This window comes from Myripristis murdjan, chromosome 16 (assembly GCF_902150065.1).
Source record: "Myripristis murdjan chromosome 16, fMyrMur1.1, whole genome shotgun sequence".
NCBI lineage: Eukaryota > Metazoa > Chordata > Actinopteri > Holocentriformes > Holocentridae > Myripristis > Myripristis murdjan.
Window position 1 is genome coordinate 18730001 of NC_043995.1, and position 480000 is coordinate 19210000.

A 480000-nucleotide genomic window follows, 5' to 3' on the forward strand; every position below is an offset into this window, starting at 1 on the left:
AACCAATATATAAATGAATAATAAAAAGTGAATGTCTGTTACATGTGCAGTTTGTGATGTTTTACCATAAACGAATTTTGTCTAAACCTCTGCAAAGACTGGTCAAACAAATATAACAGCAAAAAATACAATGCTAGTAAACACAAAATCAATATACCAAAACTGGACTTCAGGGATTAAAAAAAAACAAAAACTGGCAGATTATTCAGAACATTTTTTTTAAATGTATGTGAAGGTGAAACTTTGGCTTGAAATTTGCCATTATGTGGAACAACCTCTATTCTGATAGATCAACATCTGTCAACATACCTGGGGCAAGGGGGTCATGCCGAGGTTTGCAGGATTGCTCCTCCTGTGGTTTGGCTCCTTGCTGCTCTGCTCTGCCCAACTGCATCGGCCGACAGAAAGGTTTGGACACAAAACGACAAGGAGGAGGTGCGGCCGTCCTTCCAGTTGTCTCCTCCGTCTCTAATTGGACCTCTTGGAAACAGCGCCCCCTGGCAAAGTCTTCAGCAGATATCACCCCCATCACCTCCACTTCTTTCCCTCCAATCTTCAGAGACTCTCCCTCATGCAGGGAGGCCAGCTCTGACACCTTGTAACCACTACCTATACAAAAAAACAAACAAAAAAAAAACACATATATGCAAGCTGAATTACAGAATCTATCAAGAGAGAAAAAATGAACTTTTGGCGCCATTCTTAGAATTTTTCTCACAGATTTTATCACATGAATCTCTCTCAACCTTGTGTACCTCACTAGCGGTCGCTTGTAGTGATGGTGATATAATTGAAGCTTATTTTAAAGTTGGTGTTATTAGTCTCTCTGGATAAGAGCATCAGTTAAATTCCTCAATTTTAATTTGATGTCTAATTTTCTAATCCCCGTCAGGATGTTCTCTCTTTACTTATCCCATCCACACGGAGGTCCAAGTGCAAGGTCAGACCTCACTGAATCTCTACCCTGCAAGAGCTGCTAGGGATTAACTATCTTGCTCAAGGACACTTCAGCAGGGACAGATACAGACATGAGTTGGTTTGATCCAGGGTCATCGCACTGTAGGACATTCTTCATGTTCACTGAGCTAACCTGCGACTGTAAATGTAAGGCAATGGAGTTGTTTTGGAGTTCCATCCAATGAAAATCACAAACAAGGGTTGCATCATCATTTGGACTGTCCCATATGGGTGTGGTGACATAGCAACAGAAAAAGTTTAATTTACAACATCCAACAAAATGCATGTAAATTGCACCTTCTCTCATCAGCCTAAGGCATAAACAACACCACTTTAAAAAGTACCTTTGCCAATGTCCTTGCCCTCCATATCTTTGAGTGTGGCCGTGCGTCCTCTTGTCACCAGGATTGCGTCTCCCTCCCACCGTTTGTGTTTCTTGTTACTGACCTTACACCACATCACACTGAAGTAGCGCACTCCATCCTGACTGCAGCCAGACTCAGGCCCAGAATCAGAGACTGACCTCACTGGGACATGAGGGGATGTGGGACTCGACTCAGTGGAACATCTTACTCCTACAACACAAAGGCAAAACACTGAGCATTCAGTAAAAGACAAAATGATCTCACACTCAACTCCCACAACCTCCAGCAGAGGTCACTGGTCCCCCAAAGCAACATGTATGTCTCTCTTAAGCCCCCAACCTAGAATAGGAGCTGACACTTGGATTCAGAAGGCACACTGCATGAAATTTTAACCATACATTCAACAACCTAGAGATCAATTCCTTCCAGATTACAATGGACATGCAGGAAAAATGATCTGAATGCACATTACTGAGAACTTCATTGCTACATGTTACCATGCAAAGCTCTCAGTTGATTGAGCCCCCACTGTTTTGCATTAACCACTGTAACAGTTCATATAGTGAATACAGGTTAATAATTACATACCAAGTAAGAAAAGTATCTTTCACAAGCTGAAATTAGGAGAAGGCACATCTGACCAATGTGTAATGAACGTAAGACATAGGAGAGAATTTTTATGTCAACTTTTTAATAGAAATACATGGATGGTGGAACACAGAAGAAACAGACAACAGTTAAATACAACCACAATAACATCAATGTAATCACAAAAACTTATTAACAATAATGTCGCAAAACAAATCTTGCCTCCCTTCTTTCTATCCTGCCTCAACTGTCCGTCAAGCGCAGGAGCCCTGCAGAGAATTCTTGTATTGAATCTACTCACATTTCAGCCAGACGGCGTCAGCATCCAAATATACAGGATTTGTCCCCTTCAACATGTTCTACAGGCCTTTAATAGCTCAACCTGAGCCATGAGACAGGGTGACGAATGGAAAATTTCTGTTCTTAACCCAGTGATTCTCTACTAAGGTAACAGTTTACAAGTATTTTTCATTTCCTCCCAACCTTGAAAAGGTGCAACTAATTTTGTTAGGGCATTAAGAGCCAATGCATCCTTGATTTATTGCATTTGATTTCTAGATTATGTTGTTTTTTTTTTTTTTTTTTAAAGAATCAAAAAAAATAAAAAATAAAAAATAAAACCTTCACAATACTGGTAGGAAATGAGCACACTGTCTCATGCTCCTGAGACTTAAATATCATGAAATTCCAAAGACACGTAATCTCGGACACCCTCACATGTGGAGGCAGATCTAGGCAGGAAAAGTCACCAATGAGGGACAACCTCACTGATCATTAAGTTCCCTTCCAAAACAACTTGACACAAAGTTACTGATGCCAACATTTACATTTTTTATTGCTCTGCTGTCAACAACTATCGACGGATGATGATGGATAACTTTCTAACGCTCACACGTGAAGAGAGACTGGTGGCAATACAAGTTACTTAGCTAGACCCAGCAATGCACAAACAGGCCATGAGTGTCTGTAAGAGGCACAACAGCTCCAAGAGAAATGCAGGTTCTAAAACATACAACTAATGAGTGTGATTTTGTCCTCAGGCATGTTTCAACACTTAAATCCACACTCCTCAGAGGCTCTCCTCTCCCGCCGCTGGTCACAAACATGTATGCATGTGTATGTGTGTGTTATAGAGGAAGTGGCAGCCCGTGTCGGAGTCTGGCCGCCTTCAGTTTTTCCACTTTGATCTTGGCTCTCAGAAGTTCCTCCTCCAGCTCTTGCTTCCTCTTCAGCCCCTCCCTCTTCTCCTCCAGGTATATGCCCACTTTCCTGTGATTGGCCAACACCAGCTCGTGCTCCTCTTTGGCCAGGTGCAGAGAGCGAAACCTGTCGGGCTCGTGGTGAGGGTAGATGTCGTTGGGGTAGAGGTCGTGCCGTAAGGGCAGTGGCGAGGCTGAGAGGGGGATGTTGACAGAGGAAGTGGCAGGAGACAGGGAAGCATCATAATCGTGGACACTGCCCAAGTCCTGTTCCCCCTCGCGCTCCTGAGCTCCCTCCAACCCCGGCCCGATGTGTGTAGAGAGGATGGGGAGGTCTGGTGGTGGTTTAACATCCTCCTCGGGGTCCAGCTGTACCACCTCATGGGGGATAATGGGAACTGCTGCCGGGTATTCCTGGAGTCCTGCCAGAGAGGAGCTGCTGGCAGGATGTTCGATGGGAGAGCTACGCTTGTTGTATATTAACCTACAAGTCAGATCAAAGATAAACCAGAGTGATATTACCAACTGTAACATGAATATCAGTGACAGCATTTACACAGAATAAAAAATATTACAAATTTTGTATTAACAGTGAGACTTATTCCAAATCTCTTTCACAGCAGTGTGCTGCTGCCTATCTCGGCAGGACACTCCTGTGAAAAAGATTTCTTATCTGAGAGATGTGTTTTCTGGCTAAATAAAGTTTAAATAAAATAAAATACTATAACAGGTGGAAAAACTGAAAATTCTGTTGCTTGTTACAGCGCAACTGCAACACAAATTACTTCCCTTGGTGATAAGGCACACCTGCTTTAGCTGAACGTATGGATGTGACTGAAAATCAAACAATTGGGTTGCAAGTGGCTAATTTTACTGGCTGAGTTTGGGAAACTTAAAAGTGTGGAGTATTTTCAGTGTAAATGCACTTTAACAGCAGTGAACAGAATGTAAATATCTTGGAAGGTCTTATGAAATAGCTGTCAAGACAAAAAGGCAGCAGCTATTTTCCAACCCTTTAGAGCATGGCAATGTACAGAGAGGGAGAGAGAGAGAGAGAGAGTGTGTGTGTGTGTGTGTGTGTGTGTGTGTGTGTGTGTGTGTGTGTGTGTGTGTAATAATATTGGGCTTGGGACCTGTGAGAGCAGCCCCTCCCTCCTCCTCTTGCAGGGAAATCAATATTATGAACAAAGAATGTTTTAGAGCTATATTTGCTGCTCATTCCATTCTAATGAATTTGTGTCATCTTTTCAGTTCTTTAGTGATAAGTGTGTATGTGCACATGTGTAGGTGTGTGTGTGTGCCAGTGTGTTAATGTGATACTGTACCTGCGCAGTGCCTGATCTTTATCGTGTATGGGCACATGGTGAAACAGGTGAGGGATCATCTCCATGACTCTCCGTGTTGGCTCAGAGATGCTTCCTCGATACTCTGGCTGGGCGTGTCTCCGTTGCATCACTTCCTGCTTGGCTGATTCCTTCAGTCTCTTGTAGAGGGTCCTGAGGCCCTGAGCGGTGCGGGGGGGCCTGTCCCCTCCCAAGGCGTTGTACTGTTCAGCCACAGTGTCCCAGCACTTGTTCTTGTCCACGATGACAGCATGCTTGTTGGTGTGCTCCTCCAGGATGCGGACATGAGGACGGACCAGCTTCAACAGGTCCAGCTTCTCAGAGAGGGTGAAGTTAGAGGAGCGAGCTTTACCCACCATACTGGACAGGAACACAGAGCTGGACGCCATCCTACTGCATAGCGGACTGGCACAGACCAAATCAGGCCTAAAGCTGGCACGTTACAACCACCTCACTCTGCACTGTGGCTCCTGAGTCTGCCCCCTGTCCTTTTCTATTGTCCCTCCTGATGGCCTCTCTCTCCCTCTCTCTTGGTCCACCGTGATAAAGCCAATACTGGTTTAACTCTTACACACTTCTCATTTTCTTTCTGTTTCTCTCTCCTCAATCAAACACATACTATGTCTAGCATATGCATGGATACATACACTACCCCTGGGTTCTCTCTCAGCTACGTTGCACAACAAAAACAGGCTGTGCACACAATAAGAATCAGGCTTAACTAGGCCAGCCTCATTTAGGCCCCCGCCTACCGCGGAGGGCTTTGGATGAATTCCTCCCAGCTTAGGCTGACGTAGCTAAGCCGCTTAAGCCCAGCCCGACCTACTTACAGCTCGGTCTCTCTAAACCCCAAACCAAGCACAGCAGAGTACAGCACTGCCACTGTCTAAACATTAACATCCTGACGGCAGCATCTCTGCGCCGTGCACAAACAGAGAAACAGTGTTGAAGCACCGTGTTATGGGTTGCCACGGGTCACTACTTTATTTTCCCGAAGTGAGAGACGGGTTTGAAATAACGCTGGCTTAACTAAGTGGGGGCGGGGGTCTGTGTGCGCGCTGCGCATGCCCGCAAAGCACAGCGCTCATCTATACAGTCTATTGTTTATACATGGAATAAATCTCAAGTTTACGCCGCGAATGTAGATCAAAATTGCCACAACACATTCACGGATCCGGTGCAAATCGTGCCGAGCCACATGCGCGGGCTGGGGTGTTTGGTGAAGGGTGTCAAAGAAAGGCACTAGTTGCTCTGTCAGGAGGAGGGAGTGAGACGAAGCGCGTCGGCTCACTGATCCTGAGCACAGTCCTAATCTGCCCGGCGCTGCAGCTGCACTACCCCGCCTATTTGCATAATGCTGGACCTGCTGTCACTCAGACCGCCCGGTTTAACATCCATCTTTGTGTGAGTTATTATTAGTCACAGAGCCGGGGCAGGCGGCAAAATGAGAGCCGTTTTCGTCGCAATAAACTCGTGCGTCATATGGTTATTGGTGTGATTATATAAATACAGCACATTCAGGAAAATGAAGCACGTTCACGTTTACTACAGAGCCTTCGGAGCATATTTAGTTTAATATTTAGTGTCGGTGACGGCATTATTGCTCCTGTGAGCTTCAAAGTTATACCTGCGCAGCAGCTGTCAAACAATAAATAAGTGTGCAATTATATATAAAAACCGTGGAGTAAACAGGGCAGACTTAAAGTGTGTGCCAGCAAGCAGTGTTTAAGCTGATTGGACTTGTGTTAAGTTTGAGCCAACTGCCCCTGTGCCTGCCTCAATTTGGGGAAAAAAAAAAAAAAAAAAAAGAAAAAAAAAAGGCAAGTTAACCACCAAAAAACAAGTGAGCATAGTTGAATGAGCCACATGGTTTGTTTCAATCAAGGAATATCCCTGTGGAGGGCAAGAAAATAAATCCCTCCATAAAAAGAGAAAAATGGGTTGACACATACAGTATTAGGGTTTGGTTTCTTGCTGATTGCATTTGGTATACGTTTGTATACTCTAAATTGTGTTAGATTTAATCATCATCTCTGAGGAACCATATTATGAATCAATAATTAGACACAGATCATAGGGCTAAAATCCACCCTGCTTTAGAGATCATGAGTCCTAAAGAAGACAAAATTGTTGGAAAAGTTTAAAATGTCCCCCACCACATACTGCAAACTAGATACACTCTCATCTTTAAATACATGATAACAGAGCAGTGAAATTTCACATTCGGATTCAATAAGATGGAGCCCAGAGAGTGGCAAACCTCTTTTAGTCACACTCTGTAGTTCCACCATCAGGTCTACATTGTAATGGCATTGATTTTTAAACAGTAAAAATTCAATCTCTACCAAATTTTACACACTGCAGTATAATGTAGGCTGTCTGAGCAGCCTATATGATGCATCTTTCACAATTTTTCAGTCATAACTGTTCAGCCTTGATGTCTTGAGCTGATGACAAAGATGTACAAGTATGAAGGGAGACATGATTTCCAATCACTTCATGTTAGAAAAAACACATCTCCCTTCACTGCTCCAAAGCAACAAAATTTACCCGATCAGCGAGACAGTGACTGCAACTTTGCACTATGAACGGGGCAAAAAATTATAAATTGTAAGGCCTATGATTAAATAATATTTGCTTCATATGCTGTGATTCAGTGCAAATCCATATCCACTGAAATTAACACTAATATATATATATATATATTAGTGTGTGTGTGTGTGTGTATATATATATATATACACATATATATATATTAGTGTTAATTTCATATATATATATATATATATATATATATATATGTATTAGTGTTAATTTCATATATATATATATTAGTGTTAATTTCAGTGTACACAGTTTTGTGCAAAATCTTTACCAGTCTCAAACCTGTGCACACCACCTACATGGACATCTTGTGTTATGGTTATTATGGTTATTAAACAGAATTTTGTTACTCTTGACCATTTGACTAAACCAACTAACTCCGAAGACAGGCAAGCAAGGCATAATTTCTTTCACCCTTAGTGCTACAACAACATTTCCCATACATGCTTGAGATGGACCCTGAAGTGTGACAGATTTGGTTATGATCCGCAGTGCCATCATCAGGCCAAACTTTGCAACAGCTTCCTTAATCTCAATCAGCTTTTACAGGCAGTATATTTCAACTTCCTAAATCATCTGTAATACAGAATTTTCATTACTGAAACCAACTTAGACACAGAGGATGTTGATGGCAAAAACAGACCATCCAAAATTTGCATGCCGATATGCATGGGGCTCCAAAGTGAGGCATAGCTCATTTGGTCAGGCTGAATAACACCAAAATCAGGATGAATTGGCAATGTATTAAATGGTAAGAGGTGAAGCATTTTCACCTTCAGTTGCAGGATTGTCAAACTTATCTGAAAAGATGAATCAAGCTTTTTTTGTTATGGTCAAATCAGCCTAATGGACTTCAACCCTGGCCACTTAGTATAAATATTTTAAATATATACTTCTGCTAACCTACCTGTAAGAGAACTGATGAAAAAAGGCAACATCATGTAACTAAGGTACTCTTTTGCCATGATTTTTTCCTGTAAGGCAGCACTGCCTCCCAGGCAGTCAGAAATGTTGAAAGTGACTGATTGTTTTCCAACCCTTTTGGTCTTAAATGACAGCTTTGTCATTTGTATGGGACTATATAAACTAGTACTATACTCTGCACCAGGAAAAGTTTTTTCTCATCAGCAGACTGTAAGTTCTAAAAAATTACTTTGTCAAGAAGAGATAAAAGGGCTATAAAGCCACTCTCCTCCTCACACACACACACACACACACACACACACACACACACACACACACACACACACACACACACACACACAGAGTTCTGTTTAACAGTAGGTGTTGCCCAAGCAAAACATTTTTGTGTCTCACCCGCTGGTTTGTTGTCTTCTGTGTACTCTCCTGCTGGGATGTGAGGATATTCTGCATCTGTCTCATTTTCCTTACTTTCTGCTGCACTCAGAACTCGAGCCAGAGCCTTGGACATACCCGGGACAGCTTGACCAGCACTGGGTGGGACGTCATGCCCCATTTTACTCAGAGCTGGTGCTGCTAGACTTCTCTGGACCTGCAGGGAGAGGGAGTAAAAAGGTAAGTCATTATCTTGATGAGTATAAACCAACACTGAATGATAAACAGGCATGACAATGACAGGGCGTTCTGTTTGGCATAACCACAGTACATTACCTTATCAAGTGTGTTGCCTAAACTGAGTTTAGGGGACAATGGTTTAGCATCAGCCACAACACATGAGGGAGATGGTCCGGGGGGCACAAACCTGGCCTTTTTCACAGCATTGCCTAAGAGCTGGCTGGGGGCCCCTGAGCGCCGCATCCTTGTAATGGTTAGGTTTGTGGCTATGATAACCACAAGAGTAAACCCAGTCTCCTAAACAGCAATGAATGACAACACAAGAGTTACCACTGGTAACTCATTACTTCCCAGTTAGCTAGTGTACTATCTTGCCAGTTAACCCTGTGTTTCCCAGTGTAAAGAAGAACACACTGTGATCATTATATTATCAGAAAAACAGGAGCAGGAGGAAACGTCGAGGGAGACAAAGGTCTCACTATCTCTTTCATTATCTAAGTCACAGTAAAGACAGGTTTGCAGGTCATCATACGTAGTATTATCCTCAAGATTAAAAAAAAAAAATTGGTGACCCCTGAGTTTCCTCTTTAAGCCACTCTCTGTTCATCATGGCATCACAAGTTACATTATTGTGGCTAGCAGGCGAGCTAGCGTGTTAGCAACATCCAGAGGTTACAGGTGAAACTGTAACACCGCTTGCACTGATAAACTCTTCAACTCGGCTAAAATAACATGTTTAATAACGTGTGACAGTGTGTTGTACATACCCGACGGACTCCACTGTTTTGTAAACAACTTTAAAATGACTAAATATCATAAATGATTGTGATATTCTTCTCGTTTTTGGATGAAGAGTCCACTCCTGTCTGTCTGTTTGATCTGTTTCTCCCGCTGATTTTTTTGTACAACGTGATGACGTCCGTGGTTGCGTATTGTAATGGGCGTGGTCAAGTCGGGCACGTGTGCGTGTGCTTTAAAACACCATGGCTGAAAATGGCATGAAGTTGTGCTCAAAATCTGAATTTCAGCTGCCTCCTGGCTACACGGAGGATAAATTGAGTGCACCTAATAATCCACATCGTGTTGTGGGTGTACTCACCAGATATGCTCTCACCAGATATGAGGAAACACAGAGGATAATAATAATAAAAAAGAAAAGGTTTAGCAGGTTGTAGGAATGTCTTCTTGAGTGAGTTGCAAGGATGCAGTGTTTTAGTGTTTTTTCGTGAGATTATGATGTCAACTGAGCCTGTGAGTGGCTCAAAGCAGCACCTTTATGTTTTTGCCTTTTTTATTTTCCCTATTGATCCTAGTTGAGAGTGGATGTACAGCATGTGCGGATGTAAGCGAGACAAAGACAGAGGCATTGGAGGAGTACACGGGTCTGGGCTGCTCTTTGATTTTTGCGGTCTGGGAGAGCCTGTCATCTGATGTTGTGGAGTCTGTAATCCAATCAGGGAGAGGGAGAGTGTAATCCATGTTAATCCCACATCCAGAGCCAGAGAGGGGAAAGGGAGAGCGAAAGACTGGAAGAAAAAACAAGGAAAGGAAAAGGGTGGGTGATGAAGAGAGACAGATAAACAGATGAGGGACATCAGTAATCTACAGCGGCTGTACCACAACACATCTTGCTTGGCATGATAGTGAGTAAAACAGTACTGTGCATATAGTATTTGCGTGTATGTGTGTAATTCTGTCTCAGTCTCTCTGATCTCATCTGACAGCTGCTTTCCCATGTCCTGAACCCTTGTTGTCAAGGATACCTCTCCATGGAGACGCAGCCCCCAGGGCAGGGGAGGGGCATGAGAAAGGGAGACCCTCACCTTGATGGAACAGCAGGGAAAGAGAGAGCAGGATGAAGAAGGACGGGGAATAGCACAGAGATAAAGGGGTTAAAGTGCAACTGGAAAAAGGAAGAGTTGAATAAATAACCAGCCAGGTAAGGGCTATACAAATAAACCCGACTTGATGTAAGAGTGTCATTCTTTGTGTTTATATTCAAGAAGAGAGGAGGCATGGCAGGTTTAGAGTTTTGTTGTTTTGCCACTTTTGCCCTGTAAGTGTGAGTATGTATGTGCTTGTAGGATGGGCTATGATCTGGAGAGGTTTGTGGGCTATGTGAATGAGGGCCTGCTTTGCTGTGTGTGTCGAGACGTGTTGGAGCGCCCCCTCCAGGCTCCCTGTGAACACGCCTACTGCAGCGCTTGCATCAGCAGCTGGCTGGTCCACCACCACTCCTGTCCTGAGGACCGGCTGCCCCTGGACGTCAACAGTCTCAAACCACTGTACAGGTCCTCTGTTTGTCTTCATCTCTACTTGTATGTGTGTGCACGTCTGTCTCTGATTCTCTCTCCACCCCTCTGTAATCCTTCCTCTGATTATTTCTGCAATACTAAAACGTCACAAAGGCATATTTCTTTCCATGTGATCCCAAATCTTTGGTACTACTTCCTTCTGTTTTTGTGTTTGATGATAGGTACATGCGTAATGATCTGAACCGTCTGCAGATCCGCTGTGTGAATGCAGCGCAGGGCTGTGAGGTGGTCTGTTCCCTGGAGAGCCTGCACACGCATGAGGACGGGTGCGAGTTTGCTTTCATATCCTGCTCCAACACAGGTAAGAGGGCACACACTGACCGAATTATAGCTCATCTGTGTGACTGGGCTTTTGTTGGGATTTATTTTTGGTAGTTGTTGTGATGGTAAAAAATGGGTTATAGGTGTCAATGAATTGGATAGAAGCGTAATGTGACACCTGTGTATGAGGCGAGCAGGTGGCTTCTTTGTTGTCATGGCTACTTCACACAGACTAATGGCTCTAGGACTTGTTCACAATGGGTTAACATGACTGAAAACCCCCACTGAACATGGCACACTGACCTCATCCAGCATGCTTTCAGGGTCAACTTTCCATTATTCTTTAATGAGCATTCACCAGCTTTAAAAGTGTATACATTTGCTCACATTGTGTATGTAACCTGTCCTTGGCAGGTGGAGAGTACATATGTTACCACTGTGGTAGGTGTGGTGTGAGTGTGAGTGCATGCAGTGTGGACTTTTGCAGTGTTAACTACTACTACCAGTAAAAAAAAGCTTTCCAACAGATTTTGATTGCTGTGGAGTGTAAAGAAAATAGTTAAAAAGGTCAAAAATTAGTTGTGATAAAATGTTTTTATTCTGAATCTTTTAAGGCTTTCTCCCTCATTAATGCATACCAATGGAGTGTTGTTTGCACCAGTTGAATATTTAGACAATATACGCAGCGCTGTGCCTCTGTTCTCCCAGGCTGTCCCGTGCAGGTAGAGAGGCGGAGTTTGGAGGCTCACCTGTCAGAGTGTAACTTCCGGAGCAGGGTATGTCCCAGTGGCTGTGGTCACACCCTTCTCTCCATTGACCAATCACAGCACAACTGTGTTGCAGAGCTCCGCACCGAGGTGGAGATGCTCAGGTACGTCTGTGGTCATGAATACTCCTTCATGCTCACAGAGCAACACAGAAGTGAGTTTGTATTAGTTTTGTATATCATAATTTTGATCTCGTTAAATGTTCACGTTAGGGCGGAGATGCTGTGCAAGGTGGATGAGGTGAGACGAGAGATGGAGTCTCGTTTGGACTCCCAGAGGAGACACATGGTGCAGAAAGAGTCGCAGCTGAAGAATGAAGTGGAGGAGCTCAAGGTGACCACATATTACTTTGCACATATTTACTTTCACTTAATAAGGCCACAAGAACAAACTTTAGCAACTCACAGTATCTAACACACTCACGTGTACGCATCCTTCTTCCTGCAGGGTCAGTTGTCCCGGGTGATGTGTGACATGCGTGCTCTGTTAGGGGCAGAGCGTTTGAGGAGACAGGAGCTGGCAGAAGCAGAGCTGGAGAAGAGAGAACTTCTGGAGCTCCTAAGAGAACTACAGCCAATCAGGAGCCAGCAACCTGTCGAACAGCCAACCAGGGACCAGCATCAGGGGGAACAGCAGCCAATCGGATGGGACCTGAACATAGACCAACCAACAAGACACCAGCAAAGGGATGCCTCCTTACAAGCTTCCACTCAGTCATTACTTTCAGTTCAGTCTACCAGTGTGTTGGCTCCACCTCCTTCTCCACAGCTAGGAGAGGGGCTCCGCAAGGCTGGAGCCCGTAGTCTGACCCTGGACTGCATCAAGAGGAAGAGCCGGGAGGTCACCGTCATTTGAGTGGATTGCTGGGTGATTAGGCTAACTGGATTAGAAAGAAGCCCCTGTTACTACATCTTTTGTCACTGACGCAGAGCAATATGAACTCAATCAACCCTTAAACAGGGGGTGAAGTGTGTACAAGTACTGTAGCTTTTGACATAGTAAAATTATGATCATGAACAAATTACAGTATGCAGTAGAATGGGCTCTAAGCTAAGATGCAGTAAATGTTTTGAATCTGCTACCAACCCTATCGAGAAAGACAATATTGAAACTGTAGGCTTATGTGACAGCGAGTGGAACCTTAATTTTGTAGACTAAATTCAGACAAGCTCATCCTCAGCTGACCTATAATTACTATGTTTCATTTATGGAGTCGTATCTTTGTTTAATGCCCCTGGATTTTGTATCCATCTAGCTTTAATTAAAATTTAGTTCAATTAAAGTTGCCCTAACATCCGTTTTTCTTGTTCTCAGGATCAGATTATTCCTGGTTTCTTGGTTAGCAATGCATTCAACACAGTGGTTTCCACTTAGAAAGGAATGTTTGCTGAAAATGGTTTTAGTGTTAATAATACTGTGATATCTATCTAGATATCACATATCACATCTATGTACCAAAAATCTATCACCAGTTTTTCATTTTGTGTAAACTGCAAGCCCATCATGCTCCCCACATTTAGAAAATAATATCTCTTGACCCTAGAACCAAGAAAACATATTAAAAATGGCCTGAATGAAATTCTTTATACTGGTATCAATGAAAGGAGGAAAAAAAACAGCTACTCTTGGAGATCAATAGACTCCAATTCAATATTAAAAACCTTGTTGAATATGCAGGCAATCCTGTAATATGACAGATACATCTGCCAAAGTACACTGGGTTTTAATATTAAATATTTTCCAATTATTCTTCAAGAACACATAATTTTTAAAAATTGTTTTGATTCATGCACCTTTAGTGTCACCGAGCAGAAGTGAGTTCAACTTTGGCAATATAACACGAGGTTTCTGCGTGACATTGGCAGTAAGTGGTGCGTTTACTGTCCCCCTCACTATTCCATGGTGTTTTCTGATTGCTCACAAAACACAAGCGGGTGCTCAATTTCTATGACCTTTATTCTCTGAATACAATTCATAACAACAAAACATAAAACATCAACACAAAGTCCATACGTCGTCATCTCTACGTCATCCCACCACAGACAGATTTCCATGGAGACAGTGTACTGTATATCCTGATTGGTCCATTTGCTGCCCTGACAGGCTGCAGTCATTGCCCAGGTGAATTTACCTGGTGAAGGAGCGGACGTGCCTGCCCCTTCCACCTCCGCTCCCTCCCCCTCCACTGAACTTGCTCCCCTGAGATCCTCTTCCCCCTCCACCTCCTCCTCCTCCCCCGCCGCCACCTCCTCCTCCTCCGCTGCCGCCGCCTCCTCCCCCGCTAAGCCACGACAGGCCGGTGCCTCCTCTGCCCCGCGGAGCACGGTCCCGTGGAGCCAGGCGATATGCACCTGGACAACAGAGGTGGAAGGAGAAAAAAGATAGAGCACTGTGTTGTTCTGCTTTTGCGTGATTCTTAAAATAGAATGAAACAAATTGTCTGTGTGTGTGTGTATTGTGCATACCTGCTGGGGGTTGTCGGGAAGGCAGAGGGCCACGTGTGAAGTTGCTCTGGCCTCCACGGGGTTCACTGTAGGTTCCTCTGTGAGTGACAGCTGGCACTTGGCCGCTCCATGAGGAGCCACGGCCTCCTTCTCTTCGAGCATAGTTACCTAGAGAAAAACCAGAAAGGCTTCAGCTCCCTCTGCTGGTCAATTTATAGTCTAGAACAGTGGTTCTTTTTGGACTGTGACCCCTAAAAAAATGAGGAAATGCCTACTCACAAACCCTGAAGAGAAGATTTTACATTTTTAAGTTGTTTAATTCGATTAATTATCAGAAGAGTCCTCTTGTAGTAGAAATATTTTTGCCTATGCCATAATTTATCTTGTGACCCTTCAAATTTATCTCATGCTCCCCTGGGGGGTGAGAACCACTAGTCAAGAGCTGGTTATATACAGACTCGAGATTAGGAGACAGGTCTTATGGACACAAGCAGAATCCTTATAGCACGATCCTTACCAGACAGCAGCACGCCTTTAGGTTGTGGTGGAGTGAAAAAGCGAGTCTGGCTGTGGAAGGTGGCTCTGCCTCTGTTGCCAGTGAACAGTCCTCTGGTGGGGGGTTTGGGGGAGCTCTTAGGGGGGCGTTTAGGTGGCAAGAGCCCCAGAGGAGTCACAATGTCTTTAAACTCTGCTGCCACAAAGTCATCCACATGCATACTGGGAGGGCGGGAGGTGTTCTGTTTGCGCTGGCGGAAGATGTCGTGGGGTCGACAGACATTTTGTCCAAAACCCCCTCGACCACCACGGCCGCGCGGAGCAGCCATGATGTGTGCTCTCTTGGCAGGTTCCACATAGTCTGATTTTCCACTGCAGGGAAACAGACACACAAGATGGAATATATCAACTTTATACAAAAAGAAGCAGAGAGCTCATGTATGATGCTAACTAACTTCCATTTATGATTTAGTTAAATATGTATAAATGATACAGTTAAAGGCAAGCGGAACACCGATATTGTACCTAGATGTAATGAATGTCTCGTGCTTGTGTTTGCCCAGTCGGAAGCCTTTGGGAGCCTTGGTGTGACCAGGAGAGGACGGCTCAGACAGGAAGGAGCGCTCCAGCTCGGCCTTGAGGTCCAGTTCTGGACAACACTCCTGGGCCAGACCCACCAGGTCCACCTTCACCTGCCACACACAGACAAGAGAGCTGCTACCAAGCACACACAACCACATACAGACACTCTAGGGCTGCACAATTAATTGTAGATAATCCAATATTGCTATTTTATTTTACACTAATATGATGATGATAATAATAAAAGACCAGTAAAAACATTTCAGTGTGCATCCATGCAAACATAACAAAAGTTAAGTCAGAGAGGGAGGTGTTTCCACGGGAAAAAAAAGACAGAAATGCCTCATAAACCATCACTGGAAAAACAGAAGTGGAAAACAGAAGGACCCAACATTAGAAAGGAAAATCCTGCCAAGACTGAAAGCACTGTTGTGGTCCCTCAGAGTGGATCGCTACCTAACATTTGGATTTACTTTTGGTTTCTCTTTGTGGATAACTGTTTTGAGTTTTTTGTTTGTTTATTTTTTTTTTAAATAATAAAACTGCAAACTGTAAGCATAATAAAAAAGACAAACTAGGTAAATCCAAGTGGCAATCTGCACCCAAAGATCCCCTAACAGTGTGATTCATTGATTCCAAATGAAGTCACTGGCCAGGCTGAGATACTTCTAGCACCACGCATCCTTCCTGCTGATAGCTCCAGACTGATAGCATCAAGGAAGGCGTTAATCCACTGGGTTTATATGACTTGTGTAAAGCTAAATTTTTTTGGCAGTAGTAATGCCTGTTAAGAAAAGACATCTTTGCAAATATGATAATTGGACTGCTGAAGCGTCATTCAAGAGCAACACCGTGGGAGAGCATGGCGAAACAATGAGCTCTTTTAGGACTCAAACCAGTTTTCCATATAAGTACAGATTCTGGGTTATCGCCTGAGGGTTGTAGCTACACCCAAAAATAATCAAGTAGTAATTACTTATTATTTGACCTTTGATAATGGGGGTAACGCAGTGTGACTGAAAACAATTTTTTTCTGGCTGCTGCTACTTTGAAGAATATGGAAGTGGAAGAAGTGAAAATATGTTAATGTTCAAAAATACAACAAAATATTTTGTTTCCTGAAACTGAGACATTTAATCAGTATTGATAGTTATGATTACAGTGTAATAAGGATTATGCTTTTAACCATGATCATGCAGCCCAAGTACACAAGCAATTCCTGTGACTTTTGGACTCACTGAGACATACACATGCACATATGTAAATCACACACACACACACACACACACACGCTGTCTCTCTTTTACCATATCAAGTTCTGTTTCCATGTCATCAGTGTGGAAGGGGGAGAACCACAGAGCCTTCAGCTGCTCATCCAGAGCCTCGGACAGAATGAACACCGTCCTACAGAAAAAAAAAAAAGACATTCAGACATGAGACAAATTCATGGATTCCAGAAATCAATACCATGAATAGTAACTAATAGTGAATAAATATCTGGCTGATAACTGTCACATTTAGTTGACAGTGTTGCTGGCAGTGGTGGTGCTTGTCACCATGTGAGCATAAAAAAAGATGCAAGTAACCTAATCCATAATGTGTCACTGTCCAGAGGCCATACCTGTGATTAAACTGGGCCAAAAGAGTTTCGGGTGCTGGCAGAGTGGGCTCAGTATCAACTGCAGGAGGAGTGTCTGTGGCAGTTTCCAGTGTCTGCCTCAGAACAATCACATTCTCCAACATCGTCTCCAACGAGTCATCCTCCTTACACAGCTTCTACAGACACACACACAGTTGGAGTAAGGTAAGGTCAGGTCAAGGCAGCCTTAACCTCTACTTTGCAAAAACCATGTGTGTGTATCATTTATACCGTGATGTGTTTCTCCAGAGTCGGGAGTGGGTGTGACTCTGACTCCTCCCACTGCAGCAAAGCCTTCATCTCTGAGCCCGTTAGAGTTAGCAACCGTGGAGGCGGGGCGAAGCCTGCCTCATCGCCGGGCCCCTGGCCCTCCTCACCACACTGGACCAGGAAAAAAGAGAGATTTAAGAGTCAAATGCAGTACTGAGTGAATAGTGATGACTGCTTCAGTCTTTTTTTGGTACTTCTGCTTTATTTGACAGTTACAGTAGAGAGAGACAGGAAAGGTGGTGGAGAGAGAGGGAATGACATGCAGCAAAGGGCCTGAGGTCAGATTTGAACCCAGGACACTGCCATCAGTTCTCAGCCTTGGTACATGGTATGCTTTCTTAACCGGTGAGCCACCGGGGCACCCAAAAACCATATTGTAATTCAATTTGTTTGATTTGTTCCTGTGTGCTTTCAGTATATCAAAGCATTCATACTCCCTGCAGTTCTCATGACAACTACACACAGAAAACTGCTTTGCTCATGTTGCAGGGAAAATTCAATTATACACCCCCATAAACAAAACACACACACAGACACACACAAATCGTCCAGTTATATTATATATGACGCAAATTAAATCACATTTGAGTCATTTTACATGCAGACTGTTGATAAATTTTCCCATGATAAGCAATCTCATGACATATACTTACCATTGATTCTGTGTTGAGGATCTGTCTGAGAAAGTCAAGCAGCATGGAGAGCAGTTCTGCAGAGTCCTTGTTGAAGGAAAACACCTGCCTCTTCAGTAGTGAACACAAGCCTGCACCATGCTTCTTTAGCGCACTGAAAAAAAGTTTGACATTTAAAAAAAGCCACGTTAGAACAGGAAAAGGATTCTACATCCAGCACAGAGAGAGATGGAGTAATAAAGAGGGACAGGGTAGTAATATAAAGAGAAAACAGGGTAGTATTTACCTTTTGAGATGGTAGAGTCCGTAGTCATGCTCCGTTAGGAACATCAAGGTTCTGATACAGGTGAGGAGGAGAGTGGTGCTGCTCTCTGCATTCCCCAAAACCTCCAACAAGGCATTGCACACCAATGACATCATCTCTCGCCCCGGAAGCGCATTGGCCAGCTGCTCAGCCTCCGATACACAGCCCTCACCAGGTGGAGCCACCACCAGAGAAATGTCCTAATGCATGAAGAGTCAAATATGTTCAAACTGTCTTGCTCTTGCTGTAATGTGAGTGTAGATTTCCTCTGTTTACTGCACTCATTACCTGGTCACACAGTGACTGAAGTATCGTCCCCACTAGTTCGCTGCAGTGCTGCTGTTGTATGGAGTGATCAGCTGGAGGAACTAATAGGGACAGCAGCAAGGGGAAGAGGTCGGCCAGTTGTTCATCTCCAGAGGCGGAGCCGGATAGAAGGTGCAATGCTGCGCTTTTACAGGCTCTCTGCGACACCAGGGCATCCATCAGCGAGAGCAGACGCAAGACCTGCCCCCAGCACACAGTTTTGCCCTCCGCCCTGCATACAGCACACATTACATACAACACAATTTACATCAATTACAAATAACTGTGTGTGTGGGATTGTGAGTGTGTCTTCCACTTACGGCTGCAGCTCCTCCAGCAGCAGTTCCAGCAGCGTCTTCATGATGAGCGTGGCAGTGGGTGAAGACAAGTCTGCCAGCTGTACACACACCCTCCTGAGCATGGCCAAGAGAGGAGGGCAGCTGGTGGCACACACACACCTCAGAGCCTCGGCAAACACTTTCCACTGCACACGCAGGTGCATGCTCCACAGCTTCCTGGTATTTAACGCTACCGCCACGTCCTGCACTGACATCACCTGGACCCAACAAAACATCAGCATAATACCACAAAAATGTCTCCACAACAACGATGGTATGTCAGAAATGTTAACATCACAATATTTACTGTATATTTCTGTTGTATTTTGGCAACATAATCATCAGGATGAGCGAGACAGAAGTACAGGACAGATGGCTGAGTTAAGGTACCTGTGTGCTCTGCATGGGCAGAGGTAGCGGCAGGAGCTCAGACAGCAGGGTGAGGCCAGAGAACAGACCCTCAGGAGCTTTCAGCAGCGAACTCAAAACCTCCTTCAGCATCAGAGACCAGGTGTTACTGGCCAGAGTCTCCTCTGTATGGGTCACCTACACCAAACACACACAACACCTCAGAATGACCACCAATGACAGCAGACTGCACCATACTGCTCGGGTCAACATGCATGCACTCTTGCTTATTTGCATACACACCTGTTCACTGACACCCTGCGTGAAGGTGAGCAGTACGTCAACAATAAGTGCCTGCACTCTCGTCTCCTCCCCGTCCAGACGTCCGGACGCAGGGACAGAACAAACGATCATGTGGAGCGTCACCAGCACGCTGGCCACCCGCGTGTCCCTGAACTGGAAGGCCCCCCCGCGGAGCAGCTCTGTCAGCATGGTGCGCAGCAGCCGCAGCGTATTGATACAGATGCTGAGGATCATGCAGCGCTGTGGCGTGGGGCCCATGTGTCCGTGCACACGCCATGGCTGCAGCAGCACGCTGCAGAGCTTCTGCAGGATCCGCACACACGTGTCCAGACCCTCACCAGAGAACAGCTGGACCCCAGCTAGACTCCACTTCAAATCCTTCTGTTGACCTACAGAGTGCAGGAAAACAAGGTGAAAATATATTCAACTATTTTATGACACCTGCACTTTTTCTGTTCAATTGATACTTTTATAAACTCGTTAACAACTAGAGCTAGAAATAAAAAAAAAAAAAAAAAACACATACACACACACACACGAAAAAATTAATGCATGACCACAACTGCAAATGTTCTTCTAAAAGCTGCAATTTAAAAAAATGGCAAACATTTAATAGTAATTGCTGTGTTTTTCAATTATCCTGTATTTTTGACTCCACTATCAGGGTTTCTAGTGCACAATATTATTTCACTGACTAAACTGACTAAAGTCTTTAATTCAGAGTTCACCATAATTATTGTTATTTTTATCACTTGAGACATGAAACCAAATATGTATACACGCATTTTGTGTATTTACCCTCAACTGCAGGTGGGGGGCAAGCAATGTGACAGAGGACCCTGAGAGCTGTCACCAGGCCAGTTCCCTCTGCAGTCAGCATATTTTCCACATTCTGAAACCCAGGTAAAATGCAAGTTAAAAATGACATAACACACTCTTATTTGCATATAGCAACGATTCACACATGTTACAAAGCAGGTATATGTCACGGCCAGTTCAGGCTTGTCGGATACGGATTAGCTTCTACTCAAAAAGTCTCCTGGTAAATTTTGAAGTTTCAGAATCAAGCATTTAATTGGGGACACGACCTGACGCAGTAAGGTTTTGTAATGGGAGGACCGCCCAGGTAAATGAACAGCCTGTCAAGTGAACGTTTGCCCTGAATTAATTTTAGATGCCACGATGCATGACCTTGCCGTTTGCAACAGTGCAGTTTTCAGTCCATCATGACAGCTTGATTGTTCAATAATGAAATCAGATATTAGTAAAATAGTCATCCAATGTTGCTGTGCCATTAACTTATCGTAGACTGAGAGACTTTAGGAAAAGAACAGCTCTGGGACTTTCATCAGCTTATCAGTCCCACTCTGAGGGCACTGAGTCCATGTGGGTTTGGCCAAAATGCCAGAAACATTTGTTCAGATGCTGATAGACTTTAGTGCCTAAAATCAGTTGTTGGACTTGCTAAATGAAACATCATTAACAAGTCACTGATAAACTTCCCCTCACTGCCAGCTGAGGACATTAATTACTGAATAAATTGGCATGGCACGACATAAGTGATATCAAAGGATGACAGCTAACGAGGTTAATGAAAAATGAAAATGTCACTTCAGCTCGGCAGTATGTATATTGAGTTAGAGCGTGGGATAACCTGTTTGATGTAGTCGATGAGGGTCGGAATGCTGCCAATCTCAAAGCGCAGTTTCTCCAGAGGCTCCAGCCATTTACTGAGCTCTGAAATGCAAAGTAAGCACACAACGCTGATGCTCAAAAACATCCATGCAAACACTCACCAAACACTGTTGTATATGAGGTAGTATTTCTCTGATAGGTGATAATTACCCTGCAACTTGGCATTGGTGTCATCTGCCTTGGCTAAGGAGAGTAGTGGAGCGGCGTACTGCTCCATCATCCGCAGATCATTAGAGCTCTGCACCACAAGCAACACCAGCATACAGGCATAGTTGTATGTCACCGCTTTACGGGCCTTTGCCTCGCTGCAAGGGAAAGACAACAAATATGACAACATAAACCAACAGTCTTTGATTTACAGATTTTCTGCCAAACGAGGGCTTACAGAAAGAGAAACATGTAAAAATGCATGCAAGGAGACAGAGACCCAGAGCCTCACCCCTGTCCGTCCTTGCTGTGGTGCTGGAGCAGGGTGATGAGACAGGAGAGGTTGTTGTCCAGGCTGAAAACATGGGCAACAGCACTGCGGCCTGTCTGGGTGAAGGTAATCAGATAGAGGGCATGGAGCATGCCCAGTACATCTGCATTGTCCCCTTCCTCTAGCCCTGCTCCTCCTTCTCCACCCGTGGCCACGTGACTCATCAGCTCCGACACGCCCTGCAGAGCATGCAGCGCTTGCATCAGCCACACCCCCAAACCCTCTTCACCCCATCCTGGCCCTGTGAGTCCTCCCTCGCCCCCCGTCAATGCAGCCTCCTCGCCCTCAACCTCGGCCACGGACGCCAGCAGGCGCAGCAGCAGGTTGGTGGGGGTTGGTTGGGCAAGCAGGAAGAGCAGACCCGACTGGGTGAGAGACAGGAAGCGGAGAAGCTCTCTGACGGCTTGAGTGACACCTGAGTGACCGGCCGCCGCAGCCGCCGACAACACCACTGTTGTACTCTCCAGGAAGTGGCAGGCATGCATGTACCTAAGAGGAGGTGAGATAGTTCAAATCCCTTCAGTGCCTAGTCAAATGAGTCTGACACTCTATTCTTTATACTCTCTGAGCTACACAGCCTGAAGTGTAAAGCTGTGAGTGTGTGTGTGTGTGTGTGTGTGTGTGTGTTTCATACCTATACAGTGTTGGGTATGGATCGTCCCTCTCCTGTGGTCCTGTTATTCTAGCTGTGGTGGGGAAGGCTTTCCCCGGCGGTTGCACCATGCTGTGAGGAGCCGTCTCTAGCAGGTGATGTAACTCTTCTAGAACCCCTGCCAGCCTATCAAGCTCTGCCTCACTCACAGGGGAGGAGCTTAGTGATGGTTCCTCCTCCATAGGGCTCTCAGCATCATCCATGTCCTCCTGAAGGTGATGGATAATCATCATTAAAACAATATATGTGCTTTAATATAACAGTGGGTGATTGTCTGCATGTGTGTACATACGTACCTGCTGTGGCTCGCTCCACGCTGTTGCTGCACGCTGTAGGTCAGTCAGTACCTCATACATATGGCTCTTCTGTAATATGGCATTGCCAGCTGTTACGACCCTCACTGTCTCTTCCCGCAGGAAGAGTTGGACTAAACGCTAGAAGGGACACACAGCCTTGTGTAAGTTGAGTGACAGATATGCAAAAGGCGAAGACAGACTTGATAAGGTTTGGATATTTATTGCATGATAAATAGTTAACTGGGCTGGACAAATGTAAGAGACATATTAAGAGAATATTTACTAGAATGCTGTTTGTGCACTTTGTGCCCTAACCTGATAGCCACTCTTCTCCGACTCCCCGGCCTGCAGGAAGGCCTCCACACCAGCAGGAGCACTGGTCAGGGCATCCAGGGCTCTGAGGATACTCAGCTTCAGTGTGGAGGATACATGGTCCCTATGGAGCAGCTCCAGATGCAGGTTGAGGGCCCCTTCACACAGCAGTGCTGTGAGGCCCTGTGGGCACTCTGCCACGTGAGATGCTAGCTTGGCGCCAGCTTTCAGCTGTCTTAGGTTAAGAGCGATTGGTTGTGTGAGTGCAATATCCATACTGAGAGCTTGGAGAGCCCACTGAACAAGAGCTCCTATGGGATCCTCCAAGTCTCCGTCTCCCTGTCTGATTAAATGGCCCAGCCCTTTAGCCAGTAGACCTGGTGCCTGCTCCAGAGCCGCAACCCAGCGGGCATCTCTGTCCTCTCCTACGCTAGCCAGGAGTTCTCTCAGCTGGGCAGCAGCCTCACTCCCCTCGGAGCCTCCTGAACCCTCTGTGCCTCCAGGATCCCTGGGCTCCTCTAGACTGGCCTTCTCAAGCTGGGTATCGAAGCGGGTCTTGTATGGAGGAGTGAAGTAGAGCAGCGGTCTGAGTTCTCGCTCATAGGGGTCATACTGTACTGGTGGAACAGATGCCAGGTCCTCAGGTGTGTAGTCCATATCAAAGCTGGGCAGCTTGAAGCTGCCATTATCCAGGTCATCCTCATCACTGGAAATCTGCTCATAGCCGTCATCACCTGGCAGGAGGATGGGGCAAATTAGACACTAACATTAATCAACTATGAACAAAATACCCAAGATAGTTTCACCTAAATAATGTTGGAAGTGTTAATTGTAAAGAAAAAAAATGTGTGCAAGAATGACAGGAACTGCAACTGTTTCCTTGCTCAGTGACCCTGCTCATTCACAAACTGACGGGCCTACTCACACAACAGCAGCTTCACTCCACACATGCAGCGTTAGTTTGGCATGCAGGATGTGACCACAACACAAGCATCAACCATGGCTGTGAGGATGTGCTACACAGAGCTGCTCATAACTGCTTATGAATCCTTATCATAAGCCTTCAGGATAGCCTGGAGTGGGCCAGCCGTCGGTCTGGAGCATCCAGCAGTCTCAGATGGAGGCAGCATGCCAGAGCACACACTCTCTCTCTTAGAGTGTCACCCAGTCCCAAATGGACCCTGCTCCCTTGGCCCCTTTGGAAATAATACCTCTAAACAGGTCTGTGATGGTTGGAAGTTGCGTGAAGTTTGAAATACCTAGGGGGTTAGGAGTGAGGGGTCCATTTGAGATTGCAGACTACTCTGCTTTCACAAAGGAACTCCCCTACCTTCCTCCATCTCCTCTTCCTCGTCCTCACCCTCATCTTCTTCCTCCTCTTCTTCCTCCTCCTCCTCCGGGGCGCTTCCCTCTGTCCGTGCATCTTCTTCCTCCTCCTCCTCCTCCTCTTCCTCGCCCTCTTCCTCTTGTTCAGCGTCTGAGTATGGCTCGTCAGCAGGCAGTGATCTCTCGGGTGACACGGCCTCAAGGTAATCCTCACGACTCTCGCATGGCTCGTCTTTGACCACGCCCACTGTAGGCATCAAAATAGAAATCAGAGGCCTCATCATTAGTTGTAACAGTAAACAGAGGGGCCAACAACTCCATATAGCACATACAAACTCACAAACCAAGCAGTAACAAACAAAAGCATGGGCCTACTTACATGGAAAATTTGACATAACCAACACAGGATTTACTCTAATTACCAATAACTATTAAATTTAATTATGACAAACAGACTTTTTAGCAAAAGGAGCATTTCTGACTTTCTTAATGAGTCTGGTGCTGACAGCAGTGGATATATTTTAATGTCACAGAACACAGGAACATCTCTGACCTGTCACTGGGACCTGCTCCTCATCATCATCATCCGGAGGCGGAGGGCCAGGTGGAGTGCGAGGCCCTCGGGGTGCTGGTCTGGGTGGGCTGCCATTGTACTGGTCGTCCTTTTCCCATTCTTAATAGACAAAACAGGAATGCAAGTATGTTACAGGTGTACCAGAATACGGGTACAAAAAGGAAGAGGCACGTCACTCTGTGGTGCAGAGCAGAAACCGGGTGCAGAGCGAGTAAGGCGTGATATATTCAAATAATGTTTCAGTCTCAGGCAGCGGGTGTAAAGGGGCGAGAGCTGGATAGTTTCAAGGTAATTATGCCAACCTTGTTTGATGATCCTTTTGGGTCCACTTTGTTGTTGGGGGGGTGGGGGTGGTGGAGGAGGGGGCGAGTCTTGGTCATGTGCGTGTGAGCGCTCTGCTGTGCCATATACGGCCACAGTCAGACTGGTGTACCAGCCACGCAGCACCAGGCCATCTGTGTTGATCTGCACACACAAACCAACAGAGTTATACAGCTTTATAATCTACATAGCAAATATAAAATATCATTTTTACAGACATTAGATCGCTTTACCTTTCCACTGGGTCTGAAGATGATGGACTTGTTTTCATCGTATTCCAGACTGAGGGGAGAAACCAAAACATGACATTAAAACAACAGTGCCACCCCAATAACTAAAAGGCATTTGGTGTAGCACAAACCTCCACTGACACCAAACAATACTCCACCTAACTTATTTGCCTCTGGGGTTTGATTTTTCAACAAAAGAACAGAGGAACACAATACTTTGTAGCAGGTGATTTGAGTGTCCCAGATGTCAAACTTTCCTCCCAGCAAATGAATGCAGCATAATTCACCACAAAAACTGATCCTTGGGTCAAGGGTTATTTGTCATCCAAATTTCAGGGAGTGTTCATAACCTTTTGAAATAAATGAATGACATAAGACCTTTATTGCCCATAGGGGAAATCTGCCTTGCACAATGGGCCTAATAACAACATGTACATAATTTAAAAACACATAGGCATACATCATTAAGACATCAGCTTGTGCTAAACCATAAAAAAACAAATAAATACGTAATGAAATTTATAGCTGAACGCTGCAAGGGACAAAGGATGTAATTCCTCCACTTGTCCTTATCCTGACTTTATCTTGCTAACAAACGTTAAAAATAGAGGTGAAAACATAGCCTCCTTCTGACTTTGTTAGCAGAGGTTATAACTGCAGCATCTCTACTTCGCAGCTCTTTCACAATAGACAACTCTAAATACAGGCATATGCTCTATTGCTATTAATGCACATCTTTGTGGTTACATTGAAATGTGTGACACAATCCTGTGACTAACTAAACTATTTCACTGGGACCTCTGTCCCTTTCAGATACTGTGTAGGTGGGGTCGAGTTTCTGGAGAGACCAGTTAGCTTGCAAAAGAACAAAGACACCTGAGGGTGCACACAGACACACACCCCTCTGGCCCCGCTGTGAGAACAGGGCTCCGATGCTACCATGACTGGTTTTACAGGTGGGGCAGACTCCTGCTTATTAAGCACTTCTGAGTTCTCTACAAGATGTACCATCACACCACGGAAATGCGGAGAGAGTGAAACCTTAAGGGAGAGGCTGCAAAGAAAACAGGAAGAAAACAAAAAGGAACAGACTGAAGGGAAAAAATTCTGACCTGCCCAATCTGTGGAAGGTGGGGCTGTTGGGTTTGGTGACGTTGTTGAAGAACAGCTCCAGTTGGAAGGCATGAGGAGACGTTTCCCTGGAGACACAGAAACACACACTGTTAGTCTTATGAGGCACTTACTTCCATTATATCATCATATTCACAGAGGCCTGATCGGCTCAGTCTGGACGAAGTGTAGTGGGGCTGGGACGATATGTTTATCTCCAGATTAGATACTATCACAGTACCTGGGAGGCGACTTGATATGCATTGTGATCCTTCAGTATTGCAGTAATTCAATTGTAGCAATGCAATATTAAAATTGATTTTAATTTTTGTTTTTTGAATTATCCTTTATTTTGTGGATGTAGAGTTTCATGAAGCTCTGATTCTCCTAGAAGTCACAAGGGGTCATTTTATACACTGATGTCAAGTCCCAAAAAATGATTTTACTACAATGAAATGGCTACAATGGGGACCAGCATCATCGCACACGAATATATTTGGGCTCATTGTATCCACAAGAGTCTCATCTGTCCAGTCAAACCCAATTTATGCAACTCCAGACTGTTTAGGCCCCAGCATGCAGAAAAACACCATTATAGAATAGGTGAAAATATCATATTTGTACTGCATATAAAACCCTGGCATACGGACTGGCATAAGGTGGGCATGTCTGCAGGGGGGAGACCACAGAACCCATTTTCATTCAGATATCTGGAGGTCAGAGGTCAAGGGACCCCTTTGAAAATGGCCATATGGTTTATCAAAAAAATTTGCCTAATTTTGGAGCAATATTTAGCCTCTTTGCAGACAACGTAACATGCCATACGTGGTACCAATCGATTCAGTCATAAAAAAAAATAAAAAAAAAATTAACTAAATAATTTTTTAACAAAATCACGATACTTAAGTGAATCAATTTTTCCCGCAACCCTATAGTTTAGCACCAAGACCACTCAAGCGGTTGAATTACATCACATATTACCTAACAAGCTCAATGGGAACCAGGACTAGTGCAACAATAGAGCTTAAATGTCATGCTCACTCATTCACTCATTCACACCGTGGGCTTCTCCATTTCCACACACAAACACAGCTCAATATGTGTAGCATACAAACGTCTCCAGGGGGAGTGTACTGCAAGTAATGAGGTAAAGCCTCTCCCCCCACAATGTGTATCAAATACGTGTGTGTGTGTGTGTGTGTGTGTGTGTGTACAACTTTTACCCAAATGCTCTGCTGTCAGGTAAGCTGCTGTGTGCTTTGATCCCGGGGGGAATGACCCGCACCTCTGTGATCAAAACTCCACATGGGAATCGCACCACATCAACGTTGGTCAACTGAAGTGCATGAAAAAGAAAAAGAAAAAGAAAATGAAAATGAATCAAAGGCAAGCTACACGTTTACATACAGAAGTTGTTACTACACTACAGCATGCCGAGATTGCGACTCTTGCACTCGTGCACTGAAAAGTGGATAATCCAACTCACAAACAGAGCTGCAGGGTTTCAAATGTAGCCTGTTTTTAATGCAACCTGTCAAACTGTAACTTCACATTTCCCACTAGCTGGCAAACACAGCGCTCAACAACAGCTGCAATAAGCTCTAACATTGGGTTAATACAAATTAATATAGGGGGGAGCTCAAAGCAGTCGAATCAATGGTTTTGCATGCGGTGCTATGATCAACACTGTAATCAAACTGCTCGCGCTAGCTAAGCTAGCAGCATTAGCTAGGAAGTTGGCCGTGAGTGTAGCATCATTTTCCAAAGCTCGTAATTTCACCGGGTGTGAGCGCGCCGTGCTGACGTCTAATAAAGGGATATAATGAGAAGTGTTGAAGCTTAATAAACAGTACCTCTGCACTCTGATGTTTGAACGTATCAAGAAAAAGAAGCTCCGTTGTAGTGTCCCCCGCCATCGCTGGCTGTTGTCGCTCAGGGGTAAACTTCCGGGTTTACGAATACTTCCGGAGTAAAGAGCAGTGCGCGCACCCACCAGTTATAAATCATTTTTAAGTTATTAATAACTGGTCATTAACCGAGCGCGATATTATGTGAGCATATGGGAATTAGTATGGCAGTGTTGATAAATCTATTCTCGGTTACAAAACACCCGAAATTATGAAATTTAACGTTTTATTATTGCTATAATAAATGTATAATAATTTACAATATAAGTTTGTGGTTTCCCACTGCAACAGGCACGCATTAAAATGATAAGGCGACCAAGAAAGCAGGCCTGATGGGCATAAGATTGAGAAGTTAGACGTCCTCTCAAACTGTGTCCCTGTGTCCAGTCTTATCCCTCCAACACGGACTATTATTTGACTAAAGAGGAAAAACACAGGTTGCGGCATGTCCCGTACCTGTTCTATAAGCCTCTTGACACCACACACTATGTGTTATAGCAGAGATTATTAGCCAACTGTGTTAATATATTTAATACTGTATTATTTCCACTGTTGTAACAGGTTAGTGTGTGTTGTATGCTTCAAGTCACTGTAGGATTACTTTATTTTACCTCTGAGTAACACAATAGTACAGTAGCTAATGGTGCATCGCGTACAAAAAAAAAGTGTAAAAACTATGAGTGAGAAAGTGATTTTGGTTGTCGCCTCTCTGCCACGTCTTAATCTGAAAGGCACCTGAGCTAGGGAGGGGGCAGGTAAAGAGTCACGTGGTCACACAGGTAGATACACTACAAAAAAAAGGGGAACATTCAGCCATTACTCCGCCATGGTGACTACGGGAGGCTTTACATAAATTTTCCACGCAACGAAACCCGGAGTTACTGAGCTCACCTGTGCGCTCAGGTGTCAAAGTGTAGCTGCTTATTGCTCTCGCGTCCCGCGCCTCGTGCCTGTTAGTGTAGCTTTAGTTCCATTTGTTTTGTTTGTTCTAGTATTAGATCAGTTTTGTGTGTGTGTGCGTGTGTGTGTGTGTTGTATTTGTCTTCAAATGACGGAGCAGGTAGACTACCTGGCGGTGCTGTTCACCGCCACATCTGGCGCGAGCGGAGACCTGCTGGGATCTGATGAGAAGGAGCTCGTGCAGTTGGTGTGGCAGCTGGTGGATGTGAAGAACAAAAAGGTGAAACTTCACTTTTCCAAGGCAGTGATTGTAAGGCTAAATAAGGACTGAGCGACTGTATCGAGGTTCAGTCGATAATATAAAACAAACAAAACTCAGTTAAGGATATTTTCAGGGTAGTTTTTACTTATTTGTCAGATAAAATGGTGGGTCTATTGAGTTAATGCGGGGTTAGACCTCCACCACATCCCTGTTCCAAAGACATGAAACAACTGTATTAACTGTGATGTGAACCAGTGTGCCTTTGCTTGATAATGTGTAGCCTGTAAGACGTTTAAAGTGCATTTGTACTGCTCTGTTAGAAGCTCTATGTTATAAGATAGGGGAGGCCGACAGCCTGTGAGTTTCAAGTCTGACATGTTTTTTGTTTCTCTGAACCAGTTGGGCAGGGTGAATGAGCTCTTGATTAAGCCTGAGCTCTCAGACCTGACAGAGCCAAAGGAGGAGGAGGATGGGCTGGAGGTGAGAGCGGAGGAAGGCAGCAGATCTGGAGCAGATTGTGTCTCCACTGCCACAGACCTTGAGAGTGCATTAAACCAGGTGCTGACCTCTTGCTGCTCTATGGAAATACACTCAGGGGCTCTTATGTTTTGGTGCAGATCTGTTATTTTAAGTGTATTACATGTGTTTTACCCTCTGCTGACAACAGGAGTGAGTGTGTCAGGGAAAGTCGGTAGCCACTGGAAGCTTGCGATGAACAAAGTATTTGAATGAACGTCAGTTAAGTGATAAGGGAGTATCAATCTTTACAGCCTAAAAGATGTAAATGAACTTATTTACATGATAAATTAAAGAAAATCTACCAAACAGCCAGACTCCTAGAAATCTCCCAGAAAAAAGGCAGTGATGCAGAAGTGAAACTGAAGCCACAGGATCAATGACCACTCGGTTTGATCCACAGGGTTGCTCAAAGTCAGTAAACATTCACTGTATCTGAAGATAGACTGTGCGTGTTATGTTTTATTTATTTTTTCAGACTAAATGTTTTATGCTTGTCTTTGCAGTTTCATCTAAGATTGACAAATGAGGTGAACAGCGCAGGCGCAGGCACGTCAATATGTTTGTGTACAGACGGGCAGCTCCACATCCGTCAAGTAATCCACCCCGAGGCTGCGAGCAAGGTGAGCGAGCTGGGAGGGTGAGCGCTTCTTGGCCGGGGCGGATGTTAGCCACCGCAGGAACCTTTAGTGCTCACAGAACCACAAAGAGATGTGTTATGTCAGCACTGCACTCCTGATTGAATTCGATGTTATGGTGAAAGTTGAGCCTTATTAGACTGTCATTCAGAGGCATTTGTGTAATGACACACACACACACACACACCCATACGCACACACACAAGCACAGCCACACAATGCTGCATATCAAATTCCCCCACATATCTCACAAAAGTTAGGTGTTGCACAAAACACAGGCACGGCGCAGCTCCTGCATACTTTGGCAGCTTGTGCAAATAGCAGTATGATAGCAATTAAAAGGCAGCAGCTGTAAGGTACCCGTAACACCCAGCTGTTACTGTGACGCATGTTCACATCCTTCTCCTTTCTTTTAATTTTTTTTTCTTACCGTGGATTGACTGGCCCTCTCTCCTCTCTCTAGAACATTTTGGTGCCAGAGTGTTTCTATTCTTTCTTTGACCTGCGGAAAGAGTTCAGGAAGGACTTCCCCACTACTGATCTGAAGTCTCTGGATGTGCACCTCATGGCAGAATGTATCCTTTAACTCTCTCACCTGTTTTCCATTCGGTGTGTGTACTGCTGTGTGTGTGTGTTGAATGACAGAGTAACACAGTTTGCCTTATTGTCTGTAAGTAGTGGCAAGGAGATAAGTTGAGCACGTGTGCTGAAAAACACATAAAACACACAAATTAGGACTTCATAAGCCACGGGGTGTTGGCTGCAAGACTAGAGGTTTTGAAATGCAAATAAGGGAACAATGGCAGCACCTCACTAAGTGCCTAGTGAAAGAGTGTGTGTTTAGCCAACAGGGCTAACCCCACACACCCACTGGAACAGGAGAACTAACATCACGCTCTCACTCTCTCTCCATTTCTTCGTTTTCTTTTTCTGTGTCTCTCCTCTTCCTGTCGTTTTCTGTATAGTTCACTTTCTCATTCTTTCATTCTAACTCTCTCGCACACCCATACCTACATGCATTGTTTGGACTGTTACATTTTTTGGCTGCTCCGTTCTTGTGGTTTCCCTCCTTGACTGCTTCCTCCTCAGCTCTGAGGCTACCTGTTGATCCGCCAGCCATGTTCGATCCATCAGCCACGTTGCCCCCAGAGACAGCGGTACAGCAGGTCCAGATCATGGCCAACATTGTCCTCGCGCTGCTTTCTGAGCCCTTATGTGAGTACCACATTTTATGTTACAGTGTGCATTACAAGTTAAATGTCACCAGCTGTAACCACATGACCATGTGTACAGGTGACAGCATCAAAGTATAGCACATAACTTCTAAAAAGACTGCTAACATTGAGTGAAGAATTGCCATGTGTATCAAATTGGGGGAAAAAATGAAGTTCATCACTCTTGCCTAAAAAAAATAGGAGGTCCAGTCTGCATGTCAACAAACCTATCCATTATAAAGTGCTGTCATTCGATTCAGTTTTGTACTATCAATCATTTTGTGATAGCAGTTGTCACATTTTCCCAACAGCTCATCTTGAAGACAAACTCGATTGCTTTCCTATTACAGGTCACACATTTTTTCACCCAGAGAGAGTTAGTGAGAAGTTTGAGACTGGCACTTGGTGAGTAAACTTTGCTGAACATAAATATTCATTGTGTACGCTGGCTGTGAAATTAAATCCAAGTCCACTCCCGCTGTGCTAATTTCAGTGTGTGTGTTTGTGTGCAGCAGTAAGATGGAGAAAGTGTGCGACAATACCGTGATCAGAGCCAGAGGGTTGCCATGGCAGTCGTCTGACCAGGACATTGCTCGATTCTTCAGAGGACTAAACATTGCCAAGTACGTTGTCTGCGTTTAAAGGCACACTCATTTCTCCCATGAACCTTGATGCCCATGGACATCATGAATATTGATAACATTGTGAATCTACTATTTGCAAGAGATTTATAGGTTGCTATAAGCTTAAATGTTTTGTATTGTACAGAGGGGGTGCAGCATTGTGTCTAAATGCTCAGGGGAGGAGGAACGGTGAGGCTCTGGTTCGTTTCGTCAGTGAAGAACACAGAGACCTGGCTCTACAGAGACATAAACACCACATGGGCAACAGATACATAGAGGTAACTAACTCACTAATGTCACTAATGTCTGCTATTGCAAATAAAATAAATAAGTGTTCCTATCCACCTAATCTAATACCCTGGCAAATTTCAGCCAAACCTTATGTTACCACATTGGTAATGACAGTGGTGCTTAATTGACTGGTTTCTTGCAATTGCAGGTTTACAAAGCAACAGGAGAGGACTTCCTGAAGATAGCAGGAGGTGAGTGAGTTCATCCAGGCAGACTATATCCAATTTAGCTTTGCCAGCAGCAGTTATTCAGCACAACTTGGTGAGGTCACATTGCTCATGATAGTTTCTTTTTGCTGCTTTGTACTGATTCTGGTTTGAGGAGAAAAAAAAAAACACCAAAGCAAGGTCATGACACACTGAAGGACTCAGGTGTTCCTGTTCTGGTTTTGGGGTGAATTTCTTCATATGATACTTTGTCCAATCATTTCCAATCATCAAAGTGAGAAAAGCACATTGTAATCACACTTATCTAAGCACTTCAGTGTGATCACACTCACGCCAGGATGTATTTGTGTCTAGCGGGATGGCAGTGAGTTTGTTCACAAATTAACACACAAGCACAGCATGCTAATACATTTAGTTTTGTTCCAAAGCCCTCTCAGAAAACAGATATAATCCCTACTTATCATTCATGAGGAAACAGTGCATGGTACATGGTACTGTGTCCAGTGTTATCATAAAGATGGAGGACAAAACTCCAGTTAGGGTTAACATTCACCTCGCCCATTAAAAGATAAGAGGACCAAAACAATGCCAGAAAAACACCACAAGGCATTTACAATTCCTTGTGCAGTGCTGGTGATTTCTTCATTGTTAAAGATTTTTTTTGTGTGGGTGTGTATTTATGTGTAGTTGAATGGGTGTGCCTGTGTTTTTTTGTGTGCTTGCCAGGTACCTCCAACGAGGTAGCAATATTCTTGTCCCGTGAGGACCAGATCATAGTGAGGATGCGAGGTCTTCCTTTCACTGCCACACACGAGCAGGTGCTTGCCTTCTTTGCCCAGGGGGACGGTCCTAAAGAGGCCTGTCCCGTCAGCGGAGGGAAAGATGGTATCTTGTTTGTTCGATACCCGGATGGGCGCCCCACCGGTGACGCCTTTGTTTTATTTGCCTGTGAGGAACACGCCCAGTGTGCTCTGAGGAAACACAAGGACATCCTGGGGAAAAGATACATTGAGCTGTTCAAGAGTACTGCTGCAGAGGTCCAACAGGTATGTCAGGATGCTTGGATGGATGGGGGTGTGCACTTGTGCATATATTTTTATATGTTTATGTACATGTGGACATGTTCTGTTCTGTCTTTATGTAGATTGTCCTGAATTTATTTGTGCACTTAAGCATTGCAGTTCTGTCCCCTTATATTCCTTCTGTTTTCTGATGGCATAAGGAGGATTTAAGGAGGCGCTCTGTTTCCATTTGTGTATCTGCAATCTAGAGAGCGAGACTGTGTGGCCACGTGTCTGTTTCCTTGTGATACCTGTTGGAAATGCTGGAAGAGGGTTTAAGGGTGCGGACCTGCATAGCAAGCTTTTTGTGTGGGGGGTGGGGTGTGTGTGTGTGTGTGTGTGTGTGTGTGTGTGTGTTTATCTGTGTGTTTCCCTTTGCTACATGAGTTTCTGGTTAATGGGAGGTTTGTTGAACAAACACACAAATACTCTTGTCTGTAAGAGTTGACTCTCTCTTTATCTCTCTCTCTCTCTCTCTCTCTCTCTCTCTCTCTTTCTTTCTCTCTCTCTCTCTCTTACTCTCTCTTACTCTGTCTCTCTTTCTCTCTCTCTCTCTCTTGCTCTCTCTCTCTTTCTTCTCCCTCATGCGATGATCACACAGCAGACTTATTTTCTTATCTCAGTGCGCTGATAAGCCTGCAGTCCACATACACATCTGTACTGCAGCTATTCCCTGTGGTTGAATGTATGAGGTTGTAAGAGGTTTTATGACTCCTCTCCAGAAATGCAAACACACTGGCGTCCTATTGGTGACAGGCCAGCTCCTGTCTGACAGTGCAATACATATTTGAATTCATAAAAATGAGCACTCATCTTTTTGTGCACAAACTGTTTGCTGCGGGTGGCGTGCATGTCTCAATATGCAATGCTTTGCATTCAGTGCAAAGTGTTTATATGCAATGCTTTGCATGTTTTGTTTATGACTTTGAATCATTCATAAGTTAGTATGTATTTCAGGGCTGGGCTTGACTTTATAATGTAGCTAAGTGCTTTCTGAAAGTTATCATAGCAAGGGAGAAATCTGGAGCCAGTGGAAATCAATACAAATGATTTTCTCTGCAGGGAGGCAGTTCTGCTCTGTAGGGTGGTTCATACACCCTGAAAAATAATCTTTGCAAGTCGTGCCAAGTATTTAACTGTTAGTGCGCGTGTGTGTGTTTTAGGTGTTGAACCGGTACTCATCAGCCCCTCTGATCCCTGTGGCCCCTGCCCCTTTGGTGTCAGTGCTGCCCTCAGTGTCTCTCCTGCCCCCACCTGGTAGTGTGAGGGACTGCCTGAGGCTGAGAGGGCTGCCATACACAGCTAGCATAGAGGACATCCTCACCTTCCTGGGAGAGTTCACACATGACATCAGGCCACACGGCGTGCACATGGTGCTCAACCAACAGGTACACACCCTCACTGCCTACATATATTATATTTAGACGACTGAAAACACTCATAGACACACACACACACACACAGAGTCATTTCTGATTGGGCTTCCTCTTCACCTGCTCCGGTCTCTCCTCCCAGGGGCGTCCATCAGGTGATTGCTTCATCCAGATGACCTCAGCTGAGCGGTCCTTTATGGCCTCTCAGCGGCTCCACAAGCAAGTGATGTCCAGCCAACGTGGAGCGAACAGCCGCTATGTGGAGGTGTTCCCCTGCAGTGCCGAGGAGATGGGCCTGGTGCTGATGGGAGGCTCCTTGTCACACACACATACACACACACACAGCCGCAGCAGGAGTGGGACAGGGCTCAGTCCGCCGCCATGTAAGTCCAGACGTAAGTGCTGCTGGGAGCTGGGGGTGCTTCGGGACTGCAGGGTAGGTGGGCTCCTGCCATGGGGGCAGAGGTGAGAGGTTAGAGGTTAAATTCTGCCCCCTCTTCCCCCTCTTCTCTGGGTTCTGTCCAATCTAGAAAGGTGTAAGGATGGGGACATCTGGTCTGACCAGGAGGGGTACGAACTGTGTGTGTGCGTGTGTGTATGTGTGTGTGTGTGTGTGTGCGCATGTGTGTTTGAGGTACCCCTGTTTGTTCTCTTTGTAATTCACCATGATTTTACCGAAGTCTGCATGCAATGCGAAACTTTAAATGAACTGTTTATCCTTCACTTTCAAATTTCACTGCATTCACACATTCTGATTAAATAGTTAGTTGTTTTTCAATGGCATGTGTGTCCCTCAATTTTAATTTCTCCACCTTACCCCTCTGAAGTCATTTGTAGTCATCTGAAGGGGTTGGAAAAGTGTAAGCACCACAGCCAGAATCCCAATTACCTCCAACAGGGCACAGTGGCTTACAACTCTCCAATCTTATCAGAATGGTAGGGGTGGTTGTGGGATGTTGACTGGACCTCATCAGTCTCCCGGCCTCAGGTGTTTGCGTCACCTCTGCTTGACCAATCAGTGGGGCTGTGGGAGAGGTGGGCGGAGCTGGATGCTGGTGTGTAGAAATGTGCTGCGTGCTCAGTTTAGTCCTTCGCCCTGAATGTGCACTGATGCACTCCTGAGCCTAGACTTTAAAAAGAAGCTACTGGTTAAAACAACGGGGACCCTTTGGTCTGATAAGCTTGTCCAGTGTTTTTGAATGGTTTGAAAAGGAGTGCGTAAGTTCACTTGTGAGGGAAAGGATTAAAGCACTGTGATTCATACCCAGTGGAAAAATGAAATAATACATTATTTAATAGTCACAGCATAATAAGTAGTCCTTACCCCAGTCGCAAACAAATATGTGCACGCACATTCACACCACCGGAAAAGTGGCTGGTTTTATGGCAAGAAATGTTGGTCATTGTTTGTACTCTTGCATGAGCACCTCTTTCTAAAACAAACAATGACCAGAATTGTTTTAATAAAAACCATGTGCTACTTTTGCTGTCTGTTTATTTAGAAGCCTCTTGTCTCTCCATCTCTTATCTCCACCCCAGGTTTGTCTCCACCAACCTACTCCTTCACCCCCGCACCCCCTGTCCTGCCTGCAGAGGCTGCTGCCCTCTACCCTCCTATTGGCCAGGTGCTGCTGACTCCCCGCCCCCTTGCCCCAGGACATGCGTACTACCCTGCCTCAGCTCAGCTATACATGAACTATACAGCCTACTACCCCAGGTAACAAACACTAAATGTAGATGACCACTGACAGATACAAGGTGCCATCTAAATGAAACCGGTCACTCTGAATGTTTCTCATAACTTTCATTTTTCAGTTTTCTTAAGTGATTTTCTATGTGGCATTACTTTGTCTGCAATGTTGAGTTTTGGTTGAATCTGTCATGACTGTGCACAACATGGTCGCTAGCAGATCAAGAACATTACTTGAAGGTGCACTATACAACAAAACTGGGTCCTTTGAGTGAGGACTGTTTAGACTCAACTGACCAAAAAAAAAACATGGAATAAGCACATAATTTAATGTTAGAGTCTAAATGGTTCGCATCATTGTTGTAATTAAATGTGTTTATTGTAATTATGTGTTTACTCCATGCGTGTCCTCACTTATATCCACTGCAAATTTGCATAATGCACCTTAGAAGTGAAAAATGCTGGAAGGCTTGTGTTTCATGGAAAAGTGCCAAGGAGAGAGACTTGGGCAAGGGTAGTTAATAACTGAACAATGTCGTATCAGAGAGGTTGGTAAACACCAGTGACCTCTCTTTGTTTCTTCCTGGTCAGCCAGGTCTGACAACGAAAGCAAATCACTTATAAAGAAACGACCCAGTGTTGCCTTTAGCTGTCTGGCTTTAGTTTCTTTGTTGACTGACAAAAAGAGATTATGTTTTGATAAGTTCAAAGTAACCGCCTATCTCTCCCCCCCTTCCCTCTGTGTCACCAGTCCACCTGGTTCTCCCACCGCTGTAGGTTTCTACCCCTCCCCCACCCCCATCTCCTCCCCAGGTGGGTTGGTGCGCATGCCTAGCCTGACCTACGGCAACGGAGTCAAAGATCTCATTAATGCAGTGCAGGGATACCAGGTAAGAAACCATTCCTTGTGCGTATGTACGGACATATGTATGCGAGTTAAGAACTTATTTGCGCAGCAGTTGCAAAATCCTCGGTGCCTCCAGCATTCACATACCTTTCTGTAGGATTCAAGTGGTGTATTCAAATCACCTTCTATTGTGGGTGTGTATCGTAAGGCATCCACTGTGTTTGCCCAGAGGCTATCAAACTAGTTTATCTGGTCTACTCTCCCTGTTCTGTCACACACTATTACTTGCTTAGACTTGAATTGCCAGAAGTCTTATTTAACCTGGGAGGAGAACGAAGGATCTGAGATACTTGTTAAATAAGTAGATTTACACAGGGTTCATGCTACAAGAAATTAGCAAATAGAGACTAGTGAATAAATATAACCCTTTCTCCACTTCCGTATTTGAGTGACAGGCCCATGTGGCCTTCAGGTTAGTGTTTGTCTGTGTCTCAGCCCCCTGTCTGTGTCCCTCCTCCCCTCCCTCGCACCACAGTATACCCCGGAAGATGGTCTTGTGCACGCTCATGGGCCTGTGCACGCTCACGACCCGGCCAGGACATTGCTTACGCAGCCCAAAGAATGGGTGTGTATTTAAGGTGTCTGAGGCAGGTGGCAGGTAAGGATTGGCTGCAGGCTCAGTGAGGGGGATGTGGACAGTGGCTGTAGCTGTCGCTTGTGGTCTGACTGGTCACCAGGGATTACAGGACTCAATAGGACAGCAATGTTTTCCATTTGGACAGGGAAATTTCCTCTAATCACAAGCCGCAGCAGCAACAATGACGCGCCATTGACAAATGTTTAATTGATGAGTGTGGTTAGAGGAAATTTCTTAGAGTTTGTCTGTCTTGGTATCATTTCGAGGGGTTCTCTAATGGATTTTAGCACCAAATTGTCACAGCCTGCTTTGTCTGATCTTGACTACTACATTTCTATCCTCTGAGGAAACCATTGCAACATTTTGGCCATTCTTTTATGGGCTACTACAGTCCTCTAACGTGGTTAATTGGTGGTGTCGTAGTGTGATAGTGCTGTAGGTGGGTAATGATAGATGTCAGGTGGTTGAGAAGGTGATGGGTAACATCTGGTGCTGGTGCAAGGGCTCTGTCTCTGTCCCTTTTACATTGGGCTAATTCACCTGTTTCCTCTCATTTCCCCTTACCCCTCTGTCCCTCCAGAGCCCTGCTGAGTCGGTTCCTCTCCTGAGCAGCAGTCTGATTGGTCAGTCCAGCGGAGGTGATGCTCCTCTGATGCCCCTCCCCCCTCTCTTTACCAAACCTGGAGGGCAGTACCTGGATCTGACCCTGCTGTAGGGTCACACACACACACACACATATATATACAAAGGACATCTGACCACTGAGAATATGTCAAAGACCCCTAAAGTTTTCCTAGATTTAAGAAAATAAGTCTTTTAGCTGTGTTATTTATATCTTTAAAAACAGAAATTAATGTATTTTATACCAAATCATTGTGGCCTTAGCCCAAATAGAAGCTTTGTCTCATATTGCACAGTGTGTATTTTAAAAGCTTTATAGAGATGTTTTAATGTGTAATGATATTATAATCACTATGTTATATTTGAATATATTTGCTAGCAAAGATAGAGAAGAATGACCTAGTACCAACTGAACGAAATCTTGTCTGCGTGTGTGTGTGCGTGCGTGTGTGTGCGAGTGTGTGTGTGTGCATGTGTGTGTGTGTGAAAGCAATGAGAGTGAGTATTATGCATGACTGTTGATACGTTTTAATACTTAATCTGTTTATATAATGCATTTTATGTGTTTATATACATTTGATACAATACACAATGATTGTATTGGAAGCTTTAGTGCATGAAGAAGTTAGCAGTCGAACTTTGAGATGTTTACATAATGCCAAATACCAATGCACTGCTAATCAGTAAGACTACTAATGAATGCATAATAGCAGTATCTTCTTTGAATCACAACCTACATGTTACACAATGGGCAGCTGTCTGAGCTTGTCAAATGGTCTGGTCCTTGCATCGGACTTCACTTACAAAAATATGGCATCTCACACTTTTGACAGCCCCTTCCTTCTCCTTTCCATACCTTATACAGGTCTGCTTCCATGTTGTGTAATGTCAATGTTGTCTTGCCTTTTGTGTTGGACACATATCTGACCTGAAAACAGTCCCAGTTCAAGGTAACTTAACCCCAGGGCTGTGCTCTACTTCAAGAGGACTCATGTCACAAACTCTCAGCTTACTGAATGAATCTCAGGAGCCAGAGGTGGTTTCTGACAGATTTTATTACAGATTCTACTCGCAGAGGACAGGAAAGATCTGCCAGTCCCTCACACTTTCCTTGTCTCCTCTCCTTCATCTACGCTGATGTCAGGGAACACAATGAAACAACCCCGCCCCCCCAAACACACACATAAATCACTTTGCCATATCTGTTTTTACAGCTAGACCATTTGTAGATGACGGAGAGTTGATCAGGAAAGGAAGCGGACATTACTGACTTTGATCCTGTGAATCTGATTCCCATTTGTGCCCCGAGGAGTTCCTGTTTGGGCTCCACGTTGCTGTAAAGGTGTGCTGAGAGGATCTAGGATTTTAAGCTCCTGCTCAGGACACTACTGAATAATAATAAACATAACATGAAGTTAGTCTGTCTTCAAGCTGTTTGATTTCACTGTTTACCCTCTATATGTCAGTGTGTTCATGGTGTACTCTCCATACCTGGAGAAGGGCCTGTGAAGTGCTGAAGCGGTGTGAACTCACACAAACACACAGGTGGAGTCGGTGATGACAGAATGTGGCTGCAGGGGAAACTGTGGGAACTCCCTCTCACTGTCCACAGCAATTACCTCTCCGTTTCCCACATACACATATGCTACAGCCAAGAAGCTATTGTCATCCAAACACACTGAAGACATTATATGACAGGATGGCCTTTTTTTGGAAGGTGGGAAAGCAAAGAACGGGAAGAACAAAAAAGGGTAAGAGAGAGGGAAGACAGACAAAAAGAAGTCAGACCCCCTCAGGGCAGATTTGGCATTGTGTAACACAATCTTGTGCACCCCACCCAGCTTGATCCCTTTTAAACTCACTCACTGCTTCACCCACTGCCGAAACCAGCATAGCAACACTATTTGTATCTCTGCAGCATAGACCAAAATAAACTTTTTTTTCTCGTAATGTAATTCCACACAATTATCAGGTTTGAGATGTATGGAACTACTGTACATTACATAAGCTAATTTAAAAAAAAAGTGTGTAAATGCATTTAATTACAGCTCCTTCGGGAAAAGTAATGACTATAGATACTAACAAGATTTTTTTTTTTTTTTTTTTTTTTTTTTTGGATGTGTTTCAAGGGAAAAACAGACAAATCCAAACATTTTAGAACAGTTTCAAATGCTGAAGCATGATCACAACAATAACACCACTGAACTCACAGTATCTACGCATAAATTGGATTTCATATTATAGATTTTGGAGCACATTTAGTAGATTTAGGGAGAAAAAGAAAATGAAAGTAATTCAGTTGCATTCCTGATTGAAGATAGTCCACGGGATTGCTTTACTGATTAAAATTTAAAAAGGGAACTCAGCAATAGGTCATATTTACGTAATCTCAGTTATTAGCTCTCATACATCAAAATTTCTATCAAAGTTTGCAAGAGCAGGTTCAAAGACGAGCATTAGTGTCTATGTGCCACACATTCTTTGTCTTTCTGCTGCACCCTGCAGACCTGTGTGCTGTTACTGAGGTACAGAGCAGGGGTGCCGTTAAAGCCTGACTCAGTGAGCGCAGAAAGACTCAGATAAATCAATGTTACAGTTTGTGACAACATGCCCCCACTGGCTGGGCGAGGCCTACATAGATTCACACATTAATAACAGGAACGCAGGGTGAGGCCGATCCACATTCCTTCTCAGTTCACAGAACAAAGATGCTGCAAGATAATTGTCAAACTGATGATGCAGTTTTTATTAAAGTTCAACCAAGGACATAAACAACACAATGGACATATACAGTGCACTGACAAATTATGCTGCATCAGATGAGGTTGTGACAATACAAGGGCTAACGGAAAGTCATTAAACAGCAGGGTTATGCTGACCATATCTAACGTTCAAAAACACATAATTCCCCTCATATGAGACCAGTTTTGCGTTTGACCTCAGTATGACGAACTTGGCAAGGAAAAGTCAGACTGAATATGGCTACAGTGAGGTGATCTGGCATCTGTTCCTCATGACAACCTGTAATAATAATTAAAAAAATAAATAAATAAATAAATACTGAGGCTGCTGCCACAGAAAGTACCTGTGGATTTGTCCCCTTCTAGTGGGCATATTGAGACTGCAGCTCCCTGCACACAACAACATTCAGTTCACTTTCAATTCACTCAGTTCAGGATATCGAGGTTCTTTTGAACTCAAATACTGCAAAAACTTGGCAAGTCAAAGTCGTCATATCCAACATTATAAGAAAGACAGTAAGGAAGTAAGCATTTACAATAATCGCTCTATCATCAGTATATTAATTACAGTTTCTATTTACATTTTTTGAACTAACTGATTTGAAAGTGACTTTCACCTCAGCCTTGCTCCATACACAAAGTTTTCAAAAGTGTAAAGATCAGTGGCAACAGCCTGAAAACCGTGCCGCAGCCACGGTCTGAAACAAGGTTTAGACAACAATATGTTCATGATATGATATCACACAAAACTTAAACATAACCCCAAAGCAAATCAGATAAATATCAGTTTGTTTTACATTTTTATCATGCAGGCAGCACCAGTCGTGTTAGTAACTTGTCCATCCTGTCAGTGAGTCGGTCATTCTGTCTGAGTCCATGTCACTTTGTGTGATGGTATGTTACAGCTTCAGTATCGTGAATATAAAGTATTGTCCTTCTAAAATAACAATTAAGCAAAGTACCTTTATGCAAATATATATCTGTGAATGCTGAATGTATTATGCAAATATACAAATGCTGATTGCAGCAGGTGACTTTGGGACTTCTGCCTCTGCATCCGCGAATCGTCTGGTCTGCTGCGCTTGGCAATGATGTCACAGGGTTCAAGGGTCATGGTCTCACAGCTCTGTCATCAGAAGGGCCCTTAGTATCTTCTCTCTGTCCAGCCTCATCTCCTCTCCGCTACAAACACACACAAACACACACACATATACACGTCATAAGACTATGTTGACAGAAAAGAAAAATGTGCACAACTGTTTTCAAGGATCTTAATCAACTTCTTTCTAAAACCCATGATTTTCTAGAAGCACTTGTCAATTTTGCAAAACAGTTGGTGAGATCACCGCAGGTGGGTTGTAGCAAATGTTAAACGTATCCCAGTGAGCAGGAGGGAGGTGTGTTACCTGTCATTATGGGCAGCAAGGTAAGGGGCCAGGTGAGGAATGGAGCTATGGTAGTAAGAAGGGGAGAGATGGGGGGAAGGCGAAGGAGAGGGACAGCATGGACTACCCAGTTCCAGTGCTGGCATATTATCCACCTGGAAGCATGTATGGACACACACACACACACACATGCACACACACGCACACACACACAAATACACACAAACACCCAGATACATACAGTCTTCTGTTTCCTTAAAAGAAAAACATAGTGCACTATTTTCCATGAGTGGAAAACAGTGCACTAAGCAAATATGCATCCCTAATGGCTTCTGTGTATATATGTGTGTGTGTGTGTCTGTGTGTATTTGTGTACAAGCATGTAACCTGTGGGTATATGGGCGGCTGTATCTGTTTGTCCAATGAACTGTTCGATCCAGACTTCCCTGTACTCTGGGAGGAAATTGCTGCAAGGGCCTCTGGCAGGTTATCTTCATCTTCATGGTTACTGGTGGACAATAAATGGAGAGAGATTGAGGCATGAATTATTCAGTTTTGCAAAAGTGAAGACAGCATTGCCTTCGCTTCAAGTGCCATGTGAAGCAATCGGTCAAAGAATGAAATTATCTCCAGGAAAATGCAGCAGTATCCAGGTCATCTGTACTCACAAGCTGAACTGTCGGACCAGTCTTTTCCTGCGGTTGGTGTTTGGGTTCGCTTTGGGCTGCGGTCTCTCCGGAGTCGGGTTGTGCTCTGGCCGGTGGGGGGTCTTGTCTGTAGTGAGGCTGGATCCAGCTGAGTCTTGGGATGAACTCTGATATCTGACAACACACACCAGAGTAACACACAGAGGAGTCAAAGCACCACACTCTCAGGCACAGAGGAGCACAATCACATGCAGACATATACAATAAAAGGACTGGCCTGTCGTTGATGGTCTCATTTGAGTTCTTCGCTCGGGGCGTTGTCGGAACTTCCTTCTTCATCACGGAGGAGAGGAGGATGCAGACTATTAGCATCTGGACGACAGTGTTGGTTAAATGCTATACATTCAGTGCTTGCATCCACTTACCCTGAAAGCTGCCTCCATCTGGGCCTTGAGGATGTTGCACTTGAGGTGATCTGGCAGCACCGCCGGGGAAGCAGGAGGATGCAGGGACTTTTCAGACAGCTGCTTTTCCTCCCCCTGGCAGGGCGGCAGGCAGAAGGTGAGGCGTCTGAGCAAGATCTCATTGCATAAGCGGAATATAATAGCAGCATGCGGGATGAGTGTCTGACCTTTTTGTCCATGTTGATGTGGAGCGAGGGCCACGGAGAGGAGTCGCTGTCTGACTCCAGAGCCTTGAGCAGAGACTGAGACAGGTCCAGCTCCTCTGTCGGGCAGGGAGGGGCTCTGTGCTCTGATACACACACAGGTGGGCGCACAAAGATACGAACACACACACACACTGTCAGTATATTAAAAAAAAAAAAAAAAAAGTAAAGTCCTGTCTAGAGGTCAACTAACATGGTTATTTAAGACTGATACTGCTTCTGATTTTCTTATTAAGTGAAGCTACCCAATGGCAAATATTTAATACTATCCAGTGGTGTTAAATCTGAAACTTTTTACTAGAATAAATCTATTTTTAATGAAATGTTTGAATGAACAAAATAAAGATACTGTTAAATAATGTTAAAAAAAAAGCATGAGTATTATCGCTTTCATATCTTAGAGGGAAAACATAGACATGCCGATATCAGATATTCAAAGAAAAAAGAAGATTTTGGAGATATATTGGTAGAGATATAGGGAGTTTCAGCACACAGATGCACACTATTTCAATGTGTAACTTTTTTTTTTTTTTGATGCATTTGACTGTGACTGTGTGTACTCACTGGTTTTGGTGTGTGTGTGGCACAGCGTGTCCTGGCTGTGTGTGTGGCGACGGTGATGGTGGTGGATCCTGCCAGAATACGGAGTCTCATTCTCCTCAACACTGAACTGATGGTCCGAACCAGGACCGCTTAGAGGGAAACTGAAGACAACATGTGCAGTCAAAACAAATCTGTGAAACAAAATGCCACTCTTCACTTCACAGCCCTTATTATTCCAAATAAATGATTATCTCACTTGACACACTTCAAATTATATCTCCAGCTTCAAGTGATTTTTATTCCACTATAGCGGCAGGGGAGGGACATTTAAGAATAATACAAGTGGGTTTGAGTTATAGATGAAAAACACTGAAGGACAGATATTATCCACTGTGGCAAGTCAACATTTTGTTTATTTGACAAGGCAATATGGCAATATCTCTAAGGCATAATGTGATTGGAGTAAACATTAAAAGGCACAAAAGACACACTTTCAGCATCACATCAACAAAAATATTATGTAAACAAACTGTTGATTTAGCAAAGTCATAACCTGATATCACACATGAATGTAAAGTTAAGCTTTAAAAAAAAAAAAAAAAAAAAAAAAAAACTCATTTGGAAAGCACACCACCAGACCTCTAGGATTCTGGCCCATTTGTCCATTTCACATTGAGCTACATTCTGTACGTTTACTGATAAAGTGGATTAATGGCGTTTTGTAAAGCATCTTATTCCCTAACCCAGCGTTTGTACAGGAGAGAGCCCATGTCACCTGTGTGAATCTGTGGAAGAATTACCTCATATAGCACAAATTACACTGTCCTATATTCAAGGGATCACAAGCGTCGCTTCATTTTTACTTACAGTACATTAAAGTGATTTGGTTAATCTAGCCTTCATGAGATTTCTTAGGCACAGTGGGAAATTTTGATCATCCAAAGAAATTGACATCTTATATGTATTCGGGGATTAAAACATGAACAGCAATTACAAGCACATTTACACGAGAAAACAAAAGGCACGGAGCAATTAAAGTTGGTCCTATCTTTATTGCTTTTGTTTTCTATTGGTCTATTTTTCTGTCTGAAGTAAGGCCCTTCGTTATTGGATTCATCAAGAGGGTGGGGGATGAAACACAGCAGGGGATGTGGCGAATGTGTGATGACAATGACGATGATGAATGCGTCTTTTTCCTTTGACTCCATCGGATGAGCTTCTTCTGTCTTTGGGGCACTTTCAGTCTGTGTGCGGCTGAGTGTTAAGGGCCTCGGTTTGGGACTGAGCCGAGGTCAGAGGTCAAAGTGCGGTCATGACCTTATCCCTGTAAACCACACTGATGGATCCTGGGAAGGTGCCGCTGGTTCGCTCTGGGACGGAGGGATGACAGGGTTCAGGACTCGCAGCCTCACCAGAGGGCCTGAGCATGAGAGGGAGATGGAGGATCACACACACACACACACACACACACACACACACAAACACACATGTACACAAGCATGCAGACAGACAGGCACAGAAATACGAGGCCCATGAATGACATGAAATGAGATGAAAAACGGACAACAGAGGGCACCGTACAAAGGGAGAAGAGAGCGCGAGAGGAGTGAGCATCTCCAAAAATAGAAATTTGCCCTCTAGTCAATCTGCGCTCAAGGACCCTTTAAGACAGATGGTACACGCATCATCCAAAAGCAATCTCAAAATCATCTCCTGATCACGTCCCTGTCATCTAATATTTCTAAAAAAACCCGATCTTATCCGCTGTCGTTCAGTCGGGCTCTGGCACCAGGGCCGGCCTTTACCTGTGAGGCGGTGTGAGTCCAGAGTGCTGCAGGTAGACCGGGGGCGTGAGAGCCGGGTGGGGCGGGTGCCAGGGCTCATGTCCAATGGGAATGTTACACTGGTACTACAGGTGAGGAGCGAGGGATTGAAGAGATATGCCATTTAGATGCTGTCACAGGAGTGAAACCTGATCAGTGGCCGGTGTTTATGTGTGTGTGTGTGTGTGTGTGTGTGTGTTTATTTGAGGATACTCACTGGGTGAAGGCTGGGATCAGGGCTGGCGAGGGAGCTGGAAAAGAACAATAACAATATGCTCATCAATAGTAGATTAACACAGCCTGATTATCCTGCAGAAATTAGAACAGATAAAATAGCCGCTCAGGAGCAGCATGATTAAATTGATATGTAATTGGTTTGCGCTTGTTTGTGAGTGTGTGTGTCAGTTTTGTACGCCGCAAAACACCCCCATCTTAATCATTTAGTCTCATATTCAGTGTTAAAATCTCGTTTTGTCTTAACACAAGTGTAAAAAGTGCCAGGGGGATGAGATAACAACTTGTTTCCACTGAAGTTTGGCTTGTTTCAGGAATTATTCAGGACTAAATAAAACGTAATATGTTGAAACAACGCAAAACAAGGCAGATCAGCCCGCAAGTATCAAGAAAATGAGACTCAATGAAAATGACATTCAAGGAAATTCTGTAAAAAGGTTGATTAAGCGGGATTATCTCATCTCATATAGTAATATGATTGTCTACTATCTATATTTGTGGTTATTTCCTCTGTCTGTTGGGACTCTCACCTGATATGTTGTGGCTTGGCCGGGGAAATGGCCGCTGAAAGAGAGACAGAGTGATGTCGGTCAGAGAGGACGAGCGCAGACAGGGAGAGGCGCGGTTGAAAATTTTGGCATGGCTCTTTCTAGTCATTTCTCCTTACTTGCATAAAGAGGTTATTTGGTGTAAGTCAATATATCATCTGAGAGTCTCTGCGTGGTAGATATTATTACCATGGCTCTCAGGTATCACTGATTTTAAAATCCTCCATCACTGATGTACTTTGTATTCCAGGGCTGGCCAACCGTTTCTATACCAATAAATAAAATTTGCCCGGGTGCCAACACTCAGACTCCAGGAGTAAATATGGTCTGCGGCCTGTGCTTGATTATTTATGTAGGCTAGATTATGTTGCAATCGAGGCTGTGGATCTGTGCAGCTCCTGTTGCCTGCAGGGGGTGGGAATTATTGAGGGGCAAACTATATTTACAGTGTGTTGCAGGTGCTGTGGATGAAGGTGAGCTGATGCCACTTCATTGTGATAAAATAGAAGTTGAAAATGGGAGCTAAAAATGAATCACAAAAAAAACAAAAAAAAAAAAAACAACCAGCCTTAATCCTTTGCTTTCAACCAATCAAATGATATTATCCCAGCTAAATGATCGCTACTGCAGTTTAAGCATCCTCAGATACCCTGTGTTAAACCTCCGCTCTGATATGTGTGACCTTTACCAACAACAAAGACAGGCACTTGAAGGCCGGCATAAGTATTAACACATTGTTAGTCACGGAGGTGGTGATATGACTCACCTTTGCCCATTGAGTGCGAGCGGGAGGGGTATCTTTTGCTCGGCCTCCTCTCAAAAGTGCTGGCCCTCCTCAGTCGACCACCATGCGTGGCCTGGTACTCTGTCTTCCCACTGAGACAGGCAGACAGACAGGCAGGGAGAGGCAGACAGAGAGACAGACAGGACGGAAGGAGAAGACCGTCATTATCCTTATATCTGTAGCCACAAGCCTAGATGTGAGGAAGTAATCAATATATTTAGATGAGACACTCGTCAGTGTGAAATGAATCTTTGGCTTTGGCGAAAATGTCAATATTGGGCTTTGACCCAACTTTGTGTCCGCACAAGTAAGAATTAACCCCTCGTGCACGTGCCTGTAAAGTCAAAACACGCGCTGGCAGCAAGCCAAGGAGCTCCACCACACTAATGGCCATTACATTAGTGACTGATTGGGCTTAGTCCTCAACCAAAGCTATTTAAAAACCTATCTACCACAAAACATGGTTTCTAGCGATGTATTCTCTCAGCTCTGTGACAATCAAATTTAACAAAGGATATCTAGGCACGTTTTTGTGAGTTGCGGTCCGTCGATGCCGACACGCTGGGAACAGACTTTTGTTTCTTTCTGCCCCCACGAATGACACGAGCTACCCTTCGAGCGTGAGATTTTGCTTTGTCCATTTCCCTGATAATAGTTTGACAAGAAGAAAACAAACAATATGAGTGGGGAAAATCTCAGTCACCATAGGAACAGATCTGTGTAACCATAGATACGCTGTAACCATAGACACAGAGGCTTTGTTTTATGTGACACGCTATACCCCATATGTGTGCACGACTGCCGGCCACAGCTACCTCACTGTGGCAGCCTGCTCTGTCCTGCCTTGTTATGGAGCCTCAGTGGTCAATTCATAACGCACTGTAGTGAGTAACATGCAGGTGTGAGCTGCTCTCTGTGCTTTACCTGAATCTGAAGCGTGACCCAAGTCGTGTGAAGTCACTGCGGTTGGCCTTGCCTGTGGTTGGCTGTCGTAGCCGGAAGAAGGCGTGGCTCTCCACGGCACACTTCCACAGGTGTTTGCAGCTCTTGGAGCTGTCCAGCTGGAACACAAACGTATGCTCCTGCTCCCGGCCCTGAACACAAACACGAACACACGCTCAACCCGGCTGCCGTTAGCCGCCTAAAGCCGCGTGTCTGTGCTTTCTTGTGCTGTAGGTAGACGTGTGTTTGTCATGCGCCGTGGGAAACATACCTGATCGTCGTCTTCAACCACCACCAACGTGAGCCGACTCTTTTTGAAGTCCAGACGAGTGATCTTGGGCCTGCGTAAGACACAAAGCCATACAAAATGGATATGAAAGCAAAGAAAAGACACATTAGCGCCTTGAGTGTGTGTTTTTTTGTTTTGTTTTTTTCGGTGGGTGGATGGGTGGGGGCATGAATTAGAGATGTGCCTGATACATTTACCAAAAGAAGAGGCCAATTTTGCTCGAGCCCTCAAACACCAAGATACCAGTGGGAGTCAGACCTAGTGCATATTCTCCTCCATCTCTGCCCTGAGGACACATACAACACATTATGAATTTAGAGAGCTAAAGGCACACAAAGAGTACATCCATCCCAGTCTATCTACTGAGACCATGCAACACAAACACAAAGACAGACAAAAAGACAACTCAACAGTAACGCACTTGCATCACAGCGACACAAGTAGAGCGATGCTTGAAAAACACAACCTTAACAAACCATAAAAACGCACCTTGACAAAGTGCATGTCCACCCCATAAAGCTCAAGCCATTTGCATTTGTTGAGGAAGCAGATCTCGGCCTGAGACGGGCTCTTCCCCCTGAGGACATAAAATAAGACAACGTGTTGAGGTTTTCGAAATATCACTGACTCTGTCACCTCAGCACCTTACGTTAAACCAGCGGCTCTCAGCGTGGGGGCTGGGATGCCTCAGGGGGTTGTGAGATTATTATCGGGGGTCAAGCAGTGACTCATGGAACAGAAAAAAACATTTAAATACAAATTTATTGCCATAAATACCTGATTTTCCATTAATCGTGACTTTTTTCTTGTAAAATACTAACGTTTTTGCCTGCTAAACCTCATCTGATTATTAATCAAATGAAGTCAAATGATCTTTTTGGTGTAGCTAAGGTTAATGTTAGGGTTGGGATTAGGGCAGAGTCAGGCGCTACTGTGCTGAATCAAGTGCACATCATGTATGAGAGTGTGCAAGAGCTTTGCAAATCTAAGGTTACCATCTTGACACAACCCTGTATTTACTGAACTGCTTCATATCTAACATTACTGGATCTATTGTATTGTCTTGTACTGTTTTAACTGTCTTGTCAGGAGCACACACACAAACAAATTCATATCAGCACTACCTGAAATGGCAAGAATGACTCTGAAATCACTCAGCTCTCTGAATGACTCTTGAATGTTGCATTTAGAAAGAACATGACAGTGGAAAATCAGTGTTTGGTTGTGATGGGAGCTGTGAGCAGACATCGCTTTGTTTTTAAGGGCTCATGAGCCAATGAAGTTGAGAACGACTGCTCTAAACAAGGAAACTATCAACGAGAAGACTTCCTGCATGGCCGACTTTATGAGGGGTTTCTCTACAGGAGCCTGGAGAACCTGCTTCAGCTCCAGGGAAACACTCGGTGAGTAACCTGGCTGTGTCCCTGACTCACTCTTCCTGTTCTGTGTGTAAGAGCGGCCGCATGTGATGTGGGCTCGGTGTGGGTCTGTCCTCGTGTGGCGTCGGCTCAGTGAAGCGCAGCATATGTGTATGTAATCTCATCCGAGATGGGAGCGATCAGACCACGGCTGGGTTAAACACTGCCTGGATTCAATCAAGACCCTCCAGGGATTAATCCCTTAATCCTTAACGCAGGCCAGTGAGAGAGAAAGGAGACGGAGAGAAGGAGAGAAAGGAGGGACATTGAACTTCAGAGGCTCTTTTCACTGGAAACACTGGCGCTGAAAGGCCACAGTGGAATGACTTCCTCCCCTGCTCAGCCACAAGCTCTTTGTCCCAGTTAGCTCTTCCAGTGAGGAAACAAACAGCCCAGGTCAAATCTGGCAGCCCTCCGACAAGCGGCTTTGACACAGCGACAGCATTGTGGCAAGAGGTGCCCATGAGGGAAGGCTGACATCGTCTCAAGTTTAATGCAAGAAAGCCCTTTATTTACTAAACTAGAAACAGTCAGCAAAAGGCCTGGATCACTGCATTACTTCCTGACAGATAACCTTTGACCTCACCTGAGCTCCACCCACTTGCTGAAGATGTCTGCCTCCATGGCTTCACTCTGTTTGGGCGTGAAACGAAACTCAGACACCAGCTCTGGAGAATGCTCCAAGGGATCACAGTCTCCCAGCTCACCTGTGTGTAGATACACACACACACACACACACACACACACACACACCAGGACACAGACATTCAGAAATCATGCATATTGCAAACTGAGATTTCCCAGTTGAAAAAGCTCTTGAAATGTAAAATAAATTTAAATAATCAGAGTTTCTTTTTATTTCCCTTGTTGTTACACCGTAAAAATTCACAGCTAACCACGTTAAAAGCTAAAAAGTCTGCTTATCTTTGAGTGTAGTCTACTTACTTTGTAAACAATAGGCCCCCAGCTCTACTGAGACATCGTACGGACACTTCAGCCTGGAGGGAGGAGAGAGGGGACGCTGGTGTGTAGCCACAAGTCCAAAACACACACAACATTAAACTGCCCGCGGACGTGATGTAAAGGTGTGTAAATGCCCTAGACTGTATGTGCACGTGTGTGTGTGTGTGTGTGTGTGTGTGTGTGTGTGTGTGTGTGTGTGTGCATGTCAAGGAAGAGAGGAGCAACCCTTTTCCTAAAATAAGCAGCCCTCTGCTGTTCCTGATCTTGAGCTTTATAATAGAGCTGGACTCAGGGGAACCATGGCCCAGATAGAGTCGGGGAGAGGGAGAGGGGAGACACTGTGCCTGTGTGTGTGTGTGTGTGTGTGTGTGTGTGTGTGTGTAGGAAGCAGAGTCCTTTGTAGAGAGGTGCCCCAAACTCCTGGTGACTTATGTGTCTGTCCACACAGCGAAGTGTGTATGTCAGATCCAGGAGCCCACACAGATGTGAAGATATATTTTCTTGTCTTGGTAAGAATTTACTTCAAGGTTGAGGTTCTCTTCTAGGTTACCGGTAAGCTGAAGCATGTGCGTGTGAAGGTTAAGAGTATGAGAGAGAACTGGATTTTTTTTTAAAAATGACTTTATAGCTCTAATGATACGATACACGATACAGCTTCCCACCTTTTTCGAGCATTCTGAAATATATTTTTACCCATGTATCTTTTCATGCGGATTCAAGGTTAAGGTTATGTCTGAGGGGTAAGCCAATGAATATAAGTCATGCGCTGTGCCGTCACTGTGTGTGTGTGAAAGCCTGAAAAGCTGTTTGTGTCGCACGAGTGCATGAACATGAGCGAAGGAAAGGAAATACTCACTTCCCGGAGAGAATGTCCTGTCGAAGCTGCAGCACAAAAAGATATCTGTTGGGATGAAATTTCAAAACGTAAAAAAATCAAGACAGTGAGAGGCCCGGACTGAAAGAACAAAAATAAAATCAACTGATGCATCAGAAGCTCTTCCCCATTTCTCATACACACACACACACACACACACACACACACACACACAAACACACACAAACACACACAATCTGTCTTAACAAGTCTCTGTCCGTTTGGCCTTGATTAGAATCTGCACATAGGAGCAAAGTAATTAGCCCCACATCCCCTTTGGACCTTTACACTGGGCTCAGGAGGATGCTGTGTGTGCATGTGTGTGTGCGTGTGTCCGTGTGTCTGTGTGTGTGTGTTTTTACCTTGTAAATTCTTCATGCAAGTTATTTGGCTCTGATGAGTAGAACTTCACTCTGAAGAACAGTCTGAATGGTGGACCATCTAAAACAAATAAAGGCAGTGCAAAAAAGTAAAATAATAAATGAGAGAAAAGGTGTGTGTGTGTGTGTGTGTGTGTGTGTGTGTGTGTGTGTGTGTGTGTGTGTGTGTGTAAGAAAGAGATCAGTGCAGAGGGAAGAAAAAGGGTTGGAGGGAGATTTAGTTGTAATTTATCAAAATAAATTCAATCAAATCAAATCTCTTACCATTTATTTAGGCATTTTATTTCATCCCTCCACTCTGTTCCCTTCATCCAGTTTATCAGTCACCATCAGCCGGGCCATAAATCCTTCGTTTTTATTTCTCTACAATCTACAGCGCTATTCCTTTCCTGCCTCACTTCAACATGTTTGGCTGTCTTTGGGGTTACTCTTAAGAAAAACAAAACAAAGCAACAATGCAGACAAGTGGCCTGAAGTCTGGCACAACGTCCAGCTCTCTCCTCCCTCCTCCCCACTTCACCTTTCTCCTTCTCCCTCCTGTGCCATTCATCCGCCTGTTACAAGCTGGAAAGCAAACAAGGGTACGGCTCCTAATGCACATGCTAATCGTCATGTCAACATTGATAATAAGCCACCTGCTCCCCACTTACCTGCTTCCACATGCACCTACACTGCACAGACACACACACACACACACACACACGCACGCATACACACAAGCGTGCTTAATTCAATAAAGGCCTGAGATGAACTTACCTCGGATTTGTTTCTTTATGAGTTTGGACATATCGAGCCAGTGCTGAGAGAGAAGAGAATATGAAAGTGAAACAGAGGAGCATCAGGCTCTGGTCTTCTATTTGTATGTGTGTGTGTGTGTCTGTGAGAGAGAGTGTGTGTGTCTATATAAATTCACACTCACTGAAACTTGGTCTGTGTCCATGAATTGTAACCCAAAGTAGTCAGCTTCCACCAAGTCTAAGTGATACATGATCTGGTCAAAGAGCTCCTGGCCTTTGGACTTGCTCTACAAACAGAAGAATGAAAAACAAATTAATCCCAATGGGACGGAGTGATTGTTTTTTTTTTTTTTTTAATCTCCTCTGTAACTCCCTCGAAGCATATACAGACACAAGTGGTTTTCTTGCTACTGATGGGTTTATTAGAAGACTCCGCTTTTCCTCCAACTCCACCGTGAAAACTAAACAATAATAAATAGCACATTAGCAACACAACGTAAGACCAGGCACGATATATAAACAAATAGAAACGAAAGAAAACAAAATACCTCGTTGGCTGCATGCTATTTCGAAGGAATAAACCTTCAGAAAGTCCCCGCATCTTCTTGTCCAACTACATGTCTCTTTTTACATGATAAAAACGGAGCAAAAAACACCGTGCTGCTTGCTGCTTCCTTAACGAGCGGAAAATTCCGATGCGCAAAAACTCAAGTTGAGCGCAGCTCAAACAAGACACAAGACCTTGACCCTTCAAAATAAATGTGTCATAACAGGAAGTGAAACACAAATAACTTAAATCACTAAATTATAAATTTAACTTATAATGCCTGGTTTTAACTGAAATATATAAATTATATTACATGAATTTAACTTATTAAACTTTAACTTATAAAATATAAACTTAAACATAACTTAATAAACAACAACAGTTACACTCCCACCAAATCACACAAATCTTAATGTGGGATTTCTTAAACATCTTTCCTTCTTTTATAAGCAAACATGAATTTCAAAATACATTTACCATGAAATGTCAGGAAACAAAATAAATACACACCTTACTCTGCCTCAAGCAGAGTGACAACCTTTTGTACAGGTCTCTCAAGAAACACCGCTTTAGTAATGGGCTTCCCCTTTTGGTCAAATGTGGTGTCACTAACCAACAATTTTAATTTTCTCACCCTACCATCTGACCCTGGATGGGCTTCAGTGATTCTGGCCAGTTTCCATTCACAGCGTGGTGCCAGGTCATCTTGAAGAAGGACAATGTCATTGACCTTAGAGTTCCTTCTACTCTTGTGCCACTTTTGTCTTGATTGTAGGTTCAACAGATATTCCCCTTTCCACCGGGTCCAAAACTCATTGGCTAAATACTGCACTCTACGCCACCTCTTCTTAAGATAAAGATCTTCTCTGATGAATTGTCCAGGTGGGGGCAGAATTATTGTAGACTTCATTGTAAGGATATGGTTAGGAGTCAAAGGTTCAGGTCCAGATGGGTCATTTAGATGTTCAGCGTTGAGTGGTCTGCTGTTGATGATGGCCATGACCTCATATAAGAAGGTTCTTAATGATGTACTATCGAGCCTTTGTGTAGACTGGTCGAGAACAGCTGTAAGGACACTTCTTATAGTTCTTATCTGCCTCTCCCAGATGCCGCCCATATGACTTGCTGCTGGAGGGTTCATAAGAAACTCACATCCCAGAGCCTTCACCTTTTCTTGATCCATTCCTTTCATGAGTTCTGCAAACTCTCTCCTTGCACCAATAAAATTGGTACCTTGGTCACATCGCAGTTGACGAACATTTCCTCTTATGGCAATGAATGCTCTTAAAGCATTAATAAACGCATCTGTTGTCATGTCATCAACAACTTCAATATGTATGGCCCTTGAACATAGACAGGTAAGTACAAGACCGTATCTTTTGAGATCCTTCCTTCCTTCTTTAACATAGATTGGACCAAAGCAGTCTACGCCTATGTAAGTGAAAGGCGGAGTTGTCTCCATTCTATCTTCAGGTAAGTCACCCATTTTCTGTTCCTCAGTGCTTCGTCTGTACTTTCTGCACTTTACACATTTGAATATGTGTGATGAAACTAAACTGCTACATCCCAGGATCCACCATCCATTAGCTCGCAGTTCGTTCATTGTCATTCCACGACCTTGATGATGTATTCTTTCATGAAAGTGTTTGATGAGTAACCTTGTTACGTGGCTGTTCTTTGGGAGTATTGCTGGATGCTTCACATGTGGGTGTAACGTAGCTTTGCTCAAGCGTCCTCCCACCCTTAGGATACCTTCTTGATCCAAGAATGGATTCAACTTATACAACTTACTGTCTTTAGTCTTGGCAACATCTTTCTTTAGATTCAAACTCTTTATTTGATCTAAGAAAGCTTCTGCTTGAACTAGCTTGACAATAGCAAGTTCTGCTTCCTTCCTTTCTTCCAGGCTTGTACTTTCACTAGTTCTTTGTTTCACCCCTTTGAACTCCTTGACAAGTCTTTTCAACCTGGCAATTGCTCTTACTCCCCTTGACCATTCAGAGAATTTCTCTAGGCGATCCAACAAGAATCTGTCTTCATTTGCCTTAGTGTTGCAAGTAAAAGTTTTATGGAGTTCAGGATCATCATCCTTAATTTCTCCCACCATGCGTTCTCTTTCAGGTAGGTGCTTTTGCCAGAGAAATTTTGGTCCTGTGAACCAGTTGGAGGTCTTCAGTTGCTCTGCAGTCAAACCTCGAGAGGCGTGATCCGCTGGATTATCCTCAGATGCAATGTAAGCCCACTGTTCAGGCTTTGTGCTTGACTTAATTCTCTGTATTCGGTTGGCTACGAACACTTGGAACCTTCTTGCATCATTGTTTATGTAGCCAAGAACAACTGTGGAATCTGTCCAAAAGAACTCTTGTAGATTTTGGATTTCTAGTTCTTTTCGGAGCATGTCACTGGTTTTAACTGCAACAACTGCTGCAGAGAGTTCCAGTCTCGGTATAGTAGTGACTTTGGTTGGTGAAACTCTTGACTTTCCCATTACCAGGCAACTATGAACTTCATCTGACTTATTGATGGCTCGCAGGTAGGTACATACACCATATCCAGAGAAACTTGCATCGGAAAAATGGTGAAGTTCATACCTTTTGACATCGCCAAAACTTGAAGGTAAGTAGGGTCTTTGGATTGTCATTTCTGCAAGATCAGGTAAGTCTCTAATCCAGGACTCCCATTGAGGTCTTAGGGTTTCTGGAAGTTCCTCATCCCAGCCAACCTTTTCTCTACACATTTGCTGGAGAATCTGTTTCCCCAGTAGGACAAAAGGCGCCATGAACCCAAGGGGATCATACATGGACGCTACAGTAGAGAGCACACCTCTTCTTGTTAGAGGATTGTGTTTCACTTGAACTCTGAATTTGAATGTGTCAGATGTTATACACCACTCGACTCCAAGAGCTCTTTCAATGTGTGGCAAACTCAAAGCCATGTCTTGATCTTTGATTACAGCTCGTTCTTCTTCTGGGATGGTTGCCATCACGTTCTCACTATTGGAGACAAATTTGTGGAGTCTTAACTTTCCAGTACAACAAAGTTCTCTTGACTCTTTAACAAGTTGGATGGCTTCCTCCTCACTTTGAACGCTTGCGAGACCATCATCAACATAGAAATTTCTTTGAATGAAGCGTACAGCATTTTCACTAAACTGACCTTGACTTTGTTCTGCCAGATGTTTTAGGCCGAAATTGGCACAGCCAGGAGATGAGGCCGCTCCAAACAAGTGGACCGTCATTCGGTAGGTTGCTGGTGTGGTTTCCATGTTGCCATTCTCCCACCATAGGAATCTTAAATAATCTTGATCTTCCTTTCTCACGTGAAACTGGTGGAACATTTTTTCAATGTCACACATGACTGCGATAGAACCCTTGCGGAAGCGGCATAGGACACCAACTAGCGTATTGGTCAAATCAGGGCCAGTGAGCAGGTGGTCGTTGAGGGATGTTTCTTGAAACTTGGCAGAACAGTCAAATACTACACGTATCTTATCTGGCTTGTGTGGATGATAAACTCCATGATGAGGCATGTACCAAGCTGACTGGCTATCAAGTTCTTCCTCAGGGACCTTCTCTGCGTCACCACGTGCAATTATGTCATCCATGAAGGTTACATAGTCCTTGAAGTACTTTGGATCCTTCTTCAATCTCCTCTCAAGACAATTTAGGCGGTGCAATGCACATATCTTGTTATTGGGTAATTTTGGTCGTTCCTCTTTGAATGGTAATGGCATTTCATAGTGACCATTGTCCTTCTGTGTAATGTTCTCTCTCAGCTTTGACAAGAATTTAAGATCTTCTTGAGACACAGGAGTGTCTTCTTCAGTTCTTTCTGAGAAGTCAGATTCAAGGACCTTAATTATGTCTGAGGGAGTGATTTCTTTTACTTGGCTTCGATTCACATAGTGTACTTCGGTTTTGAGTTTGACAGAAGGCTTAACACCTGGTGTAACTTGTCTCACTACTATGCGATGGCTGATTCCGATGGCGTCACCGTAGCCTACACAGGGATTCCCATGGCCAACAATACTCCATCCAAGGTCTGTGCGCTGCGCATAAGGCTGATTTTCATTGCCAGACACAACTTCCCTTGGAAGTAGGGCTTGTGAACAGTTGTACCCAATGAGCAGACCCACTTCACAGTCTTGGAGAGGTGCTATTTCATCTTGGAGATGCTCCAGGTGGGACCAAGCTTTTGCAGTTTCACCTGTTGGTATGTGAGTTCTGTTGGCAGGGATAAACTCACGTGTGTAAACTGGTGGTAGAGAGATCCTCTTACTGGAGTAAAAGCCTCTGACTTGTAAGTTGCTTACCTTTTGAGAACTTACTACTGTAGTTCTTGCAGTCATAGTAGAGAGTCTAAGCTTCACTTGTTCTTTGTCTGTTTCCAGAGCTTCTGCTACTTCACTTAGAACAAAGGTTGTGTCACTTTGAGAATCCAACAGAGCATATACAAGGACTTCTCTTGCTGATTGAGATGTGGATGAAAGCCAGACTGGAATTATTGCAGCTGTTTGTGTGTTAGCTTCCTGAAGTATTACTCTGTTTGAAGTAGCAACTGTGGTTGTGTCATTGTTCTGTGATGACTGAAGTCTTTCAGTGTATTTTTCTTGGTTTGTACTTGGCCTTTCTTGACTTGGATTCTGCTTAGCTTGTGATGGTTTTTGTTCTTCTTTGGCTCGTTCCGCATGTAGACAGGTAGGGTGTTTCTTCTGGCATGTATCACAAACACTCCTACTGTTGCAGCTCTTTGAGTGATGACCAGACTTAAGACAACCGAAACAAAGTTTTTCAGCTTGAACAAACTTGACTCTGTCTGACACTGCCTTCTCCATGAACTTTCTGCATTTGTGCAATATATGCCCTGTCTTCTTGCAAAAGATGCATGTCACATTCCTTTCACTGGAGATTGTAGTCAGTGTCTTTTCATTAGAACTTGTGTTCAATGTCTTTGCTTCTAAGCTTTGTTGTCTTTGAGTCTTTGGTTTTTCAACATCACTTTGTTTCAGTGACTGCAGTGATGTGACAGGGTTGCAGGCAATTTTTGCTTCCTTCATCAGAAATCTGACAAATTGGCTGAAGGAGGGAAATTGGTTACTCTCTTCTTCCATATTGACAACCTTTCGATTCCATCTCGCTGTGAGCCAATCTGGTAACTTTGAAAGTATCTTCCTGTTCTCATTGCAGTCATTCAGAATTTCCAGTGCCTTGATGTTGACCATGGCAGCCTCACAGCTACGAAGGAAATCAACAAACTCTCTGAGCTCAAAGCTGTCTTTAGAGCCCATCTTAGGCCATGATTGGAGTTTATCTCTGTATGCCTTTGCAATGGTAAATGGGTTTCCATATCTCTCCTCCAAAATCTCCCATGCAGCAGCGTAGGCAGATTCAGTTCCGAGCAGGAAATAGCCATCGAGTGCCTTCTTAGCTTGACCACTCACATATCTGCGTAAGTAATATATCTTCTCCTTGTCTTGAATGTTCTTGTGGTCAATCAGTGTTTCAAAGGAGAGTTTCCAGTCATTATATTTCAATGGATCCCCACTGAATACTGAAGGTTCAGGAATTGGGATTCTGTTGGCACTTAAAGCACCTGCAAGCACCTTAACGAGCTCTGTTGTACTTTCATTTGAAGAGCTGATCACAGCTTGTGGAACAGGAAACCTGTGCATGGAATGAGAATTTATGGGAGCAGGTACTTGGTTATCTGATACACTATTAAGTTCCAATATGTCTTCTCTCTCTTCTTTGATGTTTGCCTGATCATATACTTGCAGTCTCGCTTGTGCTGCAGTGAGATTTTTTACTGCCTCCAAACGCTGTATCTTTCTTCGTTTTTCCTCCAGAGTCCTTTGTATAGCTATATGCTCTTCCTCCATTTGAGCCTTAATCTTAGCTTCCTCTTCTTCTCTCTGTAAACGACGCTTTGCTACAGCTGCCTCTTGGTCAGCTAACTTCCTTTTAGCTTCTGCTTCTAGGCGCTCTATTTCCAATTGCTCATTCTGTTGTTCTTGTAACACTTTCAGAACAGCTTGGCTTGCAGCAGCGTCAGCAGCAGCTTCTTGTCGTTTTACAGTAGACTTATTTGAATGCTCTGAGAAGAGGCCCTTCAAAATGGAAGCTGATTTGGAGGTGCTTGTGTCAAAAAGGGAGCCTGCTTCTGGCCATTCTTGCTCTTCCTCTGGAATCCTTTCATCCCGTCGACTTAAAGCTCTGGAGATAATAAAATTAGAAATCTCCACACACAGATCCACTTTTCGGCGCATTTCTTGGTCTGGAGTTGAAACTTTACGTAGCTCTTCAAAAGCACGTGTGACATCTGAACAAAGACCTTTAATTTCAAGAATGGTGTCATTAATTAGCTCTTCAGATAGAGATTCTGTAGTTTGTGATAAAGGCTGCTTAGAGGTTTTAACTTGTGACCTCCATTTAGCATACACACAGTTGAACTTGTGTTGAAGAGCTTTAAATCTTCCAGCTTGCATCTCTTTACCCTTCTCTGTCAGAGTTCTTGTTCTTTGACTCCGCCTTAACTCATTCTCTTGCTGTGTTTTCTCTTGCAGGACTTCATCACCACTTACTTGACCTTCTTCAGGGCCATGCTGTTCTTGGGAATTTTCTCTATCCCTGTCACTGTCCCTTACCTGTTCTAAGAGTTGACCTGTTTCTGACATTTTTTTTTTTGTTTGTTTTTTAAATCACAATTTAAATGACAAAGGACCCTGCAAACACTTTTCAAATTCACCCAAACATCAACAGATGAAATAGCTGCAATGAAATCTCTATATGAATTTTGTACGCTTGTAAACTTACACTACAAAGGTACTAGAAATATGAATACTATGAAATTTCAATTCTAAGATCAAATAATTCAATACAGCTTTGAATATACCCTTGAAACACTCAATATATATATTTACCTTAAACTTCAACTGTAAATGTCAAATGGATGAAATAGCATAAATGGTTAAATAGTAAATCCTTCACTTATTAATACAAACAAACACAGCCTTAAACTTCAAATACACATAGAAATGAGATGAGAAAAGGTGTAATGTCTCTTTAAAATGGCATCTTGAATGTGGCTAAATGGAAAACTTAAATGCACTTAAATGAGCCTATCAAACTTTACCAGGCACTTCACAGCATCTATGAACAAACGTTTTTGGAGCACTCTTAACTTATTAATGTCCAAGTTCTTGAAAACGTTGCTCACGTATCCTTTTATTTGTGTGCATGTGCGTGCGTGTGTGGCTCAACTGTCAGTCCCTTGCTGAAAGCTCCGTGCGCTCCGTGGGCATGCGCTGACATGTCCGTTGAAGTTAGCGACCGTCAATTAACGTCCACTGCGTCGATGAACAGTGCGAGTTTTCACTGTAACTCCCTCGAAGCATATACAGACACAAGTGGTTTTCTTGCTACTGATGGGTTTATTAGAAGACTCCGCTTTTCCTCCAACTCCACCGTGAAAACTAAACAATAATAAATAGCACATTAGCAACACAACGTAAGACCAGGCACGATATATAAACAAATAGAAACGAAAGAAAACAAAATACCTCGTTGGCTGCATGCTATTTCGAAGGAATAAACCTTCAGAAAGTCCCCGCATCTTCTTGTCCAACTACATGTCTCTTTTTACATGATAAAAACGGAGCAAAAAACACCGTGCTGCTTGCTGCTTCCTTAACGAGCGGAAAATTCCGATGCGCAAAAACTCAAGTTGAGCGCAGCTCAAACAAGACACAAGACCTTGACCCTTCAAAATAAATGTGTCATAACAGGAAGTGAAACACAAATAACTTAAATCACTAAATTATAAATTTAACTTATAATGCCTGGTTTTAACTGAAATATATAAATTATATTACATGAATTTAACTTATTAAACTTTAACTTATAAAATATAAACTTAAACATAACTTAATAAACAACAACAGTTACATCCTCTGTAGTCTGTCTTTCAAGTTTACAAGCGTTGAAAAGACATAATGTAACCTTCTTGTGATAAATCTTCAACTGGATGTTGAAAAGTTAGAAGTTTGGCCATTCAAGTGTGTTAGTTTAAGAGTTGAAAACTAATAAGAAACAAACCCGGTGACCAAATCAGGAGCAAAATGACTACAGGTGCATGTGTGTGTGTGTGTGTGTGTGTGTGTGTGTGTGTGTGGACACTAGCGCTGCATCTGGGTCAAAACGAGAAGGACAAGCCCTGAGGGAAAGGCCCTTATTCAGGCCTTTGTCATTAAACACACACACACACACACACACACGCACACACACACACACACCATGAACGTGAGCCAGTGCACTTCAGCAGAACTAAGAGCATTTATGTCCTAAACTTCTGCTGAACAGTTTCATCCCACATTATGATCCAAAATCTGTCCTGCATAACAGGCTGTGTGTGTTTTCGGGGTGTGTTGTACAGAGGTGTGGGGCGAGAAAGATGACAACCTTGTACTTTGGATCCGGATAACCAGTCTAAACTTGCTGGTGCGTGTGTGTGAATGTGTGAGGAAATCAGTGGTATTAAGGGGATTGGGGACAAAAAATCACCAGAATGCTCTTGCTCATTCTGCTGCTAGCTGTGTTGCAGTGGAGCTGATTCAAACCATATCCTCTGTCACATGAGTGCACAGGCATTGCTAACAATAAGGCTAAATTTGCCTAGACGGGGGAGCTGATATCGGGAGCATATTTTGTTTTACTGCCTTTTTAGTTGCATTCACACTGAAGTGACAGAGTAGCTGATGGGCTTTAATAGGAGGCGCCTGCTCCACTGACTGCACCTGTCCCAGTGCCTCTGGGAAACGGAGGACATGAACAAACTTGTTCCAACACACCTGTGACTAAGACGGCAGCTTGACAAGCACTGTCATTTTGCTCTGCTTTGCTACAACTGTAATAACTTGCAGGACGTATAGCTCTTCGCTTCTATTATTGCTATAATATCCCTGCAGGACGAGAGAAGCCTCTCCAGCCAGCAAAACCAATTCTCCTGATAACTCACTCCGCCGGCGGAGCACTATGAGGTGACGCACGCAACAGCTTCAGTGACACACACGACCTTCAAAATAAAAACATCTTACAAGATGTTACTTACGCACACATGCCCACTTGTTCAATCCCCAGCCCGCCCACCAACCCAACCATCCACTGCTCACACACAGTCGTAGCACTCATCTGTGACACAGAGTCCTCCACAATGATAAATCAAATCTGGGAATCGGGGGAATAGCGGCTCGCAGGCCTGGCAGGAAAAGGCAGAGAGAGGGAGAGAGAGAGAGAGAGAGAGAGAGAGAGAGAGGTGATGGAGATGTAGGATATGAGGGAAAAAAGAGAAGCAAGGGGGTGAAGAGGATGAGGAGGGAGAGTGTAAAACCAGGAAGATGATGAGTAAGAGAGCAGGATGCAGGGGGAGTGTAAAAGGAGATTAGAGGGGAGGATAGCAGGAGGAAGAGAGCCAGGGGAAGAGTGGAGATGGCATGAGGAAAATTAGATACTGGCAAATGGAGGGAGAGAGAGAGAGAGAGAGAGAGAGAGAGAGAGGGAGAAAAAGCAAACAGGAGGGGGCAGCTTCAGGTCTTTCTTTGTTGCTTTCCCTGTAGTCAGAGTGGGGAAGTAATGTGATGAATTGGCTGATCACAACGCCATCTGTAGCTGCACCTCTCCCTGTACGGGACACACACACACACACACACACACACACACACATACAAATACACACACAGATTCTATATGGGCCACTATCAGGATACTATCAAGGAGTGAAAGACTTATACAGTCAAACTTTAAAATTAAGAGCTTTCCATCCCCTTCATTAAAGGGTAACTTATTTAGACACACACACACACACACACACACACACATTATCCCACTAACAAAGATTACACATAGTCCCAGGGAAGATTCTTTTTTTTTGCTGATAGTGTTGTATAACTGCCTGCAAAAAAATAAGGGGAGATAAGAGCAGTTAGAGTGAAAGCTATTATCACAACTTTTATCCTTATGCCTACTCTAACTGGGGCAATTTCTGATGACTAACTGGGGCAATTTCTGATGACTTAATTCACACTGCAATTCCTATTTTGCTGTGGACCCCCTGGAGCCTTCACATGCACTCCGGGGGGGTCCCCGGACTTCACTTTGAGAACCGCTGATCTAGGCTACCTAGTCCTGCGCCATGGGGTTGAGTGTTTACACACTCGGCCAGCCAGTGTAAACACGGAGCCCCTGTCACAACAGCAGACAGGCTTCACTGCACTCACAGGCAAATCCACATTGACGTCCGAGCCATCCAGCAGCAGGACGCGGCAGGTGATGGTGGTCCTCGCGGTTCCGGCCGCCGGGATGTGGACCGCCGATCCCCCGGTCACCACGGCGGGCGCGTGGATAACCTGCTGTTGATGGGCCAGGAGCAGGGGGTTCCCGGTCACCCCGGTTGCCCCTCTCCCTCCTCCTCCTCCTCCCCCTTTACCGTCCCGTTCGTCCCTCTCCCCCGACTGGAAGCGCCTCCGTGAGCGGCGGCTGAACGTCCGGCGCAGAAAGCCCATCATCTTCCTGATCCACAAGGCGAGGAGGTCCGTGTTGCCCGGAAAACAGAACACAGCCGGAGCAACTAGGGTCCCGCCGCCGCCGCCGCCGCTTCTGCTGCTGCCACCTCCTCCCCGGGGCGAGGAGTCGCTCAGTAAGCACGGAGGAGACTTCAGGGCTGCCGATCAATCCTCAGGCTGGATGTCGGCAGCAGCGGGAGCACTCCGGCCGCATACTAATGAAACTAACACAGATTTATCACCGAGACACCAACCAGTTGATTTCCAGTCATTTGTCCGGGTCTCATGAGAGGACTCACTCACGGAAATACAACCACCGTCACCCTGTCCTCCCCTCTCCCATGCACCTGCCGCCTGCTTGCTTGCTGTTGCGCACCGAACGTAAAATCCCGGAGAAATCCCGTCTGACGCTCCGCAGTGGAGACCCCTGTGTCATACGGGCCGGGTGGCGGGGGGCTCGGGGCGCACAGGGAGAAAGTATGCCACCTCTGGACCTCGGTGATCTTTATTTCTTATTCCCACCGGCAACCGAAACTAGTCTACCTCACAGGTAAAAGTCAACCAGCGAAACTGGACAAACAGCATGCTCTGCGCCTGCGTAAAAACACAGCGCAGAACAAACTTTTTTTCCCCTGACTGGCCGAACCACACCAGTGCTGATGAACCAGCGCCACCTGTCTGTCATGGATCGTCCTAACAGAGGGAAGATTGATGGGTCTTACTGCGGGGTGCATAGTTGCCACAGGGGTCCTTCAAGGTGCACCAAGGGTCCTCAGCAAAATGAGGGTTACTTTGATTTCACAGTTATTTCATTAAGCAGAAGATGGCACATGGGAAGAATGTGCAAGACATGTGTAAGACTGAAGATTCATTTTCTGCACTGTTATTTCTCCAACTACAGCAGACCCAGAACGCACACCTCTTCACAGATGGTGTCCATGGGACAGAATCTATTACATATGAGGGTCTGTGGTCCAAAGCACATCAGTCTGGAGGTTCTGGATATTGAAATGTTTGGGTGGTTGACTTAGTTTACATGGGTAGCGGTACCTGTACCATTCTTACCCATATTTCACTGGTAATTAGGCTCAGTGGGTATATGCATAAAAAAGGTTGGCCTACTTTATATACCTGCATATGCCCTTATGAGAAAGAACTAACTAAAACTGTAAGAATAAACATAATTATGCAAATATCACAGCAAAATGCTAAAATATGATATCTAGTAGGAATATTACATCAAAACTGTAGATGTTAAAAAGAAAAAAAAATGTAATTAACTATTGATTTACCACACACAGTGCAAGTTGCGGTAGGAATACTGTGATTTTTCAGAAGTGATCTTCCACACCATTCGTTAGGCACAAGACAGATAAGGCCAGTATCTGACCCTGAGATAATGTCATTGATTGGATGCCAGGTTCTAAGAGACACTCAACTTAAGGTTAACTATGCAGACGACTCTTTTGGACTGTTTACAATGAGCAGTCTTGTTCTCATGGGTTCAAAGGTGTATTTGACAAGGAAGTGGAATGAAAGGGCTTGCAGTGCATTAGGACACCAACATACCATAACATTTCCAGTGTCATATTGTCCCATAATGAGATCTTGTTAATCAGTAACATTTACTCTGAGTACAGCAGCAGCATTCACCAAACAAAGAAATGACAGACAGTAGTCACATCAGTATAAATCAGCGTGTTTATTCAGTGTCTTAATAATTTAATAGTGATTGGGAGAACAGTAGGTTCGGTGCCCCTCCGACAGTCTGCACATGGTGCTGCAGCTGCAGTGACCTTATCTGCTGGAGTGATCTAAAGCTTGTCGTTGTCTGCGTCTCAGGCAGGACACACGCAGATAAAGTACAGATAGAAACAATCCTGGCCCAGTCCCGCTGCCCTGTTCGATCAGCCATCGGGGAGATGTCAGTCTAAGGCATGGCTCTGTGGAGGGCTACATCGCTTAGTGGTAAGCAGAGGCATCAGTCCTGGGTGGCCTCTCAGACAGAGAGTAGCAGCTCACATCCATTTTATATCAGTCTCTATGGAGACCACGGCCTCTACAAGGTTAATGCACTGTCAGCAAAAAACTAAGGCCAGCTAGGTGTAAGATTCACATTCTTACAATGAATTTAGGCTAGAGGGCTGCGCTCTGTGGCTAGCTATACTCTTATCCAGTCTGTATATTGGTCCCATAGCAGAGATTGTAGTGGATCTCTGATGGTAATGTAGGTAGGATGAGGCTGAGCTGGTATGTGTGTCTGTTCTGGTCCTGTTGCGGTGAGCTCGCAGTGACCAGATGGGCTACGGGGCTGCAGATCCTTTAAGTTTCTCTTTGTAGACCCGAAGTATGGCCTCACACACAAACTGGAACTGACACTGAAAGAAACAACACATAAAGGCTAATGAGCTTTGTAGTGAAGGAGTTCAAATATGAGAACACCTGCAAGTTTTCAATCGACACAGAAAGATAACAGAAAAGTGCCTCAAGGCCTATATTCTATCAAAAGAAGAGACACAGTTGGAGCAGCAGTGTCCTGCGACTGGAGAGATGCCAGTTCTCCAGAAGTTCAGCACCTCATATCAAAGCAATGAGTAACACCTTGCCATCCCTTAACAACGACCACTGCAGAGCCACAGAGCAAGGCATCCAACCTGACATTTATCCAGTGGAGCGGCTCCGCAGCCAATGGAGCAACAAGGCTATGGCTGTGAACATGCGGCAGTGTGAGATGCCCATTTTCCATCATGCCCCCACGCTCCATTCTGAAAATTCCTGTGGATTTTTACACGCTTGTCTCAGAAAAACAGTTATCACCAGACTAGTTTCCCAACTGCTACACGCCATTTGCGTTCTTTCAACTCGAAATGAGATCAAAGCCAAATTTCTGAAATGGCATAGTAAGTGTAGTAACGTAATCCATGAAAGAAATGTGGCTGTCTTTTATAGGCCTTGTCTCGTAAAATTGCAAAAATAAATAAATAAAATCCCTTGGAATAACAGGATAAGAGCAGGCACATCTATGACGTCAAGCAATTATGATAACCACTGTAAAAAACAAAACAAAAATGCAAGAGCATCATCATCGGCACAATGTTGAACTGTAAACATTTCAAATGCCAGCGTGACTGCTCCAGCCAGATTCACTGTCACTACCAACTTGGCTTACATTTTGTTTACTGGAAGTCTGGCCTTAGACAGCACCTGTTACTGATCGCCAATGTCCTCTGTGGTTATATCTTGCCTTATTTAAAGTCTCTCAGCTGAGAAAGAGTTTTTCCTCTAACAGTAAATGGCCAACTGCAATATCCAAAGTAAAATGTGTCACACATTATCATTATAAATGAAGTATGTGGTGTTACAGAGATGCCCTTGCCTACAATTTGTATTCTCCATACATAAGAAAGACATGTTGATTTGGTGCAAACCCCTGAAAGAAAGAAAAAAATAAAAGAAAAAATAAAAATGATGCAAAAATTAACAATCCCACTAAATTCATCAATCATATCACAATTGTTATACCTAAGAATAACTGCAATATGATTATTTTTCCATACTGTTAAGCCTTAAATGAAACCAATTAATTAGGAGAGTGCTACGTAAGCAAGTTGTATTCCCCAACATTGGCTGCATTACTGTAGATTCACTGGTGGTTCTAATCATAATAAACAGCTTATGTTTGAATCCCCTACTACAACACCTGTTTCAAAATTTAGAAAAGACAGGCAAAATTTAGGACAATGACAAAATCCCTCTAGCTACAGGTTACCAAAAAAACAACAACAGAAAAACAGGGGAAGGGCACCTCTGTGAAATGGGTTTAACTCTCCTTTAACATGTATGAGCTGAGCTATTAAACCTTAATGGCTAACACATTATGCTTTGTTCTGTTTTTCTCTGTACCGTCGTCTGAACCATCATGGCTCGCTGGTCTCTCAGTGTTTTGACAATGTCCAGCGGGAACACAGGTCGACCCTTATCCAACAGAGACAGCGCCGTTTCCATAGTGATCAGAACACCTGTGCGTCCAATCCCAGCACTGAAAACAATCATACAGCATTCAGTACAGATGCATGTACAGTATGTGGTTTATGTATGCATTATCTGTGTGTGTATGTGTGTGTGTGTGTGTGTGTGTGTTACCTGCAGTGAACCATTAGTGGCTCCTCCCCTCTCCTCCTCTCTCTGACAGAGCTGATGAACAGCAGAAAGTCAGAGGGGTCATCCGGTGCGCTGTGGTCTGGCCACACTACGTACTGAAGGTGTGTGACTGCACGCTCCTCACCCCGCTAAGCATGCACACGTGAGCACGCACACAAACACACACACACACACACACACGAGAGGGATTGAAGATTGAAGCTTAGTGTAAAATTATAAACAAGCCACCGAGGGAAAATTAGATTACCAAAAGGAGACAGACATTACAGCTCTGACACTATTCAGGATGTGAGAAGACAAAATGAAAGGAAAACCACAGAGGGCAGTGGAAAAATACAAGAGGTGATGAAGGCCAAACTGGAGGTGGCCAGTAGGTGAGACTGAGGCGAAGAAAGAATAAAGTACGTGGTTGGATTAAAAAAAAAAAAGGTGGGAGGAACAGGCAAGGTTGCAACAATAGGAAGACTGGGGCTGATAAAAGTAAAGGCAGGGAGGAGAATGGCTGAGTTCAGAGTTTGTATTGGGCACGTGGCCCGTGACTCCATGCAGGGATTAACTCACTCAGCCAGATGAACAGATGGGCCCACACAGCAGTATCTGTGTATGTATGCCTGTGTGTGTGTGCGTGTGTGTGTTCATACTTCATGCCTCCTTGAGCATTATCTGTTTATTTACCTGTTCGCCATGGAAACTAATAAGGAAAACAGCTCTTTTGATCTAATAATCTGCCACGCCAAGGCTTTCAGATTCGCAAACACCCGGCTAAACTTCTCGACAACGAAAGAAACGCCTGCACACAAACGCACGCGCCTGCCCACCCACGCATACACGTGCACGTGCCAAAACCCTTATTAGCCCTTGCACAAATACACAAACACCCAAACGACACCCACTCGCCCACCCACACACACACTGACCCACCCACACGGAAGTGGCTGGAGTTAGGCTGATCCAGAGTGGTCGCTGCCTGTGGCGAGCTCCGTTATGTGACATATGGCAAAAACACAGTACATGCCACTGCAAATAGGGATCCATGATAGTGGAGTTTTTTGCGGATATCCGATATCCCAGTATTTTCCAAGTCTTTTGGCTGATTGCCGATGCCAATTCTGATATGTGCGTAGATATTATTCCGCCTATTTGCAGAGAGCACTAAGTTTCTCCTGTGATGGAATTAACATATTAAATAAGTGAAGTACTTCAGCTTAGGTTATGTAAAACATGCCGTATTTATTTTTATTAGCGATACACGATATTGGACATTGTTGCCGATATCTGATACGCTGATATTCGTTTTTAAGCCTTTATCAGCCAAAGACATGTCGATATTATCGTGCATCCCTAACTGCAAACATACAAAGATACAGGATCCGTGCAGTGTGACTATGGCCAGGCGTCGCTCATGTTTCACAGGATCTTTGGTGTGATGCTGCTACTGTACCTTGGTGTGTGTCAGGGTGAACTGCCGTGTGACATAGGCCAGGTTGCATTCTTCCGAGTGACAGCTCACCCGCAAGTGCCCATAATCCCGCACTTCCGGCGGGTTCGGCCAGTACTGGTGGCACTTGGTCTGCAAGTGTGTGACATCATCAACAAATGACATTACCTTTTGACATGAGTCATTAGCCGGGACACAAACAACATCAGCGCCACATCAGCTGTGCTCTGCCCTCTTGAAATTAAACTCAACAGCATGGTGTGGTCCAGCCAACAGTCTGAGTAACACAGACAATTCATCGGGAACAGGATGTGAACTGATTGTCAATTTGTGTGTGTATGTGTGTGTACAAGTGATCCTCAAGTAGAGAGCAACTCAGGGCACTTGACGAAGATCAAGAAAATGATCACTTAATGAGAGCATCTGGTTACCAAGCAACAGGCAAGCCAAGACAGTCATTCAACCTTGGTACCTTGGTATCTCTGTGCCTCTGCCCTCAAATAATGTATTACATTGGCATCCGGCTCACATTTTACATTTAGCTGTTCTCTAGCCTGTGAAACCCCGTAATTACCCACAACTGTGCCAGTTGATTATTTTTGTGTGTAAACAACACCACCATCGAACCTTGTAATTACAGTAATCACATATCAAACAAAACATGAAACTGCATGTAATAATCTGCTGGTAATGCATCTGCTACAATAATTATTGTGTTAAAGATGAGCTGATATTGAGCTGCATGATTTTAAAGGTTATTTCTGGCTGTTTACCTCCATTCCATTCCTAGGTAAATGTGTGTGCTTACAGTAGGGTCATATGCATGTGTTTAATTAAGTACCCGTCCCCTCTCTGTGAGAGTAGTAAGCATGATGATGGTGTGTGTCTGTTGCTCCCAAACAGTCTGCCAAAAGTGAGTGCAGGTCTGTGGCAGTGGACCCTGAGCCGCAATATAACGTAAACACACACCAGACACAGGGGGCGCCACCTAAGAGACAGACAAAATCACACACACACACACACACACACCACATAGAGGGTGAGATTATATAAAATGTCAGACGGGGAAAAGAGACACAATTCCATATCAGTGAGTACAGACCGTGATGTGGCTGGCGTTAATGTAGTCCTCCGGGTCCTGTAGCACCACTCTGGAAACATCATCTGAAAGGAGAGAGGAGGAGTCGGAGGGGCCTCGGGGTTAGGGTTATAACAGAGCTGTTGAGGCACCACAGGCTCGGTCAATTAAATTTCATGAGGCACAACAGCGGCGAGCGCTAAACCAAGGTTAGACAAGGTAGCCCAGAGCTAGAGGTGTAGGGGCGGAGAGGCGGGGGGTGTTTATCAGGAGGAGTACAGGAGAAAGAAGAGGAGAAAGACAGGCAGACAGGCAGACAGACACACAGAGAGCATAGGCAGTACTCACAAGGCAAAACATCCTTGTATCTATTCTTGTCCATGTTCTCAGGGAGCCGAGCACAGGCCAGCGAGAGGCCAGGCTTCCTCCTGTATAGATTCTGGAGCATACACACATACACAGACGCGCACACATTTAAACACACACTTAACTACACCGACTCTTTGTTAATATAGAAGGTCAGCAACTGGTCCAAGCCCGGCAGATTAGGGCCAACATCTGTCCAGCACAACAGCACTTAAAAGGCATCATTATGACTCCCAAATCAAGGAGTGGGACATACTAAATCCTGCTTAAAGTATTACGAAAAATATACGGTAGCCATTTCTTTTTTTTTTTTTTTTGTTTGTTTGCCTATACAGAAGCTCTTAAATACCGATCCTCTGTTTAGCCTTCCCCCACATGCATATTAACTACCTCGAAGTGGAAGGAGAGTGTGCCTGACTGTATTCCTCTCCCCAGCTGTCTCATTGATTCCTCCAGTGTGGTGACCCGCTCTGACTGGCCAGGCGACTGCGGCTTCTCTCCCTGTGATTGGCTGGTGAGTGTGAGGGTGGGGGGGAATTGCAGCATGGGTGCGACCCGCCCAGGACCTGGAATGACAAGGATGTTCAAGACTAGAATACGCAATCGCGAAAACATGACATACACACACTCACTCGGTGCACACTCGGTTGCATGTGTCTGTCTCTCTCTCTCACACACTCACACACCTTTTCGTCTGATGAGCAAGGCCAGCTCCCTGGAATGAGACTCTCTGCTGGCGCGTATGAACATGACAACCTGGTCATGTGTGTGTTCGGAAATGTCTCGACCATTGATGAGGACCACCAGGTCTCCCTCCAGGAGTTTGGGCTCACATCGACCTGCCTGCAAACACCCAGGGGCCTTTAAACTTCACTCATGAGCCATTTAATCTATTTGCCCATACATCCATCAGTCTGCCCGTCCATCAGGCCGACCACCCACTCATCCGTCCATCTGTTCACTCTGTGTTTACATTTAATAATAGAGAGCGATTTCAACAAAACACGGAGCCACCAGGCACTCAAAAAACAAACACATCCGAGTCTGCTCTTACCGGGGAGTCGGGCTTAACATGAGATATGGCAAGAGGCATCTTCTGATCCACACCACCCTGAGAGGAAATAGGAAGAATGAAATGTACTGAGGGTGAGAGACATGGCAATATCGGAAGACTGTGTGTGCCTATGAGTGTGGGTTTTTTTTTTTTTGTGAGTTTTGTGAGTGTGTGGTGTGTGTCAGTGCAAGAGAGAGACTCACTTTAACATTGAAGCCAAACTTGCCCTCGTTATCTGGGGCAATGCGTATCAGCAGCAGGTCACCATCACCGAGAGCACCCTGCATGGACACAAGGACTCAGAATCAAGACACACACACATGTGCATGCACACATGCAAGCGCGCTTATGCTGGAAAATTAAATAACTGACCCTGTCCCAGTCGTGTGAACTAGGATCACCATCCTCCTCTCCGGTGCTGATGTCATCAATCTGTGACCAACTCTCCTGCCCTTGGCTATGTGTGCCAGAGAGCCTGATATACACAGAAATCACATCAGGTAATGAGATCGGTATGAGAGAAAATAGAGAGAGTAGGAGAGGCAGACAGTCTAACCAATACCAACCGCTGTGGCGAAGTGTCTCCCTCGCTGTCCTTGCTGCTGCTGACAGAGGCCCTGTATGTGTAGAAGACATCCTCTCCCTCTGACATGTCTTTCAGATCATTGGTCAGCTCCACTGAAGATGGGCGGGGTTTACGGATGCCATGTCGAACCCGAGGACTTCGCCTGCCAGAGAGACAAAACAGCAAGTTTGAGCAATTTGGAACAGACCCCCCTCCAAGAAAATAAAAATTTTCCACTTCAGCCCTCTCCTAAACAACAGAAGTTAGTGGGAAAAGGCTCATTAAAGTTCCAAAAACACACAAAAAAAATTACCCTAGAATTAGCCCAAAAAGTTCATGCAGCATAATCTAAGTGCTCTGAAGCCAAACGACTGCACTGAGTCCAATGTTTACACCAATATGTAGCTCCTCTTAACTAAAACAGTTTCTCAAAGCCTTCATACTTGTGCCCACCTGCACGTTGCATGATCACACTCTACTCCACGTGAACACGAGCGTGCATCGTTATCTACCACGGCATGACCCAGAGACGGGGTCACCGGTGCGTCTCACACAGTCTTAGAGGCTTCCCTCTGTTGGTGCTAGGGGAATCAGCTAAAACAACTAGCCAAACAGGTAAAAAGATAACATTAGGTCTGAGTGAGGCACGCTGGGCAGAGCTCTTTATGTTGCGTTCTCTTCTCTAAATATGGATTTAGAGTTTGTGTCGAGTCCAGCATGAATCACAACATGTGGGTTCGAGCTAGGGTGGCTTTGAAAAAACGGCTTTGAGAAACTTTTTTAAAGACTTAATACTGGTGTAAATATTGGCCCTCTTGGTGCAGTTGTTTGAATTCATAACAATAGGATTATGCTGCACAAGCTGTTTGGAGTAATTTTCTGCCCTTTTTGGAGCTCTAAAGAACCAGTTCTGTTCACTTCAATTACTTGAAAGAAAGCTGACAAGAGGCTGCATTAGCTATCTTGCTGCACATTATATGAACATAAAACATTCGCTGGTGTTTTGACTAAAATAACAGAGGGAAGGTTAGGACAAAACTTTCATTTTTGGGTTAACTATTCCTTAAGATGAATTCTTAAATAAAAAAATTAGGTCACTGGAAGTCTCTCTTGCCATGGCTGAGGTTGAGTCTGCGGGTCGTACCAGTTGGGTGTGGTTGGGGGGGATCTGGAGGGCAGACTCTTGGTCTCGAGATACTCTGATGAGATCGACCTCTGCAGGACGGGGTTCCACACCATCCCTCCCACCACACGCCGGCACACTGGACCACTGCAGATTTAAAAAAAATGAAGACAGGGAGAATAAATGTAAACTGTCAATATTTAGTAAAAGCTAGTATGTGTGTGTGTGCATGCTTACCTCTCTGTTTTTGTGTTCCCCAGGCCCAGGTGCTGTGTGAGCAGTTTGCTGTAGGATTGAATTGTGCTGTTGTTGTGTTTTGGGCTCTTGGCGGTGCGGCTGGAGCTGAAGAAGGAGTGATGATCCACACAGGACCTCCACAAGTTCTTGCAGGTCCTGGGACAGGGCAGAGCCAGAGACACTACACAGTCCTGGGTCTCACCCTGTAACACACGGTAGAAGATATATTTATGCAATTCCTTTTTTTTGTCCTCAAACATGCTGGAGGATTAATACGATATCCACTTTTAATCCAACATTCAGGATCAGGTCATCTCTGCTGTGCTCTGCTGCTTTTAAATTTTAAGAGTTTACATTGGGAATCGTTTCAAAAATTGGTTTTCCTATTAAATGTGATGGTAGCTGTGCTGAAAATATCCTCCAATGATGTCAGTGGATTACCTGATGACCCGTTAGTCGCCAAAAACAAAAATACCACATCAAACAACAAAATGGCAGCTGAAACAAACTGCCAATCCAAGCTTTGAAACAGAGTTGATGTGTTTTAGGTTGATTTTTTTAACAGACTAATATACTAGCAAAAATATATGGACTCACATGTTTTCGTTTAAGATGGATGAAAAAGCGCTTCCTCTTGAAGGAGATCTTAATGATGTTCCCCCTGCATGAGAAGAGGGAAGGTGGGTGAAAGGTCAGACAATAAGAGTCAGAACAAACCATCTAATCAGCAGCAGCATCACTCACCACGGGAAGAAACTGGAGCAAATCATATTGCAGAATACCGCAACACCACTTGAGGCCAAACCCACCAGCAGATGGGCATTGTTGGGATCCTGAGACAGAGGAGGGGGCACAGGAAAGTAGGGAGAGACAGAAAGTGATAAATGAAAGGAATTAAGAGGATGTGGTGGAAGTTAAACTCGAGCTAGATAATGAATTGAATGAGTAAATGACAGATAAACCAAGAGAGACAGCTACCATGGCAGCGTGCAACTCCACTCCATACAGCTCCAGTGTTCGTGCCGTGTTGAGGAAGCACAGCTCTGCCTCACTCTGCTTCAGCCCCCTGGGAACACACACACACACACACACACACACATACACACACAAATCACAGAGGGTCAAGAACAACAACAGAGAACCTGCTCAACAACAAACCAGCCGTTTCTGGATGAGAGCTGGAGGCGAAGATGTGTTTGAAATACTTGTGCTGTGGATGCAGATCCTCTACTCTGGATAGGAAGTCATCGTCCTGCTCAGGGAGGAAGCGGCACTTCGACAGGTAGCCAGGCAGCCGGGACGGGACATGGTCACCCAGCTCCGCTACAGGGAGAGGGAGACACACTCTGACTCAGTACACAGAAACACAGCCAGACATGCTGATGTCTGCAATACTTTAAGAACAATACTTTTAATTGTGGGATTCTTCAACAGGAATTATTAATCATACAGTTATGATTAAGTTGTTAATCATTTGTTTCTCTAGAAAGAGACAGGAAGCTGACTTACACTGAACAGCATAAGAGGCCAGCACGACAGCTGCACTCAGCGGGCACTGCAACCTGCAATCAGACTCTATGATTACACATTGTAAGAACTACACCACTGATGGAAACTGCACACAAGGGGATAGATGTTTTTGTATGTGTGTGTGTGTGTGTGTGTGTGCGCGCACACGCGTGCATGCATAAATACATCTCCCATGGTGCCCTACTAACCTTCCCTCTCTGATGTCACTCCTGATCTGGAGGAAGTACAGGTGCCTGCAGAGACGAGACCAGAGGAACTTAAACGCCACAGAGAGGCGACTGGGGTGCCAAGTCGGGCTGAGTCAGGGGAGGATTTCACTCGGCCCAGAAGGTACGCCAGGTGATTTCACTGATTAGCACATCTTCAACCAGAGAGGGAGAACTAATCAGTGAAATCACCTATAGTATCTGGTTGGACTGAGCGCCTGCTGACTCTTCCCCTGGTGCATGATTGCCAATCCTGGTTGTACACCCACCTCTTCCCAATCATCCCACTCCCACATTGTTTGTGTCCCGCAGAGACATGTAAGTTGACTTTGATTTTGAATGTTTACTGAAAAATCTACAAAATTTATACATGTCGCATTTCTGCTAATCTTTTCTTGAAGCAAGCAGTCGTATTTTAGAAATCTGATATCATTTTTCCTGTCTTTTATCCAGCCATTGGTTTCCATTCATTCCACTACGATATCAAAATGAACTTTCTTCACACCGGTATTCCATCACCATAATAAATCTGTCCACATTAGTTTTCCTAAAACAGCACCACTGCTGTGTTATGACGGCTTGATATCAGGCGTCCCTGCGCCAAGGAAAATAGTCCCCGGGGAAACATTTGCTTTACACAGCCAATTATCAGTTCTGTTGTTTATGAGCGGTAACCACTGTGTTAGCTGCAGAAGCAGAACATTATGAGGTGGGTGTTTCAACCAAAAATTCAAATTTGGAAATTTAGAGGTTTTAATTATACATTGTGAAATCTTTCACATGATTTGGAAAACAGTTTTTTGCAATGTAAACTGTGGGTGAATTGTGCTAAATGGGCAAGACATTCAAACTAACTGGTATGGTCTTTTAAACAAACCATTGATAATGACTTATAGACTGCAAAAACATCAATGGGTAAAAAAGCATATCAGTCTTTTTCATAACTCCTTTAAAAATTAACTATAAAAAATAACTATCAAAATCCACAAGATGCTAAAGCACACATGTTCACCTTGTCTGTTCATGCTGCAGAGAGTTGGGGTCAGAGATGAAGAATCGTACCCTGAAGTTCAGATAGAAGGGCGACACAAGGCCTGCAGAGAGACGTTACCTGATCAAACATACCATACATTCACGATTCCAAGCTGTTCTCTCCAGTACCTCAACAACATGAACTGTATTACTGTGTCATTTTACAATAGCAACTTCAAAATGTTCTCCGGTTAGAGGTAGTTCTGAGGGAAGACTGAGTATTCCCCACACTCGGCACAAGTCAGATACCTTTCATCTGCTTCTTCAGGGGCTTTTCTGGCTCCAACCACCTCTGAAATAGAAAAACTTTCATCAGGCACAAGGCATAATTGGGGTTGAACAGGAGATATATATATAAATGTACTCTGTGGTTATCTTCAGATACACAGCCAGCAGTGCAGTACATTACAATGTCAGCTCACAGGAGAGTGTGTGTTGGCTGCGATGGAGGCGATGGCCGCGCTGGAGTCTCTGAGCTGCAGACTGAAGAGCTGCCTCTCCAGCAGGCCCAGGTGGTCACATACCAGGTCCAACAGTACCACACCTTCATCCTGCTTCTGAAAGGACACAACAATGCAGAAAATTAATGACAATCACAATGCCAAGTGTAAACCCTGGTCTACCATCCAACTGTAAGTGTGTAATGACAATGCTTCCTGCGTGAGTGAAAAATGATAAAGGAGTACAGACCACACCAACACTCTCTATCCTTGGCTCACACAGAGATGCTGCATAACTTTTATCCTGAAAGGCAATATTGTGACTTCCTTTGTGTGTGTGTGTGTGTGTGTTTGCACTCGTGTGTTCATTAAAGGTTGTGTGTGAGTTAAGCTGATGATATGAAAGGCTCCCAAGTGTGAAAATCACTGTACACTGCAGAAGCTGGAAAAAAAAAATCCTTCAAAACAAGGTCAGAGTGTTGAGCAAGAGAGAGAGAGAGAGATCAATGGAAATAGGAAAGAGGAGGCTCTTGTTATATCACACTGACGCTACAATCACAAGCACAGCACTGAGACAGATAGGAGGAACATATGATCTCCTAAACAAGAGAATGGGAGGTGTGTGTGTGTGTGTGTGTGTGTGTGTGTGTGTGTGTGTGTGTGTGTGTGTGTGTGTGTGTGTTACACACGCTGACTCTGAAGGTCTGGATGGTGCCGTCCAGCAGCTGAACTAGGCAGAGCAGGTCCGGTTTTGGCATGTCTGTTACCACGGTAACTCTGCCTCCCTCTCAAGACAAACACCCTGCCCTTAGCTCTTCACTGAGTGAGGACCTGGAAATGCACGCACACACACACACATACACACACACACACAGTGTCAGATGTTTCCAGGCTGTTGTCTTCCAATGAAAGCACCTCCCTCGAGATGACATTGTGCGGTGAGTAATACATGTGCTGGTTGGAGTATCAGGCTGCAGTGAGTAATGCACTGTGAATGTGAAGGAGTGACTGTGTGTGTCTGTGTATGTATGTATGTGTCTGTTTGTGTAATCCATTATTATCTGGCCTGGGTCTGAACATGTCCCTTCTCTCTCCCTCCTGCTCTCCCTCTGAGTCTCTCTGCCTTACGCAGGCAGCTGAATGATAAGAATGTTAAATATTTTCAGAGTTGGACACGCCCATCCACAGCGCCACAGCAGATCTCAGACCTGCTTCTAGATACAATCCATGCAGCATGCACACCCCCCCCCCACACACAAATTCATACACACTCACAGACGTGTACAGTCACTCAAGCATCCACGCCAACATGCACACACTCATAGCCAACAGGTTACCCAGTGCTTTGGGAGCATAACTGTGTGTATGTGTGTGCATCTTGTACTGTGTGTGTGTGTGTGTGTGTGTGTGTGTGTGTGTGTGTGTGTGTGTGCTGCCTGTTTATACGTACATGAGTTCTGCCTTGGGTTTTCAGGTGAACAATTAATGGATTCAGCGCTGGCTCGTCTCAGACTCTTTCTAGAAGACACACAAGTGCTTGAGTTAATGTTTGAACACAGTGACACACTCAGAATACATTACACAGAGCTCATCTCAGTCCGATGACTTGTTTTCCATAATAATCCCTTCACAGGCCAGCCCCTCATGAATTTACAAGCGAATGGCTGTGTGCTGAAAGTAGAATTATCATGTGCCACAATCTGACTTCACTGGATGTTTTCCATCTTTGCATCTATTTTGTGTGTTATGTTGTGTGTTGTTTTCCTCGCATGCGAGTTAGCAGCGGCAGAATAAACAAAAGCTGTGATTAGTCTTTGTTTGTGTTGTTGTTAACTAATTACAAAGGGCATTTTCCACCATGTAAGCGTTTTAAGCGCGACCAGGAAAACATCAGAGCGCAATTTAATGTAAACAACGCCTGACGCAGATGGTAAACATAACGCCTAGGTCGTTTCGTCAGCTTTACCAAACACACACAGAGGAATAAGCAAGGCCTGTGTCATTCCTGGGCCGTGATCTGCCTATCAACACAACCTGTCGATAATGAGCGGTGACCTCGCTGGACTTTGAGACGCAGCATGAACAAGGAACCTGTTGCCAACCTGAGGTTATCTGCAGCTACACCCAAAGGGAGGAACGTACCATTCGCAAACTTTCCTCTCAACTCCGATCCGACCACTTGGCCAAGTGACTGTTTTGGAGCAAAAGATTTAGCTGGAAAAGAAGATGCATGTCTACCTAAGTCGTCCGACGTCAGAGGCGAACCATGTTCTTGGGAGCTGAGCCGCTGTCCGGTGTGAAAGCCTCGGAGCGGGGCGCGCCAGACGGCCCAGGTAGAGTTAGGTAAATATCCGGGACAAGTTTCTCATCCCTGGCTGCGGTGATCCCGCGCCGCCCCGCCCCTTCACCGTGCGCGCTCCCGAGCCCTTGGCTGGGATGCGCGCTTCCGGGGCCCGTGAAGCAGTAGCTACATTGTAACAGAGGTTTACAAAGTTTGTCATGGCAGGTTTCCACCAACATGCACAGACAACAAAACTTTACTGTATAAGGTGGAACAACATCAAAGAGTTTTTTGTTTGTTTGTTTGTTTGTTTTTAGTGATGATTTATCGTAGATATGCATAAATAACCACGGGACACATGGACTAGTGTGTGTGTGTGTGTGTGTGTGTGTGTGTGTGTGTGTGTGTGTGTGTGTGTGTGTGTGTGTGTGTGTGTGCGCGCGCGCGCGCGCGTGTGTTTTAATCGCTTAGTGTTTCTCATGCGAGTCATGTTTCTGTTGTATTATGTGGCTGGTTTGCTCTCTGTAAGCTCATCTCTGAATTGCGTGTTTATGCACATAGGTGGTATAGCATCATTATCAATTTGTAACTGTGTATGCGGTGGTGTGTGTGAGAGCAGCAAAAAACAAATAATAATAAAAAAACTGAACCTGTTGTTCTTGTGCATACTATGACACTGAATCCTTCCGGCATCCCCAGCTTCATTCTCCCATTCTGTTAACGAGTAATTAGTGACATACAAAATCCGTAAGACTGCAGACTGAGAAAAGGCGCGGGCCAGAAATTTAGTCAGCTGCTGAGAAAATGAGGACACAGTTGATAAATGTATAAAATAAATATTGTCTTAAACAATAAGACAGTCTAAATAAAGGTCAAGATCGATAAAAGAGCAATTAACTTTTTTTTTTTTTTTTTTTTTTTTAACTATGATGACTATAAGTAAGCACCTTAGATCCTCTTGAAAAAGTGGAAATATGGAAAATCAATTACCATCTTCAAAGAAGGGGAAGCAAAATGCCATTAAGGGAAATCAGGTCTGGTCATCAGATCTCTGCTGGTGCTGGATCCGAAGCCAATATACCCTCTCCTGGCCACTGAGGAAAGGACCGAGGCCTGTGTTAAATATTACAAAGATGCCGGGCTGCTCCTATGAGTCCTCTGTATTGCTGTCGCCATCTACAGGACAGATGAAGAACTGCTGGAAAGCCCAGTGTCATGTATTTACAAATTAAAGGATATTATATATTACATATCTCACTCTACATTAACACACCTCTCATTTCTGGTGGGCACACACCAACAATAGCCCTTTGTGTATTGTTTTTAATGTGTTTATTTATGTGTTTGTTAATATCTTGTTTTCTGTTTCTGTTCTGCCCATTGTTTCTGCACTAACCAGAGGTGAATTTGATCTAATCTTGTTCTATCTTACACTGTTTTTATTTATTTATTTATTTTGCTGTTTTTTTTTTCTATTTTTCGAAGTAAGCTTTGTTATCTATTTTAGTAAATTCTGTTTTTATGTACACCCCGGGGGCTTTCCACAAAGCAGGATTAGAAAGTTGGCCAGATAACTGTTGGAAAAAAAGAAATGCTGTACTCTGGTGACTGTGATTTGAATCTATAAAACGAAACTTTAATGTTGCTAATGTTGGTGCTTTGTGGAATACGCCTCAGTGTGTTACATGTCTTGTATGCTTACATTTACATGGTTTAATGTTATTAATTAAAAAAAAGGCCTTCTCTTAAGAAGAACTGGAGTCTGTAGTCTAGGTCTGTTTTTGCCTCTGAAACACATTTTCAAGATTGTTTTGAGCCAGCAAAGGGATAGATAGTGAAGGATAGTAGGAAAAGGATAAAGGGTGGAGGATAGACAGCAAAAGAAAGAGTGTAAAGAATAAAGAAAAAAGTGAGAAGTGAACCAGGTGTAAGATATTAAGGTTTTAGGAATTGGAGACTTGCAGTTGCCAGGGGTTTAAGATGTGATAATATACGTGTGAGTGGATTCGTGGGGCTCGAATTAGGGCCTTTTTTTTTCATCCTTGCAATTTTTTATAGGCCAGTTCTTCCTGCAGTAGGGAACCTCTCCAGTCCAATTGGAGCTGGCTGACATGAAGTCCGCTGAGTGGGTTTCCTCTCCCTAAGGCGGTGTGGGAGTGTGTTGAGATGTGTGAGTTGTGTTCAGCGTCAGATGTGGCCCGCCTGGAGAGGTGAAACCAGCGCCGACCGCCGGCCCCCATGCCGTCAGGAGATCCAGATCCAGGGCAGTCAGTCAAACCAGCAGAAACTAGTTCGTCTGACTTTGGGGGTGACAGGGGACGGGACAAATATTCCTCCCCCTGTTTCATCCACCCTCTGTGTTCTGCCAACCCTGTAACAGAGCGGGAACTCTCGCTGTCACACACTGAGTATCAGCTTTCTGCAACAGTAACCAAGACCCCATGTACTAACTCTGCCCCTGAACCCAACTGTGCCAAATATAGACACCAGCAACACAGGGGCAGAGAGCAAGACAGATTAAAGAAAAGTTATGTCAATATCACTACTTCATTTCTTTCCTCTTAATTCGCACCCACTTCATTCCCCCGTCTGTTTCCCCCTGTTTTTCTCTCCACTTTTGGTTTCTTTCCCATTAAACTTCTGCCCTTATTTCTCTCTCAACATTTCTCTGTCTCCATATATCTATGGATTTCCCATTGTTCTTTTATTGATGCAGTTGTTTTCACTGACACAAGGGAGTATTTACGGCATTTCTCTATATTAATTACTGTCTGTTTCTGAATCCTACAATATGATGGAGGGTTGTATTCCTTCCTGTGTGTTTTTCTTTTTCACAAGAACACTATGTTTACTGCAGACTGTGCCAGGACCAAGGCAGCCCCTCTTGCTATTTCTGACTATTATATAATCTTGTGTTAATATAATTTCATGATTACGTAATTGAGTCTTTAATGGGAGGATTCAAGTGTGATAATGTGAGAGAATGTCGTGAGCTTTACGATATCCAAGCACCAACAATTAAGATGTAAAACAAGCGGCGTTATAAATGATGGTGAAGTGCTGCCATATATCATAAGCATAAAACTGGGTCTGCATGGTGCGGACAGCTCCTGCTATTTCTTAGACGTGCAGGGGCCACATGAGACTAGAGGAGAGGTGGCGCGCTGGCTGCTGCTGGAATGCTGGCACACATTACACACGCTGTATAGTTTCCATGACCCTATAACTCTCTGTAAACTGGGTTAAGTTCTGCGGGAAAGTGAGGGCTGTAGACCCACTGTCCAAGAGGGTGTCATGCGTCTTCATCCTGTATGCATGGGAATTTGTGTGTGTGTGTGTGTGTGTGTGTGTGTGTGTTGGGGAATGGATGTGGGCTAACAGATTATCATGCCCACCATGGTGATCTATGTAAATTATTGTTCATTGATTCTCTCTTGTTCTGTTAAGTCAGCCTCAAAGTATTTAGAGCAGCTACTATATATACTCTGTCACTGAATCTCTCATCACTCCATCACACACACACACACACACACACACACACATATACACACACACGTGTCCCACTGTCAATACCAAATCACAGACTAGCCTACTTAAACACCTTTGACTGGAATATAACAAAGAATAAGAAAGAAGGAAAGAGAACACACACACACACACACACACACACACACACACACACACACACACACACACACACACACACACACACACACACACACACACACACACAGGAGTGAGGTCTCTGGTGGAAGTCTGGCTTGTTTCACTTCTCCAAAGTGCAACAGTGTTTCCATTGGCTCCTCGGCTGTACAGTCGGTGCGCTCGTGATCTGTTCCGTTTCTCAGGCCTGATGGGAGCTCGAGCTCGCCAAGCTGCCTTCACGTGTTGTTGGCAAGCTCCCTTTTTCAACCACTGAAATTGTAAACAGGGCTTGTTGTGTACTCAAGCACTTTCGGTCTGAAACATTACCAGAATTGTATCTGATTGATGTTTATGGTTTATTTTGGAGATCAAATAACACTGAGCCGGCAGAATGAATACAAGAAAAAGAGCAGCAGACTTGTACTTTTTGGGGGGATATATTTGTTTTTAGTTAAGTTCATCTATTAGGGGACACTTGTACTCCATGTACACTTAATAAATATTGTCATTTGATGCAGAGATTCTGAAAAAATGCGAATTTATGTATATTTATTTGTACATTATGTAACTAAAAGGTGTTAAATAAAGTGATTGCTATGCAAAAGATATGAAGGTCTTGGCCGTGATGTTTTTGGCCAGCACATTAATGGCTATTTTTAGTAAACAGGAATCACAGGTGGCCGCTCCTTGGGTCTATAATATTGTTGGGTTGTTGTTATTTTTGGTTCTGAACTTGACTCAGCCGAGCAGAACAGAAGACAGGAGGAATCCAGTCTATAAATCATCACCTGTTGACACAGCTTCCAGCCCCGCCGCCATTTTTCCCACGCGAGACACGTCCCCTAAACGTCACGCCTTGGCAGCTCACGTGTAACAGGAGCTCTGTACATTTTCCCGGTGGTGTTCATTACTTTGTTGGACTGGGCCCGTGGAATACCGCCTTGGACCGGGCACCTAGGCGGTAAATGTGACATTTCCGACAGCACTTGAATGCAGCACTCAGCCCCAGAACAGCGGGGTGTCATTTTTGCGTCAGAGGGCTTTCAAGTGAGGCGCAGGCTGCTGTGAAAGCCTCACTTGTGGCGGGCAAGGAGGTCGGACCTGTCAGCGGCACCGAGCTCCCCGATTTACCTTTGAATAAATCCACGTCTCTCGTCTCTGCGGTTTGTCACCAGCCCGTTCAGTCTCTGTCGGGATGACCGTGACTCATGACCCGAGGCCGATGACCTATGCCAAAATTAGAAGGCTGGTGTCATTCTTCTCAGGTAAGTTGCGAAATGACTTTTCAGAGTTTTACCGGCTTTAAAACAATAATGCTATCATAGGAGATTTTTTTTAAATGACAGAGTGTGATGATGTGGCTGAAAACTCAAAGGATTTACAAAAGCTATTACTACTTTTTATAGCAATATAGGGATATATATTGTGATTTATTGTTGGAGATGTGCTCTTTTTAAGACTTAAGAAATAGTGTATTTTCAACCTCTTAAAAGATATGTGTTTAAAAGGGCAGACAGCATTCAGCAGTGTCTGTCTGTCTGTCTTATGTAAGGGGTAAGACTTACTCCCTGTCTTGCAGCTCTGCTCAAGGGGAAGAAAGGCGGCTTCAGTGACTTCAAACACAAACTGTCCTCTAATCAGCCCCTCTGCCAACAGTAAGTCAGCTAAATGTAATGTCTGGTGTTTTATTACTCCGTGCTTGAACGTTAAATAGAATTCATCAAAAAGTCCTGACTCAAATGCTCGCCTGCTGTTGTTGACCTCTTGAAGCCTGGACAGGCAGAAAATCATCCCGCCTGAGAGCGGCCGGCGAGGACAGAGGGAGGAGAGGGTGGTGAGTGGAGGAAATTATTTTTAAAGGACTATGCTGAGTGTTCACAAAGTAGATACATGATGTGATTTCCTCCTTGTTTCTTTCTTTGTGCAGATCTCAGTGAACCCTGATGGCCCTCAGTAAGTAAAAACATCAGATATTTCTCCTTCTCTTGCTTTAACAGCCTGATCCTCAGCATAACAAGACATTTAATTTTGTTTCTGTTGTCATGTTATCCAGGGTGACACCATCAGATTTCGACTACCTCAAAGTAATCGGCAAAGGAAGCTTTGGAAAGGTGGGTTCTGTCTCTGTAAGTGTCTTTGTAAGCTCGTGAGTCTGATGTCAGATCATAAGATGACAGGAGTCATGTTTTACAGGTGCTGCTGGCGAGACACAGAGAGAGTGGAGGCTATTATGCTGTGAAAGTGCTGCAGAAACAGAACATTGTCAAGAGGAAAGAGGTAAAATATCAGCACCTGTCTATCTATCTGTCTATCTGTCTGTCTGTCTGTTTATTTATTTATCTGTCTGTCTGTCTGTCTGCAGCAGAGACATGTGATGGTTGAGAGGAGTGTGCTGCTGAAGGGGCTGCAACATCCGTTCCTGGTGGGGCTTCACTTCTCCTTCCAGACACCACACACTCTTTATTTCGTCCTGGACTACGTTAACGGAGGGGAGGTACATGCGTGAAACATTATTTTCCTGTTATGAAGTGTGTGATGGTTGATAAGCAAGGAGAGAAGAGGAAGAAGACAGAAGTGGCAACAACATTATCTGAGGTGGAGCATGTTTGGAATTGTCCCTTTTCTCTTTTCTTTAGCTCTCTAAACTTGGGTAAAGAAAAATAAAAACCCTTAATGGAATACGTCAAGAGTTTATGTGATTACACCTTGATCAAATTACTGTTAAGTGATGAGAATATAGACACAAGAATTATTCATCCATGCTATAATGTTTTATCTGTGTTGAGGAACCACAGCATTATGTTGAGAAAGGACAAAGATTGACTTTCAAAAAGTTTTTAGTGGTTTTAGTGGAGATTTATAAAGTTAAAGCAAAAATATCATTAACTCAATAATTAATCTGTCATTTATTAATAATTAATAATGTGTCAATAATTAATCCATCTGTTTATCCTCAGCTCTTCTACCACCTGCAGAGAGAGGGGCTGTTTCCTGAGCCCAGGGCGACATTTTACGCAGCAGAGATGGCCTTGGCGCTGGGCTACCTGCACTCTCTCAGAATCGTCTACAGGTGCAAACACATGCACACATAAACACACGCCACTGCAGAGAATATGTTTTTTCTTTTCTGTGTTCTTCAGTGTGTTTTATACCCCCCTCTCTTCCTCTTTTCCTCCTTAAGCTTAATTTATTTAAACAGGAGAATCCCAATAAGAAAAACCATCATATGGATAACAGTGCTCTGCATAGAAAATGTGATGACATACGTAATAATAACAAAAACCATGAGGAAATATGAGGAGAGGAGATTATAAAAAAGAAACAGTAAGAGCAGTTAAGAATGAAATAATGATAAAAGTGAACACTCCTGTGCCATCCTGCCTCCCTCAGAGACCTCAAACCGGAGAACATCTTGCTGGACAGCGAGGGCCATGTGATGCTGACAGACTTCGGCCTGTGTAAAGAGGGCGTCTCCATAGGCGGGACTATGCAGACATTTTGTGGGACCCCTGAGTACCTCGCCCCAGAGGTGCTCCAAGGCCACCCTTACAGTCCAGCGGTGGACTGGTGGGGCCTGGGCTGTGTCCTGTTTGAGATGCTCTACGGGCTGGTGAGTCAAATGCTCATGTCTGAACAGAAATCATCTTTTTCCCTTTCGTCATCCCTCCTTCTTCAGTATCTTCCTCGTTTCCATCCACCCCTCAGCCTCCTTTCTATAGCCACAGCAAAGCGGAGATGTTTGAGAAGATAATTAACGCTCCTCTGAGGCTCCGTGGCGGCGTGTCCCCAGCCGCCCGCTCCCTGTTAGAGGGCCTGTTGGAGAGGGACTGCTCGAAACGCCTCGGGGGGAACCAGGACTTTGTAAGTACATCAACAAACAAAACAGAGACAAACATGGATTTACACACACAAGCACACATGGACTCATCTGTTGTTTGCCCAGGTGGAGCTGCAGAGCCATCCACTGTTTGAGTCCATCAGCTGGGACGAGCTCCTGGCTAAGAAAGTTACACCCCCCTTCGTCCCCAAAGTGGTGAGAGCATTTCAGAAACGGCTGGTTATCATTTTTAATCAAGTGCCGTGTTAGAATCAGTATGTGAATCTGTTTTTGTGCCTCTCTGCTCTCAGACAGGCCCTTGTGACGTCCGCTACATCGACCCCGAGTTCACGCTACAAACTGTGCCCGCCTCTGTGGGCTTGACGGACAGGTGCCAAGGGGGCGGGGTTAGTGAGGCCTTCCCAGGGTTCTCCTACATGCGCCCGCTGGAGTGCGAGGTGGCAGAGCCACTTTCATAATTCATCCAAACCTTGGAATACGCCGGCAGGCCGAAGCCTATGGGTACACATTTGTTTAAATATTTAGTTTTAAGTTTTCAATTATTTAATTAAATTAAATTATATAACGCGTTTGCGAACAATTCTTTCTTACACTAACACCACATTGTATGTTTCACTATGTGTGTGTATTTGGTAACACTTATAAATTATTACTGTTATTGGGACACTAATATAAGATTGTATGTCATTAAATCAATTTGTACATTTATTGTAACATGGAATAGGCTGGTCACTATTTCACATATCCTCACTAGCTGATGTGTCACAAGATGAGACAATAAAGATGGAAAACAAAGTGGTTTATTTGATTTACAATTTACAATTGCACCGTAAACATAACAGACACATGTATTGCAACTTCCCAAGATTACATCTGAGCTTATTACATTACATTCACAGCCGAGTTACCATAGCCTCTCTGGGCATACAAATGTGAAGTGTCACAGGCGGCCTTTAAGTTCTGCATAGTGACAGAGGCAAAGTGCACCGCCGCCTGAAACAGGGAAAAAGAGTCTTTGTGCGGCATTTATATTCCAAACAGGATGATGGTCGCACTTTTTGCAAATCTTTTTCCACAAGGCGGCCCCGACTTTTATGCTTGACGGCGAGAGAACACATTTCATTTTCTGTCAAAGTCGTTTTAAATAACAAAAACAGATAAAACCCTTCACCTCAGAGAATGTAAGAGCAACTCCAGGCACAAAAAGTTTCATCTATCCAGATAGATAGATAGATAAATAGACACAGATGGAGATCAGTAGCTGCTGAAAGAGGGGTAACTCTGCTCACTCTGACAGGTGAAGTAAGCTATTAGTTGACCATTGCAGATCATCAGAAACAAGCCGCTACCTGTGGAACAACAATAGCAAAAATTTCGAGATAAATTAATGACAGTTGGTATAATAAAGTTGAATTCAATAATCTGAGCTTGAGATAATAATAATGTGTGTCTTACCTAAAGCCAGCCACCACTGCCACACCATAGGAAACTCCAACATAACTGCAACAGGCATTTCATGTTAAAAAAAAAACCCCCAAAACAAAACATGTCATTAAGCTGCATAAACCTTGTGTGGATCGATGTATGCATGTGTGTGTCTGTGTGCGTTTGTGTTCACCTAAGCTGGTGATAAGAATATGCAGAAGAGTGACAGTGAGGGCATAGTCCCAGACCCGCCTCCTCACCACTGCAGCAAACAGCAAGCCGCTGCAGAAGTAGGTGAGCTCCAAGGACAGGAGGTTTACTGAGGGAGAACAAAACAACAGGAAAAGACTGAGCCGGGCAAAAGTTCAGAATCATTGTTCATCTTGGTGTCTGTGTGCGCGTGCTCACCCAGGTATTTGGAGTTAGATTCAGCAGGCTCAGTCTTAAAGTCAAATGGAATGAGGCCATCAAAATGATCCAACCTGAAAGAGACATGGGAACCAGAGACAAACACCAAAAGAAGGAAGGTTCATGGGAGCTGTCCACTGTAAGTATGAAGTAAATAGTAAATAAAGCAAGTAAAGTTTATTTCTAGAGCACATTTAAACTGAATTGTATACACGACAACAGATGGGAAGGTTAGAGGGCCAAAAAGGCTAGTCAATAAAAATGTGTCTTTCGCACTGATTAAAATCCAGAGATGGAGGAAGCAAATCTAATATCTAAATGCGACTGTTCCACAATAGAGGCAGCAACTGCAAAAGCTCTGTCACCTTTCAGTTTTAGTTGTGACCATGGGACGGGCCTGGGTGCCAGTGAAAAAGGTCTGTAATTTAAGACAGGGTCCGACCATTAAGAGTCTTGAGAGCAAACAACAAAGTCTTAAGCTGAATTCTAAAAAGGACGGGAAGCCCATGAACAGAGGCGTGGACTGGGGTGATATGCTTGCACTTTTTGGTTTCAATCAACATCCTTGCAGCTGCATTTTGGACCATCTGCAGGTGAGTTAATGAAGACTGGGGAAGGCCTAATTGAGGGGAGCTGCAATAGTCCAGTTGTGATGTAATGAAGGCGTGATTAACTTTCTCCATATTGAAAGACAGAATTGGTTCTTTAGTGATAGTAACAATTTTTAACAAACGGCCATTTGTAAGTGACCTGAGCTCTTACCTGAACTCCTGTCATCAGGTGAATAAAGTCTCCGTTAACAGACTGTTAATAGACCTGACCATGATGAAGACATGAGACTTTGACGACTTGTGAGCTTGTTTCTTAATTCTCTGGATGGTCAAGGTTTGAGGCCAAATAAGGGTGTGTATGTGTGAGAAAAAGAAAGAAGGCGAGAAAAAGAGAGCCTTACCTGAAGGCACCAAAACACACACTTCCAATCATGTAGTAGAGAGAATAAAAAATTAGTAGACAGAGCAGCAGATGGATGAGCACGGTCTGAAAGAGAGAGAGAGAGAGAGAGAGAGAGAGAGAGAGAGAGAGAGAGAGAGAGAGAGAGAGAGAGAGTATTCACAATAGGACCTGGTCTGTCCAATAGGCACCCTAGATCCACATATTTTGCACGTAACGCAATAAAACTAACCACAAACCTGGAGCTGTGCAGACCTACCCACTGTAGGCTCGGTACATGCAGTGGGAGGGATGTGCGCCTTTAGGTACGCAAGCAGACAGCGACTCCACTGCTAAACCTGATCTGCTGCATAAAAAACCTATGTCTCTACATTACACTACATGAAAACCCCGTATAACAAAAGTCAGTCATCTTACACTATGGACAACATGTACTCTGTCATATTTCTCTTCGTTTGTGATTTTTTTTTAATCGCACATGACTTTGCAGCACTCGAACCCGACAGCCTGCCAGTTTACAAAACGCCTGGTCGGAGTCGATAGGAGGCGGCGGCTTGAATCCCTGCACATTTGATTATTTCCTTACCTTGGAATCGACCACTTTGCCTTTGAATGCCATCTCATGGTTTGCATTTGATGTTATATTGCAAACAATCGAGATTGCAGCAGGCTGCGACCCTGTTAATCCCTCAGAGTTTAGACTTATACCGCCATCTAGCGACGAGCAGGAGAACAAACCCCCGGTTTTGATACAGCGATGTGATTTTATAGCCATCAGCCGTACTCATATCAGGGCGGCCTTGTTGACTGAAATAAGATCTGTTCTTTACCTGTTGGGCGGCAGATAAGAGATTTGCCACTGATATTTACCGCTTGGTGTGTCTTGAGTCGTGTATTTACAGCAACAGGCCGGTGTGTCGACAAATTCATGGATAAATAGCCACTGACACTCTTTGTAGTCAATTATTCAGAGTGACTAGCCCCTCCCTGTATGGATGAATAAATAGACTACTAAACAGGTTAGTGGCATTTTGGTAAAACGTGGCAAGTTTTTGGCCGACCAGCAGCCACTTGCATCGCCGATTCCTTTAAAAGTCCCTCACAATGACGAACTGGTTGTAATCCTGTGGTCATTTTTTTTTGTTAAATGCTAAGGAAATGGCACGGCAGAACAATAAACTATGTGTAAGCAGATTATTTAAATACCATTAAGAGACAGGGTAAACAAATACCATCAAATGCAGCAAGATCACTGTAACTCACTATTGAATATCACAGTCCCTACAGGAGTGTTTTTTGAATGTTATAGTGATTTTTCGTTAGGCGTGGTCGAAAGTAAGCTTGGTACATCTAAGTTTATTCACATGGACGACATTCTCCACCGATGAGCGCCACATTCATAACCGCATGGCCGCAGATGTTAGAGATGGACGTGCAAAGGCAACCAGGCTGCATACCGGTGCTGCAACACATTTAAGACATTTTGATTGTGCAGTTTAAATTCAGGTTATCTTGTGGGCCTCGGTGCTTTTTTTTACCCTGAGGTAAGGGCGTTTACAAATCACATTTCTCCCGTGGTGTGGGTGTACCCGCTGCAAGATACAGTTTGAAGGGGGGCAAATGGGGAAAAACTGCAAACAAAAACAGTCCGACTGTCACTTTGGCCACGGGGAAACGCTCCACAACATTATTCAGACACTGCGGTCCATGCGCTCCCTTGGCACATTGTTACACGTCTGCGTGTTAATACACACACAATGCTGCGTGTGCACGATCAAAAACAAGCGCAAAACCTCCAAGGAGTCCCACAGGTTAGCGCTGAACTGAGCTGATCGTATCAATACTCAGGCCTGTATTGACCATCGATAGTACTGAAGTTTTCCGAGATCCAAAGTTGTCAGGCAGCGCATCTTGCACGCATGCGCATCCTTCTATCCAGCTCTAAATAGAGTTAAAACAGAAACGAGGTGAGTTCCATAATTTTGAAACAATACAGACGTTAATGCTCATTAATTGCCATTAACAGCAGCAAAATTTGAAAAAACGGCGTTCGTTTTCCCGGTAAGCGTTAGCTCTCATTATTTCCACTCTGATTTCAAACGGCGAGAATAAATCGTTTTTTTTTTTTTTTTTCAAGTTTCTATTGAAGAAATTAATCAAGCAACAATGTTGAAGCTCTTAACAATAACGCAGTGTTATTCCGAGCGTGTGTCGCCTTGTGCGGAATATTGACGTTTTGTGAAACGCGTTTTTCTATTGTTATTGACCGGGAAACTTATTTATTGCAGATTGTCCTTAGCTCGCTACATCCAGTCACAATGCTACGGCTAGTCGTCTAGCCATCACCGGTTCATTTGAACGGAGTGGAGCTGCTAGCAAGGAGCGGCTAGCTGGCTGCTAGCTTTTCTGCCAGCACTGGCTAGCAACCTGGGCTGACATTCCGTGACAAGGGGAAAGTAAAGAAAATGCTCAGAGTGAAGGAAAACACTAAGTCAGGAAATTACATAGCACGCATTAGCTCCTGTTCGACACGTAGCGGCGTTGTGTGATTTGTTTAAATAGGTAACTTTAGTAATTTACATAGTTTAAACGTGTTGGTGGCCTCTTCCTATGCTCCGCCATTTTGTATAAGACGAATGCTAATCATGGGCGCTCTTACATACACTTTATTTATGGCTAGAATAAAACTGAGGTGTTAAGTGCCAAGTGTAACTTGGTCACGATCGAGTAGCTCGGGTTATTTCTTACTTTTCACATGGTTATAACCACCCACCCTGTGGAGAATATTACCTAAATTCAGTGTTGAACATGCGTCAGGACTAAAACGTTATATCGTAATCTTAGTTGGATTAAAACGCGTTTAAGTTTGTTCAGTCAGTGCAGAAAACAATGTTCTCCTTAAAATTGATAAACAGTTGGCCACCTCGGTTGTTCGTTATCGGGCAAACAGCCGATTTTAAGAGATACTGTTAAAACAAGGAAAAGATGAACTTGTGTCGTTAACTTCAAGTTGACACATCTTTCTTCGTGTTAGTCAATGACCGTGGTGAAGGTTCACTCTGATGGGACCGTTTGTGCACGTATTTCCCCGTTAGTTGACCTGCAAAACAATATTATTATTGACTGTTTTGTATGTAATCGAAGTGCATGGTGTATCCTGCAAGCCAGCACACAGTCTCCCTCTAGTGGTGATGCGGCGCAAGGCACAATTTACAAGTGCAGGTAAATTTTGTTGTGTAGTTGTTTTTTTTTTTTTTTTTTTTCATCACTTTCAAAACTGAGAGCGGAAATGGAAACCGCTGGGCAAAGCACATCAAGCACAATCGAAATGATGAGGCAGAGCAGATATGGACTTAAAACACTTAATTTGAGGATTTGGTGACATCTTTGGCCTTTTAATGCTTTTGTAACATTTGTTTTTGTTGACTTCGATGACACTTATTATTTCATTTCAGGTGTTGAGAATAGCAGAGAAGGAGAAATGACAGACACTCCCCCCAGTGACGGCCCCTCCCAGGGAGCCGAATTTGACATGATGGGTGCTTTGGATTGGAAGGATGGTATTGCTACACTGCCCGGCAGTGACATCAGGGTACATGAGAAATTTGTTTGTGAGGGAGAACATCTCTTATTATGTGAATGCATGTATACTTGTTGCAGTATTTGCCGAAAAAAAGATACATATATATGCTTTTTTTTCTGTTTTTCAGTTCCGCATGACAGAGTTTGGGACTCTGGAAATTGTCACAGACTCAGAGGTCAAAGGGCAGGAGGCAGAGCCTAACTCGGAGACCTTGGACCCAGCTCCATCTCACAGTCCCACTCCTCCGCCAGAGGGCCAATCAGACACTGGCACAGCGACAGCTCCAGCCAATCATAGTCAGCCAGGGTCTTCTCAAGGTAAGGCAATAACAGCACTCACTTAATACTCACAGTACTGTCATGAGAAAGGCCTCTGGTGTTTATTGTTTATATTCTACCTGTGTCTTCTGCTCTATTCTCTAGCCGCTGGTCCTGTACTTTTGTCTCTAGAGGAGGGCCCCAGTATGGAAGGCCCCAGTGTGGAGGTTGGTCCCAGTGTGGAGGTTGGCTCCAGCGCAGATATGGGCCCCAATGCAGAGCTGGCGCGGTGCAGGGCCTGTGGTGGCCATGTTCCCAGAGATACCCTCCTGCAGGGTAAATTCTGCAGCTCCATTTGTGCCCAGCCTTCCAGCGGCAGGTAAACTGACACTTGTAATTTGTTAATCCCTCCCTCTCGTCCATTGGATTATTGGGTCTGTTGTTCTATTGTAAGCCAAATTGTCCCCACAGGTCTTCTCCAGGGGAAGCAAGGGAGAGTCAAGCAGTAGAAGGTGAAAGGTTGGGTAAACGAGTGCGCAGAAAGAGGAAGATCTACATGGATTCTGGTGATGAGGAGGAAGACAACCAAGAGGAAGAAGAGGTAATGATACTGTGCGGTAGTCATTAGCGGTGTTTAGCTCCATAGAGCTACAGGACTCTCAGATGTTCAATATTGTCCCTCATTACAGATGTTTACATCATTCATTTTATTTACATTGTAATTACTGAGGTCTTAAGTATTAAAGTACTATGGCATAAGATAAAAATTGAGCATGATCACCCAATACCAGTGTTGCATTCTTTTTAACATGGCTTGTAAATAACATGGCTCTTACTGTACTTTGCCTATCACTACTCCCCTAAAATATGAGGAGGGCAATTAAAAAAACTGAAGAAAATGTGTGTTGTGCTATTTATTGAGATGTTCTTTTGTTTCTCCTCTTATAGGAAAAGGCCAAGGCCTCAAAAGGCAGGCGAGCTGCCAAAATCGCCAGGCTGGGTATGTTACAATACTGCCACTGTGAGGAGGAGGGGGGTTACTGTGTGTGTGTGTGTGTGTGTGTGTGTGTGTGTGTGTGTGTGTGTGTGTGTGTGTGACTGTTGTCATTAGTTGCACACAGTATTTTGGGTAATACATCAAGTTCAGGCTGACATTTTTAATCTCTTATAGTCTGGTTTTATGTGTTTCCATGATAAAAGAGAATTTACAGAATGTTGCTGTAAACTGAGCTAACAAAAACTGAATAAGATTATGCATAAAACCCAGTGAGAGGTGTGAATGCCTCTGTGTCCCTGATGCTGTTGCTGTATCCCAGATATATCATCCATGTTTCTCATAACTGGAATGGAAATGTGTGTGGACTGATGGATGTCACCATGCACCAGCTCTAACAGAATATTGGAGTAATGTAAATAATGATGGATGAGTTTGTTTACAAACTTACTGGTGATCTTATTTCCCCCCGTATCTCCAGTGACTGCCCCGCCCACTAAGAAGCGGACATGGAGCTGGCCTGCATACCTGGAGGAGGAGAGAGCTATAGCAGCCCCTGTTAAATTGTTTAAAGAGGTATTGAAACACAAACATCTCTAGAGCCAGGCGCTTTGCTTTAGCCGGTTCCTTTTACATCAAAGTGCATTATGGTGTCTATTTGTCTTGCAGCATCAGTCGTTTCCTCAGAGCAGGAACGGCTTTAAGGTTGGAATGAAGCTGGAGGGACTCGACCCCTGTCACCCGTCTCTGTTTTGTGTTCTCACCGTCGCAGAGGTAGGGGTGCAGACGTGCAGCTATGGGTTGGCAAGGGGCAGTACTTCATCCTTGTTTACATTTCAGTACTTCAACTGATTCCTCCTCTCTGTTTTCTTGCCTCTATGCCGCCACCTCCCTGCCTTTCAGATCCAAGGGTATAGGGTAAGGCTTCACTTTGATGGCTACCCAGAATGCTACGACTTCTGGGTCAACGCTGACACATGGGATGTGAAGCCAGCTGGCTGGTGTGAGAAGATGGGACACAAGCTGCTGCTGCCCAAAGGTACTCAGATACAGTCCAACCATGTACCCAGAATTAAAAAAAAAAAAAAAAAAAAAAACAGACACACACTGAATCAGAGATGAAAGCTGGAACTAGAGATTGGCCACAACCCCTCTGAGAATGTTTGATTTGTAGGTTGTAAGGAGGGGGAGTTTAACTGGAGCATGTATGTGAAGAACTGCAGGGGTCAGCTGGCCCCCAAACACCTCTTCAAGAGCCTCAACACAGTGAGTATTAAGTATGCATATGTGTTTTTGTGCGTGTCGCAAAGTTATCAGATGGTTGCTAAATCTGTTTGGGGTTTTCTGTGTGCATTGAGCACTCATAGGCTCTATGTGTCTGTGCTTTTATTATTTTTTTAAAATCAGTCTGTGACTCCATCTGGATTCCGCGCGGGGATGAAACTGGAGGCGGTTGACAGGAAGAACCCATCCTTGATCTGTGTAGCAACCATTGCTGCTGTCGTCGACAACCGATTGCTCATCCATTTTGACAACTGGGATGACACATACGATTACTGGTGAGAGCCCTACCACATGCTGCTGTTTATGTGCGCGTGTGTGTGTGTGTGTGTGTGTGGTGTGAAACAGAATGAGGGTTAGGACATTGGATATTTTAGGATTTGCTGTGATTATGTGCCACCTCACCCGTGATATTGTTCCTGTGTCAAGGTGTGATGCTAGCAGTCCATACATCCATCCTGTGGGGTTTTGTGAAGATAATGAACTAACCCTCACCACTCCAGCTGGTAAGGCATACATCAGAACAGGTTTGGGTCATCAAACCATTGTAATTATAGGGCCCAACAAATACAGGATATGACATTATTGAAGATAATGGCTTGATAAGATGTTTTTCGCTGCTTGTGCAAAAGATGGATTTCCTTGTGGAAAGTACCTGCCACATTTCTCAGATCTGTCAAATAGTAATTGTGACAAAGAACAACACTGAATTACAGTATATATGTCCTCATAAGCCTTGTAATTTCATCCTAATTTTTCCACAGTGGATAAATTATCTTGGCAGGCTGTATAATGTCCTATATAGCTGCTCCAGTGTGTCTTGTCTACAGTGAGTGACAGATTTGCTGTATCCTCTCTTCCTGTCTCAGAATATAAGCACCCCAAGAGCTTCGCATGGGAAAAATACCTTGAGGAGACTGGGACACAAGCTGCTCCTGCCCGAGCCTTCAAACCGGTGCGACACACTCACACACACCCCCCATGATTAATCAAATGTATCCCACTACTCCAGACATAGTCACATGGTCATTGTTCTGCCCTGCCTTTCACAGCGGCCTCCGCATGGCTTCCACGTTGGGATGAAGCTGGAGGCGGTCGATAAGAGGAACCCTATGCTGATCCGTGTTGCAACTATAGCCGACACAGAGGACCACCGGCTGAAGGTACAGGACTCCCCTGCTGAGATGTTTTTTCATTTGGCTGTGTGATCAGTTTGTCTAATAAGCTTGCTTTGCTTTCCTTTCCTCTGACCCAGATCCATTTTGATGGCTGGAGTAAAGAGTATGACTACTGGGTGGACACCGACTGCCCTGACCTGCACCCAGTGGGGTGGTGTCAAAAAACCGGACACCCACTACAGCACCCTAATGGTGAGACACACACTCACTGTCACACTCTCTCTGTCTGTGCTCTGTGAAAGCCTGTTAGTCAGTGAGGTCGGCTGAGGTTCTACTGGAGACGGATCCAAAAATTTTAATTTCAATGGATGAGTCAGCACAGTTTGCCTCTGCCTTCGTCTAACTTCTGGAGTGGGAGGAATCTGTAATAAAGTCAAAATGGAAATGGTCCTACAGTTTGCATAGATTATTAAGACTCCCATGTTTGTGTGTGTGTGTGTGTGTGTGTGTTTTAGGCTCCACTGATTTAGCGAGTGCCCCAGGACAAGGTTGTCCTACCCCAGGTTGCAATGGGGTTGGCCACATCAGAGGACCTCGCTATGGGACCCACTACACGTTAGTAACACACACTCTCTTTTGTGCTTTCACAGGCTTTGTTTCTCATTATTTCTTTCTCTCTGTGTTATGTATTACATTCCTCACTGGTGTACGGTCTACGTATTTATTATTTTCCTTATATATCCTACTTCATATATAAATTTCTTCCTATTACACATATTTTGCATTTACTCTTTAACTTGCTGTTACTTTATGCACGGCTGTAATGTAATCCATAACTGTTACAGAATGTCATTTATAGATTCTTCATAGCATGCTTTTTGATTTAAACTGTTTATTCTCTGTGTTTATTTAATCATCATTTGCCACATTTTATTTCTATTCTAGCTTTCTTTGCTGTATCCTATTACAATTTGTTGCCACTAGATCAGAATCTCCCCTCAGTGATCATTAAAATTTCATCTCCTCTTACTTTACATGAATGTTTTGGGAGCTGTGGAATGCAGTGAGCACAGAGGGAGAAGAGAGTCTGTTTGTATTTAAATGTCAGTAGCACTCGTGTGGGCTCCCAGCAGAGTAGATTAGTTGTTTGTGTGTGTAAGAGTGGGAGCTGGTGAGCTATTTCACGTGATTTTAGTTGCTTTTTCTTCCTTTTTTGTGAGATGTTTCATTATTGAATATCAATATTGCACAGTTATGAAATGAATGCTTGTGAGATGCATGTTTGTTTTAGGTCCAGCTGGTCAGAACTGTTGTGAAGTGTTTGTGTCTGTGTGTGCAGTCAGGTGAGCTGTCCATACTCAGAGATGAACCTGAACAAGGAGGGCTTACTACCAGACCGTCTCAGTGGAGAGCGACCTCTGACCCTCAGCGGACCTCATCCCCGTGGAAGACGTCCCGATCCTCATGCCATCACCCCGACACAGACCCCGACCACGCCAGAGCAACCGGAAGGAGTCGACAACTCCCAAAACAACAGGTGGAGCTGACACGCACTGTCCTGTCAGTCTGCAGACGCACAGCATGAAAATACTCTGAGAGCCACCAGCACTCCCAAGAGAGGTGCTGTCGGTGTTATTGCAACTCTGTCCAGTGGTCTGTATGTTACAGTGGGCTTTTCTGTGTTGCTAGGAAACCTGTGACGGTGGAAGCAGAGCGCTCTGGGCGTAGCAGCCAGCCTGAGCCACAGGGAGGAGCTACTGAGCAAAGCCACAATGGAGCCAGACCTAAAAGGTTGTTCAGTCACTCTTTGCTTGACTCTCATACCCTCATACTAGTTTGTGCTGCTGAAATTCATTGCAGAGAATGTTGTCTTGTATTAATACAGGAACTTTTTAACTGGTGTATTGTCTTCCTGCAGGACTGCTCCTGTTCCCAAGTACCTGAAGATGCACTATGTCAAAGAGGAGATAGGCGATAGTAAAGGTAAATGTGAATGTGTGTTAAAATGGGACAGGAGGCATATGTTGTGCTCTTGAGCCATCTGTGCCATTTCCACCTCTGTGTAACTCTGTCTGTTCCCTGTCTTTGTCCCCAGCCTCTCCAGACTCCATTTCGCTGCAACAAGCTCTCCATGAGTCTGTGTTTTCGCCTGGCATCTCCTCCTCTCCCCCCCACCGGGTGGCTCTCTGCTGGGACAAACACTGCCAGCTGCTGCCTGAGGTCCTGGGGCTGACAGCCAAGAGAGTAGCCACTTGGAGCGCTGAAGAGGTCAGACAGGCTTACACACTTGTAACGCTCACACACACAGAGGTGACATGCTCCACATTCAGCAGTCCAACATGTGTGTTGGATAATTTCTCAAAGAGCACATCTCTGGCTGTTGTTCAGCTAGCTAATGAAGAAACCATTTACTGTGGTAAACCACCTGTGTGCTGCTGCTTTTCCGCAGCTGTTTGCTGACTCTTGTGTCTGTGTGTCGGTCAGGTGGCCACTTTCGTCAAAGGACTCCCAGGTTGTAAGGAGCATGCTGCTACATTTAGAACAGAGGTAAGCACTTGGTAACAAACCAGGAAACCAATTGAAACACCAATATTTCTTCTTTCCATCCCAGCACCAAGGCTAAGGCCTCGTTCAGATCAAGACTTTATGCCACAGATGATTACTTGACAAAGAATACAGAATACTAGAAGTGGCTAGTCTCATCGGTTGTTGATCAGAATCATTGTTTACCAAAAAAATTACTGCACTGGAATAGCCTATAACTATAAACAAACCCCAAACTTTGCTACCTTTTTGGCTGATGGCCATTGTTTATTAACGTTAGGTTAAAGATGGCCAACTCATATCTGATGAATGACAAGGTAACTCACCAGACACACCAGGATGCTTTCAGTTACACAAACGGCGTAGGATGTGTTTGTTTTTATTTGTGTAACTAAACAGCAGCCGTATAATGAAGGCTGCCCTTCCAAAAGTTGGACAAGCTGGTCCTCTCTGCAGAAATCTGCCATGATTACGATGCTTTGTGCTGTTCCCTGTTCAGCTGAAGAGAAATGCCTGAAGTCATATTTTTTAATATCACACTTTGCAATTTCACAACTCCAGGTAATGTCTTCAGACACTCTGCAACTAACCAGTTCACGTCACTGCAGATTTCTTTTGAATGTTGTAAAATCGGTTTGCCTTGTCACAGATTTTTGATCTAGGAAGTAGAGCCACATTCAAGTCTAGATAATCAGTGACAGAGCTATACCAATTTCTCTCTCTCTCTCTCTCTCTCTCTCTCTCTCTCTTCAGCAAATAGATGGCGAGGCCTTCCTGCTTCTCACCCAAGCAGACATCGTTAAGATCCTGTCAATCAAGCTGGGCCCGGCTCTGAAGATCTACAACTCCATCCTGATGCTGAAGAACGCTGATGAGGAATAAAGCTTGCCTCCATGTGGAATCACTTCCTCCTAACGAGTCCCTCAATTCCCGCGTCATTAGCGCTCATTTGAGACATTTGAAACCGCCCAGAATAGATTTCAACTGTTGAGGTCTGCTTCAGCACAGAAACGAGAAACAAGTGGAAGCCATCAGCTGGAGGGATCCCATCTCTCCCCAAATCTCTCTCCATCATGGACAGTACAAGTCAACGTGAAGGAGAGTTTTACCTTATGCCGTATGGATTCCTTTATTTATATCTTGTTTGTTTTCTGAATGATAAAGAAAGTACCTGCAGGCACCTTTTTTAAGGCTTCTTAACAATGTACAGTTTGTGAATTGGATCTAGTGTCTCTATTCTGTTGCAGTTCCCTTTTTATTTTGACCCGTCATGAAAAGGTGCTTAAGTCCAGAGCAGATGGAACAAGTGTGTGATCTGTCGCTTTTACTTGAAACAAATGATTTTTTTTAAATAACTGCAAAAAACAATCGTGAGGTGAGACTTTTTAATGTGAAACCCGTCAGAGCCGAAGAACTATGTAGTTCAGAGTTTCTCCTCTGGATGGAGAAAACGGGCTGCTCCACATGTCCGAGGTGAAGAGTTCTGCTAGGTTGGAGTTGGCTAAACTTAGACTGAGGGAGGAGGCTAAAGACTGTGTGTGTGTTTGTGTGTGTGCGTGCTACGTGTGCGTGTGTGTGTATGTGCACATGTGCCTGTGAGTGTGTTTGAGAAATGAGCATGTACTTTCCCGCCAGCCACTGTATGTTGCTTTTCAGAGGGTTGTTTTGTGACTGAACCAACAGGGCTAAGGGCTAATTGTTTAATCAAGGAGGCAAGGCAGTGTGGACAATGAACCACCTCTGTTCTCCTCTGTGTGTTTGCTTTTGTGGGAACACTAAATGAATTTGAATGTCTAAAAAAGAAAAAACAGCTTTTCAATTGATATTGTTTCCTGTTTTGTTGAAATGACCTGTAAATAGTATACAGCCACAACAGACAGCCCTGGCCTCCCTGTCAGAATCAATTCCTGCTTGCTTTTATGCAAAGAAACAACAATCCCTCTACAGGAAAGGAAGAACTCTTAGATACCACCATTAAGCGCAGGACCTCTGTTCATAAACATTTTGGAGAAATATTCAAAAGACATTGTCAGTGTAATAAATCAGCCTGTAATTTAGCAAGCTGGAATGTGTACATCAGCATCTGTTTATATTCCAACGGCTTTTATTTATGTATTTTAATTTAAGGGGTAATGTTATGCAATTTTGGCTCTGAGGTAACTGTGGCTCTGGATGGAATGTGTGAATGGATGAAATAAATGAGATGCACAGTGGCTGCTGTCCTCACTTGGCCTGGGTCATTTCACTACACTGATTGTTCCAACCACTTTACACACACACACACACACACACACACACACACATAGAGGCAACCAGATGCTGTGGTAATCACCTCAGGCATGCAATGAGAGTGTACAGATCATCTTACAGCCTCAAATAAATCCAAAGGAGCTCTTACAATGTCAAACACCTGAACATGAAGTCTGGTCTTGATTGTGCCATCAAATCTTGTTATGGGAGTCAGAGCGGATAACACACACGGGTTCAAAGTTGTTTTTATTTATTTATTTTTTTATTTTTTTAATCTGAATATTCACCGTAATAGTGGCGGAGGCTGCTCTGTTCCTCCGAACAAACGGGATGGAGGGAGCTCACTAAGAATAACTGGGCTCACCGTGGGACTGGCCGGGACTATCCGCACGTTCCCACGACCCCTCCTCTGCGCACACACATGCGCGCACACAAGACAGAGCGGGAGACAGGGAGAAAGAGAGAGAGACAGAGAGAGAGAGAGACAGTATGTGAGAGAGAGCCCTTGCACCACTATAGTAAGACTTATTTACTACAAAAGCTTCATTTGATGATCAGCATGCCGCATCCGCCGCACACTGGCTCCCACTGAGCACCAAGCATGAGAACGTGTTAATCTGAAGAGGAATTGGGTGAAACTCCGGATAAACGCAAATCAAAGTGGCCGAGAGGACGCAGTATGGAAATACAGAGGAGTGAGAAATAACGCAACTCGGGCTTATTTACTTTGATAATGCAGAGGAACCAAATTCTGTGTCGGATTTGCGTCCAAATCAAGGCAAGTAGCCAATCCTTCAACTCAGTCAGATTTTTTTTTCTTTTTTTGTTGCACTGCAGTAAGTAGGACAACATTCAAAATCATCCAACACCGTAAAACTGCAGTCTTTGGGTTACTGTAGTCAACAATCACAGGGTCGAGTGAAATTCAGCGTTGGTTAAAATTATTACTGCAAAAACGTCGCAAATGTTGAGAAATAGCTCCTCCTGAGTTTGGATGAATAGCCTAATATATGTTCAATTGGCTCAAGGAAATTAAATTAGGAGTTCGGTGAAAAAGCCCCACCAGTAAGTAATGTGACTCCATTTTCATTAGTGTAGTGAGATCATATGTGAAGTCACCAGGTCTGGGGGTCACTGGCAGTCAGTCATTTTTTCTCCTATGATTTATGACTGCTTCGATAACAGCTCATGACTGCAGTATGGGGCTGAGTGTTGAGAGGAGACTTTGTGTTTTCCTCCACTGAGACACCGCAAGAGCTGCAAGGGATTGGCGTCTCATTAACAGAGCCAAATGTCTTATTAAAGCAGTTATTTCCTGTTATGTACAAGGGAGAGTAAACTATCTTTTTTCCAACCACCCCCAAGGTTTCCCCATGCTGTTGAATTAAACACATTTTTCTGTTCAGTCCTCCTCTTTGTGCTCTATCTTCTGACACCCTTCTCTCTCTCTCTCTCTCTCTCTCTCTCCAGTCTGAAGGATGACAGCAACAAGGTCCAGTGGAACAGCCAGTCCTGTCTGCAGCCCGGTCTCCTCCCACTCACCCCGGTCCCAGCCGCAGCCCGCATGCCCTTCGGCTTGCTGCCGACGCCTAACCAAAGACAAAGTCCTCCAAACCAGAATCCACCTCCGCTCTGCCCCAGGTGTGTGGCTCCTGCTGGGCGCCGGGGTGGTCCTGGTTGGGATGGGCGTGGCAGTGGCGGGCTATGTGTCTGCGGCGCCTAAACCTCAGGGGGGCCGAGGCAGCTCCCACATCGAGAGGATGAAGCTGGCCGGGCCTGTCGTCATGGGAGTGGGCCTCTTCATCTTCATCTGCGCTGCCACCCTGCTTTATGAAAACCGTGACCGGCGTGAGCTCCTCAAACGAGAGACTTCCGATGACCTCGAGGAGCTGAAACTGAACAACGGCTGGGAGGAATCGCAGCAGAGCTTCAGCTGCCAGGAGCAGTGTGAGTGTAAGGATGGAGAACGGGGATCCTGGGGCGCGTCCTCCCACACGCTCTCCCTTCTGAATGAGAGCTGTGGCCCTCCTCCACCTCCCAGGAATAGACACAATATCAACAGCAGGGAACCTCCACCACCACCACCACCGCCTGAGGACAGAGGGAGGGTGGGGGTGGAGAGGAAGGAGGAGGCAATGGAGGAGGAAAGGGAGGGAAGGTCGACGCTGCTGACCCAAGTTCTGCACCACCAGGAGCCGACTTCTCACTCCCCATCCCCCTGCCCGTCCCCTGCTCACTCCTCTGTCTACTCGGACTCTTGCAACTCGAGTGAGGTCAACTTTAACGTAAGGACAGGCTCTCCTCTCCCCTCCACGGGTGAACGCTGAACTCTTAAGCAGCTCAGTTATGTTTCCTGTGAAATATGCATGATGAAACACACTCACAAGTTCAACATGCGCTGTGTTGAGATACACCCCGAACTGACATGCCACAGTCACTGATCTGAACGAAGCTATGCATTCCTCAATAAATAGATCAAATGTTTTGTAAGCCTCAGAGTGGTGCAGTGGTTCTGAGTCAGCGTCTGTGAAAGGTTTTTTTTGTCCTACATCTTCCCCTGACCCACCCACGTTTGGAAGAGTGCAACTATGCTGTCTGCATGTCAGTTCGTCATTTTGTTGCCTTTGACTTTACCCCGTACAAATTCCCCCAAAGTCACTGCTTGTTTAACCATATTTGGAGTTATTTTGGTGCCCGACTGGGAGATGTACGTGCACACATCTTTCCTGCAGAGGTTTTACATGTACATCTGCTGGCTTTAAGGGCAGAGCTGGGTTAGGAGGATAAACCAGACAAAGTCTTAAATGAGTCTTTATCTAATCTCAAACATACTGTTATCCACTTTTACTCAGAGGAAATTGCGCCTCAGTGTAAACAGGATAAGCACATAAGGGAGCAATCCACTCACTCAACACCTACAGCTGCACTATAAATACCGCCTGGTACTCTGCACACATGCGACTGTTGAGACACAAGTACTCGTTTTAACTCTAATTCAGTGTTTTTTTTTTTTTTCTCTCATACAGCGTCAGCCGCTCAGTTGTGCCCATCTCTGGAGTGTGTTTAGGCGAGAGCTTGAAGAAATGCAAACTTTTTTTTTCCTTCTTACGCAGAGGCTGCAGAGAAAAGAGCACTGACTAAAAATGAGCAACTTCTGTCGACGTTATGAGTTATAGCTGAGATCTGCAGTCCTGTGAGTCCTGCAAGCGAAGCCTCACTCTCCCACCATCCTGACCTCTCATCCCTTCATCATCTGAGTCCTACGCTCTGTTCAAATGGAAGACGCTGCCTCAAACACTGTTCAGTCTTCTGCACAAAAAAAGAGAACGTTCCCATGTGTTCCAGCAAAATAACACTCAGTAAAATAATTAGATAGCAAAAGCATGGATGGTTGAGCAGGGTCATTGGCCCCACATGTAGACAAGTAAAACAGGGCTGGGAGTTAGGGGAAAGATTTTAATCATCCTGAGCTTTTTCTCCTCCAGCCTCTAATTACGCAGAGGATCAGTCTAACAGTTTTTATAGGTGCTTTAGGACTGGAGAGCATTTCCTTGTTGTTTGAGCCCATGCTGGGATCCTGCCATCCAGATGAGGACGGAGACTAAAGTCTACAATAATATTCGAGCCCCAGTTGCACATTTCACTCGCTAAAACAGCTCTCAACTCACACACAACAAACACCATTGAGCCCGGGAGATGTGCCTTGACTGGATCCTGCAGCAATCTGCCACACACACCCTCACACTTAACCACTCACAAAAACAGCACTCTTCTCTTCTCACACACAAGCTCTTCTCACTATGAGGGAGATTTCTTCTCCATTGCCAAGTTGCATGTGGTTTGATTTGCCAGGCTGTAATCCTGAACATCAGATTAAGTTCAGATATGTAATCTGACCTTTAACTCTGACAGGAGGGACGTCTGACCTTTTACATGCATGCAACATACAACTGCATGAAGCCTGATACGAATCCATACTTCTCTTTAAGACGATCCAAGAATTTCTCAAGAGCTTACTTATATCATTTGTGCGTTTGTGTGTGTGATTACGTATATTCACCCAGGCGTCTGTCACATGTGCTGCATAATTCAATGACAATGGCTTTATAGTGCATTGAGTATATTACTGAATCTAATCCCTTTGTCTCCTCCTGTGAGAGTAGTGTGTGCATTGATACATATCAAACTGAGCAGACGGGAAGCTTTAAGCAGCTTAAACCCCTTCACCCCCACCCCACACGCACTCAGCAGACATGCAGTTCCTTCAGTTCCTCAGAGAGAGAGGAGTGAAGATCAATAGTTTTGCTACAAAAGATTTGGGATTTGGATTGAGGATCACCCAGCTTTACGGCACCAGTTAGTGTATTGTTTAGTTCCAGTGCTCCATCTATTAGAGCAGGAGGGGAGACTCAGTCAGCTGACATTTTAACAGCGGAAGTCTTCATGAGTGAGAACAAGCAGCTGCTGGACGGACAAATATCTTTCACTCTGCAGCTCATCACCATTGTAGAAGAGACTGAACCGAGATTTCAAATCTGCAGATGACAGTTTCTGCATGTTTAGCTCTGCATCCCACACTCCCTCCCTTGCAAATATTAGAGCGCTTTGATTTTTTATTCCCAAAACCTTTTCCACAAATCATGTCCCCCAACAGAAGCAAGACTCCCGAGGCTACAATTAACACCTCAGTTGTTTGATCATCTACAGCCTTTTTGAACAGCTGGGACCGGTTGCAAACAATAGCAGGTGCACTACTGACTAATCCAATTTCAACCACACTTCCGACCTCCTCAGCAGTCCTCATGGTGTAGCCGGCGCAGGGAGCATCGTGCTGAAATGAAAGGACTCATTTTCTGTGTTTTTGCCATCATGATACTCACTCCTGCTCAAGGTAAGGCAAGGAAGCACAGATTCACTGCAGCTGTAGACCCACCAGTGTTGGTTACAGTAGCTCCTGATAGAAAAACTAATTACATTAGAAGTTGCAAATTATCCTCTTTGAAATTCCAGTTCTTGCAAATCCAAGCCATTTTAAACTGTGTATTTACCAGTTCCCTCATGAGCTGTGAATACTCACATTTTTCACGAAACAACTGTCAACTAAAGCTGTGCTGATATTAGAAAATTGTGTATTTATCAGAAGTGGAGAGTAACTCAGTACAGCACAGTTCTGAGGTACTGGCATTATACTTGAGGATTCCCACTTTGTGAGACTTTGTACATTTATTCCACTACATTTCAGTGGGAAATATTAAACTACAGAGAAATTAGACAACAGCATATAAGCAGTGGAAAACACAACATTAAAGCCCATCTGACAGGATAATGCATCACTAATTTAAGTCCCTGAGTGGGGGGTTGGGGGTTACAAGTACTTTTCCTTCTTGTACTTTTTACTACATAAATTTTAATACATATTACCGTTAATATTTCAATACTTTTATGTAACATATGAACAACTATGAATGTAGGACTTTAACATTTCATGGACTATGTTTCAATTGTTGCAGTGATACTGAAGTTGAGTACTTTCTCCACTACTGGAATTTCAGGCAGGTGATTAGATTCATTAACAGTGACACTGGGTTGACATAGTTATTGATATTTTATTTAATCTATAGAAAGAATATTGGGGCTTATTTCTTCTTAAAATATCAAGGTCAATGTCCTGCAATGTGCTGCGCATTTCTCTTCTGTTAGGTTTCATTTTCATTTGTTGAAATGGGATTTGACTGAGAGGTTCAGGTGTCATACAAAGCATGGTGAAAGATGTATGTTAATGAGAGGAATACTACAGGTTTACACAATGACACACACAGTCGCCCTGCACCTGACCCTTGTATTCTGTGTCTTCTGTTCACCTGAGCTAGCACCGGATAACAAGATGAGCAGGGATAAGGATTTCGAGTCTCACTGAAACTCATCTGATAACCAGGCAACAAGATTAGTTGTTTTCCGTCAGGGGCCAAGCACGAACACACATTTACCACACATTTAACAAGTGGATCAGCTCTGAGAAAGAAACCAAAACCCAGCTGTCAGACACACGTCGTGAGGTCCAAAAGAATTTGGATGGCAACACACGATTTATCTTGTCTTTGAAATGGCACAAAGACAGTGAGCCTGAGATGCAGAGTGTTGACTTCAATTAGAAGGGATTTTCAGCCGTATTTAGGAGAAAAAAAAAAAAAACACTTTTTATTTTGTAACTTCGCTCCCCTTTAGCGTTGTAGCTGGAGGGGAATCAAGCCCCACTTCTTTTATTTTGCAGCAGATTGCAGCAGAGTTGTAGTTAATTAGGACAAGGATGTCACAGGGATTTTACTATCAATTCAAGTGTCTGTTTTTATCGGAAAAAAACATGCTACAGCCAAATATATATGATATTCACAGTATTACACATCCACATGTAATACCATGTGCACATGTTGGTACTTCAAATCAAAGGATCAAAATCCAGACTACTGCTAAATAATAATCCATAAATACCTGGGACAATATACTGCTATGCAAATTGTTCATCAGTTTAGCTTAACATCTTCCAAAAATCTCCACTAAACACATGCTCAACACACTAATAATGATCTATTACACAACTGATCTATTAATGTTAAAACCAGATATCACATAAAAACGTTTGTGACATTGTTTGAGCCCAGGTGACGAAGAGGAGCTGGCAGAGCAGCTACTTGAGAAGGTGGAGCATGAGGAAGAGGGGTCGCTGGAGTGTTTCCGCTGTGACCTGGGCTTCTGGGACGCCTGCTACACCACCAAGACCGAGTGCAACCGCGGGGAGAAGTGCTACACGGGTCGAGCGAAGGCAGGTGTGTTACTGACGAGCGGTGATGGGTGTACAGGTGCCAAATCTGGGTTGTACAGATGTTCGTATCAAATTTCCTATAGCGATGTTAGACTAAGTACCATCAATCTCTCTCTCTCTCTCTCTCTCTCTCTCTCTGGGTCTCTCTCCCGAGCAGGCAGTCTGGACATTAAGACGCTGGGTTGTGTGAAGGAGGAAGAGTGTGAGGCAGTGACCACCGTGGAGCTGTTCTCCAACACTACTGTCTTTGTCATGACCAAGTACTGCTGCGACACGCCGTTTTGTAACGCAGGACACAAACTCCCGGTCAGCTTACTTGTGTATCTGACTGGGGCTGTCTGGACCATCTGGCACCTCACTGAAGCCTGAGCAGGATCCCAAAAACCGATCTGCATGTGTTTGTGCTGTCGAACAAGACAGATCCAGTGGCTGTGTGAAGTGTTTCTTCAAAGAACCACCACCACCAGCAGCTAAAAACTTCACCATTATTTCACAATTAATTGTGAAATAATTAATACACACACACAACTGAATTAGAAAATACTGCTTTGGATGTTGTTATAAACTGTGATAATTAACTTTTACATGTAAATCAAGGTAAATAGCAAATCCGTTTTGTATAATATTCATTAAATATTTAATTGTACATATTTCACTAATGACAATGAACAAATCATGGCTAAAGATGGTAAGTTAACTGCATTTTTACAACAACCTATAAACATTTCCAACAAATACAGCATATTAAATGCTTCAATTTTATGGATTAGCATTTAAAGAAAAAACAGCATTATAACAAGTCCCTGGATAAATGTACTCTGTATATAGTTGATCAAACTAAGCAAAAGCATTATCGCTCTCACATTCAGTTGAAATCAATAGGTAGTGAACTCTAACGAACCAGGGTGGTGTAGAAAGATGTTAGACAAGTACAGCAGTGCAGCTGACTTCAGCTGCGAGGCAGCAGCTCTCCACCAGAGGGCAGGAGCTCCTCTTTCAAGAAGCGCTGCAGATCCACATTCTTGTCCTCCAGGTCCAAACTCAGGAACTTCTCCACCACACGCTTGCACCTGTCAAGCACGTAAATCTGTTTCACACTTCTCCTCAGTGTGGGTTTACATTGTTTTAATGTGCTTGAGGTTGGAGTTTCACTAACCTGCTGGCCTGCTCATCTGATGATGTTTTGTCAAGGCGTTTGATGGTTTTTCCTGTTCGGTACAGTTCAGACACCTTGGTAAACACACACCCACAAACACACTCAGATTCAGCCTACGTACACATACTTCCCTCTGTGTGTGTGTCTGTGTGTGTGTGTGTGTGTTAGCACCTCCACTCCTCTCTGGACAAGGCTAGTTGGCAGGCCTGCCAGTGTAGCAATGTTGGCAGCATAGCTGGACTGGCAGATCCCTTCCTTCAGTTGGTACAGAAACACCAACTCATCCCCATCCACTGCTGTCTCTAGGGTCTAATACGCAAACGCACACACACACACACACACACACACACACACACACACTTCAACTAACAATGAAGCATAAAAGCAATAATAATATGAAGTGGATGCCAGAGTCGTAGCAGAAAGTTAAACTCTCATTAGTGAGCTGGTCGTTTGGGAGTTTTGAGCTGCTGTCAACAATGTACCGCAGCAAATTAGCTTACCATTACAAAATCATGTGCTTCAGGCTAAGTGTTTATCATTTTACCGGTCCTGTGGAATATTGCTCATTACCAGCAGAGACAGGAGGCCTGAGGAGGGGAGCAGGCCCATTTGCAGCACACTGTGGAAGTTAGTAGCCAACAGGACATGAGGAACGGCCGCAGGAACTTTTCTCAGCCAATGAGAGATCGACGCAGCCAGTAAGGACATCCCATCCACCTGGAGGGGGAACATTTTTACATTGATTAGCAAGGAATTACCTGGCTACTCGACATGCTCTGGTTAAGTTCTAATTCCAGTTAAGCTCTTGACATGAACCCATGATACCACGGATAAACCAATTTGGTGCCAAATCTACAGATAAAGTGATTCAGGCAAGCAGATCACCTCTCCCTATGTGACTGAACAACAGCACATTGGTTCTAAAATAAGGTTTATTATTAGTTCTGAGGGAAAAAATGATGAGCTTAGCCGTAATCTGCATGGAGGTCTTGATGTTCTATGCACGTAAACAAAGCAGATAGACAGATAGATAGACAGACAGACAGACAGACAGATTTGTCCAGGTTTATGTGTTCTTACAGTGTTAGTTCCTTTTCCAAACTCATCGATGAGAACCAGTGAGTTGCCACTACTGCTGTTGAGAGCTTGGGCCATCTGGCAAATGGAGACACACAGTTATACTTCACTTTGTTTTTTGTATGAATGTGTGTGTGTGTGTGTGTGTGCGCGCGTGCAAGCAGTGGCTGCTGAAGAGTCCGGACAGGTGGAGAGTGGGAGTGGAGCTCAAGGACAGCAGTGTTGAGGGTTCATATCTTATATTTCCACTCCTACACACACTGACACACACATACAGCAGTTTAAAAGCACTGAAGTGTGTACTTGCCAGTGTGCATATGTGCATGTGTGTGTTGGCTACCTGGTTGAGGTCTATCATGAATGTGCTGAGGCCGACAGACACCGACTCTCTGCTCTGCATGCGTGTGAAGAGTCCATCCACCAGACCAATCTCTGCCTCCTTCGCTGGCACGTCTGAGCCAATCAGAGCCATGAACACAATCAGACCGACCTGCCTCAGCCAATCAGAGAGAAGATTATGTCACAACGTGGGTGTTGAACTGGGGTCGGGACTCCCCACTGGGGTGAGATGATGGAATTTATATTAAGCAATTTTATTATTAGGCTATGTTTTTCATTCTCTGTGATAAATTTCCCTTGTGTGGGTGGAATTTGCAGCCTCTAGACTCCCTCTAATAATTAATCAAGTAAAAGAGTCTGAACATTGAACAAATAAATCATTTGGGGTTAAAGATTATCCATTTTGTGCACTTGCAGCTTACAATATGCAACTTTTGCCTTAAGACAGGAAGTATGGTCAAACAGGATCTATCATGCTGTTGCTGAGGTAACCCACATCCTTAAAACCAATACAGAAACCTAAAGAAGCAGATGTGAAAGCATACAATTTCCTGTGGAACCAAAAAACTCAAAAGCTATATTAACGTTTATCTATAGTTTTGAGCAGTTTATTCACTGTTCTTTCATTTCTTAAAAAATTCCACCTCTGTTCTTGCACTCTTCCCTCATTTCGACAGCCACAACCTCACAACAGGCCACACCCAAACAAGAGGCATAGGCACTTAAAATCAAGAAAAATACTGAAGAGGGACCTTCAGGTAAATTGAGAAATTCTGCAGGTTTTAAATAGGAAAAGGTTGAGAATCTTTCAGCTTGTCCAAATCTCATGAGGTGTAACATTTTAGCTGTAAAATGACAGTTTTATCCAACTGTTAGACGCAGTGTGCTAAATGAGACTGTCTACCTGCTTCAGGTAGATGCTCTTGCCAGATGAGTTGGGGCCAGTGATAATCTTGACTCGGCCGTCAAACTCTGAGCTGTGGAAGGAGTTGGCCACAAACACAGGAGAGCACAGCTCTAACAGTGGGTGTCTGGGAAAGAAATACAAACATGCATCAATCTAGCGCTCCATCAAATATCTGCTGCACTGTTTGTGTTTGTGTGTGTATGAGCCTACCTGGCCTGTGTCAGAGTTATCCTCCTGTGGCTGCCTAGCTTGGGGGGGGTGTAGCCATACTCCTGGGAAGCACTGCTCATGGCCATCAGGCAGTCCAGTTCAGCACTTAGGTCCAAAACCTACAAAATATAGGCATTAAATACATTTACATTTATTGCAAAAATACCAATTTCCAACTGCTATCTGTTTGTTTATTCATTTCAAAACATATTTGAAAAACAGATGATTAAATTCCATAAATAATTACTATTTTGTTAGTCAGTGTCTATAAAGCTGAGTGTCTCCTTTACAGTAAGTCTACTTTAATAACAGGGGAACTGCCTTCTTGGGTAAAATGTAAAAATGAAGATAATAATTCAGCTGATGTTATTGCTCAGTCGTGCCTTCAAAGATAACAATTAAAACTCCAATTACAACACAATTGCTTTTTGGTCATAATTGAATAAAAAATATTGAAAAATACTGGATCTAATCCAGGAATGGGACAGGGAAAAAAATCGAGATCTTAGAAACAACCCACTGCAGAAAACACACAGATAACTAATCACATCCATGATCTTCAGTATTGAGTTGTTTTCATGCCAGCGTTAATTTTATCAGAGCTGGGGTCACTCTCTGAAATACTTGATTTATGGGTGCACTTGGCAGTGTAGTGATGCAAACCAACCTTGTAGAGAGAGGCGCTCCTCTCAAGGATCACGGTCTGCAGCTGCGTCATAACTGCTGTTTCCATGTCTGAGAGACAGAAATACTAAACTACACCATGAAAACCTTACAGATTCAGTTCCATATTTTCAAAATGTTGAAATGCTTTGACAAGAAAGTGAGAAAAAGACCTCTAATGTCACAGTGTAAGTCCCCTAAGAGGTCATCCAGCTCTTTGGTTCGCTGGCTGCGGTAGTGCAGGCGCTCCTCTGACAGAAACTACCATGCACACAAACACACACACAAACAACAACAAAAAACAAAAAAAAAAAAACCCAAAAAGAAAACTATATATATATATATATATATATATATATATATATATATATATATATATATATATATATATATATATATATATATAGTGGGTTATTGCAATTGAGCAATTGTGCTATTTGTGAGAATAAACACAAATGTACACACAGTGAGCACATTTGTGAGATCACACAAACAAGAACAGATAGTACCATGAAATCAAGCCCGTTTATCTCAAAATCCTCTTTTTCCACCATGCTGGGCAGCCGAGGGACCGAGAGCAGGAATCCTATCTGAGGAATAAAGGAAAGAGGGCATCAAAGACTTGAAAAACGTCATGTAATTTTTTTTCTCATGTAATCACTTTTCATAGCATGAGTTTGGATACTGAATGGTTTGATGTTCTGCATCCCGCAGATGATACTATATAATGCCAACACAAGTTAGATGAGAACACAGAGGTGCAGTTTTTTTGGGATGTTTTAGTTTTATAGTCATGAGCGTCAGACCAGAGGGATGTAGATGACACAGCAGGAGGGAATGCGAGCATCCAGGTTCTCCAGCTCTCTCCTGGCTACGTCTGTCAGGAAGTCAGGCAGCCCCATCATTCTCCGCTTCTCTGAAGGAAAAAGGGATGTTATGATGCTTAGTTCAATTGTCAAAAAAAATTCACATGTTTCATAACTTAAGAGAATCCTGTTAAGATCCTGTTACATCCTGAGATTTGAACAGTGGGTGTTTTTCTGTAATTGCTCTATCCAGCACGGTCACACTCACTCTCGTCAACAGCAGGGTCCACATTGGGTTTGATGGTGAAACGGTTCTCAGTAACACTGCTCTCAAAATCCACCTACACATCCCAAATCAGACCTCGTCATAAACACGCTGACACTCAACAGTGTGCGCAAGGACTGTAGACTACTGAGAAATGGCAACATTCATCTAAAGCCAAGAGATTCATCATAGTCGCAGGTGTTTGTGAATGTGCCTGTGTGGGCAATAAATGTGAATATACATAATGAAATATGCAAATGTGTGTGTGGGTTCAGAGGAAAGGAAGAGATGAGTGTGTTTGTTTATGAATATCATCAATATCGTGTGTGCGCGCGTGCGCATGCATATGCATGTGTGTGTGTGTGTGTGTGTGGTGGGGGTGGTGGGCTTGAAAGGGAGCACTCACAACCCGGCTGATGAGGGCGGCAATGTAGTGGAGGTCATCAGAAAACCCCTCGCTGATATCCCGAAAGAGCTGAATGGACTGAGGCAGGCAACGCACGGTGTCCCTGATACACACTGCACTGTACACCGTCTGACGCATACACACACACACACACACACACACACACACACACACACACACACACACACACACACACACACACACACACACACACACACACACACACACACACACATATACATACACACACACACATTACTTTACATACGGGGAGCAAAACCCATCATTACTCTATGGTGTGCTGTGTAATTCCTCCCACCTTATAGAGATTCTGCCAGTCAGTCACTTTGGTGTGAGAGAGAGACATCCTGCGTAGAACAGTCTACAACACACACACACACACACACACACACACACACACACACACACAAAATCAATAGACAGAGATTGAGTTACTGAGTTTAGGCAAATTATATGACATCATGACATGACAACATGTTTATGTGTTGATTCTGCTGGTAAGATATAGAGACACAGAGGTGGAGAAGTAGAAGCTAGGGGTTTATAATAATAATAATTATTATAATAATAAATAATTATATGTATTATTATTGTTGTTGTTGTTGTTATTATCATTGATATTATTATTATTATTATTATTAGTAGTAGTAGTAGTAGTAGTAGTAGCAGTTACTGGGATGTTCCTGATGTTGCGCAGTGAGGACTGCAGGGTGCTGAGGGAGTCCGAGTGCCGCGGTGTAGAGAAGAAACGTATCACTTCCTGTCTCCTGCGCAACACTTTCAGGTCTTGTGTTGGCCGCATAAACCACTGGCTGAGACAGCAGAGGTCAACACTTGTATTTGAATCAGACCATAAACAGAGCAACTACTACCATGGCAATACCTATATTTAAAAAAAAAAAAAAAAGTGCACCAAATAACAACTAAAACACTAGCCCACTTGTCAAATCTCTTACAAGAACTAGGGAGTGCCTGTGCATAAATAAAGTTTGGGTAAAACAAAAACAACAACAAAAAAAAAAAAAAACAATGCAAGACAGCGATATGGCCTAAAATATCATTAAAATGTCCAAAAATATCATGCAATATAAAACCTAAGAAAGGCACTGGTTGTAGCAGAACACCTTGTTGCCATGGAGACAGATAGTCTGCTAGCGCTATGGTATCAACTGTAGTACTTGGATCGTTATACGGTGTTGCTCCTTTTTGTTAGTCAATATGTCACAAGGAGCTTTTCTGATTCACTTTTGTGGCTCTGGCAGTTTTTCTGGCTATGTTGTACTGTCCTTGTGATATGTTTCCAATCATAAATCACATTTGGGAGACTTGATGTATGAAAATCTCATTATTACATAACTACAAGCAGTAGCATTAGTAGTAATATTAGCAGTAGCAGTAATAGCAGAAGTAGTTACAGTAATATCTGTAATATCAGTTGGCTATAAGAAATATTTACACATTAAAGGTCTAAGTGGGAAATTGTATAAATCTGAGCTCCACAAATCTTAACAAAGTGGCAATAAATTGTACCAGTTTTAGTCACACTAGGTAGAGTGGACCAGCCAAAAAAAAAACAAAACAAACAAACAAAAAAAACAAGAGCTGTCTCTAATATAACAATAATAATATACTGTAGGTCTGGTGCACTAAGTAAGGGCCTAGCCATTATTAGTTATAAGTTTTATGCTACCTATAGTGCCCTTTAATTCATACTGTTTGATGCTATTCATGTTTTCAGCGTGTAATTTAATTCTACAGCAATCATCACTACACTACAAAAACTCATGCACTTCAAGGGAGATTAATTTCACTAACACGACAGAAAACTAATGAGTGCCGCCACTTGAGTAATGAGTTATTGCTTCAGGTTTTGGTGATGTGTGATTGCACTCCGATAAGAGGTGTTTCTCACCGTAGCAGCTTAGATCCAAACTTGCCTCTGCAGCGATTTAGTATCCCTGCGGCACACAAGTTGGACAAGCAGCCAGTGTCACACAAGCCAGCGCACAAGTCAGCAAGACGATATCCTGAAACGCTGCCATGAGAACCACGTACCATAAAGACTGAGCCCCTCCTTTTCTCCAGAATGGAGCTTGTAAACAGACGGGTGAGGTTCTGACTTGAAGATCTGCAGCACACTGGAAGATACACAAAATCCATGCTGATCTGTCTCCTCCAACCTTGTTCTCTTTTTATGTGTCCGTGTTTGTCTGAGGCTCTGCACACCCTCACCTGTATGTGTCTCGGTCAACAAACACCGAACCTTTTCTATATTTAAAATGACACAAAAAACAACATTTCAGTGAATAAATATTTTTCATTCATGCACATTTTTGTAATAAAATACACAATAAAATATAGAATTCAATGTATAATTCAATTCTGCATATAAAAGACAAACATTGGCAGACAAGACAACAACACGGTGTTGATAACTCAGTACAATGCAATAAAATGTCAGTGAAAAAACAAAGATCTTATACAAGTCAAAGAGGCTACATCATTTCAACATAATGTACTTTTACTGTGTGTGTGTGTGTGTGTTACAGCGTGTAGGTGTGGAACTGTAATATCGGAACTCCAACACTGCTGTCTTCTAGCTCCACTCCCACTCTCCTCCTGTCCAGACATTTCAGCAGAGCGCCCACTGACCGCAGCTACACACACACACACACACACACACACACACACACAAACACAAGAAAATGATGGAGATGGAGAGTTCGTGATCAGCTCCTACAGAGTGATGGACCAGTGGATGAGATGGTATATGGGCAGCTGGCTCACCATCAGAGGCGAGCTGAACGAGATACAGGAAGAGAGGTAGGAGATTTTCTCTCTCTCTGAGATGGAGGCAGGGAGAAAAGGCAGATAGGCAGAAAGAAGCCGCTGCTTGCTGACCTCAAGACCTGCGACATGAGAGCCCACCAGCATCAGTTGTACCAGGATTAGCAAAGTTAATGATGCAAATATTAAAGTATTTCATTGAGAACATCATGCAGTCAAGAGAGAATAAAAGAATAGCTGATGAGGACATCTGGGTGGTGTGGGTGTCCTTCTCTTTACCAAAATCAACATATGGATAAGTCACCACCTCTGGTTTGTAGTCCGGATTTGAACCTGAGATATAAGGCAGAAAAAAATAGCTGTAGGTTAAATGAAAGAATAAGTCATTCCCAGCCTAGATATTGGGTTGTATGTCCCACAGTACCTCTGATGACTTTAGGCACCCTTGATCCACACAAAATCACGCAAAATATCACGTTACAAACTACTAAAACTACCTCTTCTCAACGCACGTACAAACAATATTTCACAGCTGTCATTCCCAACCCATGGTTTGACCCCTTGTCTCGGAGGGCTCACCCAGTCGCTGCATGAAGCGGGTCATACTGTGCTCCTGCTTAGCACTGACAATGATAACATGAGGGCTAACCTCCTGGATGACTACACAGGAAAGAAGGAAAAGAGGTAAAAAAATAAGCATCACTGAATACACAAGGTTATCATTTCAAACTATTGAAAATCAGGGATAAAAATCACCTGTTGATGCCTGTGGAAGTACTGTATATCAAGATTGTGTTCCTTATTAATGTAGTTAGTACCTCTAGCCAGCAGGTGGAGCTCGTGGTTGTCTGGAGAGTCTGCCATGCAGTGCAAAGTGGAGTCCTTGCTGTCATAGAAGCACAGGCCCACCTGACCCTGCTGTGACAAAACACTCAACAAAACCTAGACATGAACACAGGCGCGTAGAAAAACAGATTCAATGCGTTGTCCTGTCCAGATGTTTTAGTTTATGTCCACTCATAAGTCATGATATAGAGCTGTGACAGTCCAATTTGTTGACAAGTCTCTGAGGTGTGAGCCACACTCTTACCTCAGGCGACTCTTCCCCCTCCTCCTCCTCCTCCTCTCCATGTACACCAGCGGGACCAAAAACTACCTCTCCTCCTGCTGTCAGATTCTCCAGCGCTGCCATGAAGCCTTATGTCCACAAAGTCCAAGTCGCTAACTTCAGTTGTAGCAACAGAAGCTAACACAAGTTTTTGCAAATTAGCCAGTTGATGCTAGCCTCTTTTAGCCAAACTAAAATAAGTTTAAAATCAATTGTTTACTATTTTCAAGTAGTTTTGTACTTACTCAACGTGTGTCCTGAGTTATAAGCTAGACAAGGACAGTAAAATTATTTCGATAGTGCTAGCTTAATGATGGCGTTAGTTGACACCAGAGCCGTTGATTCTGGTTGTCAGATGCTCATCTTCACGCGCCAAGGTCCGGCCAAACGTCACCCACCGTGGTCACGTGATCCTCAGACGCCCTTTCTCAAATTTGATTTTTTTTTTTTCTCCAGCCTATAACTATAGAATAAATGATGGAAAATGTCTCTATAAAGAAGTGCAGTGCAGCTCCATCAGTTTCTGGAAAAAACAACCTGATACTGACATTATTTGTTTCAGCTCTGTTTTTGCTCTTTTTCACTTCATTCTCCTTGTTTTCAGCTGTATTGTATTTTATTGAACTTATCATAGCACAGGCTAATTATTTTAAGATTTGTGCATGACTGATATTTTTAAATTAACATGTTTTAAAAAAAAAAATCCCACGTAGGCCCTGCTGTACTCCAGCGTCCCTCTAGGGGCATACCGAGATATGAGGGCAACTGGTCTAATTGTAGGAAAGCTGCAGTCTGTAATAATGTGATAGCTTAATAACATCACCCCAGGTCCCACTGGCTACAGTTTTCAAAAATCACACTGAAAAGGTATTTTTTTAAAGCACGGACAGGCTTCACCCTTGCTTTTTTAAACTTATTTTCAGCCTGAACACAACCTCAGATGCCAGACAAGCGTCATCTCACTTCTGTATCTACAAAATGAGACCAGGCATGTTTCTATAGACATGCTTTTATAGAATGATGTTTCTATGTTTGTTTTGTTTGGGGTTTTGCAACTGTCCTCACTTTTGTAAGCTTGTTTCTGTGTCTGGTTTGTTGTTTTATGAAGCTCTTTGTGTGTTCTGATTTACACATCCCATGTCTATCTATCAAAAATAGAAGGAAGTTTAATTTGGCCCACGTGTGCGGGACAGTTTTGGCAACTTGATGTTTGTTAGCAGCTTTGGGATTGTCTTGGCTCACTCCCTGCAATCTTAGTTAGCTAAAAGAGAAGCTTTTAAGCCACATACATCACAACAACAACACACAGATACTGTGAAAGGGTGGAAATGCGGCAGTAATCACAATAAAAATAAAAACATATTACTGTGAACAATTTATTTTATACACAAAAATACTGCATCAGGTTAAATTATATAAACAGTAATAAATAAGGTGAATAATAAATACACTTATCTTTTCATTATGTCACTGTTAATTAGCTGATGTTTCATTTTAAAAATGTATTGTAAGCACCACTGTGCAACAGTTGACACAAGTGTTTCTGTTGTCCATGTGTGTGTCCATGTGCATCTTATTGGGTGGGAAGCAGATAACGCTGCAGAAAAGGAGGTAGAGGCAGTTTGTCTGTCTGATTCTGCCTATGTTGCCCTAGAAATTTTTGGATGGAGAGCTGACATAAAGCCATCAGGGCAGGGGCATCACCTACGAGAAAGACACAGAGAGACATTTCATTAGATTTGCATATGTGATATAAAGGTCACAAGCTACACCAACACGGCTGCATCACTGCTTTGGTCATTACTATTGTAATTAAGAACCCCATGAAATGAACTTGTACTTTCTTGACTTTATGCAGTTCCTCTTGAAACAGGAAGTTTGAGTGGGACATAGTGCAGGGAAGGATCATTCACAAATGTAAACCAATAGGATATCAATTTGGACGAGAAACAGTTTTATTTGAGAGGAGAGGTGGATGAGAGGGGATGTTTAAAGATTTCTGAAGGTTTTACTGGTTAAAGTTTTAATGTACAGGTGTGCAGGATGTACAGGATGATGTAACTATTTAAGATCCTCTGTTTTACAGGAAGGAGAAGTCATGTGAGGTCATTTCATGGGGACTTTAATGTACATCTGTGGAACAGTTGTGTACTCACGTGTGGTGCCATTTAGGTAACGCAGTCGTATGGTGGCTCCTCCCCTGACACTGCTCACTGCTGGGAACAGCTCCACCCCCCGAGGGAGGTCCTTAAATGCCACACCAAGGAAGTAGCCATGAACTATGTAACCAAGAGTCCCCGCATCAGCATCCAACACCAGCACAACACATTCCGGGACAGGGAGCGGTGCCACCGCACCCTCTGAGCGGCTCTTCCTCTTCTCTCCTGGGTAAATCCCTAGGCTCTGACTGCCATGCCAAAGCTGATTGGTTTTGAGCTCCCAGCCCCAGGACTGGGAATCTCCACCCACCAGTGCACTGTACCCTGAGGCTTGCAGAGGGCAGTTTTGACTGGAAATGCCAATCACAGCGTGACTTCCTCTGTGGGTGGGACTCCACAGCACCTCCCAGAGATGCAGCCCACTCTTGACCCCCACCTCGGCCCTCACCCCGTCGCTGCTCTGCTCGACAGGTGTACGAGTCACTTCCTCTCTACAGGTAGAGAGCAGGAAGTGGGGGGAGCGGTGGGTAGAGCTCCAGTGTGATCGACAGTCTCCCGGGGCAACCGGAGAAGAGTTCAATGTGATTGCCAGGCGGGAGGAGGTTGGGACGGCCAGTGGAGGGAATGCTGAGGAGGAGGAAGGAGGCCTGCCCGCTGTCATCTCATTCAGCCACACTGACAGTTTAAGACCCATTGGTGCAAACAGGAGTTAACACACCCACAACTGAGCCCTGGTACACACTCACAGATTGCACTTTGGGTCACTACACCTGCTGTATGGAGAATTGGTACATCAGGTGTTGCAGGAGCAGAACTGTGGAGACAGCATAGAACAAAACAAGACTATTTTACACTGCGTACACCTGATCAGTCTCACAAAGACAAAATACAACCCAAAACAATATTACAATATTAACACATCCTTGTTTTGATCCACTCAGTATTTGGGAACAAAAGACTATATCAGTTCAGTCTGTTTGTGAGCAAGTAGTCAGAGAAACAAAACTTATTTAGAAATTGAATTACGAGATGTGTTCAATGACCTGTTGGACACTTCACAGTTTGTCAGTGTGAGCTTTCATACCCCAGAAGACTCTTTGAGATATAACATTATTCATAGTGGTAGAGTAAAGGAATGCTGGTTTTGAAAAGATCACATTTGGGAATTTTTTTTTTTGGGGGGGGGGGGGGGGGGGGGGGGGGCAGTTTGCATTATTATGTATACTCTGTGAGCAACTTTAGAAATTTAGACTTAACTCCTCAAGAGCATAAAATAAAAGTATGTGATCTCCAAGTAATTTGTTCACTTTTCCCATTCCCCATATTTTCATCCCAGTCATACTGTTAAATAAGATATGGGCTAAAAGAAAGCGGTTTAAGACAAGTGGTGTGTCAAAATAGTTTTCTCATCTTACCCAGTGGTTTGTTGTATCCCCTCTTCTCCTCTGACAATCCCCTGTGTGTTCCGTGTTTATACTAGGCTCTTATCAGGCAGCTCATGCGTCTCTCCGCCCTCTTATCGCTGCTCGGTAACGTAACCAGACCGACCGTCCGGTGATGTGAAATTAGGACGACCTCCGATACGGGAACAGCACAGTCCAGCATTTCAGACTGACGCCACACTGAACTGCAGAGCCAAGGACGTCAGGTCCAGTGACGTAACTGAAAATTGAGGGGATATCGAAATAAGCCGAAATTTACCCGTGGCCTATCTTACTTGTTTTCTGTCTGATTTTTTGCAGCTCTTGTCTCTAGACAACAGCAGCCTGCAGTGTCTTGCCTTGTGCCCTGATCCTTCATCCATTCCTCGGATGTGTTTTCATCGCGTCCTGTAATGAATGTAAACATAGACGGCGAAACAGAGTAAGAGGATTAAGCTCGGACTTTTAATCAATAAGAACAAAAAAAGAAAATAGATGCCAAATCGGCTCATTATTCCGGATGGCGCAGGCGCACAAGGCGATGTTATCTCCGTCAGGCGGCAGCCTGGAGGGGATACTGCGTTTGCCCCCCCCCCCTCTCTCTCTCTCTCTCTCTCTCTCTCACACACACACAACTGACCGGCCCAAGCAATACATCATGCTGAAGCTTGGCGGTCATAGCAATAGCTGATTGTTTTAATGAGCGAGAGAGGCAGCAGAGAGACCAAGTGGGAAAGACAAAAGCCACTATTACTGATTATAACAACCAACACAAGTGGTGGTCTGCACTTTTCCCTTTGTTTGTGTATTTTCTGGGCAATTTTACGCACTACAAGTTCATAACCACCATATCTGACACACAACATGGTAAAAAAAAAAAAAGTGTCGGAAAGGGGTTACATAGCCTGACATTTTACCACTGTAAAAAAAAAAAAAAAAGTTTACCAGCCTTCACAGGTTCTATTTGAGGTTTTATTGAGATTGAATTTTTATTCATAAACAGTTTGTACAGTCAGATAAATCAAATACATATGTTTTAAGTATTCATAGGGAGGAGGATGACATGTACTCCATCCTATGGCTCCATCACAGCCCATTGGTTCACATACAGTGCCTCTGGACTCAATCTGGACAATAATCTTATGTGAATCCCCACTGGCATCTGTGACTCGAGGCTCCTGTTCTGTATGTAAAGCCTGTAGGAAACATCGATTCTATCAGCCAGATGATTGACCTTATTCCTCAACTATGTCAGGTGAGATGAGAGATAGCATAGTGGTAGATCACTTTTAAAGGTAAAGGCCTACCTTTAATATTGTGGCACCAACGTCCGACCTAGAGAGAAAAAAAGACACATTACAGATACTGAGGGTTCACTGAAATAATCCGACAGCATGAAACTGATATCTTTTAATCAAACACAGCACATGTCCCATTGTAAATGTTGATTTTTTCAGTCACACTTATTTGGAGTTTACAAGGTGATTAGAGTATTGTATGTTCCCTCCTGGAACTTCCTATCAACTGTGCTATTGTTCTGAGGCCATTTAAATAAGTGCTCAACTAACTGTGATGGGTGCAGACTATGAACACACTATACTCACTATACTTAAAAAAAAAAAATAAGCCTATACATCTCCACACACAAATATAATGTAAATCTCAGCCGTCATCAGTGGAGTGAATTCAGTTCATTTTTTTGTGATGAGTAGATTTGATATCTTGTCTCTCACCAGAAGATTTCTTCCTGTAGTAAATCAGTCCAGCAACTAGGAGGACCAGCCCGAGCAGCAGACCTGCTGTCCCGAGGGCAATCTTATTCCACTTTGACTCAGGCATCATTGGTACTGAAAGCACAGTTATCAGAAAAGCCACATAATATTTATAATAGAATAACATTTATTTCCTTCAAGCTACGCACCAGTTTCATATAGCTTTACTACAGGCCATGTTTTGTGAAGTTGCACATGAAGCTATGTCAGACATATATGTATTGATCTATGTGTAACATACAACTCTTTTCTTGTTGATAAAAACTGCATGAAATTTAGATGCCCCTTTGATATCAATAACATTAATTAGATCTTTCCTGTCATAAAGCTACATGCAATTCAGCGCTACACCTGCACACTCCTACCCCAGTCATACAGCTCAGGGTCCATGAGGCTGGCATGCTCCACCATACAGATGATTTTCTCTCCAGGTCTGGGCGTATACTCCAGCTGGGAGTGGATCTGGTACAACCAGTTTCCATTTGGCAATTCCTCAGTAGAGGTCACATCTGATGTCACCTCCTTTCCATTCCTCAGCCATGTCAGACGGATTTGCTTTGGATAGAAGCCGTACGCACTGCAGACCAACATGGCTGGATGTCTGCTGCTGCCTGCCTCTACTGACCTCAGCCTGACATGGGGCTTGACTAGGAAGAAACACCCAAAGATACAGAAAACACACTGAATTATAACAGATCACCTAAAAACACATTCTGATTAACATTATGCATTTGTAATGACATGTAATCGCTATATTTTTACATGAAATGCAGAAACTGTCATCTATTAACAGTGGTGTTGTTGTGCATCAATAAATGACGGAAGCTGCTGCCATGGCCACTTTCATTTATTACCTGTCTTCCCAATAAATTCCTTGTAAAAGCGCTGGACGTAATCTCTGCAGTTTCGCCATGTATTTTTTCTTTCTTGTTCCATAATTCTAGTGCTGTTATTAAGGGAATCTGCAATTGGTTTTGAGAACTCTGTGTATCCAGTGAATTTTCCCAAAGTGCTGTTGTATTGTCCCAGAAGTAGTTTGTTAAAGTAGAGCTGCTCCAGGTACACAGCATCATGACCATCGCCAGAATAAACTTGACAACGGAGCAGAACATGAAGGAACAGAGCATCTGTAAAATGAAGTCAACAAGCATCTGTTGGTATGGAAATTATATTGAAGAGAGGCTTGTTTGTGCTTCAAAGATCAAAACCATTGCCTCTGCTTTCAGATTTTTAAAAAATAATATTGCAGCTAGATATTTAGCCATACTTTTATCTTTGAAGTATTTTACCTAACAGTACAGACAAGAACAGCCGGCTGAATGCTCATTTTAAGCAACGTAATGTTTACTTACTCACTCCAGATGACAGGCACAGCAACAGTAAAACAGAAGAGAAGCCAAGAGCAGACATGTTCACATGTTACGAGAAAGCTAAACCGAAGAACAGATTTCTAGACTCTCAACTTCTCAAACAGTGAACAATGAAACAATGAGGAAGTTCAGTTGCGGACTGATAACAGCGTTCCTAAGTGGGCGTGACAATAATTTCACTTGTAAGGATTTCATATTCAACTTCATGTTTTCACCGTGTAACGACTTCACCTTTAAAAAGACAACCAAGTTTTATAACAAGAACAGTCATAAACATCAACTGATAAGGATATTTCACTTTGACATTGTGTCTGGATGTTTCGACAAATGTGTTTGTGTGGGTTTGTGATGAGCCAGTCTATAGTATTTGTGTTTGAATTGTAAGTGATGTCACCTGTTTGCTTTTATTTGAATGTAATTAGTATATCACATCTGTAACACATGCATAGTATATACCACATATATCACAACCAAGGTGACGAAGGTAATGTCTTTTCTTCAGCTACTTTCTGTTTCGGTGTTTCCACATTTGCCCTACCTGTTATGTTAAACATTAAATTCAAAACTCATTCTCAATTAATCTACCATTATAGGAGATGACAACTTCAAAACCCCAAATCACTGTAAATAACAAATTACAAAAAAGCAAATATGTGACCCCACCCCATCATCTGTGCAGAAAGTCAGAAGAGCACAACCTCTGGTCCAGAATCTGCAGTAAGGAGCAAACCAGAAGCTAATGTGGCTGTGTGTGAACTAACTTGTTGGGAGGCCCCCGACTTGTTGGGAGGCCCCCGTGGGAGAAACTGTAAAAAAGTGATGCAGGTGTTGTCTTGGAGGAAGTAGGCATGGCCAAACAGTGTGAGACATAATATGTTGTTCATTACCACAGGACAAGTCTATCAGGCAGGTCTATCATCAACACACCACTGAAAAGTTCACATTTGTGTCTCACTGGAAGACCTCAGTAGAGAAAAGGTGGAGGGCAAAACTGAGCCTCATGGGCCACCATACTGGGCCAACTACTGAAGATGAGGGTGACTTGCCCATCTTGATAGAAAATGTTAGTGAGATGCGGCTGAAAGCAGAACAAGTGCAGATCATCTGGGAAACCCAGTTTCTCACGTAATCTAAGAAGATATTATTGCCTATTATACAGGGAATCTGCAATTGGTTTTGAGAACTCTGTGTATGGAGTGAATTTTCCCAAAGTGCTGTTGTATTGTCCCAGAAGTAGTTTGTTAAAGTAGAGCTGCTCCAGGTACACAGCATCATGACCATCGCCAGAATGAACTTGACAACGGAGCAGAACATGAAGGAACAGAGCATCTGTGAAATGAAGTCAACAAGCATCTGTTGGTATGGAAATTTTGTTTCACACGATACTCTCACTCACTGTCAAACAAACAAAAAATATTGTAACAGCTAGATATATCACATGTTACGAGAAATCTAAACTGAGGAACAGATTTCTTGATTCTCAACTACTCAAACAGTGAACACTGAAACAATGAGAATGTTCAGTAGCAGACTAATAAACAACCTATGTGGGTGTGGCAATTATTTCACTTGTCAGGATTTCATGTTCAACTTCATGTTTTCACCGTGTAACTACTTCCCCTGTCCCCAAATAAATGACTTTTCCAATGCACGCAATTAAGGACTTTTTACATCTTGCTTTATTTCTGCAGCAATTATCAAGACATCCAAGTTTTTATAACAAGAACAGTCATTAACATCAACTGACAGAGATATTTCAGTATGACATTGTATCTGGATGTTTTGACAAATGTGCTTGTGTGGGTTTGTGATGAGCCAGTCTATAGTATTTGTGTTTGAATAGTCAGTGGTGTCACTTGTTTGCTTTTATTTGAATGTAATTAGTATATCACATCTGTAACACATGCATAGCATATACCACATATATCACAACCAAGGTGACGAAGGTAATATCATCATCTGAGGTGCTTTGCTATTTTTGAAGTTGCAATGAGACCAAGACTGCTTGTAGTTTGAAAAATGTCCCCCCCAACTAGGTTCTGGAGAAAGTACAGTAATTAGGCTATACATAAAAGTATAAGAAAAGAAGTGTAAAACAAAACAAAACAAAACAAAACAAAACAAAACAAAACATTGAGTTCCATGAGTTAATAAAATACATGTCATGTTCTATGATATGTTCTCGTCTTGTAATGTCATTACGTCTGGACTAACACCACTAAAACTTTATCAGCATTCTTCCAAATGCAGGTTATCATGGTGCCATGTGTGAAAGGAATCTCCTTACCACCAAGGAATTAGTGTCTATGGTGACCTTTGACAATTAAAAATGTTCCTGCTGCAACCCCTAACATCCCAACAGTCAGGCCAACTCCGCAAAAGATGTCAGGTCCAAGACTGGGACTGTTCAACTCAGGCTCTGTGGGGGAATGAGAAAAGAGCATGAGTCACTCCAACTAGACAGAAGTAATGTGTAACAAGAATGAATGAGTGTTGCTTTTTTGTATATATTTGAGTGCCTTTTTAAGACTTCATAACATAATCACCCCAAAACTTAATTTCGGGCTCCTCCAGGGCCGAGTGCTCCACCATGCAGCTGTAGATGTCGCCCTCACTTGGGGTGAAAGGCAGGATTGAGAACTGGTGGAAAGTCCCGTCATCATTAGGATAGTAACGACTGAGAGACGCCTCGTCTGACACGCGCTTGCCATTTTTGGTCCAGTTGACTTTGATGGAAGGTGGGTAGAAGTAATTCACAAAGCAGATGAGACTGTTTTCTACTCCCAGCTCAACTTCGTCTGAGGGGTAGATGGCAGTGTTCGGTGGATCTTCAAATGATAATGCCAAAAGATACATGTGACAATCTTCAACATTTCAACAATCTTGTCATTTCAGAGGCAAATGTCCACAATTAATTTCCCTTACCTTCTTCTTCTGGTGGATTATGTAATTCCTGCATCAAATATGCCACTGCAGCAGCACATAGGTTTTTGTTTCTCAAAGTATTATGCAATAGTCTAGCACTCTCAATAAGGGCAGCTGGATCATCAACCATAAATGTTGGCACTGTGAATACAAGTTCTTTTCTTTGAAAATCAGCATAAACAATTTCTTCACCATCAACTGTGATTTGCGCCTCAGTGTCATTCAAAGTACAGCCCATAAAAGGAACCAATTCATGGAGAACTGCAAAACAACAGTAGGACATAGAAAACAATTATTAAACAATGATTTTTTTCCTGCAAAACGACACAGGTTCTTACAGATGACTGGCTTCTGTCCAATCCTACTTGCCTATCAGGAAGTGGTTATCTGTATTTATAGAAGCTTGCAAGTCTATTGTTGCCGTCCAGTCTGATAAAGTGCAGACTGGAGAATAATGCTGCAGTATCAGGTATTTTTCTTCAGCTACTTTCTGTTTCGGTGTTTCCACATTTGCCCTTCCTGTTATGTTAAACATTAAATTCAAAACTCATTCTTACTTTGTGAAGAGGCACAGACGATGTTGAGAAGCAGTGCGATAATGGCAGGGAGCTTCATCTCTTAGTGTTACCAGTTCGAGGTCATTCAGACATCGAAGAGAAACTATTAGCAAAACAAAAAACCTGCTTCACCTTTTTATAACTGTTCCCAGTAATAAAGCTGACGTAGAGTCACGTGTGTCAGGGTGGACCAAAACAGACAGCCAGACAGGTTTTGCAAGTCAGAGATATTTTTGCTGCTAGGAAATGGCCATGCTACACAGATTTAAAAAAAAAAAAAAAACTGTGTAGAAATGTGAAAGGAAATTTAAGAGAAAGACATGACAGGAAGACAGGAAGTTTGCAGAGTCGAACAGAGTGTGCTGCAGAATTCAGCACACTGCCTCTTGGCAGTGCTGTTGGACAGCTCAATGAATCTACCATGATGAGAGATGACAACTTCAAAACCCCAAATCACTGCAAATAACAGGTGGTCCAGAATCTGCAGAAAAGAGCAAACCAGAAGCTAATGTGATTGTGTGTGAACTAACTTGTTGGGAGGTACAGGCCGAGTCAGAGGACAGCCCTCAAGGCCCCCGTGGGACAAACTGTAAAAACATATTGCAGGTGTTGCCTTGGAGGAAGTAGGCATGGCCAAACAGTGTGAGAAATAATATGTTGTTCATTACTTCAGGACAAGTCTTGCCTCAATAGACCTCAATAGAGAGAAGGTGGATATTATTACCTGCATCACAGGACACTCAGTGACTGACATGAAAGAATTAATATGCTACATTTCCCAGCATCTGCTGTGAAAAGATGGCTGTTGATCACTCTGAAGAGAACAGTCTGTGTGCTGTGAGGTGTTTCGAAAACAAACCTGGCATTTATCAAAGATTTTATTTTAACACATAAAAGATGTCAACTGGTTTGACACTATCCTTCTAAAATCTTAAAAAGGCAGATTGGAGATGGGGACGTAGTTTGCAGACAGGTCTAGATCAACACTCACCGAAACTAACTAACATTTAAACATTCAGAGTTTGGCAACCAAACACGAACAGCTTGAACATTTGCTTGTAAATTCCAATATTGAATTTCTTGGGCTAACAGAGACTTGGTTAACTCGTTCCTCATCAGAGGCCCTTATTACCATGCCAGGATACGATGTTTTTAGGAAAGACCGAGACCATGGGAGGGGAGGGGGAGTTTTATTATATGTTAAAACCACTATTAAATGTAAACAAATTGAGTGGCACAGGGAAATTGATTTTGAATGTGTTGGTGTCAACATATCAGTCTCAGCTGAAATGGCATTTTCTTTAATTTGTCTGTATCGAAAACCCTCAGCAAAACTTGAGTTCTATGATCAGTTAAAAAACCTCCTTCATAGCTGTGATTTTAACAAAGAGGTCATATTGATGGGGGACTTTAATGTCAATTGGAGAGATAAAGGTGGAAGAAAAAAAACTTAACATTACAGACTATTTTAGTCTCATGCAGTTAATTGACAACCCACAAGAATAACTAATCGATCAGAAACTAAAATAGATTTACTGTTCACAAATAAACCAGAAAGAATTACTAAGACCTTTAATCTAATGACTGGCCTGTCAGACCACAATATAATTCTCTTTGCCAGGAAGCTAAAAAAACATTGTTTCCATTCCTCAGCAACACCCATATGTAATAATGAATCAGTCCCAACTAGTCAACAGCAAAACCTTGGGGCAGCACTGAGAGAGGTTGAATGGGACCTAAAAGAGACCTGGAGAGTGACTGTGACCAATTCACCTCAACAATTAAGAAAACTATGGGGCCCTACCTCAGAAAGTGGAGCCAAAGGAAAAGCAGGCACACATTGCCCTGGCTTAATGAAGAATGTAGGAAACTTATGAAGGAAAGAGACCAGTCACTGAAACAATCCTTAAAATCAGGTCTTACTACAGACCAACAAAAATTCACCTCATTAAGAAACAAAGTGATAAAACGTTTAAAACAAGCTAAAGCCAACTTCTTCATTAATACTATTGAAGAGGCAAGAGGCAATGGGAAGAAAATATGGCAAATCATCAACAAGCTGACTGGCAAAAACAGAATCATAACAATAAAGAATTAGGGCTAAATATTAACTCTGAGTTTGTCACAGATCCAACCACCATAGCTACAGAATTAAACACCTTTTTTCTCGATGCTGTTCATTCATTTCTAAGGTTATGGATATCTATGGCCTTGACATGAATTTTTTGAAAAGGCACAAGGAAACTCTTGTACAGCCTATTACATATTTGATTAATCTGTCCCTAAGACAATCTACTGTGCCATCAGCATGGAAGATGGCCCTAGTCACACCCATTTTCAAATCAGGGGAAAAATCAGATACGGCCAATCAAAATTCTACCTGTTGTCTCAAAAATAGCAGAAAAAATGGGTGGCTAAATTACTGATTCAACATCTCAATAAAGGCAATAATTCACTACACCCCATACAATTTGGGTTTAGAGCCCATCACTCAAGAGAAACAGCCAACTGTTTACTTTTGGAAAGTTTAAAGGCTACCTAGATAAGACTTCTTATGTTGGTGCTGTCTTCTTGGACCTAAAACGAGCTTTTGATACTGGTAATCGCAATGTTCTTTTATCTAAATGAACATACACTATATTACCAAAAGTATTCGCTCACCCATTCAAATGATCAGAATCAGGTGTCCTAATCACTTGGCCTGGCCACAGGTGTATAAAATCAAGCACTCAGGCATGCAGACTGTGAAACAAGACATTTGTGAAAGAATGGGCCGCTCTCAGGAGCTCAGTGAATTCCAGCGTAGAACTGTCATAGGATGCCACCTGTGCAACAAATCCAGTCGTGAAATTTCCTCGCTCCTAAATATTCCACAGTCAACTGTCAGCTCTATTATAACAAAATGGAAGCGTTTGGGAACAACAGCAACTCAGCCACAAAGTGGTAGGCCACGTAAAGTGACGGAGAGGGGTCAGCGGATGCTGAAGCGCATTGTGCAAAGAGGTCGCCGACTTTCTGCACAGTCAATTGCTACAGAGCTACAAACTTCATGTGACCTTCAGATTAGCCCAAGTACAGTACGCAGAGAGCTTCATGGAATGGGTTTCCATGGCCGAGCAGCTGCAGCCAAGCCACACATCACCAAGTGCAATGCAAAGCGTCGGATGCAATGGTGTAAAGCACGCCGCCACTGGCCTCTAGAGCAGTGGAGACGCGTTCTCTGGAGTGATGAATCACGCTTTTCCATCTGGCAATCTGATGGACGAGTCTGGGTTTGGAGGTTGCCAGGAGAACGGTACATTTCAGACTGCATTGTGCCGACTGTGAAATTTGGTGGAGGAGGAATTATGGTGTGGGGTTGTTTTTCAGGAGCTGGGCTTGGCCCCTTAGTTCCAGTGAAAGGAACTTTGAATGCTTCAGGATACCAAAACATTTTGGACAATTCCATGCTCCCAACCTTGTGGGAACAGTTTGGAGCGGGCCCCTTCCTCTTCCAACATGACTGTGCACCAGTGCACAAAGCAAGGTCCATAAAGACATGGATGACAGAGTCTGGTGTGGATGAACTTGACTGGCCTGCACAGAGTCCTAACCTGAACCCGATAGAACACCTTTGGGATGAATTAGAGCGGAGACTGAGAGCCAGGCCTTCTCGACCAACATCAGTGTGTGACCTCACCAATGCGCTTTTGGAAGAATGGTCAAAAATTCCTATAAACACTCTCCTCAACCTTGTGGACAGTCTTCCCAGAAGAGTTGAAGCTGTAATAGCTGCAAAAGGTGGACCGACATCATATTGAACTCTATGGGTTAGGAATGGGATGGCACTTCAGTTCATAGTATGAGTAAAGGCAGGTGAGCGAATACTTTTGGTAATATAGTGTATTTTAATTTCTCTGAGCAAGCTCTTCACTGGATAAAATCATACTTGTCCAGTAGAAAGCAATGTGTTTGTATTAACGACTCAAGGTGCCCTTTTTGTGAATGTCCAGTACGGGTCCCCCAAGGCTCCATACTTGGTCCAATCCTGTTCACACTGTACATCAATGATCTACCAGACACATGTAAAAATGTTGATGTCCAGATGTATGCAGATGATGCTGTAATCTTTACACATGCTAAGAACTACCAAGAGGCAGCATCCACATTTACATCTGCAATGGCTCACATTGATGACTGGCTTACTAAATCATGTCTTTACCTAAACACAAAAAAACAAAACAAAACAAACAAACAAACAAACAAACAAACAAAAAACAGTCTGTATGGTGTTTACTAAACAAAACACGAAGGTGTCACATTCCAATGTGTTCCTTAGAGGACAGGAGCTTGATATTGTTAATGAATTCAAGTATCTTGGAGTGATATATGACTCAAACCTAACATTTAAAAATCATGTAAAATAGGTGGCAAATAAGGTTAAATTCAATTTGCAGAATTTTAAAGAAGTTAGACCTTTTCTTGACACCAAAGCTGCCAAGATGTTCTTACATACTATGATTTTCTCACACATTGAGTATTGTTTTATAATCTGGTCACTGATTAGCATGACTACACTTACAAGAATTGAATCACTCTTTAAGAAAGCTATAAAAACCTTTGATAAAAATGCATTGTCGTTTCACCATTTAAACATATTAGAGAAACATATATTTTTAAGCTTTGAGAATTTTAGAAATTTCAAGAATGCTTGCTCTGTATATAAAGTGTTACATAATCTTGCCCCTCCTCTGCTGCATGGCTTCTTTCAAAGACATGAAAGCGGTGGTAGCACACGGGCTTTTGCAAAAGGGGACTGTGTGATACCATTTAGACGTACTACTTTTGGAAAAAACTTACTTTCAATAATAGGAAGTAAACTCTGGAATAGTTTGCCCCTCCCAGTAAGAGAGTGTCCTACATACAACACCTTTAAAACTCACTTAAAACAGTGGCTCCTAGTAAACCAGAGATGTACTCACTATTAACTACCACACATTTCATCATCCAAACTGAATGCAGCTAGATGTGGATGGATAATGTCCTTGTCATCATCCTGTGTCTCTCTCTTTTCTTTTTTTTTTTTTGGCTGTTTTGTTCTGTTTGATGTCTTTGTCTCTATGTTCGTCTTTATGTCACCTGCTTAGGGACTACAGATGAAAAGTAGTTGTTTTTACTAATTCTGGCATATATACATGGATGTATCTCTCACACTAATGTTCATGAATATGCATTGTCCCTATTAAATAAACCAATAAAATAAAAATAAAAATAAAGTCAATAAGCAACTTCAAAAAAAAAAAAAAAAAAACTTGGTTAAGAGAACATGATCCCACTAAGATGCACACAGGAGGTCATTTCTTCCTGTGGCCATCAGATTTTTCATGTGTATGGTCAGATAGCCTGAGTAAACAGACTGCATACACACCTTTTATTTAACCATTTCACTGTGCAATCATGTACACCTGTAGGACTTGAAACCAGTGCAACACTGCAATATACTTTTTACATATTCACAATGTCTTATTTGTTTTTATTATAATATTTTGTAGGATTAATGCACATACTTAGACATAGGGGAGACTGGGGTAAGTTGAGCCAAAGGGTAAGTTGAGCCACCCCCTTTGCTAGGAAACGGTAAAAAATATTGATCATGTGACCAAATATTTAGGAGTGTTTCCTCCACAACCAGGCTTCAAAACAGCCCATGACAGCAGAAGTCCCAACAAAAAAACAGGTTATCTCTGCGGGATGATAAGGCAAAGGAGCCGGGTTTTCATCCATTCGTAGAGGAATCTTGCAGTAACAGCAAAGTCGCCTGCAGATGGCGCTGGAGCTCCGCAGAAGAGCGCGGCGCTGCGAGTGGAGACAGCCGCCTGTGAGTGCTGTTCTGGGGCATGTGGCACAGAGGAATGGGGCCGCCTTCTACCCTGACCCTGGCCCGTCGATGAAAAAATCGACCGAGCGGCAAAAAGGGCTGGGGGATGCAAAACCGGAGCAGAAGAAACACGGCAGACAAAAATGGAGGAATGCTGATGCTCCTAAATATGGAGTGTCGCCTGCTTTGCGGAATAAACGATTGTACGCCGATGTAGCTGGTCAGGGAGTTTGTCCAAGCAAAGATTTGGCTGCTACTTTTTTTAATCGCTTAGCGTTGATACACACACATCTGCAGTGATGCGGGTTGTGGACTGGAGTCGGACCGCTGTGATTGTACTCTACCTTTTGGGATACCATGTCTCCAAAGCGGTCGCCAAAACACTACAGGAGGACAACGCCACCGAAGGTAAAAGTGGACGAGAATGCGCCCTGTTTCCCCCCTTGTGTCCGCCAGGCTCCCATGATAAGTCGCCTTGTCTGTGCGAGGGCTAGCTTGCTCATTTAATGGCTAACGGTGCCGCTAGCCTCCTCAGATGCTGATGTTATCTGAACTTAGCTAACGTTAGCGAGTTAGCCGTGTGGCTCAGGGCAAGCAGGGTCGCTGAAATGTTAACAATACCTTATTCTTGTCTGCATTGGGGTGGGAACCACAGGACAAATCTCCTTTAACTTAAAATGCAGCTATATCTCCTGGAAAAAATGGGCAGTTATTGACTGGAAAACTGCGCAAATTGTGCACATAAATGCAACAATCAGAGAAGTGAGTCCAGCTGCAGTGATTACATATTATAGCTACGTTTCTCCCTCTCTCTCTCTTTTTTTCTGTGTGTGTGTGTGTGTGTGTGTGTGTGTGTTTGACTTGGGGAGGAGGGTGCATACCTTCCCTAGCCTGCAGAACTTGAAGTAAATTTGAAATTTTGGGAAGGGAGATGTTTAGGGAGACAGGGCTTCAGCCAAGTCACCCAGGTTCAAACCCCATGGCAGCGAGCATCTGCCCTGCTGAGGTAGAGGAAGAGCAAGTGGATGAATCCTTGATTGAACAGCAGCCCTACCAGCTGCAGGGCTGTTGTTTTGTAGGTGACCTTGTGCTTCTGACCCACCTTTGAATGGGGGCAAACAAATTAACCTCTCCCTCAGGAGTCAGAGTATCACAAAAATGAGGTGAGAGGTAGTCGCGTCCATAGGCCAGGTTCTGCAGGATGAAGGCCTTGGTCCATGGGGGTCTGTAAGAAGGCAGCCTGTGCAACACTGCAGCAGAATGGCATGAATTGCAGTATTGTTGTGGAATTTCACTACTCGAAAGCTGCTCTTTCATAGCAGCTTCCAAGAGGAGGTGCATCTGTTATATCCATTCCCTTTATCTTTCACTTGCACGCACGTGCATGTATACGCTTGATGTGAACAGCACAGCTCTGTGCTCTCAGACATCGATAAAAGCCTTGATAATGTCTTTTTTCTTACTTTGTGATTGGTCTTACATGTGTCCCATATCAAATTCCCTCCAAGTTCAGTTGGATCCTCTTAGTTGATAGTTTGAAATGAGCTGACTCAACCTGGGGAGTGTTTGAGGTAGTTCCTTTGCAAGGTTTCTGATTGGATGTCCTCTGCATCATGAAAATAGCTTACTGCTACATGCAAGTTGTATGGTATTCACACCAGCAGAGATACATTTGCCTGCATAGTTGATGAGAAAAATACTGTTTTTAAGTCTCTCGCTTGCTCTTGTTGACTTTGCCCCAGAATGACCCTGTGGTGTCCCTGCAGTGTGTGGTCAGGTTTATACTGGAGAGTTCTCCTCATCCAGCAGAGAACATGGCTTCGTGGAGCCAGACAGACAATCTACCCACAGATATAGATCTCACTCACATTACTGCTGGCCATAATAGGCATGGCACTGCATCTCCACCAGGAAAACATTTGCTGAAGCTGAACAATAGCTGCCAGGAAGCAGGAGATCAGATCATATTGTCACTACAGTTAGCCAAGCTAGATTTTAATTAAGTGATATTCCGTGTCATTGCCACCAGTGGCCCACTTTGGTCAGGACACCGCAGGTCAACTCCTGTAGGAGACTGAGAGAGGCATTCAGGGAGGGAGAAGACTTGATGCTTAAACAAGGATCTAAGCATATTTACATGTAAAGTGTAAACTGGATCACTTACTGAAGGGAGGTGAAAGTGACCCATATGCTCTTCAGTGTGGCAGCAGAGAGATTTACCCTGTCCCCTGCTGAGTTAATGGGATTGACCATCACTACCTAACTTTACTTATAATCCAGACTAGGAAAAACAGCAGGCCTGTTGATAGCTCTTTCTTTGTTTACAATGCCAGAGCTTTAGTTGAACGTGCTCGTGTGTATGCCCCATGTTATTTTATCTTACTTATGCATTAGACTAATTTACCTCTGCACCTGTGTTTTTGCAAATGTTTCAAATGTGTTTTGCTGAGAATTGTTTCTGTTTTATAGGACTTAGTACTTTTCTGCTTTAGTTTACTACTAAGCAATCAATTTGTCTTGTCGCTTTTGTATATTTTTCATTTTATTCAACACCCCCAAACAATTTCAAAGGCCTTTTTCCTGATCACCACTGAAAAAAAAAAACAAAAAACATATTTATAGCCTCAGAAAGTATGTTCTGTCTCCGACTGACGTATCCTAAACACAAACCACAAACAACAAACAACTGAGGCTTGAGGTCTTGCATGGCTCATTTCTTTATTCAGCATCAATGTTTAATTAGATCATTCAGCATTAATCGGTAGACACCTTCACAGTTTTGGTTGCCAAAGATTGTTCATTCCATTGTTTTCTTACTAACATTATGGCCATTTTGAGGGTTTACAGCTACACTGTTATTCCAAATTGCTGCTTTTAAGTGTAGAGGCTGTAATGTGAGTGCTGCTATGGCTGTAACCATAATACTGGATGTAGCTAACAAGTGAGCCCTCCACTTAGCCTCCCAGTGTGCAGAGTGCATCTGCTTCCCCCTCCCTTATTTGGAAGAACACCAAAACCTGTCACACACCCAGTGGAGGCCAACCATGCCATGAATTTCCCATTAAATCCACCTCACTGTTACAGTGCAGCAAAGCCCTGCCACATTGTAGTTATCTGATTAATACAAACAAACAACACACACATTAATATTCTAGTGTGCAAAACCACAATCCTACTCATTCTGTTTTTCTCTTGGGTCGGTCTCTTTCTCCGTATAAACACACACGACCCTGCTGCTTTGGCTGCTGTCGCTCAGGATAATTGGTCTGAGATCGCAGCATTGGTCAAGCAAAGCTCTTTGATGCCTTTATCCTCCATATGGCAGTCAAATACACACACACACTCACACATAGTTAGAGCCAGGTAGTGGTTTAACAGTGTAGCTGCTGCATCACAAAGCCTTCAATCTAGGCCTGCCATCTCCCTGTCTTTTCTCCTATTATTGAATGTCCGAGCAGAGGAGTCTCCTAGCTTGTTTAACAATGATGTCACCAGACACTAGTGATTTATTGGATAAGAATTGGGAGGGGACTGTTGCATTTGAGTCTGCGTGTGTGTGTCGGGGGTCTCCCAGAGGATTTCTTTAAAGTGAGCACAGCTGGTACCCCTAACAACAGATCACTGGGAGTGGGACAGGAAGTGAGGTCATGCTTCCATACCCCCTAACACACACATACACACACACACACTAATCTTAGAGCCGCCGGGAGTTTTTGTTAAGGGGAAATCCAGCCTCCTTTTTGTTTTCCATACCTCTGCTCTGACAGTAGAATTGCACCGGAGAGAGGTGAAAGCAGTAAATTCAGCCCAGAGCAGAGTTTCACACCAGGACTCTGAAGGTAATAACGTGTTTGGTTTGAGATTGACACGTTACTCTGCCAAACCTTGCCGCGTGTAAAGCACCATATCCAGAGCTGTCATTGTGTGTGTAGTTTCTCTTGGGTGGAGCTTGCACTTGGGTTGAACTCTGCCAGATTGTCAGAGTTGGAGTGGTTCCTCGCTGACCGCCGCACTCTCAAGTGGGGGAGGGGAATATGTCTAGCCAAGGGTATGTGTGAGTTAGCCACGGATTTGTGTATGCGGTGAGGCTTACGACAAAATTCAGTTGCAGTGAGCGTGGGGGAGGCAGGCATGTTTAGGTCAAGGGAGTAGGAGGGACAAACCCTTTCGACCTTAATTGAAAGGTCACCGCGGGTCAGTCACAGGCCGCTGATCAAACAAGTTGTCATGTGTGCCAAGACAATCCAAATATAGAAAGCATAGATTTGTGCGGTTCGTAGATTATAGTGTTTATGTTACATGGTTTGTGTCCTACCTTTGGTATGTGATGCTAAAATAGACTTTTGTGAGTTTTGCAGCCTGTGGTGCGCTGAACCTCACCACCGTGTGTCTAGGCCTTTCACACAGTGGCATCTGAGTTTGAATTTTAAAAGGCTGCACATACTGCAAAGGCTTCGATACAACAGGTGTCTTATGAGGTCAGTGCAAATGCTGGCTTAGTTACATGTACTTGTTTTATGTAATATAATATGTGGTTATCTTGTAACCTCTGTGGTTAAATGTGAATGCTGTTTATCAGCCTCCAGTGATGCTCACTGGCTTAGTTTGAGCCTTTGTTCAGTCAACAGGCTGCCTCTGTTGAGTTCTCGTATGCCACGTCTCCATCAAAGAAGGTGTTTTATGTACAGTTGTTTTTCCTCACTGGTCCAAGGCTTCTTTGAGAGAGGGAAATGGCCCATTGTTTGTGGAGGGGAAGTGCCATTGGCCAGAATCCAGGAAATAGTCAGACGTCCGCCCTTCTGTGATTGGCTGGATTGTGGAATGCTTGTTGGAGTGCCTCGGAGGTGAAGGGCCTGACACTTTTACTTAACCGAAGAGATGACTATATTTTAGATCGCTGTAATTACAAGACACTTAAGCAAACAGTTTTTCTGCAGCTCTTGTCTCTTCACATACACGCACACACAGACCATCCAGACACATGCACAACCTGCTTAACGCTCTGTGTCTCCACAGAGGTGACTCTCAAGGTCCACCTGAGTGATGCCAGCACCCATCAGCCCCTGGGAGGAGCTACCATAGAACTCTTCACTAACCACACTTCTGTAACCACGGAAACCTCATTGGCTGATGGCAACGCCTACCTGCGCTTCCCCTACCGTCTTGGGACAACATTGATTGTCACTGCAACCAAACAGGGATATGTGCCAAACTCTGTGCCCTGGACTCCCTCCAGACTGCCTGGTAGGACTTTGTGTGTGTGTGTGTGTGTGTGTGTGTGTGTGTGTGTGTGTGTTAGTCTAAGAGAGAAATATTAGCACAAGTGGAGAGAGGATTTCATGAAATACCTGCATTTAAAGTGAGAGTGGAAGCCTCAAGTATGTGCTTGCAGCTCATTAATTTTCAGTGGTGAGTCTGGTTGTATCTGTGCGTGTTTGTCTGTGTGTGTGTGTGTTTGTGTGTGTGCGTTTGTGCCAGGTGTGTGAGCTAATGATGAGTGGAGTGCTCCATTACTAATTTATTACAATAGATGCCAAAACCCAGCAAGGGGGCTGCCTAAGCCTGTCTTTCACTAACACACACAAAGCCTCCCAGGAGGGTGCAGTACAGTGTGTGTATGAGTGTGTTGCAGGGAGGTGGTCTGAGGGGGAGTTATTATGAGCCAGTGGAACAGCAGCCAATTGGATTATCACGCTTACCAGCTCTGAACAATAGAGGAGTGAAAGGAAGGAAGGAAGAGGAAAGAAGTAAAGTATGCCGGGTCAGACTTCTGTCCTGCATCGCAGTCAGGATAAAAGCAGGACTATTAACATTGTATAAAGATTGTTTAATGACTTGTTACATCTCATAGTGATCAGAAAAAGCTGGTCAGGTAGTAGTTTGTAGTTTTTAGAATTTTTTTCTTAGCTGATTGTAATTCTGGCCTGTTAATTGTTGCAATGTTTATAACAACAGAGCTGTGTTTATCTTTCAGTATTTTCCTCAATCAGCGTGGACCTACTACCAGAAAGAGCTGCTACATTGATGGTTTATGATGATGTGGTCCAGATTGCCTCTGGCTTCCAAGGTAACACAGTGCGCACGTGTGTATGTGCATTCATGATTTTGCCTATGCATATTTACCCAAGTTTTTGTGGGCCTTTTGTCCTTGTCCCACTGACCTGACGCACATAAATAATGAAAAATGTCCACCCTGCTCCACAGATGCACACACAACTACAAATCATAGCTCTCTTTCTTGTTAGTCAGCCCCTTTGTTTAGGTGTGCGTAATAATATTAGATAAGGCTTACTCGGCAAGGTTGATTAAATTAATCTCTTTGTCTGCTGGATCTTTTGTGTCTCTGACTGACAAGGGAATAATTTAAAGTGTCAGCTGTATTGTCTGACTGAAAAACTACACACGCACACACACACACACACACACACACACAATTAACATGAATAAAACTCTAGAGTACACACTGCCCACAGCACGTGTCTGAGTGGAGTGTAATTTCTGCCCTCTGTCCAACACACTCGCGGTTTGTCATGATGATTCGGACTCAAGCGCCCTGGGGAATGATAAACCTTGGCATGTGGCATGAGGAAAGAGAATGAAAATAGGGAGAGGAGGAGGAGGAGGAGGAGGAGGAGGATGTGTGCTGGAGAGTGGGGATGTGGGTGGGGCAATGGGAGAGAATGGGGAAAGGGGGATGGGCAGAGTGGTGTTCGACAGAAGGAAGAACAGATGAGGTAAAAGGAAAGTGGAGGGAAAAAGATGAGAAAGTGGAGTAAGCGAGCGCACAAAGACGAGAGTGACAAAACCACAAGGCCTTAGAAGCCAACATTTGTGCAGAACAAATACCTGAACTTCTACAAAGCGATTAAGATGGTGCTATGGAATTCAGAGGGAGCACACACTGTGGATTAAAATAATAAACTTAGTAAAGAGAATAACTAGATAAACACATGCACAAACACAGAGTATGCTCATATACAGCTGGGTCTTTGTCTCATTGCTCAGGAATGTGTACTCGGCACAGTCAGACAACAGTGACATCACCTTGCTGAGTCTAGCTGCACGCAGTCTTTAATGTACACTTGTTATTGCAGGCTTTATCTATAATTTGTTAATGGAAGGCAGAGTGGGTGGAGAGGCGGGGATGGCAAGAGATGAAAAGGAAACAATTAATTGCTCTGTAAAATCTCAGAAAGGGGTATCAAACAGTCTGAGAGAAAAACTAGACCCGGGCATTGTCTTCACAATATTGATCCTGAGTTACCTCCATTAAGCCTAATTTGATGGCTGTATTTATGAAATGGCATAAGGTAAAGATGGCGAGTACAAACTTGCCCTGTAAAACTATCCCGAAAGACTATTAGTGAGCAAGTTGTGCTGTAGAAAACTTCAGATGAAAACCTTGTACGGATTGAAGATTTTCATGCCTCACCTTAAATTGAAGTATTGAAGTATCCTTTGTGTTAAGAAATTGTCTGGCTCTTGTTTGTGAAACATTTTCAAAACATTAGAAAAAAAAAAACACATGGTTGTCAGGCTAGGCTTTTTTTGCTGAGTTCATGAAAAGTCATCTAAGTTTAGATAGCCACAGATGGACTGAACAAACTTCATTATCCGTTTTCTGGACATTTGCCTTTGACTCCAACAGGTGGAACAAGATGTAAAAACACAGAACAAAGCATAGCACGTACTGTAAACAAAGCACATAGTATAAAAATAGCACATTATAAAAGCAAAGTATGAAAACATTGCACTGTGCCCATAGACACAATAAGATGAAACTTTGGAGCATGAAAGTCCGGTTCAGTGTCTGTAGCCGTGCCTCGGTTTGTCACCTGACAGCAGCAATATGTTTGTGCATGCCCTCAGCACAGACTGCAACACTTTGTTGAACAGATTCAGTCTTATGAATACTTTTCTTTATTGATTAATAGACAAAGATTAAAAACACACATAACACGTTTGACACGTCGTCTTTATCAAAAGTCGCATGTAGCCGGTATCCTGTTTTTAATCCATGTCTTTGAATTAATAAAGAATAGCATTCATGACTTAAAGAAACTGTTGAAATCTATTCTTGGGAGTTGCCCTCGTCTTGTCACTATATAAGATCGCCTCTCATCTCCTCTCTTAATGTTTTTGACAAGTACTCCTCTCCTAAAGAACTGCTGGCACATTGTTTTGCAGAATGGTCTGTGAATATGTTTGTGCATGTATTTGTGTTACTTTTTGTTTTCAGGTAAGACTTATTTCAGCGTGTCTGTGTTTTTCTGTTTTCTGTTTGCACTCATGCAGTTCTTGACGTGTGCCGTGTCTGTCTGTTATTCCCAAAGGTTTGAGGAGCCAGCCCTCGGTTCAGTTTCAGCGCAGGGCCTTGAGTCTTCCTCCCAACACATCCTATGCCAACCTGACCGCTCTGCTCACCGTGGCAAACTCCCCTGCCCACATCCAGCACTTCCCTTACCTTCAGGGGCTCGGTGGCAATGGCACAGGTAAGGCTTGGACTGGAGGAGAGCACAGAGCAGCTCAAGATAACATCACAGAAACTGAGTTTTCAAATAAAATTGGCCAAGGAGAACAAGGAGGAGATGTGGAGGGGAGAAAGAGCACCAGAATGCAGTGGATGACAGGAGAGACGGCTGTTGAGAGGGGGTGGGGAGTGAAGGTTTAAACAAGGGGTACATCAGAGAAAAAGGGAGAGAGAGAGAGAGAGACACTACCCCGGAGAGGCCTCTCTATCTGACCTCCTGAAACACAATAACCCCTGTGTGCGCTCTCTGTTCTAACACAAGCCCTCTGCCTGGGCCCTTTCAGACGGTCTCGCCCATTTCTTGCTGTGTGTGCGTGCGCGTGTGTGTGTATGTGTGTTTTTGTATGTACTTCTTGCTCCTTCAGGTTGAATACCCTTCAAAAGATCACCCCCAACCCCTTCCTACCTTCTCCCTCTGGGCAAGACGAGCACTTATACACAATGCTTTGTGACATTTCTAACCTCAGCCTCCCAGTTTTTTCACTCCCATCCCAGTTTCCTTCTTTCCTTTCTGCTCCTTGTTTTCCTTCCTGTCTGTCTTTCCCTCTGACAAGTTTCCTTTATCTGCACCATTTTATGTTACTCCCCCCTGCCGTCTGCTGTTTTTTTCTGCTCTCGCTCCATACACCTTACTCCCACTCTCTTACCCTTTCGCTACATTTTCCCTGCTCACCCTCTCCTGCTCTTCTTGCAGGGACTGAGAAGAGGTTTGAGCTGACTCCTGTGGTAGCCATCTCTGTTCACCTATTGGCCAACGAGGGAGTGGAGCTGCAGGTGAACGAGCCGATCAGCATCTCCGTGCCTCTGCCGGCTGACAGTGGCCTGAAGGAAAATGATCATATCCCTGCTTGGAGATTCGACCCACGCTTGGGTAAGTGCTGACACACAAACACAAACACACACACTGAAAGCTTTTCAAACTTTCTAAACTTGAGTGGAGTGTATATTATTTCAGGCAGTGTTACCATTTCCTTCTGAACAGTAACCTCATGGACTTTTCCTTTTGGGTGTGTGTCTATTTTTTGAAAATGTCATCAAGTATTGTAATACCAATGCATCTGTGAAAAGCAGACGTACCTGAATGGGTATATGCTGATTTGTGAAATTATACAAAAGTTAGCATAAACACAAGTGGACCATGCACACAGTACAGTCAGGCCGCAGCATGCAGCAATGTGTTTGGGCAATGAATGGATTTATTCATAAGGTTATTAAAAAGCACAATGACTAACGTATAACAGTACATACAGCACCACATTATCCTGCAAATCAAAACACAACTGATCGCATCCACGTCACAAGATTTGACCATAATCTCCTCGTTGCAGCTCAGTCAAATCTTGCTAAACTGAACAGCCGGTACTGGCTAGCACAGTAGAGACCATTCAAGCCTCCCTGGACCTGCAGATTTATTCCAGCAATCTCAAATCTGTGGTGTCAGACTTCCAGGACTCTGACACACCCAGCTTTACTTGTACAGGCCGAGCTGAAAGACAGAGATTAGGTCATCAGTTGAGTCAGACATGTCTGTACTATAAAACATCCTTTTCCATCTATATTGAATTTATTAACACTTCTAAATAAAAAATGAAAATTTGTAAACTTCGCATGTGATGAGACCAGCATTGTTGCTTGATCTGTGCTTAAAATGTTTCCGCCAGAGCAGGACAAATTTTATATCAGGCCAATCAATACTAGAAAATCTGCAAAGTCTTGTGATACTTTCTGAGGATCTCTTGCGTGAGACTAAACTGTCCAAAGTATCAGCACCGCAGGAGCTTATAAAAAGGGCTTTGATAAAGGCTGACAGAACACATGCACATTGTAGTCAATGCACAGCCTTCAGCGGCGAGTATTTCCACAACAGAAGCCATTTCTGGACCCCTCTCCAGGGTAGACCTTGCGTTTCTTAGCAACCCACCAAATAAATAACACAACAGAATGGCCAGGCTCCTGATTGAGTTTCTCCAGTGAACAGTTAAGTGTGAGCGAGTGTGTGTGATGTGTACGTGTTGAAAGAAGAAAGGAAAAAAAAAACAGACAGAGAAATAGCTTTGAAATTCCTCTGATGCCGGTTAGAGGAATCCTTCAGGCCAATAAAAATTAGACCACTAAGACGCCAGTGTTGTTGTTTACAAATTCTGCACATGGCCCAGCTGCACAAAGAGAAGAACACACACTCAAACACAGACACACATGGAGAACAGACACATGCAGAAACCTGTTCTACTTGTGTGACCAACCACCTTTCTGTTATTGTTAGATGTTTTATGAGCGTGGGGTGCAATAATATCACATACAAACATATCAAGTTTGCTTGCTTAGCCTATGTGTCTCTTTCATAAACAAACACTAGCAAGCCTCATCCAGAGAAAAGTTTGCTTGTAAAAAAAAATAAATAAGTGTAGCTTCCTCAGTAAAGATATTTATGAATGGCTAAAAGTAAAACAAAGTAATGTGAACTGGAAGCAGAAGTAATATATGGACTCTGTTGATTTTCTGCCTGTTTGCATTGTCACTAAGCAGTTGCAAGGCTCAGCGTTGCGAGGTAAGGAAGCGTGGGAACAGAGTCATTAAATGTCACTATTAAACGGGTCACTCTCAGAGAGAGGGCTCCCTTGTGGAAATGCTGCGGGAAGTCACAGAGCAAGGGTGAATCTGGGAAAGGCTGAGCACAGGGCTTAGTGCTTGATGGATGTGTGTGTGTGTGTGTGAGTGTGAGTGTGAGTGTGAGTGTGAGAGGGAGGGAGAGAGAGAGAAAGACACAGAGACAACAGAGCTACAAAGGTGCTGAGTCACACAGCTATTCTCATTTGTCTCACTGCCTCTGTTCCTTGTGGGTTTTACCTTATCTCTCTTTCCATCTATCCTGTTTCTCCCCACTTTCCTTTCACCGTATTTTTTCCTCCTCTCACTGTCTCTCACATATTTCCCTTTTTCCGTAAATATCCTTTCATTCCATTTGTATTTAGTTGATAATACAGATTCCTGATTGCCTGATGTTGCAATGTGGTGCATAACCACTGCTAAACAAAGGAATAGTGTAGCTCTCACCATGTTAGACAGAGTACCGGAGGAGGGGACACATACAATTGAATGTTTCCTCTTAAAGCTGATTTACTGTCAGCTAATCAATCGATGCCCCCGGCTTTGTTGTGGTTGAGGCAGGGGCAGTGTTATGACTGCTGCTGTGCTCCCACGGACAGTTTGTGCATGCTGCCTCCCTGTGGGTGAGTCCAGTACTGCCAAAGTGTCTTGCATTCCTTACAGATACTCAAGGCTGAGAGACTGCCTGGATAGGAGGCTTACCAGCTATTAAAGGAGAGTTTATTCTGTCAAACTGTTTGGCCTGAAGCTTTAATACCTTAGACTTGACAACTGTGCATATCCAAGTGCATTGAGTGGGTGGGGTGTTGGTTCGGTCTATTCTGAGTTAATGAGAGTCAGCTGTGAAGTGGAATGTTGCAGGCTGTGTTTGTGTAGAGAGCAGGAGAATTTGTCATGTTGTTTATGTAATCTGGTGGGCGGGATGAAATCTAGTTTTTCAGAAACGTCATTTTTAAGCTGAGTGTCTGTGTGCAGGGGCCTGGTTAAAGAGCAGCCTGGGTTATGTGCAGAAGGAGGGCCAGCAGCTCAGTTTGACCTACATTGCCCCTCAGCTGGGATACTGGGTGGCCGCCATGTCTCCACTACACTCAGGTGAGAATCAAAGTCCAGTTTACTTCATCTTATACACCTGAACCTGCCATGCTACACTGGAGACATGAGCTTATGCATTTATCTCTCGGCCAATATTAGGAATCATATATAAACATAAACACAGTTTACTCACATAATTCCATTCCTAAAGAAATATACAGAGTGTAGATTCAGCCAGAGTCTCAATAAATATTAAAAGAAGTAAGGCCTACTAATTGCCACCAGTTTTTTTTTAAACAAGGCACATTTTGGAGCAGTAAGTGCTGCGCATACAACTGGTTTATGTGAAAAACATAATATTTTTGTTCCTCTGTAAGCTCATCTTTCACTGATTTGCTGTTTTTCTCTTCATCGCTTCATGTCCTTCCCACAGGTCCTGTGGTGGCGAAGGACATCAGCACATACCACACAGTGTTTCTGTTGGCTATACTGGGAGGCATGGCTCTCATCCTGCTCTGCCTCCTCTGCCTCCTACTGTACTATTGCAGGTGTGTGTGAACCTCTGCCTCAGTCTGTTCTTCACAGTAATATTTCACATCTTGCAGGGCTCTCATGCTATAGCTACTTGATTTTACATTGCCAGATATGTCTCTTATTTTAAACGGACAAAGCCAAGGAACTATTTTGACAGCATTAGGAATATATAGTGAAATGATACAAGACAATGCTTAATATATTAATGTGAATTCCAGTGTGCTAACATATGTTGTACATGCTTTGTCGACTGTTTACATTTTCAGACTTTTTGTCACCATATCTGTTTATGGATAATGCAAATTGGATATTTTAAATTCAATGTAATTCCTCTGATTAACTCATAGTCTCTACAATGTCTCTGCTTTGTAGGCGTCGATGTTTGAAGCCTCGGGGGTCTCACCGCAAACTCACGCTGTCCTCTGGTCTGGACAGCAGTAAGAAAGACCAGGCCACCTCCATGTCGCACCTCAACCTTATCAGCAGCGAGGTCTGTTGGCCTCGAGAGAACAGTTCACTGACTAGACTGCTCTGTCTTTAGGAATATCAAATAGAGCATTTCATGTCCTAAATGTAGGGAGGATACTTTGGTGGCTCCCACTGGGCCATGGTTCAAGCTCCATGTCTTGGTGGGGATGCGTAATACTAGTACCAAAATGGAGTAGTAGTGCTAGATAATTTACTAAAGACTAATATCTGATACCAAAAGCCCTGAATATCATATCTGAAATAAAAGCCAACTGTCTTAATTTTCTCCGCTTGTGACACACGGGAGCATGTATTTCTCAAATAGTGGGGAAATACAGATTTTATCTAAATTATTTTGTCAAGTGACCCCTAACTAGTGGTTCAAGTTTACACTGTTCAGTTAAAGTGATATTGGAGTATCCCTACATTTCAGGTAGCATTCTCCTTGCTGAAGTGTCCTAAAGCAAGACATTGAATCCCTAGTAGCTCCAGGAGCATGGCTCTGTTGCTGACCCTGCTCTCTAAACTCCCTCTGGAGGGCAGAAAGCAAAGACAAATTTCTCACACCATGAGGGCAGACTAGGGTATCACAAATATGCTCTTTCTGTTTTTTCTCTTTGAATAATCTAAATATCAGCCTTACATTGGTTTTCATAAATATGGTATTTTGCTTTGTGTGAGTATATAAGTCTCATATATTGAAATTTTGTGTCTTCTTTAGGTGCAGTTGGAACTGGTCTCCACGGCAACCGAACCTGACATGACCACGCCAATGCTGAAGCCCTCCTCCTATGAGCAGCATGACGGTCAGCGTCACCATGACCTCATCTCTCACGGCAAACACAGCCGCTCCTCTCTAGGCAACAGCAGCCGCCACGGCTCATCTCTCGGTAACCTGACGCCTCGCAGCAGAGACTACCGCCAGTCTGTTGAGACGTTTCCACTAAAGTCTGCCCTCTCCGCTGGAACAGACAGGGGGTACCGTCAATCATACACCTCCATCTCCTCATCTGCCAACCAGGTTTTAGATGGCCTTTCGTCAGCCAGTCAGGTTCAGGTGTCGGCTAACCAAATGAGTAATGCTGGGATTGTTGATGTTATCTCCCCTTCATCTCCCCCTCACTCCCCCAGCAGAGGGGAAGGAAGTGAGTGTAGACCCGCTGACTACCTTCTGTCCCGTTCTGTGGACCACCTGGAGCGTCCCAGCCCCCCATCTCTCTCCAGGCCGGGTCAGCTGCTGTGTTGTGGCTCTGTGGACCTGCTGAGCGGGGGAGAAGGCTACCCAAGGGTGCGTCCTACACTGGTGATCCCAGCCCACTACATGCGCCTTCCTGGGGAGCACCCCCTGTGTGGCCAGGCCCTGCTGCTGCAGACTGATCAGCAGAGTGACCTGGAGACCATCCAGGCTGAGCTCAACGCCTCACATTCCCAGCAGCCCCTAGGGCAATCTCCTTCGGAATGCACACCAGGTCCCTCCAAACAGGGCGACGGGGAGGGGCTCGGCCTGGCAGATTCTCTGTCTCTTCCATCAGCACTTGGGGAAACAGCTCTTGTGGAAATAAACAGCGAGGACACCTTGTTGGCTGAGAAGACTTTAATGGAACTAAGGGGCGGGAAGCCTCTCCCACACCCACGAGCCTGGTTCGTCTCATTGGATGGCCGTTCCAACGCTCACATTCGCCACTCCTACATCGATCTCCAGCGGGCGGGGTGCCACAGCAATACAGCAGGTGCAGGAGGCCGGCAAGGAAATGGCAGTGGCGGGAGGCATGGCAATGGTAACGATGCCAGTCTGGACTCTGGTGTGGACTTGAATGAGCCCAGAACAGGGCGCAGGGGGAGGGAGGGGGAGAGGGAGGAAAAAGAGACTGATAAAGACAGATCAAAAGGCAGCTCTCCAGCAATAGCCTACACCCAGCTGGTGTATGTGGATGATCTGGACAGGGGCGGCAGCGAGGAGGAGATGGTCAAGTGCTGCCCCCAGGACAGTACAGCTGGACCCCTCCTGTCAGACAAGGCACAGGGTCATCGAGGGGAGCTGGGGCAGGGGGATGCAGAAGGGAATGGAGCAGAGGAGGTACCAATACAAGAGGAGGTTCCTTCACCTTCTTCTTCCTCCCCTGCCTCTCCTCCCCCCTTACCAACACCAGAGGGCATGACTTTCAGGACTGAGCGTGCACTGCTGTCAGTCTCTCCTGATGATGATGTAACACAGGATGATGGAGAGGAGGAAAAGAAGAGCCCGTGGCAGAGGAGAGAGGAGCGACCCCTGCTGGCCTTCAACCTCAAATGACCCGGGCTTAACCCTCGACCCTTTCAATAAGAGCTTCCTGTGTTCAAACCATAGCATGAAGGATGTGTCCACTCCAATCAGAGCCCTGTATTCCCCTTTACATAGCACTGAGACAATATGTCAGCACTGGGGGCCTTGCTAGTGCATATAGAGATGGGGCCGTTCAGATCCTCCATGAACTTCCAGGTCCCCTTTTTGGAAATGACCACTGTTGAACTTTCTCATCATCGTGCAACGCTACATGGATAGACCACTGATCAGGCATGACATACACATTGCCTGGCTAAGACATGCAGACAAAAACGAACAGAATATTTTATGCACAACAGATATATGCCTTTTTTTATAAATAGCCTTGCAAGCATTAAGGAACTGTAGAAGAAATTGGCAGTGGGTGGTTCTCCCAAGATAAAGCCCAAAGGAATCTTTTCTTGAGCCATATTGGCCTCTGACCACTGACAGACTTTTTGGCTTATTGAGAGCAGCGTGGCAAGTGCTGGAGGCTGAGCTTGCCCAACAATCTACCCCTCATACAAACATGTAAAAATGTACATTAGATGGGTTTAGGAATCCTATGTCAAGAATTTAATCTAGCCTATCGGAAGATTGTGTGCATTTACATGAAGTGCATAGGGGTTGCAGTGCATCTTTTGTTTTATTTTGGTTGAATGAAGTTGGACTAATGAAATCAAACCACTGTCCTCACCACAGCTGAATCAAGATAATGTGACACACCACTATGGCAGTGGGTAAAGTTATAATGCCACTATAATAGCTCCACGCATAATAATTGAAAGATGTATTATGAAGGGTTTGTTACTGTTTGTTGAACCACTGACTGGCATATTTTGCTCTGAAGGCTATGCATCACTTTTATACAGCTGCTTGAGATGCCTTTTTTTGTAATTTTAATCACTATAATTTTAATTGCCAACATGAAGTATTTTACCCAAAAATAGGCTAATATTGTTTTTATTCAAATATGTTAAGGGCTTTTCTTCTTGACCCGCCTTATCGTTAGTTACACACACACACACATACACACATACCTTTTACCTAAAACCAAACTGCTTTCGCTTGCTGTATTTCACCACTTTTACCATTTCCTCATGTTCCAAGTGCCTTTGAACAAGCTGACTCTACAGTTTTGTTGAGCAAATTACCTTATTTATTTCTCACCTTCTTTTGCCTTTAGCTTTTCTCCTCTACCTCAGTCCCCTTCTCTCTCTGCTCCCTGTGAAAGAAAGCATGCAGTAAACATCTCCTCAGCACTAGCATATTACTTGCCACACTGCAAACATTTAGGAAAATATCTACCAGCTGTAATTGCAAAATCCTCTACACTAATCAGTGAGGCAGTTAGTATTCCCCTGGGGTGAGCAGTTTAAGATTTCCAGAGGTTTCCAGTGTAGCAAGAGATACGGCTAGCTGTGATTGTATGTGAAGATAAACTGCAGGTCATTTTAGTGCATTTCTTTATTTTGGGTTTTGAGTGTGAATGGTGTCTTGAGGGTGTTTGTCTGTTTTTTGCAGTGTTATTGTCTGTTCGCAGCGCTGCTGGTTGTGAGTTCACTGTTTTTGTTGTGAGGCTGTGTATTTGTGCGAGAAATAATCAAAATACATCCACTCAAGGTTGATATAGTTATAGCAATCATACAGAGTGTGTATAGTTTATTCCTTTTCACTCTCTCTGCCTGGTCAAAATGATGTGTGAGCTTGTGTTGTGAATGGCATCTTCTTCTCTCTTAGTATTGCCAGAAATGGTTAGGTATCGCATAGCAACCACCAGTTTTAGGGTAGAGTTGCACTATATTTTATTGTACACACCACCCCGAGTGTGTATATTGGTTGCTTGCATTATATTTGAAGCCTATTATTCTGAATAAACAGCCAAACTGGTGTGTTTTGTGTGTGTGAGTGTTCTTGAACAAATATGAAATTTATGTTTTTGCCTAATGAACATTGTCTGGTTTGATATAACCCATGCCAGCTGGTTTCCTTTCATTCATCACTAATATGTCATGTCAGCGCCTCCCAAATGTTTTCATGTCAATCCCAGTATATACACATCAGCAACTGACCTCCTCTTGATAAGACTGTGTCTTGAGGGATCCCTGTCTGAGAAGGTTGTTTGTATTTGATTATTTAGTACAGGACTGGACAAATGTTTATAGTGCTGGTGTGAGAGAGTGAGACACCTCTCCCTTAACATTTTCTCACTATTTTACCTCCAAATAAAATTATAGTGAAATCAAGTGATTCCTTGTTTTGCTGATGGAAACTCTGTAATCCCCCGAAGCACTCACTGCTCCCTACAAGTATTTTGGGGAACCAATGGATTAGGTTGGAATCCGTAAAGGTAGGATTTGGGCTATGTTTTCACCTCGATGGCCTCTAGGTGGTGCTGTTTCCGCTGGCAGCCTCTTTGTTTTTCCATCCTCCGCTGCCCGTGTTCTGCATCATACGGCGGCTGACTATTTTTCACATTTTCATGATGGCGGAGGACAGTGAATCCGCGGCCAGTCAGCAGAGCCTGGAGTTGGACGACCAGGATACATGCGGGATAGACGGAGACAACGAAGAGGAGAATGAGCATATGCAAGGGTGAGGATGGCCCGTCCAGCCCAGTGGGGAACGCAGTATTTCATGTGTGTGTTATCAGGAATGGGAGCAGTGCTGGCTAGCGCAGTCGCCCGCACTAGCTAGCTAACGTTAGCTGACATCACCACAGCCAGGTATCTATTACAAGGCAGTCGTTTGAAGCAAATAATCACGTTTATGGCAGGTTTAGTCGTTTTTACTGTTTTTTTTCTGGATGCAGCTTACGTCCACTTCACATAACATCGTACACCTGGCTAGCTGGTGCCCGGTACTAAATGACAGAAGGTTGACAGCCAGCCGTTGGACAAACACCGTTCACGCTAGCTACCGTTAGCTCAGTTGTCATTCGTTGCTATGGTAGCTAGCTCTCGGGTTGTTTTGGTCAGTGTGTTCAGAAAAATGTGAGCCCGGGTCGAGCGAAACAGCGTTTCAGTCATGTACGCGATTGTGTTGACATGTGTAGGAGTCCAGGGGGAGATTTGGGGGCCAAGAGGAAGAAGAAGAAGCAGAAGAGAAAGAAAGAGAAGCCAAGCTCCGGAGGAACCAAGTCTGACTCTGCCTCCGACTCTCAGGAGATAAAGGTGCGATGACGGGCGGTCATGTAACATTAAAACCCCAGGGAGAGGTTCATTTGCAGGCCATGGCCCTCTTTTGAACTGTCTTTTGACTGTATGTCCAAATCTTTTCTCTGTGCATACACCCCCTCTCCATGGGCAGAACCCTGGCTTGCCCATTCAGAAACTGCAGGACATCCAAAGAGCCATGGAGCTGCTGTCCTGCCAGGGTCCGGCCAAGAGCATCGATGAGGCAGCCAAGCACAAGTACCAGTTCTGGGACACACAGCCTGTGCCCAAACTAAGTGAGTATCTATTCTTCAAGAGAAACTCGTCAGTATCGAGAAGTTAGACATGCCTTCAACTGGAGCTTCATTATTTTTTAGCTAGCAAAACAAAAAACACTGAGTCTTTTCCCCCAGTTGTCCCGTTATCTATCTCCCTTCCTTAGCACTGTATTTGTGCACCAGTGCCATCTACTGGTTACATCTTGTTACAGTCTGTGAGGTCTGTGCTGCTCGAAGGCACCATGTCCCGAAGATATGTCAGCTGTTGGGTACACTGGGGGTCCAGGCAAGCCACTGGGCACACTCGGCAGCATTAGATTTAGTTGTTTCTATGACAACTATTGCTGGTAGAGACAAATCTCTGTGCAGGTGCGCTCGTGCTGGAGGCTAGCCTAGTCAATACAGGACCCAGGGAAGCATTTTCTTTTATAGGTGCCAGAGTGAGGCTGTCAGCACTTTTTTAAATTGATATAGGGTTTTGCAAAAGAATGTTGTTGACTTAGAAGTAATCTTGGTTAGAGCTGAGGGTTGGCTCCAGAGAAGTTATCATCAGAGCAGAATGCAAGAAAAGAAATCTTTTGGCAGGTCATAATGGAGTAGTTTCAAATCCCTGAGTGCTGCTGTGCTGTTTGTGCAGATGAGGTGGTGACGAGCCATGGGCCAATTGAAGCTGACAAAGAGAACATCAGACAGGAGCCATATTCCTTACCTCAAGGCTTTATGTGGGACACTCTGGATCTCAGCAATGCAGATGTAGTGAGTGCACTGTTTGTGCTCATGATTAAGACGCCACTTGAATACTTAGATGATATCTAAAGTGGTAAATGCATTTTGTTGTAATTAAGTACTCCAATAAACTAAATATTACCTGTTTGCTTCTCAGCTGAAGGAGTTGTACACACTGCTAAATGAAAACTACGTGGAGGACGATGACAACATGTTCAGATTTGATTATTCACCCAACTTTCTCAAATGGTAAGATCTCATTTCTGTTACATTGTACCAGACAGTTGTTTAATTAGCTATCTGCCCACAAACAAGCTTTTTTTCCATCAATAGGTAGTCTTTGTATACAGTTAACTGCTGTCCCATTATCTGTCTTGTCCTTTCTCAGGGCGTTGCGTCCTCCTGGCTGGTTACCACAGTGGCATTGTGGAGTGAGAGTATCCTCAAATAAGAAGCTGGTTGGGTTCATCAGTGCCATCCCTGCTGATATACACATCTATGACACGTGAGTGACACTGTGCACTCATCATAAAACACATTTTGAGCAGTGATAAAAGTGAGCAACCTTTGACTCTAATGGTCAAACCATCCTCTTTTCCTTCTGCTTCTCTAGGCTGAAGAGTATGGTCGAGATCAATTTCCTGTGTGTTCATAAAAAGCTGCGTTCAAAGCGCGTTGCTCCAGTCCTTATCAGAGAGATCACACGGAGGGTGAACCTGGAGGGAATATTCCAGGCTGTCTACACAGCAGGAGTGGTACTGCCCAAACCTGTGTCCACATGCAGGTATGCTATTATTCAGACATAAAACACACAGTGCTCCTTCCACAATGTAAAGGACAGGTGAGCAGTTTGCATGCCCTAAGTGAAATCAGAATGTAATTTAAAACCAACAGAAACTACTTGAAATTCTGTAAAATGTCTAATGTCTGGTCAGATCATTTTTCCTTTGTGTGTCTCCGTTCAGGTATTGGCATCGCTCTTTGAACCCCAGAAAGCTTGTTGAAGTGAAGTTCTCCCACCTGAGCAGAAACATGACCCTGCAAAGAACCATGAAACTCTACAGACTACCAGATGTAAACACTCAAAAGCTGTTGGTCCATGATCTCTCTCTCTCTTTATGATATACAGTCATTACAGCAACATGTATTGACTCATTTCTCCCTTTCCTCACCCATGCAGAGCACTAAGACTCCAGGTCTGCGGCCAATGGAGAGGCGTGACATACGGCAGGTCACTGAGTTGTTACAGAAACACCTGAGACGTTTCCAGCTGGCACCCTCTATGGGAGAGGAGGAGGTGGCTCACTGGTTCTTGCCACAGGACAACATCATAGACACATATGTAGTAGAGGTATCTAGAATCTGTTTCATGCCTCCAAGTACAGAAGCTGTCTGTCGTTTCTGCCTATTTAACTAGTTGTTATTCTGTCGTTCTCTCTCAGGGTGCTGGTGGCGTACTGACAGATTTCACTAGTTTCTACACTCTGCCCTCTACCGTGATGCACCACCCCCTGCACAGGAGTCTGAAGGCTGCTTACTCTTTCTACAGCGTACATACACAAACCCCGCTACTGGACTTAATGAATGATGCACTGATCCTGGCTAAACTGGTAATGTTACACCGAAGAGACAAAGCTGTGGTAAAATGCGTACTAACACTGAGATATGAAATACTTAAAAAATATATTATCATTTTTTTTTCACTTAAATTAAAGCATGGCACCCCATTGCAGGAAACCTGCACCCTGATCTAAAAGTATAACACAAAAAATCCTAAAAAGGCACAATTCAGTTTTATCGACTTTAAGTAATTAATTTTATGGACAGTATTTTGAATTTAGTATTAAACCAAGCTTTTCAGGGGGTCTCCTCTTATTATGCAATGCATTGTGAGGCTGAGTCTGCAACTCTGTCCTCTGTGTGTTTAACAGAAAGGCTTTGATGTATTCAATGCCTTGGATCTAATGGAGAACAAGGTGTTTCTGGAGAAGCTCAAGTTTGGCATTGGAGATGGGAATCTGCAGTATTACCTCTACAACTGGAAATGTCCCCCTATGGACCCTGATAAGGTCAGTGGCACTTTGTGTATGTTATGTCTGAGAAATGAACACTTGTAAGTCAGTGTATGTCTAGGGTCAGAACCAAAAGAGGAGACAGTATGAAATAGGTTGTACAGTTATTCTGTAGAAGTTAGTTGGGTAAACAATACAATCTCTAACTGAATGTTTTAGAAAGTGTCTGTTTGTTATCTTAAAGCCTCTCTGTGTTACTGCATATCCAAATATGAATGAAAAGCTGTAGACAAGGAGGTTAGTAGTCTAAAAATAGGGCTAATTTTGCCATTAGCCCACAATAGCTCAATGATTTTTTTAAGGTCAAGAGAAAAAAAAGTCCTTTGAAAATGTAGGTCCCCAGTGAATCATGTTTGAAAGTCTTTGTTAATGATCACTCTTGTAATAGAGTATTTTGGCACACTGAAAAATCACAGTTTCCCTCCTCACCCAGCCTCAGTCATTATGTTGAAATGCATCTAATACAAGGATTGCCTCTCTGTTTCAGGTTGGCCTTGTACTTCAGTAGCTAGTCGGCTCACGGCTGCTACACACACACTGATCAAGAGGTTGGCAGTGACCTCTGGATATTCCTTACCTGGACATACAGGTAGCCCAAGCTAGACAATGAGAACTACAACAATAAACCCAACCTGGTGACTGGGAGGCTCACGTCGTGTTAAGCAGCTCTCCCAGCGCTTGTGTCATCGAGAACATTCTCTCAGCTCACCTGGAGCTGAAAACAAATCATCAACATCCTGAATGTGAAATCATGCTATGCCTGAGATACTCATACAGTACAGTGCTCCTGACAGACTTCACACACACACACACACACACACACACACACATGTTGGCGATACAAGAGGATAGCTTGACATTGTGAATTTCGTTTTCCCCTAACAAACCCATGTTTCTAGCAATAGAAAATGTCAAAATACATTTTTAAAAAATGCCCAGATGATTATTTGTTGAATACCTGTATGTTTTATTTAAGAAGGCAGTACGTAAATTATTATTCCTATCCCTGAGTTTCTCCATTGGATACTTGGATCAGACAACAAATGACTTGTTACCTTGCAGCTAGTGGTATTGATTGGTTTGAATAAGAAATGCTAACAGACTTTCTACTTAATGTCATGCATACAGCTAATGATGAAAAATACCAGATTAAACTTCAGAATGACAAGCTATATCTTTAGGCATGTACACACATACATGAACACACTTATCTACAAGCTCCACACATCCACAAAGAGGATATCTTCAAGGAGAGACTCATCCAACTGGTGCATTGACATACATGTTTTTGTTAAAAATATATAGTTACCTGTACATTTAAAGCCAGATCATATTTATTCCTGTAGTGTGAGTTCGAGGTTTTGGAGGACTTATCCAAAGTATTTTCCTCAAAAGTAGTGTAGATGTCATTGACTTTGGAGTTTGTACAGACAGTTGAGACAACATGGGTTTTAGGGATTTTTAATGAAGAATGTATTGCATCGATGAAGCACAATTTTTGAGTTCTCAAACAAGCAAAAGGGCCCTTGAAGGATTAGTTGGCCCAGATTTCAAAACAGACGGGCTGTGCTAGGTACAACCCTAATTTTACAAACAAGGAATGTGAGTTGTTAATATGTTGTAAGCCTGTCTCCAGACAGGATAGTTTGAATAAAACACCACTGTTGTGCACATGCACATTTTTGCAATGACATCCTCAGACAGTTTTCATTGTGCATGTTGAAGGTTTGTGCTATCCAAATGGAGCAGAAACAGCTATTTGACGAGTTTTCCAAGCAAGGATGTTAAATGTTATGCAAAAAGTAGTGCTTGCAGAATAATTTAAGAATGATGTGCAGGCAGTAGGACAAAACAAAGGCAGACTTGATTTAAAATGTCAGTGGTGCTGTCTGGAGATGGGCTCATAGCATAGTAACAGCTTACTTTGTTTGAAATAAAGTAAAAATCCTCAGTTGTTTACTCACCTTCAAAACAGCCAAGGTGCATTTTTTGTTGTTGTTAATTTAGTCATTGCCACTCACAAATCACTTTGAAAGATCTATCCCTTGTATTCCACAATTAAATTAGAAGCATTTCTTTTTTAGTTTACTCTGGCATGTTGAAGGGGGAGGTGGCAGCAGCTTTGTGGTGCGAGAAGTGAGCTTGTGACCACTCTGAATCCCAACATTTGAAAAAAACTTTGATGTGGAAAGTGCACAACTACTTTCTATGTACTCTTGAACAAAGCTGTGATTCCCCCACTCGTCTAGTGAAACTACTGATTGGCCAAAAGTACCAGACTGTCATTCTCAGCTTTCCACGTACAAATGTGTGTATGTAGGCGAGCATCCATTCCCTCACCCAGGAAGCTGAATGTGTTCTTAACCAACTCTCTTGTTTAAATTACTTAAGAATTGAGCACAAAATTCAAAGGACTTGGGAAGTAATGTTCAGCAGCACCCAGTCAGTGCAGTGGTTGAATATACAAAAGCCTACAATATATATCACTCAGTGATTGTATTAATGCGGGGAAACAAGTACTTTCAAATTTGAGCTATCTTTTTTTTTCCCAGGTGCATTTTTATTGACTGAATTTGCTTTGAATGATACTGTATTTGCGTGTCTGAAAAATGTAGGTCATTTTTTTAGAGTGTTGTGCAGCTAATTGTGTGAATTTCTTTGAACAGTTCTGATATTTATAATTGTACTTTGTTAAATGTTTTACAGTATGGTTCCTGTCCTGTTTTTCAGTATTTGCTTAAAATGTCCAGCTCCAAAGGAAAGATCAAAAGATAAAGGTTAATGGTTTGGAGTATTTGGCAGCTTCCTGTGTTACGATTCACCAGCATGAGGACTCTTGGCGAAAACCATTCAACAACTGTCCTGTGTATGCTGCCTGTTATTGTCAGACTGCTCGTTCACTGATGGAGCTGCTGAAGTGTGCTGGTACACTCAAAGATCACATGATGTCGGAAAATGCCCTTTCCTGCTCTGTCGGAGGTTACTGCTTTATGTTCAATGTTGCTGTTAATGTGGCTCTGCAAAACTAAGAGGTCAAGGCTGCTGCCATCTGATGTTCAAATCTCTTTTTCTGTATGTGATGTCATTTGTTCTCATCCCTTTATAGATTAGCAAGATAAAGACAAGTGCAGTGAGATACAGTAATACTATTCCATAACCAGTGCTTCTGGGCTCAGCGGTTTATAGTTCATTGGTGAGTAATTGACATTCACAAAGAAGGATGTTACACCACTGGCATAAATTTAACAATGAAAATGAGAAACAGGCTTTTGAGTCAACGGCGTGCCTCTCGGATGTGGACTGTGTCACGGATGTGCTGTTTGAATGAACTATTAAGCATGTGTCAGTTTTACTGCCGTGATGATTTTAGAATTGTTGATATTTCTAGCCACACCCTTTAGTGAGAACTCAAGTACCTGCCTTATTTAAAAGATTTTTTTTTTTTTTTTTTTTTTAAAGGAACCGGGGTGGGGTGGGGTAGGGGGTGTAATTTTTTGAAATGACATGCAGCTTTCTCTAACTGAAAATCAATATTTTTATTCAAGTCCATTGCAGGCTGAAGAAGCTGAAGAATCTGTACCAGCATCATTTAGACATGACCCCATGCAAATAATAAACAGAATCTGTTTCAACACACGCGTCGGTTATACCAGCATGGATATTTGATTGAATAAACTCACTTTAAAAAGGAAGCTGACTTATTTCACTTATTTAAGAGGGCATTAGAATTACAAATTAAGGCGGATCCTGCTCAACCCCTGTCAACTAACTGAGATAAGAAAAACTGAATAATGACAATTAACTAAGGGAATTCAAATTAAAATTGACAATTCTGCAAATCATGTCAGTTCAAAATATTCCCACAGGGGCTGGGTTTTCACTTAATGTCATATCAATGCAGAATTTGCTGATTACAGGTGTAATAAGATTACTAGGATTTTCATTCTCCAGTCATGATCATAAAATTAATACTTTTGAGCTTTATTGGCTGCTGGTCAGACTAAGGAAGCATTCTGAATACATCACTTTGGGATTGTTTTTGATACTTTATATACTAAATTGTTCATCAGAAAAATAATGATTAATCAATGATGACATATTTACTGTTTGCAGCGCCACTTGGCATGTCCCCCAAATCCCATAATGTGATATATCTAAACGTGGGTGGGGGGTTAAAAAAAAATTCTAGCATTTAAAAGCCTTTACACAAAGGCATCTACAAACTAGATCAATTTACATTTCCTCAGCATTGCATGTTTTCCATTTTCAAACAAAAGCATTAAAAAAACTAAATATTTGGCTAAAGCGTCCATTTCATCTGTCAGTCTGCGATCTAAGCTTTCTTTTTCCTTGGTGTTCTTTTCTTTGAAGGGTTAGCAATGATCTTTTTCACTTTGAGTGGCTGCAGAGTGCATCCGGAAGATTCTGCGACCTTCTCAGGTTCATCTTCACATTTCCTTTTCTGGCCCCTCTTCTCACCGACGTCCTCCTCCAACTGGTCCAGTCCCCTGGCTGACAAGTGGGCCTCTGTGCCCTGCAGCCACGCCACATCCAACGTAGGCACTCTGGGTATGATGGCATCCACTGTGTCGGTAAAAATACCATCTTCCTTGGAGGTGCAGTTCCTGAAGCCCAGTGCCAGAACACTTTTCAGCCCCAGCGGCTCGGACACGCTCTCGCTCAGCCGTGGCACCTGGCAGGCCGGCACATGTCTCGTTGCACTCAGTGGGATCAAGTGTGTGGTCATGTGTTTTGGTCTGACAGACTTACACACCAGAACCAGCTGTAGTTGGTTTCTCTCCAGTGCCTTGGTGACCTCGTTGATGCCGATGGCCAGCTGGCGTCTTGCTGCCCCGTCTGTCCAGCCGTTCCTCAGGCCGGCCTCGGGCACTTGGCTGTCCTGGCTTTGCACAGGGAGCGATTCTGATGCAGCACAAGGCTTCTTATCTTTCTTTTTCCTCCACGGGCGAAACACTCTCACCTCTTTTTTCTCGAGCCCGATAGAAACCAACTTTTTCTTCAGCGTCTGCAGGATGAAGTGCATGTCCTCCTGGGGAAGCGAGCTCCATTGTTGACTAAATGGGGAGCTGAAGGAAGTCTTGGCTGGAATCTGCTTTTTCATTTCCTTCTTTGTCAGCTTGCCTGGAGTGGCCATCCTTTCTCTGAAACAAACAACAAATCCTGTGATGAACAATTCATTAGAGGCCTGTGTGGCTTTGTAAGGTCCATTCACAGTCAGACACAAACTATCTCCTCTGGCACCAAGATTCAAAACCAGCGAGACATTTAGTTTGAGGCGGACATTGAAGAGCCTGCACGTTGAAATATGAGACATTATAATAAGAGGTTGCCTAATTTTGTGCCTCTACCATTTTCATCACCGCTGCAGCAAAACGAAGGGCTTAAAGGACCCAAATAATCACGTTAGAGGTAATTAGAAACCTATAATTTATTACGCTTATGCTCATTCAGTGTAGGCAAGCTGGTCAACATACGTGCTGTGTGGGAAGAGACAGATGCTGCAACCTCTGGAACAGAATAAAACCAACAAAACAACGGTGGTGAACACAGCATGTGGTTTACCTGAGCTTTCTCTTTACTCTTAACGGCGCGTCAAAAGCACATTTCTTCTTTTTAACACGATCCTCGTATCATTCATGCCTTCAGTCCGGCGACATGGCTTAGCCTAAGGGCGCCGCCATCTTGTTTGAATTTAAACAACTTTATTGAAAACTCAGGTCGCTTCAGTTCGGATGTCTTCTGTAGCGGCGGCTTGAAGTCCGATGAAGCGACAGGGTTTATAAATAGTTTTTCCCCCAACAAAATCATGCTGCCAGCTCCACATATCCAGCAATATTGCTTCCCTATTACTTCTGACTAATTTAATTCGTTGTCCACGTTAATGTGTGTTTTTTAAAAGCCAATACAATAAATTAACCTACCACAATAAAAAAGCGCATGATAACCGCGCTGGTAGCAGGTGGGCTGCTGCAGCGCTGTATTTTGATCCATAATGAAGTTAAAACAAAACAAACAAACAAACAAACAAACAAAAAAAAACAGTAGTTGGTGACCTTGGGATATATGAAATGGTTGTAAGATTGAACAGCGAGTTTATAGTGACCTAATTCACTTTTTTTTTTTTTTTTTTTTTTTATAATGCCCCTTGGTATTGCAGTAATGATATATTCCCACTGACATTATATTTTGTTAGAATATTTATATATGACGTATTATGGAATTGTTAAGGTTGTCCTTCGTCGCCCTGATCATTACTGTTATCATCGTCATAATAATATTAATTGTAATACTGATAACAATACTACTATTGCTAATAATGATGTTGATGTTATTGTTACGCGCAGATGGTATTTCACTGAGCCACTATTCACGCAAGCGTATTTGATAGGACCATGTGGAGTGATGTTGTATTGGACTGAATGTGTGCATCGTGCGGGGCCCTGAGCCTATAGTGTCCCACACAGTGACAGGCAGCCAATGGGCTCTGGAGGAGGACTTTGCTCCCTCCCCTCTGTATCCCCTGCGGGCCTGGGCCGACAACAGGCTGCTGCACTGGAAACTCTGCAGTCGGACCCGTGAGGACTTGGCACACACATTCATCTGCACTGCATCACTGGGATCTGGCAAAATGTCTCTCCAGGTAATTCATTATTTTACTGATGTTGCATTTGCGGTTCGTGCCACACCGCTGCCGGATGGTGTAGATGAGTAGCTGCAATGGCAGGATGCGCAATTGCGCTGCGCCTCAGTGCGCCCGCTGTTTATGATATGATGTCATCCATCTTTACCTCAGGAGTGAGTATGCAGATTAAGGAATAACAAGACTTAAGATGTTTATCCTCTGGCCCAGCGGTTCCAAATCTTCTGGCGCTTAGGGAAATTCCCACGTAGCAACACCAGCAGAAGTGCAGCCATCCAAAACCACTGATGGCTTGCAAATGTCAGAATAAAAGTATATTCCACCAAGAAAACAATAAAGCATTTAGCTCGAATTGCACTGATGAGGAGAAAAAAGATTTCATTAGCAATGCAATGCTACATATAACAGTTTCATTTTTAAGAAGAAAATTAAACGATTTGTTTGATGTATAGTGTGTATAATATTTGAATGGGGGTTCAAAATGCCCCTAATTTTCACACACTGTGGTTTCAAGGGTTTTGAAAAGGCCTAATTGCCCATAGTCTCCTATAGTTTAGCCTATAATTATGTGTCCTGCATAGTCCCAGATCTGTTCCTTTGTAAAGTAGATTATTCGAGTGGGCACAAAGGCACTCACAGCCTGGTGTTGAATAAAAGCCCATTGTTTAGTATGTGCGAGAGAGCTTGCCGGGTCTGATCACAGGTGGAAAATAACTAAGTATATTTACTCTAATACTGTAGTTAAGTACAATTTTGAAGTACTTGAGTGTTACCATTTTATACTACTTTATAAGTCTATTCCATTTCTTCTGTATTTCAGAAAAAAGTGTAGTTTTTACTCCATGGAGATTTAATCTGGACTAGATTGTTTTTGCGATCTGGATGGGGAAATACACAGGAAATTGCCCTTTTTCAATAGAAGAAAGTTTTCACATATCTGAAACTGTTTGTTTTAAAGAGTCTCTGGAGTCTTCTTTATTTGATAACTTAAGTTACAAGTCACTATGCGGACTTAGATTATTCATACAAATAATTAAATAATTTGGTATGTAATACAGATTACTGTAAAATACTCAGCAGTATATAAAGCAGTGGAAATCAGCCCCACCTTTTCCAGCTGCAGCACTGAAGTGATGCAGAACATTAATGCATCAATAATTATTATCCATTAATATAATATATACTGTATTATTCTGAAACGGGCCATAATGACTATTTTACTTTTGTTGCTTTATGTACATTTTGATGTAAATAAGTTTGTATGTCACACTGTGCTATATCTACTTTTGCTTAAGTAAAAGATCTGAGTCATTCCTTCACCACAGGTTCTGGCTGTAGACTCTTGCACTGAGTTTTCATTCAGGGTTGTGTCCTGAGTTGCTGTGGTAAATCAGTACAGGCTCACCACATCAGTCTCACAACTAATTAATATTCACATTTTCATGTTCTGTTGCACCAAATACTGTGGACTGACAAGTGTATGGGTCAGGCTTGGGAAAGGGTTGGAAACAAAAACTAAAATCTTGCTTTCTTTGCACAAACATAGTTGCTTATCCCTGAAAAGGACCATTGAAAGCACACTCCAAATGCTTGAAGAATACAAAATGTGACTTGGCTGTGTCTCTCCTGCCCGTCCATTATGCACTCTCTCCACTGCAGGCAGAGTTTGAGAAGATAGCAGAGGATGTGAAGAAAGTGAAGACGAGGCCCTCGGACCAGGAGCTGCTGGATCTGTACGGCCTTTATAAACAGGCGGTCGTCGGAGACATTAATATCGGTATAACTTAACCTAATGCCGGGAAGTGAAAGCAACTACCAGAATCACTTTCCTTCAGTGTCTCTTAAATCCTGAGCATGTTTGTCTTTGTGTGCTTTTGCTTTTCAGACAAACCTATGATTGATCTGAAGGGAAAAGCCAAGTGGGATGCGTGGGACTCTAGGAAAGGTAAAAAACAAGAAAAACAAAAAGAAAGAAAGAAGGAAAGAAAGCAGGTCTTAAATTCAAAGAGAGGACTTGGTGCTTGCTTTTCAACATTATGTCAGTATTATAAGCACACTTATTATTGTGTCACTGTGAGTATTGTACTTGCTTATTAACAAATGTGTTTTAAGATTCATCAGAGTAAACAAATATTTCAACATTTTGTGATTTAATGGCAAGGCATTGAGACTTATTTCTCACTCTAAACACTATAAACTCTTGCAGGAATGTCGAAGGAGGACGCCATGACAGCCTACATCGCACATGCTAAGGAAGTCATCGAGAAATACGGGATGTGAGACTTATGCTGCACAAAAGTGGAACCGTTAACAGAAATATTACAACAATCTACAAACTGAATTATTAAACCAATACTACTGATATGCATAAGACTAATGAGCCCTCTGATTTCAGAGGACATAATTATACAGGATGAAGTGTAAACTGACATTTTCTTTATTTTCCTCTAGTGTGATGGGGTTATTTTCCCCCATTAACTTATATAACTAAACAAATATGCACATTTTGGTTGAAAAAAATCTAACCGATAACTTACTGTTAATTATTTTATTTAATTAATGTAGTTTATTTTAATAAAGATACACAGCAAAATATTGTTGTGAAATTAAATTGCCACTTGACTGGAAGTAATTAGTATGTAGGAAAAGTACCACTGTCAAATAGACACACACAATTTCAAAATCCATCTTTTCATGTTTTTTGATTAAGCTTTTTACAGTAGAATGATGTGCTGTGCCTTCATGATAAAAGTGTATTATGTCAAAGTTTTTCTGCAACTGTTCTGTATAATGGGGCTGTGATGCTCATTTACCTACAAGAACATACATAGAGCAGCTCTTTTTAAAGTGAAAATAATCGACAACTATGACTCACTTATTCACTTATTTATATAGCCATTCATCCTGAGTGTGTCCCAAAGTACTTTACTAATAATGAGCCTACGTAGATCTGTCAGAGAGCAGATTGATGAAACACAAACTCCAGAAAACAAAACAACGCACAAGCTCCAGCAGGACATCCTGCAGCGAGCGTACCCATCCTGAACAGGCTTACCTACCTGACACCAACAGCCTCAGACCGTCAGTGCATGAACTCTCCCTAAGAGAAAAAACTACATAAAAGATAAATAAAAGAGACTCGGGGCTGGCCAAGTCAAAGAGGGATCCCCTGCTGGGGCAGCTGAGCATGCAATACTGTAGCTACAAGGAAAATAGAGAAATGGATTGTAACCAGGACAATGGCAATGACATAAGAAACGGATGATGCAAGAGAAACATGATACTGCAGTGAAATGAGGCCACGGTTTGTGCAGATGTAAGCAGAAGCAAGGGCATGAGAGAGGGGAGACAGGCAGATGAGCCATATAACCTGCACAATCCAAGCAGACACATTCAGATGTACACCCATAATGCTTCTATTTCTTTCCTTTGATGTGGATTACAAAAGGAGTGACAAGAATCTCAAAAACTGATCAGGCATGAGACAGTTTGCACTCTTGTTCTCCCCGCTGCCTGGCTTACTCACCTCACAGCTCTGTTCAGAGACTCTGAGAACAAACACACTCAAACAGACTCAAGTTCAAAAGTAAAACTCACTGAATCATTTAAATTTGTCCAGATGACTCCTTTCTGTCACAGGCTTTCAAACACAAGAGGAACTGAAAGAGTTTTTCACTGTTCTTATAGATCTGCAGACCTTCATTGTACTGAAAATCAAGCCTCCATGTTGAAACATCATAAATAAATGAGTTGGGAACATTGATCCAGTGTGTGGTATACCTTCTCCACTTTTTCTTGCATTTTTTATACGTACACAACTGGCTAACGGTGGGATGTGCATGCATTTAGTCTCTTATACTGAAAATCAATGCAATCATGGCAAAACCTCTAACTTTAAGGCCATAGTGAAGTGCCACATCTTAATCAACCAGTAACATCTCTGGGCCAGCACAACACAGTTTAGTGGAAATTAAAATGCATTCACCTTCTTAGACCTTTAAAGGCGTGTAAACAGACCAATGTGAAACTAAAACTCACTGTCATCACAATATGTGGGGAAAGTGTGACCGGTCAAATTTACAGGCGATCCACTGACTTGGCACACAAATCAAATATCTGCAAATTTCCAAGTTCTCTGCAAATTCTGCAGGGAATTGTTTGCATTTGCTGCAGCCCGGTTATTAAAATTGGAAACAAACAAACAAACAAATAAATGAGGTTGAAAGCCCAAAGACACATAATTAAGTGTGTTTAGTTGGCCTTGTACACGTAGTATGCATATATATATATATGTGTATTTGATAAACCATTTACCACTCACTTCTGCAGCCTGCAAAGACAACAAGTCCAAAAAGGCAAAGCTATGAATAGCTTATTATTATAGTCATCAGATTTAGGTCAAGCCCAGCACTCCGCGCATGCGCAGTGGAGTCTTCCGGGTAGTCTGTTCATTCACTGGGGTAAAGGTGAGGGTAGTTGCTGCTGCACACACACTCTGACACACACAAACGCTCAGCTCACAACAACAGAGAGGAACTTGGTGTGTGCAGCGAGCAGCCACGAGCAGTATTCATCTGCGCAGAACGACATTAATATCCTGACGGTGAGTTGCTGTTTTTATTGTAAAAGGTTTATTTCTGAAGTCAGATTGCCCCATATCTGAGTCGGGGGGAAATTATAGCCCACCATTGTAGGCTGATATTAACGCATTAAAACGGAGGCATGAAGCTGTTGTGTGTGAAACCTTCTCGTCCTCTTGAAAACTAACGGAGAATTTCTCTGCTTTTTGTCCGGTTGTAGTGAATAAACAGGTTACGACTCAGTATCGCTGTGGCGTGTTTTTGTTTTTTGTTGTTGTTTTTTTGCCCCGTGCCTGTCCCGGCCGGTGTTTTCACTGCGCGGGCCCGTTATCCACTGGGACTGGCCTGTAGGCGATAAAAACCTGCAGTTTTCACCGAAACTTCAGCTGGTTTTAGTTCATTTTCATGCGTCCCGTGGGTTTGAAGTGTCGAGGCTGCCGGCTCTGTGTGAGACTGGAGCTCAGTGAATCTGCAGAGCTGCGACAGAAGTTTCCAAGAAGTACCATGTTTATATCCAAGGACTACTTTTATACTCCTATAACGCAACATTTCAGCTGTCCATCCATGTTCAAGGACAACATCCCACTTTCCTAGCATTTTCATACAAATTGTTTTTTAGATGTTCATTTATTTTGCTCAGCCCTGAAGTTTTGCCCCATAATCATGTGTGCTGTGTGTTAATTACACACGTTTTGAAATTAATGACATTATTTAGTTAGTTTTATTAGAAAAAAAAAAAAAAAACACTTGTTGACTTTTTGGGTTCAAGCAATTGTATTTTTATTCTAAAATTAACAATTTTCATTAATCAAAAAATCATGAACCTTGACCCAAATCTTGAAATCTTAACAGTCGATGAAAAATCAAACTGTATTTCACTGTATTTCATATTTGGTAAAACAAGGCAACATCAGGAGCAACTTAACCCCCCTTTAGTGTCTTTAAAAAAATGCTGCTCAACTTCTAAGCAAAATCCACATTTCATTTAAAGTATTAAACAAAAATGATTTATTTTGCAACAAGTTTAAAATTATTTTTGGGTATGTTACACAACTTCCACATAAAGTATTAGTGGAACTTCCAAAATTCAGTTGAAATATTGCCAAGGATCAGATGTGTAATTTTTCACACTTCTTGGCCAAAAGGGGGCATAGTAGTGAGTGTGGCTTATCACAATGTATAGAAATTCAGAAGGATGTTTGGATTGAGAAGATCGGTCATGGGCAAGGCTGGATTGTGGAGCGGACCAGTGAGGCCCTGGGCCCACAGTGTAGCACGAACTGGCCACGAGGCCCCCGGCTGCTTTAGGATGACCTAACGGCTAGGGCCCCCCAGACCTCTCAGCACTTACAGTGTGAGGCCCCATGAAAAACGTGTCTGGGAGCCTCACGGGACCATGATACAGCCCAGGTCATGGGCCAAGGAAGAAGCGCCTAACTTGGCATGGTGGTGGTGCGTGGTGGTTCTCTGTCACTTGGCTGGGTTTTGCAGGAGATGTAGTTTCAAGGTTGTGCAAGGCTCTCCGCTCTCCCTCATTTTTTGCCCTGCTGATTGAAAGTGATAATTACAGGTAAATGAGCAGGTGCTGCCCTGGTTATAGGCTATATGTTGATGAAGAAGCATGAGAAGATTGTTTGATGTACAACAAGATGATCCCGTCCTGCCCCTTTATATTAAGCCAAATGGCAGTTTATATATGTACATGTGATTCTCAAATGAACGTTCAAATAACGTATGTAATGTTCTTTCACAATCATTAACAAAATGATTATTCAGTGGTTGCTGCCGGAACCTCAAATCCTGAAGCACAAGTTAATTATTGCAGTTCAGAGTACATACACTGAGGGTAAATTTTGTATGCTTAATGCATGAGCATGGATATGGATATAGATAACCCTGCAAGGGTTGCTGAGGGGCCTCCAGGAAGTCCTCAACAAAATGAGGAAACATTTAATTTCACTATAATACAAATGATACAAAATAGTGTATGAGTGATAATTTTAACATTAACATCATTGTTATATGTTTTAATGTTTCATCTTCTTGACACTCTCAATCTATATCCGAAATATGTTTTCATATCATAGTTCCAGGACAAATCACTTCAAATGTGAGGCCAGAGCATGAAAATTTAGCATCAAATGTCTTCCCAATGAACAAAACAGCCCAGTTTCTGAATAGCTGGGGCCAATTGTAGGTGTTTAATAATTTTCTGTGTCACCTTTTAAATGCATTATATTGATAATTTACAAACTGTGTTGCACTCTCTCGTATTTTCACACCAGTCACATACCAGTCAGTCCTGCCAGTGCGTTAACTTTGTGTTTTTGTATTCCACAGGGAAGAAATGGCTAACCAAGTGTCAGAGTCTCTGTCAGAGCGGACCTTCCAGTACCAAGACAGCCTGCCACCGCTGCCCGTCCCGTCGCTGGAGAGCAGCCTGTCCAAGTACCTGGATGCAGGTAGGACAGTTCACATGTGTGTCACCGAGGTGCTCTGCAGTTTTCACATCAGCGAAACACTGACCATGCAAACTTAAAACAATCGAGGAAACCCAGTATGGCCTTTTACTGTTCACTGAGGTTTTCCCACTTCTTATCCAGAACAGTAATATTCCCAAATGATGCTGTAAGAATAGTATTTGTCTACTTAAACTTCATCTTTCTCAATTTTGATGTCTTTGCAGAGCATGTTCTGCTTGGTTACTGGTGGATTTGACCATCAGTAACCGTGGTCTCTTTTGGCAAGGCACAGTGAGCATGTGGCAAATCTGCAGGCTTCCCACTTGCCTTCAAAGTCCCTCCAAGGGTATTAATTTGAAAAAAAAAAAAAACAAAAGCTGTAAAAGTACTTGTGTTTTTTTAATTAAAATATAATACCCAGATTTTCTCCCACAGCTCTGGACCAGGATCAACACCTCATATCCTGAGGAAATCTGTCCGATGTATTTGTGTTGGTGCAGCGGCAGTGTCCAGTTTCAAAATGAATGCTTTCATCAGGATGTCTGCATTTACTTAACAAGATCATGATAAAGTAAAAACAAAAAAAAGAAAAAGAGAGATGTATGTGATGTTTAAATATTAACCAGTGTCAAATGAAATCCTCAACATTGTGGAGCAGGATAATATGATCATGAAATATTATGCATATAATTAAGTTAAGTTCATAGTATGTCTTAGTGTTTTCTATGTGTGTGTGCACATGTGTAAGTGAGTAAATGAATGAATGAATTGGTCTACTCAGTGTCAGTCTTAATGATAATCTAGTGATTCTATTCATAAGCTTCACACTTTATTTCTTGGTTGCATTACATATGATACTCTCTAAACCGTACCCTTGAACAATCATAGATGTGCGAATATGCAAGCTTCTGACATGTGTTCTTCCATTGCAGCGTGCAAGAGACAAACACTGGGAAAGCTAATTTGACTAGTGACAGGGTCATAATTTATGCAAAACAAACTTTTATTTGTTTTGCATGAATACAGATGGAGCGAGACACTAGAGAACACAAACTTGATTGATCAACTGATGTTTTTAATTTTTCTTATGTTGTTGTTGACCTTTAGTTTTAGTTGTTGTCTTCATTATCATCATTTGCTGAGAGATTTTTTTTTTTTTTTTACAAACATTTTAGTTTTCCCTGACTAAATTTACAATAGCATGCATCATTTGATATGAGTCCTACGTGTCCTCTCAAGTTGCACAGCTAAATGCTCATAGTGAATGTGAGTTTTTCTGTTTCTACTTTTGTGCTCAGAGGGTGCTGACTTTCCATCTCTATCTTTGTCTTAAGTGCGTCCCTTTGCATCTGAGGAAGAGTACCAGGCCACCGTGGACACTGTGAGGAAATTTAAAGAGGGCGTTGGTCCACACCTGCATAAGAAACTGCTGCAGAGAGCCAAGACTAAGAGGAACTGGGTAGGTATTGTGCTGTAAATGTCACATTTCCCTCTTTCAAATGTCCCCCATAGTGATGGTTCCTGCCGTCGGCTGTGTGTTTGTCTCTTAGCTGGAGGAGTGGTGGTTTGACACTGCATATCTGGAGGTCCGTATTCCTTCTCAGCTGAATGTGAACTTTGGGGGCCCGGCGCCCTACCTGGAGCACTACTGGCCTCCTACAGAAGGGACTCAGTTGCAAAGGGGCAGTATAAGCTTGTGGCACACACTACAGTACTGGGACCTGATTCGCACGTAAGATGTACTCACACACACACTCTCTCACACACACCCACACGCAGAAGGTTCTTGCATTCTGTAAATCAGAGGTTGCATATATGTAATCTGGGTGTTTTCTTCCTCTGTGTGTGTTAGGGAGAGGCTCGCTCCTCATAAGAGTGGCACCTCGCCACTCGATATGAGCCAGTACAGGATGTTGTTCTGCACCTGCAAAGTGCCTGGAGTTAAAAAGGACACGATCCAGAACTACTTTAAAACAGGTAGAAATCTCTCTCTGTCTTTCTCTGTGTGTATCTTATCTGTATCCTTTACGTAAACACACATAATTGCACTTTATCACACTTTCTCTGCGTGCATGTCACAGTTGTGTAATGTGCGTTTGGTTCCAGAGAGCGAGGGTCCTTGCCCCTCACATGTGGTGGTGATGTGTCGAGGACGGATTTTCACGTTTGACGCTGTTCACGATGGACAAATCCTCACTCCCCCAGAACTGTTCAGGTATTCAGCACACACACACACACACACACACACACACACACACACACACACACACACACACACACACACACACAAAATTGAGTGGAGGATTAAGGGTCTGTCTTCCCATCATGTGCAATATCTCAGATGCTGCTGATCCGAGTTTGATAGAGCTGGAGGAGATGATGCATCTTAACATTAGCACACATTATTCTGTGTGTGTGTGTGTGTGTGTGTGTGTGTGTGTGTGTGTGTGTGCACTTGTTTAGGCAGCTGAGCTACGTGAAAGAGAGCTGTGAGGGACAACCAGAGGGAGACGGAGTTGCTGCCCTGACCTCAGAGGAGAGGACGCGCTGGGCGAAGGTGAGGCTGCTAAGGACATCATCATAATAATAATAATAATACATTTTATTTAAAGGCGCCTTTCAGGACACTCAAGGTCACCGTACAAAAGGACAATAAAAACAATCAATAAAACATAATAATCAATGAAAAACAAAGTGCAATACATAAAACAACAGTAAGGTGCAACAGTAATGTCATTCCAGTCCCAAGATTAAAGTGCATATGCTTGTCTGAAGAGGTGAGTTTTAAGGCGGTATTTAAAGGTAGTGACAGAGTCTGAGTGTTGTATGGTCTGTGGCAATGAGTTCCAGAGGCGGGGGGCAGAGCGGCTGAAGGCTCTCGACCCCATGGTGGATAGGCGAGCAGGTGGGAGGGTTAATTGGATGGAGGAGGAGGACCTGAGAGTACGAGTGGGTATGTTAATGTGAAGGAGTTCAGCAAGATACTGAGGGGCGAGGTTGTTGATAGCCTTGAAGGTGAGAAGAAGGATTTTATAGGCGATGCGGTATTTAATAGGAAGCCAATGGAGCTGCTGTAGGACAGGTGTTATATGACTGGAAGAGGGGGTTCTAGAAATGATTCTGGCGGCGGAGTTTTGAACAAGTTGCAGTTTATGGATGGATTTGTCAGGTAAACCAAAGAGCAGGGAGTTACAGTAATCGAGACGGGATGCAACCAGAGTGTGGACCAGGATAGCAGTGCTGTTGGGTGTGAGGGATGGGCGGAGGCGTGAGATATTCCGTAGATGGAAGTAAGCTGACCGTGTGACATTATTAATGTGAGACTGAAATGATAGAGTACTGTCAAGGATGACACCCAGACTCTTAACCTGGGGGGAGGGGAAAACTGGGGAGTTGTCAAAAGATATGGAGAAACTATTTATCTTTTGAAAGGGTGGATTTGGTGCCGATGAGAAGGAGCTCAGTTTTGTCACTGTTAAGTTTGAGAAAACTGTAGGAGAACCAGGAACTGATTTCCTGTAGGCAATCAGAAAGGGAGGTGGGTGGAAGGGAGGAGGTTGGTTTAGTGGACAGGTAGAGCTGGGTGTCATCCGCATAGCAATGAAAATGAATGTTATATTTACGGAAGATACTGCCAAGGGGGAGGAGGTAGATGATGAAAAGGAGAGGTCCAAGCACTGAGCCTTGGGGTACACCAGAGGAGAGGGGGGCGGGTTGTGATTTTTCAGAGTGAAACCAGTATCTAATGTGACAGAACAGATTATGGATTGCATGGATGGGAAAGCCTCGCATGTCAGTAGATCATCCATGAAAGTCAGGGCTATCATCTTTTCTCTGTTTACTTTCTCTCCAGGCCAGGGAGTATCTGATAAGCATCGATCCGGCTAATGAGACCATCCTGGAGACCATCCAGAGCAGCCTGTTCACCGTCTCTCTGGATGATGCGAAACCCTACTCCACCCCAGAGAACTACACAAATGTACGCACTGCACATACTTTGATTATCTATCATCCATCATGACTCTGTGTTTTCGGTTTCAAAGAGTGTCTCACTGTGTGACCTTTCAACTCTGAACACAGATGACCCTGGAGGCCCTTACAGGCGACCCAACCATCCGCTGGGGAGACAAATCTTACAATTCCCTCTCATTTGCAGATGGCACTTTTGGATCCATTTGTGACGTAAGTATGTGTAGCACTGAGCACGCCTGGGCATGTTAAACGTTTTGACTAGCTCATCATACTATGTGCTATTGTTGCTGCATGCAACAGCAGTTTAGCCCTTGGATAAAGTTTACCTGATGTGATTGGTAGAGCCTGACAGATACTGGATTTTGGGGGCTGATGCAGCACCAATAATGATATATTGGCAGATATTTTTTTAGATGTAAAAGCACACAGTTATAGCATGGAGTCATAAAATTTGCTAAACAATTAGTTCTAATATAGATATTTACTAGAGACTTAACGTTTTACCACTGAACAATAAACTGCTTAACTGCTTAACACAATCCACACCACCATCTGCTCAGCTGTGATACCCTGCCATCTCATATGCTGTACAACATGCACACAATGGAGTCTGCTGGACAAACACTGTTTTTACATGATGTGGCGCCCTTTTCTGCATGATGTAGTGTCTTTTATTGCACATTGGCCATCATATACACTGATAACGCTGTATCTGTGATGAGCCAATAACTCTGACCAGCTTATAATATAGCAGTCAGGCTGTACTGAGTTGAGCAAACTAGCTACGCAAAAGCTATGCGACCACGTTTTGTGACTCAAGAACTTCACACTAAATTGCAGCTCTCAAAAGGCAAATCACTGTAATGTTTAAAATCTTCCTATCATCATCATTGATTAAAAGATTAATCTACTTGTTTTGCAGCACGCGCCATATGATGCCATGGTGCTTGTAGCCTTCTGTCACTATGTGGACCAGCACATCAAAGATGCAGAAGGCAAATGGATGGTAAAGCACGACCGTTTTGAGTTTTCACCCAAATTGAGACACTTCCCCGCAACCATTTTTTTGACAGTTCAAGCAAAAGTTATCCATTCCCTCAAAGATGTGTATTTTCTTAGGGCTCAGACACGGTCAGACCCATGCCGCTTCCTGAGGAACTGGTGTTTACTGTGGATGAAAAAGCGCGGCGTGACATCAGCCACGCCAAACAACAATACCTAGAGACGGTGAGCCAGTGCGAGAAACACCAAAGTGTGCTGCAAAAACATCCCACAGAATGATTTAACATCAACTACAGCTCTGTGACTGTGCACTCTCCTCCTCTGGCTTTACAGACACAGAACCTGCAGCTGGTGTGTTACGCCTTCACCTCCTTTGGAAAAGCAGCCATCAAACAGAGGAAGCTGCATCCTGACACCTTTGTTCAACTGGCGATGCAGTTAGCCTACTACAGAATGCATGGAGGGTAAGGACTGGCTAAACATTTGTCTGCACCTTTTATAGATTTTGGAAACATAAATGAGGTGACTTCTGGATTTGTCCCTATCTCAGGCCAGGCAGCTGCTATGAGACGGCGATGACTCGCAAGTTCTACCACGGCCGGACTGAGACCATGCGAACCTGCACCCAGGAGGCAGTGCACTGGTGTCAGGCCATGCTGGACCCCACATGCACTGTGAGTGTGTGTGTGACCCTCAGCATTGTAAAGTCATGGAGTGGAAAGGGTTTGAAACGGTTGTTTACTTCGTAGGGTAAATCAAGTCAAGTCAGGTCAAGCATGAGCGGAAGGAGTTACTGGAGCACACGGATCATGCTTGATATTTTTTATTAGGTGTAAATATGCAGCACCCTATTCAATACATGTGTCTGTGTATTCGCACCTAATAAATATATATCTAAGATGATCCATGTGCGTCTGTGCCCTCCTGCTCTTGTCCTCAGAAGCGCCAGCTCGTCTCTGTGAGCTGGTTTACGGTTGTGAGCTCCCGTCTCAGTCAAGTGAGGTCATGTTTATTTACATGGAACATCCACATTCACTTCTGGCTAAGCAAATGATTGAGAGAAAAAGTAACGTTTTAAATGTACTTTGAAAAGAGGGCTGTTGTTGCAGGCCTCAGCTCCAGAGGCGGAGCATTAAAGATGACTAAAGGAACCATCGACTCATCCAGATTTTATTCTTAGTAATGTTAGGAGACCTTCGCTTGACTTGACCATCTGAGGGATCTGTCCAATCTGTTGCAAACAGGTTTTTGATTTGCATTTTAATCACATGTATTTTATTGGCAACAAAACATTTTTTTTTTTTACTGCAGTGTCGATAGTTTTGTTTTCAAATCTATTTTACGATTGCAAACCAATTCTGTTTGATTGCATAATAAAGAAACAAAAAACAGTCCATACATTACAGGAATCAAAGCCATTGGAGATGAATGCATGAGCCAGTCATTAATCAGTTAATATCTGTTGTTCTCAGGCTGATGCTCGGAGGAAAGCCCTGCTGCTGGCCTTTAACAAGCACAACAAACTGATGGCTGAGGCCCAGAATGGAAAAGGTCTGTTTGTTTTATACGCTGGAAGTGTTTGACATGTGCATGTAACAGAGTTAGCCTACATTGTTTCTTCAAAGTGGACTTCACAATGTCTAATGCCACTGTTGTAAAGCTAACTTCCATTCATAGGAATATTAGTGTCTTGTGGCTTACATGCTGAATGGATTTTAATTGGGAATAAACTGCTTTGCTTATCTGTTTCTCTTTTATTGTATGATATTATTTCCAGGTTTTGACAGACATCTGCTTGGGCTGTATCTGATCGCCAAAGAGGAAGGGCTTCCCACTCCAGATCTCTTCATGGATCCCCTTTATGTTAAGAGGTGAAATTGGAAAAAAAAAAAAAAAAAAGTTAAGCTCTTTAAATTACAATTACATGTCTGTCACCAGCTTCTGCTGTTGTTCAGGCTTCCAGTCATGCCTCAAGCCATTATGTGTTTTAGACTCACAAAGATATGAATTTGCTTGTCCTTGGGGAAAAAATAGTTATCTGAAACAAATTACAAATTTTAATTGGTATTTAATGTGCAGACACAGCAAGCAGTTCTCGGAAATTGCATTAGAATGACAATTACAGCCTGGGTGACTGACTGTGTGTGTGTGTGTGTGTGTGTGTGTGTGTGTGTGTGTGTGTGTGTGTGTGTGTGTGTGTGTGTGTGTGTGTGTGTGTGTGTGTGTGTGTGTGTGTGTGTGTGTTTTTCCTGCAGCGGTGGCGGTGGAAACTTTGTGTTGTCGTCCAGTCTGGTGGGCTACACCAGGGTCCTGGGTGCTGTGGCCCCCATGGTGCCACAGGGATACGGCTTCTTCTACCGCATCACGGATGACAGGTGGGCAGACGAGACGTAACCATGCATACGTTACAGATCACTGTTGTCTTGTGGAAACTCCGAAATGGTGGTTTTCATGTTTGAACCTGGGTTAAATGACTGCATGCTCCTCTGTATGTTGCAAAACACAAATATGCATGATGGTCAGGCTTAAAAAATAATGATAATAAAAGAGACATGCATCAGTGTCAGTTATCTGTACAATTTCATCACAGTGCTCAATGACATTTGTGAGAAAATCAGGTTCTTATTTTCCTTGAGTTGATTGTTATTTGCCTTAACTTGTGTATGTCCAGACAGTAGGTATTGTTAAGGTTAGAATTCATCTGATGGTTGAACCGTGGTCTTGTGTGCGCCTCACTGACTTATACCTTCACTGTCCTTCCCTCAGAGTTGTGCTCTCCATCACAGCATGGAAGTCGGACCCACAGACGTGCGCCGAGACCCTGTTCAGGAACCTGTGTGGCTCCATGCACGATATTCTCCAGCTGGCCACCACGTCGCAGCTGTAAATGTGCGGCAGCAGCAGGTGGAGGAGCTGATCACATGCCTGGTTCAGCCTGTTTGCCTTTTTGCCTCACAGCCTTTGTTTCATCATTCAGGCACTCAGTCCACACAACCCCAGTTATTAGCCGACAGCTAGTGATAGTCGTTTATTTTCTGACCTGATCAATGCAATGGCACAGCATTTGTGTAACCAGGGACGTTATTCTGTGATTTGGGCATTTAAAAAAAACATCTCTTTGTTGTTTCTTAATAGTATTGAATGAGCAACTTCTATGGTGACTATGTAAATTACTGTTCTTGGTGTACATATTTTTTTTCCCCACAGTGATTCTAATTGAAGGTTAATCACAGCTATTTAATTAAACTTGGCATTATATTAACACACATTTAAGCTGAGCTAAAGACCTGGTGAACACAGAGCTGTTTTATGCCGTCTGTCCCCAACAAGTAAAGGATACCTCTAACACGGATGCAGCTGTTATCCAGAGGCTTGTTGGAGACAAATTAAACTTCTGGCTATTTTTACTCTTAGCCTTAGATTTAGCCGACTAAGGACATTCCAAATATATCCATAGAATAACAAATCAGCTGCATCAAAACATGTTTCTTTTATTTTTGGATGGGCCATCCCTACATAAACCTGCATAATTTAAAAATGGCACACAACTCATGGGATTCAACAAAGTCTCAAATGTTCAGATATGGGAAAAAAAATTTGGTTTTGTGTCTATGCAACCCCATTATTAATCCATTTAATAGAATTCAAATTATAATAAAAAATAATAAAGCATTGCTTACAGCTGCCAAGACCAATTTTTCAGTCATTTGTCTTGATTTTGATTTGTTGTTAAGAATAAAAAAGTTAAAAGTGTCCATTGGTTTTATTGATAAAATTTAATCACTGAAGTGCTTTGCTTTAAAATAAATAAGTGGCCTATTTACTCCAGGATATTTTTAGGTATTGCACAATCAGTGCTAAGAATTGTGTTTTGAATCAGTTTGCTAGTTCATGGATCTTGTTTGATAGCGGTGTCTTCTCTCAACCAAAACCTCAGTAACTTGATTCCTGCACCTTAAGAGTCCTTGCAGTACTGTTGTAGTTTTCTTACGTCTGTCAAGTCAAATATTCAAATATTACTGAATGTACATGAGTAATGACCGATGTCCAAATACCCAAATGAGAGATTCAGCAAGTTTGAACTTCAATACCATCAAAAATGTTGCACAGTTTTTAAATGAATGTTATCTGGAAATGTTTAGTATGACTGATTTGACCAATAAAATGAGGATAATTTTACCTGTCCGCTCTCGTGTGTTAATTTTACTCCTCCGTCACACGTTGATGAGAACTGATGAACTCAGTCAGGTCAGATGATTTAAAAATGAGGCAATGGCTCAGCACTTGAATATAAAACTTTAATATTTACATTAAAGCTAATTCTCCAACAAAGGTTAGTAATTCAGTGCATTTGTAAAAACAGAATGTGATTCCTAATAATTTAAGTGCTTGTCTGATACAAAAATTCACATGACACATGATTTTTTTCCCCAGCTGTAACAAAACTGTTCAAGCATTTCCACTCTAGCATTATGAAGTCACAGTCTGTACAAGTAGCTAAATCTCAGAATAATAATCAACAATAGCAAAATAATTATCTAAAGATGATCCCATGATACATATATGGCACAATTTGTTCTATGATGATGAGATACCAGTATTACAGGCGTAGCTGTATGATGCATATTGAATCCAGTGTATTGTTTAACAGTGCACATAGTTGTCAGTATTTGGCACTTGAAGGAGGAAGGAGGCACTAAAGGCCAAGAACAGCTAAAGTATCAAGCAGCTCCACCCTGGAGGAAAGAGTACTGACCAGAACGTCCCAATTTGCGAGCTACAACTGAAGCAAATGGGTATTTTCAAAATATAGAAAATATAGAAAGCTAGAAAAACAAGAAATAGGTTGTGGCACAGAGGTTTGAGCAGCAGGTCTTTGACTGCGAGGTCATTTGCCTCGTCCTAACAAGACTGTTTGAGTCTTTGACCCAGAAAGCTACAGCTGGTTGGGACATTTAGCTGGCGATGCTAAACGGTCACTGGGTCACACCTCCAAATAGGCTAGAGGGAAACTCAGTGCCCTTGAGCAGGCCATTCACCAGCCAGCTGCTCCATTGAAGCTGTCAATAGTAGGAGGCTGATCATAAACAGTGGAGGTCCTCAGTGAAATCTCCTGGAAGAAATAAGGGTTAAATCATCAAAAGTGGTGCAGTATTGCATCACTGCATCTTTCTCTCTCTCTCTCTCTCTCTCTCTCTCTGCTCCCTCATTCCTTCCCGTAGCCCATCTGTGTGGTGACCAGAGTGTAGTAGACTCCCTTCTTGGCCAGCAGTTCGTGATGTTTCCCCTGTTCGACCACCACACCCCCCTGAAAGACGGCGATGCGGTCTGCGTTTTGGATGGTGGACAGGCGGTGGGCCACGACGATGCACGTCCTGCCCTGCCTGGCCTGGTCCAGCGCCTCCTGCACCACCTGCAGCGAACAAAAAGGGAGGACAACAGTTTTTTTCTTTCAAGTGTTCTCTTTGGCTTGTCTCACCGATCTGGTTTCTGTAGGGATTCAGACCTTGTGTGTGCTTATCTCACACTCGCGCACATACACAGACTGGCCTGAAGGGGGTGCTGTAATTAAAGTTAAAAACTTTGAAAGGCCCCACCAACTCCACCCATTGGTCTGATTTGATGAAACCTTGAGGGATGATGCATCACCTTCAAAGGTGGAATTTGTTACTTTACAAGAAAATGTTTTGAAGTACTATCCTTTACTATATTTTAAATCAGATCCATTAAAGTCCAAATTTTTGTTTGTTTGCTTGTTTTTTTCCCCAATCATAATGAATTTGAATTTGTCCCTTTTACAATGGCGTGAATAGCTTTATATCTAACTTTCTGTTTTGTATAAAGTAACTTTAATTTCGCTGAGCACAATTTCAGTGATCTACTTTTAAATTTTCTTCTGTAATAAATCGTTTAATGGAAAGTACAAATATCATCGTTTGCATATTGCTCCAGTACATTGTGTGACAAAGACTGCTGCTGACATGCATCATGAAACATTTATTCCCACAGCATTATAAATACTTTTTGTCGAGGGCAAAGCCTTGTCTTCACTCTACAGAGTGTCCGGACACTGTAAGCTGATTGACCTTCTTGCAAGAATAAAACTTGTCTCAGCCTTTCATTTAATAAATCAAGTGAGTTGTATATTGTGGTGCTTTTTTCAACCATGATCTTGCTACTGATTGGCTCTAGTGGTGCCTGCATGTTAAAGGTGGAGTTCAGAGGAAAACACACTCACCTTCTCACTCTCGGTGTCCAGTGCAGACGTGGCCTCATCCAGCAGCAGCACTTTGGGGTTGCGGAGGATGGCTCGGGCTATGGCTATCCGCTGCTTCTGGCCTCCTGACAGCTGGGTCCCCTTATCCCCTGCCTGGGTGTCGTATTTCTACAAATGGACAGACGGAGAGAGAGAGGGGCACGTGATTACGTACTGTCTAAAGAACAATGATGGAATTAATACGAGCTTGACTGACACCGGATTGATGTTGATGTTGAAGCATTTTACAGTTGAACAAAAAACTTCTTAACCTCTTCACACAATCTGCACTACCATCTGCTCAGCTGTGATCCCCTGTCAACTCAAGCTAATCGAAATATAGTAAATAATGGAGTTTGCTGGACAAACTGTTTAATGATTACACTCTTCTTGAATTATCTCAAATGCTTTGTAATGCCATATGTATGATTTTTTTTTTCATTTTGACTAAAATATACACTGATGCCAACATATCTATGATGAGCCAAAATTAGAAGAAGAGTTCAGCCATTCATAGCTCATGTCTTGTTTTATAATCACTGGCACAGCAACAAAGCCATGGCATACCTCCACCGGTTCAACTGTCTGACTAAGCAGCAGTGAAGGACTTGAGATGTTGTAAAGATAATTCTTGGAAAGAGAACTACACCACCTACACCTACAACTAAATCATGCTGTCCTTGTACTTTGAGCTCATTCACCAGTCGTATCAGATAGTTTGTCAACATTACAGTATAAGAATATCATGGCCGTACCTGTGGCAGGGTTTCTATGAAGGTGTGAATGTTGGCTGCTCTGGCCGCTGCCTCTATTTCCTCCGTAGTCACGGTTCGGCTGTTGTCTCCGTAGGCAATGTTGTCAGCCAGGCTGCAGTCGAACAGCACGGGCTCCTGGGATACAATGCCCATCTGGGCTCTCAGCCAGTGGATGTTCAGCTCTTTCACGTCTCTCTTGTCCAGCATCTGAGAGGAGGATGGTTAGAGGAGGAGGAAGGGGCGAGGCGGAGGAGCAAACATGGAGGATGAAATAACATAAAGGGAGGAGGGAAAATGGAGTGAGGAACATTGGCATGAGGGATGGAGGAGGACTTGATTTCTCAGGATAAGGGAGAAAAAGAGTCATTTAGTCACAGCATGGGGGATTTAAACATTATAATAAACTGTTTTGAAGATTATGAGCTGCATGGTTGATGCAGACACGTTTTTGTACTGGAGACCTTACAATGAACTGGGAGGCCCAAAGATAATAAGAAATACAATTACTTCCTCTGTGAGAGGAATGTGTCAGCACTATCAACAGTCCCATCAAGTTACACTGAAATAGATAGTTCAATGACCTAACCACACACACACACACACACACACACACACACACACACGCACACACACACTTCGCGTGACCATTCTCCCAAGGTCTGCTATCAGAGCAGCAGTATCAACATGCTGACAAGTTCAGTCACTGCTGGCTGACTGGAGGTGAGAAGACACATTCTCACGTGCATGTGTGTGTGTGTGTGTGTGTGTGTGTGTGTGTGTGTGTGTGTGTGTGTGTCATGTGTATCTTCTCATCCATTCTCATTGTTTATTTAGTTTTAGCCTTAGTCTTTTGACTAAAGTGTATTTTAGTTTTAGTCACATTTTATTCATTTGAATTTTTGTAGTTATAGTCTCATTTTTTACCAACAAAAACAGTGATTTTGAAAAAATTTTGATCTAATTCTATTGAATGTTTTTTTTCTCATTAAATTGTTAGTGAACTTTATACACAGACTATTCAACATTTCTCATTATTGCATCTTGTATTTTGCAATTGGCTTTATGCACAGCTCCGCTACTTCTTGAACTTAAACCAGCTCCTTTATTTCCTGTCTTACATTATTGGACAAACTGATTAATCTAGGTGTGTCTGATCTTACAACAATGGTCAGACACCCCTGAATTAATCATTTTGTCCAATAATGTAAGACAGGAAATAAAGGAGCTGGCTTAAGTTCAGGAAGTAGCGGAGCTGTGCATAAAGCCAATTGGCTTTTGTTTTTAGACTGCGCTTAAGGTCAAAAATAAAGTTTGCCCGTATATCTGTTCTCTTCCAAACTGAGGTCAGGAGCTGTGATTGTATTTGGGTATTTCTGGCATTTTCGCCTCTTTCTTTGTTGGTGAAAAAGTTACTATATTTCATCACAGTTTTTGTCAACAAAGGATAACTTCTGATGGGAATTTTTCTGTTTTTTGTCCAAGAAAAAAGTGCTGGGAAATGCTTTTAGTCATAGTTTTAAATCAACAGAGTGAACACTGATTCTTACCACTGTCCCTTCTCTGGGGTCGTAGAATCGCTCCAGCAGCTGGATGGTGGTGCTCTTGCCACAGCCGCTGCTCCCCACCAGGGCCAAAGTCTCTCCCTTGCTCACCTTCAGATTCAGCCCTTGCAGGATGGGCACGTCACTGCGTGAGGGATAATTAAACCGAACAGCCTCAAAACGCACGTTACCATCAAATTTGTCCTGGAGTGTGACAGAGGAATAGAGAGAAGAGGAATGGATTAAAACTCTGACACTCGAAGAATATTGTTTACAGTGGGTATGTTGCTCTGTGGGTGCTTTTAACAAAGTGTACCGGTGACTCTCCCTCCTCCGAGAGGTTGTCTATGGCGGGCTCTCTGTTCATCAGCATGATGAGGTGGGAGGCTGACATTTTGGCTTTGGCGTAGTTTGGAGTGAAGGAGTTGGCCTCTCCTACAGCCATGGCGCCGTAAAGAACAGCAGAAATCACTCTGGATGAAGGAAAGGGAGTCAACAATGAGTTTGCATGTTAGTACATTAAGTCCATTAACACTTGTGTCTGCTTTAAATAATAATAAAAAAAATGCTTGTTTTCCTCTCATAAAGCTGTTTTACTCTTGTAATCGTGTCACAGTTCACATCTGTCAGGTGATGGTGAGTGTGGTGGGCAGCATTACATAAGTCTGTGCTTACACACACTTCTCACAGCTTTACATGGTGCGCACCTTTATGTATACAACAGAATGTACACACCGCCCTGCACAAAGTATCCATCATTACAAGCCATTTAGTCTCATATTCAGTCTTAAAATTGTGCTTTCCCCAAAACAAGAGACAGAATCCACCAGTCAAATGAAATAATCCCAATTGTAGCCAGATATATTTGTTATTTTTTTCTGTGAGCAAGTATAAATATGTTGAAACAGAATAACACAGATCAGCCCACTAGTATCAAGAAAATGACTCTTGATTCTGGAAGCAACTTGATTCGCATTGGATACAGGTAGGAAGTAGGATTATCTCATCCTGCTGGCATGTGTTATAAGAAAAACAAAGATTTTAACACTGAATATGAGACTAAATGACCTTTTTATAGTCATTTCTTTATTGCTCTGTAACAAAGTAGCCTTTCAGTCTCAGATATGAATCAGCTCTGCCCAATATGAAAGAATGAAATGGTTGATATGTTCATTCCTTGGTTGTCCTTGTAGGTCAATAATTAACAGTGCACACTACATCCACAGAGTTTGATGAATTTTAATCTGAGTCATACACTACACTACAAGCTTTCATCATAGCACTTGTATTTACACTATTATGTGCTGTGAATCTCTCCATGCTGTAGCATCTAATGGGGCTGAAATGCTGAAATAAAAGAAAATTATATCAAATGTGGAATGAAAGAAGAAAATCTTGGAGAGAATATGCCAGTAGACCCTCTGTTGTACTTTCCCAGCATTTATAACTTTACGGTCCTTCAGAGGCTTGTGACATGCAGTGAACTTTGGACTTTACTGTCTTTGTATGACCAGTAGAATATAAACAACGGCAGCGGCTGCCCCCAAGGCTAATATAATAACACTTTTCATAAAGCTTACCCCTGAAAACACGTCTGTTTCTTGTGTGACCTGTGACTGTGCGTCGTCACGGACCTTTACTGTTGAGCGGTTGAAGCCCTGTTGTTCACAGTGACCCCTCACACACTTGGTGGCAAGGCAATAATTAAACACCACTGTCATATAAACGGCCTCTTTTTCCACCTACCCTTTGCTGTTGCGTGTGACGGGTGCAATCTACTGTTCATGTGTACACGCCTGCCTTAGGGATACACTGCTATTCACTGTCATAAAATAGTCCAACTTCAGCTGACCATAAATATGAGAGCGTGTGTAGGAAGACTGTTAAGGGTGGTTTATCTTTTAAGAGATTGTATTTCCTAATTGCGGGGTAAATAAAATTAGACGTGAATATTCCAAAGGAGCCAAGAGGATGCAGACGTGCTGAGGTCTAGACTCACAGGAATACGCTTTCAAAGTCCATCCTTCCTGCCTCAATGAGCCAAGCTCCGAAGCGGAAACAGCCAGCATAAGCAAAGTAGATCATGGCCTGGGAGAAGGAGAAGGTGATCCCATAGATATGGGCCTTCTTTTGGGAGTTTCTATAGGGAGAGAGAGAGAGTCAAAGAAAACACTAGAGAGAGTCCTCAAGTCCTCTTCCATCACTCGTTTGAGAGCAAAGTCACGTTCAAACTGGGAAAAAAAATATCCCTGATAATCAGTGATGTAAAACACGTCACCTACTTGTAAGGCACTTGGAGGTTTTCCTGGTATAAAGACTCAAACTTTGGTTCTCTGGTGAGAGAGGCAACAGTGCGGATATTCTCTATCGCCTCTGTGGCAATCTGGGGAGACACATCATCAGAAATTATTATACCTATAATTACCCCTTGAACTTGAATTTCCCATAAATTTCTTCCCTTATGTAGCTTCAAAGTTAAGATTTTTTTTTCTCCCACATTGGATGAAAATGAGCCAGATGCAGGAGGTGATATATTCTTCTTACTTTTGTTCATATCCATGATTTGTTCTTACTTTGTTAGTATCCACTGATTTCTGGGATTCACCAATAGTGTCTTATTTTTGCTTTTTACGTAAGAGAAAATTCTTCTGCGTAAATCAGAATTTTAGAAGTCAAGTCTAGGGCACGCTTATCAAGATAAGAAAAAGCTCTGTCATTGTTTCAGTCCACAAATCTTTTGACCATCACATTTTAAAACTGACGAACATAAATGAATGAATATCACATTTAGATTATTTTATGTTTTAGAGTAATTATAGGGATTGGATTATTAAAATCAGAATATTTGAGTTCAGACATTTGAGAATTTGCTGAAATAACACCAACAAAGCCTGTAGACTACGACAGGTATTAAAAACAGTTATAAACATGAATGAATTTTACAGTATTTATACAGAAGTCCTGCGTTTCTGTCAGTGTTGTGGCTTCAGAAACCTTCCTGTCCTCCTGCAGTCGTCACTATGGAAACATTCGGCCTGGGCGGTGTGTGTTTTGGCCTACATGTTAATACTGAACAAAACTCTGCTATTACTTCAACAGCTGTACGTCCCTCTGCCAAGACGACATTCACAGCATCAGATTTTTTTCTTGCCATTGTTGGCTTTTTGATTCTCCTGTAACACCATTAAAGACTTTTTTTTTATAAAGTCATTTAAAACTACTTAGGTTTAGCTCAGTCCAGTTCAGACCTTTAGCATCCCAAGACAGGAAATTTGACTTGGCTCAGCGCAAACCAAACAATCACAATCAACCCAGTTCTCAGCTGCAGAAGCTCTTTTTCCTCCGGCCGCCTTGTTTGGTGGCGTCTGCGATTCTTGAGCCTGTGCCAGAGTGTTTTGCACAGCAGCTGCCCTCACAAAGTGTTTAGGGGGCGTTGCCTTGTGCTGATAAACGCTCAGACACATGCCCTCAGTTTACAAACATGTGGGATTTATCATTAGGTTATTCCACAAACCAGGATTAGGAAGTTAACCAGATAACTGTGGAAAAGATTCTGCCATATCCTGGTGACAGTGATTTGACTCTGCTAAACAATGTTAGGTTTCGGATAATGATCCAGTCACCGCTTATGTCACTGCTAGAGATATTCAGTGACAGTTTTTAAACTTATCTGGCTGATTTACAAATCCTGCTTCATGAAACACCCGCCTACAAGCAGATTTTTATGTTTGAGAGCGTTTGGTGCATCTGGACTGGACGTCTCTCTTCTTTTTTCGCTTAACAGAAAACCAAGAGAAGATATAAGATAAATTTAAGAGAATTTTGCTGCACCAGGCGCATTATCACATACATACTGTGCAATCTGCTGGTTGCAATGTTTCACTGAAGCTACATCATGCTTAGATTGAGTGAAATATTCAAACCAAGATGCCATTGTTTTATGGCTGCACTGTTACATCAAATAGAAAATATCTAGATGTCTGTGCATCATTTTAGATACATTTCCCTGAAACTCTGCAAGACATATTTGGTGTCTTTGGAAACCTTGGGATCTCCACTAGAATTTACAATAATACAAGTAATATTTCCAAACAATGTGTGTGTCTATATTTGTGTTTAATGTAGATTTGGACAGTATGGCCAATAAATAAAAACTTGATTTTTTTTTTCTGTGCAGAGGAGCAAATTATTTGGCTTGTTTGACAGAGCACACAGCTGCTTTTATAACATTATAAAATATGTGGTCAAAATCAGATTTTATGTTTCAGACAGTTTTTGCATTGATTTAAAACACAAATCCGAATTAATCGACTTAATTTATTTATGGCACAGTCCTAGTTTGGTGACAGCGTCCACAGTGTAGCGGGTTTTTATTTAGAAACCGAGTTCCCACCTTTCCAGCCTTTTCCAGTTCCTTCTTGTCTTTGGCAGCGTGCCCACCGAGCAGCTTCATCTGCACGGCTCCAGCCACAGCCATGACGGGCACCACGGACAGGATCAACAGCGTCAGCTCCCAGCCATAAACAAAAGAGATGATCACGCTGGTGCCGAGGTTGGCGACGTTCTGGGCCAGGGTGGCCATGCGCACTCCTGTGGCCTGGACGGAGGCAAGAGATGGGAAGAGCATAACAGATATTTTAGGGGATTTGTTGTGACAGGGAGTGTGAGAGAGATATTTGTGTGTGTATGGGTGCGTTAATTTGTGACTCACCCCCTGCACTTGGGCTGCATCTGTGGCTAATCTGGTAGTGAGAGCTCCAACACTGTTTTTGGGATCATCATACCATCCAAGGTCCTACAAAGAAACAAGGATGGTTAGAACTCATTTTATTCAGCTTATCTATAAAAACAAATGAAATAATCACTCTCCAATAATCAAAATAAACTGCTTTCAATCAACAGTCAGAAATGAGCGAACATGTTGGTCTTGACTGAAAGCTGTTTCTCATTGCTGTTTTATTTAAACTTCAAATACTTAGTTTTAAATGTAGGCCTGTCGTTTAAGGTTCAGTGTGTGAATGGGCCGACTTACCTGTCTCATCATGGCTTTAAAAGCTCTGAATCTCAGTTTCATTGTCAGGATCTCACCGGCTTTGCCAAAGCAGAAGCCCTGCAGTGCAAAGTTTATAGACAGACAACATGAGTTCACCTCAGCTGTGATCTGTGTTTACACCACAGCGCTATAATCTCAGCATGTGTGCGTGGATGTGTCAGCCATACAAACACACTCAAGATGTAACTGTGTGTGTGTGTGTTTGTGTAGGCCTGCCTATGCGAGCAGGGAGAGATAATACAGATGTTTCATAACTTGCAGCAGGCAGAAACCACTGGAAAACTTCCAGGGGCACAATATATAACACAGCTCCCAGTGATTAGATTATTGTGATAGCCACTATCTGTTTTATGAAGACGACAAATGTGTGTGTGTGTGTGTGTGTGTGTATGTGTGCGTATGTGCATACCTGTAGAAACATAGTGACAAAGGACACAGCCCCAATGACGGCAAACATGAGGGAAAAGAGGGTGGCTCTCTGTCTGACAATCTCATCATCTGTCTCCGCAAACACCTGAGAGTTTGTAACACACAGCAAAGTACGAAACTCAGCTCACTTTGACTCATCATACATCACAGGGAAAAACCACTGTCATGAATAACTGGGTGGGGAATCCATTTTGTTGGGCGGACCAATTTTTGATCGCAACTATTTGGTGAGTCAACCCTGAAAGGAACCTACAGCGATGATCTTGGAGAAGATGATGGCGAAGACGGGCTGCATTGCTCCGTTAATGGTGGCACAGATGACCCCGACCACAATGTAGTGCCACTCAGGGAGGTTGAGACGCAGAACCTCCAGGAATGAGACAGGAGGAGCTTTCTCTTCCTGCAGAGGGAGGAACAGAGAGAGAGAGAACAGCAGACTGAGATCTCCTGGAACTAGAAATCGTATTCCCTTACAGCCTTTTGAGGAGTCGCACTCCATCTCACCTCGTTGGTCTTGTCTTTATCATCCTCCTCCACCTCCTTTCCCTTCTCTCCCGGCTCTCCCTCAGATCCAATGAAGGAGGAGCCCTTTGTGTACTTCCTTCTGTATAAAGATGTCTCAGAGAACGACATGACGGACGGGCTCTTCTCATCTGCCTGCTCACACTCTGCCTCCTCATTCTCCTCCACTTTCTGAAAGGTCTGCAGTGGGCAGGACAGACGAAAGACAACGCAGCAATGATCTTATGAAAGTCCTCTCTTAGGCTCCAACTCAAACTGAGCAGAAAAACACAACTGCGGTGCACCGTGTGAATGTGTGTGTTTGTGTGTGTGAGTTACCTGCATGGTCACCAGCGTGTGGTACACTCCTTGTTTTTCCATCAGCTCGCTGTGAGCGCCCAGCTCTACAATTACTCCTTTCTGGAAGCCGGCAATGACATCGGCGTTTCTGATCGTAGAGAGACGGTGGGCAACGACGATGGTGGTGCGACCCTGTCTGGCCTGCGCACAAAGACAGAGTCAAGTTCCTACATGTATGTCTACATTTGGGAATGGTTTTAGGGAAATTTGTGCTAATACTCGATCAATCAGTCATTAGTCATTTGCAACATTTGCTGGTTACAGATTGACTTTGGTTATTTGGGGGTGTTTGGTAACTTGAGGCAGGCATTTGCCATTGTTTTTATCATTTTACAGACAAAATGATTAATAAAACAAAATCAATAAATTAATCAACAATGAAAATAATGATTAGTGTCAGCCCTTACCTGCATATAAAGTAGGATAGCCAGAATGTTGCAATATATGTAGTGTGATTAAGCACTGACAGTTACTTTCATTATGACGATGAAGAGTTACAATTAATTAATTATTTATGATACAGAGTTATTCCTTATCAAAAGTAACTTGTTGCCTTTATGGTGCACACTTCAAAAACATGTCTTTGCAATATATCTTGTGATAAGAAGCTGATCACTGTTGATCAATAAAGTGTTACTGAATTTGAAAAGAATGAGCCCTGCTCATTTTACATCAAGCATCCTTAAATCGTGTGTGTCTTTGATTAATGGCATACAGTCTGGATTAGATGCTGTGTAATTCTTACTTTTTTCTTTTCTTTTACTTTTTCATATCAATGTGTGCTACCAAAATAAAATAAAATAAAATAAAACTCTTTAAGTGTTTGTGTGTTTGTGTATGTGTGTGTGTGTGTGTGTGTGTGTGTGTGTGTGTGTGTGTGTGTGTGTGTGTGTGTGTTAGAACCTTGTCAAGGGCAGCCTGTACGATGGTCTCACTCTCAGCGTCGAGGGCTGACGTGGCCTCGTCCAGCAGGAGGATCTTGGGATTGCGGACGAGAGCGCGGGCGATGGCGATCCTCTGCTTCTGTCCTCCACTCATCTGAGTCCCTCGGTCCCCGACCAGCGTCTCAAACTTCTGCTCAACAGCAAACGCCGCAGCATCAGTAAACAATTGACAGACAGAGTGTGTATCACTCACTCACAGAGGCGTGCAATTGCAGTATACACACACACACACACACACACACACACACACACACACACACACTGTTAACATACATCAGGGAGATTCATGATGAAGTCGTAAGCGTTTGCTTCCTTGGTGGCTTTCTCAATCTCTTGCTGTGTCACATCCGGTCGCCCATATCTGATGTTTTCGGCGATGGTGGTGGCGAAGAGGATGGGCTCCTGACTCACCACTCCAAGCATCTCTCTAAGGCACCGCACGTTAAGAGTGCGGATGTCATGACCGTCTATGAACACCTAAAAACAGATAAACAGAGTTGACAAGAAAAGTCCCAACAGAGTACGCAGCAAGTGCATTCAGTTGAGAAACTGCCATGTTTTATTAGGGGTGGGAATCATCAGTGATCTCATGATTTGATTTAATTGTGATTCTTGGGTCATGATTTGATTTAACCACAATTCGTCAGTTAATCACCATTCAGGTATTAACTGACATATACATATATACTCCTGTTTACATTTTTTTTTTTTTTAGGTTTTTTGAGTTTGAATCAGTATCTCCTTTATGTTCCCTGAACTCAACATGGAAGATATGAATGTGAGGAACTGCAACCCTTCTCACATTTTACCAAACAAACGTGTATTAATTAAGGCAATTGTTTCACAATATACAGTAAACTTCACTGATTTAAGAAAGCTTGACTTGTCAGCTGAATGTTTTGCAGATATTGCAAATATTAAACACCAAATCAATTTTACCCCAGACTTCCTACGGGAGAGCCTATGTTACAACCTTCAGCGCTGTAGGGGTGTATGTCTTTTGAGCTGGGACAAAGTTATTTTCCTCCATTCGAAATTGTCTCACAGAAATCTGCACTGCATTCTGATTGCACTGTGATGCACGGTGGGCAGCGTGAGAGCACTGGAACCATAACATGACTGAAAAAGTTAACATGTTTTCACCCCATACCATCTGTTTGTCTGTTCACTTAAAACATACCACAGCCTAGGACAACCAGCGCTGCATGGACACGGTCAGCAGTCAGACAGTGCTACCAGTCTGACCGCTAGCTGTTCATATTGGTCGCCACAAAGCTAACTGAGAGTCGGAGCCCAAGCCCAGCTCAAGGCGCTTCTCATGTGCAGGAAGCTTAATGCAGATGCAGTACTAGGTCAGGGAAGGTCATGGAGTCACCAAAGTTGACAAGTATCACCATCTTGCCAACATGAATGCTATCACCAAATTTCACCAAACAGATTTTGAAATATTCCCCTCTGGACCAAACTGCTGACCGACTGAGCGGCAGCAGTTTGCTCGACAAAATGCTTAAACTTTTACAGGGGATAAATCTGATAGACCAGAGATACTGAAAAAAAAAAACACTTAAGGTAAAGGCTTTTGCTCCACAATGAATGCAGAGGTGTGGAGGTGAGGTCTTCACTTACAGATCCCTCCTGAGGATCGTAGAACCTCTGCAGCAGCTGAACCGTGGTGCTCTTCCCACAGCCGCTGCTGCCCACCAGGGCCATGGTCTGCCCACACTGCACGCTCAGAGACATATTGTTTAATACCTACAAACACACACACACACAGAAGAAGGACACAAAGGTCAGCTGTGTGATACGATCGAAAACATTTCCATATTGTAATACGTGGACACGGTGATAGATAAAGAGAATTGGACGTACTTTGACATCAGGCCTGGACGGGTAGCTGAAGTGGATGTTCTTGAACTCGATGTTTCCTTTAACAGAGTCGGGCTTGAAACCGTCTTCTGAGTAACTGTTGATGCTCGGTTTCTGATGAGACACAGTTCATTTCACTTACATTTGAGCCTCGGCTCAGTCCAGTGTGTCAGCAGAGATATGCTGTTTTAAAGTCTGATCCACTGCTGGACACAGCGGGACAGAGAGGCTCTCCTTCCTCTCCCTCCTCACCTTCTTTATCACAAGCCCGTTTCTCATCATAACGCTCACACACACACAATGGGAGGAAGAGTGTTAGCTGCCCAGGTTGATGCACGCACATTTAGCAGGGCTCATATTTATTTACACAGCTCTTTGTGTTTCACTGTAGCTCCCTGTTGCTCTCTGTTCCACACACATACACACATGCACACACACACACACACACACACACACACATGCACACGTGTGTGTGCCTGTTCCAGTTATTCTGTTGGCAACAAAGGTTGAGCTCCCTGTGTTCTGTGTAGTTTGGACGCTGTTTTTCATCAAAGGTGGTCAAAGTTTTATGTAAGTAAAAGCAGAAACACAACAATGGAAAAATTCTCCATTAAAAATAAAAGTCATGCTTTCGAAGTTTTCCTCAAGCAAAGAGGTTATAAACATATCGTACTCAGGTATCACAAGTAAAAGTAGCTGTGAAAAATTCAGAATATTAAAATCATTACTGTAATAACTATTTTTACATTGTAGGTGATTCAGGGGACAACAGATGTAATGGAATGTCAATTGATATATCAGGAGAATATCAGTAAGCCATAAATTACATTTCAACATGTCTGTAAAGCGTTATTACCAATCCCACCGAAGTTCTGGACAAGATACAACCACCAGCACTCCAATTAGTCATAACATGTGTTGGCCTGTTGCCCATTTGCTAAAACAGGCTTGAAGCCCTCAGCCAACCATAACTACGCTGGTGTGTCTTGCCCAGAACTCTGGTGGGTTTCATACTAACGCGGTAGCTGTCCAGCAACAATGTCAACAAGACCTACAAGTTAAAATTCAACCAACACATACAAGAGAACGTCAATAGATATCTCATGATGTTGCTGAAATGTAATTTAAGGCGGGTGACTCTCTCAGGTTGTTGATATTTATCATATATTTCAACTGACATTTAATAAATATGTCAGTATGTTGATTTGCCAGTATGTATGAACATCTATATGAGACTATCCAAAGAGGAGTGTGACTAACTACTTCATATGCATCATATCTTATGAGCTTATTGAATGTTATGAATGTACACCCTTATTCTTCAATGTTGTGAGCAATTCAAGCTGAATTGTACCAGATTAAAAATATAAATGCTCAAAGTATACTCAAAGTATCAGCTTCTCAATGTGGGAATGTTTTCTATGTTTGGATTTTATGTCCCTCTGGGTTGTTTGGATCGGAGTGTAAATTGCGTGCAATTGCGTGTTATTTGTCCATGCACGTGTTTATGCTCCTCGTTGTAAATGTACAAACAGATGTGCTGCTCAGCAAGCACTTTGCAGGGAGCTGGATCCTGTGTTCGTCCTGATAAACTGATTTGAGTGTGTTGTCATGGTGAACGATTAACAGGCGCACTGTAAAGTAAATACAGGCCCATCCGAGAATAGCCACTGTCACAAGAATGGCTCTGAGTTAACTCTATAACGGCTTCAGCAAAACAATCCAGGATCATGCTGCATGTTTTTTAGAAGCTCCTACAGGTGTCATTTAAAAAAAAAAAAATCATATTGTTTTATCTCTCTTTACTCACTGTGCTAACATGACTTCTCTTACACTCAACATGGCCACTTGCTCTTGTTTAAGCAGCAAGGGGAGCTGTGCTCTCTAACAACACTGATCATATTCTGCTGGAAACTTGACTCACTGCTTAGGAAATCATTTGAATTCGGCCAGAGGTAATCGGTGTGCAATCTGCTCAGCAAGAGGAGCACCGCAGCTGTGTAATTTCCACCAAATGACCTGTAGCTTCTTCATTCAAACAGCAGGTGCTCCAATTAGAGCAAAATCCCCCATCTCATTACTGACTCTGAGTTGTCGGCTACATCAAAGCAGCTCCCCACGGTGCCGGGGTACAGTGGTGCAAGTTTAGTAACGCAAACTGACAGCTGCCAAAAAAGCCATGAGGTTAGAAATCCTGTGATTTGAGAGTTAGGTGTGTATTCCTTACGTTGTCAATGATGTTGTACACTTTGTGTGCAGCTCCCCGGGCGCTGGCAAATGACTGGATGTTGGGTGAGGTCTGTCCCATGGCGAACGCTCCAATAATCACAACAAAGAACACCTGAGGAAGCACCCATGACCATTAACCAAACCGAGCTTACTGTTGAAGAACTGCCTGATGTTGCTGGGGAAATCAACAATGTGTTTACTCACTGTGAGCACAGTTCCAATGGTGTACTCATCAGCCAGGATGAGTGTGCTGCCATACCAGAAGGCGAGAGCGTAGGACATGTAGATCATGAGGAAGGTGAAACCCATGGCGATGTTAGCAGAGATCGCCTTCTTTATGCCCATGTTCTTAGCATCCTCCAAGTTCTTATAATATCTGTGGCATGGCACAAACACACACAAGCACAAAATAAAGCCTACAGGACAAGAAAAATCTGACAGCCAGATGTCAAAATGGATACATTCATATTTTTAATGGCAATACCACCTTTGGGCATGAAAATATGTAGCATTAGCAGGCGCACAAAGCAGATGTTAATCCAATTGTTTGTGTGCAGCCGATGCTTTCAGACAATTTCTGCAATGGTTTGGGTTATTTTGTAAATCAATTATAGAGCATTGACCCTGCTCAAAGTGCCTGTCTTCCTTGGCAGACAACAACAGGATTGGGTTACTCTTCTGACTTAATGAATGTTGATTTCATGACTCAATCATCAGCAGAGGACAGAGTCAAAATGATGCTTACAATCACAAGAATGCTCCATTCAAACACACATCCAAAACACACACATGTGCAAAACACACCTCTTGATCTCTCTCTCCTGACCACTGAAGGCAAAAACTGTCCTGACAGCAGAGAGCACTTCTTCAGCCACAGCTCCAGCCTTGGCATATGCAGTCTGCTCTTTAGACGTGAAGGATGTCAGCACCTACTCAGATGGGCATGGGGACACACAGTGTGATTATGAACACCCTCGAGGGGCTGTGCACATGTGATGGACAGCAAAAGATATGGAGACAGACAGAAACAGAGTCAGGAGCACACACACACACACACACACAGATGGACAAAAAGACAGAGAAAGAGTGCAAGAAAGAGCGAAACCCACCTTACTAAAGAATCCAGCTGATATGCCCAACACGGGGCTGACAGCCAGGATGACGAGGGTGAGCTTCCAGCCTTTGATGAAGCCAATGACGAAGGAGGAGAGGAAGGTGGTGAAGGACTGGATCAGCATCCCCACCTTGTCCCCTATGCCCTCTTGGATCTTATAGACGTCACTGTTATTAGAAACATGCAACCAAGACATCCGCTGATGATCTTCAGCAATACAATAAAAAGCAGACAACACCTGTGCGTCTTGATTGTAACTCCTAACTATGCAGCCTCACATAATCTTTCTGATGCTGCTCATTTAACTTCAATCAAAGGCTTACATGCTCCTCTGTGGGCTGAAAAAGTTCTTGTCCTAAAAAAAGCTTTGAAAACCTTTTGAAACGTCAGATACACTCAAAAAAGAAAAAAAGAAAGAAAAAAGGGCTGTTTACTTCACTTCTGAATAGTTGACATTTGAGAAATGCAAGGTGTTCTCTAGACAGCGACGACGTGCCGTCTTTTTGGTGGATGTTTTCATTCAGAGTGCTCCATTTTTAGCAAGCATCGCCGTCGTGGGAAAAATTAAACATCTATTTCTGGTAGTGCTGGTACAATGCACCACTAGCCACTTAGCTTGGCAGGAACTCTACAAGAACCAGTGATACTTGAGTATTTAAAGGTCAACTTCAAGTTCAAGTTCATTTAGAAACCAAAGGGCTGAAAAGGCTCACAGTTTATAGAAAACATAACAAGCCCATTTCATCTAAACCCTCATAGCAGGCGAAACCCAGAAGCCAAAAATGGGGAAAATGGAAGAAATCTTCAGAAGGATCACATCTGGAATCTAATCACTTGCAATTAACGTGTGTATTTAAAGAAAGAGTGTGTGATGTGTCTCACCACAGCACCGTGTCACTTACTCAGTGAGGCGAGTGTTCAGCTCCCCTGTCTCGTTGACGTCGAACCAGCCGATGTCCTGCTGCATGATGCAGTGGAAAAAGAGCTTGCGGACCCGTTTGACCTGCCGCCCCGCCGCCAGAGTCCAGAAGGCCACTTGCATGTAGGCTGCCACTAACACGACTGCCCCCATGATGGAGTAGTAGATGGCGTAGCTGCGGCACAGAGACGACAGGAAACACACAGCAGGTGTCAGCTGGGTTAAATTATAAAATATATCTGCTGACACTTGAGAGAATATTCAATGTTCTCTGTCTCTCAGTGGAGGTCCAGGAAGGCCTAAAGTGAATGGCAATGGATAATATGGGTGACGATCATGAGGGCAGAAAAAATAATAACCGATGCATGATCGTCCCATTTTGCTTATTTTTCTGTGCTCGCCTCATGGTCCTCTGAGGGTTTAAGAAATTGTTTGATCGTTTTGACTTATGAAACCCTCTCAAAACCCATGGAACAACATGAAAAATACACTTCATCAACCTAAAAATAACGTTTTTTTTTTTTCCAGACTTCTTGAAAAATTGACATTTTGGAGATAATGGGTGTGAAAGTAACTAATTCCATTCTACTCATGTTAGTGTAATATGAGTATGTTACACTTTTACACTGTTGCACTGTTTTGTGTACCTGTATTTTGTTAAGTATTTTTTAAAGCTGGTAATTAATAACAAAAGAATAAAAGAATCTATGTTGAACTTTGTACTAGAATTTCACTGAAAAGGTCTCACGAACAATTTTATTGTTTCTTAAAAAGTAACTCAGAAACTTTTACTCTTCTTGCAATTTAAAATAGCTACTTTTTCTTTGATCGAAGTAGATTTTTTCAGCAGTACTACCTCTACTTAAGTAAAATATCAGCAAAATAACGGTGCTTCTGCTTGAGAGGCAACTTGTAGTACTCTTTCCACCACTGTTTATGTTTGTGTATAGTCTCACCGAGTCATGTCTTCTCCTAGGGTGCTGTTGAATTGGATGGTAATATCTGAGAAAGACATGGTGACACTGTTACTAACTCTGTTTACTAATGATTCTTCTAAATTAATGATATGTGCTTTTCATATTCTGTGGCCATGAATATGTCTGAAAACTCACTTGGGATGCTGCTGATGTTCTGGGACAGCTGGGAGTCGCCCACGAAGCTGTCCGTCATGTCCCCAAACACAATACACATGAGAGGGAGCACAACCCCGTTGGCCATGGCCATGACCGTCCCCAGGAGGAGCAACACTATGTCCCAGCCATCTGCAAACCTGAACTGTACCGTATGAGACAAAGGACAGAAAAGACAGGGGACAGAGAGAGAAAGTGTTTTAATGTTGACGGGAGACTGATGTGCAGAAAGAGGCCCGGGATGCGCCTGATCATCCACTGTGAGACTCCATCTCGTGTGATCAGCACAAATTTCTCGACGGGAACAAACTTCAAACTGTGGGTAGCTATTATATTCTCACAGCAGGGGATTGGTGGAGTCCACCAAAACATCCCATCCTCTCTCGCCACTTCCTCTCTCTCTTTACACACACACACACACACATACATACACACACATACATACACATACAGTGATTCATACAGAGACACTGTGGACCGCAATCACATATCATAAATGAAACTACTTGTGGATATCACATTTGTAAAAAGCCGAGCATGTGAACCAGAAGCACACCCACATAGAACAAGAAAGACATAAAAATCAGCTTCTAAACCTGTTTTTTTTTTCTTCTTCAATAAATTCATGTTAGGCTACCACATTAAGAGTCTAGTTCAGAGTGATGAGAGCGTTTACCAGAGCAATGGGGCCGACCATGGGCAACTTCTCCTCTTTTTCTTTCTTTTCCTTGACCTTCTCTTTGCCATTGTGCTTGCTTTCACTGCAGGCGGTAAATAAACAGCACACGTGTGAAAGTTACAGTTAATGAATGCACCAAGAAACACCTTTTAAGTCTTATATGGAATGATAATGGTGAATAATCAAATAAAATCACTTATATATTGAACGTGGAGAGACAGAGAGAGTTTTTTTTTTTTCTTCTTCTTCAAAATGTGTTACCTTATGTCCCCATTTTTTACATTTTTATTCTTTGCCATGGCTGCCTCCTCCTTCAGATCTGCCCGGGTCCTGACAGAGAAAGACACAGAGAAATCCCTTCACGCTTTAACCAAGGGCAAATATTTAACAACAACAACAACCTTTCCTTGGTGAAAAATTCCCTCTATGATAAAAGATCTTCTTCTTCTGTCAGTCTGCCAGAGATTTATAAAACATCAGCCTTAGTCCCGACAGTCCAGTTACTCCCCGCTGCGTTACAATGATTCCTAGAAAGCTTGTGGGAGATCTTGGCAGCACCGACTAACGGGTGAAACTGTCCGGGCTAGAATAAACCTCGGGCGGCTTACCGCGCCGCCGTCCTTCCCTCCCGTGTGCTGTGCCGTCGGACGCCTCACCTCCGCTCCGCTTCAAACAGGGGAGCTGAGCTTTCCGACGCCACTAAAAGGCGCACCCCCCCGCCCCCCTCCCCACACACCCCACCCCTCACGTGGCATAGTCAATGCTGCTGTCACTGCAGTGCAATAATCATTATATCATATGGCATCATCCCCGTTCCGTTTGTCTACTCTTTGTAATGCTTTTACAGATACCACCACAGTTTAAAATGCACCAGCTTCGTCTTTAATTGCGACTCATAAATACATACAATACATTCAGTCAATACATAGCACTCTCAAGTCTATTTCTGGAAGAATCATAGGGCAATATTCTCACCTTAGAAATAAACTACACCCACGGGCGGCGCTAGGGCAGCATTTATGGGGAAGCTAAATTCCCAAAGTTTTTTATAGGACAAAATCAGGCAAATTCAGCAGCTGTAAGAAAATCCTCATCTTGCTTTGAGTGTTGAACTCGACGAGATGAATACTTCCTCCAGCCCCTGACCCCACTGGCTGTGAAAGCTGAGCCCCTGACTACACAATCTGTAAACATGGGAAACACAATATGGCATCTGCCTGCTTCCTATACAGCCATATGAGTCCAGTGAGCATGGCTGTGCAGAACCACTACATCCATCCTGTGGGCAGCAACACAGCAACATATTTTTCTGAACATTGTAGAGAGAAGATGCAGCATGTGTGAACTTGTTTTATTTATACATTCATGTGCAAACTACCTCGTCTCAGTTGGAGCCAAGCCGGCTGAGGGTCTCTCCTGTGACTGAGGCTGCTCAGGTCACAGGTGTCCGGTTTAATGACCCTGTGTTTAACTCCACACACCTCAGCGACTGTGTGTGAGTGGATGCTACACGATAAGCTGCTTTCAAGGGAAGTCCGACAGCGGAATTGGTAACCATGGCGATTTCATGATGTAACTGAGGGAAAAATTAACGATTTCAAGGAAAATAAACTCCTAATTTCCTCCACTGGAAAACAGAAGTAGAAATTCATGTTTGCAAATAATTACTGAAAAAAAATAATGAAATTTTGGAAAAGGTAATTTTTTTGAATGAAACATTAGGGTGACCTTAGCTTTCCCTAGCCTCATAATAGCGCCACCTGTTTCCCTCTCATACTCAAGCATCTCCTTAGTGATCTTGCCCCAATTTTTGAAAACTGCATGTCTCTCAAAACTCTGCAGCTAAATATATCCACGTGAAATTTTTGACTAGTCTCTGGCAAGGCTATTATAGTTAACTAAAACGAAACTATAAACTAAAACTAAGTGTGAAAAAACTGTAAACTGAAATAAGAATAAAAACCAGACTTTAGAAAAAAGAAAACTAACTGAAATGATATTGTGTACAAAACTTACTAAAATAAAAATAATAATACAGGAAATAACTAAGTTTTAGTCTTTGTCAGATAGGTCTTTTTTTTTTTTTTTTTTTTTTTTTTTCCAACAGAACAGGAATGAAGAGGCGGAGGTGTTGATGTTTACTGAGACTGGGACGTTGACATGACTGTGAGTCAGTTTCCATCACAAAGTGTTTGTTTTGTAATACCTGTTCTAATAAAAACTAAACTAAAACTACACATTTTAAAACAATAAAAATTAAGATGAAACAAGCATACACTCTGGAAACTAACTGCAATATACTGAAGTGAAAACAAAAATTGAAATAATAAAGATAATGATAAATTGAAATACAATAAAAGATGAAATAGCGAGAAAAATTAATGACAGACATAAACCTATAATAACTGTGGTCGTTCACCAGCTAGTCATATAAAAAACACTATCAAAAATGCCTTTTATCAGCTCTGCAGTATCACTGAAATTAGGCCCATCTCTGCACCATGGTCTACCTGCCTCTATACCAAAAAAATCTTCAGCTGGTCCAGAATGACGAGGTTTGACCACAATACACCTGTCCTGTCCTCCTTTCATTGGCTCCCAGTTCATGCCAGGGGAGATTTTAAGGTGCTTTTTATTGACGTATAAAATACTAAATGGGCTTGCACCAAACTACAAATATGACTTTGTTTCATCCAGTGAGTGAGTGTGCAGTGTGCTCAGTTCATGAAATAAATTACCCTGTTACATAACAGGTCATAATGCTGTGTGGGTGAAAGGTACTAGTCAACAGTCACATTACCTATCAACAAAAACTGCTTCAACATATAAAATACACAGAGTGAGTGATATAGGTGGACTACAACACCATATTTTGCAGAGTTTTCAGCTTCACGGTCACAAGAAAAATTTGCATTTAGACTGATAATCTCATCTGATGTTGAACTACAGAGTGTGACTCATTGGCAAAATAAAAGCATAAAGGCAGAGATTGCACAGTATGACCTCATATCCTGTTTGGAAAATAAAGAGGTCACTTCACTGAAGAGCAAAGCTGATTTACAATGAACTGTACGTCATCTCACACTCATCCTAAAACTGTCACCAGTATCTGATAACTCTGTTTGGTTATGAGGGGAGCTGAGTTAGAATTTCAACTGCCCTATAATGAGCAAACACTTTTGCTTGTTACAGCTGAATGAAATGATGTAGATGACAAGTACATTGTAGACATTCAAAACAAACCATTGTTATATCTAATGAAATAAATATCGAACAAAAAAAGAGCCAAGGCTGAGATGTGAGAATCATAAGGTAAGAACCAAACACATATTGATAAATATGTGTGTGAGCTCCCTCATATTTGTTATTATAAGAGGTTCACCCAAGATAGAAGAGTCACATGTCTGGCCAATGACAAGTTAACTTCAAATAAGTCATCAAATCATCCGCAGGGACTTTTTCTGTTAGAGATATAGTGGTGGTCAATTCTGTCACCAGACTCATGGGAACTGTCACTGCGGTGCTGATGTCAGCGGTTTTGACTCTCATTCTTTTTATGTCAACAACAGTGCACCTGCTTGCAGTGCAAAAATGAGAGATGTCAGAAACTAAAACCACATTGATCATGACCATGTGACACGACTGTACAAAAGCGTGCTATTCTGCAAGGGTTTCCCCCCACAAAAATAAAACGGTTCTGAAGGGATTAAAATGAAGATGATTGTGATGTTTTTATGGGAGGTGCTCAGAGAGGTTCCTTTTTGAAAATGTAAACTCCAATGAGATATGTCTCACAAACATTGCCAATTATTGGTTAATCACTACTAAGTGAGAGTCTTCCCAAAATTTCTTCATTACCATGTCTATTATTCTGATATAGCTTCTTCATTTGCAGCACAGACACAAAGTTAAGTAATACACTCACTAGCCTTGCTTATGGCGCCTAAGCCTCTGGTTTGTCTGTGTGTGGGAATGGTAACTCCAGAGGACTCCATGGCAAGTTTCATATTAGCAGGGAAACCTGTTCAGAAATACTTAACTTAACTGTGACAGTTACACAGTATATGCATCCAGTTAGTCGGCATCTGAATGAATGTGATGTGCATCCCAAAGATTGTATCATGTTGCATGGCGATCCCCTTGAGTTAGAGGCTATTTTGAGGCAGGCCAAGCCCCCATTAATCAGCCATGATGAAACCTTGTGTTATGGCTACAACTTGGCCTAGGACAATGGTGGTCAATCATGTGCAATGGAGGGCAAAAATGTGCAATTTTCCTCCCAACTAATCATTATACCAAACGTTTTCACTAATTAATTGAACCAATGAACTAGAGAATTATTGGTTCTCTAAGCAATACCAGTTAGTCACCATAATTGCATTAATCAATTGCATTTACCTCGGTTCCCAGGTGTAAATCAGTCCCCTACAATGAGCACCACCAGACAATCAGACATTGACGTCTCACAGGAAAATGTTAAAACACAGAGGAAGAAGAAGAAGAAGTAAACAGGGAGGAAAACAAAAGCAATTATACACCCATGACCCTACGCCCCTTAGGATGAAAAATGAAGGATGCAGGCAATGTTGTGTGGAGGACTCCGGCGTGTGTCTGCTGATTTCGTTGAAGCCACCAGAGGTCGCTGTGCGCCACTGAACCATAATCACTTGATGGGATTAAGCCGTTTAACACCAGTTTGCTTGCAGATATTCTAAAGATCAAATGTGAACTCGATTAGGCTTACTACATTACAAATGTTGGATATATATTTTTAAATCATTACTTGAATTTGTCATCCTTTTATTGCTTCCACTTCCGTTTGCGAGACTCCACAACACTGGATGTAAATTACTGCAGTATATATGCTCACAAGAAATCCACTGTTTCTATATGTGCAGCTCTACCCTGCAACAGTATGTATCTCATATTTCCCGCATGTCCTCTTTGATTCAGTCATTACATCACTGGTTGTAAGGAGAGACACCGCACAGCTGTGTCCATTATCATAACAGTTTAACCTCCTTTTGTCAACATGCAGCTTCTTCCTGTTTATGCCCTCTCACTGCCACAGACCCATATACCAATACAAATCTTAAAAGGCTACACATAACAGATAATTGGCTACTTCCATGCCAGACAGAGCTCTACCGGAGGCAAAGCGAGTTTTACCTTCAAAATAAAAGTGTAAAATTGGTCACTGCTGTATTGGTCAAGGCTGTATTGGCGTGAAGGCCTGCGTAGCATGAAACCACATACCAAAATAAACGGTGAGGTCATTGCATGAAATATGGAGTGACAGTCTAAAAGTGAACAGACGGGTGAATGAAAGATTATTTTATGGTGCACATGAATGAGAGAGAGGCCTAGCATACATTCAAAGAATAAAAATATGTAGAAATATGTAGAAAAGGGACCTCGGCCGCATTTGACCCATTAAAAAGTCGATACACCCACATTTGGATGCTGTTCGGTTATTTTACAAGGCAGAACAAGTAAAACCTCCACCAAACCTTTTCCCACAGTGCACTGTAACTATTATCAAAAATAAAGATATTATTTAGAGTAGATAATGAAAAAACGAACAGCATGTTTTATTGGAAACTACAGGTTACCTGAGGACAGACAGCAGGACAGAAACAACAGGCCTTTAGCCTCTTTAGGTTGAGGTTGTAGTGGAAAACATCCTCCTTGGTGATTGTGGTATTTCTGAAACCATTTTATTATCACACTCCACAGCCTTACATCGACTGATGTAGTCTCAGTTGTCTACTTCGACAGGTACATGACAGCTGTAGTCTAAACTTCAGCTCTCAAATCCTACTGCAACTTAACATAGAAGAAAAAAATGGTAGGCGATGAGTGTTTTATTTTGAAAGTTCAGGAAAGAAGTCCCTTTTTCTCCGTATTTTAATTCCAGTTGGCTTCACACAAGCTGCCGCTCAGCCCCTCCTGCAGCCCAGTGTGAGAGCACGCCGAGGCGACGGAGACTCCCAGTCCCGTGTGGTGCAGAGTGCCCGGGGACTGCGCACCGCCTCCGCCACCACACCGGCTGCACGACCGGGAAGGAGCCGGGATGGCGTCGCTCGGCATCGGGCTGCATCTCAACCGCAAGCGGGGAGCCGCCAGGAACGGAGCTGTGGAGAGGAGGAACCTGCTCACAGTGTGCAGGTGGGGAGTTCACCCTGTGTGCTTGGTAGTGACTGATAGGGTCTCCCAGAGATGATGATGAAAGAGCTGCTGCAAGGCTGGGTGGGTGGGTGGGTGGATGATGTTTGATTGCAGCGTGGTTACTTAACATTTCCAAAAAGGTGCACTCACTGTGCTTTGTTTGAGGTTAGCTAAAGTAAGCACTGCCACTCCTGCCCTCCTCAATTAAAAGGTGCCTAGGATGGCTTTAAAATACAGAATTTCATGCAAATTCAGAAGTGCATATGTGCCTACTGGATGAGTTACATTGATATATTATCTGTCCAGCTGACTGACCTCAGGCCTTAAGAATTTTTAGCATCCCACTGGTCCTTGAAATCTAAGACCCACTTGTCCTATAGCAGTTAATTTCTTCAGGACCACTTGAGCTGATTTCTTGTGGTCACGACAGGGAGATGGCTCTATCATGCATGTTGTTTTTTCTTGACTGAAACCATCCCATCTCTCTCTCTCTCTCTCTCTCTCTCTCTTTCTTGCACACACCCCAACACAGGGCCACCACCAGCATCTACCAGCCTTAATTAAAAATTCATGCAATCACATTTGAGATCTAATTGCCTTCCCACTCAGTGTACAGTAGGTGTATTGTTTTTGCATTCATGAATCATAGTTGGGCAAGAGAGAAACAGGACAGGGAAAGAGAGTGTGGGTAAAATCTCCACTATGGAAGGGCCTATGTGATGAATGCATGGCAAGCAAGCACCACTCCTTATGGACAGTGTAGTCATGAGATGTCTGTCCCTTGATTTGATATAGTAATTAAAATGGGCAATGCCATTCAGCATGAATCCAGAAAAAAAATACGACATTGACTCAATCCTGTGAAGTCTCATGTAGTCATGTTTTGAAGTAGGTATTGTTTACACCCAGGTGTCATCCATTTCTCAAGTGTATTCCTCTCAGGTGGAGTGAAAGTGGCTCTGCTTTCAGTATTGATTTGTGGCCGTCTCAGTGCTGCTGGGAGATGTCAGCTGTGCATGCTGACATTCAGGCTGGTTTGTTTGAGACAGAAGAGGAGGAGGAGTCAGAGAGAAGGAAAACATGGAGGTGGTGTTTTATTGTGCCACAAAGTGAGTCTGTTGTGCCAAAAAAGACAAGAGCAAATTCAAAAAGCGCCACCTGCGCTGGAACACCGTCCAGCCTTGTGAAGATGAAACCAAAAGTGTACAAAGGGGCTGATGGTCAGATGTAGCTGTGCATTGTGACACCCAATGTGAGTCCCCCAGCTTCTCCTGTCAGTGTGAGATGACACACAGATATAAAGGGAGAATTATCATTATCCCCAGATGTGCCTCACTAACCACTGTGTTCACTCCTGCTCACCCTGTCTCCTCACCACCCATCAGAAAAGGCAAAAGATGGAGGGAGAAACGAGTGGGAAAATATGGAGAGGAAGAAAAACAGGGCAAAGTAATAAGAGCACAGGCTATGAGTTTTGTTGAAGTGAGCATTCAATCACTGCTGGTATATATGGGGTTGGTATTGTAATCACAGTAACCTTAAGCACAACTCCATAAGTTTAATAAAGCACAGTCACTTTGCGGTCGTTAAAAAGGATGCCAGTTAGATTTTTCATTTCATGCTTTCCTTGCTCTCCTCTCTGTTTTGGATGTGAGCACAGTGCAACAGTGGCGAGGCATTTTGTGTGCCCATCGAGAGTCTGTGGTTCTACAAAAACATGAATTTCATAACCCATTTGGGCCGCTGAGCAGCTGTGCCGTTGCGCAGATTAAAAGTGCAAACAGTAAACTCCACACTCCATCACGAGCCCTGCTGCTCTCAGTGTTTGGCCTGCATGTGAGCAGAGAAAAGGATGACGCTACATTTCTTCATGAAACCTTACTCGTCATAAAGTTTTGTTGTTATCCTACAGGGGTGATAAACATTTCACCGCCCTATATCTCCTCTTCTCATACAGTATATACTTGATGTTGGTCAACTGTTTTTGACCCCAGTTTCAGTTTATTTGTGTCCCAATCACAATGGCAGGGTGTAATACTGTCCCTTGGTCTCAAGTGTGTGTAAATGTCAGGAAGATGTAAGAATGGAGGAGGTGTGTTCAATAAACTCTAACTACAGGACGGGGAGTCCGACTGAATGGTTTCCTAGAAGCGTTACGGCTGAAACGTGATTCAGTCTGTGTGTTTACCTTATCAAGACTCCCTGATGGAAAAAGCTGAAATTTAGCTTTTGCCTCTCGTTCACAGGAAGCACAGACCCTGTGGTCACATGGCTGCTAAGCAACGTGTGTGTGTGTGGAGAAAGAGAGAGAGAGAGGGAGAGATGCTGAACTAAGATGACTCAGTTGTTGACTTAAAGTGCTCACACACACACACACACACACACACACACACACACACACACACCAACACATTCAGTCTTGTCCATTAACTCTCCATCCTGCTTAATTAACTGAAGCCAAATTTGGCGGAGTCTGTGGGCAGCAAAACTCAAGTCAGCGACTACTTTCACGCCAGAAAGTTAAACCGTGTCTCTTCACAACATTAGAGCCCCGCTTTGTTCATTTCCTTGCCTGTTAATTGCCGACATCAATGTTAAACACAGAGTAATAAAATAAAACCGCTCTGTTTGTGTTGTGTTACCTCAGGTGACTGTTCTTTTGCTTTAATCTCTTATGATTTTTTATAAGTATTACTTTCTTCCAAGTACAACAACATTTGCAAGTTCTGCAAGAAAACAAGGTGTCATGGGATAAGCCTCTCTGGTAGCATTAACTAAGTTAGTGTGTGTGTCTGTAATGTATCTAAATCTGTGACTCACTGTGGGCTGATGCAGCGACAAGGGAAGTTGTGTTCAGTTTGGACACTTACGGCAGTGTAGAAAAGAAAAATATATTGTAATACTTGTCTTATGTTTTAAGATGAGTGTTTGCACAATATATCTCCTGATACCAGTGTGTCGTGGTTTATTTCTCCTTCCATTCTTCTGATTGTTTTTTTTTTTTTTTTCCTCTGTCCAGGTTTTCAGTGAAGACTCTGCTTGACCGCTCCTGTTTCGAGACAATAGATGACTCGTCCCCGGAGTTCACAAACTTTGTTTCAATCCTGGAGCATATCCTCAGTCACCGACTGAAAGGTTGAATACTCAAGCAACGCCGTGCTCTCTCATTCTCTCTCTCTCTCTCACACACACACACACACACACACACACACACACACATTCACATATGAGTACAGGCACACAGAGAGATGTGCAGCATGAGCTAATAACCCACATACACGCACAGATGTGCAACATGAAAGCTGAAGTGGGCAAGATTTTCATCTAAAATTATGCCCGGTTTATCAGTCTAATTTACAAATTGGAGCTGTAATGAGTGTTTAAGCCCTTTAATTCGGAGCCAGAGGATTCACCAGGTTTGCTCAAATTAAATTAATTTAGTTGTCTTGTATGGACACTGGTGGTAAGTATGCTCAGTACACAGGAAGAGATTAATTGAAACATTAACATAAGAGTGAAATAAAAAACCGGCAATTAAAAAGAACAAACACTTTACATCACTTTGATATGATTTCTAGGTAATGAAGTTTTATCAACATAGATTCCTGCACAGAGATTTTACTTTGAGTGTCTGTCACTCTTTGTCTTTCAGGTCAGACAACGTGGTTTGGTTATGAGAGTCCTCGTACCTTCTGGGATTACATGAGAGTCGCCTGCAGTAAAGTGCCTCATAGCTGCATCCGAAGCATTGAGAGCATGGAGAATGTGCGATCATCCAGAGCTAAGGTGAGTCTGAGCCGGTGTGAAAGCACATGATCACAGCAACGGCCAAAACCGTCATGGGGTCTTGGCTCGAAGCCCATCAAACATACTCATTTGACGCAGAGAGGAGGGACCAACACTCAGATCTTCGAAGCACTACAACATTAGAAATAGACAGACACTATGACATTGCAGTAAAAGACAATCAAAAAAAGAATTGTTTGATTTGATCAAAAAGTAAAAGGTACACTGCAAAAACATCAACCTTAACAAGTCATTAAGTCTCATTTAGTCTCAAAAACCTGCCAGTGGGATGAGATAATCCAATCCAATCTTATTTTGCCTGGTCCAACATATTTATTGTCATTCCCAGAACAATTCCTGAAAACGAGTGAAACTGAAGTAGAAACAAAGAGGCTTATCTTATCCCAATGGCAAATTTTTCACTTGTTTAAAAAAAAGATTTTAACACTGATAAGACTAAATGACTAGTTAAGAGGGAAAACTTTACAGTGTAACAACAACAAAAATATTACATACACAACCACAAATGCTGCACTTTTGAGTCCAAAAGGATTTGATACACACGCATATAATGCAGGCTCAGAAATTCATGGATTTGGTCTGGTTTGCATTATCCTCTTAGAAAAGAACAAAGGTGACACACAGTCTAACACACAGTCTAAAATGTTAATAACATGTCAATGTGACTCAGTCTAATTCCACTTCCTGCAGATAAAGCACACTCAACAAAAGCAAATTTTGTTCTGAAAATTGTCTGGGGACGAGAACAAAAAATATGCAAACAAAAAATGTGCAAACACGCACACATCAAAAAATAAAATTTTCGCTCATGAAAAATAGTCAGGCTAGTTTTCGCTTATGAAACAATACCCAACTTTTCAATGAACTTCATGGTAGGACTGGGCGATATATAGATATATATTATCAATATTGTGATATGACACAAGATATCATTTGGAATTTCTTATATTAAAATATTGTGATATGGCATTTACTGATGTCTTTTCCTGGTTTTAAAGGCTGCATTACCATAAAGAAATGCAATTGTCTGAACTTATTAGACTGTTTTTGGTGTTTGATTATTTGTCTCTACCTCCTTGGTCATCATTTCCATATGACTTATGATTGTTTAGCAAAAATCTCGTGTAAATATCTTGCAGTCATCCCTACAATGTTATCTCCATGTTGAGTTATTTGGTCAAAAATATTGTGATATTTGATTGTGTCCATATCGCCCAGCCCTACTTCCTGGGCTTTTCAGTCATAGGCCCTGAAGTTAATATGTGTGTATTGATCAGGCTCCATGAGGATGCAGCAGCAGGTGAATGATAAATACTGAATATGTCTGTGTGTTTTGTATGCAGGGCAGGGCATGGATCAGAGTGGTGCTGATGGAGAAAAGACTGTCAGAGTACATCTCCTCCGCACTGAGGGACTTCAAAACCACCAGGTCTGGTTTCACAGTAGGGTTGCAAAATTCCAGGAATTTTCAAAGTGGGAAACTTTCCATGGGAATTAATGGGAGTATATGGGAATTAACAGGAATTTACAGGAATAATCTGGAAATTTGTATGTTAGCCTATAAGCGGGAACTGTAATTGAAGAAAAACCATCTTACAGCATAATCCTGGTTAAAACAACCAGATTTAATGCAAATTCAGTTGAATTTCTTCCCTGCACTGTGCGCTCCTCAAACCCATGCACAGATCATTTCTATAATCCTGCACACTGCAGCAGGATGACTGAGGCCACACGACTAAGCCTACATTTTAGCCCACGGACTTCATCCTCTCAAGAAGGGTTTGATGATATGATTGGGGTAAATATATTTGACTTATGGTGTTAAAGTTTAACTGGAAAAAATAAGTCAAAATGTGTTTATACAGTAGCTGTTTAAGAGGCTATCTATCATGGTGCTTGCAAGTTCAACTGTGATGCTGTTTCTTCTGCCTTCTGCTAGCCAGTTTTCATACAAATACAGTTATCATACAAGGATGTAGGATATAGTTGGATGTAGCATGCTGACTGAGGAATGTTCATCTATTCATTGAGCCTATTTCTATTCATTTATCCACCATCAATCTTGAGGGACTGAGAAAAAAAATCTACTCAAAATAAGTCAAAGTCAAAAGTGTCACTAGTATGCACGCATGTCTTCTTATGACAAAACAAAATTTCCAAAATTCTCCAGCTGAACTTCCCATGGAAAGTTTCCAGAATGCTTCTGGAAATTTACCAGAAATGTTCCGCCCCTTTGCAACCCTATTTCACAGTTTCTCCTCAGCCCCCTCGTTTAATTTGACCCAGTTACAGGGAAACCTATCTCTCACTTTGGTGCACCACGGCGGTTTTCAGTTAATTTAGCCCTTCTGTCAGCATCCGATGACACCTCACACCTGACTTCAGCTGTCACACATCTTGCAGCTGCTCTAGGCGGCATTAAAGGTCTGGTGCACTCCCCATCTTTCCAGTTAGAAGGACGAGGAGAGTGTGTGAATGCTAACAATGTGTTTACATGTGTCGACTGCAGGAGGTTTTATGAGGATGGAGCGATCATGCTGGGAGAGGAGGCGGGGCTGTTAGCAGATACACTCATTGGACTTAACACCATTGACTTCAGGTAAGATGCTTGTTTTGCTGTGTGGTTATCAGTCCTGATGTCTCTGCTAGTCGATTTTCTCTCAAAAAAAAAAAAGTACTATCACAATACTCAGCTGTATCTTTTTTGTTGTTGTTGCACAGCTGTGACATGGAGAGGTTTGATCTTCCATCTGTGCCATCAATGCATCTTCTCTCTTTAGCTTCTGCCTGAAAGGAGAGGGTCTGGATGGCAGCTGCCCCGCCGTGATCGACTACACACCTTACCTGAAATTCACTCAGAAGTATGTGACGCCTAATAAGTCCCATTACACATGAGGCATGTCCCGTGTGCTAATCTACTTGTTGAACTGGTTTCGCTGTGTAGTGCAGACAGCATCAGCAGCGACGAGGAGGAGATGAGGACTCTGGGCAGCAGCGGCAGTGAGAGCAGCACCCCGGACAAAATGGCCACCGCCGCCTCCATCTTCACCGAGCAGAGCAGCCTGGTTAGCAAGTGCAAACGCCTCGAGCAGAAGTATCGCATGGCCCTGGAGCAGAAGGTAGCACCTGTGTGAGTGTGAGCGTGCATGCATATGTGCATGGATAAATGCATTGAGTGACTGTGATGGGTAATGTATGCCAGTGTGACATTTTCTTTGCTTGATGCCTGAACAGTAATTAGGGGCTTGAATTGTTAAATGTCAGGATGAATGTGTTCAGTGAAGGACTGTGCTGTCTAGACTCACACACACACAGGCAGATTGACATCATGTCTTGCACGTGACAAATACCTCATGTTTTACTGCAGTTTTTAATCACTGAGAAACAACCACAAACTCTCCTCTTTCCGCTTTATTCTTTTGCTTTGAGCGAAAACTAAGATTCAGATGCAGATGCAGGGGATATTGTGAAGCTCCTCCAGGGCACAAAACAAGCGATGGGAAAAGAAGACTTAGACTTAGACTTTCTTTATTGTCATTGCACAAAAAAAACACAGCAGTGAGATTTTGGCAACGAAATGTTGTTGCTTGGCTTCCGGATTACAACAGAGATGGAATTGTGGGGCAGTTTAAATAATTAAAATATAGTCTATATAACTTTTTTTTATTATTATTATTTTTAAAAGAAGTGTGTGTGCCTTTGTGTTTGATGTCTCAGGGTTACCTGGAGGAGCTGGTTCGCCTGAGAGAAGCCCAACTATCTGAGGCAGTCTCTCGTAACAAAGCTCTTCAGCAGAGCCTTGCAGACACACACCTTTCTCACACCCTGGAAAAGGAGCAGCTTGAATACATCATACTGGAACTACAGGACCAGCTGTGAGTTCTTCTTCTGTGTGTGTGTGTGTGTGTGTGTGTGTGTTTTTGGGTTTTGAGTGTGTATGCATGTGTGTGTATGCTTGTGAAACTGCTGAAGATTGGGTGGAGAGCACTTTGCAGCAGCTCCAGCTGTGAGGTCGACATTCAGGACGCAGCAAGACACCTTGAGGATGCATCTGGTTGTTATTTGTGTGTTGATGAATCAGCAGATTGTCTGTGGCCAGAAGAGAAGTTGGCTCAGGGTTGCATCCTTTGGTGGATGTTGTAGTCGATGGGACATTTCTGTCCTCTGTGATCAGTCAGTTGATTTAATCTGGGCTGTTAGATCAGCTAGTGATCAGTCAGTGGTGTGGATGTTTTAGAGCCAGCAGAGAGCGGGAAGACAGAGGTGCGATGGATAGTTAGGCACTGACAGATAGAGAGACTACAGACTAACAGGATGAAAGGAAACATGGGAGAGGAGGGGTGACACAGAGGAAATGCGACAGACAGGAAGTCTTGGATTTGGGTCACTTTAAAGAGACTGACAGATCTCTGTCGCTCAGAAAAGGTAAGAGGTGGCTCACAGCAGGGCCGGATGATATATCAGTATTACATCAATATCATGATATGAGACTAGATGTCTTATGGATTTTGGATATTGTAGTATGATATGGCATAAGTGTGCTTTTAAAAGCGGCATTGCAGTAAAGGGATGCAATTTTCTGAGCTTACCAGACTTTTGTAGATGTTTTGTTATTTGCCTCTACCTGCTTGGTCTTCGTGTCCGCATTACTAATGACTGTTTACAGAAATACATTCATATAAATATCTTATGAAAGCACCAGTAGCTATCCCCACATCAGCATCACGATATTGATATGTAGGTGTTTGATCAGAGGTATCATGATACTTGGTTCTGCCCAGTCCCTGCTGAGGTTTTTTTCCTTTCTTTGATTTTTTTTTTTTTTTTTAATTTGATCTGTTTTTTTTCTTTCTGGTCAATAAAGAGACATGAGCTCTCAGTTTCCGTTCATCTGTCTCTCATTTCTTCAGCACAGTGATGAAGAACAACGATTTGCGGTCCAGACAAGAGCTGACAGCCCATCTGACCAATCAGTGGCCGTCTCCCGACGCCCTGGAGGTGAACGCTGTTGCCTTGGACACGCTCCTGTACAGGAAGAGGACGGGACAGTGGGAGGAGTACGTGAACGGGCTCCCCGCTCAGCTTCCAGGTTTCATTCGGTGGTGCATGATCTTTACTGGGTCCTTTGTCCTCTCTTTTTGCAGGAAGAGTTTCCAGAGTCTGGAGCAGCTGTCTGTGGACATGAGCCTCTCCCAGACGTCTCTAGAGCCGTCACACACACTCAGCCTCGAGACCAGGCCGGCCAGCGCACACTGGCCACACCACGGTATGTCTCTTTCTGCAGGTATGCACTGTTTTACGGGAAGCGCTCCACCCCTGATGTGAATATAAACCCCGTGTGCCATGTTGTCCAGGTAAAGAGGAAACTCCGTCTCTCCGAGGTCTGTGTGGCTCCCTGACCTCAGTCGCCAGCTACAAGTCTCTGGCCAGCCTGAAGTCCAGCGAGTGTTTGGCCAGTCCCACCACAGAGATCAGCAGCCCGGGCCTCACTCCCTCGTAAAGAACCGAGACCCAGCCACCAGGTCGCAAAAATCCAAGAACTCAATGAATACAGATCATGATGATTCACTGTTTCTGCAAGTTGTTTGCTTCCGGTATGCAAAGCCCAGAGCTTTAAAGAGATGGAAGTTTGGAAATCTGATATCAGAAGTGCAAGTCGAGAACGAGGCGTACCTTGCTGCTTGAATTGTGTTAAAACTTTGACCAGCTCCACCCGTCGTCTTATAGTCGTGCGTTTCAGTTGAACCACCACTCAACCTCCGTTTAGAGGATCTTTACGAGCTGTTAACCTCAGAGATATGCGTTAGATTCATTTGATATTGTTTGGTGTTTTCATTTGTGGAGCATCAAATTCTGTTTCCTGTTTTTTTTTTTTTTTTTTTTTAAATCTGAACTGATAAAATAAGAGGAAGGTTGATCTATTGATTACCGTGTCACTTTACAGCACAGAGAAGCAAGATACTGAACGTGTCCTTAGTTGACTGAAGTTTTTGTTGCTGTCATGAAGAGAAGAGTTTGCCAGGAGAAAATAGCATGTTGTAATAGTGTGTGATGACCACGGATCAGATCAGACAGGAGTCTGTTAAACAAACAAACAAACAACAACAACAAAAAAAAAAACATTAGTTTTGGTCTGTTTTCTTTGCTAATTGTGTCTTGCAGTTGAAAGGCTCCTTTCATCTCTTCCGTGCTACAAACTCATAGATCGGCTGCCACATAATTTCTCGCAATTATTTATCTGTGCTCACCGCTTTGAATCATGATGTTGAATGTTCCTGCACTTTGTCAACATTTAATCAGTGTTATGTTATCAGTGTTGTGCATACCGCAGTATCAGATTGTTTTGGTCTCAGGTAATTATCACTTAAATATGAGAAATGCTCACTCTGCCATTCTGGGTTTAAGTTCAGCTTTATCAAAACACAGACTTATGTGATTCTGTTCCCTTTAATTCTCAAAATGCAGTATTCACTTTTCAAGGCTAGATGATCACTGTTAAAACTCAGAAATGAGCAGATTACCCAGCAACAGGCAACTTGTTCACTTGAGCAGATATTTGAGAATGAGAGACGTGTGCGTTTCTCATTCTCAAATACGGATAATCAGTAGAGTACAGATAATCAATAGCTCCAGGCCGCGTACCTCAGTAGTGAACACACAACTGTACTATTTGCCTTCAGCTCATTCCAGCAGTCATTTGCACATACAGCTTTACTACGGTTTTAATGGATTTTTTGCCTTTTTATCCTTTATTTTGAATAAACTCTGTACTTGACAAAACAAGACTCATATGATGATTGGCATGTGTCTTTTATTTGACCGTATCTTTTAGAAAATACCTTAAATACTACTTTGGAACTGAAATTTCCAAATAGATCACAGCCTAAAACATGCTCTACTAACAATGAGAGCTGCATTATTTAAAATGAATTAAATTATGGAAGATTAAATAATTAACAGGCATGGATGGAAGGACTGAACGTTACAAGACTTTTACGCTGCATAACACACAAATTTGTCACCGATGATGGATTTATGGAATAGGAAACATTTGTCATAGTGTTGGAACAGACTGGGTGGAAATGGTGTTCAACGGTGTTACTGCTGAGTGAGACTCTTGTACGGCTGAAATGATAATACCTCCATAAGTGCTTTCTACTCAAACTCAATTGGCACAGCGGAAGTGTATCTCTGGCTATCTCTCTCACACACACACACACACACACACACACACACACACACACACACACACACACACACACACACACACACACACACACACACACACACACACACACACACACACACACACACACACACACACACACACACACACACACACAGAGCACTGGAAGTGGCAGTACACCAAACAAAATTGAGATGTCCTCTATGGGGAAAAGGCTGAATGGCTTGGAGTGACTCAGGTGAATAAAATTGAGGAGATTAATCTCACATCTCTGCAGATAACCCCTAATCCCAGTGACACAAAGAAGCAGGACTCAGTCAACAACATTATCTTGAACAACACTGTGGCTGCCATCTGCTGGCCATACTGTTAAATGCACTTATCATTTAACACGAGATGAAAAACAATTTTTTTCCAGTTGTATTTACAGGATCTAGAAAAGGAATTTTGACCTTTTTTTAAAAAATATATGAACTACTAGCATATCCTACTACATAAAAGCTTTTAAATTCAGATAAATTTGTGTCATCTATAATCTCCATCGGTGTAGCAAAAACAAACTGCTCAGCAGTCCCAGTGTTTTAATTTTTCACTTGTATTTCTGTGCGTTTTTTTTTTTTTTTTTTGGTATGGCAAGATCAGCAGGGCTGCTCGTGGCGCAGATTGGAGAAATTCAGCAGATAAAAACATCGGGCGGCCATCAGGTGTTACTGGTCTGCAGTGGTCCCAGTAATCTCTCCTGGTTGTACTGGCGGAAAAAGGCCTTCCCAAACTCGTAGGTGCTGATCATTATGGCACAGGCCGGGGCCACTTTTATCAGCCTGGGCAGAAAACCTGTCACACAGATGAAGGATCAGGGGAGACGTTGTGTTTTATTTCACAAAATTAAACTAAAACAATTCACAAAGACTTCACTGGTTGAGCAGCATGAACCATCTACCTGCAAAAAGTCCACCGACACCGTTCTCTGCCACAATCCTGCTCATCACACTGAAGGTGGAGGAGGAGACCTGACAGGACACTGCCAAGACACACACATTTTATCATCATAAAATATCCCTTAACTTCATTCAACAACTGATTTCAAAGGAGGCAGCTGTGTTTATCTATATATGCAATCTTCAGAAGCCATTATCAGTTACAACTAAATAATAAGACAGAGTACAAAAACAAAAATATAGCATAATAATCAACGTCACAATTACATTTTTTTGCTTGTAGCTCCCCGAGCTCCACCTGTCTTCTAGTCTTGACAACATCAAAAGGTAATGTTGCTATGGAAGCAACCTGAGAGAAAAAGAAAGTTGAGAAATAAGTGAGGAGAGCAAATAATAAACGCTTGTTTACTTTGGATTTGAATCTTCAGTCCTCTAGCTCTGTCAAAGAAAATAAACTCAAATATCCTGGATGTTGAAAAGAGTGTTGTGTGGTTTCAAATGAGCAAAGTCAGAGCGAACACTCACAGAGCCAGACGCTGCTCCAGATATGAAGGTGATGGCGAACGTGGGCTCTCTGGTGCTGTAGTGTTCACACAGCCAGCCCTTTGCTCTCTCATAGTTGTACCAGTACATGGCTGAGAAGGGCACGTCTCTGAGCAGCGTGGGGCCCAGGCCCCTCCACAGAGACAGCCAGCCCTGTGCCTCCACCGCTGAGCGAATACAGTCAATCACCTCCCTGTACGACTGTTTCTGAGACTGCAGCTTAGTGCGGATCAGCTCCAAGGGGCTGATCACTGTCACAGAGCCCACTGAGAGACAGACGATAACATGGTTGGAAAAAAAGAGAAAGTTTAAACACAAAAAGATCAAATGAGACACAATATCTACAACCCATGAATTATAGGTTACTGCCACAGAGAAACTGCTCTAACAAGACACAAGGACACATTGGCATTGACCTTGAAAGCAGTATGTCATTTGGGTAGAGCACTTCACTTTTTTGCATATTGACTCCTCAACGAATTCATAAATAGTCACATTCGCTGCCACTGGAAACTATATTTGTCCCCAGGAATTAGTTTTTTTTTTTTTTTTGACTCTCTAATAACTGCTGACAGGAAATAATAGTTATGAAAACTGTAACTATAAAAACACAAAAGTAGCTCAGGGTCACAGTCCTTTTTCAAAATAGAACCTGGTAAGGCAACACTACAAATAACCAGGGCAAAAATACATATAACAGTGGCTGACTTGTTATGAACTTTGTGGTAAACATTCATTTCATACAGTTCCTCTAATTCGAAAGTAGTAGTTTGTATCAATAATTGTGAACTTTCACAGGTAGTGAGATTACCTAACAAAATTCTAGTATCATGACATCCCTAATTTTTCATGGGTGCTTGAGTCTGCTCTGATTCAGCGACAGGACAACAGTCAGCTCACCTCTTGCGATGGCTCCAGCCAGGAGAGGAGCCTCCTGAGCGCGGTCGCCCATCCTGAGCCTCAAGGCTGCATACAGCTGGTCGTAACACGTGAAATAGATCACTGTAGCTGGGACTGCCATCACACTGCAAACATCCCACATGAATTATCATTAAACTGTGCTTCCATCATTTTTTTTTTTTTTTTTTTTTTTTGCGATGACACCAAGCACATTAGCTGCAGTTCAGTATAACGCAGCTCTAGTAGTGAGTAGGCAGGACAAACTGATGAGGAAATAAAACAGAAGAACCATATTTCACACGTACAGGGTCGGAGGGAGGCCACTCCATAAGGATTTGATTCCTTCACAACGTACTATCTTGATAAAAGCATCCTGCAGAGACAGACAAGGCTCAGTGTAGTGACACATGTTGTTTAGCTGTCATCGGGTTTGCATTAAAATATGGACATCCAACTCGACTTCAAATATATAAGAAAGAATTGGCTCTATCAGCACGACAGAGAGCTGCTATATGTTGAAGTGAACAGTGAGCAGGGACACAGAGCAGCTTTATGAGCGTGTGGCGATGGGTAAGATGTTTACCAGAGTGCCACTGAAGTGACCCGGGGCTTTGTACCACGCCCTGGAGTTGCCATTTTCACACACACATATGTGGTCCATAAGTCCATTGCAGTAGACGAAGCATTTCCCTGAGGAGATGTAGAGAAATGGAAGCACATTACTAAAACATACTGTGGTTGTAACTTATGGGACCGTGTCATGATGATAACACACCAGGTCGTGTTGCTGGTACCTTTGGGGAAGGGCGTTTTCTGCGCTTGCAGTCTGATCTTCACAACATCCAAAGGTGTAACTGAAAAAGCAAAAACTCAATCAACAATCAACTCCAAGGTATGACATCTACATGATCACTTAAACTCTCATGTTTCCTTCAAATTTACTAACATTTTTTAGCACTTGGGGTCAATTGACCGCAATAATTTAAATGACCAGAAAATGATAAAAAATGTTATCCAAGATTATGTTTCAGGTAGTTATGTGTCTTGTTGACTATCTAAATAGCCCTGTAACTAAAACACCCCTCACCCCCTTATGCATCAAAGATCTCTGCATCATATGAACTGGCTCAATGACAGGCATGGTTATGTTTGCTGAGGTCCCAGAAGCAGAGTGAAGTTTTTGAAATTTACCAATGGCATGTTATAGTGTACCTCAGTGTCATCCATAATGTTGTTAATTCTTGTATGTTTTATAAAGCTAAAAAACCCTGGGGTCGAGCTGATCCCAAAGAAGCACAGATGTGTACAAAATGTTCCCAGGACATTGAAAACATATTATCATGTTAATTTCATGTTTACTTGTTTACTTGTACCTTATATTCATTAGGTATGAAACACACACAAAAAAACTTTGTCAATCATGTATTTAGAGCCGTTAAACACTGAAATGGGGTTAAGTTGACCCCGAAGACAATAGGAAGGTTAAAATAACTCCACACACAATATCTCTGTAACCTGGGTGTGGAAGGTAAATCTACTGTACGGACCGAGGCTTTTGGACTTTAATTAGTAGGTCAGGTACCACTGTTAGTCAAAATATAAAAGGTGACAGAGAAAGACAAATGTGCCAGTTGTCAGTGTTGGGATCTCACCAAATAATGATGTGAGAATGGCTCCGGAGCAGGACGCCACCATCTGCTGGAGCGGGGTAATGCCATCACTGGCTGCCGGAGCAGGACTTTGACCGTTCATCATAACACCTTAATTAAATAACACGAAGACACCATTAATCATTGCACCTTATGTAAAATGTAGTTAAGGTCTGATTGTGTGTGCCATCGCTTGTTTTTATCAAATTAAGTGAACCGTGGCTTCAGCAGTGAGTGTGTGTATCGGTAGTGTTGTTGCGATCACCGCGGACTCCTTGACGTTATTCCCTCTAGCTAACAGGTTAGCATGCTAGCAGCTCCTACCTGCTAAAGCTCTTCACTGACAGCGTCCATGAACACACACATCCTCGTCCGTTTGCATTGTTAGCGTCCCTCGCAGTAACAACACTTAGAGCTACTGTCGTCCTGCAGTCTATAAGATAATCTTAAAGACATGTGGTGGGTTAGCCAAGCTAGCTGGTTAGAATTTACACAACAAACGTGACGTTCTTCTTCTTCTTTGCTTTATATCGGCGGTTTGCATCCAAAACGCTACATTACCGCCAACTACTGGACTGAAAATTAAAAAAGACTCTCTTATGTAATGTACAAGCATGACATTTGTTATGTAATTTCAGTTTCAGCAAAGCACATTCTTGTAAGTGCATTTCCAAATTCGACCCTGTATAAATTCCGTTAAAATGATAAAAAAAAATAATAAAAAAAAATTGCATAAGTCGCACAAATCATGTTTCGTTAATGTAACTTGAAAATGTGGTGAAAATATTTTTTTTATATTGATTTTGTGTTTACACATAAATGTAGAAACATCACATTCAAACACAAAGACAGCTGTTACCAGTCTGCGGGGTTGCCAGGCATGCCAATTTCCAGTAAAACGGGACCACTTGTCCTCCAAATCATACTAAACTTCCTAATCCTCGTGATTTAAAGCTCACCACAAGACGAATCATCGCTCTCATGAGACAAATAAAGAATATACAACCATAAGAGCATTAAGGTGGAAATCAAACGGTGTAGATTGCTGTCAATGTAAATCGCAGATTTACGTGCCTGGTGAGTTAGTGGGTCTTACTTGGCAGGAAAGTGTCACTCAAACATGGCAACTTGTACTACCCCATTGGATTTGAAGCGGGAAAGGAAAGTTTTGTGAAACAGCACAGCTAAAATACCGAATTAAAAAGTAAGCCACGGTGGAAGAGTTTAAAAACATTTGCTAATGGGTAGTCGGCAGTAACGTAAGCAAACTTTAAAATGTCTTTCTTGAACTTTCCGCTGTCTTTTTAATAACGTAACGAAAGCCGAGTGACCAACCGTCCGTCCGTTGGTTGGAGGAAACGTTGCTCCCCGTTCGAATGGTGAGTTCATCCGGTGTATTTACTGTTAAAGTTCACAGACGAATACAGTATACACGAATACAGTCGGAGTTATGGGGCTAAAACTACACTAACTGCCCTTTCTTACTTTGTTGAATAACTGTAGAGGTGTGTTGTTGTTTACTTCTTTACTAGTGAGTTGGTAAACAACCTAATGTCTGTTGTTTAAAGTCCAGTGCAGAGCTGAGGACATGTCAACAACAGCGACTCAACAGAGGAGCGACTAAAACCCTGCATTCTCAATGAAAGAAAATAAAATGAAGTCCAGACGCACCCAGAGGCACATCAAACCCAGTTTACAAGGTACGGGCTGGTCTTTAATCACAGGATCATGTATTTATTTATATACTTACATCTATTTATTAAGCGAGGGCCTTTTTCGAGTTGTATAACTAGTGTTAAAAGTAAGAAGCTTAGTTTTTGTCATCGCCCTTTCTCACTCTGTGGCTGTAATATTTGTCTTTCAGAGAAACCTGTTGTTGACAAGTCATCGTTGACCCTGGCCAAGCCAAAATCATGTGTGTCATATCCTGCACAAGCCAAACCTTTCATTGGGAAAGTGTTTTATCTGGACCTTCCATCAAACAGAAAAGCAGAGTCACTGGAGAATGACATAAAAGACCTTGGAGGGGTGAGATGAATTGAACATTTGAACATTTGTCTGTGTCACAAAGCTTCAGATTTCATATTTCTGTCTCTATCTATCTGTTGTATTTTCTGTCTGATTGTATCACATTATTCTGAGGTTTCAGACATATTCACAAAACATGTTGTGTTTGCATTCTTACACGCATGGAGGCTATGTTGAAACCCCTTTATGAACATGTTGAGGTGAAGCCAGTCATCCCAAATAATTTTAGGGCATGAATGAGATTCTCTGTTCAGTTGGATGACGGTCTTGTTGGACTGAGCACAGAGACATGTAATATGTATCTGTCATAAATATGCTGATAACTTGTGAGATTGTGCAGTTTAAATGCTTGATTTCAAATGAATTGTTCATGGCCATGTTGCATTTTTAATATATTTTCTTTTTAATACAGTATTACCGTCTCGGTTGTGATTTCTCTCTGCTAATGACTGCAGTTCTGTCTGCGTGAACACAGTTGCCCACTCTTTCCTATCTGTTATAATTAATTTAGATATCTGCAGGCTCAATTGCTGTTTTTTTTTTTTTTGTTTTAGTGCTGTGTGCGTCTTTGTATTGATTGCGCAAGCCTGGCTTTAATCAGCCTTACTGATTTGTGAAACCAGAATAGCTTTGTTTAAAAACTCATGCTTACTCAAGACAGGCTTTGTGACGGACGCCTGTATTTTTATTTTAAGCTTGCTTCATAAAATACCCCCTTTGAGTCTCTGCTTCTCTCCTTTGCACTTAATATAGATTGATCCTTTTTGTTGCTTGCACTATTATAATCTTTGATCATTTCACCAGTATCTAATAGTTAATAGAAAATAGCAATTAATACTTCATTATGACGTTAGTTGTGATGGCTTTGAGTGTTTCTTGTACTCACTGGAACAGACAGGCGTAGATGTAAGTGTTTGTTTTCCTAAGGGATAGCGTTCCTCCTGAAAACCTTATTCCATTTTCTCTTTTCTCTGTCACTCAGACTGTTGAGAAGTTCTTCAGTAAGGAAATAAAGTATCTGGTATCTAACAAGAGGGAAGCCAAGTATGCACAGTGCCTCAGGCGTGACTCGCCTGTCCCCAGCCCTGACTCCGGACACAGTTCACCTCATCCTCACCTGAACACACACCGACCACGGAGCCAGACGGACAAACTGAAATGCCGGACTCAGGGCCAAACAGATACTGTGAGTTCACAGTCATTGTTTAGTCATTCACACTACTGATATAGTTTTGTGTTTGTGTCAAGTCCTTCCAGTAACTATAACTACTGTATTCCATTTCTCCATTTCTTTTTACTGTGTATGCCTTTTATCTGTTGTTTTATTGTACTTGTTTTTATTATTGTAAAGTGTCCTTGAGTGTCAAGAAAGGCGCTTATAAATAAAATGTATTATTATTATTATTATTATTATTTCTGCCATCCAGCTTGAATTTTCCATTTTGATCTTTCCAGGTTAGCTGTTGAATATTTTTGTAAATGTGCTTTCTGGTTTGTGTCATCGAACTTGCAGTTTGCTACAAGTCGAGGGAAGTCTCTGGTGGAGAAAGTGGTGAAAGAGCAGGTTTGTTGAATGCACAAGAATGAAGTTAACTTAGACTCTCCACACCTAAGTGGTATTTTTCAAATTAACTGTTTGCTTTTCTGTGCTAAGTTAGACTTGTTTGTTTCTAGGAGAGGATACAAATGGACAAGATTCTGTCAAATGCTCTGGAGTGGGGTGTGAAAATCCTCTACGTAGATGGTATGCTCCCTAGTCTTAGCTTTGCATTCATTGTTGTTTTTGTTGTTGTTGTACACATTATGAGTGTATAATGCGCATGCAATGGTGTTTAATTTTTATATGATTGAGAATTATTTCTTTATTGTGATTGCAGATATAAAAGCGTATGTTGAAAAGAAGAAAAAGAATGTCACCAGTCAGTGTACTGTACCTGCTGCTGTCCAACACAGTGTAAGTTGTGTATTGGTTATAGATAGATAGATACCGTATTTCACCAATTAATCACCCGGCCGCAAATAGCCGCCGGGTTCTTATAAACGCCTGGGGTCTGCACGCATTTTGCGTATTAAACGCCCACCCGAATAACCGCCGGGGCGATTATTTGCATTATATTGAGGTAACCCAAAATAAGGCTACTCACCTTATTTTTGCAGAAGTAAACAGTTAATAATCTGTCAAAATAAGAGCGCTAGCTAACGTTAGAACAAAAGGGTGTACCGTAATATTAAATCGACAGACTGAAAATATGTTGGACGGTAGCTGTCATCACGATAATGACCTGGTGCAAAAATAAATAAAGGCCTGCAGCGAATAGCCGCCTGGTTCTTTTAAACGCCCGGGGTCCAAGTCGATTTTGCATATTAAACGCCCGGGCGATTAATTGGTGAAATACGGTAGGTATACTTTATTGATCCCAAACTGGGAAATTCACAATCATAAATCTGACTGGTCTAACTATTAATTAATTATTTATAAACAAAAAGTTGTTTCTAAGTACTAATTATCCCATACTTTTTAGGCCAAACCCAATTCCACAGTAAGGCAAGGCTTTCAGAAATGTAAAGGTAAATGTTTTTACTTGAACCTAATAAGTTTTTTTGTGTGTGTGTGTTTTGGTTTTCTGCTATTATGTACTTTTAATCTAAATAGACTGTCTGTTTTTGTCCAGTGGGGCGGATCAGTAAACCTTTTGTAAAGGTTGAAGATTCAAGCAGGTAAGCATCAGTGGTTTTAAAAATGCTGACATTTCCAGCTGAATTGTACCACTATCTATCCACTCTGAATTGTTCAGCTCTTAGGATTTGGACATGTGACATGTTTGTTTTCTGTTCTTCAGACACTACCGTCCAATCTATCTCGCTATGACAAACATGCCTGAGTTTAACCTGAGGACGGTCGCTCCCTGTAGCCCCTTTTTTGTAAAGGACAAGGATCATTCTGGGAAGAGACAGAGGGGAGACAGGTATAGTGTTTGTCCTCTTTAGTGTTTTTGGCTTTCTTGATGTGTGGACGTTATGCCACTCTTTCACAAGGACTCTGATCTTATTTCATAATTTCCTAACACAAAAATAAACACATGAATACATTTTCTAAGCACACTTGAACCACAATTTGTCAAACTCTGTATAACAGGGCAAGTTATTTTCTTGTTGGTTTGATGTCCTTTGTTAAAGTAGAAAAAATATGAAAACTGCACACCAAAAAGCATCTGTTTGAGTTGCTGTCATTGGTCAGTGATGTTTTGAGCACCATGTCAGACATGAACGTCTGCAGAGGATTTCAGTGTTCAGTGCTTGGACCTTTTTTGTGGATTTTATATTTTATTCTAGTTTGTTAGATGTTTTTGATCCAGAACCTATCTCAGTATCTGTGTCTTATGTCTATTGTTTTCCTTGATTCCATTTGCAAACTAAACTCTGGGTTCCTTGGGAACAGAGGGGCGACAGACAGCAATGAGAGGGGCCGAGGCAGAGCCAAGAAGAACAGAGACAAGAAACGAGGAGGCTACTGCGAGTGCTGCAAGCTCAAATATGACAACCTCACACTGGTGAGTGTTAAAAGTAGTCCAAAAGTTGCAAATAAACTCTCGCACACTGTCTGTGGGTGTGTTTTGTAATAATAATGGAGTAGGTGTTCCATGTGAAATATGTTTCATTTTAATTTATTTTGACACCTAGATTATATAGTAGGAGGATGTACAAAGTAAGTTGTACTCTAGTTAAAAACTGGTAGCTGTAAATCAATGTTACAAAGTGCTACTAGAATATTGCTGTGCTATTACTATTTATAAAATAAATAAATACATATTTTTTACTTACAAGCTTCTGTCAGATGTTGTTCAGCATCTGACAGAAGCTTATAAGATAATATTCTAGTGTCCACTACTGTGGAAATTTGCCTTTTGCGTCACCATGGTTGCAAAAAATACAGGACAGGTGTTGACAGATGGAACAACACAGGGTAACAGCACAGAATGTTTTTGCATTTACTTGCTTGGTGTAGACTATGTGCTCTGTGTCCCCTAAAGTGCAGTGTGCATTTAGTTACCTTTTTTTATTTTTCATTTGTAAAGCTTTCCCTTCATTTGTGTGTGTGTATTTTTTTCAGCATCTAAAGAGTCAGTGTCACAAGGCCTTCTCCAAGAGTGATGAGTATTTGATGGTGGACAAACTGGTGTCAACATTGCATTGCAACTTCATCAATGTCAAAACTAAAGCTAACAGGTAATTTTCAAAATAGCTTTTGCTCATTCTTACAGAATAGCCCTACTGCTTTTTGTTCTCATGAAATAAATTGCATGGAAAGTGAAGCACTCTTTCCAAACTTTAGTCCTAATGTCATGGTTCTTTATCATGTATTTTCCAGATTGTTGTTCAGTTCAACTCCTCTCTTTTTTTTTTTGTTTCACCCCGTTAGGCCAAAGTGCAGTGTATCCTCTGTTGTTATCACTGGGCCATGTGGAAAAATTGAGCAAAGGCATGAGGGAGATATTGATACTACAGAGGCAAAAGAGGAGCAGCAAAGCCTGTGGGCTGACTCTGAATGTGGAGAATTTTCTTTAGGACACTCTTTATTAAAACACAGTTCAGCTCCTGGCTCTGCTCCTGTGATCCACGGTGAGGCTGACAGCAGGAACTGTGCCTCAGAGCGGTACCAGGACAAGCACAAATCTCTCGCGCGTAAACGGCCTTGCAGGCATGATGATACCATGAATACCGGCACATTCACAGCTGAGATGGTTCAGACATCTATAAAGGCAGAAACAGCCCCCTCTAGAGGTGTATCTTTCACCTCCAATCCAGCCTTTCAGGCAGACCCAAAGGATCAAAGAACTCACAGAGACAAGAAATGCTCAACCTCCCACAGTCACAAAGATGACTTACAGAATGAATTTCCTTCAAATAGCCTTAATGGTGCCTCAAGCCGGCGTCAAGTGTCTATCAAGACTGAGGATTCTTCACTGAAGGAGTCTCTTCAGGACGAACACATTGTGCCAAAGGGAATGACTGGTGTCTTAGAAAGGGAAGGAGGCAACTTTCCTACACAAAGCCACTCTCCAGTGCGGACAATACAGAGGCGGGTCAGAGTTTACAAACGGAAAAGACGGAAAGTGGACTTAAGGGACTTTCCTGAAAACTCTTTACTGGAGCTTTGGCAGCTTTTCCAGTCTAGTGAGGACACGGACACTGAATTTCTGGGGTTTGCGGACTAAGGAGTGATAAGGAACTAATGGAGCAAATAGATTAGAATACATAGATTTTTTCCCCCTCTTCATTAATTTTTGCCAGTACCATAATCCCACAACTTTCTGATCCCTGGGCGGTGCAAGCCAATAGATTCTTCTTGTCTGCAGAAACAGGTTTAAAGAAGACAGAATAACCTGTACCGGCTTTTAGCTTTTTTTTTTTTTTTTTTTTTTTTTTTTAATGTTGAAAAATCCATTTTCTCTCTGTTTCTTATTTAGGAACAAAAAGGCAGCTGGTGATGTTCTTACAGCACTGTATAATTTTTTTTTTTTTAAATTTACAAAAAATTGTTAGAATAACAAATGAAATATATAACTTCGCCTTTACAGTGGTTTATAAAGTATCCCTCCCCCCTTTTCACATTTTCTTGGGCTGCAAAAATTGGTTCTAAATGCCTTTCTTTGGCATTTTGATCTAAACTTTACACAAAGTGCCCTTACCATTTCAATGATGGAGAAGCTTAACTGTCTAACTCCGCCTCTCTTTATGTGCATCTCCTGTGTGATTATAATGTTTAATAAGGGATAATGCCCTTCAGCTGGATCCACCCCATCAGTATACCTCATGAAATGTTTATGTTTCCCTGATCTTTTGTACCTTCATTGTTGTTTGAAATTCCTTTTTGCTATTTACTTACTTTGGCTATTTCGCCTCAGTATCGTCCTATAACATTCCATTCTTCATGTTTAGACAGAGGTGAGACATTTGTTTTCAGACTTGCTATAGTTTTGAGCTGGGAACTGATGATAAAATGCACAGCTATTGCAACCCCTCTATACTTTACATAAAGTAATTTATGTATTGTAGCTCTTTTTTTCTGGACAACTGGATCATAGGCTACTACTGAGGAAGACAACCCCAACACTCTAAACTTTCATCATGAATTGTCAAAGGCAAATAACTGGAAAGGGTACTTTGTGATGATATAAAACCAAAAGTCTCTCAAACAAATGGACTTTGAATTAATTTTGTAGCAGAAAAGTGTGCCCAAAGCCATGGCTATGACTAACTTTCCTATCCACTACAAACTGTTACAGTGTGTTGATGAACCTCAGTAAAAGTGTTGAATTTAATTGTTTACAGTGTTAGTGTACACAGTCTTACATTATATATCTCAATGCCCTAAAGTTTGGAAGAGGTGGAGGGAGATGCAACAATACCTGTCTCAGTGGAAGTGTTTGAGCCAAAGTACAGTAGTGTGGGGGAAAAAAGAAGACAAACACAGGAAAATGATTGTTATGTATTTTAATATCACCTGAGCTGCAGGTTTTATTTGTGGTACTTGGTATTAGGATAAGATACGTCCTAAGTGCAGTTTTCATTACCTGCACATATATGTTTGTCTGATGCATTTGCTATGATGTGTTGGCACTACATCTCAAAAAAGGATCTATATTCAGAATACATGATGATTTATACTTATTTGTCTCAGCATGTTTTTCATTCAAATTGTTTTGATTATGACCCACTAACTTTGCAGTGCATCATGCTGGCAAAGTCCAAATGAAACACAATGCATGCAGTATATATGCTTCCTTCTCCATGATAATGATAAAGATGAAATTGGATTGCTGGTGCTACTTATTATGGATTGAATTACCCCTGGCAGAACTGAGGGAGTGATGCATTAGCCTGATAGCTTTTCCCTTACTGTTTTCCTGCATTTAGGGCATTAGCATAGTGCCCTTGTTCTCAAATGGATGCACCAGGTCAAATGGGAGTCTGTGCCACTGGAACTAGGAATAAGACATGTCTAACATGTATGTTGCTAACAACAACAACAACAACAACAACAAAAACACTGACTCCAAACATCCATGCAATCACATTGGAACTCATCATAAAGGTGGGCTGCAGCTAATGATTATATTCATTGTTGATTAAACTAATATGTTTTTTGATTACTATTATGATGAAATGTCAAAAATGATGACAAATGCATTGGAACTTATGGGAGTACAAAATGTTTTTTCAGGTTGCTTAGGGTTGCTTAGTGTGACCAGCATCCATTAACCTCTGCACTCCCCCCAAAAGTATTGATTTATAATGCTAATAAGTCTGATTTGAATGGAGAAAAGCACATTTTAGTGTAAAAATAATAATAATAATAATAATAATATGGCACCCTATCTGCCTGATAACCCTTTGCTGTAGCTTGTTGTATTTTAGAAGTTATTGGCCACTTCCTTGTCGTAGATATCTTTTTAAAACAGTTTGGAGATTCAGGTTTTAATATTTGTGGATGGCATCTAAATGTGATTGACAGTACGAATCTGAATACCCAGAATGAAACCTCCTTTAGTTACCTCGTCTGTTGTTACCTATTCTCACTTGTTCTTGCTTAATCGCTTGAATTCAATTTTCACAGCAGAGATTCAAAGTGCAAAACTCTAAATACAATCTTGTTACTCCCAACTCATCACATTACAGTATATTTTTCAGTAAACTGAAGAAGTCAAAGTAGAGTGGGAACAATCAAAATACTGTTAGTTTTTAGGAACAATGCAAACTTTCACAGCCAGCAGTATAGGCTTCATGTTGTCAAACAGCCATAGGTTAACATTTTATGAAGAAATGAAGAGATTAGAAAATAACATTGAAGTCCTACTACCCTGGGAAAAGCTGTAATTGGCAATTAGCAAGACATAATGTCTTTGTAATTATGAAAATAAGTCCTGAACTGATTATGTGAACTACATGCCTAGTAATAAGCATTGGGACAATTTGCTTATATGGAGTGTGTGTGCAGTGAGCCTGTAAATTAGAATTGTATGTAAGATGTTGGCCAGTCAGTTTGACTATTGCAAATTAAAACTATCTCGTGAAAACTGGGCTAAAACAAATGAAAAAAAAAAAAAAAAAAAGCTATGAGCCAAACTTCCTCTTGGGTTATGGTGGCATCCTGCGAAATATGCCATATATTTTCAATTTTTTACAGTGAGGATAGTCTGCACCTAAACCCCAAACTACCCAACCTTCACAGGTAAGGTGGGAAGAATGCGCATAAATAAAAGGGTCTTAACAACAAATGATCATTATAACTGTGACAACTAAATAAAAATCTTGCTTGCAAATGCTGTTTTGCCAGTGTAGATTTGTTTAATATGTTTCAAGAAGTATCATATCCCTGGACTGTGGTTCACAGAATATTATTCAACATATTGAGTCAAGACAAATATGAAGTTGTTTGACTTGCTGTTGCAGAAACCAGCTGTAGTGTCCTAACATCTCAGTGTTTGATCCATCATGAGGGTAACAACCATAGATATTAACCTGCTGTATGTATCGAGGCTGAGATGGATCAGCAGTTGCAAAGCCTTAAGGAAAAAAAAAGAATAAATACAAACAGACAAGAAAATTATGGCAAAAGGATGACAGGGGAAGCCATGCGATACAGACCACAGGCTTATCTGGTCATATGGCATGTCATGCTCTTCTGAATGTGGCCCTATTTGATGTGATGATATGACAAAACTGGAAAACACCACAAGACATGTAGGACAAAGGCCCCCAGAGTTATTAAAAAAAAAAAAAAAAAAAAAAACACCCATCGATTGCCTGTCTATCATATCTCATTTTGCTTTGGTTTTAGAATACTTGGCAGATGAGCCAAGTCTGAGCCATGATGATAATAACCTCCGATGTGGGCAGGAAAGCCGCTCCTGCAGTAATCTCACACGGGAGATTGGGACCGAGGCGGGCGCTCTTGATCGTTCCAGTCGGTCCAATCGGAAATAGGCCGGGCGCACAGCTTTTCCACATATCCATCTGAGCTCTCTCACCGCTCATATTTATGCATAAGGCGTCTCTGCAGTGAGCCGCTGGATATTGATGTGTTTTAAGGAGGTGTCCCCCCACTCCTCTCCTCCCTCTCCTCGCTCTCTCCCTCCCTCTCTCCATCCTCTCTCCTCCCTTCCCGCTCCGCCGTGCTGAACCGTGGGGGCTCGGTGCGCTCAGATGCGCTCGGCGTTCAGACCCATAAGGACCCCGATGGCCACCAACCAGAGGGACTGCGCTAACCAGACGACCACCGCCGGTTTCAAGCTCCCCTAGCAAAGGCAGGACCCAGCAAGTCCGCTCCTGGAATACTGCACTGTTTTATAATTTCCCATCTCTGTCATCAGCGAGAGAGAAGAGGTGATGATGCGCCTGCGATGGTGGATTTCCCTTTTGTGCATCTATGGATTGATGCACGTCGGGCACCCGAGCAACCCCGATCCCCGAAATGGTAATCAAGGCTATCTGAGATATTATATGTATCGTTATTGCGCGGCGGAAATAAAGCCGAGCATTTATATCATTATCAACACGTTTAATTATATTCTAGGCTAGGCTAATGCATGAACTGCCTTTAAAATATGCATGTAGCCTATAGCTGTTTTATGGTATCAAAGGAAACCCCTCGGTAGACGGTTTTATCATCATTTGAGGTGAAATGCTTGTGATGAAAGTGCCTCTGGGCTGTGTCATAACTGTTTTTCCGCAAGGAGGGACGGGCTGAATCACGGCGGTAAAATCGGTGTTTTCCTCCCTGTGCAGGAGACGCCTTGTCGAGCTTGAAGGCTCTTCGTGATGCAGGCAGGTTTGTCGGGAAGGAGGACACGGTGCCTCTCCGCCTGCTCTACAGCAGGCACAACCACAGCCAAATCACACACGATGTGCTCAGCACAAGGATTAAAGCCAGCTCCAGCACGACACAGGTACACAGTGTTGAAGTGTTTATCTCTCTCAGGATTGAGCCTTTACACACTCTGCGCCTGATTTCACAAAGAAAGATGCCTTCAGTAGCCCGTTGCCACTGGAGACATCCAGCCATTTCGATCTTGTTTATGTTTTTGTTGATTCATCCCCTCATCTGCCCTTGTCCTCAGACGGGATCGATTATGTTTCTACCCATAATTAGTTAATTCCTTGCAATATTTAATCAAAAGCAAAGGCTTGAAACATTTCGGCTAGAACCTGGATTGGCCATATGAACATAGTCAGAAATAGGGAAATTAGATTGTGTGTCCAGCTGCTATATGGGTCATCTACAGCATACAAGCCTTCATAGCCACTGGACAAGCCACCTGTCAGTTTATCACAAATGATAAGCTCGCCTCTGTCATTGGTTAGACTGGTCATATGTTTTGAAAACTGCTACTTCTGAAATTTTCATAGATATTTAGCAACTGCTAGGCCAAATTAATCAACTACTGACAAATAACTTGCTTTTTGAATTTTTCATTCTCCCATTGCTTTGAACCTTTCACAGCAGCTGTCTCACCTCACCTGCTGATATTTTAGGTCCCATTACCTGATACGCCTTACATTCCTCATTCTACATAGAGTTGTGAAAATCCCATATCACCTCAGAGGTATTCATGTATAATTTGGAATACAAAGGGAAAGGTGTAGTACAGAAATACTGACATGATTACAGTAGGCCTGTGTTACGTTACAGAAGCCTTGCCATGCCCCTTCAAGGTGAGGCAGGCAAACAAAACATTGCATGGTAGTAGGTAAGGTCCATAAGTTGGTAAATTGTGTTTTTGCGCCTTCATAATCACACTTAAAATCTGTTATGTAACGAAATAATCCAAGAAAGTTTTCCTGTGGGCATTGAAAATGTGTTTGTCTGGAAAATAACTTCCCAGAGCCACTCAGCCTGGTCCATAATATGTGACACAGTGTGGTAATAGCCATAATCACTGTAACTGTGTTCACTGACTCAGTTCACTGTACCAGCATGTCTGCAGGGTTCATTTCAATAGATGAGTCAATTAGTATTGTGCTAACCTGTCATGCGTTTTTAATTTGTGAGGCTTAGACTTGTGTAGGCTAGCCTATTCAGGGCTCCTAGAGAGTCAGAGAGAGGGCTACAGATGGTGGCAGGCAGGGAGGTGTTAACCCTTTGTCTGTCTCATACCTCAGACACAGCTACAACCCGATGGGTAAACAAGCTAATAGGAACCATCTGCCATCAGATATGATATTATGTTTTTTTTAAATATTTTCCTTTGAAAGCTGTTCTCCACCACAAGCTTGTCACGCATCACACTAACCCTGTGAGCTGGATGGGATGCATTTTAAAGCTAGTAGCCTGATTTTTGCAAAACAGCTGAGCGTTATTTTCATTTCTGCCTCGTGTGGACAGAATCCTGATTCACTCCACCTAGGCCATGGCAAATCACAGATATTTTGATAAAACCCCGCATGCTTTCTGGAGCCAATTGAAATGAGCATCCTGAACTGGCCATGTTTTTGTTTTGCTCTGTCTGTAGTCTGTAGGGAGTATACACCGCGTCATCTTAGGGTTATTAAAAGAATTTGCATATGAGGAATCAAGTGCTGCCTCAAACGATTCATTGTGCGTGAGAAATAAAATAGAAATTTGATTTGTGCTCTGAGGCTCATATTCTCTAGGGAGCTGAAACTGGCTTGCAATGTCACTTATACAATGTTTGATCTGTTTTCATCTTTTTTTAGCGGCACAACCTAAAACAAATCTGTCAAAAAGTCCTGAAAATGTGTGACACACAGAATGCTATTTATAGACTTTTGTTGCATTGCCTATTTTCAGTCTCAGACACAAACAGCTTCACCACTGAATGAGCATTCGGGAGTTCAGCGAAGTGCTCTTGCTGTTTTGTTGAAGAAAACATTGCTTCAAGTAGGATGGGTGTGAGCGAGTCTGTGGGATTGTATGGTTATTTGCCCGTCTGTCCGTTCGTCTGTTTCTCTGCAGCTGTCTGTCTGTCAGACTGAAGTGGAATGATACCACTTAAAGTCATACTTGCATAGTCTTGAGTGGAAAGTCGGGCCTGTTATAATTTAGAAATCAATGAAACAAGAGTCAGTGATGGTATTAGAATATTGGTCCGGCTCGGGTCGAACTGGGAAATGCGCTCCCATTAAACAGAATTACTGGTACCAGCTCCCATGGATTCAATCTGCCAAATTAGATTTCATCCAAAGTATGCTGTGAAAGGGGATTGCCCTTTCTGCGTGCTCACACACACACACACACACACACACACACACCTTATAATTTGCACACACGTACACACCAAACAATAGAGTCTGTGGCCACGGGGGACATGGTAGTCTCAGGTCATCCGTGGGTGAAGATTGGGGCATCTTGTCAAAAAGAAACACACGCCGACACCCCTCCTCCCCTAGTTGTCATGCAGTGTCCGGTTTGTAATGAAGGTGGCCCGTGGGCTGCGCCTGGGGGAGGGTTAACCGTGTTTTAGCTCAGCTCTGGGACTCCCTGAGACTTGCACAGGAACGACTGGAGCGAGTTCCCATTGCCCCAGGGGTGTGTAATGAAGCCCATACCATATGTGTCCAGCACTGGGGATGAATCAGACCCTCCTCCAGCCAAATCAATCACACACCCCACATGCAATCATGGAGGAGGAGGTGTGTGAGTGTGTGTATCCTGGGCATCTGTATTTGCAAACATGCACGGTGGGCGACAAAGAATTGTATTGTTGTTTGTTGTTGTTTTTTTAATTTTTTTTTTTTAGCACAAGTCACTCAGTGTTACATTCTTTGCTGAAATTCAGAAGATGCTAGTGTTTGGTGGCTTAATCACAACAGTCTTTCACTCATAGCAGATTGGTGCTGAAACAAGACAAAACAGCCATTTATCACTATGATGACAGCCGATCCATGAATATGATGTAAATTGGCTTTTCAAAGCCCACTGCATTTATTTATTTCGTTTCTGAATCGGGTATTAGTCACTCTTCTCTGCCACTTCTTCACAGGTGAACCATGTGGCCCAGGCAAGCTTTCAAGTTGATGCTTTTGGTAAGAAGTTCATCTTGGATGTGGACCTGAATCAGTGAGTATCTATCTATCTATCTATCTATCTATCTTAGTAAAAGACAAACGTGATGGATGTTTGATTGATTTGTAACTGCATGGTGATATCAAGATTTCACAGAAAAACAGCCACATCTGTTCATAGAAATGATTATGATGTTTTAATGGTAATAGAAACTACACCACTATTAGGATGAGAGGAGAGTGGCCGACCCCATTATCTTAGTTGTGTTGCCTCATACGTTTCATCCTGCTGTTTTTAACTTAGCATGGCGTAGCTTTCAAGAGCACAACATTGTTTTCTGTGTGAATGAAACATGGATTCAGGTACCTCTGTGTCATAAAATGTCTAAAATGCCATGGATTGTAGTGCTTGAATTTTTCCATTCACTTCATTGTTGAAAGGAGTCCAGCAGGAGCCTTAAATGATTGCCTTTGGACTTTTTGAGAAATTTACATCTCATGCTTCTAAGTCTCCAAGCGCACATTGCTCGTTAAACCAGTGTTGAGTCCAGCAGTATTTTAGCTGAGGCAGATCATGGAGGTGCTGGTGGATAGACAGGCTCATAATTCCCTGTTCTCTGTAGTGTCGTGTGTTGCCCGCTTTTTGGGGAACACGCAGTTAGGAGGACATAAATATAAACTGTTAGTGTGTGCTGAGGTCGGTCATTGTATATACTGCGTGTAGGTGTGTGTGTGTGTGTGTGTGTGTGTGTGTGTTTGTATGTTTGTGGCTGGGCGGTTATTGTGTGTGAGTGTGATTTAGAGGTTCCATCATAATAGCAAGTGATTTACGGTAAAGGCTGGAGCATTGCCCTGTCACACTGATATTGATCACACCACTGCTGATGGAAGGAGAGGAACTCTCTCTCCTCTCTCTCCTTATTTGTCTCTCTCCCTCCTCTTCTTTGCACTCTCTCTCTCTTTCTCTCTCTCTCTTTCACTGCCTCCGTCTCATACTTTCATTTTTTTAATTTTCCCATTTTAGGCCTCTTGCCACCTAAACCATTTCCCGATTCCCTCTTTATTTCTGTTTCTCTCTTTCTCTCGTTGAGGCCACGGGTTATATTTTTTCTCCTTCAGCCCAAAAAAAGAGAGCGCCTGCGAACGCGCCGCACAACCAGAGGCAGGCTCCTGCAGCTGAAGTTGCGTTCGAGTGTCCTTATCACATAGCCAGGTTCACGCATTGAGTGTGAGAGCGAGCGAAACGGTTACATCACAAGAATTGCCAAGTGTGGAGGATGTGTTTCTGGAAGCCTGCAGCTCATTGCATTACGCACTGACATGTCATTGATATAAATGTCTTTTTGTGCACATAGACACTTACACGCAAATGCAAACACACACACATAAAAACATTCATCAGCGCTTGGTTTCACTGTATGATGCAGAGTCATTATTCATCTCCGCTTGACATCGCGTGCTTACAGCATCATTTCTTAACTGGAAATGGTGGGGGAAGTCCAGCAGAACATTGTGCTGAAAGTAAATTCTTGTCATTTTTTTGTGTGTTTCAATGAAGTCATGTTTTTTAGCCTGCCAGAGAGCGAATTAGGCTGCCACCCCACAGCCCTGGGCAGCGGTTTTTCATGTGTGGTTCTGAATAAGAATGAGAGACTGTAATCAGCATAATAGCGTGTTGGACTCTCTGACTTGTGCCTATTCTGTGCTCGTCTTTTCACGCTTGTTCACCTCACGACACACACATATACACTCCTTTTGGTTATAAGGGACTAGGAGAGATATGTGACAGGGCTGTGTGGCTGCGCTGGGGCACTCTGAGCATTCCTGCGTCTGTCCCAGTCCCAGTTTTCCATCTCTCCTGAGGGTAGATTCCCAGTTTCCCACTGTGTCTGACTGCCTGCATCCCAGATTCCTCTTCCTGCTTGGTCCGTCCCCAGAGCCCTCCGCTGCTGCACTTCACTGTTCACTGATCCCTTGCTTGACAGCCATACTGATTCTGTTTACAGATAGCTTTCATACCAGACAGAATAAACTCTGCTGATGTGTGAGCGTGTGTGGGAGGTATTTTTGTTGAATGAGCCAACATATTTTTTTTTGGCTCCCAGTAGCAAGACCTAGTTCTCTCAAATTGATCAATGGTAGTTCTGCCGTGTGTCTTTTGCGTGATCAATTGCCGTGTGCAAACAAACAAGTTTTTTTGTTTTTTTTTTCAGGTTTAGATATTTGCTGTGTCTCTGTTGCTGTTTAACATCGGCGTCATCGTTTCTGAGCAACCTCTGAATTTTTGCCTGGAGTTTGTTCTGAATTATATGTTAAAACGTCCCATGTGAACACCCACATGTGAATTCAAAGCACATGTTTTTTTGTGCACGTGTTGGTTTTTATATGTGGGCAACTTAATATTCAACTTCTTTGTATTCTTACATCACAATTCAGGTGTTTTTTTTTTTATGTGTTATGTGTCCCAGATGATATCTTGTCTCTTGCCCAAGTTACATTCATCCAGAGAGCACTTGTGTTTTGAATTCTCGTGTAGGTTTTCACATTATTATGATTATTATTATATATATATATATTTTTTTTGGTAAGCATTCATGTCTTTGTTTGGAGGAAACTTCTTCATGTTCGATCCATGTTGAGTATTATATTGTTTAGATATCCTACTTGAACACATTCAAAGTGGTGAGATTAAAACATAATGTTAACGTTCTGAATGTGTCATATATGATAGTGAAATTAAACAGTAACTCATTTTGCTGAGGATCCCCTGGAAGCCCCTGAAGAAGCCCTGGGGATCCGCGGACTCCACTGAAACCCACTGGTTTAGACCAGTGAGTGGCTGAAATGAAAACTGGACTGAATATCTGGAGTGTGTCCTGTATGCTAAGAATAGCCGGTGTGTGAATGTGTGTGATACAGCTGCTAGCTCTGCTATTAGTGTGTGTCGTATTGACACGCGTCTCCCAGCTGAAGTGTAGCTGTGTATGGGGCATGTGAAGTTGGGGGGTGGGTGTGGGGGGTGGGGGGGCATCATGGGGGTCATTATTCCTCTGGCTGTCTTTGTCTTCTTCTTCTTCTTCCTCAGCGGCTGGCTACAAATTGCCATTCATAGGGCTGGAGTGGGCTGAAAATGTGCTTGGTGCTGGGGGTTGCATCTTATTTTATCATCCACTTTACCACCCCCCTCACCACACACACACACACACGCACACACACACACACACACACACAGCCCCCACCCTTCTTCTTATCCCCCCCCTGCCCATGCTACATTCAGCCCTGCCCTCGCTACCCCTTCACCCCGCCCCTCCCACCTGCTCACGCTGAATAATAGATGGGTGCTGTAAGATTAAAGAGAGCTGCTCAGATGGGATGCGTGTGTGTAATGGCTTCCGTCCCTTGTCCGCCGTGTGATGGAAAGGAAACATTCAGTTGGTGTGTGTGTGTGTGTGTGTGTGTTTGTGTATACAAAGTTGCTTCAACTGCACGCCTACACAGACACTAGGGCTGGGCGAGTTATTGATATTATATCAATACTGTGATGGTGAGACTGGATATCGTCTGGGATTTTGGATATCGTCATGCAGTGATGTAGCGTTGTTGTCTTTTCCTTTTGTTAATGGCTGCATCATATGGATGTAATCCCATTTTCTGAACTTTTTAAGACTGTTCTAGCTATTTTATTATTTCCCTCTCCCTGCTTGGTCATCATATCGACATTACAAATGCTCCTTTTGCATAAATATCTTATAAAAGCACTAGTAGTCATCCCTATAATATTGTAACTATATGGATAGCAAGGTATTCAGTCAAAAATATTGTGACATTTTATTTAGTCCATATTGCCTATCCCTAACACATACAGACAGGCTTGCGTATACATTCACACGTTCACTACACCCAATATACACACATGCATAGGGTTAGTCAAACCAATATGGCTTGAATAGTTGACCGTTCTGTGCTTGATTGGATGAGTTTGGGTTTTGCCTTGTTAGTATTATATCTACCACTCAACTCTTTGTAATTGTTTTTTAATTGTTCAGAAGCCATGTATGAGGGATAATGACCCTCTCAGCTCTTGTGTTTATCACATTTACATTATATAGTGAAGCTGCTATTGTAGTGCACACTCCACCCGACTTCATCTGAGGTGCAGGAGGAGTTAATGAGTCTACAATGCTCGTTATTAACATCTGCCTCCACATCACTGTTGACCTGATATACTGGGTCAAACTGCTAGTGTCACACTCCAGGATGCCACTGGGACGTCCTACAGTGTGTGTGTGCCTGCATGAGAGCAATAAAGAGAGAGCGAGGGAGCGAAAGAGGGGAGAAAGCATGTGTATGTCTGTGTGCTCTTTTCCATCTCCCGTATGTATGTCATGCATGTTATGTGGGTGCAGACGGAGAGAAGAACAGGTGGGCAGGTTCAACGGTGGACCAGAGAGTTTCATAACCTCTCCAGCTGTTATGAAATAAGCCGCCGCAGCACAAAGAGAGTTTCTCCCTCTGTTAAAATGTGTGGCATGTTGTCAAGACACCGACAGACATGCGATACATTATTATTATTTCTCCCACTCCTTCATCTCAGCCTCCCTGCATGTAGAGAAATTCTTTATGCTAATGCTGAGGAGGGTCAATTACAGGCAGTGCTAAATGCATTATTCATCATTTTAAAGGTGTGGGTGCCTTGGTGATGGCAGAATTGGTGGATGGGATGGAGGAGGGGTTGGGGGGTGCAGGGGGTAGAGAATAGATATAAACAGGGGTGTAACTACCTCTGTTAGGGAAGACACTAACCAAACATATGTCCCGTGGTTCAGTGGCTTGATGAATGTGTGCATATGTGCGGTGCATCCATGCATGTGTGTAAATATTCGCGTATGCACCCTTGTCTATGCACACATTGTGTGTGTGTGTGTGTGTGTGTGTGTGTGTGTGTGTGCATTGGTTTGTGTGTCTGTGAGAGGAAAGGGGGTTATTCTCACCAGTGCAGTTGCCTATTTGATTTGAACCCTGAAAAAGCTGCTGCTGAGTCTTTGTGTTTTGTGTGGTTGGGCCTCAGGTGCTGAAGTGGCACACAAAGTGCCCTCTTCTTAATTAGAGATAACAAGAATGGATAGGTAGAAGGAAATTAGGCTCCGACAGGAAACGGAAGAATCGGCATGCTAAAAGAAGAAAAAGCAGAGAGGAGAAAGAGGGAAAATAGAAGATCAAAGAAAAAGAAGCACATTTCTTTTTGTCCTCTGTTTCTCTGTTTCACTTTCTCTTCCAGTTAACCGCAGATCAAAACTGCTGATCAAAATGTCATTAGATGAACATCTTGTTCATGGTGACTTCATGACTTTGAATGGAAGTGTCTGACTTTGTGTGTTTGATCAGTAAAATGTGCGTGGGCCTCAAACCACTTTGGACCGTGAAAGCTGCTGATGCGGTGGTTTTATTGGTGCGTGTCCATGTACTGTGCGTGTATGTGTGTGTGTGTGTTTATATGTGTGTCAGTGTGTATGTATGTGTGTGCTCATTGCGCACACAGATGAGGTCTTACATACCGGTAGCCATATATACATCATTTAATCCTCTCGCTTGCATCCCGGCACTGCTACTCTTCTCCTCCTGGCATCTTTCCTTTTCCACTTCCATCTCTCTCTCCCTCTGTTCCCAGATCTGTAATTTATTGCAGAGGCGTGATCTGATTTAGTGTGGACCTAATGAGAAAAACACAGAGGGGAGTGTGTGAGAGAGTGCAAGAGAGATAGTTAAGGATAGAGAGAAAGAAAGAAAGAAAGGCACAAAGTTGCAAACCAAAGAGCCCAAAGGGAGAGAGATGCGAATGTCCTTCATGCACCCTTGAGTCTTTGTGGGCGGTTTGAGTCCATGCAGGAGGCAGGGAGAAATGCAGTGGACTGTGTGTGTCTGTGCGTGCATGTGTGTGTGTGTATGTGTGTGCTTTGGGGTGGGAGGTACTTAAGTAGCTGAAAAAGAAAACAGAGCATCACTCTCCTCTCCTCTCCTCTCCTCTCCTCACCTCTTCACTTTCTCTGTCTCTCTCTCTCTCCTGCTTTATCATTCTTTTTTTCTCTTGCCCCAGGCAGGGCTTCTCTCTCTGATCTGTGTATTGTTTGATCACACACACACACACACACACTTTAGCTGTTTGTATATCAGACAGCATAAGTATGTGTGCGTGTGCGTCCATATTTGTGTGTGTCACTATTATATTGCACATGAGCTATCTCAATATCACAGACAGAAGTGCAAAAATGTGCACGTGTGTATTAGATTGTATGTATCTCAATGAAGGTTAGTGTATTTATGAGTTGAGCATGTGTGTGTGTGTGTGTTTGTGTACATGGGTATGCGTGGCAGGAGTAAAGAAGGCAGCAGCACAGAGGGAGGTGCGGTGTGATGAGGGAAGGGCAGATTTCGGTTAATTTTGGCAAGGTGGATCGGGTTAATTTGGAAGCACAAATAATAATGAGTGTGTGTCTGTGTGTGTGTGTGTGTGTGTGTGTGTGTGTGTTGGATGCAGAGACACGTGTTCCTTTTCAGAAGGCCTGCAGGGATTCTGTCGGCATGGTGGAGCCGAGATAAACAGGGTTAGGTTCAGGGTAAGGTTTGGGAGGAGGGCCCGTCTTTCTTTTTAGAGTTGAGGGATGTCAAGCGTTGGATTACAGGGTCCTCCTTTTACCCTTTCCCCCCCTCTTTCTCTCTCTCCTTCTCTCTCTCAATATATTTCTCCATCTCTGCACGCCCACTTCTTCTTTTCCGCCCTGTATCCCCCCTCTCCTCTGACGGGCCGCCGCACTCAGTATGGAGGATTAGTGGAGACAAAGAGAGATCCAGGAACCGGCAGAGAGAGAAGGAAGACGGTTGTTGTCACAGCAGGAAAAGAAACTAATGCCTGTTTAAAGACTATTGTTCCTCATAGATTACTCCTCTTCCCTCTGTCATGCTGAATAAACATCCATAAATCAGCTGAAAGTATAGTAAACTTATGAGATCGCCATCTTAGACTAAGACTAAGACCATCCATGAGTTATTTGACAGATGGTTAATGGAAGGAAATGTTGCTAATAAACACACACGCACACACACACACACGTGTGCCTGCACAGGATAGAGGTGTGGATGCCATGATGGAGGTACGTTGCCACTCGATGATAAAAAGCGAAGGGAGCAATGATTCATTAGTCCCAAATATGAGTACAGAGCAGGGCTTAAAGATAATTTTAGTAGCACAGAAGACTTTTTACCAAAAATGAGACATAACATGAAAAACATCATTAACCATTTATACAGCACTGAAAGTAACTTTTCTGTGTTTTTGGTTACATTTTTGATCCCTGTAAAATATGATGTGTTTTTTCATCTGTGGTGTTTTTTTTTATCTTCTCCTTAAATAGCTTGAAGCCCCGGTACAAAGGCTCTGGAAAACAAAACAAAAAACTTCTGTTTCTCTTTGTGAACCCTGTTTACATGTCGGGGATTTCAGCAGCGATCCATACACTGTCACACACATCCACACACAACATCCCCAGCCGCTGCATAATTCAGCAGTCAACTGTATTTAGTGTGCACGTTGTGTGCTATGGAACGGGCCGTGTAATAGACAAGACGTTTCTACAAGAGCCTCAGAGGAACTGCGAGTATGATCTTAGCCTTTTTCCCCCCCTCTTGTTGTTATTTCTTTAATCTATTAGCAGCCGTATTTCTTGTTTGTGAGCGTCACTATTCCCTGTGCAATAAGAGGAGGGATCGTGGTGCATGTGCCAGTGGAATTGCCTGTCTGATAAGTGATTGGAGAGTGAATGAATTACAGCCTGGAGATGTTTAATGAGGTCTCAGTGGGAGGGAGGTGGGGGGTGGGCGAGGCGAGGGAAGGGAAGGGAAGGGGAGGAGAAGGAATAGGGGAGGGGGGAGTTAAGGCAGGTGAGAGCAGCTGCACTTTTCCCCAAAGAGAGAATCCTCCCTCTCTTCTCTGTCGCTCTCCCTTACCCCTTTTCCACATCTTAATATCTTCTTACTCACCCTTCCATCTTCACTCCATCCCCCATGCCTTCCTTTCCCCCCCACTCCCTCACCCCCCCCCCCCCCCCCCCCCCTTTGCGTTTCCTCTCTTGTTTCTCCTCTCTGACTCTGCCTTTCTCTTCCCCCATTCCTCATTACAGAGCCCTGACACAGCACATGCTCAGTCCTTTGTGTGGTGGTGCCCTTTCATTACTGGGTTAAATGGCAAATCCATATATGAAGCAGAAGGCTCATCTGATGACCACTGTGCATGTGCGCATTATGTGCATCACGTTTATGGATGTGTGTGTGTGTGTGTGTGTGTGTGTGTTGCTGGTTTTGGTGTTTTTGTGCTTACGTCATTGTTTTTTGTTTTTGTTTTTTGGAGTTTATTAAAAAAAAAAGTGTGAAAGGAGCTCTGCCATGTTGTGTGAAAACGATGAAAAGCCCAGTACCCCAACACTTGGAGGGCTCTGCTGGACTACACACACACACACACACACACACACACACACACGTCCTTGCCAATCCAGCCCTTTTCTGTTGCTCTTTCCCATCGCAGTGCCTGGCGACACAGTTCGTGAGAGGAATCTCAGAGTTCATGGAAACTTGGTTTTTGTTTGTGCATTTGTATGATTCACACCAGGAGATCAAAAAGGGGTTGCCACAGCAGAGATGTCATTACCCAGAGCAACTCACAACAAATGTATTCAAGGAAGGATGTTAAGAGGAGGGCTTAGTGTGACTGGCAGACAGAAGGACCCAGTGGACAGCTCGCACTCACCGTCTCAGCCTCTCTCGCTTTTCTTTATGCAAGTTTTTATAAAAGCCCCACTTAATAAAACTGAATAAGTCTTTTCTGTGCAGCATTTTCTGCAAGAGTGCAGCGTGCTGATGTTGCTATTGGTAACTCTGTGTGCAAGTGCAAGTTTGTGTGTGTGTGTCTGTGTGTGTGTGTGTGTGTGTAGGTATAGGTCAGCAGAGAAGAGGAAATTGAGAGAGGGATGTGATTACTGTATATATGGCTGTTTTGGGGCGTTTTGAGCTGATGCAGTGTGTCTATAGATCCACGTGTGAAATCTCCCTGGGGTTTGATTGACAGCTGGACGCCAGCTCGCAAACAGATGTTGCCGCGGCGATGAGGCCAACACATATCATCCGGTACAGCGAGAGAATAGGCATATTACTCAAAAAGCAGTGAACTGAGAGAATGAGTGTAACAGGCAGTGAGTCAGAGAGAAATTAAACGAGAGGAAGAAAGGAAAAAAAACCATAATGGCAAGATGTGGGAGTTGTTTGTTTTGTCTTGGTGTTGGACATGCATCTGGTTTGCACGGCGAGGAAGTGCCAGATGCACACTAATATGTCAGTCTGACATCAAATCTGTCTGGCGCGCTCTGACAGACCATGGCTATCTTTCTTTAAGGATGTGATATTCTATATTTATTAGCACAATGAATCAATGTCTGTTCCTTTTTTCCTTTATCCGTCTTTTTTCAACAATATTTTATTGAAGAAAATGCAGCAGTAGGCTACACTCAGATAGCTCAATAATACACGGGGCATTTTCAGTTTTTACAATACTTCTCCCAACCCCGTCCAGCAGGCATCTTCCACAAAGAATAAAATGATAGTGTAGTAATAAAGACCGAGACAGAACTGAAGTTAAATAAAAAAGTCAATAAAATAGCAATTAAATTTAACATAAAAATAGGGCTGGAGACAAGTATCGTACTCAATTACGATAATAAAACTAATAATTAAAAACTGGAAAAAATGGAAAATACGTAAGCATGTACATAGTCAATTAAAAAAACAAAAAGTAAATGTTATTGAAAGCATCAAAGCCATTGCGGGTCGATTGATGGTCCCAAACTTAGAATATAGGTTCAATAATTAGCATACACTCTCATGGGAACATGCCCATCACACACATCCACACACACCTCCTGAAAGAGGGTGGTGTGTATCTATAATTTTTTACTTCTCTTGGTTTCCTCCTTTTAAATCAAGACATTTTCTCCCCCTTTTTACAAACTCCCTCCTTCTGATCATCATTTACATTGACGAGATGGATCACATCCCAATAAATGTGTGCATGCATGTCATTATTTTTGTGTATGTGAGCAAACCTATTAAGTCAGATTTATAAATAGTGAGCGTGTGTGCATTAACAGGGAGGGGAATGGATGTTTTGGTGGAGAGAGCTCTGTGTGTGTGTGTGTGTGTGTGTGCGTCAGTGTGGGGGATGGGGCTGCGGGGGAGCAGAGCGAACGAGAGACTGAGTTTGCGTCTTTGTCTGTACAATAAATTATTTAAATCCCGCAACAATTAAAGCTGAAATCTGTTATCGGCGTCCTCCATTAGAGGCCCCGGTGTCTGCCATGCTGCCTCAGTCTGCTCCTCACTTGCTCCCCCTGTCTGGGCTCAGCGTGGGGCCTCATACAGATCACAAGCTCTGAATCTTAAACACACATCACGGCAGAACAAAGGCTAAGGCCGCGCGTCTGCCATTCAGAGGACGCACACACGCTCACACACTCACACACGCATGCACCACACATTGTCGACGCCTATATCTCAGGAGTGTATGGATATTTTCAAGGGGGCTCTTTTTGATGCCGAATCAAAAGATGTTGACAAAATGTTTCCCGTGCCTCGTTCTGTTTGTGCAATTTGGTGTGTGCAGTGGGGGTTAGTTCGGAGTCGAGGGCGTGTTTTTAATGCATCGTTTGAGGTTGGAGGGTGTGAAGGGGCGGGTGGGAGGGAATAGGGGTTGCTTGGTTTTTCAGGGAAGAGCTTTTGAAGAGAGAGAGAGAGAGAGAGAGAGGCCCTGAGCTCTCTATTCACACCTTGTTCCTCCTTTTGCTTTAACTTTCACTGCCTCCTCTATCCATCCCATTATATTTCCCCCTTGACGGTCATTCACTCCCCCTTTCCATTTTATCTCTCTCTCTCTTTAGCTCTCTCTCCTCTTTCCCTGCATGTTTTTTTATTGCTGGAGCAAACTGCCCATTAGTCATGTTAGAACCAGTCTGCTTTGCTACTGAATGTGTGTATGTGTGTGAGTGTGTGTGTGTGTGTGCAAGCTGTATCATACACTGCATGTTCATACATACTTATACATATATATATACACACACATAAACACATGCACATGCACTCATCGCCAGCACTGTAAATGTGGAAAACTTCTAAATTCATCGTTTAACATTTCAGGAACACAGACGAATCTGTCCTCAAAAACAAGACGCACGGCTTCAGCAGTCATTGATTATTTTTGTTTCACTTTCAAGACAGCAGTCCTTTTGTCAAAAAAAAGATATGACACTTTTCAAATGCTGGATATAGAAATGAAGCTGTTCAAACATAGGGCAGGTCTGTCACAAATATCGCCTTTTAAATTAGTCACAGATACGGTTTAAATAGTCCCGTAATCAGCATAATTCAGATTTCACCTATCGGGTTTCATAGAGGTTGATCAGAGCGGCTCCAGGGACAAACAAATTCAAGGAGGCCAGTTAAACTTCTGATTAATGCCGTCGTAAAACACTGAACCGTGGTGCCAGTAAGAGCTCTACAAGAGCCTCGGCAGAGTGAATGAGAATAAATTCAGGATTTAACTTAATCTGAGACAAGAAAGTAGCGATAACCGAACTGAAAAATTACACTTTTGAAACTTTCCTATGGAGAATCGATTATGCCTCATTTCTTGTTTCACTGTAGACACTGATCGGTTTGGGTTAATAGCTCAATGACTTTCCTTTGAAATAACAAACGTTCTCGTACTTATCCAGAGATTTTTGGAAAATGTCCCAGAGTCGAGACAGAATAGGCTCTTATTTTATAAGTCATAAATGTCTTGAGTGCTCTGATATAGTTTCGAGGCGCTAACAGCAAATTTAAACCATGTTCACGAAAGCCACTTACATTTTCCACCATAATTATGTCAGATGAGGTTGTTCTCCTGCTTTAAAATGCTTATAAAATATCTTAGAACTCCCCTGGACAGTAAATGTGTTATAAATGTATTAAAGATATTCTCCATGGGGAAAAAAAAGCTGACAGAACAGGCAAATTTCACTGAATATCCTGAACTTTGAAATAAACCGGAGGAAAACTTGGCTGCCTCCGTAAAAGTGCTGCAACCTAAAAGTCAGGAAATATCTTACGCAATATATATCTATTTCAAACTACTATCTCTAAATTTAAAGATATGAGTGGTATCTGTACTGGGAAGAAATTTAGGAAAAGATTTGTTTGCTCATCGGTATATTCTATTTTGAATTTTAAACACAGACCGAATATATATAGAAAACTTTCTCAGTTATGTTGGGCAATTGCTATATATTGCCAATCATTACCGATCAAATGGGCACAGTTAATTTTATTTCCATTATTTTTGGTCCAATTTGCACTATTTATGTATAATCAGGGGTATGTTTTCATTGTTGCATTATTGATAAAAAAATAAATAAATAAATAAAATATTGCTATCACACCCACACCCAAACTTTCCCTGCGCCCCTAAACGGCATGAACCTGCTGAGAAGCCGTCCCACTCCCTCTGCTCTCCCTGATGATTGGATGCTGACAGGAGGCTGCACTTGATTGATGGCTCTCTTGGCCAGTGTGGTGAGCAGCCTGCTCAGCCACTGCACGCTTTCCTGGTTATAGATTTTTGTGTCACTTCCTATACTCTGACTGATAAACACTGAGGCGCTGCCGGCTCCGGGGCTCTTGCCGGTGCTTTCCACAGATCTGCTGTCTGGGATGTTAAAGCCTCTGACTGAGGAAAATAAATGTAAACCAAAAGCCAGTAATGCTGATGGTCGCGTGTGTTGTGAAGCTGGATTAGTTTGTGTTGCTTTGTCCTGTGCAGTTACTCTGTGCATGAATGTGTGTGTGTGTGTGTGTGTGTGTGTGTGTGTGTACAGAACTGCTGTGAGCTGACACTTGGTACGTATCCAAGCTTCAAGTTACTGTTGGCCCTGTCACTGAGCATATAAAGAGACCAGAGCACCTCAAAGCTCACTCCTACACTGCTTCTTGTTTGGTATTTTGTGTGTGTGTGTGTGTGTTTGTGTCGGTGACTGTACCTGACCATGTGTAGGTCACCTATTTATGAGATAAGAAGCTGAAACTTTGGTATTGCTTGCACAAACAGGCAGAAGAAGAAAGAAATCACCATTTCTGCACACACCATCTTTTTGTATGTGTGTGTGTGTGCAGCTCATACATCTCTGTCTCAGATGGGGCCCGCAGTGTGTATCTCCACCGGGATTCTTGGGTCCAGCTTTGCTGAGAAAGCACACCTAGACTGATTTAGCCTTATTTATGCCACTCGTTCTCTTTCTTGCTGTCTCAATTTATTTTATGCTTCCTTTTCATTTTGCCTGTGATACTTTTGTCTTTCTTATCAACCTTCACCTGTCCTTCATTTCTGTGATACCACACACACACACACACACACACACAGGAGACATTTGCTTGAAGGCTGGATTTGTATAATCGTGTTTGTGTGGGTTTGTGTGCTGGAAATAGCCTTGTCCCTCCACATTGGTCATAATTGGCTGGTCTGATGCTCTGAAGTTTCTGTGATGTCAAGATGGAAAACAGTCATCCTATAAAATACAATTACAGCTGTCTTACTGAGGGACGCTTAGAATGAAGATCAGCAATTTTCTAATATTTCCTCTTTCACTTTCTCTTCCTTTCCCAGTGATCTCCTGTCTTCAAAGTACGTGGAGAGGCATTTGTCTGAAAATGGGAAGGCTGTCACCACCAAAGTAAGTCTGCAACTCATCCGGCCAGACACTCTCTCACACTCAAGTATTTGCAATTACATAGAAAAATATGTATGTACGAACAAGTGTTGATTTATTGAAAAGCGTTGTGACTCTGTGTGACAGAGGGCAAGATAACCATAATGCTGCGCTGTGATGTAATTCCCATTAGCGTACTTTCACCCCGACTCTGAGTAAGAGCGGCTGAATCAGTGCTGCTGATGATGTGTCTACAGATTGGGAGTGTGTTGTATTTTGAAACGCTGCAGTATCTCCCAGACTCCGCAGGTCCCCCTCTCTCGTCTTAGACTTGAATTAATTAATCGATGTTTGGTTGGCCACGGAGAAGCGTACCTCGTGTAGCAAGGTCTTGGTTCTGCCGTCTGGATTTCAGGAGGATTCACAATAAGTGGAATCATAGCAGTGGCCTTAACCTTTCACCAAAATGAGATTAAGATTGCTGTGATAATCCACTGGAATCAGGACTTCCATTGCAGATCGTGCACTGAGGCAATGTAATCTGTCACATAAGTGGTGGGATTAAAAGGGCCAGGATTCACTCAGTTTAGCAGCAGATTAGCTGGATTTAGATATTATACAGAGGAGAATCCAGATTTTTATTTAATACTGTGTGGTTTGATCACGCAGAATTTCTTTGTTATGGGATACAAGCTAATTCTGTGAATCAGGTTGAAATACTGGATATAGATTCCACTGTACATCACTGCCTTCGTATATAAAGCACTTTGTCTTTTCATCTATGTCTCTTATAGTTTACTCAAATGTTGTGGTCCATCTGGGGCTTTTTAAAGTCTTCCTCTGTCTCTTTCCTACTTTGTTTCTTTCTCTGTTTATTTGTTTTGTGCTTCTTTTTTCACACTGAGAGATAAATAAATGGGGATGTTTGGATCCTATTTGTCCGTCGCTCTGGATTTATACTCCATATTTTGGGCAAAATGTCCTTTTTCCAACTTACCAAGACTTTGACAAGATGTTCAGTACCCTTTTCACCTCTGTGCGTCCACTGCTTCGGTTCCTATGTGCAGCATTTTGTGTTAGCTTAGCGTAAAGACTTGAATTCTATAGGAGTCATTAGCCTTGCTCTGTTTAAGTGAAGATGAACAGTCAAAATCTAGGCCTCTACTTACTTGGGAAAGAAAGCCTGGTTGAGTGACACATCATACACACACAAACGGGGACGAATGGGCAACACAAACACACACATTTTCTGCCTATCTCACAAAAAGTAAACTATTGCTTTATCTTTACCTTAATATTAGTTTACCTTTGTGTCATTTCCAGTATTTCATTCCCACGCTCATAAAACTTCTCTCAGAGGTCACGCTGTCCTTCTTTTTTACCGACTGACCCTGACCTTTTCTTTGTTCATTGTGTTGTTGTCCAGGCTGGTTTGGATGATTAATTACCCCTATATAGGCCTGAGGAGATCGCAGATTAGACCAATTTAGCAACACACATACACCCGCACACACGCACACGCGCGCTCACCCACTGGGTGCTGGGTTTTGGGTGTTTCTTGCTTTGATGAGAAGTGGAGCAGAAGGTTCAGGGCGACAGGGGGAGGAGAGACGCTGGAATAGTAGAGCACAGCACCACTTATAAATAGCTCTCTTCTTTCTCCCTCACCCACTCTGTCTCTTCATTTCATATACTCTCTACCTCCTTTTACCCGACCCCGCTCTGTCCGTCTCTCCTCCTCGCCGTTCTCATCCTGTTTTGCTGCTTAACTTCCACAGCTTCCTTTATCGCCCCCCATTCATTTTGCTTTCCTCTGTCTGTCAGTCCATCAACCATTTTTCTATGTTTCTACCGACTATTGCCAATAAAGGACAAATATTAAGTTTGCTTATGTTTTCTCTGCCAGTACTGGCCATCTTGGATGAAAAATTGAGAGAGAGAGAGTGAGAGAGAGAGCATTGGCAGATAAGAGATAAGCCGACTTAACACCAGTCCTTCATTGGCAGTAGTTTAACAATCTTCCTTGTAAGTGACAAAATCCAGTATATTTTTGGAGAAAGAAGAGAGAATGCCACATTAGCTGTTGGATAAATCTTTACTTCAAGAACAGAGACTGTGTAAGCCCACAAAAAAATTGAGAGTGGATAAATTGTTTGATTATTTGGTAATGGGATCTGTTAAGTGCTTTTGTAACTACTTTAATTTTTCTTTTTTACTGTTGTTATTAATGTGTATTTGCAATGTATATGTACTTTGTCAGAGAGGTACATTTGAATTTCATGTCAATGAGGCCCATTGAGAGAGAGGGAGAGGGAGAGGGAGGGAGAGGGAGAAGGAGAGGGAGAGGCAGGGTTAGTGTGTCGTGCTTTTAGCTCATGGAGTGTTTCCTCTGTCCTAATAATCAGATTCAGAAGTGATAGCTAAGTATGACATAATTGGAAGTGAGGGAGGGAGAAACGCATAGCGAGAGAGAAAGAGAAAGAGAGAGTGTGTGAGAGAGAGAGGTGAGACCCATACATTTGAAATGCAGAGAGCAAACCATGCACTTCATGCACTTGATGACTGATACAACTTCATTTCCATGATTCATTGACAAATTCATACAGACATGCAAATAGAATACCTTCACTCTCACACACGCACACACACGCACACACGCACACTCACAAAAACATTTACATACAATTTGATTTGACTTCCAATTTAAGGTCACAATTTGATTTAGTTCTCGATTTAAACATTTTTTCAGCACTGACAGCATGCCATTGTTAGACATTGTTAGACTTTGCCATTGATGTTAGTCTTGATTTGTGAAAATCAAGTGTGAAATAAACACCTTTTTTTGGATTGTACCACACTGACTCACCTTATCGATTTTTTATATTGCTTTTCTATTTACAATCAAAATTATGACACCCTTAACACATACACATACATATACTATACATGTATTCATACACATTTGTGTCACTGTAATCTTAAATCAACTCTAAACCCGGGACTCCTAAGCCTGACAAAGTCATAGCCTCTGAACATAGTTAGGACCGGCAAAATGCCCTCACGTTGGTGGATTGTACTCAAACTTTGGTTCTCATAAATAGCAACACAAGAGCAAACACACGCCTACACACCCTAACACAAACATGCAAGCTGGCCATGTATGACCCATAGGGCTTGGGGTTGCGAGAAGCCAGCAGAGTGCTGGGGCTAGAGGCGGACGTAGCAGTGCGTTGCTGCTTACTGCAGCAGGCCCAGGAGAGGCTGCAGAGCAGAAATTGATCCTCTGATAAAAGCTGCCTTTCCTCTGGGAGACCGGCTTCCTGCCTAATGGCTGTTAGGCTGCAAGAAATGGACCAGGAAGAGACGGCCTGCAGAGCACTTAGACACTTAGACATCATACACATCTATAGAAATAAATGAGTGTGTGTATGCTCTGCACTTGCAGAGAGAGGGAGGGATACACACTGCACACACATAAAAACAGATGGAGGGAGAGAGGGAGAGAGAGAGAGAGAGAAAGAGAGAGAGAGAGAGAGAGGTTGATGGTGAGGAGTGACAGAGATGGAAAAATAATTTTCTATGAGTGACAGATTCTGTGGCTGTGGAGATGTTGGGGGAGTCGGATGAGGTAGAGGAGTGGAGAGGCTTAGACTGGTTAACACACACACACACACACACACACACACACACACACACACGGCTGGATGTGACTGGGTTAAACTAACGGCCATTACATACCCCGTGCACGCTGAAAATTTGTAATACAACATATTTCAGGCAGAGTCACACCTGTGGTATAAGGGAGGCCTGTACACTGAATAATAATGATAATAATAATAAAAATAATAGTAAAAACAAGCCTTCTTCTTCCAGTCTCCCTGACACAGACACCAAACACCACACTGTTCAAATGGAAGTCAATGCAGGAATTGCCTCAGCACCCTGAATAAAATGTGTTGTCATGGAGACAGTTTGTTAAATAAGAAATTGTCTACCTTCGCACTCATCTTCAATATATTTTTCATTACATAATTCATTTTTGAGTGAGCTATAGTGCAGGTAGAGCAAAACAAAAAAAATATATACTTTTTTGAGTTTTGAGTGCAAGTGGTGAGGTTTTGCAGCAGTTTGAATTAGTTGATGGCACTATGTTTACTTTGACAGACTACCGAACACCGGTGACAACTGTTGAAAAACTGAAGAACTGCATTGGCTTCAGAGATTTAGCTGTTCATTTCGTCTTAGTCAGTCTTTACCACACACAACAGTGAAAATGACTGGAAATGATCTGGTAAAAGCACTAAATGGAAACTGCTAATAAAGAGCAACTACCAGTGAAGAAGAAGAAAATGTCATTTTATTTGTGTATTTGTATAAAAAAAAATGGCAGTGGTGGCAGAATTAATTTATACCGTCTTCTTTGCAAAACTCCTTCTTGACGGCATCAAGTAACTCTCTCATTCCGCCACGGGAGCCATTTTTATATCCCCAGAGAATATTCCACCCAGAGAGTGGAATATTTCACTTTGTTTGAGTGTATGGGACATTTTAAGTGGAGAGAGTGTGTATGATGTTAACATGTGTGTGTATGTGTGTGTGTGCTTTCTTTCAGGGAGGCGAGCACTGCTACTATCAGGGGAAGGTCCGGGATGTTCCTGACTCCTTTGTGGCTCTCTCAACCTGTCATGGATTGCAGTGAGTATCAATTCAGTGTGTGTGTGTGTGTGTGTGTGTGTGTGTGTGTGTGTGTGTGTGTGTGTGTGTTTGTTTCTCCAATAACATTGCTATCTCTGTGCGTCCCAGTCCTGGGCCCAACTCCTATTTAGCCATTAGGCCAGTATAATTAGTTTAAGCTAGCCCTCTCTCTCTATGTATTTATCTTTATACTGGGTCATCATTCACGCAGACAAGTGCTGCTCGGACCGCACAGCACAGACAGAAAGTCTCTTCTCTTCTCTTCTCTTTTCTCTTCTCTTCTCTTCTCTTCTCCTCTGTGATGCACAAACACACACACACACACCTCTCTGAAGTATTTTCCTGTGGGATGTTTCTGTTTCTCCTGTTGGTATTTTTAGAGTTTTGTGCTCTAAAGCAGTGCTCGCTCTCAGAGAGAGAGAGAGAGAGAGAGAGAGAGAGAGAGAGAGAGAGAGAGAGAGAGAGAGACGGGTCAGAAACAAGGCCTGCCGGGAGGAATTCATGTACATTGTATATGCATTCATGTGTGTTGTGGTTTTTGTGTATGGCTATGTGTGTGTGTGTGTGTGTGACTCAGAGAAGTTGGGGTCGAGGGGAAGAGGCTGATAGCTGAACAGGTGAATACATAGCTGTACGCTAAGAAAGGACCGTTAGGTAATGAAGTATTAATTTGTGTGTACAACATGTTATTTCTGTGCAAACGATATTTTAACAAGCAGTGCAGCGGAGATGTGGAGTTTGAGAGTTTGTTGCTGTTGCTTCAAATGCATAAAGTCTCAACATCTGCATATATAGCTCATATCTGCATACTGATGAAAGTAGATGATTACCTCTGATGATCCTGGTCTGTTATTTCTCATTAACAATAAAGGAAGTGTTGTCAGAAGAGCTCCTCCCAGCTTCTTACCATAACTTTATTGATGCATCTTATCCCTTACCAAATGCCTGGTACAACTAAATATATCTTTATTCAACAAAATATGAGGCTCATTAAAGCAAATAAATCAATGCAGTCAAGTAAATTCAACTAATTACGGCAAGCGGGTGAAATCAGTTTAACACGTACTGAATATGCTAAACCGAGCACGGGCTTTAAACAGCATTTGCATATTTTATCTTGTTACGGCAGTGTTAGTCAATTTGTTGATGCGAATTAGGGAATTGTGCACACAAATTAATGAACTGACGAGGACATGAACCAACCAAACCCAAATGAGATCCATATTGTGCACATGCAGCGTCTCGTGCGTTTGATGTAGTTAAATTACGGCCTCAAAGAAATTTTGTTCTCAGCTCCCGGGCTCCGCGGAAATGAGCGATGAACGAGTCTGATTTATGCCGTGCAGTATAAGAAGAAGAAGAAAATATAAAAAGACATGCAGTCACAGTGTCAAGTATTCAAATATCTTAATTTGCATGAACCATGAATTATGAGACCTATTTCTAAGTCCTGCTGTTTGGGTAGCACTGATATTAGTATCAGTATTAGCATTAGTGGTCGTGTCAGTGTTAGTATTAGAGAGGAGATAGAGACACACCCAGGATCTAGACTGCACACACTAATATACTAATGTGTGTGTGTGTGTGTTGAGGGTGGGGGTGGGAGGGGTGGGGGGGGGAGTTGAGTGCATAGTGGTGTCAGGGGTTACAGTTTTCAGGGAGAGTATTTCTCTGATGCTGAGTCAGCCCCTTTACCATAATATATACATCCTGTCTCCTCTTTCCTACTCTCTCTCTCTCTCTCTCTCTCTCTCTCTCTCTCTCACACACACACACACACACACACTCACACAATTGCAATATTAACTTAAGGCTGGATAGTGCTTTCAGGCACATCTATCACACTTGACACACACAGTTCAAAATTGATTTTCTGTTTTGAGTGTTGAAAGAAAGATTTAAAGCCGTCACTTTAGTTTTACGGGTTTAATTGAAAGTAAAACATTGATAATGATTAATGAATAAACTTTTTTTGGATTCATGTTTGGCTTATCTCTAATGGACTCATTAGTGAGAAGATCGGCCGGTGGACAGCTTTACATTTTGTAAAATAGTTGAGGAACTGTGACTTGTCGTGCAAGTTTCCCCTCTCTGTGTCAGAGAGTATAAAGTTAACGACGTGTAACAGTGATCGGACTCCAGATTTAAACCTGACATGACAAAACACAGTTGTTTCCTTTGTTATCTGAGGGTTTAATGTGGCAGCATCTTGCACTACACTGTTGTCCAGTTGTGCTGTGTCACCTGCATGTCTCTCGCTCTCTCTCTCTTTTTGTGTTTGGTGTAATGTGCTGTAAGTGGGATGTGGGGCAGAGACAAAGATTAATGTTGTTGAAGGTGAGCTGTGTGTGTTGAAGCCCAGCGAGGCCAGAGAGGAGGAGGAGGAGGGAGTATAGAGTCGGAAGAGAGAGAGTGGGATTGTGTGTACCTGAGGTCTTTAGCCTCACCTTCACAACTTGACCCGAACAATCTCTTAAAAGCCCTCAGATAAAGTTAATTAATGGCTGCCGGCCGAACATGTGCACCCATGCACACGCACACGCACACACACACACACACACACACACACACACACACACACACACACACACACTCACACTCAAATCACTTTTGAAAATGTTTTACTTAAATGTTCTTTCTTGTATTGAGTCAGTCCTTTGCTGTTATTTTCTGGTTCGGGAGCTGAAACTTGAAGAATAAGAATATGGAAGATTGTGAGGATGAGCTGTAAAATAACTGGCTGCCATCTGATGACGTCTGTCTTGTTTATCAGAGGAGAGTTACTAGGAAATCTCAGGATATTCCTCAGGACCCTCCACACCCTCTTTTTGAGATATCAGTAGTGGTCTGAAATTAAGTTTTCTGCTGATACGACATGCCGATAAGTGAAATTTATCCAAATTTGCCCCGGTTGTGGTTTTTGTCAGGAGAGCATCATGCAGGCCTGTTTCAGTAGGATGAATCTTACAGTTTGTTTGAAAGAAAATGTTCGATAAAAATAAATATGGCATAACTCAAGCTGAAGTTGTTTTCTTATTTTGCCCATTAGATGTGTGCATTTTGAAAACCATTGTAGTTTATGTCTGCATCTGCCAGTGGGCCATTGTGATAAGAGTAAGCATACTAATATGTTAATTACACTTGATGAGACTTGATGTTCTTTGCAATTAGGTGGAAAATTAAGTGAAAAAAAATGTGCATATGTATCTGTTTCGGCACTGACGATTTGCCAAAAGAGGTGGAAAATATCAGCAAAAAAAAAAAAAATCGAATAGTGTGCATCTCTAGTAGCAGGAATAGAAATAGTTGATCTTTTGTCCCAGAAGCTATTTGAAGTTTGAACTTGTACCCGGGCAGTATGCAGACTAGAACTGAATTGTTACCTTTGTGCCTGATTTGCACTCTTGTATTTCCTGGCAATATAGGACTGAAACTGTATGTCCTTTTGTGTTTTAGGGCTCAATCTTAATGTTTTTCTAACTGTTTACTGCAAAATGAATTGCCCCAGAGGGGATAATAAGGACTACTCTGCACTACTCTACTCTAACACACACACACACACACACACACACGCGCACCCCTGGCTTGTTTTCCAGGCCTGACCAAAAGACCTTCACCCAGCTGCTAAATGAGAAATTGATCTCTGACTTCTTAAAATGATTGCCGGTTGTAATGATACACCACCTGCGGTCATCCCACAGAGAGCAGGGGGGGACGCCCATTTTAGCTTTTCCGTAATCTGTGTGCACGTGTGTGTCTGCATGGGTGCTTTTGTCCCTTTTCTCTAAGGGCTTGTGTATGTTTCTAAGTGTTGAATGAGTTGTGAGTTTGTAATTGAATACCGAAGGGGTGTGCGCTTGAATTCGTTTGATTTCAATTAATGTCGGATGGGATTATCTGTGCTAACATGTATTGCCAAACGCTCTCTTTTCAAAGCGGTCTGAGCTGAAACCTTGTTAGTGAACCAGCGGTGCCCGATCATTTCCAAATTGCTATTGTTCCAGACATATAATCCTTAGGTGACCTTTACGTTGTGCTGTGTGGGGGAATTCTCTGAGATGATTGGATGACCTTTTGTCTCACATTAACCTCTGCCCTTCCAGTACAGCGGCACATTCAGGCATATGTCAAAGACTGTGGGCAGGGCCGCAGAGCATTTGGTCCAAAACCAAATCGTGCAGAAATGTATTACTGTTACTTTTATGAGAAATGCTCATTGCCCGTTATTGTTTTATGGTTGGCTTTTTTTTTTTTTTTACATTATTGGCTAAAAGGCTAACCTCTCACACTGAGTTGAATCCGGATGCATTAATGCATTTAGTGATGAGTAAAACAGCAGCAACAGATACCGATATCTGCTGTCCCACCCTCTGACTCTCTCCTCTCCCCACCTCTCTCTCTTTCAGTGGGATGTTTTTTGATGGGAATCACACCTACATGATTGAACCCGGAGGACAAGGCAACAGCGACGTAAGTACTGCTGCAGAAAAAAAGGGATTGCACGTTTACAGAGGCTGGTGATTCTTCTCTCTTAGTTTATCAGTACACTTCCTTCACATTTTTGGAACCAGTTGCTCCTCGGTAGGAATCTCCCAGTTTTCATTGCCAATACAGAGTAGAAAACTTTAAGTGTTAATTGATTTAGAGTCCGTTACTTCGACTGAAATATGTTGGCTTAGAGCTAGGGCTGACCTGAATGCTTTGAAGTTTTTAGGCTTTGAAGCTTTGATCGTTGTCTGGGTAGTCGGCGGGAAAATCAGTACTTGAATACTTTTTTTAATAGCAGACGCTGTGCGTTTTATTTTGACGGAAACATATCCGCCACAGCGCGGCTGTAGTGCACCCGCACGTGCCTCACAAAATCTGGATGCAGAGCCCATTCTCAGGATAGCGGTGTGCCTCTGGAATGCAGATCCGGCCAAATCAGAACCACCGGGACATGTGTGGCTCTCAGACAGGAGACACTTGCGGCTCCATGATATCAGTCTGCGTGCCAGCGTGTGTCATTTGACAGGAATGCAGACCCCCTTGATGGTTGCTATGAACTACCGTTGTCTCCTTGCCTCCTTGTCTGTTCTGGGAAAAAGAAGAAAGGGGTAAGTCCACTAAGAGGTCCAGATAATTTATGCGGGACTGCTGGAGACTCCTGCTCCAGAAACCTCACTGACCATCCTTTGTGTATTACGCTGGGCTTTTGGTATCAAATATTAGTCTTGGAAAAATCTTTGATATGATATTCCATCCATGAGTATCAGTGTCGGTGCGTCCCTACTCCTCAGCCCTGTTGAATCATCTGTGCTCAGGATATTCTGCTAATTGCGATGCTCTGCTGCAACACTGTGTGCATGGCTGATTAGTGAGAATAGCAGGCCTGGTATTAGAGGATACTCATGCAGGTCATGTACTGTCCTGAGAGGACCTCCTGGCAAATCCGCATCAGTTACAGATCACACACCAGTTGTTACCACTTTTCCTAATGAGTCCTGAGCCAGGAGCACAGGACTCAGGACAGGGAGATTTGCTGCGTTACAGAGCCTGGAGAGAGAGAGAGAGAGAGAAAGAGAGAGAGAGAGAGAGAGAGAGAGGGCCGAGCAAGACTACAGCCAATTAGATGATAACAATTACAGGCATTACGTTGGGAACGAAAGGACAGATCAGAGATGGTCTGAAGACGCTTTGAGCGAGGGAGCGAGGGAACGAGAGAGCGAGAGAGCATGGCACCGATCCTCTGTGTGTGCGTGTGCGTGCATGTGTGTGTGTGTGTGTGTGTGTGTGTGTGTGTATGTGTGTGTGTTGGGAGACTGCTTTTGCGCTCTAATTAAAATGTCCAGAAGAAGTGTGTGTCTGGGTGGTGGTAATCAGTGAGGGACGAAAGGAGGGAAGATAAGAGAGGTCAGGGACTTGTATTTGTGAGTGTGTGTGTGCAAATGTGTGTAAGTGCACTCATGGGCTTGGTGGAGGCCTGGCACAGTGAGCTACTTAGGATTCATATCTGTATGACAGTTTTTACTGCCCGTAACTGTGGAAAGAGGGAACGGGAGAGGAAGAAGTGGACAGGAGTGGACGGAGATGTAGAAAAAAGAGGCGCAGGAGCAGCGGTCAGACTTACACTTCAAAAAGCTTCGCCTCCAGTTCACTCCCCTTCAAAACCTCATGAGGGATGAAAATATATTCACTTATATATTCGTAATACTATTTATATACCCATTTATTATTTTTATGCTATTTATTTACACATGCAGAAAATTACTCAAGGGATATGTTAGGGATTTCACATAACATATGCGCTTTCAGCTGGTAGAAGTGCTACTGGGTGTTGTTGACCTCTGTGAGAAAATCTAAGATAGAAGAGGCAAGAATCCTGGCTGTCTCAACTGTATATTGGCTAATAAAAAATAATCAACAGAGGAAAGAAGCCGCAAAACGGATTGTTTAAACGTAGGATGAAAGTCCCACCTCATCCAGTCTGGGTCCATTTTTTCTCCATCAAGTGAAGAACATTTGCTAAAAATAGGTCTAACTGCCCCATAAGAGGGAATCAGGTACAGAGAGAGGTGGTGGGAAGCACAAAAGAAAAGAAAAAAAAATATGCACAGCAGTGAGAGCTACACATCTTGGCTTATACTGATAGATTCCCATCCAAATCACATATTTACATTGTTAGTAAATCAGATAGAAATCGATCATTTAGCTTGCCAAGGTATTAGCCTTGTCATCTGTCTCTGATGTAATCAAACTGCAAAATGAAGAGAAATAATTGGTTTGTAGGCATATAAGCAGACATAAAGAAAGGCTGGTGGTTTTGCGCAAGCAGCAATAAAATAAAAAGCGAGGAAGCTAATGAAAAGTGCCAGAGAATCGTGAGTGGGAGAGATGGAGAGAATAAGATGAAGGCCAGAGACAGAATGAGCAACAGCAATGCTTCGGCCCTCTGGGTTTCTATCACATCTGTCATGGCGCTCGCCTCCCTTCCAATCGTCTTTGACTCACGCCCTTTCTCGCTTTCCTTCTCCTCTGCCTCTGTCAGTCTGCTCCACTGTTTTCTGGAGGGACTGAATTATTCAAGCAAGAGCGAAAGACTGTGAAGAGTCCACTCCGAGATCTCTCAGAATATCACTGCAGCACTCCTCTTCAGAGATGTCTCCATCATCTCTTGCTTTCTCTCTCTCTCTCTCTCACACACACACACACACACACACAGACTGCAGATACACAGGAGACACTCATCAAAACACACCCTCACATGCAGACTCACATCTCACTTGCATTCAGAGCCCAAATTTGCTTGCAGTGGGTGTTGGATGCAATTATTTTTTGGGCAGCTGTTTGGTTAGAAGAGATCTAAGCGTGCTTGCATACTTTAATGACAGATTCCCTCCCTGTTGGATTGTGTGCACCAAGTGTTTTTTTTTTTAGGCAAACAGTTGGCTCGCGGTTTCGTTGGCAGTATTGGTTTTGGGCTGTTTGGTGGGTGGGGGAACGCTGGCTACGTGACAAGGCCTGGGACAGTGCTGCCCTCGAGCCCAGTGGTAGCTGTCAGTTTGTCAGTACTGAGCCGTGGATGTCTGCCCCCCTTGGGCAATAGTCCACTCTGACTGTATGTCTCTCTCTCTCTTTCTCTTTCTCTCTTTCTCTCTGTCTCTTTCTCTCTCTTTCTTTCTCTCTCTCTCTCTGACTGCCTGCTTGGTCTGCGCCTCATCCTCAGAAGTTTGTCAAACAGACACACAGATGTTTGCTGAAAAGCCTAAGTGCTCTCTATGCCCTGCATGACAGCTAACACACCAACACACACACACACACACACACACACACACACGCACATAGAGAGAGAGCCACATTCAAGACTCACCCACAGTGCTAGGTTTTGGGTGCTTCTTGCTTTGACACCTACCCACACACACATAAACACATACAGTAGCACAGTGTTCATGAACACAGACAGAAAATGGTGTGTTCTAAGTGTTTTTCTTTTTTTTTTTTTTTTTTTTTTAGGGAAACTCTCTCTTTTCGAAAAGGTTATGTCTGCTGTATTTGTGCAGTGACGCTTTCCCGAGGCTGTTTTTGCAGACAAATATGGCACGTGTCATTCTCTGTCAATTAGTAAAGGCTCAGAAGACAGAGCCTTTCCACTTTGACGCTCCAGTAATTCTGGCTTGATCACCTACTTGAATGTGACAGTAAATAACACGGAAAGATGGGGTGTGTGGTGAGACAGAGAGAATGTGAGAGAGAGAAAGCGAGAAACAGAGAGAGAGAGAGGTGGCATGACTCCTATCTGCCATATGGTAAACCCATCTGCCCTTCTTCCGCCAAGGAAGAAAAAGTTAGGCAGGACATTACCCAAGTGTGTTCAAAGCAAGCTGCCACAGTCACCCAATGCAGGTGAATCACATGTGGTATTAAAATGAATCAGCGATGCACCATGTCTTATAAATAAGCTTGTATATAAGATCTACTGATTAGGTTACAGTACGTCAAATGCTTCCTTTTACTTCACACACTAAAAATGCATCGTTCATCAGTGCTACATAGCTGATAATTCTTGCACTTGTGTGTGTGTGCGTGTGTATGTGCGTGCACACACACATGCATCTCTGAGTGATAATGTGTGATGCCAGTTTGCATAAGCAGAAAACACCATATGCTTAGCTCTCACGTTTTCACACACTTTCCCCGGCCCCACCTGCACCTCGGGGCCCCTGTGGCTACATCTCCACAGCTCTCCCAGCTTCCTCCTACTTCGCCATTTGCTCTCCGTCTCCCAGGCGAGGGCTGACTGAGACGCAGCCTCGGAAAATGAAGCGTTCCCGAGCATCGCTCTTTTGATGTTTATACCTGGTGTTCTTCCTGCATCCTGCGTGGGCGTCTGACCTGCAGAGCCCAGACTAGCCTGAGATGAGGAGATGCTGGGAGGATAAAAGCGGTGGGGGTGGAGGCTGCATATTGAGGCGGCTGGTGGGTGTATGTTGGTGATTATTGGAATAGGGCGAGTGGTGGTGGTGGTGGGGAGGGTCGCACTAGGTGCCAAGGGGAGGGTTTTTGATTCAAGGCCAAGTTAGGAATGGAGCAGAGTGTGGGTTAAAGTGGATGGGATAAGAGAGGGGGCTCCCGTGTGGCCTTAAGCCAACTCCATGTTACTAAACTAGGAGCAGTTCATTCACACACACAGAGAGAGAGAGAGCGAATGAAAGGAGCCGTACCCCTCCCTATTTTACATTCATGAGCCAGCAGTCTGCGTCTGAGGTACCATCTCCCCTGGCAACACAGGCCCCGCCCCCCTTCTTTTGTACCAAGACATCTGAGAGCCATCTGTGTTTAGACCCCTAATCCCCATCACTACGCACATCCTGCTGAGTGTATAGTCTATAAGCTGCATGTGCATATGTATGTGTGTGTGTGTGTGTGTGTGTGTGTGTGTGTGTTGTGTGTGTGTTTCTAAGTGCATGGGATGAGATGGATGAACTGGCGAACAAAGAAGATGCTGGTCAAAGCAACACAGGATTACAATAGTTAATTCAACATGCAGTGCCTGCTCAGATATTCATGATGGATGCTATGTGTTTATGTTACAAATAATAAACCAGCAGCTACGTTGTTCCGCTCTTTAATTAAGGTCTAACTAATCGTCAGGCACTAAACTCTCAGCCAACATCAAAGTGTCACATCAAAGAGGGCATTGCTTACAATTACGACTGCTGAAATTTAAGCTGGTGGCTGTTGATTCAAAATGCTCAGTCCACTTGGACCACATCAAAGATAAGATTAAACACCAGAGTGCTCACTTAGTTGCCAGAAGCCATTTACAGAGTGCACTGTCCTTAAATGATGCCGGTTTCTCCACCGAGCTGATCTTAGAATAAATTTGGTATTTATCTACAGAGCAGATCAAAGTTAAAGTCACTTTAAAATGTCAGGGATATTTCTTGCCATTTCTTCCCTTTTGCCAGTGATTATGAAAATTAATTTGTAATAATTAACTGGCACACTTTTGTCATCTTTGGTCTGGCAAATAAAAAGAGGCACACAGTTTGATTAATGTTTTAATTAAAAAAAAAAAGGATGTCTGACATCATTTTCATTGATTTCAAATATTGTACAAGTATGGCCTTTGGAGAAAAAAAAGTCAAAAACTACAGAGTTGACAATACCATGAATTTAATATTTCATTACAAATACAAAAGGCAATATTTATATTGTTACTTAAATTCTTGATTGAGTCTTGATTACAAGGACTGACAAAACTGAACAGTCTTCTCACCCAAGATGGCAATAGTTTAATAGTGTAACAGAATTTTTTAACATAAAAACAAAAATCACAGATTCATCAAGTGATCAAACTGTCCCATGGAAACTAGGGATGCATGATATTTGATTTTTTTTTTTTTCTTTTTTACAATATCTCAAATGCTGATATTTTCCAACTCTTTTGGCTGATTGCTGATTCTGATAACTGATATAGGCACATATTTTTTTCACCTCATTGGTGAGAACATCAGGTGTCTCTTGTAGTGGAATGAACATATTATTTTGCCCAATCTTATTGTGGCGGCCCACTGGCAGAGGCAGACATAAAATAAAATGCTTCTCAAAATATATACACACAACTTAATTTCATTTTTGCCCAACATCTTCTTTCAAAGAAAATTTAAAGATTCATCCTACTTAAACGGGCAGGGGATGACACTTTCCTTAAGACAATCCTAACATTAGCCTCAACCAGGGCAGATTTGACCTATCAGCAGAAATTTTGAATTGGGCCAATACTGATATTTCATTTTAAAGCCAATATCGACTGATACTGATAACGTTCCGATATTATTGTGTATCCCAAATGGAAACCATTTTATTAGATAGCATTTGAGAGCAGAAATGGACATGATTTTCAATCCTTTAACTTATTACACTACACTAAAATTTAATCCTATACAGAAATACTGTAATCAGCAAACACTGTGTCCAACAGAAAACTATGGCGTTATTTTCAGTGCTATCCTTGAGATATTCTGATTAAAATTCATGTTAACATTATACGTACAACAAATCTACAAGTTATGCAATGTGCTAGAGGCCATACTGTTCAAACATAGTCAAGGCTAACAAAATGTGTTTACAAAGGCAAATGTAACCTGGCACAGTATTCACATCAATTAGTGCATTCAAAACAAAACAGCTGCTCTCGACAGGGCACTGAGACGTTACGAGGAATTCATGTTATACAACAGAAAGACACAGGATACAAATGGGTAAGTCAGTTAGTAGTCGTCCCTTCAAAACCACTTAACAAGTAACTAAGACTTGGAGGTTAATCAGAATCAGTGTTATGTACAGTAGTGATGACAGAAGGCCTCCACGGAGACAGCTTTAAATATAAAAGTGACACATTATTAGTGTATTAACATGATTTGCCCAATATAAAAATGTAACAAAAAACATTAAACTTATCTTTTGCCAACCAGCCGTGTGGCTCTACTTAATCACCAATACTAAACTGTTGAGAAAGTCTGTTCACACCAGTGCTATCAGGCAGCTGGATTTTTGTTCTAGAGAAAATCTTATCCTTCATATGGTACCTTACAGGCTCTCTAATAAGGCTCATTCTCTGATCAGCTATTTTAGATCTGAAACGAATGGACAGCTTGGAACTGCCACTCTAGAGGGCATTATATAGCACTCATAAATTGTATTAACCTTCATCCCTCATTTTCTTAATGTATCGATAGAGGAAGGCATGCAAGAACTGGATCAGTGCTGTCGTAAACTGGAGAGCAGACTTCAATGTGCTGAGGTCATCAGTCTGTCTCTCCTAATGTCCCTGTGTAAGTACGGGGATGTCGATCTCTATGGCAGACATGCGTGAGCGGGTGGAGTAGCGGTGGCCGGCGTAGCTGGATGCGTAGCCCTGAGAAGGAGCATAGCTCTGAGACGGAGCGTAGCTGTAGGCTTGAGTCCCCCCTGCCTCTGACCCATAGCCATCCGGAGCAGAAATCTGCGACATGTAGACCTGGGGTGGCACAGTGGCCGCCACACTCTGGGCATAGCCCTGGGACGGTGCATAAGGCTGGGCATCGATAACAGTGGGAGCGTAGGTCTGTGGTGGGAAAGGCTGGGGGCCGTAGACCGGGGAGGGAGGATATCCGTTGGCAGTGAGAGGCTGGGTGGACAGAGAAGTTGACATCGAGGGGAGGGGCAACCAGAAGGGTGAAGGCAACTTCTTACACATGCAGTACCACATGAACATCATCAGGGCAGCGAGCATCAGACCTCCAGAGCAACCTATGGCTACATAGACAGCAAACCCATCCGAGAAAATGTTGTCGTATATGATGTTCATCTCTTTTGTGCGGAACAGGAACCACACTGAGGGTGCTATGGCGATAGCTCCACCCAGGAACAAGAACATCCCGGCCACTAGGTGACAGCCTGAGCTGTTGACCAGGCAGCGGATGGTCTTAATGTCTGGGTCTGGTTTGTCGGAGCAGCAGCAGGTCTTACACATCCCGGCCATGCACAGCAGCAGGGCTGTAGAGCCAAACAGCAAACCTGTCGGCAGGCAGAACTGGAGGAGCCTCAGGTCCAGCTGATCCACTTTAGAGTACCACTAGAAAATGACAACAAATGATCTCTGTTAGGACAGAAAGAGAACAACTACATATCTCAACAGAAGCATAAGCATACAGAATTTTTAATTTAAAGGTTGTTGATTTCTCAAAGTATTACCTCTGAATCATAGTAGTAGCAACCTGAGTAGCCGTCCTGTTTCACGCACTTGGCCCACAGCCCATCATACACGCTGATATTCTTGGCGTTGCGATTGAAGGTGACTAGTCTTGTCACACGCCACTGTGGGATTAGTGTTGCCACAGCGATCCCTCCCACAGATATTAAGGCAATAATGAAGGAGAAGGCATTGGTGGCGTGGATGTCCCGGCAGGACATGGCTGGTGCTGGCAGGAACTGAGGCTAAGAGGAAAGTTCCTGTTTCAGTGAAAGAAAGGAGGGAATCAGACAGACGGAAATGACTGGTCAGGCCAGTGGACAGCAAACCACCTTGCCATCCTGTTGTACAAGTGGGTATTTGTTTGAAGCAATGTGTATTTATGATAGTTACACATGGATTATTTGCACATTATTTGACTAATATTACTGAGATAAAGAGAGCAATGGATATAAAAGTTCTCCTCCTCATCAGTTTCTCCAAAATGACCCTATTAGCACTGAGGCAAGTTAAGTGTGCCACTGACTGACCTAGCTATGGGCAACCCCCCTATGTTTCTATTCACCACAGCATAGCTGACCCAATATCCTCAGAAACAATGCTCTCATTTCATTAGCAAACACAGTAGGAATGAGCTGCCTGCTGAGGCTGCTAGACAAGCACAGGGCCTTTACTGTAGAGTCATTATCCAGACTGTACAGTTAAACAATAAATGATTTTACCATTGGTTTGTGCAGCAGAGAGCACTTATCCTCCTGACCATGGCCATGTGTGGCTGTCACTGTCCAAGCTTTATGACAAGGGACTCAAATAAATCATCCGAGGTTACTGACATCAGCAGCACCCTAGTTACAGTGTCTAACCAGCTCACACTGAATTTGGAAGCAGACACGTAAATCCACAGAAAGTGTCTTTAAATGCACCTTGGTGGCCGAACCACGGCAGTGTATTTGAAGGTTTTCAACACACAAGCTAGGCAGCACATTAGCTTAGCCAGCAAATTCAAACGCACTGGTTAGCACGTCCAAATGCACTTATCGTTACCTTGATAAATGACTAGTAGTGTAACAACTATGCGAGCTAAACTGTCTTATTAAGTTAAATTAAAAGCGTAAACAGGGATAATGATGGTGTGAATGCGGTGCAGGGCTAACACCAGCTAATTAGTGTCAATAAACATTAGCTAGCAACGTTAGCTGCGGTTAGCATTAGCACAACCTGTTGCGCCCATGTTTCAAGATGTGAGCCTCTACGGTTTCTACGTAAACAACAAACAAACAACATACATTACCTTATATTTCCAGCAGTTCAGTTGTGTTTAGAGCGGAAAGGCAGCATTTTAGGGTTTTTTTTCTCAGTCCGGCCAAGAGTCCCTGTGGTCGGTGGCCAAACCTCAGCTGAACAGGATGTGTGTGTGCGTGTGTGCGCTGCGCGGAGGGGCGGCGCCTGGCGCAACTACCTGTTTACTCCGGTGTCCATAACCAGGCAGAGGAAATTATATGTTTCCTGAGATTAAATCTTCCATATACCATCATCTATGGTTTCTCAGGTTTCACTTAAGTGCCACCCAAATTATAATTATAACAGCACATTATGCACGCTGAATTGATTTTAATAAACACAAGTTCACAGAAGCAGGATCAGACCATCAGGATTATTCAGTATATGTTCAGGCCTAATTTGAGGAAGTCTATTGATAAAAGATAAACAAGCTCTGCCCAGTCACAAATGAAAAGGACAGTAACTTTGTAGACCGTGGGAAAAATGGCACACACACACACACACACACACACACACACTGGCCTGTTGTTTTTTCTTGAAGCTTTCCAAGTAGAGACATATTTGCCGCAGGGTATTTTCTAACAAAAGCCCACTAAAGATGAACAATCTATTGATACATTATTTTTCATTCATTTATGTTATATATTAATAATATTCATATAGTATAGTATAATAATATTTTTTTAAAAAAAAAAAAGATCCAATGTATCAGATGCTCAGGTTTTAGAAGAAGGCAGAATTTCCATTACAGCAATTTATATTGTCCATGAAAGCAGCTCACAGCACTGATGTGTCCTTTAGTCTCTTCAAGATGTATCCAGACTTAGTGTTTTTTTCTTTAAATAACATCAAGCCAGACAACTCGTTATGAAACAGTGCTGTTTCCAAGTCAATATGGTCATACTTGTTTTGGGTTTTGGTGTAAATCCAGTGTATGTTGTATTTAATAAATTCATTTACTTTATTTACCAAGTCAATGACAATCAAAGTCTGTGCATTTGTTCAGCTGTTCAGCTGACACTTTCTAGGTTCAGTTATCTATCCGTCTTCTGGAGTGATCTATGTTCTATGAGCTCTGCATGGAAAAAATAGAGATCAGTCGCTATCCTGTGATTACCTGAATTCCTAAGCTGTGCGATCATATAGAAAAACCTGAATAATGTCAGTTTCCTCTCTTTGTGTCTTTCAGGAAGATGTTCAGATCCACATGATATACAAATCTGCTGGGCAAGAGGGACTCGATGGTCTCCTTAATGGTAAGATGACGTTTAAAGACCTGAGAAGGAATTGAATGCATAGTGGACGTTAAGGAAATTGTGATATTAATATTTAATTTTGAATTTAACTGTGGTACACATTTCTCTGTGGCTGTAATACAAAAAATATATATGTTATGAGCAAAATGAGAATCCTCTGTGCCTCTGGTATAAGTCAAATCAGGTTGATTTCTATAGTCTTTCACCTCAAGTATGTCTTAAAGGACTTTGCAGAGAACAAGCCTACTTAGATGCAATTAATCAACAATCAATAGTAATACAAAATGATGCTGCAAAATGATACACATGGAAATAAAAGACAAAACAGGCCTGCCAGTTCTAGCTTAAACTGCTTTAATAGGTGGTACACGTGACGTTTTATAATTGTTTTTGTTTCCTAGGTGACCTACCAGAGCCGCCATTCCCCAGTCCTCCATTTCCTGGGTCAAAAGTTATTCACAGGAGAAAAAAGAGACAGGTATGCGCTCCAGGCTCAGTCCACCACAAGCGTGTTTGCTGGAGAAGCGTCATTACCATCAAGAGGAATTTTAATGGAATCATTTTGGGGCTCAGTTGTGTGTGTCTGTGCACGCGTTGTGTGCATGTTTGTGTGAGTGCAAAATAGAGAGATAATTATGCTCTGGATGCTGTTTGTTCAAAGTTAATTATGTTGTTTCCCGCCTGTATGCTTTATGTTAATTCACTAAGCTAAAAAGAGTGCACTCCACCATCCCTCTCTCTCTCTCTCTCTCTCTCTCTCTCTCTCTCTTTCTCTCCCTCTCTCTCTTCCTCCCACACAACCGCTTCCTATATTCCCTTTCTCTTCCTCTTCCCGGCTCCGTCTTTTTCATGAAATATTTACCGTATGAGTCGAGGCTGCTTGCCTTCTTTCAGACACACTCGGAGGACGGTATTCTCCAGCTGTCAGTCTCCCAGACCTGAGAGCTGCGCTAATCTGGTTTATTGAAATTTGGAGAAGAGACAAACCTGATTTAGCTTTGCAAAGTTCATCCTTATTTGATTTTGCCTTTTCTTCCCATGGTGATGCATGAGACATCGCTTGATCTTTCTGTATACTGTTTACTGTTCTGAAATTTTTAGAGACGCAGAGAAGCTGAGAGAAAAGTCTGTCTGTGTGTGTGTGTGTGTGTGTGTGTGTGTGTGTGTGTGTGTGTGTGTGTGTGTGTGTGTTTCTGTTTGTTTATATATTCAAGCTGACATGCTGTGTTGTTTCCTCCCAGGCTCACCGTCCATCACGCAGCGTTGAAGATGAAACCAAATACATCGAGTTGATGGTGATCAATGACCATTTAATGGTGAGAATTTTTAAACAGACTGTATTCTTAGAGCTGCCCCCATATACATGACTGTGCATTTTTTAATAACCATCATCATTGTGCATATTGATGTGATGTCAGAAATGTGCACATAATTTTCTCAGAAATAATTCATGCAACAGGAATAAAAAGCTGATGGCTGTCATTCTCCTCCACCTCAGACCGACCTGAACTTAATGTTCAGTGTCGACAGCAATCTGTATGAGACGTGTGACGTTGCCAATCAGGCTTCATTTACATTTCGAAAACCTGACTACTTCATTGCATGGCACAGAAAACCAACTATGGTGTGGTTCCTGGGTGAAAGCATAAATATTAAATCAGAGAAATAATAAGAGTGTTGAATAAATAAAATGGTGTGCAAATGGGAAAACTAAAAAAAAAAGAAAAAAAAAAAAGGCAGACTCAGAATAACACTGAGTTCATCAATTTCCAAAAGTGAAGATTACATAATATTTAATCCTTCATCTTGAAAATCCATTCAAATATCCCTTTGAGCTTTCTCCTGGAAAAAAAAAGATTTCTCTAGGTAGATTATTCTTTGCTGATCATAACTTTATTAAATGTCAGTCACTCTGCAGAATCGTATTGGAATCAGTGCTGGAGCAGTTTAGTTTGAATTAGAGTTGATAGGAGTAAACTTTTTTTCCTGTATATATTGTTTACCATGCCGACACTCATTAGCTTGGCTCCACAACTGCATATGAAAGCTGTCCTGACAGAATTAGCAGTATCTGCTCTATACCCAACATGCTGCATGCATACAGTACACTACTAACATTATAGAAACTCCAACAACTAATTTCACACTGCACTGAATCCACTAAACTATTACACACTTGGCAACCTTTGGCCACTGTGTTCTGTAATTCAGGCTAATGGAGAGATTTGAACCTACTAGTTACTGTATTTTATATCTCTGCTCACTCAAATATGGAAATTAGTATAATGCTTTTTTTTTTTCTTTTCCTGGTGTTTGAGAAGACCTTGCTCTCTAAACCACTTTAAAATTCATCATGCGGAGGAGGTCTAATGAGGAAGATGTTCTCAGATGGGAGTTAGGTCTGTGTCTGCGTCCAAATACTCCACTAGGCTGCACACTACCTTTGCTATTAAAAAAAAAAAAAAAAAATCATTATTCATCATCCAAACAGAAAAAGTAACAGTTCGCCCTGTGTTTTGGGTCCGGTTGAGATTAAGTATTTTCCTCATGCGTCTTTTGACATGTGCAGCCACACTGGGGATCAAACTTAGTCCTTTGTCAAATCTTGAACAACTAGGACATCCTGCTGCCCCCGAATCTACTCGACAAAGGAGAAGCCCTATTTTTTCCAGTGGTATAGATGGGCAGCACTCTCAGCAAAATCTTTCCAGAGTTGTCCTGGAAGCGAGATGCTTTCACAGTGTGGTATCAAACCCACAATCCTGAGGAAACCTACTGGACCCTAAATTCCCCCCTTTGTTTCAAGGCCTTAAGATTCAATACATGAAGTAAAAAATGTAAACATATGTATGCATTCTACATTTAAATTGTTGAAAATTGCTCTGTTCTAGAGTCGATAATGTCTCTTACTTTTGTCTCTATCTTCCGTTTCTCTGTCTCCTTCTCTCTCCAGTATAAGAAGCATCGGCTCTCCGTTGGGCAGACAAATAACTATGCTAAGTCAGTGGTCAATATGGCTGACATGGTAAGAATTGTATTGATCCTCTTCTTGGAAAGCTTACCACAAGCACTCCCAGGTATTGGCCTTGAGCAATACATTGTACTGATTTCTCATTTAACCAATCTCACTCTCTCCACTTAAAACCTGCGCTGACCCATAATATGCTGTGAGCAGCCATTAACTGGCCGGTGATGAGTTTTTAGGGCTCGGAGGAATGAAACGGCTGTGAAATTCCAACAGGACCGAGGCAGATTGTTCAATCTTTCATCATCTGAAGCCTCCACTGCCGGCTGTACGGCCGAAATCTGATCCCCGACAGGGTCATTTCTGTAAGCCGATAGACTGGTGAAACAGGAAAAGGGTCATGCCTGGTTTCATGCCCTTGAAAATGAGTGATCAGATGAAACGGCTGCTATTTGGAAGTACTCACTGATCTCCGTGCAGGAGTATCTCTGTCTCCCTCTCCAGTCTGGGTCACGCTGCCAAGGCTATATTTGTAACGACACAGGCTATGGTAAATGTTATTGCCACGGCCCAGAGGTAATAGCACATATAAATAAACCAATACTTTGCAGCTGAGACAAATATTATATCCTCTGATGTTATGGCGAATAAAAACCTCTTTGTTTGGCTGAGAATTCCCCTCCCTACCGTGTCTGCTCATCTTTTGTCTTGAGACTGTTGGTATTCGGCTAAAACAAACACTTAGCTCTTGCCCTTTTCTCTTGTGTTTGTCTGGCCAGGAGTCGTAATAGATTTCCATCTTATCAAAACAAACATTATCATTTGCCGTCCAGTTTGTCCCCCCGGTGCCCTTCAGGAGACTTACCTTGTTGACTCTGTCTAGCCCTCTGTAATGTGCCGCTGTCTGGTAGCAGGATCATACTGACAGACCATTAGACTGCTGCTTCTGGGGGTGGTGACGACTATGAAATGCACCGGGCAGTTTTCATTTTAATGTCGTTTTAATTGTTTTAATGAATCCCTTTTAGTTAACAGATAAGGATGTTCTCCTGTATGACTGACAATGAAAAATGTCGCTCTTTCAGATTTTCAAAGAACAGCTCAACACTCGCATCGTGCTAGTTGCCATGGAGACGTGGGCCGCAGACAACCGGTTCAACATCGACGATGACCCCATGGTGACCCTGAGGGAGTTCATGAAGTATCGAAGGGACTTCATCAAGGAGAAATGCGATTCAGTTCACCTCTTCTCGTAAGTCAGTCGGTGAAAGCTCATGGAGATCTTCTCGCGTATCGGCCACTTGTTATCCTTTTGTTAAAAATAAAACTCTCTCTTCTTATCAGAGCGAACCGTTTCCATAGCAGCTGGGGAGGAGCCTCCTATATGGGGGGAGTTTGCTCGCTCACTAAAGGAGGGGGAGTCAATGAGGTGAGCCCCACAAATTAAAAGACCACACCTTTGTTCTCACCTGTTTTTTATTACTCTGGAATACATTTTCAAAGCATTTCGCACTTTAGATGTTTTTTTAGAAGTTTCTTTTTTAGGTAGGTACACAAAATCAACTTACAAAGACTTGAAAATTGCATGAGACAGGTAATCCATCACAATGAACATCTGGCCTATTTTTTTTTTTGTCAGTATTACTTTATACTGCGAGGTAATTCAATTTAATGCCTGCATGGATTCAAAAAGTCTTAAAAAATCCTAGATGATGGTGGCTCCAACATCCTGCACTTGAGAGTTGGCTGCCGCACAGCTTTGCATTCATTAGCTATTTGGACAAACAATAAAACCCAGAAGACAAACAATAAGCAAACATGGGCACTTGAAAAGGTTAATTTAGTTTTGGCTTGTTGTCACTTAAAAAAAAACTGTAATAGTTAGTCTGGGTAACTACCAAGTAGGAATCTTTCCATGACCTCTATGACCTGAAGTAAATGGGGAAAAATATGCAAAAATACCGGTATACTCCTTTAATGATCTCAAAATAAGTTTGCACTCCAGTGTAACTGAAGCAAAAAATGTGCAAAATCATCCTCATGTAAATGGTTGCAGCTCTGGGTTGTGTGTCAGTATTTTCAGTCAGATTATGAGAATTGCTTTTTCCCACTTAAGAAAACACTCGCTGTCAGTTCAGCATTAGATACAATGGATCCAGACTGTGGAGTAGCTACTGCATATCCATATCTCCAGTGAATCCTCACTTCTCAGATGACCTGTCTGCTTTGTGCCGTCCCTACACACTACACACACAGACACACAGACACACACACTCACTTTTCTCCTTGGTTTCATTTTTGGAGATGGCATATTTTAATTTGTTTTTCTCCTTTTCAGTAATATGTTTTTGCCATGCTGTTGCATTTTGTTGCCCATTTAGTGTCTGTTTCTCCACTCCATGTATTCAGTTTGTCGTTTTAAATCTGCAAATGAAAAAATAAAATGGGAATTAATTATGAGTTGCATTTTGTGCATCTCGCCATCATAATCTTTTGTTTTTCTGTTTATTTTCTGTCTGTAACACTCGTTATCATTTCTCTGTCTCTCTCTCTCAGTATGGAAAAACAGATGAGATGGCCATAACTCTCGCTCAGTCTCTTGGACAGAATATTGGCATCTTCTCTGACAAGAAGAGGATCCTCAATGGTACAGTTAAATCCTAATGGATCCATTAAGCCTTACTCTTAATACTTCATTACATACATACTTGCGCTTCCTTGGTTCCTTATGGCAATATTCCTCATGTTTTTTTTTTTGTTTGTTTTTTTTTTCTCTCTCTCTCTTTAGGCGAGTGCAGGTGTGCTGACCGTTGGGCGGGCTGTATCATGGACGATGTTGGGTAAGTTCCTCTTAGAAATACATCAAACAAAGCAAATTATAACTCATCCTTTGAGCCATCTCCTTCAGGCATCCCTCTATGCACAGTGTGCTTCATCAGAGTTTTGCAAATCATTGCTAATCAAAACAATCACATCCTGTCTTAGATTTATTTGATAATGCAGGCTAGTGAAAATTTGCTGTGAGTTTGTCAGCATCTGTTCTTTTATGGCAGAATGTATAATTTTATACCTGCTTACCTCAAAATACTGAATACTGATTGTACTTGTGTGCAGTGTAGTATTTTTTTAAATTTTTTTATTTGAAATGAAACATTGGCTTTTGTCACTGCAGCAAGTCTGGGTTATAGTGATGGAGGCCTTATTCTACCAGTTATAGCGTAAGGCTTTCATGCAGAAATTATTATCAATTAATAGAAAAGCCTACAGAGCCACAGTGTTTTTCAGGGAATTTTGAAGAAATTAAAGGTTAAATTAAAGGACATTTATGATTAGAAACCTAATATCCAAGTCAAACCATTCACCTATTTATGAGCATATATTTCTGACATGAAAAATGCAGTTGGATTGTTATTGTAGTTTGCTAGTTCACCACTAGGTGTCAGTCGAGTTTTATTTTCCGTAAGATATTGGCTTGTTTACATAACTTCTCTCAGCAGTAAGGCCTTATGTAATCTATTGCAGTTTGCTTGTTAAGATTACACCACAGGTGATGGTGTATTAGGCTCTGGTTATTTTGCCTTTTTTTTTTTTAAATTTCATGCAGAAATCATGGCAGTGTTTGTCTTAAAAAGTGTCTGTGTGTGCACAGCTATAGAAAAGCTTGCTTGCTGTGCCAATGTGAGCTTAGGGATGTGATTGTGTGTGTGTGTGATGTGGTTTGTTGTGTTATATGTGTGTCTGCAAGATTCTGTGATGGTTTGTGTGTATGTATGTGTATGTGTGTGCGTGTGTGTGTTTACCCCTCTTCTTAAATACCTCTTGCGTTTCCCCTCAATCCCAAATGGGACAGCAGGTGAGCAGAAGCTTGGCTAGAATGCTGCTTGTGCGGCTTGAACCAGCTGGCTGCCTTGGAGGGGTTGTCAGTCATCACAACCTTTCTCATCTCATCTAATAACATTACAGCCCATGTGGCTCGATGTCCTGCCCTAGCTTCTCTTCTTATGAACAAATACAGTCTGGTGTTCCTTGTTTATACACTGGTTGTATTTTTCATAATCATTTTGTATACTTTCACATGTACTTTGAGTATCTTCTTTAGTTTTTGGGCTGATGTCACCTGCTGATCGACTTGAACCAAGACAATTGTACTGGTTTGATGATTGTGATTATTGACAGGAGGGCCCCTGTCCTCTCCTGCCTTTTGAAAGTCAGGTCCTGCCATCACGTCTTCCTCCATCTCTAACCGATTGATACAGTCTGCAATGTCATTCTCATCCTGGGCAAATATTTGTCTACCACATTTTCTTGTAACAGCAGTACACTTCCGTAACACACCCCGTGCAGATCCTGCTCTAATTTGGGTTACCTTAGTGCACCTGCCATGAGGTCATGTGGTCACACGACAGAGGACAGATGACCGTTTAAGCTCGGGCTGGATGATACACGCGCAGTCAAACATCACATCATACTTGACTGAACAGCTCAGTATCAGTATTGTGATGATGTTGTAGAGACGAGTATTGGTGCCTTCTCATGACCTTTGCACATTTTACAAACAGAACAGCAACAAAGTCTAATAAGTGCATCCCTTTACTGTGATGCTGCCTTTAAATCCAGGTAGAGACAACACTGATGCCATACATTACGATATTGAGTCTCTCATCACAATATTGATATAATACTGATTTATCACCCAGCCCAACTCTGTACCCTCATGACCCTGTCCCCTGTGAAAGGCCCTGACCCAGATTTCCTTTCTCCAAAGTAAAGTAATGGTATTTCAGACGCTTGTATTCAATGAGCAAACCTCTGTCATGCCCATTGATGGACTTTCTTTTTGATCTCAGCACCTGCATGTCTGATCAACTTAACCTGACTAAACTACTTTCAGATTTTTTTTCTCACAGGGTTCAGCTGCTTCTCACTGTGTGTGTGTTTGTGTGTGTGAATGTGTGGATTTGTGTGTGTGTCTGTCTGTCTGTACCATGTGTATGTGTGTGTATTTGTGTATGTTTCTACATATGCGTGCATGTGTGTATGTTGGTTTGTCATGGGCATCTCACATCTTAAACACACCTGGTATGAACTTGGCAGATGGCACAGTCCTCAGAGAGGAGACTCACAATTTATTGTTTCAACATGCATGACGGTCAAGTTAGGATTTTGAAGTTGTTTGGATTTTCTGGTTTTATTGTATTTTATTTCATTCCTACTGTCATGTTCTCATGGGAGATTGGACGTTGCCACGACTAAATCAGAGCAAAATATGTGTTACAAAGGGTTTATGGCTAATATTAGAACCTCTGCGTTTGTCTGATCCGAGGAATTTGAATAGTTTGAGATGTAAAAACAAAATGTTTGTATGTTTTTCACCCTTTGGAATACATAATTTGTTGAGGATGGTCTTTTGTACTCTGATATGACAGCTCTGTCATTTGAGGAGATTATCATCAGTCCGCATGGTTTAACCTCAAGACTGTATTGTGGTGAACAGTGATCAGACATATTTCATACCCTTTGTTCACTCGTACTTATTGCTGATTAATTTGGGGTGAACACGACAAGATTTTGACAAGACTGAGCCTCGATACGAATTTAGAAATTTGGGGTGCCAATCTCACATTATAGAATGATGTTCAGTCCCATTAGTTCAGGAATTGTTCCTGATACACAACAGTGTATTCCATCCGTCATTAAAGCATCATTATTGATTCTTTCTACAGCCGTCATCTCTGCAACACAGCAGGCTGCCACACTCAGTTACATTATGTAGGCTAATAAAAACGGCCTCTCGCAGCCTGTCACTCTCTGGCTGAGCTCTCAGTGAGTATGCCTGTTATTGCATTATCTCTTGTGCCAGCTCTGATGAGCCCCACTAACAGAGCCACTCCAGTTTGACATATATTTGCAATATAATCAGCATTAGGGCTGATAGTGCAGCAGAAGATAGCACCTAAATTGGTGCTGTGATTACTGGACAGGAGGCGACACAGCGGGGATCTGCAGCCCGACCTGAGACCGACACCTGTGACGTCAGGCCTAGTATAGGGCACGGGCCTTATTTATTTATTTATTTATTTAGTCACATTAATGACCTCATTCACTGCAATATTAAGGCTTAATATATGATTTTTTCTGCACTAATCGGTCTCATTGTGAGTTTTGGCCAGTGTGTCTGCATACCTGTACATAACCGGGTCATGTCAGCGCCTGTGCTCGTAGTTGTACTCTTATTAAAAATTTGATTTGGGGCCTGATCTGGTTCAGGCCTCAGATTCTGTGAGACCTGCCGGGGCAGGTCGGATAGGGCCTGAAAATAGACAGGCATAGTAGGGCTCAGGCCAAATTTCCAGCCTGATGCTGACCTCTACAACACAGGGGTTTGGACACCGTCATTAAAAGTATCAGGATGAGTAAAAGAAATGTGATTGAAGGAGGATTTTAAGAGGCCTTCTCTGTTCCTCAAAATACTGTGGACAAATGTGTCATCAAATAACTATTAAAGTGAACTGAAGCAATAGCATCGTGACCATGATTTTTAGAGTTTATGATGCATTCGGTAGAGCTTGATTTCTGCTCTGTGCATCTTTTTGCAATTACTAAACCGTCCAAAACTGATGTGAGGGATTTTAGAGCTGCAATATCAACTGATAATGCAGTAACTGTTCATCAACAGTATTCAGATTCATTCCCAAGAATTCAGGAATTCATATATTCATCTTAGACTCCATTTACATCCTACACATTTCTCCATACATACCTCACAATCTTAGTTATATACATCTGCCCCGATCTCATAGTAAGGAGCTCGTCTGAACTGTGAGTATGGTAAATCAGTGGTAAAACCTGAAATATTTTTGGTTTGTCTCACATAACGGCAAGGAGAAATTCTCGTCCATTATGTATCCTGAGCCTGTCATGTTCTTGTCTCTAGTACTGACTATAATCATCACCAGGTAAAAAAGAAATCTTTAATTAAGCATAAGGGCATAAGAAAGTGAACTTGAGTGTGTACAGTAAAAACGATGGGCTCTAATGTCATGTCTAAATGATATTTTTTCCAGTATTAGCTGCTAAGTTTTTTGCCCTGTGAATTTTTTTGGTGAGCAAGCCCTCTCTCTCTCCGTGTAGTACATGTCTGAAGTCTCTGGCGGTGTTGTAGCCAGGGTAACGGCATGACGCTGTGGTTGTGTTGAACAGATTCTACCTGCCCAAGAGGTTCTCCGACTGCAACGTGGAGGAGTACCATAACTTCCTGAACAGTGGTGGAGGAGCCTGTCTGTTCAACAAACCCCTGAAGGTGCGTCAGCGTGCACCAGCACACTCACCCCGATCTGACTTCGACATCCTCGTGCACATCCTGGCCTCATAAGCTGTTTGAATGTTTGTTAAAGGGAGTTTGGGGATTTTCCGTTTAGCACCAGCAGCAGCAAACAGCTGACAAAACACATCTGAAACCACAGCAAATGTGCAAAAAAGTGTTAAATATCCACAACAGAATATACTATATTTTGTGTATTTTTGTCGCATTACTGTGCTGTGACTGTTCCTTTTGTTGGAAATATTATGTTTATTGAACACCACAGGAGACTGTAGGAGGCCTGTGCAGTGGCGTGATATGCAAATAAGGCTGGCTTATGTCAACTGTATGATAACATTTTGTTATCCTTTTAATTATCCATTTAAATTATCCTTTTAATTATGGTAATTTTGACTTTTTTTTCCTCCAGCTGTTGGACCCTCCAGAGTGTGGAAATGGCTTCGTAGAGCCAGGAGAGGAGTGTGACTGTGGGAGCCCCGCGGTGAGTAGATCAGATTCTAAGAATGGAATAGGAGAGATGTAATCTTAAGGGTTAACTCAGCCTTTAACCAGAGTCTAGTGATAGGCCCATAACTCAGCAACAAAACCACTTGTTGTGTCAGACTTTGTGTAATCAGCAAATCATTTTATTGTGATTACAGAAACTGGGCAGCCTTATATTGTGTTTTCATGTTTATTATGTGATTATAAAGAGTTTATAGGCACATAGCTCTGCTGACATTTAATGTGCTCATAAAACAGGTTGGATGACAGAAAAATGTGGCACACTGATCATTTAGCAAACAACCAAATCACCAGAAGATGCAGACAAAGAAGACAATTGTGAAGCGTCTGTGTGTTTGTTTTCTAGGAGTGTGCAAAAGAGGGTGAGAACTGCTGTAAGAAGTGCACCCTGACTCAGGGCTCCAAGTGCAGCAATGGGCTCTGCTGCAACAGCTGCCAGGTACCGAGCACAACGTCACATCATCTGTCCTGTGGACATAAATGCTAAGCTCAAACGCTCACAGTCTGTTTAATACGTGTTGATAGATGGAGTTCATGGGAGTTGTGTGCAGAGAGGCAGTAAACGACTGTGACATCCCAGAAAACTGCACAGGCAACTCTAGCCAGGTGAGCATGACCTTCCATCACACACATTTAACCCTGTCCTAACAGCCGCTCCACACTGAGAAAAATACAACATGGCGTGCCAAGTGTTATTGAGGCTATAAAAATTAATACAACATCAATATCAATATACATGAAAATCAATATCACGATAAATGATATAACTGTTTTTTTGCAGTGTCCACCAAATTTGCACAAGATGGATGGCTACACTTGTGAAAAAGACCAGGTAAGATGATTAAAACAAAAAATCAATAGTTTGTGCAGCTCATTCAGTTAAAAAAAAAAAAAAAAAAAAGCATTCAGTCCTAAACAGATGACTGAGTTTGAAACATTCGCATGTCATTGTACTTCCTCTGCAGGGACGCTGCTTCAACGGAAGATGCAAAACCAAAGACAGGCAGTGCAAGTACATCTGGGGAGAGAGTAAGTGTAATAATCATGTGTGTAAATCCGTTTTCTGCCGACATAACTCACTGGAAAGACTTTTGTTAGGTCACACTCATCAGTGCAAGTATTGTGCAGTAAGTGCAGGTATTGTTTATTTATTTATTAATCCCTTATTTATCCAGGAAGATACAAGATCTCTTCTTCAAGGGAGTCCTGGTCAAGACGGCGGCACAATTAGTTTCACATTAAAAACAATTTCACATGATAGAACACAATGCATAAATAGTGAAGAAAGGGAGGCATGATTTCCAAACAATCACAGCAGTTTGTAAATCCAGTTAAATCCAGTTGGTAGAGGCTGTTAAAACTGTTGGTTGTGTGCTGTTTCCCTCAGAGGCGACGGCTGCTGACAAGTTCTGTTATGAGAAGCTCAACATCGAGGGAACGGAGAAGGGCAACTGTGGGAAGGACAAGGACACCTGGATCCAGTGTAACAAACAGTACGCCTGTCCTCTGCCTCACAACAGCCTGTGCAGCACTTTTATCCTCTCGTTTCGGTGTTATCAGTTCTTCTCTCCTCACGAACACTGGTGGCTCTTATGCGTTTCAGGGATGTGCATTGTGGGTACTTGCTGTGCTCCAACATCTCGCCTGCCCCTCGTCTGGGAGAACTGCAGGGAGGGCTGACCTCTTTCTCTGTAGCCCAGCACAGTGCCTCTCTGGACTGCAGGTACACACACACACACACACACAGTGTCCCTCAATCCTATCCCACATCTTAAAGGAAAAATCCACCCTAAAATGCTTACATAGCTACTGACGATGTACCATGCATCTCTGGGCTGATTTTACATTGTTTATCAGTGTATTTTTCTTATTCCCATGGCCAAACAGACGATGTGGCACTGTGTCAAGTTATTTTCAACCACAATGAAATTTAAAACTTTTTTTCAGCTATCTAAAGCATCAAATGTAAATGTCAGGTTTTGTTGTCGGCTCCTCAGGATCAAAGAGCAGGGCCCTCTGTGCACTATTTGATCACTCATCAAACAGGCAGAAATCCATCACAAAAACAGCAGAAATATCCATTTCTCCACTGGCAGTCGTCTCAATAGGCCATAATGATATGCAGAAAGAAGACATGGGTGGTGAATCTAAAGCTCCTTCTCTTACCATCACACACACCAGGACTATTAGTCTAGTGTTTTGTTTAAGGAGTGCTTTTTCTCGACTGGAAAACCTCTCGCTCTGCAGTTGTTGTTGCTCTCTCCACCCACATGTATAACCCACAGCTGGATGGAACAAGCTCCCACCTGTTCTCTGAGCTGTTAAAGCCGCTCTGACTGATGTTAAGAAATCACAAACTGAAGTAGACGTAGGTGAGGCAGACTGAGGGACAACGGGTTCACCAAAAGCAATTAATCACAACAATAACTCATGGATTTTTTTGTCCTTTAAAGTCCCCATAAAATGAACTCCCGTTGTTTTTACATCCTGTAAAACATTGTATCTTTAACTTCACGTTGCACTAATAAGTGTAAATAAAAATGTTAACTAATGAAGCCATAACATTTTTTTTGAACAATCCTGCCCCTCCACCGATCCCATCAAATAAAACTACTTTTTCCTACTGGATATCCCATTTTTAAATGTCCTGCCTCAGCATCCTATAATAACAGGAAACACACAAAATAAAAAAAAAAATTATAGATGCTATTTCATGAGGTCTTTAATGTCCTGCCTGTGCATCAACATAGTGTATGCTCATGCATGTGTCACCAGTTGTACATGAGGTCATGTTTGTCACTTAACCATGGTTTATACAATGTTAAATACTGTGTGGCTGACTCCTCTGTGTTTTTGGTGGCAGCGGTGGCCACGTGCTGATCGACGGAGACAGCGACTTGGGCTACGTCGAGGACGGGACAGCGTGCGGGACCGACAGGATCTGTTTCAATCACAAGTGTCTCCCCATCCAGCAGTTCAACTTCAGCACCTGTCCTGGGACCACCGACAAGACCATCTGCTCGGGACACGGGGTACACCGTTACAGACACACACCTAGAAAACATTATAGGCATTCTGCTGATGCTCTTGTGCTCAGCGGGTGGGGGTTCAGTGTCAAATTAGAGAGCGGTCAAACAGAGGTATTTGACTATTCTGATTTTTGTCTTCTTTCTTGGCATGTAGGTGTGCAGTAATGAGCTGAAGTGTGTGTGTCACCTGGGCTGGGCAGGGGACGACTGCAACTCCACGTCTCCTTTAAGCTATCTAGTGGTGGGACCCACTGCCTCTGTTTCAGGTTGGACTGTTGCCTTTATTCCCCGCTTGCTCCCTCTATCCAAACGTGTCTCCATCGCACATCCATTTTCTGTTCTGCCTTACCCTTCTGACATTTTTTTCTATGCTCTCACTAGTTTTGTTTATTTATATATCTGTACATTTTTATGTCTTTTCACTCCTTCTTTTGCTTTTACAAATACATATTTTTCCCTGTCCCCTCCACCGACCCCATTCACTGAAGATCCCATTTAATATGTTGACACACCAAGCTCTTGTTTTCTTTATTGACTGTTCATTATATGTCCTTTGCCTTTGCGTTGGACTCATCCCTGCTCATTCAAATCAGCTGCATTTGTATTCACTGAACCATGCACGTCGTTCTTTTCGTTTGTCATTATTTTCACACTCATTCTTTGTTGACAGGCTCATGTCTTTGACGGAGTGACTTGAGGTCAGATTTTAGTTCCTCTTCATTGTGTTTGTCACGTCTTTGATGTCATTTCCTGGTCCTTTTCCCCTCCTCTCACCCCGGTTTCAGCTCACCTCTTTTGGTTGATTTTGATCCCTTTTGAGTTAAAGGATGAACAGTATCAATGACTGTGGGAACCTACCGCACATGGAAGTTCCCTCCCTCAGAGTAATGCTGAAGCGTAGCCCAAACAGCCAGTAGTCTGGTTGTTCCTGGTTTGCTCCCCTATGTTCTCCTTTCAGACTTTTCCTTCTTCAAGTTTTGTGTTTTCTGTGTTTTTTGCTGCAGTGCTGTGTGCCGTGTGTGTCTCGTTGTGTCCACATTATTCTGGAAACGACACAAACACATGCAGCTGACGTACAGTTTCTCCTCCTTCCCCGCTCCCCTCTCTCCCTCTTTCTTTCTTCGTCTGTCTCAGGTATCACCAGCACCAACATCATCATCGGGGCCATCGCAGGCTCCATCCTGTTTCTTGCTCTCATACTGGCCATAACAGCCTGGCGCTACAAGTGAGTGTCTCTGAGGCCTGAAGGTGTCGGGCCTAATGTCATGAAAACACATTTTACAAGTCTTATTACTGGTGGATTCATGCTCTTACTTCTCTTTACAGGACCTACAGGCAGAGGCGCTATGTTGAGTCTGAGGTCCATCGAAGATTCTGCCGGTTTGCCGACTTTAATCCCATTTTTCATTTATTACATTTTAGTTGATGTGATGTATTACTTCATGACGGCATTCTTAAATCAGGGCCGATAAGAAAATGACTGCGATTAAAAGCACTTTAATATTGTTAAAAAAAAAAGGTATTGTGTGATGTAGCTTGGGGCCATTTGGTTATCTGCTCTAGTTTTTAATGTAGCAGGTCAAAATATTTCCCCTGCATGTACAATGGAGTTTGACTGGGGGGGAAAAATCAGCCACTCACAACAAAAGTGGTAATCATTGATATCAGTGAAAAGGCTTCTTTGTAATCTCACTGTTTTGCAGCAACATTCAACAATCATCAATAATACAGGGAGTGATATCAATTTCTCCACTGACAGTAGACTTGATATATAATGAAAAAAATAGTGAAAACGTCTGCCAGTGGGATGAGATAATCCCTCTTGTTTCCGATACTAGTCAACTTGTTTCCATCTGTTTCTTGAATCAAGTGTAATTTTCTTGGTGCCAGTGGGCTGATCTGCTTTATTCTGCTTTGGGTCGACATATTTATACTTTTCCCCAGAAAAACTCATGAAACATATTAAATGAAATGGCACTGGAAACAAGTGGGATTATCTCATCTCACTGGCATATTTTAACACTTGATTATGAGGCTAAATAATTTGGAAAGATAGATATTTTTGCAGTGCATTCTAGTCACTAGCTGAGGTAGTAGAAAAGGCAGAATGAAAGAAGGTGGGTGCACAAAAAATTACAACTCTTCATCACAAAATTAGACAGCTATAAGAATTTGTCGAACATCATAAATCACTGATATCTGAAGGTGGCATTTTCCCCTCGTGAGTATTTTCCAGTCCTGTCTAACGGTGTTGCTCTGCTGAATCTCTAGGCAAATGCCCCCAGGTGATTATGTGACAAAGCCTGGGGATGCAGACTCGTTCTACAGCGACATGCCCCCCGGGGTCAGCACCAACTCTGGTTGCAGCTCCAAGAAGAGGTCAGCCTGCCTGTCACACCTGCAGATTTACACCCTGTCCTTCACTCCCTCCATCCCATCCATTTCTCAGAACATCTCACTGCTCGGCTTCAGGTGTGCCATCTCATTCTCATCCTTTCATCTGCCATTGGTTGTGGGTATCTGTGTGTGTGTGAGAGCTTCACCAGTGGTTGCTGTGTTTGATGATATATCATGCTGCTGTGTGGATTTGTCACCGTTCTCTTTCAGAGATGACCTCAGTGTGTGTTTGTATGCTGTGTTGTGTGCATATCATGCTGTGTCGGTGCGTCTCTTCAAGCTGCTCAACTCTTCATGACATCTCAGTGTTTCTTCAAAGTGCTCTCTGGTCACTGTACCTCTCATTGCTCCATTTATCATACCATCATCCAGTTGTCATGGTATCATTTGACTGCTCCTGCGACAAATGGAAACCACCGTTGCCATTTTGTTGCCATGGCATCTTCATCTGCTCCTCCTGTGTACCTGATCCTTCCCTGCGTCTCCACGTCTGCAGCAGGAGCAGATCAGCCTCAAAGCCTGGTGTATAACGAATGTTTCATAACACCAGGGGCCAGATGCATAAACAACGCATACACACAAAAAACATGCTTCTGCTGTTTTCTACACAGAAATTGGTATTTATAAAAAAGTGAAAATATGCATACCTTCAGGCATACTTCAGTTTTTGGCTACAGACTGGTTGAAAAGTGGCAGAAAATAACACATAAGAGGGAATATACACAACATAATTATTATCTCAAGTGTCCTTAATATCCAATTTCACTGTATGTTTATGATTTTGTACAAGCCTATTTATTTTGTATTGTGAGTGAAACTATAGTATGTGCTGCCCAAATAATACAGCTGTGATTGTGAACTGATTTTAGAGGCAGATGTGTAATCAGGTAATAGTCATTATGAGCGCTATGAATAGGCTCAGCCGTGTGAAATGGCTGTGCGTAATGACACAATCGTCATGCAAGACTAAGAGGAGAACGGCTGTTCAGAGACAGTGATGGAGAGAGGTGGGGTCCCCTCTCCTCCACCAGGAGCTCACACACTTTGTCATTGTGCACGGTGATGTGCTTCTCCATTTCTTTTTGACCTCCTCCAGAGTCTGGAGGTCAGAACTAAATCAATGTGTGGCTTCAGTCACTCTTTGCCACTACACATATTTCATTCTGTTGGTGATTTTCTGTTGCTGTTAAGACCTCCAAACAAAATAGCCCTTCTCTTCTCAACCTCTCAAACCACTGCTAAAATTTTAGTCATTGAAATTATGTTTTTTATTTGATGTCTTTTTCGTTGCCATCTGAAGAATAAATGAGCAGCAACAGCCATTTATATGGAAATAAGGCTAATTAGGGGTGTGTCAACCTCCATGTATGTCTTATGTAGATAAAACAGAGCAGCACATACATGTGGTTTTATAAATCTGACGCTAAGTAAAGTAAGTATGCACATTTGTTACACAGATTTCTAGTCTTGAATATACACAGTTTTATGCATCTGGCCCCGGGGCAGATGAATTTTTTACTCATGATAATATGATTCTGCTGCTTAAAGTTGGCCATGCCATATATAGTATATTTCCGTGTGTGTGTGTGTGTGTGTGTGTGTGTGTGTGTGTGTTTAGATCTAATGGCCTGTCCCACTCATGGAGTGAGAGAATCCCAGATGCCAAACACATCTCTGACATCTGTGAAAATGGGCGACCAAGGAGCAACTCATGGCAAGGTAATGCACAAATTCATACTCATGCATGTTTGCTACCAAACAGTCGCTGTATTCCTTTATATTAAATGTTTGTTTTGTTGTTTTGCCCTTTTCCTCTCAAGGAAATCTGAGCGGTAACCGTAAGAAACCGAAAGGAAAGAAGTTCCGTGCCCGCTCTAACTCCACAGAGTAAGTTCCCTGCAGCGAGCTGGTCCTCTAACGTTGTAGATGGGACATGCTGATCGGAGGAAGCTCTGGTGTGAAATAGCCATGTCATGTTTTTTTTGTTGTTGTTTGTTTGTTTGTTTGTTTTTTTGAAGGCTTAGCATAGCTGGAACAAAACTGACACAGCTCTGGAAGTCAGCAATTATTATTTAAAATTGATTTACAGAAAGAGTTTTTTTTTTTTTTTTTTCAGATTCTGTATCAGGTACACAGAGCAGAGCCTGACTGATTCTGGATTTTTTGGGAGCTGATATGAATATTCAGAAGCAAAAAGGATTCTGATAATGATATATCGGCTAATATTTGATTGTGTCCCTGAAAACACAATTGTACGCAAAGAATCTTCAAATTTGTTGATCAAATTGGGACCAGAGGCTGAAGCAGTGATCAAACCCCAGACCCGACTTGACCTCTAAGTGTGAAAAGCAGTGTGCTTGTCTTTGGCAGGTGATTTCACTCCCTGTCCTGTGGGTGGTCATATCCCTTGCCACCAGACCAGGCATGCTGCTTTTCACCATTAGAGGTCAGGCTTCACTTTGGGTTTGGGGTTTAGTTATTGTTTGCTGCACCAGCAATCTGCACCAGCATGCACTACAGATCTTATGCTATACAAAGAGTCTGCTGGACAAATAATCTAATAACAGCGCTGTTTTTTTAATGATCCCAAGCGCTTTTACTGCACTATCTAGCCTTTTATGCATATCAGATGACGTCTATGGCGATATCGATATATCTGTAATGAGCCATTATGGGCCAGCTGATATATCAGTCGGGCTCTAATGCAGAGTTTGCTGCAGCTAGCCTCACAGGTCAGGCAAGTCTCAAGACTGTGATCACTTTCTTTCTTGCGCTGCGATCAAACCCGCAAGGCTCGGCTGGCTTGCGAGGCTATCTTGCACCCCTAAAAGCAGAAAACATCCATTTGACCTTTCTCTGAGCCTGTGAACAAACAATGTTAAGCACTTGCAAATGCCTGGTGACTGTGAATGAACACAACACAGTGTGCATTGGCTGCCTCCCAGCCCGGCGTGTTGTTGGTTTGTTTGTTTGTGGGTTTTAAGGTCTTGGCATATGAAGTAGTCTGCAGTGCACCTGTTCTCATTGCAAGCATGAGACTGACTGAGTGGCAAGAACCTAGCTGCTTGGAATGATGTGACTTGTAACCAATATGCAACTGAGCCTGTAACACACAACACAGTTGTCGTGATTCTCATGGTGCTGTTTTCATCTGAAACCACACAGGTCTGTCCACCATCTTGTCATTTTCTCAATTGCATCTTGGTGTTTGTTCAGAATGTCTTTTTGCTCTGCTCTGCTTTTCCTAAAATATTTCCTCTTCCTCTCTTCCTCCACTTGCTTAATTCTTGAAATTTTTCTGTCCTTTTTCATTTCTCCTCCTTCCTTCCTTCTTTCTTCTCTCTTCTCTCCCTCCTTGTGTTGTGTCCATCACCCCCCTCCCTCCCTCCCTCCCTCCTCCCACAGGTATTTAACCCCTCGCTTCAAAACAGAGTATTATGATGTAACTAAATGGGTAGAAGATGTGAATAGAAACACTCAAGGACCTTACCTTAGGTATTACCTCAGATTATGTCCTGTACCCCACACGCTTGTCTAAAAACCCTCTCACCTTTGGTTTGATTTATGGTTTTGGTCAAGGAAAGTAAGAAATAGCTCCAGTCTGGCCTTTTTTTCCTGCCAGTGGTTTAACGAGACATCTCAAGAGCTGTTATCAACAGCTGGCATGTTGTGTATTGCAACTCCTATGAGGGATTACTTTAAAAAAAAGGGCCACTGCTTTTGAAGACACAGAGTATTCTTGCTTTACATTATAATATGTCCTATTTTATGTCATTCTTCCTATTTGTTGTCAGAGTAAATACTCTTTTTCTTTTAAAACTGCTGCATTTTACTTTGCCAATATTTTTTTCTTTTTCAGTAAATCGTTCTGCTGTATTGCACTGATGAAAAATGGCTCCTATCGCCTGTTATTTAAATTTGAATAGCCATTTTTATAATTTCATAATTTTCCTTATTCCTTCCTTTGCTTCCCCCACCCAGTCTCTTGTTATCTCTGCATGTTCAGTGTCGTTCTGTCTGTAAGTGTTTATGTGTGTCAGCCCGGCTTGCTCCCAGTAACCTCACTCGCCTTCGCATCGGTGTGATGTCATCGCCGAGGCAATGTTTTGTGCTCTGTGGTGACATCATCACTGTGCCGCTGTGATCAATATCGCGCCGCCACTCTGATCGTTTCCCGAGGTCTATAGATAATCACACCCAGACAGACACACTTAAGTTTCCTTGGCAGCGGTGAGGAAGCTCATGGGCACATCGGTTCAGTAGGACACCGGTCCCATGCCAGTCCACCAATTCACTCCTCCAAATTAAACACAATTAATAATAATCCAATCTATAGACCTTTTCGTGTCGAGGAACACCTGTCTGCTTATGCTGTTGCAGAGATATCTTTTGAAGGGTCAAAATAGTTCAATCACTTACTTTCACGAATCAGAGTATTTCAGATCAACTTGCAGTAGCGGTGCATAGCGCCTAGGGGGCAGGCTGTGTGTGGCTGTTTCACTGGACAGGACCGCTCCCTCTGATTCTCCAGTCCTGTTGTTCTTACCCAGCTCTGGTCTGGTCTGCTGTCCCAGTCACCTCATCATACTCACTACTTCCAGCATTCATCATTAAACACACACATCGATCCAACCCGTCAGACTCCATCACGGCTCATTTTGACAGCTCAGTCGACAGTAGACGTTGCTGTAACCTTGGTGGCATATGTTTCATAATGGCTAAGGCTTACTCTCTACTCATTCAGGCCCTTGGTGCGGCTCTAACCAGTTGAAAAGTGACGTTGTTGCAGGGAGAAGCATGTGAGGAAACATGACTATGCCCAGACCAGTGCTGTGATCTGTGTACTGATGCAGAGGTTGCCCCTAAAAGTTGAGCTACAATCAGAATGTGGAGTCTTTCCTTTTTTTTTTTTTTTTTTGTTAAGACATCTGTTTGTCTCTGTGCTTTTAGTGAACTGCAGTAAGATCTTTTAAGAGCAACCTCACGGTGTAGGAAGGTGAAAACTGAAAAAAAAAAAAAAAAAAAAATTACGACAACACAAGGAGGATGTTGTCCAAAGTCACAGATGTAAACATCAGCTTCCCCTCCAGAATCTGTCTTTATTAATCCATCTGTGTCTTTGGCCAACTTAATCCAACACCAGCCCGAAAGAGAAGGAGCAATGGTTGAATAATGTCAATAATTATCCAATCCTGTCTTCCCTAGGACGCTATCCCCTGCCAAGTCTCCCACTTCCTCTACAGGGTCAATTGCATCCAGCCGAAGATACCCTTACCCTATGCCCCCTCTCCCCGATGACCAGAGGAAAGCCAACAGGCAGAGTGCCAGAGTAAGACCACACCAGCAACACTGGACATTACTGACATATTTGCTAATAGGGATCATTATACAAGCACATTGTATAATGATCCCTATTAGCAAAAAAAACTAAACTAACTTGGAATTGGAAAAAACTAAACTAACTACAAAGTAGCATGGAAAGTTGGTGGAAATAAATAAATAAATAGATTTACCCATGTGTGTTCTTATCGTGTAGTTTTGAGTCTCTGGAACTTGAGTATTTCAGTTTTATGAGACAACTTATAATTATCACTACATCTTAAGGGGAAATAGCTTACATTTTCTCCACTACATTTATCTGGCGGCTGCAGTTACTAATTACTTTGCAGAATACTTTTTACATGAAAAACATAAAATATGATGCGTTGTTAGAGTGTAAATTAGCGCACAGTATATGGAGCTGTCAGACCTACAACAGTAAAATACTAACTTCAGGTTAAAGCATCAATATTTAACACCTTGGAAGGAACAATTCTTTGTAATTACTGTTCTTAGTTTACATACCTGAGCACCTTTTACTGCTAATACTTAAATCTTTGAATTCAGTACTTTTATGGTCCATTATAGTATTGATACTTCTCTAATGATACCCTAATCATCAGGTTACATTCTTATGCCTCATTTTTTGGGCACTTTTTTCCATCACTGCTGGCAAACATTCAGCTACGGCAAACTAAACAAGTCTCTTTTGTTTTCTTGCTGATCTCTTATTCCCCACCCCTCTCTGTTTCCTTGTCTTTTTCTCTACAGCTATGGGAGACTTCGATATAACAGGCCCTCTCACCTGCTCTGCAAAAGACCTTAAGGAACTACACTTTTCTCTCCTTTTCTATGAATGACAAAACAAAAGTGAGACAAAATTGACACTAAACAACAAAGAAAGAGAGAGAGAGAGAGAGAGAAAACACCCCACTGGAGCGCATATAGGCAGAGGTGTGTGTGATTTAGCGTATGCAAGGGCCTCCATACCTGACTTGCTCAAATGGCACCAGTCAGCAGGCATCTGTGTCGGATCTCTACAAGAAGAGAGGAGCGCGCACAGACAAACCAGCTCCAAACCAACTCCAGACCAGCTGGAGCTCAGACTCAGACTGAGCTGCTCCTGACTGCTCAGGCCTCACCCATGGGACTGGAAACCCCACCGCTCCCAAGCCTCCCTGCCCTTTCCCCAAACCCTGACACATCCTCCTTAGCTTGGCTGTTACCATACTCACTTCAACACTACCGCCCGCCCCCCCGACCACCACCTCCTTCCAGGCTAACGCCCCCGAGTTGTGTGGAGCTCCGATTTAACGGGGCAGGACCAGGAAAAGGCCACCCTGTCGTGTTGCATCGCTGGATTTCTTGGACCATTTTTTGAAGCACGTGAATCACTGTAGAAACTCCAACACTGTATGCATGAGACAACCCTGTTTATCGACAACCTCCTCCTATTGGTCAAAAGATGAGAAGGACAGTGGTTTCATCTAGAGGGAAAGCATGCAAGGGGACAGTGATTTTTTTAGAGGCTTTTTCTCCACTATAGGCTTTTATCAGCAACCCATATTGTATCACAAATTATTATAGCCCACATCCCATGACATGGACCCAAAACAACCCCACCCTGCTCTTTAACCCCGCCCTCCCCTCAGTTGTTTGTGTATGTGTGTGTGTGTGTGTAAATATGTACAGTGAAATACATAGAATATGCTTTTCTTTTCTTTTCCTTTTTTAACTTCTAAGGAGGAAAACGTGGGGGATGTTCCCTCTCCCCTGTCCTCTTCCTGCTGTGTCGTAGACAGAAAGGGGATCTCTGTAGGTGTGTGTGTGTAGAGACCCCGCACTCGTTCTTCTGTCCGTGTTTCTATTTTTTGTCCCGTAGGCCTCATTACTTTTCCCTCTGGCGTATCCTGTGTGACTGTGACCTCTATAGCTTTCTCCATCCACAGCAGAATGTAAAAGTGTTTTTATCTTATCACTGGTTTCTAATTCTCTGGGAGACATACACACAGACATCCAGCAATGACTGAAAAGATGATTTTTTTGTCACATGTATTGAGAATGTTGTTGAGTTGGCTGTCGATGAGTGTTGTTTTAACTAAGTTGAATAGTCTTAACGTGCCCCTCCTGACTGCAGTGAGCAGAGAGAGATGTGTTTGGTGTAGCAGTAGATGTGAATGCCACTTTTCAGCCTTTTCACTTGGTGGCTTTGGAAATTTCCCGTGGATCGTGTTAAAATGTGTTTAGTTTTCCTTTGATTTAACCTTTGGACGTGTGAGAGAGCATTCTGAAAGCTATTCACACAATGGGAGTGCACAAAGACACCCGAATCACTCGAATGTGAGAATTAACGTGGAAATTAGTATTGTTAATGATGCCGCCCATTGAGGATCTGGAAATTGTGACTGAAATGTGCATTTTGGAGTTAGCTTTGATGTAAATGATGATAAAATATGCTGTACAGTGCTTGCTGTCCGAGCTTGTGAAGACCAACAGCATGACAATGCTATATCAAATTATGTCTTTCCTCTGGTAGGCTGTTTGTGAGACCATATTGGGAAATAAGCATGTCACTGAGAGACTTTTCCTTCATCGTTCATTGCCAGTTGCTGTTGGCTTTCTGGGTTTTTATGCCACAGGCAAACAAGTTATTATCTAACTGAAGACGATTCAAGACAGTCGGCTGTGGAGTTTGTCTTGACAGGAGCTGTTCTCAGACCAATTTCATGCTAACACCATTTAAGGTGGATTTTTTCTTTTGTTGAAACATCCCATATCAGTTCCCAAAAGCAAGTTCTTTGTACAAAATTACATTGCAAGTCATTGGCCCACCCTGTGTTGAAGCTGTTGTCTTAGGGTCTCATGTGTGTCATTATCTGCTTTTTTCTTTTCTCGTTTCAATGTGGGCACTGTTCATTTTTAGTTAATTTATGCACTAGGACTTTGTAGGTATTATGATCTTCACAATACTGGATTAATATTGCTACTAGTATCTTTTTTTTTTAATTAAGTATCTTTATAATGTTCACTTTTTCTCAGCATTATGTACAGCAATTATTCAAACAGTAATTAAGTGCATTAATGTAATTATGTGTGTTGATGAGTTTGAATGGAGACATGTTGAGTTTCTATGGGTTTTTGAGACACATTTGTCCTGGGGCCAATCCAAGGTGTCGTTCCTCTGGCATGTGCTAATCTGTGCGGTTTCTATGGTATAAGGATAGGACACAGCTATGGCAGCATGAAGTATAAATGTAATAGAGATCTGTATGGGCTCGTGATTTGCCTTCCACCAGAGCTTTCTTCTTTGCTCGTCTTCATTGAGTATCGGTTAATGTCCAGTAAGCCCATCTGTTTTTTTTTCTTCTCTTTTCTGGGTTACCCAAGGCTGTGGAAAGCATTATCTCAGAACTATCAAGCAATATTTTTAACATCATAATACTGTGCTACAGCAAACTGACATTTCGTCTTGGTGTCGTGGATATTGCCCCTATACTAATCTTTGATGATGTTGCACTGCTAAGCCAAGGATGGGACCAGAGGGGTTACAATGATTTCTGCGATTGCACAGCCGTCAATCTTCTCATCTCAACAGGTACAAAGGCCCCTGGAGGCGTAATCCTCCGTTTCTGCCTGCTCCCATGGCTGGACTGACAGAACCGAACCGGACTGCCAACACGTCTGTGTCTGTTTGGCCAGAGACTTGAATGTATTAAACACACTGGAGCACACCAACAACCCTCAGTCTCAACCATGTGGTCCCATCCTGCCAGATCTCTCTCTCTAACAGACATATAGGCATTCAGCTCCAGGAACCTTAAACCCCAGATGTACTAGTTTCAAATCTTTCTACATAACTGTAGTTGCTGTCTTTTTTTTTTTCTTTCTTCCTTTGCTGTATGCTGTACATAGACTGACGATGCAAAAATCAATGCCCATATTTTTTTCCTCTTACTCGATCATTCAGTATTGTAATATATTTAATATAAAATAAAACTTTCATCGACACATGTCTCTACGCTGCCGTTTCTAACTAACAAATGTATGTAATTGTTTGCCTTGAGGAAAAGAAAACACAACAGCAGCAAACAGACCGCAAGCATTAGATTTCCTTAATATTACAATATGGCAATTTACACACCAATAAAAAATAAAATACAGTCCAGCGAAATAAATACACCAGTCCCTAGATGTATATCTCCTGCATTTAAAGGAAGTCTGATCTTTGTAGATTCTGTACTATTCAGTGCAGCTGATACTGAAGCATGTGCTGCTTTAAGATTTTGCAGGGAGAGAATTTCATCTAGGGAAACACATGGCTGATCAGTCATAAGTCTCACTGTCCACTCAGTTTGCAATTTTTTCCCCCATCGGTGTTAAAGTGTAAGAATCCTCTTGGCTGCAAACTCGGTTAATTTTGGATGAGGCAGTGATGACAGATGACACGCCTCTATCTCCGCCGCAGACAATCCCGGGTTACTGCTGTCATTTATTCACACCAGTAACATCACCAAGTCCACACACAGTTGAGGAAGTGGCTCTAGTTCAACTCACGCTGAACCAGAGGAACCCCATGACGGTGCAGACGTTTTGGCCGTGGCAGTCTGCCTCAGTGCCTGCAGCCTCTCTTGATGGACCGTTTTAGTTTCCATGGCTGCCTCTTCTTCAACTGATTCACGGATACAAGTTTTCAGATGTTCGATGCCAAACCCAGTGGAGGCAGAGACAGGAACCACATGTCTGAAGACCATGTTGTTCTTAGGGATCATGTCATCAGGCAACAGGTCGGAGAACTCTGCCAAGAAGGAAAGCACAATACCACCACTGAAAATATTCCCAAAACAGCCGTGTCAGGCCGTGTTGTGGATTTGCTCTGACTGCTGCATCTGCCGCCACAGACCCTCGTTGTGAGCACCACACCTCAAATACTGTTTATTGAATCTTTTGAAATTTGATGTGTGCATTCATGACCTGAAAGGAAGAATGCTGGTGATTTTGGTGACTCTCTGACCTTTCTTCTAGTGCCACCAGCAGGTCAAATATTAAATTTGGGAACATAATTATTATCCAAAGTGCCTGCATTTAAATTTAAGACTTTTAAAGACCATCTGAATGCCAGCTCCAATTGGAAATGAGACCATTTATATCACTGAAGAAATGAGAAAATAAAACTCTTCATCTATGAGATGTCAACTTGCATGACTGGGAATTTCTCAGAGGATCAGCACACCATGATATTACATTTAAGCTTTTTAAAACTGAATTTGACAACTAAAGTGGTATACTTCAGTTGTTTATGTTATATTTGACGATATAATTCAGGGCACCTTTCCTCAAGGGTCATCAATTTTCGATTTTTCACCCACAACACAGCATGCTTTTATGGGGCATTAATCACAGCGCCAGGTTTTTCCTTAATGATTTTCTATTTCTATTATTATAAATAATTAAAAAAATCCTGAATTGAATAAATCTGAGAAAATGCTGGAGATGCATCAGTTACCGTCTGGATTGTTGAGTTGCTCCTGTAGTTCTGCCAGTTTGTCCTCAGCGTCAGGGAGGTCCATCTTATTCACCACCAGCAAAGCGGGCTTCGAAACAAGCTCCTCCTTGTACAACTCCAACTCCTTGACATTGTGATGATGAAGACGGTGGGAGGAAGCAAACGAGCGGTGAGATCAAACATTGAATATGGCAGGATAGGTCAGGACAGGGATATAAAACAAACAAAAAAAAAAGACAAAAAGAATGACTGAACATTATGTGAATCTTAAAAACCTGAACTGAACCTGAAAATGAGTGAACAGTTTCTGCACAAGACCCATTCACCATGTTGCTCTCACCTTGGTCAGAAGTTGAACCGCTTCAAAAGCTGACCTGAGTGGTGTTTTGCTTGCCAGCTGGAAACCACAAACATCCACCTACAGCAAGATAACATTATCTCAGGAGACCTCATCAGGCTCAGATTTTCAGCTGCCTCAAATACGCATATTATGAGAAGACTTAAATATAAATAAAACGTAATCTAATTACAATAACACATTACTAACACCACTGATTTGTATGAATTCAGTACAAAAGCATCACTATTCCTGCCACTCCTTTCCCTGCTACTTCTCACCACAAAGAGCAGCTGCTTGGTCCGCTCCACATGCTTTAGAAACTTGTGGCCCATGCCTTTGTTCAGGTGAGCCCCCTCGATCAGCCCAGGGAGGTCTGCCACAGAGATCTAAAAGAGAGAAACCATCAGGATGGCACTCAAAGAGGGGGGAGCTTACTGTACAGAGACCAACTGCATATAAAAAAAATATCTATATCTATATATCTATATCTATATCTATATCTATATATGAATATAACAGTCAAGAAACATGTCATTTTTAGATTATACATATTTTCATACCTGCTTATGATCCTTATAAATGAGCTTGCCAATCTCTGGCCTCAAGGTTGTGACTGTATAGTAAAGATTTCAGAAAGTCACTGACAACAGCGAGAGATGAAATGTACCACAAGTATTCAGCTCCTTCACAAAAATGCGGATGCATATATAAGAACATAAGAACATAGTTTGTATGCATTCATGTCTACTTTTGGATACCCACAAGCGTAGCTAGCAATTTGGGGTGTAGCGTGAGACATGGAGGTCAGGAGAGAAGACTTCCCTGCATTGGGGAATCTGGTTGTGACACATCAAGAGAAAAACACATATTTGTGAACTGAGGCATACGTGCACACAAATGAGAATCATGTACAAATATACAGCAGTGTGTGAGGCTTTATGTTCGTGTTTCTGCTCTCACCCCACCAAACCCAGGTCAGCGATGAGTTTGAGGTCCAGTCTGATGTGTTTGGCCTGGCCTTTACTGGGCTGGAAATCAGAATGGAGAGACCCTCCATGTCCTCCCCTCGCAACCAAAACACGATCGCCTTCAGCATTCAGTTCACCTGAAGAGGGATTAGGATTAGGACTGACTCTGAATAAACTAATGAAGTCAAAACAGTACAGCAGCATCAGCTTACGATTACACTCCCATTTGACTTATTATTAATACTTTCATGGCAAAAACAGGACATATGGTTTATTAGTAAAAGCTGAACTCAACATAAAACATCACTGACACAAACCCAGCATGACTCAAAGGAGAACCAAATCTTTGACTGATACTGTGCGCACCATCAGAGGCACCATGCATTAAATCTGTGTTTTACTCATTTGTGAGAAGTGAAAGCTGAAAACTAAAGGAGATTTTTTTTTTAAAGTTGAGTTTTAAGTTAATTTGTAGGAAAATGGCAGTTATCATATAAAAGCATGCCACTACATCTCTGACCATCCTGTCCAGGCATGACAAGAGGAAATGAGGACAGTAACACACAAAAACTGACATACCCAGGACTTTGCCGTCATCAGTGGTGACAGTGATACCAACAGGGGCATAAATCTCCTGGTCGTTTCCCTTCTGCCCTTTCAGAGACCGGATACTGTTGAAAAATAAAACCCACACACAATCAAAGAAAGATCACTGATAAACATGCATCATTGTCAGGTCAATAATTTGCCAGTCTTGTTAACTGTATGTTTCTCACTTCACAGCCCAGGATTAAAAACCACGACGCCTGCAGATCAAGGCTGCATTTGGAGAAACAAACCTGCTGTTGGCTCCCACTCCAGCTGCAAAACGTTTCTGCGGGTGCCGGTCCTTGATCCTCTTCAGTGTCACCTCCTTTTGAGCCACCACCCAAATATCCCCTCCTCTCCCTCCCTGGCCTCCAAGACGGGGCAGACCCATTCCTCCAGAGCCTCCTCGGACATACAGACGCAAATTGTCCACAAAGTTTCCATACTGGATGGCCAAAGGGGAGAAAATGGCTTAAATTAAGCAATGCAGGAAATCTGTTCAGTACTCAGCTTATGTTTTAGACATGGTTAGTGTTGTTTTCACTGGCGTATCATGTTATTTTTGTTTATTCTTGGCGATCAGCGATGGCACATATGACATACATGCAACTTTAACTGTGGAAATTCAAATTTCTATGGCATTCACCTTTACCACAGGCTATCAAGCCAGCTAATGTTAGCTTTTTAGCCTTATCTGACAATATTTTACTAACGAAGGCCCAACAAGCTAACTGCCATTCAAGTTAACAAGCTTGACAAACATGAAAAGACACCCTAAACAGGCAAATTTACGCTTCCTCAGCCACTAAGTAATGACAGTTAGCTTAGCTGCTATATGCTCAATGTCACATGCCGGAAAAACACTGCATTTGACTGATTTATTTTCCTCAAAGTAACACAATGCCAGCGTTAACATACGTTTCCTTTTCTATTTACCTTTCGGAAGCAAATTCTGCTAAACTGGACCATCTTCAAATGCTCTTTTCATGTTGATAGTGCACACCGACTAAGAGAGCTAGCAAGCCTAGGGTGCATGTGTTGTTTTCAGGAGGAGCGGAAGCGTCACGCGGAGCTCTTCCCCTCATCTGATTGGATGAGGAGTCAAATGGGCGGGGCGACAGGCAGCACATACATCCGGTTCATCACAGGTCATCATCACAGATCTCACAGAGCTGAGAGAGAGAGGATGGGCTTGTGCCATCCTCACTGTGGGTAGATTGGTGCTGTTGCAGGGCCCAAATTCATTTTAGAAACATTAAATTTATTTTTTATGCTTATGCTGTTGATGCACTGTGTATGAAGTGTGTGTTCAGATTGAATTCTCTGTGTGTATGTATGATCAGCATATTGTGGACGAGACAAATTTATCCTTTTAAGGACAATAAGTAAAGTGAATCTTCTCACAAAGTTTTACAAAAAAACACATGGAAAAAAAACACATGGAAACTGTGGGAACATATTTTCCACACTCATGGTCTAGAGGAGGTGGGAGGACGTTTAATTTGGCTTCACCAGTTTGCCTAAATTCCAATGCAAGGCATCAACGACTTATTATTACAGCTTCATGACACCAACTCAGGCATTCATGTGGAAATGGAGCAGTTGCAACACGAGCAAACCCAGGCGACTGGAAGTGAGGAGCTACAGGATCCACACCGTGCACTGGAGTTAACCCTGCATGTTTTGCCGGAGTTGAATGTTTAAATTTTTATAGTTTAGCACGCGTTGACTTTGTGCTCAGCATAAACCCACCCATAGCATGTAGTTTCACAAAGCTTTTCAATTAATGTTAAAAGAAAATGAAAAAATACTGTGCAATGTGAGTTTTGTCGAACTTTAAAAGCTGTTATAGATTTTATAGGCTCATTATGCACATTGAGTTTTATCATCTATCCAATTAAACACCCAGGCAATGGCACTCCAATGCCAAATTCAGATGATGAAGAGTCCCTGTCAATATTTTCCAATCTCTCTAATTTGTGACCTCAGACATGTTATACAAATTGGAATCAGACTTGTCCTATAATCCCCATGCCTGATTCTTTGTTACTTAATGGAAAAACTACATTTCCAAAATTCAGCACAATTGACCTTAAACTTGAATAATCTGGCAGATGCAATCGTAAAAATATGATTTAAAATTATTATAGATATTTAAATACACTGTGAACATCAGCACCAGCTCTTTTAAGAGGCCTCTGTTGGCCCAGATCTGTAGGATTGGTCCAGGTCAGAAGACTGGGGATTTGTTTGTTGTTTTGTGACATTGCCTCTACATGAACACCTTTATGTTTTGTCTTTTACACAGCAGTGTGACCTAAGCACGTGCCGAGTTCACCGCTATGAATAAAAGCTGTGCTACATACATTTCCCTCTGGGACTCGAGGATGGGGAGTGCACCAGTCTAATTCAGAACTGCATCCTAGAGAGTTCAGCATGGGAGACCAACAGCATGAGTCACACTGTCTGATAGAAAAGACAAAGCAAGTGTCCATTTTCTCCCATCCAGATGTGCGACAATCAGGGTTGAATTAAATTAATATCCTCTAACCCACAAAATGTGGGTAACAATATGCTTTAGTGGGTTATGTTGAGAAATTACCAGCTGACTTGGCAGGTGAACTTCATTAATCAAGTTTTCTGTGCAGGTTATAAATATCATATCTGTTTGAAGCACAGTGAAGCCACACTGCTCCTTAGGATGTGCTCGAAAATCTAGATCTTAATATGGATTGTAAATCTTTGAAACAGAAATCGAAGAAATCTTGGGAGAGACCATAGAGAGAGGGAGACCCATGACAGGCTGCTGAACCACTGAATGACTGACTGGCTACTTGCTTTGCTGCTTGTTTGGTTGTCTGGTTACTTGGCTGGCTGGTTGGTTGCTTGGTTGCTCAGCCCCCAGAGTCACAATCAACAGCACAGTGGTGGAGAAAGTGGACAATTTCCTACCTGGGGAGAAAAATTCACAAGGACCTGACATTGGCTAGCAATACCGCCACTGTGATTAAAAAAGGCCCAGTATGGTCTGCTGGGCCTCAGGAATCTAAAGAAATTTGGCCTAAGGCTAATCATGTGGGATTTTTACCAGGGAACCACAGAGAGCCTCCTGACAGGCTGCTTTGCTACTCAGCACAACAACCTGCACCAGCAGCTGGGGAAGGTGGTGTGCATGGCCCATCACAGCCCCTCCTGCAGGGGTTGAGCACCCAGCGATGCCTCAGCAAGTCCCTGTGAATCATTACAGATCATTCACACCCACAATACAGCCTGTTCTCCCTGCTGCCCTCGGGTAGGAGGTAGAGGAGTCTCAATATGCACCAGCGGAATGAGGAACAGCTTTCTCCCCACGGCCATAAGACTACTAAATAAATAACACACTCACACACAAGTTCAATCTGACCCCTGAGCAATATTCTGACAAATTTGCTATTAATATATGTATTTCCCTTGAATGTGTTTATTTTGCCTTGAATGTATATGTCTTTTAGATGTCTTTATGAATATATTTATCGATTTATTGTTCTAATTTTTTTGTAATGGATCCTCCCGGCCAAAGCATTTCACATGAATTGTACTTGTATAACCGTAGTGACAACAAACATCTTGAGACCTGAATCCCCTCTGGAGGCTTGTTGTTGATTCTCAGCCTTGCTCAGAGCTTGGTGGAGGACCTGCAGTTTGTGGGTTTCATGTCTCTGCTGTGAGGACCTCCAGGCTTCATGTGTCTCTGCCTCTCTGAGCCTGCTCCTCCGAGTGACGCTCTCCTGCCCTCGCAGCACAGCCTCAATTCTGCCTGTGGAGCTTATACACTATGTAAAGTTATCTAAAGTTTTACAAAGTCGCCTGCACTTCTTGTAGAAGGCTCAAAATCATTGCTCATCACTCAAATGCTCACAGAGAAAGTGAGACAGCTGTAGAAATGCACAAATATTTATCATAGTCATTGAGGCGTTAAAGTGCTCCATCAATCCGTTGTGACAAATCTGTGAATTCTGACTAGTGAACAATATGAGCAATAACTGAACATAATTTCAGACACACAAAAAAGTGAAAATGAATCATTCAACCAGCAAACCTCAAAGGCCCTGATGAGGGCTCTGTGCTGAAACATGTCAGTGTTTTTCTAGTGTGATGTGAGCCAGGTAAACAGGTGAAATGTGAGTATTTTGTCCTACTTGGCTTGAAAATTTGGGATCACCAAAACACACCCTGGAGGTGGAGGACTGCCTCTCTGCATGGCTTAAATTTATGGAATAAGTGATTTATTGAGCCTGCTTAGATTGAGGGATGCAAACTGCTTAATTAATCAGCCTGCAAGCAGAATTAGGCTGCTTACATCTGCATATTTATTTGGTTATAGCCTGCCTTCTTTCACCAAGACTCATCATGCAGGGAACGTCTGCATGCAGCATCTTTACACTGCAATGTTTTTCAGTACAACTATTTATTGTATTCTTTTTATGCACCGCCAAGGAGTTGCACATTACATTTAGTTGTACCAGCATCATGACAATGGACATCTATAATAAATAAGCTTTTATTTCCTTTCAGTGTCCAATTTTACAGTAGGCCAGTGCGGGCTAAAAGGTCACTGTTACCCCCTATGTTCTTGCCACGGAATATTTTATTTATTACATCCAAATAAGCCTCACTTTGTAGATATTAGTTATGACTGTGAGCCAAAAATAAACGTACCTACTAGAATAAATAAATAAATAAATAAATAAATACACTTCAATCACTGGCCATCTGTCCCAATTTCTCTGCGTAGGTTACACAGCAATTCATTTTTCCACAGGCTGCGGATGCGCTTCAGTTTCAAGAAGATTGTGTTGTGGGTTTTTTTTTTTTTTTTTTTAGTTTTGAGAAAGATCGACGTGCAAGGTCACATTTACTCAGGAATACAAAGCGTCCTAGTGGCAATGTGCTGCAAAAATAATGCGTTATAGTCCCCGGACTGCGTTACTGGTGAGTAACGAGAAGTAACTAGCGGTGTACACTGACTCACTTCAATTTCTCCATGTTGATGAATTTCCCCGCTTTGGTTTTTATTGAGCGAAATAACGGTGGACTCCCCCCGCTCACTCACAGGAAGTCAGTCATTCGTTCTGAAATGAGCAACGACAGGTTGACTACTTTTCATGACTGGATTTCGTTACTGATTTGCTGTGGACAGCGTGTGGGTTTATCACGGCTGCGCGGAGAAGGATGCTCTGTTCTCCCGGCTCCCCACGCCTGCCGGTGCAGAGCGAGATGCGCATGTGACGACTGGAACAAACGCAGGACCCGGGTTCTCTCTCCCTCTCTCTCTCTGTGCCATAAAGACACCGAGATCTGTCCTTCAGGCGACATTTATATGTCTGATCAGGCCTGAATACACCAAGTCGGCTCGGATTTACCAGCAACGAGGTGAGCGTGTGTGTGTTTGCGTGCACGCGTGCGTGAGAGAGAGAGAGAGAGAGAGAGAGAGAGAGAGAGAGAGAGAGAGAGAGAGAGAGAGAGAGAGAGAGAGGTTGACTTTTGTTATCTCACGAAAGACCCTGGTTGGTAGCGGAGGTCCTCCCACCGGTGTCTGCCTATTTAAATGGTTAGAGACGCCGCCGTGGGCCGCTAGAAGAGGGAGCGACTGGGAGATAGAGAGATAAATCCCACCGCGGTAAGAGACCCCGTTCTTCCCTGAGTGGTGTTGATGGCTGTGAGTGTGTTTGACCTAAATTATGCAATGACGGTGACATCGCGGCTGATCGCATGTGCTCCTTGTGTCTTGGATGCCGTCTATCGCCACACCGCCGCACGTAGTGAGGAGAGTCGTGGGGACATCGCTCACAACATTTTAGTTTCTACAGCAGGCTGTGCTTCAGTGACATCATTCTCCTGGACTAAAAAAAGATAGCCTACCTGTCTTGGTTTGAGTTGAATTTAGCCTAATTTTGAAAATGACGCGCATGCAAGTTGAAAAGGCCTATATAATCCATATTCATCTACCAAACAGGCCAGGTAATTAGGTCAGAAAAATAACCAATCTTTACTGGCGCGCAGTACTTTTGTACATCGGTGAAGTAGGCTAGTGTTAAGGGTATAAGTTTATTGATTTATGTGCATTTATTTTCATGACATTATCCGTGGGTACACCGAACATGAAACAAGAGCAAATTACCAATTTAAGCTATTTGTTTCATGTCGATTATTTTCCAAAGGGCCACACTGCCGTGTCCACTATTGTACACCATGTTCTAGAAAGTATCCTGCGTCCTCTACACAGATGCGTGCAGCGCACACATGTAGGCCATGCATGTGGAAAATAAACAGTGCAACAAACCAAATACAAAGTCATACTGTCAATGTACCGTTTTTTGGTTTAGCCATCTCAGGTCAAATCAAGAGTTAATCAGATTTAAAAAGGGACATGGTTTGGATTTACAGCATTTCACAGCAGCTCTGTCCACGTCTCTTTTAATTTGGATGTTGTGCATTTTTATGGTGTTTTTATTATTTAAATTCAGCGCCAAATATATACAAAACAAAAAACACAAACATTCATTCTCATTATGTATTTGTGTTGGTATATCATTAACATTTAGAGACTTCAAAGTTGTACTCTAACAGGTGTAAATAGTTAATGCAAGCCAGGGGTTTACAGTATTGCCTCTTTGATGTAACAGTCCTAATTAGGCCGGCAGATTAGAGTTGGAAAAACTAGGTTTGCAAGTTCAGAGGCCTGGATAACAACTCCAGCCAGCCCCACTGGTGCCCCACACTTCCAGATACAGTAGATTTATAAGCCAGGGGTTGCCAAGTGTTTCATGTCAAGGACATCCAAATAGACACACACATTATTCCATGGATGCCCGTTCTCTCTTAGGTTACCTGTGTGAAATTTTTATTACTGATTTAGAACTGAATTGTCTACCTGTTGTACACTGTAATGCAAATATAAAAGTGGTCTAAGCTAAAATTTGGGATAATTTCCAGGCAGTTGCAATGAAATTAAACAAATTGCTGGAGACCCATTTTAATAGCCACTACTCTAAACTCTAAGGTTAAAACTTTGAAGTTACAAAAAAATCCCCTACTATTTCTCTTTTCAGCATGCCCTCTGACCCCCTCCACTCCTTTTTCTTTAACTTTCAAAGACTGTCAGTGCTGTTAAGTTTGTTAAATTGAGCGGTGGCGTGGAATTACCAGTTTCAACCAGCCAACTGGGGGCAAAACACCCTCCAAAGAGGGAAGGCAATGTGTGGAATCCCAGTCCTTTCACTGAGAACGATAAACAGCCCTCTGACCAAAGAAAACCAGTTGGCGCACAGACCCAGGTCAGACAAGGGGAGGGAAGAACAGAGGGATGAAGTGAAACGAGACAGGCTGTGTTGGCACCAGGGGGACATGGAGGTTAAGGGGAGTCAGGCAGAGTTTGGGGTGTACGATGATCATGGCAGGGGCAGTGTTTGGGTTAGTGTGAAAGTGTGGCAAGTGGGCACTGTTGTTGGGGTTGTTGTTGCATGTGGGTAATGTTTTGGCGGGATTGTGTGTTTGTGTGTGCGTGCCTGTGTGTGTGTGTATGTGGTGGTGGGAGTGGGGGGTGCCTGGTGGGTATGAGAGGGAGGAGCACTGATGGTCTGGCCTGTCAGCATGCCAGGACCACATTCCCATCCTGCCGCTGTTGAAAAGGGCGGTAAAGACATAAACAGGCCCAGCAGGATTAGGGTCCACTCGGAGGAGTGATCAGGGGGGATTTGCCGCCCGGCGGGCACACAATGGCACTGTCGCATAACACACAAACACACACTACACATGGTCAATGGCAACGTTTCACAACAGACCTGAGCCTATATAAATCTGATTAGAACTCCCTTTTGTTTGGGAAGCGACACCAGAGTTAACAGGCTAGCCTAGCCGCAGGGTATGTTTGATATAGGACAAGGGGTGTGGAGGCAGGCGGGACAGCACAGAGAAAGGCTGGGGGCACGTTGTGTTGTGGCGGGGTGTGTACACGTGTGAAGCCCAGACAGAGGGGGAGGGTCGTGGCTGTATGTGGAAGAGGGGCGCACAATAACAGGATGAATAAAGGTTTCTTTATTCACTGTGTTTGTGGGTCAGCTGATGATGGTGGATGGAGACTGCACTAGGACCTAAGCTAACATAAAACAACAACAGAACAACAGACACAAAGAGCAAGCCGGTTTGAACCTGTTGCATCTAATCTGAAAGAGATGTATAGAAGCACTGGGGGGACAAAGCATGATTTAGTGTCCACTTTTTGTTAAAGATCAAATGCACAACTAGGGCTGGTTTGAACCATCTTCAGCTTTCTCTCTGTCTCCACCTCAGTGCCGGCTCTGGCCCTGGCTGCAGCCATGCCTCTTTTGGAAGAGACCACCGTGCCCCAAGAGCATCCACCCACCCTGCCTGTGGTCATCATAGGTGAGCACGTGACCATAACCTCTAACCTTTTAACTTCTTAACTTCCTTTGTGACCCAAATGTGGTTGACATGGTCAAACTAATATTAAACACAATTTAAACCCAATACATCACCCATCATATTTTAGTTTTCATCCCACGATCATGTCATATCCTTTATCTAATTTTTAGCATTTACCAAATGTATTGGAGATGTTGAAGATCTTATGTAACCCTAACTAATTACTTACCCCATTCCTGGGTTTGTCTTTAGGCAATGGGCCATCAGGTATTTGTCTATCCTACTTGCTGAGTGGATACAAGCCCTACTTAGACACGGGAACTGTCCACCCAAACCCGATACTGTACCGGAAACTGCAGGAGACCAAGCACCTACCCATCACTGAACAGGTAAAAACACCCAGCATGCATGCATATGCACACACACCAAAACAGCCATTAAAAGCAAGTCACATCAGTGATTTTTCTGTAGGATCTGGAATATTTGAGCGAGGGTCTGGAGGGGCGGTCCAGGAACCCTGTAGCAGTGCTGTTCGACACACTACTGCATCCCAATGCTGATTTTGGCTACGAGTTCCCCCCTGTCCTACAGTGGAGGAGGGACAAGCAGCAGCACATCCCACATCTTGTGCTGGGTAGAGCAACACCTGGAGGTGCCTGGCATGTAAGATATACCAGTCTTTTTAACCCTTCTCACCCTGATCCTCACCATGTTCTATCTGAGTCATTCTATCCTTGTGGAAATGACAGACTTGAAATTCTCCTCTTCTATACCCCTCTCTTCTCCTCAGGCAATGCAAGGCTCCATGCTCACTATTAGCCTTGGCATCTGGATGGAGCTTCCTGGGGTTAACTACAGGGACATGACCAAAGGCAAACGCAGGTATTGACAGAGAAGAACGTAGAGAAGGGTGAAAGCAAAGACTCGAACCTCAGTTTAATTCTCCTCTACCTCTCCTCCTCATCCCCTCTCTCTTCTCTCTAGGGATGTAACCAGTGACAGAGCCACCCCAGAGGAGATTTCATCCTATTATCGTAACTATGTGAAGCTTATGGGTCTCCAAAAGAACTTTGCTGACAACACCTATGTGACCTCCATTCAGAAACTCTACCGGGGGCATGAGGGTGAGGGATTGGAGAATGGGCACAACGATCAAGGAGATGGAGGGGTGGGAGAGGAGGGAAATGTCGTTAAATGTGAAGACAGTGGAGGAGGGGGGGCTCTCTGGGAGGTAAGGGGATATCAACAGGTGCAGAACGACACCCATGTCCCCTTCTCTTTGTTTGCAGAGAATGTAGTTCTGGCCACCGGTGCGTCTGATGCACCGGCTCGACTAGGTGTAGAGGGGGAGGATCTACCATTTGTTTTCCATAGCATCTCAGACCTGGGATTGGCTGTGAGCCGGCAAAAACTGGATCCGAACTCTGATCCAGTTTTAATCGTAGGTGCCGGTTTAAGTGCTGCAGATGCAGTTCTGTGTGCTTGCAACAGCAACATTTCCGTGCTGCATGTGTTTCGCAAAAACCTAGATGACCCTGACCTCATCTTCAAACAGCTGCCCAAGACCCTGTACCCTGAATACCACAAAGTCTATAACATGATGTGCTCTCATACCCACACAAACGTGGCTCCCTGCTCAGCTTCTAACAGACCCCAGGCAGTCAGTATTGCTTCCTCAGTCTGTGCCAAGATGTGCTCAAAGCCTCAACATGCCACAGCTAACATGGCCTCTAATGGTGGTCCCACGCTGTTCCCTGACTACACCAGTTTCCCTGAACACTGTGTAGTGTCGTTCCAGTCTGACATGAAGTGTCTTCTGCAGGGGAACAACTCCCTCAAGGCATTCAAGATCTCCATGGCCCTGGTACTGATCGGGACCAACCCTAATTTATTTTTTCTGAAGGATCAGGGCCAGTACCTGGGTCTAGATCCAGAAAAGCCCATCTCCTGCAAGCAGAATCCCATTGACATCCACCCCTACACATTTGAGTGCACCAAGGAACCAGGTTTGTTTGCCATGGGCCCATTGGTGGGAGACAACTTTGTTCGCTTTTTGAAGGGTGGCGCTTTAGGCATTGCCTCCTGTCTGCTGAAGAGACTCAAGAAGAAAGGGAAGCTCATCACTAACGGAGGCAATAACTTCATTTGAAAAAAGATGAAGTGATGAAGAGGAAAAAAAGGAGTTCATGTCAGCTGCCGTATTATGTTGGCTGGAGAACATGCATTTCAAGAGCTTTTACCAATAGATATAGAAGGTAAATGAGTAAAAAGTTTTTAATCTTTTCATCGTGTATGCAGTGTTTTCTCATCAAACTAAGGCGCTTTTCCTTTTTTTTTTTTTTTTTTTTTTTTTTTTACAGTTTTTTAAGAGACCAAAAACACAATGGATGTACGTGACTTAGTTTCATAAGAAACAAAAGACAGCATTCAAGAGTCTTGTCTGACTTCATCAGAAGTCGCCAGAAGTGCAAGATGCAGTGCCAATGTTCTGTCGTCAAAATATCTGTAACCTCTCCACTACATGGACCTAATTTTTTTCAGGGTTATTTATTTGTTCACCATGTGTCTTTCAATACAAGCCAAGTCTCAGATCTACTACCAACACTTAACTGGTCTTTGCATCACACTTCAGTCCATTTTCAAGCTCAGCCTGCAGGAGAAAGAGCGCACATGAGACACTCAACTGAATTTCAGTGCTTCTTCTGAAGAATTTGGTATCGTATTGCTTCGGTTCTGTCAGCGATGGACATGAGCAGAAGAATCTGTGGTCTCAAACCATCATCATCTCAACACTAAACAACACAGCCTCAAGTAGCAGCTGTCAGTATGGGATCCATTCAAGACTTCAAAGAGGATGTGACTCAACAAGTTTGTGGCTAAACTTTTATGTTCCTGATAATTCTGAGCCTAAACCCACACGCTTTGCTTTTTGCATCTCAGATGGTCCTTCCTTTAGCTGCTAACGTAGTTGGAGCCATATCCTTAAAAAAAAAAAAGAAAAAAAAAAAGGTAGAAATCGCTTAAAATTTTTTTGACCTGGTACTTTGGTTACAATGCTACTTAAAGGCTTTCTATGCAAATACCTTGACTTGCAGCCTGAATGTATTGTGTGTCAAGTTTGGATTCAACTGACCTGGCATAAGAAATGGTCATTAACTTTTGCCTTGGAAGATAGCTGCCAGATATATTATGACTATAATATGGTGTATATTAATAGTCATATTAATCTTTGAGAATCTAGAAATTCTCAATGCCACAAACAAAAATGAGTACACATTTTCTTGTCTGTGCACAGCTTATGCCACTTCATCTGAACCCAAATCCATATAGGTACACATGATGAGGTGGAGCTTAAAAATAAAACAAGAAAAGAAAAACATATTTGGAGGATACCTACCGTACTTGTCTTCAGCTTGTAGATTACCATCCATATCATGTATTTTTATATTGTTGGTGAGCCAAATCTAAGCATCTACTTTGTATTTTTTTTCAGCCTGTCATGATGCTAGACATTGAAATCTTTACATACTTTAGCTGTCTCTGCAAAGGCTAACAGGTTTAAGCTCTACCCTCCAACCACCCAGATGGCCTGTGTGTTTCTCTACAATTCCTGTGGCTGGTTACAGCTTGAGAGGAAACAGCCACTTATCTTCTCATGTGCCAGATGCCAATTAACTGTCGCAAGGAGTGATGATTGGGGACTGTACTCTGAGTCTTCTTTCCTTCTTTCTTTCTTTTTGTCATTTACTCACCGTTTACAAAGAGCATGTTCCCATATGCATAACTTGTGTGTATGACACTCATGCACAACTCATGGTTTTTGTATTGTGATGTGAAACTTAACTGATCCCTGTGCAGGGACTTTCTCTTACCGCTTGCCCCTCTCATGGGGTGATCAGAGCACCAGGTCAGATCAGTACCCCTGGAACTGGTAGGGATTCAGTGTTTTTCCCAGGGACACTTCAGTAAAGCGGATGCTTGCTGACACAGGGGTCTAAACCCCAATTTTCTGGCTGAAGGCCAATCACCCTACTCCCTATGCCACCCTGTTGCCCCAAATGGAAAAAGACTATTGTTGCTACAAAATCATGCTGAAGCCTAGGACAACTTTAAACTCATACTTAGCACTTGCTGTGGGTATAAAGGGGCAAAGTGGGCTTCAGATATCTGTACATATAAGTTTTGGCATGGTTATTACTTCTCTGGTTAGTTTGAGATCTGTGCAAGTGCCTAATGGGTTGGTTTAGTGGAGATAAGAAAGAAATGGTAACACTTGAATCCCTCTCTTCTTCCCAGGTTTACCAGTTTCTAGTACAGCTAAAACCAGGGAATGCATTTGGTTATTATTTCAAAACCATGAAATGGCTGCTTTGTGCACGTAGAGTTTGACTCCACTCTCTTGTACAATTGAAAGGGGTTTTTAATGTTTTGTATGCTGTATTTTTTATTGACAAATAAAAACTTTTAGAAAAATCTCTGAACATGAAACATATTTTCTTACATTGCTTGCTGTCAATGGATTAATTAGTGTAAAAAAAAAGAAAAAAAAAGAACATATATCTGCCACATATTCTCAACAGCAACAGCGAGAAGAGGACGATAAAACATTTGTCAGTGGTTAATGTTTCCATTCATCTGATCACAATGATTAACTCAAAACTGCATTAATTTGTATTACAACTGAAATTTATTCAATGGGAGTTCTATTAACTGGTGGTCTGGAGTCATTTTAAAGCGTGTAGATGGAGTCTGACATACTTCATGTGCCTTTAAAGTGATTTCCCTCTGCAGGACCTCAAACAGGTGTTTCATCTTCTCTTGGTCAGTTTGGTGGGTTGGTACCTAAACACACACACACACACACACACACACACGCGCACACGCGCACATGCGCACACACACACACACACACACACACACACACACACATACACACACACACACACACACACACACACACACACACACACACAATAGTTTAACTCAGGAGAGTGTGTTGAGATACGTAGGTCTGATGCTGGGCTTTTAACATTCCTGGTGGATCATTCCTCAATGTCCTTAGTGGCATTTTGAACAAACATTAAAAATAGCCCAAATTAAGTGTTATAAAAAGCGGACAGTGTTTGAACAGCTCAAACCAAACATCCTTCCTATAAAACACGTCTGGAAGCCCCGTTTAGACCTACCCAAAAAATAAAGGATTGTTTTCTTAGCAGCAGAGTCTGTTCCCTGGCTACGCATGACTGACTGAGCATGATGACTCAGTGATCAAACAGCTCAGCCTTGACATACACACACACACACTCTCACACACACACAAAATCAATCTCACACCATCTCTTTTCTGCTTAGCCAAAGAAAACACAGCAGCCTCAGCGCCAGCTTACATCACCTGTTACCCTGGCAACCGCTCATACCGCTGTGATGGAGGAATTGCTAAGTTCTGATTGGTTAAACACTCAACAAGCTATAGTGGCCCCAAATGCCCAGCTCTAATGCCCCCTGGATACATTAAACTGATGTTGGGTATTGTACCAGCACAGAACCTATAATAATAAGGGGCTACATAAAAATCAAACCCAGTTCCTCACCTGAAAAGGTCATCTCCTATACTCTCCTCATGCCTGATTTGACGCTCCTCCTGAAAGAAAAATAACACATCAATTTTGCATGAGTTTGAATGCTGGGGTAAAAACACACGAAAAGGGGGTGGGGGCGCGCGCGTGTGTGTGTGTGTGTGGTGGGTACCTCAGCTGCGTCTCTCAGCCATTCATCCAGTTCAGAGTTCTTCCCTCTGTTGTGAACCAGCAGATCAGAAGCTCCAATGATGTGGGGTGAAGCTCCTGCACCTGGCACTGGGACCTGCCACGTACACACGAGGGTATGCATATGAAAAAAAAAAAATGCAAAAGATAAATGAGGCGAACTTTCTTCTGTTGTTTTTGGTGAAGTTGGAGAGGCAGCGGCTGACCAACACAAAATGTGGCAGTGGAGTGAAAGAAAGTCAGACTTTTAGTCTCCCAACTGATAGAAATTTTAACTGTTGTCTCCAACTGGCCCAAAAGATTTATCATTAGCAATTTCAAAACAAAATTCCAAAAAAAAAAAATAATAATAATCATAATTTAGAACATGTTCTTCCTCCAAATAATCAAGGAGCTTGGTCAAATGATGTTCAACTGAACAGTTCACCCAAAATAAAATTTTAAAAAATTAACCATATCTATTGGCTCAGTATGAACTAGAGGTGGACAGACACAGTTTGTCAGTGTTCTGCAGCAAGAAATAGTTCCCTGTGAATCTCTTTACCCTCGAGGTTGTGGATTATGCAGAACATACATGTAATTGTTTTTAGAAAGAGCTGCTGCCGTTGAGTTTTTCACAAGTGCATTTTTTATGGCTTGAGCTTCACAAAACAATACCCATCCAGCCCCACTGTATTCAGGTGCGACAGACTGGAAACCTCACCAAATCACACAAAACATCTGGATGGATACAGTGCACTAGGGATCAGCTTCCCACTTATGCACTTCTATATTTTGGGTGAACTGTTCCTTTAGTGTGACATTTAGTACACGTTAGTCTGACCTTGCGGAAGCATTTGAAGTTCTTTGAGTAGCTGTTGCCCTGCCTCTGCTGTGGTTTGGCTGTGGGAGCTGCTGTCACAGTGAGAGACTTGAACTCCACCAACACCAGCTTTTTAGGAAGGTCCTCGTCGGTTTCAGACACCTGCAAAACAACACACAAGGAGCTGGACTGCTGTCTAACAGAGAGGCTATACTCTGTCAAGCTCATAATAATTTTGCATTTTGGTTAGGGCATTTATTTTGGGAGGGATAATAAGGATCAAATATGAAAACAACACATGCATATAAAGAGAGATGAGGAAAGAGAGTCTAGGGCCCCAGCTCTCATACATGGATAACGAACAGCTGCAAAGATTAGTCAAATAATCAATTAGTTGCCAAATATTAAATTAATCGCCAACTATTTTGATGATCGATTAATAGTTTTAACTCATTTTTAAGAAGAAAATTTCCAAACTCTTTGATTCTAGCTTCTTAAATATGAATATTTTCTGTTTTATTGAGTCCTCTGTGACAGCAAACTAAATATCTTTGGGTTGTGGACTACATGACAAATCTCTATCAAGGTAAAATGATCCAGCTCTACATATCTGGCTTCAGAGATCCAATTACAGTCAGATACCACATAGAAATGTGGTTCATTGTATCAGTTTCAGTCTAACCCCATATCAAGCTACCGGCTCCATTTTTTACATCTTTATTTGAAACTATATTTATATGGATAAAAACCTATGTCATTTTTTCCAGTGTTAATATTTAGTGTATATACGCTTAGCTCTTTGTGGAACTATATGAATACACCTGTATTTCTCAAACACCAAGGGCTCTCAGTGTCGTCTTCTAAAAGGCTGTCAATTTTTAATAACTGCGTCATGGGCAGCAGCCTGGTCTGGAAATTAGCTCACAAATAAGGTTGAAAAATTCCCAGTCATAATCCAGCCAACTCTGCAGCTTTGAGCTTAAGGAGCTGTTGCTGTGGTAACCAGTGAAATTTCAACCCTGTTTTAAGGAAGAGAAAATACCGGTCTTAAGTCAAATTGTCAACAAACTTATCCTGCTTGCTCGGTTACCCACATGCAGTATACAGAGACCTGGTCTTCATGCGACTGTATCCTCCACCCTAAATGCTTTGCGTCTCGAGCCCGTCTCAGACAAAAAGTTTTTAAGCTTCACATATTTCCAGCAATGGTTCATTCTTCACGCTGGTCTCTTAACAGTGCTTTTCCAAAGAGAGAAAGGAAAGGGAGTGAAACAAAGAGCCTATTGATGGGACTTACTGGGTATTCCTGTTTGACTGTGGTGGGCTTCAGAGGGGTCTCCTGCTCTCTTTTGTTTTGGCACAGATCTCCATTGAGTGGTTCTGGATCCTACAACAATACAAAGAGTGGTTTATACAATAATAGTTCAACCAATTTTAAAAGAATTAACACATTCCTGTATGCTGAGGATTTTTCTGAAAGACAAAAGTACATTAGCAAACAGTACTGACATAAAGTAGCAACCCTCACCACAAGCGCAGACATCTCCTCATCTTTAACATGTTGTGACCACGGACTTCCATCGGCTTGCAGCTCAGCCTCTGGAGGTTCAGGCATCTGATTAGTTGGTCTCTTTTCTGAAGGGTGCAGATGCTGTCTCTTGATGGAAGAGAGATCTTCTTCAACTTCTAGGCTCTGGTTTATATTGGATACTGACGGTTTTTCCATGCCCCTGTATGGCTTTTGTTTGGCTTTGCCATTCTCTTCCAAGTCAACCCGTTGTCTCTTACTTGTAGATGGAGTTTCCACAGCATCTAAGGCCTGTTTCTGTTTGGCTGAGCCACGTTCTGCTGGTTGTGTTTGCCAGCCCTGGTCGTCAGAGGTCTGGTCATCTAAATAATCCATATCCATAGACATTATGGACTCCAGCTCCTCCATCCGGATCTCTGCTTCCATCTCCTTCCTCTTTCTACCTTGTGGTCCCTGCTGGGCAAGGTGGGATTCCTTGTTTGACAGAGTCTCAGACTGTCTCGCGAACAGGTCAGCTCCTGACCCCAGCTGAGTCTGGGCCGTAGCTGCAGGAAATGTGTCTGAATGTGAGGGCTTTTGTTTGGAGGTGGGTGAGCTGGTCGATGAATATCGGTCGGTGAATGATGCTGGAACAGTCCGCTTCGGCTCTGACATATCAGCAGAGAGCTCATCCTCCAAAGGCCTTGATGACATGGTGGTAGCAGAAGGAGAGATGGGTTAGAGAGACTCTCAACCAAAGCCTATAGACATAGAAAGCCAAGCCACAGCCAGTAAAGGATAGGTTTGGGTTTTCTGAAGTCCATTCCCTTGATTCAAGTCACAGGCAATGGACCATTTTCACCTTGATCCGGCCAAACTTCCAATTGTATGGCGGAGGGATACCTCCACGTAAGCTCCAATTAGGCTTGGTGGCTTGTTGTTGAGGAAGTTATCCTAACAAAGAGGGAATTTAGCAACAGTGACCAACAACCACTCAGTTTTGTAAAGCGAACCTTTTGTAGCACCATATCATATTTTCCTGCAGAGTATAGTGGGTTTTTGCACTGAAGATGGTCGACAGGTTTTGGCCTCATAGACTTAAATTGAGCTGCACTGCACTGAATGGATCAAGGCAAAAATTTTACTTGCTCAACATTGTCTGTGGCTGGAATAAAGGGAATAGAAAAAAAAAAAAATTGCCCTCAAGCTGACATGAAATTATTGGTTGTAAAATTATGGCAATTTCAGAAGATTTCCACTTGCACTGAGCCTATGTGATGTTGACTGGTTCATCACCACAGGGGGGAAAAAAATCTTCAGTACTTCCAGATTTCATTCGTATGAGCACATAGAAATGTGCATCTGCTCATTTTAAAATTATTATAAATTAGAGGGGTGATTTTATGGAAAAGTCCAGTTGACCACGGGTCATTATACTCTTTTCTAAAGTTCCATTATATCCTTTAAGAACTCAAGTGTAGATATTTACCTTTTTTTGTTAACTGGTTGAAAAAAACTAGTGAGAGTGGACTGTTTCTGTGGGGAAGCCTGTGCAGGGACTTTTGGTTTCTGAGGGGACTGCCTCTGTGGGAAGGTCCTCATGCCACCATTAACCTCAGGACGGGATGGCTTGGAAGAGGCATAAGTATTCCTTCCACCTGGAATTGCAAACACACTGATTTTAATGTATAAATTTGCCATGATTCTTGCCCGAAGGAGTCATAGCTCCTGTAAATCTTCAATAATCGACAGTTCTACCTGTAAATGCTAGGTCACCCCGAGGTACATTTAAAAGACAGTTGAGTGTAATGAATGCATCCTGATACATTGTACTGTATACCTTGTATTTTTGACTCAGGTTTCTTCCACTCTGAGCCTGTTTTCTCTACAGCGCTGACTGATAATCTCACTGTATCAGTGACACTGCTTGTGGTATCCATCTCCTGAACTAAGGATTTGGGCTGGCCGAGTTGACTGGTGTTCCGGTTTTGGCTCTTCTCGGGAGTCTCACCTACTGTTGTCACACCCATTACCTCACTCTGTGTCTCCATCCTGACATGGAAAAAATGACACATATCAAGACACACTTCTTGGAAAAGGAACAGGTGTCACAAAGACTCCACAACTGTGAATGCAACATCAGATGGATTGTGTCTGTGTGCATGCATCTGTACCGTTGTGATGTCTCTGTGTTGACTACATAAGCTGTGATGTTTTGAGATGCTGCCGGCAGAACAGTCTCGTCCACCGTGGCATTCTGTGAAAGTGTAGCACTTGGAATTCTGGGTTTCATTTTTTGTACTGACTCTGCAAAAACGAAGAAAAACAAAAAACAAATTAATACAAATTAATAATAATAAAAAAAGAACACAACAACCATGGCTGTAATTTGTCAGCGTCACCCACCTGTATCTGTTACTAGACTGGATGGATTGCAATGTTTGTCACAGGACGCATAGATGGCAGCCAATCCAATTTCAGACTCTGTGATGAGTCGAAGGCCTTTTCTGTGTCAGTGGGAAGAATATATTACATGGGTTACTAACTTATCATGGTAAACTCTTAGAACCGCTTTTCTACAGAAGAGCAAGTGTTTCTGCATACTCTTGTACTATCTTCTTCACAGAGTTTGCCCACTCTGTGGTGGAGGAGGGGAGCAGTGTTTGGGTGTTGCCCGTTGCTATGTCAACCACGCAGCTTTGTGGAGACTGAAGTAGGCCCTGGGGCTGCGAGCCCTCCTCCAGCAGCTGGCTCCTGCCACCTCCAAAACTCACTGCTGCACTCAGGCGTTTTAGCTGCCAACAAGAAAGGAGCACAATTACACAACCATAAAATGTGTGTGCACAGTAGGTCAGAAAGATAGAGACAGAGAGAAAGAGACAGGGAGGGCTACAGAAAGACAGTGTGTCTGCTGACAACATAATTCTTACATGAATTTGCCCTCATTTAGTTGTGTCCTAGTTCAAGCTGAGGGCTCACCCTCTGAGACAGATGATGATCAGGGGGCAATCACAGGGTCCTAAGCCCTAATGAAAGGCTCAAGACTGTAAGTGATTCATGAATATTTCAACTATTATGAAAGCATGCGATGAAAGGAATATTCTATAATGCTGCTTTGTGTGGCACAGTAAAGACTACTTTGTTGTACTTGTCCCTGCAAACCAACAAGAAAAATGCAGAGGGATTCTTCTCCACAACGTGACAAGTATATGGTGGAGAAACATGACCGGCATATTCTATTTCTAGTGCTTCTTTGAAAGTACGCCCAAAACCTAAATATCTATAGTCAAGCAATTTGTCCAAGAACTTCCACAGTTTTTTATAACCTGCATTTTTAACCAGTCTTGCACATCAATGCAAGCCTGTAAAATTACAAAGGAAGTCTAAGGGGTTTTACAAAACATTTCCTAACTTCTTAAGTCTAGTAAACAATTAACCAAAGGACTAAAGGTATGTAGATTTATTTATGCATCTTTTCATGAGGAATACCTCAGACTAGCTTTCTTTGCTGATGATTTACTCCGACACCAAAGAGCAAATGAAAATATGAAGGGACACCTTAAAACAGTAGCCATTGTCTCATATGGTGGACAAGGTATTGTTTACTTATTGTTCACAGTTGTGTAATTGAGTTTTAATTGTGGGAACAGGAGCACCCATTGAGAGATGTTACAGAAAAAAACAAGCACATTTGAAGTCCTGGGTCTCGCTGAGCCTCCCAGCGCGGTCTGCTGCAGGGATGGGCAAAGATGGAGGACTGAGAGTATTAAGGTTTTCACTCCAACCAAACACAACAGCAGGTGAATCCACAGATGTGCACATCTTCAATCAGAGAGGAAGCACGACATCGTCTCTGATCTGCTGTCTGACAGCTGACGACCAGATGATGATTCTGATTACGATGTGATCATCCGACTCGCCATCATTTCCTGAACTCATGATTGAATAATAAACAGGCTGATAATGATGACTATGACAAGGGTTTATTTCTTCATTCTGAAACAGACGGCCTCTAATCCTGAAAATTATTTTCTCATCAAATTCACACATTTATCATGAGTGGCCCAATTTGTAATCATAAATCAGGAGCTTCACAAACAATAACAACATAACAATATCTCCTATAAATAAAACTCAAGCCATTACCCATTATTTTAAAAAAGCACAACAGTGAGAAGAAGAGCAAACAAACCTGCTTGGCACTGAGGAAGAGGAAGGTTTTCCCTGCAAAGAGACGTTTGCGTGCTGGAATTGCTCCAAGGTCCACTTCCTCCCTATTTAAGCTGGGCTCATCGATCACTGGGATGAAACTTAAAACATTGAACAGCAGAGATGAGACATGCTGTATATGGCTGAGTGCATCATCTCATGTTCACTTAAGCCCCAGTGGGAATGTGTGTGTGTGTGTGTGTGTGTGTGTGTGTGTGTGTGTATGAGGAGGGGTTGTACTCTACCTGTCAGCTTTAGGAAGGGGTAATTTCTGCTGAAGGGCTCGACTGAGCTCTGTGAAGAACTCCGGTTTCACAATGGGACGGCAGCACAGTAGGGCACAAATAGTCTAATTGAGAAATAATAATCAAATTAACACCGATTCAGGGATATAAACACGAATGCTAATAAGGATACACTGTCCAGTCCTGACCTTTATGGTGACTTTCACAGAAGGCATGACCAGGTGAGTGCAGTCCTGAGTCCAGTTGTTGACCAACTTGCCGCCCAAAGGCAACAGAGCTTGAGAGAGCGATGCCTTGCCATCATTGTCCAAACATGACGAACACACCACTATCTTCTCACAATCCACTCTGCAGCCGAGAGAGGAGGAGACGCATAATGTGGACGACTGTTTAATGACATTCATAATAACTCATTGAATATTTTCTGAGTTCAATTTTTATTGTTTTTATTGTAAATTGGTGCAAGTTTAAGGTGCGAGAGGCTCAAACTCGTGAGGCTGCAAACACACAGAATGCCTCCCAGTATACAGTGATTTTCAGGCATTCAAAAATCAAGTTCTTTAAGTAAAACAAGAATACGTCTTGTGTCAGTTACATACCTGAATTTGCTTTGGAAAACCCCAAATGTGACATTGTCCCCTGCCTGCAAGTTTTTTGTTTCGTTCTCTGACAAACGCTGGCCGTTGACAAATGTGCCGTACTTGGAGCTGTCCTTCAGAGTCAAGGCCTAGGAGGAGTAATCACACCAGGAATTTGTCAGTCCAACCAACAAACAAACAAACAAACAAACCACACCTCATCTTGTTCAGTGCTTCATAATGATGATACTATGATAATAGCTAGAGGTAAGAAAATCAAATAAACCTTAATTAACCATTAGATAGGAGAGCAACCCTGGTGCTTTTTGTCCAGTGGCAACCAAGAATAGGCAGAGATGAAACAAAATATGTTCTGCATTAAATTTGGGTGTTAAAAATACAAAATAACTTTTAGAACCATATCAGATGTGCCAAATTTTTTAAACCAAAACATTACACCGTTATTCATGTGCATATGGTAAAAAATGATGTGGATAATAATAATAACATAATAAAAATTGGGTCCTCAGCAGAAATGAACTCTACAAAACATAATGAACATGAACAAAAGGAAAAATCTAAATATGACTGGCCAAGGTTTTAAATATGCAACAAATTAATAACACTATGACTTATGTAAACCCTACGTTACTTCAGAAAATGAAGTCAAAAGAAAGTGGAAGCTTTAGGGGTTACAAATCAACGTATTTATTTTCATATTTATTCATTTAAAGAATGTGCTCTGACCTCACATGACAGATCTAATCAAAAACGTCATGGGCCATAAAGGACAGTGAGCTGAGTCAGATGAAATTATATTTCCATGGCTGGAGCTCATGTCCGAATGTTGGATAATGACTGATCATGTGGTAGTCCAGGTCCCTGGAGCTGAAATATGTGGATCAGCAGTAATATTTACTGTAGCCATATCAAAGGAGGGCATTTAGATAGATAAACAGACAGCCGACAAAGGCATAAACCCCCAACTGCCCAAAGACATTTAAACATATGCTATTAAAATGACATTGGCGGTATATCACTGGACAGTGTTCAAATATTTTTCCAGCTTGCTCTGTTTATTTTGCTGTTTCATTCGCTCCAGAGCTCAATTTCAATTAACACTGAAACTATAAAAGCTTTGAGCAGCATACTGATAACACTGAATACGAGAGTGATTACAGTTGGGTCAAGTACTGTGGTTCCCGTTAGTGTCCATCTTCAGAAAGCCTGGTGCAATAGCGCCATCTTGTGTACTGGAGTAACATCACAAATACATCTTTTTCAAGTGTATTCGCTACTCTCATGTAGTACTATGTAGCGCTGTACCGCATTACACTGCATTACACTGGTGGACAAATTAATGTGCCAACATGTTCATCACAGTGACCTTCATAACAATTACAATTTTGAAAAATATTGCTTTATAATTTTTAATATTAATAATTTTGAATATGTCCTGGTTTCTGAGCTCATTTTGTTAGAGATCTTAAGTAGTTATTTGCCATTTATACTTAATTTGGATAACAGAACTGTTATGTTATGTGTATCACAGTAGCTCAACATCATTAATTCATTACAACATGACTCTAGTAAAACAGTGACGGCATGACAACACTGACATATCCACTGATTAGACTGTGTTTCTAACAGGACCTCCAGTGTACCAGGTCCATAAAGCAGATAAAGCCGTGTTTGGAGCGTCAGCCTCGGCCGGCCTCACCTGCTCGGTGGCGCTCAGCTGGCCGTGGGCCCTGCTGATGGACTGGTCGTTGGGCAGCAGGATGTCGCAGCTCTTGCGGCCCACCACGTACTCCCTCCCGGGTAGGAGGTAGTGAGGCTCCCCTGAGGGCGACAGGAGGCCAATTACGTACCTGCTGATGGAGCCTCTCTGAGCTGCTCACACACACATTATTCACGATGCTGTGTTTTCAAATAAATGATGTTTCACTGCTGGCGCTGTGTTGTCTGGTGGACTCAACTGCCAGTGTTTCTGTTAATATTATCAACATTTCTGCACGTGCACATAACTGTATTTACAAGTTTGCTAGCTGAGACACGGGGCTAACTTTAGCTCACTCTGGAGCCATTTGAGTTTAAATCACGATTTAAATTTACCTCCGGTGTCCAGGGGTTTCAGGATCCACATGTTAATGTGCTTTGGGTGGACCACTTGTTCATTTAAAACACAAGGATGTCAAACAAAACTTCACATTTCCTGATTTTAACTTCTTGACGCCAACTATCAACAAGGTAACTAACGTCGCGCCAACGCGTGACGTCAAAAGCCTGCGACACCGCCTTTTCAAAGTAAAGTTAACATGCTGTCTTCAACAACATCGCTCATCTTCATTAATAATTGTCTATGCTCTGCTTAATTTCTTTGTGTTTGTTCTGATAGTGGCTAATTCGATTGATCATATTAATTCAACAGTCTTGAATTACAAACTTGATAAACACAGAAAAAAGAGGGATAACTTTTTATTTATCCTTTAAACACAGATGCACAAGAGTGCCCAGACAGTAAAAGAGCTCAGTCATGACAATAAAGCACAAAATTATAAATGCATTATAAACTATAAATGCAACCAGATCTATAGTCGTTGTTTATGCCGTAGTTAAAATCCTCATAACTTATTATTATTTCCTTGTCTTATTGAATACACCATCAACACGGTTCATGTGCTGCCACCCTGTGCCTCAGCTCAGAATAAAGGGTCGTTGTCAGATTTCCATGGCTGGCCTGCAGCTGGCCTGAGGCGGCCCCGCCCCCACAGACAGGGCAGCTTGTGATTGGCTCTCATCACCGCCACGCTGCTGCAGGAGTCTGGTTTCCGGATGATCTCACACCAGTCTGGATAGTCCACAGGCTGAGAGCCACTGTGGGAAGGATCAGAGTTCAGCCACTTTAAACATGTCACATCATCATAATAATAATCTGAGTACTTTTTTTTTTTTTTTTTTTTTAAAGCAGGCCACCAAACTCACTAGTCGCAGCATCCGACTCCAAACGGCTCCATGCACACACACTGATAACAGTCCTTGGTGATCCAGCTCTCGCCTATTCCATACACCTGCCCCATGTACTCACAGGTGCCTGACAGAGCAAAACAAAACAAAACACAAAACAACAAAACAAAACAAGACAAAGCAAACAAATCAATCAAAATCACTCTGGCATGCACATTCAATCTTGCAGGACTGGTGCACCCACACATAATATGCACACACACACACACACACATATACACACACTGTAGCCAACCTTTGGTGTTGAAGTAGCACTCCCCGCTGTTGTAGACACATAGGCATGGCATGCTGGCATTCAGGATCAAGATTAGAGCCAGCAGCACTATCCTCGCTGTGATCGCCATGTCTGAAATATCATAATGCACAGGTGGAGGGCTCACCATAACGTCAGACAAAAACACCGTGATCAGAGAGAAATCTGGAGAGACTGCTGGCTCAGTCTTACCTTGAGTGAACTTTCCACTGTTACTCATATAAAACTGTCTCTTGCTTTATATTCAATAGTGTATGTACGGAATATAAAGCAACAACGATGTGATTGTGCTTGATTCTTCTCCTCTGATTCTTCTGGCTTTCATTCAGTCTCTCGTTTAATGTTCTCGCCTCTCTGTTCCCTCTGGTTCTCTTCTGGTTCTCCTGTTTCTCCTGTGCGGGTTCCCTCTTGGACTGATGGGTTTCTCCCCCTGTGGTCTCAGATATTTATACCGCATCGTCTTTATCACTGCACTCATTTGTATTTTCTTCGTTTCTCTTTGCCCAATCCCCTCTCGGTGATTGTCCTTATACATCCGCACGCACACAGACACACACACACAGACACACACACACACACACACACACACACACACACACACACACACACACACACACATACACACACACACAAACATATGCACAGGCATTATTATTATAATCTTCGTCATCCCCCTTGTGCCCCTAGAGTCTACAGTGTGCACTCATTCAGATAACATTTGTCTCAGGAGCTTCTGTTTGACCCTATCAGCAGATCGCACTGGTGACACCATCCACAGGCCATCAGCCTTTTGTCCTACAGTGCTGAAGGTGTGTGTGTGTGTGTGTGTGTGTGTGTGTGTGTGTGTGTACATGTGCTTGCCCAGATACACATTTACACGTATTCAAATGAGACATTCAGCACAATCATTGTTGAAGCTCATTTGCAAAAGGGCATGGTTTCTGCTTTTGTTCTTGCATATATGTGTGTGTGTGTGTGTGTGTGTGTGTGTGTGTGTGTGTGTGTGTGTGTGTGTGAGTGTGTGTGTGTTTGTGCGTGCGTGTGTGACATTAGATCTATGGCATGAAAACGGAGGCCCTAAGGATGTTGCTGAAATTGCTGATGCTGTTGAGGACGGCTTTCCCTCACAATAATCGCCTAATGACGGAAGTGCATTTAATTTACTGATGCGCATCAGTTGCCTAACTAGATTTCATTACCATTCCTAATGAATTGTCATGTAAAATTTAGGATCCTCAGTGTGGCATTTGCTCTATTTCAGTGAACATTAGTTTATGTCAACTATCTGCTCAAACGTGCCGTGCATTTGTTTTATTGTTGTCTTTTCTGTCCGTTTCTTTTAGCATCTTCTTGGCTATGTTTGTTGTCTTTTGTCCTCTGACTGTATTGTCTTCCATTCAGTGGAAATGTGTTTGAATAAGCCACCCTGAGTCGTCTGATAACACACACACTCACACCTGTGCATCCCCACACTCACCCCACCCCACACACAGACACAAAGACAGGGCCACACACTTTAACCCAAACCCTGGACTGCGTGTTACAGTAAATCATGTGAGATAGCTTCTTTGTGCATAACCTGTCAGTCCAGTTCACCAACTCTACCTTAACTTGCTGTTGTTCACAATGTGGGTTAGCAAAGCAAGCAAAGGACAATCCCTTCATCTTTTCATATTTAAATGTCATTCCAAAATAAGGGTTAACAGATACGTTATATTATGTCACCTTGTGGTTGACTGCGTTTCATCGCATGTTTAATAATCCAACCCATTAACTAATCTACACACTTAGAAAACAGATTATTTCTCACATTAGATACCACTGATTTTCCTGTCAGTGCCCACAAGCTTGCATGCCATGAAGATTTGACATATCGGCCTTCTTTAGGGACACGGGCTATTATATAACAAAAATGTCCCCATGAACAAGTAATTGACAGGGAGCAAGGAAGCCTAATTAGGAAAAGTCCAAAAGCATGTTCTTTCAACGTATGACAAAGATCAATTAATTAAAGAACGAAAATAGTCTGCTGCAAAGTATCTGAAGCATATAGCTGACAGTATGTGACGCAGTGGGGCATGAATCAGGGATGTGGAGAGGGTTATGAGTCACTGGAGAGGAGGGCAGCACGCCATGAAATGCACTTTATTCAAATCCTGCATAGATTTAAGAGCTTGCTCTCCTCTGTGGCTTCATACCGAAAACAGGAGAGGGGAAAAAAGGTGGGTCAAGAGAGCCCAAAGCTAGAAAATGGGAAGATGCTTCTCATTATCAATAGAATTTAGATGGTAATGTGCTGGACTGGGAGAGTGAGACGACGGCCTTGGGCTTTTTCGGCCGAGGACTCCAGTGCTCATGTTCTCTGACGACACACCAGTAGCACTACATTTTTCTGTCATGGAGCAGAATGAATAAAGTAACCCCATAGTGGTAAAACATGGTGATTCACTGGGTTGTCTTGTTGGCTGAGCTCTATGTGGGCATACAGGTAATGCAAATAGGCTGTGTGCATATGTGTGTGTGTGTGTGTGTGTGTGTGTGTGTGTGTGAGAGAGAGAGAGAGAGAGAGAAAGAGAGAGAGAGTTTAGAAAAAAAACAGAGAGCATGTAAAGGTAAAAAAAAAAAAAATCGATAAATATAATCATATTTCTTATTCACCTCATGAAGAGACTATTAAGATTCCCATAAACAAAACATGCTAATGTATGTGCCATTTGCAACATTTTTTATACAAGTAAAAAAGCTGCCATACTACTCAGACTACATTCTTTGTTTTTTTTTTTTTTTTTTTTTTTTTTTTTTAATCTTCACAGGGAAACATGCAGGTCTAGTGAATACCACAGTAATTATAGTAACAACTTGCTGGCAAGTTTACAGTCCAAGAAAACAAAATGATTTGCTCAATATTGTGGCCCGGTGGATCTTTTTTTTTTTCCTCCAGATGAAGAGAGAACAGGTGGATCAGACGACAATGAGCCAGACTCTGTAGGAATATGTCTGATATTTAGTTGACTTGATACAGCAGGAGAACAACCGAATATCAAACATATCACACAGCCTCTAGCCAGTCACGGCCCCGGTGGATGGCAGCAGCCTGTGGCAGAAAATAGAGTAAAGAGTCAGAGTAAACATACTATTGAAAACAGCAATACGAGAACACATTTGCACATATTTGTCTCAAAGAAAAACCTGCAGAGCACACAAAGGAAAACGGGGACATTTTCTGGAGGCATTACAGGAAAGGCCCAGAGAAAGGGAGTCATCTCATCGCTGTGCCCACCTGAGGACATGTGGGTCGTGTCCAGAACAGTGAACAGATGGACAAAGAAACGTGTAGCTCCACAGTATACAACAAGGCAATAGGTGACACTGATGCTATTTGATAGCACCTATCAGTATGCATTTTTGCTACAGGGAACATGACGTGGATGGGAAACAGCAAAGCAGATGGAGAGAAGCCAGACAAGGAAGACATGCAGGAGAATTTAATAAGTGCAACATGGTATCCAAATAGAAATAGGATACTTACCAGTTGCCTCCATCTGCACACAACGTCCCTCTGTTCTTCTGGTAAACTCAAATATCAACTATATCTCAACTTCAAATATAACTATAATGTTGTTCAAGTAAAAAAAAAAAAAAAAAAATCGTAGTTTGAGTGGTGTGTGCAATGTGTGTGATTTACTTTGTGTCATGTAGTAAAGTGTGAAGAAAAAAATGTTAATGGCTTAAAGTGTTAAGTGTGTGTGTCTTTGTGTGTGTGTGTGTGTGTGTGTGTATGAGAGAGTGCAAAGCCTGGTGTGTATGAGTGTGACCTCTGTGTATGAGGCTGTGAGCAAGTCCCCAGTGGGACAGCATTTATATACATCCCTGTGAGTTTGGGGGTACCACCTACACTCACTTTTTCAGTGACACACACACACACACACACACACACACACACTCACTCACGGTACCCCATGTAATTAGAGGCATATTGATCAACTGCTTTGGCCTGCAGCCTTCCTCCCTACATTAGTCCAATCAATAGATGTGATGTTCATTCTGCCATGAGCTCCCTCACACCCACACACACATGATCAGGGTCAAAAAACTCTCGGTTATTGCTTATACTATATATGCCTATATGTATACTATACTTGCATGTGTGTGTTTTTAACTTTTAAAAGGTGCTAAAATAAATAAATTATGATTTTTTTTTATAATATGGAGGATAAACTTGAACATACATGAGTGTCACTTTCATAAGTCACTTGTTGTTTCCTGTTTCTAGTAATTATTTTAATAATAGAAATATATTTAAATCTCTAGCCTGTATCAAATGATTGGCTTCACTCAGGGATTAGCCATGATGCAAAACAGTTATATGGGTTAACTTTTAATTAATATTCAATTCAAATTGTTATAAACATACTTAATTATGTTTATCAGCAACCCAAATGTAGCTGTACATTACTTAAAAAAAACAAACATTTTATTATGTGTGTGCTACATGCCTATCATTAACACTGTCTCACAAGATGCATGTGAATAAAACTAATTTCGGTCTGCTTTATATCAGATGGAGCACATCAGGGTAGTATCAAGATACACTCGGTAGTCAAGGTGACCTCTGGTTGTCAAGGTGACCTGTGGTCATGATATCATAATCCCTGCACATTCTGCAGATGGGAGTGTGGGACTCTAACATGTGTTAGCTTCACATCATCTGTCAGATATGACGATTAACAAAAGCTAGTTCTTTGAGTAACTCTGGATTTTTTTTTATGCAAAAATTTTAAAAAAATATTACTTTATCTTGCAAATGAGAAGCATATTGCTGAACGAGAATTTGCTTCATGAAGTACTTGAATCTTCCAGAAATATCACCATCATGCAATATTTTTTCATTTAATCACATCATCAGCAGGAGACAGACAGCCTCAGATACCATTTTCATTAAAATCAAAGAAAAAAGAGATTACTACAGGATTTATTTTAAATCTTAGGACACATTAAATTATGCTGTTTGTTATGTGACCATGAGCACACGTTCATGACATCAGTCAGACGATGAGCGTGATTGACCGTGCCTCTCCCCGCCGCCCCCTGTGCGCTCTCCTGTACGATGCTGCGCGACCTTGTGAGCTCACTAGGGCGGAATGACAGCCCCCTGATTGCCCGGGCCTAATTGTGAGCCTGGGGGGAGTTCTGCAATCTGCAAAGTCCAACAGATGGAGGGCGAGTGTGGGGCAGAGAGGGAGAGGAAAGGCTAATAAAGAAAAAAGAGGGGAAAAGAGTATAACTTTTAAATTCTTTGCATGCCCAAACAATGTTTACATGCAGTCTAATGCAGTGTGTGTGGGGGTTTTCCCCCACATGTTAAAAGTTAATCCAATCCAGTCATCAAAGCAGCTTTGAATGCATCAGAGATCTAGTTGCCAGCTGCCTGTAAGCATGTGCAACGTGTGGATTCATCCAGTTCTTAGGACTTTGACATATCCATCACTTTTACTTATCATTCTCAAATTCAATGGCTTGTCAGAGTGCAGCATCAGATAAATTGTGATGTACAGCTTGTAATCCGTCTCCACAAGCAGTTAAAATGCCATCAACTTATTTATGTGTGGTTTATTTGATAGGGACCACTACAATGTACACAGACAAACTAAAAACAGATATACAATTCAAGTATCATAGTGTTTGTAGCCGATGCTAATATGCAACACCGGTCCCTAGTAGGGCTTTTGTAAAAATAATACATTAAAGAAAGAAGAATAGCAGGCAACCCGATTGCAGTAAAATACAATAAAACACACATTTAGCAGTAATACAACTACAGAAAACTATAAAAGGACATAGTTGTAAACTGCCCAAAAGAAACACAGCACCACAAGTACGGCTATATGGCTAATGATTGTTTATCTTAGTGTCTTTCTATATGCAGTTCAAAAATAGAATCACACATATTCAAAAAACTCAGGTACAAAATTTTATTACAGATTTGCATTACATACTTTACTTGCATTTACATACTTGATTTGTACAGCACATCTCATATCAGAGAGCAATACAACATGTTTTACAGCAGAAAACAACACACGCAACCAGAGGCAGGAGGAGAAAGAATGTAAAGAACAGCATAGCGACATAAAATTAGGTTTTAATGCAGGGCTGCGATTGGACAGCATATATACTGCAGGACCTGAGCTTAACTAGGCTAACTGAGTGGGGCTTATAGGCAGTGACAGAGGCAGGCTTTGGGCTCTCTGATTGGTCAATGCTGGTGATGTGTACGCACACACACATTCAGAAGTGTGTGCATACGGGTGTAGACACACATCGCACACACTCATGTACAAACACACACCCTGAGGGAGGGTCACTAAGAAGAAGAGCCACAGACAAGGTTAACAACGATTATTCAATACCTATCTGTGTGCTTCCGCGTTCGAGGGAGAGAAGTTATCTAACAGAGAGAAGAACTCCACATAAAATAAAGGGCAACCTGGATGAAGCTTTAAACTGCAGCAAAGAAAAAGAAGCAGAATATATACAATGTGTAAGTTTAACTGTTGAAACACAATAAAGATAATTTAATTCAAGTGAATGCAAAATTTTATGGATAGGATGAGTTCTATTTTGCCACCTCGCAGCCTGTTTCTGACCGTACAAATAAGACCTAAAGAGGAAAAAGCTTCCCCTCTTTCTGTGTCTCTCTCTATCTCTCTCTCTCTCACACACACATAAGCACACACACATTAATTATTACCTTAGCAACCAGGATACAGGTTAGTGGGTTTAACATTTCAAAATACAGCATCTGTCACACACCCTGCCTACTGTTTGTTTTCTGCACTGTGCATACTGATCATGTTGGCTGTCATCCTGTAAGAATAGGATATTTAAAAACTGTGAAACACAGAGAGACTGTTTACTTAGCTCCAAATGTGTGGGTATGTGTGTGTGTGTGTGTGTGTGTGTGTGTGTGTGTGTGTGTGTGTGTGTGTGTGTGTGTGCACTATTGTTATCTTTTGCACACAGCAACCATAGGTTCCTGTCAGGGCCGCGATTATTACAGCTAACGAAAACTAAAGTAAAAACTAAAACAAGGTGTGAAAATTTTTAGTTAATTAAAATAAAAATAAACAATATTGTGTACTTGCAAAGCTAACTAAAATAAAATAAAAATATACCGAAAATGCATTTAGTTAAAGTCTTTGTTAATTTGGTCAAATCTATCAACACAACAAGCATGAGGAGGCATCGGTGCATACTGTATGTTTATTGAGACTGGGACGTCGACATGACTGGGAGTCAACTGCCCTCACAAAGTGATTGTATTTTAATATCTATTCTGAATTTCTTCAATCTTGCCCCGGACAAACAATCCCATTATTATTACAAAGAAATAAAAAACTAAACTAACTAAATCGAAACATTTTTAAACAATAAAAACTAAATCGAAACAAGCAAACCCACTCTGGAAGTTGACTGAAACTGAAGTGAAAACGAAATAAAAAATGAAAAATACAAAACAATAATGACGCTGGTCAGGGCAAAAGCCATGTGATTCCTGGGTGGAGCACTAGCTCTGGTCCAGGGGCGTTAGCTGCCTGTTCAGCTCTCTGCACCAACTAACACCTCGACCAGAACGACGGCTGCCAACCAGTGGTGGACAAAGAGCACAACCCCATTAAGTCAAAGTATAAATAGTACTGGCCAAATAATACTCCACTACAAGTCAAAGTCGCTCAATCAAATTTTTACCTGACTTTTTAAAAGTACTTAAGGATTCAAAAGTACATTTTCTTTTTAATATCTATGTGTTTTCACAATGCATTTGCAGAACCTCGTCCCTCTCTGAAAGCACCTAATGACTCGCTGGTGGAACCGCTCTGCTACACAAACGTAACTATCACCGCCGGGTTAGTCATTTGCACTTTGCTAACAAAATGGATTTGTTTTACTTTGAAAGCGAGTTGAGAGCAGGTACTGTGATTGTTTCTTCTCCTGTAAGGAACTAAGCTTGTGGAAGAAATAAAAAATCAGCAGCTGACTTCAAAGCAATGATTAAAAAATTAGTAATGACAACTTTCGTGGAAATGTAGAGTCCAAAGTACAATATTTGCCTTTGAAATGAAGTGGAGTAAAAGTCATAAGTTACCAAAAAAAAAAAAAAAAAAAAAACTTAGTAAAGTACAGATACTCGAGAAATGTACTAAGGTACAGCACTCAAGTAAAAGTACTTAACGTTACCGTCCACCACTGTTGCCAACCGTCCATTAAAACACAGTCTCTTCCTGCAATTGAGACGTAAAAAGGCGTTCTGCTTCATAAGGGACACGAGTAGTCCTATATGGGGGAGATCAAATTAGATAAATCAGGCCAGTTATGGAGAAACTCTATGAGACTGATGGAAAACCCGCTGCTCTGTTATACCTCAGCATATCGGAGATGGTCTGTTCCAATACCAAAAAGTTTGAAAAATGGCTACAGTATTTGATTCTCTGTCAAAAAAGAAGAAAATAAAACAAAACTATAGGACAGAATGAGAAAACAAATGCCCATGGCTAGTCTGCATTAGTTACAAGGTTTATAAGGCAAACTGTACCATCTACCATAATTTCTTTCCTGTAAAGTATGCCACAAAGAGGCTAAATGATTTGAAACGGCATCTGTTGAAGAGGGTCACAGCATGAATGAGGAATGCATCGATAACATAAAAACTTCTTTATTTTTGTCAGCAACCCGAATCCAGCAGCACCAAGTATGTTAGACTCACACTGTGCAAAGCACTATGCACAAGAGCCTTATTTCTGCATGATAACGTGAAGGTCCGGGGCTTTCGTATGTCTCCATTATGCTATTTCACATTGTCAGTATATCACCAAGATCCAAAGAAAAAACAGAGCCCCAAACCAAAATTTATAGTTACAGTTTGATAACATCGATTGATGCTGTAACAGTCAAGAACAAGCCTACAAAACAGATCTGTAATTAGGCTCAAGAACATCCCCATGCTTTCCCGTATAGGCCGGCTATAGGCTTGCACCTGTGCAACACATCCTGTGCAAATATATCACCTGGACCAGGTTGTTCATGTCTTATCAAAAATGATGTTCTTCCTTAAGTGCTGAGGCGTTTAATGGTGGACTCTACAGCTCCTAAACAGATCCTAATACCTCATCTGGCTTTTGGGGCCTCTGCTTTAGCATCCTCTTGTTTAGGGGCCTCAGCCTTGGGCTCCTCTTGTTTAGGGGCCTCAGCCTTGGGTGCATCTTGTTTGGGGGCCTCAGCCTTTGGCTCCTCTTGTTTAGGGGCCTCGGCCTTGGGTGCATCTTGTTTAGGGGCCTCGGCCTTTGGCTCCTCTTGTTTAGGGGCCTCAGCTTTGGGCTCCTCTTGTTTAGGGGCCTCAGCCTTGGGTGCATCTTGTTTAGGGGCCTCGGCCTTGGGCTCTTCTTGTTTAGGGGCCTCGGCCTTGGGTGCATCTTGCTTAGGGGCCTCAGCTTTGGGCTCCTCTTGTTTAGGGGCCTCGGCCTTGGGTGCATCTTGTTTAGGGGCCTCGGCCTTGGGCTCCTCTTGTTTAGGGGCTTCGGCCTTGGGCTCCTCTTGTTTAGGGGCCTCGGCCTTGGCAGGGTTGGAGCCCTCCTTAGTATCTGTGATGCCGCACAGACGCCTTTGAGAGACAGTGAAACAATTCAAGGTTAGTAAATGAATAGAAATCAACAAGCAGGAGTTAAAGCGAGCATCCGGTGTGGTGATGAACTTACTTAGCCTCTGCTGAGTCTTTCACAAAGTCACACACTTTGCTCCGCTGCTCTAGTTGCTGTTTCAGTGATGCCACCTCTCCTTCCCAGCTGGTCTTCTGCTTATTAAATTCATCTGCAGGTATGAGAGTCACATTACATTAGAAGTTTGTGATGTAATGTTTTACATATAAAAGTCAAGGTTAGTACTACCACTTAATGTCCAATTCTTCAGTCAGATGAATAAACTGAAGCAACTAAATGCTGCGTGATTGTTCTGTCTGCCGCCACAACCTGCCAGCTAAAGGATGCAACAAAAGTTTTGGTGTTAACTTTACTATGTGCAGTATTTCTATAATGTTAAAATATCACATAGCATCGGGTTCTAGGTGTGTGCACAAAACCAGTGCAGTATGTGGCTATTCCAGTCTATAATTTCTGTGTTTATGATTCATGGACGTTCACAAACATCAGCCTACAAATGCCAAATGTTTGGTCTGATGTTATTGCCATTCTTGCAAATTTATGATGTGCATTCTATGTTTAAAGTATTTTACAGGCACTGGATAGTTATTGATAATGATGCGGTAGTTTCAGACATTGTTTTTTTTTTTTTTTTTTTTTTTTTTTATGACCCATAATATTAGGTTGGAAAACAAGCCGAGATTTTTCTAGGGCTGTTTTTAATTTTTAGTGTGTTTGGCTAAAGCTGTGTAATCTGCAGTGAGGAAAATCTAATCTACTGAAGGTTTAGGTCATTCAAAAGACCTGTTTCTGTTTTGAAGCATACAGTAGTTACCTGATGACAGATTCAGGACAAAAATAATCTCTATAGTCCTAAATTACAATAAACACACATATATATTGGCTCATTATTTCTCATTTTTAAATAAACAGTGACTAACTAATTCTGTGAGGGACAGAAGGGGAACTGATGAAGCGTTTGTTGAGGTTATTGTGATGAACATTACTCCCTCTAGTGACCTAAATAAATAAATAAATAAATAAATAAATAAATAAATCACACAATTATTAAACCACAGTATACAGGACTTACGATTGAGGCCATTGATTTCTGACTGCAACTTTCCCAGCTCGTCACTTATCTCTTTCTGTAGATGGAAAGGAAATTTATGATGACTCAGATCTGGCTGAGATACAGAAGCCCAGGAGAAACTAGAGACTAGAGGCTCCTTAAAAGTTTGCATTGCTTAGAACAAAAGTAGTAGGTTCCCTGTAGTTGCAATTAACCGCATGTCTGTCAGTAAATTTGACTTTTTGCGGACACAGTAGGATATATTTTATTGATTATGTAATTCTACTGTTGGTGTTAGTGTGTGTGTGTGTGTGTGTGTGTGTGTGTGTGTGTGTGTGTGTGTGTACACGTGTGTAAGGGGGTAGATTTCTTTTAAGATACGGATGCAAATACTGGACAGGCGGAAACAACACACACCTGCTCCAACCTGTTTTACTTTATCTCATTTATTCTATTTTATTGCTGCCTTGCTATCTGCTCTCCCTGAACACAAGTTTCCTCATGTCAATGGGACCGAGCTGATGGAAATTAGAGAAACATTTAAATGCCAAATAATTTAGGGCTAAAATACTAACCAAAAAGTAAAACTATGACATGAGGCTGTTCTTTCTAGTTACTTCTCCACACAGATAAACAACCAGTCACACCCAGCATGACAGTGGCCATTCAGCTGGAGTTCAACTCATAGACAAATCATCTGCTTTTATACTCACAGAAGTGACGTGGAGGAGTGTGCGCCCACCTAAACCCAGTGCGCCCACATCTCAACCCCAATCTCTATGACTTACATGCCAACACTGTAAAAATCATAATAAACCTGTATAGATGTTTAGCCTAGTTCTGTTGTATTTAAGGATCATTTTTTAAAGTCTATGCCGGTCATATATCTACAGGTTTCTTTTTTCTTTTGGATAGATTTGATAACGTTTGACCATACTGCCACCTTTCTCTCTTTCCCACCTTGTCCGACTGGCAGATGTTCGCCGCATCTGTCTTCTCCTTTTCCGTGGTCTTTAGAGACTCCATTTCTTTGGCAACCTTGTCGATCTCAACCCTGAGCTGACTCTGCAGGTTCCGAGAGTTGTCCATCTCTCCGTACAGGTCGTCGAGCACATCCTGCGTCACTCGGAGTTTAATATCCTGGAACCTGCGCTGCTTCTCCGCCGCGACCACCCGCTTCTTGCGCAGCTTCATCAGCCCCATTAAAGAGAGCGTCGCCAGCAGAGACAAGGCGATGCACACGGCGAGCCTCATGCTTTAACAGGGAAGTGTGTCCGCTCGTACCGGCGCAGCCAACTCTACCTGTTGATGGGTATAATCTTATGGCAGAGGTAGGCGCAGCGCCACCTTTCTAATTTCCATGCAGGACACACAGGAACCTGTTGTGCTGCAGCTTCAGCGAATTCTCATCCGCAATTCAGAGCGAGCCTGGATCGTTTTCCCGTTTGTCACACCTCTCTTCGTCTATCTAAAATGATAAAATAAAAAAATAAAAAAGAAGAAGAAGAACAGAAACGCACCTGAGCAAGGTGTCTGACTCAATCACAACTGCTTTTGCCGGTATTGCACTTGGATTACTGTGTGATGTGTCTAGGTGTGCAATTCCCCCAGGCTGTCAAGACCTGAAAAACACGCCTGGTCTGTGTGTGTGTGTGTGTGTGTGAGAGAGAGAGAGAGAGAGAGAGAGAGGAGGTGGAGGTGGTGGTGGTGGTGGGGGAGGGAGGTGGGGGGGTATCATGTCTTCCACACATTGATCAAACCCCTACCTGTAGAATTCAATTCTGCTGGCAACAACATGAACATGCCGGTATTCCATTTTAACCCTGCAGACATACTGTTAGTGTGTAACTCAGCTATTCCATTTATTCAGGGCCATGTGTAATACTTTGAAACAGGTATCATGTGTCCAAAGGAAGAGGCAGCCTGTGATGCAAATCCTGTAATTCCAGTGAAGCGCAATTGCCATAGTGTTTGTATGGGTGTGTACCAGGGAGAGAGAGAGAGAGTCACACAAACGAGGAAGTGAGCATAATGACATTCAAACAAGCATCTAGTTCAGCAGGTGGAACAGGTTACACACACAAGAGCCAAGCTGACAAACTTGGGGTAGGAATTTTAGAAAGCTCGTGCAGTCTCCTTCATGCCGACATTATCGCCTGGCCGGAGAGTCACTGGTCAGCAGTGAAGAGGATCAGAGGAAATCACCGCTGCTTGGCCCTTTTCTCTCTTTTCTTTCCTTGCCTCAGTCAAGATGAAGTTTGTGCCTGTTCTGTCTTTTCTCAGCGTGGGTTTGATGGTTGTGATCATAACCCAGGCGGTATGGCAGGAGCTTAACCTGCACTCTTTGAAAGACAACACAGAGAAGAGCTCGGCCAGGATCAAGAGCAAAGAGGAGGCCATCATCAAAGTGAAAAGTGACATCCAGGACCTGAAGAACGCAGTGGGAATCCTCAACAATAAGAAGTTTGAAGTGATGGAACAGAAGGGAGAGATGCTGAGACGTGCAGCGGACATGGATGCCAAGCTGGAGACCTGTCACACAGATAAGGTATAGGACACACACACACACACACACACACACACACACGTGTACAAATAATAAATGTATGCAATTCCATACAATTACAATTGGATGTTGCACAATGTGTTCGTTACACATGTATTTTTTTGTGACATATTCCAGTATATTAAATTATATAAAGCGCACATGTTGCCCAGTAGTACAGTGTTGATTACATGAACTTGCTGTGCCAGAATCAGGTTTGGACACACACAAAAGTCACACTGTAATTGTCTTTGATAGCAGAATTAAAATGTGTGGATATCCCATTGTAAGTTAGATACAGTAGCCCTGTCCTCACCGCATGCATCTGTCTACCACACAAAGACAAACTCTTTGACCTCTCTCCACATTAGGAAGACTCTGTAAGGAGGAAGACAGAAATGTCAGACAGCCTTACTAAAGTCAAAGGTAAGGCAATTTTTTTTTTTACTTGCTGTATAGTGAAAGCTCACAAATCCAGTTCTGCACACATTGTTCAAATCTGTAAACCCATTTACATCAGAAGTAATCTACATAAGAAAATAAGAGAAACCACAGTGTTCACTCCCGTACCTCAACTAATCTTTATCTGGGGTAATTGAGAGAGATAAAATGGGCTGTGGCTGCTGAGACCTGTCATGGCACTGGCCACTGAAATACCAGTCAGTTAGTCAAATACTGACATTCCTGGAATAGCCATCGCATGTTTCATTTTAACACTGAAGAAAGGGAGCAAGCTGGAACACACTGTAACTGAACTGTTGGATATCCTCATGAGCACGATCTCCAAAATGTAAAATACTCACAGTGCATCTCTGTCATGGAAAGGCCTGCAGAGCACACTTTGACTTTAAGAGCCTCATAAGGGTGGAGGTGCTTTCCATAGATGGATCTGCTGCTGTTTTTTTATACACTGTTGTGTCACTGTCAACAGACTGCTCTGTCTAGGTGTGTTATTGACTTTATATGTATCAACACTAACCCACTGTCACTGCCTGCTTGGCCAGATTGCCCTTGGAGAAGGGGATTTTGGTCTCAGTGGGTCCCTCCAAATTTAATAAATGTTAAATTAAAAAAGTAATAATAAAGAATGGAGTGCTATACCTATAAGGGAGACAATAAAAATCATCATGCAGAGCTCCTGGCAGACTACCCAAAGGTTTCAGGCAATGACCTGCACACCTTGCTCAAATCCTAACTGACTTTAGAAAAAACATAAAATAACTTAATTAGTCTTTATTGATGTCTGTGTTACTTTCTTAACTGAAAATGTGTTCAAGCAAAAAATCCCATCTCAAACTGTGTCCATAGTAACGATTGTTTCTCTTCCTATCTTGCTGTGTCAATATCCTTTTCTGCAGCTGAACAGGATGAAGCAAAACAGAAGGCTCAGGCGGAGATCCAGCAGTTAAAACAGCAGATTCTGAATAGAGACCGGGCCATTTGCACATTTGTGGATCTGACTAATGAGGAAGGGCGGTAAGATATTGCACATACAATATATGGTCAGGCACACCATCCAGTCCAGAAGTCCAGAACAGAGTCCTGACACCTTCAGCAGTAAAACAATGTGAAGTTCTGCGCACTAAATTTTAAAAAATCTTTTTTCCGTATTTCTTATTTTGCAGGAGGCTGTGTGCAAATGCTTAAGCCTACATCTGAAGTCAGCTCGCAAGGACTCGGCATTTAACATTAACTCTTCAAAATGGACCACTGCCATGCGAAAAGGGAGACAGTGTGACTTCTTTCAGCAACAGAGTGGCAGATGAACGACATTCAGAGGATTTCCAGAGTCCCTCTTGAGAGAGAGCAGCAGAGCGTGAGATGTAGCAAAAGTCATGTTAATTAACGTGTAAAAGACAGTAAACATTTTTTTTCCATAAAAATATAAGTGTGACACACCGAACTCAGAAACAGAGAGAGAGAGAGAATAGGTTGGAGTTGTTACCCCCTGTTCAGCATTTGCATCTGTATTTTAAAACCTTTGCCCCTCGTCAAACCAGTGAATCTGCATTCTCTAACACTTCTAAAACCACCCCACAGGCACACATGCATATGGTCCTGCTGGCCTGCCTACTGGCCAATGCTTCACACAAACCTGAGTGGTTACCAGCAATCAGGAGAGCACCTGTGAGTGTGTGTCATGCTTTGTCTGAGAAATATTTAGATCAGTGGATCCCAACCCAGTCCTCAAGGCCCCCCTGTCCTGCAGGTCTTTGTTCCAGCTTGACTCTTGCACACCTGACCCAGTTAAGGCCCACGCACCTTCATGCATGCCCTGTACAGGTAGATCTGTTTCATCCAATCAGCATGAAGCCTTTAACTGGATCTGAACAAAAACCTGCAGGACAGCGGGGCCTTTAGGACCGAGTTGGGAACCACTCATTTTAGTTAATCATCATACATGCCTCATAGACTGTGTAGTTTAGATGAGCAGTACTTCCTTCTCCTCTGTTAAAACATCACACACACTGGATGGTAATATTATCATCAGTGACTCATTTTTCATCACTTTTCCATGGATGAAAACTGATTAACCAATTTTCACCCTCACTTGAAATAATCATGTGTCTGGTGTTTGCTGACACTGACACTCAGACGCTTCCCCAAATACATCACAAAATGCCAAACTGAGTTAGGAATTGAAATATGAATGACTTGTAGTGGTTAAAGGTGTAATAAGTAAGGGTTTTACAGTCTCATAGCACCGTTATATATGATATGTCTGGAGAGCTTGGCGGAAAAAAAAACTATCCATCCAAAGCCGCTCGTCTATTCAGGTTTTCAGCAGCTCAAGGAGGAGGACAGTGCCTCGAGCAGACAACCTGCACTGCAACGCTGTTTGCTGAGAAAGCAGTAATTTTATACCTTGATATATTACCTCTACACTAAGCGTTTTATTTAATCTCTATTTAGATATAATTACTCGTCTCTGTTATGGAAATATGCCTTATTTATGTCAATGTAAGCTGTGCCTGACCTTGTTTATGTTGCAGAAATTCCCTGGTTATCAACAAAGGTTTATCAGAGTCCTACATTACCTAATGCACCTTTAACAGGACATCCCTTATATAGAGGAACCTGCTGTGCTGCTATGCATATTGTCGGGCATATCCAAATCACAGGCCAAATTTATCTTTATTTCCCCCTAAGCAGCAATATAGTCAAAGCAGGTGGTTTGGGCATGCAATATCCAGCAGACAACAACACTGCTGTGGATTTTACTTTCGCTTTTGAGAGCTGGAACTCAATTTTATTTGGGGCTGGCATATTTAGTCACAGCAAATTTGGAACAAGTGTCACTGGACAGGCCGGAGAGGAAAGAAAACTGAGGGGGAAAAAAATAACAAACTGTTCTCAGTCATGTTCCTCTACCTCCCCCTAGTGCAGGGCCGGGGGTAGTGCAGCCTAAAACCTATAGGCCATATTCACTCTGTTGCTCAAAGGAGACCTAATTTTAATTTTAGGGGGTGAATATCTACAGGACACAGTTTCAAAACGGACCGGGTCATTTCTCCAGTTCAATACACAGACACTGGCACACCTTCAGCTTTCTGTGATAATAATCAATTGCAGAGATCATGCCAGCACATTTTAAACCCTAACCCTAACCTTTTACTATATTAAAATAAAGTCTTTATTCTTCATCTTATCTGCATCTTTATCATTTGTGGAAGATTTCTTGAACGTCCTTTCTCAACGTTTCTTTCTCAAAACTTAATTTAATGTCTTTTTCTTGAAAAAAAAAAAAATACTGTCACATTTGTGTGTTTTATCTGTTTACTTTTATCTTTTAATTTTTTGTCACTTTGGTTGAGTTTTGGTGTTTGATTGTTGTTGCTTTTCTTTAATCTTCCCTTGTTTGTGACGCACATTGTATGTTTGTTGTTAAATAAATGAACACCACCAAACACTTTGCGGGTAGTAGCAGTAAACTAAGTGATCTATTGTAATGATTAGCCTTATATACATTTAATTTGAGTTCAGTTCACCGTGGGAAATGTGTTCAGAGAAAGTGCGGCAAAAGAATAGAATAGAACAGAATATAATACAATAGAATGGGACAGAATACAATCGAATAGAATTGGTATAGATTAGTACAGTATAGAATAGAATAGCACAGTGTGGAATAGAATAGAATAGAATAGAATAGAATAGAATAGAATAGAATAGAATGTGTCAGGGCCGCTAAAGACAGCAAGCACACATCCATTAAATATGAAATTAAAGTAAATATTATTAAAGTAATGGATATTGCACTGAAAACATCGTGTGTTGCGCTAAATGTTACGTAGCCTATTACAAGACAGTTGGCATGGAAACCAATGTAACAGGAACTAGCTCTCCTCCTCAGCCAATCACAATGCAAACTGTGGATCATGTGATGTAAACTCTTTTGGGGTTTTACATCACATGGGTGTTCCCACTCCTCGTGTGTGAAGCGCGACCGGAAGTTGCCGGAGACAGATGACACACATGAAAGTCATCCGCAGACACCGAAAAGGCAGCGAAAGGCAGCAAACCGTGTTTCATAATGTATCGATAGCGGCAGACCGTTTGCTCTGTAGTAACAGTAACGTTAGCCCTGAAATACATCCTGTTTAATTGAGGAGGTTTGGGTTGGAGCACAGAAAGCTAATGGTCTCATTGAATTTCTCAGGCTTAGGTAAATGGTCACAGTGAAGCGGCTGGTTGGATAACATTAGTAGTGTTAGCATCAGGTCAAGGCTCCCTCCGCCACCCTCGTCATGATCAGGAGCGGTGCCCAGATGGCGAGGAGGCTGTCAGCGGGCTTCCTGAGCCGCGGCCCCCTCTTTTCCGCTGGGGCTCCGGCCGCCGGCGTGCCGCTCGGCCCCGGCACCGTGCGCACCATGGTGGTAGGTCAGCCCGTGTGCTACTTGAAAGAAAATGTGTGGTGTTTTGTTGTTTGCTCTTTTTTTGAATAGGGTTTTGTCCTGTGTGTGCCTTTTTGAACCCACCCGGTGGCTTCATTGTTATTTTCCTTCCAGACATTTCTCCTTCTGTGATGCTCTGTAGTTTTCCACGGCAGAACAGAAATTAAAAAAGCTGCAGCAAAACTAAGAGGAACCTCATCTCGACAGCCATATAAACCTCCATCAAGCAGTATTGACTGATTAGACAGATTCAAATCACTATCACCAGGATGTACCATAACCTTCTCCAGTTCTCTGACCAACTTTCTACTCCTGGTTTGTGGAAACGCTGTCTGTATGCACTGACAAAATGTTGTATGTTTACAGACATTCAGCACATAAAAAAAACTAGCCTCACCTGTTTCTTGCTAAAAGATGTGAGCCACCTTAAAGGTGGTCCATACATGCAAGAATGGCTAACATGAAGAAGCCTAAAAATATGGAAATGAAACTGAAAAGTAAAACTAGTAGGATTTGGTCAATGGAATAAACCTAGCTGCACCTTTGAGAGCACAAACAGTTGAGTTATGTTGTAGTGTATGCCTTAGTTAAATCAGCTAAAAATGTATGAGGCTCTTTGATCAGCAGGGGCAAAATGCAACCATTCAGAGCCGTGCAAAATACAGCAACATAAACCCCTCAGCTGTAAATGACATGTTTTTACTACCTTAATTTTCTAAATGTCGTCACAATGTGGTTACTATGTGTTCACTGGGGTGCACTGAACTGTGGCGGGAGTGGTAGAGAAAGCAGGATGAGTATTAGGAGGATTATAGAGGAGTAGTTGGGGGTGCAGTGGTGGTGGGAGTGGAGGCAGGAGCAGGGCTAGTTGTAGTTAGAGAGATAGAGATAGTTAGAGATAGTTGTAGGAGTAGTTGGATTATCAGCAAACATTAGCAAGAGTAGGAGAAGAAGAAGTAGGTGAAGGAGGAGTAGGAGGAGCGGTTTGAAGAAGTAGGAGTAGTCGTAAAGTAGTAGTAGTAAGTAAGTAGTAGTAAAAGACATCTGTGAAGTGCACTGATTACGTTGGATTTAATGCTTAATGGATTTAGTGGGATGTTGCATTGCCAGCAAAAATTCATTTGTTTGTGTGATACAAAATCAAAAGAGAGGTAAAAAAAAAAAAAAAAAATCAGCACTGGTGCACAGTCACAGCAGGGACATTACCACCACTGCAAGAAGAATTGTAATTTTTGCTTAACTGTTATCTCAAACCAAGTGGGGTCCAGAGGTTTTACAGGTATTATGATCATTTTTAGCACTATGACTGAAGCTTGAATAATAACTTGAAAAATAATAATAATGAGACAAAAGGACAAATCCATAAAGCATTTTTTTTCACTCATTCTGTCACTGTTCCTTACTTGATAAATTCAAATAAATACTACAATAATACTTTCTGGTATGGCTATAACCCTAAGGCAACCCTTACACCAAATGTGCATTTGTTGGTTTGGTTGTTATTTGGTTTAAAAACACAGTATTTTTGACAGACAGTGATCCACTTCCATGACTTGAAATGTTCATTAAATAGTGGAAGTATAAAATTACAACCTACACATATCTATGTTTAATTGTGCAGCCCTACTTGTGGCCTAAAAAGTTAATTTCAGACTTGTCTGTAAAATGAAGATAGGTGGTGCATATTGAATAATGTATCAGCCATTCATTTATTTATTCATTAGAGAACATTGTTTCATTTTTCAGCGTGTCCTTCCACAGCCTTTACTGAGATCTTGTATTGCTATACACTAGGCTGGAGCCAGATAATTGAATAATGGTGCAGTACATGTTTCTGTCCAGCAGGCGTTGCCATGGCCTTTCTCCTCCCAGCCTCGGGACTTCAGCTTGCCCAACTCCTCATGGGGCTCGGAGATGATGCGCCTGTACGAGCACTACAACAGCCAGTGTGAGGTGGTCACCGAGGCAGGGGAGAGGCAGAGGGGGCCGTGGAGAAGACTGCCGAGCTACAACCGTTCTCTCAAGTACGCCACAGGTACATGGTCTCTACCGTTCAAGTATGTGACTGGTGTGTGCCCACTGGTGTGTGTGTGTGTGTGTGTGTGTGTGTGTGTGTGTGTGTGTGTGTGTGTGTGTGTGTGTGTGTGTGTGTGTGTGTGTGTGTGTGTGTGTGTGAGGGTGCAAGAGAGAGCCAGTGGGTTCATATGCTTATAAAGTGGAACAAGTAGAGAAAAGCAAATGGACTTTCTGCACAGCAAGCAGAGGTTCAGACTTTCCACATTCAAGAGTGATGATCAAATCCTTACTGATGCACTCACTCGTTGTGATTTTCTTCTATGGATCAACTGATAGTAATGTTTTTGGGCTGATACTTTTTATTATTGGTAATCAACCGATAACAAACTATTTAGGGTGGATACCCATTAGCAGTACATTTGAAAACTGCAGTGTCAAAAACCCCACAAAAAATCCTGAAAAACTCAAGAAAACAACTATATTTATATGTATTAAAATTCTAAAAAAAAATTAATTAATATTTGCATAAATTCTACAACTAAAAAAATGAAAACTGTAGCTCTTCTGGGGCAAAGGGCGAAATAAGGGCAAAATGCTGCAATTTGGTGTTTTTGTCTTTCTGTAAAACTAAGTTAAACACAAATCCAGTGAAAAGGGAGAGGAAAATTATAACCATATTACTGGAAACGTTTCACCGCCGCCTCGCCTTTTGTTCTGCTGTCATTAAGATGGAGAGGTGGCGTGTGAGTGGTTTTCATATCGGCCCTAGCACTGTTGAAATCTGTGTAGTGATTTGGATGCTGCACTGTGTACTCTCTAGATTGCAGAACTTTAATTATTTACCTTCATATTGCCCAAACAGGTTAAAGTCTTAACCATAAATGCCTGACCCACTGTTACATGTCGTGTTTATTACTTGGGCTGCTGCTGACTCTTGGCTCATCTGTTTGTCCCTCAGGTGGAGTTTATCTCAGTAAGTTAATCCAGTCGAAAGCTCGTCTCTTCACTCGGAACATCAGAGCGCCGGGAGCAGCGTTTGAGTATGTTGTGTTTGTCAACAAAGAAGAGCAGAGGTGTGTGTGTGTTTTCCAGGCCGGGCACCTGCTGGAGGGACCACCAGGGTGAGATATGACTGTGTATCATGGGTGTGGCCTTGACCCACATGACTTGGACTTAAGTCACAAATTTGATGACTAAAGACTCGACAAAATCAAGCAAGGCTTAATCTGATCAAATCAATCAAGAGTCAACTGTGTCTAAAGTTAAGGTTAGGTATCTGTTACCCAAATTGAATAACAGGTAAGATAAGATAACATATAGGCCAGGCAGATGTTCAATAAATTGTTAAATTAAGATTGGTGAAAAGCAGATTATGACTTTTTAAGGGCTCAAACGTCAAAGTTTAAGACTTCAACTTGACTTGGGATGTGCCTGTCTTGACCTGGGACTTGAATTCCAGGACTTGAGACTTACTTGGGACTTGTGGAACAGTGACTTGGCCCACTGTTACCACTGATACCACTGTTTTTTTCAGACTGAGCATGAGTTGCACACAATACCATGGAAATACTGCAGAAATAGAGTTCTGTTAAACTCTGAAATATTTGATGGTGCATGTAATGACATTATTGCTTCTGCAAAAAGAAATAAATCTTTCCAACTCTGAGTAATGTAAAAACAACTGAAAGAAACCATACTGCATTACTGATGTAGTGGGTAGTTAGTGAACAATTTTAATATAACCCTCCAAACCCAGGTTAATACATCTCGAAAGTGGCAACTATACTATCGGTCTACCAGAGTTCCCACAGGCCTTGAAAATCCTTGAAAGTTTGTAGATTTTAGGAAAACTATAATATGCCCTACAAATGTTTTTGAAAATGAATACTATGTCATTTTAAAATGAATGATTTCACCAGAACTTCTTGTCTTGATAAGGTCATGAATAAAGATGATGATGTTAGTTTGGACCTTTTGAGTGCATGAGTTTCAATAAACAAGACCTTTAAAGCTCCTCAGAAGTGCTTAAAATCCCCACCTTTGATGCATAAATGAATGTGGGAACCTGCTCTGAAGGAAGTGTGTGTTATTTCAGGCATGTCCATGGGGGGGCAATAGCCACAATGATTGACGCTGTGACAGGGACTCATGCGGCTTACCTCTCTGGACCGGTCATGACTGCCAACCTCAACATCAACTACCGCAGGTAAAAAAAAAAAAAAAAAATGTTATTATGAACACACAACTGTAACAACAAATTAATGTTGATACCCAACAAACAGCCACAGACTTAATTAATTCATCCATATTTTAAAACCTATAAGCTAGTCGTTATTTCAAACTTCAGGGTTTTACTACAGTTTTCAGTACTGTGTGTTTGCTGATAGTGGATAGTGGGCATCCCACTGCCTGTGGTCAGACAAACACTGAAATATTCTCTGTGCTCAAGGGCTGAGTTGCGCTGGCTGGTGACTTGTTACTTTGTTCAAATAAACTTGATTTGTTCAAAAAGAGCAGAACTGCAGTCTTGTAAAGCAGACATCATGTTAAAAAAGTACGCAAATTGCACTAAACCCTCAGTTGTCAATATGGATATACTGCTCAAAGTGGGATATAGTGAAAATACAATATTGAAATTGCAATGTGCAATGTTATTATATCAGATATTTTGTTTTGTTAACTGTATCTTTTTAAACAATAAATCATTTGACATTGGATTTTTTTCCTCCATTAATTATATGTCTAGCTCTTCTACTTTAACTACTTGTCTTTTTCTGATTCATCAGCAATACATTACCTGTGTTAAATAGGTTAAACGTGTTAGAATTTAAAATAACTTGGGAAATGTTTACTTTGGGGTGCTTGGATAATGGCAGGCAGGCAGGGGGCACCATTTGAGTCGCATCGGCATAATAACATAAAGAGCATGGTGTGATTATCTGTCTGGTTGCACCTCAGAGAGATAGAGCAGCGCTGCAGGTGATTAATCAGCTCCCAAGATCATTTATCTTGCAGGACTTAAAAATTGCTCTGTGCCAAAATGTCTGTGTAAATTTTAAAGCCTCTTATCTTCTCCTTAACCTCTTCTATTTAAAGTCACAGCCGTTTGTTTAATCTGTTAAATTATGTCATAGTACAATAATCTGTGGTGTTCTACTATAGCCATGTGAGCACACTGCTGGTCCTGCCTCAGTGCTCAGTGTGTTTGTTTAATAATGCCAGTTATTCAGTCAGACTGCAGTTATTTTCAGGTCAATATTGTCCTGACATGCACCTTTCTTGTCCCAAGCCCCATCCCCCTGGGAAGTACAGTGTTGATTGAATCCTGTCTGGATAAGAACGAAGGCAGAAAAACATTTCTGTCATGTAAAGTGACCAGCACCGATGGCTCCAAACTACATACAGAAGCAACCGGTAACAATTACACACACACACACACACGTGCATTTATAGTATGTGATGGGGCATGTCAGTGTGAAGACATGTTTTCTCACTGCTCTGTTTTCTGTCATGACTATCGTGCAGGATTGTTCCTGTCCATCACCGTCGGCAAGCTGCTGGGAGTGTGATACACACACACCACTCCACAAAACACCCAGAGTCAGCAAGCTGAGGCCAGAATGAGTGTGCATGTGAGCGTGAGTGTGTCATTGCTTTGGAGACTTTTTTTTTTTAAGAGTTTAATTTTTCAAAAGATGTATTATGAAATAATTCCTGTTAGTTATGACCTTTTTTTTTTTTTTTTTTTTTTTTTTTTACCTCAGGTAGCCATACGATCCATTGTCGAGTGCACTAGTAGCATATCTTGGATACTCTTTCATACAGACTTGAAAAACATGAGATAAAAATCTTACATATCTAAACTTTTTGCTATTTATTGAATTGTATGTTAAGGGTATGTATTGTTTCTTAACATAACTGATGATTTTATTTAAACATTGGGGCCTTTAGGGTTTGAGATGACTCCTCATGAATTTTGTTAATATTTTGTTTCCTCTAATAAAACCTTGCCTAATGGTGTTACACAGATGACAGGCAGCACGTCTTTTTATTTATTTGTTGTTTGATGGATTTATGCACTTAGCAGAAGTTAGAGTTCAAACTTTGTTCTGTTAATAAATATGGGTAGGCTTGAGAAGATGAAATTGTTTTATTTTAGTCACCAAGCCTGGGAGCTGCATCTCTCGCTTAAACCTCTCATTTCTGAAAATGGGGCACCTGAAAATGGGATGTTGCTATTGCCTCGCCATGTGGTGGATGTGGTTATCTGTGACTGTGAGGTTTGGACTTGCATTCAGAAGGTATGTCAAGTATCGGAGGGTTCACTGAAATTTACAGTGGAGGAGTAATCTAGGTGCTAGTTACCACTGTGACGTTTGGGAGGATTCTCTCAGTCGCTCTGGCAGACTGAACAAGTTCCTTTTAGTCAGGGGAGCTGATGCATGCCACAGTGTTACCATAACTGTAAATCACACTATCCACATCACAGACTTCTGTACTGATTTGGCAGTACAGAGCTGAACCAGTGTTCTCATTACCAACACCTGAAAATAGCAGGCACAAGACTAATTCCGCTTGCATACACATTATTTTATTGCAAATGGTGTGTTGCACTTGAAATACACTGGCTGAACTAGAGGTATTGGATGGGAACAATATTGTTTGGTTTTGCAGCACCCTTTTTTAGTGGGTTAGTACAAAATATTTGTGTGTCTGATCACCTGTCGCTGAACAAAATTAATCCATGGAAAATGGAAAAAACATCTCATACCCTGAGTGTGGCACACTAACCTTGTGGAAAAAAACAAACACAAAGGAGGGAAGGAACATGTGAGTTTTTATTCCTGTATCCCGGGAGCTCAGTCATTATTATTAAACAACATGGCAAAGACTCACAGTCACATTTAATGCGAAAAACAAGTGTGAATTTATAGTTTGATCCCATTCTGCTATATTTTAAAACAAAGCAATGGTACCATTAATACTGCAAATATTCTGCAATTGCTTAAAAACTAATCATTGCTTTTGTTTTCAGTTGCTGCTTTTTATATTGCTTTGTACCACATGATAGCTGAATAATGCATATATTCTACAAAAATTTGCATATTCAGATTGAACTGCCCCAAGGCCCAACCATTTTCAGAACCTACTGTATATCTATTACACCAAGCTTTTATTTTTGTCCATAAATAACATACCTGGCTGACATAATGAACTCCCGTGGCAGATTCCTACTGCTGAAATTGAGTGATGTGCTTTACATGGGTCCATAATGTTCTTTTGCAACACTAACACTGTGCTTTGTCTAAACAGAGGTAGGCCTTCACTGTGCTTCAATGAGTTGTGGTAATTACTCAAATCCAAGTGTCACTTTTTCTGTTACAAAAAAAAAAAAAAAAAATCAGAATCCATCCACTTTTAATTTTAAAAGACTTTTTTAGATATTACTAGCAAGCACTGTTGCCTTTTTTTGGCGTGGCTTATTTGGCTTATCACAAATTTGTGCTTACACGGGTGTTTTGGCATCCTGATACAGCCTCAGCTCGTACCTTTTAACTTCAGTTCTCACAGTTTGGTCTGATGGTGTGGTTTCTGAGTGTAGGGCTCATCACATTACCAGTACGCATGGGACACAGTGGTCTTGTGAGGGCCCCTCACATCTCTAACCTCAGTGAAGTTCAGAGATAGATAGTGTAGTTTCTGAATTGTTTTGTGTGTGTGCTGGACTGGGGGAAGGGGCGAGAGGCTGTAGTACACACGAACATCAGTGGCTTTTCATTTATGTTTTTTTTTTTTTTTTTTTTTTTTTTTTTTCAGGGTGATGTGGTCAAGTCGGCTTTGAGGGAGTGGGAAAGGGGGCTGGGTAGAGATGCTTTTAGTGTTTAAAAACATGTGAGCACGCTATCCACTTTGCACAGTTTCTGGTTGCATACCCAGAATAGGCTTTTTTTTTTTTTTTTAATGTTAAGTGTTAATTAAGATAAATTAAACTTCCAAAAGCCTTCTCATCAATCTGACAGTCTCTACTGTCTCAATGCCTAAAATGCACAGAGGTCTGATGAATTGAGAGGCAGTTGTCAGGATGGCTCATGCAAGTGTCATTTCACCACAAACATGTGCACATTTATCCTTTAGTTCTGATTTCCTGGCAAAAGTTACCCATGTTTTCTTGTTTGACGCTTTGAGTGCCATCTAGGCTATGCATCAATTTACCATGCCTGGCCCAGTCGCTCCCTCGTCCTTCAGTGTTAGTGCCGTGCCTAGGGCCTATTCATGACATTTCCTTTAACAGGCCCAACAGCATGTCTGCATTAGAAATAGTGTTCTTTTATAGTTCCAGACTAAACTTTTGGCAATTTCTCAAACCGGCTGCACATATACTGAATCCAACTTGAAAATTTTTCAAATCGTCTGTCACTGATGTCCTTGTCAGACACAAATGTAATGTTCTCAAGACCTGACACATGTTATGCGATGTCTGTAAATAGAATTATTTGTAAATAAAGTGAAACTAGTCTCCCAATAAAAACTGTCAAAACATTGAGATGAGTGATATATGTACACACATTGGGATGACTAACATATGTATTACTGAGGCAATCTTGGGAGTGGGCAGAACCCTCTACTGCTATCCATCTTCAGGAAATTCCCAGCGAATTCGGATGACAGCACACAGAGTTATCAGCACCCGAATGTGCTGTCCCACAAACCCTCCGCAACAGCACGCAAAAATCCGATCAGCCGGAATTTTTACATTCGGGTATTTTGTCGTTTAGATCACAATTTATTCTGTGGTTATTCTACAGCAGAATGAAATACACAAATTTCCCCTAAAGGTATAGTTTTTCTAGTTTTTCCACACGGAGAAGTTCTAAGCTGAAGCCATACGTTTGGCTTACTAAGATATGTACAAAAACAATATTTCATGGCAAGCTTATGTCAGGCCCAGAAGATTCACTGAGGGGAAGTTAGTCATATCCAACTCTGAAGAACATGTGTACAGTATGTATGAGTTTCCCCCACAAGTTTCCCAGGAGTTTGTTTTTCCCCCACAAGTTTCTGAGGAGTTTGTTTTCATGGTGTTGGGCCTGTCAGTCATATTAGAACAAATGTCAAGTCATGCCTTTTCTATTGTTGTTTCATTGTCTTGTAAAGCCCTTTGGTTAACAGGTGTTGTTTTTAAATTTGCTATAAAAACTGACTTGATGTCTACTCCAGCTGATACTGCAATATAATGTATAGACTGTTGGATTCCTTGACCTCAGTAGTCTTCCTAATTGTGCTAACAGCCATAGGATTTATCAAGTGATTTTGGTTTCTGCACTATATGGACAAAAGTATTGGACCACCTACACCAGGGGTATCAAACTGGTGCCATGGAGGGCCGAGAGGCTCCACCAGGTGATTTCACTGATTACCTCATCTTCAAGCAAAGAGGAGGAACCAATCAGTGAAATCACCTGGTGGAGTTCCTGGTTGGAATGAAAACCTGCAGTCTCTTGGCCCTTCATGACACCAGTTTGACACCCCTGACCTACACATTACACCACAGGTGTCAAACTGGTGCCATGGAGGGCCAAGAGGCTGCAGGTTTTCATTTCAACCAACAACTCCACCAGGTGATTTCACTGATTAGTTCCACCTCTCTGTTTGGAGGTAGGGTGATCAGTGAAATCACCTGGTGGAGTTGTTGGTTGGAATGAAAACCTGCAGCCTCTTGGCCCTCCATGGCACCAGTTTGACACCCCTGCATTACACTGACAGGAGCTTTTATTACATCCCATTCTAAATTCACAGGCATTAATATGGAGTTGGCCCCCCCTTTGCAGCTAGAACAGCTTCCACTCTTCTGGAAAGGCTTTCAATAAGAAGAAGTCCAGTGACAGTGTGCTTTACACAGCTCCATCCGACGCTTGGTGATGTAAGGCTTGCATGCGGCTGCTCGGCCACAGAAACCCATGCCATGATGCTGCCAGTGCACAGTCTTTGTGCCGATGTTAATGCCAGAGGAGGTTTGGAGCTCTGCAGTTACTGAGTCAGCAGAGCGTTGGTGACTTTTACACCCTATGTGCCTCAGCACCCGGCAACCCAGCACCCTGGCAACCCCACTCTGTAACTCAGCCACTTGGTGGCTGAGTTGCTGTGGTTCCTATACACTTCCACTTTGCAATAATACCACTTACAGCTGATTGTGGAAAATCTAGGAGGGAAGAAATTTCACAACTGGCTTGTTGCAATGGTGGCATCCTATTACATTACTGTTACGGTACCACACTGGAATTCAGTGAGCTCTTTATAACAAGCCATTCTTTCACAAATGTTTGTAAAGGCAGACTGCATTGCTAGGTGCTTAATTTTATACACCTGTGGCAATGGCACTGAATGACACACCTGAAATCAGTGATTAAGAGGTGTGTCCTAATACCTTTCAATATATGGCAGTCTGAATCCAAATTAGGTTTAGGGAATTTAGGAAAATTAATAAATAAGTAAAAATGAATAAATAAGTGAAATACACTTTTTTGAATTCTATTTAACAATATAATGTTAGACTGAGGAAGCGGCCTGAGGAAGCGACTGACATCGGTGATGTCATGCATACGTGGGACCGGCATCCGGGTAAGAGTTGAAAAGTGCTGTAATGAATGTAAGGAAGAAATTGTAAGGAGATGATAACATTTTCGTAAACAGGACGCACTTGGAGAAAAAAACCCCATGTTTCACATACAAAATGAATCCTAACTGATAATAAGACATCGGTTTTTAAACAACGTTGCATATGCACGTATACAGCTATCTGACTTCTGCCAACAATGTTGAAAAATTATAAAGTAGGCCTAGGCCAAATAAATATTCATAAATAGTAAACATAAAGTCTCGCCTCGAAATTATATCCACATATGTATGTATGTAGCCTGTGTTGTGAGTCCCTGCTCCACTGCCCCCACTGAGCTCAGGTTGGTTAGTTACCCTTTAATTGGGTGTGCAGTTGTTTCCAAGATAGAGGCCAGAGATTCACCAGGCCACAGTTGTGGATTTTTTTTGTGTGTTTTCTTTCCTGTATTTTCATTAAACAATAAGGCCAAAGTAGTGCAGGAATTGAAGTTCCCTTTCATGCATTGTGCTGTCTTGATTAGTGTAGCGGAAATATGTGGCAGCCACACGGGATTATATTTCTCAACTGAACACTACAAAGCAAAACCCGATCCGCTGCTATTACGTAACTGTCGGTGACATAACTCCCCTGCCCGGGCCGGGACGGTCAGGGCGCACAGAGAGCGGGGGAAACCGGAGCGCACGGCCCGTGGACGGCCGCTCCAGCTGCACTCTCATACCTCCGCCGCGGGGCAGTTGAATTATTTGGCCAATATCGACACAAGAGGAGGTCTACTGCTGGAGAAAGCCGTCAGACACAGAGCAAGATGCCGGCCGACTTTTGGAATCTGCTCTAAAGGACTCTTGAGGAGATGGCAGTGCATATTTTCAAATGCCTGCGCCGGCCTGGGCGCTAGAACAACAGGTAGTGTGAAGCCCGAGTTTGTGAAATTAGACTAGGCCTTCTACTTCTGAGTCAAATGGCGGCAGGTGTAATGCAAACCAACCGACTAAGCACTCGTCTGTGGTTTCTGCGTGTGTGTATGTGTGTGAGTGAGTGACTAAGAGAGAGCGGTGTGTTATTGCATGCGTGTAGTGCCACACGTTGTTTTGACAGGAGAGTGATGGAATATGAGGAGCCCGACGTGCCCCCAGCTGACGCCCCCATCAAAAGAGGTAAGAGGATCGATCAATGAGTGGGTTTTTTGTTGTTGTTGTTTTCCCCTGTATCTAAGCTTACTGAAGCGTGGGGGCTAGTTGCAAGCATTACATCTATCTGATTCCTACCTGGCTTTACTGACTACCTACAAATTAACTTCCCCCTCTCTTAGAGTGTAAGTACTGGAGACAATTAAGGGATCTCTTCACCTGGCCAGTTCAAAGTCCGCCTTAACTGCAGGCCTACTTGCTTGTTGTATGTGGGCATACTGCTACTACTGTGACTCTTGGCATGCAATCAGAGCCTCTTTTTTGTCACACAGTGTGAAACTACACCTACTCACTATTCTCCTACTACTGCTTTTCATTTGTCCTCTGTCTTTCTCCTCTCTATAAGTATGCCTTATCACTCTCTCCTCACTTTTCTCTCACTCGAGTTCGGCTCACTTTATCTAAACCAGATCACCCCTGCCCAAAGTCTGCCCCCGCCACACCCCCTGTCTCTGTTACACTCTTCTCTCTGCTCATTCAGTATTATCTTCTTTCCCTCCACTGTCTCATCCGACTTTACCCTGTTAACCTTCCTCATCTCTTTCACCTGGGTGTGGTTAAGGTGCTGTGACTGGGTAAGAATGGCAGTAAACTGTAGTAATCCCAGGGATTAGCCCTTGTCCTGATACTGTTTTTGGTCAGCTGATTGTCTATTCACAGCCTCTCCGTGGCTAAAGTAAAACCATCCACGTTCAGATAAGACACCTTGTCCCTCTGCCAGAGAAACCCATGGTACATGTTTTCTATTAAATACGCACACAGAGACATGGTTTCCTAGAGCTAACCTGCACTGCTGCCCCAGTAGAAATGACATTATTTTGTTATTATTATCTACCATTATTTATGTAAGGAGGCCCTTCTGAAATCAAAATCTGATTTCCAGAGAAGCCCTGCTTATATTTGTCATTAAAATAAATAAATGAGTACGCAAGTGAATAAATAAATAAACAAAAGAATATAAAAAAAAAACATTATACTCAATCAATGTAAAAAAGAAAGCATGTGCTATATATGAGCATGCCATTTATGATTCAGTTAAGTGCAGGACAGAAAAAGAAGAGGAAAGAAAATAACTTTATTTACAAAGTGATATAAGTTTCCGAGTCAGTGACCGAGTGATTTGGTGCAGTAGAGCCAGAGATTTGGTAGAGCTGATTGACACCAGAGAGAGAGAGAGAGAGGACAGGAGCAAAAGTGCAGGCGGGTTGCAGTATTAGTTATTGGTGTATCTGTCAGTTACATGCATATATACACCTATACATATGAACAAATATGTCAGTTAAAGGATTTATTATATTTTGCATTATTAAAGTGTTGAATTTGGTAGAGGTTTGGTATCAGATTAGAGCACAATCTGAAATATGAGGGAGAGATAGCACAATAGTGCAATTTAAAAAAAAAAGATCTGAAGTATTACACGTAGATGTTTGTATTCATCAATCCCTGTTCCACACATGTAAACACAAATGGAGCCATAACAAGCTTGTATTGTAGTTTGCATTTCTACACTATAGTCCTTGTGACTTTGTAATCTATTAACTGTTTCCCCCTCATTTCAATTGAAAGTGTCACGGTGAAGTCATCTGTGCTGTGGGAAATTAAAGGTGGAGTATGTTCTAGTATTGAAGCGTTTTGTGCAGATGCTTGCACTGATCAGTCTCACTTTCACACACATGCACACTAATGCACCCATAAAAGGCTTACATTAGATTTTTTTATTCTTTGACTATGTTTGGCCTAATGCAGTTGAAAAAGCAAAGACAAAGTCAACTACATTGTGGGAAATCAGAGCCTGATCCACTGTTATTCTTGTCACGGCTTTGGAAAAAAACAACAGCTAACTAATCAGATGTGTTCATGATCAGTACTGGTGTTTTGATCAGGTTATGTAGTTTTTCATTGCAGTGAAACAGCTCTTCTCAAGCTTGTGACAAGTTTTCCCCTTCTCTTCTACTTGATAGCCTCAAGCACTGGGTTGGCATCTCTGATACATATGTTGTTTCCTCCTGCCAGTGGGACAGAACTTCATGGTGTTCCTCTGGGATCTATTCTGGGTTCACTCCTTTTCTTTATATGCTGCTGTTAGGTCATCAAATTTGAAAACTTAATTGCGTCCTTTGCTTTGACAGTGACATCCAGCTGTACCTCTCTGTAGACCCAAGCTTTTGGTCTCTTTACGTGCCTCTTAGTTTCTTACAGCTCATGAGGTGAATACAGGTATGTTTGAATTTGTTATTTTTGGGACCATGGTACTGTTAGTTCTCAATCCATAACCATTTAATCCCTCTCAGTTGAATGTCAGAATCTCAGTATTTTTCAACTCCAGTCTAGGCCTGGACAAACATGTTGACACATGCTGTTTACTGCATACAGCTTTCCTGCAAATGTTGAGAACTTTGTCTTTTCGTCACCTTAAAACTGCCACCCTCATTATTGGAAGTCTGTGCATATTTGTATTGACACCGATGCACAGATCACAGTAAGATAGTCCAAAATACTGCAGGCAGACTCTTAATGGGGATGAGGAAGAGACAGCATTTTATTACATTTTAGCTTCACTTCCACTTGGCTGTCAGTGCAGTTTGGGGCTGACTTCAGTTTTGAGGGAGTTTTTCTTATTGCTTATGTTATGGATTATTGCCTATCTATATCTCTAATGTATTGAAGGCTTGGAGTGATTGTGCTCTCTCTATCAGGGCAATTAATGTCCTACTGTGGTATTTAATTAAATTTTATTTAATTTTATTCTGTCCTATACATTTGCCTCTTTATATTTTATTCATTTGTCTGCATTTTTTGTTCATGGAATTTTTGTTAGTGTTTGCATTTTTATTGATCTTGCAAAGTTTGTAGCATTGTTTTGGTGAATCCTATGGTACTACTACTATTGATAATAATAATGATAATAATAGCTAATAATAATTCATTGTTGACACACACAGTTGTCTCAGCCAACACAGACTTCTAAAAATACAAACACTTTTCAAGATTTTTCACACATCCCACACACGTTGACATTACGAGAGATATGATCTCTGACAAATGGAATTAAATGGCTTTATTGTCTCTAATACGTTGCGTTATTTTCTGTCTGTTCTCTGCTGAATATGACATTATTTCTTTCCAGGCACAGTTCTTGGCCTGCTGTACTCTCTGCAGAGGGTTCAGTGGTCAGAAGTGCCGTTATGTAACAGAGCAACTGTCACTTCAGTGGTCAGAGTGGATGTCAGAGTGTCGACATGTCAGTGAGACTTTGAGCTGTGAGCGATGTTGGTGTTTGTGCCTCTGTAATCACCAGAGCCCTGCATATGTGTGTGGTGGGAGTTTTTTTGGGCTGGGTGGCAGGTGTTTATGTTTCTTGCTAAATGTGTGCATGCCTTGTCACTTGCAGAGCGCAGGAGCTGATATTGGTGGGGTTTCCACCCCCCCACACACACACAACCCAGCACTCTACAGCTATTTATAACATCCTGCATTTAGAATTGATCACTTTTAGTCATCTGAAAATCAATGATAACACATGGCTATATGTCAAATGATTTATCTAAAATTTGAAGCACATTGTGATTGTCCTTACGACTCCAAAACATTTAGCAGTAGTGGTGGCTAATTTGTTGTTAATATTTGCAACATTCATAAGGACCAAACCAGACATTCAAATAACTGAAGCAGCCATCTGCCTGCTTGACATTGTTTTACCTTTAAGTGTGATTTAAAAAAAATACCTAACATAATATGAGTCTTTATATGTTTTGATGAGACATTGTTTGTTCTTCTATAGCTGACTTGTGAAACAGGGACAATTAGTCACACTCCTTTTCTGATTTAGGCTGTTTGATGTAGATGTTGACATGATCAGTTTTTGGTGTAATCATGTTCTATACACGTGAGGGCCAAAATTGAAAACCCATCGCAGGATTTTAAAAATGTATTGATCTCCATCTACCCCAGCTGGTGTTTATGACAGAAAACTTTGACTTGTTTATTTATTTGAGCATGGCTGACAGTTTTCCCCATTCATAATAACTTTATCTTGAATTTTACCTTGAATTGCCAGTAACCATTTGCCGTCACTGAAAATCTTCTCTACATTTTCCGTGCGTGTGTGCACCGCTCTGCTTTCATTCCATGCTTTCTGCTTATGAAGCAAAACTGATTTGATGAGGAGAGCAAAGCTGTGAAAACCACAGAAGGCCTTCTAAACCCCAGACAACGACTGGCTAGCTCTATACCTTCCACTGATACTTATCTCCCCTGCCTGTACACTTCTATGTCTCTCTCACACACACAAAACTCTAAAAATATACCCCTTGGCTCAGAGGCGACCCTTCACGCATTCTCACACACCCACAGCAATTCAGACTTTCTCACAATTGTGGTCAAACAGACAGATAGACAAACAAGAAGACCTTTTGCTTCACAGACACCTACCTTCCTCAAGAGTATGTGTTATCTCCTCTGTGTGTGTGTGTGTGTGTGTATGTGTACATGCAGTGTAGATTCACAAACACACTTTACACACACACCGGTGGCGACAGGAATAATCCAGTGTGACCTCTCACTCTCACGAATCACAATCTTTCCATTTTTTTTATATACATTTCAGCCTATTCTGACATCATCTGCAAAAACGCCACCAAATTTCCATTTGAATTATTGATTTTGTAAATGTCAAACTGTGATACAGAGGGCAACGGAAGAGTTGACGCTGAGTGTGTGTCAACTTTCTGTTTTAAAGATTTTAAGCCCTGTGCTCTGCTACTAAAAGAGGAGAGATCTGAGTTGAAGATAAAGTGATGTTTAGCGTTCAGATTCCAGAAATGTGTGTCTTACTCTCTTCTCTCTCTGCTTCAGGAGGAGCCGTGTCCAAGAAGACTCATTTGAGTAAGTGCTCTTACATGTATTCTCTATGTGTGTTAAATGTGTGTATCTGCGCTGGTGCCAGTGTGTCTGTATGTGATAGGACTACGCTTATGTTTGTGCAAGTTATTTGTGCATGCACTGTGGTTAACTCCCTAGTGAGTGTACATACAACATTGCACCTGTACAGAAACACACACACACACACACTGGTGTCTCTGTTATTGGGCCATCAGCAATACAGTTTGTACGGCGCACATTGTGTTGCACCTGTGCCCCTTTCCCCTCCACTACTACTACTACACTGGCACTTTGGCATCTGAATGCAGATACTAGCGATAACATCTCTACTTTTTTTTTTAACTACTTTGGTTTGAACACTCCGCCACAACTTTAGCACACCTGCGGGCGGTATCAAGTTTTTAGATGGCGTGCATAACATTTTATCAGCTTCACGTTATGTGGTCTGATGATAAAATGTAATGATGTAATGATGATCCTTTACCACTTAATTCCTTTGTTAGGAAATTTCTAAAGCTTTGCATGCGTGAGTAATGCAACGGGAATTTGTGGAAGTAGATGCCGGGAGAGAGGACATGTCATTTTGGATGTAAGTTTGCAAGTTAGCATAGTGTGCTGCTGTTTTCTGGTTCAGGTTCAGTCAGGTGCAGAGATGGAGAGATGATCGAGGGATGGGCGAGAGGATGAGAAGGTGCCGAGAAATTTATCTGAAGATCTGCAGCCGTAACTGTGTTGCAGACAAGCCCACACCTAAAGAGCCGAGCGTGAAGAGAAAGATGATATTGAATGGAGGAAGAAAGGATTCAACGGTTGATAGATTAAATAATTTTAGTTGCAATTAAAAATACATATGGTACAATGGAAGGCTATTCCTGTTAGACAGTACACAAGCAAATCATTTTAAAACTTAAAATATTGTCCAAAGACACAAGTGTGCAACTGAAGCAAGTTGAGGAAATAAAATCTCTCATCCCCTGAGTTTAGTTTTATTTTCAGTTTATTGAATGCTTTCTTTTGCTTACGTGCTGTTGTGACAATTTTAGCAGTTGAGCGTTTGCAAAATTGTTTAATTTTAGCGCAGTCAAAGATCTTGTAGATATGACAAAACTGTTTTTTTAGTGTGGTATGGAGTGAGGGGGTGAAGGACAACAACAAAGGTTTAAGGAAAAAGTACCTTGAGAGAGTGAGCCAGGCCAAGGGACAGCCCCCCTTTCTCTGTCTCACACACACAGATACACACACACAAACGAGGAAGATGAGACAGTGACAGACACTCAAAAGTCTGAACATGTATGCTGATGTTGCAGTGAGCACCTAACCTAGCTTGCCAAAGGACGAACAAAAAGAAAAACTCAGCGTGTGAAAGAAAGCAGGGCAAAGACAAATACGGTGACGAGACGCGCACAAGCCGTGTGTGTGTGAGAGGGACGGCTAGAAGACAAAGTGAGAGGAAAAGTGAGTTTGCGAAAGTGGGACAAAGCTTCTGAGACAAGTGGAGGAAGGAGCATGATGCGAGGTAGGGATGAAGGTCTTTGGTGGCGGCGTTGGTGTGTGTCTGTCTGTCTCTTCATGTCTGGGGGTGTGAGGGCCCTGCGATCAAACCGTTTTCATTGATTAGATCTAACCCTGCGTTTATTGCTTTCAAGTCATAGTTTCTCTTTTTGCCTCTGTGATATAGCATTGCCAGAATCAGAAACGTCCTTCACGTTTATTTGCCGTGACTGACTTGTTAGATTTGATGCTGCACAAGTCCAACTTGAAGCAGAAGACACAATAACAAGCAAGGATGTCACACTCAGTTTTACGTTGCTGTGTCTAGTTGATATTTTGAAATAGCTGTGCATTGTAGACTGGAGACATCAGCAACATAAAAACTCAACGGTAGAATGGCGATGTGCCTTTATTGAACTCGATCAGGCTGGCTGATTAAAACCTTTATCTCACATTATTCAGGTTCCTGCATTTCATTTTTGACATTCAACTTTAAAACATCAACAGCTGGATAAAGTTCAGTGTAGCTCTAATGCCACAGCTTTTTCTTATTTTCAGCTTATTTCATGGTTTCCCTCCGTTTGCACTTGAGCGTGCACTGTCGTTCTGCCACACACTTTGTGCGGCACACACACTTGTAGTGCCACCAAGCACATACATGTAAGAACATGTTGGCACATTTTCTTATTTGTTTTGAAACTTAATTGCGCTGTACCAGAGAAACCCATTGGGTGGCTGTTTGGTTCGTTCACATCATTATGTGTCTTTCAGTTCTTTGGTTTGAGGCATGACTCAATTTTGATCTTCCTTTGAAGCTGTCCCAGCGCTCTCGTTCTGTCACACACTTTGTGCAGCACACACACTTGTAGTGCCACCAAGCACATGCATGTAAGAATATGTTGGCACATTTTCTTATTTGTTTTGAAACTTAATTGCGCTGTCCCAGAGAAACCCACTGGGTGGCTGTTTGGTTCGTTCACATCATTATGTGTGTTTCAGTTCTTTGGTTTGAGGCATGACTCAATTTTGATCTTCCTTTGAAGGACTTCAGGTTTGAATCACGCATCAAATATTTCTCACTTGTCTCACTCCCACATATACAGTGCACTTTGGGTTGTGACAATGACTGGATTTTGTCTGACAGTCTGTAAAATTGTTAAGATCAGAATTGTTTGGTGAAATAGGCTGCTTTATCTGCTCTTCTGCTTTTATTGTCTTCCTTGTTTTAGTTATCATGTATCCACAATCAGCGATTATAAAAAAACAAATCAGCTGTCATGCAAAGCACAGCTTCTGAAATCTTTGGCAGCAAATTTCTTTTGATATAATTACAATGTCTTGCTTTATTAACTGTTGCTTTATCACTGTAATTAGTTTTGAGAAGACATATTAAAATATGCCTCAGAGAAGGAAAAGACACGAGCAAGGATGTAGAAAAGTGCAAATTTCTTTGTTTAGCAAGCATTAATCAACATATCAATAACAAATGCTAAGCACCAGAACATGTCAGTGTCAAATACTATTCAATATAAGGTGAATATTACACTTTTATCTGAGAAAGGATTCATCAGAGCAGCAGGCCATCCATTTACATGGCTGGCTGTACTCGCGCTGTACTGTATATAAAATGGTGACAAAGCTCAGGAAATACAGTGCATGAGGTGCTGTTACAATAATAATCATAATAGTTGATAATAATAATTAACTTTAAGTTTATAGCTTAAGCAAAGTGCAAAGTGCTTCGCAATTGAAGGAACAAAAAACACACATATAAAGAGATGGAGTGTACATAGATGTGCATAGGGGAGGCTGCAAGAAGCCAAAAAAACGGACGAAATACGAAGGAGAATATGTCGTTATATTCTCTGCTTGTGGCCTTATACCAGAAACATGCAAACACACACACACACGTACACACACACAGCTGCCGGTCTCTTTAGATAGCACCTAGATGCTTGCATATCTCATTCATGCATCTGTTTGTGGAATAGGAGAGAAAAATGGAGACACATTCAGCTACAGAAATAAACTTTATAATTTTATGTTTTCACCACAGGTGGAAAATGGTAACTTTTCTAATTGTGCTACAAGCTGTTCCTCAGTATTTGGTTTAGCAAAATACACCATGGCTTACTTCAGACTTGACTCAGTCGGGATTTACACACATACACGCACACACACACACACACACACGCAGACACAGTCGTGTTCGGGGGAGACCTGTCTAGATTCACAGACACATTTTCTTTGTCAAAAGGATTTCCTTGTTCCTCTGGGTACAGAAGCCTGTAAAACGAACACTTCCAAGGTGTCAAAGCGGTTCACATCACATCAAAGTGCACATCAAAATCACAGGTGACACATTCATCCCCCAAAATATGGTAAATGTAATCCAGCAGGCAGGCTGATTCATACCATCTGCTAGTCTGAAAACATAACCTCTTTCAAACACCCCCAAACGCAGCCCGCGTTTCAAAGTAAAATATGGTAAATTTAGTGGTATTTGGTTTTCGCAGGTGCTTTTATATTTTTTTTTCCCTGTTGTAACATAGTTTTGTTTTTCTCACTCTTAGGATTGTCAAAGAATGAGTGTACATAAAAGTTGCACATACACAGTTGTGAGATAGGGCTCATACTTGTCGAAGGAGTATGTGAGTGTGTGTTTGGGGGTAAATATATAAATAAATATCAAATATATCTATAAAGGTGATGTGCTCTGCTGTTCCTGTGTGAATGTATTTTATGTGTCTTTTGGAGTTGTCATTACACTGCAAGTAAAAACCATCCAACATGACTAAACAAGGCACATTTACAGAAATGTTTATTACAGTGCACGGCCACGTAACTTTAAAATGTCTAAATAAAAAGGAATGAATCTACACCAATTTGTTAACAGGCATTTTCCACAAAATTTTCCATATATACATTTGTTATTTTGTGTGTAACATTTTTGGTAGCTATTTTATTTAACTTGGTAATTTTGAAAAAGGTTTGATTTTTATTTGTTTGTTTGTTTGTTTGTTCCAGATAGAGTTTACAATTACACCAGGAGATCAAAGTCCAAGATCAAGCTAACTCTCTCATAAAGCAAATGAACGCGAACATGCAGTTTTGTTTTAGCGAATCAAAATCGTTTCCAGACTCTGTGGCTCTGCACAGCAGGACCTCAAATTTAAAGCTGCATGATGTATTTGCATACTGTTCACTATATGCTGAAATGCAATAGTGTAAGAATAACACACATTCCATGTCTAGGCATTGTTTCGCTTCGCTAATCATGAAAGAGCGGCAATATAGTGTGTGTGTGTGTGTGTGTGTGTGTGTGTGTGTGTGTGTGTTTTGTTTTTTTTTTTTTTTCCCACCTACTGACCAGTAGAAATATCCTCTCACTGTGGGTACCACTTTTTTGGCCCAAGTGCCTATAATTGGTGTAATTTAAAAATATATATATATTTTAAGCATCTAATTTTTTAAAATCTAATTTTATAAAATTTACACATCTGATTTCAACAAAACTTTTAGCAGCAAACTTGACAGTGATTTTACAACTGAAGATGTGAATCTGTGTATATTTGGGAATCTTATCAGCATGAGAAGCTTTTCCTTTTTATTAATGCAGTGGGACAAAATATTATTTGAACCAGGAAAAGTCATATTACTTTGGTGAGACATGGTGTGTCACACAAATCATTTAGATATAAATTACCTTGAACTGTAAATGATTCTGCGTATTATAACAATGCATCTCAAAACTGATTGCGATGAATTATTAACTTTGTGTGCATTTTTGTTTGTGCATGTTTGTTTGTGTGTGTGTGTGTGTGTGTGTGTGTGTACAAGATGTGTTTGCAGTCTTGCATGCGTACGTACTTAAGGTAAGCTTCCGTCAGAGGAAAGTTGAGGTTTTTTGTCCGTTCACAGTGCAAACAACAGACTGCTGACAGGATGATTTTAGAAACACTGAGGAGTCGAGAGTGGCACTACGTGTAGTCCACCCCCACCCAACCAACCACACACACACACACACACACACACACACACACACAAATTCCCCTGAGTGTGTCATGAGAAAGAAGTGCTGAAGCCCATTAAAATGAAATCTTTCTGGGTTACAATCCCAGTCTGCAGATTAACCCTTTCCTCTCCATTCACGTTGATTTGTTCACCTTATTGCCGCATCAGCATGACAGTGACTAGGGATCTGAGTATCATGCACTAAAGACAAAGAGCATATAACATCACCGCTTCATGCTAATCTTAAAATAAACTGTGCTGACAATCTTATTTAATTTCCCAGATTTGCAGTAGTGAGCCTCAGTTGCTGGAGTTTTCAGACGTCAAGTGGGTGACGTACAGATGGGCGACACACTGAAGGAACACTCAAGGTGACTGATGGCCTGATGAAAACAGGGTTGTGAGCGGTGTGTGATGAACTGGTGTGAATTATGTGTCTGGGGCCGATGTCAGTCAACCCCTTAGACAGCCAGGTAGTCCAACATGAATACACCGCCTTGTGAATTGAGCTGCAACTGAGTGCGGCCTCTTCTAGCATTGCAATTCTGCCATCCACTTTGAATGAAATGTCACTTAAAGATGTCATATGTATTAAGGGTGGGGGAAAAATCTATTATCTTAAGTATTCTTTTTTTAATTCATTTTTTTTTAACTTTATTTTTTTTCTTTTTAAACCACAATCACACTAAATCATGACATTGCACTGCAATACTTCAGTGCTTAAATACTTAAATACTTGATATCCATTGTATTTGGGAATAGGACTAGAACTGTGTGATTCATTTTTTTCACAATGGTTTAGTGTTAAAAAAAAAAAAAAAGCAAACAATAATTGCAATAAAATGTAAAATCTTAATACTGAATCACAATACTTGTAGAGATGCAATACTTAACAATCGCAATACATACTGAATAGGAACCCATGTAGTATTGTGATAGTATCTAATCAGCAGGAAGTAAGTAATGTGAAATATATACCTCAAACATTTTGGTCAGCAGATCTCACACTAAGTCACATTCAACAAGATTGCACAACCATTTCCAAAACACCAGAATCATCAGAGCAGTACGTGGTGATCAAAAGTCTCCACAATTGCTTTAATGGATATTATTCTAAAAGTGCCTCAAGCATTACTGGATGGATGAGATTATTTCACGAAAACATCTTAAAAAATGGTGTTTAGTTGACAGGGATGGAAAATGCCACTGTGGGTGGATTTCAAAATGACCCGTAGGTGTTAAATTTGGTTTAAGTTGAATGACTGTAATGGATATTTGCATTATTTTTACTTGTATCAAACCTTTATGGGACCACTGAAGCCATGTGTATGATGGCACTGTAAACCTGGAAGAGGCCACACTCATTTGCATAGAAAGCATACCACAAAGATTAATTTAAATGGTTCTTTTATACGCCCACACACAAGTACACATTATTCACCAAAGTCCATTAAAAAGCCTGAGAACATTGCTTTTAACTTGCCATCAATCGCTTCGTTTTCATTTAGCATGTCACCCATTTGTATCACGATGACTGCTTTCTTTTAGGTAGTGAGGCTGCTTTTGTTTAAAGGACAAAAAAAAAAAAAAAAAAAAATCAGTGTTAATTAGAAATACTGATGTGAGGAGAGCAAATGAATCCACATCTGTGCTGCTGCCTCCTGGTACACGAAGTGGGAAGAAGTGTGGGAGGTGGCACGCTTTTATTTTGACTGCCAAACTAGAATATTTCCATCACTGCACATTGGCACATAGTATATTAATTACTGAGTGAACAGTTTATAACCTAGTGGTTGGGAAATTTAAAAAAAAAAAAAAATCATTTACTGTGAGATGTGTGCATATTAGTTTTCTCACGCCAGCATTTAGCAGGATGTTTTGTCAGACACCTCAGTTTTGTGAGGTTTGCCTCATATTGTTGGTTTCATATAAATGTATAGAGGTTCTGTGCACTTTCTATGCATTGTAGAAGACTGTTTAAGGATTGTCAAGAGATATTGAAGATTACAAAATATCGCAATGTTGTAAAATAATCTTTTTTTTTTTATGGACCTAATGATGAGCTACTGCAGTACAGTGTAGCCTGCCCTATATGTAAACCTACATAAGCTTAAACATACGTGAATGTAAACTCTATGGGCCCTATCTTGCGCCAGACTCCCTAAACCCGCTATTTGCGGATTTAGGATTTAGGAAGAGGCGTTCCCCCGTAAAAGTTGCTATCTTGTGCACCTCCCGCTATCCGCAAAACACCTCCGCTACCCGCTATATTATGCATAGGTGTGTTTTGGGCGTTACGCCAGTTAAACCAATCAGTGTGCCAGGTGCCATTGCCTTTAAGGGCAGGCTGCGCTATCCTAAATCCTAAATCCTAAACCCGCGGTGGAGAGAGGGAGGTAGATTTTCTCAGGGCTTCTACTGAGGCTAAAGCAAGTTGGCTTTATATATATACATATTATATATTATATTATAGGCGAGTTAATTCGGGACGTGGAACCACATGTGTCCAAGTGGACGTGTCACAAGGTTGTACTGACTGAGTAAAATCCCCGGGTCACACCACACACACACAAGAGGCAGAGGTGGAACTATTTGTAAACTAATTTATTGACAAGGTAGATTGGGCAAATAAAACATTCAAAATAAAAAATATAGCACAGCTGCTGGCTTATGATAAAACAATAAAACGTGCTGGCATAAGTCTCCAAGTTAAAACAGTCTTTCCTCTAAACAGTCTATATGAGGAATATACTCATTCCATTCCGGCGGCGTCCCGGTATCAGTCGTGTGCGTGGCGAGGCTCCGTCGGGGCGCGCATTGAAGCCGCCTGGGCGCGCTCTCCTAACAGCCCAAACTTTAGGGACAGCGGATAGCGGGTGGTCAGGACCACCCGCTATCCGCTTACCCTAAACTGTGTGCGCAAGATAGCAATTTTAGGGATAGCGCATGAAACACGCCCACGGACATACCTCCAGGCGCAAATGATGCAGTCGGCATAACGGGTAGCGGGTGGCGCAAGATAGGGCCCTATGGCTTTGTAACCTCACAACTTGAAATGATTTTTACAGTAAAAAATTTTTGTAGTTTCGTAGTTTGTAGGCTACGCTTTTGGCCGTACCTCCAGGTTTTACCGTCACAGAAGTATAAACAATCAAATAATCATAACAATAATCATGCGCTACACACTTCGGTCAAGTCATCCTATCTCTGTGCGCCGCCCTGCTGAAGGGCCGACCGGTGAAGGGGGACGAGTTCTGGCAGAAAGTAGAGATCCCTGTTCAGCCAAAAACACTCCCTGGAATTTACGGTGGCAAATGACGCTGTAAATTCAGAAAATTCGGACTCTGTGGATTACGTGATTTTACATGGATCTTGGATAAAATCTGTGTGTATGACCTCCAGTCTCAGGGTCAAGATTTTAGGTTTTATGGTTTAAATGTCACTGTAAACATTCGGTCATTTTGGTTTCATTTTACACACACTGTTGTCTGGTTTTTCAAACATTTTTTCAGTCTCACTGACTATTCGGCACTCTCACACCCTCTTAGACGAAGTGAAAATAATGCTTGAAAGAACATAAAGTGATTTGGTTCTTATGCAAGATTTTAGTCTCTCTGTCACTCTTGCTGGAATAAGCTGAATAACTTTCAGTGATGAAGGTGATTTCTATGTTATAACTTCTGCTGTAGCCACATTTTCATGCTGTCAGAGGCAGAAGGTGTGCACCGTTTCACAGATGCTTAGATGCCAGTAGATTGAGTTTTTTTTTTTTTTTTTCAGCATCATACAAAAAAGTTTTGACTTTGTTCTGTATGATACCACTTTAAATAATGAGCGTTTGAGAATTAGGAGGGCTCATGTCATGTATGAGGTATGTATGTTGTTGGATGAGTGGTGCAAGGTATCTCTGTGGTGTGTGTGTGTGTGTGTATATGTGCGTGTGTGTATGAACAGTGAAAGGTTGTGGGTCAGGGTGGATTTCCTGTTGTTTGAGGTTGAGAATCAGAACTGAAACAGCAAAAAAAAAGAAAAAAGACCACTGATGTTCTCCCTACATGTCTTCCCCACCACCAACAGCAATGCAGCCATAGTAAGAACAAAATATCGTCATTACACTTTATGACTAATATTATTTAATGTAGAAAAGGGTTAGGTGTAGACAAAGGCATTTCCAGTGTAGGCCGAAAAAACCAACTGTCTTTCAGTCTGTCAGTATCTTGCTAAATCTTCAAATTATTCTCATCACTATCATGGTAAATCTTGAGGTTGAAAAATCACGTCTTGTGCATGAATAGTTACAGCCGCTGTCTTATCAGCTGTCCAGTATGGTGGAGCAGCTTTATTATTCATGCACACCTCGACGTCTGCATTTAAAATGACGTTCATCTAATTTACCACAGACAAGCTGTCCTCCTTAGGAGTCGACAAGTGATCCTTGTGGCACCAAGAAAGAGGGCACACACTGACACACTAACACAGACGCCCAGAATATGTGACACAGTTATGCACGGAAACAGAGAAAATGTAAACATTAAGGCATGAGCACAAACAATCAAATCTTCAGTCTTTTTATGGAGGGAGGAGATTTGAAGTGGGCATGGATGAAAAAAAGATGATGTATGAAAGGACGATCGTGCTGTATGCTATATGTTCTGAGTGTGTGTGTCATGATTTAATTTTTAATTATTAAATCATTATGCATCTTTTACTTTCTGTTACATGTTTTGCACCAGCCCTTTTCGCTGGATCCATGGTCCATGCGTGCCTAAATAAAGCAAAACTCTGTGATAACATCCCTTGATGTTATCGCATACACAGGTGCCACCAAGGCAGTTTTTTTTTTTCTACATGCGTCAATGAATAAAACGACTTCTGATTTTAACAACAGGGTCAAACCACCAAAGGTGAGAAAAGAGGGGCGTGAGAGACAGAAAGAGATCAGGAGTACGGGGGGAGGTGAGAGGGGGATGGCCATTACTGGCAATGATGAAAGAAGAGTGCCTTACTGGCAGTTCTGTCCTTTGTGAGCGAGATAGAGAGGAATACAGAAAGAAAGAAATGACATTAAAGAGGGACACTCAGAGTGAAAGAGAAGCCAGTCAACCACTTGAAAAGACTCTGAGGTTGACACCTTCACATTCTCCGCCTTTCTCCATTTGCAAATATTCCACATCTTCGTTACTTGCTCTCCACATTTTATTTGATGTTATTGTGTTCTTTATTACTAAGGCAGGAAGTGTTTCAGAGGAAAATACCTTTGGTTCATCTTCTTACTCTGGTCATAGTGCAGCTGATAGATGCTCAAGGGGAAGTACATCTTATGAGTTTGAGCAAATCTTTATTTTCTCACAGTTGGAATACCTCTTTAGTTCACTCGTTTGGGTAAATGACATCTATGTTAGCATGGTCCTAGAGAGCATATTTCATTTACACAGCGGCAAGCTGTAGCAAACAAATGTGCTATTAATGTAACATCTATTTAAATAATTGACAAATTGAACATCATACACTTTTGTTAATGCTACTCAGAGCATGCAACTTTTTAAAGAATAAGTACAGCACTTAAGATCCAATATCCATTATTGATTTCCATTATTTAATCTGTCACTAACTTATTTTTTTAATTTGCTTATTCACGTACTCTTTCAATACAAACTTGAGCTCATTACTGCCCACGCCTTGCTAAAGGAGTTTTCTCTCTGCTCTACCTGTGTGGTGAATATAAAAACAGAAAGCTGTATTTTTATATTTGAATATAGTGTTAACACGCGTGCTTGCATTTCTGTGTTTGTGCAGCTCAGATCGAAGTTATCCCATGCAAGATCTGCGGTGATAAGTCCTCTGGAGTGCATTATGGAGTCATCACCTGCGAGGGCTGCAAGGTGTGGTGGCACCATAACACACACACACCCACACACACCTAAATAACTTACCAATACTAACCATGCCCTCCTCACACCTCAGGGGTTTTTCCGGCGCAGCCAGCTGCCTACTGTGTCGTATTCCTGCTCCAGGCAAAATAACTGTCAAATTGACCGGGCCAGCCGCAACCGCTGCCAACACTGCCGTCTGCAGAAATGCCTGGCACAGGGCATGAGCCGGGATGGTGAGGCGCAAAGACACACACCCACACACACACACACAAACCATCTCCCATCACAATCTCCACTTTGATTCACAGCATGGTTTTTCGTTCCTTGTCAGCGGTGAAGTTTGGGCGGATGTCCAAACACCAGCGGGACTCTCTGATCGCTGAGGTGGAGAGGTACCAGCGGCAGCAGCAGCAGCAGCTCCAGGGAGAAGCCCAGTCTGTCTTGGCCTACCCGAGCAAGACCCGCCAAGACCGCTCCCCGCAGCTCCTCCAGCCCATGCCTTCAGCTTACTCCTTTGCCGGGGAGACTGAGCTGCTGGCCTTCCCCGCTGATGTTCACTCTTACCTGGTATGCCCCCCCCAAAACGAGTCGCCGGCTCCAGGCATGGTCTATCGTGGCTCCAGTATCTCTCCCACATCCAGATCCCAGGGAAGGGTGGATAGCAGCGGGCACTCTGATGGGAGAGGTGAGGCACATGCACTTTACTGTGCTTAGGTGTAATGGCAAGTCATTTTCTTCTGTCAGACCTATATTTTCATTGCTCTCCCACATTTTCCACCCCTCTCTTTCTGTACTTCATCCTGCTCCCTCTCGTCCTGTCTCAGAATTTGACTCCAGGCAGCCATCTCCTGATCTGATGGGGATTCGTTCCTTTGACCATATGGAGGATGCTTTCAATCCCTATCGTCACTCCCTGCGAAACATAGGTGAGCAAAGGGCAGAGTGGTCTTACTTGTCTGTGTTGTTGTGGGTGTGATATATAATATTTACGAGTGTTTTATTTTGCAGATGAGCTGTGTGCCAGCATCGTGCGCTCCCACAGAGAGACCAGCCAGTACAGAGTGGAAGAGCTGCAGGCTCTCAGATGGAAGGTGTTCAGCAGGGAGGAGATCCAGGCCTACCAGAGCAAAGTATGGCATCCTGCTTTCTGTTTTCGTCCTTGGTCCTCCTCTTTGTGCCGTCCAGATAATGTCAAAACAAAATAGAGCTTGAAGCATTGTGGTGCCACAGAGATGGCCCGGGCGTACAAATCATATGGGATACTAAAACTTGAACCTGTTTGATTTGGCCTTCGATTGATTTGATTGCTGTGCTACGTAACTGCAGACACATAATGCATATTGTTAGATAGTGAACTTCTGCCTTGTTTTTCTGAATTCATGTGATATTTATCTCAGAATTATCTCGAAAAGATTTATTTTTACTGTTCTCCTTAATTAATGAGATAAGAACAGAGAAAAACATTTTTACTCCATGAAAACATTCTCAGGTATTTAAATTTTCTGTTTTTTTAAGTAATGACATAATTATTTCAGAATTCTGAGATAATTATCTCATTATTTCAGAAAAACGGTAGATTTATTTTTTCATGAAAACATTTTCCCAAAATTCTGAGATAATTAACTTTTTCATTTAAAACACTGATTATTTTCTTTTCAAGTGAATACATTACACTTCAGAGCTCACTTAGCTTGCAAAGCTTACAGTGCCGAACTGTGTGTGTCCAATGAAAAATCACCAGGTCATTAGGCTATTCAAAGTTATATGGCTATGCCTAATTATTAATTTTCCTTGTTGCTTGCTAATGCTCATACTAAAGCCAACAAGCCTATATATCTAACATTATAATGTTTGATGCAAGATTAACGTTTGTGAGTTCATAGACTGATTAAGATTGTGAATATTGGCATATATCTGTTTATGGTGCAACATAGTTTGATGTTTGGATTTTGGTGATCACTGTTTCTATTTGGATTGGGCTAATCATTTCTAATTGCAATGTATTGGTTGTTTATTCACTTGCAGAACCGCACATACACATTCAAGAGTACAGTTTGGACACACTGTGGCAAGCTAGCAAATTAAAGGGACATTATTTTCCCAAATATCAGTGCATTCTCCTTGGTGCCCTTAAGTGATCACACCTCTGTGTAATCACATTTAAATGATTAACACTGACAGGCGACTGAAAAATGGTATGTTCAACACCGTTCCTCTCTCTTTCTTCCACCCCACTGTCTTTTTTCTCTGTCCTGCCCTCCCACCTTCTCTGCTTCTCTGCTCTGATCTCTTGTAGTCAGTAGATGAGATGTGGCAGTACTGTGCCATCAGACTGACCGATGCCGTGCAGTTTGTGGTCGAGTTCGCGAAGCACATCCCAGGGTTCCGTGTGCTCAGCCAGAACGACCAGATCGCACTTCTCAAGACTGGTGAGTTTACCTGTTGCTCATAAGATGGGACCGTCAGATCACAGCGGGGTTTCATCCCCATCTGAAACACTCTTACTCCCTTCCTCATCCTCCCTTGTCTGCTCCTGTCTCCTCCTTCGCTCAGGATCCATGGAGGTTGTTCTGGTCAGGATGAGCCACTTCTTTAACACGGAAAACAACACTGTCTTCTTCGACGGCAAATTTGCTGGAACTGAAGTCTTCAAGTCTTTAGGTGAGGATTTCACTTCATTTTAGTCTTGATTTGTAGTCAGAGGTAGTGCTGAAACATTTGTGAAATTAACATAATTCTGTCAAACAGTGTTTCATGCTTTATTCGTGCCAACTAACGAGCACTGTGTTGTCTCCCCTTGCAGCATGTAGCGACTTAATTGCGTCAGTGTTTGACTTTGCTCATGGTATGTGCGCTCTGAAGCTCACTGAACATCAGATTGCTCTGTTCACTGCTCTGGTGCTGATCAATGCAGGTAAGATCAAACCTTCTGCATCTCACTCGTGCTTCATTTTAATCTCAGTTTTAAAGAGGGGTTGAAACCCATTTCAGTGCAGAGGGCGAAAATGTATTTACTGCTTTGTAGGCACAAATCAACAGCAGTTTCTCAACAAAATCGACTGCAGTGGCTTCTATACCTGATACACGATAAGCAGTGTGTTTCAAGCTTAGCACTCTTTCGCAGGAAACATCCACCCACTGAGAATGAGATGTCTGTTAAATGTTATGTCTATACTTTAGGTCTCATTTAGCCTGTGCTCTCTTTGGCTATGTGCTGCAGTTTTAGACCAAACAATAAATACAGTATTACCTATTTAAGTAATGCACAAATAGCTGCTGATATCAAGTAATGCACCAGAAAAGTTCATATACACAAGGTAATACTCTATGCTTTTTGTCATACATCTCAGAAGTCACAGTCTGAAACACAGACATCTACTAAACTCATTTTAAACCCTAGGCATTTAGGCATCTTTTAAACATTTAATCAATGTAAAATTGTTCACTGGGCAGCTTTCTCTTTTTGTTTTTGCTGTGGGCCTTTTGGATATTTTTTAACCCTAGTCTACATTAACCAAAATACTGATTTGCTTTTATTCCTCTGTCTTTCTCTTCAGATCGGCCATGTCTGGAAGATAGAGCCAGGGTTCAGAGAGTGCAGCGAGACTTGGAGCTGGGCCTCACACACATTCTGCACCGAGACAACCAAGACAGCCTCCTGCACAAGGTACATGTCTCAATATAGAGCAGCTGGGTCCAGTTTAGACATCTGATCGGCTAAAAGATGGTTAAAAGGAAAACATATCTAGAAAGGAGCCACCTCTGTCCTGTTGTCTTTTTCACCTGCGTGCACGCACACACACTCACACTGCACTTCGCCATGTGTCTGTCCTTTCTGCAGCTGTACCAGAGGATGGCGGTGTTGCGTTCGCTGTGCAGTCTGCACATGGAGAAGCTACGCTGGTTCAGTCAGCGTTACCCTCTCACTGTTCACTCTCTGTTCCCTCCTCTCTACAAGGAGCTGTTTGGCTCTGAGGCCGAGCTGCTGCCTGGGACCACTCACTGAGGAAGTTCGTCATGATTAACTAGAATATACAAAGACACACTGTCTCACACGCACGCACACACACATTCATGCTTGATTAAGTCTCTTTATCACTGTCTGACAGAATATATTTTTCTAATAATGGAATTACAAGAGAGAAGAGCAGCACTAGCAGCTTATTGAGTATGACTTCCAGCAGAGCCTTTTGTAGATCATGTCGAACATGAAAAAATAAATCAATATTTTGATAGCTTAAACTATTTTGATTCTTCCAAGGAAACATACATGTTGTTTTTCTTTTAGAATAATATGTCAGGGTACAATTTTATCGGGGTACAAGATAAATCACCACTCAGGATGTAGAATTGTTATTCTGTCCAGCTGTTATCTGGTACAAATATAAATATTCAGATCACTGCACAGCTACAGCTTCTCTATGTCAGTCTACTATAGTTATGTTTCTCCTCAGGTTGATGTTTTCTTAAGGATGCGACATAGCAGCAGTACCTCTAAAACTCAACCCTTTGTGTTTGATTAAAACTTAACAGGCATTTATCCTTTTGAGCTTTGAAAAGATGTTGCATTAAATGTATAAAAATATTATTCAGTTCAAAATGTGGAAGTAGCGTTCTCTTTCTCTGTGTGCAAATTGTTCTTTTTTTTCAGATTAACTTTCAAATGTCGTGTTTCCTCTACATATCTTTAAATAAAGCCATGAGTAAAGGAGGAATGACGAAAAGTTTGATCATTAATGACAGGATGTCTGGATGTAGTAATCTGTGTTCCTGGAACAAGTGAGGTTATGTTCAATGTTAAACTATGTTCAAGTTTGAATAAAAGTCTTCCAGTGATCTTCTGGGGATGTGAAATCAAGCGGATGAGACCACTTTATTTGTCTGTTTTTGAACCAGCAGCATGATATAAACAGTTACATAAGAATGAAACATGCCGGCCAAAAGATCCTTATAAAGCTGGGGGTTAAGAAAAACACAAATGATGACCACAGATTGTTATTCATGATTTTGTATCCTCAAGGATGTTCAGTATATTGAAAAATAAAGTTTAATTAGACAGTCTATGCTTCATATGGTGGTAGCTGAATTAGAAAGACTTCCTCTATTTGAAGTAAAGATTAGTCATTGTGGATGACCCTGAACCGCACACTCACATTTGCCTGTGGAAAGTTGTCAGCACTTCGGCAGAGAAAGAGAATGTCGCAAACCAAGTGGAGAGGAAGTGACTAAAATAGGCCTGAGTCCAGGAGACATGGTAAAAATGACCAGATGAAAAAGCCTCATCTTTTTGTGCCAGATGGTTTGTTCAATGAATGGTTAGTGGGTCAGGCTAATTGAGATGCAGAAAAACATGCACCCTATGTTCAGTGTACGTCGTACCATGCTGCAATTAGGGTTAGTCATCTTTTGTCTCTTCCTGTGTGTATGGGCGTTGCCTAGCGGTTGGGACCAAAAACGCGACATGCTGAACAGTTGCATAATAATATAACGAGTAGTCCAAGTGTTGTGACACTGGAGTAAAACTGGTAGAAACTTAAGAAATTTATATCATTAAAGATACATTTACATATGAACAGCTGACAGATAGCTGTAGATTCTTCGTACTTTTGTTGCTTGAAAGTTTAAGTGTGGTTCACAGTAATCAGTTCTACTGCTTCTACAGCTTCTACTTTTAAAATAAATTTTTGATCTCAAGAAGAGCGCTGCACAGTGGAGTGCACAGTCCATCCTACAAGTGACACCTTATAGGCAAGCACTGAGATTCAACATGCTGCGTTTCCTGCTTGACAAATAAAGGGAGTATAGTATAATATAGTGTCTGGTTGTATCAAAGGGTCATAGCTCAGCAATCACAAATGAAAGGTCGGTGACAAAGAATGAACTTTGATGATGTAAATAGCACATTACCTTAACCCAAATCATGTTTTAAACGCACAGTCAAAAGCTGACAGTCTCTGCTTTCTCTGCTTTCACCTCACAGTTTCACAGTTTTACAGCAAGAGAAGGTAGTTGCAATTTGCCATCCTGGTACTTTTGCAACAGTAGGTTTCCAGTAGGTAGACTGTAGCTCTCTGAAGCCTCTCTCTGAAGGGTTTGTTTGCCATCCTGTGCTCTCTGACCTGTCTTGAGGGAATGTCTGAACGTCGACTCTCTCCCATGACAAACACACCTCCTTCCCACCAACTTGTCTCATCTCCCACCACCAACAGCCATAATCTCTGATCCTAATACCTGCTGTGGTTACATGATGGGAAAGAGCTCTGGGCAAAAAGGACAGAAGACAGGATAATCCATCCAGAATAAGCATGGCATAGACAACAAACCATGAAAACTCATTAAACCATAGTCTAATCGGACAAAGAGTACCACTTGTGCGCTGAGTACTGTTCTTTGGTCTGATTTAATGATTTAGAGCTCTCGGTTGAAATATGGTGGGGGACTGAGGGAGGCCATGAAAGGGTGGAGGGTGAGATAGAATAGAGGGGTTGTGCAGAGGTCACCGTCAGCATTTTACAATGAAATCCTTGAGGCACTGTTAACCCTGGAATAGCTCGCTGTCTGTGTATGAGATCACAAGGATTTGCAGAGACCTTGCTCATGTTGGACACACAAGAAGACACACATCTGTGGCATCTTGCATGAAGATAATAAATGTTGTACAATTCAAAGGAACATCAGTGAATAACAGGGCTTATAAAGGCTCTTCATTCTCCCGGTATAAATAATTGTGCATTAGTGAAACTTCAGTACATTTGCCTCACACAAGAAAAAATCTCAGCCTGTAATGTGTGATGTGCAGCTCCACTGAGAATCTCCTTGCCCACTCCACTCAGCCAGATGGTATGCAGGAGTGGCTGCTGGTGTTTGCGCCATGGGACAGGTAAAGACATCACAGCAGGAAGGTGCAAAAAGGGGCTTTCATTTTGGTTAAAGTGAGTTCCAGTTGGTGCATGTTGTGGTAATTAATAAAGCTCCTGTGGGTGTTGCAGCTCAAGGAAAACACATTCTCACATCATCCCATTATTAGCAGCTGGAGAGACAACACACTGTATTTATGTCCAGTGCTGTTTAAACGGTCAAAAATCTGTGACATGTTTAAGTATCAGGATTTCAGCATTATTTTTCTCGTTTTGTTGATTGGTCAATTTATAACTATTACTGTCTTAACATATATATATTTTTTAGTGAATTAGTCTTTCTTTACTAGCCTTTATTTTTTCAGTGATTAGACATCATTATTTTAAGGAAGTACACCTCTGGCATCACAACAATGTTACCAAATATTTGGGGTTTACTTATTGTTGCGTATTTAGTTATTTATTAGAAAATAATGTTATTAAAGTTGAAGTTTCACTAATGCAAAACTATTTATACCATCAGACTAAGAAACCTCTATACAGTAAGCCCTGGAATTCACTGGTGTTCCTCTGAATAAGAATAACTAGAGTAACAGTAGCAGCACTTGTACAGTAACCAAATATTGTTGTTGTTTTGCATATAACCAGCAAATGCAATTATCTGCCAATACTTTAATTAGCCCAGTCGCATAATTAGCATCTGAGAATATATCCGATTGGCCATGCGTGTTGCTCAACACGAAACCTGTCTAGTCCACAAAGACAATTAGCGATAATTAAAGCCAACTCGCTGCGGTTAAGGTGAGGGTGAGGCGAGGGTTATCATTTGCTGGTAACCACAGTCGATACTGTCTGCCATCGTTCGGTGACAAACCTCCTCCCACGGCAGGCCAAAAAAAAAAAAAAAAAAAAATTACATCAAAGTCATGTCCATACATGAGGCACCATGTGAGGGGATAACTGCTGTTTTCCCATGCAGATTTGAGCGGATCACCAATGACTCATGATGGAAAACTTTCTCCCTCCCTCTTTTCCTCACTCCGCCTCTCCCGTTTTAAATCACAAAAGAACCATGAAACATGTTTGCCCCGATGCGGGCTTCAGCCTCATGCCTCTCCCCCCCACAGACAGACAGCACGGCAGCCTCTGCTGGACCAATTAACGGGGCCGTCTGACCGCTGCCCCGCACGCCTGTTTTCCTGGGCGGCTCTGCGCACTTGGGCAGGACTTTGCTGAACTTAAAGCGGAGTGGGACAGTCGGTCGGTAAAGCAGACAGGACACCCAGACAGTACGATCAACATGTTTACGATGGCCTGGTCTTGGGCTCTTGTCTTTTCGTGTGCATTCGCCTTGATTTTCGCAGACGAGGGTTGGTATATATATGTATTTTTTTTTTTTTTTATTATCATTACTATTTGCATGCAAGCAGGACAGGGATTGTTGTACTTGCCTGTTTGGCTGTAGGCCAGGCTCCATTTTAGTCCGTTATATGCCACCGTAAATCTGTTTTCTTATGCTGCCGGCCTACATAAATTTCAGTAAGCCTTAACCCTTAAAAATTATGTACTGCTGCTGAAATATTGTTTTGTTGTATTGCTCTAGGTTGTCTGCCAGGACGATTTGTAAATAAAATACAGCGAGTTGCGTAACTTTTACTGTCTCCTCTGCCTCTCTTTGTCTCTTCCTCCCTCAATTGACATGGTTTCATGTACACAAATCTGCAGATGGGTCCATGATTGAGCAGCGTGAGGTGACCTTTGACATTGAGAAAATTCTACAAGGTGTGTGCATGCATGTGTGTGTGCGTCCTTGTCTGTCTGTTGCTGTGGCCTGTGATGATACGCATTTTTTTGTGCAAAAATAACATTACAATCAACAACAATAACAAATTGGTGTCTTTCAGATATGAATCAGCCAGAACCCGATATGCAGAAAGAGGTCGACTTGGAAGCTTTCCTTGATCCCATGGGTGGATGTTGTTATTTCCTTTCATATATGTATACATATTGCTTACACTTATAACATTTGCTTGGATTTTTGTCAGCCTGACACTCATTAAGCTGAACATCAATGAGTCATAGCCTTGCTAGTGTCCTAACAGTTTTCAGGACTGTGTACACAAGTTACATTGTAGGCTAAATGTCGTTTTGTTTGCTTTCATAGAGTTCGACATAGAGCAAAAACGAGTGGCTCCGCCTCCTCTGAGCCCAGACCTGATCAAAGCCCTGGGAGAGAGAGGTAAGGTGCTGTTTCTAAATGATATTTGATTCAGGGTTTCCTGTTGGCTAATTTAAATACCACATAATCATCACATCTTTGTTTCAAATTGGCTCATGGCTTTTGCAAGCTGTATGTACTGTATGTCTGTCTCTTCGATCTTTACTCCACTATATCCCATCAAATAAAACAGAAATACCATAAGAGAAACTTGCAAACAAAAAAGTATTCTTTGATTATCCTGCCATTATTCTGTTGGGGGGCTCTGGCACAGCAGACCCAGTTCAGTCCCTCTCTAAACTGTCCCATCTATTAATTGTGTAACCCTTCCCTCTCAGGCCCACCAATGTTTGGGCCTCGCTCTTTTGGTGGTCCTCTCATGGAATACCGTGTCCAGTTTCCTCCTGGCCGGCCGAGCTCCACCAACCTCCAGGCGATCTGTCTCTTTGGAGACCGCCGTCCGCGCTACCCAGCCACCTATTTCCCTCAGTCTGGTTATGGCCAGTTGAAACGTAGGGCAGCAGCTGTCAATAATGCCGAGTCTTGGTTTAGCACATGCTGCAAGGGGAACCAGACTTGGGAGCAGGAAGTGACACTGTGCTGTGCCACACGGGCGGTGAGTTTGTAACAAGACTGACTCTTCCTTGATTGTGTTCTTTTGTCATCAAGTAAAGCTTATATCCAGTTTCTTTTGCCATAATTTTGATTCAGTTGATTTTTTTCTTTTTTGGGTGGTGGTGTTTTTGCTCTTCTCTCGTTTGTCTCAACCCACTTACACTCTCAATTAGCGATGCAACATAATATTAATTTCAGCTTCCTGGCACTATCAAACATTTGGGTTATGACAAGCATGACACACCAGTTGTAGAGTGAGCTGAACTGTACACATTTTTTTTTATCAGCTCAGGAATGAAATACAGCATGACGCAGTCTTCAGATTGCAGTGGTATTGTGGTATTCACATTCTTTAAACAAAGTTGGAGGCCTCAGGTGCTTTCAGTTGATAAACCCATGATATGCAACCCAGGCAGACACAACAGACAGGCCTTGGCATGACTTCCTGTCATTGAAGCTATTTTAGGGCAAGCCAGAAACTTGTCCCAGATTGTTCAGTGAAAAAGCATTATCTTCATGTAACCCATGTTTCTTGCCCAGTTTAGTTTTCATGTTTGGTTATTTGCTAAGATGCTCTACAAAATTGCGTCCATGACATTCATTCAGAGTATGGCCACATATGTAATGTTTAAGAGTTTTATTCATGCAGCCATTTTATTTGTGTTGTTTTCCTGCAGTGGGAGCAGGCAGTGGAGTTGTTCTGTCAGGAAGACACTTCAGTAAAGGATCGTGTTTATCACTGCTGCAAGAAACAGGGCAGTGACAGACTACACTGCTTCCAGAAAGATGCTCCAAACTCTGCCTACCAGCCCACAGTGGATGTGCCAGTGACACCTGTTCCCCCCGCATCTGACTTTTCCTTTGACCCCAGCACATGCCAGAGGTATGCAGGGAAATAAATAAAATTAAAGAAAAAAAAAAGTTATTGTCATTGTCAAGTTATTGACATTCATAATTTTGACCTTACCGGTGTATGAAAGTTACAAATGAAACTAATCAGGGAATTCAAGTGTAATAATACACTATCCTACTGACACAACCAGTTCCTCTCAGTAGTTCAGACACTGCATGAACTTCCACAGCAGATGATGATCATACTGTCTAATTTAAACATTATTTCAGCCACAGCTTTGAGGTTAGGTGGAGATACTCAGTAAAGGACATCAGGTCCGACTCTGACGTCATATCTAATGCATACAGCACAGAGTTGACCCCACACGGCATCAGAGGAAAGAAGCAGAGGAAACCGTCACGCACTTCTGCTCCCCAGAACATTGACATCAACTTTCCTCCCGGACGGCCCACGACAGCTGATATCAAGTCTCTCTGCCTCAACCGCAAGCTCCGCCCCCGCTACGATCTCAAGTGCCTACCACTCAGAGGCTATGGCTGGCTTGCTCGTCAAGCAAAGACCATCAATCGTGTGGAGAGGGGATTCAAACAGTGTTGCAAAAGGCAGCAGGATGTGTTCACCTGTGCTGATGGGAAGGTAAAACAAGCATCAACAACTGTGGAAAACATATTAAATTAGAATTAATGTTATATGATGCAAGGGATTATTTAATGTTTTCTTCATTTAACTGTTTATAACATGATAATGTGTCATCAGTGGCTTGAGGAGATGGACAAGTTCTGTGAAGACGAGAGAGGGGGGAAGATGAGATTCCCATGTTGTGAGAAGCCTGTGGGTCAAGAGCGGTATGACTGTTTCCAAGCCCGCGCCCCCCACCCGGGTTATGATGTGGACCAGTCAGGCTCCCCGACAGGCACCTCTCAGAACTCCTCCCTGGCCCAAATTTGTGAAACTCACAAGATGATCAAGAAGAAGTAAGCGGAATTGCTTTCTCTGTCTGTACTCATACCTCTTTATGCTGAGCTGACTGATAAACATGGTGATTGCCAGGGTTGCTGTGTGTTGGTTGTTGTTAATTTACACTGCAGTAATCTGACTAATTTACAATTTTTGATGTAACAGGTCTGAGTGATCATTTAGGATGATGTGAAGCTTGTTTAAAATGTGATCATTACAGAGTTGGACTGATTTCTGCTCAGTTCCTATAGCCTCATTGTCACTTTCTTTCATCGATGATGGGTTGAAACATTCTGCCCATTTTATTTGTAGTTTCTTTGCTGTTATTGGTCATTTTTACTGATTTTGTCTCTCTCAGCACAGAAAAATAAACTTGTACACTTGTATGTTAACTGAGAGGGATGAGGGTGTTTGCAGTGCAGTCTCAGAAATGCAATAAGCTGATTGTGTTTTCAGGTTCCCAGTGGGTTTTCCTCTGCAGAGTTTTGTGAATCAGTGCTGCCCCCTGTCTTCAGATCAGAAGTCTACATGTATCCAGGAGAAGGTGAGCTCAAAATGATTTTAAAGGCTGTACAAAATCTGCAGAACTACATTGTTGAATATGGACTTTGTACCCTCAGAAGACAAAGTTATGACAGGAAGTGTTTAAGGTTATCACTGAAATTTATGAAAGTATGGAAGCTGTAAAACCACAAGACAGGTTTTCTAATGTTATTTCTGGTGTTTGATCTCATTCTCTCTGTGAAAACAGCTTGCGAAAATGTCAGAGAGTCTGTGTTCAGCAAGGAAGCCTTCCACACCAGCAGTCCGCCAGTGTTGCCGCACCTCTTCCCAAGACCCTTCACAATGCCTCTCCAAAGTACTCATGGATGCCATCTCCAAGGCAACCAATATATCACGGCAGAAGAAGAGAAAGTGCCCTCTCTCCTGAAACCTTATGACCTTTTGCTGCTGACCCTGACTACGATGGGCCAGTGAGGAAAAGGGCGTGCCTAAAACAGGGGCTGCCTCTAATCACTGACCAGAATCAGCTTTTCCTGCCCATATCCCACATAACTATCAATAAGATGAAATAAATATTTTTGCTGTGGATCAACTTTAGCTTCACCTACTGCCAGTATGATGTGCATCCATCTGAGAGCACGCAAGAAGAACTGCCATCACGAGTACTTTCATAAAGAACTAATAATATTGTTTAGTGCATAGCTTGTAAACCAGACTGTTGTCTGTCACTGTACCACTTATTTTTTATAAGCTGCTCTTTCCATGTTTGATTGTGAATGTCACATTTTCCCGATTCCTTTTGGAACTGCAAGATCAGTTCTATTATTTTTATGGTTAAGATCATGACCTATAACACTTCTGATGAATAAAACTATATTTTGAAATTTTTACATCTTGTGTGGTTTACTGTATCACTTTGAGGAGCCTGAATACTGTCTGTGAGCAAACAGTGGGACTGTCTGATATGTGGAAAATTCCCGACTTTGGCAGAATGTGAATATCATGATCATAAATTATAGCCAAAACCTAAATACAAGACATGCATCAAGAGGTTGTTTTCCACTTCCTGTCCCAAAAACGAATGCAAAGCAACATACCGCTGTGTACAGATGAATAAATGATGGAATTATCTGCCATCGGACATTACACATTTAACAAGCAACTGTTTAAAAAAAGGGCTAATGAAATACATAATGGCTCAGAACACAGCTCCTCTCCAAATAGGACATGTTCTCCTACATGAAGTCTGACTATCTGATCATTAATGTGGAACTTTGTTTTTGTATGTTATTTTCTCAGTCACTGTATACACTCTTTTGTAGTGATACTATATGACTTTTTGAGCTGTATCCAACGTTTTACTGATCATATATTGACTTTGTCCTGGCAGAGTTGTCATTGTTGTAATTATCGTTATTGAAAAGTTTATTGTTGTTGATTCATTGTTTTTGTGTTGTTTTTTTCTTTAGCAGCTGTGACATATTCCCATCTCCCTTTGGGTTGTAATTTTTGTGTTATGAATAAATCCTTAGGTGTGTGGACCCAAGGAAGAGTAGTTTTTATGAGAAAAAAAAACTTGGAAAAATAGTGTTTATTATTATTATTATTATTATTATTATTATTACTTGGTCAAGGAACCATATCGCTTCACTTTGCTGAATCGAGTTCTAGGTTCTTGGTTCCTTGACCAAAAAAAAAAAAAAAAAAAAAAAAAAAAAAAAAGTCAAAGAAAATGTATTTTTCCGAGTTTTTTGTTGCGCAAATTTGTGAGTTAATAATTGAATAATAATAACTGAATTTTCCTGTTTTTTCTCTTAAATTTTAGTTTTTTTCTGGTAAATGCAGCACTTTAACCTCATAGAATATCCGATTTTTTCCCCTCGTACCTCTAAGATTTGAATCTCAGACATTCTGAGTGTTTTCTCTCGAATATTACCCCCCCCTGCCTCTCCGGGCTCCGCATTTTTCCCAGCAGTGTAATACGCCGTCACATCCAGTCATACAAGACTTGGGGTTATTTTACTTAGAGATGAGTTTACCAGTTGCAGGCTGAGTGAGTTTCAGCAGCAGGGAGGGGGCTGAGGAGAGGCGCTGGGCTGAGACATGAGCATCAAAATTCAACAGTCGCGCTGTCTGTGATGTGAACAGTCAAAACCGTAATGGCGACCGCTGGAGCAGCAGACTCGGGAGCAACAGCCCCGACAGGTAGCCTAGCTTGTACATTTAACTTTCGTTGACTTACTACAACAAACGTATAAACAAATATCAGTATGAAGCAAAACAAATTGTGTGATATGTCGTGATAGTGGGTTTATCAGGACCCCCTGTTAGCCAGCTAGCCTGTCGGCGTTCAATCGACCAAGTTAACCTAGCATTAGCTACCGTTAGCTAGTTAACAAACGTTAGCTGGTATTGTTGTCAACCCCACCGGCGAGGTGAAGCTAGCTATTTAACGCCAACAGTACTTAAGGGTTCAAGCTACCGGCACATTAAAAAATTAATCCCTGGCCCATTTGACTAGGGCGGTGTGTTTTGTTACTAAGCCGGTAATTTGGTTCACTCGTTGGTATGTCAGTGATGTCTAACGTTAACATCGAAGCCGACTGTGCCGGATCACTGTTGCTTTCATGTGGTTTAGTAAAAATCGGCCTTTTGTTGACTAAATGAACAGGACATGTTCGCTGGCTGGTCTTTGAAATTCGTCTGCCCATTCACGAAAAGCTAACGGTAGCCATCAGCTTTCTGGCGTCACCTTGTCTTCCTCGCCCATTCTCCCCTCCTCCTCCTCCGTCTGTTTCTAACTGGGTTAGTGATAAAGTTAGCTAATATATTTTCAGTTGAGGCAAGTGACTTCAACGTTGAACCCCGATAATCCGTCTTCCAAAGTTTCCCGGTTGTGGTGATGTAAAAATCAACAAATAATACAGACTCTTGGTTTCGTGCATTCTTTTAACCTATGGCGACTGATTGTCATGCTCATGATAGTCAGCCGTAATGATAGCAGGCCTCCTCAGACTACTAAATGTCCCCATTCAGCCGAATTGATGGTTTTTCACGAGGCTCTTTCTTGGTAGGTTTTCACTGGAGTTGTATTGAATTATAATATTTAAGAATTTTACTTGTACGGCACTTGCCAGCTTTCTTGTGACTGTTGGAGTCACTCTTACCGTAACAGCCTCCCAGTTTGAATCAGTGAATAAAAATAGTGCTAGAAGCTCTCCTGTGGCTCCTTCGTGGCTGAGAGCCTGATCTAAGACTGTACAAGTGTTACAGTCTTAGATTTTGTCTAACAGACAGTAGATCAGCAGTGATATAGAGTGGCCTGCTTCCTACTACATATTGGCCTGCTCCCTAATTGGGCCAAGGGACACAATTTTTAGAAAAATAATAGGTACAAAATAAAAGTTGAGACAGTGTGCTGGTCCCATATTATTGCCTTACGGGTTGCTTCTAACAGACAAGAGGTGAACAAGGCTAGTAGAGGAAGTTGTTTGGTATACGGACAACAGATGGTTTGGCTATTGTTGTGAGGATTGTCACTGACAAGCTAAAGTCATTGTTAAGTAATTGGGTTACACCAATTCCTAGACCAAATCTGTTGCACAAAGTGTAATATTATTTAGCTATTCATTCAAGAGCCAACATGCCAATGTTATGAGGTGCATTTGCATGTCTACACACACACACACACACACACACACAGACACACACACACACACACACACACACACACACACACACTTAGTGTTGATGATCCACTAGCTCAAGCCACATAGGCTGACCATATCCTGCTCCGCAGATATTAGGACTCAGTTCTGGAGGAGAGCATTACAGCGAGGTACTGGCATGGGAGTACATCTCTCTCTCTCTCTCTCTCTCTCTCTCTCTCTCTCTCTCTCTCTCTCTCCCTCAGTTCAGTTCAATTCAATAAAGCTTTATTGGCATGACTCTCTCTCTCTCTCTCTCTCTCTCTCTCTCTCTCTCTGAGCAGAAACTGCATGAGCAGTGAGTGATGTTGTAGTGTGTTGTTTTACAAAATGAGGGGGAATGTGGGCAGAATGTTGCCCATTGTTTCCAGGTGGATTGCAGTGTGTCCTTGCTAACCAAGAAAAGATGCATGGCATTTGAACATTCTGCCACTCTGTCTGAAATTATTTAGTCTCACACTGACTCTTATCTGTCTTGGATTCAAGGCACCTTCTGCTATGCATAGTTCAGATTGAATCTGTTGGGCATACAGAAATGATCACACACAGGATTGGGACTATAGGTGTGTAAGCTTCCCAACATCCTTTTTGTATATATTGACCTGTGGCACTCCCACACTGAAATAGATGTTGCCATTGGTTACAGGCTAGAAGTGCCTGTGGAGTGGGCGAGATTGCAGGTTTAAACGGCAAGTTTATTTGAGGACACAGTGAATTTGTGTAGTTTTTTTTCTCTATTTGAGTTTTCTTTCTTTTTATAAAAGCTTGCTGTCTGCTGTTTTTGTTATCATGCTTACTTGGAAGCATGGAGCCATATCTGTCTGATTTGTATGATCTTATTTGATGATCAAGTCATGGATGAATCTTAATCTTAAATCTTTCTTACATTGAGAGATGTAATCTTGGTGTGACACATACACACAAAAAACCCCCAAACAAACAAACAAACAAACAAACAAAAAAACTCTTACTGGTCACTACTCTAATCAGCCAGTCTTTCTGTGTAGACATATGTTAGTTTAGGGGAGTTGGTAAGAATGGTAAAAGCAAACTCACAGTGCAACATAATGATTGGATAATGCAGAAAGAGCTAGGGCTTAAATTGTGCTGTTTTTCTGGATGGGAATTGTAGACACAAGTCCTTATGGACCTGGAAAATGTAGAGCAGCCAGCTCAGGGGAGCGTAGTTCCAGTTCACACATATCTGGTATTGAGAGCAGCAGTTAGTGACTGTGGCTACATTTAGGCCTAGGCTCATCATTGGTCTTATAGACCAATGATGAGCAAAGGCTGGAAATAGGCCTTCTGATTAACCAGCAAGGGCTTCTTAAACATTCAGTAACAAATACCTCTTTGTTAAAAGCTGCCAACCCAAAGTGGGCTGACTTCAGTATTGTTTGAAACTTCAGCCTTACAGTGACTGCATGTGTTGACATTAGACACAAGACACTGAGCCTGAGCAAGAGAACTATCAGCTGCTTAACATGTTTTTTCCATATTTCCCTGTGTTATTTGCTAGGCTGTTGTCCTTTGTACACTTTTTAAAATTAGCCTAACCTCTCTACTTCTCTCTTTAGGGCCCAGCGGCATCCGAAAAGTGGCTTCTCCAGAGGTAAGACAATCAGAAACTGCCTTGGTTAATGTCAGACACCTTTGCATCAGAGCTCCAGGCCAGGGAACGTTAATGTTGATCCAGTCAACTCTGAGTACAGGAAGGAGAACAGGTTTAGAGATTTTGAGCTTGTCATGTGAAGATGTTTACCCAGCCCAAAGACAGCTGGTTCTCTGTGTGTGTGTGTGTGTGTGTGTGTGTGTGTGTGTGTGTGTGTGTGTGTGTGTGTGTGTGTGTGTGTGTGTGTGTGTGTGTGTCACCCATCTCGCTGTTCTTTTTTGACATCCATCTCCCTCCCTCTGCTCAGATGCCTGGCTCTTCTGGCTCTACTCAGAGTATGAAGAAGACCATTGGACACCGAGGCGTAGAGACCACTACAGGCGAAACCACCTATAAAAAGGTTAGAAGGGGATGGGGGTCTGTGACACCAATTTGTTGACACCCACAACGCCTAGTAGCGGAGGTGAAAGTGGAAAAGGTCCAACGCAGAGGCCTACATGTTAGCTGTTTGTGTTCTAAAATTAGTCTGGAGTCCCCCTCATCAGTCACCGAAGTATGTCTGATGAAAAGGTTACAGATGTGTCACTGAAATATTGTTTGTTCAGTTCTTCACTCTGTTTTTCTCTCTGACATACTCTCCAGACCACATCATCTGCTCTCAAAGGTGCTATCCAGTTGGGCATCACTCACACAGTTGGCAGCTTGAGCCAGAAAGCTGAGAGGGATGTTCTCATGCAGGATTTTGTAGTTGTCGAAAGTATCTTCTTCCCAAGGTTGGTAATAGAACTCAGGGTTGATCAAATGTAGTGTGTTTGTGGTTTTATTTTTCAATTTCAGGTACTCAGTTCCTTTGCTTCTCTCTCTCTCCCTCTCTCCCTCTTATATTTGTTTACAGTGAAGGCAGTAACCTGACTCCTGCTCATCACTACAGTGACTTTCGTTTTAAGACCTATGCTCCCATTGCCTTTCGTTACTTCAGAGAACTCTTTGGCATCCGGCCAGATGACTACCTGGTCTGTACATATATCACAGGAACATCCATGTTTACAGCTTCTGCTTGCATTGTTGATATAGCCTATACCAATATATATGTTTGTTATGTTAGATATGGGTACTAATGCAGACTCCTCTCTCTCCTGCAGTATTCTTTATGTAATGAGCCACTGATCGAGCTATCCAACCCTGGAGCTAGTGGCTCCCTCTTCTATGTATCAAGTGATGACGAGTTCATCATCAAGACTGTACAGCATAAGGAGGCAGAGTTCCTTCAGAAACTCCTTCCTGGATATTTTATGGTGAGCCTGAGGGGTAGAATGGAAGGGGGATTTACAATATGAGTGATTATATTCATAGCCATGATTATTATGCAGGTAGGAGGCAGACTAGAATAGAAGCTGTAATCATTTTCCATAAGTTAATGGGATCACACCCAATAAGTCCTCTGTCTTTCCTCAATTTCTCTTCTCTTTCAGAATATAAACCAAAACAAGCGGACCCTACTGCCCAAGTTTTATGGGCTGTACTGTGTCCAGGCAGGGGGAAAGAACATCCGTATTGTAGTAATGAACAATCTGCTGCCTCGCAGCATTCCCATGCACCTCAAATATGACCTGAAGGGATCCACCTATAAGAGAAGAGCTTCACCTAAAGAGAGGGAGAAGGCGGTGCCCACGCACAAAGATCTGGACTTTATCCAGGACCTGCCTGATGGCCTTCTGCTGGAGGCAGACAACTACAATGCCCTCAGCAAGACCATCCAGAGGGACTGCCTAGTGAGTTGAAAAGAGATAGTTATAGTTCATAGATTGATTAATTTGTATTCAAGTGTTATGCATTCATGTAGGGTTTGGAGTTTTGAAAAATCCATATATTGGCACAACATTATCCATAATTATCAATATTTTATAATCTTTACTGTCAAGTTGTCAAAAGATCAGCTGCATTCAACTTCAGTTTATATGTTTGCCATGGGGAGGCGCCAAAACATAAGTCTTGAACACAGATGAACTTCCTTGTTCTTACTATTTAATGTTTTCTGGTATAAATGTATTCTTAAATGGCTCGGTATTCATGACTTAAATGGGCAACCCATCCACTACAACATCCGCAGTCTGATTTGTGACTTCATTAGGTCAGCATGGGTTCCCCCCTCCCACCCCCCCACCCCCACTGGTGCCCAATTCTTGCACTATGTATCTAGCTATCTGTCTATCTCACTATTTAGCTAGCTAGCTGTATAGCTTGCTAGCTGTGTATCGAGCTATCTATTCATTAGACAGGCTGTCTAAGGTTCAGGCTGACATGGCAGCTAATCACAGCAAAGTTCTAGGACAACAAGGATGAAAGCAATTGGCATTCAAATTTATTTATCCATTCGAAATAATCACAAAACATTATGTTTTAATTATCGATAATATGCCTGTCACTGGTTTATGAATAATTATCAATAAGTGGTCCACGTCATACATTCAAGATTCCCAGCCCACATGGTCTTACAGGTGTATGAATGTTCATATGTCATATTGGAGTTAGGGTATCGATGGAACTGGAATTAGTTGAACCGGTTCTAACATTGCAAGAACCAACCAAATCGAAACATATGTGACAAACAGATCTGATTCCCTGGTTTTGGGTTTTATGTTGTTCCTCTTCTTGCTCTTCTTGTTTGTGACTGTACGCGATGTGACTGCATCAGCAATGTACAGACTTCATATATACAAGTATGTGATGAGTGCAAGCGGGAAGATGGGAGGAAAATCCACACTATTAGATTAAAATTGGAATTGGGACAGAGATCGAACTTGTTTGCAGTTTTCATTTTTGGCCATCAAACCTATGACCTACAAGTCTTTGTTGTTGGAATAACTCAATTCTGTGGTGATTTGTTATGTTTGTAATGTTAATGTCTGATGTTAATGGTGTAGCATAGTATTTCAGGGCTGCTGTTGTGTTGCCATCGTTTAGTTAGTTGAAGCCACCTGCATAGATAGCTAGCTACAGTAAACATTTAGGCAGCCATATGTTTTGAACTTCCCAGTAAATACCATGTATAATCTTGTGTTGTAGCTTTACCTGTGATAAAATGAGTGCTGCGACTGTGAGGGTTTCTGGGCATTGATACAAACTTGGAGCTGTTTGTTATTTTCAGGGAATGAACACCTTTTTATCTGTGATCTTCAGCTATTTGAATTTGTTTTCAACTTAAAGAGCATGTCACTCTCTTATGTGAACAGCATTTGGGGTTTCATAGATCAATATTCTTTTAATTAGTCTGTGCTTGGGCATATCTATAATTACAGTTCAGATTTGGCAGATGCTTTTATCCAAAGCGATGTACATATTAGATTTTTATACACTACAAGCAAAGACCTTTTTAGATATATCTATGTGGAAGCTTGCATTTGTGAATATGAATGTTTGTTGTGGAGCGCTGCTATTATTTGTGATTTTTTTTTTAATGCTGTGTTGTGTTTGTGTGTTGTGTAGCTACTACAGAGTTTCAAGATCATGGACTACAGCCTGTTGGTGGGTATCCACAACCTGGATCAGGCCAGTCGAGAGCGGGAACGTGGTGGGGGACACTCAGGAGACAGTTGCGCGTCGGAGGGGGCAGTGACACCAGATCAACGGCGGCCACAAGCCCAGAAAAGTCTGTACTGCACTGCCATGGAGTCCATTCAGGGAGAAGCTCGAGGGAAAGGCGCCATGGACTCAGAGGACCAGTGAGTCTTGTTGCTTGCCTGACAACCAACAGAGCTGAATTTTAATTAAATAGGTTGTTTACAGTGTGGTACAGTGGAGTGATCTGTTTGTCTGACTGTTATTGTAGCACGGGTGGGATTCCAGCTCGTAACACTAAAGGAGAGAGGTTACTGGTGTACATTGGCATCATTGACATTCTACAGTCTTACAGGTTGGTGTCACAGAGAAGCCAAACCATTTCTGCTTGTACCTATTGATGTTCATTTATCTCTGTGAGTATATGCCCTTTATTTCTTATCTTTTAGATTTATCAAGAAGTTGGAACACTCCTGGAAGGCCCTGGTGCATGATGGGGTAAGAGCCTATGCATTGTTTAGCCCCACAAAGCCAAATATCTGTGTGACCAGTGAAACTGAGCGAAATGACTCCAAAACTACTGCCTCTCAAAATGTTCGGTTAAAATAAAAAAATGGTTACTGATCTTATGGCCCTTTGTCACCAGTACCTACTTGGCTCAACTTGGCTCGACTCTACTTGGTTTGAGAGCTTTTCCATTAGGTGGTAGTACCTGGTAGCAGATATTATTTTGAGACCTACTCAGCCGGGGTTCCAAGCGAGCTGAGTCGAGCTGAAATGTGACGTAAACGCCGTGCAGGCCACTGATTGGACAGGGAGTGATGACACATGAGAGCGACTCCTGCACGAAAACCAAACCCGGCATTTAAAAAAAAAAAAAAAAAAAAAAAACGGCAACAGCGACCGTGCGCATTGATCATCGCTGAAGTTGGCAAAGTCGGAAAATGGCAAGCAAACCGGTACCGTGGTCAAATGAAGAGGTGGAGACTTTTCTGTGCTTGGTGGCGGCCCAAGTAGCCAAGTCAAGCCAAGTAGGTACTAGTGGAAAAGGGGCATTAGTCTCTGTAATACAGTGTAGCTCATACAGATTGAGATGCCTCAGGATCGGTCAGATCATAATTTGTGTGTTACCTCTCTCTGTAGGACACTGTCTCGGTTCACAGACCAGGCTTTTATGCTGAACGTTTCCAGCAATTCATGTGTAACACGGTGTTTAAGAAGATTCCATGTAAGTCAACAAATGTGTGCCTTTTTAAATTACCAAAATGAATTAAGGTTAATATCTTGATGCATAATATCATTTGGCACAGCATGAAATATCCCCAGGGTGTCTGGGGTTATTAAAATATAAGGGTGAGATTCATGCCTTTACTCATCTTCTAATTTCCTCTTCTGCCCCCTCCCATTTCTTACATTCTCCATCTTCTCCAGTGAAGCCCTCCCCATCCAAGAAGAGTCGTGGCGGTGGACAGGGGGGACTAAGGAGGGCTCCCACTCTGGGAGCTCCTACACCCCTGTCCCATGTCGGGGGGCAGTCATCGGTTGACTCCAGACTGGTCTACCAAAGCCATTTGAAAAGCACAGATGTAGAGGGAGACAATGGTAAGACAGAGGGGTGGAGAACTAAAGCAATCACAAGCAACCTGCATTGTCCCGTTCAAGGTGTGCATATGTGTTGGCGTTGTCTAAGCCTGCCAAGAACTCTGTTGTGAATCAACTTTAAATACTTATCTTTTAACTTAGAAAAAGATATTAGTCATGGGACATCACAATCTTAAATTATCACACAAACAGAGCACAAACTCTGCCACTCGAGCTGTTTTATGGGCATTTGTTTTAATCTGAGTTTAAGCACTTTCACAAACCTTTTCATCCACACCTCCATCCAGTTGTGAGGACTGTGCAAGTCGTCACTCTGGCTGACAGGGCTAACCAAGATCTGAGGTGGAGTTAACGTTGTTAAGTCGGGAGGCGGGTGCAGCTGATAAGTACAGATGTCAGCACAGTAGCCCGCTTTAGTAGCAGAAAAATAACGCAGAAAAGAAAAACAGATAACTGCTACTACCAGTCAAATGAGGACATTAGGGCTCTGCCCAATATCTGGGCAGAGGATATTATCCACCGTCAAATCAACAGTGTTTGCCGAAATGAGGACGTTATGCTAAATATAGTGAGAGAGCTGGCAGCAGTGGGGGTCTGAATGCAAAACAGAACAGGTCCACAAAAAACTGAGGTCTCCGTACAAGTCAGTTAAAGCATACAATGCACAAAGTAGCATCCAACAGAAAAAAAATCTTGTGGTATGTAGTTTTGCTGTAGGTAGATGTCCTGGGTATTCAGACTTTAACCACTGGCTTCTTACTTCCCACTTGCATGCATGCATGCACAGGACAAGACTGCTGGGCTATCGGCACAACAGTGGAAATAATAATGATAATGTCAAAGAGCATGTTGTAGTTGCCTGTCTAGCCTCCACCACTGGCTGTGATTCTGTTCTTCAGCAGGATATAATTTTATTAGCAATTTTGATTACTTCTGGACTAAGCAGGACTTCTACAATCTGGGCAGTCTCCACCTAAATATAAAAGACACCAAACTGTTGGTTTTTACATTTTTATCTATTTTCTAGCTTTTAATTTCTTTTGACACACACCTCAGCACGAGCCTTTTAACTTCTCAAAAAAGCCCTGTTTGCAATACTGAGGATCCGTCATTTTCTGTGATGTTAAGCATTTCTGTTGCATTCCTGTTGTAACTAGTGGCATAATGAATGGGCAGTAGGCAAGCCATCTCTCTGCCCAGATGATTACACTATCCAAATGTCATTCATATTCCCTGCTGGCCTATGTTCTCACCATTTCCCCATGCCCCATCTGAAGACAGTTTGCCAAATCATGGTCTTTTCTCCTACCCCCCTCATAATCCTGAATTTGTGCCTGCAGCATCTCCAAGCTCCAATCCTGTCGTTATCTTTTGTAATTCCGCTACCACACAGCCTAATTGCCTAAACACATCTACTCCATTTTGTCTAGATAATCTTTTTTCATTTAAAACCAGAAAAGGTTTAGGGTTGATACACTTAAATATTAGAAGTTTACTCCACCATCAAAAATTTGTTTACTTGAGTACCTTAGTCTCTCAAGCAGATCCAGATATTATGCTTCTCCTGGAAACAAGGCTTAAGGATAGCATTAGTGATTCAGATGTGGCCTTAAATGATTATGTCTCTTTAGAATTGACAGAATTGGAAGGGGCAGTGGGTTGGCCATTTATGTCAAATCCTGCTTTTCTGCTTTTATTTTAAATGCTCTTACTGTGCCCAAGTGCTTTATGTTTCCACTGTTCAAGGATCCAATATTCAGAGTTACAGAATATAAATATCTTGGTATTCTGTTACATGACAAATTCAGTTTCAGATTTCATGGAGAGTCCTGTCAAGAAATTACAACAAAAACTTGTTTTTCTATGTTGCTTTGGTCCTTTGGGGCATCAGACTCCGTCTAATGATTGTTTTTCTCTGCAAGTTCCTCAAGTCTGTTCTGAGCTTGGAAAATCAGCTATTACTTTCTGTGCTCTGACCACCTGGAGCGCTCCATCAAAATTAATTCTTTAGTAATATTTGGCCAGTTTAAATCTATGATCACAACTCATTCAGCCTCTGTTTGCACCTGTTTTCATTGAATTGGCTTTGTATCTTGTATCTTTTAATTATTTTAATTAACCGTATTTATGTACTTGTTTTAATTGATTGTTCTCCTTTACCTTTTATCTTATATAATTTTTATAATATGTATGTATGTATTTATTTATTTATTTATTTATGGTCAATTTGCTTGACATTGTAAATGAGGGTTCATTTAAACTCATGGGTTTTTGAGGTTAAATGAAGGTACTGTATAACCGTTTTGGACAATCCCTGTTTTTGTCACAACCATATGTGTGTTCATAATTCAGACTGATTTCAAATTTTGTAGTAGTTTGGTTTCTTATTGTGCTTATTTGTTGTCAGGCATGCAGTCAGACAGACCAGATTTGGTGCCGAGGACCCCCCCGCTGATGGGAAGCTCTGCTGACTGTGAGGCAAACCTGTCCACCTCATCACTAGGCAGCGCAGGACTTGCCTCCTCCTCTCCACCCTTACGGTAAGGCAGACATTCCACTTTGATTCCTCACCTTGTGATGGTATTCTAGTATTCTTTCTTGTGACCCATAATCCTTTCTCTGTAGATCTGTAGGAGTGGAGGTGCACAAATCAGCAAATACGGACCTCGACCAAGGTGGTTCTCGCAGGTACTGATGTCATAGAGAAAGCTCTGAGTCAAATTCCTATCAAACTGTAACATGGAGGTGTTTTATCCCACATGTTTTATTCAGTGTCTCATTCTTTATCTGTGCTCTTTTCCTTGGTGCCAGCATGGGGGCAGAAGCGATTGAAGACAATTCAGGCAACCTGTCTGGAAATGAAGATGTCGTGTCACTATCAGACATCATCCCTGAGACCAACATCTGTTTTGTAAGTCTGACACTTTGAAGAAACACATGTACGCACCCAATTACACTGACTAGTAATTATAATGACTAGTAATTATTTTGTAATTGATTATTAATTGTAATATTGTTTTAACAGCCTTATGATTATGGTCTTGATGTTGGTTTGGTCTTTACAGTAAAAGTGGAGCCAGTCCCATCGACAAATTGGCTCTGGAAGAGAGGAGGTGAGCGGAAGTTGGGATAAAGAGAATGAAACTCGCGCATCCACAGTGGACCCAGCCTCCTCCCTCCCCTGTTGTTTCCTCACCCATATATTCAGGGGAGGCTCTATCTGTGCTGGTTAAAGGAGCAAGGTGCTGTGGATATTGTGACTCTGAGGAAAGCAGTGGTGGGAGGATCAAGGAGAAGCTGGTGCATGGTAGGATGTAGGCTCTCCCAGCCAACAATGCAGGGTATGCTGTTTGATAAACAACTGTTCGTTACTGGTGTCACTGAGATCATTTATTTGTCATCATCTGTTACAAAGCCCTACTGTATCATAAACAGCTTGAAAAACAGGCTCATGAGCCTACATTGGCCGCACTAAAGCAGCCCAGTGACGTTACATTAACATACATTTTGCATCATTGCATAGATAATGCCAGTTAATGAGTTACAAACCTTCTCCTATCATCCTCAAAGTATCACCCTGAGTTTGAGATTCATGTCTGTCTGCTGTGATATCAATAGAACAAAATCATTACCCAAATAATTGTATTGTGCCCTAATCACCAGTGGATGGTGAAGGCATTAGGATTATCAGTTTGGAGGTGCTACTTCATTTATGACGTGGAGTCAGTCATCCTGCCCCCATTTCACAGCCTTGCAGCAAGAGACTTGAGTGGGCACAGACAGCAGTTGAGCAGGAACACACACACACACACACACACACACACACACACAAAAGCACATTAAGGGCATAGCCTGCATTTGTAGGAGTGGACATGTGGGTCTGTGTGTACATGCACAGTGGTTTCAGTTTTCCACGACTCTCTCTCTAATGTTCCTTTCATCACATATCCACTTTCCTCAGCACTCCTTATGAGCTGGAGCGCCCTGATCTAGCTATTGATCACACTCTTACTGTTATCAACAGGAATTGTTCAAATCAACATTTGCTGCTGGTGACTCTACAATCATGTATGCATTTCTTTGAGTGATTGTGGATGTACAGTATTTGGTTGAGTTCACATTTTGAAAAGGAAGTGATTGATGAGCTGAACTAGGCCCATACAGTAATGTTGTTTCAAACTTAGTTTTGAATTATTCTGCTGGAAGCTATGGTGCTGCTCCAAAACTCCAGCTAGGTAATGTCATCAGGGTTAATCTAATGAGTTAGGCCCGGTAAAATGTAGGTGACAAAATTCCTCTCATAATTTGTTTTACCAACATGGCAGACAGCATATGTAACCCTGAAATCTCCCCCTCTGTTGTGACCATGTGTGCCAAGGTGAATGAAGAGAAGAGAGCTGTTGACAGCATCACTGGCCAGTATATGCTGTTAAATGAAGTTATGATAAAAAGATATTAGTATAGTAATGTTTTGTCCACCTATTGTAATTTGTCCTTTATGTCTGTACCATTACGTTACATACAGTACTTTTTTTTTTTTTTTTTTTTTTTGTATGTCTCTCTCCCACCTCTGTACATATTGATACATCTTCCCGGATGAATGTGTTATTGTTTTTAATGTTCTGTCACACACAGAGGCCTGCTGTGTTCCTTCACTTAAGGTCATCAAACTGCCGATTCTTTGCCTGACGGATGGACCAACCAATCAGTAGTCAGAGTTGAAAAGAACTTTAGTTTCTAATGCTTACACTAATATGATCCCTTTTGGTTATATGTCTGTCAAATATATCACAGTAATATATCAGCATAACTGATCGTTATTACTTTATACTGACAAACAGTAAGATCAGTTGTCCCTTATTCATTTCTGCTGGTTACAGAAATGATGGTCACATCCACTCTTGGACCAATTATTCTATTCATCATGTGTATTACTAACCTTGATTTTGTGTATGTAGTCTTGGGCAGCTTTTGAATGGCTGTTTATATAAATTATGTTTTTGTTTTTCACAAAGTTTTTGTCAATTTTCTTAATGTTTAGGACACTATAACAAGCCACAGGTGGCTTTTATCTCTTTTTCTGACACAGAACTTTTAATCACTACTAAGCCAGGGTTCCCACATGTCTTAGAAAACACCTGGAATATTTGAAAACTTATAAAATGTCCTAGAAAATTATAAAGTTTGGCTAAGATTATATTTTCAAAAGGTTTTCTGAGGTCACATTGCACGTTTTTAGCCCCTGGCACCCTTTTCAATACCCATTGATACCCAGCTGTTGTCTTTTGGCGTACTGCAGTGCCCCATGTGTTTGAAAGGCAAAACACGCAAAAGGACACTATACTCAGCATGGTTGATTGGTTGTGCAAAATCAACACATTTGTGTGTTGTTAGCCTGTTGTGAGCATGTTCATTTTTTTTAAACACATAAACATGTACAACGCAAAAATTGTGTTGGAAATGTGTCTATTTTGAGCTGTTTGACCCCTTTGTCCAATTTGAATTATGTATAGAAATCACTGAATATGTCTTTGAAAACTCTTGCAAAATGAATTCTTAAAAGAGTGGGAACCCTGTAAGAGACTGTAGCAGACCTTAATGTTTTTTGCAGCATTTCTTCTAATGAATCAAATGCTTGTTAGGCACACGTGGTCTACACACCGGAGAGGGAGAAGGGGAAATGTGAGTTGTGAATGTAGAAAGATGCAATGGAGGCAAACTGGCATGGAAGGAAGATTACTCATGTCAATCAGTGTGTGATTGCACAATTTGGGATTTAGGAATGAGTCTTTTTTTTTTTTTTTTTTTTTTTTTGTGTATTATTGAGACAGGCATGCCAGTGAAGAGAAGAGCAAAACAGGCAATCGCTGAGCTTGATGCAGAGCTCTAAATACGGACCCAGTTCAGTCAATTTGAAAAGCAAATAAGATGCTTCATGGGCTAATACATGGATTGATATGTTGTATAAGGTCATGACACTGGGCTGACCTGCGTTAAACTGGATGTTTCTTGCAGAATAATTTAGGAATTGTGTATGTTTAAGTTCCCATCAAGTCCATTTTCCTTTGAATCAAAGAGTTTACTCTTCAGGCCTGAGACATTTCAAGTCCCCCCCCACCCTGCAACTCCTCCTTTCCAGAAGCTCGCGTAGAAAAAGTAGATAGTGGTCATTATTTACAAAAAGATCAGTCAAAAGTACAATTCTGTTGGTTGAAAGACAAACAGCCACCAAAGAAAACACTCCAAGAGATACTTTTTGATTAGAAAAGTCTGTTTGATATTTCATAACAGTTGGATTTTGATGCACCCTGTTGAAATCTACAGGTTGCAGAACTACCTAGTTTTTGATGGGTGGTGCTGTGTAATTGCTGGATGAAGACCAGTTTTATCACAGTTTGTATTTACTTCACCATGGCACAAGAGAAACATCATCCTTTGGTGCTGAAAGGGCGGTGCACTCTCAACATAGACACTACAATATACATGAACTAATGCAATATGAGCAAGTCTGCCATCTTTCAGTTCCAAGAATCGTATTTATTATTAATATTATTATGAACTTCTTGTAGGCCGAAATGATAAAAGTTGTAATATGTACCTTAGATGATTGTATGTAAAATGTATACTGACAGAAGGATGTCTGAAACTTTATAGAGTGTATTGCTTATGGAAGGGGATTATTTGACAATTTCACCTTTTTTATATTTCATGTTTAGATTGTGATATAAGTATATTCTCCATAATGATACTGGGTTGATAATCTCCCATGCTTTTCTATATGAATGTTTCACATGGCCTAAGAGCCAGTGTTGCTGGTTGCCGTCTATGCTTCAATTACTATATTTTTACTGTGTATAAAATGTGTATATGTACATAGGAGTCACGGAAATGCCTTCTCATGCGGTATGTGCTGCCTGTCCCTCCTGCCATGTTTCAGTTATGTGGTGGTGATGTTTTTCATAATGTCTCTGATTTTAAAGGATTAAACATATTTTATAAATTGTGTTTCTTGTCCCCTTATTCATGAATATTACTTTTTTTTTTTTTTTTAATGTTTTATTAGTTTTTGATCAGTGCAAAGTGCACTGAAGGTAATGAGGGAAGAGTGACAACCTGTGAATGAAATTAATAGAAGATAAAGCACCATCAGCTTTTGACAAACATTTTATTCATTTTAAGACATATGTCTGATTATAGTGAATGCAGCAACAAGTAGTGTGCCTCGGTTGTACTTGTGTCACCTCTATCATTGTGACTTCCTGCCTATGCATCCTGGTTTTGTTCCACCAATACTTGCCCTGTGATCTCAAATTCGAGGGCTCTCCAGTTGAACACATTCCCTGGGGTGAAGTTTTCATCGTTCACATAGCGCTTGATCTCACTGGGCGAGAGCACATAGTCCCACATGTGGACTTTGGTGATCATGCCAATGAAGGCCTGATTTGCATCAAAACTACCACCATAAGTGTCCTGCTCTTGGCCAAGGATGGTGATGGGTGCTCCAGTAATGGGCTGCCCAGAGAGGATGAATCTTCTGACTGTCGGCTTGCCATCCACCCACAGCTGAGCCACCCCAGTGTCAGAGCCCCAGGTGGCACACATAGAGTGCCAGGTGTTAGGTGGGAACGACAGCGCTAAAAAGTCTGTGCCCCCGTCTCGAGCATGTATCCTAATGACATCCCCTGAATTTATTTTGAAAAGTACAAAGTCATTGCTGTGGGTGGGAGTTGACAAGGAGAAGAGCCCGTAGTTCCTGCTAAGATCTGTGAAGAATCTAAACACATGGGCCCCATGTGAGACATTTAGCAGGGCATACAGTAATTATAAATGTTTAAGACTGACTGCGATTCTGGAGTCAAAATGCTGCATTTACCTGAGGCACAGTGTCACAGCGTTGAATTCGGTTTTAGTTGTCAGTAGTTTGACATGGGCTGTGTTGGTCTCTTTTGGAAACACAAACATTTTGCCTGAGAGATCTGCCCAAGGGAAGAAAAACAGACCACAGTTGTCAGAGTTCAGGTGGCAAGAGAGAGAAGGCAAGAAGACAAATGGTATGTGATAATGTACATTACCTCAAACATATTTGTTTTAATTAAACAGGAAACACTGGAACTGGCAAACCTGTCTATGAGTTAGGTAACAGACTTTTCTCAGAGGCTTATTGATTTAACAGCAGTTACTGACATACCTTGAGGCGTTGCACAACATGTTGCAAACATCACCATCAGGACCAAGAACTTCTCCATCTGAGATATGAATAAATAAATAAGTCACAGTTACAGGTAATTGCTCAGTTTCTTGTCTTAACTGGATCAACGAAGTCAGAACTGTAGACCTTTGAATCACCGCAAACACAAGAGGTCCTTGGACTGTGCACACAAGCAAACACAGAATTGCCTCCAGCATGCCACCAGGCTGAGATAAAAATTAGGCCACAGAATTCTTATTTATATGAGACAGCTCAAAATAAGGATTATGCCGAGAATAAACAGAGGATCTAGATGATAACAGGAACAGAGGGCTGGCTGAGGCTGACCTCTTTAAAACAGATTAAAATAGAAACAAACATGACACTATACGTACATCGAATTAGTTTGGTTGTGTGAAATCAAAATCTCACCTTGGGATTTGGTCCTATCTGCTTCGTGAATGTGAATGGATGGACTTCTCCACATTTTGGATACTGGAGCTCCTTTTATTTGTGAAGCACATGTTGTTTAGCCCATGATGGTCGCTTTTTATTGTTTGTTGTTCACTGCAGGCAAACATTTTTGTGTTTACTCTTCTTTCATCACCTTGGACTGTGGATTTTGTTTCTTTTTTTTCTTTGTCTTTGCATTTTCATATGCATTTTAAATGACAAAATGAAAAGATTTTTTTCAAAACTTAGACAGTGTAAGTGGAAACTGTGGAAAATTAATGGATAAATTACAAACATTTAATGCTCTCAAGCCATTGCCAATCTGCATAGCTGGGGCTCAGCAAACACTCCAGCATGCCAACAGTGCCAAAAGAGTGGCACCCTGCAGCACAACCTCATTTGTTGCCCAAAGGCACTGGGGGGTGGGCGATGCTGCTGGCACTGTGACCAAGTCCTAAGGTCAAAATAACAAGAACAGGGGCACCCCTAGCTCACCTAGTAGAGTGTGTACCACAAATCAAGGCTGTGTCCTTACTGCAGCAGACTAGGTTCAAATCCCGCCCATACTGTTTTCTGCATATCATCCTGTCTCTCTCTCCCTTGCCTTTGCTGTCACTGTCAAATCAAGAAGAAACAGCAAGAATCGGCATGCCTCCAAACAATCCATCATCTTCATCTCAAACCCCTTGGAGCAAGTGCAGAAGAACCACCAAGGCTGAGGGTCTGATGATTAAAGACTCAACCCTGGGTTCATCACTGAGGACATGTCCAAGTAGCACCAGGAGGTCTATTCTAGCACATGGCCTGAAAGGACTTTATCTTATCTTATCTTATCTTATCTACTGATATAGGCTAATAATTAATCATAGACAACAAACATCCCTCTCTTTATTTGTGAAGCACATGCTTTTGTAGCCCTTGTGCCTTTCTTTTTTTGCCAAGATCTCTTACAAAATTTTCACCTTTTCAGTCCTGAGGTTGAGGCTACAATAAAACAATTCAGACCTATGTAATTTGTTTCTCAATTTGTGACTTATAGTATAGGCCCAACAGTGTTTACATGGATAATGTAAACTATAATATAATGTAATAATATAATGAATAATGTATTGAAAAGATTTTTTCAAAGCGTAGATAGTATGAGTGGGAACTGTGAAAAACAAATAGATAAAGGTACACACGTCATGGCTTTGTTCTTCTCTCAAGGGCCATAAACTATTACAATGAATAAATATGAGCAATACAAAAACAATATAACATCAAAAAGTAACACTGATGCCAGTGTTAGAAAGGGACTGCAGGAGGAGAACTGCAAGTAGTGCAAACGCAGACAAGACACCTACTTGGCCATCGCTGACTTTGCATTTATACAACACGTTAAATGTATGAAAACATCTTTTACTTACAATCTTTTCTAATTCTCATTTTCCTGATAGGAATTTCAGCATGTTTAATATGCAACTCTAACTTGAATTATTCATTGATAACTATTGTCAACTAATGTAAGGTTCCTGCCATTTAATTGAAGCCCTCCCTCTCCTGGTAGACAATGGCCTAGAAGGGATTCTTATCATATCTTACCTGTGACATAGTCTAATAATTAACCATGGAACAAAAACAGCCCTCAGTAGTATGCCTCACATGCAGCTCTTTTTATAACCTGTTACTTTCATTTATACATATTCTATTTTTTGTTTTTGTCCCCCCCATTGCTCATTGTTCACACACAGTTTCAGTTGTCACATTACCCAAGTAAACAAGTGATAAACAACAAGACGCCAGGAAAACAAGCCCATACAGAAAATAATTTAATATGCTGGGTCTGGGAGTTATGATGCCATTTTTATTAACAGAGCTGATAATAAAAGGTGAGGGGGCGGGGCTTACTCATTTGGACTACATTACCCATAATCTACCACGACGACGTAGCTAACGACAGACTCCAAGATGGTGCTTGAAAGTACTATGGTCTGGTAAGAATACTGAAATACACACTAAACACACGTTATATGTATATTAGCTAAACAGAAGAACATGTTAGTGTTTGTTAAAATTAATTTCCGAGCTTGGACGTTTTATCTGAAACGCACAGACTCGTCGGCGTCATGTATTTTCGATGGAAGATGCTCAGACAGCTGCGGTTCCCTGAGTCACTCCACAGCCCGGTGGCTCAGAGAGACGGCTGGAGTAACATCAGCTGGCTGTCTAGCGACGTTTGCCTGCATATAATATTAACCTCCATGTTTTATTTTACAGCGACATAACAGTTTTACATAATAGCTAACAGTTTGCGTGATTAACGGTTGTGTCGCTACGGTTGTTGGGGCAACGTTAGCTAGCTAGCTAACGAACACAAACTGCTGTCGAAAATGCAACTCACTTTACATCCATAATCTGTCATTTCTGGATGAATGTTAACATTAAAACAGTTACATTTGCTATTAAGTGCTTACTGTTTAACGATGAAACAAAGACTGTAACTGGAGGTATAACTGTACAATTGGGTCATGCTCTTATTTTTCCGCAGTGTGGACAACAGTGAATACATGCGCAATGGAGACTTCCTGCCCACAAGACTTCAGGCTCAGCAGGACGCAGTTAACATTGTCTGTCACTCCAAGACCCGCAGCAACCCCGAAAACAATGTTGGCCTCATCACCATGGCCAAGTAAGGGGTAGTTTTGCTTGGATTGGTGCACCCAAGATGTAAATATAATATTATATAATATATGTTTTTAACCTGTGCAGCAACTGCGAGGTGCTGACCACGCTGACTCCAGACACTGGGAGGATACTGTCAAAGCTGCATGCTGTCCAGCCCCGTGGAAACATCAGCTTCTGCACAGGCATCAGAGTCGCACATGTGAGTATGTGGTTTTCATCTGACAGGAAGAAACAAAGATCCGTGTTTACTCTCACCTTAGACCAGTACACAGGACAACAGGACCAGTGCCTCCAGGTTGAGAAGTGGGAGCCGTAGCCCTTGTGTGTCCCAGCACTTGTGGGACACAATGTACCCATTGTTTTTTTTTTTTTTTTTTTTTGGAAATCACAATCCTGCATTTTCTTGGTTGAACTTGTGATTCACTGAGCATGCTTACTTCCTCATTCTCTGCATTTCTCTTCTCTGCAGTTGGCACTGAAACACAGACAGGGCAAAAACCACAAGATGCGCATTATTGCATTTGTTGGCAGTCCAGTGGAGGACAATGAAAAAGAAGTGAGTAAGTTTGGAGATAAATCCATAGGTGGATGCACTGGCATCTACAGATGTCAATATAATCCTGAAACATAGTTCTTTACTCTGGATTTTCTGTAATATTAAAAATTAACCACAACTAAGAAACAAATCAGACAGAATCGTGCAAAATACAAAATAACCATTATCTGTTGGAAATGTTAGTAGTGGATGACAATGAATTAATGGAATTATACTTCTTACTTTTCTTAGCTGGTCAAAATGGCAAAACGTCTTAAGAAAGAAAAAGTCAGCGTGGATGTTATCAACTTTGGAGAAGAGGTATGTTTCTGTCAAAACTGCAACCCCACTCAGCATCTTGTGGATATGTTTATGTAAATACATGTTTCCTCTCTGCACTGCCTGGTCCATGTGCTAATCTGTGTGTCTTTCTGCTGCAGGAGATGAACACAGAGAAGCTGACTGCCTTCATCAACACACTGAATGGGAAAGAAGGAGCAGGCTCCCACCTGGTCACAGTGCCTCCCGGCCCCAGCCTGGCTGACGCCCTCCTCTCTTCACCCATCCTGGCTGGGGAGGGAGGTGCAATGTTAGGACTGGGTGCCAGTGACTTTGAGTTTGGAGTGGATCCCAGCACAGACCCAGAGCTGGCCTTGGTAAGAGAGGAAGGGAGAGAAAGTAAATAGCTTCATTGTTATCACAGCTATTCTATCTGATTCCTCTCAATAGAATCCTTTTCTACCTCATTTTATCTATTGTTTGCTTTTAAAGTCATGTTCTGTGGTGTCATGCTAGTTTCTGTAGTTATTGTGGAGAATTTTACACAACCTTTATTTTACCAGGCAGGTCAGTTAAGATCACATGCTTATTTACCTGGCAAGAGACTGAAGATTATTAATTTTACTCATTTCCTCCCCTCTCTAGGCTCTCAGGGTGTCTATGGAGGAGCAGAGACAAAGGCAGGAGGATGAGGCTCGCAGGGCTGCTGTTGTGTCTGCTGCTGAGGCTGGCGTTCCCTCTCCTACTGCAGATGGTCAGAGAATGTTCACAAACTTTTTTTCTACCACAGATGCCAATTTCCTCCCTTTTTCCTTTTTGTATGATTGATAGGCAGACAATAATGCTGTAAGTGATACTGTTCCCTTTTCTTGTTCCTGTCTTATGTCGTTTTTTCTTTCTGTTGCAGAGTCTGAGGATGCCTTGCTAAAGATGTCTGTTCCCCAGGCAGACACAGCCACACCTGCTCTACCTGACTTCAGCCGAATGACAGAGGACGAACAGATAGCCTATGCTCTGCAGATGTCCATGCAGGGAGCTGGAGCAGGTTGGAGATTCCTGTTTTCAATTGTATCACTCTGACGACAACGAACAACTTACAACACTAGTTGAGATTCAGAATAATGTCATAGACGATGTTGACACTTGGTTTTAACGCTGTCCAAGGTGATCCATTCACAGGTTGGACAGCTTTAAGTGCGGTACAGAGTAGGGGTGGGAAAAAATCGATTCACTTAAGTATTGCGATTTTTCTTTTTGACATTTTAATCTATTTCATTTTAGTACTGCATCAAATTAAAGTAAAGTTATAGGCATCATATGAAACTAGACAACCTCAGGAATCTGTTGGTATGTCATGCTAGGTTTTCAGCAAAGGTAATAAATATTGCTTCAAAGTTGGGCAAAATTTTGGCAATGGGAAATCTAGCATGACCATCTTCAAAGAGGTCTCTTGACGTCTGACCTCAAGATATCTGATAAAAATGGGTTCTATTGGTACCCATGGGTCTCCTCCTTGCAGACATACCCACCTCATCCTAATTCAATGCAGTTTGGAGCACAAACCATGCAGGTTTTTGCATGCAGTACAACTGTGTTGTTTTGGCCGATTCTAAAATGGTGTATTTCTGCATACTGAGGCCTAAACAGTCTTGTAGTTGTATAAATTGGGTCTGACCGGAAAACTAAGACTCTTCTATTCACAATACTGAAGAATCACAGTAAATTTTGACGAGGCACCCAAGTATCGTGATAGCATTGAATCAGGACATCAGCCCTAGTACAGAGCGCAGTGCATCTTGGAGATAAATTTGTAATCCAAATCATGCAAACCACCATCAGAGATGGTCAGGGACGCACTGGCCACATAGCATTTGTAGGCTCGAAGCTGAATGTGTCCCTGACAACATATGAAGACTGTCTAGTCTAACTGTTTCCGTGAAATTCACATTTGGATGAAGTTTGTTTCCACAATGAGATAACAGTATCTTCATTGGGTAATAAATAAATAAATAAATAAATAAATACACATACATATATACACACACATGCATATATATAAAAATAGTGCTTGGGCTGCTGTATGGATTGGCAGGAGGTAGGAAATTGGAAGGGTGGGGGAATATAATAACATGGAACATAATTGGAGAAGAAATGTTATGGAAGGGAGTTGGAAGAAGATACAGATGAAAGGACATCACAAATCTGATCTCAAGTTGTCATGTTTGAGATACATGTTAATGCGAGGTGTGAACTGCGATTTGTCTCAGGTCTACACTTGTGCTCAATAATCCAAAACAGATGTTAAAATCAGGTCTGAATGAAACCTTATAACACTCCAAACTACCTGATGTTTATTTGATGCATGAGGAATGTTCAGTTATTGTACTGTTCCACTTAATGTAAGTGGCTTTGGATAAGAGTGTATACTTAACACCTAAATGTAATTGTAATCAATATTCACATCACTTCACTTTATTAATTGTCCCAAAAAGGCCGATTGGGTTTGCAGCAGACTTTGAAAGGATAAAAACACATAAAACACAGTGCACAATTAGCAGCAAGTGGCAAGTAGCAAGCATCAGCTCACCACAGTAGTACATTTCATAAGGCACCATTCACATTAAAGTGCATAATAGGTACTGGTAAAATAAATAACTTAAAGCATAACATGAATACCTACCGATAAACTAGGCCGCAGTAATGAATCTTCAAATATACACCTCAACCCGTTAAACATCAGACATTGCCTACTTCAGTATGTTTGACCTCATCTTTTCCACATACCAACCTTTAAGATGTGCTTGTCCTGCAGATTTTGGTGGTGAGGACATGGACACAGGAGCTGACATGGACTCCAGTGAGGCTAAGGTAAATGTCTTAGTTCTTATTTGCTGTCATATACCAAAAAAGTGCGTGAATGAGATTATCTGTAATACTTCCTGTCATTGTGTGCAGGATGAGGAGGACTATGATGTTATGCAGGATCCAGTGTTCCTCCAGAGTGTGTTGGAAAACCTTCCTGGGGTCGACCCCAACAACGAGGCCATCCGCAACGCCATGGGCTCTCTGGCTTCCCAGACAGGCCCTAAACCAGACACTAAGAAGGACGAGGAGAAAAAAGAATGAACATTCAAAGAGAGGAATATAGAATATGACATGCAAAAATAAAACTGAGAATTGCACGGCATGTGTTCTTCACAGTATTGATACCCTCTTTAACTTTTGACAATGTAACCTTTAGAATAGCTGTATAACTTTAATGATGATACCCTTGTTTTTTTTTTTTTTTTTTTTTTTTTTACTTTGGTTTATCAACAAGGCCTTCTTCTGAATTTATTTCTGTATGAGTTTGTTTCAAGTCTTGACATGTTTATTTTGGGGTTGATGGTATTTTAACAACACCGTGTAACTTCAGACTTCAGTCTTGAATAAATGTACAGCATAACAAGCTGGCACTTAAACTGATGGTTGAAAATCTATTGAATGTGGCCAAATCAGCTGCAACAGTCGGGTCATTTGGTTCAAGTTGTCATCAAAACAAGAAAATAATTTACAACCTGTTTGTCATCAGACTGTCAGCGCTATGCACAATGCCCGGCAGTGACATGATTAGACTTTATATAGTTGCATAGTTGATTAAATTTAGTAAAGCGGCTGCAGACACGGGCCACACGGTTTCTGATCACTGACACTTGACATGTGACGGGCTCTTGGGAAGTCCACGTCGCACGGGTTGGTGACGAAAAACTCATGCGTCTGACAAGAAAGTCAGGAACTAACTTCGCCAACTAGCAGGTAAAGTTTCGAGCTAACATTACCTACATTTAATTAAAGACGTCCGTAGCATGTATAACATTAACACCGTGTACTAGAACAACTTTATATGAGCGCTAAATTGATCTGACGACGGTGTTCGGTCCGCTCACGTTAAAAGGCCAGCTAAATGCTAAAGCTTTAGCTGTTAGCAAAACGACCCACTTGACAGCGAAGTTGTCAGTAACTTTGGCTAGCCTGTTTTTTACCCAAATAATAGCCGGACCTCAACTAAGTCAGGCGTAAAAAGAGTTCCCCACTCCTTTCATATCACTTTGTTGGTGACAGCAATAACGTCAGTGTAACGTTGGACAACACTGGCAATGTTTGCTAATTATACCAGACATAAAAGTTGAGCGTGCACGGTGCATTTCAGGTAACTTCCCTGTCGAGGACAGCGCCTTGTGATTATGAGATAACCTAGTCAACCCTGACAAGCTACTGTCTTTTTTTCCTGTTCCGATTTGTTCTGACTCATTTTCAACAGGTATCAAGCCTTTCCCGGGGATGGGGGACATGAAGACCCCAGATTTTGACGATTTGCTGGCAGCTTTTGATATTCCTGACATTGATGCCAAAGAAGCCATTCAGTCAAGCCCAGAGGAAGAGGAAAGGGATCGGGTAGATGATGAAGTTGATGCAAGACAGGGTGGGCCCTCCTCTTGCTTCCCCTGCTCCCCTGCCTCTCAGGGCGACCCCCCAGCTGTCAGTGTCATTGTGAAGAACAGAGTGCGGCCTGAGTCCTATGGAGAGGTGACGCAGTCTGTCAGGGATGATCCCAAAATCTCTTCGGATAATGCACATAATCCCCCAAGCAGTGGCACAGGCACTAAGGATCAGGACAAGTTAGACGAGGCTCTGCTGACAGCACAGCTCGGCCCCAAACTACCTGGTGACGCCTCCTTGGAGCCCCAGATACCCAATGGCTACGAGGGATCGGCCACTGGGACTCAGGGACAGTTCAACGGAGAGCCATGGACCCGCAGTTCTCCGCTGAGCCCCACGGCGAATGCTAGTGAAAGCACGGGCAATGAGGGAGATGAGGTTGGATCAGTCAGGCCTGTGGCTGACATCATGAACAGGTTAAAGCCCCTCCTCTATTCACACTCTTCAACCAACACTGGTTCATCTGCACCTTTTAGCCCCACATCGTCACCTTCTCCTCCTTCTCTCTCCATCAGCCAACCGCTTCATTCTCATTCCTCCATTCAGAAGGAGGAGCCTTGTCACCTTGATAGCCTGCCATCCTCTCCCCCTCCACCCCAAAATGGAAGTATGAAAGCTGGGACGAGCCACATTGTGGAATCAGATGAAGAAGACTCAGAGCCAGACTTGGGAAGCCCACTAGTGATCCAGGAAAGCCCGGAAACTCTAATGTCCTCCCCATCCAAATTTACTCAGGGACCTCAGCTACCCTCTAAGCTGCTTGGCTCTCCTCAAACCTCTCCTGGCCCACTCCCCTCCGCTCCCCATCGCTCCTCCTCTCCAACATTCTTAACGTCTAAATCTCACTGTGAAGAGGAGGTGCCCACCATACAGAGTTCTCTCTCCGCAGCTCCTCAGCCTCAGGGCACCCAAGACTGCCTGGCCTCCAGTCTTACAGGCTCCACATTAGTCCAAGAGGAGAAATATCCAGAGCATGTGATTGATGAGAGAGACTCTCCTGAGAGCCCACCGCCTGATCAGACAGGTTTTGTAGTCCCGAAGAGAAGTCCCAGCCCTGTTTCAGCCCCCAAACAAGTTCCAGCTGCTGCCACCAACCAAGAGGACCCCCATGACCAAGAGGTACCCATGGAGAGTGAGCCAGGCCAAGAATGCAGGCAAGATGACGTCAGTGAGATGGTGGAAGGTGAAAAGATGAAGGATGGAGGTGGAGGAGAAGCTGACAAGGTGAGCCCTGATGCTGGCTCATTATCTGTTGATGCTGTATCTACAAATGCTGCAAAGACAGTTTCATCTCCATCGCTTCCTCTCAAAGTTAAAATCAAAACTGTCAAAACACCAACAGGCAGCATCACAAGGACTGTGACTGGAGTAGCACCTAAACGTGTGGGCCGACCCCCCTCTAAAGGTGCAGGTAGTTCAAAATCTTCAGCAGGAGGTCATAACTTTGCAAGGGCTAAGAGGGAGGAATCTCAACGTTCTCAGAAATGGACACCAAAGCCAGATAGGTCTCTGCCTGCAGCGGCAATGCTCCAGGATCCAAGCGCTGTAGTGGTAGTAGGTCCAAATACGATCAAGGACAAAACAGCTGCAGAAGCTAAACACAAGGTGTCACCCACAGCAGTCAGCATTACCAAAACTGCGGCCCTACCCTCTGTCTTGTCCCCTGCCAGAATCAACGCTGGGGGGATCAGCATGCACAGCTTGGGCCAGAAAACTCTTCCCAGTGGTATGACGTTGCCCTCACCTACACCCCTGCTTGCCGCTCAGGTTGGCAGTCGACCAGCCTCCATAGTTAACAGCACAGGGGCCACTATATCCAAAAGTCAGTCCAACCTGGTGGAGGCCTTCAACAAGATCCTCAACAGCAAAAACCTGCTGCCCAGTTATAAGCCAGACCTGAGCTCTCCACTTCCTGCAGAATGGGGCCTTCCTCTACCGGCACAGGTTTATCTTTGTTTTGTATTTTAGGTGAACTTTAACTTAATCACAATTTTGTGGTCATCTCAGAACATTTTTTAGATATTGGACTATTTTGTATTAACACATCTGGATAAAACTTGAACTGTTTCTTCCCGCTACAGGGTTACCGCTGTTTGGAGTGTGGTGATGCCTTTGCCCTGGAGCAGAGTCTGGCACGACACTATGATCGGCGCTCGCTGAGGATTGAGGTGACGTGCAACCACTGTGCCAAGCGGCTGGCCTTCTTCAACAAGTGCAGCTTGCTTCTGCATGCCAGGGAGCATAAGGAGAAAGGCTTGGTCATGCAGTGTTCTCACTTAGTCATGAAACCTTTAACTGTGGAGCAGATGATCGGACAGCCGGAACCAACCCCCACAGGTGAGAGAGCATGGTCTTTTAGTTCTGGATATGAGTCCTGTGCAGTCACAGGCACATGATCCCCTTTAAAATGTATTGTTTTAGTCATAATAGCAGGTGCTCCTCCATGCCACCCTCTCTTTCTTGGTCCTGCTCCTCTCTCAGGCCTACTCTCTTCCTCTCTCCTGTCCTCCTCTCCAGCACTGTCATCATCTTCTCTGAACCCAGCTACTGCTAACTCCGGCAAGAAAATAGAGGAAGTGCAGTACACCAATAACAAATGCCCAGAGTGTCAGGCTCAGTTCTGCAGCAAAGAAGATGTGGCAGTTCACTTCCAGGAAATCAAACCAGCAAACAGTACTGTGAGTGCTGTATTATGTGTCTAAGAGAAATTGCATTTAGACTGGACTGTTTCCTCATGATATGGACAATGAACTTTAGTCTGATTCCACACGATCACCTCATTTTTTGTTCCAGTTGTGCACAGAGTGTTCTCCTCCCATGCTGCTTTCTAACAGCTGCAGTGCAGCAGCTCACCAGCGCATCCACCAAGCCTGCCTTCCACATGTCTGTCCAGAGTGCGGGGGCACGGCCAAGCAGCCAGCCTTCCAAACCCACCTGGATGAGACCTGTTTGCACTTTGCCCGCCGCATTGGATACAGGTTAGACATTGCCACAGGAAGTTGTTGGGTTTAAAATATATATGCTAATGTCATACACCCAAAAGCTGATTTCTGTTCCTCATTTTTCTCTCTTTCCCATCCTTCCCTCTCTCTGCAGGTGCTCCAGTTGCCAGGTTGTATTCGGGGGGCTGAACTCAGTGAAATCTCACATCCAGCTGGCTCACTGTGATGTGTTCCATAAATGCCCCAGCTGTCCCATGGCGTTCAAATCTGCCTCCAGCATACAGAGCCACATCACTGCCCAGCATCCCACTCTGACTGGAGCACAGACCAAGTATATGCACACACGTAATTTGCATTTGTATATGCCTCGTTAAGTGTTTTATGTCTCTCATGCTTAACTGAAAGTCCCTTCTCTTCTTCACAGGTTAATCTATAAATGTGTGATGTGTGACACAGTTTTTACTCAGAAGTCCTTGCTGCATGTCCACTTTGACACTCACTTAGCCAACCAGAAGATAAATGTGTTTAAGTGTCCTGAGTGCACCAAGCTCTACTCTCTGCGGAGCTCCCTAATGGACCATTTCAAGGTATGTTTACATCTTCTTTCATATAGTCAGTACGTTTTGTCAAATAACCACACCTTAACCGCTTCGCTCTCTTTTTCACACCTTGCCTTTTCTCCCCTCTTGATCTTGTCCTCAGTCACATAAGGCTCCTGCGCTCAAACAGGAGTCACCCGCCTCCCCAGTTGCCTCCTCTAGATCACAGGCCTTAGTGAGGACCGAGAACTCAGATGAAGAAGAATGGAGGGAGGAGGAAGAGCAGAGGGTGAATGGGAAGCGGACAAAGACCCCGTCAGTGTGGAGCTGCACGCCGTGCCATGCACGCTACACAGAGCGGGAGGAGTTCATTAACCATATGGCTGGACAGCATGGCAAGGTCAGCAAACCCACCATCCAACCTGTCAGAGACTGAATGTCATTCTAGCACCATAAACATGTTTCAGACCATTTCCTATAATTCATGTTGCCTATACTTTACAGCTGAACATTTTCCAAAGCATTTTTTACTGCTTTATGTGTTTGAATGTGTTTTTCCTAACTCCCCCATAGCTGCGTGTTTCCTCTAATTTCAGCACATGAAATTAACTTGCAGACTTCAGGCTTAGATAGGTAATGTGTCACTGTGAGCATCCCTTTGAAATGCGTGTCATCTTCTGGCATGATCACGTGCAAGTGGGAAGTCAGCTGACAAACAGAACGCAGTAAACAAATGATAAGCAAATATGAACATCTTGAAAAGGGTGATGTGGATTTGGCTGCTTGTTGCTTTAAAAGAACTTGCACTAGCCTGAACTACCAATTAGAAAGGTTGCTTTTCTGATTCATTGATGGCACATAAATGCACCATACCTCTCCTGCACTTGCAAACATGCCAAATGTGTGTGTGTTGTATAGATTCTGAAGAAGTTCCCTTGTAACAAATGTGAGAGCTCCTTCACTACGACCTCCAGTTTGAAACGTCACATCAGAGACAAACACAAAGGAGTGAATCGGGGTTTCAGCTGCCAGTGAGTAGACCATCTACTAAAGTAGATAAACATATCCTTCCTATACACCTGTTGGTACAGCTGCTGCCTTTCTAAGAACTGTATATGAGTGAAGTCATTATCAGGGTTTTTGTAAAACTCTCCAGCTGTTCAAAATAGTCCTGTGAAAGCCACATTCTCACTGGCCTGTCCGACACTGTAGGATGCACAGAGCAGAACCAGCCTCAATTCAAGGCAGGCATGACATTGATTTACACCAAGATATGCTTACAGATCAACAACTCTGTGAAAGAATAGACTTTCTTGTAAGTGTTCTGCGAATCTCTTTAAACTCTAATGACAAAATATTTTGCTAACAAAGGAATTTATTGCATTTGCTGGCCCAATACTGTATGCATTTGTGATAACATATTGTATGTTAATTTTACTGAGAATTGCTGTGTTATTTTCATGACAGAGTATAAAAGTGTAGCAGTGTATAACCTATTTGCCCTTTGCAGATGATAAATAGCTTTGAAAGGTAGAAACCTTACCTTCTACACATTCTGCCATAACTGAGTCACTGTTGTATCAGAAACTTACATTGTGTGTGTGTTTGTGTGTGTGTGTGCGTGCGTATGTGTGTGTGTGTGTGTGTGTGTGTGTGTGTGTGTGTGTGTGTGTTTGCACACATGTAGGTTCTGTACTGAGGGTCAGAAAACATTCAGTAGCAAAGTGATGTTGGAGAGGCATCTTCAGCTGAGACACAGCATGGATACTGTGAACAGGGACTCACTAATGGTAATGTACTCATATTTCATACAAAGAATCAAATAGGAAGTGCCTTTTTTATAACACGGAGCTAAGAAAAGGCCATTGCCTTCATTGCCTTTGGCTGTAGGGAGTTGGTGGCGGGCTGGACGAGGCAGACAGTTCCTCAGAGCAGGATGGCAGTTCTGGGCTTCGCCTGAGACGGAAAGGATCCGTGAAGATGGAGCAAGAAGAAGAGTCCACAGAAGGCCTGAGCCCAGTTAAGAGGTGTCGTCTCTCCTCCTCTGCACCCTCTTCCTCATCTCTCCCTGTATCTGGCTTCCGCTGTGCCCCCTGTGGCTTCACCACTGAGGACCAGACAGCCTTCCTGGAGCACATTGTGCAGCACCGCACCGGGGGGGCAGGAGGCACCAGCCTGCAGTGTTTGCAGTGTGGTGCCTGCTTCACCTCCACCACCTCCCTGTCCCGCCATCGTTTCATCACCCATAAAGTAAGAGACATACTTTCTGACAACCACCATGGCGACCACCCAGCACCCTCTCTCGGTAACAGCAGGAACCATGACAATATGAGTCCACGGGTGGGTTCTCCACCAGCGTCACCCTCCTCTGAGCCCTCTGTATCACAGGGGAGCGAAGGGGAGGGTGCGTTGGCTTGTAAGGTGTGTGGTAAGCACTTTGAGAAGACAACAGATCTCAACACTCACTTTAGAACTCATGGTATGGCATTTATCAGTGCACGCAATGCAGGAAAAACTACTTAAGGTGTGAGTAAAATAGAGGAGAAGTAAAGGAGAGGTTGGTAGATCATAACAGTATTTGCAAAGTGCCTTATTTATTGTCAAGTTCTCAGCAAAGTGTAGGTTAGTGCTTGTGCACTAAGTTAACCAAAAAAATGGCTACTGCAGAGTTTATATATGGACTGATTGTAAAACAATCAAATCAGATTTTCACTGTAAAAGAAAAGCCTTAGCCTTCCACTTGTTCTGACTCTCAGGATCTTATAGTGTGTTTCTGTATCCAGTTATGATACTAATGAGATGAGCGAGCTACTTTACTGTCAGTGGACTGTAAGTTTGACTAGTTCACCACTGACCACGTTCATATATTTAATGTGCCTGGAGAGAACTGTGAATGTGATTACCAAATGCTACTGTGATATGCTTGTGGGCTGTTTTGCTGAATGTTCATAGACAGCAATGGAATGTGACCATTTTAATTTTAATATTTCCTCCTGCTGAGGAGGTTCTTGAAATGGTAATGGCAATCCAGGTCTTTTTCAGGTCCTTTTTTCAAGTCCTTTTTGCATAATTATCTTTGATACTTTTTTTCGTTTGTTTGTTTGTTTTTCAAGTAGAATGTATGTACACAAGATTGACAGATATGTTCTTCCTCTATGAGCACGAGGTGGAATTAAAACAACAATAGGTGTGTATTTCTGTTTGGTTTAGGGAAATGTATTTTTTCAAAAATGTATTTTATGAAATTACTGTAGAAAAAAAATTATGTGTATGTGACTTATTCCTTACGCCTACAATACATAACACAATGCTTATGTTCATATTTTCGAGAAGTATTTCCTCGGGCACTGCTGAAAGTCTAAATCATTTTACAGGACAAGAGCATGCAGACTTTGTACCAGCTGAATGTGATCAGAAGCTCCAGCAGGCAAAGTGAACCAGTGTATCAGTGCAGTTCAGATTGTGTCTTTGACTCTGTCAAACTAATGTAGTGGACGCTCAGATTAACTACCAACCCAGCCTCCATGGAATCATCCCAGAAGCCATTGAAACTCAGTTGAAACTGTCAAGCCGTGGCTTTTCTGAGTGAGTGTGTGGTAGTTATTTGTGATGTGTGTGTGCTTGTTTTATTTTCTCAGGAGATTGTCCTATGCTTTAACACATTTTCCCTCAGATTTAACTTCCATTTTATGTTTTTTGCATTGATAATATAGTTTCTAACCAAATGTTCCTAAAAAGATTAATAAACTGGCACATTTTCAGTCAGTTGTTGTTTTGTACTGTTTTATTTTTACTGAAAATATTGCTTAGAAAGTGATCTTGTAATTTCTCACTGTTTTTTACATAATATGAATAATCTTTTATTGAGTTTAAGTTGTCATATTTAATCATGTCAGTGTCAAATATCCACATCAGATCTTAAGATGCCACATAGAGAATATCAGAGTGACAAACATCAAGTGTTTCTTATAGATGCTATTACATTATAGGTTGTGTCTTAGAAATAAAGAGACAGGATTTTTAAAAAGATAAATATATTGCCATGCTGATGAAAGGATTAAAATCTTATCAGCCTCTCAGAAGTTCTAATATCCAACCTGTTAATCACCATTGTTTGATTATGTAAATGTATACATGACAAGATTTCAAGGCTGAAATTCCTACGGTCACACATCCACAGGACAAAATTGCCTCAGACAATCTATGAAAAACATGTCTTCAACTCTACATAGGGCAAGATTAAAGATCATCTATTGCCATAAGTGCTTTAGTGTGGTAATAAAAATCATGCCCGGTCTTCAGGAGCCTCGGTTCCCAGATGCAGCTTGTCTCTCAGTTCTCAAAGCAGCAGGAACCCCAGGAAGAGGAAGAGGAAGGGCTTCAGAAACGCTGCTACTCCCTCAGTGCTCAGGGATGGAGCTCCTAGTGGAGATAGGGAGGGAGAGCGAGTGACATGGAGACTGAAGGGTAAGAAGTTGTAATTAAGCAACATTTAACAAATGCAGTTTCCAGTGCAGCTGTAAGTGGCAGGTAAATTGCAGGTGTCCTGCTGCTACCTGAGTCTGCTGATTCACTGTCAGACCCGACCAGAGCTCTGTCAAGCGCAGCCAGCTTTGCCTTGCCCAGTTTTGCCTTCTGGGCATCGGTCACCATGGCAGCATTGTCGGGACCGAGAGCCTCCAGCTGTCCGACCGAGAGCACCTGGTGAGAAGAAATGAGCACAGAGGTCACATGGAGCTCAGGGTGGGCTCAGTGGTCAGCAAGGGAGTGAGTGAAAGTACTGACCACAAAAAGGGATTAGGGGACGTTACTCACTGCGAAGGTGTCTGCAGGTATGGAAGGTATGCAACTCTGGCTGAGAAATGGAAAGACAGATTGGTCCAGGGAACGCAACTCAACTGCATTCAACCCCACTGAGGGAGACAAAAACAACTGATGAGTATTTTAGGGTACAGAATGAAGCTCTGTGACTACACTGCAAAAAAAAAAAAAAAAAAAAACTCCATCTGGAAACTAGTTGACTAGCATTGGAAACAAATGTGACTATCTGATTCCACTGGCAGATTCTTTTCACTTGTTTTAAGAAAGATCTTAACACCCAGTATGAGACTAAATGACTTGTTGTAATGGAGGCATTTGCAGTGTAGACAAAATGAGAAGTAGAAAAAGGGGGATAGGTGTCACATGGTTGACTGGCCAAGAGTAAAGCAGTTTTATTGTGGCCCGTGCCACAGTGAGAAATGGTAATTATTTTTTTTTCTCGCAGAGAGCATAGACAGAGGAGAAGTGTTTATCTAACCCAAAATGTTGCCCAGGTTGGAGACGTCTGCCTCTGTCCAGGTGCTGGGCTTTCCAAAAGCAGTCACGGCAAGCCTTATCAACTGCTGTGCCACCAATACTGGACACAGGACATCACCCACTGAGGCCACAGCCTCCCTGTGACACACACATGTTATCTATATATAGTGAGCAGAAAGTGATGACATGGACACCTATTGGTCTTTAAAAATCCACCAGTCTACCTCTCTCTCTCTCTCTGTCTCTCTCTCTCTCTCTCTCTCTCACACACACACATACACAGGTAATCATCAGCAGTGAGTTCTGTATGGAGCACTAACTTGAAGGCATCCACGTTCACTTGTGCGATTTCACGAGAGCTGAGGCCACAAATGAATCGGCTCAGTGCTACTATTTCCACAGCTCCCAGCTCTTGGGCTGTCAGGTTGTTCCGCTTTGCAAAACCCTTCCACACCGCCTCAGTCTGTCAAGACCAGACATCCCTTTCATTATCCAAAATTATCACCCATATAATCATCAGTGATTATCTGCATCTTATAGCATCAGTGTGTGTGTATGTGTGTGTATGAGGGTGTGTTTAATAGAGTGCCTGTAACTGGGTCCAGCCACAGTGGGCGATTTCCTGCAGAGTGTCCGGGGAGATGGGAAGCTTCTCCAGATCAGAGCTGCTGAAGCCCTGAGACACACAGCCCAGCTGGGTGACCAGGCTTTCATTCATACTGGACACCGGACCCCAGACCTGCAAAAACATGCACACGCAGTCATCCAAACTTGAACTGACTGGGCGAATTAAATGACTTCACAAAAAGCAGTGAAGCCAATAAATAGTATTTGTGCACATTAGTGTGATTTCTTTCTAAATGCACTGATTACAAGCATTGTCAACTTTGAAAGCAGATACTCCAAACTTTGAACAAGCTCTGAACTTGTGTTTGGATTTTTTTGGTCATCTGAATCTATACAATTTCACCAGGAACGAGCACTGCTCCCTGAATAAGCAGATCCAGGATACAGTTCCCACTGTACCTTTACGGCTTTCTTTTGGAGCGCATCCAGCTGATCTGAGCTATAGTCGGGAATGGCTCCAAGTGTTTCGACAGTGGTGGTGAACGTTTCCTCCGTCATCTCGTCCAGCTGTGTAGGGCTCCAGTAGACATTGGCCTCATTCAGTTCTTCAATCGACTCCACTGTGGGTGCCAGATCCTTCTTAACAGCTGTGAGAGAGGGCCAGAGGATCACCAAATGTGGCTAAAAGCAGGATCACTAACCACAGAACAATAACACATGTGACAATATTCAAGGGAAGTACAAGTCAAATTGACATTATGAGACTGTAGCAGCACACACAAGATATCTCTTCCTCACCTTGCGACCTTACACGTGCACCAGTGGACGTGATGCAGAGAAAATGTTTCTTTTTCAGGGCCAAGGCACCTGAGGCAGGGCTGTGAGACTGGCTGACAATCAAGTCAGAGAGCACCTCATTTAGCTCAGGCTGGCAGCGAGAGAGAAAGAGAGAGAGAGAGAGAGAGAGAGAGAGAGAGAGAGAGAGAGAGAAATTATAGAGGCTATACATGCATGAAACAGCAGCAACAGGACAGCTAAATCCAAATCCCTCATTCCTTTAACATTCTGCCTCCATTCCTTCATCCCCTAACCCTCAACCCTTCATCCCTCACCCCCTGACCCTCATTCCTCAACCATTACCCCTTCCCTCCATCTCCCATCCCTTCATCACTCACCCTTCCCTCTGAACCCTCAGTACACCATCTCAGTTCTCCATCATACAACAAACTACTGACATTGTCTTTTGTTAGTGAATGAGTGAAATTATACAGCATTAAGCATAATAGGTCTCAGCAGGGAAATAAATGAGTAAATGAATAAATGGGTGAATGAGTGATTGATAGAGAAAACACAATATAAAATGGGGACACCATACACATTCATGCATATTTAGAGTGTAAACAGGAAACAGTATTTTGAATATTCATGTGTGGTCCTTTGTGAACGTCCTTTGCCTGATGTTGCCATGATAGCTTGCACATTTCGGCACATACCTTACAGCACAGAGCACTTATGGCAGTGTCATCCCATAGGAGCAGAGGGCCTAAGGACTGCAGAGTCTCAGCCGACCAATCACATTGGCTCCTGCAGTAAATAAAAATGCATCAGTTTCTTTCTATATATCTCTCTCCAATGACTCCAATCTCCAGAGGAACGTGTCCTACCCATAAGTGTGGATGAGCAGTTGAATTATTTCCTTCCTGTGAGGTGGAGGTATTTGTTTGCAGGAGGCCATGGCCTGGAGGCTGGATTTGAGGGTTTCAGGAGCCATGCGGTGCAGCAGGGAAGGAGGCAGCTCACATACAACCAGCCCAAGCTCCAACACCTCCTCACTGGACAGACTGGATATGTTTGTCCCCTGGAATTACACAATAAACAACTTAAACTGTTGTTGTACATGCGCACATTGACCTCAAAATGTGAAAGTAGAAGTGATGTAATAGGTATGTGCGCTTGCCTGTACATAAGTGAGACAGCGCACAGCTCTCTGGGCGAGTGCAAGGCGGGACGGGGCACGGAGGGGTAATGAACTGAAGTTAGCCTCTTTCATTTTGTCCAGGAAGACAGGACACACCGAGTCAGGCAAGTCCTTCACTTTCATATGCCTGGGAGAGAGCATGAACAAGGAAATAAAACACAGCAATTTATGCTTTCTCATGGAATTCTTTTGCATACACCTTCTTTTGCATATGAGGGAGAGAGACGTAGACAGAGAATGAGAATGATAAGGAGCTTGAGCTTACGGCAGGCGAATCAACAACTGTGTGGGAATCTCCTCCAGCTCCTCCTTTGTGATGTTTTGGAAATAGCCTTGTCTCTTTTTCTCCAAACTTATAAAAAGCTTTCGGGCTGCACAGCCCGCCTGAGAAATTATATGTTAGGCACATAAGTATGTATCTTAAACATGTATAGGTATATTTATGTTGAAATGTATTCAGAGTGTGCACATATGTAAATGTATACACCTGTACTTTAGACAGCCATTGTGGAGTCTCAGTTATGGCCTGAGCCATTTTCTTGGTGTCATTGTCCGCAAATCTGTCAATTATCTTACAGGTAATGCCCTGAATGGCTGCACCCAGCTTCCTGTCTCAATCAAAGAGATTGTAAATGCAAATGTGTAAAGAAAAGACAGAACTCATCTACCAGTGTGTGGATACCAAGCAGGTGCAGCCTACCTAATATCATCAGTCTTGTTCAGTTTCTTCTCAAACATTCTGACCAGGAAAGCTGACTATAGAAAAGATGACAAGGAAGGAAACATGTTGGCACAAATCTTAGAGTTGATACATTTTGTTAACTTTAAAAGGTGTGAGGCTGTTGGCAGAGAGAATGGATCAGGGAAAATGAAATAGAAATGACCTGTGCTCGGTTCCAGTATATGCCGTCCAGTTGGTTGAGGGTAAGGTTTGCTTTGGCCAGGGTGTCCAGAGATACGCTGGGGAGCAAGCGGCCAGGCATTTTCTGCAGCAGCTGTGAGGCTTTCACATATCTTCGCAACTACAGGGAAACATTTCAGTCTTTTAAGAATCATCAAATTCTTGGTCAAGGTATGATTCACCCCTAAAACAAAATTTCGGTCTGTTATAATAAGGCAACTGGACTTGGAGATGTTTTAACCAACAGGCTTCATCAGTTCTAGTGACTGGTGCCTGGTATCAGGCAATTAAATTTTAATTTCAGTCATCAACTTAGGAGAAGTTCTCTGTTTTCATACAACCAACAAAGAGCTAATTAGCACACCAGAACAACACAACTGAAGGCCAGTTCTTTCTGGATTGGTAAAAGTTTTTTAAAAAATTGTCGAGAAAAAGGTACTCCATATAATTTGTGCAGCATTATCCATGTCACATTGTGCCACAATTTTGTCTTAGGGGTGAAATATTGTTTTAATCATCAAGTAAAATAAAGATTTAGGAATTTGTCTTTATGAGCAACAAGGCTGCCCCTATTACCTGCTCCTCTTTCATCCTTCTTACTAACCGTCATGAACAAGGCCTTCCTCTGCGCTTTGTTCATCCACTTGGTGATATTCTTAAGATCCTTTTTGTCCAGACTCTCGCCTTCCTGGGGTTTTACCATCTTGAGTAAATAGGGTGACACACCTCTCACTGCCGAGTGCATGGACCTCAGGTCATCGATAGTCAGCGTCTGGCAGGAAAGGAAAGCACAGAGAGAGATATGCATTGCATTAGTGCAAGAGCAAATCTGAAACATGAGCCCTCAGACTTGTTGTCTGCGGGAGGAGGCTTGATGATGAACACAACAGCCCTGTGCTCTCACCTTGTTTCTCCCTAGTATTTTCTTGGCCAGTTGTTTTGCCTGATTCAGGCTCCATTTGGCATTTGACAGTCTTTTGAGAGTCTTTTTGAGAGCTGAGACAGGGAACTTAGCCAGTTGCTTGGCAGGGAGGATCACTACACCAGAGGCCAGGTCGTACAGCAGCTCTGCACTGGCATTGTTGCCGTATAATGACATCAAATTTTTCACAAGGAGCCTCTTCACCTGGAGAACAACAGTAACAGAGAGGGATAAACATATGGAAAGAGAAATGGGCAGACCGATAAACAGAGACTTGTGTCCTCATTGTCATGTTGTGTCCCTTGTGAGAGAGAGAGACGGGAATGACAGACTGGACAACAACAATAGAGCAATACCTTTTTGATTTTGGGGTTGTTACAGTTGTCAAGCTGGGAGAGGAAATCTTTGGTGAGAGTGGCATTCACGGCCGGAGGATCTTGATAGAAACAGGCCAGCATACCAAGCCTGAGGAGGATCAAAGGCAAAAATATAGTTATTCTTCAAATTCAAGTTATTAATTACATCCAGCATATATGGAAGCAAAATATTGTTCAACGTGAAATAAACAAGACACCATAAAAGAAAACACTCACTACTGTTCTCAGGCTACAGAGTATGGGGATCAGCTCTTAAGAATGTGTTGCATATGAGAATCAGAATCAAAATCGGAAATACTTTATTGATCCCTGAGGGGAAATTGGGGAAATTGGTAAATCTTTCCATTGCACTGCTTTGATATTTGAATCAAAAAATGCCATAAATAGATGTATACTGTTTATTTATTTACTGTTTATTTTATATGGTCCAAGTTCCAAACATTTAAGTGATTTTAACTTTCTTTTTTAGTGAGTATTTGTATTGTTGTGGTTAACTGTCCCCTCTCTGTGAAGATGATGTGAAGATGTTTTTGCCTACACAAGCCGTACAAACATAATACTAATCAACAACAGAATTAATTAATTAATTAATTAAGTAAATGCCCTCTATGCATATGCAGTATTTCATAATTTATAAAGGTATCACATTCAGGTTACAATGGGGAAAAAAACACTGAGTATGTTCATTTGTCTGCTTTGGTTATAAGGAAGTAAAAGCTCCATTTCAATAATTCAAATGAATGCAAATCTCAAAACAAAACAAAACAAACAAGGATTTGTTTTGAAAATAGTTTATGTAAGAGCACATTCATGTGATGCTCTGATCCACATCATGTTTCGGCACTCATGCACATAAAACACATGCAGGCGCTCACACATGAAAACAGACCTGCCCACATGCTGTGGGAACTCCTGGTCACTGAAACAGGTCTGGACCGTTTGGAGAAGCTTCTTGGCCAGGAGAGGCTTGATCCCTGCCGCTCCGCTGAATGAGGATTTGAACTGGGGAGACTTGAAGAATTCACACATCTAGAGATGAAAGAAACAGATCAATCACTTGAAAATTGGTTTAATCTTTCCTCGCTATTGATCTCACCTTGTGTCTCACTCAACGTCATGCAGTGAGTGACTACACACACACACACACACACACATATATATATGTACACACACATATACTCCTGATCAAAATTTTAAGACCAGTTGAAAAATTGCAAGAATTTACATTTTGCACTGTTGGATCTTAAGAAGGTTCTAAGTAGAGCTTCAAAATGCAAAAAGAAGAAATGGGAGTGAGACAAAAAAAATTCAGTAAGCAATTTATTGCAAACAGCCATTAAACTGAAATAGGATGTTCATCAGCTGATCAAAAGATCAGCTGATGAAAAAAAGAACACTGCCGTTAAAAGCCCAAATCTTTGCAAAAATGTGGATTCAGTGTCATTTTCTGTCAGGTATCCACACTGTCATGATCTCCTTTTGTGCCGTTGAAGGAGACGAGGCTTTTGAAGACGTTTTTTGTTCTTAAAACCCTTCTCTCGCAGATGCCGCCTGATGGTTATGGGACTGCAGTTGGCACCAGTGACAAGCTTAACTTGGGCCGGGGATCGTCCCGTGTCTTGACGGACAGCCAATTGGATCCTCTGGCTCAGGGCCAGTGAAATTTTTTTGGGTCTACCACTTGACTTTTTTGTTCCATAACCCTCAGGATCTTTTAGGAAGTTTAATATGACTGTCTTACTGTGTCCAACCTCAGCAGCAATGGCATGCTGTGAGAGGTCTTGTTGTCGGGCCTTGCTTATGCAGCTCAACAATCCGACCGCGTTCAAGGAGAGAAAGCTTTTTTGCCTTTGCCATCAGGAGGTTATGACAGTGAGGATACCTGACAGAAAATGACACTGAATGCACATTTTTGCAAAGATGTGGATGATGGTGATGGTGATCACACACACACACACATATATATATATATATATATATATATATATATATATATATATATATATGTATACACACACACGCACACGCACACACACATGACACACACACACAAATAAGCATGCTAAAGCACACCTCATTTTTTGGGGAAGACTTAACATCGTCCAAGCGCAATCGGGAGACGTAGGGCCCCATCTCCTGCAACACCTCTCTTTTCAGCCACATCAGTTTGGGTGGGCAGTGTTTGGTCACCACTAGACAACATGCAGAGATGATTACTCAAACTCAAATGTTACGGTAATGGTTATCACAGTATCTCACAAACAAGTAGGCTTTTAACATCCTACTAAAACTGTAAGGACGGCGAGTAACGCTGAAAAAAAAAAATCTCAGTCAAATATATATATATATATATATTCAGTTGTAAAATTTTGTTTTTTGTTAATAAGTGAAATTTGTGGTGATACTTGTGGGATGATCTGCCTTATTCTGCCTTGTTTCAACATATTTAAAATTCCTGTGACAAATGAAACTGCATTGGAAACAAATGGAAGAAGATGATGACAATTATGACTCAATATGACATGACATGACACGAGAAAGTAATTGAAAAATTTCGAGGTAAAATTTATGTCTTGCTGGATTGGTCCACATGCACTGATAAGTGTTATTTCACCAACCATTACAACAAAGGCTATCATCTGACTGTAGTCTATTTGCATGTTTTGAAGCCTGACGTCCCATACGTGCATTGGCAAGCATAAATAAACATAAATATTAAAAAAAAAAATCAAGTGTGGTCCGCTTAGTCTGGTTTGTTTCAGATACTCATCTTTCAGCTACCGCTCATCCCTTTCCTGTCTTCCCCCTCTGCCTATCGCCTTCATCTCCTGCCTTTTCTCTTTTAAGGTTCCTTTCCTTCGCTCCCCTGCCATTCCTAGGCTTGGGCGGATTTATTTTAGAAGGTTTTCTATTATTTGCAGGGCTCTTCTGCTTCCCCAGTTCACTTTCTCCTCTTCCACCCTATCTTCTCTAGTGCCTCTCCCTTGTCCTTCTCTCCTTGTTTTTCTGTGGTTTCACCGAGAAAAAACAGGAATGATCAGCATATATGTACAAAAACTGTATATCAAGTGTGCCACAGCGTTAATAATTACAGGGAATATCATAATAGTTGATTAGAGGTAGAAATAATTGAACTACACAGAATATATAGATAACACCCACTTTGCAGACAATAACAACAGTAGATCACTCCTATAAGTGTCTGAGTTAGCATTTGCCCTCACCTGGGTGCTGGAACGATGACATTCCCTGGCTCTGGTTTGGCTTCGGTCTGGATGGTTTTTGTTTTCTTGTCCTCTCCTCAGATGATGTGGATGGATCTTGACTTCTTGGTCTTGACTCAGGTGAATTCTGAGTTGTTGGTTTTGACCCAGATGGTCTCTGACTTGTTGGTTTTGACCCAGATGGTCTCTGACTTGTTGGGTTTGACTCAGATGGTCTCTGACTTGTTGGGTTAGACTCAGATGGATTCTGACTTGTTGGGCTTGACCCAGATGGGTCCTGAGTTGTTGGGTTTGACTCAGATGGATCCTGAGTTGTTGGGTTTGACTCAGATGGATTCGGACTCACCCCTGGTTTGGGCCTGGATGCAGCCTTCCTGGTGCAGTTGAAGTAGTTCTGGAAGACCTGCTCCTTTACCCACTCCCTGACATAAACCCTCTGGTCCTCAGACAGGAAATCAAACGCCTCCCTCAGCATCTTTATCCTGATACACAAAACGTTAAAGCAAGCGGTGGAGAAGGAAATAAGCAGAATTAAGACATTTCAGCATTACACATACAACTTACATTACAGCATTACACAGAGCATCACACACTCACATCTTGGTCATGTAGGGACGCTTCATGGGAGGCAAGTTCATTTTGACAGGCGGCATATTCTGCAGGAGAGGTTTGGCAGCCCACACCATGCCGTCATAGTCCTCTGGGTCCATGTCTCTGTCACCCATTGTGGTCAAAATCTTCCAGGAGTAAGGAGCCGCGAACGCCCGCATGTAACATGCAGATGCCTCCTGGAGGAGTTAGTGACATTGCAGGTATGATTAGACCAGTGGTTTTCAAAGAGGGGTTCGGGACCCTCCCAGGGGTGCTTGAGGGGCCTCAAGGGTGTCCTCAGCAAAATAATTATTATTTTGGTAACATTATGTTTAATCTCACCACTTTCAATCTGTTTTTTAATGTTCACGTGTGTCATGTAAAGAATTTAATACGACATTAGTTTCTACAAATGTGGGTTTGTAGCTTAATGAAATACAACCTGAGGGTTCCAAAGTTTGAAAATCCCTGTCGGAGAATGTCAGAGAGCAGCAATAACACACGGTTTATGTAAGATATTGGGACTGATGGGGAACACTCACAGAGGAATTCCTCATCAGCCTGATCATAGATTGAAGACCGGTGCAATTCCACATCTTGTTGGTCAAATCCTACAGAAAGAGAGAGAGAGAGAGGTAAAAGACACATCCCCTATGAATTCTAGTGTGATTTATAAAATAATTTGTGTGTGTGTGTGTGTGTGTGTGTGTGTGTGTGTGCGTATTCACACCATGCTGTCTGACTCAGCAGAGGGGACTTGGTCAGCTCGGCTCGTGTCCGCAGGAGGAAAAGAAGACAGTATGTTGGCAAACGTGGAGGGTAGGATGCCGCTCTCTGGGCCATTTCTGCTCCCCTCTGGCACGTCGCTGGGGGAGAGTGAGGACAGTGAGAGAACAGCTGGACAGAGGTGCAACACATTTTAAAAAATACCTTTTGGTGTTTTTATTTGTATGCATTTATATTTTATATATTCCATCCTTTTCCTATCTGCAGAAAATTGGCTGAGCACACTTGCACTTTTTCAGCACTACACTGCTTCACACCCATACAGATCCACACTCACACAGAGGGCAGCTGCTCAGTGGAGCTTAAGTGTGTACATCTCACCTAAACAGGCTCAGGACAAAGATAAAACTCACAGCAAAAACTTTAGGCTGCCAACAAAGTTACCATTTTTCACTGAATAAATCTTAAAGTCTTAAGACGCTGTAGCCAGTCTTCTTCTGGCTACAGACAAACTCCTGAAGCAACTAGGATTATGTGCCTTGCTCAAGGGCACCAACATTTTTTCTCCACATTTTAAAAACTGGTTTAGTGATTTAACTTCAACTAAGGAGCAAAGAAATATTTCCTCAAAGTAGCAGTGAAACATTTGTGCAGGCATAAAGATGATCCTGTCAGTTGGATATGGATGTAAGAAGGATTTTTTTTTTTTTTTTTTTTTTTTTTTTGGTGAGAGCAAATGATGGCCTCAGTGTCAGAGTAAAGTAATTGTGTTGAATATTTTATTGAGTTCTCATACAATACTGTCAGCTAAATCTGATGTAATATGTGGAAATAAAATTCCTGCCTCAGTTACTCAAACACATAACAGAGAAACACTCAAACACACAAATAAATACCTTTTATCAGGACGTCCTGGTGGCTTCATCTGGGGGACAGGGTGTCCTGTAACATAGCAACCCTCCATATTTTTATGTTGCACAATGCAAACACATCAAACCTGGTTTTGCTATTTGTCAAAACTGAAGTACCTGTGGCTCAGGTTACAGTGGAGCTTAAATGGCGTGCAAACACACAGACACACACACTGACATATAATGGACTTCAATTAATATCCGCCAACACTGAGGTAGTTTCGGCTCATGTTACAGAGGGGTTCAAAAGACTTGCAAATGCATACAGATATGCACACATGCACACATAAAAGCGATATAAATAAAATCTTCAGTAAGAGTCGTCTCACCCATCTGCAGGCATTTCTTCATCTGTGGAGATGGAAGGCAGAAGCATCAGCATTCTTTCAGAAACATCATGATGGGTACAATATTTTATTGTTCAATGTCTGTAGCGGCCAGGAAAAAATTTAATCTCCTTAATTTACATTTGAACAACATGTCATATAGACTTAAAGAGCCTGAAGAAGGCATTTGTAGCTGCAACTGGATTTTAGTCCTCAGCCCTCATAAAATAAAAGCTTTTCAACTCTGCATCCCTCACAATTTACATGGACTAATATATAATATAATATATAAGTCCTGTCTTCATCGGTCATTGTCGTAGCTGCAAGTCATGCTCATGTTTCCAGTGCTTCCTATATTTCCTAGTGCTTCCTGTGTGTTCTAGTGTTTAGAGTTGCTATTGAATATTTTAGTTTTTCTAAGCTTGTTGCCTGCTTGCTCCTGCGTTTGGGTCTACTCTCCAACCCCCAAATGTAACAGATAGAAGTAGGACTTAATACGCATGATGCACTCCTTCATACTGTTCTGCAGCTAATGCTCAGGCTGTTGGGCCAAACATATAAAAAGCCCACATTTTAAATAAAGGCATATCTTTAGGGTGCTTTTGGACCAGAGGAAGACTGGGAACTGCTGGGGGACCTATACCCGCTTTTTTACTGTGTCCGCACTGCAGGAACTGGGAATGATCGGAGTTCCTAGAATACATTTTTGAGGGACTTACTTCAGTTTAGGTACTCTCCTTGCAGAACAGGAATCTTGAGTGACATAAGTGCATGTTGACTGGCCGAACACATGAGCCAATGCAGCACCAGCAGCTATCTTTTTTAAACAGCCTACTCATCACACGTCTCCTTTCCAATTCCAGTATTATAATGAAATCCACGACACACACTCTGATCACGACATCCTCCATCTTGTTGTATTGTGTGCAGAAATCTGATTATTCTACATAAGTGTGAATGTGTGTGTGTTAGCCCTGGGTGTCCATCCAGTGTATGCTGGGATACATACTAACCCTCTGCCACCTTGATTAGGAATAAGTGCACATGGAAAATGGATAAGTGGATGGAAGGAGATATAACAACCTTTTGTGAGACAGTTCCTGGTCCAGCGTAGTTGTAGCTTTCTTTAATATTACTTATGTGTTGGATTAGATTTTTCTCTCTCAATCACAGTGATTAAGTAGCCACCTACCAATTTTTTGGCCATTTCCTTGAACTGAGGTGGTGGGAGGTAAGGTTTCTGTCCAGGGTCCATATCTGGTGGCTTAGCTGACACATGTAGTGACAATAAAAACATACACACAAACACATGCACACATAAAGGTGCATGCATCCACACACACAGGAAATCGGGTTAAATCTGGTTGTCATGTGCCTGATTCGATGTTTCAGGGAGTTACCATCTGATCTCTGTGATATTAAGCATTGTCAAGTCACTGGATGAAAGGGAGAGTCTGGTGCTGCTTACCCAAGGCTGCAGAGACGATGATGAGCAGGAAGACAAATCTCTTCCCTTTAGAGGCCATGGTGAGAAGGCCTGCCCTGTCTGTCCAAGAGGTAAATGATTATTTCCCAGAGCTTATTAATGAGAACACATAATGCAAACCACTTTGACAAATCACTGCATTACATTCTGTGCACTGTATGATTTCATATTGAAAATCTATTTTTAATGTCATGTTCACAGTGCTTATTTTTTGTGATTGATTTTCTACAGTCAGCAAAACATTTAACATGGGCAGCTTTGCATGATGTTGGGAATCTGTGACTGCAGCTCTGGTTGTTATGACTCCTGTCTCCATGCGGGCCAGCTCTATGATAGCACAGTGTTCTGTCATACTTCCTCCTCAGAGAATTTTTGTTCATAAATGCCTAGTTACCCACTTTGTTATTCATCCTATGGGAGGCCTCATGGAGGCTGGAGGATAACAAGTGGAGAATAACATGCTCTTTCGTGTGCATTATGTCACCTGCTGTGGAATAACACTCTGTTTCTCTCCATCTCCCCTCATTTCTCCACAAACTTTGAATACACTTTGAATTCTTTGAAATCCTCATTGCTTTTCTCATCAACTCTTCACCCTATAACATTTGCATGCTTTGATAGTTTGCTCTCACCTTGTTTGCCTTTCATTTCACTACTCATTTCCCTATACCCGACAATTACAACCAACTGCAATACCAAAAATGCTTGTTTCAAAAACATGTAGAGAATGGACAATAGAAAAAAAGAAAGAAAAAAAAAAAACTCTGGTGTTGATGGAACTGAGTTAGCCATCACAAGTTAGCCATCAAGAATTGTTCATCAAAACAAATAAAAAATACACGTGTATCACTGTTAATTTCAAGGTATATAATGTGCACTACATTTAAGATGATATAATAAAAAGAGCTCCTTTTGCACCCTGAGAGCATAGCTGATAGTATATAACAAACAAACAAAATAAAAAAAACTATCTATAACAATCATATAATTACTTACAAAGTCTCTTTCTTCTTGGGTGTGGAGATTCTGTGAGAGGAGCGTACCACAATGAGAGCCGGACAAGTGTCCTGCCTCTTCTTTTGGCTCACATCAAATGAGAGGTGGGTGGTTACCTGTCCTCTGCTGAGTCACAACAGGTGCACGGTATTGTGTGTTTGTGTGTGAGGGAATTATATATAATATATAATGTGAATCAGTATCTTTATATTATGATGCTTTAAGAAAGCCTTTCACCAGTAAGTAAACATTTATTACAGAGCAAATATATTCAAATAGTTATCTTATACTATACCATGTGTCTCAGAGCAAGGAGAGAAAATGACAAATTATTCACAAGTTTCATAAAGCCTCAATTCCATGTTAATTATTTACCTCATAAGCAAAAAATAGTTAAAGATACTTAGGTTAGAGCAGATAATGCAATAACTCATAAGGTAATGACAAAGGTAATAACTACTCTCTGAAACCTCAAATGGCATTGGTACCAAATGCACGGGCTTGGAAATCTGATACAAAGGTACACAATGTGAAGCGTGTCTTGGTCAGAAGAACAAATATTTATTTGATGATTGAGATTATTTGGCAGAGAATAATATGTCAATAATTTTCATTTAGGCATTATACAGATGAAAGAGAGCATCAAGGTGAATGGGCTGCTTGAATCCACAGACCAGATGTGAATAGGGAGCTGCGTTAGTGTCATAATATTTCAACTTAAAAAATTTCAGTTATCAAATAATGATAATCATACATCATAGTGGGCTGTTTTACACTCTCAACAGAGAGGGCTGGCTGATAAACAACAGCAGATCTCATGTTATACCCACAGGACATCCTCTTCTCATTACCCTGCTTTAATCACTCTCATTAAAAACAGGGACGAGTTCACATCCTGCCTATTAGCTGGTCTTGTTAACAGCATGTGCCTGAGACCAATCTGATGTGACTGCTATCAGTCTCCCTCAGTAAGAGAGTCCCTGCCTATATGCAGCCTGATGCTCCACACACAGGATGATACACACACACTCACACACACATCAGAAAAGCTTGTGGCATCACATCTCTTTCATTCTCTGTTTCGTTCCATGTCAATTTCTTCGCATTTTGGAGCCAATAACAACATCAAGGTTTGGGTTGGTGAAGTGACCTGAAAACAAACCATACACCGTTGACACCGGTTAGCATTACAGGATGCATGCATGTGTGAGTGTGTGTTTGCATAATATATCTGTGTGTGTGTGTCTGAGAGTGTGAGTGAGAGACAAGGAGTGAACTTGTCACCGTACCAAAAACACTAAAACAACACAATGAAAACCGAACATAAGCATATGGACCATGGACTCAAAAAGAAAAGAAAAGAAAAGAAAAGAAAAGAAAAGAAAAGAAAAGAAAAGAAAAGAAAAGAAAAGAAAAGAGAAGGTTGAGTGATATGTGATTTCATTGTCTGATGTATTTTGAGAGAGAGAGAGGGAGAGAGAGAGAGAGAGAGAGAGAGAGAGAGAGAGAGAAATCTTGTGTATGTAATCATGCAATGTGTATGTGTGTGTGTGTGTGTGTGTGTGTGTGTGTGTGTGTGCAAGTGTTTGTATCTGTGTGTACAACTCACATGCAGCAAACTCTCGAATGTCAGCAGGCCTTTTAAGAAACACATCTCTGTAATAAAGTCACATGAATGAGTGAGAATAGTAAGTGTCTCTTCCTAAATCTAATTTGCCTGTGAACTTGCAGGTAAGCCTAAAATTGCTTTTAAAAACCAAATTGTATAAATACATTTTTATAAAGATTCATTTGACTATATCTGACACATAATTGTTGACTTCCACTTGCTTTTATTGTATGCTATACCTTGTAGATATCTTATATTTATATTATCTTACAATTCTATGAGATTTTGTTATTATTGTTATTATTATTGTTATTATTATTGTTATTATTATTATTATAATAATGAATTATGTCTTATTTATTTATTTGAGTACTTTGTCAGAGCCCTATTAACCATTTACCTATTTATTGTGGATTTCTTTGTGTAATTTATGTATTGTTCTTAACATGTAGGCTACTATATTTTTGACTTTTGCACTTTTTACACATGCCTCAGGTGGTCATTATCACGTGGCCATTATATAGATACTTACATAGAAAGTGTAGGTGTACTGACAATTTTGACATGTGCGGCTAAAAGTGGACATTGGGATCTCCAGTGTGATGTTATCCAGAGGCACAACAAACCAAAAGGAGCTGGTGTGTTTGCACAGGAGATGGGTCACCTTAAAGACTGCAGCATTTGTTTGAGCTTTTCCATTCAAATAAGAGATAAGATTAAGTGTGGGTTCACTGACAAAAGTATGCTGGCTGTCTGCTTGTCTCCAGGAAAAGCAGACAAATGTGCCACAATTAAAACATGACCTGTGAGCTTACACTTAGTCATCTAACTAACACACACACACACACACACACACACACACACACATACACACACACACACACACACACACACACACACACACACACACACACACACACACACACACACACACACACTCAAAAGATGATAACAGCCAACCTTAGAAAGTCGTTTATCAGGATCTCCACCTCCGGATGGGACCTCAGATACTTCTCATTGTCAATTCTGGTTTTTATCTGGAAATCCAACAGAAAATATGTGTGATTATCTTGGCGGTGCAGTGTGCAGATCAGGCCGGTGTTAGCCAGCGTCCTCCCACCTTGAACTGCCGTAGTTTCTCCTGCTGCTCGGCGCTCAACGCACCGACGTCCAGTTTGTCCGGCTCACCTTTTCCGGCCATCATTTCTCAAAAAAGTAGAAAGTAAAACGCTACTTTTCGCTGTACAGTGTCTAGCGATTGGTAATAAGCACGGAATTGGCTAACATTTATCGCTAAGCACAGAGATGACCACCTGTTGTTGGCATACTGTGACAACAACCGTTGCCATGTCAACAGGCTCCTGCACTCACAGCTGCGGCCGCTAGGTGGCAGTATAACCTCAGCAAGCGGACCCCAAACTTCATTTTTTTCACCAAAATGGGTGATACAGGGAAAAGTTTATCCACCTTTTAGAGCTGAAAAAAAGTTTTGTGGGAAAATTCTAATAGACATAATAATTTGTAGGAGGTCTGGGCTTCTTATTCTTATAAAGTGTGAGTCTTTTTTATGTATACTGTTGGTTGTGGTGTGTTATGCCCACTAAATTATCAAAACATTGCTCAAAACCCCATTTGATAAGGTGTCTTGAGGGATCTCGATCTGTGAGTTGAATGTGCCTGAGAAGGAGATCTGTTTTACTGCAGGTGGAGAGGTGGCACATCATTGAGACCTATTATTAAAAAACAATCATCCTTATGCTTTCTGCCATAGCACTAATTTCTGCAGGTGAAGTAATAGAGAAAATTGGCCTCATTCTGCTCATTCAAAGACTCCTTGGGATCCTTGTGCCCCACTTTGACCACCACTAAGGCAGCAACGGACTCTCCTAAAATCAGTTTACTAGTATGTTAGACTGTATATTTCCTGTTAACTTGTAAAGAAAATGCAAGAACAATGAGAGAGCAGGTGTGTGATGACATTTTATTTGAGTAGCCCCAACAAAATGATATACAAATAAAAAGGAAACTTAAAAAACATATGTCTATGCAATTGATTGACACTATTTAATTGTAAAATGACATAGACACACAGTGGAATAGCTTAAATGTTTTCTTGGCTGTTCTTTGGACAAAAACAACCAAAAAAGCGAGTTTTTCAGAGGTATTTCAAGTGAGTGAGATTAAGAGAGGTAGAGAGAGAGAGAGATGGAGATAAGGAGCTTTAAAGCTGCTTTCTGAGATTGCTGTCAATGTAAAACAACAGGAGGGCTGATAATAGTTTGGGTCTCATTGTCCTTTGTTGGCAACAATGGCACTGATGTGAAAAATGAAGCAGAGTCACTTTCAGCCATTTTCTGTACATTAGCATTCTCTCTGGACCAAGAAATAACTTGTGTTGTTGAAGTGCATGGCTTCCCTCCTCTCCTCTGCCATCTCGTTTTCCTCTTTTTCTTCTTCCTCTTCTTCCTCTTCTTCCTCTTCTTCCTCTTCTTCCGCTTCATTTGGTAAGGGTTCTTTGTAACGTGGAGGGCCAAAGGTCACCAGGGCCTGCCCCTCTCGGGGTGTGGGAGCAGTGGGTGGAGGATGAGAGCAGTCGCTGCATTGGGTGGCGACACTTAGACTTTGAAGTTTAGATACAAGCCTGTCTTTGTGTCTGAGAGAGAAAGATGGGCCCAAATGTCAGTATTTTACCAAACAAGTAGTTTTTTTAGTCCATTTTGGTTGATAAGTAGAGAATTGAACTATTTCCTCTACATTACAGTAGATTTTTTAAATATAGCAAAACATCACTCAACATTAGAGAAAGACAAAAGCAAAATGAGAAAATTTAATTTAACATCTTGCTTAAATGCGATTATTGAGCTTATTTACTGTGGAATGAGCCACACAAAACTATTTGCTACCTGAATATGAAAGGAGCCAAAAGGAGTGACAGGAGCACAAATGAACCACAGATCCACAGGACGACCTGCCACACCTCCCCTTCATCTTCATTGCCAGGTGGATCAACAACTAGGGCAAGAGAGGAAGAAAAGATTGTGGAAGATGATGGGATAGAGGTTGCGAGAAATGCTCATAGTGATGCGAGCTAGTTGAATTTCAACGCCAGTGTATGTGTGTGTGTGTGTCTGTTTGTGTGTGATAGGTGTGTTGAGCCAAATGCCGGTTTCCTGTGGCTTGTTTCGTTGCTGGGCCTCAGTTATTGTGATGACATGGTTTCCTGTTGAAACCCAGAGGGACAGAGGGGATTTCTGCCACTGACAACATCTAAGAGTTCCTCTGTTGGTTTCTCTCTCTCACTCTCTCTCTCTCACACACACACACACACACACACACACACACATACTAGCCATAATGTCTTCAAATATCCCTTACCCACTATGCCACTGACCATGCCGTCACCTGATACTTCATCATCGTCGTAGACTGGAGTCTGTGGGTAGGATAGGTAGTATATCAGTAAATATGTGGCATGTGTATGATAGTAGAAAGAGAGACACTGGGAGCATCAAAGTTTGTCTTACCATTGTGGTAGACGGATCATCAGACACTGTTGGCCTAAGAGCTGAGGAGACAAACAGACATGCCAGACAACATGTTATTAAAAACCTTGACAAAAAAAAGGAAGTCTCCTGGGCAGGAATATATATCGCTCGCCCTCTGCACACCATGCATGTGTCTGTGCTGTGATCGCCGAGCGAACATTCAGAACAAGGTGTGCTTGATTGCAATGGAAGTGGGCTCAGTTCCCAGATGAGGGGAAGTCAGAGGTCAGGCCTAATGTTCTGCACCGAATTCCTGTTACAAGCACGATTCCCTGAGCACAACTTATACATAAACACTGGGCAAGGTTATAAACACACTAGTATCACATTACCACGTCAGCGTACCTTTATATCATAGCATGTTATCATCCCAGCTTGTTTTTAATTAGAGGCTGTTATCTAAACTACACAAAACATACACACACAAAAAAGTTGAAAGCCAATTAATTAATTGTTCAAGAATGTAGATGCCTAACAATGTTGGCTATAGAACTTTGCACAATATTTTCCTTTAAAGAAGTTTTACTGTTCCTCTTCTAAATACTTAACGGCTGTATATATACTCAGCATACTGTGTTCATGCTGTGTATTCCTGTCTACCGTGTCTCTGCACATAACAGAGAGGAATAAAGGATGCATGTGCAAATGCGGTTGTTTAAATTAGGCTCCTGTGTACAAACTCAAGCATGAGGGAAGGAAACAGGCACCCTGCCTCCTCAGGTTGTCATGACTACTTTTGTCTGTGGCGCAGAGTGGATCTTGTATTACTGAGGTGATAAAACTTGCCAGGTCCCCTTTGATGCACTCTGCTTCCAACTCTCTAAAATGATTGTGTATTGTTTATGATTAATGGACCCTGTGCATGTTGGAGGGTCCTTGGATGGCCTCAGCTAAATCCCTAAGTTGAAAATATAAAATGACCCTTATCTATTGCTTATCTTTCTTAATGTATGTGTGTGTCTCTATTTTCATTTTCATTCATTTTTATTTATCGCTTTCAATGGTGCCAAGGTACATACAATAAATGCAGACAACTAAAATCAAATAGCAATAACAGAAGAATATCTAGCTATATCATTTAAAAACAAGGTAAAAAGTAACAGTGTAGGAATTGACAATGAGACAAATAAACATATAAATAAATAAATAAATAAATAAATAAAGCAATAAGAACAATAAGAATAAATAATAATATAAAATAGCTTTCTAAATAAAAGAACAAATGTTGATCCTTCCTCACTGATAAACGTGCACGTGATTTACCTGTCCAACTGCGGCCGTAGACAGGTTCACTCCAGTCACTCCAGAGACCATCATATTCATCTTTAGTCCGGACCTGTATCATGTACTCCACACCAGGAAGTGCATCGATGATCAAGTAATGCTGGTCTTTGTCTTTGGCCTCATGCTACAGAGACACAAGAAGAGAGCAGCAATGTCATGATACCAGGATCTTGGTAGTTGATACCAACACCAGTAAAATTCCAGAAATCAAGAAATCCCATTCAGCACACACTCTCTGGTGTTTAGAGTATCTACATTAGAACTACAAAATAAGCTTCATTACAACAAGAACAATGGGTTACCAGTGCAATACTGGCCTGCTGCCTTCAAGTATAAAACTAAGCTGCCCAACAAAATACAGACACAGTGGTAACAACAAATACAGTGGTATCATTATGTGCTCTCATGTTGATTTACAGTCCTGTAAGCCGGACTCCAACTTTAAATGTTTCATGTGTTTAAAATGAGAGGCTGTGGCTACATTATAATAACAACACTGAGTTACAGTGTGAGGTACAGTATCCAGCTGCATCTGCACTACCAACACCAAAAACACTAGTACTGGGGTCATTTTCTAAATGGTGCTATTGGCTTGGTACTTTAAGGATTGACCCTTGAGACATCCCTAACAGAGAAACAACCAAGGAAACAGATTTAGACATACAAACACACACAGCACACTCAAAATGTCGAGAATTCAAAATAAAATTGCAACAGTGCAACAGACACTGTCTATTGTGCAGCAACAGAGCGTGCCTCAGCCTGATGTGACCCTCGGGAAAAAAGTAGAGCACTGAACTGTTGATCTGTGACAACATAAACACTGAGAAAACATGCACAAACACATATATACATGTGCAAACAGACAACCACACATCGACAGTGGGGCAGCATGCACCTGTGATCCATTCAGCCCTAAGGACTGGATGGGCTGGTAGCGGATCTCAAAGATGAGGCGATAAAAGCTGTCTTGAGACTTCCAGGAGGAAGGGTAACCCCAGGTGACAATCAGCCTTTTCTCCTGGCCCTCCTCCTGTCGGACTGCCACTCCTGACGGAGGGTCTGGCTTCACTGAGAGAGCGGGAAGAAAAATCAGGAGTTACCCTTCAGCTCAGACTGACACACAGGTACATACACACCTGCCTGGACTCATTCACTTACAAATGTGCCAGGGTATGAACTCCAGTGGAGCGCTGGTGGCATTTCCTGCAGCACTTGTGACACACAGGTAGACCATGTACAGCAACCTCAGCTCCTCCTCTTCGTGGTCCAGAGCACACCAACAGCGAGACAGCCGGGGTGAGTAGGAGCACTCGTGACGAGAGAAGGGCAATGACATCCTGAAGGGTAGAGGGTTGGGCACAAGGATGGAGAAAGAAAGAGAGAAAAGCGAGTCACTTATAGAAAAAACTGGGCACTATGACATCTCTGAAGAAGATCACTTTATTTTTAAATTCACAACCAGAGTCCTTGAAGGAAGGAATGGTGTGGCTAATGTGATGTGTGTGTTCTCACCCTTTACTGAGGAGGATGTAGCAGGAAGGCTGCATGGAGACCGGCTGCTGGGGTGACCAGTGACAGCGAATCTTACTGCTGGGTGACTTCTTGTAGCAGGACAGCCTGGGGCGCTCAGGAGGATCTGATAAATACAGGAGACGAGGAGAGACACTGTACATTCATTTGTTGTTTTATCATGCTCATTCCTGTTCAGCATCACTGGGGCGTGGAGTGTATCCCAGCATGCACTGAGCACAAAACAGAAGCCACCGCTGGGACAGATCGATGATTAACAGACAACTTCACATTCTCTGAAGAGAGATAAAGCATTTTTCAAAAACTGGCATAAAAATCAAGAAAGAGGAAAAAATGTATAAAACAATGAATAAAAGTAAACATGACATTATAAAGTCATTACTACAAAATAAATAATATCAGGATGAGAGTGTTTTCTTGCATCATACTGTATTGTATTCCTCCAGACTAAGACCATCATGATGTCACGATCCCTCTAATAGCAGAAATCTATGAAGAAAGAATAAAGACGCACTATGTAGGCTGCTTAATGAAATTCAGTAAAATTCATCACTTTACATATTATTTGCTGACTCGCTGTTATTTTGAGAAGGCCATAGTGCAGCCATTGATTTTTACTGCTTTTAGATTCATGCACTTATTACTTAATGCTAATGAGAATACTACACAACAGAATCCTGCCTTTTGGCCTTTTATTGACCTTTTATTATCATTATCACACATTTTTATACTATCTTTGCTTTTCTTAAGAGATGGGGTAATGGATGCTCTATACTGAGCAAACTCAAACACTGGGCATGGACGTAGGTTTACATCAGGACTTAAGTCTTGTAGTCAAAATGCATAGCAAATTTCACTTTGCAATGTCCTCTTCACCTGCTATGCTTTGTTGGAATAACTGCTGGATGATGTTAAACTTTTGGCAAAGCACAGCAATGGTAAGTGGTCAAAATATTTCAAGTGACGAATATTTCAACTCCAGTGGAATGTGAAGTGTTCAGGAGGAAATGCAAAATATGGGAACAAACACTGGCCCTGGTGTTGTTCTTTTATTTTCTAGTTTACACATTTTAGAGAGAAAGAAAAAAAAAAGACTGTGGACACCAAGTTTTTATGAGACAGCAGGTATTACTCAGCCATTATGACTTCTTGGCCACTTTGACTCACCTGCCACCACCACTTTAAATGAGGAGAGCACTCTGCCCCTGCTATGACAGCTGTACTTCCCAGAGTCTGTGGCTCTTACTGAAGGCAGAAACAATGCTTTCCCTTGCCTCTCAAACAGGATTTCTCCACGGTTGCTCTCTCCGGGCTGCAGCGTCCTCCCGTTCCATTTCCACTGCGGCCTCATTCTCAGGCCCCTGGTTACCCTGCTCCCCTCCTCGTAGTCATCCTCACGGCCGGTCTCTTCTCCCTGCCAGTCATATTCATCCTCCACCGGTCTGCTTGCACTAGTTGGCTGGAGTGTTGGAGTAGCGGAGGGGACTGTGTGTCCTCTGTCTGTATATGTGAGTTGATGGATCTCTGGTGTTTTACGCTCGTTCTTTGTTACTGTTTCTCTTTTCTCTCCAGTCACTGTGTTGACTCCTGCCTCATTCGAATGGGTGTAGCATCCTTCACTTAGAGGATCCTCTAAGCCATGTATGTCTCTTTTCACCAAATGGTCACCACTGTGTCCGATACGGTCTCGGCCGCTAACGTTAGCTGGTGTTGCATGCAGAGAACTCTTTTCTCTGTTGGTGTTTGAGCTCTCTGTTGTTATGGTGACCTTTATTCCATCCACCTTTGCCTGACCCCTGCAGGTCAGCACCAACCCACTGCCCGGAGGTAACACCAGGACACCAGGCGGAGGGTCTGAACAGAAAAAAACAATCAGTTCATATAATTTGTAGAATGAATGTAAATTGGTGTTTGAAATTTAGCCACACTTTTGCATTAAGCAAATGATCTCAAATTGTGTGTGTGAATCTGAAACTTGTCCAAGTCTATAGTCATCATTTATAGAGTAAAATGTCTATTTCTTTTGTCTTGAGAGTAGGTTGTGGTTGACTGGGCAGCACAGATAGGATGCAAAGTTGCATAACTAAAATTACCGACTTCTTTTGCACTTCCTCTTTCACTATATATCTCCTTGGCACTTTTCTCTGCCCTAAATCTTTGCTTCTCGACCCCTTTCGGTCTCACCTCACCATTTCTCAGATTTCCCTTTATTATTCAGATTTTCTAATTTTGCTGAGAACTCCCACAACTTGTTAACACAACTCTTTCAGCTGAGACAAGCTGCAGATGTGTTTGTGAATTTACTTGCTTAATGTCAAAAGTCCATTACCCTTGTAGTGCAAACACGCTCTGCCTCTTCCTCTTTCTCTTGCAACCTGTTCTCAATCTTTTTCCAAGAAATCAGTCACAGGGAATACAAGGCCCTGTAGTTGAAAAGGGCAAAACTGCAGAGCTAATGTGATTTTTTTTTTTTAATCACAAGCCTACATTAAGTGAGGACATAAGAACTTGGTACTTCCAGTTTGAATTTGGCCCAATGTAGAATTCATTTGGATGAATAAAGTTTGTTAACTTGCTCTGGTTTACCACGGTAAACAAAAACTAGGTGACACTGAGCAGCCAATAGTAATTCACTCTGGCCTGTCCATAAGCAAACAATGAAGCCAGCCCCGAAATCTGCAATAATGTTGAACTGTGCCTGTAGCTGCTTTAACTGAGGGGCTGAGTCCAGGCTGAGATTTAAGCAAGTAAATAAGTCACTAAGTCAGTCAGTAAGTAAGTTAGTTAGTAAATAAGAAAGCAAGTACGTAAGTAAGCACAGGGGGGAGTAACTAATTACATTTACTCATGTTACTGTAACTGAGTAGCTTTTTTGTGCACTTTTACTTTTTCGAGTATTTTTTAAAGCCAGTAATTCACTTTTACTTCAGCACATTTTTATTTGAATATTTTACTTCATTACATTTTAAACCAAATGCAATACAGACTTAAAATGATCAACGGCAGATTGTAAGACCTTTCACAATAAAAGCTCAGTCAGCAAAGATAAGAAGAGGAATCAGCTTCTACTTTGTTGTTTCTACATTTTTGTAGTTTACAAATTTCCAATAAAAGGCACATGATGCAAAACTGCAGATGGTCAAAGGAAGCAAAGACCACTTAGACTCAATACGCAAAATGTGGAACAAGTGTAGGAAAAAAGGGAAAAATATCAGCAAGCCGGCTTAACGATGAGACCCATGTAGACTCAACCGTCCTATTAATGTGCTTCTTCCACATCTGTCAGTTGAGTCTACAGGGTCCTCACTTCGGCAATTTTGCATAATGCACCTTTAAAAGAATCTATTGTGAACTTTAAAAACTCCCAGTATTTATACTCCCAGTTTAGTAGCAATTTGTAGTACTCTTCCCACCACTGTAAGTAAGTAAGTAAGTAAGTAAGTAAGTAAGTAGCCTAAGTAAGTAAGTAAGTAAGTAAGTAAGAAAGTAGGTAATAAAATAAAATAAAATCAACCTACCAACATAAAGGTTAGTGCTAGAAGTAGGTGAAAAGCAAGTGGAGATTAGGCAAGTGGAGATTAGGGCAAACAGTATGTAAAAAAGCCAATTCACTTTTTTCAAAACATAGTTCAAAAACTATTCAGTAACCAGCTAATCTAATCTTCACTAATATCCGTCTTTCTATTAAAGTTAGTAAACTGGTAAATCATCTCTATAACTGTGATCTAAATTGAGAGTAGCCTAGTTCGTGAAAAATTGTCAGCTGTTAAACAGAACTGTACCAAATAATCAAATCAGGTAAAAAAAAAAAAAAAAAAAAATCAGAGAAGTATGTGCAGATGGAACAAGCTTAGATTTTGTTGCTGGATGATTATTATATATTTTACATTTCCAAGGCCCAGTGATCCCTTCACCTCCAGAAAGTGTTTACTGTTCAGCCTGCTGCAAAGACAGTACAAGTAGTGGAGGTGAACTGGGTGAGAGGCATTTACGCTACTCGTACCTTTTCTCAGACAGGTTCCCTCGAAGAGGCAGTGGACTCTGAGGGCGCACAGAGCAGACAGCAACAGCAGAAAACTCCGCATCTCTGGATGCCCCGTGAATCCCCCCTCACCGACTCATCGCCTGCTCGTGCTCAGCGGTCACACACGCCAACAGCTCTGGACTTCGCGGCGGCCACAGAAAGCGCTGCGACTCCATCCAAGTTTCACGTGACAGCTGTCCGGCACAGAGGGAACTGCTGGTGACCCGTCAGCGCGGCGCGAGCACTGGGTGGACGAGCGCGAGCCGCGGCGCGCGTCAGGCTTCCCCTCTGCTGGGAGGCTGCTGTCCGGAGAGAAACACCCGTTATTGTGAAATCCCAGGGCTCTTACCCCCTGCTCAGTGAAAAGGAAATCCTCCAAAGGCTCATGAAGAAAGAAACACAAAATTCTGTAGAAATACTGCCAAATAAAAAAATAAAAAAGTAAAAAACAAATAAATAAAATAAACAAACAAATAACATGATAGTAATAATTTTGATATTCCTATGAGTCTGGGGTAGGCTACTCAGTTGTGCCTATAAATATATCATACTATCTATCTATCTATCTATCTATCTATCTATCTATCTATCTATCTATCTATCTATCTATCTATCTATCTATCTATCTATCTGTCGGTCTATCTGTGGATATATATAGGTATGTACATTTTGTCTTGTTACAGTGATGCTACAAAAGGGAAATTCTTGTAAGTGTTTCTCTGAGAATCTCATTATATTATTATATATGAATTACTGGGCTACAGGTTGTTGCTGTTTAGTGAACTTGGTTTTTGCTGTGGGTTCATATTTTCATCCTGGGCTTATAAATCATCTCCTGACAAACTGTAATAACCTAGAAAACTCAAAGGGACGACCTAAAATGTTTCTCTGGTGTCGGCCTACTATTAAAACTATCATACCCTTCGAGGTATGCTTCACACTCCTCGTTGTGTTTTACTCTGCTTAGTGCAATTTATACTCTTTCATGTAAAACACACTGTAATACCCCTGAGTATTACATGCACTTTATAAATAAGGCTGCCCTGTACTTTCATATGCTGGGATTCCCCTTTAGATTCATCCCACAAAATATGACAAACTTTATGTAAAGCACACGTTATTTCATAGGGCTGCGTTTCTTATTGGAATTTTTTTAAAATGGTAACGCTTTTTACAGCACATCATCATGGTGACTGAGCTCAACCGTTAGTTAGAGATCACATCTGCATGGACACATTAATACGTTCCCCTACTGTAAAAGAGAGAGGGCATGTTTATTGACCGTTATTCAACAGCTCCATCCCACGTACTGTACAGTAATAAGTTGCTTGCTTTTACAGTCCACACAGCCGGATACTGAACATTTATTTCCAACAGATTTCCCCTTATTTTCAAAGACAATATCATACAATAGTTGCTGATTTCATTGTAACAGCAGTGTTTGTTATGGCTGCAGTAGGATCCTTACAGCAGGCATCGCTCTCCACCTTCATCATTCATCTTTCCCCTGATCTGTGCCTGGGGTTAGTTTTTCACAGGAGCATTTGCAACATAGTTAGGAAGCTTTAGTCTTTTGGTACAGCAGGGCTACATGATGAAACAGGTACTACAGGGAGTTTGGAGGATCGGTATTTTGGCTTTGTTAAGGCATGAACACATCCAAGCTCTTCCCTTCACTCATGAACAGATACAATGTTCAGATTTCAAATGCCTAAACCCATCTTTTTGCAGAATCCAAAGTTCATCTCCATTGCCCCCAAGTCCAAACTAACGTAAGCCAGTTTTCCTCCATTTGATTTTCTTAGTCCTTGTGTGGAGGTATGAGAAATAACAACAGAGGTACATTAATATGATCCGGCCCTTAGCCAGACCACAAAAGGCCTAACTTGCAAAAAGGAGGAAGAGTTGAGAGCTTCCCTTAAGGTGCAACGTAATTGGGCCATCTTAAAACACACCAATATGATGCAAAGAAAGAAAAGAGAACAGTGAGAGGAGAAAAAGGTCAGAGAAGTAGGAAAAAAAGGAGCAATGAGAGAAAAAGGACATATATTTTACAACAGTCTTACTGTATTCCATAAAAGAAAATAACGTTCTCACTGAGAACTATAGTGAACACAGAGACTTGAGGATATTATTTTGACAGAAAACACATTTTGTGGCTAATAATTCCTGCCAATCATTGGCTGAAACTGTTATTATCCTACTCATTCATTCAACTCAGTGCTGATTTGGAGAAATGCTATATGAGATTGTGTATGTTTGACTGTGAGTGAAGCTAATCTTTGTTAGTAGAGACGTGTTTTGTACAATATAAGTTTAGAGGGAAAAAATAATATATTTTCTTAGACAATTAACAGTAGGCTGTATTAGCCTCTGCTGTTGTTTTACGTAAATACCACAATGACCTACCGGTCACTTATAAACATTCCTCACTCTAGGAGGTATTACAACTTCATTAAATCTCAACCTATAATTTACGGTGGGCAGAGTTCATGCCTGAGTGACCTCGGCTGCGAAATGAAGAGAGGTGTATTCTAGGTAAGGTAATTCTAGGTTTTTTTTAAATAATTACCACATGTCCTTGAGTCCATATGATCTCAATATCTCAGGTTCTCTCCAGAAAAGCATGTATTTAATGCAGCTGCACACACTGCATCCTGTATGTGTATGTGTGCACACATCTGCCAAACACTTTGGTTCCCAGCATCAGGGTGGTGTGATTCTGAGCATTCAGAGCTCAGAAATATCGAACTTCCTCCACAGTCTGGACGGTGGCAGGCCAAAGTTATTCTCACTCAGTGTTGCTGGTTTCCTTGGCAACAGAGGGTGGGCCCGGGCTGCTGGACCCACTTGTGCGAGCAGCAATACCCTTCCACCCAAAGAGAGCCTCCTGACAGACAGAGGAAGAGGGACTGTTAGTGTGGAGACCATCAGACTGACAGTGTTTATGATTTTATGTTTTGATTTTGTTTGGATACATGAATGAGAAACGACAGCTCACCTGCACCATCCCCAGACTGAGCGTCCAGCCCCCAGGTGAGTCTCCCCCAGGACACCTCACTGATGTTGGGCTGACAACATCAACACAGGCTGCTTCTGAAGCTGGTGCTGAAGGTGGTGGTGTGTGTGTGGATGGAACGGGATCCACCTGTGCACTCTGGACCGGCGGCGTGTGTGTCCCCTCCTCTACTGGTGTATCCTGAGACCCTCCCAGGACAGAAGACGAGGTTGACAGTGGTGGAACTGACCCAGAGACGTAACTGGGCGCTGGGCTGCACTCGCCGGAGGCGCTGGGGGGAGTGTGAGTGTGTGCGTGTTTCTTCTTGCGGAGTGTGTCGATCCAGCTGGAGCTGTGCCTGGAGGCGAAGGTGGCCAGGGCCAGAGACGAGAGCCTCATGTTCTTCCCTGAGGTGATAAGCTCTCCAAAGCCCTCCTGGTGGGCAAAGGCGTAGCCTGACCTCCTGGAGCTGCCACGAGCACCGAGACGACCCTCTGACACGCTGCCCACGCCGCCTCGGACTCCTCCCATGCTGCGACCCACCGGCTTCCGCTTCTTCTGCCGCACAAGCTGTGTATAGCGCACCTGGAGAGGGGAGGAGAGAGAGGAATACAGGATGAAACTAAATCACCAGACCAGAATGTGACCACACTATAACTGACTAAAATGTTGAATTTCTATGACCTATATAAATAAGTTGTTTTTTGTTTTTTTTTTTGGCTTGACCAACATTAAAAACACCCTTCAGATACAGCGGTCTTGTTAGGTTCATCATCCTGTTTTATTCTGCAGGGGAACTTGAACACAGTGGAATACAAATACTACGTTTGGTGAATGACACTCATATTCAAAATAAAGCCTGATAAAACTACATGATATCCCATGATTTGTCCCAAGAACTGATTAAATTCCCTGACTTTCCCCACCTGGTATGGACTTCTTAAACTTCCAAGACTTGTGGATACCATGATCTGCTTGAAAGAGAGTTTCTTGCTGAACTCAACTAGCATGATTTCACTTCCTCTACACATTAAAATGTGCACGTAAATGCAATTGTAGTCATTTAAATAGTGAACAAATACAAACAAATGAAGATTTCCACAGTAGAATTGCATTGCTTCACCCTGACAGTGCTTTTGGTGAGATCATCAGCGGGCACACACACCCCACTAAGAAACTAAGGTTGACCAAACACTGAGTTGCTTACATGTGTACTGAGGGGAAATCACATTAGGATACACTGATTGAGTCAATATTTGCTGGGTAGAGAGAGCAAGTGAGTGATGGGAAGTACACACACATGTACACACACACACACACACACACACACACACACACACGCCCCTACACACGGACATGCATATGTGGGAATACACACGCAGAGGCTCAGTCTCAGTCTCTGACGTGAACTGATCATAACGGTGCAGTTAATGATTGGCAGAGTTTGCTGAGCTGATTTGAGGCTACTCTGACACTGACCCATCTGGAAAACATGACACAAGACGACACATCATGGTGAAGCAGATGGACACAACCGTGTGCGTGCGTGTGTGTGGCAAGCGTGTTTGTGTTTGTTTTCTCACCGTGTCTGAGAGCTGTGGTTTGAGGTCCAGCTTGAGGAAGCGGAATGCCAGAACCGGAACTATGCATATCACTGTTGCCAAAGCAATAGTTAACCACACCACCGGCTGCAACAGCGTGCTCTGGGCACTACCTAAAACACAAACACGCACACATATTTTCTGTAATTTGCAAAGCTTCTCATAAATATTTTATACTCCAGTCCGGTTCTCCTGGTCCTCAGAAGCCAGAGGCCTGCTGGTTTTCTGCTCTACCTGATGGTTACATTTCCCTGGTGTATTCAGGAGCTGGGTGACACTCAGGTGAATGAACTACTAGGAAAAGAGAAACCCCAAATGCTTACTTCAAAACTTTCGGTTTAGATCAGAATTTTCTGTTTTTTTTTTTTCAAATCCCTTTTTCACCTTGAAGGCTTTGTCCTGGTTTTTCAAAGAATTTTCAGATATAATCAGATATATTTCTGATCCAGATGCCACAAGATCAGGATCACAAAATCCAGATCCTCAGTTTTTAGGAAGGCCTCTATCTATTTCAACATTTCTATGTGTTTTAATATTTTGTAAAGATGAACCAAAATGGATGGATATGCTGAAAACAATGTAAATCAGTTTTACACCTAGTCACTTATCTGCCTTAGTAAACAATCCACTGGCCAAAGTCCAGAGAGATGCTGGTGTCCCATTTTCTGAGGGAGAACAGTGTAACTCTTGTTTATTCAGCTACCAATTAGGCCATTATTTTAGAAATGGTACCAGGATATATTTTCAAAATATATCCTAAGGCATTTACAAAAGGTTTTAGTTATGCAGTGTTTCAATAAGAATAAGAAGAGAGAATAATTTATTGTCCATTTAGAAAGGTAGTTGTTTTGGACGGGTTTGTGTTTCTTATAATGTGTGAGAATTGACTCAGGCTCACCTGACTCTAATTTGAGTCACGTCGACCCTGACTTAGATGATAACCTGCTTATTCCATGGTTTCTGTAAGTTGATTGAAAATGGTCCTTACTTTAAACAACCCTGAACTTTGCATACCTTCTAATATGCGACCCACAAGTCTCTATATCGACCTTAAATCTATCAGAAATCATACACAAAAATGAAAGGTTTTTAAATAAAGGGCCACGAGGAGCAGGATTGAGAACCAATGTTACACACACTTGTATTTACATGGTGATGATTCCATCAGCAAATAAACATTCATTTGTGTGTCTGGCACAGCACATACATTATGAATGTGTGAGGTGCATGTGAGAGATAGTAAAAAAAACAGAGCGTGGGACCGACCTACGAAGTGGAACTGATTGGGGAAGATAATGAAGAGCGTCTGGCTGTGCATGGCGAACATGATGGTGAAGTAGCAGCCCAGGGAGCCCCACACAAACACGTGGTTGATAACCGTCCAGAAGCCCGTGTCAAGAGCGATCTGCACAAACACACACACAGATACCAATACACAAAGGCATAAATGATCTGAGGTGAAATAGTCAATGCTGAAAGACAGTTCTGGCGTGATTGATTGCTGTTTCATTACTGTAGACTGTTTTTCAGTGCTTTAATCACTTTTTGAAGGCACTATTTAAACTTCATCTTAGTTCTCTCCATTGTATCAATATTACGAGATAATCCCTGTAAAAACAAATGTAATTGTGCAAAATCCAGCTTTACTTTCCATTTCATTTTTGGGGCTATAGGTAGCAGAACTTGCTTTGGTTTGCCTGACAGAAGTCCTAACATAACCACAGAGACCATTAGCTTCTAGCCGAATGTTTTATTTTGGACAGGAACATGTTGAAATCACAGAGGCGCAGAGTGGAAGTAAGATGCCACTTCTTGCCTCATCTCAGCTTTTTCAGCGTTCCCGAATGAGATCATTAATATTAAATAGTAACTGGAACGTCTTGAACCGGAAGTTTATTTTCTGACATTAGAGTTTTGACGCAGCACCAAAAAAAAAAAAAAAAAAAAAAAAAAAAAAAAAAAAAAAAACTCATTCGTAGCTTTTCATTCACAGCAACAGATTACCATTTCCAAAAGCATTGTTTTCTATGCTGATTGGAAAACTGATTAAAAAATATCTTTAATTGTGGCACAAGCTGTATAAAAACTGTCAAAATGAATTATTAAATAAAATGAGCTAAACCTCAAATCACACTGAAATTGTCTTTTGAGAATGGTGGGGACGTTTACACCAGGCAGGATACTCTGGATCACATAGGAGCCAAAAGAAGGAGCTGGAGCTTGTTGTCATCAGACTCTGATGAAGGCACATTAATGGCATCAAAACATTAGTAGCTTTCTCCCAGTAACATAATAGTATTGATCGGGGGCTCCGGTACCTTCTTTTGGCTCCAGTCTGACCCAGCATGCCCAGTCTGCATTGAGTTTATTGTCCTAACATAAGCCACCCTTGTCTATCTCACCTGTACACTGACTACGATGACCAGGGCTGTTGCTGTGGTGACGGCAAAGGTCTGGTAGTCGGCGAGGGGCTCTCCAGTACTCTGAGTGGCGTCAGACAGCACGGCATAGGGGACAAAGAACAGCACCACCGAGGTGTAGATGCCCTGTGCGATGCAGATGAAGAACTCCCTCTTGTTGAAGAGCAGGTTGAGTTGGCCGGGCTCGTACAGCTTGGGATACTCCAGACTCCTCTGCTCAGGAACGTCCTGCAGCGTCAGAGGAGGTGAGGAATTTGGGTTTGGATTATTACAGATATGTTCAAGTTCAAGTTCAAGTTCACTGAAAACCGAAAATCACTGTTTACAGTCCCAAAGGGCTTTACATGACCACAAGTTCACAATAAACGAAACAGGACCACACCCGTAGACAGATGCACAATAGGTGCCGAGCAAGTGAACCAGTGAAACTACAAACAATACAGTCTTACTGCGAAGGAAGACAAATAATTACAGTGAGTCAAGCTGCTACAATTACAGTTTGTTAGGATTACACTTCAACATGCTCTCTGGAGGAGCCGGAGATCAAAGCAGGAACACACCGATCACCAGCCGGCCACTGAACCTCCTGAACCATGTTGTGCCCCATGCTTTAAACATCTCCTGACATCCATTCACATCTCCAACTATCATTACTTCAGTAGATTTAATCATGCAATCAAAAAGGAATCACAGAATCACCACAGCTGGTCTATTTGATGGAAAGAATACATGATCTTCAAGATGCACTGATCAAAACTGCTGAGGGCTGATTGAGGTGAAGACTGTTCATGCTCATGGAGAATTCAGTGGTTGAGTCTGCATTGTCCTCATCAGCCCTATTCAGTGATAAATTTCACAGAATAAGCATATAATTTATGATACCATACATTACCATTTCACATTTTAAATGAGTTTAAATGGTCCTCACACAGAACTTGGAGTAGAAATGGAGTAGAACAGACATTGAACTGTTTGTTGTGTTCATTTGGCAGGAACTGAATAAAATGTACAACTATAGTTGTCCGCTATGGTGATGAGTCAGTAGGGCCGTGCTGTGGCTGTAGCCTGCAAGAAGAAATTAATAAAAGAATTGTGAACATTTGAATGTGTGTGTTTTGCTGTGTTACATGAGCGCTGAAATCTTAACAGAGTGATGAGGTTGCGATGAGGAGCGGTGAGACACCTCTCCACTGCTTTGGTTTCCACTGCAAAACATCTTTCCTGAGCCAATCAGGACATGCTGAAAATTGGATTGTGCAGAAGCTAGCCTGGTGTCATGGCAACGATTCACATGAAAATGGCCACCTCTCCAAAGATCTTGGTATGTTGATTTGAATGGCGTGAGTGTGTTCTACTAAATTCAAGTTGTGTGGGTCCTCACTTCAATCAACCTTTGGCAGTTTTGTATAGAACACCTTTAAATCGAATGCTCGCACTGTATATAGATTATAGTTTGTATGGTCTGTATGTGACAAACACTGTCCTGCGATGGACTGGCGACCTGTCCAGGGTGTTTCACTGCCTTCCGCCCTATGTGCGCTGGGATAGGCTCCAGCAACCCCCCCGCGACCCTTGTGAGGATAAGCGGTTTAGAAGATGGATGGATGGATGGATGGATGTGACAAACAGACCTGGTCAAATATCCCCATGGCCAACACAGGGAGGGACGTGTAGACAATGTTGTAGAGAGTGATGAAGTACTGATCATACACCGTCTGGAAGAGACAAGAGGCACACGTGTGGACACACTCGGTGAGAATTACGATTGTAAACTTCTTAATCCCTCATTCCAGTGGCTTGACCCCGTGACCTCCGCTCTCTGACCTGGGCCGAGAAGCCGCAGAAGAAGCCGAACCAGAAGTGCACCATGGTGAAGGCGAAGTTCTTGTAGAAGAAGTAGCAGAGGAAACGGCACATGCGCAGGTAGGACCAGCGGCCGTGGACCAGCAGGAGGCGCTGCAGGAAACGGAACTGGGAAAAGGAGTAGTCACTGGCCAGCACCGCCTGGATCCCCTCTTGGCCTGAGATACCAACTCCTATATGAGCGCCTGAGAGAGCGAGAAATAGAGAGCTGGCTTCAGTTGGAGAAAATGGGTTTCTGTGCTTATATTTTGGGCTTTCTCCTATGTTTTTATGTGAAATTCCATGTATTACCACACTATTAGACAGAAGCAGAAAAATAGACGAAGGGAAGAGGAAGAATTGTTCACTCTGCAAGATAAAATAATTACCTCAGACATGAATTCTATTTCTGAAGTGCAGAGTATAATTTGTAGGATGTGAAACAACTTCTTTAATCACTTTTGCATTTACTTCTGCTTTGGGGATACCACTGTTGTCATGGTTGAACCTCATTCGTCCAGTTTCACACACATACACAGGACACATGCCAGACGAATGTTTAAAAACACTCACCACACTTAACCACCAGTATACTGAAACCAGTTCCCACAACTGATGAAGACATCACACACACTGCAACATACATTTCCACATATCCTTCCTCAACACAAATGCGCAAAAACAAAATGCGTCTGTGGAGACTTTCCACTGGCCAAAGGTAGACAACACTGACAAAGCACTTGTCCCTACCCAAACCCTCCTTCTTCTTTCTTTTTCCTCTGTGTCCTTTCCCTTCCCACTTTCATCCAGTTACACTTCCTCCGTGAATTCATTGATTCTCGCTCTCCAGGCCTACTCACTCTTAATCATGCTAACATCGTTAGCTCCGTCTCCTATGGCCAGAGTGACGGCCTTCTTGTGTTTCTTGATGAGCTCCACCACCAGAGCCTTCTGCAGGGGGGTGACTCTGCAGCAGATCACCGCTTTGCACGCACACGCCGTCAAAACAAACTCTGCCTCCATGTCTGCCTCCAGTGCATGGGCCTACAGAGCGAGAGAGAGAGAGAGAAAGAGAAAGAGAGAGAGTTTAGTGTGAGGGGTGAGGATTGCAGGTTTAGGGGAGAAGTAACAGTTTCATGATGCAGTGGAAAGTCACTAGTTACAGTTGATTTTAATTCCCTCTGGTCTCTGTGTGTGTCAGTCTTACCAGACTGTGGCCGTTGATGACGAGCGCAAACTCTCCGGAGATGTTGTCCATGAGAGTGGAAGGGGGCTGAGGAGGGAGAGGAGGAAGAGGAGGAGGAGGAGAAGGCGGAGGAGGAGGAGGAGGGGTGCCTGGGGGAGGAGGGCACTGCAGTTGTTTCTCTCCTCCTCCTCCTCCCCCTGTTGCTCCCGCCTGTCCTCCCCCAAATCCGTTCCCGTTGTAACAGGCCCCCTCCCACCCCTCCACGCCCCCCTCCTTCCCTCCATCTCTGCCTCGCGAAACCTCGATCATCCTCTCCCTCGCCCTCCTGGAGACAAAGGCAAACAAGCTGACGTTAATGGACATCAACAGCACTTGTCCGTGCCACCGAGACGGTGCGCAGCGCTGAAACACAATATGGCAGAGGAAAAAACATGGGAGATGAAAGTGGAAGCCGGCCGGTAGGAAAATGGACAGAAACAGCTGAGCAAACACAGCGAAGAATGAAATATAAATAGGAAGGTAGCAAAATGGGGAAAAATTAAGAGGCGAAGGCCAAAATCGGAGCAGACAGGTACAATGTCAGGAATATCAGACATAATCCAGTTCAAGTTTATTTATAAGGTACATTTGAAAATAAGCTCGACCAAAGTGGTGTGCAGATATTAAAGAGCACAGGCAAAAACAGAAGAACGTTACCAGAGAATTGATGGATCTGATAGTACAGTATACAACCCAGCCAAAACGAAGAATAAAAATGTTTTTTTTTTTTTTTTTATGGAAATTTTTAAAAAGCCAGCGGCAGATCTGATGCAGGCTGATCTGGAGTAAGCAGCCTCAAACTCCTAATCTCCCCTTAGGCTGAAGTGAAAAACAGCTAAAAGGTCCAAGTCAGCAGACCTGAGGGGCCAAGGGTCACTGTATGTGTGCAAGATAGGCATGTAACAATTTCGAACCAAAACTGAAACCCATGATTCTGCAGTCCTTTACTGTACATGAGTGGAGAACCATGAATGTTTTTTTTTTCCACCACAGTTCTTGTATGTGATTTTCTTTCTTCTTTATGCAAAATCACAGCACTAATGTAGAATAATAGTAATGCAGAACATTTAACACTGCTTTTGATTAACAACATTTAGTCAAATAGCTGAATTCTCCACAAGCCGCATACAGATGTTGCACAGCCATTACACAGCATTTCCAAAAGCCCCATTCAGCTTTTTATGCCGGATTATTGGCACATGTTTGAATTAAAAAGAAACAAGTTGAATTCTGAATCAGGAAATTTTTTCATGATGCAAACCGCAACCTGAGCATGTATAAACAAACCAACTGAGAAAAAAATGAGACACTGGATCTCTAGTGCAGAGTGCAGAGATGTACGTAGGAGTCAGCACATTCAGGGTCTTAGTCATTTCTGAAGCGAACCAGTGAAGGGAAGCAAGTAACGGGACGATGTGCTCTCTTTACCCAGGCCCAAACAAAAACCCAGCAGCAGCTGTCTGTCTGTCTGTCCTAGCTGTGGGCAGGACAGGGACAAGCAGCTGTAGTTTAAAAGGAGTTACAGCAGTCTGGGCAGAAGGAGATAAAGGCACTGATGTCTTACTTATTGTCTTGGCAGAGAGAAAGAATTTAATTTTGGAGATAGTCTTTGGAGACTAGAGGCTACAGCTCTGAACCAAAGATCACGCTAAGTTTTTTTTTTTTTTTTTTTTCTGAAAGAGGTTTTGATGTTGGAAGATTAAGCAACAATATCTGACCACACATCTTCTGATAAGTGTTGAGGGCCTGTGATAAGAACCTCAGTTTTCCTGGGATGTCTTAGAAGAAAATTTGGTGTAATCTAGGTCTTAATCACAGTCAGTCAGCTGAGGGAGACACACAGCAAGGAATCATCCACATAACGATGGTCAGAAACTAACCTTGATAAATCAGTTGATTAATGAATAAGTAAGGAAATCAACTGATTAGAATTATGATGATCAAGTAATTGTTTTAGTAATATATGAGATAAAAAATATTAAACATTTTCTGATTTTAACTTTTAGCGGTTTCATATCATTATAAAAACTGATACTTTGTGGGGTTTTTTTTGTTGCTCAGAAGCAAAGTCAAACAATCACTGTGGGCTTTGGGAACTGTGACGGTAACTGCAATGATCAAGTAGTTTCAGCTGTTTAAAAAAAAACATTTAAACTATTGGGTTTTATGTCAAAGGGAAAATATATAGAGAGTTGGATTCAGAATTGCTCAGGCTGGGAAAAGAGAGACTGTGAGAAGTACAGTGCACACACTTAAGTTCTTGCTGCTTGGTGTTTACTGTGTGCATTTTAGCTGTCTGGCCTATTTCTTGTTATTTGTTGCTCGGGAGCGTCTCAGTAAGAGCAGGGCTTTTGTGAGTTCATGTGTTTGTTCATGCATAACATCTTTTGTGATGTGCAGTGGTTAGGGGAATTCCAGTATGAACTGTTTGGTGGCGCAGAGCCCTGAGAGCCCTGTCTGAGGGAAACACAGAGCGCACCTGCCAGAACAATAGAAGTCAAACAAGCATCAACCAACATGAAGCTGGTCAATGCATCAATCAAATATCTGCACAATTTCTGCACCTGCTGTTCTGGATGTGCTCATGCTATTTTTTCACCAGCTTAAGAAAAATGGAAACTTGTAGCTGTCTGGGCAGAGGGTATGTAGTTTTAGTTTTATGATTCCCTGAATTGGAAAACTAAAAATGCAGGCAGTTGAGGAAATTGTGCAGATCATGCAGTGACACTACATGACACTACATGACACTGAGAAAGATATAGATTGAGCCCGTGAGCCAGACAGACCTGAGTTCCTGTCGTACACTCTGGACGGTGTGTCCACTGATGATAAACACCTCAGTCATATCATCTGTCAGCATCTTACAGGAGTAACCTATATTCACTGCAGTCTCTGTAGGGAGGGAGAAGGGGGGTTATCTGAGTACAACAGTCTGTGTATTTCAGCTGAACAGAGTGGAGATGTACAACACCTGAGAGTAAATGTCTGTCCAATAGCTCAGATGGAACAAGGAGTTGACCACTTCTAGAAAATTGTGTTTGTATGCTGCCTTTTCAACAACAGATGAGGATAATAACAGACAAAAGACGGATTTGATAACACAATGACGTGAAACCTCTTTGAACAGACTGATTTATTTTTCCTGGTTCTTCCTAACCCTGTGTTTTTGGTGTTTCTGTGATCCTGTGCAGGAGGTGTGTGTGTGTGTGTATGCATGTGTGTGTGTGTGTGTCTCACCCTGCTTGTCTCCGGTGAGAACCCAGATCTTGATATTGGCAAGGGAGAGGATAGCAATTGTCTCTGGTACGCCCTCCTGCAGTTTGTCTTCTATAGCTGTGGCACCCAGGAGCTACACACACACACACACACACACACACACACACAATTTTCATATGGTATGGCAAGGCCAATCAAAACAGGAAATAAGTCAATACAGCAATCTCCTATTTTAATATTGCAGTTTCTGTTTAGTTTAGGGAAGGTGCTGTTAATGTCACGAACAAACATTTAAAGGACCGCACTAATGATTTTGCATGTTTAGCCTAATGTCTCCAAAATGTATATACTTCACATTTCTGCTAACCTTTTCCCAAAGGAAGCTGCTGTATTAGAGAAATTCAGTGTAACTTCACTCTTTTATCCTGCCTTTGGTCTCAATTCATTCCATTACAATATGAAAATGAACTTTCAGAGACTTCAAATTTTCTTCACTCCGGTATTCCACCACCGTAAAAAAGTTGTCCACATTAGTTTTTCTAAAAGCAAGAGCACTGTTGTGTTTTGATGAATTGAAACTGGGCGGAATGAAAAGGTTCTTCCACCTGAAAATGAAAAAGGAAACCTGAAAGTGTTTGATTTACACAGCATGTTATCAGTTCTGTGGTTAATCAGCAACAACTTTGTTAGCCACCGAGGCAGAACATTATATGGTGAGTGTTTCAACTACAATCCAAATTTGAAAATCAAGGGATTTTGATTACATGTCGTAAAGTCTTTAGTAGTAGTAGCAGTTGTGGTAGTAGACCTTTATTTGTCCCCCAGAGGCAACTGGTTGTGCAGCAGCAGCAATAAAAATAACACATGGTGAAACACACAAAATAGGAACCACACATACATAACCACACATAACTTAAAAAGCACATAAATACAGATGTCAAAAGTAAACACATCAAGTATAGAAGTACAAAAAACAAACAAACAAAAAAAACAAATAAACAAACTAGTCAACACAGATGGGAGAAGCTTCACTGGCAATATATGTGCCACATAAGAAGTCACCCATATTGTACACACACATATACACACACACTCTCTCACTCAGTCACTGACCATCATGTCTTGCTCTATCTGCTCATAAGCGGCTGCCAGCCGGTCCTCCCTGCAGTCTGTGGCTTTGCCAGCACAGCGGTGGCTCTCCGACCATGCCTCCCACTCCTCCTCTGACAGGTCCCTGTAGGCCAGCGCCAGCGTCCGCAGCCCATCCGCTGCATACTCCTACAGGCAAAAGTATATTCACATACATGCAAACATGCAAACACACACACATACACGCAGACAAGACTCAAATGAGAGAATATCCACACTAAAATTGTCCGATCCTAGCTCTCAGTGTTGAAGTATGCTGCGTATGTTACAATGCTTCAAGGTTGTATACCAGTTACAGGCATTAAATGCCAAATTATTCTCATGGTAACAGCTGTAACTTGGGAAAAACCAACAGACAAATTAAGTTTTATCACTAAGTTCAGAAACAAACACCACACTTCGATCACATATATTTAGGCACAGCTTAATCTATTCCTCTCCGCTTTGTCTTAGTTTTAGCATCTCTACCCCCCAAACCTCCACTTTTTTCTATTCTCTTCATTTTTCAATACAGGAACTGCTTGAGATCGCCAAAAGAGACGGCTCTCCCATTCACAGTCTCCACTCCCCTGGTCTCTCCTGTTTTCTGGCTTCCAGTCGACATCAGCCAATCATTGTACTCTACTACCCGTCTCGACCCTTTCCCTTCCCTCATCCCTTTAACTTTCTCTCTCAACTCCTTCATCTTCTGTTCCTCAGCCCTTCATCCCCTAACCCATTACCCCCATCCCTCCATCCTTTCCACCCTGCATCCCTCATCTTTCCCCCTGGACCCTATTTTGTATCCTATTGTGTCGTCTTTTGTTGGTGAAATAAAAGCGTATGTTATGTTAAAGGCTAGAGGCTGAACTGTTCAGCCGGCAGGTTGAGACACTAGATGGCAGTAGTGCTCCATCTTCATCATGACCCATCTTCCAGCGTGAGGGCAGTGAGTGTACTGTGTGTGCTTGTGGGCTCGACTCACATTGAGGTGGTCTGAGGTAATGTTCATCAGTTCCTGGTTACAGGGGTGGAGTCTCTCGAATAGCAGAGTGTCAGCTCCTTTACAGTACAGGCGGATCCGGCCCTCTGGGTTACGGACTGGAAACAAATATTCAATCACAGACTGAAATGAAGACAAAACACTCCACTACCTGCACTACAACTTAATAACCAGACTCTTGTTTCACTAAATGTCATTTAAGCTAAACGTTCTGGCATAAAGTGGGTCGCATATCAGAAGCCGTCTCCCGCTCCGTGTCATTTGGCATTGATGCATGGATGTGGACGTTCTGTGCTGTAAGTCCTCGTCAGCGGCTCATGCTCTCGCTGCTCTGTTGCTAGCCCAGATTGGTTGCTAGGGCAGGAGTGATTAATGATCAGTTATTTTCTGGGCAGTTTTCCAGTTCTCAACGGGAAAACAAATCACAGGAACACACACTGAACTCTCACTGGGGGATAAAATTTAACATGACTAATAGCCCGTTGCCTGTCAGTTTGGAGTGAGACTCGTGATTTAACCACGTAGCTGTGATGCAGGCGTGAAAGCCCTGACGTATCAGGTGACTCCACTGCAATGCCCGACTGGTGTTACAAACAACCTCTTGATGTTTTCACGAACAAACACTAGCAGGCTGAGAGTCCAGAAAGCATCAAAACGGCATTAGCAGGGCATCTACGGGTTTCCGAGGGTTAAATATAATGCTTGTATGACATATTTAGGTTTTAAAGAAATTTAAGACTTTTTGGGACAGATAATCTCATGCAAAGCAGCATTTCAGGTGAGTATAAAGGTAAATCCTATGTTTGTGATTGAGGTAACTTTTGGGTGGGAATATGGCTGTTATTAACTAGACGATTCTATGAAATGTTATGCTTTTATAAGTACTGTAAGTGTCCTTCAGGTGGTGTTGTAATAAATCTACCCAATACTTTTTGTCTCTAGAGCAACAGGTAAGTATTAAGGATTTCCTAAGATATCTCTCTGCTGGTAACTATAATAGTAATAGTATTGTAGTTAGTAATTAGTAATACACTTAGTATAAAGTGAGTCAAGTATAAAGTGAGTCAAGTTAGTCTTCAAGGAGTACATAGAAATACAGGGATAAATAAAATCAGATAAAATGTTTTATTTTGAAAAAAAGACCTCATAAAGTAAAATTTAAGAGTATTTAATGCCTTTAAGGCCTTGTATTTGTAAAAGTGAATTTAAGACATTGTAAGACTTTTTAAAGACCTGTAGACACCCTGAATGCACTGTTGACAGTATGTGCGTGTGTGTGTGTGTGTGTGTGTGTGTGTGTGTGTGTGTGTGTGTGTTGGGGTGGAGGGGGTGGCGAGTGTGCACACCTATAACAGACATCCTCTTGCGTATGTTGTTGAAGTCCAGTATGGCCAGCAGTGTGTAGGTGACTGGTCGTCCCATTTCGGTGATGGTGATGGTCCCTGGGGTCCGGGAGCGGAACACAAAACCAAAGTTGCGCGCTGCTGTTACCAGAGCGCCCTCATCTGGAGACTGAGCCTTATATACCAACTCCCCTGGAGAGAAAGATAAGAAGACGGGAGAATAAACAGACAGACAGACATATAATTTGTTGTTTGCTGGAACCTAAACCTTCACAACTCCCATCTCCATCTTGTCTTGCTCACCCTCGCTCTTCTCCTCACTCATGACAGTGTGACACAGGGAGAGCAGGCGGAAAAACTCGTGAGTGTGCAGGTCCCCCACTTTCACTGATTCCAGTAAGGTGTCGTCATAGAAACAGAAGTCTGGGTCCGCCAGGGGGTTGAAGGGAGTGAAGTCCAGTCTCTGGAGATGAATACAGGGACAGTAGCTTTCACAATATATCATAATCTAGTTGTGCCTGAACGTGTATATACTGTGTGTGTGTATACACGGGAGAAAACATTAGCTCCTTAGGCTGCTTACCTTTGGTGGAGGTTCCAGTGGGTCTGTCACCTCGCCTGACAATCAGACAAAGACACAGATTTACAGTCAGAATTACTTGTGGGTGTGTGTGTGTGTGTGCATGCGTGCATGAGTGTGCATACAGCTCGGCACGAGTGTGTATGTATGTGTGGACGTACCATACGCCTGCCCATTGATGGAGCACTTGTTGAAGCTCATGATATTCTGAGTTAGAGTTCCAGTCTTGTCACTGAAGATATATTCCACCTTGAGGAAACAATTCAAACTGTGAGTGCTCAGTTACACACACACTAATTGTACTCATGGTTATTCATAGGAAACTAAGACAAATAGCAGGTGGTTAAGAAAACATTATTTTAATCTGAAATTAAAAAAGATATTTAGAACTTATGAAAGTGACCAATGTATAACTAACTTACATTCATATTAATGTAAAAACATGCTTTTGGTTTATGTGCAGGTTAAAAAAAAAAAAAAAAACAGGTAGTTTGGGGCTGAACGTTTTTGGCTATTTCTGCTGAATACCAACTACAGCACGAGATGGTGCTACTCAGTCGGCTGACTTGTTTGGTTCCCATGAGCCCGTCCTGCTATCAGAGGAAGTACCAGCGCAGAAAATGAGCCTCATCAGGGATTACTTAGAGATAAATGGTCTGAATTCAAATTGCTTTTGACTCTGCTAATGCATTTCACTCGTGCAGCATAAAACCAAGTAGTCGCAACATTAAGTTAAAGTAAAATTTTAAAAAATAACTTACATAAACACATAGAGATTAATTTATGATTTATTGTTTATATTATATAATCCTTTCCAAACAAATAAACATATCTGATTTTACCTTAAACACTATCTTTAAAAATCAGAAACGTAAATAAATGAAAATTAAAACTAAACATCTATGAAAAATAAAAGCTAAACTTAAACTACCAACCCACACAGTACAAACAAAAAACAAACTCAAATTGAACAGATATTGTATAAAATTTGAAAACTTATTTTTTATGTGTGCACACACACACACACACACACACACACACTACATACACTCATTTGCACTCTCACATTCACATTTAAATAATTTATTTATGTCCATACAGAAAAAAAAAAAAAAACAAGTAGACCACAATAACAGCTTATGAATGCAAATAACTGCAGATCTGTTGCCTATAATGTAAACGCCCACCTGGCCCAGCTCCTCGTTCAGGGTGGTGGTCCTGGCCTCAGCTGCTGTGTTAAACTGAGAGCAGAACATCTGCCTGTCCCAGTTGATGAAGTAGCTGTGACCCAACCTGATCACCTCCACACTGGGACAGAAACAGACAAGAAAGAGCGAGAGAGAGAGACAAATGGGTGTAGGGGGATAAAGAGAGATAAGTGCTGAGTGGGTGCAGACTAATCTGAAAGTAATCTAACATAGTGCAGAGGCATTAACACCCCCAAATGGCAGCATATGAAAAACAGAGTGAAAACACAGCTCTTCTGTTAGTACTTAGCTCAGCCTATATGAGTCAGTGGTAGGCAGAGCCATTAGTCACACACCCGCGTTACAGTCAGTGAGGAGAGAATGTAGAGGGCGCTAGTGGGCTAGCTGAGGGGTGCAGGGACTAAAGCGGTATCTTGGAACCGGGGTGCTGGAGAAATAGTTTAAAGGAACAGTTCATGCAAAATCCAGGAAGATATTTTCTCATTTACCCCTAGAGCAATCTATCCATCCAGTTTCTGTGAGATCTGGTGAGGTTTCCAGTCTCCTGTCTCTTCCCAATATAAAGGTACTGCATAGGTATTATTTTAGTGTGAAGTAACAGCTCTTTCCAAAAACAACGACACGGACCCCTGGCAACACACAGCCCTTAGAGGTGAGTGAGAGTGAGTTTTGTTGGGAACTACTTCCTGCAGAACACCGGCAAACTGTATCTATCCACCCCCAACAACAGCCCCAACACTACGAACTAGTGGTGTAGACCTACAGTGTTTTTAAAGGAAGATTCAACCATAAAACACATTAACACTGCGTAAACGTAAATATGCCTGTTTTATCTTGCAGGGGTGGTGCTGTTTTGCTGTTTTCTAGTTTAATTTCCTTACACGGTAAGTTAATTATGATGACATGATTTTGCAGAGGTGTGGCGTCTACCAAAGGGGCATTTTGGCGCGATTATTGTTGTATTGCTATGACCGCTCAAACAAACTATGCAGCTATGGAGCTCGCCAGCCAAGTGCATACCTTTCCAGCCACAGGCACAGTGGGGCATCCTGGGAAATGGTAGTTTTCAGTTTGTAATAACAAAATTATGTTTCTTCTTATTAAATGGTTAAATGGTGTTCTATTTGGATTCACTGGATACTAGTTAGGTTGTAAAGCTATGAAGGTTGACACTTTATTTAAGCAGGAAAGCTGATGAATTTTTCACATGTAAATTTGAACATTTGGACATGACCCACCCAGACCCATTTGATGCCACAAGATGACAGTGGCAGACTAGAAACCTCGCCAACTCACACAATAACTCTCTGGATGGATAGATTACAGTAGGGATACATGGGAAAATATAATTTTTATATTTTGGGTAAACTGTTCCTTTGATTTTTCAGGGACACACCAGCAGCACTCTTTCTTACCTGTTGGGGGAGCTCTGCGGAGAACATGTGCAAACAAAACAAAATGTCAGACCAATTGAACTTAAATGGGAGTTCTAATTTAAGAAAACAACAGAAAAGGACTTTTTAATGCGGTACTATGAAAAAAAAAGTCTCTAAACAACTCTGGGCTGAGGTATCAATGTATCTAGACAAAATATCTTTTCATCATCACCTCCCCTCACTGTTTGTGTTTCATATTTGAAGGTTTATTCACAGTCGGTCCGAGGCTTCTCCCTACCTGACGTAAAGAGAGATAGGCACCACGGTGTTCAGGATGATGACGTAGGACCAGAAGGAGAGGAAGGCCGAGAACAGGAAGTTGTCCACAGGAGGGTCCCAGGGCAGGTAACTCTGGAACAGTGAGCCCACCTCCCTCTCCCACACTGCGTTTCCCACCGCCAGGATCACACCCATACACACCAGGAAGCCAAAGATCTGGCCCAAACAGAGAGATTACACACATGTAGTGACGGGACACTACATTGAAATTTAATATATCGCAATGCAAAAATGTGACGATATGGTGGCGCACAAAAATGAATGATAATCATGATAATATTGTGCTGTATCACATTGTCATATCACTACACAGACACACACAAGCATACATGATGCTTAGCACCCAATACAAAAGCAATACTATTGAAATGTGTTTGGGAGCTGCACACTTAAAGCAGGCTTGTGTTACATTCAGACATATTACATTTGAATCTCTCATCGATTGAAATCCATGATAAATTAGCATGGAATACATTATGATGGGAGAGCTTTAGATGTGAAACTAGATTCAAACCACAAATCCCTGAGATCATGTCCTAAAATAGGTGTGAGTCATGAAAAGTGAGAGGTTTGGGGTGTCCTACCCAGAGGACCAGGGTGTTCATCAAGCGGTCGATGCTCGTACGTTTAAACTTGGTGCGGCCGCTGTTCTGCATTAGCTTGGTGTCTGGGCCTGGGACAGAGACAGGGAAAAGATTCGGTTACAAGGTAGAAGAAGAGTAATTAAATGCACAAAACGAAGGTGTGAGGCTTTCAGAAAACTGTGTCAGTGAAGACACATTTGACATTTTGATCTGTCGAAGATCCAAGTCGGATTGAAACCTTGAGTGTCTGTTTCACCCATACATGTAACAAAGTAACAAACACACACACACACACACACACACACACACACACACACACACTTACACACACAAATGCACTGACCTGCGAAAATGACCAGGCCATAGCAGGCCTCGGTGTTGCGCAGGACGCAGCCTCGCAGCAGCATGTTCTGATTGGTCAGGCCGTATTTACTGTCTCTCCAGTACAGAGTCCCACAGAACCGATCCAGCTTGTTGTTGGGGGGCTCACACACGACCTCACCTACTCACACCCAAATGTGGACACCCAAATGTATAGACACACACACACGCGTGCGCACACACACAAAATCTAAGTTAGATTTTATATCAAAGATGTCCGCCAACTGCAGTTACACTAATAGAGGTATATAGTTCATAATGGGTATAATATAGTGCGAAATTATAATCATCTCTATGATATCATACTGTTGTAACAAACACACACTCACACACACACTCACACACACAGATGCTGAAACACACAGCTTTCGCAACCTGATATGAGGAAGAGTGTGGGTTGACTTGCTGCAGTAATGCATTTTCCTGAGCAGGTGAGGAGTGTGTGTGTGGGTGCTCAGTGCTGACGGGAGACTGTTACGGTGTGTGTGTTGATGGGTGGGCGGTGATTGGCTGTAGATGTTAAATGCTGACAGGCGAGGGCACAAACTGTGTGTTGTGTGCAGTAGATTCATGTGCAAGTGCGAGAGCGGTGGGTACTGTGTGTGTTAAACACTCAGCAGACAGACGCCGCTGACCTTTCTCACTTCCTGAGAACGAAGGTTGAATATGAGAAACAACAATGAGAGAGAAGAAGAAGAAGAAGAAGAAGAAGAAGAAGAAGGAGAAGACAGCAAGAGGAGGAGGCTCTGCTTCTCAAATCTCACCGTCAAATGTGGCCAAGTTGTTTGGGTCTCCCAGTTCTGATGTCACCGAGACAGACTGCCGCACTTTCATATTGGTCTCTCTGAAAGACAATATGGCACACAGCTACTTAGATGTAGTGTCCTATGGCTTCTGGAGATTGTGTGATACTATCAGTCAATGTACGGAGCGGTGTGTTTTCTGACCCGTCCAGCTCGGCTGTCTCGATGTAACAGAGTCCGTGAGGTTCAGTGCTGGACAACAGGAGCAGGTCAGCCTGCACATGAACACGATATCTGAGGTTAGCATCCACAGTGATGATAAAATCAATTAATCGAAATCTGATCAAAACCACAATATGGCCATGTGCAATATCTAAATCACTGGAGCTGTGATTTTTTAAAATCAAGGTAAAATAGAAATGAAGTATTGTGGTGCTAAAGAGATGCCCTGACCTATAAATCATATATTCCAGACGAAGGAAAACATGTTTGTTTGATGCAAAAATCACATCATTATTATTTCAGGGTTTAGTTTTTTCAGTGAAAATCAAAATTATGATGCAAAATTGATCATTCCCACAAGGATGGTGATGCATATGATCATGACAATATCTGTAAACATAACTGCAATAAGAATTCCTTTCAATATTGTTCAGCCCTGTGATACTGTAACAGCACTAACATCAGCAAACAATGCACAGTTTACGCAACTCACAGTGATGACTGTGAGTTAGTAATTATACTGTAGAATGTACTCGAATTGTATTATACTGACTTATTGTAAACATGTACTCTAATTATATTGTAGTTAATGTGCGCCTGTGGGTTGTAATTATACTGCTGCAGTAGTTAGTAAGCTCTGACAGGGCTCTGATGTCACACTGAAATCTAGTTACTACTATAATATTAGCTCTCCAAGCAATGCCACGATCACGTGCAGACCTAAAACTGTTAGGGAAATGATTAGCAGTCTGTATGCAGAACGCGGTCCAGGCTAAGCCCTGGGTCACAATGCTTGTGTCAGTTGCTTGGTTGCTATAGCAGGATAAACCAAACTTAATTAAAAGTGGCCCTGCTGGATATGGACACATTACACTGCACCCAATGCACATGAGAGGCTATTAATCACTTACTGCATGTTTGTGTGTGTGTGTATGTGTGTGTGTGTGTGTGTGTGTGTGTATGCATTACTTTAATGTGCTGGAGCCACACTTACTGCCACAAACTGGTTGTTCTCCAGTTTTATAATATCACCCACTCGAACATTCATCCACTTTTCATTTTGAAGACTGAGGCAGCAAAACAAAGAGAGAGGATAAACGTGACGATGTGAAGGATTAAAGTGAGGTGGTGATAAAACTTGGATGATGGCTTTTATAATCAGTATACAGTAGTGCTGGTGTGTGGTCAGCTGTGACGTAAAGAGTTGCACACTCACGAGCCACGGATGAGGACCTGAGACTGACGGTTGTTCACTTGGTTGTCGCTCTTGTGACGAAACTGCAACGCAGAGACAAACACGGCTCACTTGTTTGTGCACTACATTCAAAGTGGTGTTTGTTGGCAATTTTGTTTGGTAGCAAATCACGAGTCATTGTATTTCACTGTAACAATATCCTGAAGGTGTTAAAACGTATGTGTGTGTGTGTGTGTGTGTGCTGTGTAAAAACGTGCTCACATAGTCATCTGTGGCATCCTTCACTGCGGTGATGCTCAGCACCAGAGCTAAAGGCACTATGGTAGTGAACCAGGAGAGGGATGAGATCTGAGGTATCAACTACAGAGAGGGAGAGAGAGGGAAGGTTCATCTGCAGGTTGGCGTGAACGGAGAAACAAGAGGAATGAGGAGCAGAAAATACCGAAGACTATTTTCCAGCTCCAGGCTACACTGCAGATCCCTCAGTTCCCCGATGTTTATTTGGCTACCTCTTACTTCGAAAAAGCATTTTATCACTGCTGGGTAAAAAAACATAGATGCCCAAAATGTCAACTTTAGCCTTGTTTTTAGCTCGACAAGGGATAAGAAATCACCTCAACACATTCAGAAACATTTAACACCTCGAGTGAAGTGAGAGACTGCGAAATGCAAAAATGCAAAAAGAGGGCAAGACAAAGGCCGCTATCAGTTTTGTCACAGCTCACTTGTTTACGCAGAGCCGAGTTAAAGTAAGACACTTCAAAATATTCGGTGCTGTTCTACCTACTTTTGTTTTTTAACCTAAGAAAAAAGAGCTGCTGATTTTGCACCTAAAACCTCAGTGGATCAATACACTTAGGGTATTTATCGATGCAATCGATTACTGTCTCATAGCTCAAACAACACTTAGATATCAATTAACATCTCAAACAAGAACTAGTCTTAGAGTTTCTGATCCCTCTGAAACATGAAAGTCATGAGGCCAGACTCTGGGGGAAAATACTGTAACACATATCTGAGAAAACTGCATAGCAAAACTTTCTCCAGCATTCTGACTTAATTTTACACTTTCAGTCAAAGCAGAAGCAGAAATCGTGCTCTTCTGATATATCCAATAGCAGATGGTGCAGGTAAAGACTAGAAATCGAGTCCCTAAACTGTCTGATGTTGATTTTTGTAGATTTTTTGTGTTTGTGTTAGCCACTCTGCTTTTGTGTGTTTCCATATTTATATCTTACAATTTATTTTCCTCCTTCCATCCCTGCAATTCAGCTGGTAAGCACTGCTTTCAGGTAAGTGTCATGTCAGTTTATTAGTTATTATATGGTTTACAAGACAAACTGACTCCAACTATCACTTTCTGATGCATCTGTGCCCTTCAGTGATGTAAAATAATATGTCTGCCCCCACCCCACCGCCCCATCCACACACACACTCTCTCTTGTTCGCTCTCGTTCTCGCTGTCCCTATGCCATGCTTACACCCCTTTATTACATCCCTCTTCGCTCCCTTTTCCTCACCTGCAGGATGAGCAGGAAAAGGAAGTAGGTGTTGGCTACTTCCTGGAACTGCTCAAACAGGTTGACGGGCAGAAAGGTGATGATGTTGTACTTGGATGTCATGATGCAGTTACTCTGCATGAGAAGGAAGCGAGGAGAAAACTGGTAAAATAGTCCAAACTGTGACTATAAATCAAATTCAAGTGTTTAAATATCTCAAAATATTTCCTTATTTAAAACAAATGCTACAGTATGTTTCAAAAAATAAAAAATAACAGCGATAACGCCGTCTTTCTTACCGCATACTGGAACTTCTCGTTGTACTCTCTGTCATTGGCTCTGACCCGTCTCTCCTCCTCTGTCGAGACACAGGACAGAAATGCATCAGTAGAGATGATATGAAGAACAAAACAAAACAATCATACAGAAATCACCCATAACTCTGCACCTGCGTACAACCCAGTATGTCTAAATGAGTCATAGAGCATGGAGTAATTTCTAAAAAAAAATATCAATATCATCAGTATCTCCCCAGGAGTCCAAGAGATCTGCCGGGAAAGAATAAATTTAAGGAGGAGGATGCAGGTGGAAAGCAGGACGCCCTGTGTTGATGAATTTATTTATGAATCGGTGAAGATGGATTGTCCGCTGGGGGCTGTTTGAGTGTAGAGACACAGGGACAGGCACAATCATTCTCTCTGTTTATCTCTCTCTAAGACACACACACACACACACACACAGGCACTAAGCAGACCAATTACCTCTGATCTGTAATTAGCCGGTGCCTCTCTCTGTTAATGGATGAACCGGATGAGCAATCTGGGACAAATGTTTGTGACATTTAATCACCATTAAGTGTGTGTGTGTCTGTGTGTGTGCGTCACCTGTTGACTCACATCACACACATATCTCACCAAGAGAAGAGTGAGGTATCAGGCCTAACACAAACTATACCCAGAAGGCATTACATCACACGGCACTGACCCCCTTTAGAGCCAATTCACGTTTGGATAGATTTTAATCATATGCTTTTGCTGGATTAGCAGCAGACGCGAGCGCTGCCGTGCACAAAGCATTGACATCCCATGAAACAGTCCTACACTGGGAGAATGAAACTGCTTTCTCCTTGCTCGCGCTCCCCTTTGCTCCTCTCACTCCTCTCTCTTGCCCCTGCTGTTGTTAGAGCTCTCGGTTTGTGCTGATGCAAAAACTGTTTGGGAGTTCCCCTCCTCCACGACCAGGCATCTGGTCTCTCTCCTCTAATATTGATGAGAAAGCTTTTTAAATGAAATGAGTGCACTGTGTTCACATGCACACACACACACACACACACACACACACACACACATAGACACACATGCACACACACACCAAATCCAAGAACTGATGTTGTCATGCTGATGGACCTGAAATCACATAAAGTCATCATCAGTATGATTCTCTGCCTGTTAGAGAGGAAATGCAACACCAAGGAAAGGGGTGTCATGCAACAGAAACCTTGCGTTTAAAATAGTCTCATACAAACACACACACAGACACACACACACAAACCGTGGTTTCCTGTGTGTCTGGTCTGAGGAAGCGTTCTGACCTGCTGCAGCTCACAACTCACATCTTTCTCTGCTGTGTTCAGCATAAACAAACAAACAAACACGGGCTTCTCAAAGAGATCGCACAAGACTTGCCCTTTGTTCTTGGCTTATAAGACAGATTGGTTGTGGCAGATGAGCTCCACTCAGCCACAGACCCGCTGACTTGTTGTCACGGTTGATTTATGTGAGTTAAAATATGTGGTACTGTATGAGAAAAAACCTTCTTTGTGATATAAATAAACGTACACCTCACACACCTGTACTGGTGCTGGGAGGTTTCAAATCCTCATCGGACTGGCTCACTTATTGCAAGAAGACTCCTGAACATGATTCAGTTCACCTCAACAGAATTTTTAATGTCTGTTGATATTTCTGTATTACACCTTTATCAAGATATTATTTTTAAAAAACTAGAGGTTTTGTTTCCTACCTCTAATACATACATGTTTGTTTGTTTGTTTTTTTAATCTCAGTAGATTGGCTGCACTGACTTTATCATAGATTGTAGCAATGGAAATGGCTGCATGGTTTATGCTCTATTTGTCAGAATAACAATAAATGTTTATATCACTAACATTATAAGTAGTGGGGGGCCTCAGAGGCTCAGAGCATGAAGTAAAGTGTGCTGACTGCACAAAGTCTGAGGGCTGAGGTCATCTCCAGTCTACAGCCACATCTCAGCTTTTACAGAGTTGTGTCTAAAGTTAGGTTATCGGCGGTCTTTAGGGTGTGTTAGAGTATCAGAGGGTTGAAGGCATGCTGGAGCTGTTTTTGGATGTGCACAAGGCAACACCATGTATGCAGCTCTGGGCTTGCCGTCAACAGTAAAGAGACGGCCTGTGGCTTCAAATGCGTGTCAAAGAAGTCCTTATTTCTAGGGTTTGCTTTGGGCCAGCTCGTATAACTTCATCAGATCTGACTGGTTCTGTACACACAGACCCTTCAACATCCCCCTTGTATTGAAATTCTCTCAACCCGCTTCCTCCTCTTTTCTCTTTCCTCTGGCAGCTTTCCAACCCACTTGAAGGTCGTTATGTTGTTTTCTGGGGCAAGAGTCCACTAGAGGGATCTGTGCACGCTGTCACGCTGGCACTGCCAAGGCTGCATTAACCCTCGATGAAGAGGGCAGCATCTTTGTGCCAGTAAAGCACAGAGGTACAGACTTGCCAACCACAGCATCTGCTGCCAAAATCAAGCGGTATCTGTCCCTCTTTGCTGCTGTCCAGGCCAATACCAGGCCTGCCAAAATGCACGAGCATCTTCAGCTGACTGCCTGACCCATTAAGTGTTTACAAAGCTGCATCGCAGACAGCCTCAAGGGCATTGCTGCCCTGAAGCAGATGAGAGCCACGCAGCAAGATAATAGAAATCCATAAATCTACAATCAGGTTAAGCTGCAGAAATCTTTTGCCATGAAGTATCAGGCGTGCATTAACAACTGATACACATAAAGGGGAATATATTAATATTTGAAACTGAACAGTATCATGTTAAAATATTGATTGAACTAAATTATTTAGTGTAATGCCATCTTACAGGAAACTGGTGGACAGTGATGTAGACTAATCAAGAAGTGCTCCTTTTTTTTCCTTTCATCCCATGTCTCTAATACTCTTTCCCTTATTGCCAAACATGTGAGGGCACGTGCCGCAGCTCTTGGCTCACCCTATGGCTCTGATAATGACAGCATACTCTCACAACACACTACATGCAGCCTGAAAATGACAGTAATAGTGACTGACAAACATACAGTGAGTCAATGCAATGGGAAATGGTATTGCCCTTGTCATGACTAATTCTTATCCAGGATCTGACTTTGTGGCTGTGGAGAAGTGATCACTCACAGTGTCTAACATAATTAGAAGAAAGTGGGACATCAAAATCTTCTGCAGTCATGCACGTACACACACACACACACACACACACACACACACACACACACACACACACACAAACACACACACGCACACACAGTCAGAGTGATCTAATTTGTTGGAGAAGGATGGGGATGACACAATGACAGACTGGAGGTCAAATGAAGGTGCACGTCCAGACTGATTTGTGATAGTAGGTAAGGAATCAGGATATGGATGTTGCAGTGCAGTGACAGTGGCGGCTGGCGCCTCTAAGATTGATCAGCGTCTCAGTCAAGCTGTGACAAGGACATCATCCACTCATTTACACATGCAGGAAACTCCATTCAGAACAACTCAACCCTGTCTGAACAAATCCCGCTCATACAGATTTACAATCAGCACTGACCCTGGGGCAAATGATTCAATATGGGAAGTCACATTACACAAATTAACTCCCTGATTATGGGCCAAGATGATTGAAACCACAAGTAACAGCGGTAAAACTGAGCCAAAAAAACTGTGGTTGACAGCAGAAGCCCACAAGTGCAGAACTGCAATGACTAGTGAAAACTGGATGGCGCTAAATGTAGATGGAGCTAACGCCAACATCATCATGTTTACCCAATTTCCCCTCAAGGAAAAATAAAGTATTTCTGATTCTGATTGGCAGGTGTCTATACAAATCTAATAATTGCAGATCATGGGATTAAATCTAAGCTTATAAAAAAGAATGACCTTCATATTCATCTCTCTATTATTACATATATGGTACCTGAAAGATGAGATAATACTGTGCAGCATGAAAATGTCAGTGGACACAAAGTGAATGCACAAAGGTCAGTGAGATCCAACACATGAGATATACTGTATAAGCATCGATGACGTATACATAAACAGACAGACACACTTTATTTACATTAAAAGTAATGCATGAAAAAAAAAAAAAAAAAACTGAAGTGAGTGAGATGATGATGATGGAGCAGGAATGAAACTTTGACCCAAAACAGGATGAGGAATGGTGTTTATTTGCAAAAACAGGGATGTCAACAAGGTGACGCCATAAAGGACACAGTTACTCTCACAATAATGTGTTGATGGTGCTGAAACAAATGGATAACTTAGTCAATGAATGATAAATCAATAAATAAATGACGACATCCGGGACGGTGAGAAACAGACGGAGCAAGTGTTAGTCCGCCTGAAGTCTATCACATAAAGTACCTGTCCGCCTCTTTTTCGACTTGGCCCGGTCAAGTCCTTGCTGTTTCTTCCGCTGCAGGGGGAGGACGACGGGGAACCACTTTTCGGGGATTTCTTTCGGTATAGTCATCTTGACTCGGTTAATGACACGGTCTGAACCAGCCGTCAGATGTCACCGCCCGGTGAGCACCACATCGCCGCAACCAAGTGCGATGGAGCTCCGGTCCCAAGTCAAGTTGAATCAAGAGCGTCCCATCCCATCTCTCTCTCTCTCTCTCTCTCTCTCTCTCTCTCCCTCCCTCCCTCCCTCCCTCTATCTCTCTCTCTCCCTGTCTGTCTGTACCCCTCACACTTTGCTCTCTTTCCATGCTCTGTTTTCTCCTCCCCGTAGCAGAAATGCTGAGGTCATTTTTTTCTAATAAGGTCAGCCACAAAATCACGCTGTTTTTTCCCCCCATACATTCAACAGCCTTGTCGCTACAGTGAATAATTCCTTTAGCTGTTTTTGTCCACTAAAGTTTGTAAAGCTTGTAAAGGCACACACGCAAATCTGGGTTTTATTCATGCTGGACTGCAACTGCAGCTCCCAGTAAAAGTGATCAGTAGAGTTGTGCAAGTCGCTGCACGGTCTTGTCTGACAAGCAACAACATAAACATTGCCCGGCTTAGGCATTACGTAACCGCAGAGCCCGGGACGTTGTCATGGCAACTGCCTCTGCAGGGATCCCACAGCTGAGCGAGTCGCGGGATGGGGAAACTGGGCGCCATCTTGGCTCTGAGAGCATCAGAGGACTAGACGAAGGCGGGCCTGGTGTGTACAGCCATGGTGGCTCCTAAAGCAGTCCAGTTTCCTGTGTGTGTGTGTGTGTTTGATGGGAGAGGGGACACCGCAGTGGGAGGGGCCAGGCAGGCGTCTGAGCACGTGCTGTGGGACAAGTCTCGTGCCGACACGTTAAGACTGGCCAACACACACTTATACACACGCCACTCTCTCGTGCACGTGACAGTAAAAAAAAAAAAAAAGTATTAAAAATTCACTTGATGTTGCACTGCACCAGCGTGGACCCCCCACCCCAACCCCCAACACACACACACACACACACACACACACACACACACACACACACACACACACACACACTGTCTCTCTCTCTTTCACACACGTATGAAATCCCACACAAGCTTGTATCCTAATATCCAAAGCAAATTTGTGTTCTGCCATATAGGGAGATAAAACTATTTTGACAAAACTAATTCAGTTGTTGCATCTGACTTGCCCGTTCCTCCATCATCTCTGGGTCTTTCTGCATTAAGATAAATTCAATCACTTTCCAAGCCATGAGGCCACACATATGTATAAGTATTGGTGTTAACTAATAACAATTTAATAAAGAGAAACCCAGGTTATTTAACTGATTGAAACTATTATAACTGTTTGAAGCATTTCTGCATTTATGTAGATATTACAGTTTAGCTGAGTGAGAGGAACGATGGGTGGGAGATGAATCAATGTGTTTAAAGCCCATCCCATCTTGTGTGTACTGTGCTTGGCTCACACACTCACAGGCACACCTGCCCAAGAGCGAGCACCTTTTATTGTTCTGTGTTTTTAATAGTAATCTGCTGAGCCGCTGGGATCCAAGTGATGAGCATGTTTGGTGTGTTTGGTCTGAGGTACTGACCTGGAGGAGGCCTCTTTCTGAACATGTCCGCTCTGCCGGCAACCTTCTGCTATGGCCCATGAGACTGTCTAGAGGAAGGATGAGGAGGGAAGATGAAACAGATTGTCACACAGGAGCAGCAGTCATAACAATACAAAGAGGCAGGGAGGAAGGAGGCAAGGGGCACTGAGGAGGACACAGAGGAATGGAGAAGGAGGAGGAGGGCAGGCAATGAAAATGGATGAAAGGTGACAGGGAAACAGTGAAAACAGGTTCTGTCTCTGGTGACACATACTGAGAGAGGAACTGACCCCTCTGCTCCAAATCTGACTGTGAACAATTTTTTAGCAAAAGCACCGTTCACACATCCTGTGACAAACCAACACTTGCCTGCTTCACACAGAGAGAAAGTGAAATTCAGTGAGCCACGGAAAGCGCGACACAACAGGGCGACAGATACTGCCAGACACACTCCATCTCTGGTCTGTTAGAGCCCTAATGAGGAAATGACATTCAGCAGAGAGCAGCATCCGCCTCTGTGGCACACAGTGTCTGGGGACCAGTGGCTCTGGCCAGATCCACTGTCAGTCTCTCTTGATGGTGGATGATAAAGAGTAATGAAGCAGCATTTTTCCCCCGTCTGACTCATAGAGCATGATTCCCTGTTGCCTCTTCTCTTCTCCTCTCTTCTCATTGTTTATACTCCTTTACACTTGTATCTTCTCTTTTATTTAGGCTGACATGTAAGCACTGCACTCACCTGCTCTGTTGTGAAACAGATTCGAGCCATGAGGTTGGAGAGGTGAGGCATTATTCTGGTGTGTAGTACATACTAGAAAGCACACAGTATGGCAGACGGAGGCTAGAGGCAGCAAGCTCCAATCGATATGCCTGAGAAAGTGCTCTCTCCCTCTATGTGCGATGGACCGATCAGCTTTCAGCTATAGTTTACAGCGCTGCCTTTTGCTCTGTCCTACACTCTGTCTTTTATTACCTCTCTGCTACACTATTTGCTGCCTATTCTTTATCAATCCAATAGAGTATGAGGAGTAACAGAGTGAGAGAGCAGCCACTTGCCATGTTCTCTCACCTCCCTCATCCCATCAGTCAATCAGCTGTCACATCCCTCCCTCCCCTCTCTCCCTCTCCATCTGCGGCTGGTGCCCATATAACCCCTTAGACCTGCAGTGCCCTTATGCAATAAAGCTGGCAGCCAGGGGAGAGAGAAACGCTTGGGGACACACTGAATTTCTGAGCACCTTTCTTGGCCTCTCGTCGGAGCACCTTTCATCTCTCGCTGGAGTCTGGTAGAAGAATTAGAGGATTTGGAGCAGCAAAAATCCCTTGTGAAATGTGTGGCCTTCAACTACTACTGCAACTTGACAATCTCACAACCATAACAAAAATTACTATAATACTGCAATGTATGGCATTTTTGTGGTATACAGTTAGTAGTGACATCATGTTGACCTCACTGAAGCTGATGGCAATTTCAATCTCCTATAGTATCACTATGATATGACTGTATTAGTCAACAATAGGCTGACAATTTTGATGGTTAAAAATCTATGATAGTATTACTATAGCTATTTTCAAGGCAGAAATACAAATAACAAAACACTGAAATAACTCTAGCAAAGTTTGCATATTTGCTTTTGCCTGGACTTAAAGGCAGTCAGACATTTCTTGAGATGAAATTAAATTTAGGCACAACAAAGTCCAAAGCTTAATTTAAACAACTTCAAAGCGAATAGTTTAGTGGTGGGTCAGCGCACACTGACATGGCTAACTTTTATTGTGAGTTCAAAGGTAATGAGTCCATTAAGTTGTCTGACTCATCATGAAACAATTTCTAGAGGTAAGAGCTGCTGTGCTGAGGTGCATGCATGCATCTTGCACTGTCTGGTGCGGAAAGATGAACCCAACCACTTCACAGTGCAACCCGAGAGACACATCAGTGTTTTCAGCTGGTGAAGTGCGGCTGCAGAGCAAAGCCGGCTGGCCGCACAGAGCAGAGGGAGCTGGCCGCCGCCGCTACAGCTGAGGAGGAGGAAAACATTAACCTACCTTTGCAAATTCGCGTTACTAGTAAGTTTCTGGAGGCGATGTCTTCTCTGGATCTCTCGCCGAGGTCATGTTGAGGTTTTGGGTTTAAAATTGAGGCGACGTTGGCCCGTGATATAAGGCCACTGAGGTGGGAGGGTGAAGCACAGGCACTGGTGATGCGCTGTAGACATCGTGGCGAGGTGAGAGAGCGTTTGGCTGGAGCCGGGGGAGAGCAAAGAGGAGGGGCCGCACACCTCCACCGCCTCACCACCTCCGGCTCTGTTAACCACTTCACTGAGGACCTGACACTTCACCCTGCACAGTACTGTGGACGCTTTTCAATGTGCATTATCCTAACTGGATGCGGGCATGTCCATAAACTTTATTTTTAAAATTTAAGCAAGCCCACCTTTTGTAACATTACAATCTGTTTTAACGCTCCTCTAAACGACTGAAAAAGAGTCTGTAGCTTTTAACCAACTGTTTGAATAAACTTTTCCCTTATTTTACGTTTAGCCATGTGCTTTGTAGTTCTGTGTAATACCGCCATCTACTGCCATGCCAGCTTTACCTGCTGTGAACATCTGTTCACTGCTCAAGGTCGCAACATCTGCATTGCCCACTCTAAAGCAAACCCACTGCAATATTTCTATGGAAACTTGCAGTACTGAGTACAGTGACCTTGTCGGCAATGGACTCACTATGTCTATAGGATATTAGGGTTGTAGTATTGCTGTGATGTGTAGTACTCATCTAAAATTTATAACAGGATTAATATGATTATTTTTGAAAATCCACTCAAAAATATTAAAAAACGTCTTTATTATTTCATGTGGTCCAAAGACTCGCTTGTGAGGCAAAGATAACAGCTTAATTATTGAAAAAGTTAGAAAATTATTTTAGAGACACATACAGACAAGACTCAAGGTGATATTTGTTCATTTCCCCCCTCAGAACTGTTACCACTATTATGCAGCTCATTTATCTGTGAAATGTCAAACAAACAATTCTGAATCCAGATTGCCCTTTTCTGATCTTGTGATGAGAGTTGTAATTTAAAAAGAACGTTTGGTGAAAAAGCAGGATTTTGCAGCTCCATGTTTCATTTGTTGAAACAGTCTGTAAATACAACAGACCTTTTTCACATTAAACTTACATCATAGCTTTAAAAAATAGTTTCCTGGTAAGACCCAGTGCTTTGCCACTACAGTGAGAGGAATAAGAAGACATAGTGCAATAGAGGCATGCTCAATAGTCAGGTTTTATCATGTTTAACTGGTGATCTTCATTAACATAACAGCATTTTCAGACTCCCCCATCTGTGTTGTCCATTAAAATCCAGGGCTGCATGTCTCTGGTTGAGTTGATCGCTCCAGTCGCTGCCTTTGGATGGGCACGCCTGGCAGCAGGGGTCATCATGGTTTTCCACAGTGCCAATAAGCTGCACCAACAGGGTGGCAGGGCTCGTGGCATCGGCAAGAATGTTAGGAAAGGAGCATCACATCAATGGAAGTGTAGAGGCAAAGAGACGTTTACTGTAAGTGCCATCAGTGTCATAGATAGATAGAGAGATAGATGGAGGTAACATTGCTTGTGAATTAATGTTGCATGCTGTTTGTGATAGTGTCTCTCTGTAGGTCGATATATGCCTGTTCTGCAGCAACTCAGTCATCTTGACCTTTTCCCTTTGTTTCTAATACATCATGATTTACAGTAATCAAGTAATGTCAAACTCTAGACATGAGTATACATCAGTTCTACTCAAGAGACCACAGCAATCTGAAACACTGATGAAAGGGAACATGACGTAGGATCCCAGACACTCTGAAGACTCTCATTCTCTGAAAAGGGGCTTCAAATTACAATTGAACCATGCAGGCTTTAGCCCTCTCTCCTCTTCTCTTCTCCACACATTCAACCCAACATAGACAGTTACGTCAGCGAAGATATGCACTTGGCGCCGGCATCAAAGAGAAAGCAGACCTGTTCCTCTTTCACCAGTGAGTAAAAAAACAATCGAAATAATATGGTAAAATAATAGATGCCACCAAACCTGAGCTTACCAAACACTATATGTTGTATGATTGCCTATTGCAGTAATGATTTCGGGGTAGATTCCAGCAGAAAAAATATAATGCTCTTTACATCTGAAGAAAGAGTGTCTTCAAGGATGAACTGATTGGGAATCATTCGTCACTGGAGTTTTTATAGATTAAGAAATTTAAAAGCTATACTGTGTTGAAGAATTTAGAAAATCAGAGGTGGATCGTGGGAGAGTAATGGCTGCTTTAGAGCCATTAGCTTTCACTCTGTCCAACTCAAATGCCATATAAAGTGACAAAATGTCAGTCTTGGCTTTCACACTGGTTCTTGAGTCAGCCTTGCTCCCGATGAGATGACTTTCACATTCTTGCACAAATAAACATGATTGCATTGTTCTTATAATGGTATTAAATTATAATTAAGAATGACATCGTTACTGTTTCTCAATTTATAGTTTATTACACCATCTTACCATATGTTTAGTATTTGATCTTCCATATTTCATATTCTGCTAAGTACAATTCAAAAACATAATTTACTATGAATAAAACTGTCAAAATACATCACATGACACTGAATATTTGTACAATGTAAACAGCACTACTATGGAATCTGTGGCTCCTTTAGCTGCCTCCTCCCTGCGAGAAGCTCAAAAACTTTATTACATGCAAAAACATCCCTGTCATTCTCCACACCTAGATATTTGCTTTATGCTTCCCCATGCATAATTCTACAGAGCCACAGACAGATCCCTTTACAACCAGATCTGTGTGTGAAAGTCCATCTACACGGTCATGAAGGTCGAAATCCAGCCTGCCTCGTGGAACATAACAGTAAAGCTCAGAAATGTACCATCTTTAATTCCACCCCATTTTCTTTCACTGTGGCGGGCTGCTTGCTGTCTTCAGTGGTGGTGGAGGGCATGGCGAGGTCCTTGGGGGGTTCTGGGTCAGGCAGATGGCATTCAATAAAGACAACATACATCGCAGAACCCAGAACGCCTCCTATCATCGGGGCCACCAGTGGCACCCAGAACCAGTAGTTGTAACACCTGGAGAGCAGATTGACAATACAAAAAGTTTCAGAGATACACTGACTGATGGTGATCTTATTATTATTTAAATAGGTAAGTGTGTACAGAAATTAAAATTGTAGAAGTGTAAACAGACTTAGTCATGAACATGAAGATCACATGCAACACAAAGCTGCAAAACAGATGTGTAATAAGCTGACACATACATGTTCAGAGGAACTGGATGTTCCTGTGGACTTACAGCCTACCTTCTGATAACCTCTGACATAAATGTTTCTCTGAGGTAATCACATCCTTAGAGACCAATAGGAATACTGCAACTTACTTAAAGGGTTTGCTCATGTGTGTGCAGAGCTGTGCATGAGTGCTGCATGTGTTTTGATAAGATACATACGTGAAAACCTCCGTGCCCCAGCCTGCAGTCAGTGTGAAGAGGCGTGGCCCCAGGTCTCGTGCAGGATTTATTGCTGCCCCACAGTTAGCTGACATTGACATGGAGATGCCGAGGACAATCACGGCCACAATAGGTGGAATCAGCTCTGGGGGAGCAGGGGTATTCCTTGTTTCACCCAAACTCAGGATACACAACATAAGCATGGCAGTGCCCACAATCTAATGAAAGAGATAAAAAAATATATATATAATGAATGTAGTGTTGCAAAAGCAGCAACCATAATACTACTAATGTTTATGCCTATGCGTTTACAAAGTGCCCAACTGACCTGGTCAAGAAAACTTCTGCCGAGAGAGAGGTATTCTGAGGGATATGTGGCAAATATTGATGCTGTCTCATTTGGGCCATATACA

At 42.5% G+C, this 480000-nt stretch overlaps 44 protein-coding genes across 77 annotated transcripts in view; 20 read left to right on the plus strand and 24 right to left on the minus strand.

Annotated features, from left to right (window-relative positions):
- rad54b (RAD54 homolog B) overlaps positions 1-9508 on the minus strand; it is a 15237-nt gene extending 5729 nt beyond the window's left edge. The window contains exons 1-5 of the mRNA XM_030072233.1: positions 9360-9508; positions 8689-8889; positions 8374-8569; positions 1302-1532; positions 310-609 (exon numbers count right to left, since the gene is read on the minus strand). Of these exons, the coding sequence (XP_029928093.1) occupies positions 310-609; positions 1302-1532; positions 8374-8569; positions 8689-8835 (874 nt within the window). The 5' untranslated portion in view covers positions 8836-8889; positions 9360-9508. The remainder of the gene's footprint in view (positions 1-309; positions 610-1301; positions 1533-8373; positions 8570-8688; positions 8890-9359) is intronic.
- Positions 2003-6247, minus strand: LOC115373727 (fibrinogen silencer-binding protein). The gene is made up of 2 exons (XM_030072239.1): positions 4435-6247; positions 2003-3593 (listed from the first exon to the last, which is right to left on the minus strand). The coding sequence occupies exons 1-2, from the start codon at positions 4839-4841 to the stop codon at positions 3038-3040; spliced, it is 963 nt and encodes a 320-aa protein (XP_029928099.1). The 5' UTR covers positions 4842-6247; the 3' UTR covers positions 2003-3037.
- rnf41l (ring finger protein 41, like) lies at positions 8465-13254 on the plus strand. Of its 4 annotated transcripts, XM_030072235.1 has the most exons (8): positions 8483-8592; positions 9906-10235; positions 10351-10531; positions 10677-10883; positions 11069-11208; positions 11877-12039; positions 12148-12268; positions 12383-13254. In XM_030072235.1, the coding sequence occupies exons 4-8, from the start codon at positions 10678-10680 to the stop codon at positions 12788-12790; spliced, it is 1038 nt and encodes a 345-aa protein (XP_029928095.1). In that variant the 5' UTR covers positions 8483-8592; positions 9906-10235; positions 10351-10531; position 10677; the 3' UTR covers positions 12791-13254. The 4 variants fall into 4 exon arrangements, with proteins under 4 accessions (XP_029928096.1, XP_029928095.1, XP_029928094.1 ...); XM_030072236.1 differs by lacking the exon at positions 9906-10235 and having other exon boundaries at positions 8465-8592; XM_030072234.1 differs by lacking the exon at positions 8483-8592 and having other exon boundaries at positions 9752-10235.
- A 618-nt stretch (positions 13255-13872) lies between these two features.
- virma (vir like m6A methyltransferase associated) lies at positions 13873-28552 on the minus strand. 2 transcript variants are annotated; one of them, XM_030072297.1, is made up of 27 exons: positions 28444-28552; positions 27814-27926; positions 26593-26679; positions 25484-25532; positions 25232-25394; positions 24909-25028; positions 24390-24602; positions 23033-23763; positions 22718-22855; positions 22404-22630; positions 21731-22258; positions 21442-21596; positions 21251-21333; positions 20395-20488; positions 19597-19985; positions 19336-19491; positions 18928-19163; positions 18590-18839; positions 18284-18501; positions 18019-18151; positions 17327-17476; positions 17078-17232; positions 16764-16860; positions 15400-15566; positions 14897-15246; positions 14401-14547; positions 13873-14286 (listed from the first exon to the last, which is right to left on the minus strand). In XM_030072297.1, exons 1-27 carry the CDS (start codon positions 28504-28506, stop codon positions 14063-14065), a joined length of 5436 nt encoding a protein of 1811 aa, XP_029928157.1. In that variant the 5' UTR covers positions 28507-28552; the 3' UTR covers positions 13873-14062. The 2 variants fall into 2 exon arrangements, with proteins under 2 accessions (XP_029928157.1, XP_029928156.1); XM_030072296.1 differs by having other exon boundaries at positions 14063-14286; positions 24360-24602; positions 28444-28506.
- Positions 28553-29311: 759 nt separating this feature from the next.
- On the plus strand, positions 29312-40736 carry esrp1 (epithelial splicing regulatory protein 1). 6 transcript variants are annotated; one of them, XM_030072871.1, is made up of 16 exons: positions 29312-29677; positions 30059-30217; positions 30682-30798; positions 31277-31388; positions 31903-32028; positions 32378-32432; positions 32540-32650; positions 32796-32928; positions 33090-33132; positions 33835-34154; positions 35333-35557; positions 35685-35937; positions 37082-37259; positions 37984-38122; positions 38615-38704; positions 39297-40736. In XM_030072871.1, the coding sequence occupies exons 1-16, from the start codon at positions 29546-29548 to the stop codon at positions 39429-39431; spliced, it is 2328 nt and encodes a 775-aa protein (XP_029928731.1). In that variant the 5' UTR covers positions 29312-29545; the 3' UTR covers positions 39432-40736. The 6 variants fall into 6 exon arrangements, with proteins under 6 accessions (XP_029928731.1, XP_029928733.1, XP_029928732.1 ...); XM_030072873.1 differs by having other exon boundaries at positions 35685-35925; XM_030072872.1 differs by having other exon boundaries at positions 32543-32650.
- Positions 40737-42127: 1391 nt separating this feature from the next.
- epb41l4b (erythrocyte membrane protein band 4.1 like 4B) lies at positions 42128-65982 on the minus strand. Its single transcript, XM_030072773.1, has 23 exons — positions 65130-65982; positions 54495-54599; positions 54332-54374; positions 53558-53636; positions 53178-53222; positions 52304-52356; positions 51945-52065; positions 50430-50517; positions 50138-50226; positions 49923-49992; positions 49634-49803; positions 48692-48801; positions 47908-47941; positions 47361-47394; positions 47126-47229; positions 45342-45481; positions 44742-44863; positions 44536-44649; positions 44388-44443; positions 44132-44284; positions 43851-43971; positions 43485-43618; positions 42128-43260 (listed from the first exon to the last, which is right to left on the minus strand). Exons 1-23 carry the CDS (start codon positions 65415-65417, stop codon positions 43197-43199), a joined length of 2337 nt encoding a protein of 778 aa, XP_029928633.1. The 5' UTR covers positions 65418-65982; the 3' UTR covers positions 42128-43196.
- A 1115-nt stretch (positions 65983-67097) lies between these two features.
- On the minus strand, positions 67098-81025 carry ptpn3 (protein tyrosine phosphatase non-receptor type 3). Of its 4 annotated transcripts, none has more exons than XM_030072040.1 (27): positions 80883-81025; positions 80095-80162; positions 79334-79475; positions 78627-78761; positions 78454-78496; positions 78185-78266; positions 77155-77199; positions 76946-76998; positions 76642-76759; positions 76415-76502; positions 76181-76269; positions 76034-76097; positions 75437-75639; positions 75191-75346; positions 74078-74239; positions 73884-73986; positions 73715-73792; positions 73512-73568; positions 73144-73300; positions 72848-73023; positions 72440-72530; positions 72116-72177; positions 71855-72001; positions 71017-71145; positions 69558-69703; positions 69318-69453; positions 67098-67792 (listed from the first exon to the last, which is right to left on the minus strand). In XM_030072040.1, the coding sequence occupies exons 3-27, from the start codon at positions 79400-79402 to the stop codon at positions 67718-67720; spliced, it is 2664 nt and encodes an 887-aa protein (XP_029927900.1). In that variant the 5' UTR covers positions 79403-79475; positions 80095-80162; positions 80883-81025; the 3' UTR covers positions 67098-67717. The 4 variants fall into 4 exon arrangements, with proteins under 4 accessions (XP_029927900.1, XP_029927903.1, XP_029927901.1 ...); XM_030072043.1 differs by having other exon boundaries at positions 75221-75346; positions 80883-81024; XM_030072041.1 differs by having other exon boundaries at positions 80787-80896.
- Positions 81026-85728: 4703 nt separating this feature from the next.
- Positions 85729-88891, plus strand: sgk2b (serum/glucocorticoid regulated kinase 2b). Its single transcript, XM_030072299.1, has 12 exons — positions 85729-85835; positions 86150-86225; positions 86341-86404; positions 86498-86523; positions 86624-86681; positions 86764-86847; positions 86933-87064; positions 87528-87640; positions 87961-88180; positions 88276-88431; positions 88514-88603; positions 88699-88891. Exons 1-12 carry the CDS (start codon positions 85766-85768, stop codon positions 88864-88866), a joined length of 1257 nt encoding a protein of 418 aa, XP_029928159.1. The 5' UTR covers positions 85729-85765; the 3' UTR covers positions 88867-88891.
- A 300-nt stretch (positions 88892-89191) lies between these two features.
- On the minus strand, positions 89192-92206 carry LOC115374065 (transmembrane protein 244-like). Of its 4 annotated transcripts, none has more exons than XM_030072791.1 (6): positions 92063-92206; positions 91194-91279; positions 90242-90315; positions 90027-90152; positions 89864-89908; positions 89192-89757 (listed from the first exon to the last, which is right to left on the minus strand). In XM_030072791.1, the coding sequence occupies exons 1-6, from the start codon at positions 92120-92122 to the stop codon at positions 89663-89665; spliced, it is 486 nt and encodes a 161-aa protein (XP_029928651.1). In that variant the 5' UTR covers positions 92123-92206; the 3' UTR covers positions 89192-89662. The 4 variants fall into 4 exon arrangements, with proteins under 4 accessions (XP_029928651.1, XP_029928653.1, XP_029928654.1 ...); XM_030072793.1 differs by lacking the exon at positions 92063-92206 and adding an exon at positions 91779-91924; XM_030072794.1 differs by lacking the exon at positions 92063-92206 and adding an exon at positions 91432-91740.
- Positions 92190-103182, plus strand: l3mbtl1b (L3MBTL histone methyl-lysine binding protein 1b). 5 transcript variants are annotated; one of them, XM_030072787.1, is made up of 22 exons: positions 92190-92211; positions 94648-94784; positions 94903-95092; positions 95198-95411; positions 95504-95633; positions 95981-96032; positions 96508-96602; positions 96696-96800; positions 96930-97065; positions 97201-97292; positions 97434-97585; positions 97737-97813; positions 98177-98262; positions 98360-98470; positions 98563-98677; positions 98941-99040; positions 99765-99962; positions 100115-100216; positions 100344-100408; positions 100521-100693; positions 100910-100972; positions 101723-103182. In XM_030072787.1, exons 2-22 carry the CDS (start codon positions 94674-94676, stop codon positions 101849-101851), a joined length of 2496 nt encoding a protein of 831 aa, XP_029928647.1. In that variant the 5' UTR covers positions 92190-92211; positions 94648-94673; the 3' UTR covers positions 101852-103182. The 5 variants fall into 5 exon arrangements, with proteins under 5 accessions (XP_029928647.1, XP_029928645.1, XP_029928644.1 ...); XM_030072785.1 differs by lacking the exon at positions 92190-92211 and adding an exon at positions 92712-92736; XM_030072784.1 differs by lacking the exon at positions 92190-92211 and adding an exon at positions 92852-93159.
- A 567-nt stretch (positions 103183-103749) lies between these two features.
- Positions 103750-105645, plus strand: LOC115374062 (transmembrane protein 200B). Its single transcript, XM_030072788.1, has 2 exons — positions 103750-103997; positions 104690-105645. Exon 2 carries the CDS (start codon positions 104698-104700, stop codon positions 105544-105546), a length of 849 nt encoding a protein of 282 aa, XP_029928648.1. The 5' UTR covers positions 103750-103997; positions 104690-104697; the 3' UTR covers positions 105547-105645.
- A 1777-nt stretch (positions 105646-107422) lies between these two features.
- Positions 107423-110723, plus strand: LOC115374067 (protein Bouncer-like). Its single transcript, XM_030072795.1, has 3 exons — positions 107423-108110; positions 109879-110043; positions 110197-110723. The coding sequence occupies exons 1-3, from the start codon at positions 108056-108058 to the stop codon at positions 110406-110408; spliced, it is 432 nt and encodes a 143-aa protein (XP_029928655.1). The 5' UTR covers positions 107423-108055; the 3' UTR covers positions 110409-110723.
- Positions 110724-110749: 26 nt separating this feature from the next.
- msh5 (mutS homolog 5) lies at positions 110750-119871 on the minus strand. The gene is made up of 25 exons (XM_030072116.1): positions 119770-119871; positions 119498-119621; positions 119259-119339; positions 118959-119012; positions 118680-118801; positions 118440-118549; positions 118125-118160; positions 117948-118030; positions 117805-117850; positions 116566-116704; positions 116191-116253; positions 115872-116000; positions 115469-115541; positions 115201-115310; positions 114883-114984; positions 114568-114655; positions 114399-114466; positions 113732-113850; positions 113519-113645; positions 112616-112765; positions 112279-112353; positions 111769-111915; positions 111367-111504; positions 111196-111269; positions 110750-111109 (listed from the first exon to the last, which is right to left on the minus strand). The coding sequence occupies exons 1-25, from the start codon at positions 119869-119871 to the stop codon at positions 110989-110991; spliced, it is 2481 nt and encodes an 826-aa protein (XP_029927976.1). The 3' UTR covers positions 110750-110988.
- A 1379-nt stretch (positions 119872-121250) lies between these two features.
- Positions 121251-123642, minus strand: LOC115374063 (SPRY domain-containing SOCS box protein 2). The gene is made up of 3 exons (XM_030072789.1): positions 123362-123642; positions 121944-122760; positions 121251-121491 (listed from the first exon to the last, which is right to left on the minus strand). The coding sequence occupies exons 2-3, from the start codon at positions 122638-122640 to the stop codon at positions 121361-121363; spliced, it is 828 nt and encodes a 275-aa protein (XP_029928649.1). The 5' UTR covers positions 122641-122760; positions 123362-123642; the 3' UTR covers positions 121251-121360.
- A 742-nt stretch (positions 123643-124384) lies between these two features.
- On the minus strand, positions 124385-126596 carry LOC115374064 (rano class II histocompatibility antigen, A beta chain-like). The gene is made up of 6 exons (XM_030072790.1): positions 126492-126596; positions 125994-126266; positions 125505-125786; positions 125101-125214; positions 124675-124702; positions 124385-124563 (listed from the first exon to the last, which is right to left on the minus strand). The coding sequence occupies exons 1-5, from the start codon at positions 126547-126549 to the stop codon at positions 124677-124679; spliced, it is 753 nt and encodes a 250-aa protein (XP_029928650.1). The 5' UTR covers positions 126550-126596; the 3' UTR covers positions 124385-124563; positions 124675-124676.
- Positions 126597-128175: 1579 nt separating this feature from the next.
- Positions 128176-136486, minus strand: LOC115373424 (H-2 class II histocompatibility antigen, A-U alpha chain-like). 4 transcript variants are annotated; one of them, XM_030071807.1, is made up of 4 exons: positions 136470-136486; positions 129435-129695; positions 129056-129337; positions 128176-128928 (listed from the first exon to the last, which is right to left on the minus strand). In XM_030071807.1, exons 2-4 carry the CDS (start codon positions 129670-129672, stop codon positions 128807-128809), a joined length of 642 nt encoding a protein of 213 aa, XP_029927667.1. In that variant the 5' UTR covers positions 129673-129695; positions 136470-136486; the 3' UTR covers positions 128176-128806. The 4 variants fall into 4 exon arrangements, with proteins under 4 accessions (XP_029927667.1, XP_029927669.1, XP_029927668.1 ...); XM_030071809.1 differs by having other exon boundaries at positions 129435-129575; positions 136470-136485; XM_030071808.1 differs by lacking the exon at positions 136470-136486 and adding an exon at positions 132530-132545 and having other exon boundaries at positions 129435-129575.
- fam171a1 (family with sequence similarity 171 member A1) lies at positions 135752-153213 on the plus strand. The gene is made up of 9 exons (XM_030071805.1): positions 135752-136256; positions 140865-141092; positions 141823-141915; positions 144182-144340; positions 145073-145249; positions 147961-148077; positions 148451-148565; positions 148924-149041; positions 149741-153213. The coding sequence occupies exons 1-9, from the start codon at positions 136148-136150 to the stop codon at positions 151310-151312; spliced, it is 2688 nt and encodes an 895-aa protein (XP_029927665.1). The 5' UTR covers positions 135752-136147; the 3' UTR covers positions 151313-153213.
- Positions 153214-153760: 547 nt separating this feature from the next.
- nmt2 (N-myristoyltransferase 2) lies at positions 153761-161013 on the plus strand. The gene is made up of 12 exons (XM_030072114.1): positions 153761-153916; positions 154377-154494; positions 154631-154772; positions 155392-155510; positions 155638-155729; positions 155869-155985; positions 156094-156264; positions 156446-156554; positions 156661-156831; positions 156923-157090; positions 157412-157549; positions 158040-161013. The coding sequence occupies exons 1-12, from the start codon at positions 153804-153806 to the stop codon at positions 158058-158060; spliced, it is 1479 nt and encodes a 492-aa protein (XP_029927974.1). The 5' UTR covers positions 153761-153803; the 3' UTR covers positions 158061-161013.
- Positions 161014-161069: 56 nt separating this feature from the next.
- Positions 161070-163314, minus strand: rpp38 (ribonuclease P/MRP 38 subunit). The gene is made up of 2 exons (XM_030072115.1): positions 163136-163314; positions 161070-162714 (listed from the first exon to the last, which is right to left on the minus strand). The coding sequence occupies exon 2, from the start codon at positions 162705-162707 to the stop codon at positions 161886-161888; it is 822 nt and encodes a 273-aa protein (XP_029927975.1). The 5' UTR covers positions 162708-162714; positions 163136-163314; the 3' UTR covers positions 161070-161885.
- A 766-nt stretch (positions 163315-164080) lies between these two features.
- acbd7 (acyl-CoA binding domain containing 7) lies at positions 164081-167976 on the plus strand. Its single transcript, XM_030073521.1, has 4 exons — positions 164081-164213; positions 165873-165990; positions 166099-166158; positions 166420-167976. The coding sequence occupies exons 1-4, from the start codon at positions 164202-164204 to the stop codon at positions 166491-166493; spliced, it is 264 nt and encodes an 87-aa protein (XP_029929381.1). The 5' UTR covers positions 164081-164201; the 3' UTR covers positions 166494-167976.
- A 688-nt stretch (positions 167977-168664) lies between these two features.
- crot (carnitine O-octanoyltransferase) lies at positions 168665-180408 on the plus strand. Its single transcript, XM_030073516.1, has 17 exons — positions 168665-168816; positions 171134-171255; positions 172590-172714; positions 172806-172987; positions 173108-173232; positions 173362-173470; positions 173719-173812; positions 175109-175234; positions 175336-175437; positions 176150-176233; positions 176347-176454; positions 176563-176693; positions 176780-176903; positions 177702-177780; positions 178007-178100; positions 178485-178604; positions 178996-180408. Exons 2-17 carry the CDS (start codon positions 171141-171143, stop codon positions 179114-179116), a joined length of 1839 nt encoding a protein of 612 aa, XP_029929376.1. The 5' UTR covers positions 168665-168816; positions 171134-171140; the 3' UTR covers positions 179117-180408.
- Positions 180409-180519: 111 nt separating this feature from the next.
- abcb4 (ATP-binding cassette, sub-family B (MDR/TAP), member 4) lies at positions 180520-205971 on the minus strand. Of its 2 annotated transcripts, none has more exons than XM_030073515.1 (28): positions 205618-205971; positions 200267-200335; positions 200003-200087; positions 199309-199471; positions 199153-199198; positions 198180-198371; positions 197273-197444; positions 196968-197092; positions 196368-196539; positions 196162-196275; positions 193938-194048; positions 193695-193820; positions 192342-192545; positions 192028-192198; positions 191104-191265; positions 190768-190965; positions 190517-190663; positions 190244-190348; positions 189814-189891; positions 189493-189576; positions 189175-189378; positions 187064-187164; positions 186781-186921; positions 185098-185254; positions 184788-184985; positions 183241-183447; positions 182468-182614; positions 180520-181642 (listed from the first exon to the last, which is right to left on the minus strand). In XM_030073515.1, the coding sequence occupies exons 2-28, from the start codon at positions 200302-200304 to the stop codon at positions 181436-181438; spliced, it is 3855 nt and encodes a 1284-aa protein (XP_029929375.1). In that variant the 5' UTR covers positions 200305-200335; positions 205618-205971; the 3' UTR covers positions 180520-181435. The 2 variants fall into 2 exon arrangements, with proteins under 2 accessions (XP_029929375.1, XP_029929374.1); XM_030073514.1 differs by lacking the exon at positions 205618-205971 and adding an exon at positions 200614-200673.
- rundc3b (RUN domain containing 3b) lies at positions 205919-216760 on the plus strand. 2 transcript variants are annotated; one of them, XM_030073517.1, is made up of 11 exons: positions 205919-206173; positions 209193-209308; positions 209826-209959; positions 211324-211409; positions 212490-212579; positions 212761-212841; positions 212925-213099; positions 213698-213855; positions 214891-215037; positions 215125-215246; positions 215335-216760. In XM_030073517.1, the coding sequence occupies exons 1-11, from the start codon at positions 206079-206081 to the stop codon at positions 215478-215480; spliced, it is 1350 nt and encodes a 449-aa protein (XP_029929377.1). In that variant the 5' UTR covers positions 205919-206078; the 3' UTR covers positions 215481-216760. The 2 variants fall into 2 exon arrangements, with proteins under 2 accessions (XP_029929377.1, XP_029929379.1); XM_030073519.1 differs by having other exon boundaries at positions 205923-206173; positions 214896-215037; positions 215335-215473.
- A 970-nt stretch (positions 216761-217730) lies between these two features.
- Positions 217731-221770, minus strand: slc25a40 (solute carrier family 25 member 40). Its single transcript, XM_030073520.1, has 10 exons — positions 221521-221770; positions 221200-221307; positions 220342-220401; positions 220131-220237; positions 219853-219920; positions 219548-219672; positions 218630-218913; positions 218372-218453; positions 218107-218187; positions 217731-218000 (listed from the first exon to the last, which is right to left on the minus strand). Exons 2-10 carry the CDS (start codon positions 221300-221302, stop codon positions 217867-217869), a joined length of 1044 nt encoding a protein of 347 aa, XP_029929380.1. The 5' UTR covers positions 221303-221307; positions 221521-221770; the 3' UTR covers positions 217731-217866.
- A 585-nt stretch (positions 221771-222355) lies between these two features.
- On the plus strand, positions 222356-229869 carry dbf4 (DBF4-CDC7 kinase regulatory subunit). 2 transcript variants are annotated; one of them, XM_030071553.1, is made up of 13 exons: positions 222356-222575; positions 222765-222896; positions 223061-223224; positions 224207-224410; positions 224738-224788; positions 224899-224968; positions 225102-225178; positions 225747-225792; positions 225897-225942; positions 226065-226190; positions 226664-226775; positions 227336-227451; positions 227645-229869. In XM_030071553.1, exons 2-13 carry the CDS (start codon positions 222836-222838, stop codon positions 228438-228440), a joined length of 1869 nt encoding a protein of 622 aa, XP_029927413.1. In that variant the 5' UTR covers positions 222356-222575; positions 222765-222835; the 3' UTR covers positions 228441-229869. The 2 variants fall into 2 exon arrangements, with proteins under 2 accessions (XP_029927413.1, XP_029927414.1); XM_030071554.1 differs by having other exon boundaries at positions 222770-222896.
- A 2743-nt stretch (positions 229870-232612) lies between these two features.
- adam22 (ADAM metallopeptidase domain 22) lies at positions 232613-295417 on the plus strand. 2 transcript variants are annotated; one of them, XM_030071857.1, is made up of 32 exons: positions 232613-232702; positions 233014-233174; positions 236229-236305; positions 249986-250052; positions 254641-254723; positions 259130-259193; positions 269909-269975; positions 270377-270453; positions 271217-271291; positions 272929-273000; positions 274026-274192; positions 274285-274369; positions 275497-275587; positions 275729-275780; positions 280141-280240; positions 280671-280742; positions 281112-281204; positions 281291-281371; positions 281547-281597; positions 281731-281794; positions 282153-282258; positions 282369-282488; positions 283629-283797; positions 283949-284060; positions 284929-285019; positions 285121-285174; positions 286066-286266; positions 287810-287910; positions 288012-288078; positions 289597-289686; positions 291397-291520; positions 292282-295417. In XM_030071857.1, exons 1-32 carry the CDS (start codon positions 232615-232617, stop codon positions 292300-292302), a joined length of 2943 nt encoding a protein of 980 aa, XP_029927717.1. In that variant the 5' UTR covers positions 232613-232614; the 3' UTR covers positions 292303-295417. The 2 variants fall into 2 exon arrangements, with proteins under 2 accessions (XP_029927717.1, XP_029927718.1); XM_030071858.1 differs by lacking the exon at positions 289597-289686.
- On the minus strand, positions 265064-268892 carry cldn12 (claudin 12). Its single transcript, XM_030071860.1, has 3 exons — positions 268730-268892; positions 267441-267698; positions 265064-267321 (listed from the first exon to the last, which is right to left on the minus strand). The coding sequence occupies exons 2-3, from the start codon at positions 267657-267659 to the stop codon at positions 266527-266529; spliced, it is 1014 nt and encodes a 337-aa protein (XP_029927720.1). The 5' UTR covers positions 267660-267698; positions 268730-268892; the 3' UTR covers positions 265064-266526.
- Positions 295418-295465: 48 nt separating the features above from the next.
- gtpbp10 (GTP-binding protein 10 (putative)) lies at positions 295466-299982 on the minus strand. Its single transcript, XM_030071859.1, has 10 exons — positions 299846-299982; positions 299161-299354; positions 298901-298992; positions 298314-298458; positions 298116-298189; positions 297914-297966; positions 297632-297739; positions 297354-297431; positions 297014-297137; positions 295466-296305 (listed from the first exon to the last, which is right to left on the minus strand). The coding sequence occupies exons 1-10, from the start codon at positions 299876-299878 to the stop codon at positions 296061-296063; spliced, it is 1146 nt and encodes a 381-aa protein (XP_029927719.1). The 5' UTR covers positions 299879-299982; the 3' UTR covers positions 295466-296060.
- Positions 299983-304284: 4302 nt separating this feature from the next.
- On the plus strand, positions 304285-309619 carry osgin2 (oxidative stress induced growth inhibitor family member 2). Its single transcript, XM_030072587.1, has 6 exons — positions 304285-304321; positions 307241-307333; positions 307586-307722; positions 307805-307996; positions 308124-308215; positions 308318-309619. The coding sequence occupies exons 2-6, from the start codon at positions 307267-307269 to the stop codon at positions 309480-309482; spliced, it is 1653 nt and encodes a 550-aa protein (XP_029928447.1). The 5' UTR covers positions 304285-304321; positions 307241-307266; the 3' UTR covers positions 309483-309619.
- Positions 309620-312076: 2457 nt separating this feature from the next.
- Positions 312077-322710, minus strand: nbn (nibrin). The gene is made up of 17 exons (XM_030072586.1): positions 322555-322710; positions 322160-322281; positions 320461-320588; positions 320050-320209; positions 319862-319965; positions 319600-319717; positions 318012-318202; positions 317814-317914; positions 317582-317714; positions 317248-317459; positions 316897-317065; positions 315429-316110; positions 315198-315287; positions 313922-314062; positions 313082-313195; positions 312925-312974; positions 312077-312175 (listed from the first exon to the last, which is right to left on the minus strand). Exons 1-17 carry the CDS (start codon positions 322583-322585, stop codon positions 312142-312144), a joined length of 2580 nt encoding a protein of 859 aa, XP_029928446.1. The 5' UTR covers positions 322586-322710; the 3' UTR covers positions 312077-312141.
- A 194-nt stretch (positions 322711-322904) lies between these two features.
- On the minus strand, positions 322905-324121 carry LOC115373979 (prostate-associated microseminoprotein-like). The gene is made up of 4 exons (XM_030072656.1): positions 323912-324121; positions 323702-323812; positions 323425-323533; positions 322905-323316 (listed from the first exon to the last, which is right to left on the minus strand). The coding sequence occupies exons 1-4, from the start codon at positions 323937-323939 to the stop codon at positions 323142-323144; spliced, it is 423 nt and encodes a 140-aa protein (XP_029928516.1). The 5' UTR covers positions 323940-324121; the 3' UTR covers positions 322905-323141.
- An 8206-nt stretch (positions 324122-332327) lies between these two features.
- Positions 332328-335918, minus strand: LOC115373295 (neurofilament medium polypeptide). Of its 2 annotated transcripts, XM_030071608.1 has the most exons (5): positions 335444-335918; positions 334505-334559; positions 333472-333583; positions 333269-333377; positions 332328-333238 (listed from the first exon to the last, which is right to left on the minus strand). In XM_030071608.1, the coding sequence occupies exons 1-5, from the start codon at positions 335735-335737 to the stop codon at positions 332885-332887; spliced, it is 924 nt and encodes a 307-aa protein (XP_029927468.1). In that variant the 5' UTR covers positions 335738-335918; the 3' UTR covers positions 332328-332884. The 2 variants fall into 2 exon arrangements, with proteins under 2 accessions (XP_029927468.1, XP_029927467.1); XM_030071607.1 differs by having other exon boundaries at positions 332329-333377.
- A 5554-nt stretch (positions 335919-341472) lies between these two features.
- them4 (thioesterase superfamily member 4) lies at positions 341473-347968 on the plus strand. 2 transcript variants are annotated; one of them, XM_030071562.1, is made up of 6 exons: positions 341473-341902; positions 343763-343955; positions 344895-345057; positions 346032-346142; positions 347226-347350; positions 347462-347968. In XM_030071562.1, the coding sequence occupies exons 1-6, from the start codon at positions 341774-341776 to the stop codon at positions 347503-347505; spliced, it is 765 nt and encodes a 254-aa protein (XP_029927422.1). In that variant the 5' UTR covers positions 341473-341773; the 3' UTR covers positions 347506-347968. The 2 variants fall into 2 exon arrangements, with proteins under 2 accessions (XP_029927422.1, XP_029927423.1); XM_030071563.1 differs by having other exon boundaries at positions 343766-343955.
- A 5072-nt stretch (positions 347969-353040) lies between these two features.
- rorc (RAR-related orphan receptor C) lies at positions 353041-374857 on the plus strand. Of its 4 annotated transcripts, none has more exons than XM_030072398.1 (13): positions 353041-353456; positions 353577-353707; positions 358595-358624; positions 369923-370008; positions 370091-370232; positions 370331-370684; positions 370824-370925; positions 371008-371129; positions 372296-372428; positions 372553-372660; positions 372803-372913; positions 373557-373666; positions 373841-374005. In XM_030072398.1, exons 2-13 carry the CDS (start codon positions 353656-353658, stop codon positions 374003-374005), a joined length of 1515 nt encoding a protein of 504 aa, XP_029928258.1. In that variant the 5' UTR covers positions 353041-353456; positions 353577-353655. The 4 variants fall into 4 exon arrangements, with proteins under 4 accessions (XP_029928258.1, XP_029928256.1, XP_029928259.1 ...); XM_030072396.1 differs by having other exon boundaries at positions 353586-353707; XM_030072399.1 differs by having other exon boundaries at positions 353043-353707; positions 373841-374857.
- Positions 374858-377958: 3101 nt separating this feature from the next.
- On the plus strand, positions 377959-382890 carry ecm1b (extracellular matrix protein 1b). The gene is made up of 10 exons (XM_030073166.1): positions 377959-378226; positions 378582-378638; positions 378761-378826; positions 379021-379095; positions 379413-379690; positions 380367-380572; positions 380890-381178; positions 381299-381516; positions 381956-382043; positions 382251-382890. The coding sequence occupies exons 1-10, from the start codon at positions 378157-378159 to the stop codon at positions 382428-382430; spliced, it is 1527 nt and encodes a 508-aa protein (XP_029929026.1). The 5' UTR covers positions 377959-378156; the 3' UTR covers positions 382431-382890.
- Positions 382891-384072: 1182 nt separating this feature from the next.
- Positions 384073-399474, plus strand: pip5k1ab (phosphatidylinositol-4-phosphate 5-kinase, type I, alpha, b). Its single transcript, XM_030072575.1, has 16 exons — positions 384073-384208; positions 387288-387322; positions 387630-387722; positions 387965-388095; positions 388218-388335; positions 388465-388617; positions 388795-389094; positions 390809-391044; positions 391152-391235; positions 391330-391378; positions 392024-392108; positions 392312-392482; positions 394890-395022; positions 395108-395170; positions 395294-395393; positions 395548-399474. The coding sequence occupies exons 1-16, from the start codon at positions 384163-384165 to the stop codon at positions 395548-395550; spliced, it is 1800 nt and encodes a 599-aa protein (XP_029928435.1). The 5' UTR covers positions 384073-384162; the 3' UTR covers positions 395551-399474.
- A 271-nt stretch (positions 399475-399745) lies between these two features.
- LOC115373628 (C-reactive protein-like) lies at positions 399746-400728 on the minus strand. The gene is made up of 3 exons (XM_030072117.1): positions 400671-400728; positions 400356-400458; positions 399746-400256 (listed from the first exon to the last, which is right to left on the minus strand). The coding sequence occupies exons 1-3, from the start codon at positions 400726-400728 to the stop codon at positions 399746-399748; spliced, it is 672 nt and encodes a 223-aa protein (XP_029927977.1).
- A 2294-nt stretch (positions 400729-403022) lies between these two features.
- Positions 403023-408066, plus strand: LOC115373730 (26S proteasome non-ATPase regulatory subunit 4-like). The gene is made up of 10 exons (XM_030072245.1): positions 403023-403096; positions 403651-403791; positions 403872-403986; positions 404257-404343; positions 404575-404643; positions 404763-404978; positions 405247-405355; positions 405509-405646; positions 407414-407469; positions 407557-408066. Exons 1-10 carry the CDS (start codon positions 403071-403073, stop codon positions 407725-407727), a joined length of 1128 nt encoding a protein of 375 aa, XP_029928105.1. The 5' UTR covers positions 403023-403070; the 3' UTR covers positions 407728-408066.
- A 190-nt stretch (positions 408067-408256) lies between these two features.
- On the plus strand, positions 408257-416326 carry znf687a (zinc finger protein 687a). Of its 3 annotated transcripts, none has more exons than XM_030072241.1 (11): positions 408257-408396; positions 408902-411024; positions 411162-411417; positions 411562-411758; positions 411874-412058; positions 412177-412353; positions 412447-412609; positions 412725-412961; positions 413480-413592; positions 414249-414351; positions 414452-416326. In XM_030072241.1, the coding sequence occupies exons 2-11, from the start codon at positions 408922-408924 to the stop codon at positions 415082-415084; spliced, it is 4167 nt and encodes a 1388-aa protein (XP_029928101.1). In that variant the 5' UTR covers positions 408257-408396; positions 408902-408921; the 3' UTR covers positions 415085-416326. The 3 variants fall into 3 exon arrangements, with proteins under 3 accessions (XP_029928101.1, XP_029928104.1, XP_029928102.1); XM_030072244.1 differs by having other exon boundaries at positions 411598-411758; XM_030072242.1 differs by lacking the exon at positions 408257-408396 and adding an exon at positions 408565-408790.
- A 320-nt stretch (positions 416327-416646) lies between these two features.
- On the minus strand, positions 416647-430935 carry otoa (otoancorin). Its single transcript, XM_030072801.1, has 29 exons — positions 430865-430935; positions 429851-429928; positions 429575-429651; positions 428386-428407; positions 428042-428087; positions 427150-427285; positions 426962-427030; positions 426426-426616; positions 425829-426310; positions 424678-424796; positions 423494-423633; positions 422584-422692; positions 422210-422431; positions 421910-422077; positions 421289-421426; positions 421105-421160; positions 420892-421012; positions 420670-420788; positions 420390-420531; positions 420091-420284; positions 419920-420010; positions 419225-419354; positions 418886-419073; positions 418449-418598; positions 418180-418322; positions 417861-417997; positions 417377-417474; positions 417118-417262; positions 416647-416983 (listed from the first exon to the last, which is right to left on the minus strand). The coding sequence occupies exons 2-29, from the start codon at positions 429906-429908 to the stop codon at positions 416901-416903; spliced, it is 3774 nt and encodes a 1257-aa protein (XP_029928661.1). The 5' UTR covers positions 429909-429928; positions 430865-430935; the 3' UTR covers positions 416647-416900.
- Positions 416702-443075, minus strand: il6r (interleukin 6 receptor). Its single transcript, XM_030072797.1, has 12 exons — positions 442839-443075; positions 440003-440689; positions 438818-438941; positions 438464-438642; positions 438201-438373; positions 437282-437426; positions 435998-436038; positions 435849-435906; positions 435377-435485; positions 434375-435126; positions 433272-433276; positions 416702-416712 (listed from the first exon to the last, which is right to left on the minus strand). The coding sequence occupies exons 1-10, from the start codon at positions 442918-442920 to the stop codon at positions 434835-434837; spliced, it is 1890 nt and encodes a 629-aa protein (XP_029928657.1). The 5' UTR covers positions 442921-443075; the 3' UTR covers positions 416702-416712; positions 433272-433276; positions 434375-434834.
- Positions 431898-433747, minus strand: riiad1 (regulatory subunit of type II PKA R-subunit domain containing 1). The gene is made up of 4 exons (XM_030072799.1): positions 433594-433747; positions 433434-433510; positions 432474-432520; positions 431898-432014 (listed from the first exon to the last, which is right to left on the minus strand). Exons 1-4 carry the CDS (start codon positions 433675-433677, stop codon positions 431956-431958), a joined length of 267 nt encoding a protein of 88 aa, XP_029928659.1. The 5' UTR covers positions 433678-433747; the 3' UTR covers positions 431898-431955.
- A 2338-nt stretch (positions 443076-445413) lies between the features above and the next one.
- atp8b2 (ATPase phospholipid transporting 8B2) lies at positions 445414-474162 on the minus strand. Its single transcript, XM_030072800.1, has 29 exons — positions 474093-474162; positions 468062-468120; positions 467784-467897; positions 466525-466623; positions 466285-466346; positions 466063-466135; positions 465051-465121; positions 464868-464947; positions 464066-464224; positions 463723-463811; positions 463098-463294; positions 461403-461523; positions 460377-460464; positions 460219-460253; positions 459939-460098; positions 459639-459827; positions 458275-458390; positions 457275-457439; positions 456183-456294; positions 455732-455837; positions 452928-453231; positions 452581-452764; positions 451703-451926; positions 451510-451593; positions 449861-450106; positions 448725-448863; positions 447441-447571; positions 445861-446442; positions 445414-445749 (listed from the first exon to the last, which is right to left on the minus strand). The coding sequence occupies exons 1-29, from the start codon at positions 474115-474117 to the stop codon at positions 445651-445653; spliced, it is 4113 nt and encodes a 1370-aa protein (XP_029928660.1). The 5' UTR covers positions 474118-474162; the 3' UTR covers positions 445414-445650.
- A 4838-nt stretch (positions 474163-479000) lies between these two features.
- The window catches only part of aqp10a (aquaporin 10a), a 4395-nt gene continuing 3395 nt past the window's right edge, over positions 479001-480000 (minus strand). The window contains exons 4-6 of the mRNA XM_030072119.1: positions 479916-480000; positions 479588-479805; positions 479001-479211 (exon numbers count right to left, since the gene is read on the minus strand). The exon at positions 479916-480000 is cut by the window's right edge and continues 34 nt beyond it. Coding sequence (XP_029927979.1) covers positions 479001-479211; positions 479588-479805; positions 479916-480000 — 514 coding nt within the window. The remainder of the gene's footprint in view (positions 479212-479587; positions 479806-479915) is intronic.

What these genes read in the sequence shown, in the direction of transcription:
- LOC115373727 (XM_030072239.1), bottom strand. Translation starts at nt 4,841, where the DNA reads ATGGCGTCCAGCTCTGTGTTCCTGTCCAGTATGGTGGGTAAAGCTCGC. An exon ending in AAAGATCAGGCACTGCGCAG is followed by an intron (nt 3,594 to 4,434) that starts GTACAGTATCAC and finishes TCTGACTTGTAG; the next exon opens with GTTAATATACAACAAGCGTA.
- rnf41l (XM_030072236.1), top strand. Translation starts at nt 10,678, where the DNA reads ATGGGCTATGATCTGGAGAGGTTTGTGGGCTATGTGAATGAGGGCCTG. An exon ending in CATATCCTGCTCCAACACAG is followed by an intron (nt 11,209 to 11,876) that starts GTAAGAGGGCAC and finishes CTGTTCTCCCAG; the next exon opens with GCTGTCCCGTGCAGGTAGAG. An exon ending in ACCGAGGTGGAGATGCTCAG is followed by an intron (nt 12,040 to 12,147) that starts GTACGTCTGTGG and finishes TGTTCACGTTAG; the next exon opens with GGCGGAGATGCTGTGCAAGG.
- virma (XM_030072296.1), bottom strand. Translation starts at nt 28,506, where the DNA reads ATGGCGGGGGACACTACAACGGAGCTTCTTTTTCTTGATACGTTCAAA. An exon ending in ACCTTCCACAGATTGGGCAG is followed by an intron (nt 25,533 to 26,592) that starts GTCAGAATTTTT and finishes TTCTCCCCTCAG; the next exon opens with TCTGGAATACGATGAAAACA. An exon ending in CACCAATGCCAAGTTGCAGG is followed by an intron (nt 21,334 to 21,441) that starts GTAATTATCACC and finishes TTTGCATTTCAG; the next exon opens with AGCTCAGTAAATGGCTGGAG.
- esrp1 (XM_030072871.1), top strand. Translation starts at nt 29,546, where the DNA reads ATGACGGAGCAGGTAGACTACCTGGCGGTGCTGTTCACCGCCACATCT. An exon ending in AGAGGACTAAACATTGCCAA is followed by an intron (nt 32,651 to 32,795) that starts GTACGTTGTCTG and finishes TGTATTGTACAG; the next exon opens with AGGGGGTGCAGCATTGTGTC. An exon ending in ACATGGTGCTCAACCAACAG is followed by an intron (nt 35,558 to 35,684) that starts GTACACACCCTC and finishes CTCTCCTCCCAG; the next exon opens with GGGCGTCCATCAGGTGATTG.
- epb41l4b (XM_030072773.1), bottom strand. Translation starts at nt 65,417, where the DNA reads ATGATGGGCTTTCTGCGCCGGACGTTCAGCCGCCGCTCACGGAGGCGC. An exon ending in CTGGTCCGACAGTTCAGCTT is followed by an intron (nt 43,972 to 44,131) that starts GTGAGTACAGAT and finishes ATTGTCCACCAG; the next exon opens with TAACCATGAAGATGAAGATA. An exon ending in CTTGCTGCCCATAATGACAG is followed by an intron (nt 43,261 to 43,484) that starts GTAACACACCTC and finishes GTGTGTTTGTAG; the next exon opens with CGGAGAGGAGATGAGGCTGG.
- ptpn3 (XM_030072040.1), bottom strand. Translation starts at nt 79,402, where the DNA reads ATGCCAAAACCGGACCTGCTCTGCCTAGTTCAGCTGCTGGACGGCACC. An exon ending in AGTGACATCAGAGAGGGAAG is followed by an intron (nt 76,999 to 77,154) that starts GTTAGTAGGGCA and finishes GTCTGATTGCAG; the next exon opens with GTTGCAGTGCCCGCTGAGTG. An exon ending in TGCTCCAGTTTCTTCCCGTG is followed by an intron (nt 76,098 to 76,180) that starts GTGAGTGATGCT and finishes CTTCTCATGCAG; the next exon opens with GGGGAACATCATTAAGATCT.
- sgk2b (XM_030072299.1), top strand. Translation starts at nt 85,766, where the DNA reads ATGACCGTGACTCATGACCCGAGGCCGATGACCTATGCCAAAATTAGA. An exon ending in GCTGGTGTCATTCTTCTCAG is followed by an intron (nt 85,836 to 86,149) that starts GTAAGTTGCGAA and finishes CCTGTCTTGCAG; the next exon opens with CTCTGCTCAAGGGGAAGAAA. An exon ending in TCTCTCAGAATCGTCTACAG is followed by an intron (nt 87,641 to 87,960) that starts GTGCAAACACAT and finishes TGCCTCCCTCAG; the next exon opens with AGACCTCAAACCGGAGAACA.
- LOC115374065 (XM_030072791.1), bottom strand. Translation starts at nt 92,122, where the DNA reads ATGAATTTGTCGACACACCGGCCTGTTGCTGTAAATACACGACTCAAG. An exon ending in ATCTAACTCCAAATACCTGG is followed by an intron (nt 90,153 to 90,241) that starts GTGAGCACGCGC and finishes GTTCTCCCTCAG; the next exon opens with TAAACCTCCTGTCCTTGGAG. An exon ending in GCAGTGGTGGCTGGCTTTAG is followed by an intron (nt 89,758 to 89,863) that starts GTAAGACACACA and finishes GTTGTTCCACAG; the next exon opens with GTAGCGGCTTGTTTCTGATG.
- l3mbtl1b (XM_030072782.1), top strand. Translation starts at nt 94,384, where the DNA reads ATGCGGCGCAAGGCACAATTTACAAGTGCAG. An exon ending in TGCCCGGCAGTGACATCAGG is followed by an intron (nt 94,785 to 94,902) that starts GTACATGAGAAA and finishes TCTGTTTTTCAG; the next exon opens with TTCCGCATGACAGAGTTTGG. An exon ending in TGCCAAAATCGCCAGGCTGG is followed by an intron (nt 96,033 to 96,507) that starts GTATGTTACAAT and finishes CCGTATCTCCAG; the next exon opens with TGACTGCCCCGCCCACTAAG.
- LOC115374062 (XM_030072788.1), top strand. Translation starts at nt 104,698, where the DNA reads ATGACAGCAACAAGGTCCAGTGGAACAGCCAGTCCTGTCTGCAGCCCG.
- LOC115374067 (XM_030072795.1), top strand. Translation starts at nt 108,056, where the DNA reads ATGAAAGGACTCATTTTCTGTGTTTTTGCCATCATGATACTCACTCCT. An exon ending in GATACTCACTCCTGCTCAAG is followed by an intron (nt 108,111 to 109,878) that starts GTAAGGCAAGGA and finishes GTTTGAGCCCAG; the next exon opens with GTGACGAAGAGGAGCTGGCA. An exon ending in CACGGGTCGAGCGAAGGCAG is followed by an intron (nt 110,044 to 110,196) that starts GTGTGTTACTGA and finishes TCTCCCGAGCAG; the next exon opens with GCAGTCTGGACATTAAGACG.
- msh5 (XM_030072116.1), bottom strand. Translation starts at nt 119,871, where the DNA reads ATGGCAGCGCTGGAGAATCTGACAGCAGGAGGAGAGGTAGTTTTTGGT. An exon ending in AGGGGGAAGAGTCGCCTGAG is followed by an intron (nt 119,622 to 119,769) that starts GTAAGAGTGTGG and finishes GTTCATGTCTAG; the next exon opens with GTTTTGTTGAGTGTTTTGTC. An exon ending in GTTGACCGAGACACATACAG is followed by an intron (nt 118,031 to 118,124) that starts GTGAGGGTGTGC and finishes TGTATCTTCCAG; the next exon opens with TGTGCTGCAGATCTTCAAGT.
- LOC115374063 (XM_030072789.1), bottom strand. Translation starts at nt 122,640, where the DNA reads ATGGGTCTTAAACTGTCAGTGTGGCTGAATGAGATGACAGCGGGCAGG. An exon ending in TTACCTAAATGGCACCACAC is followed by an intron (nt 121,492 to 121,943) that starts GTGAGTACACAA and finishes TCTTTCTCGTAG; the next exon opens with GTGATGCCCCTGCCCTGATG.
- LOC115374064 (XM_030072790.1), bottom strand. Translation starts at nt 126,549, where the DNA reads ATGTCTGCTCTTGGCTTCTCTTCTGTTTTACTGTTGCTGTGCCTGTCA. An exon ending in CCCTGAGCTGTATGACTGGG is followed by an intron (nt 125,215 to 125,504) that starts GTAGGAGTGTGC and finishes CTGTGCTTTCAG; the next exon opens with TACCAATGATGCCTGAGTCA. An exon ending in CTACAGGAAGAAATCTTCTG is followed by an intron (nt 124,703 to 125,100) that starts GTGAGAGACAAG and finishes TTTTCTCTCTAG; the next exon opens with GTCGGACGTTGGTGCCACAA.
- LOC115373424 (XM_030071806.1), bottom strand. Translation starts at nt 130,049, where the DNA reads ATGAAGCTCCCTGCCATTATCGCACTGCTTCTCAACATCGTCTGTGCC. An exon ending in CGTCTGTGCCTCTTCACAAA is followed by an intron (nt 129,696 to 129,991) that starts GTAAGAATGAGT and finishes GTTGTTTTGCAG; the next exon opens with TTCTCCATGAATTGGTTCCT. An exon ending in TAATCCACCAGAAGAAGAAG is followed by an intron (nt 129,338 to 129,434) that starts GTAAGGGAAATT and finishes TATCATTTGAAG; the next exon opens with ATCCACCGAACACTGCCATC.
- fam171a1 (XM_030071805.1), top strand. Translation starts at nt 136,148, where the DNA reads ATGCGGGTTGTGGACTGGAGTCGGACCGCTGTGATTGTACTCTACCTT. An exon ending in GGAGGACAACGCCACCGAAG is followed by an intron (nt 136,257 to 140,864) that starts GTAAAAGTGGAC and finishes GTGTCTCCACAG; the next exon opens with AGGTGACTCTCAAGGTCCAC. An exon ending in TCAACCTTATCAGCAGCGAG is followed by an intron (nt 149,042 to 149,740) that starts GTCTGTTGGCCT and finishes TGTCTTCTTTAG; the next exon opens with GTGCAGTTGGAACTGGTCTC.
- nmt2 (XM_030072114.1), top strand. Translation starts at nt 153,804, where the DNA reads ATGATGGCGGAGGACAGTGAATCCGCGGCCAGTCAGCAGAGCCTGGAG. An exon ending in CCGACTCTCAGGAGATAAAG is followed by an intron (nt 154,495 to 154,630) that starts GTGCGATGACGG and finishes CTCCATGGGCAG; the next exon opens with AACCCTGGCTTGCCCATTCA. An exon ending in GATATACACATCTATGACAC is followed by an intron (nt 155,986 to 156,093) that starts GTGAGTGACACT and finishes CTGCTTCTCTAG; the next exon opens with GCTGAAGAGTATGGTCGAGA.
- rpp38 (XM_030072115.1), bottom strand. Translation starts at nt 162,707, where the DNA reads ATGGCCACTCCAGGCAAGCTGACAAAGAAGGAAATGAAAAAGCAGATT.
- acbd7 (XM_030073521.1), top strand. An exon ending in CGTCGGAGACATTAATATCG is followed by an intron (nt 165,991 to 166,098) that starts GTATAACTTAAC and finishes TTTGCTTTTCAG; the next exon opens with ACAAACCTATGATTGATCTG. An exon ending in TGCGTGGGACTCTAGGAAAG is followed by an intron (nt 166,159 to 166,419) that starts GTAAAAAACAAG and finishes AAACTCTTGCAG; the next exon opens with GAATGTCGAAGGAGGACGCC.
- crot (XM_030073516.1), top strand. Translation starts at nt 171,141, where the DNA reads ATGGCTAACCAAGTGTCAGAGTCTCTGTCAGAGCGGACCTTCCAGTAC. An exon ending in TACTGGGACCTGATTCGCAC is followed by an intron (nt 172,988 to 173,107) that starts GTAAGATGTACT and finishes TGTGTGTGTTAG; the next exon opens with GGAGAGGCTCGCTCCTCATA. An exon ending in ACTCCCCCAGAACTGTTCAG is followed by an intron (nt 173,471 to 173,718) that starts GTATTCAGCACA and finishes GCACTTGTTTAG; the next exon opens with GCAGCTGAGCTACGTGAAAG.
- abcb4 (XM_030073515.1), bottom strand. Translation starts at nt 200,304, where the DNA reads ATGGCAAAGAATAAAAATGTAAAAAATGGGGACATAAG. An exon ending in GAACATCAGCAGCATCCCAA is followed by an intron (nt 199,199 to 199,308) that starts GTGAGTTTTCAG and finishes TGTCTTTCTCAG; the next exon opens with ATATTACCATCCAATTCAAC. An exon ending in CCATTGGAACTGTGCTCACA is followed by an intron (nt 196,276 to 196,367) that starts GTGAGTAAACAC and finishes GTGCTTCCTCAG; the next exon opens with GTGTTCTTTGTTGTGATTAT.
- rundc3b (XM_030073517.1), top strand. Translation starts at nt 206,079, where the DNA reads ATGGCGTCGCTCGGCATCGGGCTGCATCTCAACCGCAAGCGGGGAGCC. An exon ending in AACCTGCTCACAGTGTGCAG is followed by an intron (nt 206,174 to 209,192) that starts GTGGGGAGTTCA and finishes TCCTCTGTCCAG; the next exon opens with GTTTTCAGTGAAGACTCTGC. An exon ending in CTGGAACTACAGGACCAGCT is followed by an intron (nt 213,856 to 214,890) that starts GTGAGTTCTTCT and finishes TCATTTCTTCAG; the next exon opens with CACAGTGATGAAGAACAACG.
- slc25a40 (XM_030073520.1), bottom strand. Translation starts at nt 221,302, where the DNA reads ATGATGAACGGTCAAAGTCCTGCTCCGGCAGCCAGTGATGGCATTACC. An exon ending in GGCTGGAGCCATCGCAAGAG is followed by an intron (nt 218,914 to 219,547) that starts GTGAGCTGACTG and finishes TCTGTCTCTCAG; the next exon opens with TGGGCTCTGTGACAGTGATC. An exon ending in GGAGCTACAAGCAAAAAAAT is followed by an intron (nt 218,188 to 218,371) that starts GTAATTGTGACG and finishes GTGTCTTGGCAG; the next exon opens with TGTCCTGTCAGGTCTCCTCC.
- dbf4 (XM_030071553.1), top strand. Translation starts at nt 222,836, where the DNA reads ATGAAAGAAAATAAAATGAAGTCCAGACGCACCCAGAGGCACATCAAA. An exon ending in CTCAGGGCCAAACAGATACT is followed by an intron (nt 224,411 to 224,737) that starts GTGAGTTCACAG and finishes TCGAACTTGCAG; the next exon opens with TTTGCTACAAGTCGAGGGAA. An exon ending in GAAAATCCTCTACGTAGATG is followed by an intron (nt 224,969 to 225,101) that starts GTATGCTCCCTA and finishes TTGTGATTGCAG; the next exon opens with ATATAAAAGCGTATGTTGAA.
- adam22 (XM_030071857.1), top strand. Translation starts at nt 232,615, where the DNA reads ATGATGCGCCTGCGATGGTGGATTTCCCTTTTGTGCATCTATGGATTG. An exon ending in GTGACTGTGGGAGCCCCGCG is followed by an intron (nt 280,743 to 281,111) that starts GTGAGTAGATCA and finishes TTTGTTTTCTAG; the next exon opens with GAGTGTGCAAAAGAGGGTGA. An exon ending in AAGGAGCAACTCATGGCAAG is followed by an intron (nt 287,911 to 288,011) that starts GTAATGCACAAA and finishes TTTCCTCTCAAG; the next exon opens with GAAATCTGAGCGGTAACCGT.
- cldn12 (XM_030071860.1), bottom strand. Translation starts at nt 267,659, where the DNA reads ATGTCCTGCCGGGACATCCACGCCACCAATGCCTTCTCCTTCATTATT. An exon ending in GCTACTACTATGATTCAGAG is followed by an intron (nt 267,322 to 267,440) that starts GTAATACTTTGA and finishes GTCATTTTCTAG; the next exon opens with TGGTACTCTAAAGTGGATCA.
- gtpbp10 (XM_030071859.1), bottom strand. Translation starts at nt 299,878, where the DNA reads ATGGTCCAGTTTAGCAGAATTTGCTTCCGAAAG. An exon ending in TTTATAAGGATCATAAGCAG is followed by an intron (nt 297,740 to 297,913) that starts GTATGAAAATAT and finishes TCTCTCTTTTAG; the next exon opens with ATCTCTGTGGCAGACCTCCC. An exon ending in CCAAGCAGCTGCTCTTTGTG is followed by an intron (nt 297,432 to 297,631) that starts GTGAGAAGTAGC and finishes ATCTTGCTGTAG; the next exon opens with GTGGATGTTTGTGGTTTCCA.
- osgin2 (XM_030072587.1), top strand. Translation starts at nt 307,267, where the DNA reads ATGCCTCTTTTGGAAGAGACCACCGTGCCCCAAGAGCATCCACCCACC. An exon ending in CCTGCCTGTGGTCATCATAG is followed by an intron (nt 307,334 to 307,585) that starts GTGAGCACGTGA and finishes GTTTGTCTTTAG; the next exon opens with GCAATGGGCCATCAGGTATT. An exon ending in ACCTACCCATCACTGAACAG is followed by an intron (nt 307,723 to 307,804) that starts GTAAAAACACCC and finishes ATTTTTCTGTAG; the next exon opens with GATCTGGAATATTTGAGCGA.
- nbn (XM_030072586.1), bottom strand. Translation starts at nt 322,585, where the DNA reads ATGTGGATCCTGAAACCCCTGGACACCGGAG. An exon ending in CAACCAGTTAACAAAAAAAG is followed by an intron (nt 316,111 to 316,896) that starts GTAAATATCTAC and finishes CATGTCATCAAG; the next exon opens with GCCTTTGGAGGATGAGCTCT. An exon ending in CAGTCAAACAGGAATACCCA is followed by an intron (nt 314,063 to 315,197) that starts GTAAGTCCCATC and finishes GTTGTTTTGCAG; the next exon opens with GTGTCTGAAACCGACGAGGA.
- LOC115373979 (XM_030072656.1), bottom strand. Translation starts at nt 323,939, where the DNA reads ATGAGTAACAGTGGAAAGTTCACTCAAG. An exon ending in GTGCTACTTCAACACCAAAG is followed by an intron (nt 323,534 to 323,701) that starts GTTGGCTACAGT and finishes TTGCTCTGTCAG; the next exon opens with GCACCTGTGAGTACATGGGG. An exon ending in GGAGTCGGATGCTGCGACTA is followed by an intron (nt 323,317 to 323,424) that starts GTGAGTTTGGTG and finishes TCCTTCCCACAG; the next exon opens with TGGCTCTCAGCCTGTGGACT.
- LOC115373295 (XM_030071607.1), bottom strand. Translation starts at nt 335,737, where the DNA reads ATGAGGCTCGCCGTGTGCATCGCCTTGTCTCTGCTGGCGACGCTCTCT. An exon ending in ACATCTGCCAGTCGGACAAG is followed by an intron (nt 334,560 to 335,443) that starts GTGGGAAAGAGA and finishes TTCCATCTACAG; the next exon opens with AAAGAGATAAGTGACGAGCT. An exon ending in AGAAATCAATGGCCTCAATC is followed by an intron (nt 333,584 to 334,504) that starts GTAAGTCCTGTA and finishes TCATACCTGCAG; the next exon opens with ATGAATTTAATAAGCAGAAG.
- them4 (XM_030071562.1), top strand. Translation starts at nt 341,774, where the DNA reads ATGATCAGGAGCGGTGCCCAGATGGCGAGGAGGCTGTCAGCGGGCTTC. An exon ending in TTCTCTCAAGTACGCCACAG is followed by an intron (nt 343,956 to 344,894) that starts GTACATGGTCTC and finishes TTTGTCCCTCAG; the next exon opens with GTGGAGTTTATCTCAGTAAG. An exon ending in CTGCTGGAGGGACCACCAGG is followed by an intron (nt 345,058 to 346,031) that starts GTGAGATATGAC and finishes GTGTTATTTCAG; the next exon opens with GCATGTCCATGGGGGGGCAA.
- rorc (XM_030072398.1), top strand. Translation starts at nt 353,656, where the DNA reads ATGGAATATGAGGAGCCCGACGTGCCCCCAGCTGACGCCCCCATCAAA. An exon ending in CGGGCACTCTGATGGGAGAG is followed by an intron (nt 370,685 to 370,823) that starts GTGAGGCACATG and finishes GTCCTGTCTCAG; the next exon opens with AATTTGACTCCAGGCAGCCA. An exon ending in GATCGCACTTCTCAAGACTG is followed by an intron (nt 372,429 to 372,552) that starts GTGAGTTTACCT and finishes TCCTTCGCTCAG; the next exon opens with GATCCATGGAGGTTGTTCTG.
- ecm1b (XM_030073166.1), top strand. Translation starts at nt 378,157, where the DNA reads ATGTTTACGATGGCCTGGTCTTGGGCTCTTGTCTTTTCGTGTGCATTC. An exon ending in CATTGAGAAAATTCTACAAG is followed by an intron (nt 378,639 to 378,760) that starts GTGTGTGCATGC and finishes GGTGTCTTTCAG; the next exon opens with ATATGAATCAGCCAGAACCC. An exon ending in CTACATGTATCCAGGAGAAG is followed by an intron (nt 382,044 to 382,250) that starts GTGAGCTCAAAA and finishes CTGTGAAAACAG; the next exon opens with CTTGCGAAAATGTCAGAGAG.
- pip5k1ab (XM_030072575.1), top strand. Translation starts at nt 384,163, where the DNA reads ATGGCGACCGCTGGAGCAGCAGACTCGGGAGCAACAGCCCCGACAG. An exon ending in GGGAGCAACAGCCCCGACAG is followed by an intron (nt 384,209 to 387,287) that starts GTAGCCTAGCTT and finishes TTCTCTCTTTAG; the next exon opens with GGCCCAGCGGCATCCGAAAA. An exon ending in TCCGGCCAGATGACTACCTG is followed by an intron (nt 388,336 to 388,464) that starts GTCTGTACATAT and finishes TCTCTCCTGCAG; the next exon opens with TATTCTTTATGTAATGAGCC.
- LOC115373628 (XM_030072117.1), bottom strand. Translation starts at nt 400,728, where the DNA reads ATGGAGAAGTTCTTGGTCCTGATGGTGATGTTTGCAACATGTTGTGCA. An exon ending in ATGTTGTGCAACGCCTCAAG is followed by an intron (nt 400,459 to 400,670) that starts GTATGTCAGTAA and finishes TCCCTTGGGCAG; the next exon opens with ATCTCTCAGGCAAAATGTTT. An exon ending in GCTGTGACACTGTGCCTCAG is followed by an intron (nt 400,257 to 400,355) that starts GTAAATGCAGCA and finishes CCATGTGTTTAG; the next exon opens with ATTCTTCACAGATCTTAGCA.
- LOC115373730 (XM_030072245.1), top strand. Translation starts at nt 403,071, where the DNA reads ATGGTGCTTGAAAGTACTATGGTCTG. An exon ending in GGCCTCATCACCATGGCCAA is followed by an intron (nt 403,792 to 403,871) that starts GTAAGGGGTAGT and finishes TAACCTGTGCAG; the next exon opens with CAACTGCGAGGTGCTGACCA. An exon ending in CAGACCCAGAGCTGGCCTTG is followed by an intron (nt 404,979 to 405,246) that starts GTAAGAGAGGAA and finishes TCCCCTCTCTAG; the next exon opens with GCTCTCAGGGTGTCTATGGA.
- znf687a (XM_030072241.1), top strand. Translation starts at nt 408,922, where the DNA reads ATGGGGGACATGAAGACCCCAGATTTTGACGATTTGCTGGCAGCTTTT. An exon ending in CCCTAATGGACCATTTCAAG is followed by an intron (nt 412,610 to 412,724) that starts GTATGTTTACAT and finishes TCTTGTCCTCAG; the next exon opens with TCACATAAGGCTCCTGCGCT. An exon ending in TGAACAGGGACTCACTAATG is followed by an intron (nt 414,352 to 414,451) that starts GTAATGTACTCA and finishes CTTTGGCTGTAG; the next exon opens with GGAGTTGGTGGCGGGCTGGA.
- otoa (XM_030072801.1), bottom strand. Translation starts at nt 429,908, where the DNA reads ATGGCCTCTAAAGGGAAGAGATTTGTCTTCCTGCTCATCATCGTCTCT. An exon ending in CTGCTCATCCACACTTATGG is followed by an intron (nt 420,011 to 420,090) that starts GTAGGACACGTT and finishes TATTTACTGCAG; the next exon opens with GAGCCAATGTGATTGGTCGG. An exon ending in GTGAACGTGGATGCCTTCAA is followed by an intron (nt 417,998 to 418,179) that starts GTTAGTGCTCCA and finishes TGTGTGTCACAG; the next exon opens with GGAGGCTGTGGCCTCAGTGG.
- riiad1 (XM_030072799.1), bottom strand. Translation starts at nt 433,677, where the DNA reads ATGATGGCCGGAAAAGGTGAGCCGGACAAACTGGACGTCGGTGCGTTG. An exon ending in CTGATAAACGACTTTCTAAG is followed by an intron (nt 432,521 to 433,433) that starts GTTGGCTGTTAT and finishes ACTTTATTACAG; the next exon opens with AGATGTGTTTCTTAAAAGGC. An exon ending in CATTCGAGAGTTTGCTGCAT is followed by an intron (nt 432,015 to 432,473) that starts GTGAGTTGTACA and finishes GTTTGTTTTCAG; the next exon opens with GTCACTTCACCAACCCAAAC.
- il6r (XM_030072797.1), bottom strand. Translation starts at nt 442,920, where the DNA reads ATGCGGAGTTTTCTGCTGTTGCTGTCTGCTCTGTGCGCCCTCAGAGTC. An exon ending in ATTTAAAGTGGTGGTGGCAG is followed by an intron (nt 438,942 to 440,002) that starts GTGAGTCAAAGT and finishes TGTATTTATCAG; the next exon opens with ATCCTCCTGAGCGCCCCAGG. An exon ending in ATGATCCGTCTACCACAATG is followed by an intron (nt 435,907 to 435,997) that starts GTAAGACAAACT and finishes TCCTACCCACAG; the next exon opens with ACTCCAGTCTACGACGATGA.
- atp8b2 (XM_030072800.1), bottom strand. Translation starts at nt 474,117, where the DNA reads ATGTTCAGAAAGAGGCCTCCTCCAG. An exon ending in TTTTCCTGCTCATCCTGCAG is followed by an intron (nt 466,624 to 467,783) that starts GTGAGGAAAAGG and finishes CCCTCTCTGTAG; the next exon opens with TTGATACCTCAGATCTCATC. An exon ending in TCTGCGGCTTCTCGGCCCAG is followed by an intron (nt 451,594 to 451,702) that starts GTCAGAGAGCGG and finishes TGTCTCTTCCAG; the next exon opens with ACGGTGTATGATCAGTACTT.